The sequence below is a fragment of the Microcaecilia unicolor genome, chromosome 1 (genome assembly GCF_901765095.1).
Source record: "Microcaecilia unicolor chromosome 1, aMicUni1.1, whole genome shotgun sequence".
NCBI classification, from domain to species: Eukaryota; Metazoa; Chordata; class Amphibia; order Gymnophiona; family Siphonopidae; genus Microcaecilia; species Microcaecilia unicolor.
The window spans coordinates 619,046,599-619,623,314 of record NC_044031.1 but is presented as its reverse complement, the minus strand read 5'-3'; the positions used below and the strand labels follow the sequence as shown (position 1 = coordinate 619,623,314).

At 45.3% G+C, this 576,716-nt stretch overlaps 4 protein-coding genes and 1 long non-coding RNA gene across 5 annotated transcripts in view; 1 reads left to right on the top strand and 4 right to left on the bottom strand.

Moving 5' to 3' along the window:
* Positions 1-27,645: 27,645 nt before the first annotated feature.
* KIFC2 (kinesin family member C2) lies at positions 27,646-95,074 on the bottom strand. The gene is made up of 17 exons (XM_030190245.1): positions 95,036-95,074; positions 90,130-90,397; positions 79,309-79,505; positions 65,142-65,207; positions 57,473-57,610; positions 55,395-55,592; positions 49,682-49,855; positions 44,772-44,919; positions 43,202-43,332; positions 41,876-41,987; positions 37,955-38,136; positions 36,472-36,576; positions 36,265-36,395; positions 32,712-32,835; positions 31,302-31,431; positions 28,025-28,254; positions 27,646-27,771 (listed from the first exon to the last, which is right to left on the bottom strand). The coding sequence occupies exons 1-17, from the start codon at positions 95,057-95,059 to the stop codon at positions 27,646-27,648; spliced, it is 2,484 nt and encodes an 827-aa protein (XP_030046105.1). The 5' UTR covers positions 95,060-95,074.
* Positions 95,075-136,779: 41,705 nt separating this feature from the next.
* Positions 136,780-192,281, bottom strand: LOC115481167 (probable flap endonuclease 1 homolog). The gene is made up of 11 exons (XM_030220218.1): positions 191,843-192,281; positions 179,411-179,501; positions 174,288-174,390; positions 172,381-172,432; positions 161,832-161,899; positions 151,678-151,814; positions 148,841-148,901; positions 146,264-146,395; positions 145,988-146,139; positions 143,141-143,291; positions 136,780-137,607 (listed from the first exon to the last, which is right to left on the bottom strand). Exons 1-11 carry the CDS (start codon positions 191,922-191,924, stop codon positions 137,527-137,529), a joined length of 1,110 nt encoding a protein of 369 aa, XP_030076078.1. The 5' UTR covers positions 191,925-192,281; the 3' UTR covers positions 136,780-137,526.
* A 34,643-nt stretch (positions 192,282-226,924) lies between these two features.
* Positions 226,925-508,663, bottom strand: TONSL (tonsoku like, DNA repair protein). Its single transcript, XM_030220206.1, has 26 exons — positions 508,586-508,663; positions 507,834-507,929; positions 502,512-502,654; positions 492,268-492,451; positions 491,717-491,846; positions 491,098-491,269; positions 488,032-488,146; positions 459,439-459,584; positions 448,688-448,840; positions 427,852-427,977; positions 415,174-415,372; positions 391,313-391,374; positions 352,168-352,257; positions 351,695-351,767; positions 350,907-351,070; positions 350,212-350,335; positions 343,504-344,531; positions 338,424-338,518; positions 330,296-330,449; positions 324,290-324,368; positions 301,891-302,198; positions 269,172-269,343; positions 257,377-257,552; positions 252,553-252,626; positions 237,489-237,622; positions 226,925-227,903 (listed from the first exon to the last, which is right to left on the bottom strand). Exons 1-26 carry the CDS (start codon positions 508,608-508,610, stop codon positions 227,710-227,712), a joined length of 4,416 nt encoding a protein of 1,471 aa, XP_030076066.1. The 5' UTR covers positions 508,611-508,663; the 3' UTR covers positions 226,925-227,709.
* Positions 508,664-534,097: 25,434 nt separating this feature from the next.
* On the top strand, positions 534,098-536,771 carry LOC115481151. Its single transcript, XR_003943897.1, has 2 exons — positions 534,098-536,428; positions 536,475-536,771. It is a non-coding gene; the product is annotated as an uncharacterized LOC115481151 (long non-coding RNA).
* Positions 536,772-542,374: 5,603 nt separating this feature from the next.
* The window catches only part of LOC115481103 (cysteine and histidine-rich protein 1-like), a 62,201-nt gene continuing 27,859 nt past the window's right edge, over positions 542,375-576,716 (bottom strand). Inside the window, exons 2-4 of the mRNA XM_030220133.1 lie at positions 561,741-561,979; positions 546,754-546,965; positions 542,375-543,369 (exon numbers count right to left, since the gene is read on the bottom strand). Of these exons, the coding sequence (XP_030075993.1) occupies positions 542,978-543,369; positions 546,754-546,965; positions 561,741-561,979 (843 nt within the window). The 3' untranslated portion in view covers positions 542,375-542,977. The remainder of the gene's footprint in view (positions 543,370-546,753; positions 546,966-561,740; positions 561,980-576,716) is intronic.

Genomic DNA, 576,716 nt, shown 5'->3' with positions numbered 1-576,716 from the left:
AATCATCACGATCATACCTAAACCTCCACTACCCAAACAGCAAAGGACTCAAATACAAATCAACCTACGCATCCAGCTTTTCCTACCTGAGCGCACAACTGTGGAACACACTACCAAAAGCAGTAAAAACCACACTCGACCACTTGGATTTCCGGAAAGCACTAAAAACAGAACTGTTCAGAAGGGCATACCCCACCGACCCAACATAAAAAACCTGGACATTTGCGACACAACGTAACCAAAGATCGTCAACAGACATATCCTTTATTCTTCCTTCCCTTACTAAGTTCTCCCCAATTGTCTTTACCATACATGTATCTCACTCTACCATAATATCACCTTGATATTACTCGCAACTTGTAATTGAACGCCGATCATGGTACCATGTAAGCCATACTGAGCCTGCAAAGAGGTGGGAAAATGTGGGATACAAATGCAACAAATAATAATAATAAAGTGTGTGCGCGAAGCATGAATTCTGTAATGGCATTTAAGTGCTTAATTGCTGTTGCAGAAAACTAGCTTAAGTCCGCAGTTATGTGCGAGCACTTTACACTAGGCGAATGGCAGGTGTAAATGCTCACACCTGAATGACTTAGGCAGATTCCATGAGCACAACATTTTCATTCTCTGACAGCACTGGAGACATTGACTCATGGCTCGATCATTAGCATGATGGATTATTGTAATGCCCTTTACCAAGGCCTCCAGGCTTCTGATATTCATCGCTTACAAATCATTCAGAATGTTGCTATTAAGCTTCTAAAAGGAGTCTGAAAATATGACCATGTCACGCCACTTCTCTGTGAGGTACATTGGTTGCCCCTGTCCCACCGTATTCCCTACAAGATTGTCCATTTAGTATTTAAGATTCTTCAGACTAAGCCCCCAGCATTCCTCACTCAGGGGCACTTTTACTAAAGGGTTGCTACATGGCGATACGGAACTACTGCTGGCCTACTACATATTCCGGCAGTAGTTCCGACCACAGTGTGCGGCTTTTCTCGCGCTGCTGGAATTTTTCAAAAATTATCACAGCTACTGCTGGGTTAGCGCGAGAGACCTTATCACCACCTCAATGGGTGGCGGTAAGTGCTTCCCCCGAAATGGCCGCATGGCAAATGTGAACTTACCGAATGACCATTCCTTTTTTCCAACTTGCTTGGCAAATCTTATGCTGTCGCTAGCGCAGGGCCCCTTTTACTGCAGCTTAGTAAAAAGGGGCCCTCAGTTACTAACTCCGTATACGCCGCTGCGTGCTCTCCGGTCCCAGTATCAGCATTTTCTTACTGTTCCTACAGTTAAATACATTCGCTATGATGTCATTCAGAAAATAATTTTTTTTCTGTAATGGCCCCCAGTCCTTGGAATCACTCTCCCTTTATATATTCATCAACAGGATTCCCTGGTCAAATTTAAGACTGATGTGTTAAATTTTTGGTTTGAAGCTGCCTTCTCCTGACCTTTTTCTTTTTAGCTAGGAGGGGAAGGAGTTGGGATTGTCAGCATGGCAGAATAGCCTGAAGAACTCGGTTAGCTTGACGGAGTTTAAAAAGGGGTTAGATAGATTCCTAAAGGACAAGTCCATAGACCGCTATTAAATGGACTGGAAAAATTCCTCATTTTTAGGTATAACTTGTCTGGAATGTTTTTACGTTTGGGGAGCGTGCCAGGTGCCCTTGACCTGGATTGGCCACTGTCGGTGACAGGATGCTGGGCTAGATGGACCTTTGGTCTTTCCCAGTATGGCACTACTTATGTACTTATGTACTTATAACTGGATCTCTGGGTGGAATGTTTTGTACTGTTTGCTCATCTTTCCTGACTGAATGGAATTCTCTTCAATATTTATTATGTAGAGCTTTTTTATTTTGATTATGTAAACCGCTCAGACAGTTCTGAAGGGCAGTGTAACAAGTAAATAAAGAAACTTAAAACTTGAATGGGGCAGTTACAGACAATATTCTAAAAGCTTAGGGCTAGATTCTATACATGGGACCCAAAATATTGGTGCTGAAAAAAAGCACAATTCTATAAGCTGTGCTTAAATTTAGGCACGGTCTATAGACTAGTGCTTACGCCCGGGAATCACGGCTAATTTTTTTTAAGCTCAGCCATTTGCACCAACTGAAATGTGGTGCAAATGTACACACCTACATTAAGTGCACAAGCGCACGGGAACGTTCCTAACATTTAAAAACACTGTTATAGAATAAGGGGGGATAGGCACCCAGTTCAGGTGTGAGGATTTGCACCAAGTTTCAGTTGTGTGTGCAATTTAATTGAATAACGAGCTAATTAGCACCAATAACTGGAGCGGAGGAGTAGCCTAGTGGTTAGTGCAGTGGACTTTGATCCTGGGGAACTGAGTTCAATTCCCACTGCAGCTCTTTGTGACTCTGGGCAAGTCACTTAACCCTCCATTGCCCCTGGTACAAAATAAGTACCTGAATATATGTAAACCGCTTTGAACGTAGTTGCAAAAACCTCAGAAAGGCGATATATCAAGTCCCATTAACAAGATTCCATGCAGAATCTTAAAAAGTAGCAACATTCCATGTAGAACCCCAAAGAATAACAAGATTCCAGAATCCCAGCCTATTTGAGATTCTACATGGAATGTTGCTATTCCACTAGCAACATTCCATGTAGAAGCCTGCCCTTGCAGATCAGCAACGTGGCCACACAGGCTTCTGTTTCTGTGAGTCTGACATTGCACGTACGTGCAGGACGTCAGACTCACAGAAACAGAAGCCTGCGCGGCCGCTTTGCTGATCTGCAAGGGCAGGCTTCTACAGGGAATGTTGCTAGTGGAGGAGTAGCCTAGTGGTTAGTGCAGTGGGCTTTGATCCTGGGGAACTGAGTTCAATTCCCACTGCAGCTCCTTGTGTCTCTGGGCAAGTCACTTAACCCTCCATTGCCCCCTGGTACAAAATAAGTACCTGAATATATGTAAACCACTTTGAATGTAGTTGCAAAAACCTCAGAAAGGCAGTATATCAAGTTCCATTTCCCTTTCCCTTTTTAAGAGGCAATTATTGCCACTAATTAGATTTAATTGGAATTTAAGTGTCTACATTTTTTGTGCGTGTAAAAAAATAGGGGATGTAGAAATGAGAGAGTCCCCCCATGTGGGCAGAATGAGGGCATTCCTAGCATTTATACTCATTGTTATAGAATAAGGGGGGATAGGTGTCCAATTTAAGGGCGAGGACTTGCACCGTTTCAGTTGCTACAAATGGCCGCACCTAAAGTTAGGTGCAATTGCCATGTGTAAGCGCTATTCTATGAACCACATCTAACTTTATGCTCAGCTTATAGAATAGTGCTTTTTTCAGTGCCATATATAGAATTCACCCATAAGCATAACAATGTACACACAAGATTATAGAATGAGGGGTTTTATAGAAAGTATCGGGCCAAAAATCCATCAAACCGGTCCAGTATTATCCATACAGCGAGGGGCTGAGTTTAGGCCAGAGTGAAGGCGGAAGGAAAGTTTATCCAGATAGTAGCAATTTTAGCTACTGTCCAAATAAGGCCTGAATTAAGCACATAATCCATGCCGCTGACTACACGCACAGTGACACTGAATTTAAGCACCAGAACTGAAATGGACACGGAAGTCACCACTACTGAAACTGACCCCAAATATATAAGGTGATGTTTTTTTATTGGATTCAGTCAACACACTTCCTTATCTAGCTTTTCAGAGCTAAAACCTCCTTTCTCAGATCAGGACAATATGAGTGGGCCTGCTATCCAAATAAAAAATTGCTGATGTCTTAAATTAAAGCTCCTAAGGGCCCCTTTCACAAAGCAGTGGTAAGCCCAAAGTGGGCTTACTGCTCGCTAAAAAGGAGGTACCGACAGGCTACCGCAGTAGCCTGGCAATACTTCCCACCCCCAGCGCGCCGTCATATCTGGCGTTGCAAAAATATATTTCTTTTTGTAGCACCGGTGTGTGTCATTTCTTTAAAAAAGAAAGACCTACCTTTTACCCGCTGTGGTAAAAGTGGGCCTTGGTGTGCATCAAAAACGCACTCTGATGCTAGCGCAGACACCCTTTTGCCGCAGCTTCATAAAAAGGGGCCCAAAGTTAGGTTCCAAAATGTGTTTTCAGTCAAACTTAGGATTCTAAATTGTTAGCTACTACTACTATTTATCATTTCTAAAGCGCTACTAGGCGTATGCAGCGCTGTACACAATGGCAAGCGGCGGGGGGTGGTCTGCCCCGGGTGTCAGCTCAAGGGGGGTGCTCCCTGCCAACTCCCTCCCCCCCCGGTGCAGCAAGATGACACCCCCCCCCCCTCAGCGCATCAACATCCCCAGACCCAGTGCCTACCCTCAGCTCTGTCCAACCATCTCGCCGTGGCGAGGTGAGGCGCAGCGCCTCGCCCCTACATGTAAAAGAAGTGTGAATCATCTCATCGGGCCTTCCCTCACTCTGTCTGTCCCGCCCTCCGCTGTTGCAACTTCCTATTTCCGCAAGGGCGGGACAGATAGTGAGGTAAGGCCCGATGAGACGATCCATACTTCTTTTACATGCAGGCGCGAGACGCTGTGCCTCGCCTCGGCTTCTGAGATTTCTTTAAAGGTAGGGTGCGGGAGCTGGTTGGACGGAGTTGAGGAGGGTAGGCACTGGGTCGGGGGGGTGTTGATGTGCCGAGGGGGGGGGATGTCATCGTGCTGCACCTGGAGGGGGGGGTACAACAGCGAACCGCCCCGGGTGGCAGCCCCCCTTGCTACGCCACTGGCTGTACACTTGAAAATAAAGAGACAGTCCCTGCTCGACAGAGCTTACAGTCTAATTAGGGCAGACAAACAGGACAAACAAGAGATAAGGGAATATTAAAGTGAGGATGATAAAACAAGTGAACAAGGGTTAGCTGAAATTTCATTTTCATTTAGAAGCTTAAAAGTCATGCTTGTAAAATTTAGGTCTGACATTCATTTGCCTAATTTATGATCCTAATGCTGAAAATCAGTGCTAAAATCCTGACTTTCTTTTCCCCGCCCTAAATCCGCCCCTGTTGTCACCCTCCTTATATTCTCCTAAATTTAGGAGTTTAGTAAAATTTTGAATATCAGTTTAGGCACTGAGTCTTAGTACATTTTTAAAGAAGCCAATTTAGGAGCTTAACTCTGTAAGGGGTCCTTTTACTAAGCTGTGTTAGGCACCAATGCAGCTAAAAATTGAGTACTGTGGGATGCGCTCAGACATCCTGTGGTAACTTCCAAATGTGCACATCATTGTTGCCAGATGGAAAAAATTGTTCATGCCCCAAACCACACAAAGTCAATTTGCATATGAATGACATCATTAATAAATATTAATGAGTCCATTTGCATACAAATGACATAATTAAGCCCGCCTTCCGTGGCCGCAGCCACGGGAAAACTGAGCCAACCCGCAGCCGACGGCTGTGGGAAAAAAACAGCCGGCAGGGCAAGAAAAAGCCGCCCAAAATCCCGCAACCCACACACAGAGTGAAAAAGCTGCAGCGGGTCGCAGAAAGGAGCCCAATTGGGCGGGAAACCCACAGCCCTGCACTTCTGCACATGCTCAGTTCAAATATATGAGCTCAGCGTGCACAGAAGAGCTGGAATTGGCAGCTAAAGTACCCTGCTGACTTCCTGCTGCTCGTTCAGCATGGGCAGGGCTCCAGTGGCCAGTGGCATACCAAGGGGGGGACAGGGGGGGCTTTCCGCCCCGGGTGCACGCTGCTGGGGGGGGAGAGTGCCGTGTGCCTGTCAGCTCCGCTGTTTCCCTGCTCTCTCTGCCCCGGAACAGGTTACTTCCTGTTCCGGGGCAGAGAGAGCAGGGCCAGCGGAGCTGACAGGTGCGCGGCTGCTCCCAGCAGCCAAGAAGGCACCCGGGGGGGGGGGGGGGTGTTGATGCGCCGGAAGGGGGGGTCAGGGGGGTGTTTGATACGTCGGGGGGGGTGTCATGCTGCACCCGGGGGGGGGGGGTGCACAGCGGCGATCCGCCCCGGGTGCCAGCCAACCTAGGATCGCCACTGCCAGTGGCAAAACTCTTGGGCTGCTACAATGTTAGAGGGGGCTGAGTCTGAAGTGGGGATCCCAGGCCTCTGAGGCTCTCCCACCCCTTGGGGCTGTGCCACTGATGCTAACCACTATGAAATATTTCTCTGTTTTAATGAGGTGGGTGTGTCAGGGGCAGAGAGTGGGCATTCCTGTGCTAACCAATTAGAGCATCTACATTACCAATCACTAACTGGTTATTGCAGGGATACCGCATGAGCCTTTATCACCTACCAAATGGGTGGCAGGAAGGACTGTAAAGAATTTTCTTTGTTGTTTTTGCTCTGAGCTCTTTTTTTTTTTCCTCCACCAGAAGATTTTTAAACCTAAAGTTTGGTTTATTTAAAATAACATAGGAATCCTAAAAATATTTTTTAGAACAGTGCTTTTGTAATTTTCTGGGTTTTTTCACCTGTTCAGTCTCTCAGTTTTGTCCATATGACAGAAATGAACCTCAATCCTAAGCCACGGTATGTGGAGTATGATCTCAGTGTCTCAAATTACTGGTAATGCTCTCTGTAGTATTGCATTGAGCCAAAGAGAGCTTCCTTCTGGTGTTCCTGGGATGCAATATCTCTAGGCAGCTTGTCACCCTGTATTTGAATAATCTTTGTAAGAGCAGTTGTATGCCTCTACTTAGTAGCTGGCCACAGCTATCACTTGCCACTGTGGCTTATGCCAGTGTTCTAACACTTAAGATATTTGGATTTGGGACTGTATGTGTCTGAGGAACTGAACCCTTGTCCTGGAAAGCACATGCCTCAATAAATTACTTAGGGGGTCTTTTACTAAGTTGCAGTAGCATTTTTAGCTCATGGTAGAAATCGGCTGGCAGTAAACGTTGAGGCGCATTTAATGCCAGCTGATTTCTCCCGTGAGCCAAAGACATTACCGCAGCTTAGTAAAAGACCCCCTTAGGGACCAATGCTCAAAACTCCAGTGCTAGAGGCAAGAGCACACATCCCATAGTGCAAAAACAGTGCAGAAAACTAGCCCCCCACTGCCCAAGGCAGATGGGAAGCAAATTTTATTTATGCTAGTAAAGCAAAAGCAAGGGGGAGGAATGTGATTGATGCATGCGTACAAGAGTTGCGCTTACTGCGAAATTCCTGTGCACATGTGCCAGGCAAAAGAGGACATGCAAGGTCACATCGATACCCTTCCCTGTGCCATGAAATGTAAGCCACCCTCCCCCAAAAAACTTTTTTTGCGGTTTAAATCCCCTAAAAGGCTCACACCAAAGAACAGGAAAACAGGCGCCAATGTCTGCCCTCACCCCTGGCTTTGCTTGGACTCGCAGGCATGTTTTCTTTCTCACTATCAGCAGTACAGGCTGCATGGGCTTCGTTCACCTTTCAAAAGAAGCCCAAAACTGGCAATTTAATATGAAAACTGCTGAAGAAATCCTCTCCTCAAAACCTGAACGCCATCCCCTACCTGACTAGTAGTGTACCAAGGGGCAGCAAGGGGGTGTACAGAGCAGACGTCACGTGTGGCTGTCCGAGGCAGGGGACCGGTGGAGCCAACGGCCACGCGACTGCTCCATGCACCCCCAGGTGGTGTGAATGATGCGCTTCAGGAGGGGAGGTGGGTGATGTTCCAGGGAGGAAGGTGGGTGATGCGCCGGGAGGGGGTGTAGCAACAATCCACCTGGGTGGCAGCCAACCTAGGTACGCCACTGTACCTGAAGGTGTGGTTTTGATGTTAAAGCCAGCGTTAGTTACTGCACTGTCTTCTGAGCATTGGAGTGAATACATAATCACCCGATCTAAATCCATTTCCATGCATTTAAATACAATTTGCGCTAATCTGCAGTACACAGATTAGAAGAGGCACTCAAGGGTTTTGTGAATGCTGCGCTCATTAACATACACGCAGTTCCAGCCCTAATGCTTCTAACGCCAATGTTATGTTTCCAGCATCTGGGCCTGTATGTTTCTTCAGCAGTTTAAAGATAGACTGCCCTTCCCTTACCACAGCCGAGGGGTGCAGCCTCTGTGTAGGTAGATCAGAAACGAGATGGATGGGAAGGGCTGTTGTTCTGTGTCACAGCTTGGTTTTGGAGCTGAAGATATATTCAGTCTGATGTAGTAGTCTATTCTGTAAACCAGAGGAAAAGGCCCTGTGTCAGGCTCAGAGCTAGCTTCCTCCCTTTCCCTCTGGAAATGTGTCTGACCAAGGCATAGGAGCCAACTTTTCAAAATTATTGGGGGTGCTAAGCCCAATGGAAACGACCCCTCCCTGGACACATACAAGGAATTTTCTCAATATTGGGGGTGCTCAAGCACCCACAGAGTCAGCTCCAATGGACCAAGGAGTCATTTACAGAGTGATCTGCGCCCTTTTCAAATGCAACAGTGGAGCCAACCAGGACTGAATGGAGCCTTTCAGGCCACACCTGGCTGACACACAAAGCAGCTGTTAGCCCAGAAGTACCAGCCATCAAAGCTGATGGGTTTGTGAGCACACTTCAAACAGGAGCCTGCCTGATGGGGCAGGTGGGGGCAGGCAGAGAGGGGATGGAGTCCTGTGTCTTTCAGCTACCTGCGCAGCTGGTTAGCCACATGGGGGGGGGGGGGCACCTCTTAAGTTTTCATTACCCAACCTGGCTTCACAAGGGAGCAGCCTATTTCTTTCACATAGAAAGAAACTCCAGAGTATGCCTGTTAGATTTTTCAGGTGCATGTGAAGTTCAGACATACTTCATATACTGAAATAAACACTAATACTGGTAGGGTGGGGTCTTCTTCTGGAAAGGGTGAGGGGATTGTGTTCCTGCATGTTTAAGTGTCATGGTGCTAGTGAGAAATGAATCAAGCTCAGTCCCTGTCCCCCCCCCCCCCAATCTCTCTGATTGCTGATACTGAGTGGTGGTAGGGCCATGGTCCTGTGGCCCCCACCCTATTACACTGCCTATGACTGAGAAGACTTTGTTTAATGCATATTTCAACTCAAACCTTCAAGTTGGAAACATTGACTGGACCGATATCCAGCCACTAAAAATTCATCCAATTCCCCAGTCTGGATTCTTGTACCTGGGGGTTCATCACATATCCAAATGAGTTAGTTCTTTGCATACAGTGACAGGAATGAACCTCTCCCCTAAGCCAAGGTATGTTGGCTATGATCAATCTCTCAAATTTCCTGTTAATGCTGGTGAGCGTTCTCCAGGTTAATTGGCCACTAGGGGTTGGCACATGACCCACATCAACTCTGAGAGGCAGATCCAGTCCAAGACTTCACCCTTCATCACAGCTATGGGTTGTGGTATCTGCTTATCTTAGAGCGGGGATAATCAACTCAGCACACACATAACTGATCAGGTTTTCAGGATATCCACAATGAATATGCAAGAGATAAAGTTTCATGCACTACCTCCACTCTGTGCAAATTTATCTCATGCATACTTTAGTGGCTTAGCTATGGGTGGGCTTGGGATTCTTGGCTCAGGCCCACCCAGTGGCAGCACTTCACTCCCCTCACTTCCACCAGCAGCCCAGCATCTGCCCCCTCTCTGAACCCCCCCCCCCCCCCCGGTGTATCTCAGAGGCATCCCGGCGGTCACAGCAATTCATCTTTGCTGCCGGCATCAGCTCCCACAATCTTCCTTTTGCCAGGTCCTGCCTGTGAGGAAATAGGAAGTGACATCAGCAAGGGCAGGAAGGGGTAAAAGGAAGCCTGCAGAGGCCGGAGCAAGCAGTGTGAAGATGAATTGTTGCAGCTGCAACCACCAGGACACCTTTGAGGTACACTGGGGAGGGGGGGATTCAGAGAGGGAGCAGATGCCGGTCTGTGGGGGCTGGGAGGGACAGAGGAAATGCTCAGCTAAAGGGGGGGGGTTGGGCCTACCCAAGTTAACTCTGGGCTCACCTAAAATAGTGGGTCTGGCTAAACCAATGATATATTCATTGTAGGTATCCTGAAAACCTGACTGGCTAAATGTATCCTGAGAACTGGGATGAGAACCCCTGTGTTAGAGAAAGCTGAAGAGCAGCTCCATGCCTATGAAGAAGCAAAACCAGGCCTGGATCAGTCTATTCCAGAGTTCAAAACTGGCTCAGCTTTCTCAGGACAACCTGATCCAGGCCTTGTCTTATTTCTGTGGCACACAGGGACTTGGCGCTTTGATTTCTCTGAGGGATTCTCAACTCAGTCCTCAGGACACACCAAACCGGTTGGGATTTCAGGATACCCACAATGAATATGCATAGATAGATTTGCTTATGCTGCCTTCATTGTATGCACATCAGGAACTATAAATCCCTAGATGCAATGGGCAAACTCACAAGTGGATTGGTCTCAGGATTGACCTGGGAAAGGTGGTCATACTCAATCTGCTCTTTAGAACCTGAAGCCACAGGGATACCCTATGCTCCAGCTCTAGGCTGTATACTTCAGACTCTCCTCATCTGTGCTCCTTTAGTTGGTGGTCATTCAAGCTTTATGACACAGCAAAAGACCTGCTGCAAAATAATTATGCATCAAAGTCCTATTTTTCACAGCTTTCCTTTACATTTTCAGTATGAAATATAATGTGAAATCTCTCACCCAAAGAGATTAAAGAGGGACGTTATTAGGGTGACCATGTGGCTCCACAAAAAGCAGGACACATTGATCCAGCCCGGGTTTTGCTTCCATTGAAAGCAATGGAAGTAAAACCCAGACTGGCTCAATCTGTCCTCCTTTTTCTGGAGCCATATGGTAACCCTAGACATTATCAACATGGGTAGGGTTACCATATGGCTCCAGAAAAAGGAGGACGGATTGAGCCAGCCGGGTTTTACTTCCATTCCTTTCAATGGAAAGCAATTGCTTTCAATGGAAGTAATTGAGCCAGCCAGGTTTTCCTTCCATTGCTTGGAAAGCAATGGAAGTAAAACCCGGCTGGCTCAATCTGTCCTCCTTTTAATGGAGCCATATGGTAACCCTATGGGCTACCGTTAAGACAGGTTATTTTACCACAAGGCATATATCGTCCGAGACCCGCATAACATAACAGAGGTGCCTTAGCCCTTCCGATCTCCCCTCCCACTGCCTGGTCCTGATCTGCCTCTTGGCAAGGTCCAGAACCCCCTCCTCGGCAATGTCCATTCCTCCTTCCTAATCCACTGAGAAGGTCAGACCCTTTTCCCAACCCCCTTTCCAGTCAGGATAGCCCCCCCCCCCGGGTCCAGTGGCATGATGGGAGTAGGAGCAAACCCCAGTCTCCCCTGCCTCTAGCAGCTGCATCTACAAAAAGCGGCAGTCTCGTGGTACTTAACTTCAGTAGTACCTGAAGGCTTCTGCAAGAGATCACGGCAGCCATTTTGTAGTTGCATCCACTAGGATCTTTACAACACACTTCTAGGAGGTTTTAGACATAAGGAAAACAAAGACTGCCCGAGTGGTACAGTGAAAGCCATAGGGGTTTGTGAACTGGGGAGGGAGGTTCAGGGTTATATCAATCTAACCATATGGGTTAGATTTATGCATAACAAATACATTTCACTAATGGTGAGACAAAGGTTAAACTAATATTAGCCAAACATTAACTAGGTTAAAGAGAGAAGAAAAGACCCCATGGTTCTTCAGTTGGTGTGAGCCATGAGTTATAATCATATGTCTGAAAAACTCCTCTGTATACCAGTGAAATAGAGATATTCAAAATAACCAATTTTAACCCAGAAAAATGAAATATCATGGATAGTGTGTTAAACATTCTTAAGGCCAAGATGGAGCTTACAATGGCATTTATGTGAAGCAGAATAGTGAAATGGGGGCCTTCGTCAGGAACAAAGATGTTGAGTGAGATGTCGCAAATCTGTGGAATAAGTGCACTAGCAAAACTGGTTATTGTGAATAACTTTTCTCAAGGGTGTAGAATTATAATTATAATCCCTGCCTCTCTGATATACCAGAGTGGTTTGGAGCCACAGAACTCCTTTCTTTTTAACCTCCTTGATGTCTAGCAAACATTGGGTTATTTTGTGTGGACTGTTAAGTTTTGCACATAAGCCAGGTGTGGAGAATGATCTCAGTCTCTCAGATTCACTGCTAATGCTCATCTCACCACTTGCATTGTTCCAAAGAGCGCCTCCTTCTGGAGATCAGTGACGTGCACAAGCCCTTGCAAACTTTTTAATTGGGACAGGGGAGCGCAATATCTTTCTGCTGCATTTTCTTAGTCTCTGATAGCTTAGTGGCATTCAAGGATCTCATTCTCCAAGGTACTGTCACTTCTATTAGCAGTTCTGTGAAGAGAGGCTGAGAGGGCTAGGGCTTTTCAGCTTGGAGAAGAGACGGCTGAGGGGAGATATGATAGAAGTGTATAAAATAATGAGTGGAATGGATCGGGTGGATGTGAAGCGACTGTTCACGCTATCCAAAAATACTAGGACTAGAGGGCATGAGTTGAAGCTACAGTGTGGTAAATTTAAAACGAATCGGAGAAAATTTTTCTTCACCCAACGTGTAATTAGACTCTGGAATTTGTTGCCGGAGAACGTGGTACGGGCGGTTAGCTTGACGGAGTTTAAAAAGGGGTTAGATAGATTCCTAAAGGACAAGTCCATAGACCGCTATTAAATGGACTTGGAAAAATTCCGCATTTTTAGGTATAACTTGTCTGGAATGTTTTTACGTTTGGGGAGCGTGCCAGGTGCCCTTGACCTGGATTGGCCACTGTCGGTGACAGGATGCTGGGCTAGATGGACCTTTGGTCTTTCCCAGTATGGCACTACTTATGTACTTATGTCTGTATGCCCAGTTTGCTTGTATCAAGCTTTTTATCTGTGAGACGATTCATCACTCTCTACGTTGTGTCCACATTTCTGGCCCAGCTTCTTGATACTGTTTGTCTCCTGTGGGTCCCACAGAAGTTTGTGAAAGTCACGGGGGTTTGTGATCTGTGAGTGCTGCTAGAGTTCAACCCCCCCCCCCCCTCCTCTCCCCAAAGTGGGCAGAAGAATTAGGCATTCGAAAAAACTAATTACAGTATTGTTTAGAGTCTGTGATTCGTAAGGTAATACTAAAATATAATGTGACTCTAAAACTCAAATTTATAAAGATATGTGCTCAACAGGTGGAGAAAAACCCTCAAAAACCTGGGACTAGCAGTCGCAGGTTTTGGAGCGGAGTTACTGTTGTTATAAGTAACACCCGCCCAAGTTCTATCATCGGGTAAAAAAACTCCACTTCAACAAAGTATTGTCCTGAACGACTGTGTTTTTAAATAACAGCGTAATTTTAATGAAACACTGTCTTAACTAACTGTGTTTTTAAATTACAGCGTTAATGGTTAAAGAAAATGAATTAAACACTCTCTTATCTTAATATCCCAACGGGGGCCACTGCCGTTTCACTCTTTCAACAGAGCTTCCTCAGGGGTAGAGTGTAGGGCGCAATGCTAGCGCAGTGCTGTAATTCTGTAAAAGAAAAAGTTTTTACTTAAACAGACGAGGACTTTAGGTTATATAAAAGCGCACAAGAACAGAAACATTTGGTACAGCTTACAGCTAAACGGAGCGCCAGCTTTAGCAAAATGGCGTCTCAGCGTCATCATTCTGTCATATGACATTTATAGGAGTCAAACTCAATTGGCTTATGCTAATTTAGTAAAAAACATGCCAATCTATTGAGTTATTGAGGCCATTAGGTTCTAATGAATTTAGATCAAAAATCCACTGAGCCTCTCTTCTCTGTAGTGCCAATTTGCGGTCACCTCCTCTCTTAAATGCATTGATTCTGTCAATTGCATGACATTGGGATATTAAGATAAGAGAGTGTTTAATTCATTTTCTTTAACCATTAACGCTGTAATTTAAAAACACAGTTAGTTAAGACAGTGTTTCATTAAAATTACGCTGTTATTTAAAAACACAGTCGTTCAGGACAATACTTTGTTGAAGTGGAGTTTTTTTACCCGATGATAGAACTTGGGCGGGTGTTACTTATAACAACAGTAACTCCGCTCCAAAACCTGCGACTGCTAGTCCCAAGAATTAGGCATCCCTCACCTTCAGGTCTGTCCTGCTGGTCTTCACCTTCACTCCTTTGGTAACTCAACACTTGCAAGCGGATAGGAAGGGTATGACCCAGCTGGTCTCATAATGGTCTGGAAGTGGAGAGAGCCAGCCCAGCAGCACCCATGATGGGATGGACAGAGCAGGGCTCAGCTAGCGAAAAATATGATCCATAACAAAAGTTAATGATTTTTGGGTCAAAAGGGTAGACTGAAGAGGACTATTAGGAATTATTTCTTCATGGTGTCAGAGACAAAAACAGTAATAGAATTTAAGAGAGCCTGGGATAAGCACAGAGGATACTTAGCAGAGGTAAAGCCTGGCAGGGGCGACCCAAGGCAAGAGACCGCCTAAGGAAGGAATGAGATGCTGCCACCCCACCACCACCACCCTCCTGGCATCTCCCCCCCTTCTTTCCTGCAGTTTACCTTCTTTTTCTATTTTCTAAAAGGCGGTGGCGGCAGCAGCAGCAGCAATTCCCATATGCTGCCCTGTCACCGACACCGGCTTCTTCTCTACTGTGGCCTGCCTCTGAGAAAACAGGAAGTTACATCAGAAAGGCGAACCACAGTAAAGAGAAGAGACCAGTATCAGCAGCAGGGCAGCGTATGGGAATCATTGCCACCGCTGCCTTTTGAAGAACAGAAAAAGAAGGTAAAATCTGGGAAGGGGTGGAGGGAGCGCGGGGAGATGCCACGCCAGGAAGAGTGCCGCCTGAGACCCCGCCTCAGTTGGCCTAATGGTAGGGCTGCCACTGTAGCCTTGGATAGCCACAGAGGATCCTTAGCTGTGGGAGAAGGGGGTAAAGTCTGGTATAACCACAGAGGATCCTTAGCTGTGGGGGAGTGAGGAGTAAAGACTGGGATACGCACAGATCCTTAGCTGTGGGGACAATGAGAGGTAAAGACTGGGATACACACAGAGGATCCTTAGCTGTGGAGGAAGTGAAAGGTAAAGCCTGGGATACGCACAGAGGATCCTTAGCTGGGGAGGGAGTGAGAGGTAAAGCCTGGCATGGGCGTAGCTGTGGGGGGAGTGAGAGGTAAAGCTTGGGATATGCACAGAGGATCCTTAGCTGTGGGTGAGTGAGGGGTAAAGCCAGGTCTAGGCACAGAAGATCCTTAGCTGTGGGGGGAGTGAGATTAAAGTCTGGGATTCGCACAGAGGATGCTTAGCTGTGGGGGGAGTGAGAGGTAAAGCCTGGCATGGGCATAGCTGTGGGGGGAGTGAGAGGTAAAGCCTGGGATGCGCACAGCAGTGGCATAGCCAGACAGCCAGTTTTGCGTGGGCCTGAGTCCAAAGTGGGTGGGCACAAAATTTTGTCTGCTTCTCCCTACCCCCACCTCAAAATATAAATACTGTAGCTAATGAGGATCCCCAAGCTCTGTCAGCTGAAGACTTTCTCTGAAGGTGGCCAGTACTCTCTTTTACCAAGCAATGACCCTAAGCTACTGATGCCGGCACCCCACACATGCTTAGTTGTCGATGGTTCAAGGACGCTGTTGCCAACTGCAGATGGTAGAAGGGAGTTCTTGCCGTCTTTGGAGGAGGTAAGCTGGGGATGCTTGGGGATCCTCACCAGCTACACAGCAAGGGTCAGGACTGGTGTTAGATCTGCTTGGGCCCAGATCAGAAAATAAAGGAGGGCCTCCCTCCCCGATTCCCTCTCCTCTCCGCCTCCCCTCAGATTTCCCACCTGCCATTACTATCATACCAACAGACCCTCACCAAATATAGAACAAGGGATCACAAATTAGAAATAAAAATATTTAGACAAAAATTGAATGGGAACCCCAAGAAGTTAAACTTAGCAATACTGCAACACTGGAGACATAAAACAGAAATGCATTTCCTTTTCTACTAAACACAATACAAAGACATTTGCTATGCACATTTCCAAAAGCTAACATATTCCATTTAAAACATTCAAAATAAAATGTTTTGTTTCTACCTTTGTTGTCTGGACATTTTATTTTTTCATCTTGCTGGTTGCAGTTTCTCTTTTCTGCTTTTCTGTCTGTTGTCTGCTAATTCTTCTTCAAGCGGCTGCAGTCCATTTGTCTCTTCTTGCCTGTCTGTTCCCTCACTACTCCTGCCGCTGACATATTGATCATTCCTTTTTAGCTCTTTTCTGCCTCTCTCCCCCCCATCTTCTCCTCCTTTTTGCTTGTCGACTACATATCAAATTTCCATCTTCTTCTTTCACCCACTAGCTCTCCCATTCCCCATCTCACTCCTTCTCCAGCCCTACATTTTCTTTCATCTTTAATCTACTCCCCATTACCATATTTCTACTTTCTGGAATCACTATCCTCTCATTCATTTCCTTGCCACCCCTTCCTCTCCCTCCTGGCCTCTCCCACAGGGTTCCACCATTCCCATAGTCTTCCTCCCTCCACCCTTCTAGCTAGCATCTGATCCCTCTTCTTCTTCTCATCCCCACCCAACCCTCGTAGCCTGATATTTTCCTGTCCCTTTTCTCTTCCCTCCTGCCCTCTCCCCCATGGTCCAGCATTTCCCCCCTTTCTCCCCTCAACATCTCCTGTGTACCTCTCCCTCCTTCTCATTCACCCCCATGTCCAACATCTCCCCCTCTCATACCCACTGTTCACCATCTCTTTCTCCCCCTCCCTTGTGCTCTGGGTCCAAATCTCTCCCTTTCTCATGCAGCATCTCTCCCTTCCTCCCCTCTACCATCTTGTCCAACATTTCTCCCTCCCCTCCACCCTATGTTCAACATTTTCCCCTCCCTTCCCATGTACCATTTCTCTCTCCTCTCCACCCCTATGTTCAACATTTATCCTTCTCTTGCCACCTATCTCCTCTCTATGCAGCATGTCTCCCACCCCTCCACCTCATATGCAAGATTTCTCCATTTCACCCCTCCACCCCTTTGCTGCATATCTCCCTTTTTCCCTGGTGCAGCTTCTTCTCTCCTCATGCAGCATCTTCCCTTCCATGTCCCCCCCCCCCCCCACACATGCAGCATCTTGCCCCCATGTTCCCTCACCATACAACATCTATCCCCCATCTTTCCTCCCCCATGCAGCATCTTTCCTCCCTCATGTAGCATCTGTCCCCTGTCTTTTGTCTTCCCTCCTCCTGTGCATCTGTCTCCTGTCTTCCTCCCCCATGCAGCATCTGTTTCCTGTCTTCCCTCCCCCTGCAGCATCTGTCCCCCTTCCCTCCCCCCATGCAGCATCTGTTCCCGTCTTCCCTCCCCCCATGCAGCATCTGTCCCCGTCTTCCCTCCCCCCATGCAGCATCTTTCCCCCATCTTCCCTCTCCTACATACAGTATCTATTGCCCCCTTCCTTTCTCTTTCCTATCTCACCCACAACTCATGCTTCTATGGGTTGCCGGCAGTGGCAGTGATTTCTACATGCTGCCTGCTGCTCAACGATCTGCTTGCAGCAGCTAAGCACTAACCCGGAAGCCTCTCCTCTGCCACACCTTGACTGGGAAGAAATTGGAAGTTGCGGCAGAGGAGAGGCTTCTGGGTTAGAGCTTAGCAACTGCAAGGAGGTTGTTGAGTGGCAGGCAGCGTGTGAGAATTACTGCGAGCCTGCGACCAGCGAAAGGCAGTTACTTTAGGGATACCGCTGTTGGGTGGGCCTGATCCCAAACTGGGTGGGCCCAGGCCCACCTGTGGCTACACCCCTGGCTCCATCCATCCATTCACTTAACACAGGCATTGTGGCATGAGAGCATCAGGTCAAGAACATCACCCTGTACTACACTCTTTATTCTAGGATACATGAAATGGATTTGCATAAAGTGGAGTTAGTGCCCATGCAGAACTATCTCACGAATATGCATTATGCTCCAAACTATCATTGTACAATTGTAATATTAATTCCACTTCATTTATTATTATATTTCTTTGAAAAACACATTTAACAGTTTAAATTGAGCCTGCAAATAGGTGGGAAAATGTGGGATACAAATGCAACAAATAAATAAATTTAAAAATAAATATCTAACTAGAATCACAGGTGGGTTCCTATAAGGCGTGTAAAACACTGCCTACAAAAATCTTCAGCATTATCTTTCACACAGCATTGTAGTTTCAAACTTCATAATAGTATCCACAGGATTTCAAGTTTGTCGTAATCATTCACAAACCTCTTGGATATTGGTTCTATCTTTATCTGAAATCTACTTGGATGTACTACACATGCTGAGCCTCATTACTAGGGAATATTAAAGTTTACACAATCATTGAAATCCACACTGACTTCACTTCACCACAATCGAAAAGTCCTCACAACCGAATAACAGTCAGCATTTTTATGTATTCCAAAATAGACTGTTTTAGTCTCAAATAATACCAAATGTAACAGATTATAACTCAACATTCATAATTAACACTCACCAATGGTGTTGAAAACTACTTTCACTGCCTTCTCCGTTAGGTAATTCAACCAGTAGAGTCGCCCTAAAGTGGAAACTCACCACTGGAAGCTGAAGAGTCAATGAGCAAGCCACTTCTTTTATTATTGCCATCTAATTAAATCATCAATCATATTACAGTCCAATCAACCTCCTTATTGAGGCCATATGGTTCTACTGTATTCCTCTCATATATCAAACGTTGCTCCCTTCTCACCAAAATAATGGAGACATCTCCACCTCTAGTTAACACTATTTGGTATAACACCAGGAATCGTAAATCTGTTACTGCATGACCCATCTGTCTCCAATGGTTAACTAATGGGGCATCATTCTTATCAAGCCTTAAATTGCTTAAATACTGTGCTATTCTATGCTTAACTGGTTTCTTGGTTTGACCTATATACCATGTGGCACATGGGCACTATATGCCATAAATCACCTGTTTAGATGAACAATCAGTTCTCCCTTTCAGTTTAAATATCCGCTGACTGTTGGTAACTTGCACTTCTTTAGTTACAGAGCCATTGAACAGTATACGCAATGACCACAAGTCGCATGGCCCATTGTATTACTTACTTCATTACCCCACCATGGAATCTTGTATAATTCTCCAAGTTCTTTCCCCTCGTGTAGGCAAACCAGGGAGTACTATCAAAGTCTGGGTGCACAGATAATATATCCCAATGTTTAACTATAATTTGTTCTACAAAATGTATCTTAAAAAAATAAAGTAAGTTTATCGTTCTTATTCTCGCCCGATTGCAGTAACCAATGGCGATCAGCATTTTAGGCTCTTTTAAATGCTTTTTTTATCACCCTATTGGGGTACCCTCTCTTTTGAAACCGATCCGACATCTGTCCAGTGTGAGTTAAAAAAGTGCTTTGATCAGAGCACAAACGTTTGACCCTCAAAAATTGACTGCTGTGTATACCATCCCTTAATTTTCGAGGGTGAAAGCTCCTATAATGTAAAAGAGCATTTCTATCTGTCTGTTTCCAGTATACCTGAATGCTAAATCCCCTTAGGTGTCAATGTAATTCAGATATCAAAAAAATCTACACTGGGTGCACCAACCGTCCATGTGAATTGAATATTAGGATCACACATTTAGCTGGTAACAAAATTTCCTCAACGACTCCTGGCTTCCTCATCATATAAAAAAGATGTTATCAATATAACACTTCCATAATATTACCTGGGACCACCACCTGGAGGTGTAAACATATTGTTCTTCATACTTATTCATATATAGACAAGCGACCGTGGGGGCTACTGTCGCCCCCCATGGCAACTCCTTTGATTTGGAGAAAGAACATATTATCAAATACAAAGTAATTGTTCAAAATTACAAATGAGGCTAACTTGTCTAAAAAGTTGATTTTCTGAGCTGACATTGTCAGTTGTTCTAACTTCGAATGTATAATAGTTAAAGCTGCAGCCTGTGGTACGTCCATGGTGACAAGTATATAAGGTTGATTCGAATCTATTACTAACTCCTGTAAACCATGTAGTAAGTGTGCTGAATCTTGCACAAACGACTGAGCTACACTGACCCGGGGGCAGAGATGGTGATCCAAGTACTGAGACAGGGGTTCGAATAGGGATCCCCGATGTGACACTATCAGGTGACCTGGGGGATTATTCAAAGCTTTATGGATCTTAGGAACAAAATATATAAGAGGAATAACCGGGTTCCTCCTATGAAGATATCGATATTCCTAAGAGGTCAATAGACCTTGTTTTGTAGCTTGATGTAATATTGGAGCAATTTGTTCATAAATTTCATCGGAAGGGTCCTCAGTTAATTTCCTATAATATTTTGCATCTAACAATTGCCTATTGGCTTTACTCACATACTGTTATCTGTCTTGGATCACCACTCCCTCTCCCTGATCAGCACGCATAATAACTATTGAAGGATCTGAGTGCAAGTCCCGTAAAGCCTCGCGCTATGCTCTAGATAAATTATATCTAGTAATAAATTGGGATTGAACTAATTGTACATCACACAGCACCAGACATTGAAATGTCTCTATGATTGCATCTACTAGGTCTGGAGGGCACCACGTAGATGGAAATTTGTGAACTTAGAAAAAAGATGGAAATTCTTAAAAATCAATACAGGCATTCTCCGTTCCAAAATACACTTGCAATCTAAGCTTCTGAAAAAACTTCTGCAAACTCTGAGATCAAACTCATCATAAGATACTGGTACAAACAACATACCAAGGCCAAGTAAAGCCACTTATGCCTGAGTAAGAATTTTGGAAGAGAGATTGAACATTTAATTTTCTTGTTCCCTCTGGCTCCTCCCACTATCGGTAGTGGACCATCTGTTTGTTGTGGAATAGTGCCTGATAAAAAAGATTTAGCCGGCACTACTGCCGCTGATTCACTACTTTCCCCTGGAGCTTCCCGTACTGGGACACTATCTTCTCCTGAAGACTCACTGGATGAATTTAGAAAAGTCACTTTCTTATTATTCTTCCTATTCCTATGTGATTTACGATTCCTATCCATCCAAGGGAAGATGTAACCTTTGGTGTAATCTAATTGATCTCGTATATATTTGGCAATCTTTTGTGTTCTAATTTCTACTCCATATTTTTCTACCAACTGTTGATGATCTTTCCATTGCTGATCAAATGTAGCTGCTACACTCAAGTGTTTAACCATATCAATTTTCTGGGTCAGCTCAATATTAGATGCCTGCAACTGCTTATTTAATTTATCTATTGTGATTAGCATAATCTCATTCCATTGTTGTACATAATTGGCATCATCAAGGAAACAAGGTTCTTTGTGAATTCTCAACCCACGAGGGACCTGTTGTGCATGGCAATATTCGACAAAAGAGGTAGAATACAACTCCATCTGTATGATATATTTATGTAGCTGTAAAACCTCTTGCCAGTCCACATACGGTTCAACCCCCCCCCCGGAGCTGAAAATAAACGATTGCCTGCTAATAAAGAGGAGACTGCTCAGCCGACAGTCCAACTTTTGAATTCCATCCTGGAGTAACCATTTTGACCCTCTTATTGATATCAATCACTACTTTAACTCAGGATCACCACCACCTAACAATGATGAACTTATATTCTTATGCTCCATACTATCATTGTACAACTTTAGTATTAATTCCACTTCATTTATTATTATATTTCTTAGAAAAACACATTTAACAAAGTTTAAATTTAAAAATAAAAACCTGACTAGAATCACAGGTGGGTTCCTATAAGTCATGTAACACACTGCTTACAAAAGTCCACAGCATTATATTTCACACAGCATTGTAGTTTCAAACTTCATAATAATATCCACAGGATTTCAAGGTTGTCGTAATCATTCTCAAACCTCTTGGATATCAGTTCAACCTTTATCTGAAATTACCCTGGATGTACTACACATGCTGAGCCCCCTTCATAAGGGATATTAAAGTTTATACAATCGTTAAAATCCACACTGACTTTGCCACAATCGAAAAGGCAGTAGGCAGTGTGTTACATGCCTTATAGGAACCCATCCATGATTCTAGTCGGATTTTTATTTTAAAATTTAAACTTTGTTAAATGTGTTTTTCTAAGAAATATAATAATAAATGAAGCTGAATTAATATTGCAATTGTACAATGATGGTTTGGAGCATAAGTTCATCATTGTTAGGTGGTGATGATCCTGAGTTAAAGTAGTGATGAATATGCATTAGGGATATCCTGAAAACCTGGCCTGTTTGTGGAAAGCCACTCCTGCACCCCTAGAGAGTGTATGCCTCCCTTATTTACTGTTTGAAAGGAGAGCAATGCTTTTCCTAAAAGGACTTTGTGTACATCCCTATAAGACAGGGTTGTCCAACCTCGGTCCTCGAGGGCCGCAATCCAGTTGGGTTTTCAGGATTTCCTAAATGAATATGCATGAGATATATTTTGCATGCACTGCCTCTATTGTATGCAACTAGATCTCATGCATATTCATTGGGGAAATCCTGAAAACCCAGCCAGCCGTGAGCCGGGGTTGGACATCCCTGCTATAAATGGACTCTCGATTCACATATTGATCTGTAATATTTACCTTCTAAACTAGGAAAGACACATGTTATCTGTTCTGCTGGGACCTCAGAATCTGATATTCTGTAACCCAGAGGTTTCCAAACCTGTCCTGGGGGAACCCCAGCCAGTCTGGATTTTAGGATATCCACAATGAATATTAATACAATCACATACAATTACCACTTCTAATAAATTTCACCTGTATAACAATCTTTATTCAAATACAAACAATCCACAACCCACACCCTCCCCATACAACACCCCAGCTATCTCCACTCTCTGGAGCAGTTCAAAAAACAACTGTTCATTGCTATGAGTTATCTTCACTACTCAACTTGATAAATACCACACTGGTCGAGTACTGTCATGCTCAGCAGATTCCACGTAGTCTGAGAATATATAAAGAGCCACAGTTTCTGGATGATTCAATTTATGTGGGGCAATGGAATGAGATTATTTCCCAGTCCTCCTTGGATTTGATGTTAGTCACTATAGATAGATTAAATAATATGCTTCAGGAGCTACAGGGTGAATTTCATCAAAAGTTGAATGCCCTGAAACAGACAGTAGCATAGGCAGTATTCGATCAGCAGTGGCAGGAACATCTTGGAATGACTGAGAAATACAAAACAGAAATTTGGGCACAGAAGGTTTCTAAGTATAATTGTGATGAGCAAGATTATACGAAAGATTGGACAAAAATAGATGTTCTCGTAGAAACCGTAAAGTTAAGCATGTGGGGTTTATCCATTCTTTGAGTGACTCCTCGGGGGAGGAAGAGTTGAGTGCCTCGGATAGTTTTGCGCAGCGTAGTGAGGTGGATGGATGTAGTGTTTCGACTGCAGCAGCGTCAATGTCATCTTCCTTTTTTACCAGTAGATATGCCGACAGTCCCACAAACAGTGACCCCGGTTTTATCAACAGGGGTTGTCCTACCCAGACCTCGGCGCAATATCAGGAAAACGTGAATGTGGTTTTTAATTTGTTCTCCAAAGTGCTGACGGAAATACAGATTCAAGTTTTACAGTTTGGTTTGTTATTTGTTCCCTCTTGTATGTAGGACTCTTTCTCCATGCATACTCATCTTAATAGATTTTTTAGGAAACTGTGATTGCAGGCATGTTTCGGCCAGCAAGAGACTGTAGTGTCTTGGGATCCCGATGATCAATCTTTTTCAGCACATTAGTATTTGCCACCTACCTGGGTTCCTCCAGGTCTGGTTGATTCAGTAGATTCTTTTCAGAAGTTGGTATTGTGGGATGTGTATAGGGTGCAGGAGAAATTGTTCATGTGTAAAAACAATGTAACATTTAAGCAAAGAGAGGCTCTTCGTCAGTTGCAAGAGGACACTAGCATAGCATTATAATTATGAAAGCTGTTTTGCCCCCATATTCATGGAGACAGGGTGCTTGTTTCTATATGCGTTTTGTGCTCTTTAAGTAGGATTGGACTACAAGTGATATAATTGTAGTTCTCTTGTGATAGGCTCTTCCTGAGCACCTGTCCCTGTTTCCTATTGGCTGGCCTCTTGTCCCTGTGTATGTAGGCTGTAGCCCACCCCTTCTTGTTCCATTTTTGGGTTGAGTGTGTTTGCAGCATGGTTTTCTAAGGTCTGTAAGCTAACTCTGCTGTACCTGTTGAATACTCCTCCTTCAAGTTACTGAAAATGACCAGTTTTTTTTATCAGTTTAAAACTATTGACAGCAGTCCCTGCCAGCACAGAGCTGGATTTCTCCTAGCCCCTCCATGCATGCTAGAGGATGGTGGCTAGTTGAGAATAGACTCCCAATCTGCAGGGCAGAGATTCTTGTGTGCCACTACAAAGTTATTTTCCTTTGTTTGAATTTGCATTAAAGAAGATTTGGTTCAAGAGTTCTGAGTCTTCACAGTGATATTCTATGCTCTGGTTAACTGCATGCTAATCTCCTGAGTAGAGAGAGCCTATCAGGAGACAGAGCAGAACAGAAGCCAATAAGAGGGGTGGGGTAGTGGTTCAAGATTACCAGCTATATGATAAGGAAGCATATAGACAGGTGTATGATGATCGGTTTTATGTGGTAACACAGGCTGATCCTACTGAAGATTAAGTAGCACTGGCACAGAACATGTTGGTTAAAGCACAACAGAAGAGAGTACAAATGTTTGTTTAGGTCTCATCCTAAGGTTCCAGTAATTTATTTTGTTTCTAATATTCAAAAGACCTTTAGATTAAGATCGTGTACGGACTGTATGTCTAAGCAAGTGGTTTATGGTATTGTCTGACTGTGTAATAAATGGTATATTGGCCAAACCATCTGACCAATTAAGAACAGGATTGCTCGGTATTTGAGCAATTTAAGGCAGAAATTGGAGGTGCCGTTAGTCTCCCACTGGAGTCAGGCACAGCATAGTCTGGCAGAGTTGCAATTTGTAGTTCTTTTACAAGTAGAGTTGGTGGGGAGGTGACATCTCACAGGTTTTAATACAGAAAAAACAGCATATGATTTTTTGTTTCAATTTATATGTTTTATTGAAAATAACATCTCAATTACAACATAGAGCCTCTGGCTCTCCATCCAATCAAAACAAGGCCTAAACAAAGTTGGTCCTTGTTTTGATTGATGGGTATATTTAGGGGGAGTGTTTCCGGGGGTTGTTCCTCAGCTTGGCAGTGAGTGCTCTTTTGCCGCTTGCTGTTGTACTCTACTGCAATGTGGTCTGAGTAATTTCAAGTTTGATTTAAGGTAGAATGTATATGCTTTCTGAGTATTTATTAGTATTTTAATGTTAGGTTTGTTTTTTTGTTTTATTTGTACCCCACGCTTTCCCACTCATGGCAGGCTCAATGCGGCAGGCAGGCAATGGAGGGTTAGGTGACTTGCCCAGAGTCACAAGGAGCTGCCTATGCCGGGAATTGAACTCAGTTCCTCAGTTCCCAGGACCAAAGTCCACCACCCTAACCACTAGGCCACTCCTCCACATACTATATCATAGTATGTGTTTGTGTTTGTGATTTTAATTCCAGTTCCGGCTCCTGATGACGCCTGTTTAGTGAAATATATCATGTTGGGCCTGGAGATATCGGAAGCAAGCAGTTTTATTTCCACATTGACCCAATTTAGTCCCGGAGGTGGACCCATCTGTTGAGCAGGTGTGAAGATTTGTGAGATGTTATCCAAGTGAACAATAACTACTGGATCTTCCTCGTGCTGAATTGATTGGAGAGATATATTTTTTAAGTATTTATCGAGTTGAGTAGTGAAGACAGCTCATAGCAATGAACAGTTGTTTTCTGAACTGCTCCAGAGAGTGGGGGTAGCTGGGGGTGCTGTCTGGGAAGGATGTGGGTTGTTTATATTTGTGATTGCATATATTTTTTGAATAAAGATTGTTATATAGGTGAAATTTATTAGCAGTGGTAATTGTATATGATTGTAAGTACGTATCATATCATTTCCAGTGATTTCCCCAGATATGGAGGGGTATGTTGCCACTTCCTCCCCCCCACAGGATACCACTACTGTCCAGTTTAAAGCCAGAAGAAATGTGCCTGATCAACAGACATGATATGGAGGTGGGGGAAGGAGAAGATGTGGAGGAAGCCCTCCTGCGTATATTCCAGCAGGGAAGATATCTGAAGAAGGCAGCCATTTCTCCCTCCTGCTTCCCCTGCCATGCACTTGTCCAGCTGGCTCCAGGTCCTCAGGGATGGGTTGACCAAGTTCTCCGGTTCTGCCTCACTGCACAGATGATTTGGAGGTTTCAGTTTCTCTAAGACAAGCTTGCAAATGAGCGTTCAGGCCTCTGAGAGCCGGCACCACATGATGATAACACCCTCCAGCAGAAAAGCATCTTTGCCTCGTTCTTAGATTGAAGAGGTAGTACAACTTGCTATTTCCTCCAAATCTGCCAGAGTTTTGCATTATTCCTCTAGGAAATATTGGACTAGAGGTTTAGGGGCAAAATTAGAGCTGGCTCAGCTCATCCCTGAGGATCGGAACAAGTTGATGACCCCCACCAGCAAAATAAAATATGCCAAGCATTAATGGAATCAACATTAATTATACCATTGTGAGCTTTGTAAAGAATATTGCAGTATAAATCAGGACAACACTGAGTGCTATGAAAACAAGCATTCCCCATCCCAGCCCACAGTTAGCAAAATGTCTTTTTATATGTAGATGTGTGTGCAAGTACATGAAGATGAGCACACACCAGCACCATGGGTCCTTAGGTGGACCAGCTTGAGTTTAGCAGTTCTAAAGAGATTGGTGGCTACAGGGTAACCCTTATTTCCTTCTGACAAAGCCCATCTCACACAGGGACAGGCACAGTGTAGTTTTTAATCCCAACTTCCTTTCAGAAAAGAAAATCTGGCTTTCCATCCCCACAATGCCTGGAGATGTGAATTTCAGAGAATAGGCCTAGACCATCCTGACATAGTTGGTTACAAGTCAGTAGCCAGCAAAAATTGACCCATTCTGAGCAGGCTTCAGAAATAGGATGGAAACCAGAGGAATGAAGGTCGTCTTTCATGGGGGTTTCACAGGGTCATGCAGGGTCGCAAAGCATCTGAGTAATTAGGAACCACTCAACCAATCAGTTCGATCCACATCATGATCAACTTTCTTCTGCAGGTGATGAGCCCAGAGTGGAGGAGTTCATCAATTCGGACAGAGCGTTAACTGCACTAAATACCCTGTACAGAGGTGAGAACACTATTCTGGTCTAGTTTCTCTTCATATAAGGCCTTTCTCAATTATTGTAGCCATGTTATCAGGATTGCTTTGAAATGTCAAAAGAAGACCTCCCCCACACATACACACTTATGTTCCTTATTTTAAGAATCTCCTTATAAGTCCTCTTCCAAAGTTGTAAGGCTCACTTTCAATGGATCACACCTTTATATGTTATAATAACAGCCTCAGTGCACCAAGTGGGTGTTTCCTGGTGGAAGCGTCTGCATTAGTCTTGGTAGCTTTCAGGTTAATGCTGACCAAGCTTCCTAAGCACTGGAAATACATCAGTGTCCTTATTCCTCTGCTGGAGTCTTTCTGTTTTCTAGGTCTCAGCTTTAGGCAGAAAGTCTGATGTCCACCGAGGATCTAGGCCAATATTTCATCCTAAAATGCTGCACAGGCAGCAAATTGCTTGAATCTGGGCTAATTGGATGAGGCTCAGAGCTCCAGCTGTGTAACAGAATCAATCTTCCTGGTGGCTGGGCCAAGCTCTACCTTGCAGACCCGTTGAGCAAACTTGAGAGAACAAACGGTCTCTCCTACATTCTTTTCCAAAGGTGAGATCTACAGAGAAAAGAGAAAGGAACACAAATCGTATCATAGCTTTCAAGAGACACCAGACATCTACACCTATAAGATTAGAGTCCCTGTACTGGCCCCAGTCAACAGCCTTCCCCCATATGCTCCAGTTTCTCCACCCTCCCAAACTTCCTCATCATGCATCCATGCCTTCCCACATAGACTCTTCTTCCTCGTTAAGAAATTGGCCAGCCTACTCCACCCATTTCCCAGCATACATCAGAGCAGTCGTGCCTACCTGCACCATCATCACAGTCTTGTTGCCTTTGCCCAGAGAGTCCTGCAGCAAGTATGTCAGCTTGGAGTTGCGGAAGGGCACATGGCTCTGTTTGGCTCGCAGTGCTTGGATGACTTCCCCTAAGGCCAGCAGAGACTTGTTAATGTTCTGGGCTTCTTTCAGCCGTTCGCCTTCAGCCCCTGACTTCCAGACCCGTTCAGAACCAGCTAGGTCCACCAAGTTGAGCTTTCCTAGTTAGGAGAGAGAGAGGGCTGATTACTGAAATGAGGTGAGGGCTATGTGCTCTGTTCAAAGAAATGCAGCTTATTCTTTAGGTTCTTAGTAAGTGAACGAGACTTGTGTCTATAATTCAGGGCCGCAGAGAGACTAAGCCGGGCCCGAGGCAAGGCCACCACCGGGCCCCCTGCATTAAGATTGGCAGCGCCTCAGCTTCGTTTGGAAAGGCAGATCGCCTCCCTTCGGACCCTCCCTGTGTCCCGCCCTCGCGGAAACTGGAAGTTACGAGGGTGGGACACAGGGAGAGTCCGAAGGGAGGTGATCTGCCTTTCCAAACGGAGCTGAGGTGCTGCCGATCTTAATGGAGGGGGCCCGGTGGCGGATGGAGCCAAGGGCAGGCAGGTGAGACCGGGGAGTGCAGTGCCGGCGGCCTGACCCCGGCGCCGGGCCCCCCCCCCCCTGCAGGCCCGGGCCCAGGGAATTTTGTGCCCCCCCCCCCTCTCAGTGGCCCTGCTATAATCCTGGTATACTAACTTTTTTTGTTTTTTTAAAGGACCTCTTCAGAGATTAGAATCAACTTGTAAATTCTTAGTCACTCTAAACAAAGAATCCCAATATTGTCACTGGTTCAACCATAGATTTTTATAATTTTTTTGTATGTAGTTTTTTCAATTATAATATATATTGGCTCTAGGGTTGATGTAAGTGCTCACACCTCAATTACAGGTGCAAATTTAACCTCTTTATAAAGAAGAGAAGGTGCCTACTCTCCTATGTAGACTAGGGGTCTAAAATTAGAAAGACGTCCATAGTGCTTTGAACCTGTGGCGTAGACACAGGGGGCCTGGGCCCCCTCTCCAATTTGGGTTCAGTCCTCTAAAGTCTGTTGGATTGGCTGGCGAGGGTCCCCAAGCCCCGCCAGCAGAACCTTTCCTGTGGCAATATTCTTCACCACACTGCCTGCTCTGCTTCCTCCTCCCTTGCACATATGCTTGGTTTTAATGAAATTGAGCATGTGTGAGCGGCACCGAGTATTGCCACAAGAAGGCTTCTGCTGGCCAGGGCTTGGGGACCCCCACCAGCCCAGGTATGTGGGGTTGCAGCGGGGGTGGACAGTGGCGGCAGTGGCGTACCAGGGGGGGGGCGGTGGGGTGCACGCCGCTGGGGGGCTGCCGCGCGCCTGTCGGCTCCGCTCGTTCCGTGCTCTCTCTGCCCCGGAACAGGTTACTTCCTGTTCCAGGGCAGAGGGAGCATGGAACAAGTGAAGCTGACAGGCGCGCGGCAGCCCCCCTGCAGGTAAAAATGCACCGGGGGGGGGTGTCCTTTCGCTGGGGGTGGGGGGGGTCGCTGCACCCGAGGGGGGGGGTGCATCGGCGATCCGCCCCGGGTGTCAACCACCCTAGGAACGCCACTGAGTGGCGGGCAAAATGTGCCCCCCCCCACTTTGGGCTCAGCCCCCCCCCCCCCCCCCCTCCCAACATCAAGGTCTGGTTATGCCTTTGCTCTGAACATCTCAAAGATGGCTTCTGTACTGCTTGGGCTCAAATAAAAACACAAGTATCTTTTCTGTATGATTCATAGCAAGAAAGAGACCTGTGCACTTTGGAGCCCACATACAAGTAATTTTTTTCAAACACAGTGCCCTACATTGGGTTTGACGATCGGATTATGGGGCTAAATGTACATGTGTAGCTTGACCCTTTTTCAAAAGATATTGTAGGGCATGCTTTCTGGGGGTAATTCTGTAAAGGCTTTCCCACTGTAACACATGCTTTACAGCTGGGAAATGGCTGTTATAAAATCTGGATGTACACATTCGTACCAACAAAACCGGTGTACTTTTCAGCAGACTGGCTGTAGGCATTGCCAGAGGCATGGTTTGGGTGCAGCAGGGCAGAATTCTTCAGTTTGCATGTACACTTTAAATTCAGTGCATACAATATCAATTTAATATGCAATAGTGCACATTGAAAAGTTTGAATGCACTTTTAACTTGTTTTTTATTTAAAATGAAATGTGCGATAACCAATGCTTTAATCTTCCTGTAGGACTGCATTTAGTGAGTCGTTATTACTCCTTTCGTGAATCTTCGCAAACTTATTTGTTTTGTCAATTTTAGTAGGATGATGCTTTTTGGTTAATTTTAATTTTCATATTAATTTTTTGTAATTCCTGATGTTTTGTATCAATGTCTTTTTACACTTATTGTATCTCGCCTCAAATCTCAAACTGATGGAGCTGGCAGGTGGTAAATCTTCTATAACGTAACATAAAGGTGCAAACCTTGGAAGAATCGAGAGTCCTCCAGTTGCTATTTTAAAAGGATCTGAGAGAATTAAGTAAATTCTCTTCTGAATCAGTAACTTGTCCCTCCTGGACTCGTGCCTTGGACCCCAGACCACAGCATGCCCATTACAGCTCACCCTCACACCAAAATGCACTCCATACACATGATTAATATTTTGTGTCACTCTAACTCTTGAAAAATGTAAGGTTTGGGCTGCAGAACCAGGGGCATAGCCAGACCTCGCAGTGGGAGGGGGCCAGAGCCCAAGGTGGGGGGGCACATTTTGGTCTGCCGCCCTGCTGCCACCCTGCAGCTCCCCACCCACTGCTACAGTAAATACCTTGCCTGGCGGGGATCCTCAACCCCCGCCAGCTGAAGTGTTGTCCAGCACTGGTCTCCGGGGCCAACGTGTTGCCTGCCTGCTCTGTCTTCCCCTCATATCCTGCATGCTCCTTTTAGTGAAATTGAGCATACTTAGTTTCACTAAAAGGATCATGCCGGACATGAGGGGAAAACACAGCAGGGCAGGCAATGCAGCAACGCCAGAGACTGATGCTGGATGCTTCAGCTGGCGGGGGCTGGGGACCCACGGGAAACTTTGGGGGGGGGCCCAGGCTCCCATGGCCCCACATAGGTATGCCACTGGCAGGAACTCAGCCATGTGAACTAAAAGAACATTGTGCTTTCAGAGACAGCAGGAATCACCATCATCGTGGGTGAGAGGAGGTGGTGGTGATAGGGCTACTCATTCCCTCTTATTTCTGAAGGGCTCACCTGAAGTCTTTGTTCCGGTAGTGAGGTCTGTGCCAGTGATTGTGACAGTGAGCAGAGCGTGTGAGCGGGAGCTGCGCTCATTCATATTGGTGCAGTATGTTGCTCTATTCCTGCGCCCCACCAGCAGCACCTATGAAAAGAACCCAACACATGCGTCGCTAGTCAGCTTCTTATGAGTAGGCAACGCACAGTTTGTAATTCATCTTATATGCATTCTTCTACTACTACTTATCAATTCTTTTATAGATTTTACCTCCTCAGTACAGTAGCCAATGGTCTTTAGTTAATAAGGGAATGCCAATTCCCCCCTGCCTCTACCCAAGAAGTCTCATCCCCTGGTAGGATGGGGATTACTAGAAGGGTAAGTTCCCTAGAAAGTCACTGGGGGGAGTGTCTGGGATGTCCCTGGGTGGGAGGAAGCCCAGGGTTCCCTTTGACTGAACAGTGAAAGGGGGAGGAGATTGCAAGGCGATAAGGAGGAGTGTTTACCCTTTTATAGGGGTCTTTGGTTGCTTACAGGTTTAAGCTGCCTGTACTGTCCTTTGCCATTGACCTGGAGGAGGGAAAGGGAAATCCCAGAAAGCAAAGAGGTCCTTTGGCTATAAGAGGCCAGAACAGACAGACAGAACAACTAAGAGGTAAATAGGACAGAACAAACAGAACAAATAAGAGGTAAGGGAATTGAAGGTGGGGATATGGTTGTTGCATATTTCAATCTTTCTAGGTGGAGGGGCTTAGACTGATGTTACTCACATACTTGCAGCTCTGGGATGGGATGCGTATATGAAAACTATTAAAACTTAATTTTGAAAACATTAAATTAAATTGCAACATATTATGAGCATACACTGTATTAACAGACATGACAAAGCAGATGGTTAATGGCTGCCCATTACATAAAGGATCGAGTTTATAGACATCAGTATTTAAAGGTAATGGGGGACAAGGGGCCAGGGTGGCTGAGGAAGAGATAGTACCATAAGAACCCAGACATAACCTATGGTCACAGGGAGAGGTACTTGGTCTAGGACTAACACGTTCAGCCATTGTGCATCATAGCATATCCCCAGCTATTGGCCTATTGTAATGAAACAAGCATCCGCAGGATCCGTGGTTGATGTTTAGATAGCTGTCCTTCGCAAAGCAGCTAAAAACATCTCTTTAGTGTATTGTAGGCCTGGTATGTGGACCGGAGCTGTCTGTGGATGGCTCTATTGTGGTTCTGCTTGTTTTCAGTGTTTGTTGGTTGTTATAATAACCCACCCTAGGTACTATTGTAAAGGTGGGATAACTAATCAACCAACTATCTAAAATAAATAAATAAATAAACGCACCAACCAGAAAATGGCAGAACTCAAATGTCATGCCTGGATTCATTCTGCAGATCACATGACCCTTGACCCTCTGTACCTTTTTTAGGCGACGGAAGCTGCTGACTTCAACACTGGTCAGTCCAGGAACATGCAGCTGGCCACTCCCATCTGGGTGCAGCTTAATGTCCAGTTTCTCTTGCGAATCCTTTCCCAGGAGATCCCTGCAACGAGTGAAAGAAAGCAAGCCACCATCAAAGTCTGTCTACTTCATCAAGGGGTATCTGAAGTATGGGAGCTGGATGAGACTCTAGAGCTTAGAAAAAGCCAAGGCCTTAACCTCAAGAAATATACAGTAACATCACTACTCATAATCACAGGGGTGAAAGGAATTAGTATTACAAGAGTTTTACAGAGGCATTAACACAAAATCCTGGTTAGGTATTTAGTGTGGGATTTAACAGTATTTACTATGAATTAATGATTTTTTTACATATTTATTTATTGGGGTTTATTAAACGCCTTTATGAAAAGATTCACCCAAGGCAGTGTACAGTAGGTACAGTTCAACATCAAGCTTACAATATTGTTGACAGCATAATAGTAGTAAAACGTACAAGTATAAACATAAATACAGTGAAAGAGGAAAACTTGAAAACAGCAAACTGAAACCTAATAATAAGACTACCATGAAACAGGATCAAAAATATACACATTTAACAGCACTGAAATTCAAATAACAGAGACATAAAATGATGCAAGCATATATTAAACATATAACACACTCCTAGTCATGCCAAGGAGAATCACTGAGATAGGGGAGGAGTGAAGGGTGGTGAGAGTGGGTTGAGCAAGAAGACGGATGGATACATATTTTTCTTTACAGTAGACTTGTTATAGGTTGAAAATGGGGGGAGAGGAGGGAATGCTGTATGTGGCTCATTACATCACCATGTGGAACCTGTTAATTTGTTTGTTGACTGTCTGATTGTTGAAGGGTCAAACTTAGTTGGTTGGGAGGGAACTTTGGATGTAATGTTGTGAGTTGTTTCAATAAATACTTATTAAACTTAAAAAAGGAGATCCAATAAATATTGTTTTGCAATCTAAGCGCTATCATTTACAGCAGCTCTATGGCTTATATAAATGATTATGCCTTAATTCTAGACGTGTTTGACATGTTATGCTGTTATTCTATAACGAAAAATATGCATGTCCTTTTCTATAGAACAAGCTACAGGTAGGCGCATTATAGGTGACTCTTTTAAGAGCTGTACTCAAGATGTAGTTCAATGAGTCTCAGAAATGGGATATCTCCAGACTGGAAAGCCGGCCAGAGTAGAGTAGTCAATGGTATTGAAGGCTGATGATAGACCTAATAATACTGGACCGGTGCTATTTAACATATTCATACATTGCTCTGGAAATCAGAATGTCAAGTGAAGTGATTAAATTCGCAGATGACACAAAACTATTCAAAGTTTTCATATGCGGACTGTGAAAAATTGTGGGAAGACCAGGCATCCAAATGGCAGATGTAATTTAATGTGAACAAATGCAAAGTGATGCAGATTGAGGAGAATAATCCAAATCATAGTTACTTGATGCTAGGGTCCACCTTAGGAGTCAGCACCCAAGAAAAAGATCTAGGTGTTATCGTAGACAATAAACTGAAATCTTCAGCCATGTGTGTAGTAGTGGCCAAAAAAGCAAACAAAATGTTAGGAATTATTAGGAAAGTAATGGAAAATAAGATGAAGAATATTATATCACTCCATGTGCGACCTCACCTTGAGTATTGCGTGCAATTCTGGTCACTGTATCTCAAAAAAGATATAGCGGAATTAGCAAAGGTTCAAAAAAGAGTGACCAAAATGATAAAAAGGGATTGAACTCCTCTCATGAGGAAAGGCTAAAGAGGTTAGGGCTCTTCAGCTTGGAAAAGAAATGGCTGAGGGAAGATATGACTGAGGACTATAAAATCCTGAGTGGTGCAGAACATGTAAAAATGAATCAATTTTTTACTCTTTCAAAAAGTACAAGCACCAGGGGACACTCAATGAACTTAAATGATAATACTTTTAAAATGAATAGGAGGAAATATTTTTTTCACTCAACGAATAGTTAAGCTCTGGAACTCATTGCCAGAGGATGTGGTTACAGTAGTTAGCATATCTGGATTCAAAAAAGGTTTGGACAAGTTCTTGGAGGAAAAGTCCATAGTCTGCTATTGAGATAGACATGGGGAAGCCAATGCTGGATGGGTAGCATGGAATGTTGCTACTATTTGGGTTTCTGCCAGGTACTTGTGACCTGGATTGGCCACTGTTGGAAGCAGAATACTGGGCTAGATGGACCCAGTATGGCTGTTCTTATGTTCTGAAGTCTCACTTGGTAGCTGGGGAAGATGAGGAGGTGGAAGCTTCATCAAGGAAGGAGAGACAAGGAAAGGAAGTGAAAAGGTCAGCAAGGTGAGTTTGGAAATACAGGGATCTCAGTAAGGGATACTGGAAGAAGAGGGAGACAAAGTTTAAAGGTGGAGAAGTCAAGGTCAAATTAAAGGGTAAGATAGAGCATGCAGGGTGAGAAGCATCAGTGTGTGTGTTTGGAGGGTGGAGGGGGGATCAGACTGGAAAGGGCTGGGCAGTTCAAGAAACTAACTGAGGGATTTCAGGGACCTGAAGGACTGGGAAGTGAGTGTCAGTAGCCAACACAGAAAGGTGGAAAGGGTAAGAAGTTGATAGAAGTACGTAAAGGCAGGAGTAGGAGAAGATAGAGTCAATAGCAGTGCATTAGGGTAGAGTTTGGGGGACAGGAGCGAGTGACAATGGCAAATTGGGGGTGTGAGGAAGGAAGGGCGAGCTGCAGCAGTATGTCAGTGTCAAGGGGAGAGAGGAGGAGGAGGATTAATTCTAGGACTGGGGGGAGCAGTGGGGCATTGGTTTTGCAGAGGTGGGAGAAAGGGAGAGAAGGTGGGTGGATCACCAGTAGGTACCTCAGTGTGTTGGGGGGAGGAAGAGAGTTCGGTGGGTTGAGAAGGAGGTAGTGGTGTTATGAAGAAGGTGGAGAGAATTGGGGAAAGGAGCACACCATTTCCAATCTGCCCCAACCTGCCTGTCTTTCTGCTCCTGCTGCTTGGTGCTATGAGGTGATACGACATTAAATCATGAGTGTAAAGTGAGATAATCACATGGACATAAAAGTGCATGGACATACTATGGTTAAAATCAAGACTGAGCCTGTCCAGAGGAGCTGGAGTCAGTCAGTGACCCCAGGGTATTGGTTTAAGCCACACTTAAAGAAGAAGATACTAAGAACACAGTGAGAAGAAGAAATAAGATTGAAGGAGTAGGAAGTAGGAGCGGAGGAGTAGCCTAGTGGTTAGTGCAGCGGACTTCGGTCTTGGGGAACTGGGATTGATTCCTGCTGCAGCTCCCTGTGACTCTGGGTAAAAGTCACTTAACCCTCCATCGCCCCAGATAGAAGGACAGAAAGCAGATGGATGTATTTTCTGCTTATAGAATCCTGCAACTTCGGCTCTCATCAGGAAGTCTTCACTCACACAGCCAGCCTGGTAATTGATTAAACCCGTTTCCTCTCACCTTTCTATTGGTGTCTTCCTAAAGATCATCTCCTCCCTGCTTCCCACTTACTTGATGACTTCATTGTAAATCTCCACCATGTTGAGGGTCACGCTGTACTTCCACAGGTCTTCCCTGGCCTCCATTTCCTTGAAGAGAGCCCGCAGAGCCTGCTGGTTAATCCCAGGGTTTTCAGGGGAGCCCTGAAAAGACAGTCTCTCTTAGCTTCTCTTTCCCACAGCTACATGGAAACAGTGTATAACCAAGTCCTCTGCTTACCTCCATAGTGTATGTCTTCCCCGAGCCAGTCTGTCCATATGCAAAGATACAGACATTGTAGCCATTGATACAGGACATTACCAATGGTTCAATCTCCTGAAACACCTATGGATGGAGAGAAGAGGGGGAACATAATTCATATCCTTACTCATCTTTCCAACAGATCTCCAAAATAGGTTTCAATTAAAAATAAATAAATACAATAGCAGGAAACCTGAGGAAGAGGGAATGGAGATGAAGATGGGATTTCAAAACAATATCGGAAGATAAAACATCAGTTCTTATCTCACACTTTGCCCCTCAGTCCTCCCACAGCTAAGCATCCTCTGTGCTTATTCCAGGCTTTACTCTTCACTCCCTAACAGCTAAGAAATTTTTGTTCTTATCCCAGGCTTCAGAGCCGCAGAGAGGGAGGGGCAGGGGGCACAAAATTCCCCGGGCCCAGGGTTTCTCTCTCTCTCCTGCTCCTGCTGGGACCCAAGTGATCACGTCCGAGAGAGAAAACTCCGGCGCCACAGCCGGGCCCCCCCTTGGAGGCTGGGGAGGACCCAGAGGAGCAACTCCAGCGCTGCTCTTCTGCTCAGCTGAGCGGCTGCTTTTCCTCTCAGGGCGCATGCTCGGTTTTCAAACCAAGCATGCCCTGAGAGAAAAAGCAGTCACGGGCAGGCAATCGACAGAAGAGCAGCACTGGAAGACGTCTTCTTCTGGCGGGGCCTTGGGATCCCCACAAGCCAATAAGGTATTTTGCGGGTGCAGCAGCAATCTGGGGGGGGGAGGCAACCTCAAATCAGGGGGGGCGGCGACCGTGGCCCTGCCCCGGGCCGGTGCAGTCTCTTGGCGGCCCTGCCAGGCTTTAGCCCACACTCTCCGACAGCTAAGGATCCTCTGTGCTTATCCCAGACTTTATCCCTCACTCCCCCCACAGCTAAGGATCCTCTATGCTTATCCCAGACTTTACCCTTCACTCCCCCCACAGCTAAGGATCCTCTGTGCTCACACTGGTATTGAATCTTCTCACCTTGGATATCCATATAATACTTAGAGGAAAAAGCACAGGGAATAGAAAACACATTTTTATCCATATGGGGCTGGATTCAGTAAATGGTACTCAAAGTTTGGCATTGAAAATATTTGTTGCAGAATGATATTGCACAAAGGGAGTTCTGGGATCAGCAGCCTGTTCCGGGGCAGAGGGAGCATGGAACGAGCGAAGCCGACAGGCGTGCAGCACCCCCCCCCCCCCCCCCCCCAGCAGGTAAAAATGCACCCGGGGGGCGGCGTTTCGCTGGGGGGAGGTGTCGTTTCACCAGGGGGGGCAAGCATTGGCGATCCGCCCCGGGTATCAGCCGCACTGAATGCCACTGCTGCACCTTGGGATGTTTCATCATCTACTTCTTTGTTAACGTCTGAAGACGCCATCAGGTACCATGGCCTCACTGAACAAGCTCAAATATAAAGGACACAGAATTCCAGCATTGGTTACCTCTTCTTGCGTCGCCTCAGGGAGAAACACCTTGTCGAGTTCAAAGATCCTCTCTTTCCCTTTGTAGGAGACGAGCACCCTGGTGTCATCATGCAGATCTGTGGTCACAGCCGTGCCAGTGGCCCCTTCCTCCCACTCCTGCTCAGTTATGGGCTTCACTCGGCACAGCACCCGGATATTGCCTGATTGACAACAGAGGCAGCCAATCACAAACCAGGGACAAAAGCACATGAGGCATAAAAGACATAATCAGAAGTGCAGAACTGCTGTTGTAGAATTCATGCTCAGGGTGCATGAATTGTGGCTCCATTTCTTGAATTTACCCCATAGGTGCCACAGTTTACATACTACTTTACATGGGCACTTAAATGGTGTTTTAGAATGCTAGTGTAAGGTGGCACCAATGCACCTACATTTAAGTGCTTAAATTACACTCTCAAAATCCCTTTGGCTTATCAGTGGCGTAGTTACGGAGATTTGGCCCTGGACCCCCCTGCCGACGACCCTCTCGATCCCCCCTCCCACCGCCAACCCACCGTCGCCATCGCCTACCGCACAGCCGAGGTCCTCTTCTTCCGGCACAAGGCTTCGTTCTGTTTCCGACTCAGCCCCCCTAATCCCCCCAGCATCCCTCCGATGTCCCTGGTGGCCCAGTGGGCCGCAGGTCAATCCCCCCCCCCCACCTGGTGGTCTAGTGGCCCTTCCCCACCCCCTACCTTCAGTTGGAGGAGGGAGGTGGTCTCCCTCCTCTTCCATTGGTGCCACCACTGTTTGGAAAACAGGATACTGGGCTAGATGGACCATTGGTCTGACCCAGTATGGGTACTCTTATGTTCTTATGAGGAAATAAGGGATAGAGGAGATATGATACAGACATTTAAATACTTAAAATTTATCAACCTAGAAACAAATCTTTTCCAGAGACAGAAAAGTGGTAAAACTAGATACCATAAATTAAGGTTGTGGGGTGGTAGACGTAGGAGAAATGTCAGGAAATATTTTTTCATAGAAAGGGTGGTGGATGCCTGGAATGACCTCCTGGTGGAGGTGGTAGAGACAAAAATAGTGACGGCAGACTGCCAATTTTGGATGGGCCTGAACCCAAAGTGGGTGGGCACAAAATTTTCTCTCTACCCCCCTCCCCCAGCAAAATTTAGTCACGCTAATCAGATGCATTTGTCACACAGGGTAAAGTGCTGCTTTTCAGTGCATCAGATTTCAGAAAATTTATTTAATAGCCTAACACCCTTTTCAGTGAGCTTTCAGAGGCCAAAACCTCCTGCCTAAGGTCAGTATAATGCTGTTACGGTATCCTCTCCTGACCTAAGGAAGGAAGTATTGGTCTCTGAAACTTTATTAACAAAGGTACCATATTACTTTATCCTAAATTAAAAATAAATTTATTTTTTTACCTTTATTGTATGGCCATTTACTTTTTCTCATTGTGTCGCTCCCAGTCTCTAGATTCTGCTTTCCTTCGTTTTCGCTTAACTCTTCTGCCACGGTTTCCTGGCCATTTCTCATTTTTCTCTCCTTTTTCTTTGCTTTCTTCAATATTTTTCTGCCTCTCTCTCTCTGTCCTGATTTAATTCATTCTTACTATCCATTCTTTAATTTCCTTCATCTACTTATGGCTTTTCATCTTTTTCTCACCCTTGTTCTCCCCATGCCCCTTCCTCTTATTCTCCAGTCTTTCAGTACTCTCCTTTTCCATCCAGCAGGGAGGAGCCTGCGAGCCAGCAGCCAATGCCTCAGCAGCCAATGCCTCAAGGCTGCCGAGACAGTGCCTGGCGGTGCCGCGCTTTTTTTTTTTTTTTTTTTAACATTTCTCGCCGTTAGCGCTTCTTCTTTTTGTAGCGCCGGCCCTGCTGCTCAACAGGAAAAGCAGCAGTGGCCGGCAATGGGTGCTGGGGCTGGCGCTGGGTGGGCCTGGACTGAAATTGGGTGGGCCTGGGCCCACCCAGGCCCACCCGTAGCTACGCTCCTGAGTGACGGAATTCAAAAATGCATGGGGCAGACACAAAGGATCCCGAAATAGAAAGAGGACAGTATCAAAACAAAACTTAACACATCAGCAGCTATAAGTTCATTTATGATGGACAGGAGTGGTGCTTAAACTTATTAGTAGCTTGATATACTGTGCTATGTTAATGCCTTCAGAGCAGTTTACAAATACAAAATGATAAACGTCATAGGAAATTATAGGAAAAGGAGCAGGAGTTCCTTAGTGACCATCCTGACAATCCTTCCCCACCCGTCAGGCACGGGCATTTTCACACTCTCCCCCCTCTTTAAAAAAATCATTTCTTTTCTCCTTTTTCCATCAAGAAATCATTTTCCTCTCTCCTCAGAGAATCACTTTCTCCATCACTTTCAAACAGCACACACTTCATATCCAATCCAACATACTTTATTTATCCAACTAATAAACTTGGAAACTAGAATCAGTGAAGCCCAGCCTATGGGTGCAGGACAGAAAAATTTATAAAAGGGATTATGTGGAGAAAATTCTGGTCTTTGGTAGCCCACCCCCGCCGAGACCCTTAGCACTGAGGGGGAAATCTTGGGTACCAAGACAGGAAAAGTTTGCAAATTGTGGTGTTTGGAAGCCTCTGCACAAGGCAGGGGGTGCCTGCAGTGGCAGTGCCTGGGGATAACCGCCCCGGGTGGGGAAAGTGGGAGTGGGTGAGTCTCACTTCTGGCAGGACCTGCATTGCATGAGTGAATGAACCCTGTTCCAGGATGGGACAGAAAGTAACAAAGTAGATGATGTAAGAATGATTAAGGGAACCAGTACAGAAGTTACCATGTGCTGATATCTGGCAGCAAACAGAGGAGATTGATAAGTACCTTATTCTGCTTGCAAATAGAGGAGATATAAAATAGAGCTGAACTATGATTTGCGTGCCCTGACATCATTGAAGAACTTATTTTGCACTGTGCTGACCACCGAAAAGACCCTGAACTATACAGACCAAATTATCACGTTTATGAACTGTTTTCAAGTTACCGTTAGTAAAGTAAGTTGAAGTTTTCTGCAACTGGGACTGCTGACTAGTCTTTGGTGTGCAAGAGAACGAAAGAGTGCTCAGAGAAAGAGTACCCTCGGCCTACAGGAGTAAATCTGGCCCCGACCTATGCCCAGTCCATGTGATCCTGCCAGTGGAACTGTGTGTAAGGCAGAGAAAAAAGTATTCTGATTGTGTGACCCCGGTCCCGGGTGAGGTGGAACAAAATCCTGAGGTGGAGCTGCGCCAGAAGTGTGCCCGGGGTTACGTTTATATTTCTGATACTGTTTCATGTTAGTCCTATTACTAGGTTTTAATTCACCATTTCTAAGTTTACCTCATTGTGTTTATATTTGGTCATTTTAAAAAAATTGTTATGCTGTTAACAAAATTGTAAATTTTATGTTAAATTGTACCTGCTGTACACCACCTTGGGTGAATCTCGTCATAAAGGTGATTAATAAATCCCAATAAATAAATACATAAATGTATGTCTCCCTTTGCACGTTCTGCTCATAACTGTGTATTCAGCAGTGCTACCTAAAAATATAATGTCACTGAATATGCGTATAATTTGAAAAATCTACATCAGACATTTCAAATTATCTGCTGCCCAACCCGCTAAATATCGGCATCTATGTTCCTAGAGAAGAAAGGGAAAGTCTGAGGGAGAGGCAGAAGGAGAGATGGAAAAAAGAAAAACTGAAGATGGAGGAGAGATAAAGAAAGAGAAGTGGAATGAGGAGAGTACGGATGAGAGGGAAGGAGATGATAGAGGGAACAATGGAAAGAAAAGATGAACAGGAGGGATAGAGAAGAGTGGGAGAGTGGATTAAAAGAGAGAAGAGGTAAGGGCTGGAGGGAGAAGGGAAGATAGTGAAGAAAAAAGCAAAAGGAGTCAGTAGCTTCTCACCTTTCAGCTCTACCAGCTGCTCGTGGTACTTCTTCCTGAGCAGCATTTCTCGATTATACTTCTCCAGCAGGTCCCTGTTGGCATTGGACACCTCAGCAACAGCCATGGAGATCTGCAGAAGACAGGACATATGTGGCGCAGTGTCTGGATCAACTTCTGGGATTAATTCTACAAGGAATCTCCTGGGTTTAGGTGTCAAGAATGCACATAAAGGCCAGTGTTCTAGTCATTTACACGTTCTGTGGACAAAGGAACCTTTTCAAGCTACGTGGAATTCTGTAAGTATGTGCTAATATTCAAGGACTCGTACTTTGCATGTTGCCATTCACATCTGTGAAATTTAGGTTAAGTGGCGGGGGAGGGGGAGACACATTTATACACATAGATGATAAAATACAATCATCTATGTATGACTTTTTAAAACAGTCTAAGTGTGAAAAAATAGACCTGTGTTTCGCCTATTACACCAATATTCTATAAAGAAAGGTAGGTGCAGTGGCGTTCCTAGGGGAGCTGACACCCGGGGCGGATCGCCGATGCGCCCCGCCCCCCCCCCCCCCCCCCCCCCCCCCCCGGAACAGCGCGATGCCCCCCCCCAACCGGCGAAAGAACCCCCCCCCGGGTGCACGCCGCTGGGGGAGGGGGGCCACGCGCCTGCCGGCTCTTCGTTTTCATGCTCCCTCTGCCCCGGAACAGGAAGTAACTTGTTCCGGGGCAAAGGGAGCATGAAAAAGAAGAGCCGACAGGCGCGCGGCACCCCCCCAGCGGCGTGCACCCGGGGAGGACCGCCCCCCCCCCCTTGGTACGCCACTGGGTAGGTGCCTACTTTATACAATTACTTATATCATTCATACACAACAAAAGAAGCCAGATGTTTCATGACTTTCTCAGTAGAAAGGTGTTAACCCTCCTGTGCTCACCTTCTCCTGGCCTCCTCAGTAACCAGGTGTTTGAGGCCTACACTTACCTATCTCCTGCCTCCCCAATATCCAGGTGCTTGTGTACCTGATCTCACCTGTCTCCTGGCCTCCTCAATATCCAGGTGTTTGAGACTGGCCTCACCTGTCTCCTGGCCTCCTTAACATCTAGGTGTTTGAGGCCTGGCCTCCTCAATATCCTGGTGTTTGTGTACTTGAACTCACGTGTCTCTTGGCCTCCCCAACATCCAGGTGTTTAAACCTGACCTGTCTCCTGGCTTCCTCAATATCCTGATGTTTGTGTACATGAACTGTCTGCAGGCCTCCTCAATATTCAGGTGTTTGTGTACCTGAACTTACCTGTCTCCTGGCCTCCTCAATATCTAGATGTCTGTATACCTAAACTCACCTGTCTCTTGGCCTGTTTGATGGCAGTTTCATAAAACTCAGAGAAGTTCTTGACCTGGCTCCTAAGGCTGTTGTAGTTGGTTTTCATGTTCTTCAGAACAGGCTGTAATGTGGCCAAACGTGTTTGCACACCTGCAACATAGACACACAAAACGGGAAAAGTACTTAAGCAGTTTTCTGAGATTACTCCATACTAGCAGGCCTGGATAGCTCAACTGGCTCTGCACAATGACACATAAACACCAACTGGTCGATATTCAAAATGATTTAATGGGCTAGAAACAGCCGCTGGCTGGTTAAATTGTTTGTTCAGGGCTATCTGCTAATTTTCAGCGGCACTTAAGTGGTTATCACTGCTGAAAATTAGCAGTTAGCGTCTAAGGGAATGCCGGATCGTTTGGGGGTGTTATGGGGGCCGAGTCATCACTTGGCTGGTTACATGCCGGTATTCAGCACTTAACCGGCCAGGGTAACCACATAAAACACAGTCTTATCTTTATGTGCTAACCCATAGCTGCTTAAGTTCTCAATATCAACTTAACCAGCCATGTGTTAGCCGGCGCCGCATAAACCAGATATTGAATGCCGAAGCTCAGCACTGAATATCCAGGAATAATGCCATCAGTGGTCAGGAAGATACTCACAGCGAATATTGACCCCCAGGTGAGATATTTGCTATTCTAATGCCATCAAGCTGAGCTCTGTGGGATATACACATCAGCCCACTAGTGTCAGGAGTCTGAGTGCTGTGAAATTGTACTGGTAAAAATGTATCCGCTTCTTGAACCACAGCCTGCTGAACATAAAACAGGAGCCCTTTGTAATGTCTGTGCCTTCAGTCTCAGTGCAATTTCTACATGACTCATGCTAATAATTTATAGAGACATAGCTGCCCTTGTGTCTTGATAAAATCAGGCCACAATAGACACCTTCTTGCCCTCTAAACCTGTTATAAAACCACCCCTTAATGCATGATGCCAGCCCAGGGCAGCATCCTGCTCACACCGCCCTCCTTGGCTTGTTATCTATTACAGAGGAAGGGCAACTCATTGGCATGGCAGCCCTGGGAGCTCTAGACGATTGACTAAACTGCGCGACTTGCACATATAAACACAGGGAAAAGTGCCAATTATGTGCGTAAAGCCCCCTAAGCGCTATTCCATGCGTGGCACAGCGCATCACGGTAAGGGGGGGAGGACATGTGGCTGGAGCTTGGTTGGGATGTGGGTGTGCCTCACACTTACACATGTGCTGCTTGCCGCAATTATGCGCTTCTATGCACGTTTGCCATAGGCCTGGTGTAAGTGGCTACATCTACATTTAGGTGCTCCAATGCGGGTTTATGCTAATTATTCCACAATGGAACCTGAGTGTTCCACGCTTTGCATTACAGCACTTACATCTAAGCACCTCTTTTTAGAGCTGCCCCCTAAATCTTCTGTATGCTGAAAGCCAGGCCTGAATATTTCTGGATGTATAAAAGGACAACCCTCTTCCCTACTGCCCATCCCTGCTTCTTCCCCACAGCTGGGCTCTCAAGCACCATGCCAATCACTGCTTCCCCTCTATACCTGAGAACTGCTCTTGCAGCTGGTGCAGGTGCTGCTCTGAACATTCTGATGCCTCCTTGATGGCCTCCTCCTTCTGAGCCTCCAGGTGGCTGATCTCCTGCAGCAGCTCCTCCTTCAGCTTCTCAATCTCGGACTCGTATGCAGAAATCTGCAAGAGATGGAGGATCCAGGCTCTGGTTATAGCAAAGGTGGAAAACTCCTAGCACAAGAGGCACCCAAAATGATACCTCTAGCCATATCTTCTACATATTAAGAATATCTCCCCCCCTCCCCCTCACCAAGTGAGTATATATAAAGCCCTAGTGATCCTGTCACATTCTAGGGATTGGTTCTAATCCCAGTCATCAGAGCAGTCTGGCCAGTTTGGTTTTCAGGATATCTTCTATTTTCAACCCTAGGAGGTCATAGCAGTGAGAAATGCAGTTGACTAGCCAGTTCAATAAAGTTCTTTTAATCAACACAATTTCTACCTTTCTAGATTCAAGGGAGATGAAATGTTGCCCTGCTGCTGCACGCCATCACTTTGTCATGAGAATCCTCTGGCTTCCCTGCCTCAGCTCACTGGAGAAGAGTTCCATCGCTACCGGCACTGGCATATGCAGGATTCCATGGAGGAACTCACTCCTCGGGGAAAAATGACACCACATGCTCCAGGTTTGCAGAAGGCTCTGACTCTCTTCGCGGGCCAGGTGAGCCATCCTTGGCAGGTGGTAGTTTGTCATGAAGGTCTCCATAGTAGTTCAGGCATTGAGGAAGACACCAGTGCAGTAGTTAATGCACTCAGATTTCCTTTCTATTTCTTCGGCATAAATAAATGAGAGGAAAAAGAAGCCATCATGAAAGCATTCTCCTTATTAACCACTTCAATTTATTTTTTAAACTAAACTCCTTGCATGTGAGCCCCCTTTTTATACTGGATGCAACTGTGTTCAAAACACAATCCAGTTAATTTCATGAATCGGTTAAACCAAGTAAATAAAACCAGTGTTGAGGCTCCTGGAATGGGAAGTCCTTTGACTACTTGCTGCACATTTCTCACTGTTGGAGGGAATGACCAGTCCAGCTTGTTATTGTTACTCAGTGTGTCAATGGCTGGTTCAACTGGTTCCACTGGAATTGCAGTGTCCGCTGTAGCTGGTGCATGCAGTAACACATATACAAGCTTATAGGGAAGACAGATGTCAAATGGTCAAGGAGAACAAACAGAAGAGGCTGAGATCCCAAGTAAATGCTCTTTGGATTGGAAGGAGAAGCTTCCCAGCAGGGGACCTACTATTAACACTGCAGCCCATTGGATCATTAAAGATGGCTGCATGGTTGATTTTGTGGCATTCATAATGAATTGCAGTAATTGTGGCACATAACTTCTCTTTTGTAGAGTGTGGCTGGCTTCTTGGGGAACCAGTGATCCAGATATGGAAAAATAAAGATTCTCTCCTTGCAATTCTATAAGTGGGTTCTAGAGACCCTGACTCAGTGCAGTGAGAGCCTATTCTGTAATGGATCTGGGTGCCCAGATGCCATTACTGACTCCTTTGGTTAAGACAGGGATCACAAACTCTAGGGAGTTATGCCATCCAGTTCTGAACCTTGGCATCAGAGTTAAACTGGAATAATGAGAGTCTTCTGGTGGTCTTCTGGCAGGGGCTGGCTCCTCAAATTAAGGATCAGCTGGCAGGACAAGACTTTCCTTCGGCACTGCATGACCTCATCAGCCTCTGCACCCAGGTTGACGTCTGGTTTCAGGAATGAGCTTGGGATCCACAGTCCTTCCACAAGATGGTTTGCTTGGCACCCACCTTTCAGTGGGCTATGCACCTTCCCAGTTAGAAGGCTGAATCCTCAGATATTATGGAACCCATGCAAGTGGATCGCTTTTCCATTTTGAAGTAGGAAAGGCAGAGACACCAGCCTTACCTCTGGTGGGTTAGCCCAGCCTATCTTCAGCTCCAGTTTCCTCTGCTCCAGAGCTTCTTCAGCCCAACCTTCTTCAGCTCCAGAGTGTCTTCTGCTCCAGAGCATCTTCAACCCAGCCAATCTTCAGTCCAGGCTGTCCATAGTTTCAGCCTAACCTTGTCATCATTCCAGCTCATCTCCTAGACCTCCACCTGCCCAATCTCTATCCACCAGACCGAATCATATTCTAACTATCTCACACCTAGCACAGGACTAATTCACCTGCTTCCAGCTGGGGCCTAGCTAACCTCCGGGTTGGCTAGGCAGCGTCAAACCAGCTGTGGTTCAACGGCTCACCCCTCTGGTCCCCTGACACTACACTTTCACACAATGAGGTGTGTACCTGGGAGCACCTAGTTATAGAAGTGGCCTTCATGTAAATACTTTTGGAGCTGCCATAAGACCAAGCAATGAATGTGATGTGCAGAGAGTGGATTAATAATATCAGTATATGCATGTTTGAAATCCAGGGAGCATAGTCAGTCTTTCAGATCCAGAAGAGCTAGAAAAGAATTCAACATGTTTATTTTGAACTTTTCTCAAAGAAGAAGCTTATGAAAATCTCTCAGATCTTCAGGAGGTTTCAAACCTCCCAATTTCTTTAGAATTAAGAAATAGCTGGAGTAGAAAACCTTCAGACTGATATTCAGAAGTACTTATCAGTAAACAGGCGCTGCTAACACTGGATAAGTGCCAGTTGGCTGGATATTCAGTAGCAGTGACTGGATAGTACCACTGAATTTTTCCTCTGACCACCTTCACACCATCCATCCAGTGCCCAGGTGGTCTGGGGGTGATGCTTGGGCGAAAACGGAGATTATCTGGTTAGCCACAATATTCAAACCACTAACCGGAGAGCTAAGTAGGTAAAGTTAGGACAGCAAACAGGCTGGTTAAAAAACAGAACACAGAAAAGGACTGAACGGTCAGTTTTCTCAATTGAGGAAGGTGAATAGTGGAGTGCCAAAGGGATCTGTACTGGGCCTATTCGCCATTTACAGGTATAGACTGCAAGTGGGGGGTGAATTGGACAGGGTTTGGGAAGGGCATGGATGGAACCAAAATCAGAAAGGGAATGTATGTGTATGTCCAAATATATCAGAGTGGGGGAGTAGCCTAGTGGTTAGAGTACCAGCCTTGACATCCAGAGGTGACTGGTTCATATCCTACCGCTGCTCCTTGTGATCTTGGGCAAGTCACTTAACCCTCCATTGCCTTAGGTACAAATTAGACTGTGAGCTTTCCAGGGACAGAGAAATACCCAGTGTATCTGAATGTAACTCACCTTAAGCTACTACTGAAAAAGGTGTGAGCAAAATCCAAATAAATAAACATGACAGCTGCTCCCTTAAGTGCTCATCTGGCCATCCCTTTACAGGAGGGATTAAAGGAGTTTCCCCCTTAATCCTGTCGCTTATTTCCCCCTCCAAAATGAAAATAAATAAGGATTGCCACCTCTGTTGTTAAATTAGTGGTAGATCTTCAAAGTGCCAGGCATTCATCTATGCTGCCCTCCAATGGCAAAAGGAAGCAAGTGGCAAAACTCATATTTGGAGAAAACCAGGGAATCATATTTTGAACTGCAGTAATTAGTTTATGCTGCCAGGTAAACTTTCACAAAAGGGACCCTCTACAGCATTTAATTCAAACAGAATTACACACATGTATAGCACTTTTTTCCCCAAAGTCAGATAGATATACCATAACCCAATTTGGATAAAAATGTGACTTGCTTCCTTTTGCCATTGGAGGGCAATATAACTTACTTACACATGTAAACTGCTGAGTTCCTCTGTTCCATTTTTCAACAGCTGCTCCTACTACAAGTGAACTCCTGCAGGTATTGTAGAAAAACTTCCACGTTGACAGATCTTTTTCTACAATTCCAGAATTGAAACTGATACATCCTCACCTGGATGTATCAGTTTTGATTTCTACATGCTATATAAAATGAAGCTGCGCATAAAAATTGCAAACATATTTAAAACTTTCAATAAAATGTTGGAGAAATTGCAGAAAAACCTTGCGACACCAGGACACTGTACATCGAGATGGCAGATGAAATTTAGGGCCCTGTTCACAAAGGCACGCTAGCGTTTTTAGCACATGCTAAAAATTAGCACGCACTAACCTTGTAGAATAGAAATATTATGGGCATACAGTTAGCACCTGCTAATTTTTTACGAGTTCTAAAAACACTAGCGTGCCTTTGTAAACAGGGCCCTTAATGTGGACAAGTGCAAAGTGATGCACATAGGAAAGCCTAATCCAAACTAAGTAAATCCTAATAAATAAAATAAATAATAGCTAGACGATCTTACATTCCACATTAGAAGGAAAGGATTTAGGCATCTTCATAAACAATAAGTTGAAATCTGATTAGTGTTCAATGGCATGAGCCTGGGAAGTCCTGCACATGCTCAGTGCACTGTTCTAGAAATCTCTATAAGATCTGTATACATTGCCCAACCTAAGCTCTGCTGGAAGATCTCACTCTTTTGTTAACACTGCATATCCTGATTGTCCTTGGAGAAATAAAATAATTTTGAAACTTTGCTTTGGTATTCAGGTTGGCAACATAGACCTTCCAGCCTCTCCCTATCATTTCAATGTCAGCCACTACTTTTGTTTAAGAGACTTCAGTAGCCTCAACCTTATATATTTACTACCATGGATTAACATACATTATTTCACATTAAGGCATGATAATGAATGCAAGCCCCATTTTTGTCAATGGGACCTATTTACTAATAAATTATGTTAATTGCATTAACATTGTTAATGCATGTTAGTAAACACAGTTCCAAGATTGCTAAGTACAGCAAATTGTACAGCGCTGCGTAACCCTAGTAGCGCTCTAGAAATGTTAAGTAGTAGTAGTAGCACAGAATATTATCTTTTCTTGCCTTCTTTCCCTCATATACATCCACCAAATCTCTCCGTCATTTTCTCACCTTGAGTCGGAGGCCAGTGGTGAGTGATTCTGAGCCTCGGAGCTGGTCTTCCAGGCGCTGACACCTCTCGGTCTGACTGGATAGTTGTTCCACCAAGCCTTGATTCCTGTTCTCAGCCTCTGCCAGGGACTTCAGGGTTATCGGGGATTCCACCTCCACTGTCTTCGTTATGTACTTAAGAAGAAGCGTGGATCTGTGGTTAATGGGAGGATGGCATTCCTACTTTCTTAGCCTCAGTCTCCCCTCTCCCTCTTCTGCTTTATCACCACTTACCCATGGTCAATTCCCAGTCAGAGGGGGAAGTAGGGCTGCCACCCAACTCCATGTCATAAGGAATAGGCTATCCAGTCCTGGTTTTACCCCATTGCATGCATGGACTTGTAGTTTTTGATTGTCTTGGAAAACTCAGTGGGACAATCAGGGAGGAAGGGGCGCTGCTAGACTACCTGGGACTGTTTATGGTACGTAAGTACATAAGTATTGCCATACTGGGAAAGACCAAAGGTCCATCAACCCCAGCATCCTATTTCCAACAGTGGTCAATCCGGTCACAAATATCTGGCAAGATCCCAAAAAAGTACAAAACATTTTATACTGCTTATCGCAGAAATAGTGGATTTTCCTCAAGTCCATTTAATAATGGTCTATGGACTTTTCCTTTAGGAAGGCGTCCTAACCTTTTTTAAACTCCGCTTAGCTAACCTCCTTTACTACATTCTCTGGCAACGAATTCCAGAGTTTAATTACACATGGAGTGAAGAAAAATTTTCTCCGATTCATTTTAAATTTACTACATTGTAGCTTCATCGCATGCCCCCTAATCCTAGTATTTTTGGAAAGCGTAAACAGACGCTTCACATCTACCCGTTCAACTCCACTCATTATTTTATAGACCTCTATCATATCTCCCCTCAGCCGCATTTTCTCAAGCTGAAGAGCCCTAGCCGCTTTAGCCTTTTCTCATAGGGAAGTCGTCCCATTCCCTTTATCATTTTCATCGTCCTTCTCTGCACCTTTTCTAATTCCACTATATCTTTTTTGAGATGCGGCGACCAGAATTGAACACAATATTCGAGGTGCGGTCTCACCATGGAGCAATACAAAGGCATTATAATATCCTCATTTTTGTTTTCCATTCCTTTCCTAATAATACCTATGTCAAGGCGGGGGTCAGGTAAGGTTGGAAGAGGGATGGCAAATGCAGAAAGTTACCTGGCGCGCTGGGGCAGTACAGTGATTGTGCCGTGAGTTCCTTTCTACCCAATATCCATGAATGACATTGAATCAACAATTGAGTCCGACCCCTGATGATACTAAGCAAGTGAAACACAGACTATGTAGGGTACGGAAAAATTGCAAGACAGAGGGTTTTGATTGGTGAAGGTTTGTGGAGATGATTCCAGACATTTCACTTTGCTGTGTGCTACGTTGAGAAGAAACTCATTGCTACCCAGTTGGCAGTTTGTATGGTTTGGGACAGTACATTTCAGCAGAGGATCCATTGAACTGATATACAAGAACCAACTAGTGGTGGAAGTAGTGAAACAACGTGTTGGAATGCATATGAATGGCAGCCTTTATGAAAGGACTTTATAGCTGGAATATGACCTGATTAATGTGGGTTTGGATGAGAACATCTTAAATTTGGTTTAAAGGCTTCTTAACAGCAAGATCGTATCAAGTGATTTCAAATTCAGAAACGTCAACGCCATGGAAACCTGAATGTGAAGTACCACAAGGTTCACCACTCTCACCAACCTTTTTTAACCTAATGATGACACCTTTAGCCAAATCGCTATCCAACCAAGGACTCAACCCATACATCTATGCAGACGATGTCACGATATACATCCCGTTCAAGCAAGACATAACTGAAATCACAAATGAAATCACACACAGCCTCCAAATAATGAACTCATGGGTGGACGCATTCCAACTGAAGCTAAATGCAGAAAAAACACAATGTCTCATCCTGTCCTCACAATACAAAACAAACAAACCCAATACCATAAACACCCCAGACTACACCCTTCCGGTCTCAGACAGCCTAAAAATTCTGGGAGTCACAATTGACCGGAATCTCACACTCGAAGATCATGCGAAAAATACAGCAAAGAAAATGTTCTATGCAATGTGGAAACTTAAAAGAATCAAACCTTTCTTCCCAAGGGAAGTATTCCGCAACCTAGTACAATCAATGGTGCTAAGTCATCTAGACTACTGCAATGCCATCTATGCCAGATGCAAAGAGCAAATCATTAAGAAGCTTCAAACCGCTCAAAACACAGCAGCCAGACTCATATTTGGGAAAGCGAAATACGAAAGTGCCAAACCCCTAAGAGAAAAACTACACTGGCTCCTACTAAAAGAACGAATTGCGTTCAAAGTATGCACCCTGGTCCACAAAATCGTTCACGGGGAAGCCCCGACCTATATGTCAGACCTTATAGACTTGCCTATTAGGAATGCAAAAAGATCATCACGCTCATTCCTTAATCTCCATTATCCTAACTGTAAAGGGCTAAAATATAAATCCACATACGCGACCAGTTTCTCATACATCTGCATGCAGCTATGGAACGCACTACCAAAGGCCATAAAAACAACGCAGGACCTAACCATCTTCCGAAGGCTACTGAAAACAGATCTTTTCAAGAAGGCATACCGTAAACATCCATCTTAAATACTAAATAATAACGCAATACACGATCTATACAAACTGAACTTTTATCACATGATTGATTACCCTCTTTGATATTTATGATCAAGCTCTACCACTTCAACCTTATGCTGAATAGAGACTCTCTATAATCGATGACCTAATGCATGTTACAATCCAATTTATTCTCAGGAACCTTCATGCAATACCATAATTTATTCTTCTTTACCATGTATGTATGCACATGGTATATATATATATACCATGATCTGTTCCATGTATGCTATGTCCCATGTATGTAAGCACCTTAACGCAATAACATTTGTAATTCTGTTACCCGGAAATGGCAACCGCCATTACGGCAAATGTAAGCCACATTGAGCCTGCAAATTGGTGGGAAAATGTGGGATACAAATGCTACAAATAAATAAATAAATTAGGGAGATATTCCTACTGTATTAGGTAGGATATTTGGAAATGTTTGGATATCTATGAGTTTTTATTACTGCAGTACCTATTGAATTTGGTTTTATAAGTTTGTTATGAAATAAAGTGTATTTTAATGATAGTTGTTGCATGATTTGTAAGTGTGATACAATTTACAACTATAAATATTTTGTTACCCAGTATTGTGATATGAATATTCATTGGGGAAATCCTGAAAATCTGACTGGAAAGTTGCCCTTGAAGACCGAGGTTGGACAGCCCTGGCCTAGGTAATTGTGCTGTGAGGGAAAGCTCTTTCTTGATGTTCCTTCTGAAAACCTTGTTTTGCCCTCAGCAGCCATATACTATTCTGTATAGTGTAGCTCTAAAACTATTCTCACTTCTTAGGATTTTAGTGCTGCCATGGCCGCCAAGAGACAAAGCCGGGCTTGGGGCAAACCCCCCCCCCCAAGGCCCCCCTCCCCCTGGAAGGCCAAACGATAGCCAGCATGATTAAAAAGTGAGATGAAGTAAGCTATTAGAGCTAAAAGAAAATTCTTCAGAAAATAGAAGAAGCATCTAGATGACCGAGGGGTAAAAGGGGTACTCAGGGAAGACAAAGCCATAGCGGGGAGATTAAATTAATTCTTTGCTTCAGTCTTCACCTAGGAAGATTTGGGAGAGATACCAGTGCCAGAAATGGAATTCAAAGCTGACAAGTCAGAGAAACTGAATGAAATCTCTATAAACCTGAAAGATGTAATGGCACAATTTGACAAATTGAAGAGCAGCAAATTGCCTGGACTGGATGGCACTCATCCCAGAGTACTGATAGAATTGAAAAATGAACTTGCAAAACTATTGTTAGTAATATGTAATTTATCTTTAAAATCAAGCATGGTACCAGAAGATTGGAGGGTGGCCAATGTAATGCCGATTTTTAAAAAAGGTTCCAGAGGCGATCCGGGAAATTATAGATCGGTGAGCCTGACATCGGTGCCGGGCAAAATGGTAGAGACTATTATAAAGAACAAAATCACAGAGCATATTCAAAAGCATGGATTAACGAAACAAAGCCAATATGGATTTAGTGAAGGGAAACCTTGCCTCACCAACCTACTACATTTCTTTGAAGTGGTGAACATTTTTATTTAATTTGTTACATTTGTATCCCACATTTTCCCACCTATTTGCAGGCTCAATTTGGCTTACATAGTACCGTAAAGGCGTTCGCTAATTCCTGTATGAACAAATACAGTAATGTTGTGGTAGAATAAGGTTCGTGTGTACAGACACATTAGGGAATCGTAGAGAGAAAGAGAATCGTAGAGAGGAAGAGTTATTATATGTCCATTACAAGCTTTGGTTTCGTTGTGTTACAGGGTATAGGCATTTAAGTTGGGTCGGTAGGGTATGCCTTTTTGAACAGGTTAATTTTTAATGATTTCCGGAAGTTTAGGTGATCATAAGATGAGCCACTCAATATTGTGTATCTGCATTTTCAAAAGGCATTTGACAAAATACCTTATGAAAGACTCCAGAAGAAATTGGAGAATCATGGGATAGGAGGTAGTGTTCTATTGTGGATTAAATGGAGAGATATGGATAGATATGTGGATGGATATAATAATATGATTGATACATGAATGATGGATAAATGGAGAGATGATAGATACATATAGAGAGAAATGGGTAAAGATAGATATGGATGAATAGATGATAGAGAGATAGTGAGATAGATGTACAAAAATATAGATAGACAGGTAAAGTAAAGAGGGATCCTTTCCCTGATGACTCAGAATCATTTGGTAACTGGTGTTGAATAAGATGTCAGGTGTCCCCAAGTTGTATGCTACAGCTCTGTCCACATGGGTAGGCATACATAGGAGTTTCTGTTACAGTGATGGAAGTATTTCTTGTCTGTGACCGGGCACTAAAGGAATGTAATGGTGAGTTTTGGAAAATTAGGACTCTCAAAAGTTACAGGTATAAGTCTGAACATGAGTTATTACTGAAGAAGTGATGGGTACCTTCCAGAAGAGACATCCTTGGGACATACCACACTTTTGGACAGGGTCCATCATTTATTCCAAGGGGTTCCTTAATAACTACCTATGTATAAGGAGGAAGATTAGCCATCTTCCTTTTGGGGTGGGGGGAGGGAAGAGGGTTTTATTGAAAGAAAAAGGAGATAACTGTCATAGTAAATCTAGAGAGTTAAATGTCACCCCCCCCCCCCAAACTGTTGCTTTCATCTTTTTAACCTCCCAGCTCATTCTAGCTGTTTACCTAAATAGTTAAACAGAAAAAGGGGGTTTAAGGAGCACTTAACTGAAGCCATGTTAATACTGTTTTATGAAGTTCTATGAAGTAGTTCAGTAGCTCAGGATTAACATCTAGCCTAGATCAATCGTGATAGGCTGATTAATTCCAGGCTTTACTTCAGTGCATCTATGAACTTAAAGCCCTGCTTTTCCTATGAAAACTGAATTTGAGCTACAGGTTCATAAATACAATAAGAAAAACCAGGTATGGATCAGTATGAAGAAGCAGGTGACCTCTCCCAAAAAAAACCTCAACTGTACATCCTGGGGAAACATCCTTCCAGTGTCACCCCCACGATCTCACCTGTATGTCCAGAGGACGCATCCTCTCTGTGTCCAAGGATAGCTGTAGCCCTCGGATCCTGTCATCCAACCTGTGCACCTCCTCTTCCTTTCGCCACTGCAACATGTCTATCTGTCCCTCCAGGTGCATCAGCTGCTCAACCTTCTCCTGCAGGGAGCTCTCCAAGTGATGCACCTTGGACCGGAGATCTTCATTTTCCTGTTAAGAGAAGGGCAAAGGGATGGAAGAGCAGGATCGAGACAGTAGATACAGAAGATACATTACAAAGTGAAAACTACGCCTGTGGAAGGAAATTTTATATAGAGATACCAAGAATGCAACTCTTTGGAACTTGTTCTTTAAAGAAAAAGTAGGTGCCTACTTTTCTTCATAGAATAATTGTAACAGGTCAAATGCGCCCCTATATTTCAGGCATGAACATTTACACCAGCCATAGAACTGGTGTAAATGCTTATGCCTAAATTGTTAAAGTGTTTGTGTAGAACATATTGTTTTATAATTTATGTGTATAAATGTATAACCTGCCCACACTCCACCCAAACCAAGCAGGTCTGGGTGGTGGATGTTGGAATCCCCTCCCGCAGGAGGTGGTGGAGATGAAAGCAGTAATAGAATTCAGGAATGCATGGGTTAAACATAAAGGATTCCTATACGGAAAGAGAATGGAATCAAAACAAAACTTAGTCGTGCTTAAGCGGCAAATCCAGTAGTTAGGAAGTAAGGCCGATGCCGGGCAGAATTCTATGCTCTGTGCCCTGTTTGTGGCTAGATAGATCTGATTGGGCTGGAGCAGGTTTCAATGGTAACTCCAGTAGTTGAAAATTAAGCAAGTACTGGGCAGACTTCTACAGTCTGTGCACTGAAAATGACAAGATCAAGTATGCGTATGTCAGTGGCGTAGCAGGAAGCAGCAACTGATACATACTGCTTACACCGGCCCCACAGCCTTCCCACTGACGTATTCCCGCCTATGCAGAAACAGGAAGCTGCATCAGTGGGAAGGATGTGGGGCCTACATGAGTAGTGTGTATTAGTTGCTCCTCACTGAAAATCTGAAATTTAAAAGGTGTGCAGGAGGGATATTTAAGAGACCATATGGCATGCAGGCGAGAGGAGAGACCAAATCACCTATGGGATGGGGTGGGGCTCTTCTGCCCACCCATCTTGGGCCCAGGCCCACCCAAAATTGGGTGTCTGGCTACGCCCCTGGCATATGTTATCATATCGTATGCTAGCTCCCTGATATTCAAAAGGGGGAAAGGGACTTGATATACCGCCTTTCTGAGGTTTTTGCAACTACATTCAAAGCGGTTTACATATATTCAGGTACTTAGAGGGGCATAATCGAACGGTGCCGGCTCCGCAAAGGGGCGGTGCCAACTGTATTATCGAAAAATATGGCCAGCCATCTTTTCTTTCGATAATACGGTTGGGGCCGGCTAAATCTCAACATTTAGGTCAAATGTTGAGATCGCCGGGTTTACAGATGGCCGGCTTCAAAAAAGTGGAAAAAAAATCCAAGTGCTCATCAGCCACCTCTACCTCTGGGATTACAAGACCGGTGCTCTAACCACTTGGCCACAGCTCCACTTACCTGGATGTCCCTCCCTTTTGATTATGCATAGTTGGACATCTTACTTGCAAATACCAACATTTGTTTTGTACATCGATATATATATATAGAGAGAGAGAGAGAGAGACAGATGGGCAGAGCCATAGCTAGGTGGGGTGCCAGGGGAGCGACCACTCCCCCAAACGGACTTTGGACGGCACCAGCACCTATTTTTCATGTGGTCCATCGCACCTATGCAGTGCGTGCATGCCTGTCTGTTCCCCCTGGCGTCACAACCTGGCTGCGCTGCTGGAGAGAGGTTAATTGACTGTTTTGAAAATTGCCTGCCCACTCTGCAGGTTAAAGTAAACGCTGGTGGTTCTTGGAGTTTGTCTGGCTGTCATGACTTATTGATTTGCTTTAACTTCAGCTGCAGTCTGCCTAATGGTTCATCCAGCCCGGATGACTCCTTCATAATACCAAGCCTGGTATCAGGACCCTCCGCCACTGTAAGACAATGTGTTACCTTTACCAGAAGGATGGAGGGCTGTGTGGAGACTGTAGACAGTTGCTGAAGGAGACCCTGTGTCACACTCAGACTTTGCTTTAGTCCCTCATTCTCCACTGTCAGGTTCTGGATACGTTTTTCTGAGTCCGTCACCCCCTGAGAATTAAAGGAGCAAGGGAAAAATGTGTTTATGACTAATTTCTCTGTTAATGATATTCAAGCATCCCTGCGACAGAAAGCAGTTGGGGACGTCCAGAATCGGCTTTCGATTATATCGATCTGGACGACCCTGTGAGGAGGACGCCCATCTTCCGATTTATGTCGAAAGATGGGCGTCCTTCTCTTTCGAAAATGAGTCCGTTAGTGTGTAGATGTCAGAAAGGTGTACACGTGATTGAGGAATTGGCGCATCACCAAGAGACACACACACAACTTATCAAGTACTATCAGCTGCATACATTGCATGGCGTGTGTAAGTGTGCTCACTAAGGGGTTACCTGGATAAATTCTGGGGTCTGAAAATCGCCCTCCACTCAGTGCTTACAAGTGTGTGCAGAGAGTAATCTGTACCGGTATTTGTAGGTGCAAGAAAAATGGAAGGAGAAGGGAGAGGCAGTACACAGAGAGACACGATCAGAAATCTTCCTACTAGTGGAACAAGTTGGCAGTTCTCTCAGATTTACCTCTAAAATCATGCTCTCAGGGACGCCAAGAGACAGAGCAGGACCCGGGTCAGGGCCACTGCCACAGTCTCACCCCCACTTAGGCCACAGCCACCGCTGCCCCTCCTTGGGTCACCGCCACCACCCCTACTCCCCCCCCCCCTACCTTTCTGCTTCCGCTCGTCCCTCAATCTGTCACTCTCCTGCTCCTATGTACCGAGGTCAGATTATCGCATTGACACAGGAGCAGGAGAGAGACTGACCCCATGCCAGGACCCCGCTGGAGGCTGGGCCTGGGAAATCTTGCCTCCCTGTGCTCCCTCTTGGCGACCCTGCTTGGGCAGCAGATTAACATAACTTGTAAGGTTGATCACAAGTTGCATTATTCCTTTACCGCAGGAGTCACTAACCTGCAGTACTGCATTTCCACTGGCTTGTGACTCCCATGATAACTTCCCCTTTACCTGTGTAAACACCTATGTTTGTACTTATAAGCTGCTTGGTGAAGTCCCTCTTTTTCTGAATATATATTTTTACAAAATGCCTGCTCCCACTCCATGCTTATAGATTTAAATGTGTTTTTCCCACTGACCTCTTTGTACTTTACAAACGGCTCTGCATTCAGCATCATTTGGAAAATAGCCAGGATATCATAGTGCTGACCTAAACATCCTGAGTTTTTTACAATTCCACAAGGGACTGAAAACTTATCTCTTTGAAAATTTTAAGCTTTCCTAACTTTCCAGTTTATGTTTTATACTTATGTAACCCACTTAGACTCTTTATTGATTTTAGCGGGATATAAAAACCCTGATTAGAATAGAATTTGGGCCATATAGAATACACATATGCATTTAAACCTTCAGAGCAAGATTTAATTTGTTAATGAAGATTTGTGCTGGTTCTGGTTCCTATCTTGCTTCTATAAAATAGGCTTGGAAACTTTAACCTTGGCACCCTGTTAAAAGATTACTCCCTGCAATGACATGGTATATAGCTGAGCAGAACTAGCCTTCCATGATTGGTTAAGAGCAGTCAAGTGATCTTATCACAGGTCTCAGAGACCGAGCACGTTCCACTCCTTTATAAATTTATTAATACATTTGAATACACAATTTATGAACATAAGAAAAGCTATACTGGGTCAGACCATCCTGCCCAGTATCCTGTTTCCAACACTGGCCAATCCAGGTCACAAGTACCTGACAGAAACCCAATTAGTAGCAATATTCCAGGCTATCAATCCCAGGGCAAGCTTTGTGGTTTCTAAAACACGTTTCTTCAGGGGCAGTCCAAGACAATCTGCCACCCATGGCAGGTATGAGATGCCACCCCTGTTGGAATGTATTGTATTTTAACATGCATTGCCTGTCAGCAATCTTTTCTCTGTGATTACTCTGTGACCTCTGATGTGAATTACTTAGAGAGGTCACACAGCTATGCAACTTCCTGTGGGGGTTAGACACAGCACATGCAGCACATGGAGCACATGGAGCTCATGTTCTCTCCTAACCTGAGAGGATCTATGGTGGTGTGAGCATCCATTACCATCTAAGCACATGGAAGGAGCTGATAATACAAATGTATAGTAAAATGTATATATAAGCCTGTCTGATTATAATCTAACTACAAACTGTGAGTAAACAGATGTTTTGTTACTTCAACTTTAAAGTGACTCAGCAGTGAATTATTCAGGGGTGAATGAGAGAGAGATGAAGAAAGAAATTAACATTTCTAAAGCTGAAGCTGTGTGTACTAAAATCTGCTAATTATTTACTACAAATAATCCAACAAAAGGGTTATGGGCCCAGGGCTCAGGAATTGAAAAAGAAGAGAAATATTACCAGGCAGAAAAAAAGGCCACATTTTTCTCTTAAGTTTTAAAGGAAAGATTCAGTCTGTCTCTCTCCCCCCCCACACAGCAGACAGAAGGCTAAGAAAATGGCTGAGGGAAGAAATTCACCATTGTTCTATTCTCTCAAGGTGCCTAAATTAACTGAGTTTAATTATCGGCAGTGGGAATTAAGATTCATATGTCTCCTTCGAGCAAAAAGATTAAATATATGCTTAGACCAAGACAGAACAGCTGAAAATATGGCTGAATGGGACAATGCAAACTATTATGTGAAGTGCATGCTTTTGGAAGCTCTCTCAGAGAAACAAGCCATATTAGTGGAGGGAAAAGATACACCAAAGGACATTTTATGTAAACTGAGAACTATGTATGCAACTACATATGCAAAGCAGCAACCAATTTGGTTGGCAGAGTTGAATGAAACCAAATTAAGGGATAAAAGTAAATGTAATGATCACATTATGCATCTTATGTCTTCATTTCAAAAGCTAGAACTTTCTGGAATTCCCATGTGTGATGCATTGAAAAGAGCATTTCTTTTTACCTCACTATCAAAGAAGTTTGATGTTTTTAGGTCTGTAAATGAAGCCATTGAAGGGCAATCTTTTGAACAGACAACATCAAAACTAAGGCAGGAATGCATAATAAATGATTCTGAGGAGATGTGTTCTCAAAGTCAGTCAGAGAGAAATGAAACAAATTTCTTGGCAAAGAACAGAGGAAGGCGGAGCTATGGGAAAACTCCACCCAAGGGCAAGCTGATTTGCTACTCATGTGGAAAGGAGGGACATGTATCTAAATGGTGTAAGGAAACACAAAACACTCCCTCTAGCTCACCTAAGCCAATGGAACTAAAGAATTTTCAAACCAGGAAATGTATGAAGGACAAAGATAAACACAAGGGCTTTCTAATGACAGAAAAATCTTTGACTATGGTAAATAATAATTCAAATGAAAGTACTTGGATTTTGGATTCGGGGAGCACATGCCATTTAACCAATTGTAAGGATTTCTTTCAGGAAATGTGTCCAGAGGAAGGTATTCTTAAAACTGCAAACGCAGGGACTGCTAAGATCCAAGCAAAAGGGATTGGATTCTTAAAATGCAAAGTGTCTAATGAAGTTAAAGAAATTCCTGTAAGTGATGTCTTGTATATTCCCCAAGCAGTTTGCAATATGCTTAGTGTATCTACATTAGATAAGAAGGGATTTGTGATTCATTTTGAAAACAGTAAGTGCACAATCTCTAAAAATGATGAAGTATATGCTGAAGCTTTTATGCAAAATGATGTTTATAAACTGAGCATTTCAGGTGAAGCCTCACATATGGCGCAAGTAAGGAAGAATGATGGTAAATGTAGTCTGGAAATCTGGCACCGCCGCCTGGGACATCGTGATTTTAAGGTGATCCAGGATCTTTACAGTAAGCAACTGGCCACCGGCATTCAGATAAGTGCAGATGCTGGTAAAATGGAGAAATGCATAGACTGTGTTACTCAAAAAGGTGTGAGACCCTCATTTCCTGCATACACAGGAAATAGGAGTAATAAAGTGCTGGACTTAATACACAGTGACTTATGTGGACCGTTTAATATCCCATCATTGGGAAATAACAGATTTGTGCTAATATTCTTGGATGATTTCTCTAGATACTGTGTGGCCTATTTGCTGAAAGAGAAAAGTCAAGTCACAGACATGCTGAAGAAATACGTAGCCATGGTGAGCAATAAATTTGAAAGAAAACCAAAGGTTCTTCAGACCGACAATGGTGGTGAGTTCACTTCACAAAGCATGCGCACATTTCTAGAACAAGAAGGCATTCAACATATCACAACAGTAGCTTATACACCAGAGCAAAATTCTGTTGCAGAGAGAAAATTTAGGTCAATTGTGGAAATGACCAGATGTATGCTGTCAGATAGCAATCTCCCTAAAAGACTATGGGGGGAAGCCATTCTCACAGCAGTGTACCTACAAAACAGAATGCCAACTAAAGGCGCTGAGCGCACACCACATGAGACATGGCATGGTAGGAAGCCAAACCTGTCACACATAAGAACATTTGGAAGTACAGCATATGCTCATGTACCAAAGCAAAGAAGGCATAAGCTGGATTCCACAACAGAAAGGGGCATTTTAGTTGGCTATGCTCCAGGACACAAAGGATATAGAATTTTGAATCTGAAAACTGGCATTGTTGGCATAAGACATGTTACATATTTTGATGAAAACAAAAGGGTTGATAAAGGCTGGATTATCCCAGATGAGCCTTATCATCCAGAATATGAAACTAGAACCATAATAGACATGCCAGTGTATATAAATGCCATACCAAGGCAGATGTCTGAAAGCAACTCATCTGTATCTAACGAGGAACAGGCAGAGGAAGCAGACACAGAAAGGATCATTGAAGAAGACAGTACAGTTGGAGAAGGGGAATCAATTGGAGAAGAACTCTCAGATTTAGAGGATGCGGAAAGGTCAGACCAACCTGTTGTCAGACGCTCATCCAGGGAAAACAAAGGTGTTCCACCCCCAAGACTGTCTTACCTAACAAAGTCAGCAGAAGCTCAAGAGCCCTTAACATGGGATGAGATTGAGAAAATGTCAGCAGAAGAAGCTGCTGAATGGCGTAAAGCTGCACAAGAAGAAATTGATGCATTGGATAAAAATAATACTTGGATTCTTACAAAATTACCTCCTGGCAAGAAAGCTATAGGATGCAAATGGGTATTCAAGTTAAAAAGGAATGCACAAGGAAAAGTGGAAAGGTATAAAGCCAGATTAGTCGCAAAGGGATATCTTCAAAAATATGGAGAAGATTTTGATGAAGTGTTTGCACCTGTAGTGAAACACACGACAATTAGAACACTTCTGAGCATTGCAGTCTCAAAAGGCATGCAAGTCAACCACATTGATGTGAAAACAGCGTTTCTTCATGGAGAAATAACTGAAGATTTGTACATGGAACAACCAACAGGTTTCATAAATACAAAACAAAGACAGCTAGTGTGTAAATTAAACAAAGGTCTTTATGGATTAAAGCAAAGTGCAAAATGTTGGAATGATAAATTGCATGAAATATTGACAAATTTAGGATTTAAGCAAGGTGAAGCAGATAAATGCTTGTACACTAGGTGCAGAAATGGACAATATGCATACATTTTAGCTTTTGTTGATGATCTGCTCATTGCAAGCAAAAATGAGCAAGAGTACAAGGACATTGTAAAGTGTTTAAACCACAATGTTGAGATAAAAGAACTTGGTAATGTGTCATACTATCTTGGGATAGAAATTGAGAAACAAAATGATGGTTCTTATCTTCTAAGCCAGAAGCAGAAAATAAATGAGCTTATTGAAAGTTTAGGTATGCAAGATGCCCAAGTTGTAAGCACTCCCATGATCACTGATTTTCTGAAGGATGAAACAGTAAGAGAACCTTTACCAGATAACATCCAATATAGATCAGCCATAGGTAAGCTTTTATATCTAGCTACCACATACAGGGCTGATATAGCAAATGCAGTAGGAATTTTGAGCAGAAGGGTCAGCTCACCTACCAAATCAGATTGGACTGCAGTTAAAAGGATGGTAAGGTATTTAAAGGGTACCATTGATTGTAAATTAAAGATTTCAGCCAATAGTAATCCAAAACTAATATGTTACTGTGATTCAGATTGGGCAGGGGATCATTCTGATTATAAATCCACAAGTGGATATGTGTTTATGTATGGAAATGTACAAATTTCATGGGCCAGTCATAAACAAAGTATTGTGAGTTTGTCTTCTACAGAAGCTGAATATGTGGCCGTATCGGAAGCGTGCAGAGAACTGATGTGGATTGAAAAACTTTTGCTGGATTTCGGAATAGCTGAAAAGAGACCAATCCAGATAATGGAAGATAATCAGAGCTGCATCCGACTGTCACAGAATGACAAGGTTCAGTCACGCACCAAGCACATCGCAACGAAATACCACAACGTGCGAGAGTTGGTGAAAGAAGGGGTCATCAGTCTACACTATTGTCACACCAGTGAGATGACAGCTGACATCATGACCAAACCGTTACCCAGAGAACATTTTGTGAATCTGCGTATAAAGCTTGGACTTTGTATGAATAAATAATTGCATGACAGTTATGCATGAGAAGGGGTTTGTTGGAATGTATTGTATTTTAACATGCATTGCCTGTCAGCAATCTTTTCTCTGTGATTACTCTGTGACCTCTGATGTGAATTACTTAGAGAGGTCACACAGCTATGCAACTTCCTGTGGGGGTTAGACACAGCACATGCAGCACATGGAGCACATGGAGCTCATGTTCTCTCCTAACCTGAGAGGATCTATGGTGGTGTGAGCATCCATTACCATCTAAGCACATGGAAGGAGCTGATAATACAAATGTATAGTAAAATGTATATATAAGCCTGTCTGATTATAATCTAACTACAAACTGTGAGTAAACAGATGTTTTGTTACTTCAACTTTAAAGTGACTCAGCAGTGAATTATTCAGGGGTGAATGAGAGAGAGATGAAGAAAGAAATTAACATTTCTAAAGCTGAAGCTGTGTGTACTAAAATCTGCTAATTATTTACTACAAATAATCCAACAACCCCCACCCCTTTCCCCGCCCAGTCTGGCATCTCCCACATTCCCCATGTGTATCTTATTTTTTTATTTTCCAAAAGATGGCAGTGGCAGCGATTCCCATAGGCTTCCCTGCCGCTGGTACTGGCCTCTCCGCTCTACTGGAAGATATGTCAAGAGGTGGGCCACAGTAGGGAGAAGAGGCTGGTGCCAGCGGCAAGGCAGCCTATGAGAATCGCTATCACTGCCACTGAGGCCTTTTTGGAAAAGAAAAGGATAAGGTAAACATGGGGAAGACGGTTGAGGAGGGAAGGGGAGTGCCGCTCCTGAAGAGTGCCGCTTGAGGCCCCCCCGACACAGCTGGCCTAATGGTAGGGCCGCCACTGCATTTCTTGAATTCATAAAAGGGGTTTTGGGCTACACTGTGGTTTTGAAAGATTCTCTTTAATATCTACTAAGTTAATTTGGCCTCACTGGATTCCATTCTAATAGTTTTGATTTCTTGTGATAAACCGCCGTTTCAATTTTGCCGAAAGACAGAAGGTACAATGCATGAATTTAAATTATTAATGCATATCTCACAGTTTCTGTCCTCAGCTGGTTCAATTCTTCCTCTTTCTCCTGGATCCTTTCCTTCAGTTCTTGAATCTAATGAAGGGAAAATAAAATGAAGTATTAATATCGCCAAGGGAATTTCATAGGTTCTGGCATCATATAGGTTCTACATTAACGTCACTCCCTAGGCTCTCATTTCTCTGAAAACCTCATCAAGGTTATCCCTTCAATGCACTCCCAAACCTCCTTTTCTCTGTGCATGCCATCTTTTATAGGACTTCACCACCTCCAAAGCTGTAAAAATCTTTTTAAAAAACCTCTCCGCTTCTCAGCATATTATACCCATAATAAAAAGTTGTTTGAGTATTAAAGAACAATCAACAGAGAGCAACATCAGATATGTGACCTTCTGTCAGAGGAATTCAAGGAGTGAAGGGAAGCAGAGGGCTCCCGGCTGAACAATATATTCAGAGAAAATAAATAGATGACCACAGGCTGAGATGATGCCTGATTTTACATATTACAAATTATTATATGGGCTGAATCCAGTATATGTAGAGATTGCCACCACACTGGTTCACCCAAAACAATAGCAAACGCTATTGAAAACAATAGTAAAAATATTATTAGAAATAATGGATTGCCTATGCATGGTCCAGCTGTAAAAAGTCTACATAAGTACATAAGTATTGTCATACTGGGAAAGACCAAAGGTCCATTGAGCCCAGCATCCTGTTTCCAACAGTGGCCAATCCAGGTCACAAACACCCGGCAAGATCCCAAAAATGTACAAAACATTTTATACTGTTTATCCCAGAAGTAGTGGATTTTCCCCAAGTCCATTTAATAACGGTCTATGGACTTTTCCTTTAGGAAGCCATCCAAACCTTTTTTAAACTCTGCTAAGCTAACCGCCTGTACCACATTCTCTGGCAACAAATTCCAGAGTTTAATTACAAGTTGAGTGAAGAAACATTTTCTCCGATTCGTTTTAAATTTACTACATTGTAGCTTCATCGCATGCCCCCTAGTCCTAGTATTTTTGGAAAGCATGAACAGACGCTTCACATCTACCCGTTCAACTCCACTCATTATTTTATAGACCTCTATCATATCTCCCCTCAGCCGCCTTTTCTCCGAGCTGTTCCAGTTGGATAGGCAGTGCCTTAAAAGGTGGAGGACAAAATATTTTATTTTTTTACTTATTTGACATCTTTTTAATTTATTTGAAAGCTTCCCATATGTAAATATAAATATAATCATGAAATAACAATTGAATATCACAAAAACAGCTAAAAAAATTATTGTAGCTGGTAGAGAAAAAGCAGTTATAAACTCTGTATTTTGTGCTAATTTTTCTACACAATACAGATGGCCAAATTTCAGTGAGGATATCCTGTTTCCTGATGGGTTCATCTTAACTGTTGTTGTAATCTGCCTTGGAAGCCTGGTGTTATAAAGATGGAATATACTGAAATTAAATGGAAGTAAAATTAAACTCTCCGTTTATTGGGGCACATGGAATCACATCTGCATCTGTTTTGTAGAAGTTTACATTTTACATGCCCAAATAATTATTTTGTTTTGTACATGTTTTAGGGACAAGTGGTTTTATAAGTCAAAATAAAAATAAATATTTTGTTTCATGCAGATCTCTTATGTTTAAACATAACTAAATGGGCTATAAACACCTAATGCAATCCATTTCTTATATTTTGTTCTTGTGATGACTTATACTGTGCCAAAACTGGAAACTCTTATCTCTATCTGGTCTATAATAAACTAGTGCCACAATTTTGGACTGGGCTTAAGCTTAAAGTGAGGGGGCCAAGGCCCCCTCACATTAAGTCCCTGGAGGAAATAGATGCTGGCAGTGCTTTTTTTGTAGAAAAAAAGGTGCCGGTACTCATTGTGGGCGGGGTCACCACACATGGCACCGCCCCTATTATAGCCACACCCACATTAGTCACACCCCTTATACCAGCCATGGCGCATATAAACAGACATCATTGAAAATATAAAACTAGTATAGGAGAAAAAATAATGTGATTTCTTTTCATTATAAATAATTTCTGTAAGCTGTTACAGCTCCAGTATACCCAGTGCAAAATAAGACAAATTCCAAACACTAAAATGAAAATAAAATGATTTTTTCTACCTTTGTTGTCTGGTGACTTTGTTTTTCTATCCATATTAGTCCCAGTCTCTGATTCTGCTCCTATCTGTTCTCTTAACTCCATTTCCAGGGCTTCCTTTCCATTTATTTCTTTACTTTCTTCCTTTCTTCTTCTTTTGTTGCCCTGCATCCATAAGTAAAAGCTGGGTCCTCCTCCATGGAATTGACTGGAGGAGGTATAACATGGATCCAGCTTTTGCCTATTTTCTCCATCCATGTGCAGTTTTTCTCCTCTTCCCTTTCCCTCAGCTCCATCCATGTGCATCTTCTTTTTTCTTTCCTCCCCTCCATTCATGTCCAGCACTTCTCCTCTCTCCTCCCCTCTATCCATGTCCAGCATTTCTCGTCTCTCTTCCCTCCTCTGTATCCATATAAAGCAATAATTCTCTCTCCCCTCTCCTCCATCCAAGTCAGCATTTCTCCTCTCTCCTAGCCAACTCCTCCATCCATCCATGTCCAGCAATTCTCCTCTATCTCCTGCTCTCCTCTCCATCCATTTCTAGCATTTCTCCTCTCTCCCCTCTCATCCATGTCCAGCAATTCTCTCTTCCCTGTCCTCCCCTCCCCATCCAGCGATTCTCCTCTCTCCCCTCCATGTCCAGCAATTCTCTCTTCCCTGCCCTCCCATCCCATGTCCAGCAATTCTCTCTCCCCTGCACTTCCCTCCCATCCCATGTCCAGCAATTCTCTCTCCCTTGCCCTTCCCTCCCATGTCCAGCAATTCTCTCTTCCCTGCCCTTCCCATGTCCAGCAATTCTCTCTCCCCTGCCCTTCCCTCCCATGTCCAGCAATTCTCTCTCCCTTGCCCTTCCCTCCCATCCCATGTCCAGCAATTCTCTCTCCCCTGCCCTTCCCATGTCCAGCAATTCTCTCTCCCCTGCCCTTCCCTCCCATCCCATGTCCAGCAATTCTCTCTCTTGCCCTTCCCTCCCATCAATTCTCTCTCCTCTGCCCTTCCCTCCCATCCCATGTCCAGCAATTCTCTCTCCCCTGCCCTTCCCATGTCCAGCAATTCTCTCTCCCCTGCCCTTCCCTCCCATGTCCAGCAATTCTCTCTCCCCTGCCCTTCCCATGTCCAGCAATTCTCTCTCCCTTGCCCTTCCCTCCCATCCCATCCCATGTCCAGCAATTCTCTCTCCCCTGCCCTTCCCTCCCATCCCATGTCCAGCAATTCTCTCTCCCTTGCCCTTCCCTCTCATCCCATGTCCAGCAATTCTCTCTCCCCTGCCCTTCCCTCCCATTATTTCCAGCGATTCTCTGCCTCTCCCCTGCCCTCCCATCGACGTGCGATTTTTCCGTCCCTCCCCTGCCCTCACCTCTCCCATATCCAGCGATTCTTCGTCCCCCAGCGTCCTCCTTCACTGCCTGCCAGCCAGCATCGGATGCAGAAGTGAACGGTGCAGGCAGCGATTGGCTGGCAGCATCGTAGCTTCCCTCTGCAAGTCCCGCCTACAACTTCCTGTTTACGCATAGGCGGGACTTGCAGAGGGAAGCTACGACGCTGCCAGCCAATCGCTGCCTGCACCGTTCGCTTCTGACTCCGACGCTGGCTGGCAGGCAGTGAAGGAGGACGCTGGGGGACGAAGAATCGCTGGATATGGGAGAGGTGAGGGCAGGGGAGGGACGGAAAAATCGCTGCACGTCGATGGGAGGGCAGGAGAGAGGCGGAGAATCGCTGGAAATAATGGGAGGGGAGGGGAGGAGGAGAAAAAGGTGCCGGTACGCCGTACCGTTGCGTACCGGCACAAAAAAAGCACTGGATGCTGGATAGGGAATGTAATAGAGTGAACTGAAACACTCTCTCTTACCAATCCCTGCTGTCACTAGTGTAAATAAATTATTTTTTGGAATGGCCGTGGGACTGAGGTGTGCCGGAGGGTGGAGCCATGAGGTAGAGTGGGCAGAGCCAACGCAGAATGGGGCGAGGTTGGGGCATGTATTAAAATCTCACTCTCAAAGATCGGGACCCCTTGGCAGCTCTGTCACCTTCCCTGACTACCTTATATCATATTCTTGTTGACAGGAATATGATACGCTGCCTGTGACTGTCTCGGTGCTGTTCTTCTGCTGTGTTCCACTAGTCCCTTCTGATGCAACTTCATGTTTGGAATGCAGTGGCGACAGAGGAACAGCAGCGGGACAGTCACAGGCAGTGTATCAGAATCACTGCCACACTGAAGCCGCCGATGATCTCCTGTCAAGAAAATACAATGTAAGGCAGACAGGAAAGGAAGGGAGACCTCAGATCAGAGTGGCAAAAAGGGGGAAGGGATGGGGGACTGTGGGGGCCCCCTTGAGCTATTTTAAAGTAGACTGGGGGGAGGGGATGTTGGAGGAAGAAATGATGGGCCTGGGAACAGGAGAGGAGGAGAGACAGATGGCAGTGGGGTGGAGGGAAGGAAGAGAGAGGGAAAGATATTGGACTCAGGAGTGATGGAGAGGGATGCTAGATGGGAAGGCAGTTGGGAAGAAACAGAAAGATGTTGGACCCAGGGAAGGAGAGGCAGGTGTTGAACAATGTGAGGGGAGGAGGTACGGAGAGATGCTGGCTTATGTGGGAAGGGAACAACAGTAGCAGGAAAGAGAGAGGTAGGAATTTTGGACCATGGAGGGGAGAGAGAGGAAGAGAGATGATTGACCATGGGGGATGGGGGGGCAGGAGGGTACAGAGGTGGGAAGATGATAGGGGTGTAGAGAAAAAGGGAAATGGAGGTGTTAGGCCATGGGGGGGGGGGAGATTGGGAGATGAAATATTGTGCTCCAACAGTGGAGGGAGGGAGAGGTGGGAGAAATAGTGGAAATGGCGAAACCATGTGGGACAGGCCAAGAAGGGATGGCAAGATAATGAGAGCAGGATAGTTAATACAGAGGTAGAAATGTAGTAATGGAGGGTAGATGAAAGATGGAAGGAAATAGCAGGCTGGGGAAGGAGTGATGGGAAATGGGACAGCTAAGGAATGAGAGAAGAATATGGAAAGTTAATAGGTAGCTGAAAAGTTAAAAGAAGGGTGAGAAAGAAGATGAAGTTTGAGTGGATAGAGAGCCTGAAAAGAAAAAAAAGGAGATAAGACAGATAAAGGAAGGATCAATATGTCAGAAACAGGTGTAGTGAAGGAATAGGTGGGATAATGTGGGGTACAAATGTAATAAATAATAATAGAACAAGACAGGAGAGAAAAGAAAAGACAAATGGACAAAAGTCACTGGAAAGAGGATTAGCAGAAGATAGGGAAACTAGGACCAACATGACAGAAAAATAAAATGTCCAGACAACAAAGGAAGAAAAAAGTGTTTTATTTTCAATTTATTAACTGGAATTTAACTTTGGGATTTGTGTATCACAAATGACTTTTTATTGTGTTTATTGGCATAGCCAGCTGGTTAATTGGGGGGGGGGGGGGGGAATGGTACAGGGTTGAACTTAAGTGGGTGGACACCAAATTCTCTCCCTGCCGCCTGCCCCATAGCCCCCCCCCCCCCCCCCCCCCGCCGACTGAATGCACAATATAAATACTTGAGCTGGCAGGGATCTCCAGGTCTCTCCAGGTGAAGACTTCCTCTTCCTTTGCTGCTCCAACAGCCAGAACTCTTCCAAGCGCTGCAGCCAGTGGCAGTGTCCCTGATCTGACTCTTGACTCATGCCCATGAATGCTTGGTTTTTCTGCATATATGAAAACTCAGCAAAGCTTGGGGGGAGGGGCAGCAATGACAGCGGCAGCAGCTTGAGAACATAGCCGCCAGATGCAGAGGTTGGAGAGCTCTGGCTGCCGGACCAGAGGAGGTGGTCTTCAGCTGGCACAGCTTGGGGATCCCTGCCAAACACAGCAAGGGTGATGGCTAATTATGATGGGTCTGAGCCCAAAGTGGGGGGGGGGGGGGGCACAGGCCTCCCATAGTGATGCTATCAACTGTGTTCAATACAAAAAGGAAGTGCATTTCTGTTTTTATTTCTTCAATGTTGCAGTACTTGCCATGTTTCAATTTTGGTGTTAATATTTCAATTTTTCTAAATTATGTTCCCTTGTTCTGAACTTGGTGAACGCCTGTCTGTGTTTTGTGTGTGAAGAAGTCATTTAAAGTTGTTTTATATGTGGCAGCAGTGGTGGGTGTGGAACCCCCACCTTAATTTCCGCCCTGGGCCCCAGTCTGCCTAAAACCGGCCCTGATTGCTTGTTCGGGGTGAACTGGTCATATTCAGCAGCACTTAACTGGTTAATGCCATTGGAAATGTCCAATTAGCACCCAACTCAAAATTGGCTATTCTGGAGGCACTGCAGGGATGGAGTCAGCATTTGTCCAGTTAAGTGCCAATATTCAGCACTTAACCGGCCAAGGTAACCGTATAAATAAGAACATAAACGTTGCCATACTGGGACAGACCGAAGGTCCATCAAGCCCAGTATTCTGTATCCAACAGTAGCCATTCCAGGTCACAAGTACCTGGCAAGATCCCAGAACAGTAAAACAGATTTTATGCTACTTATCCTAGAAATAAGTAGTGGATTTGTCCACGTCCATCTTAATAATGGCTTATAGACTTTTCTTTTAGGAAATTATCCAAACCTTTAGGATCGCAAAAAGCTTTATGTGGTTTTCCACAGCCAGTTAAGTGCCAAATATCACACTTAACCACCTATGGTTTCACTGGTTCCATAAACCCAGAAATTCAATGCCGGAGCCCTCACATGGCCTGGCATTGAATTTCTGGGTATAATGCTGGTGGTGAAATGTCCAAAATTCTCATCTCAAACAAAGCAATTTTTGAACAGAAAAATGTCTATTTTTTTGTTTCTTTCAAAAAGCAGTATTTTCCAGACATTTTTGTCCTCAGTACGTATTTCTTTAGGTACCATAAAAAAAACATCCTGGAGAAAAACATACAATAAGAGGTCATAGGGATGGCTGTGTGACACCTTCCCAGTAAATTGGCCACACAGACATCCCAGCAGAACAGAAGGGCAGCTTAGTGGTCAGTGTAGTGGATACATAAAGGAACCCAGGTACAAATCCCACCTTAATACTCTTATTTTGTATTGTGAGCCCTCCAGGAACACCTAAAACCCTACTGTACCTAACTAAACACCACTACAAAAGCCCTCAGGTCTGCAGGTATCTCCTATCTATAAGTTCAGTTAGTATTTTTGGGTTTTGGAAAGCTCACAATTTCCACCACAAGTGTACTAGTTAGAATGGAATATGAACCTAGGTCCCTTTCTCTACCGTCCTCTGCATTGACCACAAGGCTACTCCAGGGACCAGGTTGCTGCTCTAATAGTGTCTTAAATTAAGGGGTCCCGAGCCCCCCCCCAAGAAGGCTTAAATGACCTTAATCTGACTCCATCTCTGAATAGCCCTAGAACTGGGGCAATCAGGGGGTTGTGAAGTTCTAAGAGGAGTTGCCACTGAAAGAGACGTTAGATCTAAGAGACCCGCATTAGTCCGCCTCTCAGCACTGGCAAGGAACAGATACCAGCCTTATGACAAACTGGATTTAGGTTACAAGTTATATAATGCAGCGAGTGATAGCCTGATACAGCAGAAGCATTTATACTTACAGCCTTTCATCATTAAGTTAAGCCCACAAATCATCATTTCGAATAAGGATTTTATTTGTACATCAGACTTTAATCAGGTACATTCAGCAGACAGATTCTGGGTACAACCGGACAGAGCTTCCTAGACGATTACGACAGGATTTATGTGCTAAGAAGCATTGTAATGTAATCACAGGAAACCATACTAGGACAAAGAAGGAGAAAGCTGGTTTTTTTTTTTTTTTTTTTTTTAGAGGGGAAAGTCAAGTAATGTATGTTTGAAGGAAAGATACTCTTTTAAAACTTTGTAAGCACATGGTGTAGCACAATAAGGTCTATCAAGCTGTCACTTGCAGCACAAAAATAAAGAAACCTGTCTCGGGGTTAAAATCATGGCTCAGAAACAGAATGAGAAAGCCTTTGTTTAAAGGAGATGGAATGAAATAGAGAGCAACACCCAAAAGTCAAAGCAGTATGAGCAGTGAATATTGGGGAGTGGGAGATAACGTCCTAATAAAATGACACAAAAGAGGAGAAAAAAGTATGCCCTGATAAAAGGAGAATGCAGAGTAAGACTAAGATACAGTGAAAGCCAAGAAATACATCCGTACATTCTTACATGCTCAGAAGTGCACTTACAACGGACTTGGCAGCATGAGGCATGAAAAGATAAGTCATTTTACAATTATGGTGCCTGCTTAAGGAACCAATTTTGAGGGGAAACCGGAGTTGAAAGATATCTGTGTAAAAGACTGTTGTACCACTTCAGCACAGAACAGGGACAAAAACGAACGGAAAAGGGGGAGAGAAAAAAAAATCACTTTCTTGAGCTTTTAAAAGTGAACTGTAGAGCCTCTTCTGCCAAAGCAGTGCTGGACTGATAAGGCAGCTAAAGTGGGCAAGCTTCCCAGACTCTCATGTCCTTGAGATAGTGAACTACAGCACTTGTTAGGGAAAACCTTTAAAAGCTACAGAAAGAAATGGCAGTTTCGGAAGCCTGGATAAGGATATCAAAAAAAAATGTGAGAAAAAGGGGTGTAGAACTTACAACTCTTCGGGCAAGTTTAAATAGATTTACAAAGGCAGATTCGAAGCCCAAGAGGGAGTATATATTTACTAATAATGTAATAAGCTTTGTTCCGGAAAGAGAATCAAACCTCACAGCACATGGGACTGAGAAGGAAAAAGAAAAGTTTTCTAGGAAATCAAAAAATAATAATAAAAAAAAATGATTTCTGGTTTGCACAAGAAGCCAAAAAGGTGTATGTAAGGTATTAAGTTACCCCAATTGGTACCGTGCGGGCCACACCCTTATAAATTTTACACGGACCACAGACATATAGTGTAGGAGTCGGTAGAGCATCAGAGAGGAGGGCAGGGAGGATTATTGTGGCAGAAAAAGGGGGACAAGAACAAAATGTTGTAGAGGAAGGGATTCAGATTGGACTTAAGGAAAGAAAAATGGCTATGAGGGTGGGGTAAGAGCACAGGACTGAGCAGCTGTGAAAAAGAGCAATCAATTGAACTACGCAGTAAATAATAAAGATTTTGACAGGTGGAAATGAGAAATAAGAAAAGCAGAGACGGAACAGGATAGTTCACGCAAAAATACAATTCAGACAGAGTGCAAAGACACACACAAAGATGCAAAAGGAAAAAGAACGGAATAAGAGATACTACGCAGTTATTCATGCTGCACTATGAAAAAGAGCCGAGAAAAGTGTGGACAAGAAGGGGGGGGTGTGGGCTGAGTGGTTAGAGAGAAAGCATAGTTCAGAAGACTGAAGGAACTGATTAGATAAGAGGAAAACAGCAGTTGGACGACGGTAAACAGCTACAAAGCTGAACACCGTAATTACTGTTTTTAGCTACAAAAAGAAAGAGAGTTGTAGGAAGTCCAACAGAAAAAGTGAGGAAGAATATTAAAAGGGACAGTCTCGAGACATTGAAAAAACAAAATCTCGTGGATAGCAGTTTCAGCACAAGATCTAGTGTAAGTGGAAGGCAATAGCAGATGTGAAAAGGTGGGGGCTGTCTGTCAGTTTTGAAGAGTGATTATAAGAACAGAGAAACCAGAAGGATTTTAAGGGAGAGAGCAATTTGAAAGCGTGCTGTTCTCCTAGAATAAAGGGACTTCCCCCGATACGGGAACATACAGAAGAGAAAAAGAGCAGGATTAGACCCAGGGGACTAATAGAAAGAGGATTTGAAAAGGAGGGATTCAGACAGAACACAGGGTGGGATTGGAAGCAGAAAATGCGCAATCTCTAAGGATTGTTAAGCGAGAATTGCTAGCATAAAGACCAATCCAAAGATTTTGAACATTGAAATAAACTTACAGCAAAACCCAAATCGCAGTCGCCTGGATTCGTTGTTATGCTTCATTCACACAACAAGCACACTCTTGCGCACATCACGCAAATCAAAGAGATGAACAGGATAGGGGAAAGAAAAGGGGGTGAGAAAGAACAGAACAGAATATTGAAAGACAGAAACGAAGGTTTGAACGCAAATAGAGATCAGCATAGACAAGGGCAGAGAAGCAGGTGTGTTAGTTCAGCGCAGGGCATGAAGACAGCAAGAAGATAGAAGAGTATGTAAGATAGGGGTCAGAAAAAGTGTGCAAGTGTAGTGCTAAAGAAGGGAACCTGCAAAGAACAAAGGGAGAAGACAGAAAAAATAGAAAGACAGGGGTAAGAACAAGAAAATTGGACAGAACAATAGTGCCCAATACCCCTGAAGTGGGCAGTGTCCGTGTGAGGCAGAAGGACAGAAAGTAGCGGCAGGGAGAGGCAGGTGAGTATGAGAGAAAGAGAGAGAAGGAAAATAAAGTAACAGAGAGAAACAGAGAACATTTGAACGCACAAAATTAAGTATCCCCTCTTGCGTTCAAAGAAGATCAAGAAGGTCAGTGAGTGCTGTTAGCGTTCGGGGCTCACCACTGTTTTTATTTACCTCTTCTTATAGACCTCTTTCTGACTCCGTCACATGGGGGACTAAAGGTACTTAGTTCATATATCAGGTTCTGTATAGTTTCTCTAACCTCCATTGTCACCCAATCATAAGGGGGTCTGTTCTGGGGTGGCATTAGGAGCCGTAATTGAAAACCAATTCCCATAACTACTGCTTTCTGTTTGTTTTCTGGATCTAGATATACTCTGGGCCATTTATATTCCCACATAAATCTTATTAAACATCTGTCTAAGTTTCTGCAAAGACTGAGTGTCACTTGTATATGATCTACCTTGTAGGCTAAATGTAAAGACAGAGATAGGTTTAGATAGATAGATACATTTTATTTCTTACCCAAACACAGGTCTTCAAGTTGATACAAATACAGACATCAGATTCTGGTTTCAGCCGCACAGGGCTTCGCCGTCTGACAGAAGCTTTGGAGAGGACTCTCAAACTGAGCCAAAATCTGCCATCTTTTATACTCTATCCTCTCCATAGAAGTGAATGGTGAGATACCTAGCTCCTAATATTTCGCAATTTCTGAGATCATACTTTCCCATGCGATCTGCTATCTGATGTGCCCACCTCCTTCCGTTCTCAGCTACTGCTAATTATCAACATGTTTTGGGAAGCGTTGAGATAACAGTTTCACATCTTCCGGCTGCAATACTTTTCATACCTTTCTCATGAACTCTGTATTACCTCTGTATCATTGTATACCAAAACTAATAAGCTCCATTTTATTCATCTGATCTTTCATTACAGATGCTATATTTGATTTAAAAATTGTACCAAGTTTGTATCAGGACTCATTGTTCAGACCTGCTTTTTGCAGATTCTCAAATATTAAATCATTTCAGTACTTTTTTGCAGTTTAGGCTGTTTAAGGTATGTAAATTGACCCACCACTATTCCAGTGGATGGATCCCAAGCGGGGACACATATTAACTTACAGGAAATGCAAGTCCTTGCTCAGCCAGTCATAGATTTTTAAACCTAGCTGGTATTTTTACAGCCTGAGTCCTAAAATCTGGCCTTCCACCCTTCCGGTGGGCATCCAGTGAGGGCCTCTTGCTGTAGTATAATTATACAATAGGAATGGCCATCATATCTGAAGCCATCACAGAGCCTGATATGTACTGTCATTTTCACATCCTTGAAGGGGTGGATGGGGGTCAGTGACCACCGGGTTAAGGGGGTTGTCGTGCCTTAATCCCTTCAGTGGTCATCTGGTCAGATAAGGCGCCTTTTTGTGACTTCGTTGTGATTGAAACACGTCCAGATAAAAATGTCCCAATTTTTGCCCTAGATGTTTTTATCTTGTTTTATTAGCCCAGAAAAAGTCAAAACTCACCCAAACACGCCTCCAACATACCCCCTTGTGATTCTGATAAACTGCAGAGACAACCGTCTCTAATCGGAGATTTGAAAATCACAACATGGACATTTTCCCATGAAAAACATCCATCTGCTGCTTTGTGCCGTTTTTGAGACATTTTTCCCTTTTGAAAATGAGTGCCCTAGTTACTAATGACTGGTATTAACAATAAAATAAATTACAAAAAATCAGGAAGATCAAATCCAACCAACCAAGTTAAACCTTAAACTCACTATAGTAAACTTGGGTTCAGAATAATTTATCTTTTTATATATATATATATGTATGCACTTTAAAAAAATGCTAAAGTGTTTTAAATTGTTTTAAATGTGCTCAGACCATACCGTTTACACCCATTATATCCCCAAGAGGAATATGTGGTGGTGTCACAATGGAACCATCATTGCACATATGATGTTCCACCTCCTAATATTTGTGTATGTACATACAGCTGCGCCCAAGTAGATCTTACTCACCAATGTATGCGTATATCTATAATACATATGTATAAGCCATGGACTATTCACATTAAATATTGTTAGACTTGAGCTCAAACCTCCGCCCATAAATTATGGTACATTCCATATTACCTTCTGATACATGGATAATAAAACATACAGTTCACCGTTTGTTTAAACCTAAAGGAGGAATATGTTAATTTATGACACCCTGATTTCTCTTCCCCCACATATCTTACACAAACCAACCCACAATGCGATATACACACATATATTCACATAATTATTTCACTTCCCTTGGGGTATATTGTGCTCGTGCTTGTGCTTCATTAAAATCACATATCATTCATCCATTCCAATCTTGCCATCAAAATAACTGCTCCCTTTAAAGGGAATGGATGAATGATATGTGATTTTAATGAAGCACAAGCACGAGCACAATATACCCCAAGGGAAGTGAAATAATTATGTGAATATATGTGTGTATATCGCATTGTGGGTTGGTTTGTGTAAGATATGTGGGGGAAGAGAAATCAGGGTGTCATAAATTAACATATTCCTCCTTTAGGTTTAAACAAACGGTGAACTGTATGTTTTATTATCCATGTATCAGAAGGTAATATGGAATGTACCATAATTTATGGGCGGAGGTTTGAGCTCAAGTCTAACAATATTTAATGTGAATAGTCCATGGCTTATACATATGTATTATAGATATACGCATACATTGGTGAGTAAGATCTACTTGGGCGCAGCTGTATGTACATACACAAATATTAGGAGGTGGAACATCATATGTGCAATGATGGTTCCATTGTGACACCACCACATATTCCTCTTGGGGATATAATGGGTGTAAACGGTATGGTCTGAGCACATTTAAAACAATTTAAAACACTTTAGCATTTTTTTAAAGTGCATACATATATATATATATAAAAAGATAAATTATTCTGAACCCAAGTTTACTATAGTGAGATTAACAATAAAATGACACGTCTGAACGGTAGTCCACGTTGATAACTTCCCCCCTTAATTAAAGAAAAAAGAAATGTCTCTAAAAATTAAATCACTGCTATATATAATAAAAGTGAACCAAGTATAGGACAATGAAGGCATTGTGACATCACAGATGAGGTTGGTTCTTAGTCATTGGTGGAATGAGGCATTATGACATCACAATATCAGCTCTGGTACCAGAGACTGAAAATATTCACACTGAGGGGGAAAGTTATCAATGTGGGCTTACCATTAAGATGTGCTATTTTGCCACTAACATGCTATTTATCAAAGGTCCTATTTTATGCAATGAAACCTAGTTACTAATAACTGGGATTAACAGTAAAATAAACATATCTTAACATTAACTGCTTTAGTAACTATGCCCCTTAATGTTTGTTTGTTTTTTTACATTTGTACCCCACACTTTTCCACTCATGGCAGGCTCAATGCGGCTTACATGGGGCAATGGAGGGTTAAGTGACTTGCCCAGAGTCACAAGGAGCTGCCTGTGCCTGAAGTGGGAATCAAACTCAGTTCCTCAGTTCCCCAGGACCAAAGTCCACCACCCTAACCACTAGGCCACTCCTCCACTCCTTTCAATGTGTGACAGCGCATTAACTGTAGAGATGAGTGAAGGACATCTGTACTGCACATTTCTTCAAGGGTAGCCTCTTCCTGCTCTGTTTCTTACCTGGAGATGGAAGCCGCATGCCAGCTGTTGCTTTTCCTTTTCTCTGTCTTCCACTTCCTGTTTCAGGCCTACAATCTCCTCCCTGAGCTTGGTCCTCTCCCCTTGCAGAGCATTCACTGACTCCACCAGTCTGTGGATCCCAATGGGAGAGACTGGAGAGGTGGTGTATATGGAGCACGCAGAGGACACTTTCATGCCTGGAAGAGGGCAGCAGCATAAGTCATAGGAAGAAGAGACTCAATCCAAGCCAAGAATACTTAACAGGGCTAATAATGACTAATTGTCCTTACAATGCACTAACAAGACACCTAGACTAGACTTTCTTTTGTTGTAATCTCTCTTGGGATTTCTATTTCACACACATACCTAGTCAATCATCAAGGTAAACCTGAGGCTGGCCCTTCCTCTTGAAGGTCTCCTTGCTGAGGATTTGTTGGGGTCTTATTCTGAGGGCCTCAATAAAAGGAGGTTCCAGCCCCCTTGAACTTAAGAACTGAGGGCCCAATACACAAAGCTGACCATGGATGCAATGTTTACTTTAGACTGGTTGGAGCTGGTCTAAAGCAAACATTATGTAGATTCTAATGCACAAAGGGATTTTGCGTGGCTTTAACCGTGTGCCATAGCAGCTATCAAAAATCCCATGCAAATGTAATACAATGACCTCATTAGTATTATAATGAGCATTCCGTGCAATGCACAGAAGGAGCATCTACCTTCTACGTGTAAAATTTACTGGCAGGTCTGGAGCTGTCGGTAATGTGAGGGTGACATGAGAATAAGCTCTGTACAAGAATGACAAAAGGCGTCTGCTCCATTTGTGACTATAATGATAACAACCCGCCTCAGATTTGATAGATTTGGACCGCTAATAGTGCTTTAGGAGATGTCTTGTGCATTTCTGACAAGCTAAACTCCCCATATGTTAGCGCCCACCGCTTGACCTTGAATCGGAGAGGCTGAGGGATAACATGCAAGGGTATAAGCAACAGTTTTCAGGTGACTAGGTGGGAAAGTGTCTAGCACATGCGCAGAACATCTGTTCTGCGTATGTGCTAGATGTTTTCCCTACCAAGCTGCTTGCAGAATTTACGTGCATCTGATTTGCATGTGATTCCCTTTGAGCATCGGTCACTGTTTGCAAAACGGTAAGTTTGACCACAGCTGCCCTATTTAATGGTGAAGTTTGTGCATTGGGGCCTGAGTACTAACCTTACCTCTGGAGTAAACCCAGAAACAGAGGCAGTGCTGCTTGCTGTGGGTCTCAAGCACACCTTGCAATCAGCTTATGGAAAACCTAGGAGTGGATTTATATAGACCATGCCAGTGTGACTCATAGAAAGTTGCTGGACACACCCTGCCCCTGCCAACAGTGACAGGGTAAACTTCCATGTGCTACTAGCAGTGTTCAGAGTACTAGGTCAAATTACTTAAGTAAAAATAAAAATAAATGTATATTTTAATACTTAAGTAAAAGTACACTGAAGAACATATGAGAGGAGGAAGCTGGATCCATAGGAGGCTGGACCATGGGAAGAGGGGGGCTTGTGGGAAAGGTGGGGGCTGGAGCCATGGGAGGAGGGGGTGGAGGGAATAGAAAGAGGTGCTAGCTGGACCCATGGGAGTAGGGGATAGAGGAAAAGGACAAAGGTGCTAGCTGGACCCATGGGAGGAGGAGGGGAGCTGGAGGGAAAGGAGGTGGGGGCTGATGGGAAAGGTGCTGACTGGACCCTGAGAGGAGGGGGGGGGCTACAGGGAAGGGAAAGAGATGCTGGACCAAGGGGAACAAGGAAGAGGGAGTCAAATACTGAACCCACAGCAGGAAGGAGAAAGGGAAAGAGGGTAGGCAGGTGAATCAGATGGTGGAATGGGTAGGGAGAAAGAAGCTGGGTTGAGTTGGAAAAGAGAGAAACACATTGGTGTGGAAGAGGAAGAGACGAGAGAAGCGGATCACAGGGAGGTAATAGAAAGAGAGGTGAAATGATGTGCATTGGGGGGGGCAGGGGCACAGGGACAGGGACACAAAGTGGAGATGCAGTGTGGAGATGGTACATGGACAGAGAAGAGCAATGCCAGACACAGAAGGAAGATGTTGTTCAACACAGGGGAAGAGGATAGAGAGGTGATGATGGATTTGAGGATATGAGCACAGGGGAGATAATGGACAGGGAAGTGGAGGGAAACAGAAAGGAGATGCTGAACATGGGGGACAATAGAGACACAGAAATGGAAGATGGATGGTGAACACGGAGAGAGAAGTCAAATGGACAGGAGAACCTGGTGAGTGAGTTAAGAGAAAACAGGGAGAAGCAGAAACCAGAGCCTGAGACCAACATGATTTTAAAAATACAATGACCAGACAACAAAAGGTAGAAAAAAATAATTTTATTTTCCATTTTGTGATCAGTTTATGTCAAATTTGAAATGTACATCTTGCCAGAGCTCGCAGGGATGGGACTGGGACAAAGCTCGAAGGGACAGGGACAAACTTTGCCCCCTGTCATTCTCTACCCAAAAATCTCACAGTCGGACTGTGTGCACACCCTGCAATGGGTTTTATGTTGTTGTTTTTTTTTTTTTTTTTAGCTGTTTAACCTTTTGGCTGCCAGTACTTTTGTTTTAGGTAGCTCAGCCTGCGAATGCAACTGCAGTCTTATTCTAGGTCTGCAAGGCCAGTTTTTCCTTGTGTTTGAAACTACTCTGAACGGCTTTTGTGGGGGGAAATCCTGCCTGACCAATTTACTTCATTCTTTGAAGGAGTAAACAAACATGTGGACAAAGGGGAGCCAGTTGATATTGTGTATCTGGATCTTCAAAAGGCGTTTGACAAGGTACCTCATGAAAGGCTACAGAGGAAATTGGAGGGTCATGGGATAGGAGGAAATGTCCTATTGTGGATTAAAAACTGGTTGAAGGATAGGAAACAGAGAGTGGGATTAAATGGGCAGTATTCACAATGGAGAAGGGTAGCTAGTGGGGTTCCTCAGGGGTCTGTGCTAGGACCGCTGCTTTTTAATATATTTATAAATGATTTAGAGATGGGAGAAACTAGCAAGGTAATTAAATTTGCTGATGACACAAAGTTATACAAAGTCGTTAACTCACGAGAGGATTGTGAAAAATTACCGAAGGACCTTACGAGACTGGGAGACTGGGCGGCTAAATGCCAGATGACGTTTAATGTGAGCAAGTGCAAGGTGATGCATGTGGGAAAAAAGAACCCAAATTATAGCTATGTCATGCAAGGTTCCACGTTAGGAGTTACGGACCAAGAAAGGGATCTGGGTGTCGTCGTCGATAATATGCTGAAACCTTCTGCTCAGTGTGCTGCTGCGGCTAGGAAAGCTAATAGAATGTTGGGTATTATTAGGAAAGGTATGGAAAACAGGTGTGAGGATGTTATAATGCCGTTGTATCGCTCCATGGTGCGACCGCACCTTGAGTATTGTGTTCAATTCTGGTTGCCGCATCTCAAGAAAGATATAGTAGAATTGGAAAAGGTGCAGCGAAGGGCAACTAAAATGATAGTGGGGATGGGATGACTTCCCTTTGAAGAAAGACTAAGGAGGCTAGGGCTTTTCAGTTTGGAGAAGAGACGGCTGAGGGGAGACATGATAGAGGCGTATCAAATAATGAGTGGAGTGGAACAGGTGGATGTGAAGCGTCTGTTCACACTTTCCAAGAATACTAGGACTACGGGGCATGCGATGAAACTACAGTGTAGTAAATTTAAAACAAACCAGAGAAATTATTTCTTCACCCAACGCATAATTAAACTCTGGAATTCGTTGCTGGAGAACGTGGTGAAGGCGGTTAGCTTGGCAGAGTTTAAAAAGGGGTTAGACAGTTTCCTAAAGGACAAGTCCATAAACCACTACTAAATGGACTTGGGGAAAAATCCACAATTCCAGGAATAACATGTATAGAATGTTTGTATGTTTGGGAAGCTCGTCAGGTGCCCTTGGCCTGGATTGGCCGCTGTCGTGGACAGGATGCTGGGCTCGATGGACCCTTGGTCTTTTCCCAGTGTGGCATTACTTATGTACATATTGTTAATGTCTGCTTAATGTTTAACCTGATAGTTTATTTTTTATAAACATCATTATATGCTACTTTGAACAGTACAGCTAACAGGTGCATGCCTGTAAAGCCGGTTTCTGTTGAACGCTGTTCAGTCGATTTTCAATACGATTTTCAATGCTTCTGCCTGCTTAAATTGCTTGTGGCCACCCAAGCATCGATATTCAGCGGCACTTAACCGAGCAGACAAGCTGAATATTGGCTCTGACTGGCTATGTTTGAAGAGGTCAGGGGTGGTACAGGGGGCAGAGCTGGGAGTTATGCAGATGCAGGCACCTGCATAGTTAACCAGGGGCCCTTTTACTAAGAAACAGTAGGGCTAACATGTGCCAAATCAGTACTACTGCCGAGGTGGCACGGGTGCCCAGCCTTAATGTCAAAGTTGGTGCGTGCTGTTTCCCGTGGTAGAAAATATTTTCCTATTTTCTACCACGGGGGATGTTCCCGGCAGTAATCAGTGCTGCCTGATTACCGCTTGAGTAGTGCGTGAGCCCTTACCACTAAGTCAATGGGTGGTGGTAAATGCTCAGACAGTAAATAGCCGCACGCAACTTTTAATTTTACCACACGGCCATTTATCACCCCCATTAGAAAAAAAGCCCTTTTCCCCAGACACGGTAAAAAATGGCCCAGTGCGCACCATTTTCACATGTCTACACTACCACAGGCGACCTTTTACCGCAGCTTAGTAAAAGGACCCTCAGGCAAATTTAGGACTGCTTTTGAAATACTGCAAGGCTGCCTCTAGAGGTCGCAGCCGCCATTTTGCAGAGGCAGCCTTTAGGGGCAGGAGTGAGTGGGATTCATTCCTGCCCCCATTGCCCCATTGGATCACCAGGGACTTTAGGTAGGCTTGGGGAAGGCCTATCCTGAATAGGGGGGTTGGGAGGGGGAATGGACCTGAAGGGAGAGGATCGTGAGGGGAGTACACATATTGTCAAGGAGGGGTGGGGGAGATCGGAGGGAAAAAGACACCGTTTGTATGTTATGCAGGTTGTGTCTGATATGTAGCTGGGGTCTATATAACTGATATATGCAGGCCCGGGCTGAATATCGGCCAGGACCCGCAAAAGCTCCGGTGGCCTCAGTTACCCCCAGATATTCAGTACTGGTGTCTGGATATGGCTCTGCACTGAATAACCACGGCTAAATTCTGCCCATAGCAGTCAACATTTAAAAGATGATGACTGCCATGAGCTGAATATTGATCAGTGTCTGTTCTTTGGTGAATTCTGGGGTAGAGGGCTCAGGAAGTGATTGTCTCTTCTGATACTAGGCATCCCAATTTAGCTGACACATATCCTAGAACAAGGGCTGAGACCAAAACAAACTCCAGAAGCCTGAAGGAATAAGGGGCCTGTCTCTTGCAAGGACACAAGCAGGGGGAGGGAGATAGGGAATGGGAAAGAGAAAGGAAACCCTTCATATGTTTACTAGCCTCAAGATCTGAGTTTAAGGAGGCAATCCTACAAAGTCACCACCCCCACAGAGAGAAGAAAAGCATCTGGAAAAAGGGACCAGGTAGACCACGCATGCTGCATTTTCTGAAAGGGCATACACTGCAACATGCATGCTTGCCTTAAACTCTCTACCCGGTCCCCTTTTCCAGATGCTTTTCTTCTCTCCTCACAAAATTATGTGTTATCTGAATCATCAATGTTATTCTTTACCTCAGTGCTGAGTTAAACGTGATCCATCTACCAACATGGCTTTCTTGGGGGGGGGGGGGGGGGTCAAGGTGACTGCAGTACGGTGCAGTGGGGCGGGGCTACCTTTTAATTTTTTGTGTCCTGTTTTTTGTATCTGCAAATATGGTAACTCTACGCAGAGGTGAAAGGCACGGGGTGGGGGGGGGGGGGGGGGGACAGAACTGCAGAGCTTTGGAGGCCTAGAAGGGAAGTGAGAGATGCCAGGCTGCATGAAGGACAGGAGAGAAAATGCAGATCAATTGTCTGACAAGGGTGCATACGCAACACACGCATCTTGAATCGATATGCCACTACCAAGATAGGCTTCTCAAAAGATTGGAATCCCCTCACCTTCATAAGTTGATGAACATAGCAGATGCCTTAACCCTGCCAACCAATAACTCTATCCTGCATTGTGACAAGCAGATATACACTCAGACCCAGGCCACTGTAAATGCAAACACTGAGCCAACCACACCAACTGCTTCAAACATTTTGATGCCCCATGCAAAATCAAAGACTGAGAGCACAGTCTGTTGCACCTGCATCGTTAACAAGCTACAAAGAGGAAAAGCTCTCTCCACCTGCAACCACCTAGGGGGACTTCCTTCCCACTCATCCATAAACTATGCAGCAGCAGCAGTGGTCATATATGCATAATGATACAACTTAAAGTCTAGGAAGTTAATACCCCCACTCCTTATCAACTTAAGCTTCTTCAGAGTAATCCTAGGTGACTTTCCATGCCACAGGAATGACAAAATCTTCCCCTCCAGTAACTTATAAAATGAATCAGCATACGGGAAGGGATAATACAATTAATTTTAGGTGTAACTACCATCTTAATTGTGTTCAACCACCCCATAATGAAAGATACAGAGGGGACCACTGAACAAAAATATCATCCACAATCTCCATAACAGCATTCTTATTCAACTCCGTGATACTTTCCACCATATTACCATGCCAAATATCCAAACACTTTAACTTAGGAGGTGCCCACACAAGTGGGTAATCCTCAAGGTATTGCCTATGAGCATGCACATTAAGAGGCATTGTCATGGACTTACCCCAATTAACCTTATAACCTGAGATTCCAGAAAGATGCTCAAAAAATACGTTTATAAACAACTTGAACATCTAAAAGCGGACAAAGCTATGGGGCCGGTTGGGATACATTCCAGGATACTGAACGAGCTCAGAGAAATCCAGGTGGGACCTCTTATTTAATAGATCTTTAGAGATGGGAGAGGTTCCACGGGATTGGAGATGAGTGGATGTTGTCTCTCTTCACAAAAGCGGGGACAGGGAAGAAGTGGGAAACTACAGGTTGATAAGCCTCATGTCGGTGGTAGGAAAAATAATGGAGTCGCTGCTGAAGGAAAAGATAGTTAACTTGCTAGAAGCCAACGGATTGCAGGATCCGAGTCAACATGGCTTTACCAAAGGAAAATCCTGCCAAATGAATCTGATTGATTTCTCTGACTGGGTTGACCAAAGAACTGGATAAAGGACATGCGCTAAATGTAATCTATTTATCATCCCAGCATATAAATGTAACCCTGCTCTCAGCAGTCTGGGCACCAGCTAGTTCGTCACGAGTCAGGGGCACCCAAGACCAGGGGCATAAAGAATAATCCAAACCAATGTAGTTTTTTTCTAGTCACATACTGAGCTTTACCACCAGAAACCCTCTTCTTGGTCAGCCTTAGTTTCTTGAACAGAACAGAGAAGGGCAATGAAAATGATAAAGGGGATGGGACGACTTCCCTAGGAGGAAAGGCTGAAGCAGCTAGGGCTCTTCAGCTTGGTGAAAAGATTGCTGAGGGGAGATATGATAGAGGTCTATAAAATAATGAGTGGATGGAACGGATAGACGTGAATCACATGTTTACTGTTTCCAGAAATACTAGGACTAGGAGGAGGCATGTAATGAGGCTACAAAGTAGTAAATTTAAAAGGAATCGCAGAAAATATTTCTTCACTCAATGTGTAATTAAACTCTGGAATTTGTTGCCAGAGAATATAGTAAAAGCAGTTAGCTTTGTAAGTTTTAAAAAGGTTTGGATGGCTTCCTAAAGGAAAAGTCCATAGACCATTATTAAAATAGACTTGGGGAAAATCCACTGCTTAATTCAAGGATAAGCAGCATAAAATGTATTGTACTGTTTTGGGATCTTGCCAGGTACTTGTGACCTAGATTGGCCACTGTTGGAAACAGGATACTGGGCTTGATGGACCTTCAGTCTGTCCCAGTATGGCAATACTTATCTACTATAATAAAACTCACCCTCAACGTTCTGAGGACACTGACGTCAGTGAAGCCAAGCCCTGACATCCTTCAAAAAGGTTCGAAGGTTCGTGGTGGTGAAGCCACCAAAATCGCTCTGGGCCCCGCCCTCGAGGGCTGAGCAATGGCAGAACAACGAAAGGGGTTGGCAGGGAGGGAGGGAGGCGGGGTGGAAATCGCTCCGGGCCCCGCCCTCGCGTCAAACGTCATGACGTTGGGGGCGGAGCAATGGCAGAACAATGAAGGGGTTGGCCAGGGAGGGAGGGGGGTGGCGACGAAAACCTTGCTAGCGCCCGTTTCATTTGCTCTGAAACGGGCCTCTTTTACTAGTGTACTTATATAAGACTTCCCCACAATAATAAATCTCCAGCTTTCTCTGTTTGTTCTACTTGAATCTGTAAGTATTCAAAGCAAAACACTTAAGTAAAGAATGGATAACAAAGAGTTTATCACAACTGGAATAAGGAAGGAAGGAAGAGGAGTGTTATCAACTATTCTAATAATACTGCAAAAGAGAAAGAGAGTCATCCAATGCTGGTATAATGAAGATGATGAGAAGAGTAGAAATGAAGTGACATCTTTGTATAATGATGCATATGTGTGCAACTCTGTGGCTAAGTACTGCTATGCCCTAGAAACACCATTTATTTGAGGCTAGAGTGTAAGATCTAGAGCCAGGTTTTCTTCTGAGGGAAGGTGAAAGGTCTAGAGTGAACCTGCATAATGCAGGAAGAGGGCCATGACCACTTGTCCCCCTGGCAGGGTTACAAATGCCCAAAGGAAGGCATATAAATTTGTGATTAAAAAAAAAAAAAGCTCAAAAGACCAGTGAAAGGTGTCCCAAGTAATAAGGTGCCAGTTCTGCCCCCATATTCATCGGGGCAGGGTATATTCTGATGTATATTTAATATGAGTATTATCTGTATTCAGTTGCATTGTTGTGTATAGTTAGCACTGTGTTGTAGGGCTGCTTTTCCTATAATTTGCGGTGTCCTGTGATTAACTCCTTGTGAGCTTTCCCTATTGGCTGTTAGCTCTGAGCTAGGGCCAGCCCTCCCTATCTGTCCCTGTGGGCTGTGTGTGAGAGCCCTGTCTTCCTTGCATGATTTCGTGATCAGCAGCTGTTCTAAGGGGCTGATCCCTCCTCAATCTACTGTAATTCCATCAAGATTTTTTTACCATCTCCCCAAGTCATTCCCCTTTAATTTACACTGAGTTTCTCTCTCTTATTTTAATTGAGTGTTACATCTTTTCCTCTCAGCTGGACTGAGGTTCTGGCTTTCTCCTTGCCTCTGGGGTGGCAAGATACAGACTCTATGTGCAGAAGGCAACAATTTTCTTCTAAGCAACTGAACTATAAGTTGGATTTTCTTTGTTTATTATGAGTGCTACAATAAAGAAGATTTGCTTAAGAATTGAGAGTCTACTGGCAAAGCCTCTACTTGGGGATGGTTTAAGCTGGCTGTTTAATCTACACTATATTTCGCTTAGAATAGTACAGTGCCAGGGTCCGGAAAATTTCCAAGAAAGGGAAAACTTGCAAGGGTCAAGGTCTTGAAGAAAGACTCTCTTGCTGGAAAGAAGGATTGTCTATGGAAGGAGAGCAGGGTGTGTGCAGATCGCTGCATGATCCCCGAAATTCCCTTTGAACCCCAGTGTTGGAATGCAATGATGGAAGCTGTGTCTCTCAGGGTGTTTGCCCATGGGAAAGAGGACTTGATAGGAATACTGTAAACCAGTTCCAAGTTACCATGTGGAGGATATATGGAAAATGCTGTATATATGAATCCTGTGATGAATGATTTGAATAAAAGCAGCCTTGGGAACACTGATTTAGTGCGATCTGCCTCCTTGGAAAACTATAGTAGTTGATAGGCACCATCTATCCCTGTGAAGGAGCACTTTGGGGTCACTCTATATCTTGGTGTCTTCAGTTAAGCACCAACGCCACACGCTGAGTACCAACCTATAATGGCATCTGTATGCCATGATGCAGTTATAGAGTCCTACAGCCACTATTTACGTGAGGTCAAAGGCAAGCCTAAGTGTGCCATGCATTCTATTAGTTGTGAGCATTTGTTTGAAACATACTCATGCCCCTCCCATGCTCTGCCTATGCGAACACCCCCTTTGCAGTTATACACCCTCTGCTGTGTGCATATGTGCACTTTTCTATGTGGTAATAGAAGTGGCTTTTATGTGTTCTCTTGTCAGGGAGACAAAGAGGTAAGTATGATAAGTAGTAGTAGTAATATAAATGAGAGTGACCCAGTACTGGTACAGACAGTGGCGTAGCCAGGAATTTTTAACAAGGAGTGTGTCTCCCTCCCTTCCCCTGTACCTTACAATCACCTCTGCTCCAGTCTTTGCACGGGCAGTGGACTCATAGGCTGCCTGCAGTCAGCACTGGAACTTTCTTTCTGAACCATCCCGCCCTTCATAAAACAGGAAGTTGCGCCGGAAGGGGTGGGACAGTTCAGAGAGAAAGTCTCGGTGAAGCCCCAAGCAACCTATGACTGAGTGTCACTGCTACTGCCCAGGCAAAGACTGGAGCAGAGGTGATTTTAAGGCACAGGAGAGGGGGACAGAATTGCAGAGCTTTGCAGGGACGGGAAGGGAAGTGAGAAATGCCAGACTGTACATGAAGGGCAGGAGGGAGAATACAGATCAACTGTCTGACAAGGGGTGCATACACAACACGTGCACCTTGAATGGATATGCCACTGGGTGTAGAGTGAGGGAAATGAGGTTGAGAAGAGACACGTAGTAACTCACCATTGTGCAACTTCTCCATAACATTTTGCTGTTCACAGATGATACCTTCCAGGTTCTCGATGAGGTTCAGTTTGTCACGCATCCGTTGCCTGTAAGCCCTCTTCAGCACTCTCAGCTGCTTCTTGCGGCGGCTCTCCTCTTGGCGCAGCTTGGAGCGGTACTCAAGCGCCTTCTCCTGGAGCCGCTGCATCTGGGAGTAGTGCTCCAGGAATGAGATCAGGTGAGACATCACTGAGATGAGAGGGGAGACAGGGAGCTAAATGTAACCCCCACCCCAAAAAAACCCCAGACAGACAGCAGCCACCGCATAAATCAAAAGGAAATCAAAATATAATCAGCAATGACCAAACAGAGGGATTGTTGGTGAAAGCAAATGATATTTAGACATTGATGCCAGAGGCACAGGGGATAGATGGTATAGGAGGACAATAAGGAAATTAAAAAAAACCATTTAGAGAGAGAAACAAAGAGAACACATTAGTCATGTTTCTTCACAATTAGACAGTGAGATAAAGTAGTGATTGTTGGTATATGGAGTACTATCGTTTGCCTTGGCCTGTCATGATTCTCTAGATTCATTCCTGGACATATTTCTGCTAATGCACATGCAGACATTGACAGATTTGCAGATATTATATAACACTGGCTGTGAGATTAAGAGGCTGCCAGCAGGCGAATCAACACAGTATTAGCTGAATTAAAAGATATATTGATGGGTGGCTGTACAATGATGTCCTCTGAACCACTTCCTTGTGCGTTTGTGTTTTTGCTCTTTTGACGTTAACTCAGAAAAGTATTGATGCCAAATTCCAGGGTTAGCTGACTATCAAATACACCCACGAAATGCCATCTAAAGGATAAGGATTGGGAAGAACACACAGACAAGATGGATGACTGAAAAAAAAATGAATGCACCACACAGTGAGGTTAAATAGAAAGTGGAGAGATGTGCAATGTGCATGCTGTGATAACATTTTTTGTACATGTGTGTCGATTTCATTTGTGTTTTACTGTGATCTGCTTTAAGAATCACAATATAGAACTTGAAATAAAGGAGAGAGGGAAATACAGGGTTAATCCTGAAGCAGGGAGCTGGGGCAAGCCATTTCCCCTCTCAGTCTATATAATAGGTCTTAAGTGTATAGAATACTGCCCTTCACACGGGTAAATGGATGCTTTCATCTATAAATGGCTGCTATTCTGAAATTATGTGCATAATTGCAAGGGGGAGTATTCACAAGGGAGGGACAAATGCATATCATCGGCGTGGCTGACATTTATACAGGCAGCTAACAGAATAAGATAAGTTACCCACGTAAATGCCTCGTTTAGTTGGTCACATTTACGCTGGCCATAGACCTGGAGTATGAGAGCAATCCTACATTTAGGTGCACCAATGGAGGTTTATGCTCATATTCCATATGAACATTTATATGTATATTCATGACTCCTTATAAAATAGGTTCGCCGCCCATGTCTCCCTGCTATAGAATTGCTTTCTTGCAGGGTCATTTTTACAACATGCTTCCTTGTTAAAGTGCCTAAATCACACCTACTTGTCTTTATAAAACACTAGCATATGTGGCAGAGAATGCGCCTTAAATTAAAGCATGATCGCAGATTCCAGCCCTAGAGCTGCTTAAAACAAAAACGCTTACATTTTGCAAGAATGTCTGTAAATTCTCATATTTCATAGTCATTGTGCATACTTGCTCGCACTGCCCACGCTCCAGCCATGTGTCTGCTCACAAGGAAAGTACACACCGTGCAAACAACACATGTACTTTTATGCTGCTCAGTACTTTATAAGAACCCACTTAAACATGTAAATAATTAAAATACCATCATTTATTATAAACAAGGTGAGTGACGGGGTTTGGCATGATGGGGGTAAATGTTTAAGGAATCGACATTATTGAGGCCGACTAAATTTCAGTTTCTGTTTCCATTACGGTGCTGAAAATGGCCCAAAATTCTTTTCTGCCTGGTTTTGGTTTCAGTTGAAACTGACTATATGTAAAAAGCATAACGGTCTAGTAGCAAAATAAAAACATGTGGCATTGCATATGTAATCCCCCATACTAAATTAGTGAGAGACCCCTCCGTATAGTCACTAAGGAGAGTGACGTGGGTTGGAAAGGGAGGATGAGAAGCCCAGCCCCAAGGGGAATGTTTATGGGAAAGTGCTGAGGGAAATGTTTGTGGTTATTCAATGGCAGTAGGGTTGGAGTTTGGAGTTAATACAAGTTGTTGTTGGGGAGAGCACATGGTGTTTGGCTGCCTCTACCCCCGCCAGGACCCGTGTGGAGAGGGGGGTGTCCTGGACGGGCTCAAGATACTAAGGCTGAACTAAGTGGAGGTTTCCGCCAGTACAAGCGTTAACCGTGAAGTGGAAGAATGCTCCAGATGGGAAGCAGGGGAACCCAGCCTGGGAGCTGGAACAGAAAAGGAGCCTGTTTGAAGCCAAAGGCAGTAGCCCTGAGAGATACACCTTTGGGAGAGAGCGGACAGATAGGGAGGTCTGATCCACAGAGCAGATTTCTTGCTGCACCAGTGCTGCAGGCACAACCTTAGGTTGTTCACCCAGAAGAGATGGGTAATGGACAGGAAGAGTTGCAAATATTAACATACTATAGGATGTATAAATTGGACTATTGAATTTACTAATAAATAGGTAACAGTATGAGCTGTTGATCTAAGTTGCGTAAACTAATACAAAACAAACTCATTGAAAGAGATCAGACCACGGACACCAAAATCTTATATAGATAACGGGTCCTGTTGGTCAGACCTTGGTTTATACCTTGGTTTCTGAGGGTAATCTTCATGCTTTCAAGTATTGTATGCCTTTTTATGACTTTTTGGGATTGAATTTGGCTGTTGTTCAGTTTGTTTTGTACTATTGAATTTGCACCATATCCCTGAGTTTGGTTTCTGGCTTATGTGATCAAGATATCTAGTTTGATATAAATTGACTTGTTCTACTCTGAAAAGATTCGTTTGTCTCCAGAATGCCTGAAGTCTGGATCCTGCAGAATGTTCAGTAAAGTTCATATTTGATTTATAAAACCTGGACTGGAGTCTTTCTTTGAGTGAGAGTGAAGTCTATTTGCTCCTGGACTAACAAAGAAAAGTATGTAAAGAAATAAACCCCGGCTTAACACCCTACGGCCTACTGGAGTTAAGTTCAGCCACTGCCTGCGCCCAGATCATTGAACTCAGAGAAAAAACTCCCCAAGAATTTTTTTGTGGCCTTTGTCTCGGGGGCTCTGACCTTGAAGGAGCTAGCTGGTGCCCAGACTATGTATGGTGAGACCAGGGTTACACACAGATACACCGGGGCTAGACCTTACAATATGTTGAAAACAAACATTAATAATTTGAAGTGTATCCTGGCCCTCACTGGCAATCTTGCCAAAAGTGGGGTGGCAGAATCAGTAGATTTTTTTCTAGTATCAATTTTTCTGCCACATTCTGAACAATCTGCACCTGTGAATCTGATAAGCGTAGCAGAACGATATTACAGTAATCTAGATTACTTATAATTGTTGCTAACAATACTGTTTGTCAGGGGTGGCCCAAGGTAATCTGCCACCTGAGGCAGGGATGAAATGGCCCCCTGGCCCCCCCAGCATCATGTCCTCCCCCACCAACTCCTTCCTGCCCCCCCCCCAGCCTCAGTCTAGCATCTCTCCCCCTCCCCAAGCCTACCTTCTTTTTTTGTTGTTGTTGTTTTCAAAAGTCGGAAGCGGCAGCGATCCCCATATGCTGCCCTGCTGCAGACACCGGCATCTCTTCTGTAGTGCGGCCCGCCTCTGAGAAAACAGAAAGAAGCGGGCGGGCTGCAGTACAGAGGAGACGCCAGTGCCGGCAGCAGGGTAGTGTATCGGGATCACTGCCACCGTCGACTTTTGAAAAACAAAAAAAGAAGGTATGCTGTGGAGGGGAGTTGAGGAAGGAAGGGGGAAAGATGCTGCTCCACAATGAGTGCCGCCTGAGGCCTCCGCTTCACTTGGCCTAATGGTAGGGCTACCACTGTTCTTTGTAAATGCGAAGGGTCTAAAAATGGTTTAACAACACAGCAATTTAAGTTTTACAAAAGCTTTCTTAACCATTTTTATCCATGCTTAAAGATGAATCCAGTAGTGGTAGTCCCTGAACGATTTTCAGAGGACTGTGTTCGTAAGGAGCTGGCTAAACTAAAGATGGACAAAGCAATGGGGCTGGATGGCATAAATCCAAGGGTACTGAAAGAACTTATGGAAGTTCTGGTGGCTTCGCTGACTGACCTGTTCAATGCTTCTCTAGAGTCGAAAGTGGTCCCGGAGGACTGGAGAGGAGTAGATATGGTAGATATGGAAACTACAGGCCAGTAAGTCTGACTTCTGTGGTAAGTAAATTAATGGAAATGCTTTTAAAACAGAGAACAGTACAGTTTTTGGAATCCAATGAATTACAGGATCCGAGTCAACATGGTTTCACTAGATGCAGGTCTTGTCAGACAAATTTGATTAATTTCTTTGACTGGGTGACCAGAGAGTTGGATTGAGGGAGAGTGCTAGATGAGGAAATACTTCTGTATGGAAAGGGTGGTGAATTCCCAGTGGAAGTGGTGGAGATGAAAACAATATCTGAATTCAAGATAGCTTAGGACAAGTAATGGTTTTAAATCTCTATATGACATGGTTCAGCTTGAAGGTGCAGTATTGTTGCTGATGCTCTTGTATTGTAACCTTGTTAATATGTGCTATTTATTGTGTCTTATTATGAGCTATTGTTGGAATAAGACATAAAAATTGAAATAAGAGAAAAAATAATATTCTGGATGGATATGTTACGAACTTATGGGTGAAAGAGTGGAGGAGAGTTGAGGATAATTGAAAGGTGTATTTACCTTTCCATTCATGCTCTTATCCATTGCTGACAAAGGTTTTCCCTGTGCTGCCTCCTGTTTGAAGGAGAGGAATTCAGTGAGAGGAGTGGTGGCATCTCCTATTGCCCCAATCCCTTCCTCCTCTTCCTCTTCTTCCTCATCGTCACTGCCGCTTCCCCTGTCACTTTCAGAACTACCTGTCAATGGAAAAAAGGTCAGTGGAGTGAGCAAGTCAGAACAGCACAGAATCCGACCACAGAACGAATCAGAGTCTTTCTCCAATCTGAGAAGTAGTGTTGTGTTCTTATTTCTCAATGCGTTTAGTAAATATTAAATGTTATGGAAATCATCCTTCAATATAGTGCACCAAAGCATTATGGAAGTAATTCTGCCAGTGCACATCCTCTTTTTAAATGCCCCAGTGTCACACGCTGAAGTATAATCTAGAACAGCATCTGCGTGCCCTCATTTACACACCCGCAGTTACATTAGCCACAGATCTGGCATAACGGCGGTTTGCCTAAATGCGGCAATGGTATGTGTGTCAGTACCACCCTGCCCCTCCCATGCTCCTCCCATATGAATGCCCCTTGCTATCCTCCAAATTCTATATATGGCGCTCAAAACTGCATGCGCAAATTTAGATGCGTGCCCAATTTACGCATACAATTTAATTGAGTAACGAGCCAATTAGCGTCAATAATTGGGCACAAACAATCAATTATTGGTTCTAATTGGCATCAATTTGAATTTTTGCATGCATCTTTATAGTCGGTATTCTATAAATTTACACGCGGATCCAAAAAGGGGCGTGGCTATGGGAGGGGCTTGGGCAGGTGTTTCTAGGATTTGCATGCAGTGTTATAGGATACAGCAGATCCATCCCTAATTTGGTTGTGAGGATTTACACAAGGTTTCAGTTGATGTAAATCCTTGTGCCCAAAATTGGCATGGATAACAGCACTAAACGCTATTCTATAAATGGCGCCCAACTTGGAGTGCCACTGTTGATAGAACAGTGCTTAGTGCACATTTTTTTGTAACAGAATTTAGTCCTGTGCCATTTACTTGGGTCTCTACAAAATCGCGCTTAGTCGCTTTGCTGCCACTTGTGCACATTTATCTGTGAAGTGCCGAAATTCTGTAAATTTCCACATGCACGTGACGCATAAGTGTGGGCCCCAGTTATAGACTTGTCCTCCATGCACAGTATACTCATCAGGTACTGCCCCTCCAATAATTGTCTTGCTTAACCCCTAAATAATTACATTCAAGAGCCAAACAAATTTCTTCAGATGAAGGTGGGGCCAACAGAAGAAGTGTTTTAAAATGTGGTCATGCAAACAAGAACAGTGGGAAGTAGACCATGCACTCCGGTTACACTCTTCAGATAAAATAGAAAGACTCCTGAGGCAGGCCTTTGGCTGAAACACAGTGCTGTGTTGAGTCTTCTATCAATAAATATTGTCTCATTGAAAATTTGAAGTTTCCTTAATTTGTCCCCGGAATGCCTGGTCTACTTCCCACTGTTCTTGTTTGCTTTGCATCCTTCGTGGTGTTCTTCCACTTAGGTGGATTTTCTCTGCACTCTTAAAACGTTGTCATGCGTGATTGTGCAAGACCGGATAGGTCCTGAAGAAGGGGCCTGAGTGGTCATGTACAACAGCAGATATATGGAGGAGTAGCCTGACAGAGGAAGCCCACAAGAAGATCACAAGAAGCTGCTGCTCCTTGTGATCTTGGACAAGTCACTTAACCTTCCATTGCCTCAGATGTAAACTTAGGGCAGTGGCGTAGGAAGGGGGGGGGGGGCGGGGGGGCGGTCCGCCCCAGGTGCACGCCGCTGGGGGGTATCGGCTCCGCGCTGGTGCACTGCCCTCTCTGCCCCGGAACAGGTTACTTCCTGTTCCGGGACAGAGAGAGCAGTGAACCAGCGCGGAGCCGACACACCCCAGCAACGTGCAGTCGGGGCGGATCGGCCCTCCCGCCCGTCCCTCGCCGCAGGTATGCACTCCGGGGGGGGGGGATATGCGCTCCGGGGGGGGGGATATGCGCTCCGGGGGGGGGGGGTGCGCCATGCTGCACCCGGGGGGGGGGGGGGGGGGGCTGCGCAGCGGTGACCCGCCCCGGGTGTCAGCTCCCCTCGCTACGGCTCTGACTTAGGGCCTAATATTCAGCCAGTGGTGATTACTGTTTTGCTGAATGTTGCCAGCACTTACTTGGAAATTCAGTTCTCAGCCATGTCCAGGCTCCAGCATTGAATTTCCAGGTATATGGAGCCAGTGAAAACATAGCCGGTTAACTGAGACATTCAGCACTTAACTGGCTATGAAGAACCATATAAAGAAAGGACTGACTTTAATGCAATCCTATTTATGCATTAACTCTAACCGGTTAGAAGCGGAGTATCGCATTTAACTGGTTAAGTGCCAACTCCACCCCCAGAATGCCCCCAGAGAAGCTGATTTCGGCTTGGACGCTAACTGAGCTATTTCCAGTTAAGTGCCACTAAAAATGCCCAGTTAGCCTGGACGGGCGATTTAAATGGCCAGGAGCTTCTTCTAGCCATTTAAATTGTTTTGAATATCGGGCCTGTAGATTGTGAGCCCTCCGGGGACAGGGAAATACCTCCTGAACCTGAATGTAACTCACCTTGAGCTACTACTGAAAAGGAGTGAGCTAAATCCAAATAAAATAAAATTCTGTTGGATCACTAAGAAAATTATTAGCACTATCCCCCAGATTCTATATACAGTGCTGTAAATTGTGTGCGGAAATCCAGGCATATTCTGTATTCCGCTCACAACTTAATTGAATAACAAGACAATCAGCGCCGATAATTGGTGACTTAGCAAGCAATTATCGGCACTAATTGACAATTAGAATTTACATGCACAACTTGCTAGGTGTATTCTATAAAGTGATGCATGTATATTCTAAGTTGTGAATGTAAAAAGGGGGCGTGGCCATGGCATTCCTAAAAACTATGTGTGCTGTTATAGAATATACCCAATCCGCGCAGAAATTAGGCGAGGGCATTTACACCGGGTTTTACGTGGCATAAATGGCTACACTGAAATTTAGTTGCTAGACCAAGCACTTCAGCGTGTTCTGTAAACTGTGCCTAACTTAGGCGTATATAAGCAGCACCTAACTTTACACAATGTTTTTAGAATACACCTAGACACATTATTTTCGACACTATATATATTGAATCTAGTTCAATATGGGGATAATTCTATAAAGAAAGACCCAAAGAAAACAGTATCGCAGTGGTGTGGGGACAGGGACTGAGTACATACTATCCAACTCTAAGAACTCTGTCCACTCATCTCCATGTGTTCGCTGGATGGAGCTCCTCTTCACGGTCTCCAGAGAGGTGGAATTTGGAGCCTACAGAAAATAAGAGAAAGAGCCTGTCACATATTTATAGACTCAGACATTGTCCTGCATATACAGTATCCCAGGGCCGCCGAGAGGGGGGGGCAGGGGGGACAAAATTCCCCGGGTCCAGGCCTCCAAGGGGGGCCCGGCGCCAGGGTCAGGCTGCTGGTGCTGCAGTCTCTGGTCTCACCTGCCTGCCCTCAGCTCCATCGACAGCCCCTTTCCGTCTGCCACCGGGCCCCCTGCATTAAATCAGCAGCGCCTCAACTCCGTTTGGAAAGGCAGATTGCCTCCCTTCAGGCCCTCCCTGTGTCCCGCCCTCATGGAAAGCGGATGATACATCAGACGAGGGTGGGACACAGTGAGGGAAGGCCCAAAGGGAGGCGATCTGCCTTTTCACACGGAGGTGAGGTGCAGCCGATTTTAATGCAGGGGGCCTGGTGGCGGACAGAGGGGGGCTGTCGACGGAGCTGAGGGCAAGCAGGTGAGACCGGGGACTGCAGCGCAGGCGTCGGCGGGGGGGGGGGGGGGCGGCAAGGGCATCAGCGGAGGGGGTGGCAGCTGGGGGGGGGGGGCGGCCTTGCCCCGGGCCCAGCTTAGTCTCTCGGCAGCCCTACAGTATCCCCCAGTTCCATTCCTTCAATGTCTAGTATAGTACTTCCCAAACTTTGTCCTAATGGGACCCCAGCTTAGATGTTGAGAATTCACATGACCCCCCCCCCCCCCCCCCCCCCAGATGGTAACCAAAGCAAATTATTACTTGGACATAATTAACTGCATATTCATTTCATTTTCAAAAGATTCAGTAACATGTAAATAGATAAAGTAACTTGTACTTATTATCTGATGTACTCACCATGCCTGAGACACAGACATGCAAATTGCAACAGAGCTTCTTAAATTCTCTTTTAAGGTGGGGGCTGGGTCTAGGGGTGGTAGAGTATCTACAGGTTTATAATTGAGGTCTCTTGTGTGCAAGTGTGTGCATCTGAGTGAGTGAAAAAGAGTGTGTGTGAATTAGTGAGTGGATTTGGGGGCGCTAATCACTGGGTGTGGTGCATTACAGTAGGTATGGGCTGTGAGCAGTGACTGGGTGTGGTGTGTTATAGTACGTAGGGGTATGAGCAGTAAGTGACCAGTTGTGGTGTGTTACAGTAGGTATGGGGTATGAAAACATATCTTCTGTTTATATTCAATCTTCACCATGTGCCTGTATAAATAAATGTCTTCAACTCCCTCTTAAACAGGCCAAAGTTCTGCACCTTTCAAATTATGCTCATAAATTAGGAGCATAAATTTTAGAAGCGTAAATTTAGGAGCATAACCTTTATAGAATAAGGCCCTAATTGTTTCATTTTACTGACAATGTTCTATATTTTAAGTGATACATTTATAGTGAGTTTATTTCATGTGTTGTTTTCATTTTATGTTGTCATAATCTATAATTGGTTAAGTTACTATATTAAAATAATATTCACTGTTATTTTAGTGCAAATAAATGTAGTGGGGTTTTGTCCTGAATACATTTGTCCTCAATAGTACAGCTTCACTTGCAATATGTATGCATTGTTCATTATTGCCTGTGTTTATTGCAATGTTTATTTGATTTTGAGGTGTATTTTCAAGGCATTTAGACTTACAAAGTTGCATAATAACCTATGGAAATTTGTAAGTCTAAGTGCTTTGAAACTATAGTATGCTTTTACTTTCCAAGCTTATGTATTACCTGCATTAAGATTAAATAGTATGAATCATTGTCAAAGACTTATAATCATGTATCTAAGGTTCCTGTAGCATGGACTTTTCAGTATACGTAGATTAGTGTGTCTTATGCCACATTCAACCCTGACTACAGAATTGTTTATTTTTAGCTAGTGTTTCAACTGCTTAACTCCTTTTAGAGCTGAACCTATTGAAAAGGGGTAGAATGTGGAGGCAAAGGGCCCCTGCATAAAGCATTATATACAGCACTGTATGCTCCTATATAACAAAAGTATATGGGATTATAATACATGGCACTATTTAGCATTTCCAAACTGACTTTAAAATACAAACACTAGCTGATCTCATCTTTTATGCAGAGGAATGGTGTCTAATAAGCCTTGGCCTTGCATACAGACAAAAGGGTGCCAATGTACCAGAATAACAATGTTGTTTTCACTGCTGACATCATGGCCAGACCAGTGAAGAACTATTAGAATTTCCCTTGCAGCCAGAGAGGCACTGTGGCTGAAAAACACTGCACACTGTTTATGAAACCCTGGCTCATTGTCAAAGTGACACCTTCAATGTGGTGCCAGTGAGACCATATTGTGGCTTCTCAAGTCACAGCAACTGAATCAAAGTTATTTGACATTGACAACAAGTCTCTATACCCAGGCCAGAATGCATGTCACTAACCCAGCTGCAGCTTGTGATTTCTGTATAAAAGAGGCTCATATCTAAGGCAAAAAGGCTACTGTTTGCTCTGCATCTGACTGACCTGTCCGAGGAACACTCTACCACCTGCTAATGTCTGATACCATCTCCATTCAGGTTGTATAGTTGCCATATATAGTTGTTTTGTAAGTGCTGTGGTTTTAGAATAACTGGCTGAATTAGGAGCTTACCTTAGGGATCTATGTGCATTTACTCTATGCTGTTTTCATGATAAGACCATTTCTGTTTCATGGCTCCTGCATTTTCATTTTGTTCTTGCTGCTATTGTAAATAAATACGCAGTCTATTTTTATAATACCCTTGGGTGTGGAGTTAGTTCTGTTATTATTTGGACATTATGAATTCAAGTCTATAGATAAAGTGAACACAAGTGTTTTCCAGACACTACACCGTCTAATACCAAAAAATGCTTATAGCAGCACAAACCAACCCTTTAGTTAAAAAAAGCCCTTAAGTTCCTTAGATTGTGAGCCCTCTGAATGTAAGTCACCTGGAGCTACTACTAAAAATGTGTGAGCAAAATCCAAATAAATATAAATTTTATACAGTATGGGTAATTTTATAAAGCATTTTCTATGTGGAAAACATGTTTACAAGTGGAAAGTGGTATTTTAAAATTGTGCAGGTCCCAATAATGGCACATGTTTATGTAGTTTAGTATTTATTAATTTTCCAGCATAACCACAAAAATAAATTCTTGTACTGAAAATGGGAAAGCTGCAAAGAAATTTAAAAAACAGAAAAATTTCCTTCTTAAAAAAAGAAAAAAAAAGTACAGCCTATCCCCTATTAAGCCCCAATAAAGAAGCTCGGCACGGAAGAAAAGTACAATCCTCGGAAAATAAACTACAAACAAACAGAGAGAAAGAGCAAACAACCTAAACACCTGCAATTCTACACTGTACTCAGAGGGAGTCCCTGTAACTCAAACTTCTACATGCCCCCTTTGCGCCCTGCCGAGGACAAAAAGTAACATTCTCCCACCCACTGTTATTTTAATTTTGGATGTTCTACATCTGATAGTTTTGTCTTTCGTAAACAAGCAATTGAAGCTTTATGATGTTTAAGTGTAGTAAGAATTTTAGTTCGCTTAACAGGGGAAGTGATTCCCGATACGTTCCAGGATACTAATCTGAGTGCTGAGTGATTAGTCATTTACTCTGGCTGAGCCTGAGAGGTTGACTAGACCTGAATATCAATTGCCCTGGGTCTCCCAGCCACAACCCCTGAGGCCAAGTTTAACATATACATACCAACAGGGACCATCAGCAAATTTAATAATTGTGGAACTCCCACCCCCTTCAAACAGATTCCAGTGTTTCTACACACTCCACTAGTCACTTCCATATAAGCTCTCAATGGCGGTTTGCTAGGCTCAACAAAACTCTCCCCCAAGCCCTTCCCAATCTCCTCCCCCCCTTCCTCTTCTCTCCCATTCCACCCCTGTCCACTCCCCCCTCCCACTCACTGCTCCCCCCAACCTCCCCCAAATCCCTGTCCCTAACAAGCATACTTTATCTGCCAGGCAATCCCGGCCGACAAAGTAGGGCTCTATAATGCAAATGGAGCCCTGTCTCCAACCTCCAACACTACTTAACAAATCGTTACCTTCCTTATAGAGTTACAGTATCTGGTTTAAAGTATGCAGGCCTCTGATAACCATCCACTGTAATAGACCTCTCTGTCCAGTCTGTCCTATGCTTCCCCCAGGAGCGTTATATGTCCAAATGTCCACAGGAATTTTCTTATACCACGGAATTTCCAGGCTGATATTGTAGCCAAACTGCTGAGTCTTAAAATGCAACAGATAGTTATTTGGTGGTTGAGGTTCCCTCGTCTTCATCCATGCTCCTGGGGTTGGTTTGTCCATTCGGTAGCTGCTTCTGGGGTCGAAAATGATTTCCAACCATTGTTTGTGAGCACTCTCAGGGTAGCCGGGTACTGTAGGATGAATCTCTGTTTCTTCTCCACTAGTCGGGTGCACACCGCGGTGAAAGCCCGGCGATGGGCAGTTAATACTGCTGAGTAGTCTTGAAATATTTTGATCTGGCCTCCCTCAAATTTTATATCTTCCTTACTGCCTTTGTACAAACGTAGCACCGCCGCCTTTTGAGAATAGTTATGAAACTTTGCAATAATCACCCTTGGCCTTGTCTCAAGCGGTTGTTTTTGGCCCACCCGGTGTGCTCTATCCAAGCAGATCCGTCCTCCTTCGCCTGCTTCCGTGAATCTCGCCAAAAGCCAAATCTCCAGTGTTTGCTTAATCTGTCCCTCTGCAATAGACTATGGAAATCCCACGAAGCGCAAATTCTCACAGCGCGAACAATTTTCTAGATCATCCAATTTTTGTTGTGTGATAGAGTCACATCCAGGATAGTTGGGTTAAAGCACTTTCAGTCTGAAATACAAGTCCCAGAAGGCATTGCAGGCAAGGAGCCAGGGGGTGAGATGAAGAACCCGGCCTGGACTCCTAGCTGCAACAGAAGAAGACATGGGTGTAAGCTGGCAGGATGTGTAGTTTGGCTGTCACTAGGGGGGAAAGAGAGATAGGAAACCCTGTGTGCAGGAGCTCATCATTAGTCTAATGCTTAACTCAGTTGGTATGGGTGTGGGGGAAGCTAATGGAAGGAGAATGATTGGTTGTGGTAGCAGAAGCCAGGGATTGATTAGGCAGGTGGAAAGGAATCCCAGGAGAGAGGAGAGAAGGGGGTAGAGTGAAGCAGATGGAGGCTGAAAATCCTTGGATAAGAAAAGTCCCTAATGTTGTGCAGGCTGAAAACCCTTGGGTAATAGAGGTCCCTAAAGTACTGAATCTACCAGTGAAACCGATGTAAAGGGGAATCCCTTGGGGTATGAGAAATCCCTAAAGTATGGAACCCCTCATGAAGGTAAAGAAAGTAGAAGGTAGAAACCTCTGCTTTGTGATTTAACTGTAATGATGAACTGAATGAACTGCTTGGAATTGAACTACTGTTTATTGTTCACTGGCTAAAGAGCCCAGACTGGAGCTGACTGTGAGCCTGTATTGAATCCTGGTATGTGCTGATAGCCTACTGCTTAAAGGGGACTATTTGCCACACACTTTCAGGAGGCTTATATGTGCTTAAGATGGAAGGTGAATGCTGATGTTGGAACTGTGTATCAGGTCTACTAGAAACCTGCATGGAATAAAGTCCTTAAGATTGAAGTTGCTGGTGGACATTTATTTCTTGACTGTACTGGGAGCCTGTGGCTGGAGGAGATTGTTCTATCCTTGGCTGAACCTAGAGGTACCTGGCTACAGTTGGTATTCAGTAATCAGTAGTTCCAGTCTTTCAATATGGCTTGTCTGCTCCTGCTGGGTGTCTTTCACTTCAGATACTCGAGCCTCCAGTTCACCCGTGCGGCGAGTAAGTTCTGAGGTTAATGATGTTAACCCTTGTAATTGATCTGAACATTGCGTGAATCGGTTGTCCAAAGCTCTTACTACTGAGTCTGTAAGTTCCACAATCATGGAATTGACTGAGAGATGAGGCGGGGAAGTTGCTGGGGACGTAGGCGCTATTTTGTTTTCCGCCGTTCTCAACCGCTCATCCTTGCGTTTTGAGGTTTTTGCTGCTGCAGGCCATCCCCGACTGTGTAAGAAATTTGTCCATAGGGTCTAGCTACTTTTATGGAGGAGAGGTTGCTTATTTATGACCAAGGAAGTTGATGAAAATTCAAGGTTGGAGACGGGTTCCTGAGCAGCTAGTGGGAAACACGTCCACCGCCGCTCACTGCATCACATGACCCTAACGTATCTGGGTTTAAAAAAGGTTTGGACAAGTTCCTGGAGGAAAAATCCATAGTCTGTTATTGAGGAAAAGTCCATAGTCTGTTATTGAGACAGACACGGGGAAGCCACTGCTTGCCCTGGGACTGGTAGAATGGAATGTTGCTATTATTTGAGATTCTGAATGGAATGTTGCTACTATTTGAGATTCTGTTAAGTGGCTGGATTGGCCACTGTTGGAAGCAGGATACTGGGCTAGATGGATTAATATGTTTTTATGTACAAATGTTACCTGTCATACTAGTTCGCCCCCTTGTTGAGTGCACATTACCTCCCTAATTCTATTAAGTTGGGGGCCCATATTTATGCTTAGCGTGCAAATCTGCGTGTGCAATTTATAGAATAAGGTCAGTTGCATGAGCAATTTAATTCAATCATTTGTTAATTGGAGTTAACAGATCATTTTTGGCTATAACTGGCTTTAATTGGTGCTGACTTGCACCAATTAGCAGTTACACGTGTAACTGCCCTTCGTTACTATTCTGTGTTGCACAATCAAATTCCAGAATGCAAAACTTCAAGGGGGATGGGGATGTGGATGTGGCAGGGGCATGTACAAGTTGGGGGATATTAGGCAGATTGTATAGATAGGATAGAGGTCTATAAAATACTGAGTGGAGTGGAACGGGTAGATGTGAATCGCTTGTTTACTCTTTCCAAAAATACTAGGACTAGGCACACAATGAACCTACAAAGTAGTAAATATAAAACAAATCAGAGAAAATATTTCTTCACTTAACATGTAAACTCTGAAATTCGTTGCCAGAGAATGTGGTAAAAGCAGTTAGCTTAGCAGGTTTTAAAAAAGAATTGGATAATTTCCTTAAAGAAAAATCCATAAACCATTATTAAGATGGGCTTGGAAAAATCCACTGCTTATTTCTAGGATATACCACATAAAATCTGTTTTGGGATCATGCCAGGTACTTGTGACCTGATTGGCCACTGTTGGAATCAGGATACTGGGCTTGATGGATCTTTGATCTGTCCCAGTGTGGCCACGCTTATGTTCTTACGTACATGCCAGGTACAGCCCTTGAGTTGGTAGAAGTGCTCAAGCCATAGATGCGGCCTTATGCTAATGCTCTGTAACAATACTTCCACATGGAACTGCTGTTATAGAATTTGTGCTCAACGTGCATAATCCCAGTATCTAAATTTTTATGCCATTTATTAAATTTACCCCCATGTGCACCTACTGTGCACTTTTCCCCCCTAGGACCTATGCGCAAACTATCGCACATGTACAAATCATTGTGCATGCACACCTTAATTGAAAAGTGCGTACTATGCACACATGGGGCTAGATGCTACCAATCGCACTCAAATATGGGTGCCAGAAAAGTCTGCGCTAGTTGTGATCCTATAAAGGCTGCATGCCCTCTATAGAATCACACTTACCGCTGGAGTCTATATATTTGTGCCTAGGATTCTGCGCCAAAATCCAAGTGTATTCTATAACAATGCACGAAATGTAACCAACTTAACAAGTCAATCAGCATTTTTAACAGCACTTAAGCAATGATGAGCACTAATTGACAATAATTAGAATTTACACACAACTCACTAAGCATATTCTGTAATGCACAGCATCTAAATTCTAATGCGCGGAGCCAAACAGGGCATGGTTATGGGTGGGTGTTTCATGGGTGTTCCAAAATTTATGTGCACTGTTATAGAATGTAGTCCTCTGCACCTCAGAGGGTGGGATTCAGGATTTCCATAACAACTGCTGAACAAGAGGCTCTGTAGTGCCAGCTTTGAAGACAGCAGCTTCGTTCACATTACTCATGACCAGTGGTGGATTTTGTCCGATAACACATTTATCCAATATATACCTAATCAGCTGCAGACAAAGTGTCCTATGGAAACAGCGCCTCCACCTGACTCAGGGCACTCTCTGAGCCTGTAGCAGGCCTTGCTTGAGGCCACCCACTGCCCGTACATAGGGGAAGGGAAATGGGACTTGATATGCCGCCTTTCTGAGGTTTTTTTGCAACTACATTCAAAGCGGTTTACATAGTATATTCAGGTACTTATGTTGTACCAGGGGCAATGGAGGGTTAAGTGACTTGCCCAGCATCACAAGGAGCTGCAGTGGGAATTGAACTCAGTTCCCCAGGATCAAAGTCCATTGCACTAACCACTAGGCTACTCCTCCACCAGCTTGGCCTGTGGCTATAATGTCAAGCACTGAGGGTCAGGTGAGGATATTCACCAGGAGCAGTTCCAAGATGGAAGCAGTCTCTTGTTACAAAGCCACTGCCTCTCTTATCTCAGCGTCTCTTGTTACCCAAATATTTCTGTTCCTTGTAAATATTTCTCCAGGAGTCTCATCTCCCTCTCACAATCTCTCAGAATCTGAAATTTACAGGAGGTTGTTCTGTGTGATGTTGAATGAAGAAAGATACAGAACAGACAAACAATTAAATGTGGCACTGGGGGGTACACACCAGTACCTTTAGATTGTAAGCTCTGTGAGCAGGGACTGTCCTTCTATGTTAAATTGTACAGCGCTGCGTAACCCTAGTAGCGCTTTAGAAATGTTAAATAGTAGTAGTAGTAGCATGGGGAAAGGCCTGAATAGGATATGAATGCGGTGAACATGAATTTTTTCCATCCTTGCCACTCTCTCCCTGGAAGGGTGATTTCAAGCGGACTGCAGAGACGCACCACTCTGATTTCTTGGTGTGAGCTGAGAGGAGAAGGCTGCACAGGACAGTTATGATCTGCAACCGAGAAAGGTCTCTCTGTTCTGATCTCACTATTGATTGTAAAGGTAAAGTACCAGATGCTACAGGCAAGAGCACAGCCAAGGAGAAAGCGTTCAGCTGCAGAGGTTGAGCCAGACTCCTACACAATATGAATCATACATTCAATGGTCACCATCATTTCTAATACCCAACAAAGCATTTCCATCCCCTCTGTCTTCAGGGGAATACAGGGCTATCACCATATGTAGGCCTTAACCTAAAACAATTCACCCCCACCATGCAGTGTCCAGTGTTGCGAACATATACAAGAATACAGCACCTCCTGCCGCAGTTATCACCAATATGCACCTTCAATCCCACCTACCTCAACATCAACAACCAGCTCTATCTACCCCTCCACTAATGCTCAATTGTTTTACCTACCAATGTTTCCCCATTCCTCAGTTTAAACTGTCCCATCTATCTTACCCATCCCACCTCTACTCTGAAACACAGATCACCAACCTGTCTACTGCAATTTCAAAGACCATAACTGATCTCTGACTTCCTTTTCATTTCTCACAGCTAAGGATCCTCTGTGCTTATCGCAGACTTTACCCTCACTCCCCTCACAGATAAGGATCCTCTGTGCTTATCCCAGATTTTGCCCCTCATTCCCCCACAGCTAAGAGATTTGCAACATGTACTAGAAGAGCACCTCATCCTCCTTGAAAAAAAAATCCCTTCACGTGAATGCACAGTTAAGGACAGATACCAACCGATATCTTTTCCTTAGCTGAGCTATCAGAAGAAATGCTTGCCAGAACTAAAATCAACCATTTTCCATCTGAGGTGTCTGCATATTAATTTCTATCTTCTTTTCTCTGCTTTCATTTTCTAGGAGGAGTGGCCTAGTGGTTAGGGTGGTGGACTTTGGTCCTGGGGAACTGAGGAACTGAGTTCGATTCCAGGCACAGGCAGCTCCTTGTGACTCTGGGCAAATCACTTAACCCTCCATTGTCCCATGTAAGCCGCATTGAGCCTGCCATGAGTGGGAAAGCGCAGGGTACAAATGTAACAACAAAAAAAAAATAGTGGTTCCACTGTTGCCTCCTCATTCTTTCTGGTGTCTTTCTCTCATTTAGTTCTCTCTTTTTTTTGTTTTTTTTGTTTCATTTGTACCCCATGCTTTCCCACTCATGGCAGGCTCAATGCGGCTTACATGGGGCAATGGAGGGTTAAGTGACTTACCCAGAGTCACAAGGAGCTGCCTGTGCTGAAGTGGGAATCAAACTCTGTTCCTCAGGACCAAAGTCCACCACCCTAACCACTAGGCCACTCCTCGTTGTCTCTTGCTCTAAGAGTCACATATTTCATACTTTCTCTTACTTCCGTTCTCCTTCCCATTTCTCTTTCCTTCTTTTCTCCTCCATTATTTTCCTTCTCTTTCTCATTCTCCATTCCCCTCTCTCTGCCTTGTCTCCTCTCCCCCTTCCTAGTCATAGATCAGAGTAGCCTAGTGGTCAGGGCAGCAGCCTTTGCTCCTGGGGAACTGGGTTCAATTCCCATTGCAACTCCTTGTGAGTCTGGGTAAGTCACTTAACTCCCTATTGCCCCAGGTACAAAATAAGTACCTATATGTCAATTGCTTTGATTGTAACTACAGAAAGGCAATATACCAAGAGGCAGATGCACTAAAGCTAAATGAGCCTTTAATGACTCTCCAACGAGGAAAATTTGATCCGTTGCATGCATCAAAGGGCTTTTACCAAGGAAGCCAGCAGCTAACGAAAACGGAATGGAGATGAGCAATTAGTGTGAAAACCCCATTGAAACGACATGCACTAACCTTTTCCGATTGCCTTTACGCAGGAAAAAGGCAGGAAATCTAATGAGAGGTCTGGACCTCTCGTTAGGACAGCTCTGTGCCAGGAAAAATCATTAAGTGAAAAATTAAACAAACTTTGAGCCAATCCCAGCGCATTAGCAGAGCTAAAAGTGCTGTGATTGGTCCAAAGGACATCAGAAAACACATAAAAAAATAAAAATAAAAAAAGGATCGGGAGGGGGCAAGGGCGCTCATCAGGAGTGTCCTGTACGGACGGCCTTGCCCCCCCCCGCTGCTCCCCACTTTCCGCCGCTCCCCCCACCCCGAAAAAGCAAAATTCTAGCAGCCCCTGCCCCCCTCCCTTCCTCACTACTCTCTCACCTCAGCTCCGCCTCCCGACATCCTCTGTCCTGTGCCCCGCCCCCTTTTGGGGTCGTCGCCGCCATTCCCCTCCTCCATCGGGCCCCCCTCCCTCTTACCGGGCCCGTGCAGCGCCTCTCTCCTCTGTCCGAAGGCGCTGCACGGGCAAGAAGAAAGCTGATGCCTGCCTTCGCCCAGCTTCGATGGCGCATCTTTCTCCTGCTGCGCCCGCCCCTGTCTGACGTCAGTAACCTACGTAGGTTACCGACGTCAGACAGGGGCGGCGCAGCAGGAGAAAGACGCGCCATCGAAGCTGGGCGAAGGCAGGCATCAGCTTTCTTCTTGCCCGTGCAGCGCCTTCGGACAGAGGAGAGAGGCGCTGCACGGGCCCGGTAAGAGGGAGGGGGGCCCGATGGAGGAGGGGAATGGCGGCGACGACCCCAAAAGGGGGCGGGGCACAGGACGGAGGATGTCGGGAGGCGGAGCTGAGGTGAGAGAGTAGTGAGGAAGGGAGGGGGGCAGGGGCTGCTAGAATTTTGCTTTTTCGGGGTGGGGGGAGCGGCGGAAAGTGGGGAGCAGCGGGGGGGGGGGGCAAGGCCGTCCGTACAGGACGCTCCTGATGAGCGCCCTTGCCCCCTCCCGACCCTTTTTTTAAATTTTTGTTTTGATTTGGGAGCCATGTGCTTGTGATTTGACTGTGTTTTGACTGTTTGTGGCATGCGCAGAGCAGCTAACATAACGCTTGGCTGCTCTGCGCATGATTTGGGGGCCAATTAACGATGTGTATTGTGATTCTTTGATACATTGTACGTTTCAATACCGATCTCAGCATGTGTGACTTTTTTTTTTGGTGCATTTTTCGTTATTTTAAAATCGTTAGGGACTTTAACGATTTAGATTTTTTTACGTTTGGTTGCTGCATCTGCCTCCAAGTCCCATTCTTTTCCCTTTATTCTGTGCCACAGCCCTTATTTCTCTGTCCTCCCATTTTTCTTCTCAGCTTCCACCTTGCTTTCCATTATTACCAACTCTTCTATTTTCAACTCTTCTCACTTTATGACTTTTCTTATTTCTTTCACACCTCTCTTCTATCCATCCTCTACACTTTCCTTTCTACACTTCCTTTCTTTGTTTTCCATCTCTATCTCCTTTTCCCATTCCCCCTTTTTCCATTATTGATCTTTCCTATAAGTCTTGCTCCTATCCATCCATATTGATGCTTCTTGCCTTCTCTAAGCCTTTGTTTTTCTCCCTCTCTTCCTCAGTATGTGCCCCTGCCTCCCTGCCTCTCCTCCACTCCCCCCCCCCTTCGCCCACATACTCATGGTCATTTTTGCCTCTCAATTTCCATTGCAGGCTGGGTAACCTGCATGTCCTGCACACAGAGCGGCAGCTACAATCCTAAACAAAGATACAGAGGGGGTAACCTGCATGTTCTGCACACAGAGCGGCAGCTACAATCCTAAACAAAGACACAGAGGGGGTAACCTGCATGTTCTGCAGACAGAGCGGCAGCTACAATCCTAAAAAAAGACACAGAGGGGGTAACCTGCATGTCCTGCACACAGAGCGGCAGCTACAATCCTAAACAAAGATACAAAGGGGGTTACCTGCATGTCCTGCACACAGAGCGGCAGCTACAATCCTAAACCAAGACACAGAGCAGGTAACCTGCATGTTCTGCACACAGAGCGGCAGCTACAATCCTAAACAAAGACACAGGGGGGGTAACCTGCATGTTCTGCACACAGAGCGGCAGCTACAATCCTAAACCAAGACACAGAGCAGGTAACCTGCATGTTCTGCACACAGAGCGGCAGCTACAATCCTAAACCAAGACACAGAGGAGGTAACCTGCATGTTCTGCACACAGAGCGGCAGCTACAATCCTAAACAAAGATACAGAGGGGGTTACCTGCATGTCCTGCACACAGAGCGGCAGCTACAATCCTAAACCAAGACACAGAGGAGGTAACCTGCATGTTCTGCACACAGAGCGGCAGCTACAATCCTAAACCAAGACACAGAGGAGGTAACCTGCATGTTCTGCACACAGAGCGGCAGCTACAATCCTAAACCAAGACACAGAGCAGGTAACCTGCATGTTCTGCACACAGAGCGGCAGCTACAATCCTAAACAAAGACACAGGGTGGGTAACCTGCATGTTCTGCACACAGAGCGGCAGCTACAATCCTAAACAAAGATACAGAGGGGGTTACCTGTATGTCCTGCACACAGAGCGGCAGCTACAATCCTAAACCAAGACACAGAGGAGGTAACCTGCATGTTCTGCACACAGAGCGGCAGCTACAATCCTAAACCAAGACACAGAGGAGGTAACCTGCATGTTCTGCACACAGAGCGGCAGCTACAATCCTAAACCAAGACACAGAGCAGGTAACCTGCATGTTCTGCACACAGAGCGGCAGCTACAATCCTAAACAAAGACACAGGGTGGGTAACCTGCATGTTCTGCACACAGAGCGGCAGCTACAATCCTAAACAAAGATACAGAGGGGGTTACCTGTATGTCCTGCACACAGAGCGGCAGCTACAATCCTAAACCAAGACACAGAGCAGGTAACCTGCATGTTCTGCACACAGAGCGGCAGCTACAATCCTAAACCAAGACACAGAGGAGGTAACCTGCTTGTTCTGCACACAGAGCGGCAGCTACAATCCTAAACAAAGATACAGAGGGGGTTACCTGCATGTCCTGCACACAGAGCGGCAGCTACAATCCTAAACCAAGACACAGAGGAGGTAACCTGCATGTTCTGCACACAGAGCGGCAGCTACAATCCTAAACCAAGACACAGAGCAGGTAACCTGCATGTTCTGCACACAGAGCGGCAGCTACAATCCTAAACAAAGACACAGGGTGGGTAACCTGCATGTTCTGCACACAGAGCGGCAGCTACAATCCTAAACAAAGATACAGAGGGGGTTACCTGTATGTCCTGCACACAGAGCGGCAGCTACAATCCTAAACCAAGACACAGAGGAGGTAACCTGCATGTTCTGCACACAGAGCGGCAGCTACAATCCTAAACCAAGACACAGAGGAGGTAACCTGCATGTTCTGCACACAGAGCGGCAGCTACAATCCTAAACCAAGACACAGAGCAGGTAACCTGCATGTTCTGCACACAGAGCGGCAGCTACAATCCTAAACAAAGATACAGAGGGGGTTACCTGTATGTCCTGCACACAGAGCGGCAGCTACAATCCTAAACCAAGACACAGAGCAGGTAACCTGCATGTTCTGCACACAGAGCGGCAGCTACAATCCTAAACAAAGACACAGGGGGGGTAACCTGCATGTTCTGCACACAGAGCGGCAGCTACAATCCTAAACAAAGATACAGAGGGGGTTACCTGTATGTCCTGCACACAGAGAGGCAGCTACAATCCTAAACAAAGACACAGGGGGTGGGGGTAACCTGCATGTTCTGCACACAGAGCAGCAGCTACAATTTATTTATTTATTTGTTGCATTTATACCCCGCTCTTTCCCGCTCAATAGCAGGCTCAGTGCGGCTTACATAGTATGGAATTACATAGTATAATATGGATGAATGTGCATTTAGTGCCTTAGTACTGCAATGGTAAGGGAATTTGGTCATGCTGTTGAAGGATTGATGCCCCCTCCCTATCCCATGATGGGCTTCTCAGTCAGACTCCAGGGCCCCAATGCTCAAAGGTCCAGTGCTAAAGCCAACAGCGCGGCCACCTAGCTCTTCAATGCTCAAAGGAAACGGTATTCAAATTATATGCATCCTATGAAAACTGAAAGCAAGGGGGAGGAATGTGCCTGGCGCATGGGTACAAGAATTTTGCAGTAAGTGCAGCTCTTGTGAGCATGCCCAGGCAAAACCAGAAGTGCAAGCACACATCGGCGCCGCTCATCGTGCCCTTAAATGTAAGCACTTCAAAAATATTTTCACTTGAAAAGCTCATATTTAAGTGCAAAAGAACGGCTCCAACGTGTGCCCGCACTTCCTGTTTCGCTCAGGATTTACACACATTTGTTTCTCACTATCAGCATTTATAGGCTGCTCGGACTTCCTTCCACTTCTAAAAGAAGACAAAGCCGGCAGTTTAAAGTGAGAAATTTGGAAGAAATCCTCCCATCAAAAAACTTCAACGCCACCCCTGAGCTGGCAGTAAGTTTCCAGCATTAAGGGCAGCATCCTAAACAAAGACACAGAGGGGGTAACCAGGGCTTTTTTTGAGGGAGTACTCGGGGGTACTGAGTACCGGCACTTTTTCCAGTGTCTGCTAAAATTGACCCATGGACCACAAGTTTTAATGAAAGAGCTCAGGCTCAAGACACCAATTCTGCCTTGTCATAGGTTCTGTGACTGGTTGCAGGGGGCCTGGCTATTGTGGAGTGAGTCCCTCAGTGATCACCCCACACCCCTGAAGGGTGGCCTGGCATTTGAGTACCAGCACCTTTTTTGCTAGAAAAACTGCACTGGGGGTAACCTGCATGTTCTGCACAGAGCGACAGGTAGGACTCTAGCCACTTTGCTGGACAGACTAGCTGGACCGTGCTGGTCTTTATCTGCTGTTTGTTGCTGTGTTAAATAGCATTATCTGTGTACATAGCACTGTATCGGGGTTTATAATTGGAGCACAAGCAGTTTCTGCTTTTTACATCCACTGCTTTTAAAGAATTTATTTGAAAAACTATGCAAGCTACATTAGCCTTTCAAACTCTGAATATCTTTGTTGTGTGGAACACTGGAAAAAATATGAGTGATTTCATCAGCTGCTTATGTGGCGTTTATCTTGGATCAATCAGTTGTGTAAACCCTGATATCTTGATTTGATCTGTTGCTAGCCCATAGAGTGGTTCACTGAGTTTATGATAAACCCTCACTGTCTCTCGTTTTTTATGTGTCACATTGGCATCTGTGTCAGAGACCAGGTAATACATCCACCGATTGTCCCATCCTTGTATTCTGTGTATAAAAAACGTTGGTTAGCATGTCCTCTACGTTTGAGATCTGTGGCTTTCTCACAGTATCATTTCATCGCTTTAGTAGATATTCTTTCTTTTGGTGGCTCGATGTCCGTTAATCTTCACCCCATTCCCCTCTCCATCCTCCTGTAGATTTTTGTCCCTGTGCCTCTGCTCTCTGCTTAGCAGACAAAGCTGATTTCTCTTTGGCATTCTGCTCTCTACATATCAAACAGCAGGGCAGCCCCACTTACAGTGTACAATCCCTGCACTCTTTGACAGGGCTTGTGTCAAATGTTGTACGATGGCCCCTGAAATATATCTCCGGATCCCCCCCCCCCCCCCCCGGGCCATGAAATGCATGTTTTAAAACCCTCATAACAATTGAAACAGCCCGGCTATTTGTCACATAGAGGCTGCAGATGACCTAACATTTCTATACCCATCCCAGATTGCATCACATGGTAACACACTGCACCTAGTCTGGGGGTGCATCTCAACCAAGATCTCAAAATGGAAAGCCACCTCTCAGCTGTAATAAGGAATGGATCTCATTTCTGTATCTGCACACATTCATTAATTTCTTTGAGAAATGCAACCGTGCTACCAACATACATTTAATGATCAACCACACAAGGCTCCTGCACCTTCCTATTCCACGGTGTCCCTCAGTGCAACCTCCAGCTTGTACATAACATGTCTTTAAGATGCTGGCTGGAGCCAAATCCTTCAGCCACGTGATGATATCGAGTTTGCAAAAGCTGCACTGCATGCAGCTGAGAGCAGGGTAAAATTCAAAATCTTATGCTTTGTCTTCATGTCCCCCAATTGCTGCTCCCCACTCCCACAAAAGAACGTGTGCCTTTTGCTTTCGATTGTAACTACTTTTCTGTATAAGCACAACATACACATACAACACAATTAGCTACAACCACGATGTGGTCAATTTTCAAAGCTCCTCCGCAGGCATCTCAAGGATACACCTAAAGCAGGATACAGCAAAGCGATTTAAAGAACCGATTTTCACCAGATACCCGCGCAAGGGATACACAGCGCATAACAGCTAAAAATTGGCTTTTGATCAAAATCTTTAGAAACAAGATATTACTACCACAATGTCCACGTTAAGTGCCAAAAAGAGCAATAAATTAAGAACCAAAAGGATAAGTCTAAATTCAGACGCAATGAATCCAGGATGCAGAATTGCTGCTTCAGCCTTTCTAGAACTGCCTCCCAGGCTGATATGTACCCGGGATGTGCCCCTTACCTTTGGGGTTTCACAAAGCGACTCTTCATCCTCGCTGGCCTCCCTGCGAAAGAGGGTGTAGAAGATGTACACCAGCAGTGAGTAGAAGGCGTACATTGGGAATGCAGGCTGAAAATTCACTGCCAGCCCCAGGGGTGAGGATTCTCAGAGCAGGGCCCTGCAGCACCTTGGCATCAGTGCTCCTGGAGTGGAGAGCTCTCCTTTGATGCTACGAGAAGAGAAGACATTTTTCTAGGCTTGCCCCCCACTATAGATGCTGGAACTGTCCCTGTGAGTGAGTCTACTTGGAGGAAGAAGGAGACTCTAAGGGTTGGCTGTCTTCACGTCTTCTTGTTGAATCTCTCCTCCTGCAGGGTATTCCAGCCAACGGATACTCAGCAGATCTGGCTAGCCTTGGTTTCTTTCCTTTCTCTGCTGTCTCTCCAGTGCCCATCAATCACACACAGCTCCTCTGCAGTGGCTGTGAGCATGCCCAGAGCAGTGCAGCAGCAGAAATCAACCTAGCTCTTAGCTGTAGCAGGGAAGTGAGCATGGATTCCGTGGCATGCAGTACCAGAACCCGGCCAGCAGCACGTAGACAAAGGGAGAGGAGACAGTGAGCTGCAGCCTGCAGAGCAAATAGCAAGACGGTAGCCCTTCTGGCAGAGGAGAAAGAGGGGGTGGGGGGGAGGCTGGTTATTGAATCAGAAGCTGCTCCTCACCACATTCCAGAAGGCTGTCAAAGAGATGCCTTAAGGACCAGTCAGTAGTCTCTGTGTGGTGTAATAAATGTGCAAATTGTCTGCTATAACATTGCACTGCTACTGATCTCAGCTGTCAGGCAGTGACTCTCTGTGGGCCATGCACAGATAGCATTGTACAGTAACTGATTTCAGCTGTCAAGAGCTCTCTCTCTCTGGCACAGGACATGCACAGCACTGTATAAGATAACATTGTACAGGCTGTCAGGCAGTGTTCCCATTATGTGATACAGTAAATGCACATTGCTATGAGTGTGAATGAAATACGATTGTGCAGCAAGAGATTTCAGCTGTCAGGCAGTGGTTTTCTGTGTGTGATGCAGCAAATGCACAGCGCTGTGAGTGTGTGATAACACTGTACAGTAATTGATTTCAGCTGTCTGTGTGTGATACAGTAAATGCACAGCACTGTGGATGTGAGATAACATCAGGCAGGAACTGATTTCAGAGGTCAGACAGTGGCTCTGGTGTGTGATGCTGTCAATGCACATTGCTATTATGAGTGTGAGATAACATTGTTCAGTGACTGATTCGGGCTGGCGTGTAGTGGCTTTCTATGTATGATACAGTAAATGCACAGCACTGTGAGTGTGAGATGTCCAACCGGCATCTGAAACTGAACATGGCAAAGACCGAGCTCCTTGTCTTTCCACCCAAACCCTCTTCTCCTCTTCCCCCACTTTCCGTCTCTGTTGACAACGCCCTCATCCTCCCCGTCTCTTCAGCCCGCAATCTCGGAGTCATCTTCGACTCCTCCCTCTCCTTCTCTGCCCATATCCAGCAGACAGCTAAAACCTGTCGCTTCTTCCTCTTTACTATTAGCAAAATTCGCCCATTCCTCTCTGAACAGACCACCCGAACCCTCGTCCACTCGCTCGTTACCTCTCGTCTTGACTATTGCAACCTTCTTCTCACTGGCCTCCCGCTTAGCCATCTATCCCCCCTTCAATCTGTTCAAAATTCCGCCGCACGTCTTATCTACCGCGTGAATCGATACTCTCATATCACCCCTCTCCTCAAGTCGCTTCACTGGCTCCCGATCCACTACCGTATACAGTTCAAGCTTCTCCTATTGACCTTCAAGTGCACTCAATCTGCAGCCCCCCTTTACCTCTCTACCCTCCTCTCCCCGTATGTTCCCACCCGTAACCTCCGCTCTCAGGACAAATCACTACTATCTGTACCCTTCTCTACCACCGCTAACTCCAGACTCCGCCCCTTCTACCTCGCATCACCTTATGCCTGGAACAGACTTCCCGAGCCCATACGCCATGCGCCCTCCCTGCCCATCTTCAAGTCCTTACTCAAAGCCCATCTCTTCTCCCTTGCTTTTGGCGCCTAACCACCTTCCCCATTCATGTCACCTCCACTGACTACATAGTTTATAACCTTTAGATTGTAAGCTACCTACATTGACTACCTAAGTTGTAAGTTACCTACACTGACTACATAGTTTGTAACCTTTAGATTGTAAGCTCTCTTGAGCAGGGACTGTCCTTCCCCATGCTAAACTTGTACAGCGCTGCGTAACCCTAGCAGCGCTATAGAAATGCTAAGTAGTAGTAGTAGTAGTAGAGATAGCATTGTACAGTAACTGATTTCCGCTGTCAGACAATAAATCTCCTCCTGCTAAACAAGGAAACAGACTAAAAGCAAACTCCGAATGCTAGACCAGCTGGGGGACAGAGCCTGTGTAAAGACCTGTACAAATCAGAATTAGAAGACCTATGCATCCAGCTTCTCCTATATAAGCACGCAAACTTGGAACGCACTACCAATCATCTGACCTACCAAACTTCCGGAAATCACTAAAGACTGTCTTGTTCAAAAAGGCATACCCTAATGACCCGACTTAAACACCTGCATCCTGCAACACAACGATACTAATACTAGAACTAGACTTAACATAACGCTTCCTCCTTTCTATTCCCTTATGTGTCTGTCACACATGCACCTTATTATACCATAATAATCACTCTGTATTTATCATACCGGAAAGGCGATCGCTTCATGGTACTATGTAAGCCACATTGAGCCTGCAAATAGGTGGGAAAATGTGGGATACAAATGAAACAAAAAATAAATAAATAAATAAATAAATCTCTGTGTGTGGTACAGACACATTTCCTCCACTTTCCCTATGCAGGTGAGGGAAGACACAGAGTCTGATGACGAGCCAGGAACCAGTAGGCAGCGCAGCCACATCAGAAGGAGGAGGGTGAATTGATGGCAGCTGAGGGCTCACAGGAGGTTATGCTGAGGACACCAGCCAGGAGCCACCTGCAAGGGATGAAGCTCAGGATAAATTAATGGTGGAACCTACCACCCCCCCCCCCCTGCAGCATTTGCAGATGGTCCAGTAGAGGCAGAGGAGGACGATGAGGAGCCACAGCCAGCCCGTAGGTGACCCGACTGCCATAGGCGACAGATGCTGTGGCTGCCCAACATACTGCCGGCACAGCTTTTGCAGCTGGTAGACTACCTGCAGCAGAAGTTACATCTGCTGCATGAGGGACTCCAAGTTCAATAAAAATGCAGGCAACTGCTGCGGAGCATGCAGCAGGAGAGCCGGGAAGCAGCCCAGAATGTCTGGCAGCAGCTTCTGGGGATCCAGCGAGATCTCCAGGATTACACGATGGCCTTGGTGAGCACACTGCCCACATAGCAAGCGCCTGAGCCTCCAACTGGAACCAGTGAGGCCACCAGTCCTGCAGCAACACCCTCCACACCAGCTCCAAGTGGCACTAGTAACCACACCAGCCAGCCAGGCTTCACAACACCCACCTCAACTGCAGAGCTGCAACTGTCACCCAAGCGTCCAAGGATGGGACCCACAGCACACCAGGCCAGTAAGACGTGAGGCCAGGTCCCTCAGGGGCAGCAGACAGGTGCTGAACGCAGCAACAGATCAGCCAATCAGGTGGCCAGATTTCCAGGGTGCAGCAGAGGCAGCAGGATGGACTGATGACTGTAAGGATAGTGGGAGCCCCACAGGGGAAGTCTCCGACACACTTCCTGCTCCTGCAAGGTCCCAGGCCATGGCCAGCAGCTTGGGAACAGTGTGGGACAGGGGACAGGGAAGGGGGAGGAGATGGATGAGGTAGGGCTGTGAGCCACCTAATTGAAATGATATGGTGGTGTGTGCTGGGGGGAGAGGGGTTGGGGGATGTTACAGAGGTGCTTCACACAAATAGATAGTGCACTTACTTTTACTGAAAATGGTTGAGAATGAGTCTTTGTCTGGTATGCTCCCTGGTCAGCTCTATGTGTAGGGGGGAAGGGGGCTCCTCATCCTCTGGGTCTGGTAGCTGATGCTGTGGTTGCAGTCCCTCCGTCTGGCAGGACCTTTCTTCTTCATACAGCCAGGTTGTGCAGCAGGCCATGAAAAGTTTGGCAGCCTTTTCAGGGCTGTACAGAAGGTTCCTTCCAGACATCTGAATTTATTTTTGAGCTGGCCAAAGATACATTCAATGATGGAGCAGATGCTCTTATGCCTCTTGTTGTACTCCTCTGCATCATTTTGGGGGTAGGGAATCAAGAACCAGGTGGACTATGGGAGTCATGAGCCTCTGTCACCCGGGGGGGGGGGGGGGGAGCAGAAGAGAAGAGGCTGGTGCTGGCAGCAGGGCAGCCAATGGGAATTGCTGCTGCCACCGACTTTTAATAAACAAAGTAGGCTCGGGGAAAGGCATTGAAGAAGGGGGAAGATGCCAAATTACAGCCAGTGTGGGGTGATATGCTGCTCCCAGAAGAATGCCGCCTGAGGTGGCCTAATGGTAGGGCTGCCACTGGTCCCACTATTTTAGCACGTTTTATAGAATACTCACTCTCATTTGCCAGCACAACTGCAACATTTAGACTCCTGTTTCCACCACCAGCCACAGACAGAAGTTGTGACACCTACATCTGGGTACTTAAATGTCAACTTATGCTAGTATTCTATAACAGATCAGGCACGCTAATGTGCCAGTAGAGAACACTAACTGAGCGCCCTAATTTTAGGCACCTACGTTTGACTTGGCCCTTAAATGTGCAGGACCAGCAGATCGGAGGAAAACAGCAACACAAATAGAGGTGTAGCAGAATCAATGTAGAGGGCCTCAGATGGAACAAACGAGCGGAGCCAAACTGTCAAGGAAGCAATTTTATCAAAAGACCCAACACAGTCCCTGTTTTGGCGAGTGCCTTGTGTCAGGGGTTGGAACCAAGTTGAGGCGTGTGGTATCCTCCTTTGAAAATCTATGGTTACCTTTGTAAGAAATCTACATACAAAAGCATGCTTCCCGTACCAGTTTGCTGCTTTGCTGTTACCTAGGGGAAGCACGCTTGTGTACACGATACAAGAACAGTGATCCTAACTGTAATTTTAATTTTATTATGTTTAAGTTGTGTGATTGAGAATCTTGAGTGTGTTGTTCCTATCTCATACTTGAGTTCCTTTTCTTTTGTTATGTTATTGTTGTAACTGTAAACCGCTTTGATCTCCTCAAAGAAAAGGCAGGTATATCAAATACCAATTAAACCTATTAGACAGAGACTGATTTCAACTGCAAAGCAATGCTCCGAAACCACACTCAAAGTGCTAAGAAGCGCTTATGCGTGTGGTTTTGTTTCTCAGTATCAGTATATATGCAGAAGCTTCATCCACCCACCATCTTTGTGAGTTTTGTGTTCAGTTCTGGTGGCCTTATCTCAAAAAAGATATAGCGAAATTAAAAAAGTTTCAAAAAAGAGCAACTAAAATGATAAAGGGGATGGAACTCCTCTCGTATGAGGAAAGGATAAGAGGTTAGGACTCTTCAGCTTGGAAAAGAGACGGATGAGGGGACAAAGACTAGGGGACAGTCGAGGAAGTTACATGGAAATATTTTTAAAACAAATAGGAGGAAATATTTTTCACTCAACGAATAGTTAAGGTCTGGAACTCTTTGCCGGAGGAGGTGGTAACAGCGGTTAGTGTATCTGGGTTTAAAAAAGGTTTCGACAAATTCCTGGAGGAAAAGTCCATAGTCTGCTATTGAGACAGCTATGGGAAGCAACTGCTTGCCATGGGATTTGTAGTATGGAGTGTTGCCACTATTTGGGTTTCTTCCAGGTACCTGTGACCTGGCTTGGCCACTGTTTGAACCTGGCTAGATGGACCATTGGTCTGACCCAGTATGGCTATTCTTATGTTCTTATGTTCATTTCTACGTTAAAAAGCTTGAAACATAATACACTGATCCTGAAAGAACTATATTAGCTGGCTGTATTATCACATACACGGTTTAAACTTTTAGCAATAGCTTACTTGGCATTAACAATGACAACTTTGGAGAGGACATGAAATGAGATTGAAGGGGGGCAGACTCAAGAAAAATGTCAGGAAGTATTTCTTCACGGAGAGAGTGGTGGATGCTTGGAATGCCCTCCCGCTGGAGGTGGTGGAGAGGAAAACGGTAACGGAATTCAAACATGCGTGGGATAAACATAAAGGAATCCTGTTCAGAAGGAAAGGATCCTCAGGAGCTTAACCGAGATTGGATAGCAGAGCCGGTAGTGGGAGGCGGGGCAGGAGGTTGGGAGGCGGGGATAGTGCGGGGCAGACTTATACAGTCTGTGCCAGAGCCAGTGGTGGGAGGCGGGACTGGAGGTTGGGAGGCAGGGATAGCGCTAGGCAGACTTATACGGTCTGTGGCAGAGCCGGTGGTGGGAAGCGGGGATAGTGCTGGGCAGACTTATACGGTCTGTGCCAGAGCCAGTGGTTGGGAGGCGGGGCTGGTGGTTGTGAGGCGGGGCTAGTGCTGGGCAGACTTATATGGTCTGTGCCCTGAAGAGCACAGGTACAAATCAAAGTAGGGTATACACAAAAGTAGCACACATGAGTTGTCTTGTTGGGCAGACTGGATGGACCGTGCAGATCTTTTTCTGCCGTCATCTACTATGTTACTTGAAACACTGTTTGACCTGCTATGTGCTTATTAGACATCTTCACACAGATCAAGATATCCTTTTGCTCGTACCAGTCCCCAAGGTAATAAAGAGGGGAGGCACATGGAAAAAAGGCCTTTTCTCATATTGGCCTCGATTTGTGGTCTGTCTCTAGAGAACTATATATGCTTGTGTGAGGGAAAGCAACGGGGGAGTAGGCAGCCATAAAGGATCGGTCCCTTAGAAATAAGCAATGCAGTCGCAGACCACAGCAGGTTCAAAGGCAGTTTAATCGTCATTAATCTCACAAAACGTAGGTTAATTATATACAGAATTCAGCTACAATGGACAAGTTTTCTTCACTCATCCATGGATAGGCACAGAACATGAAATACCTATCACTGTATACCTGAATGTAATTCACCTTGAGCTACAACTGGAAAAAGGCAGGAGCCAAATCTTAATAAATAAATAAACAAAGTATAATTCATAAACAGGAGCACTGACAAGGAATCCATGGAAACAGACTCAGAAGAGAGGAGCAGACACTAGAAACCAGGAACCTTGGCAAGCTGGAAATTCAGGAGAGAGACAAGAACCAAGGAAGATGGGAATCAGTTACCATGGCTACCTCAAATATTGCAGTTAATGACCCAGTGCTGGTACAAACCAGAAGCAGAGCATATAAACCCCTGTTCTCTGGGCAGGGCCCAGCAAGGGCCAGTCAGACAAGATATAAGGAGAAGGGATTGAGACAGAGCTCTTCCTATAGTCAGGGAGGCCCATGCCCAGCACTGGTTAACTCAGGCTGCAACCTGGCCCTGACAACTAGATCCTTATGTACGTTTTCCAAAGCACTGAAAAATGTACCTTTTTTTGTTTTAAACTGAATGTCCTGCATATTCTGTATATTTTTATTATCATTGCTTTAAATATGTAAACTGGCTTGAGCTTATTTTGGATGGGCAGACACAAATTGAATTTATGTATTTATTTGCTTATTTATTTATGTATTTACAATATTTTTATCCTGCACAATCACAGATTTCTAGGTGGCTTACAATATTACATCCACAATCAAATCACAAAATAAAAACATAAGACATAAAACATTTGTCCTGATAAATATTCCAGCTCTCTTGTTCAAGTTACCCAATAATAGGCTTATATTCTTGCTCATCTGCTCCATTATAATGTCAAAAAGGTTGAAAATTATCTCTTAAATTGATCTAAATTGTTCAGTGTTGTGAGCTGTAATGGCAAGCTGTTCCATAATTTAGTACCAAGTACTCTAAAAGTCAAAGAGTGATACTCTTCCATCTAATCAATTTAAAAGATGGCACTAAAGACTGGTGTCAGAGGATCCCAATCCCTTGGAGACTGGTAAATGCATAAGGTAGAAGCAATAATGGATGATATTAAATTATTTATTACTTTGAATACCACAAGTAGAATATTAAACATGATTTTTTGTTGAATCGGGAGCCAATGTAAATTCTTTAATACTGGTGTAATATGATGAAATTCCAAAAAGCCAAATACTCCTCTCATTGTTGCATTCTGGGCAACCTGTAAAGCTCTCAGTATATTTTTAGGTAACCCCATTAGTACAATAGTACAATAATCAAAACAAGGCATGATCACACTCTAAACCACCAATCTGAAATTAGTACAATTAAAAAGGTCTCGCAATCTTCTGATTAATCTTAGCTTGAAAAACACCAATTTGATTATTTTCATAACCTGAGGTTTCATAGACAAGGTAGAATAAAAAATGGCTCCTAGGTTACAAATATTATTAACAAATTAGATGGAAAAACCATCATGGTGAAAATGAGTAGGAATATCATCCATCAAAAAAATGGACAAAAAAAGTATTGACTTTTAGCTATATTAAGCTTAAGATGATTGCTTTGTAACTACTGATTGATCGCATTCAGGCAAAAACCTAACTTCCTGATAGTCATCCAATGACTTATCCATCTCCAAAAGAAATTGTATACCATCAGCATACAGTCGAAATTTCTAATTTAAGGGTCCTTTTACAAAGCATCGGCAAGCCCAACGCGGGCTTACCACATGCTATCCCGGAACTACCGCCGGCCCAATGCGGCTGCCGGCAGTAGTTCCGGCTCAAGCGTGCGCTATTCTGGTGCACCGGAAAATATGCTTTAATAGCGCGGTGTGCTGCCCAGTTACTGCCGGGTTACCACAGGAACCCTTACTGCTACCTCAATGGGTGGTGGTAAGTACTTTCCCCCCCCCCCCCCCCACATGGCCATGCGGTAAGAGTATGGGGTACAAATTATATCGTAGTGATAGGGTGGATCGAATTGGTGGAGGGATAGCACTGTATATTAACAAGAGCCTTGAATCAAATAGATTGAAAATTCTGCAGGAAACAAAACACTTCTTGGAATCACTGTGGATTGAAATTCCATGTGTAAATGGGAAAAGGATAGTGATAGGAGTATACTACCATCCACCTGGCCATGATGAACAGACGGATGCAGAAATGTTAAAGGAAATTGGGGACGCAAACAAACTGGGCAACACAATAATAATGGGTGATTTCAATTACCCTGATATTGACTGGGTAAATGTAACATCGGGGCATGAAAGGGAGGTAAAATTCCTTGATGAAATCAAGGATAGCTTTATGGAGCAGCTGGTACAGCTGGTACAGGAGCCGACGAGAGAAAGAAAAATTCTAGACCTAGTCCTTAGTGGAGCGCCTGATCTGGTGCGGGAGGTAATGGTGCTGGGGCCGCTTGATAACAGTGATTATAATATGATTGGATTTGATATTGGCTTTGAAGTAAGTATACATAGGAAATCAAATACATTAGCGTTTAACTTTAAAAAAGGAGACTGTCAGGTTTTCAAGGCAGACACTAGGTTCGTGAGCCCTTGGGCCACTGCCAAGGAGCGGCAGTGGCAGGCAAAACCACCCCACACCAGAGACAAGGCAGAACTCTTACAGAAACAGCTAGACTTCACCTGCACTTGACCGCCCTTCCCCAGGAGTTGAGCCCCTGGGTGCAGGCTGCTGGCAGGACTTACCGGACAGGGCAGGCACTGGATACCAACTAGGCTGAACAGGGACTGAGGGTCAGAGGGGAAAGGAATATACATGGGCAGCAAGGCAGGAAAATGGGCTAGGACTCACAGACAAACAATACTACACAAAGCAGGAAATGGACAAGCTAAAGGACAGGAACTGAAAGCTGCCATGCAGCCACTGAAACAGGGTACAAATACTGACAGACAAGAGACAGGACTGAAAGCTGCAGAGCAGCCACTACACAAGAGGCACAGATGAACAGAAACTAGACAATGAATACAGACCAGAAACAAGACTAGGGAAGAAGCAAATAAACCTAAGCTAAACTACACACAGATAACTAGAAACAGACAAGGAACTAAACAAGAAACCAGACTAGGCAGAAGTGCAACAAAGCACCAACAAACCAGGGACCTTAGACGATGCAAAGGCAAACTCAGAAGGTTTCCAGGTGGTAATAAACCCATCAGCAGCTGAAACTCAGCTGCAGGAATCATGAGACAGCTACGGGTGAGGCTAGCTGCCAAACTTCAAACCAAGTCTGGAGGGCTAGAATATCTGGACCGGACCGGACCAGAAAGAAAGTCTGGAAAGTCTATGGCAGCCACCGGTTCTGGCCACCAGAGGGCAAGAGGAACACAAACCAAGACACAGGCGGAAAGCATTCTGAAGCACAGAGAGGCTTAACACACACAGGTGCAGTACAGTGAAGTACTCAGAGCCATGCTGGAAGCAGCCAGCATAGAGAGACAGAGACAGAACTAACTCAGGAAGAACAGACAGAAGCCAGCTCAGAAGCTGACCGCCGGAAATAAGGTGAGTCTGAGAGGGGTCACGACCACAATCATGACAGAGACTACGAGAAAATGAGAAGAACGGTGAAAAAAAAACTTAGAGGAGCGACTGCGAGGGTCAAAAATTTACATCAGGTGTAGATGCTGTTTAAAAAAACCTTCCTGGAAGCCCAGGCCAAATATATTCCGCGTGTTAAAAAAAAGGAGAACAGAAGACCAAACAACAGCTGGTGTGGTTAAAAAGTGAGGTGAAGGAAGCTATTAGAGCTAAAAGAAAATCCTTCAGAAAATGGAAGAAGGAACCGACTGAAAATAATAAGAAACAGCATAAGGAATGTCAAGTTAAACGCAAAGCGCTGATAACGAAGGCTAAGAGGGACTTTGAAAAAAAGATTGCGTTAGAGGCAAAAACACATAGTAACAATTTTTTAAGGTATATTAAAAGCAGGAAGCCGGCAAAAGAATCAGTTGGACCGCTAGATGACGGAGGAGTAAAAGGGGCGATCAGGGAAGACAAAGCCGTAGAGATTAAATGAATACTTTGCTTCGGTCTTCACCGAGGAAGATTTGGGTGGGATACTGGTGCCAGAAATGGTATTCAAAGCTTATGAGTCGGAGAAACTTAATGAATTCTCTGTAAACCTGGAGGATGTAATGGGGCAGTTCTACAAACTGAAGAGTAGCAAATATCCTGGACCGGATGGTATTCATCCCAGAGTACTGATAGAACTGAAAAATGAGCTCGCGGAGCTATTGTTAGTAATATGTAATTTATCCTTAAAATCGAGCATTGTATCGGAAGATTGGAGGGTGGCCAATGTAAAGCCGATTTTTTTTAAAAGGTTCCAGAGGAGATCCAGGAAATTATAGACCGGTGAGTCTGACGTCGGTGCCGGGCAAAATGGTAGAGACTATTATTAAGAACAAAATTACAGAGCATATTCAAAAGCATGGATTAATGAGACAAAGTCAACATGGATTTAGTGAAGGGAAATCTTGCCTCACCAATCTACTACATTTCTTTGAAGGGGTGAACAAACATGTGGATATAAGTGAGCCAGTTTATTGTGTATCTGGATTTTCAGAAGGCGTTTGACAAAGTACCTCATGAAAGACTGCAGAAGAAATTGGAGAGTCATGGGATAGGAGGTAGTGTTCTATTGTGGATTAAAAACTGGTTAAAAGATAGAAAACAGAGAGTAGGGTTAAATGGTCAGTATTCTCAATGGAGAAGGGTAGTTAGTGGGATTCCCCAGGGGTCTGTGCTGGGACCGCTGCTTTTTAACATATTTATAAATGACCTAGAGATGGGAGTAACTAGTGAGGTAATTAAATTTGCTGATGACACAAAGTTATTCAAAGTTGTTAAACCGCGGGAGGATTGTGAAAAATTACAAGAGGACCTTATGAGACTGGGAGACTGGGCGTCTAAATGGCAGATGACGTTTAATGTGAGCAAGTGCAAAGTGTTGCATGTGGGAAAGAGGAACCCGAATTATAGCTATGTCATGCAAGGTTCCACGTTAGGAATCACCGACCAAGAAAGGGATCTAGGTGTCATCGTTGATGATACGTTGAAACCTTCTGCTCAGTGTGCTGCTGCGGCTAAGAAACAAATAGAATGTTAGGTATTATTAGGAAAGGAATGGAAAACAAAAATGAGGATGTTATAATGCCTTTGTATCGCTCCATGGTGCGACCGCACCTCAAATATTGTGTTCAATTCTGGTCGCCGCATCTCAAAAAAGATATAGTTGAATTAGAAAAGGTGCAGAGAAGGGCGACGAAAATGATAAAGGGGATGGGACGACTTCCCTATGAGGAAAGGCTAAAGCGACTAGGGCTCTTCAGCTTGGAGAAAAGGCGGCTGAGGGGAGATATGATGGAGGTCTATAAAATAATGAGTGTGTCTGGTTCTCATGTTCAGAGCCCGTGGGGCCGGGCTCTGGAGCAAACGTGAGCCCTTGGGCTACTGACGAGGAGCAACAGCAGCAGGCAAAACCCACCAACCAACGCTTGGCAAGCACACCGGCACCAGCAGGGACTGCAGGCACTGCCCAGCGAGCCGGAACACATGGACTGGAATCCCCCGGACTGGAGGACCCAGGACTGGAACACACTGGACTGGTCCGTACAGCTTCACCTGCATTTAGCCACTGCCCCCCAAGGGTTGAGCCCCTGGGTTCGAGTGGCCGGCAGGACTTACTGGATGACACCGGATGAAACAGGGACCAGGACTGGAAACAGAAGTACTCCTAAATCCTAAACTGACCTAAGTGCTCCCAAGCCCTAAACCAACGAAAGTGTTCCTCACAGTAAACTAACAAAAGGACTTCCTAAGCCCTATACTAATGGGGTGTGCCCCAAGGCACTGACCTAACAGGAGTGCTTCTCACAGCACCAAAAGGAAAAGCAGGGGAGCCACAAGGAAGAACAGGGAAGCTAAACACATAAGCTAATAAAGGTGCTTCCTAAGCACCAAACTTCAGCAGACCTAACACAGGTGCTCTGAGCACCAAGCTACAGAAGCTCTACAACTCTAAACTAACTAGGGTGATCCCACGCACCAAACAACCAGAAGAGCTCCTAGCACTAAAAGGGAAGACAGGGGAGCCACTAGGGAAAAAACAGGGAAGCTAAACACGTAAGCCAAAAGTGCTTCCAAAGCACCAAACACAAACAGCAAAGACTGCAATGCTCCCAACAACACAAACACCAGAAGTACTTCTAACAGCCAAATCTGCAGTGTTCCTCACACCACCAAACCCTGAAGTACTTCTATCAGCAACAGAGCTTCCAAAGCCCTACACACAGCAATGCTTCCAAAGCACCATGAGAGAAAAGCAGGGGAACCACAAGGGAAAAGCAGGAAAGTTAACACACAGTCACAAGTGCACACTGCACTAACACTAACCTGGACCTAAAGCAAGTAGCAAAAGCAAATGTTGCAAAAGGCCCTGAAGGAAAGAACACCACTTCCTTATCAAGGCCCTCCCAGATGATGTCACACTCCCTAGACCCAGGCAGACAGCACAGAAACCCACAGAGGCCCAACCCACACCAATGCAGCACCGTGAAGCACTTGAAGCCAGTACACCCAAAGAGAGGTAGAGCTAACTCAGTCCACACACACAGCTGTAGTAAAGTGAAACAATTAGAGTCATGCTGCTGGAAGCTGCCAGCATAGAGAGAGAGAGAGAGCTAGCTCAGAAAGGACAAACAAAAGAAACAGAAGCCAGCTAAGAAGCTGACCCCCAGGAAAAAGGTAAGTTTGAGAGGGGTTCTGACCACAATCATAACAGAGTGGAGTTGAACTAGGACTTAGGGGGCATGCGATGAAGCTACAATGTAGTAAATTTAAATCGAATTGGAGAAAAGTTTTCTTCACTCAATGTGTAATTAAACTCTGGAATTCGTTGCCAGAGAATGTGGTAAAGGCGGTTAGCTTAGCGGAGTTTTAAAAAGGTTTGGATGGCTTCCTAAGGGAAAAGTCCATAGACCATTATTAAATGGACTTGGGGAAAAGCCACTATTTCTGGGATAAGCAGTATAAAATGTTTTGTACTTTTTTGGGGATCTTGCCAGGTATTTGTGACCTGGATTGTCCACTGTTGGAAACAGGATGCTGGGCTTGATGAACCTTTGGTCTTTCCCAGTATGGCAATATTTATGTACTTAGACAAGGACCTACACAATTCTGCATATATCAATGGGGCTGTGGGGCTGATGTGAGCAGTATGTGTCAATCCCAGCTCGCTGCCAGTGAAGAACTGCTGTTTAAAAAGCATGCAGGGGGAGGGGGGGGGGGACTGGTTTAAATATTTCTATTTTTGTGTCCTCTTTTTTTGTCTCTGCAAATATGGTAACCCTAAATGAGAGAAACTGTTGCTTCCAATGTTCCTGGCCTGTGAAGCAACAGGTCCCAGGGCTCAGGTGAATAAAACATTTATTTTCACATTTATATCCCTTGTCTGGCTGAGTGTTTCACAGATTTACCCCATAACCCCGCCCTGGGTATCACACCCCCACTCATGCAGTGAGAGGAAGTGAGGCATTTTACTCATGATGCAACAAACATTGTAGATTACTGTGACAGTGTGCCGTTTTTCTCATGCCATTAATTTACTGCATCGGGAGTACATTTTTTTTTTTTTAGTGTGTGCATTAGAATGCTGTGCTCGAAAGTTTTCAGATTTATAACTTGTGAATGTACGAGCCAGATTAAAAAAGAAAAAGAGCCAATTAGGAAGCCAAGCAAAAAACACTTTTTTTTTCAGAATTTTTGAAATGGTTTTAAGCACCACAGAGGTAATTACAATAGCTCTCTCAATCACTCATGCAAATATTCATATCCAAATGAGCAGTTATCTGATATGCCTGTCTTACCTTACATGCCTGCATCTAGATTTGAGTGCATATTGCTGTTCCAAAACTGGAATACATGCATACTTTTCCAGCCTGCTCAAAACATGTTCACACCCCCCCATAAGAATATAAAAATAGCCATACTGGGTCAGACCAATGGTCCATCTAGCCCAGTATCCTGTTTTCAACAGTGGCCAATCCAGGTCACAAGTACCTGGCAGAAACCCAAATACTAACAACATTCCGTGCTACCAATCCCAGGCAAGCAGTGGCTTCCCCTTGTCTATCTCAATAGCAGATCATGGACTTTGTTTTGCTCCAGGAACTTGTCCAAACCTTTTTTAAACCTATATACGCTAACTGCTGTTACCACATCCTCCGGCAACGAGTTCCAAACTTAACTATTCTTTGACTGAAAGATATGGCTGCATCGGCATTACTGCACCTGCAGAGCAGCTTTGTAAAAGGGAAGGGGAGTTAATTAGCAATACACTCAGAGAACACATTAATTAATTAAAATAAAAGAGGAGAAAGTAGGAATCCTTGTGGGACTCCCCATTTCACCTGCCAAGCATCTGAAAACTGATCCTGGAACTTCACTTTCTTTCTTTCTTTCTTTCTTATATATGTATGTCTTAGACATAAAAGCCCTCAAACCAGATAAGCACTTTTATCAACACCACATTTATTTAAAATACCCAACAGTAATTGATGGTCCACTACATCAGAAGCATTAGAAAGATATGAACATAGGAATAGCCATACTGGGTCAGACCAATGGTCCATTCTAGCCCTATATCCTGCATTCAATAGTGGCCAATCCAGGTCACAAGTAACATAGTAACATAGTAGATGACGTCAGAAAAAGACCTGCACGGTCCATCCATAGGCTATTCGTTTTTATATGCTATATATTGTCCTCAGAATCTCTAGTTTCTCGTTGTTTTCCTTTCAATGTTTCTATGTTCTTTTCCATTGATATATTCCTTAACGATACTTTGATTTGATTTGATTTGTTTTGTATAACTCTTCACAATGTAATCCATAACCGAATTGGAACAAAATGTAATTTCCATTATTCATAATGTATTGTAAGCCACTTTGAGCCCGCAAAAAGGTGGGAAAATGTGGGATACAAATGCAATAAATAAAATAAATAAAAATCTAGTCTGCCCAACAAGATAAATTCATATGTGCTACTTCTTGTGTATACCATACCTTGATTTGTATCTGCCATTTTCAGGACACAGACCGTAGAAGTCTTGCCCAGAACTAGCCCAATTAGTGGCAACATTTTTCTTTTTGTTTTATTTGTTTGTAACATGGAGTACTCATGCATATGTTTGCATTAATAAATGAAGAACATAAAAGTTTGGTGTTTCAGAGTGTAAATATACTGGGCTTGGGAACATTTTTCTTTTATTTATTTTGTTACATTTATACCCCACGCTTTCCCACTCATGGCAGGCTCAATGCGGCAGGCCATGGAGGGTTAAGTGACTTGCCCAGAGTCACAAGGAGCTGCCTGTGCAGGGAATCGAACTCAGTTCCTCAGTTCCCCAGGACCAAAGTCCACCACCCTAACCACTAGGCCACTCCTCCACTCCTTTACCAGCTTTGAGAGAAGAAGCACTTTATACAGGAAGTCTTCTAATAATAATGGAATTCACAATTGTACATTTAACCTATTTTTCAATTCTATCCATAGAGAATTTAATTAGCTTAGCTTCTGGTATACAGCTTGCCAATCACTGTGAAATCACTCTTTTCTAATCATGTTATCAGAAGCAGGAATAATCTGCTTCCTTTAGACTGAGTGCCCAGAAGCAGGTCCTAATTAGAACATATGTCTAAATCCAGTAAATTATCTGCATTGGTTAACCTCAGGGTAGCAGTGATTTGTTAATCAACCAGTCTGGGCTTCTTCAGTTCTACTCTTTTTGCCTGGTCAAGTTCACTGGTATCATATATTAAAGCTGAAGGAGAGACACTGAGAGAGGTGGGACCTGTGAATCATTACAGAACTGTCATGCCGAACTTTATTCTCTGGGAGGGGAAGATATACCTATTTTAAAAACAATATCAGGTGGTCTTTAAAAAAAAATAGAGGTCTGCCATGTATACCGGGGTCTCGCCGTGAATTATTTTATGAACCAGGGTGCAGATTTTGAACGCAATTCATTCTTTGACTGGGAGCCAATGCAGTTTTTCTCGTAAGGGTTTGGCACTTTCGAATCTCGTTTTTCCAAATATATATCTGGCTGCTGTGTTTTGGTCCATTTGGAGTTTCTTAACGATTTGTTCTTTGCATCCTGCATAGATTCCATTGCAGTAGTCTAGGTGACTTAGTACCATTGATTGTACCAGGTTAAGGAATATTTCCCTCGGGAAGAAGGGTTTTACTCGTTTGAGTTTCCACATTGAGTGGAACATTTTCTTTGTTGTAGTTTTCGCTTGGCTTTCTAGTGTTAGGTTTTGGTTGATTGTAACTCCGAGAATTTTCAGCTTGTCTGAAACAGGAAGGGTGTAGTCAGGGGTGTTTATATTGGTGGGTTTGTTCCTGTTGTATTGGGATGAGAGGATGAGACAATGTGTTTTTTCTGCGTTGAGTTTTAGTTGAAATGCATCCACCCATGAGTTCGTGTTTGTACGGGATGTATATTGTGACATCTTCTGCGTAGATGTAGGGGTTGAGACCATGGTTGGATAAGGATTTGGCTAGTGGGGTCATCATTAGGCTCGTAGTTCAGAAATTAATTTTATCTATTCTTGATTATTGTAACATAATGTATGTGGGCTGCACTAAATCTTTAAGAGGCCTTCAGGTAGTCCAAAATACTGCTGTTAGCTTGATTTATTCCTTGGGTAAATTCGAGCCTCTTTCGCCTTATTTTATAAAAGCACATTGGTTACCAGTAGAGGCTCAGATTTATTTTAAGTTGGGCGTTACAGTTTTTTGGATGATACAGGGAGAGGTTCCATTCTATTTAACTGCAGCGATGATAGAATTATTGGGGGGAAGGTTAGATTGTTTACGAGGTCAAAGTTTATTGTCATTTCCCTCAGTTAGGAAGGTCAGCCATAATAGAATTATTCGTTTACTTATCAAGCTCCAGAGTGTTGGAATTCACTGACATTGGAGCTGAGGCTCAGCTCAGATTCGCTTATTTGTAGGAGGCTGCTTAAAACTTTTCTATTTAAGAAATATGTAGTGGGAATTTTTAATTAAGCAGGTCATTTTGTGTGTTACAGCAAATTGCACTGTATTTAGAACATTGTGCTAATTTTTAAAAATTTTGTAACCTGCAGTGCAGGCTATAAGTCTTGCATAATAATAATAATAATAAATGGAGGAAAAGACTTCATTAAAACAGTTGCCCCTATGATGTTAAAGGTACAACTGTGATCAACATCATTAGTCATAAAAACCTCCATCTCCTTGTGAATATTTTTTCTAACTTTTCAAGGCTTTATAGTATAATCATATTTGAACTCAACTAAAAAAGTTTTCTAGACGGCACTTAAAGGGCAGCTTAACTGTGGAAGCTGTGCTGTACGGAGTTTCTCCATTTCACCAAACGGGCTTCATCAGGAGCTGTCCTCCATGACATTCCATTGCTGAGCCATCTGCCACAAAAGATCCAATACCCACAAATTACTCGCAATGGAATATATTAAAATGGAACCTGAACACAATCATGCTTAAAAATCTTACCTAAAGTGGGAGTTTCTTACACCCTACTTCTCTGTGTGCAGTTATCGTTTCAAAATGGTGCCTGTATTTTAATAAAGACACCAACCATATTCAGTCAATCAGAATTGATGATTCAAATTCGTAAAAACTAATTGGATGTCAGGATACAATGGAATACCTCCAATAGTCCTTAAGTATATTACATTAGGGGGCTCATTTTCAAAAGAGAAAAACTTTCAAAAAATGGCTCAAAAGGCAGATGAATGTATTTCTCGCAAAAAAAACCCACCCAAAGCATATAATCAAAGAAAAAAATTGGTCTAAATCACTAGTTCGTTTAGATCAGGACATCTGCAGAGGGGGCGTTTCAGAGGTGTGATGTGGGCAGTGTTACAAAATGAACATCTCCAGCCCATAATGGATAGCAAAACGTTTTCCCAGTGGCATGAAGAAAAACATACGGAATTAGACCTGGCGTCTGGGGTAAGAGGAAAGCTGTCTTTAGAACCAATTTCCAAATTTGTGGAGTTGGAGAGCGGAGGAAGTACTAGTTTGAGAGAAAGTCGAGAGTTGCTGTGTTGCCATTTGTCTGTCCATCAAGCCCAGTATCCTGTTTTCAACAGTGGCCAATCCAGGTCACAAGTACCTGGCATGATCCCAGAACAGTAAAACAGATTTTATGCTGCTTATCCTACGAATAAGCAGTGGATTTTCCCAAGTCCATCTTAATTATGGCTTATGGACTTTTCTTATAGGAATTTATTCAAACCCTGCTAAGCTAACTGCTTTTACCACATTCTCTGGTAACAAATTCCAAATTTTTATAACACATTGAGTGAAGAAATATTTTATCAAGTTTGTTTTAAATTTACTACTTAGTAGCTTCATTGTGTGCCCCCTAGTCCTGGTATTTTTGGAAAGAGTAAACAAGTGATTCACTCTACCACTCCACTCAAGGGTCCTTTTATTAAGGCATGGGAGGGCTAACACGTGGGTAATGCACACCAAATCAGCACTAACACCAAGCTAGCAGTGCACCCAGTGGTAAATTCTGAGTTTGGTGCGTGCCGAATCCCGTGATAGAAAATAATTTTCTATTTTCTACCACGGGGGTGTTCCCGGTGGTAATCAGCAGTTGGCACGCATTGCATGGTTACTGCGTGGGTAGCACATGAGCCCTTACCGCTAGGTCAATGGGTGGCGGTAAGGGCTCAAGCCATAAATAGGCGTTCACTAGTTTTAATTTTTGTGCACATGCCTGTTTCCCAGCCCATTTAAAAAAAGCCCTTTTCCCCAACTGTGGTAAAAAAAAATGGCCCAGTGGGTGCCCAAAACATACACTCACACTACCACAGGCCACTTTTTACCATGGCTTAGTACAAGGACTCCTCAGTATTTTATAGACCTCCATCATATTTCCCCTCAGCCCTAGCTGTTTTAGCCTTTCCTCTCAGGGAAGTTATCCCATCCCCTTTATCATTTTCGTCTCCCTTCTCTGTACCTTTTCTAATTCTGCTATCTTTTTTTTGAGATGCAGTGACCAGAATTGCACATAGTATTCGAGGTGCGGTCGCACCATGGAGCGATACAAAGGCATTATAACATTCTCATTTTTGCTTTTCCTAATAATACCTAACAATCTATTTGCTTTCTTAGCTGCCATTGCACACTGAGCAGAGGGTTTAAAAGTATCATCAAAGATGACACCTAGATATCCCTTTCCTGGGTGGTGACTCCTAATGGGGACCCTTGCATCACGTAAGTATAATTTGGGTTCCTCTTTCCCACATGCATCACTTTGCACTTGCTTACATTAAAAGTCATCTGCAATTTGGATGCCCAATCTCTTAAGGTCCTTTTCGCAATCATCTTGCAATTTAACAACTTTGAATAACTTTGTGTCATCAGAAAATGTAATTACCACACTAGTTATTCCCATCTCTAGATCATTTATAAATATGTTAAAAAGCAGTGGTCCCAGTACAGACTCCTAGGGAACCCTACTATCTACCCTTCTCCATTTTCTCACCATTTAACCATTTAACCTTGCTCTCTGTTTTCTTTTAACCAGTTTTTAATCCACAATAGGACACTACCTCCTATCCCATGAAACTGAGGGCAAAAAATGTAAGATACTTAAAGCATATTTTTCAGAAAAGGATTTATTATATTGTGGATCCAGGGTAACAATTGTTCCTGATATTTCAAGACTGGCACAACTTCATAGACATACAATTCTACAAAGAATGTCTTGGGTATTAGCTATAAATGCATCCTTTTTTCGTCATTACCCTTGTAAATGTTGATTACGTATCAAGGCCATAATTATGGTTATTTTAATTCTAGTCATATTGAGACTTTTTTTCAGATAAGGTTGAATTTCTTTTGGGGTTATTACTGGGTGGGAATTTCCTTTGACTAGTATTATTTTTATTTTTTTGTTATTTTGTTTTTGGGGGGAGGGGGTATAAGGATTCCTTAGTTCCTCAAATTTGAGGAATTTTGTGACTATGATTATGTTGGATTTTTTGGTTTGCCTTTAGAGGTCTTTTTACAAAGCCGTGGTAAAACGTAGTGTGGGCACATCTTTTAGGTGTGCGCTGGGCCATTTTTTACCGCTGCTGGGAAAAAGGCTATAGGCCGGAAAATGGGCCTGCGCTAATACTAAAACTAGCGAACACCTATTTATGGTGTAGATGCCCATAAGAATATTATGGGCATCTACACGGTTAGCACACGCTAATGCTTAGCATGCGCTAAAAACACTAGCACACCTCTAACGCAGTTTAGTAAACAGGGCCCTAAGGGTTGGGGTTGTTAGGGCCCATTAGTATGAGAAGCTGCAGAAAATGGATGCGAGTCCAGCTATTTGCTTCAAAAGTTATTTCTTTCAGTTCTTCTCTTCTCTGGTTTTGGAGAATGTATTTTGTTTCTTTTTTTCATGTAAAATGTCTTTTCCATCTGGGTTTATAAGTTTTAAAAATTAAAAAACAAAAAGGCCCTTGTCTGTATTATGGCGTTCAGCTAGTGGCAATCCCCAAATTCCTATATACCCAGCTGATGAATACAGAGGAGCCTTCACCAGGTAGAAAGAGGAAGTATTTGGACTGATGGATGTTAGTCTCTTGCATTTCTTCTCTGCCACTGTTGTCAGAGCTCCTGTTCCTTTCCAAGGGGAAGCCCACTGCTATAGATTTCATTGTGTCATGGCATATGCGGACTTCACTGTCATCTTTGGCATTTTCTGTTTCTTGTTGCTCTTCTGAGGTTTTGAAGCCTGTGAGAGAAAAAAAAAACAACAAATAACACATCAGCAGTTGTTTACCGTCTCTTGCACTTGTTATTCTTTTTTATTTATTTTTTTTATTTTTTTAATGATTAACATGCTGGTGAAAGGTGTTGGACAGACATATATGAAAACTCAAAACTTTATTTGAGGACACCAAAAAGCTCAAAGCAAGTTACAAAGTTATACATAAACAACACTATAACAAAATAATAATAATCAAAATATAAAGCTAAAATATTACAATAAATAGAACCCACTTACATAACTTCCCCCATCCCATATTCTTAAATACAAAATTCCACTTGGAATCTGAAGTAAACATTGTTACGACAAACATAACAGCCTCGGTGGTTCATAAGATACCGACAATTTTTTAAAATAAGCTGGACCTTCTAACACGACGGCGCTCATTTTCAAAGCATATGAATGCCTCAAAACGGCCAAAAAAACTCCATCCATCTACTGAAAACGTCCAAACGCTGATTTTCAAAAACAAAAATAGGACATATTGCACTGCAGTTCATCCATAATAGCAAGGGAATGTGTTTGAAGGATGTTATGGGCAGGACTTGGGCGGTACCAAAATGAGGACATCTTTCAGCGATAATGGAACAGAAAGAAATGGCCAAGTAAAAAAAAAAGGATGTTTTTATTTAGACCTGTTTCAATCGTGTCCAAGTAACAAAAAGGTGCTCTGATTAACCAGCTGACTACTGGAGGGATTAAGGCATGACCCCCTCCAAAATCCCCCAGTTGATGCTGTCTCCCACCCACCCCCCTTAAGTGAAACTGAAATACCAGGCACTCTGACAGCATCAGGTATTATGGGAATACCCAACACAGCAGTAAGCAGCTCCAAGGAGTGGCCTACTGGTCAGTGCAATGGACTGCACACAAGGGGACCCAGGTCCAAAGCCCATTTTAACTAGTTATTTTCTGGTGGAAATTGTAAGCCCTTCAAATACAACAAAAAAAACCTACTGTACCTACATATAGGAGACACCTGCAGGCTTGAAGGCTATTGTAGTGGTGTACAGTTAAGTACAGTAGTTTTTTTTTTCTATGCCTGGAGGGCTCACAATACATAATAAAGGCGTTAAGGTGGGATTTCTAACTGCTTCCTGTTGTTTAAAGCAGGGGCGTAGCCAGACTTCGGCGGGAGGGGGGTCCAGAGCCCGAGGTGAGGGGGCACATTTTAGCCCCCCCCCCCCCGGCACTGCCGACTCCCTCCCCGCCGCCAGCACCACCACGAACAACTTTGACTCCCCCCTGCCGACGACCCTCTCGACCCCCGCCCCCACCATCGCCTACCTTTGCTGGCGGGGGACCCCAATCCCCGCCAGCCGAAGTCTTCTTCCTTCATTTGGTTTCCGAGTCTGACGTCCTGCACGTACAACATGCAGGACGTCAGACTCACAGAAACAGAACGAAGCCCTGTACGTGCAGGACGTCAGACTCGGAAACCAAATGAAGGAAGAAGACTTTGGCTGGCGGGGGTTGGGGTCCCCCACCAGCAAAGGTAGCAGACGGCGACAGCGGGTTGACGTTGGGTTGGTGGCGGGAGGGGGGATTGAGAGGGTCGTCGGCAGGGGGGTCCAGGGCCAAATCTACGGGGGCCCAGGCCCCCGTGGCCCCATAGTAGCTACGCCACTGGTTTAAAGTCCACTGCACTGACCACTAGGCTGCCCCTCTGCTCTGCAGGGACATCTGTGTGGCCATTTTAATACATTTTTGTCATTTTTGGCAATCATATGTTTCAGTTTGGAAAATGTCTGTTCATTTTGGATGTTTTCAGTGCAAGAACATCCTTCTCATGTATTTTCGAACAGAAAACACTGACATTTTTCCTGTTCCAAAATAGTTGCAAGATGGACTTTTTTGGAAAGTAATGAGTGGGGCATCTTAATTCTGATTTGGATGTTTTTTCAAAAATGCCCCTTCAAGGCGCAGAACACCGGACTTACGAGCTTAAAATGCACTTGAAAAGCAACTGGCAACCATCTCTCTCAAAACAGAAGCAACATGATCAAAAGACTTCTTGGGGTCATCTTTGACTCTTCTCTCTCCTTCTCTGCTCATATCCAGCAGATTGCCAAGACCTGTCGTTTCTTTCTTTACAACATCCGTAAAATCCGCCCCTTTCTTTCCGAGCACTCTACCAAAACCCTCATCCACACCCTTGTCACCTCTCGTTTAGACTACTGCAATCTGCTTCTTGCTGGCCTCCCACTTAGTCACCTCTCCCCTCTCCAGTCGATTCAAAACTCTGCTGCCCGTCTCATCTTCCGCCAGGGTCGCTTTACTCATACTACCCCTCTCCTCAAGACCCTTCACTGGCTCCCTATCCGTTTTCGCATCCTGTTCAAACTTCTTCTACTAACCTATAAATGTACTCACTCTGCTGCTCCCCAGTATCTCTCCACACTCGTCCTTCCCTACACCCCTTCCCGTGCACTCCGCTCCATGGATAAATCCTTCTTATCTGTTCCCTTCTCCACTACTGCCAACTCCAGACTTCGCGCCTTCTGTCTCGCTGCACCCTACGCCTGGAATAAACTTCCTGAGCCCCTACGTCTTGCCCCATCCTTGGCCACCTTTAAATCTAGACTGAAAGCCCACCTCTTTAATATTGCTTTTGACTCGTAACCACTTGTAACCACTCGCCTCCACCTACCCTCCTCTCTTCCTTCCCGTTCACATTAACTGATTTGATTTGCTTACTTTATTTTTTGTCTATTAGATTTTAAGCTCTTTGAGCAGGGACTGTCTTTCTTCTATGTTTGTGCAGCGCTGCTTATGCCTTGTAGCGCTATAGAAATGCTAAATAGTAGTAGTAGTAGTAGTAGTTATTTGCTAGCAGACATGCTGCTGTGTTTTGTACTAATTGTAATCTTATGATACAATACTTGGGTAAACAACAATAAAGTGATTGCAGTGGACTAATCTGGATGTAACAAAGGAGTGAATCAAGACAGCTAAATCTTTTGGATCTAATAAAGATCTTAATCATCTGATTAATCTTAGACTAGCAAAGGAAGCCTGAACTGCAGTAATTTGATCCCTGAACTCCAAGTTATTATCCATCCAAACTCATAAGTTAATCAACATTTTTTAAGTGATACAAATCTCCTCCAATACTGGTTTTACTAATAGCATATTCTGCTTTCGAGAACACACGCAAGTAGTCTTCCCCAAGTTTAACTTCAATTCTGTCCTCCTAATGCAGATAGCCCAGCCAATCACTCATTCATAATACAAGTTTCCTCTTGATGACTGCCTACTTCAACACAAAGTTGGACATCATCCGCCTATAAATGACATGGGACCCCCAAACCCTCAATAATATCCAATACTGGATGCAGGTATAAGTTAAACAATAACAGGGAAAGTACTGAAACCTGAAGAAGAGCACAAAGGTGCTCCATGCCCATTCGAATAAACACTTTCTTTGAGACCTCTCAGTCAAGAATGAATCAAATTAGTTTAAAGTCTTTCTATGTAGGACTAATTCCATTAATCTCTTTAATATCAGCTGTTGATTTATTCTATCAAATGCTGCAGTTAGAGCTAATAATATCAAAAGCACGTCCTGACCTCTAGTCCAACTTAATCTAACGTCATGTGCTAGAGACACTAGGACCGATTCCATGCCATGATTCTTTCAAAAACCCAATTACAGTGGGTTCAAAAGATCAGATTCCTCCACAGAGTCCATTAACATGTGGATAAAGGTGAGCCATTTGATGTAGTGTATCTAGATTTTCAGAAAGCTTTCAACAAAATTTCTTATGAGAGACTCCTGAGAAAATTAAAAAGTCATGGGATAGGAGGCAATGTCCTTCTGCGGATTAGGAATTGGTTATTGGACAGACTACAGAGGGTAGGGTTAAATGGCCATTTTCTCAATGGAGGAGGGTGAATAGTGGAGTTGATATTTAAGCTTTAAGCTTAATATACCACCTTTATTCCATTAGAGACCAAAGCAATCTCCAATAGAATAAAGTCAAACTATGTATCAGGTTAAAGAAGTGAGGGAAAAACAGAATAAGAAGATGAGGGGAGGAAGATGACATTAAGGCGGGGAGGAGTTGAGAAAGGAAGAGTTGAGAAAAGTGGGAATGATCTGAGAGAAGAGAAAGTATATGGTGTGCCCAGGTTAGGTAGGGAAGAAGGATTATTAAGGACTGGCAGGAATGTGGAGAATATGGGTTGTATATAAGCCAGGGTGGACTGGAAGGCATAGGATGAGTGTGATGAAGATGGGATGGGAGTAGAATGGTAAGCTGTGCTGATGAGCTGGGGTTTGGGAGGAAGAGAGACTAGTGGGACTTACAGTGCTACCTCTGCCATTTCTTTTACCTATAAGTCCTTCCTGTGTGTGCACCTGCTGCGCTCTTCATTTAAAGACAGCCTGACCAGTTGTGTTCACAACCCACCGTGCTTTAATTTTCTTTATAGGGACTTGGTAATTTGTACCAATTTGAGCACCCCCAATCATTTTGAAAAGTTGGCTCCTATGCTTGTCACATTGTTTCATTGCCTTAAGGTCCTCTGACACTATCACCCCAAGGTCCCTTTTTCAATCTGTGCTTACCAGCCTCTCACCTCCTAGCAAATAAAACTCTTTTGGGATTCTATACTCCATGCACATCACTCTACACTTTTTTTGCATTAAATTCTAACTGCAAAACATTAGACCATTCTTCTAATCTTTTTAGATCACTTTTCATGTTGTCCACTCCCTCCAGGCTGCCCACTCTGCTGCAAATTTTTGTGTCGTCTGCAAACAGGCAAACTTTCCCTTAAAGGGTAGCTTGCTAAGTTGAGATTTTCAGCCCCTTGAGATCATTTTAATAAAAAGGTTTTGTGCCTAAACAGAACAAACATAGGCAAAAAAGAGTTGCAAATAAAAGAGAAATTTCAGAACAAAATAATCTTCAGCATGCCCTGTATCAATGTCCTTTGGGGCTGGTAAGGGTGCCAGAGTAGGCTGCTTGCATCTGACTACCAACGACTCAACCGAGGAATGGGAAGAACTGAGGGAACCTGACACTCAGCACCTTTCTACAAATAGTGGTTGGTGAATTCTAGGGGGATGGGGTGGCACACGGTTTGTAGGGGATACATTGCATACATTGTTAGAACAATTGATATGTTAAAATGTTGGATGGTAATGGAAGTTACCAGTAGAGGAGTGGCCTAGTGGTTAGGGTGGTGGACTTTGGTCCTGGGGAACTGAGGAAGTGAGTTTGATTCCCAGCACAGGCAGCTCCTTGTGACACTGGGCAAGTCACTTAACCCTCCATTGCTCCATGTAAGCCGCATTGAGACTGCCATGAGTGGGAAAGTGCGGGGTACAAATGTAACAAAAAAAATAAAATAAAAAGAAGAAAGGAGTAGCTAAACTTGGGGCATTACTCAATGTTCTAGGAGGAAGTGGAAACTGTAGTATTTATCTGCTGTCCTGGGAAGGGAATGAAAGGCACTCAGATAAAGCAATCATTCTCTTTCTTCTCTGTACCTTCATCTGGTCTGCAGACCTCTTAATTGGGAAGAACTCCTGCATCTTCTTCTGCCTCTTCTTCTTAGGAACATCTTGTGGTCTCTCAGGCTTTTCTTCATTCAACTGTGCCATGCGCAGATTCCTCAGCCTCTTCCGGACCCTCTCCTCCCTAAAGTCAACAGAGCTTTCTGTTATCAAACTGAGAGAGACGAAAAGAAAAATGCCAAGGCAGAGGCAAACAAGCGGGGAAAGAATGAGGACAGTGGCAATGAAAAAGGACAGCAAATTATTTGAGTAAAATCCCTAAAGAGGAAATAAAATCTATACATTTTTCATGTTTCTTGAATGCATAAATGTCTAAAATATTAGCATTTAGAAAAAGTGCTACAGAGTGCCTAAGGGCTATTCAGTAACAGTGAATCCCAGTGGCATAGCATATAAATGCAAAGGGAGGCATATAGATGGTTGAGGCTCCCAGTTACGTGCATAACTTAGGGAATACTGTAAATGATGAGTGTCCATACCACATTTACACACCTGCAGACATGCCAGGTCTATGGCTGGCAAATAAATGCAAAAGTCAAGACCCCTGAGGAAGGCTTATCACCGAAACATGGTCTATGCTGGGTCAGGATTGTTTATGTACCTTACATCATCATTGTGGAGAATAAACATTTTCTAAAGCATTTTGGACTTCTGGTCTTCTTGGAACTAGAGAGTTGCACGGGGACAGAAATTTCACCCATCCCCACTGGAATCTAATCCATACCCACCCATACCCGCTATGATCCATTCCATCCTCACCCATCCCCACAATTAATCTCCTCTATCCCCACCCATACCCACAGGAGTCGACACTATTGTTTACTTGTTCGTAGCTCTCTGCTTCCTTCCAACTCCAACAGCCGCTCGTGGTTTTTTGGATGGTATTCACTATTCAACCAATGAGTGCTCCAAGCCTCAGTCTGGTGTTTTGGCTACCTCTCTGGGCATTCCAAGCCTCATTCTGATGCTCCAATTTATTCTCTCCATTCTAAGCCTAATTCTGGAGTCACCATAGATTTTGGCTACACTTCCGCTAGAATCCCATGGCAACTTCTTCCCATGCCAAGTGCTTTTCAACAGTCCCACTATTTGGCTATTTTTATTAATTTCAGCACTTAATATACTGCAAGTGATCCCTGAGGCAACTCTGTGGTTTACAATTTCTATCACTGGTACTTTGCACTGACCCTAATGGGCTCACAATCTAAGTACCTGGGGCAATGTCACACGGAGCTGCAGAGGGAATTGAACGGTTCCCCAGGATCTCAACCTACTTCTCCACTGTCAGGCAGCAGCCAGAATCCAACCCAGTTCCCCATGTCCGAAGCCCACTGCACTAACCATTAGGCCACTCCTCCACTCCACTACTAGAAGGTGGAGTTCAGCAGCCTGTTCAGATAGTAGAATGTCTGTGAACTCCACTTCACTGTTCACAAGTACATGCTCGTGTAGAGCTAATAGGAATGTATGCGAGAGGTCAGCAGAATGTTCTAGTAAACCTTTCTCCCAAAAGACTCCAAAGTCTGGTCATCCCTCCCCAGGGGCACTCAGGGATGAGACTTGGTGTTCTTGGCTCTTTTGAGAGCAGATTCGACTATAGAGTGGTGCAGCACCTGAAGCTTCTCAAATCCGGGAGCTTTCTGGACTCTATACATAGTCAGCCTGCTTGTGAATAGTATGAACAGAGAGGGAGATCTCTTACAGCCTCATCTGTATGGTCTTGAGGTTGCTATGAATGAGCACTGTCACATCTTCCTTAGGAGGGTCCTCAAAGTCAAAGATGTCCAACGTTTCTGCCATGGCCTCATCCTCAACTTTCAACTTAAATGGAATGGCTTCAGCCACCTCCCTAATAAAACTGGCAAAGGAAAGTTCCTCAGGGGGGAGAAATGAAGGGCTTTTTTTGAGGGGGTACTTGGGGGTACTGAGTACCGGCACCTTTTCCATTGTCTGCTGAAAATGACCCATGGGCCCCAAGTTTTAATGAAAGAGCTCAGGTTCTACACACCAATTCTGCCTTGTCATAGATTCTTTGACTGGTTGCATGGGGCCTGGCTATTGTGGGGTGGATCCCTCAGTGATTACCCCACCCTTGAAGGGTGTCCTTGCACTTGAGTACCAGCACCTTTTTTGCTAGAAAAATGCACTGGAGAAATGTATGAAGGACACCTGTACAATTGCACATGTTCAAACAGACAAAACCACAGAGGAACACAAACATATGAACACATGATCAAAGTTACACCTGTTGACATGTGACACAAACAGAAGACTGATCTGCTGATCTAGGAAAGCACAATTGCATATTCACTTCTTTGCATGCAGGACCTTTTCCACTGCTGCAGAAATCGGAAGTTCTTTTTGCATAAGACCCAGAGCAATGCACTCACACAATAAAGAGAGAGAGAGCAGATCATTCCTCCAAATTCCCTTCTTCTGATAATTATCTGGTTATAGTCACCTAAGGCGGCAGAAGACTATTTCTATTCTTCAAGTAAAATAAATTTCTATTCTTCAGGTAAAATAAATATTCCTTCCTGACTCCTAAAAGAGATAACTAGGGCAGATCCATGGGCCAGCTCTTATCAAAATCGTACTACACGCGAATTGCTTCTAATAATGTTAACTCTTCGGAATTCATCCATATTCATTGTATGACTTTATTGTTGGGACTCTACCCAATGCAACAGTTCTGTGCCAACTTGTCTATAAATTTCTGCACAAAGACACACTGGAAGCACATACAGAGGAGGGGGGATGGCACAAAGAAAGAGGAAAAACAGCAAGCAGAGAGGGGAAGAGATTGAGGATACCACTTACTTCATATGCTTCTCATGTGATAAAAACTTGACCAGCTGCTCCTCATTTGGCTCTGCCCATTCCAGCAAAATCTGGCTGGCATCTGCCACCTGAGGGTGTAGGAAGAGTGCCCGAGATTCTTGCAAGGGCCAAGTATTGGGTCGAGGGTACTTCTGAATACAAAACAGATTAAAATGGATAGAGTAAAAGGACTTAGCAGTGGACACTTGCAGGCTGCTGAAGTAGACTGCTTGTGAGTTTTACAGCATGGTTTGTTTCCTCTGATATTTGTATTACCTGCAGGTCAATGTTCTGCAGAATCTGTTCAATGCTTCCATGCTTCTGCAGTAATTTCAGGGCTTTCTTGGGACCCAGTCCCCGAATTTTTTCACAATAATCACAGCCAAGGAGGATGCACAGGTCCACAAACTGCCCAGGACAAGAAAAGGGGTCAAACCCAAGAAGGAGGCGACAAGGAAAGGGTTTGGAAACAACAAAAGAGACAGTGAGAGAAATGGGAGTGATCGGTGAATGGTCATGGCAAATGAATAGAGGGATTGAGACAGGAGTGAGGTGGGGGGTGAGCAAGCAAAAAATGAAGGAATAGGGAGACTGCAAGGAAGGACAGCGAGATGGAAAGCAGGAAAAGGAGGGGGAGAAGGAACAAAAGAAAACTGCCATAATAAACCTCACAACAAAAACAGACTATATGCAAGCTATCACATTTGTCACAAAGGCAAACACTATAATAATCTAAACACACCTGGGGAAGAAATTGGACAATGAAAAGCCTTCCTTATGTCACATGCACCACCCTTACATTTCAATGATGGGGTGCATAGTTCCCAGACTTTGATCTTTCTCATCTCTAATGCTACATAGTTATAACACTATTTCATCTTAAAAACAGTCAGAAGGCTGCTATGTTAAATCCTGCAGTTTCCCCAAAAAGAACCTGATGGAACCATAAGAACATTACAAACTCAAGGACCTATTTTAGATTAGTAGGTCCTATGCAGAAATCACATCCAGAAGCACAGTCCCAGCAGTGCAGCAATAGATTGGATTCAGAATTAATAACTCACTTTTCCAAACCTGAGCTCCAGTTGAGTTACAAATTCAGGTACATTAAGTAGGTTATGGCCCCAAAGCAGGCTTACAAAGTGACTAATATCCTACAGTAGAAGTTAGAGCAGCTTGTGGTGGGCTGAAAAGGCAGAGATATAGACAGACGGGGCTAGTCTTCAGACCAGAGTTGGACAGGTGGAAATTGTACACTAATAGTTGAGGGATTAGGCAGCTAATAGGATTTCCTTAGCATCCCTACTAGCCCAGTCCAGAACAAGTGGGTTATGTACATTGACCAGTGGATGGAGACAGAAAAACAAAGTAGTTCCAAGTGATTTGTCCCTTATGGGTATCGTGCAGCCATAGAGAGTTCAGCATTTTTCTGTCTCCATTGGATGGTGGACAGACCAGGCAGCTCCTCTTTAGTGCTTCTCAACCAGCTCCTGTCCCAGTTGGTAACTGGGTATCAGTAGAGCAGGGGGCTCTGACTGGATGGATTATGATTCTTTTGAATATGCTTAAATTTTAGCTGGCACTAGGGTGGCACTCGGTGGTGCCAAGCCCCCCCCCCTCCCCCCGCACACACACTTTCATTCCTTTACTGTGCTGCAGTTCTATAAGGAGTTTGAAGAGGCTAAAGGCTTTTATTCTGCCTTCTGTGTGACTGTTTGCTGACAGATTTACTCTACATATGCATTTCCACATTTTCTACACTGAGCTAAGTTATGCATTGACAGTACTTTTAGCTCCTTCCTTAAAACCTCGTGGCTTCCGCAGCTTTTTAGCTTTATTTTAAGGTGCTGCATACTTTTTAAGTCTGACGAGATGAAGTTCCAAAAGCCTTCTCAAATAAATAAGTTTTAAGACTCTATTTAAACTGTTGATAGGAGGATTCAAATCGAAGATAATATGTAAGGGTATTCCAAAGAGTTGGCCCAAGAACATTAAATACAGAGGAATGTAAATGGGCAAGCCTAACAGCGTGAAATGCAGGAACTACTAGGTAATTCTGTTTGCTAGAGTGTAAAGCTCAACCTTGAACATAAGGCAAAAACAACTGAGAAAGAAACTGTGGAAACCTGGTCTGGAAGACACACAATATAGCAAAGTTAAAATCTTATATGGAATCCTGGTAGCTATGGGCAACCAGTGTTCCATTTTGAGCAGTGGCATAACATGATCCCTACGTATAGCACCGGTGATCAATTTAACTGCTTAAGAATTGCTTAAGATCTACCTGGTGAAGTCCATGGAAAACAGCATTACAGTAATCCAATTGACCAAGAACATATGAATGACGTAATATACGGAATGCATTTGTATCAAAACAAGACCAAACTGATCAAATCTTCTTTAACTTAAAGAAGCTTTTTTGGACCACTGATGAAAGATGCTGCTGAAAATCCAAGCAGTCATCAATAATAACCCTGAGGAGTTTTATGGGATACACAATTTGCACACTAGGATCAGTGACAGTCAGAGGTATTGGTAGCACCACTTTGGCACTCCAAGAAAAAAGTAATGCCTTTGTTCTCCCTGGATTTAATTTCAGCTTATACACAAGTTGTGTAGAGCCTCATGGAACCGTGAAGCTTGGAATCAAGTTATTCTTTGTGCTCTTATGGCTACAGCAGCTGTATGGGAAACCATGTCATAGGTATCATATTTGAGCATAAGGTGATAACGATGTCCCCGGAGTTCATGAACTAGAGAAAAAGGCTGAGAGGTTCCTGGAGCCCAATTTTGGCACATCTAGGGCCTGTTGCTGACAAATTTACCTGTGTTCTCAGTTTCCAAGCAATGTACCTGTTCGTGGGTCAGTTTCAGCTTCTCCAGAACAATGGGCAGAGAGTATTCTTCAACTTCACTGCAAGAGACATCACAACTTGAAACCTCTTTGTTTGCCTTCACAATCCCTTCCCATCTCCTACATCATGCCCCCTCCCAAAATCACTGTCGCTTTCTCCACACATCCACCCTTATTTCCTCCTCAATGCTTCCATTTCTCCCCGTTCCCAATATCACTTCATATCCCATTTTCACAGCTCCCCTTATCTCCTTCATGAAACACCTTCACCTTTTCCTTCACACTTTCCAATTTCCTCTGTCATGCTCTCCCATCCCCACTCTCAAGTTCATCCATGATCTCCAGTTCCATTTTTTATAGCTAAATATTTTATTTGAACTTTTTAATAAAAACTATAATTTGCAACCTACCCTATAAACAATGAAATTGCAAAAACAACATTATCTCAGATAGTTCTGCTGCATTCCTGGCTGGTTAAATGGTTCTAAATATCTGGGGAGGAGATTGTAAGTTGTCTAGGGACTGGGACATAACTACTTTACTTGAGTTACTACTGAAAGCTGTGAGCTAACCCCCCCCCCCCCTACCCAGTGCTCCACAGAGCTTACAGTCTAGTCACACCAAATACAGAGGACCAAAAAAAAAAAAGGTATTTCATTTATTGTAAGAAATGGTTCAAACTAACTGACTAGATTTAGGAGAATTTCCAGATGAAAATGTAGCTGGCTAGGTTCTGTTCCAAATTCGCTTAAAAGATACATCTGCCATTCCCAATCATCTGGCTCACTGCAGATTACAATAAGAAAGCCAATCATTAACAATAAAATTGTGTGAAAGGATTATGCTTTTAAAACTTTTGAGAACAAAAAAAAGGAAGTTTTTAGTTTCCTGCAGAAACTCATAGAATCTGTGTCAGATCTGACATCTACCAGTGGAGTATTCCAGATTGCTGCTGCTTGATAAACAGATAATTTGGTAAAGATCCATTTACTGTTTATGTTCACTGCCGACGGACTGGAAATTAAGAAATAACTGACCTCACCTCCAACGCATAAAGTTCTACGAGATGGGGTAAAGTTAATAATAAGGACATGTACAATGGATCCAGACCGTAGCATATTCTAAATATCATAATACAGTTTGAAAATTGTTTTTGCCTCTACTGGCAGCCAGTTCAATCTCCGTAGGAGAAGAATTGCTTGATTGAACATGTGAGCGCCACAAAGCAGTCTGGCTGCCATATTTTGCAATATCAGTAGTCATTTTCTTAAGTTATTGGAGCAACCAAAATATAATCTGAGAGATAATGAGTGTAAAATTAACCAGTTATCTCATTTACTTAGAGGCCCTTTTACTAAGCCGCGATAGGCACTAGCGCATGTCTACCACAGGCTAAAAACACTGCCTTGGGACGCGCTGAGGCCTCCTGCAGTAGTGTGCCAATTAACATGCGCTAATCCCGCTGTCATGGCCACGGCCATGCCTCTGCACCCCGGGACCCCGGCGTCCAGGTTCTCCCGCTGGCTCAGGTCTCCAGAGGTCTTCGGTCTTGCCAGGCTGCCCACTCGTCCGATGCTGGGGCTCCAGGGCATCTTACAGCCTGACACCCCACTCAGCTGCAACGCTGGCAGAAGCTCGTTCCCTTAGGTGTACGCATGCGCTGAAGATGCAGCTTTAAAGGACCAGCAACAGGAGCTTCTGGAGGTCGCTGCTGTAGATAACATCAGGGAGCTGGGGCTTTGTAAAGAGGCTCCTGACTCTCTCACTCTGCCTTAGCAATAGGTTGCCCAGCCTGTGTTGGTGCCTTAGCATTCCTGTCTTCAGCCCTGCCTCAGCGTTTCTGTCTCAGCCTGTCCTGAGGGTTCTCTTCAGAAGCCACTCATGGTCTTGGTTCACCAGCTCTGCCCCCCAAGGGTTCTTTTCAGAGCCAACCCAGGTCCTGGTTTGCCAGGCCCGCCCCCAAGGGCTCTTTTTAGATCCACCCACGGGTCCTGCTTCCAACATACCAGCTTCCCTGGTTATTCTCTGACCCTCCAGCCAGCCCGGCTCTTCCTGGCGTGGCTTGCCCACCATTGGTCAGGACTGCTACCCCTACCTGGATCTCAGTGTTCCCCAACTGCGGCTCAAGAGCTCACCGACCTAGTATTGTGACACCCACGCTGAAAAATATTTTTTTATTTTTCAGCACGGGAGGCATGGCTATTGGCAGAGAGTAGATGTGCCCTGTGTTAATCAGGTAGCATGGGTGCACTGCTGCGGACTGCCCGAGTACCGTCGGCATGGGAGCCCTTAATGCCTACAAAATAGATGGCTGTAAGGGCTCCTAAGGTAATGACCACATGTTAACTGGGAAATTAGCACATGACCATTAAAGAAAAATATACAAATGCGGCTATTTTACCGCCAGGCTAAAAGTGGCTGCAGCGCGTGGGAAACCCATGCAGTAACAGCAACATCCGCCACTTTTTAGTGTGGCTTAATAAAAGTGTCCCTTAGTGAGTTTTTGTTTTTTTTAAATATATCTATCTAAGGGATCCTGAATTCTGCCAAGCATCACTATCTACAGACTCCTTTTCCATAAGGACATGAGATGAGGGTCCTCGAGCCACTGGCTTTGGAATCCCACAGTCCTTTCCAAAGCAGCACATGTCTCAGCCATAATCAGTGCATATGACAAAATCTTCACAGACATTCCGAGATGAATTCTTTAGGCACATGAAACATGCATAAATTGAAATGAATTCTAGATCAGATAATATATTTACAGTTTCTATCCAAAAGAATAACCTCTTCTTTAATTTCACCTTTAACAGTTACTATTTGAGGTCTTACTCACCAGTTCCTGACAGCTTTCAGATGTCGTATTAATCGCGTGCTTCCAAAAGGCAAGGCATCCATGTCTTCTGTGGCCGTGGCCCAAACCTTACCACAAGCCACCAAAGCAGCACATGTGGCTTCTGCCTCACCTGGGGCCTGAGAAAAGAAAGGTCGGTCACTGCACATACACTGTGATTCTTTTTAAAGGGCTTTGGAGAGAATTGGTAATGTCTGACGTTTGTATTTTTATTAATTTTTTGTTTCTGTGTAATGTACTGTATTTTTTTCTCTATTAACAAGAAGGACTGAGGGGTCCTTTTACTAAGCTGCGGTAAAAAGTGGCCTGTGGTAGTTTGGACATGTGAAATTGGCATGCGATGGGCCATTTTTTTACCACGGCTGGGAAAAAAGGCTTTTTTTTTTTTAATGGGGGCAGTGTCAGAGTGGCCTAGTTGTTAGGGTGGTGGACTTTGGTCCTGGGGAACTGAGGAACTGAGTTTGATTCCCACTTCAGGCACAGGCAGCTCCTTGTGACTCTGGGCAAGTCACTTAACCCTCCATTGCCCCATGTAAGCCGCATTGAGCCTGCCATGAGTGGGAAAGCATGGGGTACAAATGTAACAAAAATAAATAAATAAATGACCTTGTGCTAACATTAAAAGTATTGTGTGGCTATTTACTGCCTAAGCCATTACTGCCACTCATTGACCTAGTGGTAATGGCTCACACGCTACTCGCATGGTAATCATGTAGTGTGTGCCAACGTGGCCACACTGTTGATTACCGCCAAGAACGACCCCCACGGTAGAAAATTATTTTCTACCATGGGAACAGACAGTGCCAATCTCAGAATTACCACCAGGCGCTCGCACTACCTTACCGGTAGTACCAATTTGGCACACGCTACCTGTGCGTTAACCCTACCGCTGCTTATCAGTGGAACAAGCTGCTTTCCCAGAGTTCAGAACTTAAGTGTAATGTTTGGAGCATGCCTGACCCTTCCCACAAGCAGTGGTCTCAGCTCCTCAGTTTTGTTTTTCCACTCAGCTGAATGACTGTGAAACAAAGATCTCCTGTTTGTTTTGGTTTTCAGTGCTGTTTTTTTTTTATGTTAGCCTTCATTATTAATTTGAAAAATACTACATTATGGGGCTCATTTTCAAAGACTTACAAAATTCATAGGTTACTATGAGGAGCATTTTTGATATGACACCTAAATCTGGCTTTGGACATTTTGTTCAAAGCGTCCAAAAATCAAGTAGTGAAAATGACCATTTTCAAAACAAAAAAATGTACATAAATACATAAGTATTGCCACACTGGAACAGACCAAAGGTCCATCAAGCCCAGCATCCTGTTTCCAACAGTGGCCAATCCAGGTCACAAATACTTGGAAAGATCCCAAAAAAGTTCAATACATTTTATGCTGCTGATCCCAGAAATAAGCAGTGGATTTTCCCCAAGTCAATTTAATAATGGTCTATGGACTTTTCCTTTAGGAAGCCATCCAGACCTTTTTTTTAAACCCCGCTAAGCTAACCACCTTTACCACATTCTCTGGCAATGAATTCCAGACTTTAATTACATGCTGAGTGAAGAAAAATTTTCTCTTGATTCGTATTAAATTTACTACTTTGTAACTTCATCACCTGCCCCCTAGTCCTAGTATTTTTGGAAACAGTAAACAAATGATTCACGTCTACCCGTTCAACTCCACTCATTATTTTATAGACCTCTTTCATATCTCCCCTCAGCCGTCTTTTCTCCAAGCTGAAGAGCCATAGATGCTTCAGCCTTTCCTCAAAGGGATGTCGTCCCATCCCCTTTAGCATTTTCGGCGTCCTTCTCTGTACCTTTTCTAATTCCACTATATCTTTTTTGAGATGTGGCGACCAGAACTGAACACAATATTCGAGGTGCGGATGCACCACGGACCGATACAAAGGCATTATAATGTCCTCACTTTTGTTTTCCATTCCTTTCCTAATAGTACCTAACATTTTATTTGCTTTCTTAGCTGCCGTAGCACACTGAGCAGAGAGTTTAAGCGTATCATCAACAACGATGCCGAGATCCCTTTCTTAGTCGGTAACTTCTATCTTCTATCGTGGTACCTATAGTTCGGGTTCCTCTTTCCCACATGCATCGCTTTGCACTTGTTCATATTAAATGTCATCTGCCATTGAGACGCCCAGCCTCCCAGTCTCTTAAGGTCCTCTTGTAATTTTTCACAATCCTCCCGTGATTTAACAACTTTGCTAGTTCAAATGTATGTATGTATTAAATTTTCAGAAAATATAATGAAGTATACAAAGTATACAAAAATTCAAAAACAACAATCATAGACAGGATATACAGAAAGTTCCATACATTGCAATATCATTATATATGCAGTGCCATTTCAAATGTTTAGAAATTATAAGTTATACAGGCTCACTTATCATAAAATCATACAAAAGGAACAATAATATCCCAAAATATCGTATAACAAATCCTTAATCTTAATTTTGACAAACTTTGAGGCTTATTTTCAAAGCACTTAGCCTCCCAAAGTTCCATAGAAACATATGGAACTTAGCCTCCCAAAGTGCTTTGAAAATATGCCTCTTTGGCTACTTGATCCCATGTTTTATGGAACAAATGCATAGAATTGTTACATTCAGCTAAGAGTTTTTCATATTTAAGAATCAAACATACAGTAGTCCACCAAAAGTAAAAAGAAGCCAATTTGTGATTTTTCCATTTATAATAGTGGAGATTGCGATGACCAATAACGCGTCAAATAATTTATAGTTACAATTATGAACTGCTTGTTTGAACCCTGCAGAACAAAATATTATAAGATGAAAAATAGCACATATTCTATCCCAAACTGATGTCCAGAAAACTTGGAGATCAGGGCAAGAAAGGCACATATGTTCTAATGTACCTATGCCACTATTACAAGACCAGCACAAGTTGGATGAAGCAGAATCCACCTTGTGCTGTTTGACTGGGGTCCATAATGCTTTGTGTGCTAATAGAAAGAGAGATTGCAATATGGGAGCTGAAGCAATAGGTTTCATGGATTTCGTCCAAAACCATTTCCATAATTTATCAGACATGGCATGATTAGTATCCATTGACCAAATATTTTGAAGCACCTCAATCCTGTTTAGAAGGAATGGATCTATGGAATCTTATGGGTGGCAACGCCGGTATTTGGAGAATAAAACTGGTGCAAGGCGGACTTCTACGGTCTGTGCTCTGAGAAAGGCAGGGAGGGACAAATCAAACTCGGATATACATATACATACCATGTAAAATGAGTTTATCTTGTTGGGCAGACTGGATGGACCGTTCAGGTCTTTATCTGCCGTCATTTCATTTACTATGTTACATTGTGGACTTCTGTAATCCAGAATTGATACTCAGAGCACATGTAGTAGCAGCATGATCAGAAATATGTATTGGTTCAATTGATGAGGTTAATATATTGTCAATGAGTGATTTAGAAAGAAACCAATAATCCAGCCTTGAATATGATTTGTGAGGATTGGAGAAAAAAATATAATCCAATGTGTACGGAAGTAATCTCCAAGAATCAATTAGACCATAGTGAGCTAATAAATCATGAAGAGCTTTATAAGAATTGGTAATTTTATATTTAACTGTAGATTTCCTATCAAGAACATAATCTATGGGAATATTCATATCAATGACGTGATCTACATTGAGAAGTGAAATCTGATGAGATAAGTCCTTGAAAAATTGTAGACAATCGAGATTAGGACCATAAACATTAATAAAAGCATATGAGACATTTTGAATTTGCAATACAAGAATAACCCATCGTCCTTCTTAGTCTGTATGGTGATTAATAAGGGAGAACTGCAAATCTCTAGCTAATAATATAGCAACACCATTTTTCCTTTTGTTACTAGGAGAAAAATAACAAGTAGTAAACCATTTGGATTTCAGTTTTACAGATTATATAGCAGATAAATGTGTCTCTTGTAAAAAAGCAACTGATGCAGAGAGAGATTGTAAATAAGACAAAATCTTTTTCCTTTTTATAGGATTTGAAATACCTTTTACATTGAGAGACACATTTCACATGATTAATCATTGATATAGTATAGGAAAATATATGCTTGCAATAATGCACCCATATACTGTGAAGAACTTTTGCAGTGTATAGAATATGACATTAAGATTAACAAAAATGAAAACAAAACGGTCATGGTATAAAGAGAAGAAAATGAAAAACAAAAATAGCATAACAGACAGTCTGAACCTCCCTTAGGAGTCCTACGGAGGAGAAAGTGTGAATGGAGATGAAAAAAGAGAAAATCTCATCACCCTCACTGAACATTAGAGACTATCATATATTTAACATTTATGTAAAAGAACAGGTTAAGAATACTACTAAGCGTATTCAGTAGCAAGGAACAAAATTACTAAATATGTTACCAACCATATTTTATAATAGAAGAGTGAAAAATATATGACAACAAACAACAAAACGCTGAATGTATACATATCAAGCAGGCATATACCAGCTCAGGAGAAAGATTACAACGATTCTTTACATGACTCACGTAGATGTATTCATACTGATTCCCTCCTGATTAGAAATACATTTTCCTAAGAGAGCAGGATTAGTATAGGTTTTTGTGAAATTTAGGTGAGTCATCTTCATGCGAGCAGGGTTTAGTAATCCAAAATAAGCATTTAAAGCCTTTCAGGCGAGGTTGAAGATTTAGAAATTTCTTGCGAATATCCACAGTATTTTTGGTGAAGTCCGGAAGAAATTTAAGCTGATTACCATTCCATTTGATGTTCTGTTGAGATTTAGCAAATTGCAGAATTTCGAGAACTTGAGGAAAGCAAAGAATTTTCATAATGATAGCGCATGGATTTTCCCGCCAGAGAAAGTTCCAGATGGAATTCTGTGCGCCCGTTCTATTTCAAAAGGACATTGAAAAGAGAGCTTCAATAGCTTTGGAATGAATTCTTCAAGAAATTTAATAGATTTTTCTCCCTCTGAATTCTCTGGGAGACCGAGAAGGCGAATATTATTTCGGCGCTGTTGATTTCCTGCATCATCCATGACTAACTGAATATCTTGCGCCATTTTAGAAGTGCGTTGAAAAACCAGGGCCTGATCCTCCATATGGCTGACTCGTTGCTCTAACTGCTCGAGTCTGCCCTCAAACATTTCAAGATGTGCATTAATACGAGCTACCTCTGATTTTATATGCTTTACACATCAGAGCATTCCAGTTAGTGAAGTTAATTGCTCAGTTATTAAGGCAAAAGAAGCGGCGTGATCAGGTTTGCCTCTTGTAGTTTTATCCGGCGATGGTGGATCCGGGTTCGATGTTTTTGAGCTGGAACCCATTGCAAATGCCATTTCAATCTTTGATTGTTTATTAGTAGCCATCAGATAGAAGCTAGAAAATTATTTTTGTAAGTATTCCTTGCAAAAAAGAAAGGTTAAATCATGTTGTTAGACCAGGGAGGTGAGGAGCTCCTTAATCATGCTGCCATTCTGTAGCCGCTCTCTAGCGCCCCCGCAATTTAACAACTTCGAATAACTTTGTGTCGTCAGCAAATTTAATTACCTCACTAGTTACTCCCATCTCTAGGTAATTTATAACTATGTTAAAAAGCAGCAGTCCCAGCACAGACCCCTGGGCAGCATCTCCCCACTCTTCGGTGAGCGGCATCTTCCCTTCCTTCTTCCACCCCATTTGTGGCACTTACCTATTGTTTTGTCACGTTCCAAAAGCCGCCAGCACCAGCGATTGCCATATGCTGCCCTGCCGCTGGCACCTGCCTCTCCCCTTTACTGAGGCCGCATCTCTGATGTAACTTCCTGTTTCGTCAGAGGCTCAGATGGCTGTAGTAAAGGGAAGAGGTGGGTGCCAGTGGCAGGACAGCATATGGGAATCGGTGCCGCCGACGACATTGGAACGTGTCAAAACAATAAGGTAAATGCTGAAAAACACATCCTTCCAAACAAAGAATTTTGAATTATTATGATACACCACACAGCTTATCATACATTTTAATTAATTTCATCTATACTTGAATTGGATAATATTACTATTAGTCACCAACATTCATCGTTTTACAAATTTACATTAACACACTGAACATCATTTTATTATATGTTTTTTTTAACTAGCATATCTGCATTTTCCTTTATCTATATCATCTGTATTATTTTCCATATTGACAATCTTTGGGTAAATCTGGAAAAATGATACATTATTAGAAATAAATATGGACATCTATATATATGCACGTTGCTTTTTATTAAGTTTTTGTGATGACTTCAATTTACATGTACATATTTTGATATGCATGGATCTGTATGTTATTTATGTGCTTTCTCTACATTTTTATCTTGCCTTGCTTTATGGATTCTCTATACATACAAATAATAATTATTATTTTTTAAGTATATGTTCATGATTTTTCTATGTATAATTCTTAGTGATGCTATACTCTCACTGTATTTTATGTTTTATCGCCAATATTATATTTTTTATAATCAATATCATTAGTTTTACAACATCAATATTACTATTATTGTTAGTTATTTAAATGTTTGAATCATTGATGATTTTTATATATATATGCTTTTTTATATGTCTCATTGTTAGACCCTGAGGCAGGCATTGTTTAATGCCGAAACACGGCCCGTGTCGGGTCACCTGTCAATAAAGAACTCCTGTTGTCCCAGTCTTCAAGGTCCAGTGTTGCTTTTTTTGTTTGTATACTCAGTTGTTTCTGTCTCAGTTCAAGTCCATCTTGGGATAAGGATGCTTGCGCCAGTTTGTTCCTGACTCAGCCGAAGACCATCTGGGGATAAGACTGCTCCTGCCTCTGTTTTTCCTGTCTCAGCCAAAGCCCATCTTGGGATAAGTCTGCCAGTGCTTCAGCTATTTCTGTCTCAGCCGAAGCCCGTCGGGATAAAGCTGCTTGTGCTTCAGCTATTCCTGTCTCAGCCGAAGCCTGACTTGGGATACTTCAGTACTTCAGCAGGTTCCTGTCGCAGATTCCGCCAAGGCCCATTTGGGTTGACTGCTTCCAGCACTCCTGCTCTGTGCCGACACAGGTAACCTGTCTACAGCCAGTTGGGGCCTCCAGGTCTTCAACTCTGGGTACCATCTAGAGAGCTGCACGGGAACGGAGATAGCAGGGTTGCAGTGGATATCGCAGGAATCCTGCGGGGATCCCTTCCAGGACTGCGGGGATCCCGTGGGGATGGACTAGGGTCCACGGGGATCCTGCGGGGATGGACCAGGGTCCTGCGGGGTTCCCGTGGAGCAGAATGGAGAAGCGAAGGGGAAACAGAGACTAGCCTCTCTTCAACTTCCACCCTCCCTCCTATTCATCTCTCCTTCAGCCCTGGATGGCCTCCCCACACATACCTCGCATCACCCCGTGTCTAGTGGCTTGCTTCGGGACAGGAAAGGTCCCCACGCTTTCCTGCCCGCGGCCGCTGATCCTTTTGCCAGTGCCGCTGCTTGTTTAAGATGGCTGCCAAGAGTTCAATCTCCACTCGAGCCCATCCAAATCTCATCTTCTTCTATGTCTCTCTTCCCTGGGGTGTTGCCCTGGTCTCACAAGCTGTCAGCCATCACAATGCATTTGAACTGGCTCTCCCAGTCCCTCGCATCCTCCAAACATGCCCTTTTTTCCAGACCCAGGACCTTGGGTGATTGAGGAGCTCCTAAGAGAAATCAATCCTTGTGTATCAAGAATATAAACTCAGGAGAAAAGAAATCTGCTGCGCACTGAAGCTCCCCACCCTCCACTAAGGACCTGGTGCCTCACTGTTGTCAAAATGTCTCCCCCTCTCCCCCATGCCCCCTCTGGGGCAAGGCTTGGAAAATCAGATTGCTGTTCCACATGGACTAAATGGCAGCCATTCCTGTGCTGCTCAGCTTCTCAAGCTGCTTCTTTCCTTCAACATAAAATGAGCCCTCCTCTACCATCATTGATTTTTCTGGCTAATACACCAGTCCCCCAAGTAGAGACTGTGCAAATTCTTAGTGTACTTTTCGATTCCAACCTCTCATTTCACCCACAAATTTCTCAAGTGGTCATGCGTTCTTTCTACAAGCTACGACTTATATGTTCAATTCGCTCCTTACTTCTACCGGAAGCACTTAACATATTCATAACACGTTCATACTTAAATCTCCTCTACCCAAGCTGCAAAGGACTCAAATATAAATCAACTTATTTATCCAGCTTCTCCTACATAAGCACACAACTGTGGAATGCATTACCAAAAGATGTGAAAACAACGTACGAATATCTCAACTTCCGGAATCTACTAAAGACCAACCTGTTCGAAAAGGCTTACCCTACTGACCCAACTTAAGTGCCTGAACCCTGCGACACAATGTAATTAAAGCTCGTAATGAACACTATATAACTCTTCTTCTCTACGATTCCCAATATGTCTGTCACATACGAACCTTACTCGACTATAACATCACTTTGTATTTGTTTCTCTACCGGAGCTGGCGAACGCCTTCACGGTACTATGTAAGCCATATTGAGCCTGCAAATAGGTGGGAAAATGTGAGATACAAATAATAAATAAATAAATAATAATAATAATAATATTAGTTCACTCTTTAGTCATTTCATAATTGGATTACTGTAATTCTCATTACAAAGGTCTTCAAGTAAAAGAAATACATTGCTTACAGATCATCCAGAACACCGCTATTCATCTCGTCTCTAACTCGCATAAATATGACCATGTTACTCCATTTTTAAAAGAAGCTCATTGGCTCCCAATCACTCAACATATCATATTTAAACTTGCATACTTGTCTTCAAAACATTACGGCTGAGAAACCTCTTTATCTTTTCCGTCACTTTATTCTTTACTGTCCTGTCCACGCACTTCGTTCAGAATACATTAGTTGTACCTAGCAATCGAGAGGTAACTTATGAACACACTAGACATGCTATATTCAATGTACAAGGGCCATATCTTTGGAATTTGTTGCCAGTCTCCCTTCGCCTTCAGACATCGTTGGACAAATTTAAAACAGACCTCAAAACGTACCCCTTTAAAGACGCATATAAATTATTTCCCCTTACGGCAGCTAAGCAAGGAGGTGCCTGGAAGATGCCTGTGGCAATCCCTATTGTTCCCCCCCCCCCCTTTCTATCCTATCAATTATTGTAGTTCTCCCTTTTGCCCTAATAGTTCATGTCTTAATCCTGTCTTTGTTTGTGTAATCCCCTTTTCTTATATATTTTAGATTGTTAGCTGCCCTGAAGATACTCCAAAGGGCGGGATAGTAAATTCTTAATAAACTTGAAACATGAATTCTTTCCCCTGCTGCTGACTGCTGCAGGTGCATCTTGTCTGTCTACTGAACTCGCCAGCTGCTGCAAAACAGAGTCCCCAGCACTCCTCTGGAATCTCCCACAAACAGAGAAGCACTTCATACACTAGGATGGGGTCACCACAGATGAGCTATGCTGCTCCTGGTGCAAAGGACTGATGCTGACTGGTACCGATCTAGCCATTGCAGCCTCTTTAAATTAATGCCATGGTTGTGGCAGAGTTCCATCTACATTAGCTGCTGCCTCTGATTGCCTTGCTTCTGGTTATCTTCCTTTACCAATCAATCATTATTGCGACTGAGCATGTTCCTGTCTTTGTGCTGTCCTACCTTTTTCATTATTTGTTTTTTGCTGGTAGGACCCAGAGGGGAGGACACGAAGGCCAAAGGTGACAGATAGGAAGGAAGGGGGACCTGGACAACACTGGGTGTTACCGCAAGTATCTAAGGCAGTCCCAGAAGAAGTAGAGATGCTCTTCAATTATGCCAGCACTCCCCAGGGGGACCAGTCCTCCTACCAGACCAGGGGAGCATCACTAACAACACTATGCTGCAGCTGCATGAGTCATGAGTCTCCTATCTGCTAGAGACATAGAATACTAAGAAACTGCAAGCTGCATTGTGCCTTCTACAAAGTAGGACCACAAGTTCTGTTTTCTTTTTCCATCTGCTGGTGGAGGAGCAAAACTGGTATCTCTGGACTGGTCTGGTGAGACAATAAGGAATGCTAAATCGGTCCTGGTTGGATTACTCTCCAGTAATGCTGCCTAAGGTGAGCTTTCGGGGTCTTTCCCCCTAGAAGTACCTTTACACAGGGAACACCCAGGTGAGAAAGCAGTGTCTCACAATCTTGCTTCTGGGAAGATCCAAACTCTGAAAAGAAATATTGAGAATAAACAAGAGTTGAATACATTAATCAAGGAACAATACCAACAGTCAAACCAACAAAATCTCTGCAGCAGCCCCTTCCCACCCCCATACCATGTGCCTAGGCAACAACATTAGGAGAATCAATGTTCCTTCCCACACTAAGATTTCACTGTGTCCTACAACAATGCTGTTCTCTCAGTTTTTTGGAGGCCCAGTAGCTTCCTCCACATTCTTTGGATTTTCAGCTGACCTAAGCTGAACTGAAGTGTATCAAATCACCTTGAATGGATGGTATTCATCCCAGAGTACTGACAGAATTGAAAAATGAAATCACACAATTATTGTTAGTAATATGTAATTTGTCTTTAAAATCAAGAATGGTACCAGAAGATTGTTGGGTAGCCAATGTAATGCCAATTGTTAAAAAAAGTTCCAGAGATGATCCAGGAAATTATAGACCGGTGAGCCTGACGTCAGTGTTGGGCAAAATGGTAGAGACTATTATAAAGAACAGTAGGATAAACACGTTCTTCAAGTTTTTGCCATAGTTGTGCATATTGCCTGTTTTCTATGTGCGGGGAATCCTTGTACACTGAATTCTCATACTTTGCCAATTCTGTTACTTTTGTCAACCAGCATTTATACGGTACAGGTTCCACACTTGTCCAGAACTGCAATATAACCTTTTCAGCTGCCAACGTGGTCATGTACAGAAATCTCCTTTGTGGCTGGGAGAGCCCCTGCGCAACTTGGTCTTCCTTATTCCCCAACAATAATGTTTGGGGACTAATTTCACATGCAGACGGATAGGGGGGGGGGAGAGAAAGGGTAGGGGGGTATTTGGGGGGTAGGGAGTGCCTGGGGGACAAGTTTATGCGTTAGTTTTTCCATTTGAGTGGTATAGGCTATGGGGAATTTGAGGGGGAGAGGTAAGGCACATAAAAGGGGGGGGGGGTATAATTGAAAACATCAGTGCGGTCATGTGTGATGGAGGACGAAATGTACATTTGTGATTAGAATATAACTGTTGATTATGACAATGGTGCCTTGTATATAAGAGAGTAGAGTGTAAGCATGTATTACACTGATGCTAATAAAGATAATTAAAAAAATAAAGAACAAAATTATGGAGCATATTCAAAAGCATGGATTAATGAGACCAAGAGGGGCATTTTCGAAAGAAACGTCCAAATCCAGGGGTGGGGAAAACTGTATTTTCGAAAAAAGATGGACGTCCATCTTTCGTTTCAAAAATATTGTCAGAGACGTCCAAATCCTTAAATTTGGACATCCCTAGCTTTAGACGTCCCTAGACATGGATGTTTTTGGCTTTCGGTGATTTTCGAAACCAAAGACGTCCATGTCAAAAACGTCCTAATGCAAGCCATTTTGACGTGGGAGGAGCCAGCATTTGTCGTGCACTGGTCCCCCTGACATGCCAGGACACCAACAGGTAACCCTAGGGGGCACTGCAGTGGACTTCATAAAATGCTCCCAGGAACATAGCTCCTTTACCTTGTGTGCTGAGCCCCCCAAAACCCACTCCCCACAACTGTACACCACTACCATAGCCCGTACGGGTGAAGGGGGCACCTATATATGGGTACAGTGGATTTCTGGTGGGTTTTGGAGAGCTCGCTGTTTCCTCCACAAATGTAACAGGTAGGGGGGGTATGGGCCTGGGTCCGCCTGTCTGAAGTACACTGCAGTACCCACTAAAACTGCGATGTCATGGACCCGAGTTGACATCTGAGGCTGGCACGACATATTTTTAAACATGTTTCTTGAGGGTGGAAGGGGGTTAGTGACCACTGGGGGAGTCTCCTCAATCTCTGGCCCACTACTTCCGTGACAAGGTCCAGAAGATCAACCTCGAATTCACCACCACTCCCTCTCCTCCTCTTCAGCCTATATCTCACTCTCTCATCCAACCTACCCAGCCCTCCTTCTACTCCTTTCCTGCCATCACCGAAGAGGAAATCGCCCATCTCCTCTCCTCCTCGAAAGCCACCAACTGTTCCTCTGACCCCATCCCCACCAACCTACTTAACACCATCACACCTACCATCACCCCCACCATCTGTCATATACTTAACCTCTCTCTCTCCACTGCATCTGTCCCGGACACCTTCAAACATGCTGTGGTCACTCCACTCCTCAAAAAACCATCACTTGACCCTACCTGTCCCTCCAACTACCGCCCCATTTCCCTCCTACCCTTCCTCTCCAAGATACTTGAACGCGCCGTTCACAGCCGCTGTATTGATTTTCTCTCCTCTCATGCCATCCTCGATCCGCTCCAATCCGGCTTTCGCCCCCTACACTCAACAGAAACGGCACTATCTAAAGTCTGCAATGACCTATTCCTCGCCAAATCCAAAGGTCACTACTCCATCCTCATCCTCCTCGACCTCTCTGCCGCTTTTGACACTGTCAATCACAACCTACTTCTTGACACACTGTCCTCCCTTGGGTTCCGGGGCTCTGTCCTCTCCTGGTTCTCATCTTATCTCTCCCATCGTACCTTCAGAGTATATTCTCATGGTTCGTCCTCCTCCCCTATCCCGCTCTCTGTTGGAGTTCCTCAGGGATCTGTCCTTGGGCCCCTTCTTTTTTCAATCTACACCTCTTCCTTAGGCTCCCTGATTTCTTCTCATGGTTTCCACTATCATCTTTATGCCGACGACACCCAGCTTTATCTCTCCACACCAGAAATCACCGCGGATACCCAGGCCAAAGTCTCGGCCTGCTTATCCGACATTGCTGCCTGGATGTCCAACCGCCACCTGAAACTGAATATGTCTAAGACTGAACTTATTGTCTTCCCACCCAAACCCACTTCCCCTCTCCCTTCACTCTCTATCTCAGTTGAGAACACCCTCATCATCCCCGTCTCATCTGCCCGCAACCTCGGTGTTATCTTTGACTCCTCCCTCTCCTTTTCTGCGCACATCCAGCAGATAGCCAAGACCTGTCGCTTCTTCCTCTATAACATCAGCAAAATTCGCCCCTTCCTCTCCGAGCACACCACCCGAACTCTCATCCACTCTCTCATTACCTCTCGCCTTGACTACTGCAACCTACTCCTGACCGGCCTCCCACGTAGCCATCTACTCCCCCTTCAGTCCATCCAGAACTCTGCCGCACGTCTTATCTTCCGCCTTAACCGATATACTCATATCACCCCTCTCCTCAAGTCACTTCACTGGCTCCCAATCAGATACCGCATACAGTTCAAGCTTCTCTTACTCACCTACAAATGCACTCGATCTGCGGCCCCTCCGTACCTCTCTACCCTCATCTCCCCTTACGTCCCTACCCGTAACCTCCGCTCTCAAGGCAAATCCCTCCTTTCAGTACCCTTCTCCACCACCTCCAACTCCAGGCTCCGTCCCTTCTGTCTCGCCTCACCCCATGCCTGGAACAAACTCCCTGAGCCCATACGCCGTGCCCCCTCCCTACCCATCTTCAAATCAATGCTCAAAGCCCACCTCTTCAATGTCGCCTTCGGCACCTAATCACTACACCTCCTCTCAGAAAACTTATCTACCCCAACTTGACATTTCGTCCTTTAGATTGTAAGCTCTTCCGAGCAGGGACCGTCCTTATTGTTAATTTGTACAGCGCTGCGTAACCCTAGTAGCGCTCTAGAAATATTAAGTAGTAGTAGTAGTAGTAGTAGTAGTAGTAGTAACGGGAGATCATCCCCGATTCTCTCCAGTGGTCATCTGGTCATTTCGGGCACCTTTTTGTGCCTTATTCATAATAAAGTGACTAATTATTCAGGCAATTCAGCATATTTAAACTGGATCTTCCCACACCAGAGATTACAAATAATTGCAGACCAGTATATGATATATATAAGATATATACAGCTTCTTCTCTCATATGACCAAATATTTTAAAACCAAAGTTCCTTTTAATCTGTATATTTTATATCTTTCACTTGTCTCCTAAGAGCTTCCCCAGAACCTCAGTGATGTTAATCGCTACCCATTTTCAATTGTAGCGATATCGGCAACATCAAACTCTTCACTGGTTCTTTTATGTATAACTACCATTTATAGAGTTATTTAAAGCTTTAACTTATCTTATTTTGTCTTGTTCTATTGTCGGACCCCGGGGGATAACTGCCCGACATGCACATTTCGCCCCAACATGGGCTATTTCAAGGACCTCTCCCCATATCTTTATAGCGTCAGCTCAGCAAAAGTTACTCATCCGCTATTATTCATAATAAAAACACGTCCGGGTGATAACATTCAAGTGATCATCAGGGACGTCCTTGTTTTTTTCGATTATGGGTCAAAGACATCCAAGTGTTAGGCACGGCCAAGTCCCGCCTTCGCTACGCCTCCGACACGCCCCCTTGAAATTTGGATGTCCTTGCGACAGACTGCAGTTGGAAACATCTAAAATCGGGTTTGGATTATACCGATTTGAACGTCTCTGGGAGAAGGATGTCCATCTTCCGATTTATGTCGAAAGATGGATGTCCTTCTCTTTCGAATATGAGATCAAAAGTCAACATGAATTTAGTGAGGGGAAATCTTGCCTCACCAATCTATTACATTTCTTTGAAGAGGTGAACAAACATGTGGATAAAGGTGAGCCGGTCAAAATTATCTGGATTTTCACAAGGCATTTGACAAAGTACCTCATGAAACACTCCAGAGGAAATTGGAGAGTCATGGGATAGGAGGTAGTGTACTACTGTGGATTAAAAACTAGTTAAAAGATAGAAAACAGACAGTAGGGCTGAATGGTCAGTATTCTCAATGGAGAAGAGTAGATAGTGGGGTTCCCCAGGGGTCTGTGCTGGGACCATTGTTTTCTAACATATTTATAAATGACCTAGAGAAAGGAGTGAGGTAATTAAATTTGCTGATGACACAAATTTATTCAAAGTCGTTAAATCGCGGGAGGATTGTGAAAAATGACAAGAGGACCTTACGAGACTGGGCATTCAAATGGCAGATGATGTTTAATGTGAGCAAGTGCAAAGTGATGCATGTGGGAAGAGTAACCTGAACTACAGCTACGTAATGCAAGGTTCCACATTAGGAGTTACTGACCAAAAAAGGAATTCAAGTGTCATTGTTGATGATACGTTAAAACCCTCTGCTTAGTGTGCAGCAGCAGTTAGGAAAGCAAATAGAATGTTAGGTATTATTAGGAAAGGAATGGAAAACAAAAATGAAGATGTTATAATGCTGTTGTATTGCTCCATTGTGCGACCGCACCTCGAATATTGTGTGCAGTTCTGGTCCCTGCATCTCAAAAAAGATATGGTGGAATTAGAAAAGGTCAAGGAGAGGGGGGTAGGACAGGCTGGCTCTATCCAAAACCAAGGGAGACATGTTGATTTCAAAACCTTTATTGAAGAACATTCAAATGACTCGACACAGCTACCGTGTTTTGGCACATACAGCGCGTGCGTCAGGAGTCTACAAGATATTAAGACATATATAATATACAAACATAATAAAAGAACTAAAACTATAAATCAGGAAAGTGTATGTATTATTAGTAATATATTAAAAAAGGAAAGATGTCACATTAATTAATAATACCATGAAAATAGAAATCATATTTTACATAAAAAAGCCATAAATGAAATATATATATTACATATAAAATACCATAATAAAATACATAAACAAGATAACATGGTGTGAGATAAAACATACTCATTACAGATGGAACAGAATACAAATAAAAGTGTGGCCCTTGGGCTGGGGGTATGGGGATAGGATGAAAATAAGAAAAGGTACAGAGAAGGGCAACGAAAATGATAAAGGGGATGGGATGACTTCCCTATGAGGAAAGGCTAAAGCAGCTATGGCTCTTCAGCTTGGAGAAGAGACAGCTGAGGAGAGATATGATAGAGGTCTATATAATAATGACTGGAATGGAATAGGTAGATGTGAATTGTTCACTCTTTACAAGGACTAGGACTAGGGGGCACTCAATGAAGCAACAAAGCAGTAAACTTAAAACGAATCAGAGAAAATATTTCTTCACTCAACGTGTAATTAAACTCTGGAATTCACTGCCAGAAAATATAGTAAAAGCAGTTAGCTTAGTGGGGTTTAAAAAAGGCTTGGATAGCTTCCTAAAAGAAAAGTCCATAAGAATTGGGGAAAATCCACTGCTTATTTCTAGGATAAGCAGCATAAAATGTATTGTACTGTTTTGGGATCTTGCTAGGTTACTTGTGATGTGGATTGGCCACTGTTGGAAACAGGATGCTGGGCTTGATGGACCTTCGGTCTGTCCCAGTATGGCAACACTTATGTACTTATCTGGGGAAGAGCTGGACAAATTCCAAGTTGAAAATTAACATGGCTCCCAGAAATTACATTATAGGATCTATGGCTTGCTGCCACTAAGACATGTCCACGTCTCTTCTGATGCATTCACTGGCCCCCAAATCTGTCCTACACACTCACTACCCTCCTGTCACCATGAGAAGAGTGAAGTGATATACACCTCTTCTGCTGGTGGCCATTTCTACTGCTGCAATTCAATGCTTTCCAGGGGATTGGGGGAGGAAATGGTAGTGCATGCGGATTCAGGAGTAGGTAGCTGAATGGTAGTACTACAGCAGAGATTAGGGGATGGGTAAGCGTATTTGGGGGGGTCAAGATGGAGTAATAGTAGTATCCATCTTGGTGACTAAATTTTGGAGGCAACTCCTAGATCTGGACCAGATTTGTCCAGGCCCAATCTGGGGTTTTAGTGACAATCCTTATGCTGACAGACATGGACCATGTTTCCCTTCAAAACCCAATCGAGATATAAAGTTAATACAGGGAAGTGAAGTAGAAACAAACCTGGTATATGGACCAGGTTATATGATGTGACAAAAATTTGAGTGAAGAGTGCCTATTTGGTTCCCTTCAGAACCCAAAATAAGTGCATGTTTAAATCAATCAACCAGTGTTGCTGGGGGACAATACCTGAATTCACCTCCCTCCTTCCCAGGGGCCATAAATGCTATCTGCTTAGCCTTCCCATCCATGAGCAGTAGAAGCCAGACTAAGGGACAAAAGCTGATATACTACTCAGTAATACAGAATGCTGCTCCCCTGCAGACACATGCTCCAAAATATTAAGCAGAACAGCATTTGAAAGTTGGACCTCCTAAAACACACTCAGCTGTTCTTGCATCTATAGTTCAATTGGTAGAAGAGTTGGCTAAAAGTGATAATGAGAAGAAGTGATGTCACCAACCTTGACAGTAGCAAGGATAAATTCTGATTAAGCTACCCAAAACTGGCACTTATGTGTTTCAACTGAAGTTGGCGTTGCCTGTGCCCCTGTTAAAATGGCACCTGGAGCAGTCTTCCCTCCCCCTCCCCCTTACTATGCTACTGTCTCTGCAGAACTCTTGAATAAAGGATCAAATCAAATAACAGAATGGCTACTATGATTGTGTAATGTGGCATGGGAGAGGGAAAAAGAACCAGATGAATTGGAAGAAAGGTATAACTGTAAAGCCGCTGAAAAAAAAAAGAGATTTACTGAAGAGGAATTGTTCTTTTATCTGTACCTGAAAAAATTTACAGTTGAATGATTGGATAGCCAGCTTAACTCAAGTGCACAACTTACTATGAGAAGAACAAAGAGGGTTCAGGCCTAGCAGATCCAGGGCCAACCTTAAGGGCAGGGTCACTATCTATGGCTCCACAACTACAGTAGCCACACCCATTTTACCAGTCTTGTACTGCTATAAAGATAGCAGATGTAAATTTCAAAAATTGACATATTCTATTCACTACATTACAAATCAACAACTACAAATAAAAACAAAAAATTAACACAGCTACCATACTACTTTATCTTAAACTAAAAATAAAATTATTTTTTCTACCTTTGTTGTCTGCAATGGTCCTGCAGGCTGCTGGCAGCATCAAAAACGAAACAACTTACCTCTGGCTGACCTCCAAAGTGTTTCCTCTGCTGTTTGTCCCGCCTGTATGGACCCAGGAAGTTGGTCAGAGGAAGCGGGACAAAGCAGAGAGAACACTTCTGAGGCAGGTTGCATTCTTTTTTTGATGCTGCCAGTATTCTGCAGGAACACTGCCGAGGGGAGGAAGGAAAGATGAAAGAGATACTGAACTGGGCGGGGGTGGGGTGAAAATTTAATGCTGGGGTGCATTTGTGCAGCCCCATAGCAACACTTATGGCCGGGTCCCCCCTTAGAGGCTGGGCCCGGGAGATTCTTGCCCCCACTCTTGGCGACCCTGGATGGCACAGATGGACAAGAACTGGTAGGCATGAGTATCTGAGGGGGAACACTGCATTATGTAATTCACTCTAAAGTAGTCCAAGGACTAGAAATACTAAGCATTATTCCCACATGTACAAAGTGAGAACAGTTCGCACCAGAGCATAGCATCGTGGCTCCTGAACATGGCCACTAGGTGACACTGTTATAAAGTGAGTGGAACTCCTTCCACAAAAGGAGCTGGGAGTGCTGTCTTCTCAACATCAATATCCCCTGATCCAACCAGCCCAGGGAGCAGTTCATCTCCACAGCCATCAGGTCAGGTAGCAGAAAGGTTTTATTAAAATGAATGTGGTTATAGTCATTGTTATATAAATACCAGGGGGCAGACTCAAGAAAAATGTCAGGAAGTATTTCTTCACGGAGAGAGTGGTGGATGCTTGGAATGCCCTCCCGCGGGAGGTGGTGGAGAGGAAAACGGTAACGGAATTCAAACATGCGAGGGATAAACATAAAGGAATCCTGTTCAGAAGGAATGGATCCTCAGGAGCTTAACCGAGATTGGATAGCAGAGCCGGTAGTGGGAGGCGGGGTTGGAGGTTGGGAGGCGGGGATAGTGCGGGGCAGACTTATACGGTCTGTGCTAGAGCCAGTGGTGGGAGGCGGGACTGGAGGTTGGGAGGCAGGGATAGCGCTGGGCAGACTTATACGGTCTGTGCCAGAGCCGGTGGTTGGGAGGCGGGGCTAGTGCTGGGCAGACTTATACGGTCTGTGCCCTGAACAGCACAGGCACAAATCAAAGTAGGGTATACACAAAAGTAGCACACATGAGTTGTCTTGTTGGGCAGACTGGATGGACCGTGCAGGTCTTTTTCTGCCGTCATCTACTATGTTATATAAATACCAATTTCAGAAAGCCACTATTTATACATGGTGATCCATAACATGCAAAGATTTGGTTTGGGCATGGCTTGATCGCAACTAAATAAATCTACACATGTGTTCTGCATTTTATACCGGGAATACACATGTATGAGGAAAAATATCCACGCTGGATTTTATACAAGCTCAAAGGCATGCCTAGGTTTTAAAAAGTACTCATTTCAGCCAGGGATTTACAGAAAAGAATAAGGGAGTCATTCCCCTGAATCCCCCCATTTACACCTCGACAATGAAATAAGATAAAGTTGTAGAATCTCTACACGGGCAGCACTTACATGTGCAGATTTGTAACATGAAGCAGCTACACGTGGAATCTGTGAAAACTGCCATTTCCAAATGGAAGCTGCCAGGTTTGTGCTGATTGTTTTTAACATGGCTGCTCCCAATGCATGTGCTGGCAAACACATGTGCAGTCCTGCAGGAATTTTTTACAAGGCTCTGCACAGGCAGATCCTTTTCCAAAATGTCAGCAGAACTGAGCATGTCCTGACCTGGACATCTCAATTCTTATTGCTATGTTCTGTGTAAAAGGAGGCTCTATGCCATTTGAAAACAGCATCTCTCAGTACAGTACAGTCTCGATATCTGACGAAAACGGGATCAAGCTGTTGTCGGATAATATGGAAAACAATGGTAACCCCTTAAAAAATGCACAGAAAACATACTTTATGCATGAAGAACAGACATCAGGTATCAGTATTTAAAATACTGTTTAATAACACTAACCAGCAACAAAAAAAGAAAAGCATGGTTCCCTTACAGAGCAGTATGGTCTCAGATCAAACATGGCTTCCTTGAAGCGTGTGAAGCCAGAAAACAGGAAGAGAACCTGCGCAATTCTCAACAGTAACACGATGACGTCACCGGGGGGGGGGTCTGTTGGATTAGCGAAGATCAGATAATTGAGACTGTATTGTCTATGCATTGTTTGACAGCATGCATAATTTTCAATGCCTCAGGAAGGGGCAGATCTGTAAGTGCAGAAATGGAAAACTATTACAAGGACTTCACATTCCAATCTCCAGCTGTGTTTGGTATGACTCCACTGGCACAACTCATGGCAGGTGTTAAAACTGCCCCAGGATTGGTAGCATGGAATGTTGATAATAATTGGGTTTCTGCCAGGTACTTGTGAGGTGGCTTGGCCACTGTTCGGAAACAGGATACTGGGCTAAATGAAGCATTGGTCTGATCCAGTGTGACTACTCTTATGTTCTTATCAGTCTGTGGCGGGGAAGGCTGAAAAAACTCAACCATGTCTGTGTTTCATAAAGCACACCTCAGAGATCAGTAGGCATCAGTCTCTTACCTGCATTTGTGTTTCTCCTGCCCTTTCCTGATGCTGCAGCACGCCGGGCCAACTGTAAGAGGAGGAAGTTGTCAGCCATAGACATGTACCCGTACCCCTGCTCACCTCAGCACTGTTACAAAGATACACAGAGGATGCACTCAGCAAGGATTCTTCTAAGAAATGTCGATAGCACTAGGGGTGTGTGAGGACCAAAACGTCTTACTTTGTTTTGTTTCCCACCTCCTTTATGGGATTTTTCGTTTTATTTGAGGTTCTTTTTAAAACTTTTTTTCATTTGGGGAAACAGTATGCATTGTTCTTTAATGATGCCCCTAGTATTGAGCAACAGACGACAGAAAACAAATTTAGAATTTCCTCCTGTTTCGGGTTAAAAATGACATGGGAAAAGTCATAAAACTTTTCTCCTATCACTTGAATTGACTGAAACAAACAAACAGATAGTGGAGATGACCAGTGACAAATTATGTAGAATTAACGTTTTTAGCTTCAAAGAAGACTCAACATGGGCCATGTTTCAGCTATGCAGCCTGCATAAATCAGGAGTCTACAATAAATTATAAATACATTATGAAATATATAAAAAGCCAAGAAAAACATATATATATTGTTTTTTTAGGGACACATATTAACAATATATATAGCCATAATTAATAAATCATAAACAACCCTGCAAATATGTAATGACACCATAAAGTCATAAGGGAACATTAATAGATGGGTGAAAATTTCATAAAATCATTATGTAAATACTTATTAGCTCAAGGGATCACAATATATTAAAAAAGAAACAGGTAAAATAATAATGATTCCTAAACTGAAATACAATAATCCAACATAAATTTAAAAAATAAACTGCAACTACAAATGAAAGAAACCACAACCATGCAGAATTACCACTGTATATATAAATATGTGGATATATAGAGATCATACCAACTATGTACAAGTCACAAATAAAAATAGCATACCTGAAGAGGAACCGAGAGACAAAGTTGGGCCCGGGGCAAACAATCTTCAGGGCTCCTCTGCCATCCCCTCCCTCATCAATTCCCCCTACCATTGCTGTTGCTCCCCCCCCCCCCCCCAACAGCAGTGAACGAGAGTGTGTGCTTTGCCAGCTATAGGTCCTTCTTTCTCCCATGTCCCACCTCCTATGAAGTAACTTCCTGTTTCCACATAGGCAGGACTCAGCAGGAAGAAGTACTTGTGGCCGGCACAACAATCTCTTTTGATCGTCAGTGCCAGGTCCTCCTTGGAGGACGGGCCTGGGGAATCTTGTCTCCCCTGCCCCCTCCCCTCGGCAGCCCTGCATACTTGATATCAACCAGAATAGTAATACATACAGCAATCGTCATATACAGGTAAAACCAAATACTCCTGCAATCATGCATTTAGCACAAACAATGAGCTACCCAGAACTAAGGATCCTTAAGTGTCAAGGATACCAACTGGAAAGAAAATGGAGAAAATCTCACCTAGATGAAGATAGGCTCAACTGTACCCCACAACAGAACCAGCTTTCCCAGTCACAACTAATCAGCATGATTTTGCCACTTACTTTGCCAACAAAATTAAAGGTCTCCATCAGGATCTACAGACACTCCCATCGAAGCTTCTACCAGCTAATGAAGAGAACACTCCCTCTTCCTTCATGTCCCTGCTCTTTTATGTACGCTCTTCCTCCATGTATCTCATCTGTCTAGAGTCCCTGCTTTCTTTCCTGTTTAATAAGACTTGATGTACCGCTCCATCTTATCAGGTCTTCCACCATCTAACCATCTGTCCTGTGTCCCTGTTCTGTCTTTTGCTCTGCCCCACATATTTCTCCCGTTCTTTGTCTTGTACTCTTGCTCTCCGCCATGGTCTTCCTCCCTAGAGACAGGCTGCTTCACTGTGATACTAACCAGTGGCTGTTTCAAGTTAGGAGGGTGTCCTTCGAAGACATACACAGGCTTAATCCCATTTTCCAGGAGATAAACTGTTCGATAAAAGAGTCCTTGAAGGTGGCTGAAAAACACGAGACACAATAGTTTATGCTTCAAATTCTACAGTATAAGAAAGAAGTATGCATGTCATAGTAAAAAAGAATCTTTGCTTTTAAGAAATGGTTTTCCTGAGTCCTCCTTCATATCTGACTGCTCTTCAAAAGTGCTTTAACATACCCCAAGCAGGCACACACAGAGATCAGGCAATAACAAAGTCTACAAGCCCAATACAAAAATTAAATGGTGTCAATACTGAAAGCAATTTAAACAGCCAGGAGAGGCTCTTGGTCCTTTAAATTGCTTCTCTGGGGCTAACTATGGATATTCAATGGCACTTACATGGAAAATAAGAATAGCCATACTGTGCCAGATCAATGGTACATCTAGCCCAGTATCCTGTTTCCAACAGTGGCCAATCCAGGTACAAGTACCTGGCAGCAGTGGTGTAGCCAAGGGTAGGCCCGACTTTGGGCTCAGGCCCACCCAGAAGCAGCACACCTAAGATGTGGCTGGCAGGGATTCCTAAGTCCCACCAGCTGAAAACTGTCCCTTCTGCATACCTTGTAAATAGTAGATCTTCGCCTGCAGCAAGCAGCGACTGATACATACCATTCACTCCAGCCCCACAGCCTTATTCCCGCCTATGTGGAAACAGGAAGTTGCATCAGTGGGAAGGCTGTGGGGCCAACATGAGCAGTATATATTAGTTGCTGCTCGCTGCCGGTGAAAATCTGCTATTTAAAAGGTATGCGGGAGAGGGGGATGTTTTGACAGACCATATGGCATGCAGACGAGAGAAGGAGAGATCAAATCACCTGTGGGATGGGGTGGGGTTCTTCTGCCGACCCATCTTGGGCCCAGGCCCACCCAAAATTGGATGTCTGGCTACGCCCCTGCCTGGCAGAAACCTAAATAGTAGCACCATTCCATGCTACCAATCCCAGGGCAAGCAGTGACTTCCTCATGTCTGTCTCAATAGCAGAATATGAGCTTTTCCTCCAAGAACTCGTCCAAACCTTTTTAAAACCCAGATATGCTAACTGCTATTACCAAATCCTCTGGTAGCCAGTTCCAGAGCTTAACCATTTGTTGAGTGATAAAATATTTCCTCCTATTTCTTTTAAAAGTATTTCCAAGTAATTTCATCGAGTGTCCCCTAGTCTTTGTACTTTTTGAAGGACTAAAAAAATTGATTTATTTTTACTTGTTCTACACCACTCAGGATTTTATAGACCTCAATCATATCCCTCCCTCAGCTGTCTCTTCTCCAAGCTGAAGAGCCCTAAACCTATTTAGTCTTTCCTCATACGAGAGGAGTTCCATCTACCTTTATCATTTTTGTCGCTCTTCTTTGAACCTTTTCTACTTCTGCTGTATTGTTTTTGAGATACAGTGACCAGAATTGAACACAATACTCAAGGTAAGATTGCACCATGGAGCGAAACAGAGGCATTATAATATTCTTGGTCTTTTGCATCCCTTTCCTAAAAATTCCTAGCATCCTGTTTGTTTGTTTGTTTGTTTTTTGGGCTGCTGACACACACTAGGCAGAAGGTCTACAACGACACTAGGCAGAAGGTCTACAACGACACCTAGATCTTTTTTCTTCAGTGTTGACTCCCAAGGTGGACCCTAGCATCTGGTAACTAAGATTCGGATTATTCTTCCCAATGTGCACCACTTTGCATTTGTCTACATTAAATTTCATCTGCCATTTAGATGCCAAGTCTTCCCAAGTGCCACTGAATATCTGCGGTAAAAGCCTAAGCTGAAACCGGCTAATTTGTGGGCAATCCAGGGACAAAGTCAGCACTTATGTGGCTAAGGCTTATTCAGTGCTTGATTGGAGTAGAGGAGTGGCCTAGTGGTTAGGGTGGTGGACTTTGGTCCTGGGGAACTGAGGAACTGAGTTCAATTCCCACTTCAGGCACAGGCAGCTCCTTGTGACTCTGGGCAAGTCACTTAACCATCCATTGCCCCATGTATACCGCACTGAGCCTGCTATGAGTGGGAAAGCGAGGGGTACAAATGTAACAACAACAACAAATAGGACCACGTAAACACAGTCCAATTTTTATGTGGTTCATGATAAGCAGTTAAGTGCACTTAACCGCAGAAGTGTTAGGTAGCCATATAAGCCTGGATATCCAATGGCAGTGCCTGGGTATGGCCTGGCATTGAATATCTGGGAATTAAGTTGGCCAGAAAAAAAAAGATCTCCGCTCTCTGAAGATTGATGCCATTGTATTTAGGAATTCATCCAGTGTGGCACAGTTTCTGTATTGGCCTTGTTAACAAATACCAATCCAGCCTAGATGGTATATGAATTGTTTTTCTACCAGGTTAAACTAGTTCATTTGAATGATCTCTCATTTTCTATAATAATTGTAGGTTTTAAATTCAGACCCAATTTTCATACCGTCTGCAAAGCTGCAAAGTCTGTGGGCAATTTTTACCCATGCACCTTGCATCAATTTTCAAAAGGGAAAATACAAACATCCTTTCACATGGAAAACTGCCAAAGGAAAAATTACTCACTACACACCTCTCTGCTTTGCAGGTACTTTTTCTGGCTACAACAATGTACCTACTTTTGAAGATACAAAAATGCACATATTGTTTAAATCCCCTCTCTAACCTTGTCTATGGAGATGGGGTAGATGTGACAGAGGCTGGAGGCACCTTATAGATGCATCTGACAACGTGGACGAGGTGCCATCAGCCTCTGCCACGTTCCCATTTCTGGGAGCACCTCCACTAAATGCAGGAAAATGTATGCACACTGAAGAAGAAAGTGCACACTTCTACTCACAGGAGCCAAGAATGCTCAACAGAAAACATTTTACTGTGGCTGAAAAAGAGAAGAATAAGACCTGGTTGGTTGTGGGTACAATTGACCAGGACATATTTAAATGAAGATCATTCCAGATGATGCACACATTGACATGGCCATAACAGCAAGGAATGCACTGGAACTCCCACTACTTCCACCTCAGATCATCCCCACCAGGATGCCCCAACCTCATTCTTCTCCCTCCACCACCCAAGCCCATTCACACTGTTCTTGCTCTATTTCTTGCAGTCCAGCCCGGCCCATCCATACCACCCTCACGATCACCCTCCCAGAAGTCCTCAGTCTGTCCCCTACCCAGCCCATTTCCCCACTGACTCCCCCCACCCCTTCAGGAAACTAATCCCAGTCCTACACTGTAAACTTTATTCATTGAAACTGATGAAGGAAAGCACTGTTACCTACCTTTCACTGACCTGTTTTCCCTCTCAGCATTACCTTCCTCCCTGTAAGTTCCTCCACTGCTGTAGAAAAAACGTCCAACGGATTCAAAGAGTTCACATCAGAAGTTTTATTTTAAAATATGCAATGGACTCCACACAAATCGTGTTTCGGCCCATAGCCACGCCCACTTTTCAACTGTGCGACTTAGAATTTACATGCACCATGTTACAGCATACACTTAGCAAGTAATGTGCATAAATTCTAATTAATGCCAATTAGTGCTGATAATTGCTTGTTAACAGCACTTAAACTACCAAACCAAAGATATGAACTCAATGCCTGCAAATAGCAATACCTTTAACTTTTCTCTTTCTGGCCAAAGCAGTTGACATCCAGGTGGTTTCACACTTTGCCGAAGGGCTGAAGTGACGTCATGATGAAGCGACAGCTGTTGGTAGCCTTTAAATAGCGCCTCTAAAGAACTTGCGAGTGCAGCACAAGCATTCAGCGTTGATGTCTCAGCTCACAGGTCATTGTGGACCTGTTGAGGGCAATTAACCCGAGTCCCTGAGGAAAGCATTGAAACCCGCGGTGTCAGGCGTAACCAGGGGAAGCCCATGTGGATTACAGAATTAAGAGACATGGACATGGCTTAAAGATAAGATAAGTTTATTATTATTTTGAGCACATTTAGTTTGAGCACTCCTATGTGTTTGCAATAGCACTTATATAAAAAATTATAACTAAGGGATAGCCCAATGAAGAGATGCTATGCCACTAGGCAAAATAACCAATGACATTGTCTTTACAAGTGGTATCTTCCGAGGGTTCTCTTATATAAAATAAAGAACAAATCATACTATGAATATGTATATATAAAAACAATGTATAAAGAGAAAAGTTAAAGGTATTGCTATTTGCAGGCATTGAGTTCATATCTTTGGTTTGGTAGTTTAATTGGTTGCGTCTACCAAAGAGCATTTTTTGTGGGGAGATTTTGTGTGGTTTCAAAGTTGTTAACAGCACTTATCAGCTTGTCAACTAATTAAGTTATGCACATTGTTATAGAATACACTTCGACTTCCCTACGGAAGTTTTGGTGCGATATATAGAATTCCAGGGTGAATGTGGAAATCAGAAGGACTCTTAAGAAGCCTGCACTGTTCAAGCACACCAACTCCTGAATTTACTGCTTAACACATCTTAGTAAACCAACCCCTTTATTGGAACTTAAGCTAGTGTTTCTCAAATTTTTATCCAATATGACCCCATATTAACACTTAAAAATTCACAAGGCCCCAGATCACAATGAAAACAAAATACGAGACCTCCACTGTCCTCCCCTTCCTTCTTTCCCCACTTAACAAAAGTGTGAAGGCAGCAGCAGACAGCACATGCCAAGTGAATCAGTGGGATCTCACAGGTGCCAGTATGTTGCATGGGTTTCCAGTTTAAGAGGATGCCCACACAGGAGGAAGAGAAACAGCCTGTGAATGCTCACCGACTCACTGGCCCCATGCTGGCTACCACTACTGGGCTTAAGTCATTGTGGAAGTCTAGAGAAAGAGGCGTGGTCCTGTTTCTGTGACCCAGTGGAAGTCAAGTGAGAGAGAGAAGAGTGTCCTTGTTTCTCTGACCCCCTCCCCCCATCCACTGATGATGAGACCTCACAGTTTGGGAACCACTGCCTCAAGTAACCTTCTAGCTCCAGCTCTTTCACCAACTTCTCTCTATGAAGCCGATGATGCATTCTTTCTGTAGGCAGAACACAACTCTGCATTTGTATTTGTTACTTAATGCACCCTACCTGATGTCCTCTCCATAGCTGTTAATGATAGCTGGCATTTTTGTGCGGAACTGGTAAATGCAAATGGAAGTGTCCAGAGCTATTATACGGTCTACGAGACAAAAGCCAAGGTAAATATCATCAACACTGCAGGGATTTTCTGCTTTAGACCAAAGTGATGACCTAAAAGATCATATGATCTACTAAAATAGGTTAATATACTAAACAAATCCACATCTCTTATTGTGACTAAGAAATTACATTGAGGGTCTTAAATGCAGCAATGGCTCAGCAGGAATTCATCCCAAAAATTTTTTTAAAGAGAAAGCAGTAACAGCTCAGTAGAAAGTTCATCCAGAGGTTTTTCAGATGAGTACTGTGCTGCAAAACACTAGTCTGAGAAACAAAAAAAAGACACCTATGGAGAAATATTTTTGACATTTAACATATTGACATGATTTATAGTCTATAATAAAGTGTCCTTTTTTCAGGCTACGCAGAGGTTAAACAGAAAGGCTTTAGAAACAGGACTGCCAATTATTCTCTCCTAAAAGTGGCTGACCAAAAAACAGCCCAAAACGAGCCAGCCTTTTTCCACTCACTAATATAAGTTTAAGGATAAATTAATTGTCTTTATTCAGATTTTATCAATACTGCACACACTTTCAAGAGTGTACTATAAATATTTATTAATTTTAAAAATTATAACTCGCTCAATCACAATGTTCTTGAATGCTCTCTGTGCTCCAAACTTGCTATTGTTGGCCAGGTCATTTCTTACTTTTCGGATCACATTCAGTATTTAGTTGGTACTTCTGGTAGCTGAGAATCCTGGAAGGCAATTCACTAGATTGGGACCCTTGAACTGTGTTCCTAAATTAATGCTTCTTATAATGGAGTCTCCTAGCAGTAAGAGTTTTCTGATTAGGGACAATCAGGGCTTTTTTTGAGGGGGTACTTGGGGGTACTGAGTACCGGCACCTTTTCTGTTGTCTGCTAAAATTGACCCATGGACCCCAAGTTTTAATGAAAAAGCTGAGGCTCTACACACCAATCCTGCCATGTCATACATTCTGTGACCGGTTGCAGGGGGCCTGGCTATTATGGGGTGGGTCCCTCAGTGATTACCCCACCCCTGAAGAGTGGCCTAGCATTTGAGTACCGGCACCTTTTTTACTAGGAAATACGCACTGGGGACAATCCATCATTGTTTTGGGGATGTCTCTGTTGCGTTCTCGAGGGCCTTGGCATTCTGTCAGGTCCTCGAGGCAGGACTGGAGTCCGTGAGCCCTTGGGCCACTGCCGAGGAGCGGCAGGCAAGACCACCTCGGGACTGGAAACACAGAAGAGCAGTACTGGAACTCTGGACTGGAGTAGTACAAGGCAGGCAACTAGAACAGATGAGACAGGAACAGCTTCACCTGCACCTAGCCACCGTTCCTCCGGAGTTGAGCTCCGAAGTACAGGCGGCCGGCAGGACTTGCAGGATAAGGCAGGAACTGAAGATCCAGAGAACCCACCCTGGGTCTGGGATACACGAGGGTGACAGGGCACAGAACTAGACTCAGACAGTGTGCTGATGCACAGCCACTAGCATGACCCAGAAGACAGACCAAGGAACACAAGGCGTACAGAAGCTAGCAGGAGCAAGGACTAGGGCAGCAACACACTAGGCAGAATGGGGATCCGGGAATACCCACAGGGTAAACCCTCTAGCTAGGTGGAGACAGGATACAGGAATAATCACCCAGGAAAACACACTAGCCAGACAGATACAGGATTCAGGATATACCCTCAGGATGTACAAGCAGGGTAGGCACACAGGCTAGGCAAGGCAGGGTTCAGGGTAAAGAGAGCAAACCAGGAATAACAGGCCAAGGGTCTTGGGCAGGCAGCACAGCAAACAGAGTAACCAGGAAGAACAGGCCAAGGGTCTGAAGCCACAGCCGTTCCACACACTGACTGGGGAACCCACAAAGGCTGAGGCTTCGCATACAGACAGAGAACAAACCCGGACAAAGGCTTCACCCCAACCCAGGGTAAGCCAGGAACAGAGGCTTCACCCCAACACAGGGTAAGCCTGGAGCAGAGGCTTCACCCCAAACACAGGGTAAGCCAGGAACAGAGGCTTCACCCCAAACACAGGGTAAGCCAGGAAGGACCCGCAGTCCACAGACAGTGGCAGGGAAGACCCCCCACGGAAGGACAACAGAGACACAGACACAGAAAGAAACTGGGCTGGAACCCAGAGAGAGGCTAAGCAGTAGTGCAGCAGACACTTACTAACCTGACCTGGCCTAAGAGCATAACACTTATGCAAAGGCACTGACTACAAGCACAGCACTTCCTTGAAGGCTCTCACTGATGAGTCACCAGCAGTAGGACAGAAGCAGGAAGTACACTGACCCCAAACAGAGGTTTGACACACATAGGAAGTGAGCCCACAGGAAAGACAAGCAAGAGCCATCTTGGAAGCTGGCACAGAGCCGGTGGCAGCCATCTTAGATGCTGGCTCCCTAGAGAGGCATAGCCCACACAGGTGAGGTCTAGTGAAGCAATCAGCACAGAGACTAGAGACAAGACAAACACAAACACAGACAGAAGCCAGCAGAGCTGCTGACCCCCAGAAAGAAGGTAAGGCTGAGGGTGGTCACGGCCACAGACGTGACAGTCTCTTGGATAGAGCTACATTGCTTTCCTCTGGCTCTTCCGCAGTACTTCTTTTCTGAGAATCATAATGCTCCAGTACAGCAAAGGAATTATACAGGGGTAAAGGTTGGGAGGGTGAATGCCTCTGTGGGAACTGTATAATTTGTGACATGTCATTTCAACTAAGGGAATTTAGAAATCTTGGAAATTTAAGAACTTATAAATTAAGAAATTTTTACAAATTGTAAGACTGCGTTTGTGATTTATATCATACAGTGTCCGTGTGAAAAATTGTATGTTGGATTTGCTTCCAGACTATTCAAATGAAAAGGCTTTCTTTTTTTTTTTAATGTTTATTTATATATTTTAACATACATTTCAAAGTATATTGCTGTAGTTTACATTTAAACAATCCCATATCCCCTCCCCCCTCCCTCCCTTCCCCAACTCCCTGCCCATATGTCTCTTCTATTTTCATTTTGCAATAGTCCCAATACTGCTGCACCCGTGGTTAAGTTTATGATGTATTTCGGTCCTTGCACTTTTAGTGGCGTTCAGAGCCGCGGTGTCATCAGCTGGGGCGCATCAAGGTCGATCCCGGCTCGATGCCTCCACTCTTTGTACTTATCCCAGATTTTTAAGAACTGGGCTACTTGTCCATTCTTTATTGCTGTCAGTTTAGACATTTGGTAGAAGTAGTCCATTTTATATATCACCTTCATTACTGGGGGAGTCGACTGTTGCTTCCATGCGGATGCCACCGCTATCTTGCTCGCTGTCAAAAACATGGAGGCCAATCGATGTAGAGGTTTCGAAAGTCCTGTAGGTCGAAAGTGTAGTATGCAATGATCCACTGTTAGTGGATATTCTTTGCCCAGTATTTGTTTAAGCATGTCCAACAGTTCTCTCCAGTATCTTTGTATTTTTGGGCACGTCCACCAGATGTGTAGCATGTCTCCCTTCATTGTACATCCTCTCCAGCATTGATTCGACGCTTCTGGTATCATTTTGGCTAGTCTGTCCGGGGTGTAGTACCAGCGATATAGTATTTTATATCCATTCTCTATAATGGCACTACTCACAGAGCTACTTAACAAGAAACCCCATGCCTTCTCCCAGCTGTGTATATCATGTCTAGTATCTGTGTCTTGTTCCCATCTCTGTGTGTATTTCAATATGGGGGTTCTATGTGCTAATAGTGCTGCATATATTCGTGTTATACATCCCTTGGTGCTACTCCCACCCATAGCCCGTTCCAACTCTGTTTCCTCCCCCTGCAACTCTGCCCTCGCTTTTCGAAGAATGTAATTTCTAATTCTGGAGTAGTAAATTAAATGTTGTGGTTGAAGATCATATTCCTCCTGCAGCTCCTCATAGGAACGTACTACCCCCTCTTCCCATATTTGTCCTAGCTGTTTTAGCCCTCTCTGTTCCCATTGTTTATACACTGTATCTCCCTCTTCCCATGCAAAACCTGGTGTTCCCCTAATGTGCATCTTTCGGAAATATGTTCTATTTGGGCAATACTGCTGACGTATCGTGTTCCAGGTCAGGAGTGGTGATTGTATTGCTATTGGCAGAAGTGCCGCCATTGCTCTAATGCGCTTTCTAGGTTGCCAGAGCAGCATGGCTGGTTGATGCATACCCACCCACTGTTTTTCTATCTGAAGCCATGGTTTTGTTTCAGCGTTAACCCAAGTTACCAGTATCCTCAGCTGTGCTGCTTGATAATATCGATAATAATCTGGTACTCCCATACCCCCTTTTTTTTTTGATTGATAGAGCATTTCCGCTCGAACTCGCGGCGGCTTATGCTTCCATATATATGCAAATGTTTTACGCTTTAGTTGTCGGAAAAATTTATTGGGGATCGGTAGTGGCAGTGCTATGAAGAGATATAATATCTTGGGTAAGATCATCATTTTTATCGCTTGTATTCTGCCTATCCATGATAGCTCCAATCCCTCCCATCGATCTAGGTCTTTGAATAGCTCCCGCATTTTAGGGGGAAAGTTTGCTTCATATATATCCGTTAATTTGGGTGTAAGATTGACCCCCAGATATCGCAATGAGCGAGTTGCCCATCGCAGTGGGTATTGCTGTTTTATGGCCTTGGTAGCTTCTCCGGACAGGTTCAGGCCCATTAATTCTGATTTAGTCATATTTATTTTAAACCCTGCTATTTTCCCAAATTACTGCAGAGTTTGTGTTATGCCCTCCATGGACCCCTGTGGATTTGTCACAGTAAGCAAGATATCATCTGCGAATAACATGATTTTATGTGTCTTTTGTCCGATGCGGACGCCTTGTATCTTGGGGTGTAATCGAATATCCTGGGCTAGGGGTTCCAGTGTTAGGGCAAAAAGCAGAGGTGACAGGGCGCATCCCTGTCGTGTCCCTCTCTCCAGTGTAAAGCTTTCAGAGCATTCCCCATTAATAATCAGAGCCTCTAGTGGTTGTTTATATAATTGTCTTATCCATGCTATAAAGCTGCCTGTTATCCCCATTTTCTTTAGTACTTCAAACATGTAGGGCCAGTGAACTCTATCGAATGCTTTTTCGGCGTCAAGTGACAGAAGTACCGCTGGTTGCTGCGTGCTATTGATCTCCTGTATAAGATGTATGGCTCTTCTTATGTTATCAAATGTCTGTCTACCCTCTATAAACCCCGTTTGGTCATCTCGTACTAATTGCTGCATAAACATCTGTAGGCGCTTAGCCAGAATCTTCGTAAAGATTTTATAATCTGTGTTTAATAACGATATTGGGCGGTATGAACCGCAGTGTTTCGGGTCTTTCCCCGGCTTTAGCAGTATAATTATATGTGCCAGCCTCCACGAGTAGAGCAATTTTTCCTGATGCTCAATCCCATTTAAAACTCGGGCCAGTAAGGGGGCTAATAGATTTCTAAAGCTCTTATAAAATTTATTCGTAAACCCGTCTGGCCCTGGCGCTTTTCCGTTTGGTAGGTTACTGATGGCCCACTCTATCTCTTTTAGTTCTATCGGCGCCGAGAGTATGGCGCTTTGGTCTGGGGTGATTTGGGGGAGCTCTACCTTTTCCAGGTAAGTCTGTGTTGTTTGAGGGCCTACGTGAATCTCATCTCTATACAAGTGTTTATAGAAATCCATAAAGGCCCGGCTAATTTCCTTAGTTGTGGTTAATCTTTGCCCTGTGCTTTCTTCTATTGTATGGATATGATTTTTGCTTTTATGCTGCTTCAGTTTATATGCTAATAATCGGGACGCTTTATTACCAAATTCAAAATGGCTTTGTTGAGTTTTTTGCAAGGTTTCCGCCACTTCTGCTAACTGGAGTTCCCTAAGTTCCAGTTGTACCTGGTGGCATCTCTCCGCTGCGTTAGTGGGCGGATTTCCATTGGCCATTGTTGTTTGCAGTGTTTCTAGCTCTACATGTAGTTGTTGTGTTTTTGCTTGCTTCTGTCGATTCCTATGAGCCTGCAGTGATATAATTTGACCTCTTAGGACTGCTTTTAGGCCCTCCCATACTATCTCATCTCCTACTTCCCCCGTATCATTTTCGCTAATGTAGTGTTTTATATCTTCTTCTAATTGTTTTATAACATTTTGGTCTGCTAGCATACTATCATCCATGCGCCATGTCGGGGGGGGGGGGGGCAGTCTATTAGTTGCACTTTTTAGTTGTAAGGTTAGCGGGGCATGATCTGACCATGTTCTATTCTGTATTTGAATTGTTTGCACCTGTTGCAGTACAGCTCGCCCTCCTAGCCATAAATCTATTCTGGAGTATGATGCATGTACTGCTGAATAATATGTGTAACTACGAGATGTGGGGTTATAATGCCTCCATATATCTATCATCTGCCATTTGGATAAAAACATATGTAGTTTAGCTCGATCTGTTCGTGCATATCGTATCCCCTGTGTGGAATTATCCATTGATGGGTGGGGCGTTAGGTTAAAATCCCCTCCAATCAGTAATTCTCCCTCTATGTATTTTGCTATAAGTTCCGATAGTTCCTCATAGAAGGAGCCCTGATGTTCATTTGGGGCATAGATGTTTAGCAAGGTAAAGACCTCTGTCCCCAAGCTTATTATCAGTAATATATATCGGCCATCTCTATCTCTCACCACTCTCCGCACCTGCCACATGTATCTGTGTGTCAGTGCTATCAGTACCCCCTTTTTTTTGTTCTCTTTGTGACTAGATGCAAAATATATATATCCTTATACCGCCCATGTCTACATAGCTTTTCATGTTTGGGCAGCAAATGCGTTTCTTGCGCAAAAATTATATCTGCCCTGAGACGCATTGCCTCCTTAAAAAGGAGTTGGCGTTTTGCCGGGGAGTTTAAGCCCTTCACATTGATAGTGAGTAAGTCAATAGTGCCCATCATGTCCTTCTTTGTTAGTTTCTGCCATATCCTCTCCTTCTCTGTTACTCTCGCAACCCCTCTGCCTCAAAAGACCATATCTATCTTGGTGCAGCAGTATCAGTGAATATTTCCCCCCTCTATCCCCATGTATCCCACTCCCATGACCGTTATCACCTGTCATATTTGGATCAGGTGTGCTGGGGTAAAATGTGACCGTCCCGTGTCCCTCTGCTTACCAGTTAGCTATTTCGTGTACTGTTAGCCCAGTATGTGTTTAAACATAGTTGAACATTTTAAACTCTTCTCTAATGCAACATTAACACATTAACCTTTATATTCCTGCTTTAACAACAGTGGCATTACAGTTCACTTACTACCTCTCAGTCCTTAGTAGTAGCTATTCTGTGTGCGCCATTGTGCATCTTCCATTGCAATGCTTCTTGGTCACTAGATTCTGTGTTATCGATTTAAGTTCAAGTAGTCACCCGATCTCCACTTCTCAGTGCAGTATCCGATTGCTGACGCTGTAGCCGTCCTTTTCCTTTTGTCAGTCTCTGCCATCTGGGTCTCTCTCTGCGCGTTGTCCCCATTTCCCGCCTTGGCGCAATCGTGGAGTGCAACTCTTTGTCTGGAAATATCAATGCCGCTTCTGCCACCTCTCTGATTTGGTGTAATTTTCCCTCTTTATAGAAGCGCAGGGCGAAGGGGTGACTCCATCTATATTGAATGTTCTGCGTGCGTAAGTATTGAGTGATCGGGCGTAGTTCTGCCCGTCGTCGCAGCGTAGAAGCCGCCAGATCTTGATAAAGTTGAATCTGGTGTGTATCCCATTTGAAATTCGGCTTTTCTCGTGCTGCCTGCATTATTTTCTCTTTCAGCTTATAGTCCACAAAGCAGGCTATCATATCTTTCGGCTGATTATTTCTGGGTGCTCCAAGCGCTCGATGTGCCCTCTCGATTTGTATCTCCGAGGGATCTTTATCTATTTGTATTTCCTTTAGGATGGCGCTTGCTATTTGCTGCACTGTATATTCACAATCCGCATATAGGGGAATCTCAGGAATACCTCGGATTCTGATGTTGTGACGTCTACTGCGGTTTTCTATATCCTCCATTTTGTCCCATATTTGTTGGATGTTTTTCCTTTCCTCCGCTTGTTGCTCCGTTACAGATTGCAGCAGTTCGCTTTGGTCATCTAAGCGCTCTTCCGTTTCTGCTACTCGCGTTCCTAATGCAGCAATATCACCTCTGAGATCCGCACCCAACGTGATTAAATCAGAGCGTAAGGCTTTCAGTTCTCCTGTTATTTCTTTTAGCCAGTCTCGAATCTCTAGGATTGGTTCATTTTCGCCCGTTAGCGATTCCTCTTGTGTAAAGAGGATCTGGGATTCCTGCGGTATCTGTTCTTGTTGAACCGGCCGCTCCTCCGCTGGGCCTTCCGCCATGCTGTTTTTCTTTTTTGGTACCGCGGCCTGCTGTGTCGACGCACTGGATCCCGTGTACGCGAAACCCGCCAGCGAGTGCTTTATTGTTCGAGCTGCCATGCGTTTTTCGATCACCTGATGTTCCGCTATTGTCCGCGATCGCTGATTTTATTGTAGCTTCGCGCTAACTGCTTGTATTTTCCACTTTTCTTCGTGGGACAGCCAGAGCTCTTTGCTCAAGCAGCCATCTTGGCTCGGTGACGTCACTTCCCCCCCAAATGAAAAGGCTTTCAATAGAAATCAAACAAAATAAAACATGGAAAAGAAAATAAGATGATACCTTTTTTATTGGACATAATTTAATACATTTCTTGATTAGCTTTCGAAGGTTGCCCTTCCGATCTGACGAAGAAGGGCAACCTTCGAAAGCTAATCAATAAATGTATTATGTCCAATAAAAAAGGTATCATCTTATTTTCTTTTCCATGTTTTATTTTGTTTGATTTCTATTGATAACCTTTAAGAGTGGACTAACACGGCTACCACACCTCTCTACTTAATGAAAAGGCTTAAATTAAGTGAACATTTAAATAAGTACTACTACTACTACTACTTAACATTTCTAGAGCACTACTAGGATTACGCAGCGCTGTACAATTTAACAAAGAGAGACAGTCCCTGCTCAAAGAGCTTACAATCTAATAGACAAGTGAACGGTCGGTCCGATAGGGGCAGTCAAATTGGGGCAGTCTGGATTCACTGTACATAAGTACATAAGTATTGCCATACTGGGAAAGACCAAAGGTCCATCAAGCCCAGCATCCTGTTTAATTCCAACATATATTTCAAAGCTTGCGCTGTTTTGCTATAGATTAAGGGGCTCTCCTGGAACGGGGGAAGGGAACAGGCTACAAAGAGAAAAGTGAAAAGGTTACAATGGAAAGAATTGAGGTGGATTTTCAGACTCAATACTTTAGAGCAGTGATTCCCAAGTCCAGTACTGGAGTACCCCTTGCCACTCAGGTTTTAGGATATCCACAATGAATATGCATGAACTTGATTTGCATACACTGCCTCCATTATATGCAAATCTCTTTCATGCATATTCATTGTGGATATCCTGAACACCTGACTGGCAAGGGGTACTCCAGGACCGGACTTGGGAAACACTGCTTTAGTACCATAAGTATTAAACAATCAGATCGATTGGAAACCTTTTTTGTGACTGTATTTTGAACAGAATTTTTGTGGCGTAGGGATACCTGGAGGCTTTCAGCATGGTGAGCAGGAGACTGCAGGCTACAGAAGCCAGTAGGAGGAGTGGAGAGGACCTGGAAGTGCGTGGCACTGACATCATCTTACAGGCGCCCAGACCACACATAAATGTGCCCTTACCCTGTGGCACGGGAATAGGGTGCAGTCACAGGGCTTGGTCAAAGCAGCACACTATTAGCCACCAAGTTCATACAAAGTTAATTATTTTCAGTGGAAAATAAATCTGTTGGTTACCTGCTATGTGACTATTACATCACTGTTTTATTATTGCTACCAAGCATTACATATTTGGGGCATTTGCTTAAAATATGGATGGTTTTAATTCGTTTATCCAGACCTTACACGCACCTAAGGGTGGTTGAATAATTAGGTATAAACTGTGTTGTTTCTGACCTTATTTGTTTTGACTGCTGTGCATCCTACTGATCTGTACATCTGCTGTCTAGATACTTTGTACACAGACACCTGATGCGAGAACAGTGATCCCTTTACAGAATTTATTTAGAAGCTTTTGACTCGTAACCACTCGCCTCCACCTACCCTCCTCTCCTCCTTCCTGTACACATTAATTGATTTGATTACTTTTTTTTTTGTCTATTAGATTGTAAGCTCTTTGAGCAGGGACTGTCTTTCTTCTATGTTTGTGCTGCGCTGCGTACGCCTTGTAGCGCTATAGAAATGCTAAATAGTAGTAGTAGTAATGGCACTCTTTGTAGGAAACACATCTCTGTAGGTTACAAACTACACTTCAAAAAGATCTACACACACAGCACTTTCTTTGTTTTTCACAAACTATAACACTATTTCATCATTTTTAGAGGGTCCTCAGAATATAATTGTAAAACATCTTCAAAAGACAAGTCTTTACAATGGTGGTGTAAGAAAAACAGACAGTGTTGACCACAGGAAATCGATATAGGGTGTTCTAATCATCTGTTGTGGTATACAATAGTTTCATAATACTTCTATAAAAAAGTCCATAATACTGCTAGGAAACAGAAAACTATTAGGGGGGTGTCTGTAGGAATAAAAAAACTTGCCAACACCGTTCTGAGACTGATAGATGGCTAACCATTGCTCGCCAAGTAAGTTGTGTGAGAGTGGGTGTTTACCACTAAAGTTAAAGGTCTCTGTGGCAAAGGCAGCCCGAGTGACCAATCACTGGGTAAAACATCTAAAAATCATTCCGCGGCATATGGGTCCTCCTTCAGCAAACAATAAATTTGTACAGTGTTCATTGTTTTAGATGTAGTCAAACAGGATGTTTCTTCGCTGGATAATTTCATTACATTGTCAAACACCCCAAAGAGATCATGTTTATGGTACGGTGAAAAGCATTGGCAAAGCAGATTTCTGAACGCAGATTACCGGTTTTGATCAAGGAGTAGTGGTCTGTGCATTCCTGGTCAGGTGACGGACCAAAAGACAGCAAAGTACAACCTATGAGCACAGTACTTCCTTCCTGCTGTGTCCAAACAGCCTCTTTGGACGCAGCAGGAAGGAAGGACTCTGCTCTGTGGTGCTGCCGCGCACAGGAACAGGAGAGCCATGCTAGTGCCCGGCCCTGGGGAATTTTGCTGCGAACAGTGACAGGAGCAGGACAAGTAACCTCGTTATTACAACACAACAGCTTCTGAACGGAGTGCCATTAAAGATCTGTCAACTAACACCTCTATAGCAGCGGCGTAGCCATAGGTGGGCCTGGGTGGGCCCTGAGCACACATTTAGTGGAGATCCCAAGCTCTGCCAGCTGAAGACTTCCCCCTGATGGTAACGGAGACGCTACTCTCCACGATACCAGCACCTGCGCATGCTCAGTTTTCAGTGCATGCCTACTGCAGACCTCCAAGGTAGAAAGAAGCATTTTTATGCCATCTGAGATATTTTTTGGTGGTGGTTTTGGGGGGGGGGGGGGGGGGGGGGGGGAGGGGAAACATTTCGTGCCCACCCACTTCTTGCCTAGGCCCACCCAAAATCTGTTGTCTGGCTACGCCCCTGCTCTATAGTAATTAAACCCGCCGATAAAGGCGGAGGAATAGTGATTATGGAAAGAGAAAAGTATGTACAGGAGGTCCAGCGACAACTAGACGATCGGAATTTTTACATTCCGTTACAGGATGATCCCACAGAAGAAATTCAAAAAGATATAACTGAACTCATCAGCATTTCCTCAAAAATGGGTTTTCTCACTCAAAAAGAAAGACAATTCCTACAGGTAACACACCTTGTCATCCCAACCATTTACATACTTCCTAAAATAGAGCCTTCACACCCCAAATAAACTCTTTTATTAAGGCACATCTTCCTGTCTTTGGTATCCTTGGTCACTCTCCTACTTTCTTTGTACTGTTATATTTATTGTGGGGCATTTTGAGTTCACCGCTTGCCAGCGGATTTCTTTTCACTTCAACTATTTGACGTCATGCCGTCTGCAGTACTCCATCAAACATCCTTGACTTCATCTTTGACCTGCTGCGTCCCGCCCCCTTCCTCATTCCGCCCTCTAGGCAACTTCACCTTCGGCCTGCCTGTCCCCGCCCTCTGCCTCACACCGGTTCCGAAGCCGGACCGGGACTCTGTCTGGATTGAAGCTCTAACTCTTACCTTGCCCTCTTCTTCCATTGCATGCTGGATTTTGTAGACCCGTAGGCAGAATTCGGGAATTGGCATCTCGCGCACGGCGCAGCCCATCGCCTCCCCTCCTCCTCTGCGCACTGCCTGTCGCACGGCGCTGCTGCTTCCACTTACCTCGGTACTGTTGCAGGGGCACAGAGCACACGGATTCTGGAACTGCGTCCTTGATCAGCTCTGCCAACTTCTTGATCCCCATCGAGAGGAAGAAGGCGCTCTAAAATAAGTCTCTCCTGGTAGAAGAAGCAGGAAAGGTGGTGGCCAGCCCAGTGCAGCCCGGGAAGGAACAAGTGGAGGCGGGGAATTTAAACATGTTCTGTCCCCGGGAGGACAGACGCCAGCAACAGCGCTGTCTTGCCGATCTTGGACGGTCACGGCACAGAGTAGTCTACGGGCTGGGGACCTAATTGAAAATGGTCAGCCTGAAACCAGGCGAGTTGTCGGTAGAGGTTAAAATCCGAACCTATTTTTTTTCTACTGCAGAACGGCAGCTGATGCAAACAAATTGTAGCAATACACCCTACTTTCTGAGTGACTATCTTGGTATTTACTCCTTTTAAAGTGTAATGTAACCGGACCTTTCAGGGAGGGAGTCCAACCAGAGTTACACCTAATCACACTGACCACCCTTCAACATCTTCTGTCCTTCTGTGACTGTTCTCTTGTGCTTGACTGCTTAAATATTTTAAATTTAAATATTTTAAATTTAAATGCTTTACTTTTTGTCTATTAGATTGTAAGCTCTTTGAGCAGGGACTGTCTTTCTTCTGTGTTTGTACAGCGCTGCGTACACTTTGTAGCGCTCTAGAAATGTTAAATAGTAGTAGTAGTAGTAGAGTCTGGAACCCCCTCCCCCAACCCACAGCACAGCCGATGTAAAAAAAAAAACCCAAAACAAAATGGCCTTGGCTAGCAAAAGTATGAGTTGGGGTCAAAAGAGGTGGCAGATGTGAGCTGTGACCTTTTTCGTGCTGTGTGTCTGTACTCAAACAGCTGATAAATATACAGCCTCCCTTCTTTCGACCCTAATGGAGCTTGGAATACATCTATCTTATTCGAACACAACATAACCTTGTATCTGTTCTCTACCGGATTTGGCAAACGCCTTACGGTACTGTGTAAGCCACATTGAGCCTGCAAATAGGTGGGAAAATGTGGGGTACGAATGCAACAAATAAATAAATAATCCCATATAATAAAACGCACCTCCAACGTTCTGAAGCTGAGAAAGTGAAGCCTTCAAGCCTTGAAGCAGTCCTGCAATGGCCCGGAACTATGTGTTGGCAATTGAGGAGATGGAGCCCTACAGAGCACACGAATGCTTCAAGGCTGGCTTCACTTTCTCGGCTTCAGAACGTTGGAGGTGCATTTTATTATATAGGATGTGCTCGTGCTTTTCTGTAGCACATGGGGGGAATTTAATATATGCTGATTAAAGTGGAGGAGTGGCTGGAGGGGGAGCAGGGGAGATAGGACAATCGCTGGGTGGCTGGAGGGGGGCAAGGGAGAGAGGAGAATCGCTGGGTGGCTGGAGGGGGGAGGCAGGGGAGAGAGGAGATTCACTAGGTGGCTAGGGGGGGTCAGGGAACAGAGGAGACTCACTGGGTGGCTGGAGGGGGAGGTGGGAGAGAAGAGGAGAATCGCTGGGTGGCTGGAGGGGGGACAGAGGAGACACACTCATACCCAGCAGTCTCACACTCTCTCTGTCACACACACACACTCACACATTCATTCACTCTCTCTCTCACACACACAGTCAATCTCACACATACTCCGAGGAAAACCTTGCTAGCACCCATTTCATTTGTGTCAGAAACGGGCCTGTTTTACTAGTTAAATAAATATGTCACCCATATAAAGTGAATTTGAGCTTTAAAAATTGAGATTTTTGAGTGATTCTCATAAGAACCTTCTAGTAATATTATGTCTGGGAGTTATGCTCGCACCTTTTTTTAGTAGTAGCTCAAGGTGAGTTACATTCAGGTACACTGGATATTTCTCTATCCCAGGAGGGCTCACAATCAAGTTTGTACCTGAGGCAATGGAGGGTTAAGTGACTTGCCCAAGATCACAAGGAGCAGCAGTGGGATTTGAACTGGCCACCTCTGGATTGCAAGACCGGTGCTCTAACCACTGGGCCACTCCTGGTGGTGGAACACAGTATTATTTTAAAAATATGAAGATATTTCTTTATTTTTTTTCCTTCTCGTAAACATAAGCACAAGTGGTGTAAACTAGATAACTTTTTATCAGCATCCTCTCTGTAATGCTTTTCATATTTCTGCTCAAAATGTTTTATGTTTATCTTATTTGAGATGCATCATGTTTGACACATTATAACTATGCTATTTAATTGATGTTCGTATTTCAGCTTAATTTGTTATATTTTACTTATACAAAATTTCAGTAAATATGATTTTGAAAAAAAAATAGTCATATTTGGTTAAGATTTGAGAGAAACTGTAAGCTTGCCATACTGAGACAGACTAAAATCCTGTTTCCAACAGTGGCCATTCCAGGTCACAAGCACTTGGTAAGATCCCAGAACAGTAAAACAGATTTTATACTGCTTATCCTAGAAATAAGCAGTGGATTTTCCAAGTCTAATGGTTTATGGACTTTTCTTTCAGGAAATTATTCAAACCATTTTTAAACCCTGCAAAGCTAACTGGCAGCAAATTCCAGAATTTAATTACACATTAAGTGAAGAAATATTTTCTTAGGGTTGTTTTAAATTTACTACTTAGTAGCTTCATTGCTTGTCCTCCTAGTCCTAGTATTTTTGGAAACAGTAAACATTGATTCACGTCTACCTGTTCCTCTCCACTCAGAATTTTATGGATCTCTATCATATCTCCCCACAGCCATATTTTCTCCAACCTGAAGAGCCCCAGCTGCTTTAGTCCTTCCTCATAGGGAAGTCATCACTTTCATCACCCTTCTCTGTATCTTTTCTAATTCCGCTATATCTCTATGCTGATGACACCCAACTGTATCTCTCCACACCAGACATCACCGCGGAGACCCAGGCAAAGGTATCGGCCTGCTTATCCGACATTGCTGCCTGGATGTCCAACCGCCACCTGAAACTGAACATGTCCAAGACCGAGCTTATCGTCTTTCAACCAAAACCCACTTCTCCTCTTCCTCCACTTTCTATCTCAGTTGATAACACCCTCATCCTCCCCGTCTCATCTGCCCGCAACCTCGGAGTCATCTTTGACTCCTCTCTCTCCTTCTCTGCGCATATCCAGCAGATAGCCAAGACCTGTCGCTTCTTCCTCTTTAACATCAGCAAAATTCGCCCTTTCCTCTCTGAACACACCACCCGAACTCTCGTCCACACTCTCATTACCTCTCGCCTGGACTACTGCAACTTACTCCTCACCAGCCTTCCACTTAGCCATCTATCCCCCCTTCAATCTGTTCAGAACTCTGCTGCACGTCTCATATTTCACCAGAACCGATATACTCATATCACCCCTCTCCTCAGGTCACTTCAGTGGCTTCTGATCAGATACCGCATTCAATTCAAGCTTCTTCTTACCTACAAATGCACTCAGTCTGCTGCCCCTCACTATCTATCTACCCTCATCTCCCCTTACGTTCCTGCCCGTAACCTCCGTTCACAGGACAAATCCCTCCTCTCAGTACCCTTCTCCACCACCGCCAACTCCAGGCTCCGCTCATTCTGCCTCGCCTCACCCTATGCTTGGAACAACCTTCCTGAACCCTTACGCCAAGCCCCCTCCCTGCCCGTCTTCAAGTCTTTGCTTAAAGCCCACCTCTTCAATGCTGCGTTCGGCACCTAACCCTTACCGTTCAGTGAATCCAGACTGCCCCAATTTGACTGCCCCTATCGGACCGACCGTTCACTTGTCTATTAGATTGTAAGCTCTTTGAGCAGGGACTGTCTCTCTTTGTTAAATTGTACAGCGCTGCGTAACCCTAGTAGCGCTCTAGAAATGTTAAGTAGTAGTAGTAGATGTGACCAGTATTTGAGGTGGGTCACACCATGGCGTGGATGCAATGGCATTATAATATTCTTTCTTTATCATTCCTTTCCTATTAATTCCTAACATTCTATTTGCTTTCTTAGCTGCCGCTGCACACTAAGGAGAGGGTTTCAGTGTATCATTAACAGTGACACTTAGATCCTTTTCCTGGGCGGTGATTCCTAATGTGGAACCTTGCATCACGTAGTTATAGTTTGGTTTCCTCTTTCCCACATGCATTACTTTGCACTTGCTCACATTAAGCATCATCTGCCATTTGGATGTAAGCTGAAATTAATGTAGAAACTGCAATTTGAGCCAGGACTTGCAAATGTTCTAAGAGAAAGATACCAGATCAAGTTTTCAACATTGAGGGGTCCTTTTACTAAGCCGTGGTAAAAGGGGGCCTGCGCTAGCGTCAGCGTGTTTTTGACGTGTGCTGAGGCCCCCTTTTACTGCAGTGGGTAAAAGGCTGTCTTTGTTTCCCAAAAAGAAATGGCCTTGTGGTAATGGTACCGTGTGGCCTTTTGAGGGGGGGGAGCACTTTATCCCACCCATTGAGGTGGCAGTAAGGGCTCCCGCACTAACCCAGCAGTAACCAGGCAGCACCGATTACTATCAGGTAGGCATCAGCTCTACAGCAATAGAAAATATTTTTGTAGCAACAGAAATGATGCGTGCTAGGGGTGGGAACTACCTTCGGGCTCCTGCGGTGGTTCCGGATTGACACGCGCCAAACCTTTTGTAAAAGGGTCCTTTGAATGGCTCAAAGAAAAGTGATTTTCAGAGAGTTCCACTGAGTGAAGCTAAGTAAATCTTGGAACTTTTCCTGAAGTCTGATTTTTATATTTGAAAGTGATTTAAGTGTTGCTGCACTGTAAAGGCATTGAAGAGCTTTTTTTTATAGAAATATTGCTAAGTTTTTGTAAGAACTTGTGTGTGAATCCTTGTAATTAATCCTGGAAAGGATTGAGCAGGATTCTAAGTGAAGCTGCTAACTCCTCCGTTTTTGTTTTTTTTTTTGTCTGTCAGACTGAGTTTAAGGCTTCTTAAATTTCACAGACAGAACTTTTAAAACTTTGTTCTGTTTTTATTAGTTACCTACAAGTGCCCATAAATCTCCCCTCTTTCCTCAGAGGTTAGAGCACTCAAGAAAACTATGTTTAACTCAAAAGTTCTAATTAAAGTCTCTTTCCCTTCTAGAGTATTTATGTTTAAATGATTTTTATTACATTTTCAAACTCAAATCATATACATTACAACTGATAAACCACATACCTATTTCCCCCTGACCTCCCATCCCCCCCTAACCCTTCCAACCCCCCTTCCTCTGACCCCCCCCCCCCCACCCTTCCCTCCCTCTACTACTACTTAACATTTCTAGAGCGCTACTAGGGTTACGCAGCGCTGTACAATTTAACAAAGAGAGACAGTCCCTGCTCAAAGAGCTTACAATCTAATAGACAAGTGAACGGTCGGTCCGATCGGGGCAGTCAAATTGGGGCAGTCTAATTGTCCTAATGACCATGTCCTTTCCATACTTTACTTTTACATTTTACATATTCAACAAATGTTCTCGTGCCATCGGTGTCAAAGTGTCCAAGAATTGGTCCCACCGGCGGAGGAAGCGCTGCTCTCTGGCGGGGGGTTGCTTTTTTGCGTCCAGTCTTTCAAATCTCATGATACAGGGGAGGTTGCAAAGACAGCCATGCTTTAAGTATGCTTTGCTTGGCCACAATTATGGCTTGTAACGCAAATTTATTTTTGTTACATTTGTACCCCGCGCTTTCCCACTCATGGGAGGCTCAATGCGGCTTACATGGGGCAATGGAGGGTTAAGTGACTTGCCCAGAGTCACAAGGAGCTGCCTGTGCCTGAAGTGGGAATCGATCTCGCACGCCCAGCGGATTTGGACCCTGGACTAGAAGCTTTCCAAATAGTAGTTCTGGGTTGGGTTGCCAATCAGTGTGCCAGATGTTTGAAACCCATTTCAGTAGTCTGTCCCAGAAAGTGCGTACTTTTGGGCATGTCCAGAACATATGCCCAAGGGTGGCTCCCTCTGCTCCGCATTTTGGGAACGCTGTATCTGGGGACAGCCCCATATGCAAGGCCCGCTTGGTGGTATATGGGCCATGACTGCCACCTTATACTGCATCTCCCAATGCTTTGATAAGGGAGTTATCTGCCGCAGCCCCAAAATATGTTCCTTTAATATGGCAGCTGTTATAGGCACACCCAACTCTTCACTCCATACCTCTGCCAATTTCCTTGTGTCTAACTCTGCATTTGTATCCTTGATGTGCCTATGATGGAACTTCAGCGGTACCTTCTGCTGGGATCTTATAGTAAATGCTTCCGCCAGTTCCTCCTGCACATCCGTCAGGGAGTCCCAGGGCAGACTGGCTATGTAGTGTTTCAGCTGGTAGTAGTAAAAACAATTCGATGGTGGCAGCTGAAAGAGTTGCTGCAATTCATTGAAGGGTTTAATTTTCCCTTCCCCTGTCAACACCTGTACCAGGTAAATCAAACGTTGTTTCCACCTCCAATAAGCACTGTGTAACTGTCCCGGCTGAAAGTCTGGGTTCCCACATATGGGCAAGTACGGTGTCATTTGTGTTGAGAACCGATGTAGTCTGCAAACCCATCTCCAGACCGCCTGCGCAGTTGTAAAGATTCCTGTGTCCACAAACTCATTACGAGTTATTCCTTTTGATGCATACTACTACTACTATTTAACATTTCTAAAGCACTGCTAGGGTTACGCAGCGCTGTACAGTTTAACATAGAAGGACAGTCCCTGCTCAAAGGAGCTTACAATCTAAAGGACAAAAATGCAGTCAATCAAATTGGGGCAGTCTGGATTTCCTGGATAGAGGTCCAATGGTTAGGTGCCGAAAGCGACATTGAAGAGGTGGGCTTTAAGCAAGGATTTGAAGATGGGCAGGGAGGGGGCTTGGCGTATGGGCTCAGGGAGTTTATTCCAAGCATAGGGTGAGGTGAGGCAGAAAGGGCAGACCCTGGAGTTGGAGGTGGTGGAGAAGGGTACTGAGAGGAGGGATTTATCCGGTGAGCGGAGGTTATGGGTAGGGGTGTAGGGGGAGATGAGGGTAGAGAAGTAATGAGGGGCTACAGATTGAGTGCATTTGTAGGTTTGTAGGAGAAGCTTGAATTGTATGCGGTACCTGATCGGAAGCCAGTGAAGTGACTTGAGGAGAGGGGTGATATGAGCATATAGGTCTAGGTGGAAGACAAGACAGGCAGCAGAGTTCTGAACGGATTGAAGGGGGGATAGATGGTTAAGAGGGAGGCCAGTGAGGAGTAGGTTGCAGTAGTCACGGCGAGAGGTGATGAGAGAGTGGATGAGAGTTTGGGTGGTGTGCTCGGAGAGGAAGGGGCGAATTTTGCTGATGTTATAGAGAAAGAAGTGACAGGTTTTGGCTGTCTGCTGGATATGGGCAGAGAAGGAGAGGGAGGAGTTGAAGATGAGACGGGGAGGATGAGGGTGTTGTCGACTGAAATAGAGAGTGGAGGAAGAGGAGAAGTGGGTTTAGGTGGAAAGACAATGAGTTCGGCTTTGGCCATGTTCAGTTTCAGGTGGCGGTTGGACATCCAGGCGGCGATGTCAGATAAGCAGGCCGATACTTTGGCCTGGGTTTCCGCAGTGATGTCTGGTGTGGAGAGATAAAGCTGGGTGTCGTCGGATATTGGAAACCATGAGATGAGATCAGTGAGCTCAGGGAAGAGGTGTAGATTGAAAAAAGAAGGGGTCCAAGGACAGATCCATGAGGAACTCCAACAGAGAGCGGGATGGGGGTGGAGGAAGATCCATGAGAATGTACTCTGAAAGTACAGTGGGAGAGATAAGAGGAGAACCAGGAGAGGACAGAGCCCTGGAACCCAAATGAGGATAGTGTAGCAAGAAGTAAATTATGATTGACAGTGTCAAAAGCAGCGGATAGGTCGAGGAGGATGAGGATGGAGTAGTGACCTTTGGATTTGGCAAGTAACAGGTCATTGCAGACTTTAGTGAGTGCCGTTTCTGTCGAGTGAAGAGGGCGAAAACCGGATTGAAGCAGATCAAGAATGGCATGAGAGGAGAGAAAATCAAGGCAGCAGCTGTGAACGGCGCGTTCAAGTATCTTGGAGAGGAAGAGTAGGAGGGAGATGGGGCGGTAGTTGGAGGGACAGGTAGGGTCTAGTGATGGTTTTTTGAGAAGTGGTGTGACTACGGCATATTTGAAGGTGTCGGGGACAGTTGCAGTGGAGAGAGAGAGGTTGAGGATATGACAGATGGTGGGGAGGTGACAGTAGGAGAGATGGTGTTTAGTAAGTTGGTGGGAATGGGGTTAGAGGAACACGTGGTGCATTTCAAGGAGGAAAGAAGGTGGGCGGTTTCCTCCTCGGTGATATCAGGAAAAGAGGAGAAGGAGGCCTGAGTTGGTTGGTTGGTTGAGGGAGTGGGTTAAAGGGTGAAGAGGAGGAGGTGGCTTGGTAGTGAATTCGAGATTGATCTTTTGTACCTTGTCGTGGAAGTAGCCAGTGATTGAGGAGAGAGTGAGGGGTGGGGGAGAGCGGAGGGCACTTTGAGGAGGGAGTTAAGGGTGGCAAAGAGACGACGAGGGATGGAGCCGAGAGAATTAGTCAATTGGGTGTAGTAGTCCTATTTGGCAAGGAATAGGGAGGACTGGAAGGAGGATAGTATGAATTTGTAATGAATGAAGTCGGTATGGGTGCGAGATTTCCTCCAGAGGCGTTCAGCAGATCGAGCGCAGGAGCGAAGATATCGGATGCAAGGGGTCAGCCAGGGCTGTGGATTAGTACGCCTTGGATGGATGGATGGTGTAAGGGTGTCCAGGGCAGAGGAGAGAGTGGTATTGTAAGCAGAGACAGCCTTGTCGACAGACTCGGATGACATGATGGAAGGGAGGAGATTAGAGATACAAGAGGATAAGGTGGGAGGGTCGACAGCCTGGAGATTCCTGAAAGTAGTGGTTAGTGTTGGGCGGGACTGAGGGGGAGGGTGATAAAGTGTGAAGGTGATCAGGTGATGATCTGAGAGAGGAAGAGCAGAGGCGCAGAAATTGGAGGGTGAGTAGGTAGAGGAGAGGACGAGGTCAAGGCAATGGCCAGTTTGGTGAGTGGGGGTGGTGGAGCTCAGCTGGTGGTTGAAGGAGGATGTCAGAGTGAGGAATTGAGAAGCATAAGAGTCGGATGGGTCATCAGTGTGTATATTAAAGTCTCCAAGAATGAGGGACGGAGATGAGGGTTCAAGAAAAACGGAGAGCCAGGCATCGAAGTCGGTAAGGAAGGAAGGGAGGGACTTATCAGGGGGGCGGTAAATGACTGCAACTCAAAGTGGCAGCGGGTAGAATAGTCGGATGGAGTGAACTTCAAAGGATGAGAAGCAGTGAGACTGCGGTGGGAGGAGGGGTTGAAAACTACAGGAGGGCGAAAGTAGAAACCCGACTCCTCCTCCGCGGTCAACTGGGCGGGGAGTGTGGGAGAAAAGATAACCTCCTTGGCACAGGGCCGCGACTGAGGCAGAGTCATCGGGGGTGATCCAGGTTTCAGTTAGGGCTAGCAGTTGGAGGGAACAGGAGATGAAGAGCTCATGGATGAAGGAAAGTTTGTTGCAGACCGAGCGGGCATTCCACAGGGCACACGAGAAAGGGAGGGGGGAGGAGGGGAATAGAGATGAGATTGGAGACATCACGGAATCGTTTGCATGGATAGGATGAGGACAGGTGTGGGGGACCTGGATTGGGATTGATGTCTCCCACGGATAGCAGGAGAAGGAGCAAGAGAGTGCGGAGGAGGGTGGGGGAGGTAGGGCGACGAAGACGGGATGCGCTAAGGAGGAATGGGGATGGGTTAATGGCAGGAATGAAGTGTTGAAGGTTGAGAGCTAGGAAGGAGGAGGGGGATAGGAGAGATGGTGAGGTGATGAGGGACGGGGGTGGGTAGGGTATTGTAGTGAGCAGGACGGGAGAGGACAAGGATGGGCAGTGAGTTTCTGCGGTGGACAGCGGTAGGGGGAGGGGGAAAAGATTAGGAAGGGACAGGGCAAGGAAAAGAATGTGTATAGGGGCCATGAGTAGTGACTGAGGTTGATGGGTGAGCTGGCAGGCAAGTAAGTTGATGAGCTGGCACGCCGACAGGCGGGGAGGCAGGTAGGTAGTTGCGTGGGCTTGAAGGGAGGTAGTTGATGGGCTGACAAGCAGGCAAGTTGAAGGGCTGACAAGCAGGCAGGTTGGTTGAAGGGCTAGCAGGCAGGTAGGCAGGTAGCCTGGGGGCTGATGCGATGTGACTGGAACAAGCTGGAGCAGCGGAGAGCTCAGCATTGGAGATCTCAGCAGCAGGACTGGAACAGGTTGGAATAAATTGGAGCAGAAGAGGGCGGAGCAGCAGGCAACTGGAACAAGCTGGAACAGACGGATTGAAACAAGCTGGGTCAGGCGGGCTGGGACAAGTTGTAGCAGATGGACTGGAACAGGCTGGAGCAGAGGGGAGCAGAGCAGCAGCAGCAGGGCTGGAGCAAGCTGGAACAAGCTGGAGCAGATGGACTGGAACAGGCTGGAGAAGAGGAGAGCTGAGCAGCAGGAATGGAGCAAGCTGGAACAAGCTGGATCAGACGGACTGGAACAAGCTGGATCAGGCGGGCTGGAACGAGCTGGATCAGGCGGGCTGGAACAAGCTGGATCAGGCGGACTAGAACGAGCTGGAGCAGATGGACTGGAGCCAGCTGGAGCAGAGGAGAGCCAGGCAGTAGGACCGGAACAAGCTGGAAACCGAGCTGGGACAGGCTGGAGCCGAAGAGAGTGGGGCAACCGGACTGGAACACGCTGGGCAAGACGGATTGGAGAGCCGGGCAGTAGGACCAGAACAAGCTGGAAACCGGGCTGGGACAGGCTGGAGCCGAAGAGAGTGGGGCAACCGGACTGGAACACACTGGGCAAGACGGATTGGAACAGGGATGTGGTAGTAAAAGCCTCTTCTGCCAGAGGCTTATTAGGTCCATTAGGAGCAGGGATGTGGTAGTAAAAGCCTCTGCCAGAAGCTCATTAGGTCCAGTTCAGGCACAGACAGCAAAGTTGCGAGGGCCTCGTATCAGCCCTCCTGGCCCGTCTCTCCTTTGGATGATGCTGCAGCGTGGTCGGGCTCGGTCGGACGAGGTGTTCTGAATCGCCCAGGTCATGTCGCCTTCAACACCGGAGTCCAGGGCATCTGCATCGACCTTCCGCTAGTGCTGTGTCGGGCGGGGCGCTCTCAAATCGTTGGTCGGGGCAACCCTCTCATCAGCAGCGTGATCGGCTGCATGGTCGGGTCCACTGATTGGCCTCACGGCCAGGCCTGGTCAGCAAATGGCGCCGAGCTCGGACTTTGGTGTTGCCGAAGGTGCAGAGTGTTATGGCTCACCTCCGCTGCCACCGTTTCCGTTTCTCGGTCCGGTCACATGGGTCTCTCCTCGCGTCCACTGCAGTGCGTCCTGGATCTGTGGCCAGTGAATCCGCACCCGGGCCATTCCGGCCAGGGAGTGTGGCGGCAATGCACGGAGACTTTGGGCTCGGTCAATGCGGTGACTGCAAGCAAGGTTGTTGCTTGCCTGGCCCTTCTTGCAAGGGATCCCGTGCCCGGGGGTTGTATGGAGGGTTCGGGCTGCGGCTGAGAGGCAGTGGGAGCACTGGGACAACCGGTTATCGATTGTGCCCAGCAGAGCTCATCACAGTGCGTCCTCTCAGTCGGCCATCTTTGTCCCAAGGTGCACTGATTTGAACACTAGTGTCTCTATCTTGGTAGCCGAGAAATAGCTTGTTCCTCTAAGCCAATCATTTATGTGGCGCATGCCGCTTGCCACTGTTAAATGCCGTATATTCAGAAGCCCCAGACCTCCATATTCCACTGGAGTTTGCAATGTCCACAACGGGATCCGTGCCCGCTTCCCCCGCCAGAGGAATCTTTGGATGGCTCGGTTCAACGTCTTTTCATCAGAAGCTGTAAGAAACAGGGAAAGTACCTGGAAAACATAAAGCCACCTGGGCACTATCATCATATTTATTATAGCAATACGTCCCATCAAGGACAATGGATAGTCATGCCATAGCTGCAATCTTGTACATGTATCCCCCATCAACTTGGAAACGTTTAGGTGGTACAATTGCGTCAGATCTTTCGGTATACGGACCCCCAAATATCTAAACTCCCTTTCCACCCAAGTCACATTAAGTTGTCGTTGCCCCGGAGTCTTTTCCCCCTGTATCATCATGGCTGTTGATTTTTTAAGATTTAAAGTAAACCCCGAGAGCACACTATACCTCTCAATTATTTGTAACAATAACGGAAGTGACCGATCAGGATTGGTGGTCAGAACTAGCAAATCATCAGCAAATGCTAACTCTTTAATATCATGAGCCCCTATCCGTGCCCCCCTATCCCCTTTTCCAATTTTATTGCCCTAAGCAATGGTTCTAGCGCTATGATAAATAATAGGGGTGACAAAGGGCATCCTTGGCGCGTCCCTCTATGAATCGGAAAGTTTTCACTTTTCACTCTGTTAATGAGGATCGCTGCTGATGGTTCTGTATATAGGGCAGTGATGGCTTCGTAGAACCATCTTTTAAATCCCCTATAACGCATTGTGTCAAACATAAACTCCCAGTCTACTTTATCAAATGCTTTTTCCGCGTCGAGGCTCAAGAGCAATGCTGGCGCATTTTCATCTTTACTGCGGGCCATTGCTAAAAGTAGTTTGCGGACATTCCTTCCTGCTTGCCTTTCCCGCACAAACCCTGTCTGTTCTTCCCCAATCAACCTCGGCAGTATCTGTGCTAGTCTATCAGCCAGTATCTTTGCCAGGATTTTATTGTCTACGTTAAGCAATGACTGGATGGACCGTGCAGGTCTTTTTCTGCCGTCATCTACTATGTTACTATGTTACTATATCGGCCGATAGGCATCTGCTTGGTCCTCCGGCTTACCCGGTTTTGGCAACAATGTTATCAGTGCTGTATTTGCATAGCAAGGAAACCTCCCAATCTGTACCACAGTATCATAGTAGGCTCCCAGGATGCCCAGGGAGGTCTCCGGCAACAATTTGTAAAATTCCCCGGAAAACCCGTCAGGGCCCGGCGCCGAAGACAACGCCAGACCCCTGACTACTGTGATGCCAATAGATCCCCCCCTTACAAAGTGGGCGATCTAGTGCATCGGCGTTATTACACGCACAAAACCTGGCGAGACCCCATCTACGTTGGGCCCTTCAAGATAGAAGCCCTGTCAGCCACAGCTGCTAAGCTGGAGGACCACACATCCTGGGTCCATCTGAAAGATATACGAGCCTACCCGAATACCGAATCAGGCCTCCTGGATGTTTCCATTGATGTTTCCAGCTCAGCAGTCACTGGAGAGACCACGAACCCCATCTCCACCGCCACTGAGCCCAAGACCACCGACCCCACACCCGACACTCTTTAATCATCTTGATCAACTCGATCAAAGACTTAATCACTTAATCAACCAAGATCATCCATCTCCTGAATCGCACCTCCTTGATCTTGCTGATATCATCATCTTGACGAGCACCACCCCTACCTACCCCCTCGGATGAGGGTCCCGCCCGCATTCAGGATCCCAGATCCCGCAACCAGATATCATACATGTCTGGAACGATATGGGGTGAAAAATACACGATTTCTAGGAAATTTGACCAATTGTAACACAACCCTAGAAAAAGGGACTCTACGAAATCTAAATCTCACAGACTTTTCACAAGCTAGAGCAGACATATGGTGGTATTGTGGAACCCGTACTATCCACCATACACTTCACAGAAGTTGGACAGGCAGATGTGCCTTGGTCAAATTGGTAATTCCAATTGTAATAGCATCTTTGCTCCCTCCTCATAGCAGCTCTTCCTCACGAGTGAAGAGAAATGCAATGCCTGGATCTTTTGATGATCGGGTCTATATAGATGCAATTGGAGTTCCAAGAGGGGTTCCTGATGAGTTCAAAGCCAGAAACCAAATAGCTGCAGGTTTTGAATCAGCTTTCTTTTGGTGGGCTACTATAAATAAGAATTTAGACTGGATCAACTACATATATTACAATCAGCAGAGATTTGTGAACTACACTAGAGATGCAGTTCAAGGAATTGCAACACAATTAGACGCCACCAGCAGGATGACGTTGGAAAATAGATTAGTTCTTGACCAGATTTTAGCGTCAGAGGGCGGGGTGTGCCGAAAAATAGGTACACAGTGTTGCACCTTTATCCCCAACAACACTGCTCCGGATGGATCAATTACCAGAGCTTTGGAAGGCTTAACCTCACTGTCACAAGAATTGGCAGAAAACTCTGGCGTTGATACATCTTGGACAGGTTGGATGGATAGAGCTTTTGGTAAATGGAAAACATTTATCATTTCAGCAGCCACGACCATAATCATAGTGGTAGCAATTTTTGTATTAGTAGGATGTTGCATAATCCCTTGTGCTAGAGGCTTAGTAGAACGCTTAATTGAAACTGCAATAATGAAAAAGACAACAGCTGGACAATATGTCCTGTACGAAAATCTCCTTCCCAACACCACAGGAGATAACACACTGGACTATCTCCCTCTGAGAAGGACCAATCGCTATGCAAATGCTAGAGACATGGTAGAAATGTCTGCAACTGTATAATCAAATACAGCACACAGGGATACAATATAGAACGTTAAGCTTTATGAAATAATACAATAAAAACAAAGAAATATAACTATATAATCAATGCAAAACTCTATATTTAACCTATAATCAGTATATAACCTGCGAAATGATTGATTGTTATGAATATATATACACACCTATATAAGAGTAAGGATAGAACCTGCATACTAATGGGTTGAGAAAAAGTATTGGTATAAAAGAAATGACTGAAATAGTGCCTATGTTATGATCTGTATCTCAGTAATTTGACCATATCAGGTTTTATAATAGACTCTGCAGAACAACAGTTTTATAAGGATACCTTCTGGAATGGATGGTACCATGGTACGTTAACCCTGGTGTCACCCTATGGGATAGGGTGAAGAGGGGAATGTTAATATGGATTGGAACTTGAGTATCCACTGGAATGGTGGTAAGCCAGGTTACAGGACTTTGGTCAGCAGAAAAGCCTTGACTAGGCCTGATAACCCACTAATGGCATAACAATTGAGAACCTGCAAACGCAGGACTATATGATGAAGTCTTAATAAAACCTGAAACAAATTACAAATTGAATATGGCATATATGATGATAAAATAATAGATAAAAATGGTTTGTAAAATATAGCTTGTATCTGTATAACATGGCACGCAGGTCATAAGATTATATAAAAATAGATTGTGAAACTGGATGTTTCTATAAAAAAAAATTAAGACAAGATGTTCAGGGTGACGGAAATGATGTGAAGTTTTGAAATAGCAAAAGCAAGAGATGTTTACCGGAAAAGACAGTTGGGTGCAGATGGACACCTGGGCGGAAAAGAGATGTTTCAAAATAACTAGAACAGGAAAGAAGTTGGTACAAGATGTTACAAAAAGTACAGATGACCATCTGCCGGAAAAGGGAAAAAAATTGGTACAGAGATATTGGCCAATAAGAATGAAGAAATAGGTACTACCATAAGCATCTATTGAGATCTATGCCTATAAAAGAGCAAACATTTAGACAGAAAAGTTAGAAGCTTCTTCAGCACTTGACCGACGGCAGAGCTCTGTGCATTTGAACCCAGATGTATGTATTAAACTGAAGACTTTATCTTGGTAAGAATAAATAAGATCTTATTCCTGAAAACTATCTTTGTCTTTATTCCTACATACTGTATTATATGTACTCTTTCCTTATTATCTGCTATACACAAATAAGCTACACTCACTGAACTACAGACTAGATTAAACCATATATATATATATGTGGGAACATAAATGGCCCAGAATACACCTAGATCCAGAAAGACAGAAAGCAGTGGTCATGGGGATCAGGTTTGAATTGCGGCAGCTGATGCCTCCCCAGAACAGACCCCCATGGGACGGGGTAACCCTGAAGGTTAGGGAAACAATTCAAACCCTTTTGGATGAGTTAACGCTCTTTACCCCTCCGTGTAGAGGGGTCAATAAGGGGTCTAAAAGAGGTCGGATTAAACACTACCCTCTGTAGTTCCTGTCCCTGTATGGGTTCATTTAACTGTCTAAGCGCCTGGTCTAGCAGGCATGGGACACCCAGGCTCTGCAAGTATGTGTTCAGCGACGTCTCTCTAGGCCTCTTCTGTTTCTGGTATAGCTGGGAGTAATATTGCACAAATACCTGTCTTATCTCTTCACTTTTGGTCCGTGTCACCCCCTGGCTATCCTTCACCGCTGTGACCACCCTATGGGGCTTCCAGTTCGTCACCAGCTTCGCTGACAAGGGGCCTGTCCTATTACCATACCTATGTAGCCTATACTTGTGATAGAACAGCCCTCTCGTGGTTTTCTCGTGTAAGTGGAGGAGTGTGGTAGCCGTGTTAGTCCACTCTTAAGGTTATCAATAGAAATCAAACAAAATAAAATATGGAAAAGAAAATAAGATGATACCTTTTTTATTGGACATAACTTAATACATTTCTTGATTAGCTTTCGAAGGTTGCCCTTCTTCGTCAGATCGAAAATAAGCAAATGTGCTAGCTGACAGTGTATATAAGTGAAAACATTCAAGCATTACTATGACAGTCTGACAGGGTGGGTAGGAGGTATGCATGGGGACATCAAAGCATATCATTGATATTCTAACAGGATGGGTGTCACCTATCCACACCCATCCTGTTAGAATATCAATGATATGCTTTGATATTCTAACAGGATGGGTGTCACCTGTTCCAATTGTGTGTCCGTGAAGGCGGGAGCCGGCACCCCGGCCACATCCACCATCTTGGGCTTGCCTCCTCCCGCTTTACTTTTTTCCTTCCACGTCGATTTTTGTGCCATCTCGGTCAGCGATTTATTTAAATACTTGTCCATAGAGTGTGCGCTGTTCACTGGTATTCCGGGTGTTTTTTTTGTTGTTGTTACATTTGTACCCGCGCTTTCCCACTCATGGCAGGCTCAATGCGGCTTACATATACAGGTACTTATTTGTACCTGGGGCAATGGAGGGTTAAGTGACTTGCCCAGAGTCACAAGGAGCTGCCTGTGCCTGAAGTGGGAATTGAACTCAGTTCCCCAGTTCCCGAGTCCACCACGTTAAACTCTCATCTATATAGGCGCTCGATCAGCGAGGGGCCTCGGAGCTGGATTCAGCTGCTGCCGCTCTGCTCACCGCATCACCGGAAGTCTCCCTTCTAGAGTATTTATAAACAGACTGAAGTCAAAGGGCCCTGTTCACTGAGCTGCACTAGCGTTTTTAGTGCTCGCTAAATGCTAGTGTCGCCCGTATGTTCCTATGGGAGATTTAGCATATACTAATCATTAGTGCTTGTTCAAAACGCTAACGTGCCCTTGGTGCTGCTTAGGAACACAAAGGCAGTGCACATATTTACAGACAGGCAGAGTTACAGGTTCTCATCTGGATTCTTCTGCATCTGGAAGAGAAGAAAGGCCCCAACATTAACCGAGAAATGAGAAGAAATGAAGTTTAAAGAGAGATGGAACTGGAGATCTGATTTCTTGATCCTCCATAGTTTGATCTGCGGGATGGTGTCTGGGATTTAGATTTTTTTTCTTGTTTGCACTAATGTATGTTTGTTGATCCTCAGGGGTCATATTAGCATAGGAGGACGGTGTATGGGGTAAGGAGGGTATGTTCTGAGGGACTTGTGTCTATGATTCAGCTATTCTTCTGGTGTATATTCTCTTATTCTAATATACCAAGAAAGGTAAGGTTTTGACTATTTTTTCACGGAAAGAGTGGTGGATGCTTGGAATGCCCTCCCGCGGGAGGTGGTGGCGATGAAAACGGTAACGGAATTCAAAAATGCGTGGGATAAACATAAAGGAATCCTGTTCAGAAGGAATGGATCCTCAGAAGCTTAGTGGAGATTGGTAGGCGGGGATAGTGCTGGACAGACTTCTAAGGTCTGTGCCCTGAAAATGGCAGATACAAATCAAAGTCAGGTATACACATAAAGTAGCACATATGAGTTTATCTTGTTGGGCAGACTGGATGGACCGTACATGTCTTTCTCTGCCATCATCTACTATGTTACTATGACTAAAGAGAGCTGGAAGCTGATTTATTTATTTAATACATTTATACACCTATCCAACCATCTAGGTGAGGTACACTATAACACTTATAGAACGATAAGTGCTTCCATCATCTACAGTACACATCACTCTTCAGGACTGTTCTGGAAAAACACTTTATTTTTCTGATCCACTAAAAAACACAAAAAATTAAGTTGAAGTTTTCTTTGAATTTATACTTAGCTGAGAGGTATTGCCATTCACTAGTAGATTCAGGAGAATTGGTTCCTAAGAGTTAATAATATTGTAAGGAAAGCAGAATATAGAAAGAAGCATTGGTTTGAGAGATATTTATTTGCTTATTTATTTATTAATTCATACTTGCATCCCATAATTATCCAAAAATGAATTTCGGTTCAATATGGCTACCATTTAACAGATGTTAGAGATTACAGTGATTCAATTATATTTACAAGGTTGTATGACGATGTGTTTTACAGTGGTTGGCATGGTAACTATATTAGTGTGTATGGCATAGTCATTGGGTTTCTTGAGAAAATATGTCTTAGTTCATTTTTTAAATAAATATTAATACTTACCTTATGTGAGATGAAAGGGTTCCTTAGTAAACATTTTTGAAGCCTATAGTAACTGTAAGAAAACCAGAAAGAATGAACTTACACATACATTTTGAAATTCAGCTGAATTTCTTTAAAAGAGTATTGATGCTTAAAATAAGTTTGTAAGATGTTCTACCTTATATTTTGGAACTTTATTGGGTTTTTGAACAGTTTCAAAGAGTTCAGTTAATTTATATATTACCACACCATCGTATCCAGATAGAGTGTAACAACTTTGCACTAAATTCACTTGCAACAACAAACCAATTTCAAATATTCCTCCTGCTTTCTTTTGAGAGAGAAGGATGAGGGTATGTAAATCCGGCTTTTATATCCTCAGTTACGCGCGGTGAGATATTATTTCGATCACAATAGCCTTCATTCCCTTATTCTTTCTCTACTTATTTCCCAGCTAGGTTACTGCAATATAGTTTATCTCAGATCTCCTCATTGACGTAAAAAAAAAAAAAAACTTCAAATCCTTCAGAACACTGTCAAAAGACTGTTGTGCCATGCATGCTATTTTGATCATGCTTCCCCCCTCCAAGCCCATCATTGGCTAGAGAACACATTCTTATTCAGCCACCAGAGAGTAGGCACACTGCAGAAAGCAACACAAAACAATCAGTATAACAAGCCTATTACAGAAAGAAGGAGGCCAAGGAGCCAGGCAATATTAGGCAGCCAGGTAGGAAACAAATTTCTAAGGTCTTTAAGTTTCTGTTCGATAAGGATAAAACAACACAGTCCCTCAAATTCCTCGCACCCCATGATTGGCCCTAAGGAGCAAATCAATGACCAGGCAGTTTTGGATAACGACTTTCGTCAAACTATGGGTTTTCCTGGGTCAAGGTTGTAGTGAGAGAAAAACTTTGTTTTTTCTCTTCTGTATGTGTCTAGTTGATCGAGTGCTTTCCTATCATATTGTAGCTCCTTTTTAATTTTACATGCATCATTTTGATCATGTTTTTGTAAAGGTGGCATGTAAAGTCTGGAATGTACTACTACTAGTAATTTCTTTAGCACTACTAGACATATGCAGTACACATTATATGCAGGCTCTTTCTCTGTCCCTAGTGGGCTCACAATCTAATTTTTTGTACCTGGGGCAATGGAGGGTTAAGTGACTTTGCCCAGGATCACAAGGAGTGTATCCCTTTATTGAAGTGTTTTTGGAAGACCTCAAGATCATTCCCAATGCATCAGGACATTTGAGATGTCAACCAGACCCAGGGTAATTCTCCAGATGCTTTGTTTAGGATTCCTAGGTCTATGATGCATTTGCATCCCATCCCTGAGCAGGGCAGGAATTTGTGATTGCTGATGGTTGCTGCAGTGGATTCTGTGGTGACCAATTATATAATATTGTTCTGTTGGATGGTGGTCCAACCCTCAAGGATCCTCAGGACTGCTGAATGGAGGCCATCCTGAAACAGAGTTTCAACATGGTTGCACTGGCCATTTATGCAGCTATCTGGGGATCTGGTGTTCAGATCCTGTTTCCATTGGACTGAGTGGGTTTTGGATTGGTCTATGGATGACTGGGCCTTAGTTGACCAGGAGGTAGCTAAGATCAAAATAGAGTCCTCTTTCTTAGCTAACTTTATGTATGATCTGCTTCATGGAAGCAGAGATTCTGACCTTTCTGCCTCAGGCCCAGCTCGTTCTTCCCAATCAGGGTGTCCACTCCAGATACAACCTCTGGTTCTGGTGGGAGCAAGATTATGAGACTATCAAAGGTGAAGCCAAGCAATTTCAGAGTAGTGGGTTCTCAATGTCATTCAAGTATGCCTTAGCGTTTGCTCAGCTGCTGCCGGATGCCTTTCTGGAGTCTCCTGTTGAGCCCAGTGAAAATTATAGGCTGTCAGACAGACTCTACAAAGGTTCATCTCTCTGCATGTGCTTATTCTGGTTCCAGAGGATACATTGAGCCCGTGCTGCTATTCCATCTATTCTGTGGTTTCAAAGAAGGAGGGAACCTTCAGACCCATTTGGATTTGAAAGGAGTAAATCAGAGCCCTTTGTGTGCCTTCCTTTCATATAAAAACCTTGCACTTGGTGATTGTGGCAGTGAGACCTGGGGAGTATGTCACTTATTTGGATCTGCCAGAGGCCTACCTGCATATTCCAATCTGACAAGGGCACCAGAGATTCCTTTATTTTGCAGTTTTAGGGAGGCATCATCAGTTCTGTGCACTCCCATTTGTCATGGCAACAGCCCCCTGCACTTCTTCCAAAGTGATGGTAGTGGTAGCCATAGAACTCCGGAAGGAAGGCATCTTGATGCATCCCTATCTCAATGATTGATTGGTTTATTTAGTCAAAATCCTTTCAAAGCAGCAGCATCACAGCCTGAGTAGTATTTTGCAGTCATTGAGCTAGGTGGTCAATCGTGCCAAGAGTCATCTGAACCCCTTGCAGACCTTGGAGTGGAGCCTAGGTCTGAGCATCTTTGCCCTCACTGTGGACAGATGGGGCCACCTGATTATGGATCTGAAGGCCACCTCTTGCAATGCCAAGGTTACCCACTTCTTCTGCTAACATGATTATCAAACGGAGGGAGTCGATGTGCTGGTGCAGACGTGGCTCTCTCCAGCTCTTCTCTATGTTTCCATCAGGGTCTCTCTCGTCGGCAGGATCATTAAGAAGATAGAGTTCAGTGATGGTCCGGTGGTTATGGTAAGTCCAGATTGGCTGAGGTGAGATCTGGTGAGACTGATGGTGGACAGGCCTCCATCTGCTGTTGTCAGAGGATCTATTGATGAACGAATCAGTTTGCATGGTGGATCCGACACTGCCTCATATACACCCTCTCAAAAGCCAAGCCATAAGTCAGCACTGAAGAGGTATTTTGGTAAGGTGATTTTGACCCTTTTACGCTCTAGGAAGCATTCTACCTCCCTGGCTTATGTTCAAGTGTTGGGAATTTTTGAGGCTTGATGTGGTGCACGCTGGATCTCTCCCTTAAGTCTTTGCTGCCTAACATTCTGGAATTTTTGCAGGACAGTTTGGACAAAGGACTGGCCTTGGCTTCTCTGAAGGTGTAAGTTGTCGTCATAGTGTGTTACTGAGGTTTAATCAAGGGAAAGAGCTTGGCTTCCCATCAGGCTGTAGTATGTTTCTTTCAAGGTGTGCAGCTTTTGATCACCGCTTTGCCTGTCGGTTCCCCTTTGGGATCTTAATCTTGTCTCGTAGGTGTTGGTGTCCATTCCAATCAAGTCTCTAGCGGACTGTACTCTAAAGACCTTACATTGAAGATGGGGTTCCTAGTTGCTATCACCTTAGCATGTTGGATTTCTGAGCAGTGGCGTAGCTATGGGTGAGCCTCAGACCATCTGATGGTCAATCAGATGCTAGTTTTTTTTAGGCGCCAGTTACTCTGTGCAATAGCGCACAGCTCACCAGATCAGCCACATGTAACAGGTAGCTTCTTTTGTGACTGCATTTTCAGCTTTTTTTTTTTAAACCTTACAATCTTCAGCAAAGAAAGGAGCAGCCCTTCTACCTAACTCATTTGCTTCTGCTCAGGTGGGGGGGGGGGGGGGGTCTCCTCTGGAAAGTGTCACACTGTTTTGCTATGCCTTAAGGCTGCCTGCAAGTTATAGCAAAGTCGGGAGCCCCGGTGCTGCCTGTAAATTAGCCAACTGCCCCCACCTCCTCATGTGCTGAGGATATCCAGGGTCTCTCATCTAGCCCCAGAGCAGAGGAGTTGGCAGTCACTGTAGCGGCACTGCGAGTACTCCCGAGGCCCTCACGCACTGGGAGGATTCAGCTCGTCTCCCACTCCTCTCCAGCATAGTGCACGTTGACCAGGGCCTTGTTGCAGGCTTTCTTTTCAGTGGACTGCTGTCTACTGCAGCAAAAATCTCTGTAGTACCCAGGTTATAAAAAAAAAGTTTTATATTTTATACTGGGCTTTCAGTTAGGAGAATAAGGGCAGAGGAGGTGCAGACTGGGGGGAGGGAGGTGTAAGGAAAAGCAGAGTTAATGCCAGGCTACAGAGGAGGATGGGGGAGGTGTAAGGAAGGACAGGGATGATTGCCGGGCCATGGGGTGAGGTGGAGGGTAGAATGGGGGTGTGGCATGGGCAGGTGCATACGGAAGGGCAGGGTTGATGCTGAGCTACAGGGAAGGCATACAGAAGGGTAGGGTTGATGATGAGCTATGGGGAGGGGGTGAAGCATAGAAAAGGTCAGGGCTGATGGCAGGTTATGAGGGTGGGGGTGTAGGGAAGGGCAGGGTTGATGCCAGGCTACTGGGGGGGGGGGGGGTGAAGTGGGGTGCATAGGGAGGTGCACAGGAGAAGCTGGGTTATGGGAGGCGAGGGGACAGGCATATGGAAGGGCAAGGGGAATGCCCAGCTATGAGACAATTATTAATTTTTGGTATTAATTGGCAACAGTTGGTCTGTTTTGAGTGTAACACAGATGAGCAATTCTGCTGGCATGTAGTTTGTGTGGGGATGTGTAGGAATCTGACTTGTCTGTTTTTTTTTTTTTCAATAGGGAGCATATTGATGTCCTATACAGGCAGTGCAGCCTTTTTAAAGGTACAGTTGTTGTTATTTGTGTCTCAAGAATTGGTGGCCACGGACATATACTTAATATTGAGCAAACCCAAGCCTCCATATTCCACAGGAACACATAAGGTTGAGTAGGGGAGGCGAGGCTTTTTCCCTTTCCATAAAAAGGTTTGCACCAATTTTATCAACTTCCGCTCATCGACCTTCTTTAGAAAAAGTGGAAGTGACTGAAATATATATAACCACCTGGGGGCCATAACCATGTTGAACAAAACAATTCTCCCCATGATAGAAAGAGGTAAGGGCCCCCAGGCGTGCAACTGTTTATTTGTCTCCTGCAGCAGCCGCTGCACGTTTTGCTCATAAAGCTGTGATAGGTCCATAGGGATATTTACTCCCAAGTATTTCAAAAAATTCTGTGTCCACTGAAGAGGGAACTTCCCCGGCCACATTGTCCGCACTTCCAGCAGCACCTGGAGAGCTGTAGACTTATGCAGGTTGAGTCGAAAACCGGAGTAGCTCCCACACTGCTCGATTAACTTTAACAACTTCTCTAGTGTCTTAGAGGGCTCTTTCAATACAACTAATAAGTCATCCGCATAAGCTAAAATTCTAATGTCTTGTCCCGCCAAAGTAACCCCCTGTAGATCTGGAGCCGAGGAAACCTTCCGCAACAGTGGTTCCAAAGTTAATAAAAACAATAGGGGAGATAAAGGACAACCTTGCCTTGTGCCCCGACATATGTGAAACTCCGATTCTCTGAGGCCATTTAATAATACTCCCGCCTTTGGCTGGCAGTAAAGAGCTCTAACTGCATGCACGAACCCCCCCCCCCCCCCCCCCCATGCCCATGGCCGCCAGAGTCTGAAACATGAACTCCCACACAACCTGATCGAAAGCCTTTTCGGCATCCAAACTCAGTATCAGGGTGGGAGTCCCACTCTGCTGGCTAGCGGCCATGGCCATCAAGATTTTCCTAATATTGTGTGTTGATTGGCAACCTCGAACGAACCCTACTTGCTCAGGTCCAATCAGTGAGGGTAGGCATTCTACCAAATGTTCAGCCATCATCTTTGCCAGGATTTTAGTGTCAACGTTTAACAATGAAATCGGACGGTAAGATTCCACTTTATCTAATGGTTTCCCTGGTTTTGGTATTAAGGTTATAAGTGCTGAGTTAGCATATCTCGGGAACTCTTGCTTTTCTACAACCTCTCGGTAATACTCCAGCCATGCCGCCAAGGCGTAACCAGGGGCAGCCTTTGTGGACTGTAGAGACAGAGATTTAAGATAAGTTATGTTTATTCATTATTCACTGAGCACATTAAATTTGAGCACTTGTGTATGCTTGCAATAGTACTTATATCTCACATTCAAGAGACAGCCCTATGAAGAGATGCTATGCCACTGGGCTAAATAACCAATGATATTGCCTTAAACAGTGGTGTCTCCTGAGGGTTCTCTTTATTCGTAAAGAAAAGATAAAAACAAAAATAAGGGAAAAACAGAACATTAAGTAGCAACATTTTTATGAAGTGCAGGCAGTATTACTAGGACGCATTAATGTTCATTGTCTTTGGTTTTGTAGTTCATCGCTAAGGCTTCCCCCGGCAGCATTTTATAGTACTTCCCTGAGAATCCGTCCGGGCCTGGTGCTGACCATAACTTTAGTGTTTTAATCACATGCTGTAACTCAGTCATTGTTAAAGGCTTATTCAGGCTCTCCAATTGTTCCCCTGTTATTTTTGGGAGCCCAACCTGGGACAAATATGCCCGTATAGTTTGCTTTGAGGGAGACATGGGCTCTTGATACAACGTTGTAAAATATTCTGTAAAGGCCTTCCCAAGCTGTTGACTGTCAGTGATGAAATTACCTTCTGTATCTTGCAGTGAGGTCACCGTCCTTGGGGTTCCAGAGGTTTTAATCAAGTACCCTAACATTCTGCCTGCTCGGTTGCCAAACCTTTGCAGCTTATATTTATAAAAGTAGGCTGACTTCATTTATTTTTCATGTAGGAGACTATTTAATGCCACCTGAGTGGCTTTCAAGTTTTCTAAGGTTACCATGGTGGGGCGGTGGAGATGGATTCTTTTCGCCTTTTGCAATTGGCGTTCTAATCTCAGGATGGCTGCTGCTCTTTTTATTTTTCATGTTACAATAGGCTATGATGGCTCCTCGCAAAACTGCTTTAGAAGCTGACCAAAATAGCTCTGGCTGGTGAGCAGCATGCCATCTGTTATGTTCTATGTATTGTTCCCAGATTTTTTGTACATGCATCCGGAGGTGTGGGTCATGATATAAGCCCACCGGATACCTCCACCCTCTACCTCCCTTGGCTCCTGTGGTGATATTCAGATCTATCCACACCAACGCGTGATCTGCTACTTCCTCCGGCCCTATAGTTGTTGTTCCTACCATATGAAATAGGGAGCGGGGCCAGCAACATATAGTCAATCCGAGCAAATGTGCCATGGGCCCTTGACCTGTGCGTATAATCTTTCTCACCAGGATGTTGTATCCTCCATGGGTCCACTAGGTCAAGGGTCCGATTAAATGTCTGAAATTCCCTAGCCCGCATCCCCCTATATTGGGATTCTGTGGTGTTGGAGCAGTCCTGTCTGGGATCGATAACTGCGTTAAAGTCTCCCACTACGATCAGATCTCCACCCCTACTTTGCAAACACTTCCCTGCCAAGGATGTCAGGAAAGACGCATCATGATTATTGGGCCCATAAAGATCCAAAAGCAAGATGTCTCTACCCAACAGCCATATTTTTAGCAATATGTAGTCCTCTTGGGCCCCTTTATCTAATATAGTTGCGTTATATGGGAGCCCTTTCCAGAACAACGCTGCCACTCCCCCCTTTTCGGCTGTGGGAGGAAGCCGCAAATACCTCACTGGCCCACAGTTTTTGAAGCTTGGAATGTTCTATGTCTGTGAGGCGTGTTTCTTGTAAGCATGCAATATCAGCTCTGTGCCGCCTTAATGCTGAGAGAATTTTGGATCTTTTAATTGGGGAGCTAATACCACTCACGTTCCAGGATATTATCCTAGTGGTCATCCCCCAGGTCCTCTGCTTTCAGTAATGAAACTCCCTCCATTCCCAGAGTGTTACGGGCTTCCCTCAGCTCCAGACTCTCTCTCTCAAAATAAACCTCCAAGTTCCCCTGTAAGTCAAGCATTAACCCCAACCTGCCCCATCTAACAGTGTCTCTATTCCAATGATGTCCTACAACTCCGATTCTAAGTATAATCCCTGTATCCCAACCCCCCTTACCCCCCCTCCTCATAATCAGTCCTTTAGCCATATTCCTAGGCCACAACCTGGAATTGGCAAAAGATCACCTGAGTTGCTGAGAGCCCTCTACGCCGATAATCTTTGTTGTGCTTGTTTGCAACTGCGAAAAAGTAACGAAAAACATTGTAACAACTAGTCCCCATCGGGTTTACCTTCGTCTCAATCTCCTTCCAGTATACCTTGATCACGTAGCCCTAGTTTTGCTTCATCCAGGGATTTGAATATTCGCCATTGTCCTTGGACCAAAACTTTCAAAAGTGCTGGGTATTGGAGAATAAATCGGATTTGTTTTTGAACCAATACTGAACACAGGGGGTGGAATTTGCGTCACTACTCTTGGACTCCTACTGAATAGTCCTGAAACATCAGGACTTGCCGTCCTTCATGTTTTAATTCTCCTCTGCGGATCTTGAATCCATTCAATATTTCTGTTTTGTGGCGGTAATTGAGAAGTCGCACTACTATCACACGTGGCCTGGCTTGGTTTTCCTTGGTGCGGCCCACTCGGTGCGCTCTTTCAATTATCAAAGGCCCGTAGGAATCCGACAGCACTAGCTCTTTAGATAGCCAGTCCGCCAGCCATTCTGCCAAATTCCTATCAGGTACGTTTTCGGAAAGGCCCACAATCCGCACGTTCCTATGAGAGAGGTTCTCGAGATCTTCTAATTTATCCAATTGCTCCTGGAGCTGCTGTTTAATCTCACGTAGATCTGCACTACAGCCCTGGGAGTCATCTTCCAGGGCGGATACTCTGGTCTCAAGATCCGCTGTTCGAGTCTCCAGGCCTTCCAGGTTTGTATGAAAAACGTCCAGTTTTTGATCCAATGCATCCCACTTAGGCTGCCAAGCTTTCGCGACTGCCATAGTTAATTGTTCGAGTTGTGATGATGAGAAAGCTTGGTCCGTTAAAAGTGATTCCTCCGCCATCTTGGATTCTGGGGTGATCACTTTAATCTTCTCTTTTTCTTTCTTCCCCGCTCGCAACACCATTCCAGCTGGAGACTTGTGGAGGTACTTGTCCATACATGTTAACAAGGTTCAATTTCCCACTCACACACGCTATTTTCGCAGTATTTGTACAGTTTCGGAGCGAGGGCTCTCGAGCTGAAGCAAAACCCAGCTGCTCAGCTCATCGTGTCACGTGATCCCCGCTATGTGTGGTTTATATATCTCTTTTAGTTTAAAAAAAAATGCAATAAATGATATTTGGGTTCTTAGAGCCACTCCATTATTATGCAAGCTGCACTGGCTGCCCATTAAAGCCAGGATTATTTTTAGATTATGTTTTTGTCTTTCAAATATTATATGGCATGACACCAGGTTATATGCAGCCCTTAGTAACTATTCCCCTACACAATATAACCTCTGGTTCTAGGGACTACCTTAGACTTCGCGGGATGTGGTGGAAATGAAAACGGTAACGGAATTCAAACATGCGTGGGATAAGCATAAAGGAATCCTGTGCCGAAGGAATGGATCCTCAGGAGCTTAGTCAAGATCGGGAGGCGGGGCTGGTGGTTGGGAGGTGGGGATAGTGCTGGGCAGACTTATACGGTCTGTGCCAGAGCCGGTGGTGGGAAGCGGGACTGGTGGTTGGGAGGCGGGGATAGTGCTGGACAGACTTGTATGGTCTGTGCCAGAGCCGGTGGTTGGGAGGTGAGGATAGTGCTGGGCAGACTTATACGGTCTGTTCCAGAGCCGGTGGTTGGGAGGCGGGGATAGTGCTGGGCAGACTTATACGGTCTGTGCCCTGAAGAGCACAGGTACAAATCAAAGTAGGGTATACACAAAAAGCAGCAAATATGAGTTATCTTGTTGGGCAGACTGGATGGACCGTGCAAGTCTTTTTCTGCCGCCATCTACTATGTTACTTCATCTTACAGATTGCAAGAGAGTACGCTATAAGTTGGTTCACACCACAGACTTCAGATACCAAGGTGCTAAGTGGTGGAACCTGCTACCAATGCAATCAAGGGTCAGCCTGATTACTTGGTATTTCAAGACTGAAAACTTTCTTTGAGAGGTTTCTACCCATTGATGAGTGTGTTAGATTGTAACTGGCCATCAATTGTTTATTATGTAATTCTTATTTGTGCTACTCTACTCTTACTTGATATTTTGTTTATGGTATTGTAGACCTTGCCTGTTTTATTTATTGTAAGCCACATTGAACTCAAGTACGTTCAGGATAATGTGGAATATCAATGTCAAAATCAATCAATCAATCACAAACAGTGGGGCATATTTTCAAAGTACTTAAACTTACAAAGTACTTAGAAAATATGCCTCATAGTTGTCAGGTATAACCCAAAAGAAGGGTTGAAAACCAGTGATCTGGACTGTGGAGGGGTAAGGATGAGAAAAGGATTGTGAATGTGGCAGGAGAAAAGAGAAGGGATTTTTTTTTTTTTTTTGGGGTGGGGGGGGATACAAGTTCTAGTCACAGCTCTGAAATGGCTAGGGAAGGGCTTTAAGAAGTGGAAAGGACATCTCAGGTGGGTGAGGGATGAGGCAATATCAGGAAGGGAGAGAAACAAGTAGAGCTAGAGGAAATGAAAAATACTTCAAAGGTAGTTACCTATTTTATTAATACAGCTTAGTAAAACATTTATATTTGTTCTAAAGCAAAACTGAAGCATATGTACCATTGTGGTAATTATTTTGTAAGATTCTGTGATGGGTGTTGAGATGTTGACCAGACACAAGTCTATTATAATGGCAAAGTATTATGTTATGGGATAATGCAACTATATTGAAAAATGGCAGCATTTCCAAAGTTTCCATAAGTGTGTATGTGGTTTATGTTCATTCAGGGTTGGGTAACTGTTTATTTAGAGTGCACTTAATGATAGATTTCTAAGGCATTATTTAGGAGCATGTCAAGCATTACTCACACCTGTATGGTAAATGCCCACCAATGTTAACTCTGGGCCCATGCAAAATGTTAGGTCAGGCTACACTCATGTTTCTGATTTGAAGGTACTTTCCTGTAGGGAGCCTTTCTTGCAGTTTTATGAGGAGAAAGTGGTGGTGAAACCAGTTCCTTCTTTCCTTTCCAAGGTGCTGTTGGAGTTTCACATTAATCAGTTGATGTCTTTATCAGTTCTGGGGTAGCTTAACAGTTTGGCAGAACCAGAACTGGTTGCATCGGTTGGATGGTTGTTGAGCCTTATGGATATATTTGAAAAAAAACCCCTCAAGAATGTTGTTGATGTGACCACTTTTTCATACTCTTCAGTGGTCATAGGAAAGCAGAGGTAACTTCCAAAGCCTCTATCGCTATGTGAATTAAAGAGGTGGTTGCTGTGGCTTATCTACTCAAGGGAAAGCCGATTCCATTCTTTCTGAAGATTCATTCCACTAGAATTCAGGCAACGTCTTGGGCAGAGCATCCTCTAGTTTCATCTCTTGACATTTGTAAGGTATCAGTGGGTCATTCGTACATGCCTTTGCCTGTCACTATCATATGGACATGTAGGCATGGCAGGATGTGGCCTTCAGGGAATGAGTATTGGAGGTAGGTCTTTGGGGATCCCACCCATCAGGGTAACTGCTGTGGTACTTCCCATCAGTCTGTGCCAGGCTAGAGGGACACTATGGAAGGAGAAACAAAATCATACCTGCTAATTTACTTTCTTTTAGGCCCTACTCTGTTCAACTGTAGTATTTCTATCATTTTTGGAAGTTATGTTGCTCCTTCAGATTCAAGTTTGAGGCTACGAGGTGTTTAGGTTGGTTTACGTAGTTGGTTATGTTGCTAGGCTGGGTGCAATATAGCTCTTAAAAAAAAACACACAAAAACAAAACTATAACTTATACAATTGTCAGTAATGGCTTGCAATGGCTAGTGGGCAGCAGCACCATGGGATCAAACCTCACTGATCGCAAACACCCAGAGTGCTCTCTCTACAGAAGCCCTTCCTGCCTAGCCAAATCTCAACTGGGTTCAGGGGTTGGAAGCTCTGTTCACCTTTGTTCCTGCATGGCAAACATGGGAGCAGCCCCGCTCACCACTCAGACACCGTGGGATCAATCCACATTGATTACAAGCACCCAGAATGCTCTCTCTATAGCAGCCCTTCCTGCCTCACTGAATCTCGACCAGGCGGGGGGGGGTTTGAAGTTCCATTTGCCTTTGTTCCTGCACGGCAAATGTAGGAGTAGCCACGCCCACCACTCCAACACAGACACCGCAGGATCAATACTGCAAAACCCAGAGGCACATAGCCACTCAGCATGCTGTGCAAGGGGCATGCTGAAGGTGTGCACCTTTGCATGGTGCCTGGAGTGGAGCCAACCCAAACCAACTGTCTGCCCACCTTGAACATAACAGACCAAGGCCTAAACACCCCCTTCTAGATCCACTTAAATAACCGTCTCAGGAAAACCTTTCTATCCTCATCTCTGACAGCACCACACCGGTCACTGAAAGATGGTCAACCTATGGCCTATTATTTCTAGCTGTGCTTAGCTATCTAGGGTCAGACACAGGTGGCCCCGTTACCCATCTCATTCCTGTTGCCAGGCACTCAAACCATCTAATCCACCCCCACCCCACCCCACCCCACCAAACCCTTCAACACAGATTGCAAGTAATAGACCAAGGAAAAGCAGATTGAAGACCAACTAGAATAACCAATCCAATTTAACCAGAATCTCATACCACCATCAAATCCACACCACACCTCCATGAACACCGGTTCCATGCGTGTACACCAACGCAAGATCAGTCAGAAACAAGTTACTATTATTGCATGACCTAATCGAATCCAAAGACTTCAGCCTTGTCTTTATAATTGAGTCCTAGTTACAGGAACAAAATAGTCCAGAATTCTCTCACCTATGCCCTCTCTGTTACAGTGCCCTTCACTCACCCAGGCAGGAAAAACAAGGGGGAGGTCTAGCCATACTATACAAAAGCTTTTTCCAATTAAAAATGATCTACTCCGACATCACTCCCTGTCTTGAGTTCATACTCTGCAGACTACAAGATGACTCCAACACTCCACGCAACGAGATTGGAGTCCTACTGGTATACAGTTCTCCTGGCCCCTGGCACAACATCAAAAAGAAAATATACAAACTCCTAGGTTACTACTCTTTCCAATTCCAGAGACTGATCCTCGTTGGCGACATGAACCTCCAACTCCTTCCTATCTTCTTGTGACCTACCTTTGGGCTACATGACCACCACACATGAGAAAGGTCATGCTCTTGACATGATCACTTCTCATCCCTCCTCCCTTATCTCCAACACTGAATGGTCAGCCATACCATGGTCTGACCACTTTAGCCCATTTTACTCTCCATATCCATATGTCCTCTCACACCACGACTAAAAAAAAAAAAAAAAAAGATCAGGCCCATCATAAAAACACAGGGAATAATCAATGTTCCCAAGTTCTGGAAGACAGTCTCCGACAAGATCAATATACAGCAAATCAATTCCTTAACAATGAAGGCCAAGTGGGACTAGATCACGGAGGAGTCTCTGAATACCATCACTCCCGAAAGACTCACCAGGGTAGGTCCCCCAACCCCTGGTACACCGATCACCTCAAAAACTTGAAATGCTCCTGCAAACACCTCGAAAGAGCATGGAGGAAAAGACCACAATTCACAGACCAAGTACTAACTTCCACTGTTAAAGATTATCTAGTAAGGGGCAAACAGATCATTCTGTTCCAGTATGATGTTTCTGCAGCCTTCAACTCAGTGGAGCACAGACTATTGTTAACGAAACTCAATAACCTAGGGCTAACCGGTCCAGTGCTAAGCTGATTCAATTACTTCTTAAAAAATAGATCCTACAAGGTCTGGAAAGGGAGCATATTATCTAAAAGATGGGTGCCCACCTGTTGTGTCCCTCAAGGCTCTCCACTATCTCCCAAGCTATTCAACCTATTCATGAGCTCCCTTCTCCAGCATCACATTAGATATGGGTGAAAGCTTACTGTCATACGCTGATATCCTAATGCTTATCCCCACAAGATCCTCAAAGACACATCCGAAAGTGTGGCCAAAGCTATCAACAAAATCTAGAAATGGGCCGCCTATGCTCCTGCTGAACCAAACCAAGACAAAAATACTCTGGTTCAGCAACACTGCTTCCACTAGCCCCATGAATATAATGCTGCCCAACGGTCTTACCCTTGTTAAGGAATCAAAAGTCCTAGGAATCACCTTAGACTCCTCCCTGAGCTTTGAGCCTCAAATAAACCAACTATGGAAGAAATCCCTCTACAGAATGCATCAACTGAGACTGATAAGAGCTTTCTTTCAAGAATCCCACTCGTGGTGTTGGTACAGATGCTGGTCATTTCCAATCTTGACTACTGCAATTCCCTATACCCATACACCGGCCTAAACAAAGATTGCTCACCAAACTACAGTTTATACAGAACACAGCAGTGAGGCTGATCTTTCGCCTACAAAATTTTGAAAGAGTTTCCGGTCATCTTAGAAATCTGCACTGGCTATGAGTCTGAGCCACAATCCCTTCAAATCCATCTGCCTAGTCTTCGAAGTTCTACACAGGAACTTCTCCAAGCTGCTATCCCAACTCTTCTCACAGTGTTTCTATAAATCAAATTGTCTGCATGATAATGCTCTCCTGAAATATCCATCGCTGAACACAAAACTCAAATGTCAGACCAACTCCATGTTCTCCCTCTGCGCCGTAACCGAATTACACCCAATTGGAAACAAACTACATGAGCCCCCGCAGGAGACTGAAGACCCTGCTCTTTGACAGTACTAACCAAATCTACCTTTGCCAAAAGAGCTTACCTATGCACACCCACGTGAATCTTCCTTCCTCACCCCACTCTTCTTTACCTTCTTAGACTCCTGCGAGCCACTTCCATTCTATGCAACTCAGTCTATGTAAACTGCCCCAAATCTCTCGATGGGATAAGTGCAGTATATAAGCCACAGATTAGCTCAACTTTGTTTGATTCTCCCAGCGTCTCAGCTTGGGCTCCGGTAGCAAGATTTCCTATTGTGCCATCTTTGGACATCTCCAGGAAGTCTAGCCCACTTCTGAGACCTGCTGGGCAAGGCAGGGGATTAACCTCCGGTGAGGATAATGTTTCTATTCCCTGTGAGAAAGACGATCCACCTACGTCTCCGACTGCGGGAATTTGACTCAAACCAGTCTGTCGTGGAGTACTGGTGGTATATCTGTCAAGCGTCATCTGAAGTAGAGCAGTTTCCGAGTTTGTCACTGGTAAGCCCTTGACTGCTCCTTTCCGCTTGGTGTGCGGCATATTTAGAGAGGAAGAAGAAAAACTTCTTTACTCCAGAAGAAAATCTGATCCACCAGGGAACGATTCAGAGACGTTGCAGAGCGTCCACCAGTCAGTCCGCCATCTTGACACGCCCCGATCTTCACATGTCTGGATTTAAAAAAGGTTTGGACAAGTTCCTGGAGCAGAAGTGCATAATATGCTATTGAGATAGACATGGGAAAGCCACTGCTTGCCCTAGGATTGGCAGCATAGAAAGCTGCTACCATTTGGGTTTCTGCCAGGTACTTCTGACCTGGATTGGCCACTGTTTGAAACAGGATACTGGGCTAGGTGGACCATTGGTCTCACCCAGTATGGCAGTTCTTTACATGTACAAATAGGAGATGAGGGATAGATCACTTGTGTGGGGAATTCTGGGTGATATATTAAACTGGGTTAAAATGTGTGAAATTATTAACTGAAATGTGAACTATGTTATTATGTATTTAGAGGGCAATAATAAAAGCCCTTTGCATGGCTACAACAGCATTTTACCAGCAGAATTCAATGCTGCTTATTGTTGCCCAAAAACCCGAACCTGTCCCCAAATAGATATGTGCATTCAACAATGCAGCGTTTATTCACCAGCTTACTGTAATATGTGATCCAGGAGGCCAGAGTGGGAACAGGGCAATTAGCAGGTTCTCAAACATTAACAATAATCATTTTTAGTCTTTTTAGATGCGAGGATAAGAGATATGATCCTTGTTTAAATTTTTGTATGCTTTTATCATATAGTTTAATATTTTTGTATACTGATACATTTGTATATAAACCATCTCGAGCTTATTGGTGAGGTGTCATCAAATAAAGTTTATTTTCTCTTTCTAAAAAGTTGGCAACCCTAGTCCTGATATGCATCTCCCCCTCTTCCCTGAACCTAAACAGGTTGCTGTTAAATGTGTATATTTTTGATACTGTTTCACTTTACCCGTTTTCAAGTTACCTCATTTATTGTATTTATACTTACTCTTGGTAATGTTACTATTGTTAACAAAGTTGTAAGTTTTATGTTAAACTGTACCTGCTGTACACCACGCCTTGGGTGAATCTCTTCATAAAAGCGGTTAATAAATTCCAATAAATAAAAATTTTAGCATGATACAGGTAGGCAAAGCTATTTAAAGGTACACACAGCTAGCATCACAGAACCAGCAAATAGCAGAGCAGACATGTGCAGTTAGCAGTTCACTGTTGGTATTTTAACCTCAGACACTCCAAAACTTCTAGTCCTTAATAAATAGACAAATACATTAGGAATGCTTCCTTTATAGGTAAAAAACCAGCTCGAAGAATACAAAATTTGCCCTCTTATATTAAACACTTTATGAAAAATACATGATTTGGTACTGTTTACATAAATATATATAGCAGGTTTTCTCTGTTACTGTATAGAACACATATCAAAATATCATGTTCAGGCAGTCACGTTTATAAGCATCCAAGAGGAAATGGATGCGAAGCTGAAACACATTATACTCATATCATCAAGCCTAGCTTACAAGATGGCAGGAACAGTCAGTATAGTACATTTGTTTATCTCTGTTTTCTTAAACAACTAGAATTCTCCCCATCCCTAAAGTTTTGTACTGCAGAGGAATTATGTTCAAAAAAGGCCTTTTAGTCCACCAGCTAAAAACTCCAAGGTGGCTTTAACTGAGCTGATAAACCCGTTGTCACAACTATTATAAGAGCTATGCTGACAAGATGAAGGAGCCACATACACACAGTTGTTATAGGCTATAGCTTGTACTAAAAAACTATTCCAGGATTCTGGTGCTAAGTTTTTCTGTATTTCTCCACCTGAATTTGAAAAGTTTCTGATAGAAATGATAAGAAGAAAACAGCGTCAGATCCCATGGAAAATGAAGCTTTTCCAACACGAGGAGCTGCACATATCTCAAGTTACAATAAGTTTATTGACGGTAAAACTAAGCACAAGAACAGTATAAAAAACAAAATTGGGGCCCGTCAGCATCTGGTGGTAGGAAATCCAGTTGTTCCTGTTCAGTCTATTGCATGAATGCACATAACAGCTGAGACACAAAGCAGAGGGTAGAACAGCTGATCAGGTCTCTCAAAGGCTTTTACAGAAGAGTTTCTGCTGGCGTGCAACCACATCCGTAGTGATACCCATTGTGGCCTGCCATGCTGTCACAAATTGCTCCTGGCCCATCTTGGTTAGCTGGCGGCTGCACAGCTGAAGCTCCTGCAGGTCCAAAGCAATCCTGTCTAGTGCCATACTGTGCAGGGGTCCTTGGATGGAGCATCCTAAGGAGAAAGATAAAATCAGTTGTGAGTGATGTTGCCCAGACGTGGTGAATACTAGACCGCAGAAAGCCTACAATAAGCACTTAGCAGCTACAGCAGAATAACCAAATGAGGGAAGGGACCAGGCCTTGAAGGGAGGTCCCTCCTCCAGTGATTCTTAAACCTGTCCTGAGGAGAACCAGCTAGTCAGACTTTCAGGATATCCTTAATGAATATGCATGAGAAAGATTTGGTGCAGCATTTCCTCCTCCTCAAATGGAACCAGGGTTGGGATATGGCACCAAGAGCCTTCCATTTGCAATCACACGGACATTTCTTCTGTTTGATATCCCCTCCTAATCACTACAGTGACAGGCATTTGCTGGAGGACAAGCAAAAGGTTCCTTCCATTCCCTGTAGTCAGGAGCCCCAAACTTGGCCTCTCCTGCATTTCTAGCTAACCCAGGAAGGAGACTCAAGGTGATTTTGAATCCAGAACCCTTTATGTGGAACTCCACAGTACAGTGCCAGCCCTTAAATTCAATCTGGACACCCATCCTAGGCTTTATTCCTCACAGCTAAGAATCCTCTGTGCTTATTCCAGGCTTTACCCCTCACTCTCCCCCAACAGCTAAGGATGCTCTGTGCTTATCTTAGGATTTAACACATATTCCCCACAGTTAAGGATACTGTATACTTGTCATAGCCCTTACCCCACACTCTGCCTTTACATCTTTGAGGTCTTTGGATGTCTCTCTCTACTCCTTAAGGGTATGAACATTTAGGAGATTATGTTTCTGTAGACTACCATTTTGGTAGCAATTCTGTGAACCGCCTCCATCCTTTCCAAAGTGGCCTCAAAGTGGACAGAATATTCCAGGTAAGTTGATAAGAGAAGTGGGTTGTAAATCCCACTTTTCCTACTACCAACACTCTGGGACTTTGGATAAGTCACTTCACCCTCCAGTGCCTTGGGCTGAACTAGAATGTAAGCCCACTTGGGAAGGGAAATAACATGTAGTCGAATTTTAACTCGTCATGAGTTCAGGTTTTGAAAAAGCGAATAATAACTCTAAAATCCAAACCAGTGACCTGACCAGAAAGAACCATCACATCCTTTTACCTGCTGCTTCTTCCTATACATCCCAGCAGCCTTCTATCTTTGTCTTGAGATTATTATGCACTATCGCTCAAGGTCTCTCTCCTGTTCACTGCACATCAGTATCTCATCCTACTCTTAGTAAGCATGCATTGCTCTCTTGGATTTCTGACCAAAAAACTGTAATATTTTGTGCAGCTTATCTTAACTGATGAGCGTACAGCCAATCCTTGAACTTTCTTAGGACATAATTCATTCATTCTGCTCATTTAGGCGTACTAAATGTATAATGGATCTTAGTTTCTAGAGTAAATGCATGACTCTACTTTTTGCATTGAAGTAGAACTCATCTCCCTCCCCCCCCCCCCCCCCCCCAACACTTTCATTTTGTTTACTCCCTGAGGAGCTCCTCTAATGATCTTTCTCTCCTCATGGTGAACTCCAACATTTACCACCTTCCTCTGTCCTCTATCACTTAACTAGTTTCCAATCCGGTCTTTCACCTTCGGACCCAACCCTACACTGTTTGGTTTATTCACGAGTTAAGAGTTTTGCTGAAACACAAGTAAATCACATCCGGTATGGACAGTGAATGTGTGCTTCTTTCAGGACTGAACGAAATCTTGTACTCTGTGCAATGTGCTTTTCCTTTGTAAGTATACAGATACATTATTTCAATGCAGTACCATTAATTATGTTAGGTTAGCTATATACCGTACTCAACTATAAGTTGAGAATTTTTTTTTTTAATTTATAGAAGTCTTTATTAAGCATTGCAAAACAACATCTACTCATTTTGATACAGTAGAATAATCTACATTTCCACATAATCACTCAATGAGTATTTGACAAAAAAGGCTTCAGTTAAATAACAATGCTATAACAGATACAAACTCTACTTCAAATTTTTTAAATTTTAATACAGAAAATCTCCCCTACCCTTGTTCTACACCCCCCACCTTCCCCTCACACCTTCCCTGCCCTCCTGTGTATACACCATTTAACCATAACACTTTTTTAGAAAGGGTTCCCAAACCCTTTCCCATGCGGGCAAAGTTTTCCTTCTTACTGCAGTTAATCTCTCCATTTCACATATGTATCGCACCTTAGTATTCCAATTCACCATTGAGGGAACCTTCGGCGATTTCCAGTTCTGTGCTAAATTTATGCAAGCTGCATGCAGGGATCCTCTCAACAAGAGCCACTGATCAGACGTAATGCCCTCTGGCTGCTGCCCAAGTAGGAAAACTAAAGGATGCCACTGTACAGATTTGCCAACCCCCCTCCAGTAGGCCTGAGCTTTAGGGCAAGACCACCAAATGTGACCCATGGTCCCCACCACCACAATTCCGCCAGCAGCCTTTGGGCACATGAGCAAACATGTGATGTAGTCTGACTGGTGTCAGATACCATCTGTAAAAAAAACTTTGATAGCATTTTCCTGCATTGCCACTGCTAGGGATGATCTCAAGATCCATTTTTCCAACGCCAGCCAAGCTGCATCTGATAAAGTGAACTGTAATTCCTGTTCCCACCTCTTCCTATGCAGTACATACTGTTTAATATTTGTCACCTGATATGCATACAAATGAGATATCATTCCGCACGGTATGTTCAAATCTAGCAGAGCTCTTCCATTGGATGTGTATCATGCTTCAAACACCCTATATAGACTTGCCCTAACAAGAAATGTTGCAACTGTAGGTAGGCATAACGATCACCAGGCCGAAGCCCGAAATAGTCCACCAACTTCTCAAAGGGTACCATATTTCCTCCCACATGCAACTGTCCCAACATGTCCAACCCGGAGTCTGCCCACCTGCTAAAAGTAGTATTTCCTATACCAGGCTCAAACATAGGGTTATCCACTATCGGGGCTAAGCCTGACACCAGTGGTTGACGTTCTGGAAACATAAGGTCCCAGTAGTAAAAAGTAGCCTGCACAGTAGGCGGGAACCTGTCCACTCGTCCTCTACGCCTACTCGCAAGCCACATTATATGTCCTAATTTCTGAGTTCCCACCAAGGATTGCTCAATATCTACCCACAATTTGTGATCTTCCTTCCTGAACCAGTCTATCGCTGCTCTGGACTGCGCCGCACAATAGTACCAGAACAGATTTGGCACCCCCAACCCTCCCTCACGTTTACTTTTATAGAGAAAAGCATGAGGCAACCTCGGTCTCCTCTGATTCCAAACAAAGCGCATCAATATATCCTGCAGTCCTGACAGAAAAGTTCGAGATACCCACAAAGGAAGGACCTGAAATAGATATAGAAGACGGGGCAGTATGTTCATTTTAATCGCCGCTATCCTCCCAAACCAGGATAATCCCATAGACATCCAGTTATTCAAATCCTTCTGCACCTCCTTCTTAAGTGCCGGATAGTTGGCTACAAACAGCTCCGAGAGGTTACTCCGTATCTTAACTCCTAGATAGCTTAATTCACGACCCTCCCACTTAAATGCAAAGGACGTCCTCAGGGTCTCCATCAATCCAGGTGGTACTCCCACAGCTAATCCAATAGATTTACTAGCATTTAGTTTGTATCCAGATACCCGGGTATATTCCTCTATCACCCTCATTAAGTTAGGTAGCGAGACCAGTGGGTTTGTTAGGGACAGAAGCAGGTCATCTGCAAAAAGCGCGATTTTATATTCCTGTGCCCCTACCTGTACTCCAGCAATGTCGTCGTTCTCTCGAATAGCTGCCGCCAGAGGTTCCATCGCCAGAGCAAACAGTAAAAGGGACAACGGACAGCCCTGCCGAGTTCCCCGTCCTAACCCAAATTCCTCTGAGTTCCCACCATTTACTCTCACACAGGCCTGCGGCGAGGAGTACAAGGCCTGAATCCAGGCTTGAAAAAGCTGTCCAATCCCCACTCTATGCAGAACCTTGTCCAGATATCCCCAGTGTACCCGGTCAAACGCTTTTTCAGCATCTAATCCGAGTAACACCGTGGCCCTGGCTTTTATCTGAGTTGCATACAAGAGGTCCACCATTCGGCGTATATTATCTATGGCCTGCCTCTTAGCTATAAATCCCAACTGATCTGGGTGGATTAAGCAAGGAAGTACACTCCTCAGACGATTTGCCAGCACCTTTGCCAGGATTTTGACATCTGTGTTGAGAATCGATATGGGTCGGTACGAGGAACACTCAGTTTTATCCTTGCCTGGCTTTGGTACTACCGCCACCCAAGCCTCCATCATAGTCTTAGGAAGAGGTGCCTCTTCCCTCACAGAATTAATTATCATTGTCAGGTAGGGTGCCAGCTCCACCACATATGCCTTAAAAAACTCATTTGTGAAGCCATCTAATCCTGGCACCTTCCCCGTAGGCAAAGGTTTTACAACCCCAATAACCTCCTCCACCTGCACCGGCTCATCAAGCTCCCTTTTTTGCAATTCAGAAAGGACTGGCAATCCCCTGGCCACCAAATACTCATCTATTCTCCCAGTCTGTACAGTAGCATCCTCTTTGTATAGATTCTCATAATATTGGGCAAATCGTTCCCTAATCTGAACTGACTTATGCAACGTCTCCCTTGGCGTCCCTTACTCTCAAGATGTGTCGATCCGCTCTCATCCGTCTTAATTTCGTAGCCAACAGTCTTCCGGGCTTATAAGTACAAGCATAGTGAACCTGTTTCATTCTCTCATTCACAAATTTCAAGCTCTCCTCATGCAACCCCACAATTTCCAATCTCACCGCTTGTAGCTTGCGAAAGTCAGCTACAGAGCCAGAGGCCCTATATCTATCTTCCAAGACACTCAATCTTTCCATACATTGAGCTAGATGTACCCTGTGAACTCGGGCCTTCTGACTAGCACATTTGATAAAGTGCCCTCTTGAGACTGCCTTAAATGCATCCCACACCATACCCAGTGTTGGTCCCGAGTCCATATTGATATCAACATATTCTTTCAGGACTGGGATAAAACTAGCCACTGTTTCCGGATCCTGCAGCATGTTGTTATTAAATGTCCACCTTTTGTCTCTCACCTCCTCCCTCAAAGAAGGAATGACAGTCCAGACTGGGGCATGGTCTGATATGGTAATATTACCTATAGAGGACTCTTCCCCCCCCTTCAGACAAAGTTTTATCAAGAAAGATATAGTCTAGTCTAGAGTAGGTGAGATGCACCTGGGAATAAAAAGTGTAGTCCCTCCCCCTAGGGTGTCCCATTCTCTACACATCATACAGGCCCATCCCTTCTACAAAATTGTTCAAAGCCTGAGATATTCTACAGTCCTTCAGAGCAGGAAGAGCTGACTTATCGAGCCTTGGCTGCATAGTGACATTAAAATCTCCTGCCACCAGCACCTTACCCTCTGGCAAAGGCCTGAAGCTCCCTTTGGAGTCGCAAGAAAAAGTGTTCCTGCCTCTCAATGGGCGCATATACATTAACCAATGTGTACTCCTCATGTTCCAACATAACGTGCAGAAAAAGGAATCTTCCCTCCCTATCCCTTCTTGTATGTACAATCTGCACCTGAACATCTTTATGAAACATGATAGCCACCCCTCTTTTTTTTGTCCCTGTTACGTCCGAAGCACAGACCACCTGCGGGTATTGTTTAGAGGACAATAACCTCTCGTGCTTTTTTAAGAAGTGAGTTTCCTGCACAAAAACCACTTGTGGTTGTACCAAACATAATTCATGCAATAGTCCATGTCTTTTATAAGGAGAGTTTAGTCCCTTTATATTGTAAGTGAAAAACTTATAACCCACCATTGAACCGTCTCTGATCTAACCAGATTACTAAAGAAAGGTGCATACCCTTCCCTAACTCCCCCTCCCCGAGTACAACCCCCCTCCCTCCCAACCCATCCCCCCCTCCATATCCACCCACCAAACAATTCCTTCCAGCATTGCATGGGAAGTTGGAAGAAAGCAACTCAAGAAGCGAACACACCACCCAGTCCCTCCCCCACACTTCAAACACGCCCCCACCCCTTATTTTAAAGCAAATGAACACCCCATCTCCAACCTTAACCCCTCACAGAACATTAAACTTCACTCAATCCCCCCCACTCATCCACCAAGCCAGCACTTAATCACTGAAATAGTTACAGTTGTGATTTTAACACCAGAGTCCTCCTTGGGCCTTCAGGTCTGAGCTCTCGGTGTCTTCAGTTTCTGTGGAACTCTCTTCCACTTCTGCAGGCGCCTTGGTCGTCGAAGCCAGCTCTGTAGGCAACATCTCTGACGTGGTCAGGCCAGCCTCGTACAAGCACTTCCATGCATCAGCCACTTTCTGCTTCCGACACTATTGCCCCTTGAGTTCAAAACAGATGGCAAATGGAAAAGCCCATCTATAAGCAATTTTTTCTTTATTCAAAACCTCGATCACTGGTCTCATGGCACGCCTCTGCGTTAGTGTAAACACGGACAGATCTTGGAACACAGAGATCCGTGCTTCGTTGTATTGCAGGTCTGGGAGCTTACGAGCCTTCTGCCACAGCATTTCTTTAAACGCATAGGAGGAAAAGCAAACAAGAATGTCTCTGGGTCTGTTATCCACTCGCTGACCCTGCACTCTATGTGCTGTATCCATAGCCGCTGCAGCTGGATACCAGGCCTCCCCCAAGATTTTTTCGCACAGGTTCCGCACCAGCACCGGAATATCTTCCATGTCTCCGCTTTCAGGAATTCCACGGAACCGCAGATTGTGCCTTCTGCCTCTGTTCTCAAGGTCATCGAGTTTATATTTAAAGTCCTCTGATTGCTCCTGCATCTGTGACATAGTAACATAGTAGATGACGGCAGAAAAAGACCTGCACGGTCCATCTAGTCTGCCCACGATAAACTCATATGTGTATACCTTACCTTGATTTGTACCTGTCTTTTTCAGGGCACAGACCGTATAAGTCTGTGCAGCAGTATTTCCCGCCTCCCAACCACCAGTCCCGCCTCCCATCACCGGCTCCGGCACAGACCCCATATAAGTCTGCCCTCCCCCATCCTAGCCTCTCAACCACCAACCCCTCTTCCCCCCGCCACCCAATTTCAGCTAAGCTTCTGTGGATCCATTCGTGAGATTCTGTGGATCCATCTGTGAGATACACAAGCTCAGCACACCATGCTGCTCATCCTGATCATCCATCCGTTCCTCCAGGGTTTCCACTCTGCCCGCCAGCTCTCTCAGATCCAAACTGATAGCGTCAACATGCTCCAGTATTTCCACTCGTGATGCTTTTATTTCTTTGCGGATCGCCTCCAAACATTTAGCCAAGTCAGCTGACGAGCTCTTCTTTGAGGCGGAATGGCGTGACGTCGCGTGTGAAGCTGCCGAATCTGAGTCCGACATTGCGGGAGAAGCATGGCGTGAAAGACTCCTCGCGTTCTGTCGCTTTGATGCACGCTCGCTTCCCCGCTGCTGCGATGCTGATTGCTTGCTCATGTTAGGCAGCAGAGTGTCTGGAACGTCTCCCAGTGGGATATTTGCTGAAAATAAGCCTCAAATAGCACTAATAATGATGCGTTAAGGTAGGGAAGTGCGGGAGCTAAAAGCCTAGGCAGCCATTCGCCTCCGTGATGTCACTTCCTCCCCAAGTTGAGAAATTTGAGCCAAAAAATGCCTTAAAAAAAAAAATAAAAATCCTGGGGTCGTCCTATATACGAGTAATACCAGTAGCGCTAAAAAAAATTAATTATCCCTCAACCCCCATTGGCAGCACAATCCCTTCCCCTTCCTCTACCGTGTACCTTCAAACAGATCTTCTATAGAGCAGTGGCAGTGCAGCAATACTCCTAGGCTGCCTGGGGCCTGTTCTTGAACACCTTCTGACCCATCCCACCCCTCTGACTTAACTTCCTGTTTCTGAAGGAGTAGGATGGATCAGTGTGTGCCCTGGAGCAAGCTGCAGGCAGCCTAGGAGTATCACTGCACTGCTGCTGCATTACAGAATATCCATTTGAAGGTACACAGAAAGGGTGGTGGGGGTGCGGGGGGTAGGGATTGAGATGCTGAGCAGGCTGGCGGAGGGAGAGAGGGAAAGGGAGAAAGTTTGGACCCCACAGATAGAAGGGAAAGAGAGAGGGGTGCTGGCCCAGGTGAGAGAGAGAAGGCTGGAGGGAAGTCTACACTTATACATGGGTCACAGCATTTATGTTCATTTTTATGTCTAAAACTGCCCTCAACTTATGCTTGAGATTTTTATTCTTTGCTTATATTATTTTCTACTTGATTTTCCCTTTGATTTGATTTCTCTGTCTCTCTTCTTAGTTTCTATCACAGTGCTTCCCAAACTTTTATCTGGTATGATGCTTTTTTAAAATATATTTTTAAAGGCAATTTTATTGAACCAGTAAGCATGCTATAAATGTAAAGAGAATCAAATTCAATAAAATAACCAAACGGTTCAGCAAATGACAAAGTACATAAGCTTTCTCTTTTACACATTTTAGTCCTAGGTTTACAGTACCTCCACAAACACACCAAATATACCCCTATAATCCCCCCTAAACACCCTATATCTAACACACCCCATAAAGAGCAGTAAATTACTACTACTATTACTAATCATCTCTATAGTGCTCTTAGACATACGTAGCGCTGTACACATTATATGCAGGTACTTTCTTTGTCCCAAGAGGGCAATCTAAGTTTTGTACCTGGGTCAATGGAGGGTTAAGTGATTTGCCCAACGTCGGCACGATCAAAGTCTGCTGTACTACCCATTAGGCTACTCCTTCACATCCATACGAATATGAACAGACTAAGTCCCAACACTAATACTATAGACCCCACCTCCCTTTATAACCTATTACTCTATCTTCAAGCTTCAGATACAGGACGTGGCAAAAGGAGAACATATCTTCTCCCATTTAGGCAGAACATGCCTCTGTTCAGCAGAAAGCCTGTCCATTTTACAAATGCCCATAGCATATTGTACCCACTTGACTAAAGAGAGACAGAAGGTTACTTCCAAGTCCTCGAGGTATGACCTAATTTTAACACTTAAAATTTTTCATGACCCTAGATGATGAAAATAATATAAGACCTCTACTGCCCTCCATCCCTCCCTTATCCAAAGCATGAAAGCAGTAGCCACAGTGGTGGCAACACTATTAGCATTTAGCACAGGACCCTATGTGCCAGACCACAGTACTCTGCAGGAAGCCCACGCTGGAGGAGGCTCCATGCTGTCACTACTGGGCACAGATCACAGTGGAGGTCCAGAGGGAGGACAAGTCATCCTATTTCTGTGACCCATCTGGGGTCTTGACCCACTGTCTGGGAACCTCTGCTCTACTCACGATCTTCAAATCTACTAGTATTTTACTGCTACGTCTGACCTTTTGGCAACTTCAGTATTTCCTCTCCAGTTTTAACCCTAGCCATCTTCCTTTATGTAGCTAGGTACCTTCCCGCACCTCCTTTCTCTAACCTCCATCCTTCCCTGCTACCCGCTCTGTGCCCTTCTAGTCCCCACTCCTTTCCTGCTTTACCAAGTTGTGTCAGTTTCGCTCTTGCCTCCATTACTGGGGGCACTTACCTGCCAGGCTAAGGTATTTCAAGCCAATCTTCCGTTCCCTGAGGGCAGCAAGCAATGCATCCAGGCCGTCGGCACCAATCCCAGGGTTTCCAGACACATCCAGTGAAACCAGCAAGGGGCACAGCAGGACACACCTAATACCAACAGGGCAAGCAAAATAAGTGATGTCATTAGCAAACAAAAACTGCAGAGAACAGGATCTAGGTGTCGTCATTGATGATACGTTGAAACCTTCTGCTCAGTGTGCTGCTGCGGCTAAGAAAGCAAATAGAATGTTAGGTATTATTAGAAAAGGAATGGAAAACAAAAATGAGGATGTTATGCCTTTGTATCGCTCCATGGTGCAACTGCACCTCAAATATGTTCAATTCTGGTCGCCGCATCTCAAAAAAGATATAGTGGAATTAGAAAAGGTGCAGAGAAGGGTGACGAAAATGATAAAGGGGATGGGACGACTTCCCTATGAGGAAAGGCTAAAGGGGCTAGGGCTCTTCAGTTTGGAGAAAAGGCAGCTGAGGGGCGATACGATAGAGGTCTATAAAATAATGAGGAGTTTAGCGGGTAGATGTGAAGCGTCTGTTTACACTTTCCAAAAATACTAGGACTAGGGAGCATGCAATGAAGCTACAATGTAGTAAATTTAAAACGAATTGGAGAAAATCTTTCTTCACTCAACGTGTAATTAAACTCTGGAATTCATTGCCAGAGAATGTGGTAAAGGCGGTTGACTTAGCGGAGTTTAAAAAAGGTTTGGACGGCTTCCTAAAGGAAAAGTCCATAGACCATTATTAAATGGACGGGGAAAATGCACTATTTCTGGGATAAGCAGTATAAAATGTTTTGTACTTTTTTGGGATCTTGCCAGGTATTTGTGACCTGGATTGGCCACTGTTGGAAACAGGATGCTGGGCTTGATGGACCTTTGGTTTGTCCCAGTATGGCAATACTTATGTACTTATTCACTTGTCTATTAGATTGTAAGCTCTTTGAGCAGGGACTGTCTCTCTTTGTTAAATTGTACAGCGCTGCGTAACCCTAGTAGCGCTCTAGAAATGTTAAGTAGTAGTAGTACTTATGGGTAATATTATCCATGCTGCACTGCTGTAGCCCTGTTAGCAAGCAAACTAACAGGCCAGCTAAACTGTAGTAACCTTGATCCTCAGTTCGGATTCACACCATAGATAAAGGTACACCCACCTGGCTTCTGTTATGGATGGCAAGACATGGGAAATTCAGAGTGTGATTTTTAAATATTGATGTCTCAAACATCATATGCATTTGGGGCAGTTGGAAGTGCGGTATAGTATGTTTTAAATAATCAATAAAGAGGTTAGTCCTTTCAAGAGAGCCTCAGAGGTGGTAGGGACCCAGGATGCTGGGAATTATTAGGAAAGGGATAGAAAAGATGACAAAGAATATTATAATACCTCTGTATCGGGTGACCAAAATGTTCATATGAGTAAAGACTTAAGAGGTTAGGGCTCTTGAATTTGGAAAAGAGATGGCTGAGGGGGGATATGTTAGAGGTCTACAAAATACTGAGTGGTGTAGAAAATGTACAAAGACTAGAGGACTGCAACTGAAGGATTGCGTTTTTTGTGAGAAGCTTCAGTGCTTCTGCCACTGGAATTTGTTTCTTTGTACTTTGGCCATATTTTTATGAAGGTGTATGTATATGTTTCAGTAGTATCGCTTTATTATGTGATGAAATTGTGAGATCAGACTCCTGATGAAGGCCTTCGGCTGAAACACAAATTCGTGTAGAGTCTTTCTTTTAACATAATAGCGAATGCTACATACCTGTAGAAGGTATTCTCCGAGGACAGCAGGCTGATTGTTCTCACTGATGGGTGACGTCCACGGCAGCCCCTCCAATCGGAAACTTCACTAGCAAATGCCTTTGCTAGTCCTCACGCGCCCATGCGCACCGCGCAGCCGTCTTCCCGCCCGAACCGGCTCGTGTTCGTCAGTCCCATATGTAGCAAGACAAAGACAAAGGAAGAGACAACTCCAAAGGGGAGGCGGGCGGGTTTGTGAGAACAATCAGCCTGCTGTCCTCGGAGAATACCTTCTACAGGTATGTAGCATTCGCTTTCTCCGAGGACAAGCAGGCTGCTTGTTCTCACTGATGGGGTATCCCTAGCCCCCAGGCTCACTCAAAACAACAAACATGGTCAATTGGGCCTCGCAACGGCGAGGACATAACCGAGATTGACCTAACAATTTATCCAACTAACTGAGAGTGTAGCCTGGAACAGAATAAACATGGGCCTAGGGGGGTGGAGTTGGATTCTAAACCCCAAACAGATTCTGAAGCACTGACTGCCCGAACCGACTGTCGTGTCGGGTATCCTGCTGCAGGCAGTAATGAGATGTGAATGTGTGGACAGATGACCACGTCGCAGCTTTGCAAATCTCTTCAATAGTGGCTGACTTCAAGTGGGCTACCGACGCTGCCATGGCTCTAACATCATGAGCCGTGACATGACCCTCAAGAGCCAGCCCAGCCTGGGCGTAAGTGAAGGAAATGCAATCTGCTAGCCAATTGGATATGGTGCGTTTCCCCACAGCCACTCCCCTCCTGTTGGGATCAAAAGAAACAAACAATTGGGCGGACTGTCTGTTGGGCTGTGTCCGCTCCAGATAGAAGGCCAATGCTCTTTTGCAGTCCAATGTGTGCAGCTGACGTTCAGCAGGGCAGGAATGAGGACGGGGAAAGAATGTTGGCAAGACAATTGACTGGTTCAGATGGAACTCCGACACAACCTTTGGCAAGAACTTAGGGTGAGTGCGGAGGACTACTCTGTTATGATGAAATTTGGTGTAAGGAGCCTGGGCTACCAGGGCCTGAAGCTCACTGACTCTACAAGCTGAAGTAACTGCCACCAAGAAAATGACCTTCCAGGTCAAGTACTTCAGATGGTAGGAGTTCAGTGGCTCAAAAGGAGGTTTCATCAGCTGGGTGAGAACGACATTGAGATCCCATGACACTGCAGGAGGTTTGACAGGGGGCTTTGACAAAAGCAAACCTCTCATGAAGCGAACAACTAAAGGCTGTCCTGAGATTGGCTTACCTTCCACACGGTAATGGTATGCACTGATTGCACTAAGGTGAACCCTTACAGAGTTGGTCTTGAGACCAGACTCAGACAAGTGCAGAAGGTATTCAAGCAGGGTCTGTGTAGGACAAGAGCGAGGATCTAGGGCCTTGCTGTCACACCAGATGGCAAACCTCCTCCATAGAAAGAAGTAACTCCTCTTAGTGGAATCTTTCCTGGAAGCAAGCAAGATGCGGGAGACACCCTCTGACAGACCCAAAGAGACAAAGTCTACGCTCTCAACATCCAGGCCGTGAGAGCCAGAGACCGGAGGTTGGGATGCAGAAGCGCCCCTTCGTCCTGTGTGATGAGGGTCGGAAAACACTCCAATCTCCACGGTTCTTCGGAGGACAACTCCAGAAGAAGAGGGAACCAGATCTGACGCGGCCAAAAAGGAGCAATCAGAATCATGGTGCCTCGGTCTTGCTTGAGTTTCAACAAAGTCTTCCCCACCAGAGGTATGGGAGGATAAGCATACAGCAGACCTTCCCCCCAGTCCAGGAGGAAGGCATCCGATGCCAGTCTGCCGGGGGCCTGAAGTCTGGAACAGAACTGAGGGACCTTGTGGTTGGCTCGAGATGCAAAGGGGGTGCCCCACACCTGGAAGATCTGGCACACTACTCGGGAATTGAGCGACCACTCGTGAGGTTGCATAATCCTGCTCAGTCTGTCGGCCAGACTGTTGTTTACGCCTGCCAGGTATGTGGCTTGGAGCACCATGCCCTGACGGCGAGCCCAAAGCCACATGCTGACGGCTTCCTGACACAGGGGGCGAGATCCGGTGCCCCCCTGCTTGTTGATGTAATACATGGCAACCTGGTTGTCTGTCTGAATTTGGATAATTTGGTGGGACAGCCGATCTCTGAAAGCCTTCAGAGCGTTCCAGACCGCTCGTAACTCCAGGAGATTGATCTGCAGATCGCGTTCCTGGAGGGACCAGCTTCCTTGGGTGTGAAGCCCATCGACATGAGCTCCCCACCCCAGGAGAGACGCATCCGTAGTCAGCACTTTTTGTGGCTGAGGAATTTGGAAAGGACGTCCCAGGGTCAAATTGGACCAAATCGTCCACCAATACAGGGATTTGAGAAAACTCGTGGACAGGTGGATCACGTCTTCTAGATCCCCAGCAGCCTGAAACCACGGGGAAGCTAGGGTCCATTGAGCAGATCGCATGTGAAGGCGGGCCATGGGAGTCACATGAACTGTGGAGGCCATGTGGCCCAGCAATCTCAACATCTGCCGAGCTGTGATCTGCTGTGACGCTCGCACCCGCGAGACGAGGGACAACAAGTTGTTGGCTCTCGTCTCTGGGAGATAGGCACGAGCCGTCCGAGAATCCAGCAGAGCTCCTATGAATTTGAGTCTCTGCACTGGGAGAAGATGGGACTTTGGATAATTTATCACAAACCCCAGTAGCTCCAGGAGGCGAATAGTCATCTGCATGGACTGCAGGGCTCCTGCCTCGGATGTGTTCTTCACCAGCCAATCGTCGAGATATGGGAACACGTGTACCCCCAGTCTGCGAAGCACCGCTGCTACTACAGCCAAGCACTTTGTGAACACTCTGGGCGCAGAGGCGAGCCCAAAGGGTAGCACACAGTACTGGAAGTGACGTGTGCCCAGCTGAAATCGCAGATACTGTCTGTGAGCTGGCAGTATCAGGATGTGCGTGTAGGTGTCCTTCAAGTCCAGAGAGCATAGCCAGTCGTTTTCCTGAATCATGGGAAGAAGGGTGCCCAGGGAAAGCATCCTGAACTTTTCTTTGACCAGATATTTGTTCAGGGCCCTTAGGTCTAGGATGGGACGCATCCCCCTGTTTTCTTTTCCACAAGGAAGTACCTGGAATAGAATCCCAGCCCTTCTTGCCCGGATGGCACGGGCTCGACCGCATTGGCGCTGAGAAGGGCGGAGAGTTCCTCTGCAAGTACCTGCTTGTGCTGGAAGCTGTAGGACTGAGCTCCCGGTGGGCAATTTGGAGGCTTGGAAACCAAATTGAGGGTGTATCCTTGCCGGACTATTTGGAGAACCCACTGGTCGGAGGTTATGAGAGGCCACCTTTGGTGAAAAACTTTCAACCTCCCCCCGACCGGCAGATCGCCCGGCACTGACACGTTGATGTCGGCTATGCTCTGCTGGAGCCAGTCAAAAGCTCGTCCCTTGCTTTTGCTGGGGAGCCGAGGGGCCTTGCTGAGGCACACGCTGCTGACGAGAGCGAGCGCGCTGGGGCTTAGCCTGGGCCGCAGGCTGTCGAGAAGGAGGATTGTACCTACGCTTACCAGAAGAGTAGGGAACAGTCTTCCTTCCCCCATAAAAACGTCTACCTGTGGAGGTAGAAGCTGAAGGCTGCCGGCGGGAGAACTTGTCGAAAGCGGTATCCCGCTAGTGGAGCTGCTCTACCACCTGTTCGACCTTCTCTCCAAAAATATTGTCCGCACGGCAAGGCAAGTCCGCAATCCGCTGCTGGATCCTATTCTCCAGGTCGGAGGCACGCAGCCATGAGAGTCTGCGCATCACCACACCTTGAGCAGCGGCCCTGGACGCAACATCAAAGGTGTCATACACCCCTCTGGCCAGGAATTTTCTGTACGCCTTCAGCTGCCTGACCACCTCCTGAAAAGGCTTGGCTTGCTCAGGGGGGAGAGCATCAACCAAGCCCGCCAACTGCCGCACATTGTTCCGCATGTGTATGCTCGTGTAGAGCTGGTAAGACTGGATTTTGGCCACGAGCATAGAAGAATGGTAGGCCTTCCTCCCAAAGGAGTCTAAGGTTCTAGAGTCCTTGCCCGGGGGCGCCGAAGCATGCTCCCTAGAACTCTTAGCCTTCTTTAGGGCCAGATCCACAACTCCAGAATCATGAGGCAACTGAGTGCGCATCAGATCTGGGTCCCCATGGATCCGGTACTGGGACTCGATCTTCTTGGGGATGTGGGGATTAGTTAATGGTTTTGTCCAGTTCACAAGCAATGTCTTTTTTAGGACATGATGCATGGGTACTGTGGACGCTTCCTTAGGTGGAGAAGGATAGTCCAGGAGCTCAAACATTTCAGCCCTGGGCTCGTCCTCCACAACCACCGGGAAGGGGATGGCCGTAGACATCTCCCGGACAAAGGCCGCAAAAGACAGACTCTCGGGAGGAGAAAGCTGCCTTTCAGGGGAGGGAGTGGGATCAGAAGGAAGGCCATCAGACTCCTCGTCAGAGAAATACCTGATGTCCTCCTCCTCCTCCTCCCACGAGGCCTCACCATCGGTATCAGACACAAGTTCATGAACCTGTGTCTGAAGCTGTGCCCGGCTCGACTCCGTGGAACCACGGCCACGGTGTGAGCGTCGAGAGGTAGACTCCCTCGCCCGCACCGGCGAAGCTCCCTCCGCTGACGTCGTCGGGGACCCTTCCTGGGAGGCGACCGCAGTCGGTACCGCAAGCGGCACCGATGTCGGAGACCTCACCCCGGGCAAGGGGCCAGCCGGCGCCTCACTCGACGGTACCGGAGGCGCAAGCACCCCCGGTACCGGAGGGGAAGGGCACAACAGCTCTCCCAGGATCTCTGGGAGAACAGCCCGGAGACTCTCGTGCAGGCCGGCTGTGGAGAAAGACATGGAAGCCGATGCAGGTGTCGAAGTCAGAGTCTGTTCCGGGCTGTCCAAGGTGGAGCGCATCGACACCTCCTGAACAGAGGGTGAGCAGTCCTCCCGGTGCCGATGCCTACTGGGTGCCGACTCCCTCAGCGACCCAGAGCTCTCGGTACCGACGCGGGAAGGAGACCGGTGTCGATGCTTCTTTGACTTTTTCAAACAAAGCATGTCACCGGAGCTTCCCGGTACCGACGAGGACGACGTAGAATCCAGCCGTCGTTTCCTCGGGGCCGAGGCCGAAGAAGGTCGGTCTCGGGGGGGCTGTACCGCAGGAGCCCTCAGGGTAGGGGGAGACCCACCCGAAGGCTCACCGCCACCGGCAGGGGAATGGACAGCCCTCACCTGCACTCCAGTCGAAGCACCACCGTCCGACGACATCAGCACTAATGGAGGTCCCGGTACCACTGACGCCGATGCAGCCTTCCGATGTCTCGGCCCAGACGATGCCTCGATGCAACCGATACAGTCGCGGCTGAGGGCGGAGGTTTTGACGCTGTCGACATCGACGCACTCGATACTCCCGGTGCCGATGCCGACGAAGAGCCCGAGAACAAAACGTTCCACTGGGCCAATCTCGCTACCTGAGTCCTTTTCTGTAAAAGGGCGCAAAGACTACAGGCCTGCGGGTGGTGCCCAGCCCCCAGACACTGAAGACACGACGCGTGCCTATCAGTGAGCGAGATTACCCGGGCGTACTGGGTGCACTTCTTGAAGCCGCTGGGAGACTTCGATGACATGGGCGGAAAAATCACGTCGGCGAAATCAAAACTCGTAATTGCGGTAAGGCATCAAAAAGAGGGGGAGAAAAAATTCGACCCGAGGCCTCAAAAGGGCCTACCCCGAAAACGAAAGAAAACTTAACGGGGCCAAAAACTAGAAATACGGGAAGGGGAAAAAGACCGAAAAGCCCTTCTCCGAAATCCCCTTTTTTTTTTTTTTAAAGCGAAAAGTCAAAAGACGCGCGAGGGTCAACTTAAAGAGCGCGAACGGCGCAAACACGACCGTACCGAGCGCGGACAAAAGAAGACTGACGAACACTAGCCGGTTCGGGCGGGAAGACAGCCGCGCATGCGCGGTGCGCATGGGCGCGCGAGGACTAGGAAAGGCCTTTGCTAGTGAAGTTTCCGATTGGAGGGGCTGCCGTGGACGTCACCCATCAGTGAGAACAAGCAGCCTGCTTGTCCTCGGAGAAAAAGTATTATTCATCACCATGATCGATCTTGGGACTCCTGTTTGTCACCTTTGCTGTTGCTGTTTTGGTTTGTGTTTTGCAAAGGTTTTTTTTCTTCTTTGTTGTTCATCACTCTATATGGTCAGTCATTTTTAGAATAGCTTCTACTAATTTGCCCAAAATCTGCATTAGACATACAGCTATATATTTTTCCAGATCACTTCTGGAGAATTTATTTTTAATTGACACTACATTACCTATCCTCCAGTCATCAGATACAATGCTTATTTTAAATTACAGATTACTAGTAACAAGTTAGCAATGTCATGTCTTTTTCAAGACTTGGGTGAATACTATCCTGACCTTGTCATTGCTACCGTTAGTTTGTCAATTTGCTCTGTTATGTCTCTTAAATTTAGTGATGTGTTTTAGTTGCTTCAGTTACTACCATCAAAGAATGTTTCTGGTGTGAGTATGACACTAACATCCTCTTTAGTTAAAGACTGAGTCAAATAAATCATTTTTTTTTTTTGGGGGGGGGGGGGGGGGGGGGGGGTTGGTTCCTATTGCTTTGCCCTTGCTGAGTGCTCCTTTTACCCTCTAGTCATCTAGAGGGGCATAATCGAAAGGGACGTCCTCATTTCGATTTGGATGTCCTCGCAGAACGTCCCAATCCAGGGGCGGACGTCCATCTTTTATTTCGATAATATGGTCAGGGACGTCCAAATTCTTAAATTTGGTCGTCCCTAGATTTGGTCGTTTCTTATTTTCGGCGATAATCGAAACCAAGGATGTCCATCTCAGAAACGACCAAATGCAAGCCATTTGGTCGTGGGATGAGCCAGCATTTCTAGTGCACTGGTCCCCCAGGATACCAACCGGGCACCCTAGGGATCACTGCAGTGGACTTCATAAATTGCTCCCAGGTATATAGCTCCCTTACCGTGTGTGCTGAACCCCCCAACCCCCCCAAAACCCACTACCCACAACTGTACACCACTACCATAGCCCTACAGTGGGTTTCTGGTGGGTTTTGGAGGGCTCGCTGTTTCCTCCACAAACGTAACAGGTGAGGGCTGGGAATAGGGCTGGGCCCGCCTACCTGGAGTGCACTGCACCCACTAAAACTGCTCCAGGGACCTGCATACTGCTGTGATGGATCGGAGTATGACATCTGAGGCTGGCTGCCTTCAAATCCGGGCTAAAGGCCTACCTGTTTGATGCTGCTTTCGACTCCTGACTTGTAACTTTTATCTTCCTTATGTGTCTTTCTGTCTGTCCTTCCCTTATCCTTTTTGGTCCTGTCTGTTTGTCCTGATTTAGATTGTAAGCTCTTTTGAGCAGGGACTGTCTTTCTTCTTCATGTTCAATTGTAAAGTGCTGCGTATGACTGGTAGCGCTATAGAAGTGATTTATAGTAGCAGTAGTATACATGCTGACAATCAATATTTTGAAAGATGTTTTTTTAGGGTGGGAGGGGGTTAGTGACCAATGGGGGAGTAAGGGGAGGTCATCCCCAATTCTCTCCGGTGGTCATCTGGTCAGTTCGGGCACCTTTTTGTGCCTTGGTCGTAAGAAAAACACAACCAGGTAAAGTCGTCCAAGTGTTCGTCAGGGACGTCCTTGTTTCTTTCAATTATGGGTCGAGGACATCCAAGAGTTAAGCATGCCCAAGTCCCGCCTTCGCTACGCCTCTGACACGCCCCCTTGAACTTTGGCCATCCCTGCGACGGAAAGCAGTTAGGGACGTCCAAAATCGGCTTTCGATTATACCTATTTGGACGACCCTGTGAGGACATCCATCTTCCGGTTTATGTCGAAAGATGGGCGTCCTTCTCTTTCGAAAATGAGCCCACTAGAGGGACCTTGTGATTGATCTGAGTGGCAAAAAGATCCAGCGAGGGGGTGCCCCACGCTTGGAAGATCTTGTGGACAACACCCATGTTGAGCGACCACTCGTGAGGTTGCATGACCCTGCTCAACCTGTCGGCCAGACTGTTGTTTACACCTTCCAGATACGTGGCTTTGAGAAATATGCCGTGACGGCATGCCCAAAGCCACATCCGAATGGCTTCCTGACACAGAGGGCGAGATCTGGTGCCCCCTGCTTGTTGGTCTAATACATAGCAACCTGATTGTCTGTCTGAATCAATATGATGTGGTTGGACAGCTGGTCTCTGAAAGCCTTTACAGCATTCCAGATCGCTCGTAATTCCAGGAGGTTGATCTGAAGACCCTTTTCCTGAGAGTGAAGTCCATCTACATGAGCTCCCCACGCCAGGAGGGATGCATCCGTCGTCAGCACTTTTTGTGACTGAGGAATTTGGAATGGACGTCCCAAGGTCAAATTGGAGCGAATGGTCCACCACTGAAGGGAACTGCAAAAGTTGGTGGAGAGATGGATCACATCCTCTAGATCCTCTGTGGCCTGGCACCACTGGAAGCTAGAGTCCATTGAGCTGATATCATAGGTAGGTGTGCCATGGGAGTTAAATGAATTGTGGAAACCATGTGTCCTAAGAGTCTCAACATCTGCCGAGCTGTGATCTGTTGAGACGCTCAAGCCATGGACACTAGGGCCAGGAGATTGCCTGCCCTTGCCTGGGGAAGATAAGCTTGAGAGGTCTGTGTGTCCAACAGAGCTCCAATGAACTCCAATTTTTGAACTGGGACAAGATGGGACATTGGGATAATTGATCACGAAGCCCAGAAGTTCTAGCACCTGAATAGTCATCCGCATGGACCGTAGAGCGCCTGTCTCCGAGGTGCTCTTCACCAGCCAATCCTGTTTAGAAGGAATGGATCTAGAAATCTTAGCAGAGATTGGGTAGCCATGCCGGTAATTGGAGAGTAAAACCAAGGCTGGGTGGACTTCTACGGTCTGCACCCTGATCGTGGCTGAATAGATATGGATGGGCTGGAATGTAAATTTAAAGGAGCTTCGACGTTAGCTTCAGAACTTTTAGTACAGGTACAGTGCTGGGCAGACTTTTACAGTCTGTGCCCTGAGAAAGGCAGGGACAAAACAAACTCGGGTATACATATAATGTATCACATACCATGTAAAATGAGTTTATCTTGTTGGGCAGACTGGATGGACCGTTCAGGTCTTTATTTGTTGTCATTTACTATGCTACTTTACAAAAAAAAAAACCTGCTTTGAACTTTGAAAACTTTATATCTTAGCTACTTTATATCCTAGCACCTTTAAGTTTTCATTTAACATGCTTTATGGTAAGTGTTACAGGATCAACTAATTTTACTGAGAAATTTAAGTATCTTTGAAAAATAGATAAAAATGCCAGATAAGATTTAATGCTGGTAGATGCAGAATAATGCATCTGGGGCACAATTTGCAGGAGTTAATATATTCCAAGTGGGATAACTAGGAAAAGTTCTTGAGAGATTACTTCTTAAACTGGGAAATATTGTGCAAAGACACTAAGCAGTGTTTATGGCTGGCCAAATGTATTAAATTGAAGGCTGCAAGGTGTGAGGATTTATCGGCATGCAACTTGTAGATGTATCATCACAGTAATAGACAAAGTGAAAAACTATTTAAATGCACTTTGAATTTTGTTTATTTAGACAGCAGAAAGTGAATAATGTACAAAGGCATAAAGACTTTTTTACAAGATTAACCCAGTTTACAAATTAGGAGCAACATTCCTTCTATTGCTGAACACAAAGACTGCAATAATCTCATTATTGCTTTTGTTTGTTCCAGTGAAAAAAAAAAATATATATTTTTTTAACTTTCCTTTACTAACTGCCATTTCTAACCACTAATAGATAGTTTTATAAATACAAGATTGGAATGTGGGTATGCTTTTGCTTGAATGAGAGAAATTACAGGAAGAGCATGGTCCCTTCTTAGAACAGTCTGCATAAGAAAGGAACAAAATATGGTATGAGGGGGAAGGGGAAGGAGAGAGAAGAAAGGACAGACTAATTACATAAGAATGTAAGAGTAGCCATACTGGGTCAGACCAATGGTCCATCTAGCCCAGTATTCTGTTCTCCAGTAAGTGCCCTGGCTTTTAGATTGTAAGCTCTTTGAGCAGGGACTGTCCTTCTATGTTTAAATTGTACAGCGCTGCGTAACCCTAGTAGCGCTTTAGAAATGTTAGTAGTAGTAGTAAATCCAATTAGCAGCAACATTCCATGCCACCAATCCTGGGGCAAGCAGTTGCTTCCTCATGTCTGTCTCAATAGCAGACTATGGACTGTTACTACATCCTCTGGCAAAGAGTTCCAGAGTGTAACTATTTGTTGAGTACAAAAATATATTTCTTCCTATTTGTTTTTAAAGTATTTCCATGCAACTTCCTTGAGTGTCCTCTAGTTTTTGTACTTTTGGAATGAGTAATAAAAAAAAATTATTTGATTTACTTGTTCTACACCATTCAGAATTTTGAAGACCTCGTAGACCTCAGTCATATCTCCCCTCATCCGTCTCTTTTCCAAGCTGAAGAGCCTTTCCTTCTTTAGCCTTTCCTCGTACAAGAGGAGTTCCATCCCCTTTATCATTCTGGTTGCTCTTCTTTGAACCTTTTCTAATTCCACTATATATTTTTTGAGATCCGGCAACCAGAAGTAACGCAAGACTCAAAGTGAGGTTGCACCATAGAGCGATACAGAGGCATTATAGTATTTTCGGTATTATTCACCATCCCTTTCCTAATAATTCCTAGCATCCAGTTTGGTTTTTTGGCTGCCACCACACACCGAGCAGAAGATTTCAGTGTATTATCTACAACGACACCTAGACCTTTTTCTTGGGTGCTGACCCCCAAAGTATATTCAGATTATTCTTTCCAATGTGCATCACCTTGCATTTGTCCACATTAAATGTCATCTGCCATTTGTATGCCCAGTCTTCCAATTTCCTAAGGTCTTCCTGCAATATTTCACAGTCCGCACGTGTTTTAACAACATTGAATAGTTTTTTATATCTGCAAATTTAATCACCTCACTTGTCGTTCTGATTTCCATATCTTTTATAAATATGTTAAACAGCACCGGTCCCAATACAGATCCTGCGGCACTCCACTACTCACCCTCCTCCATTGAGAGAAATGACCATTTAACCCTACCCTTTGTTTTCTGTCCAATAACCAATTCCTAATCCAGACCAGAATGTTGCCTCCTATCCCATGACTTTTTAATTTCCTCAGGAGTCTCTCATGAGGATCTTTGTCAAAAGCTTTCTGAAAATCTAGATACAGTACCATCAACTGGCTCACCTTTATCCACATATTTATTCATGCCTTCAAAGAAATGGAGCAAATTGGTGAGGCAAGACTTCCCTTGGCTGAACCCATGCTGATTCTGTCCCATTAAACCATGTTTATTTATGTGTTCTGTAATTTTATTCTTTATAATAGTTTCCACTATTTTGCCTGGCACTGACGTCAGGCTTACTGATAATTTCCAGGATCACCCCTGGAACCCTTTTTTAAAAGAATTGGCGTCACATTGGCCACCCTCCAACCTCCAGGTACTACAGACGATTTTAATGACAGTTTACATATTACTAACAGCATATCAGCAATCTTATGTTTGAGTTCTTTGAGTACCCTTTGATGTATGCCTTCCAGTCCAGGTGATTTACTACTCTTTAGTTTGCTAATTTGGCTCAGTATGTCTTCTAGGTTCACCAATATTTCTTTCAGTTCCTCCAAATCATCATACTTGAAAACCATTTCCGGTACAAGCACATCTCTTACATCTTCTTCCGTAAAGACAGAAGCAAAGAATTCACTGTTTCTCTGCTATGGCCTTGTCCCTCAAAGGCTTTCTGCTTCTGATGTACCTGAAAAAGTTGTTACTGTGAGTTTTAGCCTCTAACGCAAGTTTCTCTTCATATTCTTTTTTAGCCTTCTTTATTAACGCTTTGCGTCTGACTTGCCAGTGCTTATGTTGCTTCTTATTTTCTTCATTTGGATCCTTTTTCCATTCTTTGAAGGACAATCTTTTGGCTGTAATAACCTCTTTTACTTCACCTTTTAACCATGTTGGCTGTCAATTTCTCTTGTTTCCACCTTTGCAAATATGTGTAATGCATCTGGACTATGCTTCCAAGATGGTATTTTTGAATAACGTCCAGGCCTGATTTAGTGTCCTAAACTTAGAAGCTAATCCTTTCAGTTTCTTCTTAAATATTTTCCTCATTTTATTATAGTCATCCTTTCAAAATTTAAATGCCCTTACAGTGGATTTCCTTTGCGGGTTCATCCCAGATAGTAGCTCAAACTTGATCATGTTATGATCACTGTTTCCCAGGGGACCCAACGCCGCAATATGCCCTGCATTACACCAAGGACCAGATCCAAAATGGCTCCCCCTCGTCTGTTCCTGGACCAGTTGCTCCAAGAAACAGTCGTTTATTACATCTAGAAATTTTATCTCCCTGGCACTCCGTGATGTAACATTTATCCAGTCAATATCAGGGTAACTGAAACCACCCATTATTATAGCATTGTCTTTTTTTTTTTTTTTTTTTTAGTTACATTTGTACCCCGCACTTTCTCACTCATGGCAGGCTCAATGCGGCTTACATATACAGGTACTTATTTGTACCTGGGGCAATGGAGGGTTAAGTGACTTGCCCAGAGTCACAAGGAGCTGTGCTTGAAGTGGGAATTGAACTCAGTTCCTCAGGACCAGAGTCCACCACCCTAACCACTAGGCCACTCCTCCACTCCTTTAGCCTGCCAAATATCTAACTTTCTTTTCCACAGTGCCCTTAACGTAAAGCTGTAAATGGTTAAGAGTTAAGAACCAAAGTTTATTTCCTCCAATCTGTCATGACTGGGAATTCCCGTTATAGAATGACAGATTTGCATGGGTTGGCATGGGGCTTCGATGACAACTTCAGAAGCTGGAGAACAAAGACACTGCTGGGCAGACTTCTATGGTCTATGCCCTGAAAATGGCAAGGACAAATCAAGATCAAGTATACATATGTAGTATCACATCATACCTTATGCTATGAGTTTATCTTGTTGAGTAGACTGGATGGAAGGCATAGGTCTTTACCTGCCATCATCTACTGTGTTACTATATAATCCTTTAACATGTAAAACTGAGTTTTTCTTTAGAGAGCACCCTGAACCCCTCCACACCTGTCCTACTATGAAAGGCAAGGTACCCCTGTTACCTGGCAAGGTCCCTCATAGCTTCATCAGTCAGATGGTTCCCAAACAGGCTTAGGTGCTTCAGCGCACATCCTTCCTGCACATAGATAAGACAGGAAAAGCAGTTAGAAAGAGGGCCTCTGTTAATGGATTTCAGCTGTTGCGGTTTGCCAAAGGAAGACCAGTGGCCCAGTCAAAGCAGGCTTTATGCTCAGAGAGAAACAACAGAAACGTGCACTGCTGCATATATTATATAAACCTTAACCTCCTCATTCTCTTTTTTTAATATTTTGTTTTTATGGTAAACAATATGACAAGAGATATTGTGGGCAGGGCTCTAACTCTGAACAGTCTAGTACAATGGTAACAAGTTTTACAAATATCAAATTGTTTCTTCCTAACACCCCCCCTCCCCATTAACCCCCTTATTCTTTACCCTAGCATCTATATGTAAGTGTCATTTGTGCCAAAGATATCACCCAAGGATAGGAAGAGTTCCAATTTTTGAAGCAGCAAAAAAACGGTCACTGTCAGTGGAACTGTTGAATTAACCTTTTGCATCATTCTACATTATGAACCTAACTTCTTACAGACTTAGGCCAAGTCAGCCTGGTCCTGTATTAGGACTCAAGTACACTGCTGACACATCAAGGCTAACAGAGCCAAACAACTGTTCACAACAACCTTTGTTTACTATGCTGGAGACCTTCAAGTATTTTTTCACAGAGAAGGGTGGTGGATGCTTGGAATGCCCTCCCGCGGGAGGTGGTGGAGATGAAAACGGTAACGGAATTCAAACATGCGTGGGATATGCATAAAGGAATTCTGTGCAGTAGGAATGGATCCTCAGAAGATTAGCCGAAATTGGGTGGCGGAGCAGGTGGGGGAAGAGGGGTTGGTGGTTGGGAGGTGAGTATAGTGGAGGGCAGACTTATAAGGTCTGTGCCAGAGCGGTGATGGGAGGCGGGACTGGTGGTTGACAGGTGGGAAATACTGCTGGGCAGACTTGTACGGTCTGTGCCCTGAAAAAGGCAGGTACAAATCAAGGTAAGGTATACACATATGAGTATATCTTGTTGGGCAGACTGGATGGACCATGCAGGTCTTTTTCTACCGTCATCTACTATGTTACTATGTTCATGGACAAGAAATCTACAGCATAAGGAGCCTGGTCCTTGGGCTCCAAAGCCACATCTTGAAAACCTCAGACTGACAGAGTGTGGCATCTGTCAGGTTGAACTGTTTTCTCCACAGTGCTTGAGGTGTCAGGTGTCCTATAACTTTAGGACTAGGGGTAATGTGCGCTCTCTTTATTCCACTTTGACCAGTACTTTACCATCATTTTGGGTGACTCTATATAATTTTGTATCCAATTACAGCAGCTGCTATTTATTTATTTGGATATTATCTAATTAAACAGCTTTCTATTTTTCTAATACCTAAGCCTTGTGTCCTTTCCTCTCACTGATTATAATTTGGACTGTTCTGAATTTGGATTGTGTGAGTGGGAAGTTGTGATCTAATTCCAGAGTGCTAAATTACCATTATTTGTTTATGTTTCAACAATTTTTTATTGATGAGGTCACATGGTGTACAATTCCATCTCAGTCAATATAAATCGTATAACAGCGAAGTCTAGTACACATTACTAAACCTGAAACGTCCATCATCAATGTTTTCCAAACTTTTCTCCCCTATCCCTTCCTTCTTGTCTTCTCCTATATTTATAATGTGTACATGTATAATTACTGTGCAGTTACATAACTATTAACAATAAACTTTTATATGTAACTCCAATATTTATAACTCGTGTTTTACTCAGTGTATTATCCCAACAGTATTTACTGGCGGGTCCTCTTGATATGTTTCTTCAAAGGACTGTTCTCCTATCTAATAATACTCATGTCCCTCTATTATGCATTGAGCATTACCCTTCCCACTCCTATACCCCCTCCCCCCAACCTCCCTCCCCCTCTACTCGCATAAAAGATTCTCTACACATCATGGTTAGTTACCTCTACCTCTGCTCATGCTATTACTACCAGAGTGTAAAATATTGGTTTTGCTTCTTTTGGCACTGTGCTCCTCTTATAATAGGGGCAGATTATGGAGCACTGCGCTTCTCGCTTTATGTGAGATACTGTGTAAATATCTGTTCCAAATTGAAATAAAGGCTTTTTTCTTTGGGGTGCCGCTTGCCGCTCTAGCCTCCCATAACATCAACTCATGACATTTATTCCTCCAAAACCAGATGGTGGGTGGTTCCTCTTGCATCCAGTGCGCCTCAGTATACATTTTTCCCCACTGCGTATGCCTTACCCAGTAATAGATCCATGTTCTTGTCTGATAGCTCATAGGCTCCCCTTTTGTTTAATAACACCCCTCTCCACGAGGGAATTAGTCTGTGGCCTATGAGAGTCTCAAGGTAATTATGGATCCTTTTCCAGAATATTTTCACTTTGATATAACTCCAAAATGCATGCAGAAGTGTATTTCTCCCTCATCTACACTTTACACACTGAGCATCCGGTGCACAGCCAGCTCTTGCTGCCTGTGTTTGTGCCATGTATCCCCTATGTAATATCCTATACTGGCTCTCCTGTAGCTCTGCCCCGCTAACTTGCCTGGGGATATCTTTTATCAATTTTGCAAAATTTACTCCCTTCAATTCATATCCCAGGTCTTTGCTCCAAGCCTCTATGAGTGCTCCATAGTTTCGGGGCAGACAGAGCGACAGCAGGGCCAGGTGCAAACTAGATAGGGAAACATGACCCTGTGCATCCCCTTTTAAGAATTCTCTGAGTTTTTGTCCTAATTTTGTGCCCAGTGCCTCTTGATCTAAGCTGTACCAATAGTGATGTAATTGTCTGTATGTAAAGTGATCTTTGTTAGTTAGAGAAAGTCTCCGCCGTAGGTCTTGAAATGTATACAAACCTCCTTCCTCATTTACTATGTGTTCCATTAGGCTGATTCCCATGTCTGCCCATGTCTTAATTAACCTAGCCTCCAGTCCAGGTGGAAAATCTCCATTCCCCCGGAACGGAAACTGATCGCTAATATTTGGGTTTTGATTCCAAACTGTCATAAGAAAGCGCCAGACCTGTCTTAAAGGTTGTAACAGAATACTTTTCTTACATGTTGGCGGTAAACTTTGTGATTGGGCCTGTATTAGAAAGTTTACATGCCAAGGGTGATATAGTGCCTGTTCCCAACTGACTGGAGTAAATTGTTCTGTATTAAGAATCCAATCCCGAAGGAGCCTCAGTAGATCTGCTTGATTGTACCGTCGAAGATTTGGGAAACCCAAACCTCCCTGCTCCCAGTTATCATATAGATATTCTAATCACATCTTTGATTCCCCCCCCTCCCCCCAATAAGAATTTCCTACATATTCTATTCAATTTCCGTACATCTCTTCGTAATAAGTGTATTGGCATAACTTGTAAAATGTAAAGCCATCTTGGGAATATTATCTTTTTAAATAAGTTGATTCTGCCCATCAGTGACAAAGGCAGATGGTTCCATTGCTCCAAGAAAGATCCTGTATCCCGTAACAGCTTCTCTATATTTAGTTGGTATAATTTATCTACATCCATGGACAGTCTCACTCCTAAATAATGAAAAGACTCATCTGCCCATTTTAATGGCAATTACCATTATTTGTTTAATGTACTTTCCTTTCTTTGCTGTCCCTCTAACGAGGCCTGGTGATTGTGTTTAGTCCCCACACTATTACTACTACTTAACATTTCTAGAGCGCTACTAGGGTTATGCAGCGCTGTACAATTTAACAAAGAGAGACAGTCCCTGCTCAAAGAGCTTACAATCTAATAGACAAGTGAACGGTCGGTCCGATAGGGGCAGTCAAATTGGGGCAGTCCGGATTCACTGAACGGTAAGGGTTAGGTGCCGAACGCAGCATTGAAGAGGTGGGCTTTAAGCAAAGAATTGAAGACGGGCAGGGAGGGGGCTTGACGTAAGGGCTCAGGAAGGTTGTTCCAAGCATAGGGTGAGGCGAGGCAGAATGAGCGGAGCCTGGAGTTGGCGGTGTTACTGGATTTCAGTGGTTGCGGGTTGCTGAACGAAGACCAGTGGTCTAGTCAAGCAGTCCAGACTTCATGTTCAGAGAGAAACGTGCAGTGCTACATGTATCGTATAAACCTTAACCTCCCCATTCTTTTTTTTTTTATATCTATTTTTTTATTGAAAACAATATGGACAACAGAGACTGCGGGTGGGGCTCTTACGCCCAACAGTCTAGTACAACGGTAACAAGTTTTACAAATATCAAATAATTTCTTCCCAATACACCCCACTCCCCATTAACCCACTCATTCTTAGCACCTATATGTAAGAGTCATTTCTGACAAAAACATCACCTGAGGATAGGAAGTGTGCTGGTTTTGATATTTTTTGAGCTGGTTTTAAAGGTCTGTACTCCCTGAAGCAGCAACAGGCAAAACGCTGGTCACTGTCAGTAGGACCACTGCATTAACATTTTGCATAATTGTTTAAGGTAAGTAAAAAAAAATTTTTTTTTTTTTTTTTACACATTTTGCATATTTAAACTACATATTTTTAAAATGCTATTGAAGAAGGGTTTTTTTAAGTGATTCACCCTGAGTTTGCAATTGTGGAGACTTGGCCAGGAGTCCGAGGCTTTTTTTCTCTCTTCCCTTTTTGATAAATGATATAAAACATTTTTTTGATCTTTTTCTGCTGTGAAGTTTATTTTGAAACTTCAGCCGATTTAGACTATAAAGTGCTGTCAGCACTGTGCCATTTTTGCTGCTAGAGATTGACACAGCTACCCCTCTGAAAAATAAAAAGAAGCTCTGCACTCCTACCTGTGACAGATAGCGCACCACATGTTCCATCAGAGGGCCATCTTTGTTGCTTCCGGTAACAGAACCAATTTCCAGCTGGCTAACTATATCATGTGGCAAACTCTTCAGAATTAACTCAATGCCTGTGGAGCCCAGGGCATTGTGGGATAAGGAGAGTGTCTTTAGATGCACTGCTCCTGAAATACAGAATACATGGGGAAAGAATAGAGAGTTAGAGAATAAAAACTATCTCCAGGGGATTGACATAAGGAAATGACTAAGTTATACCAGATATATTCTACCTCAGTGGCAGCTACTCCTGTAAGTTTTTTTTTTTTTTTTTAACATTTTACCAGTCTCCTTTTTGTAAGTTAATTGCTAATGTAGTGGATTTCATGTGTTTACCTATTCCAGTCATTAAAACAAATTTGACCAGATTATGATCACTGTTGTCAGTGGCCCGCACCATCTACTATTCTGGGTGGCTTACAACCAACATACACAAACCTTCAAAACATAATAAACAAAAACATAACAATATAAAATTATAGTTAAAACAATTCCATTGTCCAGATGCTTCATCATCTCTAAATTACTTCTCAAGAAAAGGCTTGCTTTAAAAAAGTAGTTACATAAGTACATACAGTGGTGGAAATAAGTATTTGATCCCTTGCTGATTTTGTAAGTTTGCCCACTGACAAAGACATGAGCAGCCCATAATTGAAGGGTAGGTTATTGGTAACAGTGAGAGATAGCACATCACAAATTAAATCCGGAAAATCACATTGTGGAAAGTATATGAATTTATTTGCATTCTGCAGAGGGAAATAAGTATTTAATCCCTCTGGCAAACAAGACCTAATACTTGGTGGCAAAACCCTTGTTGGCAAGCACAGCGGTCAGACGTCTTCTGTAGTTGATGATGAGGTTTGCACACATGTCAGGAGGAATTTTGGTCCACTCCTCTTTGCAGATCATCTCTAAATCATTAAGAGTTCTGGGCTGTCGCTTGGCAACTCGCAGCTTCAGCTCCCTCCATAAGTTTTCAATGGGATTAAGGTCTGGTGACTGGCTAGGCCACTCCATGACCCTAATGTGCTTCTTCCTGAGCCACTCCTTTGTTGCCTTGGCTGTATGTTTTGGGTCATTGTCGTGCTGGAAGACCCAGCCACGACCCATTTTTAAGGCCCTGGCGGAGGGAAGGAGGTTGTCACTCAGAATTGTACGGTACATGGCCCCATCCATTCTCCCATTGATGCGGTGAAGTAGTCCTGTGCCCTTAGCAGAGAAACACCCCCAAAACATAACATTTCCACCTCCATGCTTGACAGTGGGGACGGTGTTCTTTGGGTCATAGGCAGCATTTCTCTTCCTCCAAACACGGCGAGTTGAGTTCATGCCAAAGAGCTCAATTTTTGTCTCATCTGACCACAGCACCTTCTCCCAATCACTCTCGGCATCATCCAGGTGTTCACTGGCAAACTTCAGACGGGCCGTCACATGTGCCTTCCGGAGCAGGGGGACCTTGCGGGCACTGCAGGATTGCAATCCGTTATGTCGTAATGTGTTACCAATGGTTTTCGTGGTGACAGTGGTCCCAGCTGCCTTGAGATCATTGACAAGTTCCCTCCTTGTAGTTGTAGGCTGATTTCTAACCTTCCTCATGATCAAGGATACCCCACGAGGTGAGATTTTGCGTGGAGCCCCAGATCTTTGTCGATTGACAGTCATTTTGTACTTCTTCCATTTTCTTACTATGGCACCAACAGTTGTCTCCTTCTCGCCCAGCGTCTTACTGATGGTTTTGTAGCCCATTCCAGCCTTGTGCAGGTGTATGATCTTGTCCCTGACATCCTTAGACAGCTCCTTGCTCTTGGCCATTTTGTAGAGGTTAGAGTCTGACTGATTCACTGAGTCTGTGGACAGGTGTCTTTCATACAGGTGACCATTGCCGACAGCTGTCTGTCATGCAGGTAACGAGTTGATTTGGAGCATCTACCTGGTCTGTAGGGGCCAGATCTCTTACTGGTTGGTGGGGGATCAAATACTTATTTCCCTCTGCAGAATGCAAATAAATTCATATACTTTCCACAATGTGATTTTCCGGATTTAATTTGTGATGTGCTATCTCTCACTGTTACCAATAACCTACCCTTCAATTATGGGCTGCTCATGTCTTTGTCAGTGGGCAAACTTACAAAATCAGCAAGGGATCAAATACTTATTTCCACCACTGTAAGTGTTGCCATACTGGGACAGACCGAAGGTCCATGAAGCCCAGCATCCTGTTTCCAACAGTGGCCAATCCAGGTCAGAAGTACCTGGCAAGATCCCAAAACAGTACAATACATTTTATATTGCTTATCTTAGAAATAAACCTCCAAGCTGTGACAGTAGAATTTATACAGCATATGCAATCAGCATAATGTTGTTTAAGCAGGGGAGTCTCATAAGATGCTAAGGTTTGATTTTAATTTTTACAACCTTATTTGCGACGGTTGTAATCATCGGCTCACCCTTCCAACCTCCTTCGCTGTTTTTAGGTAATTTTTATCATTTTTATCTTTTTACTTATGCCTGATGTGTAGTAATGCTTAATGTTGCATACACATTAGAAGCTACACAGTAAGACAATCTAATGCTGTGACAAGGCTGTAAACATATTCAAAAATATGATTTAACTTAGCTTTTGATTTGAAGTGCGGAACTCTCCCCGACAGGTGCCTGTTTCGCACACTCGGCTTTCTCAAGGGGTTGTAATCGCACCAATCAGCGGGACAGCCTGTCTGTACTCTAGCTTAAACAACATTATGCTGATTGCATACGCTGTATAAATTCTACTCTCACAGCTTGGAGGTTTATCACCATAATTTAGTAGAACATTGCCATCTGTTATTAGAAATTATATCTTAGAAATAAGCAGTGGATTTTCCCAAGCCCATTTTAATAATGGCTTCTGAACTTTTAGGAAGCTATCCAAACCATTTAAAACCCTGCTTGGCTAACTGCTTTCACCACATTCTCTGGCAATGAACTCCAGAGTTTAATTACATGTTGAGTGAAGAAATATTTTTTCCGATTCATTTTAAATGTAGTATTTTGTAGCTTCATTGCGTGCCCCCTAGTCCTAGTATTTTTGGAACGAGTAAACAAGCGACTCAAATCTACCCGTTCCACTCCACTCATTATTTTATAGACCTCTAGCATATCTCCCCTTAGCCGTCTTTTCTCCAAGCTTAAGAGCCCTAGCCATTTCAGCCTTTCTTCATAGGGAAGTCGTCTCATCTCCTTTATCATTTTCATTGCCCTTCTCTGTACCTTTTCTAACTCCACTATATCTTTTTTTAGATGTGGTGACCAGAACTGAACACAATATTCAAGGTGCGGTCACACCATGGAGTGATACAAAGGCATTATATCATCCTCCTTTTTGTTTTCCATTCCTTTCCTAATAATACCTAACATTCTATTTGCTTTCTTAGCCAGAGCCACACACTGAGCAGAGGGTTTTAACATATCATCAATGATGACACCTAGATTCCTTTCCTGGTTGGCAACTCCTAATGTGGAACCTTGCATTACGTAACTATAATTCTGGTTCCACTTTCCCACATATCACTTTGCACTTGGTTCACATTAAAGCCATCTGCCATTTAGATGCCCAGTCTCATAAGGTCCTCTTGTAATATTTCACATCCTCTTGCAATTTAACAACTTTGAATAACTTTGCGTAGTCAGCAAATTTAATTACCTCATTAGTAACTCCCATCTCTAGATCATGTATAAATAAAAGGAGTAGTCCCAGCAGACTCTTAGGAAACCCCACTATCTACTATTCTCCATTTAGAATACTGACCATTTAACCCTACTCTCTGTTTTCTTTCTTTTAACCAGTTTTTAATCCATTCCTGAACCTCCACTACCCCAGCTGCAAAGGACTAAAATATAAATTAACATATGCATCCAGTTTCTCCTACTTAAGCACGCAAATATGGAATGAACTACCAAAACCCATAAAAACAACACGCGACATAAATAATTTCCGAAAATTACTGAAAACCAACCTATTCAATAAGGCATACCAAGATCCATCCTAAATTCCAGTAAACAAAATTTATACCAGAACTATACTAAACAGAACTCTCTATTCCTGATTGTTTAAGCTAATATATCACGATTGAATTTTAACCCAATACCTTTTATTTCTTATTACGAAAATGAACTCTCTCTACCTGATTACCTAATCCACTCTGTCACCTCTATAACTATGTATTTCTCTTTGCGGAATTGGTGATCACCATCACGGAACAATGTAAGCCACATTGAGCCTGCAAATAGGTGGGAAAATGTGGGATACAAATGCCACAAATAAATAAAATAGTACACTACCTCCTCTCCCATGACTGTCCAAATTTCCTAAGGAGTCTTTCATGAGCTACTTTGTCAAACTTCTTTTGAAAATCCAGATACATAATATAGACCAGCTCACCTTTATCCACATGTTTGCTTACCACTTCCGAGAAATGTAATGGATTGGTGAGGCAAGATTTCCCTTGGCTAAATCCATATTGGCTTTGTCTCAATAATCCATGATTTTGAATATGTTCTGTAATTTTGTTCTTTACAATAGTCTCTACCATTTTGCCTAGCATAGATGTCAGGCTCACCAGTCTATAATTTCCTGGATCTCCTCTGAAACCTTTTTTAAATATTGGAGTTACATAGGTCACCCTCCAATCTCCTGGAACCATGCTTGATTTTAAAGATAAATTACATATTACTAACAATACTAACAATACTTCCGCAAGTTCATTTTTCAATTCTATCAGTACTCTGGGATGAATACCATCCTGTCCAGGAGATATGCTACTCTTTAACTTATCAAACTGCGATATTACATCCTCCAGGTTTGTAGAGATTTAATTGTTTTTCTGACTCGTCAGCTTTGAATACCATTTCTGGCACTGGTATCTCCCCTAAATCTTCCACAATGAAGACCGAAGCAAAGAATTCATTTAATCTCTCCGCTATGGTTTTGTCTTCCCTGAGTGCCCATTTTACCTCTCGGTCATCTAACAGTCCAACCAATTCTTTTGCCGGCTTCTTGCTTTTAATATACCTAAAAAAGATTTACTATGTGTTTTTGCCTCCAACGCAACCTTCACCTTCCTTATCAGTGCTTTGCATTTGACTTGCTGCTCCTTATGATGTATCTTATTATTTTCAGTCGGTTCCTTCTTTCATTTTCTGAAGGATTTTCTTTTAGCTCTAATAGCTTCCTTCACCTCACTTTTTAACCATGTTGGCTGTCATTTGGTCTTCCATCCTCCTTTTTTAATATACGGAATATATTTGGCAGGGGCTTCCAGGATGGTATTTTTGAAAGCACCCATGCCTGATGTCAATTTTTGACCTTTGCAGCTGCTCCTTTAAGTTTTTTTTTTCACTGTTCTTCACATTTTATCATAGTCTCCTTTTTGAAAGTTAAATGCTAACGTATTGGATTTCCTGTGTGTACTTACTCCACAAGCAGATATCAAATCTGATCATGTTATGATCACTGTTATCAAGCGGCCCCAGCACCATTATCTCCCGCACCAGATCAGGTGTTCCACTAAGGACTAGGTCTAGAATTTTCCCTCATTTGTTGGCTCCTGTACTAGCTGCTACATAAAGTAGTCCTTCAGTTCATCAAGGAAATTTTACCTCCTTAGCATATCCAGATGAAATATTTACCCAGTCAATATCGGGGTAGGTGAAATCACCCATTATTATTGTGGTGCCCGTTTGTTAGTCTCCCTAATTTCTGACATTTCTACATCCGTCTGTTCATCTTGGCCAGGTGGACAGTAGTACACTCCTATCACTATCCTTGTCCCCTTTACACATGGAATTTCAATCCATAGGGATTCTAAGATGTGTTTTATTTCTTGTAGAATTTTCAATCTTTTTGATTTAAGGCCCTCTAACATACAAAGCTACCCCTCCACCAATTCAATCCACCCTATCACTACAATATAATTTGTACCCTGGTATGACAGTGTCCCACTGGTTATCCTCCTTCTACCAGGTCTCAGATGTGCCTATTATATCTAATTTTTCATTTACTGCAATATATTTTTACTCTCTCATCTTATTTCTTAGGCTTCTGGCATTTGCATATAGACATTTCAAACTATGTTTGTTGTTTCTATTTACATCTTGTTCAGTAGTTGAAAGTGTTAACAGTCTTTTGTCTGATTTTTATTTAAGGACACCTGATCTACTATGGTCTCTTTTGCAACCTCGCTATCAGGATACCCTATCTTTCCTGTTTAGGTGATATCTTTGAAAGATACTTTGTTCCGAACCATGCGTTTTTGAACAACTGTCGGCCTTCCCCTAGGTACTAGTTTAAAAGTTGCTCTATCTCCTTTTTAAATGCCAATGCCAGCAGCCTGGTCCCACCCTGGTTAAGGTTGAGCCCGTCATTCCGGAATAGGTTCCCCCTTCCTCATAATGTTGCCCTGTTCCTTACAAATCTAAAACCCTCCTCCTTGCACCATCGCCTCATCCACGCATTGAGACTCCAGAGCTCTGCCTGTCTCTTGGGCCCTGCATGTGGAACGGTAAGCCTTTGGAAAATGCTATCCTAGAGGTTCTGGATTTGAGCTTTCTACCTAAGAGCCTAAATTTGGCTTCCAGAACCTCTCGCCCACATTTTCCTATGTCATTGGTACCCACATGTCCCAAGACAGCCAGCTCCTCCCCAGCACTATCTAAAATCTTATCTAGGTGACATGTGAGGTTCGCCACCTTCACACCAGACAAGCAAGTAACCAGGTGATCTTCACATCCACTAGCCATCCAGCTATCTAAATGCCTAATAATCGAATCACCAACTACAACAGCTGTCCTAACTCTTCCCTCCTGGGCAGCAGCTCCTGGAGACACATCCTTGGTGTAAGAGAATATTGCATCCCCTGGTGTGTTGGTCCTGGCTACAGGATTACTTCCAGCTGCAGCAGGGTGATGCTCTCCTTTTAGAAGACCTCCCTCTTCCAAGGCAGCACAGAGGCTGCCAGATTGGAGGTGGGACTTCTCTATAACGTCCCTGTAGGCCTCCTCTATGTACCTCTCTGACTCCCTCAGGTCCTCCAAGTCTGCTACTCTAGCCTCAAGAGAATGGACTCATTCTCTGAGAGCTAGAAGCTCTTTGCATCGAGCACAAACATATGACCTCTCACCAACTGGGAGATAATCATACATGTGACAATGCAAAAGACTAGAGCACCCCTCTCACTGTTGGACTACTGTCTGCATCTTAGTATTATAGAGTTGTTTAATTAAAACTTCTTAAGGTACTAGGGATATCAGATGAATATAAAGAGCCTTAAGATTGGTGTAATTTGTAATTTATTTAGTGTCTGCTTCTCAGAAACTAATTAAATGTAATTAAAACTCTAATGAAAATTCCCTTGTTGTCCTAATTGAAATAATTGACTATGAAGAGTTGAGGTGGGGTGGATGGAAATGAAACTAGGCCCTACTGTACCTTCTAGAGACTAACTGTTAATGCTGTGGCAAAAAATACAAGTTTTAAAACTATGGGGAAAAGGGTATGGAGACTAGCTAATAGTTTGCTTTTTTTTTTTTTATAAATTTTATTTATAACCATTTAAATTTTTACAAGTGATAAAACAACTTGCCGGAAATACAGAGAAAATAACATATAGGAATTATTTCAGTCAGGTAATTGTATTCTCTTCCTTAGACCACTAAATAGGGAGAGTGACACAAGACAAGATCAATTAAACAGTTAACAGAAAAAAAAAACGTGGTATAAACCTGATTATCCCCAGATTACTCGTCTAATTCATTATTCCACATTGATCATCTGGTTGGCTTCTTCAAAAACAACACGATGTATAGTAAAATCATTTCATTGAAAACATACTTATTGTCCAATATTAGTTAGAAATAATAGATCTGATTACATTCTCTCTCTTTTAAAAACCAGAAGTTATTTAACAATACATATACTTAAGTCTCTAATTCAAGTCCCACTGATTAAAGTAATCCCAGTTTTCACAGGCTTCACTCCTTTTAAAGTAATAACTGAGGAAATATTTCTGAGGAAAACTTTAGGAGTCATACCCGGAACTCTGGGAAAAACAATAATCTCGATATTAATCATCTAAAATAATATTCATTTTATTATTCAAAGTTTCTGGTCTATTATCATTTTCAAAATCATAACCACTTCTTGCTCGTGTAGAATCATTTGTTATATCAATTTTTCACTCTCAAAGGGTTCAGTTAAATTGTCCATGTAACTCTCTAATAAAATTATATCTGAAACAAAATTATTTACTGCCACCATTAGGTCCCAAAATGCCTTCCAGATGGTATTCAATGTAACCTCCACGGGAGCCAAAAACTCCAAGTTGATTTCTCTTAGGTGTTTAGGAGTGGTTCTGCCTCTAACTCACTCCTCTACTCCTTTGGACATGGTGGTTGAATAATTTGGGAGCGATGGAGTTGTTTTTTTCAGGTCCAAGAGCATCGACGCTCCTTCGCCGGCGCTAATCAAAGGACTCGCCAACCCTTTCATCTGTGGGCAGTTCGCCATGCAGCGGTCCCGCACTTGCTGCTCAAGGGACAAAACACTGGCCATCGGTGGCTGACCGCTGGTTATCCCCTTCCTCTGGGGTTCCTAGCCCATTATAAACCATAAAGCTGTATTTCTCTGTTGATCACCCCACCCCTCCTGTTAGAATATCAATGATATGCTTTGATGTCCCCATGCATACCTCGTACCCACCCCCATCCTCCCACCCTGTCAGACTGTCATAGTAATGCTTGAATGTTTTCACTTATATACACTGTCAGCTAGCACACTTGCTTATTTCCGATCTGACGAAGAAGGGCAACCTTCGAAAGCTAATCAAGAAATGTATTAAGTTATGTCCAATAAAAAAGGTATCTTATTTTCTTTTCCATGTTTTATTTTGTTTGATTTCTATTGATAACCTTAAGAGTGGACTAACACGGCTACCACACTCCTCTACGTAAAAAAAGACGAAACTTCAGAGAGCAGCTGGGCCGTTGGGCATACGAACTTCAGGTCGCCATCTTACCACTCTCCCAGTTTGGGACACTGTCTGGTTTCTCCTCAGAGGCCTGTCTGATATAGGTAACCCTTCAGCATAGCCCTCTGAGTCATTGAAACACAGAAGCCCCTCCACCACTACAAGGTGGTGTCCCTTCGGAGGGGATAGTTTGCTTTAAAAAATTTTTTTTAACTGTGTTTATCAATACCCTACAATTCCTCTTTTAAACCCAATCTTTGAATAAAATAATGTCACCCACAGAAATGTCCTCTTCTCTCAGAACTTCTCAAAAAAATAAATGGGACCTTTTCTCTCTATATAGTTTGGATTCTAAGGAGACAGTTTCAAACAAACCCTTTGAAGCTAGCCCAGTAATCAGATTTTCCTTAGTAACCTTTGCAAATATTCTACTTCCTCACGCCTTAATTAACACCTAATTCAAGTCAGTAGAAGTGCTACCTCTCCAGCAGGCAAGGCCAGAAAATAACTTTCTTTTTGGAGAGTTTAAGCCTTGCTACTATCCTTTTTATACACTTGGCTGTTAAGTTTCTATCTCTAGAGAAAATTTCAGTTTAAAACTATGGGGAAAAGAATTGTACACTACAGAAACTAGTTAATAATGTTTGCTTCTCTCTTTTCTTCTAAAACTGAACTAGGCCCTAATGTGGCTTCTAGAGACTATCTGTTAATGCTATGGGAAAAAATTCAAGTTTTAAAACTATGGGGAAAAGTGTATGGAGACTAGCTAATAAAGTTTGCTTTTTTTTTTTTTTTTTTTAATTATGTGTTTATCAATATCCTACAATTCCTCTTTTAAACCCAATCTTTAAGTTATCAAGCACAGAATAAAATAATGTAACTTACCCACAGAAATGTCCTCTTCTCTCAGAACTTCTATCTAATTGGCAAGCATACTTATTTCCTTTGCTTTTGCCCAGGCTGTGCCAACTCTAGAGCAGGGGTTCTCAACTTGGTCCCCAGAACATACCCAGCCAGTCAGGTTTTCAGCATATCCACAATGCGCGTGCATGAATTAGATATGCACACAATGGCTTGTGTAAGCCACATTGAGCCTGCAACTAAGTGGGAAAATGTGGGATATAAATGTGTTAAATAAATAAATAAAATGCAAACTTATCTCATTCATATTCTTTGTGAGTATCCTGGAAGCCTGACTGGCTGGGTGCATCCCAAGGACTGGGTTGAGAACCACTGCTCTAGAGGGTCATGTCACAGCTCAACGTTAGAACTATGGCTGCATTTGCAGCCCACTTGAGATCAGCCTCCATAGAGGAAATCTGCAGAGCTGCAATGTGGTCTTCAGTCCACATATTCACATATCACTATTGTTTGAACAGGACTCCTGAAGCAACGGTTCAGTCAGACAATTCTCCAGAAATTATTTGCTATTTAGAATCCAACTCCATTCCCCTAGGCAGTTATTTCTATTCCATTCTGCCTTTCAAAAAGATGAAGATTTCATAAACTAATGTTTACTATGTTCCATAGCCTTGTCTGTTGCAGGGCTAGCAGTTTATTATTCTATTTTTTCACTGAAAGCAGTCTGTAGCTAGGGAGTCCCACATTTGAGAAGATATCATCCTACTTGTCCTCGGAGAAAACCAAAATTACTTACCTGTAGCAGGTGTTCTAAGGACAGCAGGATATATATTCTGATATTCCCTCCCACTTCCCTTTGGTGTTGAATTCTATTAGCTAGAGACCTGACTAGCTAGGTCCCATGCCACTGGAAAACACCCTCTAATTGGCAAGAATACTGTATTTCTTTTGTTTATGCCCAGGCTGGGCCAACTCTAGAACAGGGGTTCTCAATTCAGTTCTCAGCACACACCCAGTCAGTCAGATTTTCAGGATACCCACAATGAATGTGCATGAATTAGATTTGCATACAATGGTGATACCACATGCATATTTATCTCATTCATATTCTTTGTGAGTATCCTAGAAACCTGACTGGCTGAGTGCATCCCAAGGACTGGGTTGAGAACCTTCTAGAGGGAAGGCATGTGTGTATGTGCAATGAACTCTCTCAAATGTTTTAACAAAGCTGGAGAGTTGTTCCAGTGTGAGACTCCATTAGATGATGTCATTCACATGTCAGAATAGGTATCCTGCTGTCTTCGGAGAACATCTGTTACAGAGAAGTAACTCTGTTAAGTATCACACAGGCAAGTGATAATGTACCCATTACTATACTTCTTAGGACTAATTAAACGTATCATCCCTAACTATAACAACTAAAAAGTAGGTAATACTTCAATGGCTTGATCCTTGCAGAGCTAACTGATGATATAGGGTAACTACTGTTTGATCCAAATATTTTACCAAGTATGTTCTACAAGACAATTTAAATGGTAACATTAAGTGTAAAACTGGGAATTACAACACAAACGAACTTAAGACATATATTAAAATGGCTCAAACCATGCCAGCACTCAGCATGACTAAAACTTGTATTAAACTTTTTTTTTAAAATAAATAAAAAGATGACCCCTGATCCCCAGAAAACTAAGGCCCTTCTCCAATACCTTTGTAAAACATTACAGAAAAATGGCTAACCTGACAGCCCTCCTGCTGCTGCTTCATATTTTCTGCAGTTTCTAGTAAATTCCAATCCAGTCTGTATGTGTAGAGCCTGAGCCTTAGCTCTGATGTTCCAGAAGGCGACAAACAGGAACCAGATACCATGGGGACCTCTCTTACCTTTGAGGGCATCAGCCAACAGCAGGCGGTAATGTTGAAGAAACTTTGCAGTCAGCCCACAGGCCTGTAGCCTAAGCGTGCTCAGGACTGGACAGGACTTAATGAGGGAAGCCAAAAACTGAGAGCAGGAATCACCCAATGGATTAATGCTTAGATTCAGCTCCTCCAGATTCTGCAAGTAAACAGAGAAAACAGAACCTACATCAGAACCTCAAATACAAGTACCATACTGTGCTATCCTCTTCAATAAAACTTTACTTAAACCTACTTGCTGCAGTTACCTGGCCCACTGTTAACAAGCCTCGCTCTAGGGGAGAGAGCAAACAAGAGGAAAGGCTGGCTTGAAACTGTTTCACTCACATGGTATAGTACACTATAGGCACCAGACCTCCAAACTGCTAAGTTATTTCTGGCTATTTTCTTTTTTTATTTCACTGTCCCGCTGTAGTTTTGCTTTTAGATTTCCTACTATCTATCTCTACCCATACATAACAACATAAGAATAGCCGTACTAGGTCAGACCAATAGTCCCATCTAGCCCAGTATCCTGTTTCCAACAGTGGCGGCAGAAACCTAAATAGTAGCAACATTCCATGCTACCAATCCCAGGGGAAGCAGTACCTACCCCATGTCTGTCTCAATAGCAGACTATGGACTTTTCCTCCAGGAACTTGTCCAAATCTTTTTTAAACCCAGATACACTAACTTCTGTTAATACATCCTCTGGCAAAGAATTCCAGAGCTTAACTATTCTTTGAGTGAAAAAATATTTCCTCCTATTTGTTTTAAAAGTATTTCTATTTAGCGAGCGTCCCCTAGTCTTTGTACTTTTGGAACAAGTAAAATAAATAAATAAATAAAAATCGATTCACTTCCACTTGTTCAACACCATTCAGGATTTTGTAGATCTCAATCATATCTCCCCTCATCTGTCTTTTTTCCAAGGTGAAGAGCCCTAACCTCTTTAGCCTTCCCTCATATGACAGGAGTTTTATCCCCTTTATCATTTCGGTTGCTCTTCTTTGAACCTTTTCTAATTCCGCAAAACTCAAAATGAGGTTGCACCATGGAGCGATACAGAGGCATTATAATATTTTTGGCATTATTCAACATCCCTTTCCTAATAATTCCTAGCATCCCGTTTGCTTTTTTGGCCGCCACCACACACCGAGCAGAAGACTTCAGCGTATTATCTACAACGATATCTAGACCTTTTTCTTGGGTGCTGACCCCCAAGGTGAACCCCAGCACCAAGTAACTATGATTTAGCTTATTCTTTCCAATATGCATCACTCTGCATTTGTCCACATTAAATTTCATCTACCATTTGGATGCCCAGTCTTCCAATTTCCTAAGGTCTTCTTGCAATTTACAGCCCGCATGTGTTTTAACAAACTTGACTAGTTTTGTGTCAGCTGCAAATTTTATCACCTCACTTGATGTTCCGACTTCCATATCATTTATAAATAAGTTAAATAGCACCTGTTCCAGTACTGATCCCTGTGGCACTCCACTTATTCACCCTCCTCCACTGAGAGAAATGACCACTTAACCCTACCCTCTGTTTTCTGTCCAACAACCAATTCCTAATCCAGACCAGAACGTTGCCTCCTATCCCATGACTTTTTAATTTCCTCAGGAGTCTCTCATGAGGATCTTTGTCAAAAGCTTTCTAAAAATCTAGATACACTACATCAACTGGCTCACCTTTAGACACATGTTTATTCATGCCTTCAAAAAATGAAGCAAATTGGTGAGGCAAGACTTCCCTTGGCTGAACCCATGCTGACTCTGTCCCATTAAACCATGTTTATTTATATGTTCTGTAATTTTATTCTTTATAATAGTTTCTGCATTGTTTAGGGATTGTGATTTTGGACATATACTAAAATAAATATATTTTAAAACATGTATCTATATCTATATATTTATATTCCTAACTTTACCTTGCTTTCTCCAAAAAAAGAACACTTCTAACTTGTCTTGTGCCTTCCTATACTGCAATGTTAATAAACTGCTTAAGTGTTTTAATTTAGGTTTAGAAAATATCAAGCTTCTCTGTATTTTCTTTGGTTTTAATAGATAAAAAATTAGGGATTGCTTTCAATCTAGATGATCTACGAGCTCTGGTGGTCACAGTTGAAGGGATAGAAAATTTTAAATGCTTTCCATGATACTCAGCCAGCAGAAACACAAACCAAATTTAGTGAAATCAGAGAAGAAAAATAAGGATTCTAAAACTGGTGTTATGTATCTATCTAACCTGGTTAGAAGTAGCACCTCTACAGTACAAAGATTTCCACATTTTGAGAGAAAGACAAACCCACAGTCAAAACTGTATCATAGCTGTAACATAATATGGAGATGACAGGTTGCATCACACAATCAGCTTTAATAGATGGCACCAAACCTGGTTAAACAAGAACATTTTAGACATACAGGTGGTTGGTACAATAGAGGGAACAAGAGGCTATAGCAGCGTTTCTCAAACCTGTCCTGGAGGCTCCCCAGCCAGCCAGTCAGGTTTCCAGGATATCCACAATGAATATTCATGGAAGACCTTTGCCTACAGGACAGGTTTCAGAACCACTAGGCAATACTATAATGATGGACTATATCCTACTGTGTCAGGAATAAAGATATTAAGTGAAAAATTTAAATAATATTGGGAGGATTTTCAAAGTGATTTAAGCAGGTAGGAGAGGTAACATAGTAGATGACGGCAGAAAAAGACCTGCATGGTCCATCCAGTCTGCCCAACAAGATAAACTCATATGTGTATACCTTACCTTGATTTGTACCTGCCTTTTTCAGGGCACAGACCGTACAAGTCTGCCCAGCAGTATTTCCCGCCTCCCCACCACCAGTCCCGCCTCCCATCTCTGGCTCTGGCACAGACCGTACAAGTCTGCCCTCCACTATCCTCGCCTCCCAACTACCAACCTCACTTCCCCCACCTGCTCCACCACCCAATTTTGGCTAAGCTTCTGAGGATCCATTCCTACTGCACAGGATTCCTTTATGCACATCCCACACATGTTTGAATTCCGTTACCGTTTTCATCTCCACCACCTCCCGCGGGAGGGCATTCCAAGCATCCACCACCCTCTCCGTGAAAAAATACTTCCTGACATTTTTTTTGAGTCTGCCCCCCTTCACTCCCATTTCATGTCCTCTCGTTCTACCGCCTTCCCATCTCCGGAAAAGATTTGTTTGCGGATTAATACCTTTCAAGTATTTGAACGTCTGTATCATATCACCCCTGTTCCTCCTTTCCTCCAGGGTATACATGTTCAGGTCAGCAAGTCTCTGCTCATACGTCTTGGAACGCAAATCCCATACCATTCTCGTAGCTTTTCTTTGCACCGCTTCCATTTTTTTAACATCCTTCGCAAGGTACGGCCTCCAGAACTGAACACAATACTCCAGGTGGGGCCTCACCAACGACTTGTACAAGGGCATCAACACTTCCTTTCTTCTGCTGATCACACCTCTCTCTATACAGCCTAGCAACCTTCTCGCTATGGCCACCGCCTTGTCACACTGTTTCGTCGCCTTCAGATCCTCGGATACTATCACCCCAAGATCCCTCTCCCCCTCAGTACCTATCAGACTCTCCCCACCTAACACATAAGTCTCTAGTGGGTTTCTACTCCCTAAATGCATCACTTTGCATTTCTTCGCATTGAATTTTAATTGCCAAACCTTAGACCATTCTTCTAGCTTCCTCAGATCCCTTTTCATGCTTTCCACTCCCTCCCTGGTGTGCACTCTGTTGCAAATCTTAGTATCATCCGCAAATAGGCAAACTTTACCTTCTAACCCTTCGGCAATGTCACTCACAAATATATTGAACAGAATCGGCCCCAGCACCGATCCCTGAGGCACTCCACTACTCACCTTTCCCTCCTCCGAGCGAACTCCATTTACCACCACCCTCTGTCGTCTGTCCGTCAACCAGTTCATAACCCAGTTCACCACTTCGGGACCTATCTTCAGCCCATCTAGTTTATTTAAGAGCCTCCTGTGGGGAACCGTGTCAAAAGCTTTGCTAAAATCTAAGTAGATTACATCTATAGCATGTCGATGATTCAGTTCTCCAGTTAGCACCTGCCTAATTATTTTTAATTGCTAAAACCCTCATGATTCCCATCCCAGCTTCTCTAATAGCCCTCCCTCCTACCCCTTCCAGCCACGATGCTCTAAGTACCTTCCCCCCCGGGGCCTGTCTCCCTGGTGGTCCAACAGGGGTCGTTGGAGGCAGGAGCACAGCCCCCTCACAGCTGCCATGACCTTTCGTGGCAACCATTTTATTTATTTATTCAAGACATTTATACCCCACATTAAACCAAAATAGACTCAAGTTCAATGTGGCTTACAAACAAGCAATAAAGTGAATAAAACATAATGTACAGAATATAACACAAATTATAATAAGGTCAAGAAGCAAATTAATATATGTGCAGTAAGTAACCAAGGATTTCTATCTCAAGAACAAACAAATAATTAAGGGGGATAGGTGAGCATAATTAGGCAGGACTAGATGGGAAACGAGATTAAGAAAAGGGTGTGGGTAAAATTCAAATAACGTTCTTTGCATTCAGAAAGGCCAGACTGAAGAAATGTGTTTTTAGAAGACTTCTAAAAGTTAGGTAAATCATCTGTATACTTGATTGATTTAGGAAGAGAATTCCAAATTTTGGTGCCTTGATAGGAGAAATTAGCAGAGTGAATTGTTTTATATCTCACATTCTTACAGATAAGGAAAGTAAAACAAGATATTCTCTAGATGATGAAACAGCATTATGAGGCGGTAATTCAATAAGATTATTCATATACGATGGAGCTGTGCTTTTGCCCCCAACAACCCATGCTAGACCCCTAGGAAGACAGGTAACCCTGGGGGCCTACCTAGACATTGTGTGTGTGTGTGGGGGGGGGGGGGGGGGGGACGCTATTAGAGAGGCCAGTAGGGGGATTGGGAGGGTTTTAACAATTAAAAATAGTTATACGGGTGCCAGCCCAATATTCAGCTCATCTGGAAGTCCTAATGGTGGTAAAAGACTTGGACATTGTGAGCATTATATGGAGACATGGTTCAATGAGTCTCAGATTATAACCTATTTAGATGGCAAAATAGGGAGAGCAGCAGCTCTCTATGCCAGTAAGTGGGAAAACATGCATAGCTGGTTTTTGATAGTCTTTCCAAACCCTCTGCTTGTGAATATATGACCAGGACAAAATTACCACACTTAGAAGTGAATCGATTTTTCACTTTCAAAAAAAGCACAAAAATCAGGGGACGCTCAATAAATTGCATGGAAATACTTTTAAAACAAATAGGAGGAAATATTTTTTCACTCAAAGAATAGTTAAGCTCTGGAACTCGCTGCCTGAGGATGTGGGGGAAGCCACTGCTTGCCCTGGGATTGGTAGCAAGGAATGGTACTACTAATTGGGTTTCTGCAAGGTACTTGTGACCTGATTGGCCACTACTGCAAGGAGGATACTGGGCTAGATGGACCATTGGTCTGACCCAGTATGGCTAGAGATGTAAATATGGGTAACATGACTTTTGTGAGGTATAATGGGGAAAGGAGGAAGACTAGAAATGGAAGTGTAAGACTAAAAGATGCTGAAAAACACAATGTGAAGAGTGATGAGGAAATAGCAGGCATGTTAAATACTTCTGTGTTCATAGAAAAAAATCCTGGAGAAGGACGGCAGTCAGTTGACAAAAGAACAAAGTAGACACTGCAGAGTTCATGGGAGAAAGCTTTTTAAGAACTTGAAAAACAAAGTGACAAAGCCACGGGGTCATATGGGATACATTCCAGGATAGTGAGGGAGCTCAGAGGTTCTGGTATGTCCTCAAAGATTTCATATATCCTTGGAGATGGGGCAGTTTCTGAGAGCTTGGAGAGGAGCGGATGTGGCCCTTTTCACAAAAAAGGTGCCAGAGAAGTGGGAAACTACAGGTTGCTAAGCCTCACTTTGAGGGTACTATCGTCCACCTGGCCAGGACGAACAGACATACGCAAAAATGTTATCAGAAATTAGAGACACTAACAAACTGGGGAACACAATAATAATGGGCGATTTCAATTACCTCAATACTGACTGGGTAAATGTAACATCAGGATATGCTAGGGAGGTAATATTCCTTGATGAAATCAAGGACTGATTTATGGAACTGCTGATTCAGGAACCAACAAGAGGGGGAACAATTCTAAACCTAGTCCTTAGTGGAGCACATGATCTGGTTTAGGTGGTAATAGTGCTGGGGTCACTTGATAACAGAAATCATAAACATGATCACACTGGAGTAAATACACTCAGGAAATCCAATACATTAGCATTTAACTTTCAAAAAGGAGCCTGATAAAATGAAGAGACAGGTAAAAAAACAAAACAAAAAAAAATAACCTTAGAGGAGCAGCAGCAAAGGTCAAAAATTTACATCAGGCATGGATGCTATTTAAAAACACCATCCTGGAAGCCCAGGAAGAAGGAACGCCAAACGACAGCCCGCATAGTTAAAAAGTGAGGTGAAGGAAGCTTAGAGCTAAAAGAAAATTCTTTAGAAAAAGAAAGAATGATCCAACTGAAAATAATAGGAAACAGCATAAGGAATAGCAAGTCAAATGCAAAGCGCTGGTAAGGAAGGTAAAACCACAACAGTACTAATCACTCTCCTAACCAAATTCAAACAAGAAATTGCAACTGGCAAAAGTATACTCCTCCTATAATTCAACATGTCTAGTGCGTTCGACATGGTAAACATAAAATACTACTAAACGCCTCATAAGTCAAGGTGTATTGTGAACTTCTTTTTCCTGGTTAATAAAGAAATTAAAAAACAAAAAACAAAAACTATTACTAAACATCCTAGAATACTTTGGGATCGGTGGAAGTGTACTTAGCTGGATCAAGGGTTTCCTAACCACAAGAACATACCAAGTGATATCAAACTCGAATAGATCATCACCATGGAAACCAGAATGCGGAGTACCCCAAGGTTCACCGCTATCACCGACACTCTTCAACCTAATGATGACCCCACTAGCCAAATCCCTATCCAACCAAGGCCTTAACCCCTACATCTACGCAGATGATGTTACGATATACATCCCGTTCAAACATGATATAACAGAAATAAAAAAAAAAAAGAAAATCGAACTCAGCCTGCAAATCATGAACGCATGGGTGGATGCATTTGAACTAAAACTCAATGCAGAAAAAACACACTGTCTCATCCTCTCATCACAACACAATACTTTATAAACACCCCAGATTATACTCTTCCTGTCTCAGACAGCCTGAAAATTCTCGGAGTTACAATCGACCGAAACCTTACGCTAGAAAGCCAAGCAAAAACTACAACAAAGAAAATGTTCCACTCAATGTGGAAACTCAAGCGAGTAAAATCTTTCCTCCCGAGGGAAATATTCCGCAGTCTAGTTCAATCAATGGTGCTAAGTCACCTAGACTATTGCAATGTAATCTATGCCAGATGCAAAGAACAAATTATTAAGAAACTCCAAACTGCCCAAAACACCGCAGCCAGACTCATATTTGGAAAAACAAGATACAAAAGCGTCAAACCCCTACGTGAAAAATTACATTGGCTCCCAATCAAAGAACGAATTGTGTTCAAAATCTGCACCTTGGTTCACAAAATTATTCACGGCGAGGCCTCATCTACATAGCAAACCTCATAGACTTACCAACCAGAAAAAAAAAAAGGACAGCATTCACATATCTAAATCTCCACTACCCAAGCTGCAAAGGACTAAAATACAAATCAACATATGCATCCAGCTTCTCCTACATAAGCACACAACTATGGAATGCACTACCAAACGTCATGAGAACAATGCACAACCTAACAAACTTTCGGAAATCATTAAAAACCAATTTGTTCAAAAAGGCATATCATTAACGATCCAACCTAAACACCTGAACCCTGCAACACAGCAAAACATATACCAGAAATGGACAAAACCTAACTCTTCCTCCTTGACTACCTAATCTTCTCTGTCACTTATTTATTTATTTATTGCATTTGTATCCCACATTTTCCCACCGATTTGCAGGCTCAATGTGGCTTACACAGTACCGTAATGGTGATCGCTGATTCCGGTATAAACAGTTACACAGTGATGTTATAGTACTACTACTTAACATTTCTAGAGTGCTACTAGGGTTACGCAGCGCTGTACAAGTTAACAAAGAAGGACGGTCCCTGCTCAAAGGAGTTTACAATCTAAAGAACGAAATGTCAAGTTGGGGCAGTCTAGATTTCCTGAGTAGAGGTGTAGTGGTTAGGTGCCGAAGGCGACATTGAAGAGGTGGGTTTTGAGCAATGATTTGAAGATGGGCAGGGAGGGGGCCTGACGTATGGGCTCAGGGAGTCCGTTCCACGCATGGGGTGAAACAGTTACACAGTGATGTTATAGCAGAATAAGGTTCATGTGGAACAAACATATTAGGGAGTTGTATAGAGAAAGAGCCTTAAAGAAAACTTTGGTTTACTTTGTATGGCAGCAGCACAACTACCTAAAATGTCACAGTTAGGCTAACCTAAGAAGGGTCTCTGTTCATTGCTGTAGGAACAAATAGGGAATTGCAGAGCCTAACTGATGTATAGGAAAAGGATGATAGCCAAGTCAAGAACTAATAACCAATTCCTAATCCATAACAGAACACTGCCTCCTATCCCATGAGTCTTTAATTTTCTCAAGAGTACTGTGTTCAGTTTTGGAGACTATCTCGCTAAAGACTAAAAAGATATGAAGCAGTTCAGAGAACCGTGACAAAACTGGTACAGGGTTTGCACCAAAAGAAGTATAAGAAGAGATTTGAAGATCTGAAAATGTATATCCTAGAGGAAAGCATGGACAGGAGAGATAGGATACAGATGTGTAAGTACTCGAAAGGTATTAATACAAACAGATATTTTTCAGAGATGGGGAAACTCTGAAACCAGAAGGCATGAAATGAGGGTGAATGGTTGAAAACTTAGGAGTAACATCAGAAAAGCGAAGATACTTACCTGTAGTATTATTCTCCAAGGACAACAGGTTTATTATTCTCACAAGTGGGTCGACGATCCATGCCAGCTGGGGAATCGGCATAATGAATAGCAAAAAAGTTGCCAGAGCCTTCTTCCGTGCAACTTAATTCAACAGCAAAAGAAGAAAATAAGAAACACTTCTCCAAGGGGAGGTGGGCGGGATTGTGAAAATAATAAGACTGCTCTCCACAGAGAATACCTGCTCCAGATAAATATCTTCGCTTTCTCCGAGGACAAGCAGTTTATCTATTCTCACAAGTGGGGAATCCCTAGTATCCAGGCTCACCCAAAGCAATAAACATTGGTCAATTGGCCCTCACAACAGCGAGGAAGTAACAGATTAATCTGAAACTATATACAAACTAGATGAGAGTGAAACCTGGAATAGAACAAAATGGGCCTAGGATGGTGCAGTTGGATTCTAAACCCCAAACGGATTCTGCAACACTGATTGCCCAAACTGACTGTTGCGTCGGGTGTCCTGCTGAAGGTAGTAATGTGATGTGAACGTGTGGACTGAAGACCACGTCACAGCTTTGCAAATCTCCTCAATGGAGGATGACTAAGTGAGCCACCGACGCAGCCATGGCTCTGACATAGTGAGCCGTGACATGACCCTCCAGAGTCAGCCCAGCTTGGGCATAAGCGAAGGAAATGCAATCCGCCAGCCAATTGGAAATGGTGTGTTTAATGATGGCGACTTCCCTCCTGTTGGGATCAAAAGAAACAAACTGGGCAGACTGTCTGAAGGGCTTCTTCCGCTCCATGTAAAAGGCCAACGTTTTCTTGACGTTTTCTTGCAGTCCAAGGTGTGCAAGCTGCTTTCGCCAGGGTGGGCATGAGGACGGGGAAAAAATGTTGGCAAGACAATCGACTGATTCAGATGGAACTCCGACACCACCTTCGGCAGGAACTTAGGGTGCGTGCGGAGGACTACTCTGTTGTGATGAAACTTAATATAAGGTGCAGCCACTACCAAGGCCCGAAGCTCACTGACCCTACGAGCTGAACTTACAGCCACCAAGAAAATGACCTTCCAGGTCAAGTACTTCAGATAGCAGGAATTCAGTGGATCAAAAGGAGCTTTCATCAGCTGGGTGAGAATAACGTTGAGATCCCATGACACTGGTGGAGGTTTGACATGGGGCTTTGACAAAAGCAAACCTTTCATGAAGCGAACAACTAAAGGCTGTCCAGAGATAGGCTTACCTTCTACACGTTGATAAGAACTAATTGCACTAAGGTGAAGCCTTACAGAGTTGGTCTTGAGACCAGACTCAGACAATTGTAGAAGATATTCAAGCAGGTAGGACAGGAAAGAGGATCTATGGCCTTGCTGTCACACTAAACGGCAAACCTCCTCCATTTAAAAGAATAACGCCTCTTAGTAGAATCTTCCCTGGAAGCCAGCAAGACCCAGGAGACACACTCCGAAAGACCCAAGGAAGCGAATTCTAGGCTCTCAACATCCAGGCTGTGAGAGTCAGAGACTGGAGGTTGGGATGTAGAAGTGACCCCTCATTCTGCGTGATGAGGGTCAGAAAACACTCCAATCGCCACGGTTCTTTGGAGGACAATTCCAGAAGAAGAGGGAACCAAATCTGGCATGGCCAGTAGGGTGCAATCAGAATCATGGTCCTGCAGTCTTGCTTGAGTTTCAACAAAGTCTTCCCACTAGAGGCTTGATCTGACCCTGAAAATAAGCCAACGCTGCCTTTTGACCCTTCAAGGAAGCCGAGGCCAGTCCTTTATTTAAACCATCATGAAGAAAATCCAGAAGTTAGTCAAAGAAGATTTCATAGGAACTACCTGGTAATCCTCACTCCAGCTCTCAAAAATGCACCACATGCATACATAGACTAAGGACGTAAACAGCTTCTGAGATTATAACATGGTGACAATAACTACTCAAAATAACCTCTCTTACTTAGATGCACCCTCTTGAGAGCCAAGCTAAGAAAAAAAATGCGCATACAGAAGGTCTGCTCCCCAATGAAGGAGAAAGGCATCTGACGCTAGTCTGTCGTGGGTCTGAAGCCTGGAACAATACTAAGAGACCTTGTGATTGAAGTGAGTGGCAAAATGAGCCACCGAGGGGGTGCCCCACGCTTGGAAGATCTTGCGGGCTACGCCCATGTTCAGAGACCACTCGTGAGGTTGCATTATCATGATCAGTCTGTCGGCCAGACCATTGATTGCGCCTGCCAGATAAGTGGCTTGAAGAAACATGTCGTGACGGCATGCCCAGAGCCACATCTGGACGACTTCCTGACACAGAGGGTGAAATCCAGTGCCCCCCTGCTTGTTGGTGTAATACATCACAACCTGATTGTCTGTTTGAACTAAAATAATTTGGTTGGACAGCCGATCTCTGAAAGCTTTTAGAATGTTCCAGATCGCTCGGAACTCCAGGAGGTTAATCTGGAGATCTGTTTCCTGGGGGGGAGGGGGGGAGGGAAGGCCCCTTTGTGTGTGAAGCCCATCTACATGAGCCCCACACCCCAGGAGTGATGCATCCATCATCAGCACTCTTTGTGGCTGAGGAATTTGAAATGCAAGTCCCAAGGTCAGATTGGACCAAATTGTCCACCACTGAAGAGAATGTACAAGCTTGTGGAATACACGGATGACATCTTCCAGGCTCCCAGTGGCTTGATACCACTGAGAAGCCAGGGTCGATTGAGCAGATCTCATATGAAGATGTGCCATGGGTGTAACATGTATTGTGGAAGCCATGTGGCCCAACAACCTCAACATCTGCCAAGCTGTGACCAAGCTGTTGCAATGTCTGAACCTTGGACATGAGGGACAGAAGGTTGTCTGTACATGTCCCCGGAAGATAGGCTTGAAAAGTCTGTGTGTCGAGCAGGGCTCCTATAAATTCCAATTGCTGGACAGGATGGAGATGGGACTTGGGAAAGTTTATTATGAACCCTAGCAGCTCGAGCATCTGAATAGTCTTCCACATGGACTCTTGAGCACCCTCCTCTGAGGTGCTCTTCACCAGCCAATCATCAAGATAAGGGAACACATGCATTTCTAGTCTGCGTAGCAACGCTGCAACTACTGCTAGACACTTTGTAAACACTCTGGGTGCAGGCGCCAGGCCAAAGGGCAGTACACGGTACTGAAAGTGCTGTGCTCCCAGCCAAAATCGAAGGTACTTCCTGTGAGCTGAACGTATTGAGATGTGTGTTAAGCATCCTTTAAGTCCAGAGAGCATAGCCAATCGTTTTCTTGAATCATGGGAAGACGGGTGCCCAGGGAAACCATCCAGAATTTTTCTCAAACTAGGAATTTGTTCAGGGCCCTTTGATCTAGGATGGGACGCATCCTCCCTGTTTTCTTTTGCAGAAAGAAGTATCTGGAATAGAATCCCTGCCCTTCTTCTCCTGGTGGAATGGGTTTGACTGCATGGGCCTTTAGAAGGGCGGACAGTTCCTCTGCAAATACCTGCTTGTGCTGAGAACCGAATGAATGAGCTCTCAGTGGGCAATTTGGAGGTTTGGATAAAAAATGAGGGCGTATCCTAGCCGGACTATTTGAAGAACCCACCAGTTATGAGAGGCCATCTTTGGTGAAAAAATTGTAACCTTCCCCCAACCGGTAAGTCTTCCGGCACTGACACTTTTATGGTGGCTATGCTCTGCTGGAGCCAGTCAAAAATCCGTCCCTTGCTTTTGCTGGGGAGCAGCAGGGGCCTTAGGCACACGCTATTGATGAGAATGAGCGCACTGAGGTGTAGCCTGAGCAGGCTGACGAGCCGCCGGAACGTACCTACACCTACTCCGGGACCCATCAAAATACCTCCTAGATGAGGAGGTGGTCGCAGAAGGCGGCTGGTGGGAGAGAAGACACAGAATCAGTATGCTTCTTGATCTGGTCAACCAGCTCATCAACCTCGTCTCTGAAAAGATTACCCCCCCCCCCCCCCCCCAGCAAGAGGCATCTGCCATTCTCTGCTGGACTGAATGTTCCAGGTCAGAGACACACAGCCATAAGTGTCTGCGCATTGCTATACGCTGGGCAGAGATTCTGGATGCCACGTCAAAAGTATCGTAAGTGTCCCTGGCCAAGAACTTGCGACATGCCTTCTGCTGCTTGACCAGCTGGTGAAAAGGCTCGACCTGCTCTGGAGGGAGTGCATCGACCAAGTCAGACAGCAAGTGACACTTGTGAAGAGCTGGTACGATTGAATACAGGCGATGAGCATAGCAGCCTGATACGTTTTTCTCCCAGAAAAGTCCAAGGTTCTAGCTTCTCTGCCTGGGGGAGTCAAAGCACAGTCCCTAGTACTCTAGCTGCTTCAGGGTCATATTGGGGTGTTGCCAGTTCACCAAGCTGGAACCGCTCTCATAGATCTCTTCCCTGATATGACCCTGAAGCAGCTAGAGTCTGGTATACAGCACAGTGAAACGCTGGCCACCGTTGGTCAGGGGAGATCTGGATGAGACAATTGAGGACTTCATGCGAAAGCACAACACAAGCTAAGTCCATTTTGGTGAACGTATATAACTGTGTATGCAAATGATGACAACTAGGAGCAAGATCTAAGATATTGAGCGCCCCATTAATCTGTTTTACATCGCGCAAACATACACATAAGGAGGTTTTTTTAAGCCAATGATAAATATCTAATCCCTTGAAATGACCACGTAATTGGCAAACGGGATTGATTTTGTACCATAAGGGATATTAATAAACCTTGGTACTTTGAGGCTTTTTCCTCCATCAATCTACTCTGGCCCAGTCTGGAGGGACTAAAGGAAAATACATTAACAGATAAACCTTATTTTCCCTCCTTAGCATCCCTCCAGACTGGCCCAGAGTAGACTGATGGGAAGTACCAAAGTAGTGAACTCATGGATGGGACCTCTGGAAGCCTGTGGTAATACCCAAGTGCTGAAAACTGCATCCTGCTGTGCCTAAATGTCCACCCAATGATGTTGGGCAAAGGAATGAAAAACAAAATCAGACTGTTGTCCTACAAACATCCATGGGTGGAACCAGGGAGCTCTTGGCCCATGAAGCCACCTAGCCCCAAGTGGAATGGGCTTTAAGGGCCTCTGGGACTGGCTTCACCCCTAGGAGATACGCCAACACAATTACCTCCTTAATCCACCTTGCAATGGAAGCCTTGGATGCCGTGAGACCCTTCCAACTGACACCTAAGAGTACAAAGAGATGGTCAGAGAAGCAAAACTCCTCCATTCAAATACTCCTTCAAAACTATTAACATCCAGTTTATACAACTGATGTTGTTCTTTGGTACCTTTATTCTGTCCTAAACTGGCAACATTACCACCTGGTTGACTCAGAAGGCCAATACCACCCTTAGGAAGAAAGGAAGAACTACCTTGTCCTTAGAAAATACCAGAAAGGGATCCCTGCAAGACAATGCCTGCAACTCCAAAACTCTCCTGGTCAGCGAAATAACCACAAGAAAAACAGCCTTCAAGGTGAGATCTTTAATCGTACAGCTGCCTAGTGGCTCCAAGACTAACAACATCAAATTAAGATCTCACATAGGCAAGTACAGCTGGCGAGGGGGCCGAATAAAATTGACTCCTTTCAGGAATTTGAACATCTGAGTGAGAGGCAAGGAGGCTTGGCCTTGATCTGACCCTGAAAATAAGCCAACGCTGCCTTTTGACCCTTCAAGGAAGCCGAGGCCAGTCCTTTATTTAAACCATCATGAAGAAAATCCAGAAGTTAGTCAAAGAAGATTTCATAGGAACTACCTGGTAATCCTCACTCCAGCTCTCAAAAATGCACCACATGCATATATAGACTAAGGACATAAACAGCTTCTGAGATTATAACATGGTGACAATAACTACTCAAAATAACCTCTCTTACTTAGATGCACCCTCTTGAGAGCCAAGCTAAGAAAAAAAATGATCTGATCTGGAATGGTCACCGATTCCTGCTTCAGGAGAATCTCTTGACACCGGAAGCCTCAACAGTGTGTTCACTGCCAGACAAATTAGGTCTGCATACCACAGTCTTCTTGGCCAATCTGGAGCCACCAAGACATCTGGGACACCATGGTGTTTGACCCTCTGTAGAAGTTGTTCCAGAAGGGGCCATAGGGGAAAGACAGAGCAGCCCTGGCGGCCACGGCTGTAACGGTAAAATTATGTATCATACCTGATAATTTTCTTTCCATTAATCATAGCTGATCAATCCATAGACTGGTGGGTTGTGTCCATCTACCAGCAGGTGGAGATAGAGAGCAAACTTTTGCCTCCCTATATGTGGTCATGTGCTGCCGGAAACTCCTCAGTATGTCGATATCAAAGCTCCATCTGCAGGACTCAGCACTTAGAGAATTACACCCACAAAGGGACACTCTGCCCAGCTCACCACCGCCGAAACGGGGGAGGGGAATTAACCCAGCTCATCCCCACACAAGTGGGGGAGGGGAATTAACCCAGCTCATCCCCACACAAGTGGGGGAGGGGAATCCGTCCAGCTCATCCCCGTGGAGCGGGGGAGGGACACCACACCCGCCGATGCGGGGGGATCTGGCTTATCCTGCAACCGCAACCGCGGGAGGAGCTGACTGACCCTAGCACCGCCGAAGCGGGAGGGGTACAAAACTGCCCTACAACCGCACGAAGCGGGAGGGAGTGCCGGCAGAATTTATGTCTCAATCCAGCCCCGTAAAACGGAGGGGAGAGGAATGCAGCAGCTCACTGTAACACAAACTCGTCTCAACTCTTGAAGAATCCAAGTGAAAAAACTTGAACCCGAAGTCTTCCTGAAGTAACTGAAGACTAAACTTGAACCTGAAATGCAACCAGAATAGAAACCATACAGATATCTGGGCGGGGCTATGGATTGATCAGCTATGATTAATGGAAAGAAAATTATCAGGTATGATACATAATTTTACCTTCCATATCATCAAGCTGATCAATCCATAGACTGGTGGGATGTACCGAAGCAGTACTCACCCAGGGCGGGACATAGAAATCCCTGAACTCAACACTGAAGCTCCACACCGGGCCTCCGCCCGTGCCGCCACAGTCAAGCGGTAATGCTTGGAGAATGTATGGGCCGATGCCCAAGTTGCCGCCTTGCATATCTCTTCCAAGGAGACGGACCCGGCCTCTGCCATCGAGGCCGCCTGAGTTCTAGTGGAGTGAGCCTTCAGCTGGATAGGCGGCACCTTCCCCGCGGCCACCTAAGCCGCGGCAATGACTTCCTTGACCCATCTTGCCACTGGAGGCTTAGCAGCCTGCAGACCCTTACGAGGACCTGCCAACAGGACAAACAGATGATCCGATTTCCGGAAATCATTGGTCACTTCCAAGTATCTGATGATGACTCGTCTCACATCCAGATATTTAAGAGCAGAGTACTCCTCTGGGTAGTCCTCCCTACGAAAGGAAGGGAGACAGAGCTGCTGATTCACATGGAAGCGAGAAACAATCTTGGGCAGGAAGGAAGGCACTGTGCGAATAGTCACTCCTGCCTCAGTGAACTGCAGAAAAGACTCTCGACATGAGAGTGCCTGGAGCTCGGAAACTCTTCTGGCTGAAGGATAGCCACCAAAAAGACTGCTTTCAACGTCAGGTCTTTCAGAGATGCCCTCAACAAGGGTTCAAAAGGCGGCTTCTGTAATGCTCTGAGCACCAGGTTAAAATTCCACGCAGGCACCATTGAGTGCAGAGGAAGGCGCAGGTGCTTAACTCCCTTGAGAAAACGCACCACATCTGGCTACGAAGCCAGGGAAGCACCCTTCAGGCGGTCCCTGAAGCAAGCCAGGGCCGCTACCTGGACTTAAAGGGAACTGAGCGACAGGCCTTCCTCCAGACCTTCTTGCAGGAATGCCAACACTGAAGAAATTGGAGCAGCGAATGAAGAAAATGAGCCTGCTTCGCCACGCTGCAAAGGTACGCCAAACCCTGGCGTAAGCAGTAAAAGTAGAGCGCTTCCTCGCTCTCAGCATAGTGGCGATGACCTTGTCTGAGAAGTCCTTCTTCCTCAGACGCTGCCGCTCAATAGCCAGGCCGTAAGGGGGAGGGATCCTCCATCACCACGGGACCCTGATGTAACAGACCCTGCCCCACTGGCAGCCCCACCAGGATTATCCAGCCCGGATGCTTTGCCAATCGGTCTAGCACCCTGCCCAACATGGGCCAGGGCGGGAACACATAGAGAAGCTCTTGTGTTGGCCACTGTTAGAGGAGAGCATCGACTCCCAGAGATCGAGGGTCCCGTCCTCTGCTGAAAAAACGCGGCACTTGGCAACTGGCCGATGACGCCAATAGATCTAGGCTCGGCTGGCCCCAGCGCTTCGTGATATCCAAGAACGCCTGAGCCGATAACTGCCACTCTCCGGGATCCAAGGTATGGCGACTGAGAAAGTCCGCCTTGACATTCATGACTCCGGCAATGTGGGCTGCTGACAGCTGCTCCAGGCTCGCTACCGCCCACTGGCATAGATTCACGGCTGCCTTGGCTAGAGGGGCGCTCTTGGTACCTCCCTGGCGGTTGACATAGACCACAGCTGTGGCATTGTCCAACAGGACCCGTACTGGCTTCAACGCCAGTACCGGGATGAACTCCAAAAAACGCCAACCGAATGGCTCTGAGTTCCAGGAGGTTGATAGACCACTTTGCCTCTGCAGGAGCCCAGAGCCCCTGCGCTGTCCTTCCCAAGAAGAGGGCTCCCCAGCCCGACAAAGAGGCGTCCGTCGTGACGACAATCCACTCCGGGGTCACCAGAGGCATTCCTGCAGACAACTTGTCTGTCTGCGTCCACCAGCTCAGCGCCTTGCGCACTGCTGGGTCCAAGGGAAGGCGCACAGCATAATCCTCCGACATCGGAGTCCAGCGCAGCAGCAGAGATTGTCGAAGTGGTCTCATATGAGCCCTGGCCCAGGGCACTACATCCATCGTGGCCGACATAGAGCCCAACAGCTGCACATAGTCCCAAGTCCGAATAGGAGAGGCTACTAGGAACTAGTCCACCTGAGCCTGAAGCTTGACAATCCAATTGTCTGGCAGGAACACTCTGCCCACTTGGGTGTCGAATCGAACTCCCAGATGCTCCAGGGACTGAGTCGGGCGCAGCTGGCTTTTCTCCCAGTTGATGATCCACCTCAGGGAGCTCGAAAGAGCAACCACCCGGTTCACAGCTTTGCCGCACTCTGCCTAAGAGGGGCTTGGATCAACCAGTCGTCCAGATAAGAATGGACTTGAACTCCTTCCTTCCACAGGAAGGCCGCGATGACCACCATTACTTTGGAGAAGGTCCGCGGAGCAGTAGCCAACCCGAACGGGAGGGCTCTGAACTGGAAGTGTCGACCAGTACTGCAAAACGCAAAAAGCGTTGATGAGGAGGCCAGATGGGAATATGCAAGTACGCGTCCTTGAAGTCCAAGGATGCCAGGAACTCTCCTGCCTTCACTGCCGCTATAACAGAGCGGAGGGTCTCCATGCGAAAGTGCCGAACTTTCAAGGCCCAATGGACCCCTTGAGGTCGAGGATAGGCCGTACAGAACCTCCTTTCTTTGGAATCACAAAGAAAAAGGAGTAACGTCCCTTGCCAGGCTGATTCTCTGGCACCGGAACGACCGCCCCCAGGCGGAACAGATTGTCCAAGGTCTGCTGCACTACCACAGCTTTGACCGGAGACTTGCAGGGAGAGAGTACAAACCCGTCTTTTAAGGGTCGGCAGAACTCTAGCTTGTAGCCGTCTCTGATGACTTCCAGCACTCAAGCGTCTGAAGTTATTGTGGTCCACTCGCCCATAAACGAGGACAACCGTCCTCCAATCTGCACTGAGGCGTGGACCAAGGCCCCGTCATTGGGTACGAGACCCTGGGGGAGGACCGGAGGGAGCACCTCCGGGACGGCGGTCTCTGCGAAAGGAATGCTGCTTGGGGGAGAAGTTCCTCTTGAAGGAAGAGAGGGCAGAGGAGCCCGACCTGCCCGGGCGGTACCGACGGGCTTCCTGAGCCCGTCCTCTGGAGGTACCAGGGCGAGTACTAGCCCGAGCCCTGACCTCTGGTAACTTCTTGCCCTTAGACGTGCCGAGATCGGTCACGATTTTGTCCAGCTCGACCCCAAAGAGCAGCTTGCCTTTAAAAGGCAATCTAGCCAGGCGGGATTTAGAGGCATGGTCAGCAGACAAATGTTTCAGCCCAAGCCACCGCCGCGCAGAGATTGTCTGAGCCATGCCTTTAGCTGAGGCTCTCAAGACATCATACAGCAAGTCTGCCAAATAGGCTAAGCCCGATTCCAGGGCCGGCCAAACAGCCCTCAAGGAATGATCCGAGGGGGAAGCCCGCTGCACCATAGTCAGGCACGCCCTGGCCACATAGGAGCCGCAAACTGAGGCCTGCAAACTTAAAGCAGCCGCCTCAAAGGACGACCTTAAGGCCGCCTCCAATCCTCTGTCTTGGGCGTCCTTTAGGGCCGTGCCACCTTCCACTGGTAACGCCGTTTTCTTAGTCACCGCAGTGATTAAAGAATCCACGGTAGGCCACAGAAAGGCCTCACGTTCACCTTCAGGCAAAGGATAGCGGCAGGACATAGCCCTAGCCACTTTAAGGCTCGCTTCCGGGACATCCCATTGAGCCGAAATTAAGGAGTGCATGGCATCATGCATGTGGAAGGTTCTAGGCGGGCGCTTCGTCCCCAGCATAATGGCAGAGCCAACAGGGGCTGAGGGAGAGACGTCCTCCGGAGAGGAAATCTTCAAAATGCCCATGGCCTGCACTAACAGGTTGGGCAAAACCTCTGAGCTAAAGAGCCGCTGCAGAGGGGTCATCCGCTCCATCCGAGCGGGGATCCGTCTCCTCCAAGGAATCCGCAAAGGACCGTTGGGAGACCTCAGACACGCTGCCCTCATCTACATCGGAGGAGACAAAGTCCTCCAAGGCCTGGGAATCAACCCGAGGGCGTTTACCTCTGGGAACCTCAACCTCTTTACCAGACGAGGGAGCAGGGGCAGCGTTTTGCATGAGGAAAGCCTGATGCAGCAGCAAAACAAACACGGGGGAGAAACCCCCCAGACTGTGCACTTCCGCAGCCTGGGCAACAGCCCTAGACGCACCCTCAACCGGCGCTCGCAAGAGCGGGGGAGAGACATGCTGCGCATCCAAAATGGCGTCCGGCGCGACACTCCGCGAAGGAGCCGCGCGGGAAGAACGGCGCTTAACTTTAGCCGCTTTTGTGCCGTCGCCCAAATTAAGGGCGTTCATGGCATTAATGTCTCCAACCTCAAGGGCGGCCCACGAAGAAGCCGTCCGAGCCGCGTGGCCGGCCAAGATGGCGGAGGCGAGGAGCGGGGGATGGGCGTTTATGGCGGGAAAAACCGCCACGCCGGAGGAAGGACCGGGACCATTCATCGGTCATGAAACTGTCACCCAACAAGGGCGAATCAGGCTGTAAGACCCCCGCATCCCCTCTAGAAGCGCTCAAGCGATCCGGGGAGCGACCCTTTGCGCCCTCGCCCTCCGATGCCATATGCCACGAGGAGAAGAATCGGGGAACCCCCTGCCCGCTATAAAAAGGTAAAAATTACCTGCTGTCCGCTCCGAGCTGTAACGAACTGGTGTCCCAGTGAGTAGCTGCAATGAACGTTTAAATAAACGTCGAAATAAACGCCTTTAAGGACGTTTAAAAAAATTTTTTTTTTTTTTTTTTTTTTTAAAACGGAGCCAGCGGGAGGGGGGAGAAAAGGAGGGACCTGGCACCACCAGGTTTGCACTTGCTCAAAAGAGCCCTCAACCCCAGGCACTCAACAAAACCTAAAAATTAGGCTTGGAGGCCTAGCCAGAGCTGCTGCTGTGTGTGACCACCACCTGCTGAGATAGAGAACATACTGAGGAGTTTCCGGCAGCACATGACCACATATAGGGAGGCAAAAGTTTGCTCTCTATCTCCACCTGCTGGTAGATGGACACAACCCACCAGTCTATGGATTGATCAGCTTGATGATATGGAAAGGTCATATATGCTCTCTGATCTCTAGTCCTTTCTTAGGCTGAAAAATCAAGGAACCTTGGCGCTGCTGTACATTGCCATGAGATCCATTATCGGATGGCCCCGCAGCATTGCACAATGTTGTCTGAAGCATGCTATCCTAGACTCCATTCCCCCGCATCTAGAATGTTCGTGCTAAGAAAATCTGCCAGGACGTTTTCCACTCCCACTACATGAGTGGCTGAGAGGTTCGATAAAGGATGTTCCATCCAGTCCATGAGAAGAGCCTCTTCCAGCAGTTGACTTTCTGCCTTCCTGCCAACTGATATACAATATAGTTATGTTGTCGGACAGAACTCTCACTGCTCTGTCCTCAAATAGAACCTGGAAGGCCAGCAGTGCCAGCCGAATCACTTTGGGTTCAAGTTTGTTGATTGGCCAACAAGTCTTCTCCTCCTACTAGAAACCTTGCACTTCTTGAACTGAGTAATGAGCAACCCAACTTTTGAGACTGGCATTCGTTGTCAGTGTCGTCCACTCTGGTGGTAGTGTATGTTTATTTCATTATTTATATACTGGACGGAAAAGATAAAAGCAGATCGGTAATAGGTATATATGGACTTTTATTCATGCAAATAAACTCCTTACATCGCCTGACACTGGCAGTGTTTCGCCCACAAAGGGCTGCCTCAGGGGCTACAAAATAATAAATTATATTAAAACAATTAAATAATAAAAATCAAAAGTCAATCAACACAAGCTGAATATAAAATAAATGCTACATAATGAACGATAATAAAAATAAGAATAATAAAATCACAGAGATAACCATAACATGACATGTCAAACTACGTATCATAGTGATAAAAACATATCTGTATAATAAAAATAATAGTAATAAGAACATTAATAGCAGCACAACAAATAAGTATGAATAAGACACATACCTATCTTTTAAATTCGACTGGCAAGCAAGTATGTAGGATGCTATAGAAAGGCAATTAAAAAATAATTAATAAAAAATGAAAAAAAAAACCCCACCCCGATAGTGAATAAATTATGTAACTAGATCTGGATTAAGTGTACAAATAGGCAACTAAATGATTAATGAACTCTGTTAATCATTTTTAATCGTTGGTACAACAAGGCTATCTGATTGATTGAGCCAGTATTTTTCCTAGCTATGCGCTAGTGAACAACCTTCAGTCCCCCCTTTTTAATATGCATTAGATCGACATGAGGCTGACGTCATCAAGATCAGTTATACTTTTACATATGTTTTTTATCAAGTTTACGCTATTTGCGCTTATATTTAATTTTTATTTTTGGTCCTTCACCTCTTTCTTTTGATTTTTTAAAACTTTAACCCGTCATGTGCATAGAAGTAGGGCAGCTGCGTAGATCAGCTGTTTTTTCAGCGATACTGCGAGGAGTCTGTGAATGCGATTTTACTTGGAACAAGGTTAGTTTCCCTCTTACTATTTTTTCCTCTTTTAGTCACACTTCTAGCTCTACATTTGTTTCATCATCATTTTGAGACGTTCTGATCTGCATTGCTTGCTTTATAGCACTTTGTTCCTGCAACAATATCTGTGCTGTTTTTTTTCAATGTGGACACTGTCAACATTTTGCTGAGTAAATCCATCATATATTTATCAATGACATTTTGCTAAGTCCACCACATCTTTATTAATGGAGTTGTTCTCTCAAATGTGGACACAGTTAGCAGCTTGACTCAATTCCCTTTAAGCTGCCCACATTTTGGTTCTATTCACTATTTATCATTTTTTATTTTTTTCATTTTTTATTATTTACTATTTTTAATTGCCTTTCTATAGCATCCTACATAGTTGCTTGCCAGTCAAATTTACAAGATAGGTATGTGTCTTATTCATACTTATTTGTCGTGCTGCTATTGTTATTCTTATTACTATTATTTTTACTATACAGATATGTTTTATCACTATGACATTAGCAGCAATTCGGTTGTCTGCTTATTTATATGCATATACATGGATGTTTTCTCTGTGCCACTGTTTGACATGATTACTGTTAATATTATTATTAGTTTTTACTTTAGTACAATGCAATATCAGATATGTACTTTGACATGTCATGTTATGGTTATCTCTGTGGTTTTATTATTGTTCTATTATTTTTATTATCGTTCATTATGTAGCCTTTATATTCAGCTTGTGTTGATTGACTTTTTATTTTTATTTTATTTCATTGTTTTAATATAATTTATTATTTTGTAGCCCCTGAGGCAGCCCTTTGTAGGCAAAACACGGCCAGTGTCGGGCGATGTAAGGTGTTTGTTATTTGCATGAATAAAAGTCCATATATACCTACTACCGATCTGCTTTTATCTTTTCCATCTTGGAGCTTGTGGATCAATTACCTTTCTATTATTTATATACTGCCTTTAATATGGCAGTCAAAGTGGTTCATAATCAAAACAGAAAGGAATTACAATAAAAACAGCGAAAAAATAGACCCAGGGGGAAGAGGGGGGTTTGAAGCTAATCTGCCGTCTTATCGCCACTAGTCAGAAAGGGCGAGTGCTGCCACTACCTCAGAGACCACTTCTCCTGATTTTGCAGCAAAAGTTGTACCTCCAAAGACTGAGGATGAGGAGACAGTGAAAGTAGGGTCTGTTGCAGTGGGTCTCATATAAGCCCTGTCGTACTGGACTACTTCCAGCATGGCCACCTTTGAGCCTAGCACCTGAAAGTAATCTTGGGCCTGTGGGCACTTCATGAATCTGGTCCTGCAATTTCTTAACTCTCGAAGTGAGCAGAACACTTGACCCTAAGAAATGTAGAAACAGACCCACAGATATTCCAAGATCTGAGATGAATTAATCTGGCTTTTGTTCGTATTGATGACCCAGTCCATGGACGCCAACAAGCTCATTTTCAAAGCACTTAGCCTCCCAAAGTTCCATAGAAACCTATGGAACTTAGCCTCCCAAAGTGCTTTGAAAATATGCCTCCAAGTGAACCACTCATAGTGTAGTCTATCTGCTCCCCTAACTGGATTTCATCAGAATGAGCCCATCGTCCTAAGTATGGATGCACCAAGATGCCCTCACACCAGAGGGGATATCTGTGAGGCGATATCACCAGAAAAAAAAGGGAGCACAAAATGGATAATGCTTCCCCAAAACAGCAAAGCGCAGAAGCCTCTGGTGACCCTGGCCAGTAGGGATATGGAAGTAGGCTTCCATCAGATCCAAGGAGGTAAGAAACTCCCGGTTCTGAATGCCACCACGACAGAGCAAAGAGTCTTCATACAGAAACTGGGCACCTTAAGGGCCTGATTCACCCCCTTCAGGTCTAAGAGAGGGTGAAAGATCCCCTTCCTTCTTTGGAACCACAAAATAAATCAAATATCAGCCCGTACTTAACTTGTCGCACATAACCGGGAAACCCAGTCACATCTGCACAAGTCTCTGCAGCATTTTCCTAACAGCCCCTGCCTTCCTCTGGGATCAACAAGGAGACTTCAGAAAGGCATCTGGCAATGGCTGCACAAACTCTAAGGTGTAACCTTTGTAGATGACCTCGAGAACACAATGATCTAAGGTAATCTGGGCCCACCTCCATAAGAAGCCACAACCAAGCTCCCATTGCTACTGGAGGATGGGCCCCCGACTTCTTCACTGGGACTTGAGACCTTGGTTTGAAGAAACAGAGCTGGAGACCGTGCCACTATCCATGAAAGAATTGAGACCTTTGAAAAACTGACTCCACTGGCCGTCACTTACTCAGCCTGGACAATATTGCGTAGCATCTTGAAACGCACTCTAGACAAGAAATCTCAACCTGCTAACTTAAGGCCCTCCTCAGGCAAACGGAAAATATTGGTCTCCCCTAGAACCTTTACCAACATCCAATTCCTCACCAAACAACCAGGTGCCTTTAAAGGGAAATCTGGTCAAATTGGATTTAGAAGCTACATCTGCTGACCATCCACATCACAAGGACCTCAGAGCAGCTAACCCTAGGGCCACAGACATTGTTGACACACGCAGGTCATAAAGCGCATCAACCAAAAAGGCAGCCCCCATCTCAATCTTAGCCACCTCTCTATCTACCATGGCTAGATCATCTGATGTACTATCCAACACCTTCTCAGTCCACTGAAAACATGATCTGACTACAAGACACGTGTAAATTACACCCTGCACCTCTAGGGCTGAAACAAACCCCAGCTTCAGGAGCACTTCCATCCTGCAATCCTTAGGATCCTTTAGGACCGCACCATCATCCACAGTGTCTACCATCAAGGGCCTCAAAGCATCTTTATCCTGTTTAGGCAATGGAAAGAGATGGATCATGGGCTTCATCAGTAAAAGGGAGAGAGTAGGGACCTTCCGCTATGTCTAGATAACATCCTGAATATCCCTGATACATAGGGAAGGACCTGCTATGTATCCTAATCCCCTTCAATAAAGGATCCATCTTGTGGAGCTCGGGAGAAGGCGCATCCTCAAAATTAAACACTAAGGAGACCTGACAGATCAACTCCTGCAATTCCTCCCTATGAAAAACAGGATCACAGAGAAATCCCTCGCCTAGTGGCAACTCCTCTATCCAAGATTTCTCTCCTAAGGACTCTTCTTGCACCAAATCATCTACATCCTCAGCTTGAACATCCTCTCCAAAAAGAACCTACTTCCAGGTCTTCAGGCTCTTGTTCCACATCCCAAAAATTCTCCTGCTCCAAAAATATCTGCTCATTTGCTCAAGTCACTTAATCCACCATTGCCCCAGGTACAACATAAGTACCTATATATAATATGTAATCCACTTTGATTGTAACCACAAAGGTGGTATATCAAGTCCTAACCCCTCTTTCTCATGTAAAAGGTTTATATGTTAAAACAAATTCTGAAGGAAAATCCACTCCACAGGCTGATCAGAGGGCTCAGAGGAATCCAAAATGGCAGCAGTTCCTGCCAAAACTGGGACTATCACCATGACTGAAGCCACAGCACTTCCCTCAGTCCCAAGTTAAACCACCTGTTTCCTGAGCTAGTGAGGAAGTTGATCCTGCAACGGCTAGCCCTCTAACTACTGCTATAGCGCAGCAAAGTATATGAGCTCCAGAACCACAAACTCCATGGCACTGATGGGCTGAACATTTACAGAACTTGTCAGTGCTCATCCTGCTGCTCACACATACTGATGCACACACCACAGCAGAGAAGGAGACAGCTGAGTCTCCTAAAGCCATGTATGAACAGCCTTCCCTGGTAACACTGCAAACACATATGCTATACTGCCTTTTTCTTTTTCTTTTCTAAGAGCTATGGCTATACCCTGCAGCATGCAAGGCTCCTTCATACCGCAGAAAACTGAGACACAGGAATATAATAAAACAGTAGAATGCAGAAGATAAAGGCTGACGGTCCATCCCATCAGCTCAACAAGATAAACTCACAGCACAAGATGGTATGATACAATACTACATATACATATTTGATCTTCATTTGTCCTTGCCATTTTCAGGGCACAGACCATAGAAGTCTGCCGTCTGCCCAGCACTGGCTTTGTTTTCCAACCACTGAATCTGTCATCAAAGCCCCACTCCAGCCATGATCAGGCTGCCCGGCTCTGGCTTTACTTCCCAATTGCTGGAGTGGCCATCTAATCCCCACTAAGTTTGTTTGGTTCTATTCTTTCCATATAGGGATTCCTTTGTGTCTATTCCACACATTTTTAAATTCCGTTACAGTTTTCATCTCCACCACCTCCTGCAGGAGGGCATTCCAGGTATCTACCACCTTCTCCATGAAAAAGTACTTCCTGACGTTGTTCCTGAACCTCAATTCATGTCCTCTAATTCTACCACCTTCCTGCCTCTGGAAAAGGTTTCTTTGTATATTAATAGCTTTCAAATATTTGAACGTCTGCATCATATCACTCCTGTCTCTCCTTTTCTCTAGGGTATACATCTTCAGGTCCTCAAGTCTCTCCTCATGTGTCTTATACTGCAAACCCCATACCTTTTTTTGTCGCTTTTCTCCGAACCAAGTTTTTTATATCCTTAACATAGTAACATAGTAGATGACGGCAAAAAAAGACCTGCATGGTCCATCCAGTCTGCCTAACAAGATATACTCATATGTGTATACCTTACCTTGATTTGTACCTGCCTTTTTCAGGGCACAGACCGTACAAGTCTGCCCAGCAGTATTTCCCACCTCTCAACCACCAGTCCCGCCTCCCATCACCGCTCTGGCACAGACCTTATAAGTCTGCCCTCCACTATCCTCGCCTCCCAACCACCAACCCCTCTTCCCCCACCTGCTCCGCCACCCAATTTCGGCTAAGCTTCTGAGGATTCATTCCTACTGCACAGGATTCCTTTATGCATATCCCACGCATGTTTGAATTCCGTTACCGTTTTCATCTCCACCACCCTTCTCTGTGAAAAAATACTTCCTGACATATTTCCTGAGTCTGCCCCCCTTCAATCTCATTTCATGTCCTCCAAAACTAAACACAATACGTCAAGATGGAGCCTCACTAACAACTTGTAAAGGGGCATCAACACCTCCTTTCTTCTGCTGATTATACCACTCTCTATGCAGCCTAGCATCCTTCTGGCCATGGCCACCACCTTGTCACATTGTTTTGCCACCTTGAGATACTCAGTCACCATCACCCCAAAGTCCCTCTACTGAGCTGTGCTCATCAATCTCTCCCATCTGATATATATCTCCTTTGGATTTCTGCACCCCAAGTGCATCAATCACTTCTTGGCATTAAATTTTAACTAGTTGTCATAGAGGACTCCAGAAAAATTTTTTTTTTTTTTAATTGTATAAATTTCTCATACACAATTTATTATGCCAATTTGCACTTACACACACACACACATATATATATATATATATATATATATATATATATATATATATATATATATATATATATATATAGTTTTTAACCATTTCCCCCTTTAAGGATTACGTTCCGCTCACTCTCACTCCACATTCACAGCGTTGAAATTTATGGATGGACACATATATTAAATTCATTGATTTTATACATAATGTTGCTTGTTTGCTTGTTATTACATTATTAGAATACATACAATATAATAAGTCCTCGATCCATAAGTTCTTTCTGCATATGCACAAGGAAATCTTCTTAGTGCGGTATATTATCCGCTATGCTCTGAATCATGGTCTACAGTTCTTTAATCCAAATATGTGATAAGATTACCACTTGTCTCGTGTATTGCCCTGTGTGCGCCACTTATGTTTCAGGTTTCACCCCTCCGTGCTTCCAGGGCTATCTTGATCTCAACATAGTCACTGTATCCAATTGTAGATTCTCAATGAACCACCATAATCCTTCCATTGACTTTAACGCTTAATCGTGGCTGAGAGGCCTCTACGTATTCCTCCAAATTGAATCACATTACTGATTCACAGTTGGATCCTCGATGCGGGACCGCATTTCATGGTACTTCCTCAGGAGGAACCACTTCTTAATCTATAACAATTCAACAACATATATCCTAATTATCAACTGCGTTCTAACTTGACAGGCTCAACTACACCATCATTTACACTATATTCAAATACATGGTAATAATATTCAAATACATGGTAATAATAATGCTAACGGCTGCTTACCAATGGGACTACTGTCCGGGCGGAACATCAAACTTCCGCCACTGAAACTTCCTCTCTGTTTCTTCCAGGGTTAAATACCTGACCTTTTTAGTACTACCCACCCTAATTTAAAAAGACAGTCCTTCACACCCACTCCACCTCCAGGTTGAGGCTTTTCGGGGCCACAGTATCCCATGTAAAAATGTAACATTGCTCAATCGCCAAAAGTTGTGCACTAACATCACCTCCTCTTTTAGGGGGGGGGGGGGGGCGATTTGAACCAGTACTACACACTGAAGCTGATCAATGGAGTGATTTTGTTCAATCCAATGAGCAACTAAAGGTGCTTCCTTCTTTTGATGCCTCAAGTTACTGATATGCTCCGCTTGTCTGTGTTTTAATTGTCTCTTCGTGTGACCAATGTAATACAGTGAACAAGGACATGTAATGCAATATATTTACTCGCTCACTGTTACAAGAGGTCTCATGTTGCAGATAAAACTGCCTGGTGGTCCCCGGAATGGTAACCACCCTGGTGGTGACTGAGTGTTTGCAATACACGCATCTCCCGCAAGGGAAATGCTGACCACGGTCTCTTGAGTAATTCCCTTACATTTGCTTTTCGTTTCTACGCCACTTTGGGATGCTCGTTGAATCCGGGGTGCACAGCCAAAACATGCCAATACTTGTGTATAATATATCCTATTTTGGAAGCCTGTTGGGAGAACGGAATCACACATGCCAAAGTATTTTGTGGAGTTTTATGTTTCGGTAAGAACAGCCAAGGTCGGTGAGCATAAAGTGCCCGTTTCAATGCTTTTCTAAGCATTCCCAATGGGTACCCCCTAGCTATGAATCTGTTATCATCTCTCTCAACTGCTTCTTAAATTTTAACTACCAGATCTTTGACCATTCTTCTAATTTTTGAAGATCTCTTTTCATGGTTTCTACTCTCTCCGGGATATCCACTCTATTGCCTATCTTCATGTCATCCACAAAAAGACACGGGATATCCATCCACTCTATTGGCTATCTTCATGTCATCCACAAAAAGACAAACTTTTCAGTCTAACCCTTCAGCAATGTCTCTCACAAAAGTACTAAACAGAATCGCTCCCAGCACCAACCCCTGAGGCACTCACTACTCACCTTTCTTTTCTCCGAGTGGATCCTCTGTTACCTTTTGGTCAATCTTCCAATCCAGTTTTTGGGTCCTAAGTTCAGCCCTCTCAGCTTATTCATGAGTTTTCTGTGAGAAACTGTATCAAAGGCTTTGCTGAAATCCAAGTAGATTGCATCTAGCGCATGTCCTTTATCCAGTTCTTTGGTCACCCAGTCAAAGAAATCAATCAGATTCATTTGGCAAGATTTTCCTTTGGTAAAGCCGTGTTGCCTCGGATCCTGCAACCCATTGGATTCTAGAAAGTTAACTCCCTTTTCCTTCAGAAGCAACTCCATTACTTTTCCTACCACTGACATGAGGCTTGCCATACTTTAGTTTCCCACTTTTTTCCCTATCCCCACTTTTATAAAGAGGGACTACATCAGTTTGACTCCAATCCCGGAGAACCTCTCCCATCTCTAAAGATCTATTAAATACATCCTTAAGAGGTCCTGCCAGAAATTTCTTTAAGCTCCCTCAGTACCTTCAGATGTATCCCATCCGGCCCCCTAGCTTTGTCCACTTTCAGTTTTTGAAGTTGTTTATAAACACTTGCTTCCGTGAACGCTGCAATATCCATTCCATTCCCAGATATCCCGCTCTAGGATTTTCTTCCATGAACACCAAAGAGAGAAGTAGTTGTTCAGTATGTTCGCTTTATCCTCACCACTCTCCACATTGCTATTCTCAGCATCTTTCAGTCTTCCGATTCCATTCTTAGTTTTTCTCCTTTCCAATATATCTGAAAAAAAGGTATTGTCACCTCTCTACATCTTTAAGCATTTTTTCTTCCGCTAGCCGTATTTCCCTGTTTACTTCTTTGAGTTTAAGTTGGTAATCTTTTCCGTGATCCTCTTTGTTGTGTTCTGTATTTCTTGAATGCAGCCTCTTTTGCCCTTATTTTCACCATTTGTTTTGAGAACCATATAAGCTTCTTGTTTTGTTTACTTTCCTTGTATAAAGATCTGTTGCCTTATTTATAGCAGCTTTCAGCTTGGACCACTGCGCTTCCACTTCTCCTATGCTTATCCACATCATCAGCTCCTCCTTCAGGTATTCCCCAATTTTACCATAAATCAGCATGTCTGAAATTCCATACTTTGCATTTTGTGCATCTGCACTCCGCTTTTACTCCTGTATCAAACTATATCGTGTGATGATCTCTATTGTCTAGGTGGGCATCCACCTGGATGCTGGAAACACTTCCTCCATTTGTGAGCACTAGATCTAGCGTCACCCCTTCTCTCATGGGTCCTGTCATCATCTGACTGAGCAAAGCACTTTGACAAGCATCCATGATCTCTCTGCTTCTTTCCAATTCTGCCAATCCACATCAGGCAAGTTGAAATCTCTTAGCAACAGAGCCTCCCCCTTTTATTACAAGCCTATGGCTATCTTCAATCAGATCCTTGTCCAGCTTCTCCATTTGTGTTGGCGGTCTATAAGTAACACCAGGATGATCCATATAGTTTCCTATCCCCAGGTTTCCTGCACTTCAGACCCTCTGAGATTTTTCACATACAGTGTCACTCCTTCACCTCTTCAGCCCTCCCTATCCTTCCTAAAAAGATTATGGCTAGCTATGGTCACAACTATGAAGGAATGGCCTAGTGGTTAGAGCACGGGTTTTGAAATCCAGAGGTGGCCGGTTCAAATCCCACTGCTGCTCCTTGTGATCTTGGGCAAGTCACTTAATCCTCCATTGCCTCAGGTGCAAACTTAGATTGCGAGCCCTCCAGGGACAGAGAAATATCCAATGTACCTGAATGTAATTCATCTTGAGCTACTACTGAAAAAGGTGTGAGCAAAATAAAAAAAAAATGAGCAAAATAAAAAAAAAATAATCCAAATAAAAATCCCATTCATGGGAATCATTGAACCATGTCTCTGTAATAGCAATACTATCCAAACATCAGGGCTTGCAAGCCTTGAACCTTTTTACTTAGACTACAGGCATTTGTGCTCATTGCTTTCCATGTGTTAAGTGAGTTTACTTTAGATGGGTTTCTATATTAACATTACCATCATGTTTTACCTGGGGGTGACTTTCTGAATTCCCTTGCTTCCTTTTGACACCCCACCCCTCTGGTTTAAATGTCTAGCAACATACTGTCTGAATTTCTCCCCAAGGATCCTTTTTCCTGCCACCGATAGATGTAGCCCATCAATATAGTATAGCTTCTTATTTTTCTAAGTGTGAGAAGATGTACTATGTTAAGGAATATCAATGAGCAGGATTGTTCAATACAGGGTTTATTGAAGATAATTATCTCTTGGTTTTCCTACATACAGAGAGGGGTGGGCACAGATTGATTATAAAGTCAGGAGGAGAACAGAAATATAGCAACTTATAGGAGCCAGCAGCTCTGCAAGTGAGAGGAAAGGAATTTAATCTTTTTTTTTCTCCTGTCTAGGATAGATAGAGGTAAAGTCACCAGATTATCAAGGAAGATGTTAAGAAGAGCACTATACAGGTAAAAGAGCAGTTTAGAGTCTATGAATCAATCCAAACACGTGAAAATATATACATTCAAAAAAGCTTAGGCATGAGGTGCTCCACAACACAAGTGTGTGCTTCTCAGGAATTCACAACTCTCCAGGAAGCATCCCCTCGCCATTAAAGACACAGACTACTAGGCACCGGGTACAATGGAGGCCAAATTAAGTTAAACCTCATTCAATTTTGCAGTAGGAAGAAGATTCAAAACACAGATCTGGAAATAAAGCACCCTTACTGAACAATCAATTTCAAGATAAAAGAAACACAAGGCAAAAGAACAGTCATAAAGTCAGGAGGAGGACAGAAATATAGCAAACTACAGGAGAATTATGAATAAACTAAGCAGCTGGACATGACTGGCCTTAAATTCTCCAAATCCTTACAAGGCCTGATACAAAATTATACCTTAAAAATGTTTTGATTAGAAATTCCTGCTACTGGACAGAACTTCTTCAGACCCTCATGCGTAATCTGATTGGATGAGAGATCAAGGAGAGTCAGGTTCGGCATGGTAGACACTGTGGCCAGTAGTTCCTCTGCCATGGTATCATCAATGCAGTTACCAGAAAATTCAAGTTGACGGATAGAAGTCTGCAGCTTCAGGGAACGGAAGAGGGGTACGAGATTAGGCGGGTGGAGGCAGAAATTACGGAGAGTCAAGGATTGACTGTTCTCCTGCTGTTCCATGGTCTTCAAGACTAGCCGATGCTCTGCTATAAGAAGGAGGCAAGACAGTAGCATCAAAATTCAGTAACATCTGAAACTAAACTATATTTCTATGCCGCATTATCAAATCAGTTCTGTGCAGTTTGCACAGAAACAGCAAGGTCATGCATACCTGAGAAAAGTACATATAAATTAATCACGCCATTAAAAACTATATCTTGCATTCAAAACTTATTGCAAAAAGTGAAGATACATACCTGTAGCAGGTATTCTCTGAGGACAGCAGGCTGATTGTTCTCACATGTGGGTCGGCATCCACGGTGGCCCAGGAAACGGCAAATTTTTTCAGAGCAAAAATAAAGAAGTTTTGCCAGAACCTTCTGGCGTGCGAACCGCGCATGCGCGGACAACTTCCCACCCGTCGTGTGAGCGTTCCCACTCAGTTTAATCAAAAAGCAAATAATAAACAAACAACTCCAAAGGGGAGGTGGGCGGGTTTGTGAGAACAATCAGCCTGTTGTCCTCAGAGAATACCTGCTACAGGTATGTATCTTCACTTTCTCTGAGGACAAGCAGGCTGCTTGTTCTCATGATTGGGGTATCCCTAGCAACCAGGCTCACTCAAAAGAATGAACACTGGTCAATTGGGCCTCACTGCGAGGACATAACCTAGATTGACCTGAAACCATAAACAACTAAGAGTGCAGCCAGGAACAGAAGAAAAATGGGTCTAGGGGGGTGGAGTTGGATTCTAAACCCCGAACAGATTCTGCAGCACCGACTGCCCAAACCGACTGTCGTGTTGGGTATGCTGGTGAAGGCAGTAGTGAGATGTGAATGTGTGGACTGAAGACCACGTTGCAGCCTTGCAAATCTCTTCAATGGAGACTGACTTTAAGTGAGCCACTGACGCAAACATGGTTCTAACAATATAAGCCGTGACATGGCCCTCCAGAGTCAGCCCAGCTTGGGCGTAAGTGAAGGAAATGCAATCTGCTAGCCAATTGGAGATTGTGCGTTTTTCGATGGCGACTCCCCTCCTTTTGTGATCAAAACAAACAAGCAACTGGGCAGACTGTCTAAAGGGCTTTGTCCGCTCCACATAAAAAGGCCAATGCTCTCTTGCAGTCCAAAGTGTGCAAACTGCTTTCACCAGGGCGGGTATGAGGACAAGACAATTTACTGGTTAAGATGGAACTCCGACATCACCTTTGACAGGAAGTTAGGGTGCGTGCGGAGGACTACTCTATTGTGATGAAACTTGATATAAGGTGCATGCACTACCAGGGCTTGGAGCTCACTGACTCTAAGAGCTGAAGTAACAGCCACCAAGAAAATGACCCAAGTCAAGTACTTCAGATGGCAGGAATTCAGTGGTTCAAAAGGAGCTTTCATCAGTTGGGTGAGAACGACGTTGAGATCCCAGGACACTGGTGGAGGTTTGACAAGGGGCTTTGACAAAAGCAAACCTCTCATGAAGTGAACAACTAAAGGCTGTCCAGAGATAGGCTTACCCTCTACACGGCGGTGATAAGCACTAATCGCACTAAAGTGAACCCTTATGGAGTTAGTCTTGAGACCAGACTCTGACAAGTGTAGAAGGTATTCAAGCAGGGTCTGCGTAGGACAAGAAAGAGGATCTAGGGCCTTGCTGTCACACCAGACGGCAAACCTCCTCCATTTAAAAGAGTAACACCTTTTCATGGAGTCTTTCCTGGAAGCAAGCAAGACTTGGGAGACACCCTCTGAAAGACCCAAGGAGGCGAATTCTAAGCTCTCAACATCCAGGCCATGAGAGCCAGAGACTGGAGGTTGGGATGTAGAAGTGACCCCTCGTTCTGAGTGTTGGAAAACACTCCAATCTCCACGGTTCTTCGGAGGACAACTCCAGAAGAAGAGGGAACCAAATCTGACGTGGCCAGAAGGGCGCAATCAGGATCATGGTTCCGCAGTCTTGCTCTAGTTTCAGCAAAGTCTTCCCTACTAGAGGTATGGGAGGATACACATACAGAAGGCCTGTCCCCCAATGAAGGAGAAAGGTATCTGATGTTAGCCTGTCATGGGCCTGAAGTCTGGAACAGAACTGAGGGACCTTGTGATTGATCTGAGTGGCAGAAAGATCCACCGAGGGGGTGCCCCATGCTCGGAAGACCTTGCGGACTACACCCATGTTCAGTGACCACTCATGAGGTTGCATTATCCTGCTCAACCTGTCGGCCAGACTGTTTATGCCTGCCAGATAAGTGGCTTGGAGAAACATGACGTGACAGCGAGCCCAAAGCCACATCTGGACAGCTTCCTGATATGGAGGGCGAGATCTGGTGCCCCCCTGCTTGTTGGTGTAATACATGGCAACCTGATTGTCTGTCTGAATTAAGATTACTTGGTTAGACAGCCGATCTCTGAAAGCCTTTAGAGCGTTCCAGATCGCTCAATTCCAGGAGGTTGATCTGCAGACCTTTTTCCTGAAAAGACCAGGTTCCCTGAGTGTGGAGCCCATCTACATGAGCTCCCCACCCCAAGAGAGATGCATCAGTCGTCAGCACTTTTCGTGGCTGAGGAATTTGGAATGGTCGTCCCATGGTCAAATTGGATCAAATCGTCCACCACTGAAGAGAATTCCATTGAGCTGATCTCATATTTATTTTACTTTTTTTTAATTTTTGTTACGACTTTAGTGCATCTTGACCTCAGTCCCAATATCAGATCCACGGGGAGCCTGGATTGATGAGGGCTCAGCTACCTCACAATTCCATGGTGGTGGCATAGTCCCTAGTACTCTTGGCTCTCTTGAGAGCGGAGTCCACCACCATGGAATTGTGAGGTAGCTGAGCCCTCATCAATCCAGGCTCCCCGTGGATCTGATATTGGGACTGAGGTCAAGATGCACTAAAGTCGTCGTCAGAGCCTTGCCCTACTGAATTCCATAGCGAATCGGTAGGGAACGGCTATGCATGAAGGAAAGGGAATGCAAATGAGCTGCTCGTTGCAGCTCACTTGCATTCTCTAATCCCTCGTAAAACCGTCGGTTAATCGGCCGGTAGAGCATGCGCAGAGCAGCCAAGCGTTATGCAGGCTGCTCTGCGCATGCCAAGGACGTCAAAAAATACAAACAAACAAACACGTCCTTTATGGACGTCCTTGCCCCACCCCCCCCCCGCCCGAGGTCACCGCCGCCGTTCCCCGCTCCCCCTGCATTGAAATCAGAACTTTACGCAGCCCCGGCCCCCCCTCCCTCCCTTGAAATGACAGCTTCCCTGCCATCCTCTGCCCCCCGTGGCCCCGGCCCCACCACTCCCCCCCTCCTTCTGCCATCGAGCCCTCACAGCACCTCTCACCTCCGTGTGAAGGTGCTGCACTGGCAACAACAGCTGATTGCCTCTCTTCGGACTTCCCTCCTTTCCTCCCTGGCCCACCCTAGTCTGACGTAAGACGAGGGCGGGCCAGGGAGGAAAGGAGGGAAGTCCGGAGAGGTGATCAGCTGTTGTTGCCGGTGCAGCGCCTTCACACGGAGGTGAGAGGCGCTGTGAGGGCCCGGTGGCAGACAGAGGGGAGCGGGTGGAGGGGGGTGCGGGGCGACGACCTCAGGGAGGGGGGGCGGGGCCACGGGGAAGCTGCCATTTCGAGGGAGGGAGGAAGGGGGGCCCGGAGCAGCGGAAAGCTCTGATTTCAATGCAGGGGGAGGGGGGAGCAGCATACCATGGTAGGTGCAGCGGACGCCTGCAGCATCGGAGCCTGTGATTTTTTTTTATAATACACTACAGTGAAGAACGTCCATAAAGGACGCTCCTGACGAGCACTTGGTCATTTTTGCCCCCTCCCGATTTTTTTTAAAACATTTTATAAGTTTTCCAAGCCCGCGCAGCCCCAACAAGAGGTACAGACCTCTCGTTAGATTTCCCAGCGTTTTCCAGCGTTAGGGCAAGCGGAAAAGCTTAGTGTATCTCATTTCAATAGCGTTTCTACACAATTTGCTCATCTGCATTCCGTTTGCGTTAGCTGCTACCGTTGTCGGAAAAAAGTATATAGTGCATGCCAGGGTTTACTACTTGCTCGTTAATGGCTCGTTATTGGCTCGTAAAGTTTAGTGCATCTGGCCCTTAGTCTTTTTCGGGATCACGTGATTAGACACAGTTTTGCATAAGAACTTCCTTGAATACATTATGCAAAGGGGCTGTTGCAGCCTCTCTAGGCGGAGAAGGATAATTCAGGACCTCGAGCATCTCAGCCCTGGGCTCATCCTCAACCTCCATAGGGAAGGGAATAGCCGCAGCCATTTCCCGGACAAAGAAGGTGAAGGATAGACTCTCCGGAGGAGAAAGTTTCCTTTCTAGTGGAGGAGAAGGTTCAGAAGGAATCCCATAGGACTCGTCAGAATAAAAGTACCTGGGATCCTCCTCTTCCTCCCACGAAAGCTCATCTTCAGTATCGGACAAGACATCCCTCGGAGCAGTCTGAAACTGAGCCTGCCTCGAAGCCGAGGAACAACGTCTTCGATGGCGATGCAGAGAAGACGCCGCTGCCGCCCTGGACTCCGGGTGAAGCTTTCTCTACCGACGTCGAAGGAAAGTCGACCTGGGTGGCAGCAGACACCGAGGTCGGGAACCTCACCACAGGCGAAGGGCCAGATGCCACTGGAGCAGACGGTACGGAAGGCGCAAGCACCCCCAACACCAAAGCAGACTGGCACAGCAACCCTTCCAGAAGCTCTGGAAGCAGGGCCCTGATGCGCTCATCTTGAGCCGCCGTCGGACAAGGCTGCGGGGTCGGTAAAGGAGCCGGTGGCAGAATCTGTCGAGGCTCAGGAGCAGGTACCGGGCTGCTAGACTGACGCATCAGCACCTACTGAATAGAGGGAGAGGGATCCTCTCGGTGCCAACGCTTCTCGGGTGCTGAATCCCTCGACGCCCCAGAGCTCCTGGCACCGTGTGTCGAAGGATAACGATGACGGTGCTTCTTCACCTTCGCTCAACGCCAGCCATCGAGACTCCTCGGTACCGATGAGGAAGACGTGGAATCCTCACGTCTCCTCGGGACCGGGTTCGATGAAGGTCAGTCCCGGGGGGCCTGCATAACAGGACGCCTCGAGACAGGTGGAGACCAACTCGATGCCTCACCTCTCCCAGCACGTGTTGGTTGTTCCGCAGCCATTACCTTCGCCCCGACGTTGATGCGTCCCTCAATGTCGCCGACCTCGGTACCAATGTCAAAGGACCGGACTGAGCCCCAAGAAGCTTCTCTCGTTGGGCCTCTCGAGATGCTTGGGTGCGTTTCTTCATGCGAAGACACAGACTGCAAGTGGCTGGGCTATGGTCGGGCCCAAGGCACTGGACACACCAAGCGTGTGTATCGGTACCCGAGATGGTCCGGTTGCACCGCGTACACCGTTTGAAGCCGCTGGGTGTCTTTGATGACATGGAAGAAAAAATGGCTTCAGTGAAATCAAAAGACGCGATTGTGCCTTTGAAAAGAAGAAAAGTACAAAAGAAAAAGGGGTAAGACCCGACTGAGCGGCCTAAAACACGGCTGCTTTGAACAAGAAAGAAAACTTACAAAGAGATCTAAAAAACTAAGAAAAAATACGGGAAGGTAAAAGTTTTAAAAAAAAAATGATGCAAAACGTTGAAAGACTCTTCCTGGGCCAAAAAACGAAGAGACGAACTGAAGTATGCTGTCTCTCCGCCGCGGACAAGAAAAAACTGAGCGGGAACGCTCACGCGATGGGCGGGAATTCATCCATGTGGTTCGCGTTCCAGAAGGCTCTAGCAAAACTTTTTTATTTTTGCTCTGAAAATTTTTGCCATTTCCTGGGCCGCCGTCCCACATGTGAGAACAAGCAGCCTGCTTGTCCTCTGAGAATATATATTAATTATATTATTAAAGCTATCCTAATAGCATAAGATTTCAGCAAAGCAAGACATCAGATAGCAGTACAAAAATTTGCCAAATAGCCATGTTTTCAACACCTTTCTAAATTGTAAGAGACCATCAGATAGTCTAAGAATAAAAGGGAGATGGTTCCAGAATTTAGCCCCTGTGAAACAAATTGAGGATTGAAAAAAATTTTACACCTCGCTGGCCTAGAAGATGTGGAAGCAGGAAATTTCGTAGTTCCATATTGGTAACCCAACAAGGGATAATAACCAAAGACAGCGTATACTCGGTCAAAACATATATTTTAAATTTGAGTGTACAGAAGATGCCTGCCTCAGGAGTCGCAAGTTATTTGGACTAGTTGATAATACAAGGATGTGACAGATCAGTGTGTTTTAAGCTTGTAAAACTGCCTTAATTATTTCCTGAAGTGTATTTCTTCCAGTGCGCATCAGGTGGTGCTTGTGTTAAAGCTGTTATAGAAAAGTGAATGCTCCCTCTTTAATTTTACTCAGTGAGGAAGTGATCTACAGTGCTGTGAACAGTATACTTTTAAAACTTGTTGTTCTGGGATCTGGCCCAGGAGCTCACTTTCATTTGGAATTTACTGGCTTTCCCCGTCTTAGCCAGGGAAAAGAGAGAAACTGATCTCTTTGCTGAGGCCCTGTGATCAGTTACATTTGATAATCTGTGAGCAGCATATTTCCTGATCTCCCCAGGTACTTTTTAGAAAGTAAACAAATGTTTAAATAGTGTTATAATTGATCCATATTTTAGTTACTTGTTATTTTTGCTGATTGCACTTTTTCTGTTCATGGTTCAATATTTTTAAGACCATAAACAATTTTCAGTTTGTTGACTCTGTCTGTCTGAACTGATAAAGAATCCTAGTAGTTTATGTGTTGGGTCTGTGAGTGCTTTCTGGGAACCGTGGGACCACTGGGGGTGTTGGGATAATTTGAGAGCGGGAGACTTGCCCAGAGGAGGTTGTGACCCATTCAGTGGGAGAATGGTGCTAGTGTACAGCGCAAGCAGCAGGTGCAGGTGTACCTGAGCTGTGCTGGGGATAGACCCTTTAAATGGCCGTAGGGTAACCCCAGGCGTGTAGCTAGGCGTTTTATGACAAAGGACGTCTGTCAATAAGTCCAAAACAAAAGGTGGTACCATCAGAGCACAGAAAAAGCCTGCAAATAGGTGGGAAAATGTAACAAATAAAATAAATCTGTGATACAACAAAATAGAGAGACATCTGTCTTCAAAAATATCTATGCAGCAAAATCACAGTAAGGCTTCACTGCACAAAACAGCTGTAGAACAGGAATCGCTCTGATGGTGCTACTTTTTATTTTGGACTAACTGACCAACATCCTTGTATTATCAACTAGACCAAATTACTTGCGACTCCTGAAGCAGACACTCTTTGTGATGAAACGTAAAACTGTGTCAAGTTTTAATAAGTTAATTGTCAATAAGAAGGACCATTTCGTTTTATTACACATTTGTTTTTTTCCCATTAAAATAAATGTTACCCTTGAGTTGGAAATCAATAGGTCATCACCCGTTTTTTCTTTTTTTCCTTCCTTGGTGTGCTTGTGGGACTTCTTTTTTCTAACATTGGAGGGTCATGCCATAGCAAACAAAGTCATAAGAATAGTCATACTGAGTCAGAGCAATGGTCCATCTAGCCCAGCATCCTGTTTCCAACAGTGGCCAAATCAGGTCACAAGTACTTGGTAGAAACTCAAATAGTAGCAACATCTATCAATCCCATGGCCAACAGTGGCTACTATCTCAAAAGCAGACTATGAACTTTCCTCAAGGAACTTATACAAACCTTTTTCAAACCTGGATTTTAACCACTTTTGCAACATCCTCCGGCACAGAGTTCCAGAGCTTAACTATTGGTTGAGTGAAAAAACATTTCCTCTAATTGATTTAAAAGTATTTCCATGTAACTTCGTTGAGCATCCATCCTCTAGTCTTTGTACTTTTTGAAAAAGTTTTAAAAAAAATCGATTCACTTTTACCTGTTCTACACTACTCAGGATTTTGTAGACCTCATCTCCCCTCAGCTGCCTCTTATCTAAGCTGAAAAGCCCTAACCTCTTTAGCCTTTATTCATATGACAGGAGATGAATCCCAATCTCATTTTGGCTGCTCTTCTGTGAACCTTTTCTAATTCTGCTATATCTTTTTTCAGATATGGTGACCAAAACTGAATGCAATACTCAAGGAGAGGTCTCACCATGGAGCAATACACAGGCATTATAGAATTCTTGGTCTTCTTTACCAAGCCTTTCCTAATAACTCCTAGCATCCCGTTTGCTTTTTTGATCACTGCTGCACACTGGGCAGAAGATTTCATCGTACTGTCTACAATGACACCTATATCTTTTTCTTGAGTTCAGACTCACAAGGTGAACCCTAGCATCAGTTAACTATGATTTGGATTATTCTTCCTAGTGTGCATCATCTTACATTTGAACACTGTCACGAAACGTCTGGGTTACCCTGCGGCCACTTACACGGTCTATGCTCAGCACAGCTCAGGTCCGCCTGCTCCTGCTGCTTGTGCTTTACACTAGCACCCTCCTCCCACCGACTGGGTCACAACTTCCTCTGGGCTAGTCTCCCGCTCTCAAATTATCCCCAGTGATTTCTAGGTTACTGGGGCCACAGTTCCCAGAAAGCACTCACAGACCCAACACAAAAAACACCAGGCTTCTTTATCAGTCCAGATAGCAGGGTCAACAGAGTAAACAGGTTGTCACACTGGAACAATGAACAAAAAATGTGCAATCAGCAAACAACAGGTAACTGAAATATGGATCAATTATAACATTAACTAAACATCTATATACTACTACTTATTTCTATAGCACTACTAGATATACGCAGTGCTGTACACTGGACATGAAGAGACACTAACTACCTGTTCCTCTGATCCTATTCCCATCCATCTATTTAACACTATCTCTCCTACTGTCATCCTCAATCTTTCACTGTCCACTGCGACTGTTCCTGATGCCTTCAAACATGCCGTAGTCACACCACTCCTTAAAAAACCTTAATTGGACCCTACCTGCCCTTCCACTATCGCCCCATCTTCCTCCTCCCTTTCCTATCCAGGATACTTGAACGTGCTTGTTCACCGCTGTTGCCTTGACTTTCTTTCATCTCAACCTATTCTTGATCCACTTGAATCTGGCTTTCGCCCCCTTCATTCAACTGAAACAGCATTTGCTAAAATCTCCAATGATCTGTTCCTGGCCAGATCCAAAAGTCTCTATTCTATCCTCATCCTTCTCAATCTGCTGCTTTTCACACTGTTGATCACAGCCTACTCCTTGATAATCTGTCCTCACTTGGATTTCAGGGCTCTGTTCTTTCCTGGTTTTCTTCTTATCTCTCCCAGCATACCTTTAGTCTATACTCTAGTGGATCCTCCTCTACTTCTATCCCACTGTCAGTTGGTGTACCTCAGGGATCTGTCCTGGGACCTCTTCTTTTCTCCATCTATACTTCCTTCCCTTGGTACTCTGATCTCATCCCATGGTTTTCAGTATCACCTTTACACTGATGACTCCCAGATCTACCTCTCCATACCAGAAATCTCAGCCGAAATCCAGGCCAAAGTATCAGCCTGCCTGTTTGACATTGCTGCCTGGATGTCTCAGCGCCATCTGAAACTAAACATGACCAAGACTGAGCTTCTAATCTTTCCCCCATTCTCTATTTCTGTGGATAACACTCTCATCCTCCGTGTCTCATCAGCTTGTAACCTTGGGGTCATCTTCGACTCCTCCCTCTCCTTCTCTGCACATATTCAGCAGACTGCTAAAACTGTCAGGCTTCTTCCCTGGAAGCACTGGGTTTGTGAGCCCTTGGACCACTACTGTGGAGCGGCAGTGGCAGGCAAGGTCATCTTTAAAGCAGAGATGAGGCAAGGCTGGACTGGAACCCCGGACTGGAGTTCTGCACTGCAATACACAGGACTGGAACGCACCGGACGGGAACCCACTGGACTGGTACACACGGGACCGGAACCTGCTGGACAGGAACACACTGGACCTAGGCTTCACCTACACTTAGCCACCGTTCCATGAGGGTTGAGCCCTCAGGTTCAGGCAGCCGGCAGGGCTTACAGGAAAACCGGAACTGGAACTAGCAAGCAGGAACAACAGGAATCAGGATACAGAAGTGCCCCCAGGCACCTAGGCGAAAGCAAGGCAGATAGGCAGGGAATGTCAAGGTTCCGGCAATAGTCAGGTCTGGCCACAGGCAGAGAATATCCGGGTTCAGGCAGCAAGTATCGGGGTTCAGGCAGAAGTTGGGTCAGGCAGCAGGCAGAGAGTAGTCAAGATTGAGGCAATGGTCAGGTCAAGCAGCAAGCAGAGAATATCTGGGTACAGGCAGCAGTCAGGTCAGATTCAGGCAATGGTCAGGTCAAGTAGCAAGACTATGGCTGGAGCTCCAGTAGCAAGGAGTACTGGCAGCAGACAGGACTAGGGCTGAAGCTCCAGAAGCAAAGGAAAACAAACACGGGAAAACCAGAAAGCTAAACACAAGAAAACTAGTAAAGCTGTACACAAGCTAACAAGAAAGCTATGCCCAAGCTAACTAGTCACAAGCTAGAAACTCACACTAAGCAAAACACAGGAGAACTAGTAAAGCTGTACACAAGCCAACAAGAAAAGCTATGCCCAAGCTACTAGAAACAAGCTAGAAACTCACACTGAACTGGACAAGGTAACTGTGCACAGAGCACTCTAACATACCAGGGACCTTAGACGATGCAAAGGCAAAGGCTGCAGTCTCTAAGTGATTAATAAAGCCCTTCAACACCTGAGGAGCAGCTGCAGCCATCAGTAAGCAACTACGGAGGTTGTCCAGGCCCAAAGAAGAGAGACAAGTCCGGCAGCCTGGCAGAACCGGACCGGACTGGGCTAAAGTCTGGAACGGGTAGGAACAGCAAGACAAACTATGGCAGCCACTGGCTCTGGCCACCAGCGGGTGAGAGGAGTACAAACCAAGGAGCAGGCAGAGCGCACACAGAACATAGAGAGACTTAGAATATCTAGGTGCAGCACAGAGGAGCAAACAGAGCCAGGCTGGAGACAGAGGTAGAGCTAACTCAGGCAGCACCCCCAGGTGCAGTAGAGTGGAGTAGTTAGAGCCATGCTGGAAGCAGCCAGCACACAGAAGGAAAACTACTCCAGAAAGGATAGGCAGAAGCCAGCTTAGAAGCTGACCCCCAGAAATAAGTTAAGTCTGAGGGTGGTCACGGCCACAGACGTGACAAAAACCTGTCATTTCTTTCTCTATAATATCACCAAAATTCACCCTTTACTTTCTGAGCACACTACCAAAGGAGAAAGGAAACATTCTACTTACCCCCATACCCAAAGACGCAAAGAAAAATGCGAGTGAATTAACCAACTATAGACCAGTAGCATCCATTCCCTTAATAACCAAAATAACAGAAGGGATGGTAACCAAACAACTCACAGATTACCTAAACAAGTTCTCAATATCACACGACTCTCAGTCAGGATTTTGCTCTAATTACAGTACTGAAACAGTACTAGTCACACTCATGACGAAATTCAAACAAACGATTGCAACCGGCAAGAATATATTACTTCTACAATTCGACATGTCAAGCGCCTTCGATATGGTTGATCATGGAATCCTACTGCACATCCTTGAATACTTCGGTATTGGAGGTAATGTCCTTAATTGATTTAAAGGATTCCTTACTACACGCTCATATCAAGTGACATCAAACTCGAATACATCAGCTGCATGGACACCTGAATGTGGAGTTCCACAGGAATCTCCCCTCTCACCGACTATATTCACCCTAATGATTTTATTTATTGCATTTGCATCCCACATTCCCCCACCTATTTGCAGGCTCAATGTGGCTTACATAGATTTGATAACATTGTCATAACATGACACCCTTGGCCAAACTACTATCAAACTAAACGATCTACATCCCATTCAAACAAGACCTAAAAGAAATTTCCAATGAAATATACCAAAGTCTACATATCATGCACTCCTGGGCAGATGCCTTTCAGCTAAAACTGAACGCAGAAAAAACCTAATGCCTAATACTCACCTCTCAACACAAAACGAGCAAATTTACCACCATCAACTCACCAAAACTAAATCTACCAATTTCGGACACCTTGAAAATTCTTGGAGTCAACATTGATCGGCACCTAACACTTGAGAATCACGCGAAAAACACAACCAAAAAGATGTTCCACTCAATGTGGAAATGAAAAAAGAATAAGACCATTCTTCCCAAGGACCGTCTTCCGTAATCTGGTACAATCATTAGTACTCAGTCACTTAGATTACTGCAACTCACTCTATGCTGGCTGCAAAGAGCAAATACTCAAAAAAACTCCAAACAGCCCAGAACACGGCAGCCAGACTCATATTTGGAAAATCAAAATACGAAAGTGCAAAACCCCTACGAGAGAAACTGCACTGGCTCCCACTCAAAGAACGCATCACGTTTAAAGTATGTACCCCAGTACATAAAATCATCCATGGCGAGGCCCCAGCCTATATGTCCGACCTGATAGACCTGCCACCCAGAAATGCCAAAAAATCATCTTGTACATTCCTTAATCTTCATTTTCCCAACTGTAAAGGTCTGAAATACAAATTAATGCATACGACAACCTTTTCCTATATGAGCACGCAAGTCTGGAATGCATTGCCACGTAACCTAAAAGCGACCTATGAACTGACCAACTGCCGCAAACTACTAAAGACCCATCTCTTCGACAAGACATACCACAAAGATCAAAACATGTGAAACATATATCCAGAAATGTTAATAATGCGTTCTGTTATATTACTATTATGTATTCCATTACCATGCAACGCAAAATCCTTCTGTAATACCAAATGTTTACTCCCCTCTCATTTCCACTATCCATGATGTATTGTAAGCCACTTTGAGCCTGCAAAAAGGTGGGAAAATGTGGGATACAAATGCAATAAATAATAATAAATAATACCAGAACCTTCATCCACAGTCTTATCACCTCTCGCGTAGACTATTGCAACTTGCTTCTTACAGGTCTCCCACTTAGCCATCTCTCTCCTCTTCAATCTGTTCAAAATTCTGCTGCACGACTAATATTCCGCTAGTGTCGTTATGCTAATATTAGCCCTCTCCTCAAGTCACTTCACTGGCTTCCTATCCGTTTCCGCATACAGTTCAAACTCCTCTTATTGACCTATAAGTGCATTCACTCTGCAGCTCCTCAGTACCTCTCCACTCTCATCTCTCCCTACATTCCTCCCCGGGAACTCCGTTCATTGGGTAAATCTCTCTTATCTGCACCCTTCTCCTCCACTGCTAACGCCAGACTCCGTTCCTTTTATCTTGCTGCACCATATGCCTGGAATAGACTTCCTGAGCCAGTGCGTCAAGCTGCATCTCTGGCCGTCTTCAAATCTAAGCTAAAAGCCCACCTTTTTTTTTAACGCCTAACCCTTGTTCACTTGTTCAGAACCTTTGTTTTATCATCCTCTCTCTAATATTCCCTTATCTCTTATTTGTCCTGTTTGTCCTAATTAGATTGTAAGCTCTGTCGAGCAGGGACTGTCTCTTCATGTTCAAGTGTACAGCGCTGCGTACGTCTAGTAGCACTTTAGAAATGATAAGTAGTAGTAGTTACTGCTTGATAGAGCTTACAATCTAATTAGGACAGACAAACAGGACAAATAAGGAATTAGGGAATTACTAAGGTGGGAATGATAAAACATGGATACTGAACAAGTGAGTAAAGGTTAGGAGATAAAAGCAGCATCAAAAAGGTGGGCTTTTAGCCTAGATTTGAAGACGGCCAGAGATGCAGCTTGACGTACTGGCTCAGGATGTCTATTTCAGGCACATGGTGCAGCAAAATAAAAGGAACAGAACATAGAAACATGATGGCAGATAAAGGCCACATGACCCATCCAGTTTGCCCATCCTCTGTAACCCCTAATTCTTCCTGTTCCTAAGCGATCCCACATGCTTATCCCATGCCTTTTTAAATTCTGGAACAGTACTCGACTGCACCACCTCCACTGGGAGGCTATTCCACACCTCCACCACTCTTTCTGTGAAATAATACTTCCTTAGGTTAATCCTAAGCCTATTCCCTCTTAACTTTGTCGTATGCCCCCTCATTCCAGAGCTCTCCATTTGAAAAAGGCTCTCTTCCTGTACATAAATGCCCTTGAGCTATGTAAACGTTTCTATCATGTCTCCTCTCTTCCAGTGTATACATGTTGAGGTTCCTAAGCCTGTCCCTATAATTTTTGCATTCAAGACCGCTTACTAATTTCGTAGCCGCCCTCTGGACTGACTCCATCCTGTTTATATCTTTCCGTAGTGTTGTCTCCAAAACTGCACGCAGTGCTCCAAATGAGGCCTCACCAGAGACTTATACAACGGCACTATCACCTCCTTTTTCCTGCTGGTCATGCCTCTCTTTATGCACCCAAGCATCTTTCTGGCTTTGGCCGTCGCTTTTTCTACCTGTTTGAAAGCTTTAAGGTCGTCAGACACAATCACCCCCAAGTCCCGCTCTTCCTTCGCACATTGAAGCACTACACCCCCTATACTGTACCGTTCCCTTGGATTGTTGCAACCCAAGTGCATGGCCCTGCATTTTTTGAGATTAAACCTTAGTTGCCAAATATCGGTCCATTCCTCTAGCTTCGTTAGGTCCTTCCTCATGTCATTCACACCCTCCAGGGTATCCACCCTTTTGCAGAGGTTAGTTATCATCCGCAAAGGGACAAACCTTACCAGACAGCCCTTCTGTAATATCGCTAACAAAAACGTTAAAAAGAGCCAACTCTAGGACCGATCCCTGCGGTACTCCACTGACTACCTCCTTTTCCTCAGAGCAAGCTCTATTTACCACTACCCTCTGTCTCCTACCATTCAACCAATTTTTTATCCAATCAGTTACTCTAGGTCCCGCACCGAGGGCACTCAATTTATTTATCAGTCGCCTGTGCGGAAGCATGTCAAAGGCTTTGCTGAAATCCAAGTATACCACATCAAGCGCCCCTCCCACATCCAACTGTTTGGTCAACCAGTCGAAGAAGACAGTCAGATTCGTCTGACACGACCTGCCACTAGTGAAGCCATGCTGCCTCGGGTCAGGCATTCCATGTAGTTCAAGAAATGTCACAATCCTCCTTTTTAGAAGCATTTCCATTAGCTTACTCACCACCGAGGTAAGACTGACAGGTCTGTAATTCCCAACCTCTTCCTTACTTCCACTCTTGTGCAAAGGAACCACATCCGCCCTTCTCCAGTCCACCGGGACCACTCCAGTTTCTAAGGAAGCATTGAACAGGTCCACCAGACCCTCACAGTTGAAACTGCGAGCACCACGACATCCTCTTCTTCTTCACCGACCATGCAGACATTTGAGAAGGGTAGGCAGGTAAGACCTAATTTTTCCTTCTATACCATCCCTCCAGACCGGCACAGATAAATGGGAAGTACCAAAACAGTGACCATTAAAGGTGGAACCCCTGGAGCCCAATCTACAAAACCCGGGCCCCAAAGGCCGCGTCCTGTCGTGCCTGCACATCCACATGAAAGTGACGCACAAAGAGGACCAGACTGCCACTTTGCAAATATCCTGAGGAGAAACCAGCAAACATTCAACCCACAAGGTTGCCCCAGGGTGGAATGATACTTAAGGAAAGATGCAACAGATTTTCTTTTAAGAACATAAGTAGAGGTCACCATCTCTTTAATCCACCATGCTATGGTAGCCTTGGAAGCTGCCGCACCTTTCTTATGACCACCCAAAAGGACAAACAGGCTGTCCGAATGCCAAAATTCCTCTTCAAATACATCCGCAAGGCCCTGTGGACATCCAATGTCCGCAGCTGCCACTGCTCCAGAGAGCCTCCTCATTCTCCCAATACCGGCAGCAAAACCAACTGGAAATCATAACCACTATGGGAAGAAAGGATGGTAACTGGCCACAGAGTCACCTGCTCTTTGGAAAATTGGAGAAAGGGCTCCCTGCACCAGAGAGCCTGCAGCTCTGAAATCTGACATGTGGAGGTTATAGACACGACTGTCTTCAGTCTAGATCCTTGAGTATGCACCCTCCAAATGTTCAAAGAGAGGGGAGACCAATACCGACAAAACCAGATTCAGATCCCAAGGAGGCAGAGAACAAACGAATAAACCAGCAGGCGAAGACAACAAACTCCCAGAAGGAAACGAACATCCAGATGAGAAGCCACTTTTCTCACACCAGAGCTCTGAAACATACCAGAGCCGCCACCTGCACCCACAAAGAGGCTATGGCAAGGCCTTATCCAAACCATCTTGAAAAAGTCCCACAATATGCAGAAGGGACACCCGCAATGGAACGAGATGCTCACTGCACCAATCTTCAAAAATATGGCACATGCGAACATACGACAAGGACATAGCCATAAGACAAAATGGTGCCCGATCAGAAGATCCTCCATAAATGGAAGACACAGTGGTTCTTGTACCAGGAGATGCATCAGATCTCCGTACCACAGTCAGCAAGGCCAATCTGCCAACACTGTCAGACCATCATGACGTTCAATCCTCAGAAGAGCCCTATCTGTGAGGCGCCACAGAGGGAACACATACAGAAGCACAGACGCCAGCCACCACTGCATTAAAGTATTCAGACCCTTCTCCTGAGACTCCCTGCGCCTGCTGAAAAACAAATGCCTTGGCATTGCAAAATGTCACTATTAGATCTAACAGGTGCTCCCCATTTGCTCACTAGTCTGGGGGGGGGGGGGGGGGCGCTGTCTCCCAGACTCCACTCCCCAGGATCCAGCTCCATCCTGCTGAATGTTTTCCACACCACCTACGTGTGCTGCTGACAGGTCCTTTAGATGTCTTTCTGCCTAGGTCATCAGGAGGGCTGCTTCCTGGACCACCAGACAGCTCTTGGTGCTGCCCTGATGATTGACGTAGGGCACTGCTATGGCATTGTCCGACAGGATCCAAACGGCTGGTCCTGGAGAAGACTCTGGAAAGCCTTCAATGTGAACCGAATTGCTCTGGTTTCCAACCGATATCAACCAATGTGTCTCCTATCCCAAACAATGAGCCCCCCCATCCTGAATAGCCGGCATCCATCATCACTACCATCCACTGGGGGGGGGGGGGGATCCAGCTGCATGCCTTGTGACAGATTGCAAGAATCCAAACACCAGCGCGAGTTGCATCTCTCCTGCCTCTGAAGGGGAAGGTGAAAGGCCATGTCCTGAGACTGAGGAGGCAACCTGGAGAGAAGAGCATCTTGCAGTAGCTGCATATGGGCCCTGGCCCACTGAACCATATCCAAGCTCACTGCTTTGGAACCCAACACCTAGAGGTAATCCTGGGCCAGGGGGCATCGTGCATGCAGTAACAGCTGAATCTGATCCTGCAGCTTCTGAATCCTGCCCTCTGGAAGAAATACTCTCCCTAGAAGACTATCGAATCAAATGCCTAGACACTCCAGTCACTGTGAGGGAATCAATTGACTTTTGGCTAGGTTGACCATCTAGTCCAATGACCAACAACTGAACAATTTGCTCAGTTGCCAAAAGGCTCTCCTAAAGGGACTTTGCTCGAATCAACCAATCATCCAGATATGGTTTAACTTATGACCTTAGAAAATATCTGAGGGGTAGTGGCCAGCTCGAAAAGAAGCATGCAAAACTGGTAATGGCATCCCAAAGTCGCAAACCAAAGAAATCTCTGATGTGCCGGATGAATTGGAATATGAAGATATGCTTCCATCAAATCCAGAGATGTGAGGAACTCTCCTGACTACACAACTACAATGACTACTACTACTACTTAATATTTCTAGAGCGCTACTAGGGTTACGCAGCGCTGTACAAATTAATAACTAAGGACGGTCCCTGCTCAGAAGAGCTTACATGCAAAACTGGTAATGGCATCCCAAAGTCGCAAACCAAAGAAATCTCTGATGTGCCGGATGAATTGGAATATGAAGATATGCTTCCATCAAATCCAGAGATGTGAGGAACTCTCCTGACTACACAACTACAATGACTGATCTCAGGCTTTCCATGCAAAAAGAGGGCATGCGAAGAGCCCAATTCATCCCCTAAATCCAGGATGGGGCAAAATGACCCTTCCCTTCTTTGGTACCACGGAATAGTGACCTGTGCCCCGCTCTTCGCATGGAACTGGAATGCCCGCCCTGAGGTCAACCTCTGCAAGGTGGCTCGAACAGCTTAACTTTGCAGGGTTTTAAAAGAATTTGGATAATTTCCTAAAAGAAAAGTCCGTAACCCATTTTTAAGATGGGCTGAATTCTAGGAAGAGCAACATAAAATCTCTGCTTTACTGTTTTGGGATCTTGCCAGGTACTTGTGACCTAGATTGGCCACTGTTGGACGCACTATACTGGGCTTGATGGTCCTTCGGTCTACCCCAGTATGGCAATACTTATGTTCTTATGCTCCAAGGAGTCCAACAAAAGGACTCCAGAAATGTATCCCGCATAGCAATCTCAAACCACTTATAAAAACCCACTGATTTGAGGTATCTGGGCCCACCTACGATAAAACCTTTAGCTGTACCCCCCCCCCCCGAACCAGAGAGTGGGTCCAAACACCTTCATTGTTAGGAACGACTGGGGGCTGTTATAGATCTGAGTCCCGACCTCCTCTGTGACCTCCTCGAAATAACCGCGTTCTCTGGAAGAAGCGACTACACTGAATAGCTCCAATCATACCCAGTTTATACTGGCAAGCCTACCTGAAACACCCCCTATGTGAAGAAGGGACCTGCCAACTTAGGCTTATCCTCTGGCAAAGGAGGAGCATTAGTTGCAGTAGTTAACTCAAACTCCTCAACAAGGACCCTGTAAAGGGAAACTTACTGAGCTTAGACCTGGAAGTTGCATCCGCCGACCAGCCTCTAAGCCACAAGGACCTCCTGACCACCAGCCACACTGAGTGCCATGGCTGAAGAATGCAATAAACCATACATAGCATCCAATAAAAATCTGACATAGCATCTCAATTTTAGTAAAATCCTGGTCCACCAACATCTAGTCATCCGAAGAACAATCCAAAACATGCTCAGCCCAGTGAAAACTGGCCCTGGCAACTAAATCACCGTAGATAGCAGCCTAAACCATCAGCTGCTTCAAAAGGGATTCCATCTTCCAATCCTGAGGGTCCTTCAGAGCAGTACCTCCATCAATAGGAACCTTAGTCACCTGAGAGACTACAGCATCCATAGTTGGAGGCCACAAGGTCTCTCTATCCTGGTCAGTGATGGGATACAAGGATATCATGGACCTTGCGAACTTGAAGGGAGTGTCCAGAAAGTTCCACTGTATCTGAATGACATCCCTAATATCCTGACGCATCAGGAATGACTTCGAAAACTTCCTGATCCCTTTCAATAAGGGAACAATGGTCTGTAGAGCCTCCTTCAGCTCCTCCTAAATCCTCAACACATGTGCAATTAAGTCCTGTAGATCCTTCACGTGGAAAATACATACAAAAGGAGTCCTTGCCACAAGGAAACTTCTCTATCCAGGCATCTGCCTCCCCCAACCCCTCCAGCTCCAAGGGTTCTTGTTGAGCCTAGTCCTGCTCATCTACAGAAAAAGGAGAATCCGCCTCCAGAAACATCATCTCTCTAGGTGACAGCCTAGTAAAAATAGGCAATTCCTAAATATCTGCTCTCCATAGATGCCTGTATAAAACACTGCTCCAAACAAACAGACGGCGAGTAGCACCTTGAAGCAGAAAAACTATCATCCTCGCCAAGACACTATCAGGGTTGAGACCACAAGGGGTTGAGGGCGCACGATACAAACTTTTGGCAGGCTCCATGGTACAGGTCCCTGCAGCCATCTTGAAGCGCAGGCTCCCTGTTACTACCTGTTTCTTGACTTTTAAAATTGAACCTCAACATGACAAAACATAAAAAGAAAACACCCAAAGAGATTAGACCTGGTATTCTTAGAACAGAGATGGCTTTGAGAAAGGCTTCCCGCTACTGAGTAATGGGTGGAAGCTACTGGCAAAGAAAGCCTCTTAAAAGCCATGGACTCTTCTAGAGGTCTGAAAGTGGGAAACACTGAAAAAAGATACCGAAATCAAACAGCCAAAAAAAAAATTAAAAAAATTTTTTTAGACGACAAAAGGTATAACTTACCTCTGCAAACAACTCAGCTTGACTTGCCAGGCAGCAGTCAGTCATACATAAAAGGATGGATAAAAAAAAAAAAAAACATTCACCTGGAGTATTGTGTTCAGTACTGGTCTCCGTATCTCAAAAAAGATATAGTAGAATTGGAAAAGGTACAGCGAAGGGCGACGAAAATGATAGTGGGGATGGGACGACTTTCCTATGAAGAGAGGCTGAGAAGGCTAGGGCTTTTCAGCTTGGAGAAGAGACGGCTGAGGGGAGATATGATAGAAGTGTATAAAATAATGAGTGGAATGGATCGGGTGGATGTGAAGCGACTGTTCACGCTATCCAAAAATACTAGGACTAGAGGGCATGAGTTGAAGCTACAGTGTGGTAAATTTAAAACGAATCGGAGAAAATTTTTCTTCACCCAACGTGTAATTAGACTCTGGAATTCGTTGCCGGAGAACGTGGTACGGGCGGTTAGCTTGACGGAGTTTAAAAAGGGGTTAGATAGATTCCTAAAGGACAAGTCCATAGACCGCTATTAAATGGACTTGGAAAAATTCCGCATTTTTAGGTATAACTTGTCTGGAATGTTTTTACATTTGGGGAGCGTGCCAGGTGCCCTTGACCTGGATTGGCCACTGTCGGTGACAGGATGCTGGGCTAGATGGACCTTTGGTCTTTCCCAGTATGGCACTACTTATGTACTTATGTACTTATGTACTCATTTGACCCAGCCTCAGTGATTTTTACCCAAACTGGGAGATGAGGGAGTCAGCACCACCAAGTACCATCCAGATTCAAATATCACCTCCAAGGAATGAAAATGAGCATAGTAACCCCCTGCTCAACTAACATCAAGATTAGGGGCGATCGAGCCAACAGAGAAGCACCAAGGAGGAGCATGGATTGTTGCTATTTGGGTTTCTGCTGGGTACTTGTGACCTGGATTGGCCACTGTTAGAAACACAATACTGGGCTAGATGGACGCTGATCTGACCCAGTAAGGCTAGTCTTATGTTCTTACGAGCTGCATGGTCCTTCCACCATCAGCTTGGAGACAAAGAAAATACTGAGAGTGTTTTTTGCCGTGTGATATCTTTAAAGGGTAAATCACTTCGAGCTACTTATTTTCTCTGTCTTCATCTGCTGGTAGGTATGGACACAATCTATTTTTATTTATTTATTTATTTATTTGGATTTGCTCACACCTTTTTCAGTAGTAGCTCAAGGTGAGTTACATTCAGTATTTCCTTGTCCCTTGAAGGCTCACAATCTATGTTTGCACCTGAGGCAATGGACGGTTAAGTGACTTGCCCAAGATGACAAGGAGCAGCAGTGGGAATTTAACTGGGCACCTCTGGATATCAAGACCGGTGCCTCTAACCAGTAGGCCTCTCCTCCACTTGTCTGGACTGGTATGGATGAAAAGGATGTTGCCTGGCTACTTTGATGTCTTGCATTCATCACTGGAAGTTGAGGAGATGGGGGGGGCACATTTTGAGAGCAAACCGCAGATTGAAATGGTAGGTGTACGCAGGCATGATCTTGACGGCATGGCTGGGAAGAACATACATGTAGTGGACAGATACAGTTGAGGAAAGAGCTGGTGTCCTTGCTCAAAGCCCACCTCTTCAATGTCGCTTTCGGCACCTGTTATACCTCCATTCAGGAAATCTAGACTGCCCCAATTTGATTGACTGCACTTTTTATCCTTTAGATTGTAAGCTCCTTTGAGCAAGGACTGTCCTTCTTTGTTAAACTATACAGTGCTGCGTAAACCGGGCAGCGCTTTAGAAATGTTAAGTAGTAGTAGTAGTAGTGTCAGCCCTACAAAGCACCTACTTCAGACTAGAGTGCATGAGACCAGAGTTCCAGAAGGTGAAAGGCTATTGCTTGCATTTGGTTATACATTGAGATCCATGAAAAAATTGTTGGCCTGTGGAATAAGATGAAGTCCTAGCGATATTCCCCTTTTTTCATTTTGATTTTTAAATTAACATAAGACCAACTTACACATCTAGATAGCAACATTACAGTGCTTACCTACAGCCAGGCTCTGGCAGGCCTTTCTGTACCTATCAGCAAGAGGAGGAAGATCCCAGGAATGTACCTCAGCCAAGACCTAAAACACACACAGCATAGGACCCTCAAATCCAGCCCAGACAGACCTTATGCAGAATACTATGCAAGCAAACAGAAGGCTGTATACAGTGGTTTAGCTTTGGGTGTTAACACAAATCTTTGACTTCAAACATCCCCCTCCCCAATCAAATAGTTTAGATTTTATCCAGTCAAGGATTTGGCTGTACGTAATTTATCCCTTATCTTAGGACAGAGTTAAAGGCATGCCAAGGGCAGTTTGAGTTTACCCCTGTGAAGAAACAGTGTGTTTTAAGCTTGCAATATGTATCTGATGTTTTCTTGCATTAATTGTGTCTAGAAGCGTATTTCTCCTATTTGGCCAGCAGGTGGTATTTCTTTGCTGTAAAGCGGTTACAGAGGACCTCTCTTTCTTTTCAGTTAGCACACAGATAAAGGAAATACCTGTAGTGATGTAACCAGTTTTTGGTTTTTTTTAACTTGACTGTTTTGGGTTCTGATTGGCCCCAGAAGCTCATCTCCTTTGGACTTTACTGTTTTTTTTTGCCAGTCTTAACCAGAAAGAAAAGAGAGCAGGATCTCTTTGCTGAGGCTCAGTAAACAAATAGTTATATATCCTGATCTTCCCAACTACATTTCAGAAAGTAAGCAAATGTTTGGTTAGTGTTATAATTTATTTGTTGCATTTGTAACCCACATTTTCCCACCTATTTGCAAGCTCAATGTGGCTTACATAGTACCGTGATGGTGACTGCCAATTCTGGTATGACAAATACAGAGTGGTATTGTGTTAAAGTACATGAGTGACAGACACATTAGAGAATCAAGGAGGAAGAATTAAGTTTTGTCCAGTTCGAGTATTAGTTTTGTTGTGTTGTAGGGTTCAGGCATTTAAGTTGGATCATTAGGGTATGCCTTTTTGAACAAGTTAGTTTTTAATGATTTCCGAATGTTTGTTGGGTCATGCATTATTTTCATGACATTTGGTAATGCGTTCCATAGTTGCGTGCGTATGTTGATTTGTATTTGAGTCCTTTGAAGCTTGGGTAGTGTATACTCTAGTGGATCCTCTTCTACTTCTATACCACTGTCAGTTGGTGTACCTCAGGGATCTGTCCTGGGACCTCTTCTTTTCTCCATCTATACTTCTCAGCCGAAATCCAGGCCAAAGTATCAGCCTGCCTGTCCGACATTGCTGCCTGGATGTCTCAGCGCCATCTGAAACTAAACATGACCAAGACTGAGCTACTTATCTTTCCCCCTAAACCAACCTCTCCTCCTCCCCCATTCTCTATTTCTGTGGATAACACTCCCATCCTTCCTGTCTCATCAGCTCGTAACCTTGGGGTCATCTTCGACTCCTCCCTCTCCTTCTCTGCACATATTCAACAGACTGCTAAAACCTGTCGTTTCTTTCTCTATAATATCAGCAAAATTCGCCCTTTCCTTTCTGAGCACACTACCAGAACCCTCATCCACACTCTTATCACCTCTCACTTAGACTATTGCAACTTGCTTCTTACAGGTCTCCCACTTAGCCATCTCTCGCCTCTTCGATCTGTTCAAAATTCTGCTGCACAACTAATAATCCACCAGTGTTGTTATGCTCATATTAGCCCTCAAGTCACTTCACTGGCTTCCTATCTGTTTCCGCATACAGTTCAAACTCCTCTTATTGACACTCTGCAGCTCCTCAGTACCTCTCCACTCTCATCTCTCCCTACATTCCTCCCCGGTAACTCCGTTCACTGGGTAAATCTCTCTTATCTGCACCCTTCTCCTCCACTGCTAACGCCAGACTCCGTTCCTTTTATCTTGCTGCACCTTATGCCTGGAATAGACTTCCTGAGCCGGTACGTCAAGCTCCATCTCTGGCCGTCTTCAAATCTAAGCTAAAAGCCCACCTTTTTGATGCTGCTTTTAACTCCTAACTCTTGTTCACTTGTTCAGAACCCTAATTTTATCATCTTCACTTTAATATTCCCTTATCTCTTGTTTGTCCTGTTTGTCTGTCCTAATTAGATTGTAAGCTCTGTCGAGCAGGGACTGTCTCTTCATGTTCAAGTGTACGTCTAGTAGCGCTATAGAAATGATAAGTAGTAGTAGTTGTGTAGTGGAGATTTAGGTAGGTGCGTGTTGATCTTTCCGTGTTTCTTAATGAAATTAAGTTGTTTACTTTGAATTTAGGAGCAAATTATTTCATGTATCTACTGTATGATTTCTCATTCTCACTGGTGTTTTACATGACGTGTAAATTTTAAGGTTCTAGCTGCTGTACTTTCCAAGATAAAAGTGGACATAGGTACATAAGTACATAAGTAATGCCATACTGGGAAAAGACCAAGGGTCTATCGAGCCCAGCATTCTATCCACGACAGCGGCCAATCCAGGCCAAGGGCACCTGGCAAGTTTCCCAAACGTACAAACATTCTATACATGTTATTCCTGGAATTTTGGATTTTTCCAAGTCCGTTTAGTAGCGGTTTATGGACTTGTCCTTTAGGAAACCGTCCAACCCCTTTTTAAACTCTGCTAAGCTAACTGCCTTCACCACTTTCTCCGGCAACAAATTCCAGAGTTTAATTACACGTTGGGTGAAGAAAAATTTTCTCCGATTTGTTTTAAATTTACTACACTGTAGTTTCATCGCATGCCCCCTAGTCCTAGTATTTTTGGAAAGCGTGAACAGACGCTTCACATCCACCTGTTCCACTCCACTCATTATTTTATATACCTCTATCATGTCTCCCCTCAGCCGTCTCTTCACCAAGCTGTATAGCCCTAGCCTCCTTAGTCTTTCTTCATAGGGAAGTCGTCCCATCCCCACTATCATTTTAGTCACCCTTCGCTGCACCTTTTCCAATTCTACTGTATCTTTCTTGAGATGCGGCGACCAGAATTGAACACAATACTCAAGGTGCGGTCGCACCATGGAGCGATACAACGGCATTATAACAACCTCACACCTGTTTTCCATACCTTTCCTAATAATACCCAACATTCTATTTGCTTTCTTAGCCGCAGCAGCACAGAGCAGAAGATTTCAGTGTGTTATCGACGACGACACCCAGATCCCTTTCTTGGTCCGTAACTCCTAACGTGGAACCTTGCATGACGTAGCTATAATTCGGGTTCTTTTTTCCCCACATGCATCACCTTGCACTTGCTCACATTAAACATCATCTGCCATTTAGCCGCCCAGTCTCCCAGTCTCGTAAGGTCCTCTTGTAATTTTTCACAATCCTGTCGCGATTTAACGACTTTGAATAACTTTGTGTCATCAGCAAATTTAATTACCTCGCTAGTTACTCCCATCTCTAAATCATTTATAAATATATTAAAAAGCAGCGGTCCTAGCACGGACCCCTGAGGAACCCCACTAACTACCCTTCTCCATTGTGAATACTGCCCATTTAACCCCACTCTCTGTTTCCTATCCTTCAACCAGTTTTTAATCCACAATAGAACATTTCCTCCTATCCCATGACCCTCCAATTTCCTCTGTAGCCTTTCATGAGGTACCTTGTCAAACGCCTTTTGAAAATCCAGATACACAATATCAACCTACTCCCCTTTGTCCACATGTTTGTTCACTCCTTCAAAGAATTGAAGTAAATTGGTCAGGCAAGATTTCCCCACACAAAAGCCATGCTGACTTGGTCTCAGTAATCCATGTCCTTGGATGTGCTCTGTAATTTTGTTTTTAATAATAGCCTCTACCATTTTCCCCGGCACCGACGTCAGACTCACCGGTCTATAAGGTAGAAACATTGAATGGGTAAAATTGATCCTTTTAATGTTTCAGCCATATTACGGTGGCTTTCTAGCATAATGAAGTCTGAGACTATTACAAAAAAAAAAAAAAATAGTCCTACATGCAGGCTGGATTGTTTGATGTGGGAAAAGTCTGCACTGCATCCGATTCGAATATCACTGTCATACTCTGATTGTGATGAAAGTCTGGCTTTCTTAGCTGAAACATTGGTATATTCCACCGTTTTCCAGAAGCTACGTTTCTGTCGTGGCTTATCCTCATCCTGTGTTCCAAATTCTGGAACAGCCAGTAATGTGTGAGCGATCTCCACCCATGGCTTTGCTGCTGCTGTCTGGCAATGGTCCATCAGCAGTTTGCATTCTTATGATCTCTTGAGTTGCAACTGCATAACGGATTCATAGTTAGTGTTATAATTGATCCATATTTCAGTTACCTGTTATTGTTTGCTGATTGCACTATTTTGTTCCACTGTTCAAGTTTTTAAAAGACTACTACTACTAATCATTTCTATAGTCCTACTAGATGTACGCAGCACTGTACACATTATATGCATGTACTTTCTCTGTCCCTAAAGGACTTGCAACCTTAGGTTTTTGTACCTGGGGCAATGGAAGGTTAAGTGACTTGACTCTCTGTCTGGACCAATAAAGAATCCTGGTGGTTTGTGTGTTGGGTCTGAGTGCTTTCTGGGAACAGTGGGAATATTGGGAGTGTGGCTCCAGTAACCTAGAAATCACTGGGGATAATGAGAGCAGGAGACTCGCCCAGAGGCGGTTGAGACCCAGTCGGTGGCAGGAGGGTGCTAGTGTAGAGCACAAGCAGCTGATGCAGGCGGCAGTGTTGGGGATAGACCCTATAAGTGGCCGTGGGGTAACCCCAGGTGGGTGGCTAGGTGTTTCATGACAACCCCAGTAGCACTGATACTCAGTGCTGTACTTTAAAGATAATTGGGTATGTCACACTGAACAAAATGCTGGTCTAAAGTTATCTGGACATGTCTCTCTTATTTGGCACTACAAAATATATGGAGTTATCTATTTTGTCTCCACGGAGTTGACAGCACTGCCTGCAATTGAAGCAGATGCTCCAGTGTAGACCCCATAGCTAAGCTAACCTCTTCTTGGCCAGGGTCTGATAGAAGGAAATAAAGGCATCAATGACATTGTAAGAAAACTCAAAAAAAAAAAAAAAACCCAAAAAGCAGAATAATTAAACAAAACAAAAAAAGTGCTTTCAGTAAAATAAGCTTGCAGCCTGACATTATTTATTTGTTACATTTGTATCCCACATTTTCCCACCTATTTGCAGGCTCAATGTTATGGATCTGAACCTCCTGGGATAACATCTATACATGGACATTGTAGACCAAGGCCCCATGGCATTACCCCAAACATTTGTAGCAAACTTCATAGTAGGTCTGCCACAAAATGCCTAGCACCCGCCTGGGGTTAACCCTGCAGCTACCTAGAAGGTCTGCCCTCAGCACTGATCAGGCCTGCCTGAACCTGGGCATGTACTCTATACTAGTACCTTCCATCCCACTGACTGGGTCCCACTTGCCTCTGATCAAGTCTCCCACTCTCAAGTTATTTCACTGTGATTTCTAGGTTACTGGGGCCACACTCTCAAGAGTTCCACAGTTCCTGGAAAGCACCCACAGACCCAACACACAATGTTGCTAGTTTATTGGCTCTGTTGTCCTGGACTGACTAAGAATCCTGGTTGTTTGATTGTCACAGAATTAAAACAGTGCATCATATAAAACAGAAGGAAAAGTAATAGGCAATAACAGGTAACTGAATAAGGATCAATATTAAAACTGTCTAAACACCGTCACTACCTGGGTAGTGCCTGGGAAGCTTCAGGAAATTAACTGTTCACAAGCCTTGAACAGGGTCTCAGGACAGAGATATTTACCTCTGTGCTCCCAAGCTGAGCCTAAAGATTACCTCAAACTTTAGGTGGGACAAAAAAAAAAAAGTCACCATCTGCTGGCCAAACAAGGGAAATGCACTAGGGAATAAATACGTCATGCATTCACATAAGAAGTCACACCCTGTTTCGTTACAAGGCAATAGACAATTCAATTCATTTAATTTTCCTTAACTTTTGGGAAGCACACAGAACAATCTCTACTGATATTCAGACCAAAATATATGCAGATGAGGTGTTACCTCTTCATTGTTCTGTAATACATGCAAGATAGGGTCATGATGTGCCAGTAGTGCTCCCTCCTTCTTCAGAGTCAGGTGTGGCAGCAGCCCACATGTTTGGTAATAACGCTGGGATGCCTGCTCAGCCAACCAGGACACAGGCCGCGTTTCACTGCTGCTGAAACCAGAGATATCACTAAGTCTTATGCACACAGAGGTATCAGAACAAGCTAGGCCTGGATTTCCTAGCAACATCACAGTCAAACCAAATCCCAAACTACAGAGATAAGGTCCATGCATCAACAGTTCATCAAAGCAATACCTGCAATTATAGTCAAATATTTCTGAAACAAACAGGTTTTCTGAAATCTTTGAAAAGCCATATAAGCAATGGAGGAGTAGCCTAGTGGTTAGTGCAGTGGACTTTGATCCTGGGGAACTGAGTTCAATTCCCACTGCAGCTCCTTGTGACTCTGGACAAATCACTTAACCCTCCATTGCCCCTGGTACAAAATAAGTACCTGAATATATGTAAACTGCTTTGAATGTAGTTGCAAAAACCTAGGCAGTATATCAAGTCCCATTTCCCTTCCCCTATATTTAATGAGTCATTCCACTCACTAGTAGCTCTAAACAAATTTTTTAATCAATTGTATTCTTGTACTCTTTGCCGGAGGAGGTGGTAACAGTGGTTAGTGTATCTGGGTTTAAAAAAAGGTTTGGACAGATTCCTGGAGGAAAAGTCCAAAGTCTGCTATTGAGACAGACATGGCAAGCAACTGCTTGCCCTGGGATTTGTAGTATGGAGTGTTGCCACGATTTGGGTTTCTGCCAAGCACTTGTGACTTGGCTTGGCCACTGTTTGGAAAACAGGATACTGGACTACATGGACCATTGGTCTGACCCAGTATGGCTACTCTTATGTAAATTAAAATGTTTAGATGAAGGAAAATAGTTACTTACCTGTAGTAGGTATTCTCCAAGGACAGCGGATACATATTTTCACATGCAGGTGAAGTCATTTGAAATAGCCCTGTGAAGAACAGCTCTCCAGCTTCAGTAAAACTTTGAAAGAGTTCACAGAACATGCGTGAGTGCCTTCCCATATAGGACCCAGCCAGTCAACAGTCAACCTAAATAGTGAATGATACATACCTGTAGCAGGTGTTCTCCGAGGACAGCAGGCTGATTGTTCTCACGACCGGGGTGACGTCCGCGGCAGCCCCCACCAACCGGAAAAAAGCTTCGCGGGACGGTCGGCACGCAGGGCACGCCCACCGCGCATGCGCGGCCGTCTTCCCGCCCGTGCGCGACCGCTCCCGCCAGTTGAATGACTAGCAAAAGATGAACACACAACTCCAAAGGGGAGGAGGGAGGGTAGGTGAGAACAATCAGCCTGCTGTCCTCGGAGAACACCTGCTACAGGTATATATCATTCACTTTCTCCGAGGACAAGCAGGCTGCTTGTTCTCACGACCGGGGTATCCCTAGCTTTCAGGCTCACTCAAAACAAGAACCCAGGTCAATGGAACCTCGCAACGGCGAGGGTACAACAGAAATTGACCTACGAAGAACAACTAACTGAGAGTGCAGCCTGACCAGAATAAATTCGGGTCCTGGAGGGTGGAGTTGGATTTACACCCCAAACAGATTCTGCAGCACCGACTGCCCGAACCGACTGTCGCGTCGGGTATCCTGCTGGAGGCAGTAATGTGATGTGAATGTGTGGACAGATGACCACGTCGCAGCCTTGCAAATCTCTTCAATAGTGGCTGACTTCAAGTGGGCCACTGACGCTGCCATGGCTCTAACACTATGAGCCGTGACATGACCCTCAAGAGCCAGCCCAGCCTGGGCGTAAGTGAAGGAAATGCAATCTGCTAGCCAATTGGAGATGGTGCGTTTCCCGACAGCGACCCCTAGCCTGTTAGGGTCGAAAGAAACAAACAATTGGGCGGACTGTCTGTGGGGCTGTGTCCGCTCCAAGTAGAAGGCCAATGCTCTCTTGCAGTCCAATGTGTGCAACTGACGTTCAGCAGGGCGGGTATGCGGCTTGGGGAAGAATGTTGGCAAGACAATTGACTGGTTAAGATGGAACTCCGACACCACCTTCGGCAGGAACTTTGGGTGGGTGCGGAGCACTACTCTGTTGTGATGAAATTTGGTATACGGAGCATGAGCTACCAGGGCTTGAAGCTCACTGACCCTACGAGCTGAAGTAACTGCCACCAAGAAAATGACCTTCCAGGTCAAGTACTTCAGATGGCAGGAATTCAGTGGCTCAAAAGGAGGGTTCATCAGCTGGGTGAGGACGACGTTGAGATCCCATGACACTGTGGGAGGCTTGATAGGGGGCTTTGACAAAAGCAAGCCTCGCATGAATCGAACGACTAAAGGCTCTCCAGAGATGGCTTTACCTTCCACACGATAATGGTAAGCACTAATCGCACTAAGGTGATTCCTTACTGAGTTGGTCTTGAGGCCAGACTCTGATAAGTGCAGAAGGTATTCAAGCAGGTTCTGTGCAGGGCAAGAACGAGGTTCTAGGGCCTTGCTCTCACACCAAACGACAAACCTCCTCCACTTGAAAAAGTAACTCTTTTTAGTGGAATCCTTCCTAGAGGCAAGCAAGACCCGGGAGACACCCTCAGAGAGACCCAATGCAGCGAAGTCTACGCCCTCAACATCCAGGCCGTGAGAGCCAGGGATTGAAGGTTGGGGTGCAGCAACGCTCCGTCGTTCTGCGAAATGAGAGTCGGAAAACACTCCAATCTCCACGGTTCTACTGAGGACAACTCCAGAAGAAGAGGGAACCAGATCTGACGGGGCCAAAAGGGCGCTATCAGAATCATGGTGCCGCGGTCTTGCTTGAGCTTCAGTAAGGTCTTCCCCACCAAAGGTATGGGAGGATAAGCATACAGGAGGCCGGTCCCCCAATGAAGGAGAAAGGCATCTGACGCTAGCCTGCCGTGTGTCTGAAGTCTGGAACAGAACAGAGGCAGCTTGTGGTTGGTCTGGGAGGCGAAAAGATCCACCGAGGGGGTGCCCCACTCTCGGAAGATCTTGCGTACCACTCTGGAATGGAGCGACCACTCGTGCGGTTGCATGACTCTGCTCAGTCTGTCGGCCAGACTGTTGTTTACGCCTGCCAGGTACGTGGCTTGGAGGAGCATGCCAAACCGGCACGCCCAACGCCACATCCCGACGGCTTCCTGACACAGGGGGCGAGATCCGGTGCCCCCCTGCTTGTTGACGTAATACATTGCAACCTGATTGTCTGTCCGAATTTGGATAATTTGGTAGGACAGCCGATCTCTGAAAGCCTTCAGTGCGTTCCAGATCGCTCGGAGCTCCAGGAGGTTGATCTGCAGATCCTTTTCCTGGAGGGACCACAGACCCTGGGTGTGAAGCCCATCGACATGAGCTCCCCACCCCAGGCGAGATGCATCCGTCGTCAGCACTTTCGTGGCCTGCGGAATTTGGAATGGACGTCCCAGGGTCAAATTGGTCCGGATGGTCCACCAGAGCAGTGAAGTGCGGCAACTGGTGGAGAGGCGGATGACATCTTCTAGATTCCCGGTGGCTTGGAACCACTGGGAAGCTAGGGTCCATTGAGCAGATCTCATGTGAAGACGAGCCATGGGAGTCACATGAACTGTGGAGGCCATATGACCCAGAAGTCTCAACATCTGCCGAGCTGTGACCTGCTGAGACGCTCTGGTCTGCGAAGCGAGGGACAGGAGGTTGTTGGCCCTCGCTTCGGGAAGGAAGGCCTGAGCCGTCTGGGTATTCAGCAGAGCTCCTATGAATTCCAGAGACTGGGTGGGCTGGAGATGGGACTTTGGGTAATTTATCACAAACCCCAGCAGCTCCAGGAGTTGAATAGTGCACTGCATGGACCGGAGGGCTCCTGCCTCCGAGGTGTTCTTGACCAGCCAATCGTCGAGATATGGGAACACGTGCACTCCCAGCCTGCGTAGGTACGCCGCCACCACCACGAGGCACTTTGTAAACACTCGTGGGGCGGAGGCGAGCCCAAAGGGCAGCACACAGTACTGAAAGTGTCGTGCGCCTAGGCGGAATCTGAGATACTGTCTGTGAGCTGGCAGTATCGGGATGTGAGTATATGCATCCTTTAAATCCAGGGAACATAGCCAATCGTTTTTCTGAATCATTGGCAGAAGGGTGCCCAAGGAAAGCATCCTGAACTTTTCTTTGACCAGGAATTTGTTCAGGCCTCTCAGGTCTAGGATGGGACGCATCCCCCCTGTTTTCTTTTCCACAAGGAAGTACCTGGAATAGAATCCCTGCCCTTCCTGCCCGGGTGGTACGGGCTCGACCGCATTGGCGCTGAGAAGGGCGGAGAGTTCCTCTGCAAGTACCTGCTTGTGATGGGAGCTGAAGGATTGGGCTCCCGGAGGACAATTTGGAGGCAGGGAGGTCAAATTCAGGGCGTATCCACACCGCACTATTTGGAGAACCCACTGGTCGGAGGTTATGAGAGGCCACCTTTGGTGAAAATATTTTAACCTCCCCCCGACCGGCAGATCGTCCGGTACGGACACTTTGAGGGCGGCTATGTTCCCGTGGATCCAGTCAAAAGCCCGTCCCTGGCTTTTGCTGTGGAGGAGCAGGGGGCTGCTTAGGCGCATGCTGTTGACGGGAACGAGCGCGCTGGGGCTGTCCCTGTGCCTGACGAGGCCTTCGGGCCGGCTGGTTGTACCTACGCTTTGCAAAAGAATAGGGTGCAGCCTGCCGGGCCCGGGAAAAACGTCCACCTGCTGAGGTGGATGCTGAAGGCGCCCGGTGGGAGAGCTTGTCGAGAGCGGTTTCCCGCTGATGCAGTTGGTCCACCATCTGCTCGACCTTCTCACCAAAAATGTTATCCCCCCGGCAAGGGACGTCGGCCAGTCTCTGCTGGGTGCGGTTGTCCAGGTCAGAGGCACGCAGCCATGAGAGCCTGCGCATCACTATACCTTGGGCCGCAGCACGAGATGCCACGTCACAGGTGTCATAGATACCCCTGGACAGGAACTTTCTGCACGCCTTCAGCTGCCTGACCACCTCCTGATAAGGCCTGGACTGCTCCGGCGGGAGCTTCTCGACCAGGTCCGCCAGTTGTTGCACATAGGTCCGCATGTGAATGCTCATATAGAGCAGGTATGACTGGATGCGGGTCACGAGCATGGAGGATTGGTAGGCCTTCCTCCCAAACGAGTCCAGAGTGCGAGACTCCCGCCCCGGGGGCGCCGAGGCGGTATCCCTCGAACTCCGTGCCCTCTTGAGAGCAGAATCCACGACCGCCGAGTCATGGGGCAATTGGGGCCGCATTAACTCTGGGTCGGAGTGGATCCTGTATTGGGACTCTGCTTTCTTGGGAATGGTGGGGTTAGTTAACGGTCGCACCCAGTTCCGAAGCAGTGTCTCCTTGAGGACATTGTGCAGCGGCACCGTGGAGGACTCTCTAGGTGGCGATGGATAGTCGAGGACCTCGAGCATCTCGGCCCTCGGCTCTTCCACAGAGACCACGGGGAAGGGAATGCTGATAGACATATCCCGCACAAAGGAGGCAAAGGAGAGGCTCTCGGGGGGTGAGAGCTTCCTCTCCGGTGAAGGCGTGGGGTCCGAGGGAAGGCCCGTAGACTCCTCTGAGGAGAAATATCTAGGGTCCTCCTCTTCCCCCCACGAGTCCTCATCCTCGGTATCGGACATAAGCTCATGTAGCTGAGTCCTGAACCGGGCCCGGCTCGACGTCGAGGCACCGAGGTCTCGGTGTCGTCGAGCGGTGGACTCCCGCGCCGGCGGGGACGGAGCTCCCTCCATCGACGTCGACGGGGACTCCACCTGCGTGGCGGTCGAGACCGGCGCCGCAAGCGGCGGCGGTGTCGACGGCCCCGGCGCCGGGCTAGAGCTCACCGGCGCCACAGACATCGGCGCCGAGGGCACAGCCTGGCGCATCAGCCCTTCCAGGATCCCCGGAAGGATGGCTCTGAGGCACTCGTCCAGGCCCGCTGCCGGGAAAGGCGGTGGGGCCGGTAGGGGTGTCGGTGCCAGAAGCTGATGGGGGCCAGGAGACGGCACCGAGGTGCCGGAACCCTGACGCGTCGGTACCTCCACGACCGACGGGGACCTCTCCTCTCGACGATGACGCTTCGGCGCCGCCTCCTCTCCGATGTCCGGATGCACCGAGGGCGACCGGTGACGACACTTCTTGTCTTTCTTCCGATGCGCTTCACCGGTGCCGGGAGGTATGGAGGAGGAGGAGGAGGACGATCCCCCTCGGTCCCGGGGAGCCGGGTCAGACAGGGTTCGGTCCCGAGGGCCACGGGCTGAGGGAGTGACCGGGGCCGACTGCCCACGCGGCCGCTCACCTCTACCCTCGCCAGCGGACCGGCGGGCCGACGGGACCTGTTCTCCTGGGGTCGATGCCATCGGTGCCGATGTCTCGGGCATCGATACCGGTACCGAAGGACCGGGCGTCGATACCGATGCCGTCGAGGTCGACGTCGAGGGGCCGGCGCAAGTTCCAAAAAGACGGTCCCCGCAGAACTTGCCTCGCAACCTGAGTCCGTTTCCGGAGACCGAGACACAGGGAACACGACTTGATATTGTGCTCCGGCCCGAGGCACTGGAGGCACCAAGCGTGGGTGTCGGTCTGCGAGATCGGCCGGCCGCAGCGACCACACTTTTTAAATCCACTCGGGACCCTTGAGGACATCGACGGAAAAATCGCGTCGGCGAAGTCAAAGTCGTCAATGGTGGCTGAAATCACACCACGAAAAGGAAAACGACCGTGCGGCCACTAGGCCGCAATGCGGCGTCCCCGCTGGAAGCGAGGGAAAAAGGGAGCGCGTGCTCCACACGCGCAGGGTTTCTCTTTTTTTTTTTTTTCAAAAAGAAACCGGACGGTAACTAACAACGATAAACAAAGAAAAAGCACGATCCGCGTAAACGCGATCGAAATCCGGCGGCTGAATCAGAGAGAGCGGCGAGGCACGACTCTCTCCAGACGCGGAAAAAAAGGAACTGGCGGGAGCGGTCGCGCACGGGCGGGAAGACGGCCGCGCATGCGCGGTGGGCGTGCCCTGCGTGCCGACCGTCCCGCAAAGCTTTTTTTCCGGTTGGTGGGGGCTGCCGCGGACGTCACCCCGGTCGTGAGAACAAGCAGCCTGCTTGTCCTCGGAGAAAGAATTTTACTCCACAGGGAGGAGGAAAAGTATATGAGAATATCTATCCTGTTGTCCTCTGGGAACACGACCTACTGGTAAGTAACTGTTTTCTCTGAAGATATCTAATACCATACCCGACACCCTGCTTCTCAGTGTCTAAGAGTACTGTGCTGTATGAGTCCCAAGTTCCAGCACAGCTCTGAACGCCTGCTCTTCAGACTCATAGACGTTAGTGATGTGCCCAGTTCAAATCCAGACCTGACCCCCATTCAAGGGCTGTGTGTATTGCTGCAAAGACCCAAGCTATATATACAGCCTTGATTTTCATGCCTCAGTACTTTGGAAGCTGGGAATACTGCCATACAGCTAACCAAAGTACCATCTCAACTTGACCTCTCCTTCTCAGGCCTAAAGGAGCTAAAAGTGCTATTTAAGTAGGCTTACACAAGGAAGTTTAATTGACAGGAGACTGCAGGAGCATGCTTGGCCAATTATCTGGCCTGAAGCCAGTAGGCAGAGCTTGTTGCCACATGAAGTAATATATTTTGAGAGTATCAAGATGGCAGCAGCTGCATAGGGAAGCAATTAAACCTCTTTGGGTGTAGATGGCTTCAGTCTTGTCAAATGAAGCCAATCCCCTGTCAATCAAACCTCCTTGGGCTTACATTACATCCTGTCCAATGGTGGTGGTGGTGGGGAGGCATATCCCTCTGAAGAAAATGAAGACTAGCATCTGTGCCAGGGGTAATGGAGGAATTGTTATATCCCTGAGAGGATACACACAGATGCAAGACTGCATGCCCGTGAACAGGAATCTCTCATTTGTAGGAAGGGTAAATTACAGCTGGCAGTTTCTGTGAACAGCAGCTCAATGGACATGATTATTTTATACTACTTTTGTCTTGGCTAGCTGTATTTATTTTTAGGCAACCTGGAAGTGGTAAACAAATGTGTAAAATCAGGTCCCAACGTGTCAGTACCTGGGGAGTATAGGGATCAGGAAGACTTCATCCTGAACTCTGACCCGGACTCTGATGGTAGGAGGGACAGCTGAGCTTGTTGCCACATCAGGAATCTATGAAGAGAGAAGGGAAACAGGATTGTGTGACAGACAAATGACTAAACAGAAGGGGGATATCCATCAATGACACAATGATGTCTGGATATGACCCCCACTACTGCTCCAGAACTAAACACAGGGAGAGCAATAGTTAAGGCACTGCTATGGACAAATCAGGTTTTTTTAACCCATGAACATAAGCTCTTTGATCACTACTCACCCTAGGTTAAAGATGTGTTTTTATTATTATTATATAATACCACATATGTTGATTTAATCATGAACTGATGAATGTGACTGTTGGGCAGACTGGATGACCGTTCAGTCTTTATCTGCAGTCATTTACTATGTTACTATGTGCTTTTATGTGTAGACTAGAGGCAGTCCCGGGGACAGAGTGTATGGGGGGACTGAATTACATCTGTACTTTTGTACTGAAAATTATAAATAAAGAAAGCAGGCAATAATCACTGTTGCAAAATTTGTGGGTAAACAAATCTGTAGAGTTTGCACTGAGGCACCTAGTTTTGATTTACTCTTTAAGAAGCCAAATTTCAAACATTTTACCAGCATAAATTGTCTGTAAAAAATGCACATCCTCTAGGCAGCTGAAAAGCCATGTGTTGTTCCACAATGTATGTGCTTTCAGCCACATTAAGAAGAGAACAGATGTTCTAAGAAAATGGAAAATACAAATGCAGATAGCATTTTCAGATCTTCGCATACACTTTCCCAGGAAAAATCTATCTGCAGGAAGAGAAATCAGGTCTTACCTATTGTTTTAGTCCCAGTAGACCAGTACTATGCTAACATTGTATTATAACTCTGGTATTTGAATTCCAGTTCTGTTAAATGTGTATATTTTTGATACTGTTTCACAGTAGTTCTATTATTAGGTTTCAATTTACTGTTTTCAAGTTTACCTCATTTATTGTATTTATTCTTGGTTATTTTACTATTGTTACTACTACTACTTATCATTTCTATGGCGCTACTAGACGTACGCAGCGCTACGTTTTTTGTTATGCTGTTAACAAAATTGTAAGTTTTATGTTATAAATCTACGCTTACAGCATAATTCAAAGTCTTATTTCCCTTGTCCACACTCATAAATAATAAAATGCAGGAGGCACTCAGGCTGACCTGGCACCTCCATGCCTGCACTTCACTCTCACTCTGAGCAATGTCGATAACCCACTGCCTGACTGGCATGTCCCCATTTATTATATGTGGGACAACAGAACACGCAGCAGACAAAGCATCTGACTAGTTACTTCCACGCTTGTCAGCCTTATGCTTCCGCTTTTGCCCAGGACCATGAACGCTTTAACAACAGCGCCTAAGTCTGCACTTATGGGCTTTACATTGCTGTGGCAAAAACTTTGTGCTGCAAACTCAGCCACATTCTTCCTTCTTTCAAGCACCTCAACCCATGCAAAACCCCTCCTGGGGAAAAGGGGACGTATAAAGAGAAGGGACTTAGACTCCTCCAAGTTTCTTCTTAAGTATCTGCTTTCTTTTAGACATGTTATTTAGGTTGAAACTAAAACTTGGCTCTACTGTAACCAGAGACAATCGGTTCAGGGGTTTATTTGGCCAAATCAGCTCAGAAGGTACACAATGTAACATCATCATCCACTGGAGACAACAAAATACTACCTCTGGCTACACAACACCCTTAAGGGGAAAATTACACAGAACTATTTTATTTCTATTTATTGTATTTATTTAAAAAATGTATAGACCACCTATAAGCTAGGTGGGTTCCAATTTATTAACAGGTTCCAGACTACTCTGGAGAGGACACTAAAGAAAATGCAAATACAAGAGACACGGCATGTACTATGCACCTGCAGCAACACTGTGAAAGTACGAAGGTACTTCCACTCTCAGAGCTGGTGCAAAGCCTATGTGTAAAAAGTATGTGTAGTCTTTGCAACAATGCAGCAATTTGAAAAGTGTCACCCTAAAAGCTCCCTGCCCCTAGTGGCTCTTGCCAATATTCCTGAGCCAGCAATTACTACCATGTTCACCATATCTTTTTTGAGCCAAATATTCCAGGATCAAACATGATAAACATCTCCACTATCTCCAAACAAGTATTGTAGATTCCTTCTAAAACTCCAGAACCCTTCCTCTTCTCATGTAATGTGCTGCAGATCCTTGCCAAGCTCTTCGAGTCAATCATGATAACCTCCACTTTTACCCTAATATTCCAGAGACAGCTATTAAACCCACCCACCCCCACTTGAGGTAGATCCCTACTAGTACTGAAAAGCTAGACAGAACCCTCACCCCCACCCCATCTTCCCTAATATTCTATGGACCCTATAATCCTCTCCTCTTCCTAAGGAATAGATCCCTTCAAATACTCCAAGGTGATGTGTGTGAGCTCTGTTCTTTACGTTATTGTAGGTTCTTTCTGTTTCTGATTACTCCTTTTTGTAAGTGTGTATACCACTTAGCCCTGCGCAACAGTTTAGTCAGCATAGAAAGTAGTAATAAACTGTAAGGGCAGAAACTGTAAGCTCCACCCTCTTTGGGTTAGATTTCTAATATTCCAGGGTGAAACATTATTCCATTTCATTCTATAACTTGGCATCTAAGGAGAAATTACAGTAACGTGTCTTAAAACCTCTAGGGTGGTCTGCAGACTCCCTTTAAAAGTGGATCCCCTGACAGCTTCAGAGACTGGAGGTCCTCAGCCAACAAGGACGGTAATTCCTGGTGCCTAAAAATGCGTACCACCGAAGGATCCTCCCCCCAGAGGAACCTGAGCAGGCTCGTCCAGGGACCCCGCATCCCAATGTTCCCCACTGTCTGCCTCCCCAAGAGGCTCTGACCTGAGTTAAAGAGCATCCTCTAGGTCTCTCAACATAGCCATACGAGGCTTCTTGGCCCCAAGGGTCCACACTGAGGGCCCCAACGGCCACGTCCTGTACCGGAGGCACTGGCGGACCACCAGAAGAATCCAGCGGGAGTCCCCATTTCAAGCAATAAGCCTGATGCAACAAAAGTACAAATTCTGGGGGAAAATGAGGAGCAACCCCAGAGGCACCGTGCTGATAGAGGGCTGGTGGCTCCTCACCCAAATCAAGGGCAGGAGCAGTCTGAGTCAACATGGCAGGCATGCCTGCCAAAACTGCATCCAGCAACATGCATAGGAGGGTCAAGGTCCCCAGAAACAACCTCCATAGGCTGGTGGGGCATTTTCGCCGCACCCCTGTTAGCGACAAACTCAATTTGGGCTCCTCATTGTGAATGGGCTCTGTCTCCTCGCACACTCAGCAGAGGCCGGTGTGCACTGAAACCTCACAGCACGCCAGACTGCACAATGGCGCACCTTCTCTGGCTGTGCTGCCATGAGAGGAAGCGCCACCCTCGCAGTGTCCAGCCACCAGCGTCCCACCACGAGCACATTTCCCCTGCCGGCCACAAAGTCTGCAGCTGCAATCAACCGTGTCCATGGTGTACAGAAATGGCAGTGCCTGCACCTTAAAGCTAGGTTTGCTGGTTCGGGTTTTTTTTTTTTTGTAATTTTATATGGTGCTCTGTACCCCCCTACCCCCCCTGAATGAACTTCTCCAAGGGAAGCAGGGAGGAGAAGGTCGAGGCATATTGCCCAAGGGCAAGGGGAGCGACACACGAGGGAGGGACCCGGATCAGAGTGTATGCCCCCAAAAGGTGCAGGGGCCTAGGGCAAGAGACCAAATGCAGCTGTCCCTCTCTACAAGACAAAAGTCTTGTTTTTTAAAAATCCTTTATCCCCCCCTTTTTTTTTTAAAGAAATTACCAAACAGCCTAGGATCCCCAAGGGGAACCCAGACCATAAAGCTAACAGGGGCCAAAACCGGCGCACCCAGAAACACGGAGCAGGGCTGCACAGAACACCTACCTCTGCTGGGAGACTGAGAAATACTGAGCAGGTCAGTGTTACACAGTACCTTATACAGGAGCACTGCTCAATAGTTCTCAGTCTCCCTCTGCTGGTAGGAGTGCATATTACCCATTTGTTGGGAATGGTCTGGAGAAGACGATAAGGAATGTTAGGCACTAAGTGCTCATATGTTATACAATAGCAGCACGTATGCATGTCAGAGAGGCCAATAATTGGCAGTTATGCATGTAAGTTTTAGGCTATTTGAGTGGTTTCCACTGCATGCAGATCTCTCTCATAAATATTCATTGTGGATATACTGAAAACCTGACTGGCTGGGGTGCCTCCAGGACTAGGTTTGGGAAGCACTGGGCTATTTCTATTCTGTACACTGCAAGGGTAACTGCAAGAGAGGCACCATGGGGGAGCCAAGCGACACACACATCTTATGGAATACTATCAGTTGCACGTGAAGGACTAGAGGTTTTAAGACACGTTACTGTAATCACGAGCACAAGATACCCTGGCAGTCTACTGCATTAACATCCATCAGAAGATTCTAATACAACAAATGCATCCAGCCCGAAGCTAAGTGCCAATTTTTAATACAATTTGTATTAGTCTTAGGGTCACATTAACAGATGGAGAAAAGTAAGAGTGAGGGAGGGCTGACGTGCAATGATGTATAAAAAAGCATATAATGTGCAGTAGACCAGCCAAAGCACGATGCTATTTCACTGAGCACTCATATATCATTATTGATACCAGTGGTTTATAAGTAGTGAATTTAGTTCTTATGCACATATGATTTTATGCACAGAGTATAGCAGAGAAAAAAATAAAAAAATTGTTGACTATTAAAATGGTTTCTATAGTATAGATGCTAACCTACAGCTTGGTGCCAAGTTACAGAATTCCCCCTATTAAGCCTTCTACTTTTAATGTAGATCCCTGCTAAAGCCCAAGGAAAGATACCTCAACTTCATCCTTTGCCTGTGAGGACTGAATCTCTGCTGATACCCCAGAAACAGATACTATCACCTCTTCCTCTTTCTAAGAACAGTATACTCAAGTTCATACCCACTCTAGCAGTCCATAATGCAAAAATGCCCCTCTTGCTCACCAGTGGAGTAACACCTATAACATTCCCCACACTACTGTCCATGCTGCTCTCTCTTCCACCACTGATAGGATTGGTCCCTCTGGGGATGGAGGTATTGGCAAGGCTGCCACCAGCCCCTTGAAGCCCAGTTTTAGTCCGTCCCACCACAGCTCTGTCCACTATCTGTGTCAGCTTTGTCTGCCGTGATCTCTTCTTGCAGAGTATGGTAGTCCGTGCGGTAGGCTGTCGTATGAAGGGAGCATCACTATCATCACTGTCTGTCTCAGTGCCTCCCATAGGCTCTTCAGTCCTGTCTACAGAATCCTTTCGGCTTCTTTTCATGGGATAGCACTTCCTAAGGTCATCTTCAAGCCAATCATCAGCTAGGTATTGATCAGCAGGTATGAGTGCAGCCTCATCTCTGGGTGCCAGTAATGCAGTGGATACCTCTGCCAAGCTCTGACCAAGGAGTCTAGATTTGGCGCTACCCAAGTCACGCATGGCTTGCTGGTACATGAACCTCCCAGTGTTGGGAAGGTCCAGATCCATGTTCTTTTCTTTGTCCAACAGCCCTAAAGAAGAATCTTCACGCCTGGTACTCGGTTGCCTCCTTTCGTCTGTCAAGGTTTGCTTTCTCTCAATATCCATACATTCTAAACCCAATGGTGACTGCCGACCTATAACCCTCTTTTTGACTGGTCTCAGAGGGACCATGCTATGGTCTTGCTCTTCTTCAGATGAGTTCTCTTTGTCAGCTCTCCACATTCTCTGTCTCTGGCTCACAAAAACCTGTGTGCTGAAAGCCAACTCTTCCATGTCCTCCTCTGTATTGGAAGGCTGCAGGGGGCATTCTCCACTCTTGCTTCCCAGGACTCGAGAATAGGAAGCAGACATTGGAAAAGGCACCTCACTATCATTCTGAGGTCTTCTGCCATTTTTCTTTATTGCTAGGAAATCCACATCACAATGTTGGGTCAGAGTCTGTGAACTTTCTGCATCAAACAAGTCACTGTCATGGAAGTCTTGAGCATGTTGTGGGGCCGAGAAATCTATAGAAAGGGACAAACATATGCAGAATGAGTGAGAACCAGAGAAAGCCAAATTACTACTACTACTACTACTAACTAGCATTTCTAAAGCGCTACTAGGGTTACGCAGCGCTGTACAATTTAAACATAGAAGGACAGTCCCTGCTCAGAGAGCTCAGAGAGCTTACAATCTAAAAGACAAGAGAACAATCTAAAGACAAGTTAAATTAACAACATTTCAAGTCAATGTAAGTAATGACATCCAACGCCAAATTCCATACCCATTACACCAGGGAATTACTGCAAGCCAGTGATCATAAAAGCAATCACTATTCAAAGAATACTAAAACTCTCTCGTATACCCCAGAGAGCATATACTACTATAAAATCAACCTGCTAACACCGACAACCATGCTAAATGGTCAATGCAAGGATATTGAGAAGCTCTTCCCAGTTTTTTTTTTTTTTTGACAGACCAACCTGTCAAACAACTTCAATGAGAGGGGGAAAGATAGAAAGGCAGTCAAGCAAGAGGGGGAGGCAGGAGGAAGGAGAGGGGAGGGTGAGAAGGTGGGAAGAAGGAGAGGGGAGGGTGAGAAGGTGGGAGGAAGGAGAGGAAAAGGTAAGAAGGTGGGAGGAAGGAGAGGGTGAGAAGAGGGTGACAAGGTGAGGGTGCGACGAGGTAAGGGTGACTAAGTGAGGAAGAGGAGAGAAGGGTGAGAATGAGGAGGAAGTAAGGGTGACAAGGTGAGGATGAGCGTGAGGAGGAGTCCAGCAAGGAGGGTAGAGGCTGAGATAACAGGCCAGCAGTTGGTTTAGGGAAGGAAAAGCATTATATTTATACTTGTATATTATCTTTCTTCTAAGAAAACCCATGCAGGTTTGTGTTAAACTATGATTGTAAAACGGCATGGGTTTTCTTTGAAAACAAAACCAAACATTAATAAGGAGAAATTTTGGACTAATATTAACTGTACTCTTCAATTACTCTGATCTTATTAAGATATCATCAAATTGGATGATTTGATTAAAAAAAATCATTAGACCTTACCTGCTCCTATGCAGAAAAATAAACTTATAAGATTATCTTCACCATAAGCATTAAAGAGTTTAAAGCAATTTTATGGCATGAATCTAAAGACTTGTCAATTGAACTTTCTTGGAAATCCTAGCTTAGCTATTATAAAACAGAAGTTGCTCTGGCTAAAACATCTTATTTTGATGAATTAATTGGAGTCCCTCTTCTCAGTTCTACAGTTCTTTTTTGGACTGTAACTTATAACACCTCTATCGCTTGATGCTTTAGAAAAACAACCTGATGCTCAAAACCTAGCTGAATATTTCTCAAATGAAGTTCAAACAATTTCAAATAACTTCGTCCAGGATTCTACCATTTAAGATTGGACCCCTGTGACTCCCATACACCGATTTAATATTTCAGATCAAATTTGATCCACTTTTGATACTATTCCTTTTGTACATAAACTTGCTCAATCCCGTTGTATCTTGGATAGTTGTCCTTTTATTATTAGGAAATCCTCCTCCTGTTATGTTACATTATACAGGGCTTCTTGTCCGCAAATACCAATTTTAGTACACTGCAGATTACAAATTAAGAGCACCAAGACGTCACCTCAGGAAGTGCATACTATCAAGACTGAGATAAAACATACTTACAGTTGTAAGAACAAATCTTAAGGCTCTAATTATCCAAAATATTTCTGAAATAAAAATGTTTTGAGAGTTCTACGAAATAACTGATAATTAAGCAAATTAATCTCAAAAAGGCAGAGAGTTCCACAGCAAAACAATCTGATAATGAAGGTTCAAATAGCTTCTTAAATCTAATAAAACAAACTGCTGGAAAATTTAGCAACATTCAATCATGGGTTTTTCTATTATTACTAAGATTACTATGTTAAAGTTGTACCAAATCACATAGGTAAAGCAGTGCAACACCATAAATGATCTTAAATGTGATGATGTACAGTTTAAACTCAGCCCTAGCTTTGACCAGAAGCCAATGCAACTTCACAAGTAATGGAGTGGCTGATGTAAATCTGCCAGCTGGAAAAAAAAATCAGCTGTGCCACCAGTGCATTCTGGGATGGACTGGGCAGGGCTAAGCACTGCCATTTTGGAAGTGGAGGGGCCCGATGCAGGAGATGTTGCTCCTACCTCTAAGTTTAAAGTATTGGCAGGGGAGAGAGGTCACTAGAACACCAGGGTAAATCTCTGCTGGTGTAGGGGGGGGGGGGGGGGGGGGGCTGGGGTCCACCGGAACACCAGGGAATTATTTCAGGGAGGGGACACCGGGGAGGTTGGGAGGTGGCCCACTGGACCACCAGGGATTTTTGTGCAATCTGTCAGATGCATTTGACAGCTTTCAGTTGCGAACAGCGACAGATGCACAAAGGGGGATCCATGCATCTCATCTGCATGTGATCCCCTCTGTGCATTATTCGCTGTTTGCGACTCGATAAGTTTCACCAAGGAAGCCATATTTTATGGCTGCCCTGGTGCATCGGGCCCTAAAGTGAGTTTGGAATACCAGGTTCAGTGTTTAGCAGGCTCACTAACTTATCTAACTGCAGATACTGTGGTTTTGAAAAACAGGGTTATATCCTCAGTCTGGAAGCATATTTGTGGGGGCCCCCAGGATTGCTAGGGACTTCCCACTTGTGAGAAGTATGCCCTGCTTGCCCTTGGACAAAGCAAAGATACTTACCTGCAGCATGAATTCTCCTAGGACAGCAGGCCTTATATTCTCATAAGTGGGTAATGTGACCCGCGTTGCCCATTCAGGAGCTTATAACAAGTTTAAAAGAGCTTTGTGGAGCACGAGACACACTCCACTGCACATAGGCGAATGCCTTCCCACCTGCCGCGAGAGCAGGGTTCCCGCATTACAATACTAAAGCATCATAAATAAAAATAGGAGACAACTCCAACTGGAGGCGGGAAGGTTTTTGAGAATATAAGGCTTGCTGTATACAGAGAATGCCTGCTACAGTGAAGTATCTTCGCTTTCTCACAGCAACCAGGCTCACAGAAACAACCACCACTGATCAATTGGGCCTCACAACGGTGAGGACATAACACAGATTAACCTGAAACTGAGTGACATTGCAGCTTTGCTTTGCCTGACTCCTGCCTGCCTTGCTCAGAAGTTTGCCTGATTGTCTGATCCTCAGCCAGCCTTGCCAGTCATGTCTTCTACCTGCCAAGCCTGTCTTAATGGACCCCTGTCTGAGCCAGCCTTGCCTAGCCCGGGTGATTCGCTTGCCGCTAGCCTGATCCCGGCGGCGGCTCAAGGGCTCACTTTCCCCGAGTCTGTGACGACCAGAATGATTAAGGGGCTGATGGTTGGGAGGCGGGGATAGTGCTGGCCAGACTTATACGGTCTTTGCCAGAGCCGGTGGTGGGAGGCGGGGCTGGTGGTTGGGAGGTGGGGATAGTGCTGGCCAGACTTGTACGGTCTGTGCCCTGAAAATGACAGTTACAAATCAAGGTAAGATATACACAAAAAGTAGCACATATGAGTTTGTCTTGTTGGGCAGACTGGATGGACCATGCAAGTCTTTTTCTGCCGTCATCTACTATGTTACTATGAATGCCTCTCATATGAGGAAAAGCTTAAAAGGTTAGAATTCTTCTGCTTGGAAAAGAGATAGCTGAGGGGGCTTATGATAAGAGGTCCACAAAATACTGAGTGGTGTAGAATGGGTAAACATAAATCGATTTTTTACTCTTTCAAAAAGTACACAGACTAGGAGGCACTTAAGGAAGTTGCATAGTACTACTATTAAAACAGACCGGAAGAAATATTTGAGAGCAGCACCAGGGGGAAACACTCCGCTGCCTGGTGAGCCCCACAGCGCCCTCAACCAGGGAATCAGACACCATAATCCACCGCCTGCGTAGAATCTCATGCGGCACAAAATCCCACATTCGAAAGGCACCCCAGGCCAGAACCAACAAACAGCAAGGTGCAACTGCAAAGCTACCAGGTAAGGGAACGTATCCAGCTGCAGCCACAGGTTACTAGAAAAGAACCCAAAAATGAGATTGTGAAACCTAAGCTGTCAGCTGGGAATGGAGCCTAGTAGCGCAACAGAAATGATAAGTAGTCATAGTAGTAGTAGGATTCTGCCTGGACCACCGGGGAGTGTACGGAAGAGAAATCCCAAATGGAGCAGGGCTCCCCAGGGTTCCTTGTAAGCCCAATCCACAAACCAAGATACAAGCGTGAGCCAGAAGCATAGGACAAATAGACACCCGTACCTAGACTCGCCACCGGGAGAAGAGAAAGAGTCTCTATACAGAGAAGACTCCACAGTTCACAGCACGTAGGCCGTGAAGAAATTGTCATGGAAGTGACGTCATCGGAGAGCATGGCATCCTAATCGCCATGCTCCCAAGCGCCCACAGCAATAAATAGCGTTTTGGCGATCCCCAGAAATAAGCAGCTACAACCGGGACCAGCGGGAGCAACAGCAGACTGGTGAAATCCCGGGGCAAACATGCAGAAGCGGGGGGAGCCGGTTGATCTGTCGCAGTTCGCATATGAGCAGGACGGGCTGAAAAAAAACATGGCGGCCCGAGCAGAGGAAACTAGTGCGGAGCAGGCAATGGCGGAACTGCAGCCCTCGGGGGATGAGACAAGGTTGTGCGTTGTCCCCATTGTTGTTTGCCATGATTATGGAACCCCTGGCTATCAAGATCCGAGCGCACCCAGAGATTAGAGGCCCGAGATTAGGAAGACAGGAGACTCGGGTGCTCCTTTTTGCAGATGACATATTACTCATGTTAAAGGAGCCACTGATCTCTTTCCCAGTGATTCAAGGGATGATACAGGCCTATGGCATAGTCTCTGGATTTAGGATTAACTTCGATAAGTCAGAGGCCTTAGATAAAAATATCACCAGTCAGCAAGTGACGTCCCTCCAGTCTTTGTATCCGTTCCGTTGGGCGACCCGGCATGTGAGATACTTAGGAGTTAACATCCCCCGGCGCATAGAAGAACTATTTCAATATAACTTCCCTGAAGCAGTACGTAAGCTTCTCAAGGATCTCATCAGATGGGAGGGGTTAACACTCTCATGGACTGGGAGGATCAGCGCGGTGACAATGGTTCTGCTTCCAAAGATTCTATATCTATTCATGGCATTACCAATCGCTTTGCCTAATAACTTCCTACGAGGCCTGCTATTCATCGCAAGCAAACTGGTACTAGCGGCGGCATGGAAGCAGCCATCTCTTCCAGATCTACAAGCTATTATACGCAAACTGGATGGCATTCGATTGCTATCCAAACTTACAGCTTTGCGTACGGGACGACTGACTTTACCATAAAGTATGGGAACAATATGAGCGATGGTCATCTGATTGAAATGTATTTAATAGGTCAAATAATAGGTTAGAGAATGAGGGATAGGAGGTTTTCAAAGAAATGGGGGGGGGGGGGAAGAGGGGAATTTTTGAGGGTTTAAGGGTTTTGATTGGTCCTTAGGAATGTAATGACTTTTGAATGACATACGTGGCAGTCTTGTCGCTAAATGTGAGTTTGCGACTGATGTTAAGTTACATTTTGAAATCAAAAATATAAATGGAAAGAAATCGAAAAAACAAAAAATGAAGGCACTCTGTGTACAAGAATCCAGTCAAAAGATCAGATCGTGGTCTGGCTCCTCCTACTCACCCCTGCCAGACATGGCCTCTTTCAGCAAATTCTCAGTGTCTCGTCGCTTCTGCCTTGTCTCCTGGTCCAGGTGCTTCCTATAAATTTTTGTCCATTCTTCAAGAGTGCCCAGGGGAGCTAAACCCTGTGTAAGGAAACAGACATGAAGTACATGAATTTCACCTAATCCCTCCACATATATTTCTCCTGCAGGCCGCCTGAGATAGGAAGAAGTGTGTGTGGGGGGAGGGGGGGAAGAGAAGGAGAATTGTAAAGCTGTGTCTTGTAGGGTAGCATAGACACATACAGTGCAAGACTTCCTTTGTAAACGTCTCTGTGTAGGCTGCCTGCTCTACCCTAGAAATGTTATGAAGCTAGTACAGACTTGTCAAGTATCTGAGGGACAAAGATACAGATCACAGTCCATGACTTGAATCCAATAAACACAGTGACGGGTAAATCCATGGGTGTTGCAGCATGACATAGTAATGGGAGGTCTAATGATGACACCTATTGGCACATATACTGAGAGCACCCTGGAATTCATTATAGCATTCAAATACCAGGAAATGGGTTTAATTGATGTCAAACCATTCTCAGAGTCAATAGGACAGTGTGTATGGTTACAACTAAACTTCCATTCAATGCCTGTAGGCTCCCAACATGATTCAGTGCTAATCCATGGTACATGATAGAACATGTCCTCTCTCACTCACCTGAGCATTCTTCTGAGTCACTGAAGCTCCTCTTTTTATCAAAACGTCTGCCACCTCAAAGTGCCCACAGGCAAGAGCATCATGGAGCGGGGTTATCCCCTCACACAGAGGGCCACCAGGGTCATTAATGTTAGCACCATGTTCCAGAAGATATTGGACGATCTCTGAAGGTTATGAAGAAGTGATGCAATAAATATCAAGGAGAGAGCTGCTCAATCACCCTACTGTTTACTTTATAAACAATACCCTCTCCCCCCCCCCCCCCTTTGATGCTATGGAAAGCAACGCTCATCAACTGCAGCCCACTTAAATCGATGAGTAATACCCCCAGGAAAGAGTTGCTCAGGTTCAGTGTTCATGAACCTCAGCCTGCAAATGAAGGACTGATTTTCATCCAGGTGAGAGCAGCTAAAGATCACCAGATAACCACTTACTAACTTAAAATGTGGCTAAATATTCAACTAAATCTGACTACTGAACATCAAGCTATCCCAGTCAATTAAAAAAATAACTAATATGTCCTCTCCTACCTAGCTACATTTGTGTAGTTAATGACCATACTGCCGCACATTCAGCTGAGCAAAAGGATGAGGGAGGGGGAACAATATGGATCCATCAAGATTTGGCTACATCCTGCTTTCAGTCATCTGCATCTTGAAAGACAGCCCCTAAGTGTATAATAAAACCACCAGAACTAACAGACCACAAATTCAGCAGTGATTACTGAAGGTAACCCTTAAAGATATTGCTTGCAAGATTCAAAATTTTGATTGCCTCTTCCTTCTTACCCAGATGCCCATGGTTGCAGGCCTCATGCAGTGGGGTCCATCCACAATAATCCCGTGGGTTCAATGGATGCCCCTGACATAGAACACAAAAGAGGACATCGTCAAACACTAACATACTTGGCATGTGTCTCTGGAAGCACTATCCTTTATAAGCAGAGCACACACCAACTTCCAGTACGGACTTAGAGGCGCTATGTTGCTGAATGCATTCACCTTCATAACCAGAATATAATCAGGCTCTGCCTGTCCCTTGTATCAGGGAGTTTGCTGGTAACCTTGATGATGGTTTTCCTAGATAAGGGAGACTATCACCCATTCTGTGAGCAATATCCCACCTTAATGCAGATAAGACCACAACTCACCCATGCAAGCACACCTACTCTTATAAGTGATAACCCTCCCCTCCCTCATATATCTATATCTAGATAGATACAGTTAGTCTCATATAATGGTTAGTTACAAGCAAAACAAACCTTCTCCATCACATATTGGACCTGCTTCAAATTTCCATCAATGCAGGCTCTATGCAGCGGGGTCTCACCTTTCTCATTGCGTCGGTTCCACTGCAGACAAAAAAAAAACCCCAAAGAATAGTCAAAGACAGAATATAAGGGTACAGGATAAAGAGTGATCCGCTGACATCAATTGGGACTTGCTAAAAAGATAACCTGCTCCTGAGGCAAATGACCATTTACCTGCCATTACCCTCACAGCCTGTAGCACAAGTAGCTTTAACTTCTCGCCATTTAATCATCTAATCAATGCACCAGACCTGTGTGTCTCAGAACGGACTGTGTGAGGAAGAGCTGGAACAGCTTGGCCCTTACCGGCGACATCAGTCAGGACTCACTAAAAAAGGAAGCCTGCTCCTAAGGCATTGAACTGAAGAGATGTGCCTCTTCGTGCACAATTTTTGCTTGTTAGTAAAAAATAAAATAATTTAAAAACAATTTTAATGTTGCAAATTTATCAGCAAGCTAGATGTCTGAGTAGACACATCATGAGATGCACCAGGTCAGTTTGCTGAATCTTGTTTTTGTTACCTTATTAACAGCTTTTAAGCTTCTATAATATTTTGGATACGGGGCGTTTGGATCTAGAACTATAATGGTGGCAAAGAGGACAATCCTACTAGCGTGGCTGTCCACAGAGGGCCCTGCAGTTTCCCAGTGGAGGGGACAGATGATCCACCTGCTGCGCACAGAGAGAACAACCTTGGGAACTAAGGAGCCTAAGCTCAGGAAAAACTTTTGGCACTGTTGGACTCCATTCTGGTTGACTTTGACGGCCCAAGCCAGAGGGCAGATAATGAACATGTGATTGAGAGGGAAGTCATGTGGCTAAAGCGTGAAGGTTGCGGATCATAACTGTGCAAATTCCGGGGGGGGGGGGGGGGGGGAGAAAATTGTAAAAAGCTATTGGAGAGTGAACAGCAATGAGGTAAAAGTAGAGGTGAGTGGAAGAGAACATAGAAGGGCTGACAGGCAATGTGTTCAAATAACTTAGATGTTGTCAGGACTTATGTCAGATATGCAAATTGTACATGATCCTAAACAAATGTTGTCTTGTGATTCTCCAATAAAAATTATTGAACCATAATATGTTGGATAGGATTTTATATTTTAACTTGTATGGCCTTAAGTGGAATAGATATATGCAAGGGTTTAAACTGGCAAATACCAGTCATTATATCCCAGGTGCACCACTTTAAGTAGGGTAATGATACAAGATCCTATGATAATTTGATAGACTGCTCTATTAACATGCCAAATTTAATTGAAGTAGTCCCCATTAATTCATCTCAAAATGGGAGAATCTCTAAATCTAGTAGATCTAAAGTGCCCAAAACATTGCGAGTTTTAACACATCATCAGGGACCACTGTTTCGCATGTGCCTAGTTTAATGCCAGATGGGCAGTTAATAAAGCCTACATTATAAGACACAGTTTAGAGGAAAAGCAACCAGACCTGGTCTTCATTACAGAAACCTGGTTTCAAATAAATGATGAACCAGAAATTAGAGATCTGTGCCCGAACGGATATAACATTTTACATTTAGTAAAGGGAAAAAAAAAGAGAGCTGGGGGAGGGAAAGCGAATGCTACATACCTGTAGAAGGTATTCTCCGAGGACAGCAGGCTGATTGTTCTCACTGATGGGTGACGTCCACGGCAGCCCCTCCAATCGGAATCTTCACTAGCAAAGTCCTTTGCTAGCTCTCGCGCGCATGCGCGGCCGTCTTCCCGCCCGAAACCGGCTCGAGCCGGCCAGTCTCGTATGTAGCAAAAGAGATACAAGGGAAGACTCAACTCCAAAGGGGAGGCGGGCGGGTTTGTGAGAACAATCAGCCTGCTGTCCTCGGAGAATACCTTCTACAGGTATGTAGCATTCGCTTTCTCCGAGGACAAGCAGGCTGCTTGTTCTCACTGATGGGGTATCCCTAGCCCCCAGGCTCACTCAAAACAACAACCATGGTCAATTGGGCCTCGCAACGGCGAGGACATAACTGAGATTGACCTAAAAAATTTACCAACTAACTGAGAGTGTAGCCTGGAACAGAACAAACAGGGCCCTCGGGGGGTGGAGTTGGATCCTAAAGCCCAAACAGGTTCTGAAGAACTGACTGCCCGAACCGACTGTCGCGTCGGGTATCCTGCTGCAGGCAGTAATGAGATGTGAATGTGTGGACAGATGACCACGTCGCAGCTTTGCAAATTTCTTCAATGGAGGCTGACTTCAAATGGGCTACCGACGCAGCCATGGCTCTAACATTATGAGACATGACATGACCCTCAAGAGCCAGCCCCGCCTGGGCGTAAGTGAAGGAAATGCAATCTGCTAGCCAATTGGATATGGTGCGTTTCCCCACAGCCACTCCCCTCCTATTGGGTTCAAAAGAAACAAACAATTGGGCGGACTGTCTGTTGGGCTGTGTCCGCTCCAGGTAGAAGGCCAATGCTCTCTTGCAGTCCAATGTGTGCAGCTGACGTTCAGCAGGGCAGGAATGAGGACGGGGAAAGAATGTTGGCAAGACAATTGACTGGTTCAGATGGAACTCCGACACGACCTTTGGCAAGAACTTAGGGTGAGTGCGGAGGACTACTCTGTTATGATGAAATTTGGTGTAAGGGGCCTGGGCTACCAGGGCCTGAAGCTCACTGACTCTACGAGCTGAAGTAACTGCCACCAAGAAAATGACCTTCCAGGTCAAGTACTTCAGATGGCAGGAGTTCAGTGGCTCAAAAGGAGGTTTCATCAGCTGGGTGAGAACGACATTGAGATCCCATGACACTGTAGGAGGCTTGACAGGGGGCTTTGACAAAAGCAAACCTCTCATGAAGCGAACAACTAAAGGCTGTCCCGAGATCGGCTTACCTTCCACATGGTAATGGTATGCACTGATTGCACTAAGGTGAACCCTTACAGAGTTGGTCTTGAGACCAGACTCAGACAAGTGCAGAAGGTATTCAAGCAGTGTCTGTGTAGGACAAGAGCGAGGATCTAGGGCCTTGCTGTCACACCAGACGGCAAACCTCCTCCATAGAAAGAAGTAACTCCTCTTAGTGGAATCTTTCCTGGAAGCAAGCAAGATGCGGGAGACACCCTCTGACAGACCCAAAGAGGCAAAGTCTACGCTCTCAACATCCAGGCCGTGAGAGCCAGGGACCGGAGGCTGGGATGCAGAAGAGCCCCTTCGTCCTGCGTGATGAGGGTCGGAAAACACTCCAATCTCCACGGTTCTTCGGAGGATAACTCCAGAAGAAGAGGGAACCAGATCTGACGCGGCCAAAAAGGAGCAATCAGAATCATGGTGCCTCGGTCTTGCTTGAGTTTCAACAAAGTCTTCCCCACCAGAGGAATGGGAGGATAAGCATACAGCAGGCCCTCCCCCCAATTCAGGAGGAAGGCATCCGATGCCAGTCTGCCGGGGGCCTGAAGCCTGGAACAGAACTGAGGGACTTTGTGGTTTGCTCGAGATGCGAAGAGATCCACCAAGGGGGTGCCCCACGCTTGGAAGATCTGGCGCACCACTCGGGAGTTGAGCGACCACTCGTGAGGTTGCATAATCCTGCTCAACCTGTCGGCCAGACTGTTGTTTACGCCTGCCAGATATGTGGCTTGGAGCACCATGCCTTGACGGCGAGGCCAGAGCCACATGCTGACGGCTTCCTGACACAGGGGGCGAGATCCGGTGCCCCCCTGCTTGTTGACATAGTACATGGCAACCTGGTTGTCTGTCTGAATTTGGATAATTTGGTGGGACAGCCGATCTCTGAAAGCCTTCAGAGCGTTCCAGATCGCTCGCAACTCCAGAAGATTGATCTGTAGATCGCGTTCCTGGAGGGACCAGCTTCCTTGGGTGTGAAGCCCATCGACATGAGCTCCCCATCCCAGGAGAGACGCATCCGTGGTCAGCACTTTTTGTGGCTGAGGAATTTGGAAAGGACGTCCCAGAGTCAAATTGGAGCAAATCGTCCACCAATACAGGGATTTGAGAAAACTCGTGGACAGGTGGATCACGTCTTCTAGATCCCCAGCAGCCTGAAACCACTGGGAAGCTAGGGTCCATTGAGCAGATCTCATGTGAAGGCGGGCCATGGGAGTCACATGAACTGTGGAGGCCATGTGGCCCAGCAATCTCAACATCTGCCGAGCTGTGATCTGCTGGGACGCTCGCACCCGCGAGACGAGGGACAACAAGTTGTTGGCTCTCACCTCTGGGAGATAGGCGCGAGCCGTCCGAGAATCCAGCAGAGCTCCTATGAATTCGAGTCTCTGCGCCGGGAGAAGGTGGGACTTTGGGTAATTTATCACAAACCCCAGCAGCTCCAGGAGGCGAATAGTCATCTGCATGGACTGCAGGGCTCCTGCCTCGGACGTGTTCTTCACCAGCCAATCGTCGAGATATGGGAACACGTGCACCCCCAGCCTGCGAAGTGCTGCTGCTACTACAGCCAAGCACTCTGTGAACACCCTGGGCGCAGAGGCGAGCCCAAAGGGTAGCACACAGTACTGGAAGTGACGTGTGCCCAGCTGAAATCGCAGATACTGTCTGTGAGCTGGCAGTATCGGGATGTGTGTGTAGGCATCCTTCAAGTCCAGAGAGCATAGCCAATCGTTTTCCTGAATCATGGGAAGTAGGGTGCCCAGGGAAAGCATCCTGAACTTTTCTTTGACCAAATATTTGTTCAGGGCCCTTAGGTCTAGGATGGGACGCATCCCCCCTGTTTTCTTTTCCACAAGGAAGTACCTGGAATAGAATCCCAGCCCTTCTTGCCCGGATGGCACGGGCTCGACCGCATTGGCGCTGAGAAGGGCGGAGAGTTCCTCTGCAAGTACCTGCTTGTGCTGGAAGCTGTAAGACTGAGCTCCCGGTGGACAATTTGGAGGTTTTGAGGCCAAATTGAGGGTGTATCCTTGCTGGACTATTTGGAGAACCCACTGATCGGAGGTTATGAGAGGCCACCTTTGGTGAAAAGCTTTCAACCTCCCTCCGACTGGCAGGTCGCCCGGCACTGACACTTGGGTGTCGGCTATGCTCTGCTGGAGCCAGTCAAAAGCTCGTCCCTTGCTTTTGCTGGGGAGCCGAGGGGCCTTGCTGAGTCGCACGCTGCTGACGAGAGCGAGCGCGCTGGGGCTTAGCCTGGGCCGCAGGCTGTCGAGAAGGAGGATTGTACCTACGCTTGCCAGAAGAGTAGGGAACAGTCTTCCTTCCCCCGAAAAATCGTCTACCTGTAGAGGTAGAAGCTGAAGGCTGCCGGCGGGAGAACTTGTCGAATGCGGTGTCCCGCTAGTGGAGCTGCTCTACCACCTGTTCGACTTTTTCTCCAAAAATGTTATCCGCACGGCAAGGCGAGTCCGCAATCCGCTGCTGGATTCTATTCTCCAGGTCGGAGGCACGCAGCCATGAGAGCCTGCGCATCACCACACCTTGAGCAGCGGCCCTGGACGCAACATCAAAGGTGTCATACACCCCTCTGGCCAGGAATTTTCTGTACGCCTTCAGCTGCCTGACCACCTCCTGAAAAGGCTTGGCTTGCTCAGGGGGGAGAGCATCAACCAGGCCCGCCAACTGCCGCACATTGTTCCGCATGTGTATGCTCGTGTAGAGCTGGTAAGACTGGATTTTGGCCACGAGCATAGAAGAATGGTAGGCCTTCCTCCCAAAGGAGTCTAAGGTTCTAGAGTCCTTGCCCGGGGGCGCCGAAGCATGCTCCCTAGAACTCTTAGCCTTCTTTAGGGCCAGATCCACAACTCCAGAATCATGAGGCAACTGAGTGCGCATCAGATCTGGGTCCCCATGGATCCGGTACTGGGACTCGATCTTCTTGGGGATGTGGGGATTAGTTAATGGTTTTGTCCAGTTCACAAGCAATGTCTTTTTCAGGACATGGTGCAAGGGAACAGTGGACGCTTCCTTAGGTGGAGAAGGATAGTCCAGGAGCTCAAACATTTCAGCCCTGGGCTCGTCCTCCACAACCACCGGGAAGGGGATGGCCGTAGACATCTCCCGGACAAAGGAAGCGAAAGACAGACTCTCAGGAGGAGAAAGCTGCCTTTCGGGAGAGGGAGTAGGATCGGAAGGAAGACCCTCAGACTCCTCGTCAGAGAAATATCTGGGGTCTTCTTCCTCCTCCCACGAGGCCTCACCCTCGGTGTCAGACACAAGTTCACGGACCTGTGTCTGCAACCGTGCCCGACTCGACTCCGTGGAGCCACGTCCACGATGGGGGCGTCGAGAGGTAGACTCCCTTGCCCGCATCGGCGAAGCTCCCTCCGCCGACGTAGTCGGGGAGCCTTCCTGGGAGGCGACGGCAGCCGGCACCGCACGCGGTACCGGCGCCGGAGACCTCACCTCAGGCGATGGGTCAGCCGGCGCCACGCTCGACGGTACCGGCGGCGCAAGCACCGCCGGTACCGGAGGGGTAGGGCGCAATAGCTCCCCCAGAATCTCTGGGAGAACGGCCCGGAGGCTCTCTTTCAGAGCGGCTGCAGAGAAAGGCATGGAGGTCGATGCAGGCGTCGACGTCAGAACCTGTTCCGGGCGAGGAGGCTGTTCCGGGCTGTCCAGAGTGGAGCGCATCGACACCTCCTGAACAGAGGGTGAGCGGTCCTCTCGGTGCCGATGCCTGCTGGGTGCCGACTCCCTCGGCGACCCAGAGCTCTCGGTACCGACACGGGAAGGGGACCGGTGACGATGCTTCTTCGATTTCTTGGAACAAAGCATGTCACCGGAGCTTCCCGGTACCGACGAGGAGGACGTAGAATCCAGCCGTCGCTTCCTCGGGGCCGAGGCCGAGGCCGAAGGAGGTCGGTCTCGGGGGGGCTGTACCGCAGGAGCCCTCAGGGTAGGGGGAGACCCACCCGAAGGCTCACCGCCACCAGCAGGGGAATGGACAGCCCTCACCTGCACTCCTGTCAGTCAGCGAGATAACCCGGGCGCACTGGGTGCACTTCTTGAAGCCGCTGGAAGGCTTCGATGTCATGGGCGGAAAAATTACGCCGGCGAAATCAAAATCCGAAATGACGAAAATGAGCACCAAAAACTTTGAGGGAGAAAAATCTCGACCGAGGCCGAAAAGAGGCCTACCCCGACGACGAAAGAAAACTTACCGGGGCAAAGACTGGAAATACGGGTAGGGGCAAACGAAACCCAAGGGGGTTTGCAGAGCACTTCCCGAACGAAATCAAATATTTTCCGAAGAAAAAACACGTCGATTAGACAAAGGACGCGCGAGGTCGACTCTCCGGGGCTCGACACGGCGAAAAACACAGCCGTACCGAGTGCGGACGAAAGAAGACTGGCCGGCTCGAGCCGGTTTCGGGCGGGAAGACGGCCGCGCATGCGCGGTGCACGCAGGCGCGCGAGAGCTAGCAAAGGACTTTGCTAGTGAAGATTCCGATTGGAGGGGCTGCCGTGGACGTCACCCATCAGTGAGAACAAGCAGCCTGCTTGTCCTCGGAGAAGGTCAAATATAAGTTATTTTTCAGATTTCAATTAAGAACAAGCTACCTCTCATTGTCATTGGAAATACTGGTGTGTACTATACCAGATGACTCATTATTCAATACTTTATCTTGTATTCTATTTTTTTTGTCCACCTAGCAAATGATGGGAAGCTCAGGCTCCTTTTTTTAAAATTATACTGACTTGTAGCATGGAATGTCCCAATAGAGTGTTATTAGGAGATTTAAATTTACATCTTGAAAAAAATGTATGAGCCTAAGGTGTTAATTTTTGACTTTTTAAAATCATTAGGCTTTGACTGGCCCACAGCCAATACTATGCCTATAAAGGGTTTGAGCACAAATTTTCAGAATTATTGGTTTTGCTGGAAAACAAACAAATATATAAAAATGGTCCACCAATGTAACAATGGAACTGGCTGGCTGAATACTAAAAGGTTAATCACCACATCTCCAAAGAACTAAGTCTGTATATTGACAGCAATCAAATAGAATAGAAAGTCCATCTACCTGAAACTCTCAGACAATGACTTAATCCAGTCAAGTACTACAACACTGGTTTTTGAGATGGAGCATGGTAGCTGGTCACATGTTTCCTGCCTCACCAATCACAGAAACCCATTTTTTTTAGCTATCCATGAGTTTTCATTGGATCAAATACACCCCACCTGACTTCAGCCTATGGTCCAACAAGAAATTATATAAAACGGAAACACATTCTGCCATCGTTTTTTTCCTTTTTTTTTTATTTGTTAAACTTTTTATTAATATTCCAACAATGTATTACATTCTTAAACATTATTCCTATACATAGCTCATCTGCAACATTCAATCTTTGTTAACATTCTTTTATTTTTCCCCCCTTCCCCATTATTCCCCAACCCCCCCTCCTCCCTTTCCTCCCCCCTCCCCTCCTCCCATTAGCTCACCTAATCGTAATCATTAGCTCACTCTTCCGCATTGGGTTTATATTTTCCCTTTCGCCTATCAGTCATTTTTTCCATTCCCATCAAGAAGTACAATTTATTTTCCCAATCCCGTCTCGTGGGGCCTGTTCTTTGTTTCCATTTCAGTGCTATTGTTGTTTTGGCTGCTGCTAGGCACATACGCTTTATTCGAGTTTGCCATGCCTTCCCTCCCTTATTCCCGTAGCCCAACAAACACCATTTGGGATCACAGGTGAACTGAATCCCTATTGCTTGAGTTATTAATCCTGTAATCATTTCCCCAAACTCTTGTATAATGGGGCATGTCCACCAAATGTAATAATATGTTCCTTTCCCTTCTTCACAGCGCCAGCATTTATCTGATGCATTAGGGAACATTGCTTTTAATCTGTCAGGTGTATAATACCAGCGACTCATTACTTTATAAGCGTTTTCCTTCACCAGTACACAGATAGATGCTTTTTTAACCTCTATACACATTTTCTTCCATTCTCCCCCAGTGAATTCTTGTTCGAGATCCTGTTCCCAAACTTTCATATAGGGTAATTTTTCAAAGGTAGTGCCCCTAATATGTTCATATAATTTAGAGATCCCTTTTCCTCCACCATAAAGGGACCCCCATAGGTTTTCAAACTTTTCATTATCTATCCAGTTACCCTTATTCCATTTTGCTGTCACCATATAATTTCTAACTTGAAGATATGCATAGATTTCTGTCTCAGGAAGATCATATTCCTTACTAAGCTCTTCAAAGTTTTTAATTTTGCCCTCTCTTGTAAACTCACGAAACCTAATTAAACCTTTATCATACCATGAGGCAATTATCTTGTTTTCCTGCCCCCCAGGAAACCCCGGTTCTTGTGTGAGCCAAGCGTATGTGGATCTATTATGTGGTCCCCTGAGTTTCCTTTTGAGCTTACCCCATAATATTAACAAATGTGAAACGAAGGGATTCAATGTTAAAGCGAATGCTACATACCTGTAGAAGGTATTCTCCGAGGACAGCAGGCTGATTGTTCTCACTGATGGGTGACGTCCACGGCAGCCCCTCCAATCGGAATCTTCACTAGCAAAGGCCTTTGCTAGTCCTCGCGCGCCAACGCGCACCGCGCATGCACGGCCGTCTTCCCACCCGAAATCGGCTTGTGCTGGCCAGTCTCATATGTAGCAAAACAAAGACAAGGGAAGACACAACTCCAAAGGGGAGGCGGGCGGGTTTGTGAGAACAATCAGCCTGCTGTCCTCGGAGAATACCTTCTACAGGTATGTAGCATTCGCTTTCTCCGAGGACAAGCAGGCTGCTTGTTCTCACTGATGGGGTATCCCTAGCCCCCAGGCTCACTCAAAACAACAACCATGGTCAATTGGGCCTCGCAACGGCGAGGACATAACTGAGATTGACCTAAAAAATTTACCAACTAACTGAGAGTGTAGCCTGGAACAGAACAAACAGGGCCCTCGGGGGGTGGAGTTGGATCCTAAAGCCCAAACAGGTTCTGAAGAACTGACTGCCCGAACCGACTGTCGCGTTGGGTATCCTGCTGTAGGCAGTAATGAGATGTGAATGTGTGGACAGATGACCACGTCGCAGCTTTGCAGATCTCTTCAATGGTGGCTGACTTCAAGTGGGCTACCGACGCTGCCATGGCTCTAACATTATCAGCCGTGACATGACCCTCAAGAGCCAGCCCAGCCTGGGCGTAAGTGAAGGAAATGCAATCTGCTAGCCAATTGGATATGGTGCGTTTCCCCACAGCCACTCCCCTCCTATTGGGATCAAAAGAAACAAACAATTGGGCGGACTGTCTGTTGGGCTGTGTCCGCTCCAGGTAGAAGGCCAATGCTCTCTTGCAGTCCAATGTGTGCAGCTGACGTTCAGCAGGGCAGGAATGAGGACGGGGAAAGAATGTTGGCAAGACAATTGACTGGTTCAGATGGAACTCCGACACGACCTTTGGCAAGAACTTAGGGTGAGTGCGGAGGACTACTCTGTTATGATGAAATTTGGTGTAAGGGGCCTGGGCTACCAGGGCCTGAAGCTCACTGACTCTACGAGCTGAAGTAACAGCCACCAAGAAAATGACCTTCCAGGTCAAGTACTTCAGATGGCAGGAATTCAGTGGCTCAAAAGGAGGTTTCATCAGCTGGGTGAGAACGACATTGAGATCCCATGACACTGTAGGAGGCTTGACAGGGGGCTTTGACAAAAGCAAACCTCTCATGAAGCAAACAACTAAAGGCTGTCCTGAGATCGGCTTACCTTCCACACGGTAATGGTATGCACTGATTGCACTAAGGTGAACCCTTACAGAGTTGGTCTTGAGACCAGACTCAGACAGGTGCAGAAGGTATTCAAGCAGGGTCTGTGTAGGACAAGAGCGAGGATCTAGGGCCTTGCTGTCACACCAGACGGCAAACCTCCTCCACAGAAAGAAGTAACTCCTCTTGGTGGAATCTTTCCTGGAAGCAAGCAAGACACGGGAGACACCCTCTGACAGACCCAAAGAGGCAAAGTCTACGCTCTCAACATCCAGGCCATGAGAGCCAGGGACCGGAGGCCGGGATGCAGAAGCGCCCCTTCGTCCTGCGTGATGAGGGTCGGAAAACACTCCAATCTCCACGGTTCTTCGGAGGACAACTCCAGAAGAAGAGGGAACCAGATCTGACGCGGCCAAAAAGGAGCAATCAGAATCATGGTGCCTCGGTCTTGCTTGAGTTTCAACAAAGTCTTCCCCACCAGAGGTATGGGAGGATAAGCATACAGCAGACCCTCCCCCCAATCCAGGAGGAAGGCATCCGATGCCAGTCTGCCGTGGGCCTGAAGCCTGGAACAGAACTGAGGGACTTTGTGGTTGGCTCGAGATGCGAAGAGGTCTACCAAGGGGGTGCCCCACGCCTGGAAGATCTGTCGCACTACACGGGAATTGAGCGACCACTCGTGAGGTTGCATAATCCTGCTCAACCTGTCGGCCAGACTGTTGTTTACGCCTGCCAGATATGTGGCTTGGAGCACCATGCCGTGACGGCAAGCCCATAGCCACATGCTGACGGCTTCCTGACACAGGGGGCGAGATCCAGTGCCCCCCTGCTTGTTGACGTAGTACATGGCAACCTGGTTGTCTGTCTGAATTTGGATAATTTGGTGGGACAGCCGATGAAGCCCATCGACATGAGCTCCCCACCCCAGGAGAGACGTATCCGTGGTCAGCACTTTTTGTGGCTGAGGAATTTGGAAAGGACGTCCCAGAGTCAAATTGGACCAAATCGTCCACCAATACAGGGATTCGAGAAAACTCGTGGACAGGTGGATTACGTCTTCTAGATCCCCAGCAGCCTGGAACCACTGGGAAGCTAGGGTCCATTGAGCAGATCGCATGTGAAGGCGGGCCATGGGAGTCACATGGACTGTGGAGGCCATGTGGCCTAGCAATCTCAACATCTGCCGAGCTGTGATCCGCTGGGACGCTCGCACCCGCGAGACGAGGGACAACAAGTTGTTGGCTCTCGTCTCTGGGAGATAGGCGCGAGCCGTCCGAGAATCCAGCAGAGCTCCTATGAATTCGAGTCTCTGTACTGGGAGAAGATGGGACTTTGGATAATTTATCACAAACCCCAGTAGCTCCAGGAGGCGAATAGTCATCTGCATGGACTGCAGGGCTCCTGCCTCGGATGTGTTCTTCACCAGCCAATCGTCGAGATATGGGAACACGTGCACCCCCAGCCTGCGAAGTGCCGCTGCTACTACAGCCAAGCACTTTGTGAACACCCTGGGCGCAGAGGCGAGCCCAAAGGGTAGCACACAGTACTGGAAGTGACGTGTGCCCAGCTGAAATCGCAGATACTGTCTGTGAGCTGGCAGTATCGGGATGTGTGTGTAGGCATCCTTCAAGTCCAGAGAGCATAGCCAATCGTTTTCCTGAATCATGGGAAGGAGGGTGCCCAGGGAAAGCATCCTGAACTTTTCTTTGACCAGATATTTGTTCAGGGCCCTTAGGTCTAGGATGGGACGCATCCCCCCTGTTTTCTTTTCCACAAGGAAGTACCTGGAATAGAATCCCAGCCCTTCTTGCCCGGATGGCACGGGCTCGACCGCATTGGCGCTGAGAAGGGCGGAGAGTTCCTCTGCAAGTACCTGCTTGTGCTGGAAGCTGTAAGACTGAGCTCCCGGTGGACAATTTGGAGGTTTTGAGGCCAAATTGAGGGTGTATCCTTGCCGGACTATTTGGAGAACCCACTGATCGGAGGTTATGAGAGGCCACCTTTGGTGAAAAGCTTTCAACCTCCCTCTGACTGGCAGGTCGCCCGGCACTGACACTTGGATGTCGGCTATGCTCTGCTGGAGCCAGTCAAAAGCCCGTCCCTTGCTTTTGCTGGGGAGCCGAGGGGCCTTGCTGAGGCGCACGCTGCTGACGAGAGCGAGCGCGCTGGGGCTTAGCCTGGGCCGCAAGCTGTCGAGAACGAGGATTGTACCTACGCTTGCCAGAAGAGTAGGGAACAGTCTTCCTTCCCCAAAAAAATCTTCTACCTGTAGAGGTAGAGGCTGAAGGCTGCCGGCGGGAGAACTTGTCGAATGCGGTGTCCCGCTGGTGGAGCTGCTCTACCACCTGTTCGACTTTCTCTCCAAAAATGTTATCCGCACGGCAAGGCGAGTCCGCAATCCGCTGCTGGATTCTATTCTCCAGGTCGGAGGCACGCAGCCATGAGAGCCTGCGCATCACCACACCTTGAGCAGCGGCCCTGGACGCAACATCAAAGGTGTCATACACCCCTCTGGCCAGGAATTTTCTGCACGCCTTCAGCTGCCTGACCACCTCCTGAAATGGCTTGGCTTGCTCAGGGGGAAGCGCATCAACCAAGCCCGCCAACTGCCGCACATTGTTCCGCATGTGTATGCTCGTGTAGAGCTGGTAAGACTGGATTTTGGCCACGAGCATAGAAGAATGGTAGGCCTTCCTCCCAAAGGAGTCTAAGGTTCTAGAGTCCTTGCCCGGGGGCGCCGAAGCATGCTCCCTAGAACTCTTAGCCTTCTTTAGGGCCAGATCCACAACTCCAGAATCATGAGGCAACTGAGTGCGCATCAGATCTGGGTCCCCATGGATCCGGTACTGGGACTCGATCTTCTTGGGGATGTGGGGATTAGTTAAAGGCTTGGTCCAGTTCGCAAGCAATGTCTTTTTGAGGACATGGTGCAAGGGAACAGTGGACGCTTCCTTAGGTGGAGAAGGATAGTCCAGGAGCTCAAACATTTCAGCCCTGGGCTCGTCCTCCACAACCACCGGGAAGGGGATGGCCGTAGACATCTCCCGGACAAAGGAAGCAAAAGACAGACTCTCAGGAGGGGAAAGCTGTCTTTCAGGAGAGGGAGTGGGATCGGAAGGAAGACCCTCAGACTCCTCGTCAGAGAAATATCTGGGGTCTTCTTCCTCTTCCCACGAGGCCTCACCCTTGGTGTCAGACTCAAGTTCACGGACCTGTGTCTGCAACCGTGCCCGACTCGACTCCGTGGAGCCACGTCCACGATGGGGGCGTCGAGAGGTAGACTCCCTCGCCCGCATCGGCGAAGCTCCCTCCGCCGACGTAGTCGGGGAGCCTTCCTGGGAGGCGACGGCAGCCGGTACCGCACGCGGCACCGACGCCGGAGACCTCACCTCGGGCGATGGGCCAGCCGGCGCCATGCTCGACGGTACCGGCGGCGCAAGCACCGCCGGTACCGGAGGGGTAGGGCGCAGCAGCTCTCCCAGAATCTCTGGAAGAACGGCCCGGAGGCTCTCGTTCAGAGCGGCTGCAGAGAAAGGCATGGAGGTCGATGCAGGCGTCGACGTCAGAACCTGTTCCGGGCGTGGAGGCTGTTCCGGGCTGTCCAGAGTGGAGCGCATCGACACCTCCTGAACAGAGGGTGAGCGGTCCTCTCGGTGCCGATGCCTGCTGGGTGCCGACTCCTTCGGCGACCCAGAGCTCTCGGTACCGACATGGGAAGGGGACCGGTGACGATGCTTCTTCGACTTCTTGGGACGAAGCATGTCACCGGAGCTTCCCGGTACCGACGAGGAGGACGTAGAACCCAGCCGTCGCTTCCTCGGGGCCGAGATCGAAGAAGGTCGGTCTCGGGGGGGGCTGTACCGCAGGAGCCCTCAGGGTAGGGGGAGACCCACCCGAAGGCTCACCGCCACCAGCAGGGGAATGGACAGCCCTCACCTGCACTCCAGACGAAGCACCACCGTCCGACGACATCAGCAGACGAGGTCCCGGTACCACCGACGTCGATGCAGCTGTCCGATGTCTCGGCGCCGATGCAGAGGGCCGATGCCTCGATGCACTCGATGTACTGGCCGCCGAGGTTGAAGGTCTGGACGCTGAAGACGTCGATGCACTCGATACCCCCGGTGCCGATGCCGACGAAGAGCCCGAGAACAAAATGTTCCACTGGGCTAACCTCGCTACCTGAGTCCGCCTTTGCAAAACGGAACACAGACTACAGGCCTGAGGGCGGTGCCCAGCCCCCAGACACTGAAGACACGACGCGTGCCTGTCAGTGAGCGAGATTACCCGGGCGCACTGGGTGCACTTCTTGAAGCCGCTGGAAGGCTTCGATGTCATGGGCGGAAAAATCACGCCGGCGAAATCGAAAGACGAAATGGCGAAATTTGGCACAGAAAAAAGGGAAATTTCGACCGGGGCCTAAGTAAGGCCTACCCCGACGACGAAAGAAAACTTAACGGGGCGAAAAAACTCGAAGTAGAGGAAGGAAAAACCAAAAGTGGTTAATCCAAACAATTTCTGGATTTCTCACAGAAAACAGTCGTAAAACGACGCGCAAGGCCGACTTTTCGGGGCACGAACGGTAAAGTACAACCGTACAGAGCGCGGAGAAAAGAAGACTGGTCGGCACAAGCCGGTTTCGGGCGGGAAGACGGCCGCGCATGCGCGGTGCGCATTGGCGCGCGAGGACTAGCAAAGGCCTTTGCTAGTGAAGATTCCGATTGGAGGGGCTGCCGTGGACATCACCCATCAGTGAGAACAAGCAGCCTGCTTGTCCTCGGAAAATGTTTTATACGTATGTTCAGGGATAGACCCCCAGAGCAGTGCATCCAGCCTACCTTCCTGTACAAATATCTGTTCTAACTGGGTAATCGGAGAAAGGTCAACTCTGCTCCAGACCTCAATTTGTCGCAGTTGGGCTGCCCAGTAATACCAAGTAATATTAGGGATTCCTCTACCCCCTAGTTCTACTGCTCTCCACGTTATTTTCCGTGATAATCTGGCTGGATGTCCTGCCCATATGAACTCCCCAATTTCCGTCTGTAGTTTCTGTAATTCCCCTTTAGGGACAGTTATTGGCAGTGTTTGAAATAAAAATAACAGTCTAGGAAGGATATTCATCTTGACCACCGCTATACGACCCCACCATGACAACAATCCTCCCTTCCACTGCTGCAGGTCTCTTCGAATAGCTGCTATAAGCGGTGTATAATTCAATAAGTATAATGTGTTTAGATCCCGGGGTACATTTATGCCCAAATAGCGAAAATTTCTGCCTGTCCAGCGAAAGCCATGTCTCTTCCCAAGTTGTTCTATTTCCTGATCAGTGGCAGTTATTCCCATGAGTTCAGATTTATCAAAGTTTACACGAAAACCTGACAGTGACCCAAAAAGATTTAATTCCTTTATTAGCACTGGCAGCGTCGTGTGTGGTTTGCCAATGTAGAACAGCAAATCGTCCGCAAATAAAGCTATTTTATGCTCTTTTCCTCCCATTCGGACCCCCTGCGCTTCCTTCAACGTTCTTATTCGTTGGGCCAGTGGTTCAATGGATATTGCAAATAACAGCGGGGATAGGGGGCATCCCTGTCTGGTCCCCCTTTGTATGTTCACTAGATCTGACCACCCCCCATTTACTTTAATCCTTGCCTTTGGTTGGTCATATAGCTTTTTCACCCAGCCTACAAAAGTGTTGCCAAATCCCATTTCTAACATTACCTCCCATAAGTAATTCCATTCGCCTATCAAACGCCTTTTCGGCGTCTATTGTTAATAAAGTCATAGAATCTCCCCTCTTTTGTGCCCCCCCAGATTAAGTTAAGGGTCCTTCTAATGTTGTCTGCCACTTGCCTATGTTTAATGAAGCCAGATTGGTCCTCGTGTATGAGAGATGGTAATATCCCACTCAGCCGATTTGCCATTATTTTGGCCAGGATTTTAACATCTACATTCAGCAGGGATATCGGTCTAAACGACCCACATAAAGTCGGATCTCTCCCAGGTTTTAACAAAACCGATATCCCTGCCTCCTGCATGCTGGTCGGGAATCCCTTCCCCTCAAAGCTAGCATTCCCCAGCCTCACTAAGAGGGGTCCCAGTTCCTGTTGGAAGATTTTATAATATTTAGCAGTATATCCATCTAGCCCTGGTGATTTCCCTCCCTTTAAGCCTCTGATAACTCCCAACACTTCCTCCAATGTTATTGCTGCTTCCATCTCATCTCTCTGTTGTACCGACATCTTTTGCAATCCAAGTCCCTGTATATAATCCCTGATGCTTTCTACCGATTCTGTTGATTCCCTTTTATATAGCTTTTTATAAAAGTCCATAAATTGTGTCCTAATTTCCTCATCTTGATGGTAAATCACATCTTTTGGGCCCTTAATTTTAGTGATCGTATTCTTAACTCTTCTATCACGCAATCCCCTAGCTAGGATTTTCCCAGCTTTATTGCTGAACTCGAAAAATTTCTGCTGCATTAATTGTCTATGGAATTCCATGGTTTTCATCTGAATCATATGCAGTTCCGCTCTCCATTTTTTAAGTTCTACTAATTGTTGGGGTTTCCCCTCTCTTTGATGTATAGCTTCCGTTCTCGCTAGCTGTCTCCGTATTTCTACCTCCCTCTCTGCTCTCTGTTTCTTCTTGTAAGCCCCCTTTTTAATTAAGACCCCCCTAACTACTGCTTTTAAAGCATCCCACATAGTCCCATCTGTTACCTCCCCCGTATCATTTAGTTCTAAGTATTCTTTAATAGTGTTCCTAATTTCTTGGCAATCCATTTCTCCATCTAATAAAGTTTCATTGAGTCTCCAGATTTGTCCTGATCTTTGCTTATTCAACCCATCTAATGTGACCCAAACTGCTGCATGATCCGAGGCATGTATACTCTCTATCTCTGCCTCCTTTATATCTCCCCATATGTTCCGGCTACCCCAAATTGCATCCAGATAGGGGGGGGGGGGGGGGAACCCCCCTTCTTCACCACTCCAACCAGCAGCAGAAAGAATTCATCTGAGCCTCAATCAAAGTCAGTTACTATTAAGCTAGCCTAATTAATAATTCTGTCTTGCTAACAATATTTGGGCCCTGTTTACTAAGGCACGCTAGTGTTTTTAGCGTGCACTAATGCTAGAGACACCCATATATTCCTACGGGTGTCTAGTATTAGCACAAGCTAAAAATGCCAGTGTGCCTACAGCGCAGCTTAGTAAACATGGCCCTTTATCTTGTGGCATATTTCCCTTGTGTAAAATCCCTAAAACTGCCTTCTAAATTACTGCATTTCCTGTATTGTAAACAAACATTATTGGTAAAAAAATCTGGTCCTTATGTTCTGAGTACATTTCCTTAAGTATTATACAGTGCAGATTAATGGGTCATTCCATGTCAAGTGGTCTGATTTCAGAGAAGTGCCCTGCTCGACCATCATGGATTTCGATGACATTTTCTGTGTTCATACATGTCCCCAATGAACATTGGTAAAGTTTTACGTTCACTGATGCAGTACTTGCTGAGATATAGTAATCTGTTTGACCCCATACTGCAGCCTTCTATGGTATGACTCAGAGATTTCAGCAACTTTGAGACACTGTATCTCCGGCAATATTTTGTTGAGAGAAACAAAACTTGGCCATCTTGTACAACTTTTTGCACTCTATTAAACAAAATAATAAAAAAAATATTCATGAGCGATTTCCATGAAGAAAACTTGGAGCAAACTTGGTCCAAAAAATTTGCGGCACGAAAAAATTGTAAAGTTTGGCTTTTTATATCTCTGGAATTAAAGGGGTGATAAACTTGAAATTTTGCACACAACAACTTATCAACACAAGGTTTTCGAATATAAAAATTCATTCTCCTAATATTTTCCATTAGTTCACAAATTGAGTGTAAAGTTGATGATTTTTGCAAAAACGCCAAAAATAAGGTATTTTTAGCCCACTTTTACAAAGAAAGACCCTCTGGAAATTCTTTTTAATCATTTTCATAAGAGCATGTTTCAAACCCCTTTAAAAAGTAGGGTTGGTTTTTCATCACTGGCATATAAGGCCCTAGAAATAGGGAGTAGTGGTCTTGTTTTGGAAGGGGCTCTCTTATAAAGAATCTTTGCTGGCAAGAGGAGGACACGGGAATTATCTATTACATCTTTGGTTGCAAGGTACAGAGCTCCTTTTGTTAATTTTATATGGTCCTAATCACTATGATCCCATCTTTTTTCAATCCCTGTTAAGACAATGCTTGCAGCATAGTACTACGCGTTTAATGGTTTTAGGGGACTTTAATTTGATATCAAACCTGTCCATAGACTGCTCTAATCCAGATTCCCCTCATTATAAAGAACGGGCAGGCACTTTTTCTATCTTCTCCTGGTCTCTTAAACTTAATAGATGAGTGGTGTGCACGCCACCCTGGCGAGCAAGATTACAAACATCGTTCTAGGGCACATGGAACTCAGGCCAGGTTGGATTACATTCTAATAGAGCGCTCATTGTTCACCTCTATCCTTTCTGCGGTAATGGGCTCAGAAGAGATCTCTGACCACTCCATAGTGTGGATAGATTTTGAAACTGCTACTAATAAACATAGTAGTCCGGGCTGGAGATATTCTTCATACTTGTATGCAGACCCCTGCTTTTGGAAATATGTTCAAGAGAAATGGTCTAATTATGCTTTTAATAGCGCGTTGCATGCGGACCAGCCGATTTTGTACTGGTTGGCATCTAAAGTGGTCCTAAGGGGGGGACATAATTGCATATGTTCAAGCCCGTAAAAAGCGGCTGGCAGTGGGTATATTACATTTAGAAGATAAATTAAAGAAGCTCATAACCAGCGGCCTACCCAAACAGCTCTACAGAATTTGAAAGCTACTCAAATTGCGCTTAATACTTTATTGCATGAAAAAGAAACTCATTCTCTACTATTTCTTAAGTACCAATTGCAGAGATTTGGTAACCATCCTGGCCGATTACTAGCACAGGCAATTAAAAACTGGGTAGGGGGGGTCACGTGTCGCCATGATATGGAGCAGACGTTGAGAAACTGAGCTCCGTGTGCATCTCCCAAAAAACGGAGGAATATTAGCAATATAGCCGACCCCATGAGCTGAGCGAATAAATACAAAATCTTGAATTACTCACTTGGCGATATATCTGGGAAAGTGATTTCAGAAGGCAGAAATGGCGGCAAAATCGGTCCGGAAAGAAAGAGAGAAACTGAGGCCGGTGGTGCACAAAATGGCTGAACTCAATAGCCCGGGAGAATCAACGGCTGGATCAGCGTGGGTAGCAGAAATTACAGCTGAGATTAAAGTGGTGGTGGAAGCAGCACTGGACAGTAAATTGCAACAGCTTTTTGACCGGGCGGAGGCTGGATTCTATATGTCTGGAGCTTGATGCGGGATTACAGCGTACCTCGGAACTGGAAGACCACGCTACGACGATGCGGGCTGACCATAAGGCCTTGGAACAGAAAGTGGCAGACATGGCAGCTAAGCTGGACGATCTTGAAAACCGTAGTAGAAGAAACAATTTGAGACTGGTGGGGCTACTAGAAGGAATTCTTGATAAGGACTTACCGATGTTTCTGGAAGAATGACTACCAAAGGAATTACAGATCGAGAAATGACTGGAGAACTTTTGCATAGAACGGGCACATCGGATTGGACCGAACTGGCCCTCCATGACTCGACCGAGAGTAGTAATATTCAAAAGTATGAACTTCCGACAAACAGCAAATACTAGCGGAGATCAGAAAAGGACATCAACTCCTGTATCAAGGACAAAAGGTACTGTGCTTTCAGGACTATTCTCAGCATGTGCAGCAGCTCAGAAAAACATTTTCGCTGATTTGCACAGAGCTGTACAAGAAGATAAAGTTTGCGCGTTATATCCAGCTAAACTTAAAGTAACAGACAATGGCACCACTAAGATATTTGATCAGGTGACGGAGGCTAGGAAATATTTACAGCAAATAAACGAGACACAGACAGAGGAGGACAGAAGATCGGAAAGCTGAACTTCTGGGAAAGAACATGTAAAGTCTAACTGAAAGCAGTTAAAATAGTGGTGAAAGGTAGCTGATATGAGGATAATAGAAATGCCTTATGATGTGAGTAAGACCTGATTGAATATATAAGGATGGGAGGCTATGATAGAATGATGATTGATGGGAATACAATGGTATGAATACTTAATGGAACATGGGATGATTAGGAAAACTAATGGTAATGATGAAGGTATGAATGATTAATAGTAGGGGGGATGTAGGTGATATGAAGTGATCTACCAAACGGAGGGATGGTTTGGAGGTTTGATAGAGGGAGGAGGGTTGGGGGGGATGAGGGGGGACTAGGAAAGGATCTAAGACAATAGGTGAGATGCAGGGAGAAACTCAGAACAATACGATGGGAGGGCGATATATGTGTAAAAACATAAAGATACAATATGGTGGGACAGCGTAGTATGCAGGATTGCTGAAGCTGGGAAGGCGGTCCCGCTGGTATTGGCAGATTAGCCTGCTGACAGAAGACATAAGGGAAGGGATAACATGAAGGGGATGACACTTTACTCTTGGAATGTGGGAGGAAATGGGTCGCCCATTAAGTGAAAGAAAATACTGAGTGCTTTGAAAAAGAGAGGAACTTCAATAGCAATGCTGCAAGAAACCAATTTAACATCACAGGAGCATAAGAAACTTCAATCTTGGTGGGTAGGCACAATGTTAGAAGCCCCTGCAGTGGGGAAAAAAGCGGGGGTGGTGATATTGTTTCATAAATCAATACAGGTAGAACAGAAGTATGTATATGTGGACCCTGGGGGCAGATACATCATAGCGAAGGTAAATTAATGGATCAATGATGTTGCTGGTGAATGTGTATGCCCCCAATGTTTATAGTAAGACATTCTTCAGAACCTTGATAATGAAAATTTAAAGGTTCAAATCCCAAGAACCACACATAAGATTAGTGATAGGAGGAGACTTTAATATAGTAGCGATCCCAATACGGATAGACAATATAACCCGAGTAACAGCTCAGGAGACCTTACTAAGGGGATCCCATTGATATGTGAAACATTAGAAGTGATCGACGCGTGGAGAGTACTAAATCCAGATATCCGAGACTACACTCACTACTCGCGAGCACATCACACACAATCCAGGATTGACTATATTTTGGTAAATTAGGGGGGATTCACTGAAATACAAGAGGCGGGAATAGATCCCACAATAATCTCGGATCATGCAGCTATATTTGTGAAATATACCACACAGGGAACACAGATACGACAGCATAGATGGATATTTCCCTCAGAACTCTATTATGATACAGAATTTTTGCAATATATTAGAGGGAAGTGGATGGATTACAAGTTTCATAATGAGAGACATAGATCTGATCCCATCTTATCTTGGGAGGCAGCTAAGGCTGTTCTTCGAGGCAATATAATAGCGTACTGCAGTCAAAAGAAAAAAAGTAGAGAAAAAGAGATACTTAGGCTGGGGAAACAATTGATTCGATTAAGACGGTTGTATGGGAACAGGACTCAGAGATCAATAAGGGAACAATTGCTGGCTACACAGGTTGCCTTAAATACGTTAATCCACCAAAGAACACTTAAATCGGCCACATAATTTCAATACCAGCTGTATAGATTTGAAAATAAACAAGGTAAATTAATGGCAGGTATGGTCAAAAGAAAGAAGGGTACACAGAAAGTGCTTTCTATACAGCATTCCTCGGGCAAGGTAGTGCACTCGGACGATAAAATTCGGCAGGTGTTTCTGACATATTATAAAAAGCTGTATAGATCAGCAACAGAAGGGCATGTGGATCCAGAGATGTATTTATGCAATGTAGAGCTACCTAGAATAACGGAAGCACAAAATGTGAGGTTAAATAAACCTATTGATATGGATGAAATCAATAGAGAAATTAAAAGTAGTGCACTTCATAAAGTCCCTGGACTGGATGGATACTGGGCGGAGTTTTACAAACTATTAGAGGCAGACATAGCCCAGCCGATAATGCATTCATTTCATAGGCAGTGGAGATGGAAGGACTTCCAGTAACTTTGCGGATGGCAGACATAGTGGTATTTCCTAAACCGGGGAAGGATCCAGTTAAGCCGGAATCATACAGACCGATATCCCTAATTAATTATGAGGCTAAATTATTTGCAGGGATCTATGCTAGACGCCTGGCAAGGATATTGCCAGATTTGATAGCATCACCTCAAGGAGGGTTTATTAAAGGAAGGCAGATAGTTAAGAATATAAGGAGGATATTAGCTTCGCTGGAATGGATGAGAATGCTGAAGGAAGAATATTAAGTTTCGACGCCGAAAAGGCGTTCGATAGGGTTAATTGGGGATTTATGTTTAGTACTCTGGGGGCATATGGATTTGAAGGAACATTTGTGAAAGCAATTGTCACGCTGTATAAAGAACCATTAGAAAGAATTTTTATTAATGGAGATTACACCACAGCATTTGAAATAGTAGAGGCACACAGCATTGATGTCCATTGTCTCCTTTACTATTTGCGTTAACACTAGATCCATTAATCCAGACGATAATGGGGGACCCAGAGATCAGTGGTGTCCACATGGGAAGTCACGAATTTAAGGTATCAGCTTTTGCTGATGATCTCTTAGTTCATTTAACCAGACTTTGTGCCTCACTACCGGTGCTGTTGGAAAGATTTAATGAGTATGGGTCCTTTTCAGGATTCAAACTAAACATGCAAAAGTCAGAAGGATTACCCACTAATGATACGCTCCCAAGACGATGGGAAGCAGAATTTCCATTAAGGTGGGCAGTAGAAGAATTTAAATATCTAGGGGTTATAATAACAGCGGATCCGCAAATGATATATAGGAAGAATATAGATAGTCTTATGCGGCATTCGCGGCAGTCAATGGCTCAGTGGCACAATTTACCTTTGACACTAAGAGGCATATTTTCAAAGCACTTAGCCTTCCAAAGTTCCATAGAAACTTTGTAAGGCTAAGTGATTTGAAAATATGCCTCTAAGTGGCGGAATCAATCTGTACGGCATGGTCACTTTCCCCAGATGACTATGTGCTTAGACAATTGCCACTCTAAATTCAAAATAAAGAACGACAACTCAGAACGCTGGTTTCTTATTTTTGCTGGGGAGGAAAGAAGCCTAAAATTAAATTAGAGAAATTATGAGGGTAGGAGGGATGGGATTACCTAATTTAAGATGGTATAATTGGGCATGTTTGATGAGACACATGGCGGATTGTGGATTGGGTTATGGGAACGGAAGAACATACACCTTGGGAGTTGGAAAGAACTCTATTTAAGCCGCTCCATCCTTATTATTTATTACATGTACCAACTAAATGGGTACCTAAAGTATGGAGGAAACATATTCTCTTAGTGCCAATGAGACGCACATGGAAATATGTATTTATTTATTGCATTTGTATCCCACATTTTCCCACCTATTTGCAGGCTCAATGTGGCTTACAATACATCATGAATGGTGAAAATATATTAGAAAATAGACATTTAGTGTTACAGAAGGATCTTGAGTAACATGATAATGATAAAACATGATAGTAATATAACAAGCAAATATTGTAAAACAGTTCTGAATATATGGAGAAGTGGTGTATGTTCATATTTGTTGATCTTTGTGGTATGCCTTATTAAAGAGATGGGAGCCAGTGTAGCTTTTCACGTAAGGGTTTAGCACTTTCATATTTTGTTTTACCGAATATGAGTCTAGCTGCAGTGTTCTGGGCTGTTTGAAGTTTCTTGATTATTTGCTCTTTACAGCCGGCGTAGAGTGCGTTGCAGTAGTCTAGATGACTGAGCACCATTGATTGTACCAGGTTACGGAAAACAGTCCTTGGGAAGAAAGGTCTTACTCTTTTTAATTTCCACATTGAGTGGAACATCTTCTTGGTTGTGTTTTTCGCGTGGTTCTCAAGTGTTAGGTGTCGATCGATGGTATTGAGGCTACTGTACAGATGGTGTACAGATCTGCTACCATTGATCGGGAATGCCGAATTTGAGCCGGGGCTAATGCAAGACAGATAATACTTGGGCAAGGGAAGGGGTGGTGGTAGTGGCGGATCTGCTGCAAGATACAGGAGAGATTAGAACTAGGGACCAATTGGAGATGATAGTGGGGAATAATAATGTAGATTGGTTTTCTTATCTGCAGGTGTTTGACTATACTTCAAAAGTGCTACGGTCCGCTTGCTCCAAGGGGATTTTTTCATTATTAGAAACATTCTTTTTACCATCGGGATGTCAACTAGTAACGGTCTCAGGGCTGCATGGGGCAATAACAATAACAACATCACCTAAAATATACGATGGGGTGGCACAGAGGTGGACGGCCGATATAGGGAAAGAAATTAAAGATGGAGACATCATATAATATATAAAAGAGATCAAGGATCAGGTATATAGTGCTCGACATAGAGAAACTCCGTATAGAGTAATTACGAGAGCATACTTTTCGCCCAAACAAGCATTTTACGTTGGTCGCCTATTAGAAATGAGATGTCCTAAATGTGGACATACAGAGCCTACATTAATACATATGCTATGGGCATGTAAAATTGTTGGACATTTTTGGGACAGCATCAAACGATATTGTGAACACACACTGAACAAACGAATACACTTGACATCTCAGGTATGCAAATTGGGATTTAGGGTAATTAGAAGTAGTCTCGGACGATCAGAACGACAGTTCATTTATAAAGCTTGCACAGTAGGGAAACAATGTATAATGCTGGATACGGGACGAAGCACCTTCATTTTGGCATTGGCGAAATCTTTTGCATATACTAGTTATATGGGAAGAAAAAGATGCCAGAGGTACTTTGAAGCATAAAAAGAACTTTTGGCTGACCTGGGAGCCATATGTACAATCACTCACTAGTAGGACCTGTAGCTTAGTTTTGAACACCTTACAAATGTAATGCAAAGGAAGAAGACATCTCGGCAAGAGTGTTGGAAGAGGGGGGCGAGACACTATTAATCTTGCAAGATGGGAATAGATCAGGAGAAGGGGGAAGTGGGGGGGGGGGGGAAGGGGATAAGGGGAGTTAATACCTATATAACATTGGTAGAATTAGGAATGTTGCTAGAGTTTTGACCATACTAACCACTAGGCCACTATATATATATATAGTGGCCTAGTGGTTAGGGTGGTGGACTCTGGAGATATATATATATATATATATATATATTAGGGTGGTGGACTCTGGTCCTGGGGAACTGAGTTCGATTCCCACTTCAGGCACAGGCAGCTACTTGTGACTCTGGGCAAGTCAATTAACCCTCCATTGCCGCAGGTACAAATAAGTACCTGTATATGTAAGCCGCATTGAGCCTGCCATGAGTGGGAAAGCGCAGGGTACAAATGTAACAAAACAATAAAACCCTCCCATCCTCCTCCCCCCTTCCAATCCTATTCCCCCTGAGTAAGGGAGGGAGGGGAGGGGAGGGGATTTGATGGATGACTGAGAGAACATTGACTGATTAACTTAATCGTAAAAGATATTTACACGTTGCAGTTTTATGTTTGTCTATATTGAGCTGTCAATCTAAGAAAGATGTTCAACTAAGAGGTAGGGGTAGGGAGGGAGGAGGGGACTGGGGGGAGGGGAATATAAAATGTTCGATGACAAGTTGAATGTTGAATATTTGTAACTCTGTTATGAGAATTAGAAGGTTATGTTAGGAATCGTATGAATATCTTTGTATGCAGAGTCATGAATTAAAAAGTATTGAACATAAAAACTGGGTAGGGTCGTAGATAGTCGTATTACGAGATCCTTCTGGTAATTGTGATCTTGGGCAGGTCACTTGGCCCTCCATTGCCTCAGGTACAAGGAGAAATTAGACCTTACCTGCTAATTTGCTTTCCTTTAGTCCCTCCGGACCGGCCCAGGATTGGACTGATGGGTTGTGCTCGCCTACCAACAGGTGGAAACTGAGAAAAAAAACTCTGACTCTAGCGAGCCAATAAGAGCCCTGGTCATGTGACCCTAGCCTCAGTATTGGAATAACAAAGCAGAAAGAAGAAAAAAACCTGTACCCTCTATGCCTCAAGGAATTCAAGCAGCCAGTATCACTCTTAAAAATGTGCTAAACCATCGGCTCACCGACAACTCTCACCAGAGCAGCGGTATGTCCTGCAAATAACGAACGGCTCACCGACAACTCTCACCAGAGCAGCGGTATGGCCTGCCAGTAAAATATAAATATGTACAGATGAAAGTATATAAGTAACTGATAAACTGGCAACCAGCGTATAAACTGTGAAACAGCTTAAGGCTTTCTTAATGAAATAACTCGCAACAACAGCTCTGCAAACAAGAAAACAAAGAACATTGACAGAAAGATAGATCACGGGAGGGACCTGGGCCGGTCCGGAGGGACTAAAGGAAAGCAAATTAGCAGGTAAGGTCTAATTTCTCCTTCCTTAGCATCCCTCCGGACCAGCCCAGGATTGGACTGATGGGACGTAACAAAGCAGTAGTCCTACGGGAGGGACCCCAGCAAACCCGCTGTGAGTACTTGTGATGCGAAGACCGCCTCCTGTCGACACTGAACATCAAGTCTGTAATGCTTAGAAAAAGAATGAAGCGAAGATCAGGTCGTCGCTTACAAATCTCCACTGGCGGGACCAAGGAACACTCAGCCCACGACGCTGCTTGCTCCCGCATAGAATGAGCCCTGACAGCGTCCGGGACTGCTTTACCTGCCAAGAGGTAAGCTGACGCAATCATCTCTTTGATCCATCTAGACAATGTGGGTTTAGAAGCTGACAACCCCTTACGGTGTCCAGCCAAAAGAATAAAAAGATGGTCCGTGCGACGGAAGACCTCAGTAACTGCGAGATATCGTTTAAGCACTCACTTAACATCCAGAGTACGCAAGCGCCTCTGCTCCTGCGTTCCTGAAGCCGAACCCAGAACAGGAAGAAAAACCGACTGGGACAGATTAAAACGAAAGTACCTTAGGCAAAAAAAGAAGGCACTGGACGAAGTACCACTCGTTCCTTAGAAAATTCCAGAAATGGAGATCTACAGGAAAAGGCTTGTAACTCTGAAACCCTTCTAGCCGACGCAATAGACACTAGAAACACTGTCTTAAGCATCAAATCCTTCAAAGAACACACCTGTAATGGCTCAAAAGGAGGTCTTGTCAAGGCCGAAAGAACTAGATTAAGATCCCAAGATGGAAAAACCGCTCTGACCGGAGGACGCAGAAGGCTAACTCACTTCAAAAAACGAGCTACATCTGGAAGACTGGCTAAAGATTTACCTCGAATCCAACCTCTGAAACAGGAAAGAGCTGCCGCCTGCACCTTAAGTGAAGAAAGGGACAGCCCTTTATCATAACCACTCTGCAGAAAATCCAACATTTGAGCCACAGAGGCTCGAAACGGAGCAATGCCTACCTCTGCACACCAAGCCTCAAACACCCTCCAGGTGTGAATATAGCTCAGAGAGGTGGAGCGACGCCGAGATCGCAGCATGGTGGAAATCACTGGAGCAGAGAACCCCCTCTTAGCTAAACGAGCTCGTTCAAGAGCCAAGCCGTAAGACAAAATCGAGCCGGATCTGGATGCGGAACCAGCCCTTGTACCAACAAATCCTTGTGTACCAGAAGTCGAAGCGGAGTCGCCACCGACAGACATTGCAGATCCACGTACCAAGGCCGCCGAGGCCAATCTGGAGCCACCAAAAGAACCCCCCCCCCCCGTGCTCCTCGATCCTCTGGAGGAGACGACCTATTAGTGGCCATGGAGGAAACGCGTAAAGAAGGCCGGAGGGCCACTGCTGCAAAAGGGCGTCTACCCCTGCCGCTCTTGCATCTCGTCGGCGACTGAAGAAGAGTGGAACCTTGCAGTTGAGTCTGGAGGCGAACAGATCTAGAACTGGAGTGCCCCAGCGCTTTACTATCAATTGAAACACCCAATCGCTGAGAGACCATTCTCCTGGATCGAGAGTGTGACGACTGAGGAAATCTGCTCGAACATTTTCTACTCCTGCTACATGCGAAGCTGATATGGCCGTGAGGTGAATCTCTGCCCATGCTATGAGACTCTCCGCCTCCCGACCCAAGAGACGGCATCTCGTTCCCCCCTGACGGTTGATATATGCCACTGCCGAGACATTGTCTGAGAGAACTCTCACCGCTTTGCCCACCAGGAGATGACCGAAGTGCTGTAGAGCTAACCGAATCGCCCTAGTCTCCAAGAAGTTGATGGATTGAGTTGCTTCCAACGGAGACCAGAGACCCTGCGTCCACTTGTCTAGGCAATGAGCTCCCCAGCCTCGGAGACTGGCATCTGTCGTTAATGGAATCCACCGAGGAGACTCCAATGGCATCCCTACAGTGAGATTCTCTATCCGCAGCCACCAAAAAAGAGAAATTCGTTCCCGATTGCGCAGCGGTAGCTTCTTCAGAAGGGAGCCCGTTTGAGCAGACCACCGGGACAGCAGAGACCACTGAAGAGTCCTCATGTGAGCCCTGGCCCAGGGAACTACCAGGGCTGCCATGGACCCGAGAACTTGCATATAAGATCGAACCGGAGGCATGCTCTGATGTAATAAATTCATAATCTGAGACCGGAGCTTTAGAATCCTGCCCTGCGGCAGAAAAACTCTCCCCCGCGCCGTGTCAAAGGTGACTCCTAAATATTCCAGCAACTGAGAAGGAACTAGACGACTCTTGGCCACATTGACCACCCAACCTAGGGACTGCAAAAATGCCACCACGCGACCCGTGACGTGACAACTCTCCTGATAAGACTTTGCTCTGATCAACCAATCGTCTAGATAGGGATGAACGAGAATCCCTTCTTTCCTAAGTGCTGCTGCCACAAGGACCATAACTTTGGTAAAGGTACGCGGAGCGGTTGCGAGGCCAAAGGGCAAACCGCGAAACTGGTAATGTTTTCCTAGAATTGCAAACCGCAAGAACTTGTGATGAGCCGGACGGATAGGAATGTATAAATAAGCCTCTGTCAAATCTAAAGCTGTTAAATACTCTCCTTTGCGCACTGCCACTAAGACCGACCGAAGGGTCTCCATGCGAAAGCTTGAAATTCAGAGGGCACGATTGACCGCTTTGAGGTCTAGAATAGGACGAAAAGACTCTTCCTTTTTGGGTACCACAAAGTAAATGGAATATCGGCCCTGCCTGTGCTCGGAAGGAGGGACTGGATAAATAGCTTGAAGATCTATAAGCCTCTGTAGAGTATCCCGAACCGCTCCCGCCTTTTGAGGAGAGCGGCAGGGAGACTCCACAAAGGCATCTGAAAGAGGCCTGGTGAACTCTAAGGCATAACCTTCTCGAATAACTTCTAAGACCCACTGATCTGAAGTGATTTGGGCCCACCTCTGAGAGGGATCAGAGGAAAGGCCCTCGCACCTTCATTGTGAAAAACGCGATTGAGATCTAAAACCTGCGCCAGAGAGACCCACTCCTCTGCGGGAACCGCGAAAGGACTGAGTTCTGTTGAAAAAACGAGATCTGTGAGGCTGAAAACTGCAACCCGCTTGAAATCTACGGAAACCTCTCATTCTACCACGACCAAACAACGTACCCCGACTTGACAGACAAGGCCTATCTTCTGGGATACGAGGAACCTTAGCATCTCCTAACGAACTGACAAATTTATCCAATTCCTCTCCAAACAAAAAGGAGCCTTTAAAAGGAAATTTACTCAATTTAGACTTGGAAGCCGCGTTCGCCGACCAACCCTTCAACCACAGAGATCGGCGGGCAGCGACTCCCAAGGCCAAAGACTTCGAAGATGCTCGTAGCAGATCATACAAGGCATCAGCTAGAAAAGCCGCCCCTGTTTCAATCTTGGCGACCTCTACATCTATGGTTGACAAATCATCTGAAGACCTGTCCAGAACTCTCTCCGCCCATCTAAAACAAGCCCTAGCCACTAAGGAACCACAAATGGCAGCCTGTACTGCCAAAGAAGAAACATCAAAACTATTCTTGAGCAGAGTATCTAGCCGCCTATCCTGCATATCCCGAAGAGCCGTACCCCCATCTACAGGGACTGTGTTACGCTTAGTAACCGCCGAGACCACCGCATCAACCACAGGAACCCTGAGTACCGCTCTATCTGCTTCAGGGACCGAATAAAGATGATTCATGGATCTGGTAGGACGAAAAGCCGCATCCGGGACTTCCCACTGCGCCTTAATAACATCCCAAATATCCTGATGCATGGGAAAAGTTTTGGCAGAGGATCTAGAACCCTTAATCAAGCAGTCAACCTTGCGGGGTTCTGAAACTGGTGAGAGATCCTCAAAGTTCAAAGTAGAGAAGACCATAGAAATGAGCTCCTGCAAGTCATCCTTATGAAAAATTCTAGCCACTGAAGGATCTTCCCCTTGGGCAAAAGATCCAGCCTCAGGATCTGTAACCGATGGATCATCCCAGACATTTTCAGTAAAATCCTCCTCCTCTTCCAAATAGGGCATCTCCTGATCATGGTCAGACCATAGATCTAGCTGCATCTCACCTTCTCTAAACCTCTTAGGAGGAGGAACAGCTCTGACAGCTTCTCCTGCATCGCCCGTCTGCATCACGAAGGCCCTGTACATCTGAAGGACGAACTCAGGAGGGAACCCCCCTGTCTGAGTGTTCCCAGTCTGCACCAGAGCCCCCGCATCAAAAGTTGGAGCATTAGGAGTATTCTTTGAAGGAGCCTGAACACGCGACGGCGACGACGGATCAGGTTTCAAAATGGCCGCCGCTCGCGCCAAATTTACTGAACTGGCCTCCGGAGCCACTTCTGTCCCTTCAGCAACTACAGCAGCAGCCCGCGCTGGTGAAGAAGCCAAAGAATGAGCCCCCGAACTCGACGGAAGAACAGGCCCCGACGTCGCCGCTAACGCGGTACAATATTTACAGGCACCAGAAGAATTAACCCCCCCCCCTCCCAACGCTGACAGACAGTGCAGCGCTTAAGTTTCTCTGCCATCGCGGGAACACGCGTGCACGCGTCACTCCGGTTCGCACCTATTATATTTATTTACTTTTTCTTTTTTAAAGTCCCGTTTCGACGACCGAAAACAATGCACTCCACAAAATAAATTCAAAACGGAAGGGCAGAAGGCACAAATGCAGAAAATTCACTGCCTTTCACTTTCCTTGTCTCTTTTTCTTTAACAGCTGAGCTGATAGGAAAACACACACACACAGGACTCAAAACGGAGCTGTCTGCTCGTTAGGTCAAAGGGGAAGCACTGCCGCCATAAATTCACCTCTTTTTGTCTTTTTTTTTTTGAAACCTGGCTGCCTCTCCCAAAGACAGAACCCTTTGCTAACCAAAAAGGGTAGTCCTTCCCTTAGAAATTTAATTATGAGAAGGGAGATGAGGAGGAAGAAGGGGAGGGACCCGGGGGCACCCCGAGTGTAACACCCCTGAGGCTGACAATAAGACAGAAATTCTAACAAGCCTCCAAAGAATTCCTGAGGCACAGAAACACCAGAATAAAGAGAAGAAAAATTATCAAAGAATAAAGAGAGATTAATGGGCTCACGTCCTACCTGCTGGGAGACTGAGAAAATACTGAGGCTAGGGTCACATGACCAGGGCTCTTATTGGCTCGCTAGAGTCAGAGATTTTTCTCATTCTCCACCTGCTGGTAGGCGAGCACAACCCATCAGTCTAATCCTGGGCCGGTCTGGAGGGATGCTAAGGAAACACGTATGATTGTTTTACTATGCCTGGAAAGGATGGGAATTAAAGACTTTGCCTCGCTAGGGGAGAAAAGTTTTCTCAGTGCTGGAGCCCGCTTTGGAACACCTTGACCCCCACAGCCAGGAGTCACTTGCTGAATAGATAGATTTCTGACCATTGTAGTCTTGGTCTCATAAGTGGCGCTCTATATAATGTTGGAGGGTGGAATGGGTGGTTATAGATGTATTAATGTTGAATTTACTGTTTACGACTGTATTGCTGTATGCTGATTTCACAATAAAAAACGATTGACACATAAAATGTGTTCAATGGTTTATCTCATTATACTTGGTAGGGCTTCTGAATATATGTCCAATCTAATTTATTTGTTGCATTTGTATCCCACATTTTCCCACTTATTTGCAGGCTCAATGTGGCTTACAATATTACATCATGTCAAGCGTCATTCAAGAGTAGATACACAATTAATTACATATAGAACAAGTGAAACATAGTGGATATAATCAATTCAATAAACAAGAAAACGGAATATCAAGTGACTAGCGGTATGTTAGAAATCCTATTATTGATTATTATGGTAAGTCTTGTTGAAAAAGTAAGTCTTTAATGATTTTCAAAAGTTGATTAGGTCGTGAATAGTCGTCAGGTCAAGTGGCAATGCATTCCACATTGGTGTGCCAATGTAGGAATTGATCTACTTGTTAGAAATTGTAAGTTATCGCGACCTTACTCTAGAGACCCAAGTAAACTCAGTAACAAAGAAAATGTTCTATTCAATGTGGAAGCTCAAATGATTAAAACCTTTCTTCCCAAGAGCAACCTTTCGATATCTAATACAATCAATGGTCCTAAGCCATGCAGATTATTGCAACGGAATCTACGCGGGTTGCAAAGAACAACTCATAAAAAAAACTCCAGACAGCCCAAAACACAGCAGCCAGGCTGATATTCAACAGAAAATGCTTCGAAAATGCCAAACCTCTTTGAGAAAAGTTGCACTGGCTCCCAATCAAAGAACGGATCACCTTCAAAATCTGCACCTTAGTCCACAAAATCATATACGGAGTAGTCCCAGGATACATGACAGACCTTATAGATCTGCCAATAAGAAACAAAGTCAAATCGTCAAGATCCTACCTAAACCTACACTACCCAAATTGCAAAGGACTGAAATACAAAACAACTTACGCATCCAGCTTCTCCTACATAAGTGCAAAACTATGGAATGGCCTCCCAAAAGCTGTGAAAACAATGCAACACCACCTGAACTTCAGAAAATCACTAAAAACCAACCTCTTCAAAACGGCCTACCCCAACAATCCCACGTAAACCTCTTCACCCAGCAACTCAGTATGACTATAATCGTACTGGACAACACGCAATCTTCATCCCTTGCGACCCTCCACTTATAACTCATCCAATCACTATACAAACCTTGTATCTGTATCAACCGACTGGGCAAATGCCTTGACGATACTATGTAAGCCACATTGAGCCTGCAAATAGGTGGGAAATTGTGGGGTACAAATGCAATAAATAAATAAATTATCCAAATCCTAGTAAAATAATCCACATTTATGTTGTTATTCCCATATCAATCTGCAAAGTGGAACTGCTTACCAATATCTATCAGACAATTAACACATTAAAAATTATCTCAAAAAATGTTAAAAACTTTATTTCAAAAATGTGTTGTATGTTAATTCCTTGTTTAATATGCTTTTACTTAAATATAACAATCCTAGGTTTTTGTCTTTATGTTAGCTGCACTGAACCATAAAATGCATTCATGGGATACAACTGTCATTTGTAAAGTAATGTAATAAGAGTGAATACAATGAAGAAGAAGGTGGAATAAATCAGATGAGGGCTCATAAGGAGAAAGGAGAACACATCAACCAAGAAGCTGGATGATGATGGAGTGTGACAGAATGCATATTCTGTCAACATGGCCTAAGAGGAAAGCCAGGGTAATGGTGAATTTAGAATCTTTGTGGCATGCTATTGACAGTTTAGGGAAAGTTTTGTTTCAAAAGTTTAAAATAGTGAGTGATCAGGCTTCTAAGTTACCTAATCTCCTTAGTCTTTTCCACTTAGTTTTAAAAACTTTGTACCACAGCATTAACAGATAGAATCTACCAGGCACTGCAGGATCCAGTTTAGTCTGGAAGCCAAATTTAGGCTCTTAGGTAGAAAGCTCAAATCCAGATCCTCTAGGGTAGCATTTTCTGAAATGCTACCCATTCCACGCGCAGGGCCCAAAAGACAGGCAGAGCTCCGGAGTCTCAATGCGTGGATGAGACGATTGTGCAGGAAGGAGGGTTTTAGATTTGTTAGAAACTGGGCAACATTCTGGGGAAGGGGGAGCCTATTCTGAAAGGATGGGCTCCACCTTAACCACGGTGGGACCAGGCTGCTGGCATCGGTATTTAAAAAGGAGATAGAACAGCTTTTAAACTAGAAATGGGGGGGAAGGCCAGTCGCTCAAAAGCGCATGGTTCGGGATAAGGTATCTTTCAAAGAAATCACCAAAACAGGGAAGATAGGGTATCCTGATAGTGACGTTACAAAAGGGACCATAGTAGATCAGGTGTTCTTAAATAAAAATAAAAATCAGACAAAAGAATGCAAATTAATACTGTCAACTACTGAGCATGATGTAAATAGGAACAACAAAGAGTTTGAAATGTCTATATGTGAATGCCAGGAGCCTAAGAAATAAGCCTAAGAAATTATATCGTAGTGATAGGGTGGATCGAATTGGTGGAGGGGTAGCATTGTATATTAACAAGAGCCTTGAATCAAATAGATTGAAAATTCTGCAGGAAACAAAACACGTCTTGGAATCACTGTGGATTGAAATTCCACGTGTAAAGGGGAAAAGGATAATGATAGGAGTGTACTACCGTTCACCTGGCCAGGATGAACAGACGGATGCAGAAATGTTAAAGGAAATTAGGGACGCAAACAAACTGGGCAACACAATAATAATGGGTGATTTCAATTACCCCGGTATTGACTGGATAAATGTAACATCGGGGCATGCTAGGGAGGTAAAATTCATTGATGAAATCAAGGACAGCTTTATGGAGCAGCTGGTACAGGAGCCGACGAGAGAAGGAAAAAAATTCTAGACCTAGTCCTTAGTGGAGCGCATGATCTGGTGCGGGAGGTAATGGTGCTGGGGCCGCTTGATAATAGTGATCATAATATGATCGGATTTGATATTAGCTTTGAAGTAAGTATACATAGGAAATCAAATACGTTAGCGTTTAACTTTAAAAAAGGAGACTATGATAAAATGAGAAGAACGGTGAAAAGAAAACTTACAGGAGCGACTGCGACCGTCAAAAATTTACAACAGGCGTGGATGCTGTTCAAAAACACCATCTTGGAAGCTCAGGCCAAATATATTCCGCGTATTAAAAAAGGAGGACGGAAGACCAAACGACAGCCGGCGTGGTTAAAAAGTGAGGTGAAAGAAGCTATTAGAGCTAAAAGAAAATCCTTCAGAAAATGGAAGAAGGAACAGACTGAAAATAATAAGAAACGGCATAAGGAATGTCAAGTCAAATGCAAAGCGCTGATAAGGAAGGATAAGAGGGACTTCGGAAAAAAAAAAAAAAAAAGATTGCGTTGGAGGCAAAAACTCATAGTAAAAAATTTTTTTAGGTATATTAAAAGCAGGAAGCCGGCAAAAGAATTAGTTGGACTGCTAGATGACCGAGGAGTAATAGGGGCAATCAGGGAAGACAAAGCCGTTGCGGACAGATTAAATGAATTCTTTGCTTCCGTCTTCACTGAAGAAGATTTGGGAGTGATACCGATGCTGGAAATGGTATTCGAAGCTGACGAGTCGAAGAAACTTAATGAATTCTCTGTAAACCTGGAGGATGTAATGGGGCAGTTCTACAAACTGAAGAGTATCAAATCTCCAGGACCGGATGGTATTCATCCCAGAGTACTGATAGAACTGAAAAATGAGCTTGCAGAGCTACTGTTAGAAATATGTAATTTATCCTTAAAATCGAGTGTGATACCGGAAGACTGGAGGGTGGCCAATGTAACGTCGATTTTTAAAAAAGGTTCCAGAGGAGATCCGGGAAATTATAAACCGGTGAGTCTGACGTCGGTGCCGGGCAAGATGGTAGAGACTATTATTAAGAACAAAATTACAGAGCATATTCAAAAGCATGGATTAATGAGACAAAGTCAACATGGATTTAGTGAAGGGAAATCTTGCCTCACCAATCTACTACATTTCTTTGAAGGGGTGAACAAACATGTGGATAAAGGTGAGCAGGTTCATATTGTGTATCTGGATTTTCAGAAGGTGTTTGACAGAGTACCTCATGAAAGACTCCAGAGGAAATTGGAGAGTCATGGGATAGGAGGTAGTGTTCTATTGTGGATTAAAAACTGGTTAAAAAGATAGAAAAAAGAGACTAGGGTTAAATGGTCAGTATTCTCAATGGAGAAGGGCAGTTAGTTGGGTTCCCCAGAGGTCTGTGCTGGGACCGCTGCTTTTTAACATATGACCTAGAGATGGGAGTAACTAGTGAGGTAATTAAATTTGTTGATGACACAAAGTTATTCAAAGTCGTTAAATCGCAGGAGGTTTGTGAATAATTACAAGAGGGCCTTACGAGACTGGGAGACTGGGCGTCTAAATGGCAGATGACGTTTAATGTGAGCAAGTGCAAAGTGATGCATGTGGGAAAGAGGAACCCGAATTATAGCTACATCATGCAAGGTTCCCCGTTAGGAGTCACGGACCAAGAAAGGGATCTAGGTGTCGTCACTGATGATACGTTGAAACCTTCTGCTCAATGTGCTGCTGCGGCTAAGAAAGCAAATAGAATGTTAGGTATTATTAGGAAAGGAATGGAAAACAAAAATAAGGATGTTATAATGCCTTTGTATCTCTCCATGGTGCGACCGCACCTCAAAACTTGTGTACAATTCTGGTCGCAGTATCTCAAAAAAGATATAGTGGAATTAGAAAAGGTATCTATCCATCTATCCCCCCTTCAGTCCGTTCAGAAATCGGCTGCACGTCTTATCTTCTGCCTGGACCGATATACTCATATCACCCCTCTCCTCAAGTCACTGCACTGGCTTCCGATCAGGTACCGCATACAGTTCAAGCTTCTCCTGCTAACCTACAAATGCACTCGATCTGCAGCCCCTCCTTACCACTCTACCCTCATCTCCCCTTACGTTCCTACCCGTAACCTCCGCTCTCAAGACAAATCCCTCCTCTCAGTACCCTTCTCCACCACCGCCAACTCCAGGCTCTGCCCTTTCTGCCTCGCCTCACCCCATGCTTGGAATAAACTCCCTGAGCCCATACGCCAGGCCCCCTCCCTGCCCATCTTCAAATCCTTGCTCAAAGCCCACCTCTTCAATGTTGCCTTCGGCATCTAACCACTACACCTCTATTCAGGAAATCTTGACTGCCCCAACTTGACATTTCGTCCTTTAGATTGTAAGCTCCTTCGAGCAGAGACTGTCCTTCTTTGTTAAACTGTACAGCGCTGCGTAACCCTAGTAGCGCTCTAGAAATGTTAAGTAGTAGTAGTAGTAATAGAAAAGGTGCAGAGAAGGGCAACGAAAATGATAAAGGAAATGGGACGACTTCCCTATGAGGAAAGGCTAAAGTGGCTAGGGCTCTTCAGCTTAGAGAAAAGGCGGCTGAGGGGAGATATGATAGAGGTCTATAAAATAATGTGTGGAGTTGAACGGGTAGATGTGAAGCGTCTGTTCACGCTTTCCAAAAATACTAGGACTAGGGGGCATGCGATGAAGCTACAATGTAGTAAATTTAAAATGAATCGGAGAAAATATTTCTTCACTCAACGTGTAATTAAACTCTGGAATTTGTTGCCAGAGAATATGGTAAAGGCAGTTAGCTTAGCGGAGTTTAAAAAAGGTTTGGACGGCTTCCTAAAGGAAAAGTCCATAGACAGTTATTAAATGGACTTGGGGAAAATCTACTATTTCTGGGATAAGCAGTATAAAATGTTTTGTATTTTTTGGGATCTTGCCAGGTATTTGTGATCTGGATTGGCCACTGTTGGAAACAGGATGCTGGGCATGATGGACCTTTTCTTTCCCAGTATGGCAATACTTATGTACTTATGAAACTATGGCTGTTTTAAACAAACAAGATTTCAGAACATAGCCATCATTTGTAACCCACAAAGTAGAAATACCAAAGAAGGAAAACAAATCCCCATGACCAAGGTCAGCAGGAGCAAAACAGTGGAGAACAAGAGCCACCTGTGGAGCCAAAAGGATTTTATAGCCAGTATCAACAGCACGCACACAGCTACATTGTTTTTGGGGTCGTACTAAAGTATTATCTTAGTGGCTAGTTGAATGAGGATTTTTGACCAGCGTTCACTTTTGCATTAAATCAGAAAAGCAACCACTGTGTATAGACCCCCAACATAGGCATTCTTTGTGCCGAAACATGGCCGTGTTGGGTCACTGTGTACATGCTGGCAATAAAGTCCTTTTGGTTCCACAAATGGCTCTTGTTCTCTACTATTGTTTTGCTCCTGCTGACCCAGAAAGCAGACTCTTTCCACCTGCTGACTAGAGACAAGCAGTCTGAGAAAGGTTGGATCCTGAACTTGCTCAGCAGGTCCTGTGATTGTGGAGTTCTGAGCAGCCCTGTACAAGAGCCCATTGCTATTTTCCTTACCCGGTTTATTTTTCTCCTTCCAGAAACAGTTTTCTCATGGCCTTCTGGATCTTCCTCTTCATCTGTAAGAGAATGAAACGCACAGCTCAGAGCTTAAATAGGATGAGCGGTTCACTGTGTTAGAAGTGGGCCCCCTTCCTAGGTCTCCTATAAAGAAGAGCCAGATACTTCAGCAGAGGGACCTCTGTGGCCACAGAAGTTTACTTACTTGATAATTTTCTTTCCTTGAGTCCCACCTGTCAACTAGCAGAGAGAGAGAGAGAGAGAGAGAGAGAGAGAGAGAGAACAAAACTAATCTCCATCCTATAAGCTCGAGTTCTACAGTATTTTGATAAAGCAATGGTAACACAGTCTGAGCTAAGAACCCAATATGTTCTCCTTCTTCCTCATACCCTCAAAATCCATTGGAATTACTTCTATTCCTCTACTTTTTTTTTTTTTAAAGAAAAAAAGTAATCTGAAAATAAATACCAACACAGAAAGAATATAAGGAGCACCTGGACTGGTATGGTGGGACTCATAGAAAGAAAGGCGAAATTAGGTCTTACCTGCTAATTTTCTTTCCTCTAGATCCTCCAGACCGTTCAAGACGCTTGGATTATGCATTCCTACCAGCAGAGGGAGAATGAACACTAAAACTTCTTATACAAGTAGTCTGTGCAGACCTTCTAACCACCAGTAAAACAGTAACAAAGCAGAGGAACAAAACACCTCCACCTAAACAAAATCACTGAATCCACACTCAGATCTCCTCCCCTTAAGATGGGGGAATTCAACTGCAGATGGGCACAAACGGTACCACAAACTGCCCTTTGTAAAACTCCAGGACCCAAATCACAGGAGCTACTAGAAATATCAGCAACTGAAGTCTAAAGAAATTATCATACTGAACTGTCCGATACACTGGGTGGGCTCTTGAACGGTCTGGAGGATCTAAAGGAAAGAAAATTAGCAGATAAGGCCTAATTTCACCTTCCTCAGCAATCCTCCACTCTGTTCAAGACGCTTGGGACGTACCAAAGCAGTAAACACATCTAAGGGTGGGACCTGCAAAGCCCAGAGGACAGGACTGCAGCTCCAAAACTGGCATCGTCCCTTGCCTGTACATCCACTCTGTAATGTTTGACAAAAGAATGCAGGGAGGACCACACTGCCACTCTACAAATGTCCACCGGTGGAACAAAACTACTCTCTGCCCAAGAAGCCACCATCCCCCTAGTGGAATGTGCCTTGAGCCCCACCGGCACCATACAGCCATGCAGTATGTAAGCCGAAGAGATGGCATCCTTCAACCACCGAGCTATAGATGCCTTAGAAGCAGCCACTCCCTTCTTGGGCCCCACATGAAGGGCAAATAACCTGTCCGAAGACCTGAATTCCTCCGACCTGCGCAAGTAAACCTTCAACACTCTGCGCACATCCAATTTCGCCAAACGACGCTGAGAAGCATTCCCCGTCCGGTCCCCCAAGACCGGCAACGAAATCACCTGATTGACATGAAAGGAGGATACCACCTTAGGCAAAAACTAAGGCACTGGACGCAGCGAAACCTTTTCCTTAGAAAACCACAGAAATGGAGGCCTACATGAAAGAGCCTGAAGTTCCGAAATCCTGCGAGCCGACGATATAGCTACCAAAAAGACCACCTTCATAGTAAGGTCTTTTATCAAGACTCCAAGGGCTCAAAAGGAGAACCCGCCAAAGAGTCAAGAACGATATTAAGATCCCACTGAGGAACTACCAGCCGCTGAGGAGGACGAAACAACTTTACCCCCCCTCAAAAAACGGACCACATCCAGGGAAGACGCAACCGACCTGCCCTGCACCTTACCCCAAAAACACGCCAAAGCAGCCAGCTGCACCTTCAAAGATGACAATGAAAGGCCCTTCTCAAAACCATCCTGCAAGAAATCTAAAATGCACGACACAGAAGCTGTCGAAGGGACACACGCCCGGTCCCCACACCAATCTCCAAATATGCACCACACACGCACATAGGCCAAAGACGTCGAACGTTTGCGAGACTGCAGCATCATCTGAATCACCCGAGGGGAAAACCCTTTCCTTCTCAACTGTTCCCTCTCAAGGGCCACACCGTAAGAGAAAACTGATCCGGATCCGGCATGACAATTGGACCCTGACACAACAGCACCGAGCCCCCCAGCCGCAGAGGCTCGCCTTCTAACAAGCGCATCAGATCCCCGAACCATGGCCAACACGGCCAATTCGGAGCCACCAACAACACCGGACCCACATGACATTCTACCCTTTGTAGGACTCAACCTATCAAGGGCCACGGGGGAAACACGTACAGCAATACCCGCTGAAGCCACGGAAGGACAAATATATCAATCCCCTCTGCTCGCGGATCCCGACGCCGATTGAAATACCGAGGAACCTGAGCATTCTGTGCCGACGCCATGAGATCCACTACTGGCATTCCCCACTTTAGAACTATCTGGTCGAACACCGACCGGTGCAAAGACCATTCTCCGGGGTCCAACATGTGTCTGCTTAGAAAATCCGCGTTCACGTTGTCCACCCCGGCCACGTGCGCCGCCGAAATCTGCACTAGATGCCTTTCCGCCCAACTCATGAGCGGAGCCGTCTCGATTGCCAACCGCGGACTCTTTGTACCGCTCTGCCGGTTGACATACGCTACCGCTGTCGCGTTGTCGGACATGACTCTTACTGCCTTTCTAACCACACTTGAGCGAAACGCCAACAGAGCTAGCCGAATCGCCCTCGTCTCCAACCGGTTGATATACCACTGAGCTTCCTCCGTCGACCACCGCCCCTGCGCGGACCGACTGAGACACTGAGCTCCCCAGCCCAGCAGACTGGCATCCGTTACCAGAATCACCCACTGAGGAGGTTCCAACGGCATGCCCTTTTTCAGAGGGGCCGAGCACAGCCACCACTGGAGACTGCACCAAGGAGCCCCCCTCAATGGTAACCGCAACTCCAAACTGTGTACCTGAGGAGACCACCGGGACAACAGAGCTGCCTGAAGCTGACGCATATGTGCCCTAGCCCATGGTACTACCTCTATTGTCGCTGCCATGAGGCCCAGAACCCGAAGGTACATTCGAACCGTCGGACTCTGAACGGACATTAACAGCCGGACCTGCTGCTGAAGAGAGGCAGAAAAACACGGCCCACTGCCGTGTCAAACCGCACTCCCAAGTACTCCAGACTCTGCGATGGGATCAACTGACTTTTGACTACGTTCACTATCCATCCGAGCGATTCCAGAAACGCGACCACCTGAGCCGTCGCCGCCACACTGTGAGCCCAAGACTTCGCCCGGATCAACCAGTCATCCAGATACGGATGCACCAGAATTCCCTGCCTCCGCAAAGCCGCTGCTACCACCACCATTATCTTGGAGAAGGTGCGTGGAGCTGTTGCCAGACCAAAAGGCAGAGCACAGAACTGAAAATGCCTCCCTAAAATACCAAAACGAAGGAAACACTGATGGGCCTCTCGAATCGGCACGTGCAGATACGCTTCAGTGAGGTCCAGTGACGTGAGAAATTCTCCCTGACGAACCGCCACTATGACCGAGCGCAGAGTCTCCATGCGGAAGGATGGCACCTTGAGCGCCCCATTGACCCTCTTGAGATCTAAAATGGGTCGAAACTGGTCCTCCTTCTTCGGCACCACAAAGTAAATGGAATAACAACCCATTCCCTGCTCGTGCCGAGGAACGGGTACCACAGCTCCCAACTGGATTAAGCAACCCAGAGTCTCTTGAATAGCCTTTAACTTGACTCGAGAGTGACAAGGAGAGGGAAGAAACAGATTCGGCAGCGGGTGCTCGAACTCGAGCGCATAACCGTCGCGAACGACCTCCAGCACCCACTGATCTGAAGTAATTTGGGTCCACCCCTGATAAAACAGACAAAGTCGCGCCCCGACCTTCACCAGAGGCTGGACCCGCACACCTTCAAAAGGAGGACTTATTACCATTACCGGCACCTCCGGAGGAGTCCCGGACCTCCTCGACGACCCCCTCGAAAGGACTGCATCCGCTGGAAAAACCGGCTTTTAGAAGGAGACACAAATCTGCCAGGCATGTACCGCCTCACGTCCTTAAACCGACCTCTCGCCGAACCACCTCGACTAGCCGCCTTAGGCCGTAACTCCGGCAACCGTGAGACCTTGGTATTCAAGACCACTCATCAGTTTATCCAAGTCCTCTCCAAACAACATAGAACCTTTGAAAGGTAGAGAACACAACTTTGCTTTAGAGGCCGCATCTGCCACCCAGCCCCTAAGCCCAAGAGCCCTGCGAGCTGTCACCGCCAGAGCCATATTCTTAGCAAATCATAAAGGGTGTCCGCCAAAAACCAAGACCCCATCTCCAATTTGGCCAGGACCTGAACCAAACCAGTCCTATCTAACGCAGGCTCATCCAAGAGCTTCTCCGCCCAACGGAAACAAGCTCTGGCTACCAAGCCCCCACACACAGAGGCTTGCAAGGCCAAAGCCGACAAATCAAAGCTGCGCTTCAGAAAGGACTCTAGCTTCCTATCCTGAGAATCCCGTAAGGCTGTACCGCCATCCACCGGAATAGCCATATTATAGTAACCGCCGTAACCACCGCATCCACAGTAGGTGGTTTCAGCAGGGCCAAATCTTGCGGAGGCAAGGGATACAGCCGCGCCATAGCCCTAGACACCTTATAAGCAGCCTCTGGCACAGACCATTCCTGAAAAACCATGTCTCTAATGTCTGAATTAATGGGAAAGGAATGGGAGGCTCTCCAAATCCCCTTAACCAAGGGATCTACCTGGGGTCCCTCCGCAGAGGGAGTGGCCGCAAGAGCAATCAAAGTAGAGATCACCTGATCAATGAGCTCTAACAACTCCTCCTTATGAAAAATGCGAACCACTGAAGAATCTTCCCCAGGCCTTAGCCCATCCTGATCCTCAGACTCATCTAAGAGATCCTCCTCTCCTGGGTCACTCCAAACCTCTGACCCAGGCAGAGAAAGTATCTCCATAGGCTCCGAAATATCCACCCGTGGGCGCTTAACTCCCACTGAGCTAGCAGCTTCCAGGGAACAAACAGCCTGAGAGGGGCCAGCTCTACAGGCATTATACAGAGACCAAACAAACTCAGGGGGGAAACCAGACCCCCCTGACGCTGCTGAAGCGCCAACAACACTTCCCGCAGTCTCAGCGACGGATCCCCCCTCGCTCCCGAGGCGGCAGGTCCATCGCATGATCCACGGCTAAACTAGGCCCGCTTCCCGCCACACACGGGTCCTTCAGCGCCGGTACGGAATGCGTGGCCAAAAGGGCCGTGCTTCCCGCCAAAAACAGCTTCGTCGAGGCCGACCCGGGACACGCAGCCAAAATGGCCGCGTTTCCCACAAAAATCGGCCCCGCCGTTGCCGGCCCGGAATGTGCAGTCAAATCGTCGCCCAACACCTCCGTCGACTCAGGGGAAAGCACGGGGGGCAACAGCGCTGACAACGTAGGCTTCCCACAAAATCTACATTGGCCACCTTTCACTTCAACGCCGTGCTTCGCACAAAACCGACACCTTGCCTGCTTAGAAATAATGGCCGCGAACACAATAAAAACTAACAGTTGCTTTGTGCTCTGACAGACTAACAGGCAAAACCGCCTAAGGCAAGAACGCCCTTGAAGACGTTTTATCTCTGGACTGCCACAAGAACGGCCAAAATAGCCGCCTTTTAAAAACGTTTATTTTTTTTTTTATTAAACCTCGTTGCTGATGCCTAAACACCTCAAGGGTACAGAACGAGGTCTGTAGCCGAAGTCAAGCAGTCCTCCAGAGGAAGAGCACAGGGGGAGGGACCTGGCCACCCAGGTGTGACACCCCACAGGGAATAAGAAGCCCCTTAGGACTTACACCCTGTAATAGTGATCCAAGTGTGGGTTCTCTAACATTTACAACCCAACCTAGAAACCCCAAATGGGCCTACCAGACTGAGTACACTGCACAGGCTGCACACATCTACCCTCTGCTGAGACTGAGAAAATACTGGTTAGTAGAAGGTCTGCACAGGCTACTTGTATAATAAATTTTAGTGTTCTCAGTCTCCCTCTGCTAGTAGGAGTGCATAACCCAAGCGTCTTGAATGGTCTGGAGGATTGCTGAGGAATGGGGTAATTGAAATCACCCATTATTATTGTGTTGCCCAGTTTTTTGTGTCCCTAATTTCCTTTAACATTTCTGCATCCGTCTGTTCATCCTGGCCAGGTGGACGGTAGTACATTCCTATCACTATACTTTTCCTCTTTACACATGGAATTTCAATCTACAGTGATTCCAAGAAATGTTTTGTTTCCTGCAGAATTTTCAATCTATTTGATTCAAGGCTTTCGTTAATATACAATGCTACCCCTCCACCCATTCGATCCACCCTATCACTACGATATAATTTGTACCCTGGTATGACAGTGTCCCACCGGTTATCCTCCTTCCATCAGGTCTCAGAGATGCCTATTATATCTAATTTTTCATTTAGTGCAATATTTGTTACATTTGTATCCCAAATTTCCCACCTATTTGCAGGCTCAATGTGGCTTACATAGTACCGTAAAGGCATTCGCCAAGTCCGGTAGGGAACAAATACAATTAGATGTTAGGGTGGAATAGGGAAGATAAGATTCAGGCACGTAGGGTTAAAGATAGGGAGGGTTTGATAATGTCCAGTACGATCTTTGGTATTGATGTGTTGCGGAGTTGAGGCATTTATGTTGGGTCAGAAAGATGGCACTGTTTCCATGATTGGTGTCTGGCTGTGGGGTCCCACAAGGATCGCCTTTGTCTCCATCATTGTTTAACATTCTGCTTCAGCCACTGGGAGCTATCCTGGAAAAATGTAAAGTTCTATGTTATATATATGTGGAAAAAACAAAACAAAAAGTACCAGGAGCCTTCAAAAAAAGGGGAATAAAACCTTTAATCACATGTTTTGGGGAACAATCTTTGAATGGACCAGACACGGTCCACGTTTCGGCACTGAGCGCCTGTGTCAGGGGTTGCAAAGTGTAGCAAAGTGCGTACGGCTTTATTATAAAATTCAGTATGTTTGATAGCAGCAATATACTGCGCCACCGTGCTGTCCCTTCGCATAAAAACATGAAGAGAGACACTCTCTCTTGAAAAAAAACTCCTCTAGTCATAAAATCAGTAAAAAGGTTTGAAGGCTCCTGGTACTTTTTGTTTTGCTTTTTGGACTTTTGTTTGTACTTTGCTCCTTCTCTCTGCTGCACGATATATATGTGGAAGACATTACTATGTTATTCTCAGTTTCCAACGATTGGCCATCTACGTTACTACTACTACATAATATAACTTCCTGTGTACAAATCATTGAATACTGGATTATGAGTAACCGATTAAAGTTAAATCATGAAAAGACTTTATGGCTGAGTCCACCGAACTCTATAGAATTATTACAACATTTTTTTGGCAATAATATTTTTACTTTTGAGACCTGTTCAAAAATCTTAGGTGTTGAGGTGGTCAGTCTTTTGACATTTTCTACTCAAGTTAAATCATTGGATGCTAAATCCTTTTACATGTTGAAGAAGTTGAGATCGATTTGAAAATATTTTGAGATGGGGAAACTTAGTCTGTTGGTACAAGCACTGATACTGTCCAGACTCAATTACTGAAATGTCATTTATATTGGCTGTTCTAACACTCTAATAAAACACTTGCAACTTGTTCAGAATACAGCTGCTAGGTTAATATTTTCTAATAGAAGCTCAAACTCGGCATCTTTCTTGTTAAAGGAACTGCACTGTACAGGCAAGAGTATGGTTTAAACTTTGTACTTTAGCTTTCAAAACTATGTATGGAAATGCACAATTATATTCGACTGATTGGGTGATGTTCCTTTCCAATGCAGTTATTAGCAGAACTCACAATCAAATGCTACTCAGTTTTCCTTCAGTTGCAAGTTAAACAATGACAAACGTTCAACTCTTCGCTATATTATCGGATAGTGTCTGTGTGGAATTCGTTACCAATGCGGATCCGTGTTTTGTAGAATTATGTTTTTCAAGAGGAAATTAAAACTCATTTTTTCAACAAATATTTTTCTTAATGTAATTATAGTATCGTGGCAATTATATTTTCTGTAAATTCCCAGATTTTTTATCCTGTTATTTTGGATTTGTAATCCACATTGAACTATATTTGGTATTGCAGAATAGAAGAACTGTGTAGCATATCATACGAGTACCTGCTTATGTCAAGAGCTGATGAATGATGCTCTTGGTGGGCAAATTGGTGGGTTTCTGAGATAGACTATTTGAAGAATCCACTGGTCGAAGATTACAAGGAGCCACCTTTGATGAAAAAAAAAAAAAACTGAGCCTCCCCCTGCATTGACTGGGGAGCCGGTTGGGCTTCTGAGAGTGGTACAGATGAGGGGAAGAATGCTGGGACTGGGGCTGCTGGGCAGAGCGAGTAGGCGGTGGAAACCTACGCCTTTGAAAGTAGTTCGTCCGTTGCCTAGGCCCACTTGAAAATCTCCTAGATGAGGAGGATGCAGCTGGAGGCTGCTGAGCGGGGGATTGGATGGTGACAGTGTGCTTCTTTTTTTTTTTTTTTTTTAAGCATTTATTTATAATTTTAACATTTTAAAACACAGTACATATCCATATATTGATTCTGTAGATACATGTCTTCACATAGTAGCATAAGAGTTTCAAACATTATCTAATAATTTCAGCTAAACAGTTATACACCTCTATGTAGGTTACCTATATTCCCCTCCTCTTAAGCCTTCCCACCCCCTATATAAGTATGTGCGCCACAAGTTTTATGATGCAGAGGTTGCTTTCCATTTAATATACGGGTCCCAGATTTTATGGTAATGTATAATCCGACCATTTCTCATAGCTGTAAGTTTTGACATCAATTGTATTCTATCCAATTTTTCCCGGACTACGTGTATTCCCGGAATCATAGGCTTCTTCCAGGCTGAAGCAATGATGAGTTTGCCTGCCACAAATAACTGGGTGGCAAAGCTGTGTGTGATTTTTTTAATCCCTGTGGGTTTAAAGTGAAGCAGACGACAGTGTGCTTCTTGATGAGGTTAGCGACCTCCTCCACCTTATCCTCTAAAATATCGCCTCCTTGGCAAGTTATGTCTGCTAATTTCTCTTGAACCGTTGGTTCTAGGTCAGAGATGTGCAACCCCACATCCATGGCGGAGAGTCTGGGTGCAATGTCAAAAGTGTCATAAGTACCCTTGGCCAGATGCTTTCTGCACTCCAGCTGCTTACTGGCCAACTGGCAAAGCTCAGTGGCCTGCCCCTAAGGGACAGAGTCCATGAGACTAAGTGTACTGAGTAGCAAAGACTTCAAAAGTAGATACTTGAGAAGATCTGGTAGGACTGGACAATAAGCATCAAGACCTAATAAACTGTCCTCCCAAACAAGTATAGTGTCCGAGTCTTCCTACCTCAGGGAACTGACATGAGACGAACTCCTAGCTCGCTTGATTCAACTACCAAAGAGTGGTGAGGCAGCTGAGCCCTCCAGGAGCCTTCTGGATACAGTATTGCGTATTTACGTTCTTAGGTGCAACCTGCACCGAGAGTGCAATTTCTAGTCCATCAGTACATCTTTAAGGATAGGGTGTAATGGAACCATGACCCCTTCCTTAGGGGACAACTCGTAATCCCTGCCCTGGGTTCCTCTTCTGTCTCCAACTTAAATGGATTGGCTGAAGCCATCTCCTTCACAAAACCTGTGAAAAAGAGATACAGGTAGAGATTTACATCTCTCTTGAGGTAGGGAGGGATCAGAATGGACCTCAGAGAAGTAATGAGGGTACTTTTCTGAATCCCGTGAGTGGTTCCAATCGGACTCCTCATAGTACTCAGATTGAACAGAGTGAGTCTGCGCCTGTCCTGGCTCAGTGGCACCACACCCATGCTCCAGAGGGTGCCAATGTACAGCCCTACCCTCAGACTCCAGGTAAGCTTCCTCCCCTGACATCAAGAGAAGTACTGCATGGGTCAAAGTTCACACTCGTTGGGGCACCAGCATCAAAGATCGCACCATATGCAAGGTAGGAGCCTCAGGAAGCAGCTGGGGCTGAGCCACAGGGGCATACAGCTGTAACACCTGCGCCAGCTCCTCCCCAAGCACGGATCGGTACCTATCTAGCAAAGGCCAGGGAGCTAGGACAGGGACAGCCTGCAAAGGGGCTGGTGCTGAACTGAAAGCGGGAACCTGGATGCACCTACATCTCCATCATGGACAGGGAGCACCCCTCAAAGTGTAGATGCTTCTCAGGAACGGGTGATGCTGACGCCCTGGCGCTCCAGGCACCGTGCATTGAAGAGGGCCAGTGGTTTGTGCTTCCTGAGCTTCCCTCAATGCTGAGTATCACGGTCCTTCAGTACTGATGAGGACGAACCCGTACACATCCTTGATATCAGGTCCGATGCTGACCTGTCCTGAAGCCAACTATCAGCGCCCGATGTCGAGAGAAGTGGAGACCTCCTCAATGCCGGTGCACTCCCAGTAATAGCTGATGGGCAGCCATCGAGGTTGATGCTTCTAGTGCCAAAGTCAATAGATCTGCCTTTGAGGAGCCAAAAAATCTCTCCTGCTGGACCTGATGCACCCTGTGTCCTCAACTGCATTTTCAAACAGAGAACAGAAGGAGTTAGGGTCATGGTTAGGCCTAAAATCACCCTGTTACATTGGGCGCACCTCTTGAAGTCACTGGTGGGTCTTCTTAGACATCGAGAAAAGAATCATGGTCAAATTAAATTTAACTGTGGACTACAAAAAGAGGCAGAACCCAAATCGAGGTCGGTGCTCAGGCCTAGAAAGGGCCTATCGAGTCGCGAAAAAGAAAAACTCAAAGGGACAAAAACACCAGGAGGGAAAATAAAAAGTGACATTAAAAACTAAAATGATAAAATGAGGGAAATATACCCACAAGGAAGGGATTACAGAAGCAAAGAAAAAAGCGCCGAGGGGAGACCACTAAAATGCGTCCTCCCTGCTCCATGAAAAAATGAAGACTAAGGGACCCATGCATGCACGGTGGGACGCTACTAGAATTTTCCTGACATATCTATATGCTAGTCAGCAACTGCACCAGACTCTGTTGGATGATGTCACCCACATGTGAGAATACAACTGGGTCTGCTTTTCCTCAAAGAAATGCTTTTATCTAGCCCTCACTTCTTGTCCTTTACTATTATCAGGAAATGAGTTGCTGGACAGGGGGAAGGTCTGAACTAAGTAATCTCTTTTCTCTATTCCTTTCCTGTATGCTAAATTGAGTTCCTGCTGTCCTTCTCTCTTATATGTTGCTGTATTTATTACTTCTGGAAGAATTCTGCACAATTTGTAGCTTTCTTGCACAGAATTTCCCCAACCCAAGGCCTGAAATTTCCTCCTATTTCCCTCTTCAAGCACCAGCCTCCCCAATGGCACATCCACCTTTGTCTACTCCCCCTCCCACCCTCCCTAGTGGCACATTCACATTTCTCTGCCCTCTCTCCTTCACTGTTCTCCTGGAGCTGGCTCTCCCCCTCCCCCACAGAGATCACATTGCAGGAGGAGGAGGAGGACCTGAACCACTACACATTGGGTCACTTCCTCCTCCTCTGCTGGCTTAGACCAGACTGTTTATGTGAACTGTGGGGGTCCTGTGGTTCACATAAGAAGTCGACTATACCAGCAGAGGAAGAGAAAGTGACCAAGGGCTCAATTCTTCCTCCTCCTGCCATGCAATCTCTGCAGGGAAGAGGTGAGAGAAACATGATGCTGGCACTGAGCAGAATTCTGCGTGTTCTGTGAGGCGGAGAAATTTTGCACAAATTCTGCTCTGTGCAGAATTCCCCTAGTAGGCAAAGCTGCCAAGTTACCCATTCCAGGAGGGAGACGTTTTGGCCGGTCCTGGATATTTGTTTATCTCATCATGGTGCATTATGGAACCTGCAGAACTGATTTCTATGCACAGAAACATAGACTACAAATATTACACTGCATTGGGATGTAAGTTTAAAGCCAGGACTGGCCAAAAAGTCTCCCCCCTGGAATGGGTAGCTTGACAGCTCTGAGTAGGTATCCTATAATATTAGCTATATGTAAACCACTCAGATGGTCCTCAATGGGCAGTATAACAAGAATTAAATAAATTTGGAAACTTAGTCACAAAGAATATGCTTGAGATGATATAAACAAAGATCTATATATATTCATTGTGGGTATCCTGAAAATCTTGACTGTGTCCTGAGAACTTGGATGAGAACCCCTGGTATAAAGAATGAGGAATTACCCATACATAAAGCTTTGTAGATCATTTTTGTTAGAGAGGATTAGGTTTAAGTTGTTGACTGCTTCATCAGAACCTATATCAGGACACACCCCAAAACCTTACTGGGTGTCTCCATTGGTACAGACCGACATGCGCACTTCACTCAGACACTTCATGCATGCTGGAAGTGCCTGACTTTTGGTATGAACACACAAGGAGGAGGAGAATTTATTCTGTGGCTGGAGACTTGGCTTTGCCCTGAGACTCCGCTTCAGCCGTGGCCCTGTGTCATGGAGGTTACCTTTTTTCCCCATACTCCTCGCCCGGTTGGCCACAGAGGTGGTGCTGGGCTACTACTTTCATCCTCCTGTAGATTTCAACCTCTTCTTCCACCTCAGTCTCACTGATTTTCTTCCTACAAAGGCCACTCCATCCGTCTATTTGTAGGAGTGGATCACTGAACACTGGATACTACTGGACCAACAGAACAACCTCAAGCTCTGTGCATACTGATGGACTTTTACTTTGTGCATACTACCTCTGCTTCTGCCTTTTTGGGCATATTCCATACTTGAATGTATTGGACATTTAAGTTCTCTTGCACTGTGCCTTAACCACAACTTGTCAGTTTGCGCTGCCTTGCTGCCTATTAGTGTAAGACAGAATGCAGGTGCATTAGATATACAGCTTGTAACAGTAGTTAGCAAGGCTTGCACACAAAAACCAGCCTGCACGTAGGCGTCACATGAATAGATGGCCTTGGAGGGTGTTGCCACCCCCACCCTGCATCTCTGAGCCTAACGAACCTTATCTCCTCTGCTAGAAAGGAGCATTGTGTGTGTGTAGAACAAGATGCTAAGTTTCGTTTCCCTTGCCAGTATCATTTCAGTATTATGACGTGTGTATGTACTGTGAACTACAAATGTGTACTGTAAGAACTACAAATGTTTACTGCGCATGTCCACTGTGACGTATAAGGGGCCTAATGCGCAGGCCCAGCAGGGAAGTATAAATGTAAGTGTCAGATGATTTGTGACACACAGTATCCTGAGAAAACTCAGTGCTGTTCATTGCTAGCAATAAAGCTGCATTGCTTTGGAACCAATTTGCCTTTTGTCTCCTGATTCACTTAGCCTGTTTCATTGGCGAGCCAGCCAGGAGTGACTACAAAAGGGAAAATCGGATTATATTCTTTCCCCTCCCCCACTGCAGTCGGGTCGGGTCATCGACCCCCTCCCGAGAAGGTGGTGAGTGGCCACCGCTGATTTCAGCGTCCATCTCCCGGAGGAGGGCCGATCAATTCCGGCTGACTGGAAGGGGGGCTGCGTGGTTCCGGCAAGGCACCTTTCCGACTCCGGAGAGAAGCGCACCGACGGCGCGGCCTGCAACGACGACGACGGACAGGCGACTATACTCAACGTAGTGACCGGCCCAGTAAGGACCGAAGAAGAGGCATGATCACCCTCTTTTAGCCAGTGACTAATACGGACTAGGTCCCGAAACTCACTAGGCTTTTGCGAAGGAACTGAACGGGAGGGTTTCTTGTGGCGTATGGAAGTTGTGAGTGGGCTTGCATTTCCGGATCGGGCGACCGCATTCCGGTCAGGCCGAGAGTTGATCCTTCTGTGTCCGGTGGAACGAGACCCCTTACTCCTCCACCATCCTTTTCCCCCTTTGTCTGTCTCCTATCCTTTGGCACTCAGGTTAGGATGGGCGGGGGTGGATCCACACCTTTAGACTTAACGACGGAACACTTTAGCGAAGTGTTCGACCAAGATAAATGTAGTAGGGCCGGGATGATACAGCGATGTCAATTTATGTGGCCGGGACTAGGGATTGCTGAATGGCCTCCGGAAGGGTCATTTGAGTATGAGAAGGTGGCGGCAGTTATGGATATCGTTATAGTTGAGGGAAACCCAGGCTGTCCCGAGGACATACCGTATATAGAAGCGTGGTTGAATGTAGTCCGGAACCCGCCGGACTGGGCCCAACATAAGGTAGAAAAGGCCGTCCTCATGGTGGTAAACCAGAGAAAGGGGCGGAAAACTAAACTTAAAGCCCTGAAAGCCCTGCAGACCCATGCCTTCGCTCTCCAAACCCCAGCAACCGTTGCCGTTCCAAAGGCCGCAGGGACCGCCCTCATAAGGCCGACCGCCCCTAGCATCGAAGCCACAGAGACCACGCCCCATACTACTACTGCTAAGATTGAGACCACGCCCTGTGCTACCAATACACTTCCCAGAACGAGACCCCTGATGGAAACCCGAGGGAAAGTTCAGGGTTTGCCCGAAAAGGTGCCTCCGAAAGCCCCGATACTTGCTACGACGGAGGCTTACGAAGATGATATTGCGCCCCCTCCCTACGCCCCCATATACCCCGACCTTGCGGGCGTGGCGGAGGGCAAGAATAACGCCGAGGCCTCCGAGTCAGAGTCGGACGCTGAAGACACTTCCCGACCAGGCTTGCCCGAGTCAACAGGCCCCGCGACCTCAAGGAAGAGCCAAAGGGTCGTGAAGAAAATTACTCGGTTTCCTCAATCGAGTCCGCGAAACACCCTCCCCTCTAGCCGAAGGGCGGGAATTACTGGCCTATACCCGGTCCGACAATCTACCACCTATACCCCTAACCCAGCAGCAGAAGGGGGCCAGCCCATCGAGTCGACCATCTACAGCCACGTTCCCTTCTCCAGTGCCGACTTGTATAACTGGAAATTACATGGGCCTTCGTATGACCAGAAACCTGAACAGCTGATAGAATTGGTGGAAGGCATCATATACAGTTATAATCCGACATGGGGTGACCTTAGGCAACTGAGCGCCCACATTCTGACCACTGAAGAACGCCGTCTCTTACAACAGAATATGGAGCAAGCCGTCCGGGACGCCAACCCGGGCCATGCCAACTTACAGAACCTCTTAGACGCGGAAGTACCCACTTCGGCCCCTGCGTGGGACTATCGAACCACTGAGGGTCAAACCGTCATCCGCCGGTATCAGCAGGCGTACCTGGCGGCCCTTAAAAAGGGAAAACAGAAGATTACCAATATGGGAAAAATCCACAGTGTAGTCCAACAGAAGGACGAAAGCCCAGGGGATTTCCTTGAACGACTTATGGAAGCATTTAGAAGACATAGTCCAATAAATCCCGAGGATCCCAGGAACGTCCCTACAGTGGTCATGAGTTTTGTCAGTCAGTCAGCACCGGATATACGAAGGAAACTCCAGAGAACTGAAGGGTTTGAAGGGATGAGTATCAGCCAACTGAAAGCTATAGCTGATCGCGTATTCGGATACCGCGACCAAGAAGAGAAGACTGAAGCCCGGAAGGAGTCGACCAGACGGATGCGCTGGCCACGGTACTGGAAGAACGCCTGGGGTCCAGACCGCGGGGCAGAGGAAGGGGCCGGAGAGGAAGAGGAACACGGTCCCCCATAGGACGCAACCAGTGCGCTAACTGCCGAGAAGAAGGGCACTGGTGGGCGGACTGCCCAGAGAAGCCACGAGATCAGAAGAGAGAGGAGGAGGACGACGACCGCCCAAGAGGCCCCAGACAGGGACAACGAGGACGGGGCCGCGGCCGGGGGCGTGTCGAGCAACAGGAATGGCAGATGGCCCTTGACGCCACCCGGGACCATACTGCATGAAGGGACTGGGAGGGCAGAGTCCCCACTGACCCTCTGGTGGAGATCCGGGTGGGGACGCAATTGATGAAGGCTCTACTAGACACTGGGGCCCAGCGATCTGTTATCACCACTGCCATAGCCCCGGCCACGAAAGAAACCATACCGATTGTGGGTACCTCCGGGAAGTCACTCACTGCTCCCCTCCTCAAGGAACGCCAAGTCCAGATCGGAGGGACGATGGTGTCTCACCAGTTCATACATGTCCCCAAATGCCCAGTCCCCCTGATTGGCCGAGACCTACTGTGCAAACTCCAAGCCACCTTGAAGTTTAAGACCACGGGTGAAGTAGAAGCTCATTTTGAGGACCGACCGGTGACGCTCATCTGCCCTGTGCGGGAAGAATGGAGACTACACGCCCCCCTAATTGCAGGCCCTGACGACTGCCGTTACTGCCAGGACACCCCTTTCGCACGGCAGAGGAGAGCCCTAATGGCTGGGGTGCCCAACGTATGGGCAGAGGTGAACCCCAGTGGACTGGCCGTTAACGCCATCCCCATCTGGATTGAACTCAAACCAAATGCTCAAGTCGTCAACCAAGGGCAATACCACATCCCTTATGCAGCCCGGCATAGTATGCAAACTCATCTACAGAAACTCCTTCAGCAAGGGGTCCTCAAACCCATCAGATCTGCGTGGAACACCCCACTGCTGCCCGTTAAGAAGCCAGGAACATCAGAGTACAGACCCGTCCAGGACCTGAGGAAAGTCAACAACCAGGTAGCCGACATAGTTGCCCTCGTACCGAACCCCTACTCCATCCTAGCCCAAGTGCCAGCCCAGACCAAGTGGTATAGCGTCATTGATCTGAAGGACGCCTTCTTCTCCATCCCTCTTGCTGTCGACAGCCAGAAGTTGTTTGCCTTCACGTGGGAAGACTTACAGACTGGAAGTAAGCAGCAATTTACACGGACCCGGCTTCCCCAGGGATTCAAGAACTCGCCTACCCTCTTTGGTGATCAACTTGCCCAGGACTTGAAGATGTAGCAGGACGAGTAGGTGCCGGTCGTTCAATACGTGGACGACCTGTTGGTGGCCCGTGAAACGTACACGGACTGTGCAGAAGCTACCCTTTATCTCTTGAAAACCCTGGAAGCCCAGGGGTACCGAGCCAGCCGGAAGAAGGCCCAGATATGTGAGATCGAAGTCGAGTACCTGGGTTTTCGCCTCCGAGAAGGAACCCGAAGGCTCGGTACCACCCGAACCCAAGCCATTCGCAATCAACCCACTCCTGCAAATAAGAAGGAATTGCGGGCATTACTAGGAGCAGCTGGGTATTGCCGGATCTGGATCATTAACTTCGCGGTCCTGACCCAAGACTTGTATGCAAAACTGAAAGGACCTGAACTCGAGGGCCAAAATCTCCAGTGGGAGAAGCACGAACTGAAAGCCCTTCAGGACCTCAAGGAGGCCCTTGTGGCCCCACCAGCGCTCGGACTGCCAGATGTGACCAAGCCGTTCCACTTGTTCATCGACGAAAAGAAGGGACTGGCACTTGGAGTCCTTACCCAACTGGTCGGCACCTGGCAACGCCCTGTAGCATATCTCTCTAAGGGCATGGACAACGTGGCACGAGGATGGCCGGGGTGTCTCCGAAGCATTGCGGCGGCCTGTCTGTTGATACACGAGGCCAATAAACTCACGTTTGGCCAAACCCTCTTTGTGACTACACCCCACACCATCCGCGGCCTACTCGAGAGCCACGGACCCAGATGGATGACCAACTCCCGATTGGTTAAATACCAATCCGGAGGTGCGGATCCTGGGCACAACCAACCTTAATCCCGCTACCCTCCTTCCGGCCCCTGAATCACCATTCCACGACTGTGAGGAGGTAATGGCCACTGTGCATTCTAGCAGACCTGACCTCAAGGACCAACCCTGGCAAGGAGGCATCACCCTGTTCACCGATGGAAGCAGCCAGGTGATAGAGGGAATTCGAAGAGCTGGCTATGCTGTCGTGTCTGAGGACCATGTGATCGAGGCTATGGCTCTACCGCCCGGAACGTCAGCCCAGAAACTGATTGCCCTCACCAGAGCCCTCCTGTGGGCTGAAGGAAAAGTTGTTAACATCTACACCGACTCCAAATACGCTTTCCTCACCCTTCAGGTGCACGGGGCCTTGTACAAGGAGAGGGGATTTCTGACAGCTGAGGGGAAGGGACTTGCAAATGCCACTGAGATCTGCCAATTACTCGAGTCAGTGTGGAAACCGAAGAAAGTAGCTGTGATGCACTGCAGGGCCCACACAGGCCGGACGGACCCTATCGCCCGGGGAAATCAGCGGGCAGACGACGCTGCAAAAAGGGCGAGTCGACTCCCTTACCTTTCTCATTCCTCTGACCCTGTACTAGTCGTTCACCTCCCCACAGAGACCCCCATCTATGCCCCACAAGAGACTGAGTGGGCCCGGCAAGAGGGCCTGGAGTCACGCAATGGCTGGTGGGTACTACAGGATGGGCGCATATGGATACCCGAAGCCTTGGCCTGGACGGTGGCCAGGGAGGCCCACAACCGCACCCATCTGGGCAAGGACGCTCTGGGGCGCCTACTCGAGAAGACCTACTACATCAATAAATTGTCCCTCTGGACCAAAAATGCCTCCAGCCGATGCGCAACTTGTGCCCGGAATAACCCAAGGACGGGGCCCGGTCCTACGCCAGGACATGTTCTCCGAGGCACTAGCCCGTTCCACGTCTGCCAGATTGACTTCACGCATATGCCCCCAGCCCGGGGCTACAAAGCCATACTCGTCGCCATGTGTACCTACACCGGATGGATTGAGGCCCAGCCCACCAGAACGGAAATGGCGAAAGAAGTCACTTCCTTATTGATCTATCACCTCCTGCCGAGATACGGCCTTCCCAGACAGATAAACTCCGACAATGGTCCTGCATTCGCCAGCGAAGTAACACAACAACTCAGTACAAGGCTGGGCCTCGATTGGAAGTTACATTGTGCATGGAGACCCCAGAGCAGTGGAATAGTGGAGAGAGCTAACCGATCCCTGAAGAACCAGCTGGCTAAACTATGCCAAGACGCCAAAGCTAAATGGCCCGACCTGCTCCCACTGGCCTTACTACATCTCAGGTGCACCCCCAAGGCTACAGGCCTTACGCCTTACGAGATGATGTACGCCCGGCCGCCACCCCTACCCTCCTTTCCCGACTCCTTGCAGATACAGGGCGAGAGCTCCCTAGTAAAACAGATGAAGGCCCTACGCGAGGTAGTGCAGGACATCCAACAGTACACTGAGAGTGTAGGTCCTCTAGTCCTTACTAGTCCTACACATCAGTTTAGGGTGGGGGATGAAGTCTGGGTAAAGGAGTGGGATGAATCTGACTGTTTAAAGCCCAAGTGGAAAGGGCCCTCCCTTGTTCTCCTAACTACCCCAACCGCTGTTAAAATTGCAGGAAGTCCCGTGTGGATACATTGGACCAGGCTGAAACCCGCTGCACCTACCGGCGGCACACCTAGAGTTTGGACTGCCCGTCAACATCCTGACGTTCCACTGCGGCTGACCCTGACGAGGAAGTGAACCAGGTCCATGCCTACCCAGCAACAGAAGCTCAGCTATTGGACCCACTGCGTCTTTGGCTCCCTGTTTATTGGAGCCGTCATTCTAAGTCTCATAATCTTCCTACTGCAGAGATTGGGATACCTCCCCCCATACATATGATGTTGATCCTACTCTTCATAATCCTCCTTTGCCCATCCTCGAACCAGCCTATCACCCTGAGTCAGAACTGTACTGAGTGTTTGCGCTCAGTACGTCACCGCATAGAGGGGGGATATCACCTGGTCACCACCCTCATTCATCAGTCACAGCCTCCGGAAGATGATTGCTGGCCCCTTCCGGTTTGTGCCATTACGACCCCGACTGGACTCCAACAGTTTCACAAGTGCCTCCAGAACAATCTCACTATCTGCCACAGCCCAGTCAAGCCAAGATACTACAATGTCACCTTCAGTGTGGGCCTCCCCCAGTACGTCGGGTCTATGGGAGTCCAGGGGGACGGCATCCTGTATTACGTAAATTCCACCCGCATTATTGCAGGTGGTACTCAGACTGTGGCCACCCTTACCTTTGTGACGTTTGTGTTGCTATAGACAGACACCCCTGGTCCCACAAGTGCGGAAGTCTAGCTTGGCGCAAGGCCTACGCAAATGATCACAAGTATGTTTGCCCCCTTACTTTAGACGGAAGATATGGCTCTCCTTGGTCTTGGCTACCTTGTGCAGCAGACACCCGGACCTCGGGATGGGAACGAGTGTGTGCCTACACAGGAGGCGGATACCCCGGATGTCCCGGTCTAGGTGAATTTCGCAGGGGCTCCGACAACACCGTGCTCCTTGAATGGCCACTGAGGGGACCCGGGACCCCCTGGAGACAAACTTGGGGTTTTGGCATCGACGGGGCCGGAACGGACCCTATAACCTTCATCACCATCAGCCAGAGCCTTGAGGAGAAGGCACCCACACACTATCAGACCACGGTTGTCGGGTACCAGGACGTATTCGACGAAATTGCTCGCACTGAGGAGGCAGCGACTAAGTTCCCCATTTCTCCCGAAGCTCGGAACATGTTCCTCAACCTGGCCGAAAACATTGCCCTCTCCCTAGGAATTGCCAACTGTTTCGTCTGTGGAGGCACCGACATGGGTGAGCAATGGCCCTGGGAAGCGAAGGAGATTCACCAGCACATGTGGGACGCCCTCAACGCCACCAACATTACCTTTCCCCGGCGTCCGAGGCCTTATGAATGGGCCCTGAGGACCAACATCATAGGTACCCTCTGCGCTAGCCGGGCTCCCTCGAAGCGCTATTCCGTCCCAGTGGGAGATTCCGCTTGCACGGGGGTCCTTCAGTTTAATGGAAGCCGAACCACCTGGTGGCAAACGGACAACCTGCCCGCCCCGGTGCCCATTTGGACCGAACCCACACTGAATACAACCTGGACATACGGGGGGAAACGCCTCCCTTAAATGGATAGCCCCGGAGGGCTACTACTACTACATTTGCGGTCGCAGAGCCTATGAGCAGCTCCCAGCCCGCTGGTACGGTACCTGTCTCTTGGGCACCGTCCGTCCTAGTTTCTTCCTCCTGCCCCTGCGTGTAGGTGAGACGTTAGGTATACCTCTCTATATGGAACAGGGGCCTGGAAACATGGGCAGGCGTAAACGGTCCCCTCGAGACACCAAGCCCAAGGTCCAGATAGGAGACTGGAAAAACAACGAGTGGCCACCAGAACGTATTATTCATTACTATGGACCGGCCACGTGGGCTGAAGATGGCACATATGGGTATCGTACTCCTATCTACATGCTGAATCGCATTATCCGTCTGCAGGCAGTGCTCGAAATACTCACTAACGACTCGGCCTTAGCCCTTAACATCCTGGCACGCCAAAACACCAAATTGATTACCGCAGTTTACCAGAATCGCCTGGCTCTTGACTACCTCTTGGCCCAGGAGGGCGGGGTGTGCGGAAAATTTAATCTCAGCAACTGCTGCCTACAAATTGATGACCAGAGTCACGTCATCAGAGAGATCACTGACCGGATGGTGAAATTGGCTCACGTCCCTGTCCAAACCTGGAACAGCGCCTGGGATTGGACATCCTCTAACTAGCTGGCTACCGACCTCTGGGAGCCTCAAGAGTATCCTCGTCATGGGTGGCCTGTTTTTGTTGTCCTGCTTATTAATACCCTTGTCTCTCCCCTTCGTTTTCAGGTGTCTCCGCTCCACCATGGAAAGCATCGCTGACCGCCGAGCAGCCGCTCAACTCATGGCTCTCCAGATGTATTCCCCCATTCCCCAATCCGATGTGGATGAAACAGAATTTTGTTCTCCCGAGGCAATTAACGGGCCAACGCCCTTGTGACAGCACAAGACCGGCTACAAAGGGGGGGGGGGGATTCCACTAGGGACCCTCCGTCTCAACCCCGGCGAAGCAACCAGCGGCTGCGCAAGAGCCTAGGGCTCCCTTTTTGCCTCCCTGCTAATGCTTCTTGTCTCTCTCTTCCTTTTCAGGCTTATGGAGATGATACTCTCCACCAGAATGGATGTTCAAGTATCAAAAGGGGGGAATTGTAGGAGTGGATCACTGAACACTGGATACTACTGGACCAACAGAACAACCTCAAGCTCTGTGCATACTGATGGACTTTTACTTTGTGCATACTACCTCTGCTTCTGCCTTTTTGGGCATATTCCATACTTGAATGTATTGGACATTTAAGTTCTCTTGCACTGTGCCTTAACCACAACTTGTCAGTTTGCGCTGCCTTGCTGCCTATTAGTGTAAGACAGAATGCAGGTGCATTAGATATACAGCTTGTAACAGTAGTTAGCAAGGCTTGCACACAAAAACCAGCCTGCACGTAGGCGTCACATGAATAGATGGCCTTGGAGGGTGTTGCCACCCCCACCCTGCATCTCTGAGCCTAACGAACCTTATCTCCTCTGCTAGAAAGGAGCATTGTGTGTGTGTAGAACAAGATGCTAAGTTTCGTTTCCCTTGCCAGTATCATTTCAGTATTATGACGTGTGTATGTACTGTGAACTACAAATGTGTACTGTAAGAACTACAAATGTTTACTGCGCATGTCCACTGTGATGTATAAGGGGCCTAATGCGCAGGCCCAGCAGGGAAGTATAAATGTAAGTGTCAGATGATTTGTGACACACAGTATCCTGAGAAAACTCAGTGCTGTTCATTGCTAGCAATAAAGCTGCATTGCTTTGGAACCAATTTGCCTTTTGTCTCCTGATTCACTTAGCCTGTTTCATATTCACTCCTCTGCCTCTTCGAGTAGCAGTCATTTATCGACCTCCTGATAAGTCCCTTTCTTCCTTTCTCACTGACTTTGACGCCTGGCTTTCCTTCTTTCTTGCGCCTTCATTGCCTTCCCTCATTCTTGAGGATTTTAACATTCATGTTAATGATCCCCCTGACTCTTACGTTTCTCACTTTCTAGCTTTAACGTCCTCTTTCAATCTTCAACTGTGCTCTACTACCCCCACTCCCCAGAATGACCACTGTCTGGATCTTATCTTCTCCAACTGCTCACTCTCCAGTTTATGCACCTCATCTCTTCCCCTCTCTAACCATCATCTGGTAACTATTCATTGTGGGTATCCTGAAAATTGACTGGCTGAGTGTGTCCTGAGGACTTGGATAAGAACCCCTGGTATAAAAAATGAGGAATTACCCATACATAAAGCTTTGTAGATCATTTTTGTTAGAGAGGATTAGGTTTCAGTAATTGACTGCTTCATCAGAACCTATATCAGGAGACGCCTCAAAACCTTACTGGGTGCCTCCATTGGTACAGACCGACATGCGCACTTCACTCAGACACTTCATGCATGCTGGAAGTGCCTGACTTTCGGTATGAACACACAAGGAGGAGGAGGATTTATTCTGTGCCTGGACCTGTTGAATAGACTAAGTTACCAGCTCCCTCAGGAAACAGAAGCGTTTGAAAAACAATTGAAGCAGAATTTGTCAGCACAAGAAGTCTAGTGAAATGGGCTGCAATGACTGTAGGATTTCTGGTTAATTTATGATTGTTTTTTTTGTTGGTCTTTACTGCACTTATAATTTGATATTATATGATCTTTTTGTTCTGTTTATGTGTTTTTATTATTATGTATATTTGTACTCTGCTCTGGATAAGGGCAGACTATAAATCATAAAAAAATGAAATGAAAAATGTTCTGCCAGTCCCCTGGAGAAGACTATATGCAAGAAATCAGAACCCCCCCCCCCCCCTCCCCTATACTCCGTTATCTCTCCCTAACATGATAAGTGTAGTCATATTTTTCCTCAGATCTGTTAAGGAAAAAAACAAGGGATATCAGAGGGAGCTCTTGATAGTATAATGTCTCACTTACCGCTCTCAGACAGTTCCAGATCACTTTCTTCCAAGGGTTCGCTGTTCTCCAGCTCCTCCTCTTCACTGCTCTCTCTAATACCATCATCCGAGTTCCAACCCTGCTGCTGACAAAGCTCCTGAAGACGCACCTGTGTGCTCTGTGCTTCTGAAGAACCAAACTTCACGTGAAGAGCACGAATCTCCTCTAACACCTGCCACTAAGAAAAACAAAAGTCAATTTCTAACACAGCACCAAGAAGTGTTAAATACTATTACTGCACCTACACTACTCCAGTTTCTTCACTCAAGAATCAATACAAAGAATGGACCTGGAGCACCGAGTGTGGGGAGATGCTACCAGCTCCTGCAGTTTGAGCTTCTCCTAGCAGGATTCACCAGCCCACAGGCCAATGGGAAGACCTCTCACAGCCATATTTGTTCCCCCAACCTCCACAGAAACTTTTTATAGCAGTGACACTCTTACTGGGCTGCCACCATCATTTCCCTTCTTCCCATTGTTGACAGGGAGCCCCCACCACCACCACTACCTCAATGGAAGAAGTGATCTATGTGAATACCTCCTGCACTGGCTCCTCCTTTCATCCCTAGAAAGAGCTTTTGCTGCCCCACTCATCCTCTTCCTCCAACCACCACCTCTTCCTACACCAAAGTATGTGTGAGGGAGGGGGGTTCAGCAGAAGAGGCAATCATCTCACAGGCACTTCTTCCCAAAAACAGCTCCTGCACGGCCATTTGGCAATCCCACTTCCTGCCACATTGGCTCCCACCTTAGTATTTTATTTATTTGTAGCATTTGTATCCCATATTTTCCCACCTATTTGCAGGCTCAATGTGGCTTCCATTATGCCGTGATGGCGATCGCCATTTCCGGGTACACAATTTCAATTGGTAATACATTTAGTTGTATACATACATGGTAAAGAGGAATACATTGTGGTATTGCATACAAATGATTTTGCATCCAGGTGCATACATACATGGTACAGAGGAATGCATTATGGCATTGCATAGAGGTTTCTAAGTGATAAAATGAGTTGTAGCATAAGTTAGGTCGTTGGCTATAGAGATGTCATCTTCAATTTAGGAAATAGATTGGTAGTGCGTATTGTGTAGCTTTCTTTAATAGCAATGAGGTTAAACAGTCAAGTAACAAGAGTTCAGTTTTGTCTAGTTCGTGTAAAGTCTATTTATTTTGTACATAAGATGGAACATTATGGTAAGCCTTCTTGAACAGGTTCGTTTTCAGTAGTCTATGGAAGATTGTTAGGTCATGTATTGATTTTATGGCCTTCGGTAATGCGTTCCATAGTTGCGTGCATACGTAGGAGAAGCTGGATGCGTATGTGGATTTATATTTCAGTCCTTTGCAACTGGGGTAGTGGAGATTGAGGAATGTTCGAGATGATCTTTTTGCATTCCTAGTAGGCAAGTCTACGTGGTCTGACATATAGGTCAGAGCTTCCCCGTGAACGATTTTGTGGACCAGGGTGCAAACTTTGAACGCAATTCGTTCTTTTAAAGGAAGCCAGTGTAGCTTTTCTCTTAGGGGTTTGGATCGTAGTTTTATAATTTTCTCATTGAAGTATTTGGCGAGGTCGTCTGCTGATGGGATGTCTGTGCTGGTTGTGGTTACCGGTGTAGTGTCTATTAATTTATTCACGATTTGGTAGAGTTTATGTATGTCTTTGTAGTCTGGCCCTATTTTGGTTTTGTAGTATGTTCTTTTGGTTTGTCTTATTAAGTATTTGTATTTTATTTGCATTTGTTTCCATGCATTAAGTGTATATTCATCTTTCATTTTTTTTCATGCTCGTTCAAGTCTCCTGACATGTGTTTTTAGTGATTTCAGTTCTTCATTAAACCACGGTATTGAGTTTTGTCTACGTGTAGTTCTTTTTTGTAAAGGTGCAATTATGTCTAGTGTGTTCTTACATCTGTCGTCCCATTTTAGTAGATAATGTTTGGAATCAGTTTGTGCTGTCCAATCATTATTGTAGACCTGTTGCCAGAATGTTTCTGGGTCAATTTGATGTAGGTTGTGGGTTCTTGCTTGAGGTGCGTACCTTTTTTCTTCCAATGTAGGATGGAGTTTAGTTTATAGTGATCTGACCATGGTATGTACCACCATTTTGTATTTGTTAGTATAAGGTTTAGGTCTGAGGATAGTTTATGTGTGAAGAGGTCAATTGTGTGTCCTTTGACATGGGTAGCTTGCATATTGGGCCAGCTAAGGTCCCATAGTTGGAGGAAGTCCTTGCATTCAAGTGCATTGGTTGCCTTAGGGTCTTCAAGGTGTATATTTATGTCCCCAATAATGTACATAAGTACATAAGTAGTGCCATACTGGGAAAGACCAAAGGTCCATCTAGCCCAGCATCCTGTCACTGACAGTGGCCAATCCAGGTCAAGGGCACCTGGCACGCTCCCCAAACGTAAAAACATTCCAGACAAGTTATACCTAAAAATGCGGAATTTTTCCAAGTCCATTTAATAGCGGTCTATGGACTTGTCCTTTAGGAATCTATCTAACCCCTTTTTAAACTCCGTCAAGCTAACCGCCCGTACCACGTTCTCCGGCAACGAATTCCACAGTCTAATTACACGTTGGGTGAAGAAAAATTAGATTTGGATTTGAAACACAGGTTTTCGATATGAAATCCGTGAAGTGTGGTTGACATTCTTGCCAGTTGCCTGGTGGTCTGTAAAATAAGACAACGTTTAGGTTGTCAAGTAGGTTAGTATGATTAATTCTGACTGAGGCGATTTCAAGTTCTGGTGTTATAGACTCAGCAGTTGCTGCTGCACTGAAGTGAGATCTATAGATTAGTGTTATGCCTCCGCCTCTTTTTTCTTTCCTTGTCCAATGAGTAATTTTGTAGCCCGAGGGGCAGAGTTCCAAGATTATGGGGTCCTTGAGGACGTGGATCCAGGTTTCGCTGATGAGTAATAGGTCAAGATTGTCTGCTGTGATCCAATCTGTTATAGTTGCTGTTTTATTGACTACTGATCTGGCGTTTATGCATCCTACTTGAATTGTTTGGTAAGGGTCCGTTTGCACTGTTGTGTTTATTTTGATTAATTGTCGTTCCTTTAGTTTAATAGGACCCTCGTTTCCCTTCTGTTGTGATTGTCTGCGTGTTGGTGATTTTCCTTTGTTTGAATTGTTGTCAGTTTGATGGTGTGTATTGTCTCATTAGACTTTGGTGTGTGTGTAGTATGGGTATCATGTTACTTTCAGTGGGAATTTTTTGTTCCCGGACCTGGTCACCATTCGTCATGTCAAATCAGGTCAACTTCCTGAGCCTAGTTACGGATCGTGGAGGTTTAATAGACTGGAATGAAAGTGAGCCTGTCTAGCGATTTTTGGTTAGTTTCTTTTCCATTCTCCCATGCAACCATCATTTCTATACACTCAAATCACTGTCAAGGAGGTTTAATAGACTGGAGTGGAGGTTAACTACTACTACTACTATTTAGCATTTCCTATCTAATCCCCTCTATTCTTTTGGTTAATCTCTGTTTCCACCCCCTTAGTATCAAGCTGTAGGTATGTTGTAAGCATCAAATCAACAAATGAGATTACATATCAGTAATTTGCTATAAGCTACAGAGAAAGCATAATATGAGCATGCACAGCAGTGAGACTTACTACAGTTCGGTGTAATATTATCATATCCATACTGAACGAAAAAGTCAGCATCTAGTAATTTGCTATAAGCTATAGAGAAAGCATAGTACTTGCAACTTTCCCCATTTGGTGCTGTGGAAGACCAGCAGCCCATCTGCATATCCTCATAGCCTTCTCCGGGGCAACTCCCAGGTCCACCTCGATCCTACTAGGGCCTTCGTCCAGGTACCACACACTGAAGAATTTTCTCTATACAATTTGTATCTTCTCCCAGTTACTTCTTATGGCTCCAGTACATTTTCTCTTCTTGGTATTCCTTCCCAAGCTTTCTCCATCTGAAACCACTACTTCTGCTTTCATCATCTCCCCATCTATTTTGTCTTCTCCCTTCTTCTCAGCTCTCAACCTTCAACATTTCCTTCCTTCCACTGAGCCATCTCCATTCTGAGTACATCTCGCCTTCGTCGCTGTCATCATGCCTCTCCTTGGTACTCTCTTGCTCCCACTCCTGCTCTCTGCTGAGGATATGAATCCCATTCCTGGTCCTCCACATCAGCTCTCAACCCATTCGTGCAGGTCACACCATGATGTCTCCAATCTAATTTCTGTTTGTCTCCACCCCGTTCTTCCCTGCCTTTATGTGCTCTCTGGAATGCCCATTGTCTGCAACAAACTTTCCCTACATCCACAACCTCTTTATCTCCATCGGCTTGCCCTGAGACTTGGCTTTGCCCTGAAGACTCCGCTTCAGCCGTGGCCCTGTGTCATGGAGGATACCTTTTTTCCCATACTCCTCGCCCGGTTGGCCACAGAGGTGGTGCTGGGCTACTACTTTCACCCTACTGTAGATTTCAACCTCTTCTTCCACCTCAGTCTCACTGATTTTCTTCCTTCGAAGTCCACTCCATCTGTCTATTCACTCCTCTGCCTCTTCGAGTAGCAGTCATTTATCGACTTCCTGATAAGTCCCTTTCTTCCTTTCTCAATGACTTTGACACCTGGCTTTCTTTCTTTCTTGCACCGTCATTGCCTTCCCTCATCCTTGGGGATTTTAACATTCATGCTAATGATCCCTCTGACTCTTACGTTTTTCACTTCCTAGCTTTAACATCCTCTTTCAATCTTTAACTGTGCTCTACTACCCCCACTCCCCAGAATGACCACTGTCTTGATCTTATCTTCTCCAACTGCTCACTCTCCAGTTTATGCCCAACACTTAAATACTTCCCCCCTCCCCCCCCAAGTCCGGTCCAATCTCAACCAATACATTTAGGAATCTTCGGGCTATTGACTCTTCTGCTCTGTCCTCCAGTGTTTCAAATCTCTTTTCAACAAACATGTTATCCAAGTCTGTCAATCAGGCTGTCTCCTCCTATACTACTACTCTCTCCTCTGCTCTGGATACTCTCACTCCTCTCATGATCCATTCAGTGAAGGTGTACCAAACCACGGCCTTGGGAGACCTATAGAATCCGCTACCTGCGTTCCTGTGCCCACTCTGCCGAACGTATTTGGCTGAAATCCCGTGCCCATGAAGACTTCATACATTTCAAATTCTTGATGACCTCCTTCCAGTCTGGTCTTTCACTTACAAACAGAACTACTACATCCAGTAGGCAAATTCTCTTGGTTCAAACCCTCGACATCTCCTTGTCACACTGAACTCGCCCCTCAAAGTGCCTTCACCTCCAACTCCACTTTCTCCCCAGACTCTGGCCAGGTACTTTTATGATACGATTCACAAGATTAAACTTGAATTCTCAACCAAGTCACCTCCACCTCTCCTTCTCTTAGTCCATTCTGTCAACCCTCCTTCAACCCCTGCCTCCTTTTCTGAAATCATTGAAGAGGAAACTGCACATTTTCTTTCCTCCTCAAAACTAACTACCTGCTCCTCTGATCCTATTCCCACCCATCTACTTAGCACTATCTCTCCTACCGTCAGCCCTTTTATCTATCATATCCTCAATCTTTCACTTTCCACTGCGACTATTCCTGATGCCTTCAAACATGCCATAGTCACACCACTCCTTAACCTTCATTGGACCCTACCTGTCCTTCCAACTATCGCCCCATATCCCTTCTCCCCTTGCTATCCAAGAAACGAACGTGCTGTTCACCAACGTTGTCTTGACTTTCTTTCTTCTCAAGCTATTCTTGATACACTTCAATCTGGCTTTCACCCTTGTCATTCAATTGAAACAGAGCTTGCTGAAGTCTCCAATGACCTGTTCCTGGCCAGATACATAGAGGCATATTTTCAAAGCACTTAGCCTTCCAAAGTTCCATAGAAACCTATGGAACTTTGGAAGGCTAAGTGCTTTAAAAATATGCCTCATAGTAACATAGTAGATGATGGCAGAAAAAGACCTGCACAGTCCATTCAGTCTGCCCAACAAGATAAACTCATATGTGCTACTTTTTGTGTATACCTTACCTTGATTTGTATCTGTCATTTTCAAGGCACAGACCCGTATAAGTCTGCCCAGCACTATCCCCGTCTCCCAACCACCAGCCCCGCCTCCCAACCACCGGCTCTGGCACAGACCGTATAAGTCTGCCCAGCACTATCCCCGCCTCCCACCACCGGATACAAAGGTCTCTATTCTATCCTCATCCTTCTCGATCTACCTGCTGCTTTTGAAACTTATCACTGCCTACTCCTTGATACACTGTCCTCACTTGAATTTTAGGGATCTGTTCTTTCCTGGTTTTCTTCTCTCTCCCATCGTACTTTTACTGTATACTCTAGTGGATCCTCCACCACTTCTATCCCACTATCAGTTGGTGTACCTCAGGGACCTGTCCTGGGACCTCTTCTTTTCTCCATCTATACTTCTTCCCTTGGTGCTCTAATCTCATCCCATGGTTTTCAGTAGTAAGCTGATGACTCCCAGATCTTCCGCTCCACACCAGAACTTTCAGCAGGAAACCAGGCCCAAGTTTCAGCCTGCCTGTCTGCCATTGCTGCCTGGATGTCTCACCGCCATCTGAAACTAAACATGACCAAGACTGAGCTTCTTATCTTTTCCCCGAAACCAACCTCTCCTCTTCCCCCATTCTCTATCTCTGTGGATAACACTTTCGTCCTCCCTGTCTCATCAGCTCGTAACCTTGGGGTCATCTTCAACTCCTCTCTCCTTCTCTGAACATATTCAACAGACTTCTAAAACCTGTTGTTTTTTCTCTATAATATCACCAAAAATTATTTCCTTTCTAAGCACACTACCAGAACCCTTATCCATACTCTTATCATTTTTCACTTAAGACTATTGAAAATTGATTCTCACAGGTCTCCCACTAAGCCATCTCTCTCCCATTCAATCTGTTCAAAATTCTGCTGCATGACTTATATTCCATCAGGAACGTTATGCTCATATTAGTCCTCTCCTCAAGTCACTTCATTGGCTCCCTATTCATTTCCACATACAGTTCATACTCCTCTTACTGACTTACAAGTGCATTCACTCTGCAGCTCCTCAGTACCTCTCCACTCTTATCTCTTCCTACACTCCCCCCCGGGAACTCTGTTCACTGGGTAAGTCTCTCTTACCTGAACCTTCTCCTCCACTGCTAACTCCAGACTCCGTTCCTTTTATCCTGCTGCACCATTTGCCTGGAATAGACTTCCTGACCCGGTATGTCAAGCTCCATCTCTGGCCATCTTCAAATCTAGGCTAAAAGCCCACCTTTTTGATGCTGCTTTTAACTCCTAACCCTTACTCACTTGTTCAGTACCCATGTTTTATCATTCCCACCTTAGTAATTCCCTTATCCCTCATTTGTCCTGTTTGTCTGTCCTAATTAGATTGTATGCTCCGTTGAGCAGTGTACAGCGCTGCGTACATCTAGTAGAGCTACAGAAATGATAAACAGTAGTAGTAGTAATTTTATTTGTATTTACTTATTTAAAAATATGTACATGCCATTCTTCTAACTACTGTAAACTTCCCTTCCAGTACTCTCGTCTCACCGATTACCTGTATGCTATTAATTTTTCAATGCTCCGCTTAAGGTCATTATAGAATTTGTAGATGGAATCTCCAAGGATAGCCTATTCAGCTATGGGATTATGTAACTCAGAGCCCTGTTCATTAAATTCATTCCTTTCTACTTCCTGGCCAATGGCAATGCCTATTTTCATCTTGTGAGCGTAGTGACCAACTAGATGTAGAGGAGATAAATTTATTCATCAGGTACAGCGAGCCCATATCATTCAAAATTTTTAACCAAACTCTGGACTCAATTCGCCATTGGCTGAAATCAGCTACGACTGCAGACATAACGAAAAATTATGCCTTACCTGATTATTTTCTTTTATCGCAACAGATGAATCCAGAAACTTGTGTCCCTCTACCAGCAGGTGGAGATAGAGATCACCAACTTGAACACAGCGATATAGGATGGGTAGCTACCCAGCAAGTCAGTATGTCATCTACCAAAGCAGAGACCTGAGCAAGACTGTCCAATGCCCACCACACAATAGGCAGCGGCTGCTTGAAAGTCATGCAGTAGCCCTCTGTTTCAGCAACACAAGTGGTCTCCAGCCCAATCGACCACCATGTCTTCCACTGCCCAAGTGACAGGAGCCCCCTGAAACCGAAACAGCAGAGAGACTGGGATGCTGGATTTATCTGCTGCGATTAATGGTGGTAGGTCCAGACTATAAACTCATGTAGAACAAGAAAAGTGAGAGGAAAAACACTGAAACAGAAACAGCAGAGAGGATAGGATGCTGGATTCATCTGCTGCGATTAAAGGAAAGAAAATCATCAGGCAAGACATAATTTTTCTTTGCTTTGCATCAACAGCAGATGAATACAGAAACTAGTGGGGATGTAGCAAAGCAGTCCATATGCCAGGGGGAGGGGGGGAATCCTCCAAGCCTGTGGACAGCACCACCGAAACACAAATCCCGACTCACTGCCACCTCCAAGCAATAATGTTGAGCGAAAGTATGCATAGAAGCCCAAGTGGCCGCTCGACAGACATCCTCCAGAGAAAAGATCCTAAACTCTGCTCAGGAAGTCGCTGCTGTGCGAGTAGAATGAGCCCACGGCGTCACCCCAGCAGATACACTGAATAATCCACTTCCTTAATCCATCTCACAATGGTTATCTTAGAAGCCACTAGGCTCTTCTGAGGCCCCAACAGGAACACAGAGATGATCCAACCAACAAAACTTGTTAGTCACCTTCAGATAACGGAAGACAACATGCTGCACATTGAGACACCGCAGAGTTGCAAAATCTCATGGATAATTCTCCATCACAAATGAAGTGAGAAGCAGCGGTTTATTCAAATGAAAATGTGGACACCACCTTAGACAAGGAAGGCACTGTCTGGATAGTCACCCCGAACTGTGAGAACTAGAGGATCTCTACACGACAAAGTCTGTAGTTCCAACGCCTGACAGATAGAAGACATCGACACCAGGTACACTGCCTTCAGCGTTAGGTCTTGCAAAGACGCCTTCCATAAAGACTCAAAGGGATGAAGCAAATTAAGGTGTGAATTCGAACAGGGAGGGCAAAGAGGAGGTTTCAGCTGATTAATCCCTTGTAAGAAATGAACGACATCAGGATGAGTCATCAAAGATTTGCCAGGGCCACCACCTGAACTTGAAGAAAATTCAGCGCTAGTCCCTTTTGAAGTGCACCCTAGAAAAAAGCCAATTCGTGGCAAAGAGGCTGTTAGAGGCACCACGACTCAAAAGTGCGCCAGACTGACACATAAGCCGCAGTAGTCAAGCACTTGCATGTTACTATGTTACATAAGGGTGGCAATAACCCCCTCCAAATAGCCCTTCCATCTTAATGTCAACCGCTCAAGAGCCAGGCTGTAAGACCAAACTGTAAAAGTACCACCACTCTGTCGGTTGCTTCCTGCTCTCTCATTCTGAAGCTGCCCAAATCAACCAGTCTTCCAGATAAGGGTGAACTTGGATGTCCTCCTTCAGGAGAAAGGCTGTGACCACCACCATGACCTCTGAAAAGGTGTACGGAGCTGTGGCCAACATGAAGGACATTGACTGGAACCGGAAGTGGCCACCTAAAATGGCAAACCATAGGAAACGATATGCAGGACATATAGGAATATGCAAATAGGGCTCCTTGAGATCCAGGACAGTTAAGAAGTCTCCCAGCTGGACTGTTGTCAGGACAGAGCACAAACGTTTCCATGCATAAGTACTGAACCTTGAGAAAACAGCTCACGTGCTTGAGATCCAACACCAGCCGGTGAGACCCGCCTTTCTTGGGCACCATGGAGTAGATGGAATAGCAGCCCAGTCTATGCTCCGCTGCCAGAATGGGCACTACGGTGCCGAGCTCCCACAAGGAATACAGAGTTGACAAAACTGCCAAAAGCTTGGCTGACACCTTACACGGGGACTCATAGAAAAAAATCTGCAACAGGAGAAGAGAACTCTAATTTGTAACCTTGTCTGATAATGTCCAGAACCCGCTGGTCCAAGGTAATCCGAGCCCACTGATCAAAAAATAGAGTCTGCCAACCTCCTATCCACAGAGGATAGCAGTAGCCCACCGCATCATTGGGCAGTCCGAGAGGCAGGTGCTGAGCGGCCCATGTTTCCCGCAGCTTGTTTGTCAGTCCAAAATGATGACCGCGGCTAGAAGCAGACCCTCTGAAAGGTCAAAGATGATGAATTCAAAGTCAAGGGCCACACTGATGATATTTTCGTGCCTCCTTAAACCTAGGATGCGTTGGTCCCAATCTGAAGGACGACCTCTAGCAGTACTCAAGCAAGCATTGTGTTTCGGAGTATTCCCAAAACCTTAAACAACCTTGAGGTCTTTGTCAAATAACAGCCTACCCCGAAACAGGAGCCTGGTAAGACACTACTCAGAGGCCACGTCCACCGCCCAATGGAGAAGCCATAGAAGTCGGCACTCCATTACTGCCACAGGCCGTATGTTTTGCAGATGAGCGCATAAGATCATATAAAAAGTCTGCCAAATAAGCCAAACTGGCCTCTGGAGAGCAAAAATCTGCCCAGGGATTGACATCCTCCCTTGACATGCCCTCCGCCACTCGCCTCAGCCAGGAGAGACAAGCCCTCGCCACATAGGAGCTACAAATGGACACCTGCAGAAACAGCACCAAAACCTTAAAGGCCTGTTTCAACACAGGCTCCAGCTTCCAGAATTGGATGTCCTTCAAGGACACTCTCCCCTCCACCGGGAGGGTCATCTTTTTGATGGTCACCGCCACCACCAAGGCGTCCACCTTAGGCAGTTTAAACTTATCCAGGTAGCCCTGTGGCAATGGTTAAAGAAGAGACCATGGCTTTCACCACCCGAAAGCTCACTTTGGGCGTGGTCCACTGCACCAACATGAGTTCCTCAATCGCCTCATGGACCGGGAAGGAGCGGAACAGCCTCCTAGTGCTAGCCATCTTAGGATTGGCTGCTGCATCCCATTAACAATCAAGGGGGGGTAACTCATCCTTATGAAAAATACACACAGCTGTGAGGTCATCTGGCTCAGCAGCCAAAAGCTCCTCTTCCTTCCCCAGCTGAACCTGTCCCGACAAGGCAGACAGCGCTGGTTCCAACGCCGGCAGAGATGGAGGCCACTTCAGAAGCTGCGCCCAGAAGCCTCCTTTTCTCCGGAGGATCAGCACAGAGATGCAGAGAAGCTTCCTCAAAGGCACCCTGTCCCAAAGTAGCTTGCGGCTAAGCCCTCTTCATGAGGTATGCCCGATGGGGGAGGAGAACAAGAACGGGGGAAAAAGGGCTCCCCCACAGGCCCCAAGACTCCTGTATCTTCGTCAGTCAACACCATGGGACTCGGTTCTGGTGCACCACTCAAGTCCTCAGAAACCTGCTGCAAAGAGGGACAGGCCTGTACAGCATTCAAAATGGCCACAGGTGCAGCGTCTGTGTGCCGCAAGGAAGAGCGTGTGTGGAAATCTCCCGAAAGGCAAACCACCTTTCCATCCGTTAGCACCATGGGAACTACCTCGGCCAAATTGCCACATCCTTCTGCACAGAGCCCAAATGCTGTCCGCTTTTTACCACAGCAGGAACAGCGTTCACTGGGCTCTATGGACATCTATCTATTGGAAACAGAAAAAGTGCTAATACTCACCCACTCAACAGCGCTGCTTCCACAGGTAGCAGACAACAGCAAAAAGTGAAACCTACACCAGGAGGCAACCTAAACAGAGGAATCCACGAGCTAGTAGAAGTCCATCCCATCTGCTTTGCTGGGGTGCTACCCACCCTATATCACTGTGTTCAAGTCAGTGATCTCTATCTCCACCTGCTGGTAGATGGACCCAATGCATTAGTTTCTGGATTCATCTGCTGCTCATGCAAAAGAAGTCAGTGCTACCCTGGCCCCTCTCCCCTTCCCTTCCTGGAAACTGCGCCTGCCACCAGCATCAGCACTTTGTCTTCCCTTGCCATGGCGAAAAGGGGAAGAAACAGCACAGAACCACAAGCAATGTGGTTAAGTCACATTGCAGACAGGCCTTGAGATGCAGACTTGAAGAGGCAGCAGACCTATGCACCATGAGAGAGGAATGGGTAGTGCTGATTCAGTGGCTTTCAGCTCAGAGAAGGACCTATCTCTAGCAACTAATACTGCCCTCCAAGGACATGTCTTATCTGTACTATAAACAATAGGGCACTTATTCAGGGGGGGAAGGGGGGATAGGGGTTTGGGAATAAGCTCACTGCTCCTACAGTCCCACCTTCTGCCAGCAAGAGTTGCTATATCAATGCTCATCAATCTCTCTGTGGCCATGACCCCAACCAAATAAAAATGTGTGACATACCCCCCCCCCCCCGAGATGCAGAATAACGATGCACCTATGGAGAACCCACCCAGGCTGCAACCTAAATGTGGGTTTGGCGATCCTATCTGGAGTCCTGACCCACAGTTTTAGAAACTGTGTGCTGTAGGGAATAATGCAGCAGCACTAAGTGGTATGAGAGGTATACAGCTCCTGCAGTTCCAGCCTCTCCCAGCAGTAGTCACTGTAAGAAATGATGTAGGAACATTGGTTATGGGGCTCCTTACCTGTAGTGTGGGCTTTGCTGTCCTATTAGCACACTGTAAGGCATTGGTAAGGCAGATCTTCAGTTCCTCATAACTCTGCTTGTCTTCTTCCTTTGCATGAGCAATATTCAGCCAGGTCTTACACTCCTGACAGACAAAAACAAAAGAAAAAAAAAGGCAGCAGAGGTGTTTATATTTCTTTTTTTCACATTTAATTGCTCTGTCGACAAAGGTTTGTCAGCATAATTCACAACAGTAAATAAGTTACAGAATAAAATGGAGAACACAAGATGGTGTTTACTGACCACCACGCTATGGCATTGCTCTTATGGAAAAGAATAAATGTAAATGGAGGGAACCTCTTTACCCCCACTGCAATTTTACCTAAATGTTCTACAGATTCCATTGCTCAAAAGTCCACCTGCAGCAATCTCAGCAGATTTTACGCTGGGGCAGGCTAGCCCACCATCTTCATATGACAACTATTCAGCCAGCCTAGAGTAACTCTTCCTCCTGAACTGCCACATCTAGGAACCCTGATGGCTGTTCAAGCAGGCCCAGTGCATTCCAATGAATTATATGTGCCAGCTGATACAGGGGTTAAAGGTGGTATTTTGAGAAAATGATGGCCCGGGGAGTGAAACTATGGCAAGTCTAGACACATAAGGGAGCAAATGGAGGTTTTGACCCCTGGAACAGTGGAAGTTCCAGTGGTTATATCAACTGAAGTGACTTTGCTTCAGCGAGAGTTGTGACCTATCGTAGATATTTTCATTTTTGCATCTACATGTCCTGAACCATACTTGGTAAAGTCATGGTTAATTTGCATAGGAAGGTTGAATCTCTTGAAAATGTCACTAGGAGTTGCAATTTGAGAGTGATTAATTTGAGACTTAATTTTCTTAAGTCTTTACGTTATCACCATGTGAGATGCTTTCATAGAGTCCCTCCAGACCAGCACAGATGGATAGGTTATGTACTACCAACAGCAGATGGAGACTGAGAACCACTGAGTTTAAAGTAAGCACATAAGATATATGTGCAGTCCCCTTAGAAATCAGTCTGTTCTCACTCTCCAGCAGATGGTGGACATGGTAATCCCATGCAGTCTCAGCTGGGTGCTAAAGCTTTAGAGACCCACAGGGAAAGAACCCCACTAAATTTTAGATTTGGAGCTAGTCTTCTATTAAAAAAAAGTTCTCTCTCAGTGTCACTTTTCTTTTCGCTACTGGATTGAGGCCCTTCCCCTACCCCCTGCTTCCCAGTTGGGTTCCTTTTTGTGCCTCAGCTAACCTTATCTGCCTAGCAGCAGACAGGTAGCCTTGAGTGTTTGCAGGGTCTGCTGGACTATTTCAGTGGTAAAAAAAAAGCAAACAACCACCCCCCCCCCCCCCCCCCCCCCCAAAAAAAAAAAAAAAGTCAGCACCTTTCCCAGGCAGCCCCTTCTCGAGTGTTCTTTTGCCTGTGGTGTGCTGCTCATCCTTGGAAGTCTCCCGTGGTTACAGCTGGCCGTGAACTGTCACGATGAGCATCGACAGACTCAAAATCTGTACAGTTGTCTCGGCCATGCTAAAATTTGAGGAAGAACCCAAAGAAACACCGAGGACAGTGGATCCCTTAACTGAAGAGGATCAGGAAAGCCTCCAGATCCTTCACCATGCACCAGAACACATAGGATGTCATACAGATTCAGTGGAATTCTCCTGATATGCTGTTTAAAGTGAGCAGATCTATAATGCGTCTGTATCCTATTCTGGAACAGTATAGGGAACATATGTGGCCTCCTGTGGTCGACGCTGTAGTCTTGGCAGTGCTACTACTACTACTACTTAACATTTCTAAAGCGCTACCAGGGTTACGCAGCGCTGCACAATTTAACATAGAAAGACAATCCCTGCTCAAGGATCTTACAATCTAAGGACAAATGTACAGTCAGTCAAGTAGGGGCAGTCTAGATTTCCTGAAAGGTATAAAGGTTGAAAGCAACATTGAAGAGGTGGGCTTTGAGCATGGATTTGAAGATGGGTAGGGAGGGGGCCTGGCATAAGGGCTCAGGAAGTTTATTCCAAGCATAGGGTGAGGCGAGGCAGAATGGGCGGAGCCTGGAGTTGGCGGTGGTGGAGAAGGGTACTGAGAGGAGGGATTTGTCCTGTGAGCGGAGGTTTCGGGCGGGAACGTTAAGGAGAGATGAGGGTAGAGAGGTAATGAGGGGCTGCAGACTGAGTGCTTTTGTAGGTAAGAAGGAGAAGCTTGAACTGTATGCGGTATCTGATCGGAAGCCAGTGAAGTGACCTGAGGAGAGGGGTGATATGAGTATATCGGTTCAGGCGGAATATAAGACGTGCAGCAGAGTTCTGAACGGATTGAAGGGGGGATAGATGGTTAAGTGGGAGGCCAGTGAGGAGTAGGTTGCAGTAGTCAAGGCGAGAGGTAATTAGAGCGTGGATGAGAGTTCGGGTGGTGTGCTCAGAGAGGAAAGGGCGAATTTTGCTGATGTTAAAGAGAAAGAAGCGACAGGTCTTGGCTGTCTGATGGATATGAGCAGAGAAGGAGAGGGAGGAGTCAAAGATGACTCAGAGGTTGCGGGCGGATGAGACGGGGAGGATGAGGGTGTTATCAACTGAAATCGAGAGTGGAGGAAGAGGAGAAGCGGATTTTGGTGGAAAGACAATGAGCTCAGTCTTGACCATGTTCAGTTTCAGGTGGCGGTTGGACATCCATGCAGCAATGTCGGATAAGCAGGCCGATACCTTGGCCTGGGTCTCATCAGCATAAAGATGATACTGGAAACCATGAGATGAGATCAGTGAGTCCAGGGAAGAGGTGTAGATTGAGAAGAGAAGGGGTCCAAAGACAGATCCCTGGGGAACACCAACAGATAGCGGGATGGGGGTGGAGGAGGATCCATGAGAGTGGACTCTGAAGGTGCGGTGGGAGAGATAGGAGGAGAACCAGGAGAGGACAGAGCCCTTGAACCCAAATGAGGACAGTGTAGCAAGAAGTAAATCATGATTGACAGTGTCAAAAGCGGCGGATAGATCGAGGAGGATGAGGATGGAGTAGTTGCCTCTGGATTTGGCAAGGAACAGGTCATTACAGACTTTAGAGAGTGCTGTTCCTGTCGAGTGTAGAGGGCGAAAAACGGATTGAAGCAGATCGAGGATGGCCTGAGAGGAGAGAAAATCAAGGCAGCGGCTGTGAACGGCGCGCTCAAGTATTTTGGAGAGGAAGGGTAGGGTCAAGTGATGGTTTTTTGAGGAGAGGTGTGACTAAGGCGTGCTTGAAGGTGTCAGGGACAGTTGCAGTGGAGAGAGAGAGGTTGAGGATATGACAGATGGAGGGGGTGACAGTATGAGAGATGGTGTTAAGTAAGTTGGTGGGGAAGGGATCAGAGGAACAAGTGGTGCATTTTGAGGAGGAAAGAAGGCGGGCGGTTTCCCCCTAGGTGATAATCAGGAAAGGAGGAGAAAGAGGCCAGGGTTGGTTGGTTGGTTGAGGGAGAGGGTTGAAGGGTGAAGAGGAGGAGGTGGTTTGGTAATGAACTCAAGGTTGATCTTTTGCATCTTGTCACGGAAGTAGTCAGCCAGTGATTAAGGAGAGAGTGAGGAGGGGGGAGCGGAGGGCACTTTGAGGAGGGAGTTAAGGGTGGCGAAGAGACAACGAGGGTTGGAGCTGAGAGATTTGGTCAATTGGGTGTAGTAGTCCTGTTTGGCAAGGAATAGGGAGGACTGGAAGGAGGATAGCATGAATTTGTAATGAAGGAAATCTGAATGGGTGCGAGATTTCCTCCAGAGGCGTTCCGCAGATCGGGCGCAGGAGTGAAGGTAACGGATGCAAGGGGTCAACCAGGGCTGGGGATTAGTACGCCTTGTGGGACGGGAGATGGATGGTGCGAGGGTGCCCAGAGCAGAGGAGAGAGTGGCATTGTAAGCGGAGACAGCCTTGTCGACAGACTCGGAGGACATGATGGAGGGTAGGAGATTAGAAATACTAGAGGATAAGGTGGACGGGTCAATAGCCTGGAGATTCCTGGAAGTAGTGGTTAATGTTGGGCGGGGCTGGGGGGGGTGAAGTGTGAAGGTGATCAGGTGATGATCAGAGAGAGGAAGAGCTGAGGCGTGGAAATTGGAGGGTGAGCCGAAACAGGAGAGGACGAGGTCAAGACAATGGCCATTTTGGTGAGTAGGGGTGGTGGAGCTCAGCTGGAGGTTGAAGGAGGATATTAGAGTGAGGAACTGAGAAGCATGAGAGTCGGATGGGTCATCAGCGTGTATGTTAAAGTCTCCGAGAATGAGGGACGGAGATAAGGGATCAAGAAAAACAGAAAGCCAGGCATCGAAGTCAGTGAGGAAGGAAGACAGGGACTTATCAGGGGGGCGGTAAATGACTGCCACTCTGAGTGGTAACGGGTAGAATAGACGGATGGAGTGGGCTTCAAAGGATGAGAAGCAGTGAGATTGTGGTATGACAAGGGTTGGAAACTACAGGAGGGCGAGAGTAGTAACCTGACGCCTCCAACGCGGCCAACTGGGCATAACCTCTATGGCATAGGGCCGCGACTGAGGCAGAGTCATCAGGGGAGAGCCGTTGAAGGGAACGAGAGATGAAGAGATCGTGGGTGAAGGGAAGTTTGTTGCAGACCGAGCGGGCATTCCACAGGGCACATGAGAAGGGGAGGGTGGAGGGGGGGAGGAGGGGAATAGAGATGAGATTGGAGACATCCCGGAATCGTTTGCATGGATAGGACGAGGACAGGTGGGGGGGACCTGGATTGGGATTGATGTCTCCCGCGGATAGCAGGAGGAGGCGCAAGAGAGTGTGGAGGAGGGTGGGGGAGGTAGGGCGATGAAGACGGGATGCACTTATGAGGAATGGGGATGGGTTAATGGCAGGAAGGAAGTGTTGAAGGTTGAGAGCTAGGAAGGAGGAGGGGGACAAGAGAGATGGTGAGGTGGCGAGGGACGGGGTGAATAGGGTATTGCAGTGGTGAGCGGGACGGGAGAGGACATGGGTGGGCAGTGAGTTTTAGCGGTAGACAGCGGTAGGGGGAGGGGAAAAAGATTAGGAAGGGACAGGGCAAGGAAGAGAATGTGTACAGGGGCCATAAGTAGTGACTGAGGTGTTACGGGTGTATATGTAGTGGTTGAGGTGTTAAGCAAATAGATAGAGCGGGAAGGTTGGAGTGGAGGCTTAGAATTGGAACGGTAAGCAGCAGGCAGGCAGGCAGGCTGGGGAGGAAGGTAGGTAGATGTGCTGCTTGAAGGCAGGTAGGTAGATGATGGGTAGGTAAGCAGGCACGACGATGGGCTGAGGAGTAGGCAAGTTGATGGGCTGGCGAGCAGATATGTCAATGGGCTGATAAGCAGGTAGGTTGGTAGATGGGCTGAGAAGAAGTTGATGGGCTGGCGAGCAGGTAAGTCAATGGGCTGACAAGCTAGCAGGCAGGGAGGCAGGCAGGTTGGTTGATGGACTAGTAGTCAGGCATGCAGGAAGGCAAAATCAGGCAGGGCTGAGCAGGTAAGTCAATGGGCTGACAAGCTAGCAGGCAGGCAGGTTGGTTGACTAGAGCAAGCAGGAACGGACTGACGGGAACAAGCTGGAGCAGGCGGACTGGAACATGCTGGAACAAGCCATGCAGATGGACTGGAACGAGCTGGAGCGGACGGACTGGAACAAGCTACTTGGCTTCACCTAAAAACAATGGTCAATAAGAACTGGCAATGGCAAGGCCAACCAGAACCAACACCACTAACAAACCAATGGGCCTGTTGTGAAAGTGCAGCCTGGAATAGAAAAGAATGGGCCTAGGAGGGTAGAGCTGGATTCTAGACTCCAACAAATTCTGCAGAACTGTCTGACCAAACCGATTGTTGCAATGGGTATTCTGTTGAAGACAATAATGAGATGTGAATGTGTGGACTGAAGACCTCGACGCAGCTCTACAAATGTCTTCAAAGGAAGCTGACCTCAAGTAGGCTCCTCTGACATTGTGAGCCATGACATGACCCTCCAAAGTAAGCCCAGCCTGTGCATAAATGAAAGAGATGTCATCTGCTAGCCAATTAGATATAATGCATTCACTTCTGCCCCCATCTTATTTGGGTCAAAAGAAACAAAAAGCTGGGTGGACTGTCTATGGGCTTTAGTCCACTCCAGATAGAAGGCTAAGACTCACTTGTAGTCCACGGTGTGCAGTACACTTTCTTCAAGATGGGCATGAGGTGTTAGGAAAAATGTTGGTAGGATAACTGACCAATTAAGATGGAACTGACACCATCTTAGAAAGGAACTTGGGATATTTGCGGAGAACTACTCTGCTATGGTGAAACCTTGTGCAAGGTGGATCAGCCATTAGGGACTGTAGCTCATTGATCCTTAAGTTGAAGTGGCTGCCAACAAAAACAAGACCTTGCATGTCATCTGAAGTACCTGATCTGGATCAAGTGGCTCAAAAGAAGCTTTTATCAGCTGGCTGAATGCAGGAGTAAGACCCCTGCCACTATAACAAGTACATTACAGAGGTTGTCCATACTATGTTGGTGAAGTTTCCTCTCCAGATCACAGAAATACAATGCTTATGCACTAAGAAAGCAAAAGACTTTGGAAATGTTTAAAACAAGCCTGCTAAAGAAGATACCTAGGACTCTGTTAACTTGGCTAATGAAAGACAAAAAGTATGTGAACCAAATGAAAGACTTTTGGTCAAGTTGACCCCCCCCCCCCCCCCCCCCCAAGACTACTTGGGGCCAGAGTTCAAGGAAAAGCATCTAGAATGATGGCAAAAGACATTCTTGTAGTTTTTCAAGCCATAACATACAGAGCACAGCCAATAACATATCACGAAGTGAGCTAATCACCAGAGACTGTGCTGATTCCAAAATAGTTTTGGACTACTATCTGCTATTCTTATCGGATCTATCTTAGTTGAACTTCTCATCAATCGTCTCAACCTTCCAAACAAGCACAGTCTATGAAAACCGACCACCTGCAACCATCCATGGATATGAGCCTTGCGACTCCTGATCCAAGCTGTATGAATCAAACTAATCACTAAAGGGTATTTGAAGAGGTGGCACATACTTTTGAGTCTCGGGGAGCGTGCTATTTTCTCCTTCATTCTGTTACCGGTTACATTATAAATATTTCTGTTCTCAGTATTGTTCATAGGAGGTTCCTTGGGATTGGAGAAGAGCGGATGTGGTCCCTCTTCACAAAAGTGGTGACAGAGAAGAAGCTGGAAACTACAGACCAGTAAGCCTCACTTCAGTTATTGGAAAAGTAATGGAAGCGATGCTGAAGGAAAGGATAGTGAATTTCCTGGAATCCAATCAGTTACAAGATCCAAGACAACATGGGAAATCGTGCCAAACGAATCTCATTGAATTTTTGACTGGGTGACCAGAGAACGATCGAGGAAATGCGATAGATGTAAACTACTTAGATTTCAGCAAAACCTTTGACACGGTTCACAGGACGCTCTTGAATAAACTTGACAGGCTGAAGATAGGACCCAAAGTGGTGAACTGGATTAGGAACTGGTTGACAGACAGACGCCAGAGGGTGGTGGTTAATGGAATTCACTCGGAGGAGGGAAAGGCAAGTAGTGGAGTGCCTCAAGGATCGGTGCTGGGGCCGATTCTGTTCAATATATTTGTGAGTGACAATGCCTAAGGGTTAGAAAGTAAAGTTTGCCTTTTTGCGGATGATACCAAGATTTATAAAAGAGTGGACACCCTGGAGTGAGTGGCAAACATAAAAAAGGATCTGCAGAAGCTAGAAGAATGGTCTAATGTTTGGCAATTAAAATTCAAAGCAAAGAAATGCAAAGTGATGCACTTAGGGAGTAGAAATCCACAGAAGACTATGTGTTAGGCGCTGAGAGTCTGATATGCACAGGCAGGGAGAATGATTTTGGGGTGATAATATCCAAGGATTTGAAGGCGATGAAACAGTGTGACAAGGCAGTGTCCATAGCCAGAAGGATGCTGGGCTGTATAGAGAGAGGTTTAACCAGCAGAAGAAGAGAGGTGTTGATGCCCCTGTACAAGTCATTGGTGAAGCCCCACTTGGAGTACCGTGTTCAGTTTGAGGCCACATTTTGCTAAGAATGTAAAAAAAACTGGAAGCGGTGCAAAGAAGCGCTACAAAAATGGTATGGGATTTGTGTTACAAGGGGTACGAGAGACTTACTGAACATGTATGCCCTAGAGGAAAGGAGAAACAGGGGTGATATGATACAGACGTTCAAATATTTGAAAGGTATTAATCCGCAAACAAACATTTTCCAGAGATGGAAAGGCAGTAGAACTAGAGGACATTAATCAAGATTCAAGGGGGGCAGACTCAGTAAAAAATGTCAGGAAGTATTTTTTTCATGGAGAGGGTGGCGGATACTTGTAACTCCCTCCCGTGGGAGGTGGTGATGAAAATGGTAACGGAATTCAAAAATGCGTGGGATAAACACAAAGGAATCCTGTTCAGAAGGAATGGATCCACAGAAGCTTAGCAGAAATTGGGTGGCAACACCGGTAATTGGGAAGCAAAGCTAGTGCTGGGTAGACTTCTACGGTCTGTGCCCTGAAAATGGCAAGGACAAATCAAGGTCAGGTATACATATAAAGCAGCACAATGAGTTTATCTTGTTGGGCAGACTGGATGGACCGTACAGGTCTTTAAATGCCAACATCTACTATGTTCCTCTGCATCATATTTGTAAATAGTCATTCTTTGTGTAAATAAATCTTACTCTTATTCATTTCATGTTAATCGTTTATGAGTAAAAGGAGTTAGAGCTCAGAATTGCTTATTAGGAGGTGTGATTATTACACTATTTCCAGAGTGCATAACAACTTCCAACTTGCATATCTGTCTTACCACTAGGTGAATATTGTTTACTTCTACACGAGGACAATGTTGAGGTCCTATGACACATTTGGAGGTTTGACAAGAGGGCTTTGTCAACAGCAAACCTCTCATCAAGCAAACTAGAGGCTGTACAGAGATGGGCTAACCTTCCACACAGTGATGATAAACACTAATTGCACAGAGGTGAACCCTTACAGAATTGGTCTTCAAGCCAGACTAAGAGAGGTATAAAAGGTACTCAAGCAGTTTTTGTGTAGGACAAGAGAGGATATAGAACCTTGTCCTCACACCAAACCTCTTCCACTTAAAAATATAGCATTTCTTGGTAGAATCTTTCCTGGAAGTCAGCAGGATCCTGGAGACACCTTCAGGCAGTTGAACGGATGCACATTCTATGCTCTCAATATCCAAGCTATGAGGGCCAGGATAGACGGTTGGAATGTAGGAGACCTCCTCATTCTGCATTATAAGAATCAGAAAACAGTTCAATCTCCACAGTTCTTAGGAGGAAAACTCCAGAAGAGGGAACAAGATTTGCCTCGGCCAGTAAGGTGAAATGAGAATCACAGTTAAGAACACAAGAACAGCCATACTGGGTCAGACTGACGGACCATCAAGCCCAGTATTCTGCTTCCAAAAGTAGTCAATCCAGGACAAAAGTACCTGGCAGAATCCCAAATAGCAGCAAGATCGCAGTGGCTTCCCCCATATCTCTCTCAATAGCAGACTATAGGTCTTTTCCACCAGGAACTTGTCCAAACCTTTTTTAAAACCAGATACGCTAACCTCTGTAACCACATCCTCCGGCAATGAGTTCCAGAGCTTAACTATTTGTTGAGTGAAAACAAAATATTTCCTCCTATATTTAAAAACTTGTACCATGTAACTTCATTGAGTGTCCCCTAGTCTTTGCCACATCCTGACTGCTTCCTGACACAAGGGATAGGATCCTGTACCCCCTTGCTTGTTGACATAGTACATGGCAACCTGATTGCCTGAATTTGAATAGTTTGGTTCGACAGCCGATCCAGATTGCCCGAAGCTCCAGGAGATTGATATGAAGCTTGGTCTCCTGAGCAAACCAGTGTCCCTGGGTGTGAAACTCGTCTACATGAATTCCCCACTCAAAATTGGATGCATTCATGGTCAGAATCTTCTGGGGCAAAGAAATTTGGAATGGAAGTCCAGAGTCACATTGGTTAGAATTAGACAACAGAGAAACAACTGAGCCAACTCTGGTGTGACCGAGATGACATCTGCACGGTTCCCTGTGGCCTGACACCACTGAGAAGCAAGGGTCCACTGGGCACCCCACAAATGCAGGTGAGCCGTGGGTATAACATGAACCATGGAGGCCATGTGACCCAACAACTTCAACATCTGATGAGCTGTGACCTGTTGTATGCACTGAACCTGAGTGGCGAAACTAATGAAAGCATTCGCCTGTACCTAAGGCAAGTAAGGCTCAAGTTTGAACCATGTCTAGCAGGGCTTCAATGTATTCCAATTGATGTACTGGGAGTAGATGAGACTGGGGTAGTAGACTATGAACCCTAGTAGCTCCAACAACCAAATAGTTCACTGCATTGATTTCTTGAGCACCTTCCTTTGATGTGCTTTTTCCCCAGCCAATTGTCCAGCTACGGAAACATGAATTCCCAGTCTGCGTACCCATGCTGTGATTACAGCTAAGCATTTTGTGAACAGTCTGGGAGTGGACATGAGGCCAAAAGGCAGGATGGAACACTGGTAGTGGTGTTTCCTCATCTGAAATCTGAGAGACTTCCTATGATTAAGACATATCTGGATGTGGGTGTAAGCATCATTTAAGTCCAGAGAGCACAGCCAATCATTTTTCTGAATCATGGGAAGCAGAATGCCCAGGAGAATCATCCTGAACTTTTCTTTGACAAGATTTTTTTTTCATGGCCCTTAGGTCTAGGATGGGACAACAACCTCTCTCACTCTGCTTTCTTGGACAGAAGAAGTACTTGAATTGATTCCCTTCCCTTTTTCCCCTGGTGGAATGGGTTCAATCACATGGGCCTTTAGAAGGGAGAAGAATTCCTCTGTGAGCACTTCCCAGTGCTGAGAGCTGTAGATTGACACTCTTGATGGGCAATTTGGAGGAAGTTAGCACCAACTGTGGGTTATTTGAGGAATCCACCAGTCTAAGAGACAAGGGTCCACCTTTCTTGGAAAAACATTCAGTCGCCTCCCTACTGGTTGGTCGTCCGGGATGAATACTTTAACTTTGGCTACACTCTGCTGGAGCCCCTCGAAAGCTCATCCCTTGCTTAGACTGGGGAATTCACTGGGGCTTCTGAGTCTGCTGCTGTTGAGGATGGGAGGGAGTGAACTTACGCCTCTGAGAATAGTAGGTACTCTTTCGATTTCCACCCAAAAACTTCTAAGAAGTGGAGGATCACAAAAGGAGTGAGACAAGACAGAGACTTAATGGTATTGGTTCATTTCTTAATGCAGTCTCTAACCTTTCACCTTGTCCCCAAAGAGATCATCGCCTTGGTAAGGAACAACCACCAACTTTTCCTGAACTGATGTGTTTTAGGTTTGAGACATGCAGCCATAAGAGTCTGCAAATACCAATACCTATGACACACATCTAACCTATCAAAGGTGGCCCTAGACAAATGCTTTCTGCATGCCTTCTGATTAGTGGCTAGCTTGCAAAGGTGTGCGGCCTGCTCTGACAAGAGACTGTCACAAACTTGAGCACACTATTTACCAAAGTCCTCAAGTAAATGCTTTTGTACAGCTGGTAGGACTGGATGTGGGAAATGAGCATCGAGCCCTGAAAAACCTTTTTCCAAAAAGATTCCAGAGTGCAAGTATCTCTGCCTGGAGGAACCGAGGCATGAGTCCTCGAGCTTCTGGCACTTTTGAGAGCAGATTTCACCACCATGGTGGAATGGTGCAGAAGCTGCAGCTTCTTGAATCTGTGAGCCTAATGGTTGCTATATGTACAGTCTGCCTTCTTTAGTACAACCTGCACAGACAGTAGGGTCTCCCAATTCATCTGTGCAAGGGAACTGTCTTAGCTACTTTAGGAGGGGAATCATAGTCAAAGACATCCATCATCTTGGCCCTGGGCTCATTCTCAACCTCCAACTTTAAAAGGAAAGGCCTCCACCATTTCCCTTAAAAAAAAAAAAAAAAAAAAAAAACTACAAAGAATAGTTCCTCTGGGGGAGATTTCCTCCTTTCCTGAGGTGAGGCGGTGTCTGAAAGTAGGCCAACAGATCTCTCCTCCGAGGATACCTCTGGCTCAACCTCAGATTCCTAGGAGCGGTCCGACACAGACTTGGCAAAATATTCTTCATGGGAAGTCTGAGTCTGTGCCTTCCTCGGTCTACTGGACATGCAGGCTCTGGACAAGAACGCCAAGGTGTGGGTTCTAGCCTGGACTCTGGGGTTGCTTCCTCACAAGAAGTATTTCCTTGCCGCCATGCTGTCGGTCTTTTCTCCTCCGAGCTAGTATGTGGAGGAAACTTGATTTGAGTTTCTCAGAGTTCACCTTTTTGGTAGCAATTCTATTTAGCGTGTGTACTTTGTGAATCTCATTTGTGAACCCTGAGAAAGATGCCTTGGTGCGTCGAAACATGGACCGTGTCAGGTACCTTGAATAATCAATAAAGCGTTTTCTCAGCATTATCTCCTGAGTTGGTGCAATCTGTGGTCAGTCGCTACTCCTCTTGTAACATGAACCAGAGCTGTTCCTCAAGGGCAGGCACCAGCGTGGAGACAGTCTGCAAAGATGTCCGAGCTTAACTGGAGGCAGGGTCCCAGCTTTGGGGGGATTGGTGCATTAGGCACCATTTCTACGGAGGGGGAACAGTTCTTTCAGTACTGATGATTTTTGGGTATCGGTGATGTCAATGCCCCAGAGCTTCTGGCACCGTGCTTCGAGAAGGACCAATGCCAGTGCCCCACATCAGAGTCCTTTGGTGCAGACGAGGATGAAGCAGAATCCACATAAGTCCTCAGTGTTGGGTCTGATGATGCTCAGCCCAAACAGGCACTACCGGCACCTGATGTCAAGGCAGGGGAAGACATCCTCGATGCTGATGCTTCCTCAATGTCCAGTGCAGCTCCAGAAGCCATGGGGATCAATGACTTCAATGCCAATGGACTGGACTTCTGCACACTGGAAAAGTCTTATGCACTGCCTCTCTTTTTTTTCAGGTTCTCTTCTGCATTTGAGCACAAAGAGAACAATTAGAGAACTTCGGTCTGGAACCAGACATTTTAGGCACATATCATGTGGGTCAGTCACAGACAGGGTCCTAGCACATTCTGCATCGCATTAACCCACTGGTGGGTTTCTGGGACATCAAGAGAAAAATAGCTGCTGAAAAATCAAAATAGCTCAGTTGTGGAAAAAAGTTTTTTTGTTTGTGTGGGTTTTTTATTTTTTAGGACCCAACAACCTGCAAAAAAGAAAGAAATTAAGTTGTTTCTGCTTATGTAACTGAATAGCTGTCAACCTATAACTTTTACAAATTCAGCTTAACTTCTGAAAGATATAGGTTGACGGCTATGCAGCTACACAAGCAGAAACAATTCCAGGATACATGGAGCTGTTTTCTACAAATGAGACTGTAGGGGATTGGGGAGGGGGGGAGGGGGAGTACCGGACTGGGGGGATTACTGTGGGTATATTGTTGACATTTTTTGGTGTTTCTTCCTCCTCACTTGAGGTGTTATTTTCATGATTGATGAGATGACTTACGAAGAAATGTTCAATGAGCTACTTGTATTGAACATTTTTGAATAAAAATACAGTTAAAAGAAAAAGAAATGAAAACAGGAATTTAAGGTAGCGGCCTTCGCTGATGATTTGTTGGTATTGTTAACAAACCCACAGGAGTCATTAGGTGATCTTTTGGAGGTTTTTTCAGAATTTGGGGCATACTCTGGGTTCAAATTGAACTACGACAAGTCGGAAGCGATGGCCATAACAGCAGATACTCGTAGAACATGGAGGGGACAATTTCCACTGAAATGGGTGGAGGACTCATTTCGCTACCTGGGCATTTATTTAACACCAAGGACAAAGGGGCTTTATAGAACAAATGTGCAGTGGCTGTTAGACAAAACAAAGCAACAATTGGAAGCCTGGAAAGGACTGACACTGTCATTATCAGGGCGCATATGTCTAATTCGCATGGTTATTCTCCCCAGGTGGTTATATGTAATGCAAACTCTGCCTTTGCAGTTGTTACAGAAAGATATAAGGATGTTTTACCGTATAGTGACGAAGTTCTGTTGGGCATATAAGAAGGCAAAGGTGCAAATGTCATTATTACTGGGGGGGTGGAATCAGGGAGGAATAGGCTTGTCCAACATTAAATATTATAACATGGCATGCAATTTGAGACATGTTCGTGATTGGATCTATAACTCGGATTATCACACACCTCTGGAAATAGAGAAAGAGCTATTTAAACCATATCAGCTGGTGTCATTACTGCAAGGGGATAACAAGTCTTTGCCTCAGTTGATGAGAAAATCAGTATTGCTGAGCCCCGTACGGGAAGCGTGGAGATTCCTGGGTAAACAATTGGGAGGTGATCCGAGGGTAACAGAACTTCTAACGATAAGAGGGAACCCAATGTTCAGACCTGGACAAGAGAATTTGGTGTTCAGGCAGTGGGAGGCTCAGGGTCTCCATAACTTGGGAACAGTGATAGATCAGACAGGGGTGCCTAGAGCTCTGGACATGTTGATTCCGCGGGAATCAATTCGCTGGGGTGACAATTTTGCCTACTGTCAGCTGAAACACTATGTTCACTCTCTCGACAAAGAAGCACTTCAGTTTAAATTGGGAGAGAAAATACAGAATTTATTAACGGAAATTTCAGAGGAAGCGCCAGCCATATCCAAGCTACAGCAGAAAATCTGGACATTGGCACCTGGAAAGGAGCTGACCCAGCTTAAGAGAAGATGGGAGTTGGACGTGGGATGTGATCTTGCTTTTTGGGATATTGCAGCTCATCTTAAGGGTATTCCCCAATTAATTAGCGGGGCAGGATATAGAGAATGTGCATATAGAATTGTTCACAGAGCCTATTTTTCACAGGTCCAGCTATTTCGGGCGGGGGGAATTGAAACACCTACCTGCCCGAAGTGTAAAGCTGCTGATAATTCTCTATACCATGGGCTCTGGGAATGTCTGGTTGTAAGATGTTTTTGGAGGAGGGCGACAGCTTTCCTCTCCCTTTTGACGTCAAACCATGTTCAGGGGACACCTATTCAAGTGGTGCTTGATTGCCCAGGTTCCTTTGGGAGGCTCAAAGCAGGAGAGGTGCTGTTGTGCCGTAAGCTATGTTTGATTGCAAGAAAATGTATAATGCAACAGTGGACTTCATCGGATGCACCAGAATTCTGGCATTGGCGTAACCAAATACATCAAGTACTTACATGGGAGGCACAAGAAGTTAGAGGCTCATTTAAACGTAAAACCCGATTTTTGAAGCTCTGGAATCCTTATTTAGCCAAGTTATCACATCAGGGGAGAAGCCTAATCTTTAACAAACTATGAATATAGGGGGTAAAGGTTTTGATGTTTATGTAGAGAACCAAGATGAGATAAAAGTGGGGGGGAGGGGAGGGGGGATATAGGAAAATTAAGAAGGTTCAAAAATATGAGAATGGATCTGGACGTTGAGTTGTTGTATAACTTGAAGATATGAACGCATATACTTGCTGAAGATTGTAATTCAAAGTTGTTTATTTTTTGATCTCAATAAAAAAGTTGAAATATAAAAGAAAAAGAAATGAAAAAGTGCCGAAAACTAAGACAAAAACGGAAGAGTGAACAAAAATGAAGGGGAAAAGAAATCTCACCCAACTCACTTCAAGACCAGAGAGGCCTTGCGCTACCTGACCGAGACAATGAGCTCCCCAGCCTGTCAGACTGGCATCTCTGACGAGAACTACCCACTCTGGAGATTCCAACGGCATTCCCTTTTCCAGGTTGTGGGTGTTGAGCCACCATCGGAGGCTGAGCCGAGGGCATTGCCATCAGCAGCAAACACATCCCCAAATCTTGCGATTGAGAAGACCAACAACTGAGCAGAGCTGACTGCAACTGATGCATGTGCGCCCTGTCCCAGGGAACTACCTCTACAGTCGCCGCCATCAACCCCAGAACGTGAAGGTAAGCACGCGCCATCGGTCAAGAAACCGACGAATCTGAACTTGCAACTTGTGAATACGAAGGGACGGTAAAAACATTCGACTGCTATCTGTATCGAAGAGCACCCTCCAGAGACTGAGATGGCACGAGATGACTCTTGCTGAAATTCACTACCCAACCAAGGGACTCCAGAAAATGTACCACTCGAACTGTAGCCGCTTCGCTGTCCGCCCTTGACTTGGCCAGAATCAACCAATCGTCTGGATACGGATGCACCAAAACACCCTGACTCTGCAACGCCGCCACTACCACTACCATGATCTTGGAAAAGGTGCGGGGAGCTATTACAAGACCAAAGGGCAGAGCACAAAATTGAAAATGCTTCCCTAAAACCACAAAGTGAAGGAAACGCTGATGCGACGGACGAATGGGAATGTGGAGATAAGCCTCTGTCAAATCCAGGGAAGTGAGGAACTCCCCACTCCAAACAGCGACAATGACTGACCGCAACGTCTCCATGCGAAAGGAAGGAACCTTTAGCGCTGCATTGACCCTGTTTAGATCTAAAATAGGCCGAAAGGAACCTTCCTTTCTTGGCACCACAAAATAGATCGAATAACAACCTGAACGTTGCTGATCGGGAGGCACCGAAACCATTGCTCCCAGATTGAGGAGACGCCGCAAATATCCCGCACTGCCGCCTTCTTGACCCGAGAATGGCAGGGGGACTCCAGAAAAACTTCGGGAACCAAACTTTCGAACTCCAGCGCATATCCGTCTCGAACTACCTCGAGAACCCACTGATCTGAAGTGATCTGGGTCCAGCTCTGGTAAAACTGACTCAGCCGAGCCCCTACACGCACCAGAGGCTGAACCCCGCACACCTCATGACGCCCTTCTCAAAAGGACTGGGTGCGATGGAAAAAACGACCTCTAGAAGATCCACTAGACCTACCCGGTCTATATCGCTGGGACTCTCTAAACCGACCGCGTACGGACGTACCTCTGGCCCCTGCTTTGGGGCGAAATTCAGGAAGACGAGGAACTTTAGCGTCACTAAGACCTCGCACCAACTTGTCCAAAACCTCCACAAAGAGCATAGACCCCTTAAAAGGGAGAGAACACAATTTAGCCTTAGAAGCCGCATCTGCGACCCATCCTCGTAACCAGAGGGCCCTACGCGCTCCAACTATCATAGCCATATTCTTGGCTGACGCCCGCAACAAGTCGTACAGGGCATCAGACAGAAAGGACGAACCCATCTCCAATTTAGCTAACTCCTGGATCCCAGAAGTTCCTACATCCACTGAATCATCAAGAAGCTTCTCAGCCCAGCGAAAGTAAGCTCGAGCCACCAAATCCCCACAAACCGAAGCCTGTAGGGCAAGGGCCGACAAATCAAAACTACACCTGAGGAAAGATTTCAATCTTCTATCCTGGGGGTCACGAAGCGCGGCCCCGTCATCTACAGGAATAGCCGTAGCCTTAGTGACCGCCGTCACCACTGCATCTACTGTGGGAGTCTTAAAAGAGTCTCTATCCTCCTGCGGCAGAGGATAAAGCCTCGCCATTGCCTTAGACACCTTACATGGTGAATCCGGCGAATTCCACTCTTGAGAAATCATATCCCTGAGATCTTTATTCATGGGAAAAGACCGCGCTTTATGCTGAATGCCCTTCACCAAAGGGTCCACCTGTCTTGCCTCCCCCATGGACGTTTCTGCTTGTTCAAACCTAAGGGTGGACATTACCTGATCTATGAGCTCCACAAGCTCATCTCTATGAAAAAATTCTAACTACTGAGGGGTCCTCACCAGGCACTAAACAGTCCGGCTCCTGAGAGCCCTCAAAACCCTCGGATTCGCCAAAATCACTGACAGGCCCTTCAGATCCCATAGGAGAGAAACAATGCCTGTCTTCCGTCCACTCTAAACGGGGTTTTTTAGCGAGCATGTGACTGATCCCCTCCTCTAAATGAGGGGGTGTCCCAATTTCCAGGCTTGATAAAGCGTCCATACAAATTCCGGAGAGAAACCAACCCCTCCTGGACTGTCAGTAGTCACCTTTTGAGCCAAAATGGGGGAAACAGGCCCAAAAACAGCTGGATCTGCTGAACGCGCCGGATTCAAAACTGAAACCGCCGCCGCAGCTCCTGCCTGCGAGCCCGAAGCTAAAGGGGCCGCAGACACCGCCAGAACTTCCGTGGTCAACTCAGGAGGCGCCGATGACAGCTGTTTAGGCTCCCCGCAGAGGCAACACTGACCGCCCAGCGATTCTACCCCCGCCAGGAGCACGCATGGCAAAGGAATAGCTTGCCTGACATAATTGTACTGAAGGGAAAAAACAAACACTGGAATGAAAAGGCACCAATCTGCCCCCACTAGCAACAATAATCGCACTGCTCTCCCGTCTAGGCAAAGGAACTTGAACTCCTTGTTCGTTCCGAATAAAATAATTAATTATTCTTTTTAAAGAAACAGAGCAGACATCTGGCAGCTGCTGACTGTAAGGCACTCAAGGCTCCAGTACTGAGAAAGCAGCCGAGGCACGAAGCTGCCACTAACAGAGAGAGAGCAGCACAGGAGGAGGGACCCGACTAGCAGGTATAACACCCCAGGGGAAATACTGGGCCCCACCGGACCCAAGCCCCCGAAGCACTTTTTTTTTTTTTTTTAAACACACGTAAGGGCACTGAAATAACAGAGAATTCCAAAATAAAATCAAAATTCCCTTTTTCTTATTCGCAAAACTACCTCACCAGACTATTGAAGACTGCGCAGGCTGCCCTTCTACCTCTGAGACTGAGAAAATAGTGGCTAGTGGAGGTACTGTTACGTTAATAATGAGCTGAACTAAACTAACTTAATCATGAACATGCTAACTCAATTAATATAGAGTGTGGTATCCATTCTTTTTTCAATTTAAAGTGGAGAAAAATAGACCTCCGTAGTCACTGCATGGCGATACTGTGCTCAGTGCACAGTGGAGGCACTGCACAGGTTATATATACGGTATCCAAAGCTCAGTGTTTTCTCAGTCTCCCTCTGCTGGTAGGAGTACATAACCCACGCGTCTTGACCGGTCTGGAGGGTCGCTGAGGAAGAGAAGTTACTCCATGCCACAATTAACCAATCAACCATCACCCTGCTATAAAGACAGCCAGGGGAGGTAGGGGAGGGAACTAGGGTCACTGGATATCACCCTAGCTGGCAGATGAGGAACTTAGGACCACTGAGTATCATCTAAAACTAGCCCCAACACAGCTACCAGCACACCCCTGGCTCCAATGCCACCAGAAGAATCTGGGACAGGAGCTACCAGCCAGCAATCCAGAGCAGCTGCACGATCCGTCCACCATCCGCTAGGAGACAAGAGAAAATACTGAACATTCAAGGCTGCATGATACCCTTAAGAGGCAGTTTACTTGGAACTATTTTCTCTGTCTCCTTCCGCTGGTAGATGGATACAACCCATTAGTCTGGACTGGTCTGGTAGAGATGACAAGGAGGAAGGCAAATTCTTTGTCAGAGAAAAAAAAATAACTTGCTCCAGTGATAGAAGATGCACCTTCTTCAGCTCTGCAGAGAAAGAGAAACTGCAGGTCCCATGCGACTCAGGTAGGAGGAAGCCACCTGAACATGCAAGGTGGGGTATTGCCAAAGGCTTCTAGAAGTGCCAGGGCTTCAAAGGGGACGTCACCCACATGTGAGAATACATGCCCTGCTTGTCCTCGGAGAAATATTGTAGAATAGTAACAAAACATGTATGTACTGGCACATATAGTTTATCTTAGACAATTTAGAAATGTAAAAGCACTGGGGGGATTAAGGGGGCAACCTCCCCTAATCCCTCTAGTGGAGTGCTACTCAATTTCAGCATGTTTGCCAAAAATTAAACATGCTTGGTAGTAGATGTAAATCTTGACATCGATCTGTTAGGACATTGACATTTAATCCCCTTCTGAAATGAGGAACAAACATGTGTCTTCTACGTACAGCCTAATCTCACCCAAAACACGCCCAGACCATGCCCTCTTTCACACACTCGGGTTTTTGAAGTGCATATCCTGGCTTTGTAAAATGGAAAACAAGACGTTCATGCAAGATAAATGTTTAAAGTACTGGGCTTCAGACCTGCATAAACCATACTCATAAAATGACCACCTATGTCTGTTATTAAAGGTCATGATTCATTTTAATATAAGATCAAGACTTTAAAATAAATATCGAAGAGGAATTGCAGATTAATCATTTTTCATAAAGTCTATATCCCTAAGGGAAATGTTACATAAATCTGTAGAAATTCTACAAGTTCTAGAGAAAGCTATTCTAGCTGTTAAAAAAAGTGTTTTACCATCTGCAGTTTAAAAAGATTTGGGGAACTGGTCAAATAGTGGCAACACAGGAATCTATAGATCTTTTAAATCTTACTGGGACTGGTAAAATATCAAACAGATAAACATGTTCCTGATAAAATGATTCTTATTTTGTTAGTAAACTAAAAGAGATTTTCTTTTGAAGATATTTCTTCCAATTCTCTGTCTTCTGGTTTGAAAGTGAGGATGTACCCAGGTGTTTTTAAGTTCACCCACAAAAGGAGAAGAGTTTCTCTTGCTATGTCCATGTATCCAACATTCCTAGTTAGGAGCTTTATTCTGGCTCAATTTTCCCCATTTGCTGTGAAACATAATAAATGTTAAGTATATTCTCTTACCCAGCTCAACTTAAATTATTTTTTTCTTAGGTTAGTAGCAATTTCTGAGAGAGCTTTTCCAATTGTCACTAATCTGTCTCCCATCAGAAGCACGCAATCCATGTGCAGGTGTCTCCTTACCTCGGTTGGGTTGCCCCTACGAAGCTCTAGCTCAGCCTGGTAATGGCTCACTGCCGCTCTGTGCGCTTTCAGGTCTCCATAGGTAGCAGCCAAAGACACATGAATGACAGCTAACTCCTGATCCGGCTTCCTCAGAGCTTCTGCATTTTTTAACTGCAGGGGAAAAAGGAGAGTAGAGATAAGAATGATGGAAGAATGAGAAGTGAGGAAAAAAGAAAAGCAGAGAGCAGAATAAGAAAAGAGATTACAAAGAGAGAAATACAAAGAAAGAAGAGAACCATATAAAGAAAAGAAAGGAGGAAAACAAGAACACAAAAGCAGATTAGAGTGATGGAAATGAAAATGAAAGAAGAGATGGTCAGAGAGTACTAAGAAAAATGGAGAGGGATGTGAATGGTTGCACATTGTTTTGTAAAATAAATAAATAAATAAATAAATAAATGGAGAAGGGGGAAAAAAAGGAGACAAGAGTGGAAAGAATGAAAACACAACAAACAAAATGAAGGGAAAGGAGAAAAAAAATGTGGGAGGGGTGAAATGAAAATGAGAACGTAAAAAAAGTCAATAAAACACACATTGCTCACATTCTGCTGGGATCAGCTCATCCCTCTCAAGGTCTATCCCAGCAAAGCAACCCTAAAAACTAAGAATGTTTTCCTCTGCTGTTCCTTCTTCACCACTGACCCAGTCCACCCCATCATCAGAAGGCTCTATTCCCAGAACGGCAGCCCTAGAGATTCAGGGTCTCTCCCCTTTACCACTCCAAGGGCCCATCCCCAGAATGGCGATGTTATAACCTTGGTTCAATCTTCCTTCCTTCTCCACTTACCTTTTAGACTAACCTATAACAGAAAAGCCAATGATCTGCCCCCTTCAAGAGTCTTTAACTTGAATGGTTGCCCAGGAGACCTATGACCAGTTCCTGCCAAGACCTGAGCCCAAAATGGCAGCACCCGGAATCTGATCTATCCCCCGTGCCTCTCCTCCTCATACACCATCCCCAGATGGCAATACTGGGTATACAAGATCAACTACACAACTATATTAGGAGTTACTACCAGAATGAAGACAGATGCATAATGTAGGGCTTGGTGTGCACATGACAAGTGAGGTATCAGAAGAGATGAAGGTAAAGGGAATAGGGCAGGAGAACTTGTAAGAAAGACTCTCTCCTGTCCTTGGCTTTCATCCTTAGGAAAATCTATTCCTAACAAAAAGACACTAAGGTTCATAATTACCGCACCATGCAGGCACCCAATAACAGTGTATGACTGCATTGAGTGGCAAAGAAGGAATTGGGGTAGCCTACATGGTGACCATGCTTAAAACTAAATCTCAATAAACATGGGGAAAACAGAATTTTTGAATAGTGAATTCACTAGCTTTGGCACCTATGTGGATTATTAGGAAGTCTAGTAATATACTACTAAAGCCACAATATGATAGGAAAGGGAGAAGGAGGAAGATTAAGGAGGACAATGGCATCAAAAGGGTTAAAAACTCAAGTGAGTAACATGAGGGCTGAGAAGCTAGGATTAGGTTGAATACAGGAATGTGTGCACTTATCTACCTGAAATAGAAACATAAGAATACCCATACTGGGTCAGACAAATGGTCCATCTAGCCCCGTTTCCAACAGTGGCCAATCCAGGTTACAAATACCTGGCAGAAACCCAAATAATACCAACACTCTATTCTACCAATCCCAGGGCAAGCAGTGGCTTCCTCATGTCTATCTCAATAGCAGACTACAAACCTTGCCTTCAGGAAACTTGTCCAAGCCTTTTTTAAACTCAGAAACACTAAATGCTGTTACCACATCCTATGGCAATGAGTTCCGGAGCTTAACTATTCTTTGGGTGAAAAAATATTTCCTCTTATTATTTATTTTTAAAGTATTTCCAAGTAATTTCATTGAGTGTCCCCTGGTCTTTTTTTTTTTTCCCAAAAAGTACAATCAATTCACTTCTACCCACTCTATACTACACAGGATTTTGTAGACCTCGAGCCCTAATCTCTTTAGCCTTTGCTCATATGAGAGGAGTTCAATCCCTTTTATCATTTTGGTCGCTCTTCTTTGAACCTTTCCTAATTCTGCTATATCTTCTTTGAGATATGGTGACCAGAACTGAACACAATTCTCAAGGTGAGGTCACATGTGATACAAAGGCATCGTAATATTCTTGGTCTTATTTGCATTCCTTTCCTAATTCACAGCATCCTGTTTGCTATTTTGTCTGCCGCAGCACACTACACAGAAGGTTTCAGCATATTGTCTACAACACCACCTAGATCTTTTTCTTGGGTGTTGACCCCCCAAGGTGGACCCTAACACCAGGTAACTATGATTTGGATTATTCTTCCCAACGTGCATCACTTTGCATTTGTCCACATTAAATTTCATCTGCCATTTCGTTAGGTCTTCCTGCAATTTTTCACAGTCCGCATATGTTTTATGAAATGTAGAAAAATAGAAACATGATGGCAGATAAGGGCCAAATGGCCCATCCTCAGTAACCACTAACTCCTCCTTTTCCTAAAAGATTCCACATGCCTGTCCCATGCTTTCTTTATATTCAGACAGTCCTTGTCTCTATGACCTCCAACAAGAGACCATTCCTACGAGTCCCATCACCCTTTCTGTGAAAGATTATTTTCTTAGGTTACTCCTGAGCCCATTTCCTCTTGACTTCAATCCTATGCCCTTTCATTCAATCTTGAATAAGCTCTCTGTGTCTTGATACTGAACCACACCATTCGGTGATCACTAGATGCCAAATGATCCCCCACCATAACGTCAGAACCACCAAGTCTAGAATAGCTCTAACCTGCGTGGGTTCTATTACCAACTGATGGAACAACTCTTCCTGTAGAGAAAGTGAAGATACATACCTGTAGCAGGTATTCTCCGAGTACAGTAGGCTGATTGTTCTCACGACTGGGTCGGCGTCCATGGCGGCCCAGGAACGGAAATCTTCCATAGCAACAAAAATTTGCTAGAGCCTTCGAGCGAGAGGGGCGTGCGCACCGCGCACATCTTCCCGCCCATCGCATGAGAGCCCCAATCAGTTAGGTAAGAAAGCAATAACAAGGAGAAGGACAACTCCAAAGGGGAGGTGGGCGGGTATGTGAGAACAATCAGCCTGCTGTCCGCGGAGAATACCTGCTACAGGTATGTATCTTTGCTTTCTCTGAGGACAAGCAGGCTGCTTGTTCTCACGACTGGGGTATCCCTAGCACCCAGGCTCACTGAAAACAACAAAGAAAGGTTAATTGGGCCTCGCAACGGCGAGGACATAACAAGGATTGACCTATGAAGTAGAACATCTAACTGAGAGTGCAGCCTGGAACAGAATAAAAATGGGCCTAGGGGGGTGGAGTTGGATTCTAAACACCAAACAGATTCTGCAGCACCGACTGCCCGAACCCACTGTCGCGTCGGGTATCCTGCTGGAGGCAGTAGTGAAATGTGAATGTGTGGATTGATGACCATGTCGCAGCCTTGCAAATCTCTTCTATAGTGACTGACTACAAGTGGGCCACCGACGCTGCCATGGCTCTAACACTATGAGCCGTGACATGACCCTCAAGAGTCAGCCCAGCTTGGGCATAAGTGAAGGAAATGCAATCTGCTAGCCAACTGGAAGTAGTGCGTTTCCCAACTGCGACTCCCTTTCTGTTGGGATTAAAAGAAACAAACATTTGGGCGGACTGTGTGAAGGGGCTATTCTGCTCCACATAGAAGGCCAATGCTCTCTTGCTGTCCAAGGTGTGCAACTGACGTTCAGCAGGGCGGACATGAGGACGGGGAAAAAATGTTGGCAAGACAACTGACTGGTTCAGATGGAACTCCGACACCACCTTCGGCAAGAACTTAGGGTGCGTGCGGAGGACTACTCTGTTGTGATGAAACTTTAGATAATGAGCATGCACTAACAAGGCATGAAGCTCACTGACCCTATGAGCTGAAGTAACAGCCACCAAGAAAATGACCTTCCAGGTCAAGTACCTCAGATAGCAGGAATTCAGTTGATAAGCACTAATTGCGCTAAGATGAACTCTTACGGAGTTGGTCTTGAGACCAGACTCCGATAAGTGTAGAAGGTATTCAAGCAGGATCTGTGTAGGACAAGAGCAAGGATCTAGGGCCTTGCTATCACGGCAAACCTCCTCCATTTGAAAAAGTAGCACCTCTTCATGGAATCTTCCCTGGAAGCAAGCAAAACCTGAGAGACACCCTCAGAAAGACCCAAGGAAGCGAATTCTACGCTCTCAACATCCAGGCCGTGAGAGCCAGAGACTGGAGGTTGGGATGCAGAAGTGCCCCCTCGTTCTGAGTGATGAGGGTTGGAAAACAGTCCAATCTCCACGGTTCTTCGGAGGACAACTCCAGAAGAAGAGGGAACCAAATCTGACGCGGCCAGAAGGAAGCAATCAGAACCATGGTTCCGCAGTCTTGCTGGAGTTTCAGCAAAGTCTTCCCCACCAGAGGTATGGGAGGATATGTGTACAGAAGGCCCTTCCCCCAATGTAGGAGAAAAGCATCCGACGCGAGTCTGTCGTGGGCCTGAAGTCTGGAACAGAACTGAGGGACTTTGGGATTGACTTGAGTGGCAAAAAGATCCACCGAGGGGGTGCCCCACTCTCGGAAGATCTTGCGTAGAACGCCCGAATTCAGCGACCACTCGTGAGGTTGCATTATCCTGCTCAACCAGTTGGTCAGACTGTTGTTTACACCTGCCAGGCATGTGGCCTTGGGAAACATGCCGTAACGGCAAGCCCACAGCCACATCCTGACGGCTTCCCAACACAGGGGGCGAGATCCGGTGCCCCCCTGCTTGTTGATGTAGTACATCGCAACCTGATTGTCTGTCTGAATTTGGATAATTTGATAGGACAGCCGATCTCTGAAAACCTTTAGAGCGTTCCAGACCGCTCGCAACTCCAGGAGATTGATCTGAAGACCTCTTTCCTGGAGGGACCAAACTCCTTCAGTGTGAAGCCCATCTACATGAGCTCCCCACCCTAGGAGGGATGCATCCGTTGTCAGCACTTTTTGTGGCTGAGGAATTTGAAAAGGACGTCCCAAGGTCAAATTGGACCGAATTGTCCATCACTGAAGGGAATTGTGAAAATCAGTGGACAGCTAGATTGCATCCTCTAGATCCCCTGCAGCTTGATTCCACTGAGAAGCTAGGGTCCACTGAGCTGATCTCATGTGAAGATGAGCCATGGGTGTCACATGGACTGTGGAGGCCATATGGCCTAGAAGTCTCAACATCTGCCGAGCTGTGATCTGCTGAGACACCCTGGCCATGGAAACTAGAGAGAGAAGATTGTCTGCTCTCGCTTCTGGAAGATAGGCACAAGCCATCTGCAAGTCCAGCAGAGCTCCTATAAAATTCCAGTTTCTGAACAGGGAAAAGATGGGACGGGTAATTTATGACAAACATGAGGAGCTCCAGGAGTTGAATAGTCATCTGCATGGACTGTAGAGCTCCTGCCTCTGAAGTGTTCTTCACCAGCCAATTGTCAAGATAAGGGAACACATGCACTCCCAGTCTGCGTAGCGACGCTGCAACTACTGCCAGGCATTTTATAAAGACCCTGGGCGCAGACGCCAGACCAAAAGGCAGCACTTCCTGTGAGCTGAAAGTATTGGGATGTGTGTATAAGCATCCTTTAAGTCCAGAGAGCATAGCCAATCATTTTCCTGAATCATGGGAAGAAGGGTGCCCATGGAAACCATCCTGAACTTTTGAAGGACTAGGAATTTGTTCAGGGCCCTTAGGTCTAGGATGGGACACATCCCCCCTGTTTTCTTTTGTACAAGAAAGTGCCTGGAATAGAATCCCAGCCCTTCTTGCCCTGGTGGAATGGGCTCGACCACATTGGCGCTGAGAAGGGCAAAGAGTTCCTCTACAAGTATCTGCCTGTGCTGGAAGCTGAAGGACTGAGCTCCCTGTGGGCAATTTGGAGGTTTGGATATCGAATTGAGAGAGTATCCTAACTGGACTATTTGAAGAACCCACCGGTCGGAGGTTACGAGAGGCCACCTTTGGTGAAAACGTTTTAACCTCCCTCCGACTGGCAAGTCGTCTGGCACAGACACTTTTACAGTAGCTATGCTGAACTGGAGCCAGTCAAAAGCTCGTCCCTTGCTTCTGCTGGGGAGCCGCAGGGGCCTGCCTTGGCGCACACTGTTGACGAGAACGAGCGCGCTGGGGATGAGCCTGAGAAGGCTGTCGGGGAGGATTGTACCTACGCTTATTATAAGCATAGGGAGCATTCTTCCTTCACCGGAAAAATCGTCTACCTGATGAGGTAGTAGCAGAAGGCGCCTGGCAGGAGAGATTGTCCATAGCGGCTTCCCGCTGAGTGATCTGATCAACCACTTGTTCGACTCTCACCAAAAATATTATCCCCCCAGCAAGGGACATCCGCAATCTGCTGATGAACTCGATTGTGCAGGTCAGAGGCATGCAGGCTTGAGAGTCTGCGCATCATTATACCTTGGGCAGCGGTTCTAGATGCAACATCAAAAGAATTGTAAGCACCCCTGGACAGGAATTTACGAAACACCTTCTGCTGCCTGACCACCTCCTGAAAAGGCTCGGCCTGCTCCGGAGGAAGCTTATCAACCAAGTCCGCCAGTTGCTTCACCGTGTTCCGCAAGTGAATGCTCATGTAGAGCTGATAAGATTGAATTTTGGCCACGAGCATAGAGGACTGATAGGCCTTTCTCCCAAAAGAGTCCAGGGTTCGAGATTCTCGCCCCGGGGGCACCGAGGCAAAGTCTCTAGAACTCCTGGCTCTCTTGAGAGCGGAATCCACAACCATAGAGTCGTGAGGTAACTGCGACTTCATCAGCTCAGGTTCTCCATGAATCCGATATTGGGACTCAGCTTTCTTGGGAATGGTGGGATTACTTAGTGGTTTCATCTAGTCTCGCATAAGAGTCTCCTTGAGCACATTATGCAAAGGAACCGTGGATGACTCCTTAGGTGGCGAAGGATAATCAAGGACCTCGAGCATCTCAGTCCTGGGCTCATCCTCAGATACCACAGGGAAGGGAATAGCTACAGACATCTCCCAAACAAATGAAGAGAAAGACAGACTCTCTGGGGGAGAAAGCTTCCTTTCTGAAGAAGGAGTAGGATCAGAGGGAAGACCACAAGACTCCTCAGAAGAGAAATACCTGGGATCTTGCCCTTCATCCCACAAGGCATCCTCATCGGTATCGGACAAGAGTTCCTTAACTGCAGTCCGAAACCAAGCCCGTTTCAACGCCGAGGAACCGTGTCTTCGATGGCGATGTCGAGAAGTAGACTCCCATGCCAGCGGCGATGAAGCTCCCTCTAGCGATGTTGTCGGGGAGTCGACCTGGGTGGCAGCCGAGGCCGATGCCACAGGCGGCACCAGCATCAGAGACATCACCACAGGCGGAGAGCCAGCTGCCGCTTCCATCGACGGTACGGAGGGCGCAAGCACCCCCGGTAACGGAGCAGACTGACGCAGCAACCCTTCCAGAAGACGTGGAAGAATAGCTCGGATGCGCTCATCCAGAGTCGCTGTCGAGGAAGGCTGCAGGGTCGGTGCAGGAATCTGCGGCAGAATCTGTAGAGGTTGAGGAGGCGCTACCGGGCTGCCCGACGACTGACACCTCTTGGATGGAGGGTGAGCGCTCCTCCTGGCGTCGACACTTCACGGGTGCCGAATCCTTCGATGCCCCGTAGCTCCCAGTACCGTGCTTAGGAGACCGATGATGGTGCTTCTTAGCCTTCACTCGATGCACGTCATCAATACTCCTCGGTACCGACGAGGAGGATGTGGAATCCACACACCTCCTTGGGGTCGGGTCCGAAAGTGGTCGGTCCCGGTGAGCCTGTCCAGCAGGAGTCTTCGAGACAGGTGGAGACCCACTCGACGGCTCACTGCTCCCAACGTGTGATGGTCTCCGGACAGCCATTACCTGCGCTCCTGAGGTTGATGCCATCCCCGGTGCCGACATCGACGCCGCCAAGGAACCGGACGAAGCTCCGAAAAGTCAGTTCGAAAGAGCTTGTCTCGACGCCTGTGTCCGCTTTTTCAAGCTAAGACACAACTTACATGCATCTGGGCGAGGGTCGGGCCCAAGGCACTGAAGACACCATGCACGGGGGTCGGTACCCGAGATCATCCGGTTTCACCAAGTACACTTCTTGAAGCCGCTGGGAGTCCTCGATGACATGGATGGAAAAATAGTGGCGGCGAAGTCAAAATTCTCGATTGTGCCAATAAAAAAGGCACAAAAATGAGAAACGCATACGTGCGGCCTAAGAGGGCCGCGACGAAAACGAAAGGAAACTTAAAGGGACCAAACTAAGAAATAAAGGAGTTTTTTGTTTTTTTTAAACTGTATAGACAGGGCAAGAAAAAAAAAACTAAACAGGAAGAGAAAAAATAGCAAATAGACGGCAAAAAACCGAAGGCTCTTTCACTGGTCTGTGGAGGGAGAACAACAAGCAGCCACCCTCTACCACAGAAAAAGAAAGAACTGATCGGGGCTCTCGCGCAACAGGCAGGAAGATCGGTGCGCACGCCCTGCACACTCAAAGGCTCTAGCAAACTTTTGTTGCTATAGAAGATTTCCGTTCCTGGGCCGCCGTGGATGCCGACCCAGTTGTGAGAACAAGCAGCCTGCTTGTCCTCCGAGAATCCAAGATCCCTTTGCTTCTAGAGGACCCTGCAGCAGGGACGCCCCAAATCAACATTCAACATATTAAAATCACCTATCAGTAATACTTCCCTTTTCCTAGCTATCTTCTGAATGCCTTCAATCAAATCTCTGTCCATTTCTTCTGACTGTGAAGGAGGCCTGCATATCACACCAAGTACATGCATTTATCAATCCCTCTTTCCAGTTTAACCCACAGTGCTTCTTCCTTGAATAGTTTTGTGTCATCTACAAATTTAATCACCTCACTTGTTCCGATTTCCAGATCATTTATAAATATGTTAAATAGCACCGGTGCCAATACAGCACTCTACTATTCAACATCCTCCTTTGAGAGAAATGGCCATTTAACCCTACTCTCTGTTTTCTGTCCAATAACCAATTCCTAATCCACACCAGAACATTGCCTCCTATCCATGACTTTAATTTTCTCACAAGTCTCTCATAAGGAACTTTGTCAAAAGCTTTCTGAAAATCTAAATACAGTACATCAACTGGTTCACCTTAATCCACATGTTTATACATGACTTCAAAGAAATGAAGCAAATTGGTGAGGCAAGACTTCCCTTGGCTACATCCAAGCAGACTCTGTCCCATTAAACCATGTTTATCTATTTGTTACATAATTCTATTCTTTATAATAGTTTCCACTATTTTGCCCAGAACTGATGTCAGGCTTACCGGTTTGTAATTTCCCAGACCACCCCGAAACCCTTTTTAAAAATCAGTGTTACATTGGCCCACTTTTCAACCTTCAGGTACTACAGACAATTTCAATGACAGGTTACAGATTACTACAGCAGATCAGCAATTTCTTGCGAGTTCTTTCCATACCCTTGGATGCAAGCCATACGGTCTAGGTGATTTACTGCTCTTTGTCGATTTGGCTCAGTACATTTTCCAGGTTGAAAACTAGCCAGGATAGATGGACCAGATGGATGCATGGAAACAATGGCAAATAACCAATGTTCTCTTGGTAACATAAGTAAGATGAAGGTAGGCAAGAGGGGCTTTACAACATCCGTAAAATCCGCCCCTTTCTTTCCGAGCACTCTACCAAAACCCTCATCCAAACCCTTGTCACCTCTCGTTTAGACTACTGCAATCTGCTTCTTGCTGGCCTCCCACTTAGTCACCTCTCCCCTCTCCAGTCGGTTCAAAACTCTGCTGCCCATCTCATCTTCCGCCAGGGTCGCTTTACTCATACTACCCCTCTCCTCAAGACCCTTCACTAGCTCCCTATCCGTTTTCGCATCCTGTTCAAACTTCTTCTACTAACCTATAAATGTATTCACTCTGCTGCTCCCCAGTATCTCTCCACACTCGTCCTTCCCTACACCCCTTCCCGTGCACTCCGCTCCATGGATAAATCCTTCTTATCTGTTCCCTTCTCCACTACTGCCAACTCCAGACTTCGCGCCTTCTGTCTCGCTGCACCCTACGCCTGGAATAAACTTCCTGAGCCCCTACGTCTTGCCCCATCCTTGGCAACCTTTAAATCTAGACTGAAAGCCCACCTCTTTAACATTGCTTTTGACTTGTAACCACTTGTAACCACTCGCCTCCACCTACCCTCCTCTCTTCCTTCCCGTCCACATTAATTGATTTGATTACTTTATTTATTTTTTGTCTATTAGATTGTAAGCTCTTTGAGCAGGGACTGTCTTTCTTCTATGTTTGTGCAGCGCTGCGTATGCCTTGTAGCGCTATAGAAATGCTAAATAGTAGTAGTAGTAGGGGCTGTGAGGAGACATGAGGGCAGAGACCCAAAATGGAGACGGAGAGTATAGGACAGGAGGGCTTATAGGAAAAGATGATGGTAGAGATCAGGAGTGGTTCTAGGAAAAGATCAGGACCGAGTAATAAGGCAGTGGCTAAGAGACCACAGGGTGTTCTAGGAAGTCCTGAACTTTCTCAGGTTCCTGCAACAGACAATTCACTGTGATCTTGTCCAGTGTAAGAAGGCTCTGATGTATACCACAAACCCTACTCTTCATTAAATTCAAACTTTTACCTTCCATTATTGTAAAATTACCTGCATTTTGTAGGCCTCAAGAGCCTTATTATAGCAGCTCACTTTACAGAAGAGGTCTCCTAGCTGCTCATACACAGTCATGGCTCTCTCCAGGTCTTCTTCTGCTAGCTCTGCCAATGTCTCTTCCAAGCTGCACCCTTTGATAGCTGCCAAAGACACCACCAGGGTCAGATCCACAAAAAAAGAAAAGTTTATAATAAGCAAGAAACTTGCACTCTACTGCTCTTCTCCTTGGCTCTTAGTATACGAATATTCAGATAGGAAATTAGATGCAGTCAGACAAAAAAAAAAAAAAAAAACAGGTCAGCGCTGAATCAAGATATTCACTGCTGGTCTGTTTCCGGTGACTGACACTGAGTATCCGGTTTATTTTTGGCCGCTAAGTACACAGCTGGCCAAGCTGATATTCAGCGCTGGCCAGCTAAGTTCACAGTGGCCAAAGATAGACCTGCTATCGATGTGGCCAGATTTGGCCACCAAACGTAGACGCTGATGCACTGAAAATCAGCGGACAGCTAGTTACATTGCATGATAACACCAGCTATTTGCTAACCACTAAGCAGGAGACAGCCAAGAATCTCCGCTGAATACTGGCGGATCACTGACTAAATACCATTTAACTGGCCAGGTGCCGCTCTTGGATGGTTAAATGGTTTTGAACATCAGCCGGTTTGTGATTATCTCAGGCTTTAACCCTCAGTACCCTAGCTAAAGATCTTTTGTACTTTCTCCAGTCTATACATGTTCCAAACAATAGATAAGAATTTATGGGCTCCACATGCATGCCTCATTTTTGTGGTCACATTCCCGACCAGTTATTAAATTATTCATATCCTGCTTCCTCTGTATACTCACTCAAGAGTATCCATGCTGTCACAGATCTTTCCTGCCACCAATTTGTGAGCTGGAAAGTGACCAGCTTGGGAGAAAAAGCCCACAAACAAACATTTCCCTGATTTCTTTTTTTTTTTGGGGGGGGGGGGGGGGGGTGTGGAGATAAGGTCTTCACAGGTCTTAGACTTACATAAGTACATAAGTACATAAGTAGTGCCATACTGGGAAAGACCAAAGGTCCATCTAGCCCAGCATCCTGTCACCGACAGTGGCCAATCCAGGTCAAGGGCACCTGGCACGCTCCCCAAACGTAAAAACATTCCAGACAAGTTATACCTAAAAATGAGGAATTTTTCCAGTCCATTTAATAGCGGTCTATGGACTTGTCCTTTAGGAATCTATCTAACCCCTTTTTAAACTCCGTCAAGCTAACCGCCCGTACCACGTTCTCCGGCAATGAATTCCAGAGTCTAATTACACGTTGGGTGAAGAAAAATTTTCTCCGATTCGTTTTAAATTTACCACACTGTAGCTTCAACTCATGCCCTCTAGTCCTAGTATTTTTGGATAGCGTGAACAGTCGCTTCACATCCACCCGATCCATTCCACTCATTATTTTATACACTTCTATCATATCTCCCCTCAGCCGTCTCTTCTCCAAGCTGAAAAGCCCTAGCCTTCTCAGCCTCTCTTCATAGGAAAGTCGTCCCATCCCCACTATCATTTTCGTCGCCCTTCGCTGTACCTTTTCCAATTCTACTATATCTTTTTTGAGATACGGAGACCAGTACTGAACACAATACTCCAGGTGCGGTCGCACCATGGAGCGATACAACGGCATTATAACATCCGCACACCTGGACTCCATACCCTTCTTAATAACACCCAACATTCTATTCGCTTTCCTAGCCGCAGCAGCACACTGAGCAGAAGGTTTCAGCGTATCATCGACGACGACACCCAGATCCCTTTCTTGATCCGTAACTCCTAACGCGGAACCTTGCAAGACGTAGCTATAATTCGGGTTCCTCTTACCCACATGCATCACTTTGCACTTGTCAACATTGAACTTCATCTGCCACTTGCACGCCCATTCTCCCAGTCTCGCAAGGTCCTCCTGTAATCGTTCACATTCCTCCTGCGACTTGACGACCCTGAATAATTTTGTGTCATCGGCGAATTTAATTACCTCACTAGTTATTCCCATCTCTAGGTCATTTATAAATACATTAAAAAGCAACGGACCCAGCACAGACCCCTGCGGGACCCCACTAACTACCCTCCTCCACTGAGAATACTGGCCACGCAATCCTACTCTCTGCTTCCTATCTTTCAACCAGTTCTTAATCCATAATAATACCCTACCTCCGATTCCATGACTCTGCAATTTCTTCAGGAGTCTTTCGTGCGGCACTTTGTCAAACGCCTTCTGAAAATCCAGATATACAATATCAACCGGCTCCCCATTGTCCACATGTTTGCTTACCCCCTCAAAAAAATGCATTAGATTGGTGAGGCAAGACTTCCCTTCTCTAAATCCGTGCTGACTTTGTCTCATCAGTCCATGTTTTTGTATATGCTCTGCAATTTTATTCTTAATAATAGCCTCCACCATCTTGCCCGGCACCGACGTCAGACTCACCGGTCTATAATTTCCCGGATCTCCTCTGGAACCTTTCTTAAAAATCGGAGTAACATTGGCTACCCTCCAGTCTTCCGGTATTACACTCGATTTTAGGGACAGATTGCATATTTCTAACAGTAGCTCCGCAAGTTCATTTTTTAGTTCTATTAATACTCTGGGATGAATACCATCAGGTCCCGGTGATTTACTACTCTTCAGCTTGCTGAACTGACCCATTACATCCTCCAAGGTTACAGAGAATTTGTTTAGTTTCTCCGACTCCCCCGCTTCAAATATTCTTTCCGCCACCGGTGTCCCCCCCAAATCCTCCTCGGTGAAGACCGAAGCAAAGAATTCATTTAATTTCTCCGCTACGGCTTTGTCCTCCTTGATCGCCCCTTTAACACCATTTTCGTCCAGCGGCCCAACCGACTCTTTGGCCGGTTTCCTGCTTTTAATGTATCTAAAAAAGTTTTTACTATGTATTTTTGCTTCCAACGCTAATTTCTTCTCAAAGTCCTTTTTTGCCCTCCTTATCTCCGCTTTGCATTTGGCTTGGCATTCCTTATGATCTATCCTGTTACTTTCAGTTGGTTCTCTTCTCCACTTTCTGAAGGATTGTTTTTTGGCTCTAATGATTTCCTTTATCTTACTGTTTAGCCACGCCGGCTGACGTTTAGTCTTTTTTCCCTTTTTTCTAATACGTGGAATATATTTGTCCTGAACCTCCAGGATGGTGTTTTAAACAGCATCCACGCCTGATGCAAGTTTTTTACTCTGCGAGCTGCTCCTTTCAGTCTTTTTTTCACCATTTTTCTCATTTTGTCGTAATCACCCTTTCTATAGTTAAACGCTAGCGTACTTGATTTCCTAGTTTCACTTCCTTCAATGCCAATATCAAAACCGATCATATTATGATCACTGTTATCAAGCGGCCCTCGTATCGTTACCCCCCTGCACTAGATCATGAGCACCACTAAGGACTAAGTCTAGTATTTTTCCTTCTCTTGTCGGCTCCTGAACTAGCTGTTCCATGAAGCTGTCCTTGATTTCATCAAGAAATCTTATGTCCCTTGCGTGTACAGATGTTACATTACCCCAGTCTATATGCGGGTAATTGAAATCCCCCATTATTATTGTGTTGCCCAGTTTGTTTGCGTCCCTGATTTCCTTTAACATTTCCGCATCCGTCTGTTCGTCCTGGCCAGGCGGACGGTAGTACACTCCTATCACTATCCTTTTCCCCTTTGCACATGGAATTTCAATCCACAGTGATTCCAAGGAGTGTTTTGCTTCCTGCAGAATTTTCAATCTATTTGATTCAAGGCTCTCGTTAATATACAATGCTACCCCTCCACCAATCCGATTCACCCTATCATTACGATATAATTTGTACCCCGGTATGACTTGTTTCTGTCCACTCCCTCTGTCAGAGGGGGATAGTTAAGATAGGATGAGAGAATAAAGTTTTATCTGCTGAGATAACTAAGTTTTTTTTGTTTGTTGTTCTATGAGCTGCTCTGGGACTTACTGAGAAAGTATGTCCAGATCAACTTATACCTCACTCTAAAGGTGAGCCAGTCAATTTGTGTATCTGGATTTTCAAAAGGCATTTGACAAAGAACCTCAAGAAATCAGAAAGTCATGGGATAGGAGGTAATGTCCTATAGTGGATTAAAAACTGGTTAAAAGATAGAAAACAGAGAGTAAGGTTAAATGGTCAGTATTCTCAATGCAGAAGAGTAGATAGTGGGGTTCCCCAGGGGTCTGTGTTGGGACCGCTGCTTTTTAACATATTTATAAATACACCATAGCTGCAGGAGTGTGCTCCTCCGGTGCCTCAGCAGAATCCTCTGAGTTTTAAAGACCATTGTACCTCAGAAAAATAAAACTGAAGTAGCAGAAAGTGAGAGGATTAAGTTCTGGGCTTAATTGGTGTGCCATGTGAGATTCACGGCGGCAAGAGCGGCACACAAGGAGAAGGCGAGGCATAGAGCGGGCAAAGATAAAATGGCGGCACCCGCGAGTCCAGCCGACCCAACGATCTCGTCAGCGTGGGTCACAGAGATTACAGCAGAAATGACAGTGGTGTTAGAAGAGCTTTTAGAGAGATGTTTATCACCAATAGATTCTAAGTTGGAACGCCTGCAAGAGCAACTGGAAGACCTGTCTAAGGAATGTGTGGCGTTTCAATCGAGAAAGAGCGCAGTGGAGGATCAAGTTACAGTGGTGGAAAAAGCACAGGGGGCCATGCATAAAAAAATGCTGGAAGCGAAGGTGGAGGACCTGGAAAACAGGTCCAGAAGAAATAACCTGCGGCAGGTGGGGCTCCCTGAGGCCATTCTGGCTAAAAGTTTTCTGGAACAGTGGCTCACGAGAGAGCTTCAATTGCCTGATATTAGTGGACCGCTGAGAATCGAACGTGCTCACAGAATGGGATCACGGCAATCCTTGCCTCAGAAACCCAGAGTGGTTATCCTCAGTGTTTTAAACTTTGTTCACAAGCAAGCTATTCGTATGGGAATATCTCTTCAATATGAGAACCAAAATGCTTTCAGGACTACTCGGCTGGAGTGGCTGCACAACAGAGAGCTTTTGCCCCTATCTGCTCCAAGTTGTTTGCCAGTAAAGTTAAATTTGCATTGATTTACCCTGCCATTTTAAGGATAGTACATGAAGGTGCAACAAATTCTTATACCACAGTGGAGGAAGCGCGGGCCTTTCTCAATCGTCTGCAGGGCAAGGAAGCTTAGAGCACAGGGACTGTAAAGTAACTGGTAATGTTTGAAGAATGAAGAATTTTTTGTGGGGGGTGATTACGGTGTTGTGAAGAGGGGAACATCACTGTAAGTGGGACTGCAATCAACATGAAAGACATTCAGAACTGTAAGAATGAGACATACAAGTTAAAGATTTTTGTTGAGGGTGGGGGACTGTTGCGGGGGTAACTTTGGAGTAAATGTAACTGTCACTCATAAAGGATATGTACGATTGGGTGGGTTCGGGTAAAACTAATGGGGTCTGGTGGTGATATAATGGTTTGATAAGTTGATCAGCAGGGAGGCTGGGGAGGTGTAAGGGGGGGAGAAAGGGTGGTCTAGGGGTATGGAAGTAGGTTGGGAGTTATTACATGAAGTTAAAGAGGTGGAGGTTGGAAATATCCTGGAGATTTGTGTGAAGAGTGGAGGCGATGGCTGGGACGTCTCTGCCCATATAACGTTTTGAGATTCATTGTTTTGGAGGCTGCAGATTTCTTGTCACCATGGTGAAATTAGTAACGTGGAATGTGGGAGGGATTAATTCACCAGTAAAGAGGTCAAAAATTTTACAGCATTTGCAGAGACATAAAATTGATATTGCCCTGTTGCAGGAGACACACCTTAACACTGAGACATGCAAAGCTCAAGACCTGGTGGGTGGGAGAGTGTGTGGCAGCGGCAGCTCAGGGGAAAAAGGGGGGAGTTGCAATTTTGTTTCGAAAGGGAGTTGTGGAGAGTGTGCAAATTTTGACGGCAGACTCAGGGGGCAGATACATATTGGCCAAAGTAGGGATTAATCACCATACGGTGTACATTTGCAATGTCTACGCCCGAAATCAGTATGATAAAAAGTTTTATCAGGCGATGATTGGTGGTCTGGTCTCTTTGGACTCTTCCTCATTGGTGGTGGAGGGGATTTTAAAGCTGTATGGGGCCTGGAGTTAGACAAGTCCTTGCCGGATCCCCACACTTCCTATCATGCTAACAGGGGTCTGCTCCAGATGGGCCATCTGCTGGATCTGGTGGACATATGGAGGGAGCTGCATCCATCTGATAGGGATTTTACTCTTGATTAAGACATGTATTAAGTTATGTCCAATAAAAAAAGGTATCATCTTATTTTCTTTTCCGTTTTATTTTGTTTTATTTCTATTGATTATCTTTAGAAGTGGACTAACATGGCTACCACGCCTTAACTTAGACAAATCAGAGGCATTGTCATCCTCTTCACAAATACAAAGATCATGGGGGTGGAGTTCCCCCTACGCTGGGCATCCACTAGGTTCCAGTATCTGGGGGTTCATTTCTGAATGGATGTTAGGGAATTATATCGTCTTAACATATCGGGCCTTATGGAAGCTACAAGGCAACAGCTGGAATACTGGAAAGATCCACCACTCTCAGTAATGGGTAGAGTTTGATATAGATGGTCCTCGGTGGCTTTGTGCTTCAGACGTTGCCTTTGAGGCTTTTGCAGAAAGATGTATTCGCTGTATAGACTGTTGAGCCGTTTCTGTTGGGCCAACAAGAAACCGAAAATTAATATGGCTTTAATGTTAGGAGACTGGAAGCAGGGAGGTATGGGGTTCCCGAATTTCAGGCGTGTTTACTACGTCATTTGAGGGACTGGTTTGGACAGACTCAATTGTACATGCCCGTGGAGCTGGAGAAGTCGTTTTATGCTCCATACAAGGTAAAATTATGTATCGTACCCGATAATTTTCTTTCCATTAATCATAGCCGATCAATCCATAGACTGGTGGGTTGTGTCCATCTACCAGCAGGTGGAGATAGAGAGCAATCCTTTTGCCTCCCTATATGTGGTCATGTGCTGCCGGAAACTCCTCAGTATGTCGATATCAAAGCTCCATCCGCAGGACTCAGCACTTAGAGAATTACACCCACAAAGGGACACTCTGCCCAGCTCACCACCGCCGAAACGGGGGAGGGGAATCAACCCAGCTCATCCTCACACAAATGGGGGAGGGGAATCCATCCAGCTCATCCCCGCGGAGCGGGGGAGGGACACCACACCCGCCGATGCGGGGGGATCTGGCTTATCCTGCAACCACAACCGCGGGAGGAGCTGACTGACCCTAAGGTACAAAGCTGCCCTACAGCCGCACGAAGCGGGAGGGAGCGCCGGCTGAATTTAGGTCTCAATCCAGCCCCGTAAAACGGAGGGGAGAGGAATGCAGCAGCTCACTGTAACACAAAATCGTCTCAACTCCTGAAGAATCCAATGGAAAAGACTTGAACACGAAGTCCTCCTGAACAGGAACTGAAGACTAAACTTGAACCTGAAATGCAACCAGAATATAAACAGTACAGATATCTGGGAGGGGCTGTGGATTGATCGGCTATGATTAATGGAAAGAAAATTATCAGGTATGATACATAATTTTACCTTCCATATCATCATGCCGATCAATCCATAGACTGGTGGGATGTACCGAAGCAGTACTCACCCAGGGCGGGACACAGAAATCCCTGACCGCAACACTGAAGCTCCAAACCGGGCCTCCGCCCGAGCAGCCACAGTCAAGCGGTAATGTCTGGAGAAGGTATGAGCCAATGCCCAAGTTGCCACCCTACAAATCTCTTCCAAGGAGACGGACCCGGCCTCTGCCATCGAGGCCGCCTGTGCTCTAGTGGAGTGAGCCTTCAGCTGGATAGGCGGCACCTTCCCCGCGGCCACATAAGCCGCTGCAATGGTTTCCTTGACCCATCGTGCCACTGTAGGCTTGGCAGCCTGCAGACCCTTATGAGGACCTGCGAACAGCACAAACAGATGATCCGACTTCCGAAATCATTGGTCACTTCCAAGTATCAGATGACGACTCGTCTCACATCTAGATATTTGTGCTCCTCTGGGTAGTCCTCCCTACGAAAGGAGGGTAGACAGAGCTGCTGATTCACATGGAAGCGAGAAACAATCTTGGGCAGGAAGGAAGGCACTGTGCGAATAGACACTCCTGCCTCAGTGAACTGCAGAAAGGGCTCCCGACATGATAGCGCCTGGAGCTCGGAAACTCTTCTGGCTGAAGTGATAGCCACCAAAAAGACTGCTTTCAACGTCAGGTCTTTCAGAGATGCCCTCGACAAGGGTTCACAAGGCGGCTTCTGCAAGGCTCTTAGCACCAGATTGAGATTCCACGCAGGTACCACATCTGGCTGCGAGGCCAGGGAAGCACCCTTCAGGTGACCCCTGAAGCAAGCAAGAACCGCTACCTGGACCTTAAGGGAACTGAGCGACAGGCCTTTTTCCAGACCTTCTTGCAGGAACGCCAATACTGAAGAAATTGGAGCCGTGAAGGGAGAAAGTGAGCCTGCCTCACACCACGATGCAAAGGTACGCCAAACCCTGGCCTAAGCAGTAGAAGTAGAGCGCTTCCTCGCTCTCAGCATAGTGGCGATGACCTTGTCTGAGAAGCCCTTCTTCCTCAGACGCTGCCGCTCAATAGCCAGGCTGAAAGACCAAAGGGGGAGGGATCCTCCATTACCACGGGACCCTGATGCAACAGGCTCCACTCCTCTGGCAGCTACAGAGGGCCGTCCACTGAGAGCCTGATCAAGTCCGCATACCAGGGACGTCTGGGCCAATCCGGACTCACCAGGATTATCCGGCCCGGATGCTTTGCCACCCAGCCTAGCACCCTGCCCAACATGGGCCAAGGCGGGAACACATAGAGAAGCTCCTGTGTCGGCCGCTGTTGGAGAAGAGCATCTACTCCCAGAGATCGAGGGTCCCGTCCTCTGCTGAAAAAGCGCGGCACTTGGCAATTGGCTGATGACACCCTCAGATCTAGGCTCGGCTGGCCCCAGCGCTTCGTGATGTCCAAGAAGGCCTGAGCAGTATTCATGACTCCCGCAATGTGGGCCGCCGACAGCTGTTCCAGGTTTGCTTCCGCCCACAGGCATAGCTTCATGGCCTCCTTGGCTAGAGGGGCGCTCATGGTACCTCCCTGGCGATTGACATAGGCCACGGCCGTGGCATTGTCCGACCGGACCCGTACTGGCTTCAGCGCCAGGACCGGGAGAAACTCCAAAGGCGCCAACCGACTGGCTCTGAGTTCCAGGAGGTTGATAGACCACTTTGCCTCTGCAGGGGACCAGAGCCCCTACGCTGTCCTTCCCAAGTAGTGGGCTCCCCAGCCCATCAAAGAGGCATCCGCCGTGACGACAACCCACTCCGGGGTCATAAGAGGCATTCCTGCGGACAGCTTGTCTGGCCTCAGCCACCAGCTCAGCGCCTTGCGCACCGCCGGATCCAAGGGAAGGCACACAGCGTAATCCTCCAAAGCTGGAGTCCATCGCTGCAGCAGAGAGAGCTGTATAGGTCTCATATGGGCCCTGGCCCAGAGCACTACTTCCATCGTGGCAGTCATCGAGCCCAACAGCTGCACATAGTCCCAAGCCCAAAGAGGAGAGGCTGCTAGGAACTTGCCCACCTGAGCCTGAAGCTTGACAATCCGATTGTCTGGCAGGAACACTCTGCCCACTTGGGAGTCGAATCGAACTCCCAGATACTCCAGGGACTGAGTCGGGCGCAGCTGGCTTTTCTCCCAGTTGATGATCCACCCCAGGGAGCTCAAAAGAGCAATCACCCGGTCTGAAGCTCTGCCGCACTCTGCATAAGAGGGGGCTCGGATCAACCAGTCGTCCAGATAAGGATGGACTTGTACTCCTTTCTTGCGTAGGAAGGCCGCGATGACCACCATTACTTTGGAGAAGGTCCGCGGAGCAGTAGTTAACCCGAAAGGGAGGGCTCTGAACTGGAAGTGTCGGCTCAGAACTGCAAAACACAAAAAGCGTTGATGAGGCGGCCAGATGGGAATATGCAAGTAAGCTTCCTTGATGTCCAAGGATGCCAGGAACTCCCCTGCCTGCACTGCCGCTATAACAGAGCGGAGAGTCTCCATCCGGAAGTGCCAAACTTACAAGGCCCGATTGACCCCTTTGAGGTCGAGGATAGGCCGGACAGAACCTCCTTTCTTTGGTACCTCAAAGTAAATAGAGTAACGTCCCTTGCCAAGCTGATCTTCTGGCACTGGAACGACCGCACCCAGGCGGATCAGATTGTCCAAAGTCTGCTGCACTGCCACAGCTTTGCCCGGAGACTTGCAGGGAGAGTGCACAAACCCGTCTCTTAAGGGTCGGCAGAACTCTAGCTTGTAGCCATCTCTGATGACTTCCAGCACCCAAGCGTCTGAAGTTACCCCGGTCCACTCGCCCAGAAACGAGGATAGGCGTCCTCCAATCTGCTCTGGGCCATGGACCAGCGCCCCGTCATTGGGTATGAGACCCTGGGGGAGGACCGGAGGAGGCACCTCTGGGACGGTGGTCTCTGCGAAAGGAATGCTGCTTGGGGGAGAAGTTCCTTATGAAGGAAAAGGGGGCAGAGGAGCCCGACTAGCCCGGGCGATACCGACGGGCTTCCTGAAACCGTCCTTTGGAGGAACCGGGGCGGGCACCACTGGCCCGAGCCCTGACCTCCGGTAACCTCTTGCCCTTAGACGTGCCGAGATCGGTCACAATCTTGTCCAGCTCGACCCCAAAGAGCAGCTTGCCTTTAAAAGGCAACTTAGCCAGGCAAGAGTTAGAGGCGTGGTCAGCAGACCAATGCTTTAGCCAAAGCCACCGCCGTGCAGAGACTGTCTGAGCCATACCTTTAGCCGAGGCTCTCAAGACATCATGCAGCAAGTCTGCCAAGTAGGCCAAGCCCTATTCCAGGGCTGGCCAATCAGCCCTCAGGGAAGGATCCGAGGGGGAAGCCCGCTGCACCAGCGTCAGGCATGCCCTGGCCACATAGGAGCCGCAAATTGAGGCCTGCAAACTTAAAGCAGCCTCCTCGAAGGACAACTTTAAAGCCGCCTCCAATCTTCTGTCTTGGGCGTCCTTTAGGGCCGTGCCACCTTCCACCGGCAACGCCGTTTTCTTAGTCACCGCAGTGATTAAAGAATCCACGGTAGGCCCAAGAAAGGCCTCCCGTTCACCTTCAGGCAGAGGATAGAGGCGGGACATAGCCCTAGCCACTTTAAGGCTCGCTTCTGGGAAATCCCAATGAGCCAAAATCAAGGTGTGCATAGCTTCATGCATGTGGAAGGTTCTAGGCGGGCGCTTCGTCCCCAGCATAATGGCAGAGCCAACAGAGGCTGAGGGAGAGACGTCCTCCGGAGAGGAAATCTTCAAAATGCTCATGGCCTGCACTAACAGGTTGGGCAAATCCTCTGAGCGAAAGATCCGTGCTGCAGAGGGGTCATCCGCTCCATCCGAGCGGGAATCCGTCTCCTCCAAGGAATCCCCAAAGGACTGTTGGGAGAACTCAGATACGCTGCCCTCATCTACATCAGAGGAGACAGAGTCCTCTAGGGCCTGGAAGTCCATCCAAGGGCGTTTGCTTCCGGAGGCCTCAACCCCTTGATCAGAGGGGGGAGCCGGGGCAGCATTTAGCATAAGAAAAGCCTGATGCATCAGCAAAATGAACTCAGGGGAGAACCCCCTAGACTGAGCACTTCTGCCACCTGGGCCACGGCCCTAGACGCACCCTCAACCGGCGCTCGCAAGAGCAAGGGGGAAACATGCTGCGCATCCAAAATGGCGTCCGGCGCGAAACTCTGAGAAGGAGCCGCGCAGAAAGAACGGCGCTTAACTTTCGCCGCTTTCTTGCTGTCGCCCGAATCAAGGGCGACCATAGCATTAACGTCTCCCACCTCGAGGGCTGCCCAAGAAGAAGCCGTCCGAGCAGAGTGGCCGGCCAAAATGGGAGGGGGGGGGGGGGGGCCAGCAGCGGGGGATGGGCGCTTATGGCGGGAAAAAAACTGCCGCACCGGAGGAAGAACCGGGACACTGACCGGACTCCAAACTGACGCCCAAACAAAGGCGAGTCAGGCTTTGAAACCCCCGCATCCCCGCTAGACGCACACACGCGGTCCGAGGTGCGAAACTTCGCGCCCTCGCCCTCAGATGCCATAAGCCATGTGGAGACCGAACGGGGAACCCCCTGCCCGCTATAAAAGGTAAAATTACCTGCTTCTCGCTCCGAGCTGTAACGAACTGGTGTCCCAGTGAGCAGCTGCAATAAATGCTGATATAAACGTTGAAATAAACGCCCTTAAAGGACGATCAAATTTTTTTTTTTTTTTTTTTTTTAACGGAGCCAGCGGGAGGGGGGAGAAAAGGAGGGACCTGGCGCCACCAGGTTTGCACTTGCTCAAGAAGAGCCCTTAACCCCCAGGTACTCAACAAAACCTAAGAATTAGGCTTGGAGACCTAGCCAGAGCTGCTGCTGTGTGTGACCACCACCTGCTGAGATAGAGAACATACTGAGGAGTTTCCGGCAGCACATGACCACATATAGGGAGGCAAAAGGATTGCTCTCTATCTCCACCTGCTGGTAGATGGACACAACCCACCAGTCTATGGATTGATCGGCATGATGATATGGAACTTTTATTCCCTATTACATCAGCCTTACTCAAGGTTGCCCGCACACCTATAAGAGAGTGTGTTGTTGGGGTCATTACGTGACGTGTGGAGGGTGTTGATAGGAAAGCTGGGGGGGAGGGGGGGATGCGAGGGTATCTGACTTGATTCCCATTATGGGTAATGGGGACTTTGGTCCGGGTCTCGATAACCCTACATTTTGACATTGGGAACAGAAGGGCATAACGCGGTTGGAACATTTGTTAAATGCAGTGGGAGTGTTACATGTCTTTGAGGATTTACATCAGCAGCTGGAACCTTCTTGGAGTAATCACTTTACATATGAGCAGGTCAAACATTACGTATCTACTCTGAATGGGTCATCCCTAGGGAACCAATTGGGGGCCTGGGTTAGGGTTTTCTTTCAGGAAGTGGCAGACAGAGGTTTGTTTGTGTCACAGCTCCACAGAGCGCTTGTGAAAGGGGATCGTGGCAAGGACTTTTCCTCAATACGGGATACATGTGCAGGTGACTCGGGGAATTGGGATGTTGCTCCCACACTTCGGAGTGTACCCCTAATAACTACAGACGCGAGACTTAGCGAGTGTGGGTATAGGGTGGTACTTAGAGTATATATGACAAAAGCGCAACTGGCTCATGTGGGGGGGGGGGGGGGGGTCTTGGTGATGCGGGTGGTTACACTTAAGACAGCTCGCATCACATTTTCTTTCATGCTTTTTGGACGTGCCCCAAGGTGCAGGAGTTCTGGGCGAGGGCGAGAGGGTTTTTAGCCCTCTTGTTAGATCATGAACTCAGTGGTTCAGTGAAACAATTTTTGTTGGATGTACCTGGAGCTTTTTTTTTTCCCCCTGTCCAGAAAACCTATTTTTTTTAAGCCGCAAGTTGTGTCTAGTGGCTAAGAAGGTCATTCTGCAGTACTGAACATCCCCGAAGCCTCCAGAGTTTTGGCACTGGAGGAATCAGGTGCATCTTTTGACAAATTGGGAGGCGAGGGAAGCTAGGGAGTCCTCTAAGCATAGAAGGATCTTCTTGCAGGTTTGGAATCCATATTTGCAATATTTAGGGCCTCGAGGATGCAGTCTTCTTGTTAATAAACTGTAAGGTCGGTGTAGTTCTCTCAGCTCTGGCAAACTTCCAGAAACCAGTGTTATTGGTATGTTGCTGGTATTGACCTGCTTCCGGCAGGGGGGGGGGGGGGGGGAGCGGGAAGAGAGAGATATAGCTTTAACTTAGGCCCAGGTGCTATCAGAGTCAAAGCCCTGGATGAAGTATTGTGTTATTGGGGGAGGGTTTGCTGTAATTCTTCTGGAGGGGGAAGGGGGACAGGGGTGGGGTATACCTCAAAACCTTTGTACTAGCAAAGCAGATGACCCACAGGACTAAACAACAAAGAGAAAACACTCGAAAACGAAATCAAAATCTCCATCCAATTTCACCACCTCGATCCCCTGACCGAGGCTGTCTGCACTGCTGCTGCCGCCAAATAGGAGGAATAGGATACACTAACCCCGACCAACTGCAAGAAGGCTCGTACAGAGCTGAATTCCGACAATCCCATGTGTCTGGTTTTTTTTTTTTGTAGAGTCCCGAAAAAGAACCGACAAAACACTTCATGAGAACGCCAGCTATAAAAAAATTAAAAAAAAAAAAGAAACTACAAAACTACCGTCCACTGGGAGGGCTCTGTGCCAGCATACAGGGAGTAAAGGAAAGCTAATTAGGAGGTAAGATCTAATTGCTCCTTCCACAGCATCCATCTAGACCGGCACAAATGGGAAGTACCAGAGCAGTGACCATTATGGGTGGGACCCACAGAGCCCCACTGTCAGCACCCTGGCTCCAAACCTCAATCCTGATGACCAAACACATCGAGGTGATAGTGGTGCATAAAGGAATGAAAAGATCACCAGGCTGCAACCTTACAAATTTCCATCGAAGAAACCAATGAATGCTCTGCCCAAGAAGCTGCCAAAGCCCTAGTAGAATCAGCCTTCAAGAAAGGAGGGAACAGGCTGTTTCCGAACTAAACAGGCCGAGGCCACCGCTTCCCTCACCCAACGGGAAAAAGTGGATCCTGCCTCGCCCTTTCAGGAACCCTCCCCCCCTCTCCTAACAACACGAACAGATGATCTGAACGGCAAAATTTGTGAGTCACCCTCAAATAGCAACAGAGGGTTCTGCAAAAATCCAAACAGTGCAAGCACTTCTGCTCCTCCGAGCCAGACTGGTCCCCCAAGACAGGCAGGGAAACCTGCTAAATTGACAAGAGACAGAAAAACCACCTTAGGCAGAAAGGAAGGAATCGCCTGGAGAACCACTTTCTCCTGGAAAAAAAAAAAAAAACTGGCGGAAAGGTTCCCTAAAGGACAGAGTCTGCAAATCAGAAACATGCCGACCTGAAATCAAGGCCACAAGAAGCACAGTGGGTCGATGATCCGTGTCGGCCCGGGAACCGGCATGATATATAGCAAAAAATTCAACAGAATAAGAAAAAATTAGAAAGAAACAACTACAAGGGGAGGTGGGCGGGATTGTGAGAATAATAAGCCTGCTGTCAGGTAAGTATCTTCGCTTTCTCCGAGGACAAGCAGGCTGTATTATACTCACAAGTGGGGAACCCCTAGCATCCAGGCTCACTCAAAACAACATCCAGGCTCACCCAAAACAACAAACAGTGGCCAATTGGGCCTCGCAATGGCGAGGACATAACAGATTAACCTGAAACTATATACAAACTAGCTGAGAATGCAGCCTGGAACAGAACAGAACAAAACAGGCCTAGGAGGGTGGAGTTGGATTCTAAACCCCAAACAGATTCTGCAGCACCAACTGCCCAAACTGACTGTTGCATTGGGTATCCTGCTCAAGGCAGTAATGAGATGTGAATGTGTGGACTGAAGCCCACGTCGCAGTCTTGCAAATTTCTTCAATGGAGGCTAAGTGAGCCACCAACACAGCCATGGCTCCAACATTGAGCCGTGACATGGGCCAGCTTGAGCATAAGCAAAGGAAATGCAATCTGCTAGCCAATTGGAAATGGTGCGTTTAACGATGGAGACTCCCCTCCTGTTGGGATCAAAAGAAACAAAAAGCTGGGCGGAGTTTCTGAAGGGCTTTGTCCACTCCATGTAAAAGGCTAATGCTCTCTTGCAGTCCAAGGTGTGCAAGCTGCTTTCGCCAGGGTGGGCATGAGGTCAGGGAAAGAATGTTGGCAAGACAATCGACTGGTTCAGATGGAACTCCGACACCACCTTTGGCAGGAACTTAGGGTGCATGCAGAGGACTGCTTTGTTGTGATGAAACTTAGTATAAGGTGCATCCACTACTAAGGCCTGAAGCTCACTGACCCTATGAGCTGAAGTAACAGCCAGCAAGAAAACAACCTTCCAGGTCAAGTACTTCAGATGGCAACAGTTCAGTCACTCAAAAGGAGCTTTCATCAGCTGGGCGAGAACGTCGAGATCTCATGACACTGGTGGAGGTTTGACAGGGGGCTTTGACAAAAGCAAACATCTCATGAAGCAAACATTTAAAGGCTGTCCAGAGATAGGATTACCTTCTACACACTGGTGATACACACTAATTGCACTAAGGTGAACCCTTACAGAGTTAGTCTTGAGACCACACTCCGATAAGTGTAGAAGGTATTCAAGCAGGGTCTGTGTAGGACAAAAAAGGGGATCTTGCTATCACACCAGAAGGCAAACCTCCTCCATTTAAAAAAGAGTAACACTTCTTAATGGAATCTTTCCTGGAAGCCAGCAAGACCCGGAAGATCTTATGGGATACACCCATATTCAGGGACCACTCGTGAGGTTGCATGACTCTGATCAGCCTGTCAACCAGACTGTTGTTTACGCCTGCCAGATAAGTGGCTTGGAGAAACATGCCATGGCGGCGTGTCCAAATCCACATCCAGTCAGTTTCCCGACACAGAGGGTGAGATCTGGTGCCCCCCCTGCTTGTTGGTGTAGTACATTGCAACCTGATTGTCTGTTTGAATTAAGATAATTTGGTTGGATAACTGATTCCCTGAAAGCCTTTAGAGTGTTACAGATCAATCGGAGCTCCAGGAGGTTGATCTGAAGAGCTGTTTCCTGGGGGAACCAGGCTCCCTGAGTGTGAAGCCCATCTACATGAACCCCCCTCCCCCCACCCCAAGAGAGATGCATCTGTCATCAGCACGTTCTGCAGCAGAGGAATTTGTAATGGAGGTCCTATGGTCAAATTGGATTGAATCGTCCACCATTGAAGAGTGTGCAAGGTCGGTGGGCACATGGATGACATCGTCTAGATTTCCCATGGCCCGATGCCACTGAGAAGCCAGGGTCCATTGAGCAGATTTCATATGCAGACGTGCCATGGGCATAACATGAACTGTGGAGGCCATGTGCCCCAAGAGTCTCAACATTTGCCGAGCTGTGACTTACTAAGACGCTCGAACCTTGGACACTAGGGACAGAAGGTTGCCTGCCCGCGCCTCAGGAAGATAAGCTCGAACTGTTCTCGTGTCGAGCAATGCTCCAATAAACTCCAATTTCTGAACCAGAGTGAGATGGTACTTTGGGTAATTTATTACAACCCTAATAGTCTTCCACATGGACTCCCGAGCACTGGTCTCAGAGGTGCCATTCGTCGAGATAAGGGAACACATGCACTCCCAGCTGACACTAGGCCAAAGGGCAACACAAGGTACTGGAAGTGCTGCATTCCCAGCCAAAATCGAAGATACTTCCTGTGAGCTGGAATTATCACGATATGAGTGTAAGCGTCCTTCAAGTCCACACAGCATAACCAATCGTTTTCCTGAATCATGGGAAGAAGGGTGCCCAGGGAAACCATCCCGAACTTTTCTCAGACTAGGAATTTGTTCAGGGTCCTTAGGTCTAGGATGATCCCCCCTGTCTTCTTCTGCACGTGGAAGGGGAATGGGACTTGATATACCACCTTTCCGTGGTTTTTGCAACTACATTCAAAGCGTTTTACGTGGAGGTGTATTTTCAAAGCATTTAGACTTACAAAGTTCCATAGCAACCTATGGAACTTTGTACATCTAAGTGCTTTGAAAATACAGCTCATAGTATATGTATTTGTACTTGGGGCAATGGGAGGGTTAAGCGACTTGCCCAGAGTCACAAGGAGCTGCAGTGGAAATTGAACCCAGTTCCCCACGATCAAAGTCCGCTGCACTAACCACTAGGCTAATAATCCAGGAAGTACCTGGAATAGAATCATAGCCCTTCTTCCCCTGGTGAAACGGGTTCAACCACATGGGCCTGTAGAAGGACGGAGAGTTCCTCTGCAAGTACCTGCCTGCACTGACAGCTGAATGAATGAGCTCTCGGTGGACAATTTGGAGGTTTGGATTCCAGATTTAGGGTGTATCCTAACCGGACTATTTGAAGAACCCACCAGACGGAGGTTATAAGAGGCCACCTTTGCTGAAAAAACTTCAACCTCCCCCCCAACCGGCAAATCGTCCGGTACAGACACTTTTATGTCTGCTATGCTGTCCTGAAGCCAGTCAAAAGCCCATCCCCTGCTTTTGCTGGCGAGCAACAGGGGCTTTAGGTGCACGCTGTTGACGGGAACAAGCGCGCTGGGACTGAGCCTGAGCAGGCTGGCGAGATGCCGGAGTGTACCTATCCCTAGAATAAGAACAGGGAGTACTCTGTGACCCACTAAAATACTTCCTAGTTGAGGAGGCGGACACAGAAGGTGCCCGGCAGGAGAGAGAAGCCATAGCTTCCGGGTGCTTCTTAATCTGGTCAACAAGATCTTCCACTTTCTCTCTGAAAAGATTATCTCCCCCCCCCCCCCCCCCCCCCCCCCCCCCCCCCCGACAAGGAACATTGCAATCCTCTGCTGGACCGAATGGTCCAGGTCAGAAACACACAGCCATGTGAGTCTGCGCATAGCTATACCTTGAGCAGAGATCCTGAATGCTACATCAAAAGTGTTGTATGCGCCCCTGGCCAAGAATTTATGACATGCCTTCTGCTGCTTGACCAGCTGGCAAAAGGGTTCAGCTGCTCTGGAGGGAGGGCATCGACCAAACTAGACAGCTGCCACACCGAGTTCCGAAAGTGGATGCTCGTGAAGAGCTGGTATGACTGTATACAGGCAACGAGCATGGCGGCCTGATGCATTTTCCTCCCAAAAGAATCCAAGGTCCTAGCTTCCCTGCCTGGGGGAACAGAAGCATAGTCCCTAGAACTCTTGGCTCTTTTGAGGGGAGTCCACCACTATGGAGTTGTGGGGTAACTGAGACCTCATCAACCCAGGCTCCCCGTGGATCCGATATGAGAATCTGTCTTCAGGACTATGGGGACAGAGGGGACACCTAGTTTCACATAAGGACTTCCTTGAATATCTTACGCAAAGGAAATGTCACTGCCCCTCTAGGTGGAGAGGTGTAGTCCAGGACCTTGAGCATCTCAGCCCTGGGCTCATCCTCCACATCTATGGGGAATGTAATGGCCTGAGCCATTTCCCGCACAGAAGATGAGAAGGAGAGGCTCTCAGGTGGAGACAGTCTCCTTTCAGGTGGAGGGGAAGGTTCAGAGGGAATACCAAAGGACTCATCGGATGAAAAGTACCTGGGATCTTCCTCTGACTCCCACAAGCATTCATCCTTGGTGTCGGAGAGCACTTCCCTCAGTGACTTCAGACTGAACCGCCTCGACGCCGAAGCACCATGGTCTTGATGGTGATGTAGAGAGGCCGACTCCCATATGGAGTTGATGGAGAGCCAACCTGGGTGGCAGCCAATACTGGAGCCACAAGCGGTGCCAAGCTCAGAGACCGCACTGCGGGTGGAAGGCCAGACATAGCTGCAGCAGAGGCAAGGTAGGTGCCAGCACCCCTGACACTGATGCAGTGTGGCACAGCAGTCCTTCCATGAGCTCTGGTAGCAAGGCCCAAATCCGCTCATCGAGAGCCACCATCAGGAAAGGCCGTGGGGCCGGTGGGACATTCAGTTGCAGAGTTGCCTGGGAGCAGGAACTGGACTGCTGGGAGACCGGTGCGTCGGCACTTACTGTATGGAGGGGGAGCGGTCCTCCCGGCGCCGACGCTTCTCAGGTGCCGATTCCCTCAGCCTCCTGACACAGTTGGTCAAAGGAGAACGGTGACTGTACTTCTTAGCCTTCGATCGATGCCCGTCACTGAGGCTCCTCGGTGCCGATGAGGACGTCGAACCCCACATCGCCTCGGGGTTGGGTCCAATGATGGACAGTCCCGGGGGGCCTGGATAGCAGGAGGCCTCAAGGCAGGTGGAGACCCACTCGATGCCTCACTGCTCCCAACGTGGCGTGGTCCCTTAGCAGCCATCCCTACCTCCACTCCTGATGTCAATGCCGTTGCAGACGTTGAAGGACCGGACCGAGCCCCAAAAAGTTTCTCATTGGTTTCTTGAGCCAGTTGCGTCCTTTTCTTCATACGAAGACAAAGGGCATAATGAGCTGGGCTATGGTAGGGCCCAAGGCACCGGATACACCATGAAAGTGTATCGATGCCTGAGATGGGTGCACCGAGTACAAAGTTTGAAGCCACGGGGAGTCCTCGATGACATGGAAGGGAAGACTGCCCTAGCTAAATCAAAAAAACATGATTGTGCTGGTAAAAAGAGAACAAAAAGAAGGGAGACCTGACCGAGCAGGCCCAAGTGCAGCTGCAACTAAAAATAAAGAAAACTTAAACGCGGCAAAAAATCTAAGAAAAATAGAGGACAATAATTTTTTTTTTAAACAACTGAAAAAGAAAAATAAATCAAAGCAAAAAAAAAAAAAATCTGAAGGCATTAACGAAAAGGCTCTTCCCGGGCTAACGAGGAGCCACAGAAAAAACTGCCGCTCCTCACGTAGTAAAAGCAGAGCAGAGCGGTCACACAGCAGGCGGGAAGGCACCCTGCACATGTGCAGTCGGACACGCAGCGTGCTTCAGAAGGCTCTAGAAAGATTTTGCTACTAAAAATGCTGGTTCCCGGGCCGACATGGATCGTCGACCCGTGAGAATACTACAGCCTGCTTGTCCTCGGAGAAAAAGATGTTTCCATACAATGTTGTCAAAGGTCTTCTCAGCATCGAGACTTATTTTATTTATTTATTTTTTTGTTACATTTGTACCCCGCGCTTTTCCACTCATGGCAGGCTCAATGCGGCTTACATATTGTATACAGGTACTTATTTGTACCTGGGGCAATGGAGGGTTAAGTGACTTGCCCAGTCACAAGGAGCTGCCTGTGCCTGAAGTGGGAATCGAACTCAGTTCCTCAGTTCCCCAGGACCAAAGTCCACCACCCTAACCACTAGGCCACTCTGATGGCATCTCCACAGCTCTTAGAACCCACCTGCAATACTTGCATCACTTAGAGGGGCATAATCAAAAGGGGCGCCCAAGTTTTCCTGAGGACGTCCTCACAGGACGTCCCCACGAAGGGGCGGGGAAGCCCGTATTATCGAAACAAGAGGGGCATCCATCTTTCATTTTGATAATACAGTCGGGGATGCCCAAATCTTGACATTTAGGTTGTCCCTAGACTTTCTGATTTTCGGCGATAATGGAAACTAAGGACGCCCATCTCAGAAACGACCAAATGCAAGCCCTTTGGTCGTGGGAGGAGACAGCATTTGTAGTGCACTGGTCCCCCTGACATGCCAGGACACCAACCGGGCACCCTAGGGGGCACTGCAGTGGACTTCACAAATTGCTCCCAGGTACATAGCTCCCTTACCTTGGGTGCTGAGCCCCCCAAACCCACTACCCACAACTGTACACTACTACCATAGCCCTTACGGGTGAAGGGGGCACCTAGATGTGGATACAGTGGGTTTATGGTGGGTTTTGGAGGGCTCACATTTACCACCACAAGTGTAACAGGTGGGGGGGGGGGGGGGGGCTGGGTCCGCCTGCCTGAAGTGCACTGCACCCACTACAGCTGCTCCAGGGACCTGCACACTGCTGCGATGGACCAGAGTATGACACTTGAGGCTGGCAATCAATATTTTTAAGTTGTTTTTTTTTTTTTGAGGGTGGGAGGGGGTTAGTGAACACTGGGGGAGTAAGTGGAGGTCATCCCCAATTCTCTCTGGAGGTCATCTGGTCAGTGTGCCTTGGTCGTAAGAAAAACAGGACCAGGTAAAGTCGCCCAAATGCTCATCAGGGACGCCCTTTTTTTCCCCATTATGGGTTGAGGACGCCCATGTGTTAGGCACGCCCAAGTCCCGCCTTCGCTATGCCTCCAACACGCCCCCAGGATCTTTGGTCATCCCTGCGACGGAAAGCAGTTGGGGACGCCCAAAATCAGCTTTCATTTATACCGATTTGGGCGACCCTGTGAGGACGCCCATCTTCCGATTTTTGTCAAAAGATGGTCGTTTTTCTCTTTCGAAAATAAGCCTGTTAATATATTAGCAGATGCTAACCTCCTCACTTGGTTTGTATGTATGAAACCTGAGAAAATGGCACCAAGCTAGTATGGATGCTACAATTTGAATGTCTTGGAACAAAAGATATAGGTTGATATGATCCTACCATCTCTCTATCCTTCCTGATGTAGGAAGAAGAACCTCTAAGTGAAAATTAGTTTGTAACCTGATAATTTTCTTTCCATTACTCCCAACAGATCAATCCAGAGACCAGTGGATTATGCCCATCTACCAGCAGGTGGAGACAGAAAGAATGCCATACAAGATCCTGTGCAGCAGCCTGTCTTTCAGTATTTTTGCTAACAAAGCAGTAGGGAGAAAAAACAAACACTGAAATGTCCTGCCTCTGTACAGAGAGCTCTCAAGAAAAAAAACAAACAAACTGAAAAACATAGAAAACAACAAGAAGAGCCATTAAGCTGACACTACACCAGCAATAGGTAGACTTCAGTCCCCTGTTTGTCTTTTTTTTTCTTCTTCACAATATGTAGGCAATGCTCCCCTGCATCTGCAGACACACCCAAAGAAGCCTGGTAGTTGGGTGGGCCTCTGGATTGATCTGTTGAGACTGATGGAAAGAAAATCACCAGGTAAAAAACTAACTTTACCTTCCATGTCGTCTCACAGATCAATCCAGATAACCAGTGGTATCTAACAAAGCAGTCCTCACGAACAGCGGGACTGTGCAATCCCTGCCGCCAGAACTGAAGCAACAAATGTGGACTCACGACAAGACAAGACATCCAAGCGATAATGCTTCGTAAAAGTGTTCACCGAGGACAACATAGCTGATCAACAGATTTCAATCAATCGACACAGCTTGCGATTCCGCAAAAGAAGTCGCTTGCACCCTAAGAGTGTGTTTTCAGATGCAAAGACGGAGACTTACCCACCAACATATAAGCAGACAAAATGGCCTCCTTAAGCTAATGTGCAATAGTGGCCTTAGAGGCCTGATCACCTTTATTGTGCCCTGCAAACAATAGGAAAAGATGATTCAAGCACTGGAATTCATTGGTAATCTGCAAATACCTGACAAGAATTCTGTACACATTCAAACAGTGAAGAGAAAGAGTCCTCTGGGTAGTCCTCCTGACTGAAAGAAGGGAGGGAAAAATCGGCTGGTTCAAATGTAACCTCGAAACCACCTTTGGCAGAAAGGGCGGAACCGTCGTAATCGAGACCCCCCCTCCTCCGTAAACCAGAAGAAAGGGTCTCTACACAAGAGAGCCTGCAACTCTCGACACATGCTGGGCTGAAGTAATGGCCACCAGAAACACCATTTTCAACATAAGGTTCTTTAAAGTGAGCCAATCCAGAGGCTTGAACAGTGGCAGGTGGAAGACGCAAAGCACCAGGTTAAGACTCCACAACCTAGACAAGCTGAAGCTAAGTAGTGTTTTTGAACTTTTGGATTTAAACTGTTTTCATCACATTAAAGAATGTATAAGAAATGTAAAAGACATTTGAGATAAATAAAATAAAGTTTTGGAGGTTTTTTAACTGATGATCCAATCATTGTCTTTGGTGACATCTTGCAATCTTCCTAAAGTCCACAGACGTTTTCAGAGGTCATTTTCCTCCTTGCTTTGAAATAATTACAATTTTAAAAAAACAAATAAAAATTTCATAATAATTCATAAATAATATTGCACAAGTATTACAGAGTGGTACAGATTTTGTGTTCATTTTCTGAAGACTTCATAAGGCAGAAATGGACCAGCGAGGGAGGTACAAATGGTTAACCCCACGCATAAACCACCCTATATCCAGATAGGCCACCAAGGAAGATCTCTAAATACAGCACCAAAAACATAAGACGGCCACCTGCACCTTCAGAAAAATCACGGCCAAACCTTTCTCCAGGCCATCTTGCAAAAATGAAAGAATATGAGACAAGGACACCTCCCAACAGCAAAACCCCTCACAAAGTGCACCAGGACTCAAATTCTCCAAACCCTCGCACAAGTCACCAAGATGGACCTCTTCTTCACTTGGAGCAACATGGTAACCGTTTCCAGATAACCCTTCTTTCTCAACTTCACCATCTCAAGAGCCAGGCTGTAAGACCAAAGTGGGAGGGATCCTCCATGAGAACCAGACCCTGGAACAGCTGACCCATGTGACCCGAGAATGGAAGAGGGCCGTCAACTTACAATCAAATCAGTTCTGCAGTGCCACCAGAACGGGCCCCAGATGACAAATGATGCGGCCTAGAACCCGATCAGCCAGGGAGGGAAAACGTACAGAAGTGCTCCGGCCTGTCATGGCTGAAGCAGAGCGTACAATCCTTCTGCATCTTTCTCCCTCCTTCTGCTGAAGTGTCTGGCAACTTGGCACTGCTTCTCCTGGCCACTGGAACTCCCCATTGGTCGATCTGATGAAATGCCTCCCAACACAACTGGATCCGGCTGAACATTCAATTCCCCCGCTAAGTACGCCGCCAACAGCAGGGCCCCATGCTTGTCCGCCCACTGGCAGAGGAGGGACAATTCACGAGCCAGGGGAGCACTCTTGATCCCCCCACCTGTTGATGTAGGCCACTGCCGACGCACTGTCCGAGAGAACACAAACTGGGACACAGAGAAGGGCAGAAACTTGACAGCGAAGTTTCAGTTGCCGAGCCTCCGGAAAGTACACCTTTCCCACTAGAGTATCGAAGATCACCTCAAGATACTCCAGCAATTGAGAAGGGACCAAGTGACTTTTGTTCAGACTGACCACCCAGCCTAGTGAACACAAGAGGGCAACCACCCTGTTGGTGGCCCACTTGCTATCTTGCTGGGAAGAGGCCCTAATCAACCAATCATCCAGGTAAGGATGGACTAACGCATTCTCTCCACAACCACCACTATCACCTTGGAGAAGATTCAGAGAGCCATCGCGAGGCAGAAAAGCAGGGCCCAGAACTGAAAGTGCTTCCCAAGCATCAGCGCAGGAAGCGCTGATGAGGTGGCCAAATTGGAATATGCAACTAAGCCTCCTTCAAACATAGAGAGGTGAGAAATTCTCTGGACTGAATGAATGTGATCATGACCCGCAATGTTTCCATGTGAAAGTGATTGATCTTGAGAGCCCTGTTGACATGCTTTAGATCGAGAATGGGACAAAAGGAACCACCCTTCTTTGGCACCACAAAATTGTCATGTCTGTGGCCGTGACCACCCTCAGCCTTACCTTCTTTCTGGGGGTCAGCAGCTCTGCTGGCTTCTCTCTGTGTTTGTGTTAGTCTTGTCTCTGTCCTGGTGTGCTGGCTGCTTCCAGCATGAACCTGATGGCTTCACTAGATCTCACCTGTGTGGGCTATGAGGCATATTTTCAAAGCACTTTGGGAGGCTAAGTTCCATAGGTTTCTATGGAACTTTGGGAGGCTAAGTGCTTTGAAAATGAGCTTGTATGTCTCTCTAGGGAGCCAGCATCTAAGATGGCTGCCACCGGCTCTGTGCCAGCTTCCAAGATGGCTCCTGCTTGTCTTTCCTGTGGGCTCACTTCCTATGTGTGTCAAGCCTCTCTTTGGGGTCTGTATACTTCCTGCTTCTGCCCTACTGCTGGTGACTCATCAGGGAGAGCCTTCATAAGGAAGTGCTGTGCTTGCAGTCTGGGCCTTTGCATAAGTTTATGCTCTTAGGCCAGGTCAGGTTAGTAAGTGTCTGCTGCACTACTGCTTAGCCTCTCTCTGGGTTCCAGCCCAGTTTCTTTCTGTGTCTCTGTTGTCCTTCCGTGGGGGGGTCTTCCCTGCCACTGTCTGTCTGTGGACTGCGGGTCCTTCCTGGCTTACCCTGTGTTTGGGGTGAAGCCTCTGTTCCTGGCTTACCCTGTGTTTGGGGTAAAGCCTCTGCTCCAGGCTTACCCTGTGTTGGGGTGAAGCCTCTGTTCCTGGCTTACCCTGGGTTGGGGAGAAGCCTTTGTCCTGGTTTACTCTGTCTGTTCTCCTGTCTGCCCCAAAGACCCTTGGCCTGTTATTCCTGGTTACTCTGTTTGCTCTGCTGCCAGCCCAAGACCCCTGGCCTGTTCTTCCTGGTTTGCTCTCTTTACCCTAAGTCCTGCCTTGCCTAGCCTGTGTGCCTACCCTGCTTGTATATCCTGAGTGTATATCCTGAATCCTGTATCTGTCTAGCTAGTGTGTATTTCCTGTGTGGTTATTCCTGTATCCTGTCTCCACCTAGCTGGAGGGTTTAACCTGTGGGTGCTCCTGGATCCCCGTTCTGCCCAGTGTGTATGCTGCCCTAGTCCTTGCTCCTGCTAGGCTTCTGTACGCCTTGTGTTCCTTGGTCTGTCTTCTGGGTCTTGCTAGTGGCTGTGCAGCAGCACACTGTCTGTGTTTAGTTCCTGGTCTGGTCTCCCTCGTGTGTCCCGGACCCGGGGTGGGTCCTCTGGATCTTCGGTTCCTGCCTTGTCCTGCCGGCCACCTGCACTTGGGAGCTCAGCTCCGGAGGAGCGGTGGCTAAGTGCGGGTGGGGCTGTTCCTGTTTTGTCTGTTCTAGTTGCCTGCCTTGTACTACTCCAGTCCAGAGTTCCAGTACTGCTCTTCGAGGTATCCAGTTCCAAGGTGGTCTTGCCTGCCGCTGCCGCTCCTCGGCAGTGGCCCAAGGGCTCACGAACTCCAGTCCTGCCTTGAGGACCTGACAGAATGCCAAGGCCCTCGAGAACGCAACAAAAATAGATGGAATAACGGCCTTGACCCACCTCCAACGGAGGCACTCTTGACACAGCCCCCAAGAACAAGAAGTCGCTGAGGGTGGACTGAACAGTGGCAACTTTGGCAAGATCCTTGCATGGGAATTCCAGAAAACAATCTGACAGAGGATGAGTGAATTCCAGCTTGTAATCTTCCCCAATGTTGAGGTTGGAGGAGTGGACCGAGACTCCATCATTGGGAAGCATGGGCAGCCAGGGAAGCCCGAGAAGCAGAGGTAAAGGCCTGCCTGTCCCCTCTGCTGGAACAGGGTCTCTGAAAGGAGCCCACTCTCTCCGGTCCATACTGCCTCACGTCTCAGAATCAGGAACAAGATCAAGACAAGCAGAAGGAAGCTTTCGGCTTATCCTTCGGCCTCCCGAGATCCTTCACAATCTAAGTCAGATCCAAAATGGAGCTTGCCACGGAAAGGAATCCTGGCCAGTTGAGACTTAGATGCGGCATCCGCATGCCAGTGCCCGAGCCAGAGTCTCACAGTAACCGCTAAAGAGAGCTCCTTGGCTGAAGCTTGCAGCAATCATATAAGTCCGTCAAATTGGTTAAACCCACCTCCAATGAGAGCAGAGACTGAATCAACTCCAAAGAGGACGCCTTCTGGACCCAACTTAAAACAAGTACAGGCCACGTAAGAGCCACAAACCGTGGCATGTATGCACAAGGCCGCCACCTCAAAGGACGGCTTCAATGAGGACTCCAATCTCTTATCCTGGACAACTTTGAAGGCTGTACCATACTGCCCTCAATGGGGAGGGTAGTCTTTGTGGTCACAGCCGTGACCAAAGAGTCCACCCTAGGAAGTTTACTCCAACTCTTTGGCAGAGAGAGGATACAAGTGAGACATGGCTTGTGCTACCCGCAAACCCACCTCAGGACTGTCCCACTAAGCTAAGAACCCGCATTACAGCATACATATGGAATGGTCTAGGCAGCTTCTTAGTCCCCGACATCATAGGATACGCAGTAGTCTCCACCGGGGGAGGATCCAGAGACAAAATATTAAGCACTTCCAGTGCCTTGGCTATCAAAGAAAACAACTCCTCTCTCTCCTAAAGAGGCAAGACGCCATGGGATCATCACCTTCTTCCCGAGGGATCTGCTGGCAAATGGTAGGAGGCCCCGGAGAAATGGCCCTCAGAGCCATGATACAAGACCAGAGAAATCTCCTCCAGCTCTCTGACTGAATCCAAATGAGCCCATCTGGAAACCTGACAACTCATCTGCCAGATCCTGCAATGCCTACCCTTTTCCGAAAGGCACTATGCTGAAGGCCCTTTACCCATCTCATAAGCATCATCCTTGAATCTATCTGTAGGCAAGGTGGCATAAATCTGCATGTCTGGGACTGGACTAGCAGAATGAGGAGGAACAGGGAGATAAACATAGACCACTACTCTTATAAAACTTTGTCCTTTCAGAAAATAGGATAAAAACGGAAGAGGAAATCTCCAAGGCAGCTTGCAAAAGCAATGACGTCAGAATCAACAAGGTGTAGGGTTAAGGGCCCTTAGATTCATAATACTGATCATGTACCCTGACGCTAGAGTAACTCTGTCACTATGGTTTGATATATTATATATATGTCAAACCATAGTGACAGAGTTACTCTAGAGTCAGGATACATGATTAGTGTATATATATTTTTTATATAAAGAGAGAGAGAGAGAATGAATTATCAGTGTGTGTGTGTATGTGTATATGTATATATATATATATATATATATATATATACACTGATCATTGACTCTAGAGTAACTCTGTCACTATGGTTTGACCTCGTGTTTACAGGTCAGTTGTGGCAGTTCCTACCATATTTCAGGTTCCTGCGCACAATGTGTCGCTCTTCAGTCCGCTGAGATCCCAGCATGTATGCTTTCTTCAGAGATCGCTTTGCTGCCACAAAATCTCCCAGGTTGAGAAGAATCTGAGAGAAAGGAGGATGTCAGTGTCATAATTACTATATTAAAAGCAGCTTCCTGGGAGGAAAAAAAAAAAGTCCCTGTTCCTATCAACTCTATCCTTCCTTCACCCCAATGGAGATGTATTTAACACTACCCTTTCTCCCATCAAGAAAGGCAAAACGTTCATCCTATTGTCACAGTAACTCATAAAACAGCTTCCCCAGCTCACTAACCCTCTTTTTTATCCTCAGAAAAAATATATATCCCACTCAACCTTACTGATCCTCCAAAGGCTTTCCTTAAAACCCCACTATTTCCCCAGGAGGCACAGAGCCTTCACTACCTGTGTGCACATCCCCCTCTCATCCTTGCTACCTTTGCAGTGCAAAAGCTGTTTATCCCTCTTCAATATCTTGCCAGACCTACAGTGAATAGTGTTGCTAGCAAGGTTATCCAGTTGTACCTGGGTCATTCCATGCCAAGTGGTCTAAAATTAAAAAAAGTACCCACTATCATGTTCTCCAATTTTGTTCAAATTTTATCTGTTGCGCGAGTCAGGTGTTAAACGAAGTTTCCCAAAATTTGAGGTCTCTAACTGCAATAGTTGCAGATCTAGACCCCCTTTTTCTTTTTTTTCTCCTTAATTCTTTATTTGTAACTTTTTAACATCAATCACAAGCATTACTTGTTAAGGAAAAACAGAAAAGAAATTAAGATTAAAGAATCTTCTTCAGAAGAAAAACAATAGGATTTTCTTTCTTAGACCACAAACTTATGAAAAGGGGGGCAAGAAAACCAAAGAGGAGTTAATCTTCAAGTAAATTATAAAGCATATGGCCTGGAACACATCGCTTCCATTATAGTGTGAATTACATGATCTAAAGCTCACACTGGGTCTATTTGTTCAATTTTTTTAAATCTATAAAAGATCGCAAATGTTCTGGTTCAAGAAAAACATATTTGTTATCAAGATATCGTATTTGGCATTTACAAGGGTATGCCAATAGAAATTTTCCACCTAGAGCTTTAACTTCGTCCCTCAGTGCCAAGAAGGCTCGTCGTCTCTCCTGAGTAACCTTCACAACATCTGGAAACATCCAGAGTTTTTCGCCATAAAATGGTTTAGCAAGATTCTTAAAATACAATTTTTTAAGCATATTTAAATCTTGTTCGAACACTAAGAAAACAATAAGGGTTCGCCTTTCAAATATCCCATCGTTAGAACTTTCCAAAAACGCTGATAAATCTTGTAGACCTGCTTTCCCATCTTCTCTCCTTTTAGAAGTTGGTAAATAAAATATTTTATTTACAGGAGGTATTAGAGTAGGTGAGACAGATAGGTTTTCAGTCAGATATTTTTTAAATAAATCCATAGCATTCATCTCTGATGAGTGAGGAAAGTTGAGAATCCGGAGGTTCAAACGCCTATTGTAGTTTTCAAAGTTCTCTATTTTCCAGTGAGTTATTTTATCCTTGATTAATAAGTCCATTTTTGTTATCAAAGTAGTTATTTCTTGTTGAACCTGCGTTTTATTTAGCACAGTTTCTTGTTTCAACGTGTCGAAAGCTGTTGTTAATAAATCCAATTTACTCACGATTAAGGACGTCTCCTGAGCAGCCTGAGTGACTGTAGAAGTCAATGTTTGAATCGCAGCCCAAATAGATTCCAGTGTAGGCGCCATAGGGGAAGCATTTTCCACTTCATTGTTACTTCCCGCAATTCTGGGGGAGTCGCCGCCGAACAAAGAGTCTGGAGCAACGGATTCCGAAAGCTCCCGGACTTCCAAACACTCCCAGGCTGCAGCAGGACATGGCGGTGGATTCACATCCAGCGAGGACAAAGTTGTTTCCATTCCCTGTGGGTTTGATGCTCCTTCACCTTCCCCCACTGCGGGTAAACTCAAGCCGGTTAAACGCGGTGTACTAGTGGCATACCGGTCCAGCGTTGTCTGCAATTGCGTTGTTCTTAAAGCTGTCAGCAGTAAGCTTTTTACAACGCCCTTTCTTTTTGTATGTGGCATAGTCGAAAAAGCAGCTAAGTCTTCAAGGAATAAGCGAAAGGATTCAGACACGCTCCGGGAACCATCAAGCCTGATCCACCATCTTGACACGCCCCCCACCGACCCCCTTTTCTGAAAGGTTGTCAGTCCATGAGCGCGCAACATTTACCAAAATGCCATTTTTGGGGTCTAATAAAATCCAAACACATTTATAAGAATGGCTAAAAAATTCAAATCCTGTACAGTTTTTGATGCTAATTCCGATGAAATACATTTTAACATTATGGATGCAAAATCCAGTCAAACAAATTGACTCAAAGTGTGCATCAAAATTGGTCGTGACTCATCGGAACATATTTGGACCAATATTCAGACTGCAACAACTTCCATGCAAACAAAGATACGGACTTGAAATTTTGAACAAGCATTATGCTTGTGCTGGACATAATACTGCCAAATTTGCAACTAACCAGCATCTATAACCGCCCTGCAGGATCTCTTCAAGTTGGCACTGTCAGCGCAAATGGTAAAATGTACCGAAGTTCAAAGCCAATTATTAAAAAAGAGTCTGCCTGAATCAGCTTGTGAACAGTATCATCTGAAAGAGGAAAGTGTGCTCTACAACACTGATATGTTTTTGTTTTGCAATGCCACCATTAAGTAGCCACTTTGTCCTCGCCGGATGTGAATCCACCGCCATGTCCCGCCACAGCCTGGGAGTGTTTGGAAGTCCAGGAGCTTTCAGAATGTTGCACGCTCATGGACTGACAATCTTTCAGAAAAGGGGGTCTAGATCTGCAACTACTGCAGTTAGAGACCTCAAATTTTGGGAAACTTCGTTTAACACCTGACTCGCGCAACAGATAAAATTTGAACAAAATTGTAGACATGATGGTGGGAAGGTTTAGACCACTTGGCATGGAATGACCCACCTCCCATGTAGTCCCTGGGACTATCCCTGCAGAGCATCTCACCTGTCCTATCATGGCAAAGCACTCGCTCTCCATGAACTTCTCCTTCATCTTTCGGGCACTCTCCTTGGCAGCCTCCAGACAGCGAATGGCTCTGGAGTGCTCACCCTGGCGCAGGTGAATGCAGCCCAGGTTAAAGTTAGCACGGTACAAGTCCTCATACAGGTAAGTCTTTCTGAAAGGAAAAAAAAGAGTCATTTCCAACATCTTCAGTATCTCTAAGAAAACTTTAACATATATCATACAGAGAGCCCAGAGATGTCAGGGTAATAAACACATTCCACCACTCTCATGCCCATCACAGTACACCTATAAAGTTTTTGAGACCTACAAGGTGAACCAGATACAACAGGTTAAGGAACATTTCACACCACTGTCACAACCACCTCCTCCTGTTATCCACATGATCCCTTCCAGGTTTACATGCAGTCTAGGAAAAGTTAATAAACCAGAAAATGCAAAGCAAGGGCTCTACACAAAGACACAAGAGCACAATTAAGGGACACATGACCCATGAAGGAAAGCCAGTGTTGAGATTCGGCAGCAAACAAATGGAAAAGCCAGGGCAGGTTTAATTGGAAAGGGAGAATGACTGATGCAGGAAGGACAGAGCTTTGATTACTCGGCAATGAAGATACTCTTCTTGATGTAATAACTGCACTGTGCTGGATCTTTCTTGTTGTCGGACAAGAAGCCCAGGTTCAGAAAGAGCCTGGCTCTCATTTCACTCAGCTCCCTTGATGATATCTTCCCTGCAACCAAACCAAGTATAGGTTAATGGAATCAAAAAAGAGAATTCTCAACAAAGTATTCCATCTTTGGTCATTCTGCAGTCTGTGGCTAAGTACTGAGGAAAATGTTTACTAGTTGATTCACTTTCAGGAACTGAACAGGGCTAACAGCAGATCTCACCCACATACTGAATGAGAGTATATACTCACTTGTACAGCTTTCACAAGACTACAGGAATAACATACACTAACCAAGCAGCAGCCTAAGGTCATCTTTTCTGCTGCTGTACACAGGAATCATGTAGGGCTTCTGAAACACTTCCCATTCTCAACTCTTGTCTATAAATGGGGCACCCACCCACCACCCACTATAACCTCAGGGCGGAGCACCTACCCTCCAACTATGTTATTTCATGCTATAGGCAGCAAATAGAGCACCCACCTTCCAGTTTGTCATCTACAATGGCTAGACTCTTCAGAAAGGCATTCTCTGCTGCTTCCAACGTCCCATCAGTTTGGCCACCTTCATGCATATACAGGTGCGTGCGACCGATGGTGGCTAATGCCCTCTGCTCCTCTATGTCATCTGAAACAGAGCGAGCCAGGTCCAGATGTCTGTGCTGGTGCTGCAGAGAGAAAGGAGAGACGATCTTGTGTGCTACACATTTATGGAAGGGTAAGGATTGGGCATGGACTCTCAATTCGCCAGGAAAGGGAAGAGCTGAAAAGGATGAACACTGATCTGAAGGAAAAGGTCACACAGGTGTGTCCTTAGAATAGGACAAACAATGATTTTGTTGAAGGGAATGGAAAAGCATCCAAAGGAGAAGAGAGGCACTGATTTGTTACCGGGCGTGAGGGTTGCAATTTAAAGCATTAAACAAAAAAATATGGATCCTTCGTTTATATGTACCATTCTTTTTTTTGGCACGAGGGAGGGTGTTTCTACTGATGTACCTGGTAGGGATGTGCACAGACCAAACATTTCTGGTTCATTTGACTTTATCCCCAGATTTTCAGATTTTGTTTTCTTCATGTCACACAACAGGTTTTTTGGGGGGTTTTTTTTTACAAAATGAGTACAATAAGCACTGTATCAAGCAAACAATTACAGACCACACCAAGGAAGGAGAAGAAGCATTAAATCAAGAAAATAAACTAAGAAATCAAGATATATGTCACAATATAACCTGGTCTAAACAAAGGTGATCTAACATTTCACCACGTATGATCACATCACTTGGCTTCCCTTTCTATTACGTGTCTTTTCTAGTTAATCAGATTCAAAGAAAACATAGCATCTGAAAAATCAGTAACAACGCTTAGAAAGAAATGTTTAAAAGATTTAGCTCCCAAAGCCAAAATTGTTTATGTCTAACCTGGGTAACTGGAAATCATCTGGAAAATCTGTATTTTTTTAACCAGAGAAGAGAAATTTTTCAATACCAAAAGTTTTAACAATTTCTAAGGGGGGTAAAAAAAAAAAAAAAAAGACTTGAAGGGTTGAACGCTGAGAAAAATCCTCCTCCTAAAAAGCAGTTAAATCTGAAATACCCTTAACAGATAACAAATCTGAACCTTGTTCCTCTTGACCTTCAAAAAACCTCTTTAGGAAAATAACATTTTGTAACCACAATGGTAAAATTAGATCTTACCTGCTAAATTTCTTTCCTCTAGACCCTCCAGACCTGTCAAGACGCCTGGGTTATGTACTCCTACCAGCAAAGGGAGACTGAGAAAACAATGAGCTTTGGATACTGTATATATAACCTGTGCAGCACCTCCACTAGCCAATACACTAACAAAGCAGAGAAAACAAAACAACAACCATACAGAACCCTGTACGTGGTCACTCTAGACCACAAAGATTTGTGCTTCCACAGGCGGGCCCACAAGCAAAGCCACACCTGTATCAGACCCATACCAGAAAACAGAACCTGGCACAAAGAGTCTGCAACTATTTGAACAACAATCAGCAGCTACCGAGAGATATATACAGGGCAGGCCCTTCATCGGTCTGGAGGTTCTAGAGGAAAGAAATTTAGCAGGTAAGATCTAATTTCACCTTCCTCAGCAACTCTCCAGACCGGTCAAGACGCATGGGACGTACCAAAGCAGTAATTATCTATGGGCCGGACCTGCGAAGGCTAGAGGTCAAAACTGCTGCACCAAAACTCGCCTCTTCCTTTACATGAACACCAATCCTATAATGTTTAACAAATGAATGCAAAGAAGACCAAACTGCTGCCCGACAAATATCTAGCAGAGGGATCATACTATTTTCCACCCAAGAGGCCGCCACTCCCCTAGTGGAGTGCCCTGAAAAAAACTTTAGGTACCTCACGACCCTTCAATAAATAAGCAGATGCAATCGCCTCCTTCAACCACCGGGCTATAGTCGCCTTGGAAGCAGCTGCCCCCTTCTTAGGACCACCATGAAGAACAAACAAACGATCTGAGGCTCTGAACTCTCGAGTTCTAGACAGATAACGCAAAACTAGCCACACATCTAGCTTTGCAAGAAGACGCTGCTCTGAATCTCCTGCCAAATTCCCTAAAACTGGCAAAGAAATGATCTGATTCACATGAAAAAAAATCGGAAACCACCTTGGGCAAAAAGGAAGGCACTGGCCGCAAAGAAACCTTTTCCTTGGAAAAAGACAAAAAGGGCGCCCTACAAGACAAAGCATGAAGTTCCGAAACCCTCCATGCTGACGTAATGGTCAAAACACCGCCTTTAAGGAAAGATCCTTGCAAGAAGCCGAAACCAAAGTTCAAACGGAGGCCGGACCAAAGCATCCAAAACAAGATTCAAATCCTACGGAGGAACCAACCAACGACGAGGAGGCCGAAGCAATTTAACGCCCTTCAAAAAACGGACATCAGGTGCAGAAGCTAAAGACTTCCCCTGAACCTTTCCGTGAAAACATGACAAGGCCGCCACTTGTACCTTCAAAGTAGACAAGGCCAAACCCCTGTCCAATCCATCCTGCAAAAATTCTAATACATCCGCAACGGAAGTACGAACGGGTATAAAATTCCGATCTTGACACCAGTGCTCAAAAAGCCTCCAGATCCGAATATACGCCAGAGAAGTGGATTGTTTGCGGGAGCTTAACATCGTAGCGATAACTCTAGAAGAAAACACTTTCTTCTTCAACTTGTGCCTCTCTAGAGCCAAGCTATAAGCGAGAACGGAGATGGGTCTGGCATTACGATTGGACCTTGATACAACAATACTGTCTCTGTCAATGGGATAGGCTCCGCTACCGCCAAACGCACCAGATCTCTGTACCACGGACGACGCAGCCAATTTGGAGCTATCAAAATCACCCGCCCCGAATGACATTCGATGCGCTGGACTACTCGCCCGACTAGAGGCCACGGTGGAAAAACATACAGCAACCCCTGAGGCCAGGGCAGAAGAACAGCATCGAATCCCTCCGCCCGAGGATCTCTTCTGTGACTGAAAAACCACTGGACTTGTGCATTGCATGCTGTTGCCATGAGATCCATCACTGGTAGACCCCATACCGACACAACGCGATTGAATACCGACCAATGCAGAGCCCATTCCCCGGGATCTAGAGTATGTCGGCTCAGATAACCCACATCCACGTTGTCCACCCCGGCTACATGTCCTGCCGAAAGAGCCTGAAGATGAATTTCTGCCCATCGAAACAACTGTGCCGCCTCCTCTGCAACCGCCCGGCTCTTTGTGCCCCCTTGCCGGGTGACATAAGCTACGGCCGTGGCATTGTCGCAGAGCACTCTGACTGCCTTGCCGAAAAGCAGATTCTGGAAGAACTGAAGAGCCAAGCGAATGGCCCGAGTCTCCAACCAGCTGATAGACCACTGTGCTTCCTCCCGAGACCACGAGCTCCCCAGCCTGTCAAACTGACATCTGTGGTGAGAACTACCCACTGTGGAGATTCCAAAGACATTCCCTTTTTCAGGTTGCGGAGGCTGAGATGAGGGATTGCAGTCAGCGGCAAACGCATCTCCAACTCCTGCGATTGAGGAGCCCAACAACTGAGAAGAGCTGACTGTAACTGTCACATGTGCGCCCTGGCCCAGGGAACTACCTCTATGGTCGCTGCCATCATCCCCAGTACTTTAAGGTAAGCATGGCCATCGACATTCTCTCCGTAAGAAACAGAAGAATCTGATCCTGCAACTTGAGAATTCGAAGGGACGGTAAAAACACTCAACCCTTTCTTGTATCGAAGAGGACCCCCAGATACTCCAGAAACTGCAACGGAACGAGATGACTCTTGCTGAGATTCACTACCCAACCAAAGGACTCCAAAAAATGTACCACTCGAGCCATAGCCACTTCGCTCTCTGCCCTTGACTTGGCCAGAATCAGCCAATAGTCTAGATACGGGTGTACCAAAATACCCTGTCTCCGCAACACCACCGCTACCACTACCATGACCTTGGAAAAGGTGCGGGGAGCTGTTGCAAGACCGAAGGGCAGCGCACAAAACTGAAAATGCTTCCCTAAAACTGCAAAGCGAAGAAAACGCTGATGCGATGCACGAATGGGAATGTGTAGATAAGCCTCTGTCAGATCCAGCGAAGTTTGGAACTCCCCACTCCGAACTGCGACAATGACCGACCGCAACATCTCCATGCAAAAGGAGGGAACATTTAGTGCCGAACTGACACTCTTTACATCTAAAATAGGCCGAAAGGAACCCTCCTTTTTTGGCACCACAAAATAGATTGAATAACAACCTGAGCGTTGCTGACCGGGAGGGGACTCCAGAAAAACTTTGGGAAGCGAGCTTTTGAACTCCAGTGCATACCCTTCTCGAACCACCTCGAGAACCCACTGGTCTGATGTGATCTGGGACCAGCTCTGGTAAAACTGTCTCAGCCAAGCACCTACACGAACCAGAGGCTGGACCCGCACACCTTCATTGGGGATTGCGTCCCAAACTCAGACCTCCCGAGGAAATGTCACACCCTCCACGACGGCCTCCTCGAAAGGACTGGGTGCGCTGGAAAAAATGACCTCTAGAAACCCCTCTAGACCTACCTGGTCTATACCGTCGAGCTTCCCTAAACCGACCGCGTAAGGAGGTACCTCTGGACCCCGCTTTGGGACTAAATTCAGGAAGACGAGGAACTTTAGCGTCACTAAGACCACGTACCAGTTTGTCCAAATCCTTCCCAACGAGCACAGATCTCTTAAAGGGAAGAGAACACAATTTAGACTTAGAAGCCACATCTGCGACCCAACCTCGCAACCAGAGGGCCCTACGCGCTCCAACTATAATAGCCATATTTTTGGTTGCCGCCCGCAACAAATCATAAAGTACATCAGACAGAAAGGACGAACCCATCTCCAATTTAGCTAAATCCTGGACCCCAGAAGTCCCGACATCCACTGGATCATCAAGAAGCTTCTCGGCCCAGCGAAAACAAGCTCAAGCTACCAAACCCCCACAAACCGAAGCCTGTAGGGCTAGAGCCGACAAATCAAAACTACACTTGAGAAAAGCTTTCAACTTCCTATCCTGGGGATCACAAAGTGCAGCCCCGCCATCTACAGGAATAGCCATAGCCTTAGTAACCGTAGTCACCACTGCATCTACTGTGGGAGCCTTAAAGGACTCACTATCCTCCTGAGGAAGAAGAAAGCCTCGCCATTGCCCTAGAGACCTTACACGGTGATTCAGGCGAACTCCACTCCTCAGAAATCATATCCCGGAGATCCTTATTCATGGGAAAGGACCACGCTTTATGCTGAATGCCCTTAACCAAAGGATCCACCTGTCTAGCCTCTCCCATGGGAATCTCTGCCTGTTCAAACTTAAGGGTGGATGTCAACTGATCTATAAGCTCGGCAAGCTCATCTCTATGAAAAATTCTAACTACTGAGGGATCCTCACCAGGAATCATGCAGTCCGTCTCGAGAACCCTCAAAAACCTCGGATTTGCCAAAAATCACTGAGAGGCCCGTCAGAACCCATAGGAGAGAAACAATCCCCATCTTCTGTCCACTCTAAACGGGGTCTTTTAGCAAGAATGGGACTAGCCCCTTCCTCCATTTGGGGGGGTCCCGATTTCCAGGCTTGATAAAGCGTCCACACAAAATCCGGAGGAAAACCAACCCCTCCTGTACCTTCATTTGCCATCTTCTGAGCCAAAAAGGGAGAAACAGGCCCAAAAATAACCGGTTCTGCCGACTGGCCCGGATTCAAAATGGCAGCCATTCACACCGAACTGATCCCACCGATATTGCCTGCGACCCTGGGGGACGCAGACACTGCCAGAACTTCCGAAGTCAATTTGGGTGGAGCCACAGACAGCTGCTTCAGCTCCCCGCAGATGCGACACTGACCGCCCGGCGTCTCTACTCCGCGACAGGAGTAACGCTGAATTGAAAAAGGCACCGACCTGCCCCCCACTGATAATAATAAGAGTACTGCTCTCCCTACTAGGCAAAGGATATTGAATACCTCGTTCGTTCTGAGTAAATTAATTAAATTTTTTTTTTTAAAGGAACAGAGAACAAACCTGGCAGCTGCTGATTGTAAGGCACTCAAGGCTCCAGTACAGAGAAAGGAGCAGAGGCACAAAGCTGCCACTAACAGAGAGAGAGCAGCACAGGGGGAGGGACCCGACTAGCAGGTGTAACACCCCAGGGGGAATACTGGACCCTACCGGACCCAAACCCCTAAGCACTTTTTTCTTTTCTTTTCTTTTTTTTTTTTAAACACACGCACAGGGTTCTGCAATAACAGAGAATTCCAAATTAAAATTAACAAATTCCCTTTTCCTTATTCGTAAAACCACCTCACCAGACTATTGAAGACTGCACAGACTGTCCTTCTACCTCTGCTGAGACTGAGAAAATACTGGCTAGTGGGGGTGCTGCACAGGTTATATATACAGTATCCAAAGCTCAGTGTTTCCTCAGTCTCCCTCTGCTGGTAGGAGTACATAACCCACGTGTCTTAACCTGTCTGGAGGGTCGCTGAGGAAATCAGCATTTATTAAAGCTAACACTTCTTTGAAATATTTTCTCAAGAGAACTTCCATAGATAGCAAAGTGACTTTTCAACTTGTCTATGAAGAAAAACTCTTATCTCAGAACACCCCACCTAATGGAGAAAAGTCAATTGAGAGTGTCTTCTTAGAAAAAAAAATCTAACTATTGAGGACTCTGATCCATTTCTTCTACCTTGAAGACAACAGAGAAAGTCACAGAGCTGCTGTACTGGGCCTTGTAGAATAGCTTCAAGTCCTCTTCATTACTTTCCAGACAACATACAGTGAAACTTGTGAGGATTCAGCTTCATCAATTGCAGCCTCGTTAGGAAATACAACAGGTTGTAACTGAACAGCAGATCTTTCTGGATGTAAAAGACTATGTCTAGCCAATTTCCCCCCTTCTGGGGAGAAACCTTCTTGGGATAAACCCATGGAGGGACCGAGAAGGGAAGTTATAGGCAATAGAGGGGTGTGCCTTTCCCTTGATCTTAATGAAGCACAAGAGTCCAAGCCTGCTATTAGAGCAGAGAAGAATTCAGCAGCTGCAAGGGTCTCTTTATCAGACCTGGGGTCGACAGCGTGCTCACTGCCAGATGTTTGAGTTTAGCATTTCACTTTCCCATAACAAAACAAGTTAAAAAGTACCTGTGGAATGTTTAAGAAAACCTCCAAGCAAGTGTCCTAGCTCACCATGGCTCCATCAAACACGCCCTGCGGCCACGCCACAGGAGTCTGCTGTGTTTTATACCTGTCGGCCCACTTTAATGACATCAGTTTGCCAATGCTGGAATCAGGGGCGCATGTAGAGAATGATATGGATAGCGACCAAAAAGTGGGAAACGAAGGAAGGTTGGAGAAACTTCAAGATCAACAGAAAAAGTTTATTATTGCAATATATAAAAAAACAATGCATAATAACATGAAAGTAATACTCGACACAGACTGTGTTTCGACACAGATGTGCCTGCCTCAGGAGTCTGATAAAATAGAAGTAAAAATGAGATTGTGTAGTTGAGTGGAAATGATGGAGTGGTCTTTAAAAAGACCATGCATGCATGGAGTGGCCTAGTGGTTAGGGTGGTGGACTTTGGTCCTGGGGAACTGAGGAACTGAGTTCGATTCCCGGCACAGGCAGCTCCTTGTGACTCTGGGCAAGTCACTTAACCCTCCATTGCCCCATGTAAGCCGCATTGAGCCTGCCATGAGTGGGAAAGCGCGGGGTACAAATGTAACAAAAAAAAAAACAAAAAAAACACACTATTCAAAATACTAGTATAATGCTCGATACTCCATGTTTCGGCACTGAAAGTGCCTTCTTCAGGAGTCTTGGTGCACATGTCTGACAATCTTAATTGTTATGTCTTCAAAAATGAAACTTTGTGGTCTTTACAAAGGTGTTACAAATATCATAGCTTCTGAATGCCACTGCAGTAATAAAGTTTTTCTGTTGATCCTGAGGTTGGCGTTTGTGGGTGAACGTTAAAATGTGATGACTGTTGTTGGGAAGTTTAATGTTGCTCATGTTTACCTGTCATCAATAAAAACAATTTAAACAAAAACATGATTTCTGTGAAAGAGTAGCACACAAAGTCTGGTTCAAATCCCATTGCAGCTCCATATGATCTTGGGCAGGTCTCTTAACCCTCCAGAGAGAGGAAAAAATAACTACTATATCTAAAAGTAGTTCGCTTTGAGCTACAACTGAAAGGCATGAGCTAAATCCAAAACCCATTCCCTTCCTCCTTCTAAACAAGGCATCAAAAGCATTTGCTCTTCAGGAAATAACAATCTGGGCAAGTGAAAAGATGGGCCACTTTTCTTGGTGTGGCTGCCTGCTTCTCCCATTTACCCTATTCCAAATCATGGCTAAGCAATGAGATGCACTGCTCCACTTTTCCAACTGCTTTCACCTGCATCACATGCATTTTGTTAGTTTTCAACATTTTTACTGATGACATATCAAAATAACAAATCCAACTATAGTGTACAGAGATTCAAATGCAGTACCTCCACAATAAAGACCAAGGAAAAAAAACTGTCAAACTTTTAACAATTTAACTCCCCCCATCCCCAGCCCCTACCCTCCAATTTAATCAATATGAAAACTGAGTGTAGGCGTTACACAGTATAACAGTTGTTACTGAAACAGGCTATATACATATTGAAACCATACAATACTAAGGGAATTAAAAACATGCAGCATACAATTTGCACCACCCGATTGAAAAAAAAAATCTGGACAATGTAACCCCTAGAATAATCAATAAGTTTGTGGGGGGGGGACCACATGGACTCTTATGGCCATCCCCCTATGGTTGACCGCTGTCAAGCAACAGGTAATATAAATTAATTGAAAAAATAAATAAAAATCAATACAGCCCTGGGAGAGCACCGTAATCCAGATCCTCTGTGCAAGTCACTCTACAGACAGTTTAAGACGAAACTACATGCCTCAGGAGAGAATGAAAATATATATGGTTCCCAAATTGACAAAAAAATCCTTGCGGCGCCTAGGGGATGCGCCTAACATTCTACAGTCCCATAACGTATGTTGGTGTAACGAGTTCCGCCAGCCCCAAAAGGACGGGGGATCAGATGTGGTCCAGACCTTGAGAATTGCTTTCCTGCCCAGGAGTGTCGCCTTGTGGAAACATTTCCACCGTCTTGAAACTTAACCTCACATTTGTCCAATAGGAAATAAACTGTCGAAAGGGGAACTATTGAATTTAGTATCCATCCCAAATATCTAGCAATTTGAGCCCAGAATTTATTAGCCATCTCACAACCCCAGAAGGCATAAAAGAAAGAATTGAGCTGAGACCTGCACTTCAAACAAACGGGGTATCAATTCTATGCATTTTATTAATACACTGAGCTTCCCCCCCCCCCCCCCCCCCCCCCCCCCCCACTAGCTCAGCCATTACGATAACAATCCATGGCCAGGGGTCTTAGATAATGGCTCTCTCTCTAAAATCCAACACATGTGAACCTCGAGTCTAGCCCATAGGTGTCCTTATTGTATTATCCCTGGTAGGGGTGCTGTGAAATGTTGCCTCCAGTGTCCCCAACCCTGGCCAACATGAGGAAAAGCTGGGCTTCAGAATAGATCTCAACAGTCCTGTATGGCCCCAGATAGCACAGCACTGCCCATCAGTCATTAGCTCAGTCCCTCCAATATGAAATAGAGGAGCCTAATGATTAGTGCAGTGGCCTGAGAACTTAGGGAACCAGGTTCAATTCCCACTGCAGCTCCCTGTGACTCTGGGCAAGTCACCTAAGCCTCCATTGCTGCAGGCACAAAATAAAGTATTCGTATATAATACGTAAACTGCTTTGACTGTAACCACAGAAAGGCAATATATCAAACCCCATCCTCTTTCCCTTTCCAATAAATTAGATTTTTTTCCTATAATCTAAAATAAAACAAGAAAAAACACCTCTCTCTAATTAAACTTCATCTTGAATCTTCCTTCTAAGTTCCTCACTTTTTTTCTTTTAGTTATCTCATCCTACACCTCTTCCTCCATCCCTGCCCTTTCATGTTATTCTTCTGCTGTCATATCAAGATATTTTCCTCCTCCATTTCTATATCCCCTCCCAATGCTATTCTTTCCCTATACCCCTCCCCGCTACACTTTTCCTTTCCAAGCCCTTTCCTCACAACAGAATTCCCTTTCTTACCTTGAGAGCCGCTTCATAATTTCCCAGTTCAGCAAAACATTCTCCAATCCTCCTATTAGCAACAGCACAGCCAATGGGATCACAGAGGCCCTCAAAGATCTGCAGCTCCTGCCGATGCTCTTCTATTGCCACTTGAAACTGACCTGAAGTGACGTTAAAGCAGACATTTGCTTTGAGTTGGTTTCATGGCTTTTTGGTTAACAGGCAAATCAAGTAAAAATAGATGGTCAGTTTTCAAATACATGGATTCAGTATCTCTCTCTCCACCTGATGGTTGGAAGGGGAGGTGTCACAACTCAGTGGCATGGACTGGTCTAGCAGAATCAAAAGGAAAATGTAAATCCTCAGCCTTTTGAAACAGTGTGAAAGCTCTGTTATGGCCTGTGTGGGTAGAACTGTCAGATCCTGTAAAGTGTGACCTTAATGGTACAATTAGAAATGCTTCTAGTTCTCTCACTTACTGACCTCTCAACATTTTTATAGGGGAAATCCTGGGAAACAGTTTTTTTTTTTTATTTAGGAAAATATTATTAAATTCAAAGATGAGAAAAATAAACTCAGAACAGCAATGACTAAAGCCAAATGCAAAGAATACAAATGGCACAGAATCAGAACAAACAGTGGAGGCAGATTAAAAACCATCACAATCGTCTCTGACAGAAAAGAAAAAAAGAACACTAAACTTCCGGTTTGGCAAAGTTAAGGAACTATGGGGGGGGGGGGGGGGGGGGTCTTTTACTAAAGCTTAGCTCGAGTTATCTGCAGCAGGGCCCATAGGAATAAAAGACCCCCTATATAACATAACCCTGTCCAACTCCCTACCCACCTCCCCCTAAATGAAAAACTCTCCAGCAAGTGTCTCAGGCAGCCATCCCATCGAAACAAGAAACCTTATATAGTTAAAGAAACGGAGAAAAAACAGAGCCAATCACGCAATTTTGCCACGGTTTTCCATATGTTTTCCCATTTATGCACAGTTCGCCTCTGCTCAACCAATTACTCCATAGATACCACAATTTATTTTTACAACCATTGCTGATGTGAGGACACATTCTCAGTTTTCCAAGCCTTCACTAGGACTACCCTACCTGCAGCAGGGAGGTCTGGACAAGCGTGAGGTAAGAAGGTCTACAGATTTTGGAGTGGTACTTGCCACCTCGTAGCAACGCCTATGCTTGTTTACTCTTTCCAAAAATACTAGGAATAGGGGGCACACAATTAAGCTATTTAGTAGTAAATTTAAAACAAACTGGAGAAAATATTTCTTCACCCATGTAATTAAACTATGGAATTTATTGCAAGAGAATGTGGTAAAAGTAGATAACTTAGCTGGGTTTAAAAAGGTTTAGATAACTCAGGAGAGTGGGGTGGGGAAGTTTTATTTACTACTTTGACTATAGGCTTGGGAAGTCACAAGAGTCCAGACTCCCTTACACCTGATTTTTCTGTATTAACTATGAATGTGTTGAGAGAGAGGGGGGGGAGGGTGGGAGAGGTTTGTGAGGGGTAAAAAAAAAAAAAAAGGGATTGTATTGCACTTCTTATTTAAAGAAAAAAATGTTCTCTTGTTCAACTGTTCATTATGTTTATCAATAAAAATAGTTTAGACATAAAAAGGTTTGGATAAGTTCCTAAAAGAAAAGCCCATAAGCTATTATTAAGATGGACTTGGGAAAATCAACTGCTTATTTCTAGGATAAGCAGCAAAAAATCTGTTTTATTGTTCTGGGATATTGATTGGTACTCGTGACCTGGATTGGTCACTGCTGGAAACAGGATACTGGGCTTGATGGACCTTCAGTCTGTCCCAGTATGGCAATGCTTATGTTCTTATAAAATCAGAACAAGCATTAATAAACTGCATTAGTATGTACTATTAGTAAATAGGCCCATTACATAAAACAAGACATATAGTAAATAATATGTGGTCAAGTATGTTAATACAGTATCACACAGACAGTAAATTTAACTTTTAAACTGTAAGCCCTCTTAGGTCATGGAAATACTGACTACTATCTAATATAATAATTTGCTACCTGAACATTCGAATGTGTCTCACTGGGATCGTAACCACCTGCTGACGTCACTGGCCAGCACTAGAATCCTGCATGGCTGACGTCGGGAGGTGGTTAACATCCCAGTGAGAGATGCTGGATAGTAAACTCTTTACTAATGGTAGGAAAAGTGCTACCTTTAGCTAAAGGCTTAATTACAAAAAGGGTATGACGTGCTCTTATTGTGCATATATATTCTGCTCTGTGCTCAGGAACCTAAAACAAAACTTAGTGTACACTTAAAATTCCTAAAAGCATGTAGCATCTTACACATCAGCAAACGTTCAGAGCACAACAAGCGTTAGGAAAACATGTGGCACTTACAATCAGTAGTGACATTGCAAAAAACTCAGAAAGGGCTTCTTTTGCAAGGCTGCTCTTTAGCGCAATTTTGTCTCTCCAGCTTCGTCTGCCTTTTCTATTCATTTTTGCTGAGGGTTGATGATCCGCCAGGTACACGCTTTCCAATTCCAACTGCACACAAACTAAGCCTTCCTCTATAATGTTTCTGGATAAATCTGTCTCTAACCTCCTCACTTCAGCACAGAAAATGCAAGCTCACTGCATTTGCGAGGCTCAAAGCACTGATTCATATAACACCCGTAAGAAAACCTCTGACTGCACAGTCATTGACCGAGCAGCTCTATATGACCCAAACTCATTTTGTCAGGTTTCCATCTGGCTACAGAAGTTGCAAATGAATCTAAGTCTGAAAGGGGGTGTAAGTCAACACATGCCCATAATCTGCTATGCAACCAAGTAATTCTTTCCCTGCCTTCAGCTCAACTCTGAACAAACAGCACAATTAACCCGTCAGATGCCAACCTCCTTTCCTATTATAGGCAGTTATGAATGGTATTCTTTTTGGATAACACTGCAAGTGGACATCACTTAGATCAATAAATCTTCCAAGGTGAATTTGGGACCACAGTAAATATTGCCTTTGCATTTTATACTTTTAAGTTGAATCATCTTCTGCAAATGAAAATATAAGGTATTGGGATAGATTTTATATATGGCACCTAAAAAAAACAGATGCTCAATGAAACACGCAGTTTATAGAATTAATGCTTAGGGGAAGAAAGGCTATTGTCCCCCCTCAACACTCACACACATATGCTGCTACACTCTCCACACCCCCCCCCCCCCAATCATACACAAATTCTGCCACCCTCCCCACCACTATTCACATCATACACAAAACTCTACAAGGGACAATCACCATCTTTCTGTCTGACACAGACAGACATTCCTCCCCCCCCCCCCCCACACAACATCATACACACACTGTACCATGGAGAAACAACATCTCTCTCTTCACTCACACACACACACTCCCCTCCCATCCCCCTTAATACACAAATTCTACAATGGAAAATCAAGATCTCCCTCTCTCTCACTAAGACACACATACACATTCCCCCAAAACACCACCACATCATCATACACAAACTATGCCATGGTGAATCAAGATCTCTGTCTCTCACTCACACCAACACCCCCCCCCCCCCCCACACACACACACACACTCATTCATTCACTCTCTCTCTCTCACACATACACTCTCTCTGACACACTCTCTATCACACTCTATGTCTCTGTCACACACACACAGACACTCTAGAGGCATATTTTCAAAGCACTTAGCCTTCCAAAGTTCCATAGAAACCTATGGAACTTTGGAAGGTTAAGTGCTTTGAAAATATGCCTCATTGTCTCTCACACAAACACACTCTCTCTCATTCTCTCTCTTGACACGCACACTCCATCTCTCACACACACTCTCTCTCTCTCAAGCATACACACTCCGAGGAAAACCTTGCTAGCGCCCATTTCATTTGTGTCAGAAACGGGCCTTTTTTACTAGTTGGAATATAACTTGCTGTGAACTAAATCCAAATAAATAAAAACACACAATTTCTGCACAATTGAATGTTAAGCAGATGTGTAAAAATAGACAATGGTGCCAGCAAAGGCACAACAATAATACCTGCCTGTTTTGTTTTCTCCTTTAACAGACAAAGTTTGATATATATACTGAAGCTGATTCTTTTAAGCATGCAGTATCATCATTATGTAATATTCTGGAGCCAAGACTGGTTGAAGAGAGTTTCCCCCCCAAAAAATATCAAAGTCCCATAAGTACAGTGGCCAATCCAGGTCACAAGTACCTAGCAAGATTCCCAAAAAAGTACAATACATTGTATGCTGCTTATCCTAGAAATAAGCAGTGGATTTTCCCCAAGTCTATTTTAATAATGTTCTATTAATTTTTCCTTTAGGAAGCTATCCAAACCTTTTTTAAACCCCGCTAACTGCTTTTACTATATTCTCTGACAATGAATTCCAGAGTTTAATTACACATTGAGTGAAGAAATATTTTCTCCGATTTGTTTTAAATTTACTACTTTGTAGCTTGAGTGCCCCCTAGTCCTAGTATTTTTGGAAAGAGTAAACAAACGATTCATGTCTATCCGTTCTACTCCACTCATTTTATTGACCTCTGTCATATCTCCCCTCAGCCATCTTTTCTCCAAGTTGAAGAGCCCTAGCTGCTTTAGCCTTTCCTCACAGGGAAGTTGTCCCATCCCCTTTACCATTTTCATCAACCTTCTATGTGCCTTTTCTAATTCTACTATATCTTTTTTAAGATGCGGTGACCAGAACTGAACACAATATTTGAGGTGCGGTCGCACCATGGACCGATACAAAGGCATTATAACACCCTCATTTTTGTTTTCCATTCCTGTCCTAATAATACCTAACATTCTATTTGCTTTCTTAGCCATCACCACACACTGCGTAGTGGGTTTCGACACATCGACAACACCTAGATCTCTTTCCTGGTTGGTGACTCCTAATGTGGAACCTTGCATTACGTAGCTATGATTTGGGTTCCTCTTTTCCACATGCATCACTTTGCACTTGCTCACATTAAATGTCATCAAACATTTAGATGCCCAAGCTTGTAAGGTCTTCTTGTAATTTTTCACAATCCTCTTGCAATTTAACAATTTTGAATAACTTTGTGTCGTCAGCAAATTTCATTACCTCATTAGTTACTCCCATCTCTAGATCATTTATAAATATGTTTAAAAAGCAGCGGTCCTAGACCAGACCCCTGGGGAATCCCATTATCTACCCTTCTCCCCCTACGCCATTAAAATTCAAACTGCAAATTCAGCAGGTATGTCCTCCTGTCATCCAACAGAACCTTAAAAATTAATCCACTGACTTCAAATCCAATAACAGACGTGCAAGAACATACCATTCTTGGCCAAGACCTCTCCCAATTGGTTACAAAGCGTGGCCTCCTCCTTCAGGTTCCCACTCTTCTGAGCCTTGCTCTTGGCTTTCTCCAGCTCTGTACAAAAGGGAAAGAAAAGAGAGTCTATATGAGAGGAACAAAAATGACAGATGGTGGATGCCACTTACAGTGTATTCAGCCATACGTTTTCCGTGCATCTGATAAAATGAACTTTCATCTTTGCCTTAATTGGTTAATATATCAGGTTGCACCAGCATATCATTTTTGACATACCGGACTAACACAGCTACCCCTCTAGAAGAGGCCAGTATCATCCCAGATTCAGATACGAAGAGCCCATCCTACCTGAGGACACAGCAGCGAGAAAAAGTATTTAGCACACGAGCAGAAGCTCTAAAGCAGCGGAGAAAAGGATGAGATCCAACCGACTGCGGGAATGACTGAAGTGCTTGGGGGAGGGGGGAGGATGAATAATGGCTATAGGGGAGTCATTTAGACCACAAGGCAGAACAGTAGAGGGAGTTTGCCGTTTGTCTGACAGAAGACGGAAAAGGAAGCATACTACAACGTGAGAGCCTGCGAGAGAAGCAGGGTGGACAGTGAGGGTTACGATCTGACTAACGAACACGGCGGGGCTGTGAAAGAGAAACAGGGAAGGCTGAGTGAGAGAGAATAGCTAGTGCGAAAAAGGCTCAGAAACCTGGTTACAAGAACATCGGGAGAGAAACCTCGGTTTCAATTCCCTTACTCACGTCGGATCTCCCGGCCCCCATTCATTTCTTCCTCCAACACCACAGCAATTCCCGAATATCCCGCCTCTGCTCTGTCTCTTCTTCAGCACAAACAGAACCACAGAAAAGCCCGCGCAACACAACCTTGGGAAAGCGTTCCGCCCACCAGCGAGAATCGGCCGCCTCCATTGGCCACACTAATCAAAACATCTGCTCTTTCTGCAAAACTATTGGTAGAGGAGTGTGGTAGCCGTGTTAGTCCACTCTATGCAAAACTATTGGAAACATGGATTAGTGAACTCTACTCTGATTGGACTAACATCACAGTTTTTGCCCTTCCAGCTTTCCCACTGGTGCAGTGATATTTAATATGCGCATGCTCAGTTTGGGATTGTGCCAAACTGCCAATCAAAGAGCGATTACCCTCGCCCAAGGAGGTTAGACTGAAGGGAGATAGCATGACGTCAAAAAGTTGAAGCCGGCGCTCAGCCCCGCCCCCCCCCTCGCAGCCGTCACGCCGTACCCAAAACAAAGCAAACAAACCTATCAGCTGCTACATCCATGTTGTCGTGCTTTATTGTTGGTAGCAATTTTATTTGAGCTCACTTATATTTTCAAACATGTCGGCTTGTGCAGCATACAGATGTATACAAAGGATATCGGGCTGGTTATAGGTACTCCCTAGCCGGCATTGTATTCGTGCATAGATGTTTTCATCTAGTAAAGGGCCACCAAAACAGACGTCATGATATGAGAATCAGGTGCTTAACTTAGAGTTTCTATAAGTACAAATAGTTTTGGGGTTTTTTTTTCTTAATTGGGTTGAAACCTGGGAGCATTTAACATTGGGGCGGTGTAAAAGCCAGACCTGCGGGATCCCCAGGATCTAAGTTCTACCTTAAGACTGGAGCGCATCTATGTTTGCTTACAGTATGCAGCGATCACCAGCCATAACTCAGCGCTGCGGTTCTCTTCTCTATTCCCCTCTTTCCGTGGCGAATCTTCAAGGAGGTTTAATAGAGTGGAGTGGAAGTGAGCCTGTCTAGTCCCCTGTAAGTAAGGAAGACATTTGGTTAATCTCTGATTCCACTCCCCCCGCGCACCCGTCATTGCCGTTCAATCAAAACACAGCAAGCAAACCTGTGAGCTGCTGCATTCGCGTTGTGGATCTTTATTGTTGGTCCATCTGTAACAAGTCTAAAGCTGGGCTAGGCAGTGCCTTATAAGGTGGAGGAGAAAAGACATAATAGCACTAAAACAAGTTCACAAATTATTATAGCTAATAGAAACAGCAATTATAAATTCTGCAGTTTGTGCTCATTTTTCTTCAGTGTGCTTCTATACAATTCAGATGGCCAGATTTCAGTGAGACTATCCTGTTTTCTGATAGGTTCATCTTAACTGTTGTAATCTGCTTTGGGAAGCCTGGTGTTTATAAAGACGATGGAATATATTAACATTAAATGGAATTAGAATTAAACTCTCCTTTCATTGGGGCACATGGAATCACATCTCCATCTGTTTTGTAAACGTTTACATTTTAGATATACAAATGGATTATTCTGTTTTGGACATGTTCCAGGGGAAAGTGGTTTTATAAGTCCAAATAAAAATAAACATTTTGTTTCATGCAGATCTCTTTCGTTTAAACATAACTACATGGGCAGTAAACCCCTAATGCAGTCCATTGGTTTTCTTATGTTTTGATCTTATGATGACTTATACTGTGCCAAAACAGATATGAGGTTAAATGAGGGGACATGGGATGAGATTATCTGGTCCACAGGAGAAGGTATGACTATAAAGTTGAAGCCGGTCCCCCTGCAGCAGCCATCTCCGTTTGTCAAAAACAATAGCAAAGTAGGTTTGCATTCTCTCGTGTTAGGGGGTGGGGAGGAGAAGATCTAAGAGGAGTTGTGGGGGCTGGTGGAATTTCAAGGGTCTGTGAAGGGGTGGGGGGGGGGGGGTTATTTTCCAAAATATATTTGTCAGTACTCCAGAAGCTGCTTTGTTATTTCCAGTGCTGTATTGTGGTTTTCATCAGAGTGCTAGATGCGTGCTTTTTTCTTCATGATGACAATAAATATAGTTCTCTATAAAAATACTTGCAAAAGTTTCAATGCCTAGGTGTGAGATTTTTTTTTTAATATGACAGAAATGTCATTTATTTTAAAGCTTCCCCTATGAACATATAACAAAGTTTTAAATCAGCAAAACAGCATTAAAATTATTGTACCTGCTAGACACAGCACAAATGCTCTTTGCATATGTCCAAAACTTTCTGGAAGGGCTCTTTACACCTAGATCCAGCTGTATTCATCGTCTGAGGGGCAGCATACACCTCAATTCAGCTCTGTTTCTCATCAGAAGGGCTGCATACACCAGGATCCTGGTCTATTTAGGATCAGAAGGGCCGCATACACCAGGATCTTGTCCTCCTTAAAAGTTGCGAGGCCCCATTACATCACAGGGAGCGTGACATAGCGGGATCTAGCATTCTCAAGGTTTAAATAAAAGTTTAAAGACATTGAGCGCTTCTTTGTTTTGGTGACCGCCGCTGCTTACAGTATGCAGGATCGAAAATAGACCAGGATCCTGGTGTATTCGTCCCTTCTGATCCTAAATAGACCAGGATCCTGGTGTATGCGGCCCTTCTGATCGAAATGCAGCCCTTCTGATCAAAAATACACCAGGATCCTGGTGTGTGCAGCCCTTCTGATGAGAAACAGAGCTGAATTGAGGTATATGCTGCCCCCATTTACAGGGGATTCCTTTGATGCTTTGTCTAGAGCTAAATTTTGTCTGTCGCGCATTATTCACACAAATTCCTCCATTTGAACTTCCCCAGCTGTAAAGGAATTAAATACAAACAGGCATACGCTACTACCTTTGCGTATAAAAGCACACAGATATGGAACACAATCCCCATGGCCCTGAAAACCATGGACAACTTGTTTTCGCAAATCTTTGCAGACACATCTCTTCAACAAGGCCTACAAAAGACATCCTTAATGAATCAAATCACTCCTTAAATCACCCCAGTGCTTTAAAACACCTCTCACATGACCTTACCTAACACCTTTCCATCTAAATCCTCATTTACCTTCAACTTATTACCGACTGTATCCAAGACTATGTAATGACTATATCATATTAACACCCTGTAAGCCACATTGAGCCTGCAAAAAGGTGGGATAATGTGGGGTACAAATGCAATAAATAAAAAATAAAATAAATTAATGTTTGGATGATGTTGAATCAATTGGGTATACTCTTCAGAAAACTGAATTAGTGGTGTGTTCTAAGACTCTTTTGTTGGGAATTCCTTTGGTGTTGAAATTCCTCTTTGTTCTAAAATTACGAGCTGAGGAGTAATTGTTGATTCTGCTGTTACAATAAAACTTTTTGTGAGAATGTAGTGGTGTTTGCTAAGCAAAAGCTTAGGAATGGACAGATAATCACCCAACTCTGTAAACAAACTGCCACAGGCAGAGTTCACACAGTATAGCAAACCAAACAAGATTAATTTTCCCACTGGTAATACCCAATGAAGCAATATGCCAAAGTGGAAAATATGTGTTTTATTATATAAGGAAAATAATTAGCAAAACAGCAAGCAAGCACTTCAAATAAATGCCACTAGGATTATACCCGAGATAAGAATTACACACCTAACCCTTACCGTTCAGTGAATCCAGACTGCCCCTATCGGACCGACTGTTCACTTGTCTATTAGATTGTAAGCTCTTTGAGCAGGGACTGTCTCTCTTTGTTAAATTGTACAGCGCTGCGTAACCCTAGTAGCGCTCTAGAAATGTTAAGTAGTAGTATATATATTCTGTTACAGTGCTAAGAGCTATACCTGAGACCCAAAAGCCAAATTTATCTCAGCTAATAAACCATGCTCATGACCTAACACAGCCTTTGGCAGACTAAAATGGTAACTGTCTGTTCCCCAAACTATAGGAATGAACCCCGAATTCTCACCATAAAAAGACAGTTGCTTCTTAGCCGATCTCTGGGTGAAAGGCAGGATTTCTTCCTCCAGCTCAGTGAACTTACTAGTAGAGAGAAGGGACAGTACAGCCCTCAGTCAGCTCCAGTGGACAGTGGGTAACACAAGATTAGTAGCCATAATGATATTTGTTCTTCCCTGTAATTGTGATTAGACAGGGAGGCTCAGATCTTAAGCACAAAGAGACAGTTTTTCTCCAGAACTATCAGAGGTGCTTCTGCTCTGGTTCAGTGCCAAAACTCTTCTTTTTTGTCTTCCAAAAAGTCCAGACTCGGATCTTTGTCCACTGTCCTCAGGTGGTTGTTTTGGCCCAGTCAGATCACACATTCCTCCTGTCCAGCAGATGAAATGCAGACCTGGATAACAATGACGTCCATGGTTGAGACAAACACACTCTCTACAAGTACCTGCGCTGGGCCTGGCCAAGGAGCTCACAAGTCTTATCACATACTTGCAACATACCATGATGGCAGATAAAAGACATGAATGGTCTATCGAGTCAGCCCAACAGTCACACTCATTATCAAGTCATTATAAAACTAACCATGAATGTGATTTAAAATACTTGATCATTGTCACTGGCATTTCTGGAATATAGACCATAGAAGTTCGCCCGGCACTGTCCTTAGGTTCCTCCCCAGGGTCCAGCACATTTTCCTCCAGCCTCCCAGGGTCCAACACATCACCCTCCCCCTCCTCAGGGTCCAGCACATCTCCCTCTAGCCTTCCTTCCTCTCCCCAGGGTCCAGCACATCTCCCTCCAGCCCTCCTTTCATTCCCCAGGGTCCAGCCTGTCTCCCTCCAGACCCCCCTTCAGGGTCCAGCACATCGCCATCTCCTTCATCCCCTTCCTCCTCGAGTCCAGCATCTCTCCTTCACCACCCACACCCCCTCCTTTCAGCTCCTCTAACTAACCTGTCTCGATGGCTGACAGCAGCGGCAGCAATTAAGGCACGCTGCTTTGGCTGGCCTTCCCGCTGCTGGGTCCCAGCTTTGTGGAAGCAGGAAGTTACTTCACTGAGGGCGGGACTCGGTAGAGGGAAGGCCCCAATGTCAGCCAGAGCAGCCTGCTTTAATCACTTCTGCTGCTGCTGGCCATCGAGACAGGTTAGTTAGAAGAGCCAGGAGAAGAGGGGTGTGGGTGAGGGAGAGACGCAGGATTTGGGGACGTGGAAGTGGAGAGAGGGAAGGACTGCGGACAGAGACCTTCAGGATGCATATCCTAGGCGCCATGGCGACCTGGCACCTGAGGTTTGTTGAGCCCTGGCCTAGCAAACTTCTGGCTACAGCCACTGACTTGTCACACTGTTTCATCGCCTTCAAATCCTAGTATTTTTTTAAATAGTAAACAGACGCTTCACGTCTACCCGTTCCACTCCACTCATTATTTTATAGACCTATATCATATTTCCTCACTCCCGTCTTTTCTCCAAGCTAAAGAGCCCTAGCTGCTTTAGCCTTTCCTCATAGGGAAGTCATCCCATCCCCTTTATCATTTTCGTCTCCCTTCTTTAATTCCACTGTATTTTTTTTGAGATGCAGTGACCAGAATTGAACACAATATTCGAGGTGTGGTCGCATCATGGACCACTACAAAGGCATTATAACATCCTCATTTTTTTCCATTCCTTTTCTAATAATACCTAACATTCTATTTGCTTTCTTTGACATTCCCTATGCTGTTTCTCATTATTTTCAGTTGGTTCCTTCTTCCATTTTCTGAAGGATTTTCTTTTAGCTCTAATAGCTTCCTTCACCTCACTTTTTAACCATGCCGGCTGTGCTTTGGTCTTCTTCCCTCTTTTTTTAATACACGGAATATATTTGGCCTGGGCTTCCAGGATGGTATTTTTGAACAGCATCCCTGCCTGATGTAAATTTTTGACCCTCACAGCTGCTCCTCTAAGTTTTTTTTTTCACTGTTCTTCTCATTTTATCATAGTCTCCTTTTTGAAAATTAAACGCTAACATATTGGATTTCCTGTTTATACTTACTCCAAAGCTAATATCAAACCTGATCACTGTTATCAAGCACCCCATCACCATTACTATTACCTCCCGCACCAGATCATGCGCTCCACTGAGGACTAAGTCTAGAATTTTTCCTCCTCTTCTTGGCTCCTTTACCAGCTGCTCCATAAAGCAGTCCTTGATTTTTGTCAAGGAATTTTACCTCCCTAGCATGCCCTGATGTTACATTTACCCAGTCAGTATCGGGGTAATTGAAATCACCCATTATTATCGTGTTGCCCAGCTTGTTACCCTCCCTAATTTCTGATAACATTTCTAACATCCATCTGTTCATCCTGGCCAGGCAGACAGTTATATACTCCTATCACTATCCTTTTCCTCTTTACACACGGAATTTCAATCCACAGGGATTCCAAGATGTGTTTTGTTTCCTGCAGAATTTTCAGTCTATTTGATTCAAGGCCCTCCTTAACATACAGTGCTACCCCTCCACCAATTCAATCCACCCTATCGCTACAATATATATTTTGTACCCCGGTATGACAGTGTCCCACTGGTTATCCTCCTTCCACCAGGTCTCAGAGATACCTATTATATCTAATTTTTCATTTAGTGCAATATATTCTACCTCTCCCATCTTATTTCTTAGGCTTCTGGCATTTGCATATAGACATTTCAAACTGTTTGTTGTTCCTATTTACATCATGCTCAGTACTTTGCAGTATTAATTGCAATCTTTTGCTGATTTTTATTTAAGGACACCTGATCTACTATGGTCTCTTTTGTAACCTCACTATGGGGATACCCTATCTTCCCTGTTTTGGTGATATCTTTGAAAGATACCTTATTCCGAACCATTCGCTTTTGAGTGACTGTCGGCCTTCCCCCAGTCTCTAGTTTAAAAATTGCTCTATCTCCTTTTTAAATGCCAATGCCAGCAGCCTGGTCCCACCCTGGTTAAGGTGGAGCCCATTCTGTCGGAATAGGCCTCCCTTCCCCATAATGTTGCCCAGTTCCTAACAAATCTAAAACCCTCCTCCCTGCACCATCATCTCATCCACGCATTGAGACTCCGGAGCTCTGCCTGTCTCTTGGGCCCTGCGCATGGAACGGGTAGCACTTCATAAAATGCTACTCTAGAGGTTCTGGATTTGAGCTTTCTACCTAAAAGCCTAAATTTGACTTCCAGAACCTCTCTCCCACATTTTCCTATGTCAATAGTACCCACATGTACCAAGACAGCTGGCTCCTCCCCAGCACTATTTAAAATTCTAACTAGGTGACGCGTGAGGTCCATCACCTTCGCACCAGGCAGGCAAGTGACCAGGCGGTCCTCACCAGCCACTCAGCTAGCTACATGCCTAATAATCGAATCACCAACTACAACAGCGGTCCTAACCCTTCCCACCTGGGCAATAGCTCCTGAAGACACATCCTCGGTGCGAGAGGGCATTGCATTCCCTGGTGTGCTGGTCCTGTGTACAGGATTACTTCCAGCCTCACCAGTGTGATGCTCTCCTTTTAGAAGGCCTCCCTCCTCCCTTCTATTTTTGAATTCTTTACATACTGTGATGTATATACCATTTGTCCAGATGATTGCTGCTCTTTAGTTTGCTTATTTAACCTGTTACATCTCTTAGGTTAATTGAGATTTGTTTCAATTCCTGTATACCATCACAATTACCATTTCTGATATAGGTAGTGCCCTTATATTCTCCTCAGTAAGCACCAAAGCAAAGAATTAATTTAGTCCCTTTAGTACATCCTTGTTCTCTGTGTACCCATTTTACTCTTTATGATCTATTCATCCATCTGACTTCCTCACATGCTTTCTGCTTCTAATGTACCTGAAAAAGATTCTGTTATGAGTTATTGCCTGTACGGCAAGCTTCATATTATTTTAGCCTTCCTTAGCAACACTTTGCATCTAACTTGCCAGTGCTTATGCTGTTTCCTACGTTTGGATCCTTTTTCCATCTTTTGAAATAGAGACAAAATATTCTAATAGCCACTTTCATATGAACTTTTAACCATGGTGGGTGGTCTTCCTTTCACCTTTTTAAATACATGGAATACGTTTAGTGTGGGCTGTTCAGATGGTATATTTAAACATCCATATCGGATTTAAACTCTTAACCTTTGCAGCTGCTTTTTGTTTGCCTTTGGGTTTTTTTCCCATTTTATGATAGTTGTTGCTCTGTTAATTGCTAAAGGCTAGTGCTTCTCCCAGCTCCTTGACCACCCTCTTCAAGTCCTCCCAAAACAAAAACTTCCCTCCTAAGAGTGACCTATGAAGTCTGGTCTTATGAAACCATGTCTGCGGGCCAATTTCATAGCCGCAGATGATGGCCAGTAGAAGCAGACACTACCATACCCCTGACAGAAGTCCAAATGATGCTGTACCGTGTGTCAGCCACAAAAGCTATCCTCGCCTCTATGTAGGTAGCCTCTTTTTTACTGCCATGTCCATCTGCTGAAGCCTTCTCCCTCTGGTAGCTGCTACATCCAGAGCAAGGAAGCCCTGTACATATAGGCACTGAAGATACCAGCCTGAAGACCCAAGGTTGATACATGTGGAGGGGCATGTTCGATAAAACATCTAAGTCCAATTTTGGACATTTTGCTAGAAACATCTAAAAATCGAGTGGCAAACATAGCCATTTTCAAAATTGAAAAACATTATCTTTTTGGTTCAAAAATCACCATTTTCTTAGATATTTTGTTATCAGTGTTTTTTTTTCTTTTGGGACCATTCTGAAAAATAAAACATCCACGATAAAAACACCCAAAAAAAGCTATTGGCCATTTGGTTATTGAAGGCACCTTTTGGTCACTTAGTCATGATTGAAACAGGTCTAGCCACAAACATCTTAATTTTGGACCTAGATGTTTTTCATTTTGTTCCATTACTACAGAAAAATGTGTATCTTTTGGTGCCGCCCAGGTTCTGCCCAAAACACGCCTCCATGAAATTTGGACAAACTGTGGAACAAAATGCCTAAAATCAAGGTGTCACAAATTGCAACTTTTTGAAAGAAACAATGTTTCTACCACCTTATGAATTTTTATGGATATTTTTTTTTTAATGAGCCCCTAAAGCTCTGTTTCAACAAGGCTTTGAGCTTATAATCTGCACTGTTCCACCTTCTGCAGAAATGGTTGCCTTCTTGGTCACAGCCATAACCAATCCATCTATCCTTCTCTTTCAAGGCCCACGGATAAAGCTTACCCATGGCCCTGTCAACCCCTAGACTTGCTCTGAGCCCAAAGGGTGTGATGTATCGAAAGGCTGCACAAGCTCACATATTCCCTACAAGATAAGATCTCTGAAGCCCTTGCCTCCTGCAATAGTGACTCCAAAATGCTCAGTGCTTCTAGCATCTGCCTTATCATGGCTTGCAGTTCTCTCAGAAAGAAACAGACCCACCATAAAATCATCACCCTCTCTGATGGGAAGACTGCCTTCTTCTTAAATGCCTGACATCCCCTTGTCCAGCAGACTGCCACACTCAGTTGTCCAGACATTAGCTGACGCTACCAACTGTATTTTCCAGTCCTGCCAGTGGAGGTGATGAAGACAAAGACAGTATCTGAATTCAGGCAAGTTTGGGACAAGTACATAGGATCTCTAAGGGAGAGGAAGGTATAGTAGATGTCACGGATAGGCAGACTGGATAGGCCATATAGTCTTTATCTGCCTTAATTTTTCACGTATGAATTTTCTTTTCTTTATATCACATTCGTATCATAGGTTATGAGTGTGGGTGCTCTGTTTCTCAGTGGGGAAGAGGAATATATCTTACGTTTGAAATTAGCAAGTAAAATGTTGTCAGTGAGAAATAGTGTTGGTCTAATCATGTATTGATAAAGAACACAGCTATGCTGCAGCCATAATTTTTTTTTTGTAATATTCTTATTTATTGCAATTCAAACTATGTCCAGGTACAGCCATCTCAGAATAAACAATAAGCAATTACAGTGTTTGAGCTGCGTGACTTTTTAAAACATTTTGTCCCAACTAAACCCCACCCTCTCTCCACCCTCTCTCCCCCCTCCCTCCCCTTCCCCCCCCCACCCCCTGCTGCAGCCATAATTAAAAAAAAATTATACTTTCTTTAGACTATTGGCATGATTTTGTAGTAGTAGTGTTCAAGATTGCATTGTACAACTACCTATGTGGTTGGCCTGTTAGTGAATTGCCAACTGTCTTGTTTTTGATATTAGTGTTTAATCATAAAGGAATATAAACTGCAATGAGTGACGGGTGTAGCTCTGGCCACTTTATTGGATGGAGCCTGTAGGTCTTTATCTACATCATTGACTATGTTACTAGGGTTCAGCAAGGCTTTTCATACAGCTTCCTGGAGGTGACAAACTGTGCACATTTAGTATAGACCCTAAAGCTAGGTGACAGATAAAGGAATGACAAAAACCAGGATGCTTGAGTAGGTAGGACATGGAATGGGGTATGGGATGCACTTCATACACCGCCTTTCTGTGGTTAAATTGAATGTGGTTTACAGGTCATTTTTTTTTTTTACCTGGGGTAATAAGAGGGTTAAATGACTTGCCCAGAGTCACAAGGAGCTACAGTGGGAATCAAACCCAGTTCACCAGGATTAAAGCCCACTGCATTAACCAGTAGGCTACTCCACTGGCTGATAGGAGGGGGGGGGGGGGAAGTCTCTCTAAGGCTCTATGGAGTATTGTGTACAATTCTAGAGATTACACCTTCAAAAGAATATAAATGGAGTGAAGTAAGCGTAAAAGCCTCTGCCACAATATAACCTGTGTATTGCACAGCTTGATTATACCAGACCTTTGGTACATCCTATACAGGTCATAGAATCTATAGTACTCTATGCTGAAATAGAGACTTTTGGCAGGCATGCCTTTCTGAAGGAAGGAACTTATGAGCCTTAAGATAGAAATTTGGCTGCTGCAAGACCAAGGAATGCGGGCAATGCGATAAGGATCTTTGGTCACACCCAGTCTGGCTAGAGCTCAGAATTCAGGGACAAACCTCCAGAATAATATGATGACATTCCTGTGGTTTCTTTGGATTGTGCCCTATTGTTGTTCCTAATCACTACTTGCACTCTTATCAAATCAACATTGCTGATATAAAGGGGCATCTACTATGGCAAGAGATAATCAACCAACCATCGTTAAACTACTGTAATTATCATCCGAACACTTGAGAGTATCAGATCTCCAGCTACAGCTGAAGATCAAGTGTGAGTACTGCCTATGACAAGGCAAACACCTGCTGTTCCAGTCGTCCTCAAGAAGGCTTACTGCACCTAGGGGCAGATGCACAAAACTTTCCATGCTAGCAGTGTGCAATTTTTTGTGGTTCTAGCCGGTTTAGCAAGAATGGTAGTCAACGAGAAATGCACAAAGGGGAGCTATGTGCTTTTTGCTGCTCATGGTAGCAATGGGAATCATATGCAGATATTTACAATGAGCTAATTACTATTCAGATTTGCATTCCAAGTGATGCACAAAAAGCAGCTCCTATCTTTCAGAACTTTTTAATGGGAGATCAGGAGCTGCCGTAGCATGATGGTGGCTTCTCATAGGAAATCTGTTTTTCAGGGATTGTTCAGTGATGTATTGAAGGTGTTGTGTGAAGGGTTCTGAGCAAGCATTAGGGTAAACAGGGAATTATTTGAGGTTATATTTATACAATGAGGGACTAGACAGGGATGCCTCTTATTTTAATGAACTTGGATCCATTAAGAGTGCAAGACCATCTGGATATGAAAAGAGTTATAATAGGGCAAAAGAAATTCAAAGTAGCAACTTTTTCCATGGAGCACTAGGGCTGCCTGCCTTTTTTTTCATACCCAACAATGCTCTGAAAGATCTATTATAAAACATTTTGAAAGCAGCCCCTAACTAACCTGCATACACACACCCTGCAAGAGATAAGGTGGCCAGTGCTACCTGCTGCTGAGCCCCCACCCTCTTTGTGGGTTCCTGCCTGGTTCTCCAGTCAGATTCATCAGCACTATAAAGGGCAGTGCACATCAGTGTACAGGGGCTTCCAAACTCTTCAGCTATGAGGAACATCCATAGCACAATGCATACAACTTATTTGAATGCACTTGCTATGTAGAACTCGGGCATTTGTGCATCGGGCCCTGATGCAGGTTGTATAAGTCAAGATCCATAATCACTTGGCATTTTGCCATAGGGAGTGTCATTCCAATTGTTACCAGACCAATTTTTATGCTACCGTTTAAAGAACTTTTATTCAAATCTTTTTTTTCCGTCACATTCTGAACAGACATAACTTTTAAATCCTAGTTACTTCTGCTACATCTTAGTTTATATTTCACACTTGTAATTAATTTTTTTTTAATTAGAAATATATATCCAGAGGGACAAAAGAAAGGACAGCTAAATAAATACATGGTTTTTCCAGAGTGCTAAACTGCTATTTTGTACAAATTTGTTATCCTACCACACTTAGTGGTGATTACTGGTATTACTGTCAGTACAGTGAGCTGAGACCTGGGGTTTGATTCTCACTGCAGCTCCCTGTGATGCTGGGCAAGTCACCTCCATTGCCTCAGGTACAAAAAACTTAGAATATGAGCCCACAAGGAACATAAAACTTTATTAACAAACTAGTGGAACCCAGCCCGTTTCCTCAACAATGAAAAGGGCCCTAGAAAGGCTCTCCCCTGCCCTCCCCTCCATGTCCAGCAATTCTTCCCTTCCCCCCATTCCATGTCCAGCGATTCTCCTCTTCCCTGCCCTCCCATCCGTGTCCCGCGATTCTCTTCTCTCCTGTCCTCCTCCCATCCCATCCATGTCCATTGATTCTGCTCTGCTGTCCCTCAATGTGCCGTGATTCTCTCTTCCTTTGTACCTCATTGTTTTCTGGCTGGCTTCCATTCCATTGGTAACATCCTGACGTCAGCTCACCCCCAGCGTTCCCTTCCCTCTCACTGTTCCGCCCTCTGACATCATTATATTTTGACATGAGGGCAGGGCAGTGAGGGGGAATGAAACGCTGGAGGCTGGCTGATGTCATCAGATGTAACGAACCCAGGCAGCCAGACAGCGATGGAACGTTGGAGGAGCAAATTATTATATAGGATGTAAGCTGCTTTGGTTGTACTACAGAAAGAAGGTATATCACATCCATGATCTCTTACCCTAAACAGAATGTAATCAGTTCAGAGTGCACCTACTATAATGGTCAGTAGTCATCATAAAACATATGGGAACAAAGATCTCAATATGTGGACTTGGGCAGAAGAGACAGGATAGAGACATCTAAATACCTCCAAGGTATAAATGCACAGGAGGAAGGCATCTTTGAACAGAAAGGCGGTTCTAGAATGAGGGAGGTCATGGGAATAGGGTGAAAAGGGAAAGACTTGGTACTTGGCTCAGAAACTATATTTCTTTGCAGAACATGTGGTGTACACCTGGAACAACCCTTAGTGGATAGTATCAGATTTAAAGAAAACGTGGGACAAGCACCAGCAATCTCAAAGGTAGAAAGGGATTGCAAAGCTGATCAGGTAGGGTGGATGGCTCATATGGTATTTAATCTGCCATCTTGTTCCTACTGTGGAAATTCTCACCAGTATTTTCAACAGAACAGATTCTACCTTTTTATGCTACAGTGGTGCCAAAAGCACGCACGCACACACAGGCTACTGCTGTCGGCATTTAAAAAGGAGATAGAGCAGCTTTTAAACTAGAAACTGGTGGAAGACAGACACTCATTCAAAAGTGCTGGGCTCAGAACAACATATCTGTCAAAGATATAACCAAAACAGAGAAGACAGGTTATCTTGATAGCGAGGATCCAACAGAAATCATAGTAGACCAGATGTCTTTAAATAAAAAGCAGATTTTCAAAATTGCAAATTATCACTGTCAGCTGCTGCACAAGATGTAAATAGGAACAACAAACATAGCCCCCCGTTTAGTATGCTGCACTAGCAGCTGCTCTGCTCTGTCATCACAGCCCATTCACTTTGAATGGGCTGTATCAGCATTGCCTTGTGGCAGCCACTATCACAGCTTAGTAAACTGGGGGCAGAGTTTGAAATGTCTATATGCAAATACCACAAGCCTAAGAAATAAGAAGGAAAGTTAGAATATATTGCACTAAATGAAAAATTAGATATAATAAGAATCTCTGAGACCTGGTGGAAGGAGGATAACCAGTGGGACACTGTCATAGTAGGGTACAAATTATATTGCAGCGATAGGGTGGATCAAATTGGTGGAGGGGTAGCACTGTATGTTAAGGAGGGCCTTGAATCAAATAGACTGAAAATTCTGCAGGAAACAAAACACATCTTGGAATCCCTATGGATTGAAATTCCATATGCAAAGGGGAAAATTATAGTGATAAGAGTGTACTACCATCCACCTGGCCACAGGATGAACAGACAGATGTAGAAATGTTATCAGAATTAGGGAGGCTAACAAACGGGGGAACAAAATAACAATTGGTGATTTCAATGGTTAAAAAGCTATTAGAGCTAAAAGAAAATCCTTCAGAAAATGGAAGGAGGATGCCAATGAAAATAATAAGAAACAGCATAAAGAATGGCAAGTCAAATGCAAAGCGCTGATAAGGAAGGTAAAGAGAGACTTAAAAAAGGAAGATTGCATTAGACAAAAACACATAGTAAAAACTTTCGTCTTAGGTATATTAGAAGCAAGAAGCTGGCAAAATAATCAGGTGCACCACCAGATGACCAAGGGGTAAAATGGGCACTCAGGGAAGACAAAGCCATAGCGGAAAAATGAATTCTTTGCTTCGTTCTTCACAGAAGAAGATTCGGGAGAGATACCGATGCCAGAAGTGGTATTCAAAGCTCATGAGTCTGAATGAAATCTCTGTAAACCTGGAAAATGTACTGGCACAATTTGACAAACTGAAGAGTAGCAAAGCACTGGGACTGGATGGTATTCATCCCACAGTACTGATAGAATTGAAAAATGAACTTGAAATACTATTGTTAGTAATATGTAATTTATCTTTAAAATCAAGCATGGTTATTGGAAGATCGGAGTGTGGTCAATGTAACGCCGATTTAAAAAAAAGGTTCAAGAGGTGATCCGGGAAATTATAGATCAGTGAGCCTGACATCTGTGCCAGGCAAAATGGTAGAGCCCATTAACAAGAAAATTACAAAGCATATTCAAAAGGGAATGGAATTTGGATATACCATGTTTCTGTGGTGTTTGCAACTACATTCAAAGCGATTTACATAGTATATACAGGTATTTATTTGTATCTGGGCCAATGGAGGGTTAAGCCAGAATCGGCACACAATGAAGCTGCAAAGTAGTAAATGTAAAACAAATTAGAGAAAATATTTCTTCACTCAACATGTAATTAAACTCTGGAATTAATTGCCAGAGAATGTGGTAAAAGCAGTTATCTTAGCCGGGTTTAAAAAAGGTTTGGATAACTTCCTAATAGTAAAGTCCATAAGCTATTAAGATGGACTTGGGGAAAATCCACTGCTTAGTTCTAGGATAAGCAGCATAAAATGTATTGTACTGTTTTGGGATCTTGCCAGGCACTTGTGCTCTAGATTGTGCCACTGTTGGAAACAGGATGCTGGGCTTGATGGACCTTCAGTCTGTCCTAGTATAGCAACACTTATGTTCTCATGTTCTAAATGGTATCATGATTCAGTGTCAGCCAAAAGAACCAACCAGTGGCTGAATAGTCAATTGAAGATTATTAAAAGCAACCTTTAAGAAAAATAATCAAAGCACTTGTATGGTTTCCACCATGTGTTAATAAAAGCCCAATATGTTTTGGCAACAGTCTATCTGCATCATGGGCATGTTAAGACTATCGTAAGGACATAACACAGCTAAAAACAATATAACATGTACATATAATACAATGATAATCCTATAAATTAAAACTATAAAAGTATAATTAAAATAACCAATGAGAGTGCACACATGCACACAAATATGGAACTTTGGAAGGCTAAGTGCTTTGAAAATATGCCTCAAAGTAATGCACTCAAAATTCAAATAAAGTACAAAAATAAAAAAAGACTAAAATAAATAAGAGGCACATTACCTTAAAACAACCAATGAGAGTGGACACATGCACACAAAATTCAAATAAAATAAAAAATAAAAAAAGACAAATAAATAAGAGGAACATTACCTTAAAACAAGACAAGGGCACAAAGGTTGCTTACACTGGACTCAAGAGTAGGAGTAGCTAAAAAACAAAACAAAACCATATCTTAGTTAAAATAAATGCTCTTTCCTTTTCATCCAGACCAGTCCAGAATGAATGGGTTAAGTCTATCTAGCCACATATGGAGAAAGAGAAAAAATAGTTCCAAGTACTTTACCCCTTAAGGGTATCGTGTAGCCTAGAATGTTCACTATTTTTCTCTGTCTCCCAGTGGATGGATTATGCAGCTCCTTCTTGGTGCTTGCCTGGTAACTCCTGTCCTGGTTAATTTTAGGTGTCAGTTGAACAGGGGGCTATACTGGTTATCCTTGCTCATTTTCTGAACTTCCTCAATGGGTTTGGATGATACCAGGGGGTTCTAGGTCCCTCATCCTCCAGCTTGGGTGACAGGTCCACTCCTAACCTGAATGGCAACTTTGAGGAGTGAACTGCTTATATTTGGAAAAACGCGATTTGAAAGCGCGAAACCCCTCCATGAAAAACTGCACTGGCTCCCAATCAAAGAACGTATTGCTTTCAAAATCTGCACCCTGGTTCATAAAATCATCTTTGGCGAAGCCCCGGGACACATGACAGACCTCATAGACCTACCAACCAGAAACACATCCGAATCAACACGAACATATCTAAATCTCCACTACCCAAGCTGCAAACGGCTTAAATACAAATCAAATTACACATCCAGTTTTTCCTACATAAGTACACAACTGTGGAATGCATTACCAAAAAGCCTTGAAAACAACGTATGACCACCTAAACTTCCGGAAACCACTAAAAACCAACCTGTTTAAAAAGGCATACCCTACCGATCCAACTTAAATGCCTGAACTCTGCAACACAACGAAACCAAAGTACGTAATGGACATAACACAACTCTTCCGCTGTACGATTCCCTAATGTGTCTGGTTCCACATGAAACTTATCTTACCACATCATCACTTTGTATTTGTTCATACCGGAGTCGGCGAACGCCTCCGGTACTGTGTAAGCCACATTGAGCCTGCAAATAGGTGGGAAAATGTGGGATACAAATGTAATAAATAAACTGAGGCAAAGTTTTATCATATTGTTTCAACTTGTGTGTGACCATCTTCTCAACAAGTATGCAGTTTTCCCTTGCATTTCCTGTAGACATTAAGCTTCCGCAGTCAAGTGTGTTTGACAACGGGCTCTCTCATACCGAGCCCTTTTACTCTACTTTGATGTTTCTTCCTTGTCAGTGTTTTGGTATGGGAAGCCAATTTATTTTTTATGCTGCCAATTGTTTCAAGGGGGGCTAGTTTATTTTTCCCCACTGGCTGTCACCTCACAGGGTTGGTTGATCACTGTTTTACTATAATATGCCTGCTTCTATTATTTAGTTCTGGCACTAGTGGTAGGCTTCTGCCTCATGCTTTAAAAAAAAAAACCAGACTCTTTATCAGAGAGGTTTTCAGTTCTGGTCAGACCTTTCTATTTAAGCCACCATGCTCAACCACCAGTGCCATATCTGTGCTGTTCCCCCGCTTTTTTTTTTATTTGCTGTTTCGGGCAGGCTATTTCAAGCATCTTGGCATTATTTCGCACTGCCTCCTTGTTCACAAGCAATATTCAGCTGCATCTGCCCATTTCATATTTTGATGTGCTCCAAAATGTTTTGGCTGAGCCCTAGTGCTGTCCCCTGGACTGTCCTAATTTCTATGGTTCACAGATTGTGCTGTGCACTTAAACTTTTCTTAGCAGGGGTTCCAATCTAGTACCAGATGCTTCCCTAGTGGTATTTGTTCCATGTGCCATGAACTAAGTAGTTCTGCTGTACTGTTTCAGCTTCTTTTTATGCATGATGACACCTTCCTTATAAGCTGGCTAGCGTCAGTTATCTTATAGGCTGCACACTGGCACCTTCCATTTGTGCTGTACAGAGGTCGCCTTTTTGTGGGCTGCATATGTGACATACTAGTAACATCCCTATAGGCTGCATGGTGTTTTAGTGTCTGCCTTCTTCTACGTTGCCTGGTAGCTTAGCATCACAAAAGGATGCAGCAACAGCATTTTCTACTGCAGTGGTACCCACTTTTTTGACTGCAGGGTAGCATTCTCCTTGTATACTGCATGGTAGTAACATCTGTACTAGGTGGTGGCCATATTCTTTTATGCTGCATGGTGATGGAATTATTCCTGACTTCATATTGGCAGCATTCTTATATACAACATGGTCCTGCTATCTTGATACGATATATAATAGTACCATTCTTTTTGCCTGCACAGGTGTAGCATACTTCTCTACTAGGTGGTGTAATATAACACCCTTAACTGCTCCACTATTGTAGTGGCCACCTATACCATGCAGTGGTGGTAGGTTAGCAGTGGCAGTAGCGTTATACACTCTGCAGTTGCAGCAGCTTTTTATTCCTCATTCTGCTGTGCCAGTTCCTACATGTCCGGCTCTAAAGAAGCAGTTCATTATCAGCCTTCAATTCTCCTGCACTGGCTCAATAGTAGCAGTCTCAGAGGTTACGCATTGGCAACCATTAGGATACCACACATTGCTGTTGGGCTGTACGGGAAGTTATCCCAGCCTGGCTCACGTTTCTGGTCTAATTTCCTTCTGCCACATAGCATCTAGGCTAGAGCAACATCTGTCTTCGCTGCATGACACCAACTATGTCCTGTGCTTGATTTTAGCTCAACCTAAAAAACGGTAGCGGAATTCAAGCATGCGTGGGATAAACATAAAGGAATCCTGTGCAGAAGGAATGGATCCTCAGAAGCTTAGCCAAGATTGGGAGGCGGAGCTGGTGTATGGGTGGTGGGGCTAGTTCTGGGCAAGACTTCTACTGTCTGTGTCCTGAAAATGGCAGATACAAATCAAGGTAAGGTATACACAAGAAGTAGCACATATGAGTTTATCTTGTTGGGCAGACTAGATGGACCGTGCAGGTCCTTTTTTGCTGTCATCTACTATGTTACACAGCAGTATTGATGCTCACTGCGAGTTTTTCCTGTTTTCAGCATTTCTGTTCTTCACTCGGCAGTACCTATCTCCTGTTTCGTGGTTGTTATCCCATGAGTTCCACTGCTACTACGCCCATGCCTGTAGCATGTTCCCAAATGGCTCTCTCCTCATTGTTCTGCCTGTATCTCAGACTGAGTTTCGTCTAGGACACAGATTCAGCACCTGCACATAGGATGCTCATATTACAGAGGATTATTAGGTTACATCTAGTGTGGATTGGGAAGTTCTCAATTTTTGTACCTTCAGAGGCAGCCTCTACAGGTGTAACTTGTATGCAGGGTATCCATGATGGCATTAACAGAGGTGGCATCAGGCGCAGCAGCTACAGATGTGCCTTCAAGTACAGGAGCTTTAGAGTGACTTCAGGGGCATTGGCCACAGATGTGTCTGCTGCATTCAGTTTATAGCAGTGGCCTTAGCTGCAGCCATCACAGTTCTTCTTCAGATGCAGTAGCATCCTGGATAGCACTTGTTGCTGCAGTCTTTTTTTCTTTCATCAGTAGTGGGCACTGTGTGCTCCTACAACTTCCTCTGCAGCACGTACTGCGTTTAGTTGCTATTCTCTGAACATAGAATTATAAATATAGACTAAGTTAGGAAAAGAAAAAAAATCTATTTCTGACTGCAACAGCACAAGAAATACTATTGGCTCTTGGCATTAGTAGTTTTACAGAACAGAGTCTAACAATAGGAAGGAACATTTATTCCTCACTGTCATACCAAGGTCACAGAACAGAAAGAAAATTAAGAAATGAATGAAAGATTCTTAGCTGTAAAGAATTAGTTCTTATTGGGGAGGGGAGTACACCCCCCAAGGGAAAAATAAAAGTGACAAGGATATGAAACTCTCTTGACAGCAGGGCTATTTTTCAGAGTTTCTTTGTCTACAGCGTACTTTTATAGGTCTGTGGTGAATATTCACTTCTCCTCTACCCTGGATCAATCATAGGTGCTTGCAATTGGGTCCTTCATATGGGCTGGAGGCTTGCAATTTAGGTCCTTGCCACACCTCTTCTCAGTAAATTACATTTGTAACTAGTTATACCAGGCAGCTGAGTTGCCCTAGCAACAGGAGGCCTTATCAGAGTTTGATCAGCCAGAAATTCCTGCATGTGACTGATAGGAAGAGAGATATGGGGAATGGGAAGTAGTGCAGCATACCTGAAGTAGAACATTATAGCTAAAAATTTATAGCACACCTGATTGTATGAAATACTGGCTGCATGCATATGCATTTCCAGGATTCGCATTCTCCACCTTAGAATCTCCCAACCTACCATGCATTTTGGATCAACTTCATCCGTTGTCTCCCTGGCTACATCTATTGCAATTCCTTATATGGCGCTAGCTCAAGCAACCTTGTCTACAGGTCTCTGACATTTTAGCTGTTGACAGAATAGATCTGACCTTTTTATCTGATGGTTGTTTCAAGCTCCATTCACTTTTCCTAAAGTGCTAGACTTCTCCAGCATATCTAGTTTTTACCTAGCATCCCAAATTGCTTACATGGATTGCTGTTTCTCTGCTCACTAGTCTTCTTGTCTTTCAAGCTTCCAATCCACACAGACCTCACAGTTTGGAGGTGTCTGGGGTTCAGCAGTTTGGTATAACTTCTGATCCTTTGAGCGGTCTGAGCCTTCATCATTTTATGTCTACAGAGTTCACAAGGTTCAACTGCAGAAGTTTATTCTGGGCCTATCATCCTATTTCTTCTTCTTTTCTTGTATTTAATTTCTTCATGCATTGGTTTATGCATTCTGCCTGTATGACATTACATGACACTAACGTTTTTGCATTACTCAGTAGCTATCAACACCTCTAGTACTTCCATAGAGTATTCATGCTCTCTGCTAGTTGCTTTTGGACTCTCATTCTCTGGTTTTTCTCTGTCCCGCCCTAATTGGCACACTGCTTTGCTACATCCCATTCGTTGTGGACTGGTCTGGTACAGACAAAAAGGAAGGAAAAATGATGTCCTACCAGACCAGTCCAGAAACCCTCCCACTTTGGTTTTGCTTATATTCTTTTTCTCCTTAGAAGTCACTGCTTCAACTTTTCATTTCCTTCACATGGATGTCTCACAGATCCTGATTAAGTGAAATACCTGTATGACAGTTAAGTATGTTTCATTACCTCAGTGGCATATTATATTACTACTAATTGACATTTCTAAAGCGCTACTAGGGTTACGCAGCGCTGTACAATTTAAACATGGAAGGACAGTCCCTGCTCAAGGAGCTTACAATCTAAAAGACAGGTGTACAATCTAAAGACAAGTGTACAGTCAAAAGAGAAGTGAAGAGTCCGTCTGATAGGGCATACTATATTACACGAAAGGTTAGGTGCCGAAAGCAGCATTGAAGAGGTGAGTTTTAAGCAGAGATTTGAAGATGGGTAGGGAGGGGGCTTGGCTTAGGGGTTGAGGAAGATTGTTCCAGGCATAGGGCGAGGCAAGGCAGAATGAGCGGAGCCTGGAGTTGGCAGTGGTGGAGAAGGGAACTGAAAGGAAGGATTTGTCCTGCGAGTGGAGGTTACGGGCGGGAACATAGGGGGAGATGAGGCTAGAGAGGTAGTGAGGAGCCGCAGACCGGGTGCATTTGTAGGTAAGGAGAAGCTTGAATTGTATGCGGTATCTGATCGGAAGCCAGTGAAGTGACTTGAGGAGAGGGGTGATGTGAGTATATCGGTTCTGGCGGAATATAAGACGTGCGGCAGCGTTCTGAACGGATTGAAGGGGGGATAGATGGCTAAGTGGGAGGCCAGTGAGGAGTAAGTTGCAGTAGTCAAGGCGAGAGGTAATGAGAGCGTGGACAAGAGTTCCTGTGGTGTGCTCAGATAGGAAAGGGCGAATTTTGCTGATGTTGAAGAGGAAGAAGCGACAGGTCTTGGCAGTCTGTTGGATATGCGCAGAGGAGAGGGAGGAGTCGAAGATGACACCGAGGTTGCGGGCAGATGGGACGGGGAGGATGAGGGTGTTATCAACTGAGATAGAGAGTGGAGGAAGGGGAGAGGTGGGTTTAGGTGGAAAGACGAGGAGCTCGGTTTTGGACATGTTCAGCTTCAGGTGGCGGTTGGACATCCAGGCAGCAATGTCGGATAAGCAGGCCGATATCTTGGCCTGGGTCTCCGCGGTGATGTCTGGTGTGGAGAGATATAGCTGGGTGTCATCAGCATAAAGATGATACTGAAAACCATGAGATGAGATCAGTGAGCCTAGGGAGGAGGTGTAGATTGAGAAGAGAAGGGGTCCAAGGACAGATCCCTGGGGAACTCCAACAGATAGTGGGATGAGAGTGGAGGAAGATCCATGAGAGTGCACTCTGAAGGTGTGGTGGGAGAGATAAGAGGAGAACCAGGAGAGTACAGAGCCTTGGAACCCAAAAGAGGACAATGTGGCAAGAAGTAAATCATGATTGACAGTGTCAAATGCAGCGGATAGATCGAGGAGGATGAGGATGGAATAGTGGCCTCTGGATTTGGCAAGGAGCAGGTCGTTGCAGACTTTATAGAGTGCAGTTTCTGTCGAGTGTAGAGGGCGAAAGCCGGATTGAAGTGGATCTAGGATGGCATGAGACGAGAGAAAATCAATGCAGCGACTGTGAACGGCGCATTCAAGTATTTTGGAGAGGAAGGGGAGGAGAGAGATGGGGCGGTAGTTGGAGGGGCAGGTAGGATCAAGTGATGGTTTTTTTAGGAGAGGTGTGACTACGGCGTGCTTGAAGGTGTCAGGGACAGTTGCAGTGGAGAGAGAAAGGTTAAGGATGCGACAGATGGAGGGGGTGACAGTATGGGAGATGTTGTTAAGTAGGTTGATGGGGATGGGATCGGAGGAACAGGTGGTGCATTTCGAGGAGGAAAGAAGGCAGGTTTCATCCTCGGTGATCTCAGGAAAGGAGGAGAAAGAGGCCATGGTTGGTTGGTTGTTGGATAGGGCTACAGGCTGAAGAGGCTGAAGAGGAGGTGGCTTGGTAGTGAACTCCAGGTTGATCTTTTGTACCTTGTTGCGGAAGTAGTCAGCCAGTGATTGAGGAGAGAGTGAAGGGGGAGTGGGGGCAGGGGGCACTTTGAGGAGGGAGTTAAGGGTGGTGAAGAGACGACGAGGGTTGGAGCTGAGAGAATTGGTCAATTGGGTGTAATAGTCCTGTTTTGCACGGAATAGGGAGGAATGGAAGGAGGATAGCATGAATTTGTAGTGAAGGAAGTCTGAATGGGTACGAGATTTCCTCCAGAGGCGTTCAGCAGATCGGGTGCAGGAGCGAAGGTAACGGATACAAGGGGTCAGCCAAGGCTGGGGATTAGTACGCTTTGTGGGACGGGAGGTGGATGGAGCGAGGGTGTCCAAAGCAGAGGAGAGAGCGGCATTGTAAGCGGAGACCGCTTTGTCTACAGTCTCGGACGACATGATGGAGGGGAGGAGATTAGAGATACTAGAGGATAGAGTGGGGGGGGGGGGGGGTCAATAGCCTGGAGATTCCTGGAGGTGGTGGTTAGAGTTGGACGGGACAGAGGGGGGGGGGGTGAAGAAGTGTGAATGTGATCATATTATCTACAGTTTGTTCTCGTTAGACACACTACTTCCTCGATTCTGCATAGCTAATAAAACGCTTCCAAAAACCATGAGGGACACAAAGAAAATCAAACAGTATTTATTCATGAAACACTCAACACAGCACAGTGTTTCGGCCATAGTGCCTGCTTCAGGAGTCTTATCATATGTACGAGTACACAAGATTGCAGGAAAACTTTTCAAAAAAGTGTTTGGAATAGTTGTGGAGCAGTCTTTAAAGAGACTTAAATCCACTTGGAATGTGAGGGAAAATGCCAGAGGCTGGCACTATCGCGAGTTGCAGATGCTGCCAACAATAAACACATTAGTTTGTTGGCAGCATCTGCAGCTCACATTGGCGTTTTCCCTGATATTCCAAGTAGACTTTGAATCTTTTTAAAGACTGCCCCACAACTATTCCAGACACTTTTTTGAAGAGCTTTCCAGCAATCTTGTGTACTCATATGTATGATAACACAAGACTCCTGAAGCAGGCTCTGTTGCCGAAACACAGTGCTCAATCTTTCATGAATAAATACTTTTTTAATTTCCTTTGTGGTTTTTATAAGTGTTTTATTGGTCACACTACTTCCTCAACTTTGTCTACTGTCTGTAGTGTTTCACGTTCCTCCACCTTGGTGGTTGATTCTTAGCTATGCAACATATAAGCACCATTGCTTGGCTATTCAAAATACTGAATAGTCCAGGCTGGAAAATTGCCTTAAGGGGTGAAGTACTTGGAACTATTTTTTCTCCATCTGCTGGTAGATGGACATAATCCATACTTTCTGAACTGGTTTAGCAGGACTAAAGGAAAGAAAGTTCTCCGGTAAGCCATAATTTTTCTTTAAATCACATACAAGTTATCTGAAACACAGATAGGAACAATGCTTTTAATAATTGTAAATCACCAGCACTTTAAAAACAGAGCAGCATTCCCAAAATAGACAAACATATAAAACATTTTGGGATGTAAGGTACAGACTTCAAAATTAAAGAAGGGGATACGTATCAGTGAGTTAAATTATCAGTTTTATTGGGGTTTTAGTGAGTACCAAACTCACTAAAACCCCAATTGAAGGAGGTATGAAAACAATTTACTTTATTCTATGTTTTTTTTTTAATTATATCTATATATTTTTTACTTTATTTAAAATTTGAGTGCATTACTTTTAGTGTTCATGTGCCCGCTCTTATTGGTTATTTTAATTATACATATATAGTTTTGACATATGATTATCATGATTTTATTATTATATGTACATTTTATTGCTTTTAGGTGTGTTACGTCTTTATAGAGACCTAACGTGCACCTGATGCAGGCAATCTCTTGCTGAAACAAGTTACACGTACAAGCACTTTTTAAATCAAAGGTTGCTTTTAATAAACTTCAATTAACTATTCAGCCATTGGTCATTACCCACCAAAGTCAGTTGTTATTCTCAGGTCCATAACAAACAATAAATTAGCAGAATAGTTGAAAAATATCAAAGGGCCAAGAGGAGTTTGTTCCCAGTGCCTGCACATTGGGCTACCTTTAGTCTACAGTAGATTACACCATTTCTTCCAAACATGAGGGAATGGTTCCCAGAAACTGGAAAAGATACTCCAGTGCTTTCTGCACTTGCTCAGACAAGTGGGTCATACAGGTGGTAAGCACAGTTTAAAGTATGTAGGGAAACTTCAGGTTTCTGGAATTATTTAGCAAGATCCACATGTCATCATCTGGCATTAGACCAAGTGACTGCTCACCAACAGAGATCAGATTCTGTAGCATTCTTTTAACCCAAAGAAAGAACACAGAGTCAGAATAGATTGGCAACATTTTTTTTTTTAACTACAGTTACATACAGAACTACCAAGAACAGAATGCAGATTACAAAAAGAAGAGAAGGAAACATCATGAAAACAGTGGCAGGTCTAATGCATACAACACTTCTGGAGAAAAGACCTAAAACAAAAGAAAAATTCAAAGAAAATCTGCTTAGTTACAAAGAGAACTTTGAGATAGGCAAAAAAACAATTAGGGTAGCTTTTCTGTTTTAATATATATATATATTTAAATTCTACATTCACTAAATAAATAAATTACCCACAGTCTGAAGAGTACCAGGAGAGTCCTGGCAACTGAACATTCTGTGGTCCTGGAAAGAAAAAAAAAATGCTACAATCTCTATGTCAAGCTGTTCTCAACGAGACAGGTAAGGCTCTGCTAAGAGTGACCTGTACAACACTGTGCTGGGAGTAAATAAGAACAAAATGAAAGGAAGAAACTAAGAAAAGTGTTATGTAACAACAAAAAAAACTCCTTGAAAAGGTTACACTTTTTTTTTTAATTAACCGTCTCTTGTACAGATGAGAAGCTTTAAGTTAGACAGCAACCAGATGGCCACGGACTACCTGATATTGTCAAACGTTCTAAAAGGTCAACTGGTGAAAGCACAGAGGGCAATATTAGATGTTGCACACAGGACGAGTTGGACTATAAGTGGATATCCTCTACACCTAAAGAAAGGCAAAGCCCCGTTGAAAATAGCACTCAACTTTCCTGCTCTTACAACCTAGCCCAATAAAGTGCTTCTGCGATATTTAACTGTTCTTTCTTATAAGATTCTTATGTCTCTCTCACTCTCAGAAATGACATTCACACAAAGTGCCACCCTATTGAACTTCTGAAGCTATTCTGGCTTGGACAAGAATGCGTGACACAGATAGCATGCCGTACTTGGTATCAAAGTTTAAGAAGCCTTTTGAAATGAGGTAGTGGGGTGTATGTGACAGCAGCCTAGTAGTAGTCTGCATTTGTGCCTGTCCTAACCAAACTCAAGGCTACAGTCACTATGTGGGAAATCTTGAAACCAAACAGCAATGGGCCATTTAACATCTTTCAGCTTTAATACACATCTTCAACCCTTAGACAACAGATCTGACCGTGGCCACCCACCAGCCTGAAATCTATAGGTATACAAATCTCATTTAAGACAGTTGCTCCTGGATTTTCCGACTGAACCCTTTAAATACCTGCATGCTCAGTGTCTTCAAGTCACGTGGCAAGCCATCTACCACGACTAAAGATCATTCAGCTTTAATCCAGTTTGCTGGCAAATGAGTTCTGTGCCTGCTGGGAGAACCCCTGGATTGAATATATCTCATCTGAATTGCAACGTCCAGCCTCATTTATTGAAGAGACAAAAATTAATAGACCAAGAAGTGGGCTACAGAGGAAAATCCGCAAGGGGTCCAATGTGTGCAACTAAGCAAGTGGGGTGTTTCACTAGATTTCCCCAAATATTGCAAATTAAATGAACAGCGATCATGAACAATGAATGGAAGCGGTGCTCATTTCTGGGTTCACGAAGGTAGTAATACTGGAAGCTGTAGCACTCATTACGGAATTTTACTACAGATGCCTATGATCATCTGGTGGTAGACTAGCCCACTACTGAAAATCCCCCCCCACCCCCGCCATCCAATATACCACTGTTCCTTCTACCACCTTTTCATTAGAGTCAAGGCACATAGCAACCGGTACTCAGAAACTATCTTTGCAGCAGAGTGACCAGACAGGCTGACCAGTATCAAACTGGACAAACAAGCCCATGAAGGCAATGGTGTAAAGACTTGGGTTAAACAATGTAAATCTAGTCCCTGATACCACATACTAAGGACCTATTTAACTAAACCTTCCCCCATGGACATAAAATGAGGGGGGAAAAAAAAAAAGCTTTAAGCAGGACCTAAACATACCTAGCAAATACAGAAGCTGGTCTGGTAACTGTGCAGATATGAAATCTGAACAGAACCACCAGGGTGTTTCTACACAGAGGTTTATTCTAATCCAGCCTGTGTCCCTATTACAAATTTTACTCACTTCACCTTCCGTGAAGTCATAGAGAAGTTTATCTGTAACTAGGAGCCAACTGTTCCTTATAGTAGTCATCAGACTGGCTCTCATCTGTAGCACGCAAGAGCTGCCTAACCTAGCACTATATCCCCGTCACTGGGCCATTTCTATTTAAGAAACAAAAAAACAACCCCCCCCCCCCCCCCCCACATACATACACAAATTTATGTTTCCTGAGATCACAACTGTTCATACAGTCACCACTTAAGAGTAAGAGAAGGTGTGTTAATATTACAGCTATTTAGAACAATTATAGCACACTGCAGGTGAGTGTTGACCAGTCTCACGAGGACTTTCTGCTTTTACACTTTAGAAGAAACACCAATGGGTGGTGGTGGTGGTGGTGGTGGGGGGGTTATCTGTTATTTTTAATAAATGTATCAGAATACCACACTGCATGTACAATGTGCATTCTCAATCTATGCCACATCATCTTGACTACTGTCTCGTCACAAAGGGACAGAGATGTGGGATTAAAAAAAATGTTTTGTTTTTTTTTTATTAACACCCATTAGATAATGTTCAACAGGTTCAAGAGCTATGCTTAAGTTTTTCTCCCAGTATAACTAAGTAAGCAAATTATCTGGGTTCTTGGGTCCAACGTACATCTCCCTATCCTCTCATCATAAGGATCTTCTGAAGAGCAATACTGCTTGCTGTTCTGGAGCACTAGATCTTTTAGGTATGGGATAAGATCCCCTTCTAGCCCAACCTTTCTGAGGGCTATGTTTGTCACAATTGTGGAAATTATGATTTCAAAGTATATCCAACAATTTATGCTCTTCCGCAACTGTTGCCCTTCTAGCCGAGTTTACTAATTATTTTCTCTTAGCTGTACTATGACAAAATTAGGGTCCTAGGGAGTCATTTCGCATCCCCTTCCATGAGGTCACATCAAAGCCACTCATATACATCCCATCACTTGTTGTATATAACAGCGATATGAAAATCTTTTCTGCCATTATAACTAAATGGTAACACCAACTGTTTGCCCCTTTCTACCTTCAACACGTTACTTCAAATACCCTGTAAGTTCTCTGGGGAGGGTACACTGAGCTTCAATAAAACTACAACACGGATTACGCTGATGCTGTCATGTAAACAACTAAGCATCCCCTACTAACTTCTATCTGTTTAATCCTAGGCCACACAAATAGCTACACAGCGATAATGATTTGTTCCATGGAATATCATCCTCAGTGTAAATTTCCAAAGGAGATACCATAACAAACTCCATTATAAAAATAAAAGTACAGAACAGTGTCCCATGAACAGGTTCATGAGTTGGGTCATCACAAATCAGCATCCAAAAAGTCTTAATCATTAACTGCTTTCCCACTCACTACAAAGCCCAGATAAATGCTGTTAGAGTTCTAAATCCCTGGTAACACACACACAATATACAAGAAAACAAGATGGTTACTGGCAGTGTTGACTGACCTAAATTAGCTTCAACTTCTATTCTCCATCCTACAGCAGTTAACAGATTTCAGAACTGAAGCACTGATGGTATGGTCATATCATCCTTAATACATTAGTGAACAAAACCAAGCATTTAATAAAGGCTGAATTTATGTTTGGAAGAGGCTAGCAGCTTGTTAATGGGAGCTATTGGTCAGGTGGATTTGAGAATTCTACCTGTCATTTGATACAGAAAAATAAAAATCCAAAGTATACTCCTGCAAACATCCAAATACTGGTCAATTTTCATTTCCTACCCTGGCTTGAAAGTTCTCAAGAGAAAAGCAGTGGAGATCTTTGGTGTTTTAGCTAAACAAAAGCTACAAATCAAAGGTTATTTCAGCAGAAGAAACTGACAAGCCTGACCAGTCAGTGGTCTTGGGAAAATGACACTGATTTTAGTTGTTCCAGTTCTGGGCTCTAAAGAGCAGCAGCCACACTCAGCCTGAGAGAGTAAAACATTTTAAGGGTTTAACTTGCACTGCATGAGCTTATATAGCCCCTTTCTTCTGTACCCAAACAGCAGTTATAGCTAGGTCAAGTTTTAGAAGATCAAAGTTAAATTAATAATCTTTAACAACATTCTTGAAGTCATTTCACTTATAAGGAGGGCAGGGTCCTCTAACAGTTTTGATTTACCTTCTCTGTGCTGTGCACCCAGTCAAATCCATAAGAAGTCAGTCATTTATTCATGTACAACCCCATAACAGTGTCAAGCAATTAAAAGGGCTGGTGGAATTAGTGAGTCAGGTTTCATGTCCATGATAAACCAGGATTTCTAAACAATCTATTTCTTCATTATGATTTTTATCTCAACATGGTGAATAATACAATTGCTATAAAATCACTCATAGGGGGGTCACTTCTGATGAATGCTTAAAATCATTCAAGCATCATCATGCTTATGTTCAGCACAGTAGCCATTGGATTACAGATCAATAGTATACACAAGAATCTCTGCCATCTGTAGTCCCTCCCCATCCCATTCTTCCTGGGCATGCCACTACTCAGTCTTACATTCCAACCATGATTATAAGAAGCAATTAAATACACCTCATTTTGCCACTGTACTCTATTCCATCAGGGCTGATCAACTCAAGCTTTGTAAAGCAGGGCAAGGCACACAGACGCACTATCACCAGCAGCCCAATACAGGATAAAAGAAGGCCAAGACATTCACTAATGCATACCTTCTGTGAACTGCCACACCAATTCAGCAACTTGGGGGATCAAGTTATTCTATTCATCAAATGCACCTAATAATAATAATAAAAAAAAAAAACCAAACACACACCACCACCTACTCTGTCCAAAGAGTGCTGCTCTAAGAATGTGTTAGCAATGGCTCAAATGCAGACCTGCCCATAACACAGCACAAGTAATTCCTTGGACAATGTGTAAGGGAGTTCCACACTACACCTCTTTCCTGGCCCTGACAGACTGCTGAACTTCTCTGTCCCAAAAAAAACAAAATATGCTAGGTGTACAGGAAAAAATATTTACCATTAGCTGTCAACTTGCATTATAAAGAACCTTTTACTGCCTTCAGCCAGCACAGCACTGACACACCTCTTCCTCCATAAATAGCTGTAATGCTGGAAGAAATTAACAGGGTAACCACGAAGTTACAGCTAAAAGATAATATTTGTAAAACAGTTTACCACCACCAATACCCAATCTTTAAGCAGGCTTTCCTGACAAGGAAATGAGGAATTGAATCCCATATCCATATTCTCGCAGCTGCTCTTCCAGCTGGACAGTTTCAGTCTACCAGATGTAGGCCAGCCAGACATAATGAGAGGCAAAACCATCAAGCAAACTCAACATCTCATTTTTGTCCTAGATTTCTTAACCCACAACATACTGCTTTCTGGTCCTGGTAGCTCTGCTGATTGTACTGGGGTTCCTAAAAGCAGGGCTAGATTTTAATACTGCAATAAAGATTGAGGCAGACATCACTGCACCAGATGAGAAAGGGAACGAAAAGAGAAGCCAATGACGGGTTTAGAGGGAAGGAAACAAAGAACCACTATAGTTGATAATTCATTTCTTTTCACAATAGAACAAAAACATGAACTACTCTGCACCAGGTTAGGATTTGTATCCATAAGATATGTAGGACTACCATCAAGTACCACCACTTCTATCCACCCCCCCCCCCCCCCTGAACCCCTCTCAGCAATAGCATGACAACTTTATATAGTTAATTCCAATGCACCAACATATAATAGGCACTGGGGGAGTACAGCTGGTGCATCTGTAGGGGAAATGGTGCCATGGGGGTGGAAAAGAGAGTAGACAGGAGCTTGAGAGGTAAAACCTGGAAATATTTTTGCTTTGTTTTGAAATGTAAGTTCAAGTTTGTATCTCCATTCCAATGCAGAGAGTCCTGGAAGCCCCACCCACCTGCACAAATGGCAGATACCATAGCACTATGCAGGCTACCGATACCCGGGATAAAGAACAGCAAACTTGTGCTTTTCTAGTGAAGATCACTTGCAGTGCTGCCAACCCATCGTGCTCAGACAGCTCAAGGCAGTCATTTGTACAGTGGAACTCCAATATAACATGATGATTGGGATCCATAAAATAATACTGAGTTAAATGCAGGGTCACTTTATAGCAGGGTCAATAGAAAATGAACAGATTTGAACCCCACCCTGGCATGCTAGACATTGCCAACAGAAGAGCTGTATGTTAAAAAAAAAAAAACTGGGGCACTAAAAAATGATTTTATCCCCTGGATTCTATATAACAAAACCAAAATTGCGTGTGCAAAACCAGTCATATTCTGGATTTGTATGTGCAATTTTATTACTTAACAAGCCAATCAGCGCCAGTAACTGCCACTTAACAAGCAACTGATACTAACTGGCATTAGAATTTACCTGCATAACTTGCTAGACATTCTGTAAAGTGGTGCGTGTAAATTCTAATGTGCATTGACAAAAATAGGGCATGGCCATTAGGGTGGAATGAACAGGCAGTGGGCGTTCTGAAAATCTATGCGCACATTCATAGAATACACCTACTCCACACCTAACTTAGGTGCTGGTATTTACACTGAGTTTTACTTGGCATAAATGGACACGCATCGAGTTAGGTGCATGCATGGTCACTAAGCGTGTTCTATAACCCGAGTAGGCGTATTCTATAAACCATGCCTAAATACAGGTGCAGTTTACAGAATATGCCTAGGCCAGTGGTTTCCAAATCTGATCCTGGAGGCACTCTAGCCAGTCAGGTTTCTGGGATATCCAAAATGAATATTCATGAGAGATTTGCATGTACTGCCTCCACTAAATGCAAATCTGTCTCATATTCATTGCGGATATCCCAAAAACCTGACTGGACGGGGTGCCTCCAGGATCAAGGTTTGGGAACCAGTGGCCTAGGGAGAAATATTTTTAGTGCCATATACAGAATCTAGTCCTACATGCGGATTTGTGTTATTGAAGGGTGCGTTATATCGGGGTTTCACTGTATTTGACCAGCAAAAACAGTCGTTCCCTCCTGGTTTATCATGAAATTGACCAGCAAAAACAGTCGTTCCCTCCTGGTTTATCAGGAAATGGGCCAAATCTAGAGTGAACAGACAAGGTTTACATGGGTGTCAGAGGGCTGATCCTTCCTATGCTTAACAGAGTATTACTGTGCATACACTGTGGTTTCCCCACAGTTGCACTTGATCAGTAGATGGTTCTCAGAAGACCAGCAATTGTGTAGAAATTTTATGAATACAAAACATCAATAAAATGTTGGAGAGTATGCTAAATGTAGCCCAAAGTAATGCTCATAAAAGCAACTTGTACCATGTGTACTTAACCTCTGCTGGACAGCTACAGCCAAGACTAAGTCCAACTTACCATAAATGTATTTGTGGTGATTATATAAGCCAGGGGATGCTACAGCAAGATTTGATTGGTTTGTTACCCTTTTCTTCTAGCTGTACTTCAAAATCACAATGGAAAGTATTTCTATATTTTCAGAAAAGCAAAACTAAAATGTTCTTCCAGTGCCATTTCCAGTCCCATATAATTCAAGGCAACCACTGCCATCTGAAGCAAAGGATTCTGGGAAGCATGAGAGCTGAGCAGCTCTGCTTCCATGGCCATTAGATGTAGAATATGCTGGAAAAACAAGAGCTGGGCCAGTATGGTAAGCTCTGCCTATACTGCAAATTTCTATCATATGCCTGAACTTGCTAAATGTTCATGAATATTTCCCAGTCAACTACCACAGGTTATGGTGAAACAATGTCTTCAGGCACAAAAGAGGCCAGCCTCGTACCGGCATGTGGGCATTCTTGGGACAGCATGGGCCACCAGTCTCTATGGGAGCCTTTCCCAGTGAAGCCACACAAAACTCAGAATGAGAAGTTGCACTGGATTAGCAGAGTTCTGTGCTAAGAATATTCATGAACAAAGCAAGCACCCCAGAATGAAAGCTTAAATTGTAAAGCAGATGAAGTAGGGTTGGATGTACCCACAATTCACAGGGTCTACATCTGGGCTCTAAACCTCTATGTCCCATATTTTGAGCCTTTGCCAGAGAAGGGAAGTTTGTGGGAACCCATTGGCCTCCTTCTCTGAAATACCACTGATACTGTTGGGCCTCCATGAGTCACATCTTTATCCAATATTACCTTATCTGTACATGGAAATCAAACCATTCCCTCTCAAGTTAATCCCGACAAACATGCAGGTTTCTTTTGCATTCCAATTCCCCATTTTTATTCGAATCAGAAATGTAATTGGTAGAGGATCAACAGACAAAGATAAATTAGAATTCATTTCTCCTGAGTTCAAACTCAACTGATTTCTTTTTGGTTACTGAATAAGAAAAGGGGACACAGCTCTCTTTCAGATAAAAAGAACAAATTCACTCAAACTTCTACCAAAAGCAAAGACAGAACAGAGATATAGGACTGTGCTCTCAGTCATGCAAGGAGTTGTTCTGTTCTTTTGTGATATCCTCAAGGTGGAGGATATCAATGCAGTGTTTCCAAGGCCGTTTCTTTGCTCTGCCCCTAAAAGAGCACTACTTCTGACAGTCCCTTCCTAGGATCCTTTTTAGAAGGGGATGGGAGAACTAGGCCTAGCTGAACATCTGAGGCTAAGAGCAACTGCATTACTGTGCAGATATCGGCTCTTTCAAAGAGGGGGGGGGGGGGGGGGGGGGGAATTAAAAAAAAAAAAAGCAAAGAAAATCTCCAATGCCGATGAGTTCACAAGTGGCTCAGGCAGCCTTCCGAGGTAACTATGGTTCAGTGGTGTTTCTGGATGCCAGGCAGCACTCCAAGGCTTGCCTATTTCTGTGTCTGGAATATAAAGAGCCGAAGGTTGATGTTCTTTGCTGCCAGAAGTTTGTTACATTCTACAGAGTCTATGATGGGGAGGGGCACATAGTCTGTCTCATTGTTCTCATTGACGAACATGAAATGGTAGATCACTGGGTGAATTTTCACATCATCATAGGGCCCCTTGAGCAGGAGGAAGGAACACTCCATGGGCGAGTTGATCTTGCTTTTCAGAATGAGCTGGAAGGAGAGGGTGCGCTTACATGAAAGGTTGGGGTTGCGCTCTGAATCGTTCACCCGGGCCTTGAGGACCCAGGTCTGGTTTAGAACGGTGAAGCGAGGTGTCTCATAGTATAGCCGTGTGATGAAGTCATCTGTTCTGTAGGGACGAAATTGAACCTCTGCAACACAAGTAAGGAGGAGAAAAGAAAAAAAGGTGGGGGGAAAGACAAAGACAGTTAATCTTGTACAGGTGGTTTCTTGCTTCTCCCTAGCTAGATCAAAATTACCTGTGCTGGCCCAGGGACAGGTCTTGGTGCAACACCTGAGGAACTGAAAAAGATCTGATGGGTGAAACTGGACACAAGTCCATGATTTGGGTAGTTTAAAAAGTAGGTATCAACCCAACAGAAATATGACAAACTGGGGTCAGAATAGACCAATGACAAAATGGACAGTTTATGTAATAAGGCATTTCTAACACATTAGAACAGCATTTTAAACTGTATTAACTGAAGAGATTTTGTTCTATATAGAAATGCTCAATTTAAACATCGCACAGAAGACCTTGGCCACTCCCCTACTTAAAACATTCCCTGGAAAATCAGTTCACACCTTTCTGAAAGGAGTTATGTTCAGTAGATTTAGATAACTTTCTGTCAACTGAAGACCAATTCCCTCTTTACCTACTATAGGAAGGCTGGGCAGAGGAAAGGAGTTCTAGGCATCCATACTAATGCTTTGTAATTTGTAGGAAATAGTACATTGTGGGGGAGGGGGAAGAGAAGACAAAGAACGAGAGTATTACAGTTGGCTTAAGGACGGCTACAGTAAGTGGAGAGGTGGGAATTTGAGTGCATGCTAATATGTGGAGGGTAGTCAATCTGAGACTGTATGTAGTGCTAACTGCACATGCTTGTTGATTTAGAAGACAAAGGATGTGCTACAGCTGAATGATTCTACTTGCATATAAGCTTGTGCGCAAACATTTGCATTAGCATGAGAATGAGTATAAGACACAGACAGGCTACAATTCTGATCAGAATGATTCCTTTATTCCGAATTAAGGATACACAGCTGTGAAACAAAGTAAATAAATCCCCACAGCATATAGGCTGCTGCAGGCAAAGCTGAGACAATATGCAAAATATATTGAGAACATACATAATACAGACCTTTGGCTTTTCAATAAGGATACAGATCACCTTTAATACATGAAAGAAGGCAGAACATATAAGAACACAAATGTGTATGTTGATCCATTTTCCAATTGCACCATAAAATTATTTAAAAATATGCATTAATCAAGGGCCCAAAACCTTAGCATAAATGGGGGAGGGAAAATGGGTTCGTTCGCAAACTGAGTCTTTAAATGACCCTCACAGATTTTCACGCACAGAATGTACATTTCTCGATCAGTTACCCAACGTGCACCCTGTTCTCCACCCAAAATAAGTATGGAGCATCCCCATCACTCCTGTACAAACCCCAGCATGCATCTCGCACAGCAGAGGGCATGACGATAAGCAACTTTTTCACTTTTTTTGTGCTTTAGTCCCAATAGAGATACGCATTCTTCAATCTCTGCAAGAAAGAATCGGGAAGGACACCAAAGTTACCTGTGCAAAGGAGCAGGAGCTCAAGACAGCTTTATCAAGGTATGGTTTGGAAAATGCTTACACCGGAAGTTTGGCCTTTGCCATCATCCTCCCAGAGCCACAGGACTGATGACAGAAACAGCAACTTAGAACAGCAGCTCACATACTACAAACACCAACCCAGTGTTCACTATGCTCTCCTTCAGCCTATGAGAACCAACAAAAGATACCTCAAGAAAAGATGTAGCATTGACACTTCTGTGGCTCTATGTGGTGATCATCTTCTCTTTCTCACAACCCCAACCAACCCAGTCTGAGGCAGGTGCAATAAAGCAGGACTTCCAGCATGGGGCTGTACAGCAGCAATTCAAAACTTCCAAGTGAAAGGCAAGTAGGACACTGAGCTACTTGACTCTCCTGCTCCTAAACAAAGGGAAGGAACTCCACCTGCCTCTCAGGAGTTGAGAAAATTTCACTGAGGCTTGGCACTTTAACACTTTCAGATGAAGTGGTCATCTAGAACACAGCAGACAAGGTCAGCTGTGCTCTATACTCTGTGTGCAAGGGAGAGGGAAACTACTTCATGCCCCAGGTTACAGCAGTGACCAAGGCTATGATCTCAGCCTAAATTAGTTAATAACCAGTATTATGTAGAGAATTGTTCAGGAAATGTGGAAGCCCATCCTCTGCACCCACAAACTTACCTGGTGGGGCTGTTTTCTCAACACTCTGAAGCATACAGTTATTAAATGGTTACTCCATTTATTCATTCCCCCTCCCCCCCATCTCATCCCCTTCTCCTCCATGCAACTGCCAGGATTAGCACAATGCTACTAGACCGCTCCTCCCGCTAGATTAATTTAAATGCCAATTGAAAAGCAGGCACATTAAAGACATGTTCCACTTACAGCAAAACGCCATTACTCGTGGGTGTGTCCTATGAGGTTGAAGTTAGACAGTTAAAACAAATGTTATTGAACACAGCAGAAAGCTGACTGTCAGGAACCCTTGCAGCTGCTAGGTTGGGACATTAACACTCAACAGCTCTCCACCAACAATCTCTAATCAGTCAGTGTGGCCTCACTTGTTGGCACATCCCATATTCCCACCATCCCCCCTCTCTGCCCTCCCCTAGAAACCATGCGAAGCAAAACTCTGTGGCAAAAGTACCTGGTGTTTTCTGCTGAGCTCACTGTGTGTGGTAGAACCACCAACATGCAGCAGTTATAAATACCTGTCACTGGGAATAAGAAAACTCAACACCTTTTTTGAGGAGGAGGGGAAGGGGAGAGAGAGAGAGAGACAGAAAGAGAGAGAAAACAGTACAGTACATGCCATCCCTAAAATCTTCCTCCACTCACTGAATACTGTATCAAATCCCTGCTAGGAGAGCAGATTGCATCTCATTCCCTTGTGAAACCAGGTAACAGCACCAAAGAAAATAAATTATTCCACATTACCCTTTCTTCCTTGATCCTTACCTTCTCCTTTCCTCCATCGTCATGGCTTCTTCCACATGTCCTGCTGTCAAGCAAGTGATGGTCACATGCAGTTCCCCTCCCCCAGGTACAGCCATGTAAAGCCCTGGGCTGCCTTTGAGCCAACAGTTACAGAACAAAAAAACAAAACAAAACAAAAAACAAGCAGGGAAACCCTCCCCCCACCCCAACAACAACACCCCCACTTCCAGATTCCCCCAGACATGGAAAGAAATCCTCCTTGGCAATAATCAGTGGTCTCAGATGAAAAGGAAAGGATGGCATACACCACCTACAGCCAGAGCTAATCTGCTCTCCAAAGAGAGAATGGTTGTGTTATACAGAGAAAACAGCAGGATTGAAACTTTAGCAGAATAGAAGTGTCAGAAGGAAAATGTGTCAATATCAAACCATTTCATTAGCTGGTACTGAATAGCAGCCTTACTCCCCCCAGCTACCATCCCCTCCCCATTCCCACCTCATCTATTACCTGTATAGCCAATCTTCTCAAAGCTCAACAGGCTGAAGATGCTATTATAGAGTTGCATCTCTTTTCTGTGAGATTGGTCCATCTCATCTAGGATCTCCATGAGCTCATTGCCGGTCTTAGTTGGATGACTGCACTCTGCCTCGTGCACAGTCAGCTCATGGTAAGGCCCTTGCCATGGACATCCAATCCGCTTGTACTTGCACTGCATCACTCTGTGGGATAGGCAAGGAAGACCATAAGAGGCTAAGGGGATATAAAATAGCGTATATAAAATACTCAGTGAAGTGGAACAAGTAGATGTGAATCATTTACTCTTTTCAAAAATACAAGGATTGGGGGTGGGGGGGGGGTACACAAGTAAATTTAAAACAAATTGGCGAAAGTATTTCTTCATTCAATGTGTAATTAAGCTCTGGAATTCATTACTACAGAATGTGGTAAAAGTGGTTAGCTTAGCAGGGTTTAAAAAAGGGCTGGGCACATTCCAAGTTATTATTAAGATGTACTTGGGAAAATCCACTGTGTATTCCTGTGAAAAGCAGCATAAAATCTGTTTTTATTATTTTGGGATCTTGCTAGGTACTTGTGACTTAGATTGGTCACTGTTAGAAAAAGGGTACTGGGCTTGATGGACCTTTGGTCTGTCCCAATATGGCAATGCTTACATTCTTAAGACTATCTTAATTTGTCCTTGCCATTTTCAGGGCACAGACCATAGAGGACTGCCCAGCACTAGCCTTGTTTTTCAACTTCTGCAGTTTATTTATTTATTTCTCACATTTCTAGAAGGTTTAAATCAAAGCCCTGATTGTGGCTGGACAGATTGAGCTGGAGTGGAGATTCAATGACAACTTCAGAATATGGAGAACAAGGTCAGTGCCATGCAGCCTTTATGGTCTGTGCCCAGAAAATGGCAAGGACAAATCAAGATCAAGTATACATATATAGTATGTATGGGTACATTATATTTGCCCGTTCTTCACCATTTTGAATAAAGGCTCTGGCTAGTCAGCCTTTCTATGGTCATTTCCACCCTTTGTGTTCTGTTGATTGTTCTGTGGGAGTGGACTGGTTCTCTCTTCTAAATATGTAGTATCACATCATACCTTACACTATCACTATCTTGCTGAGTAGACTGGATGGACCACACAGGTCTTTAGCTGACGTCATCTACTATACCATTATGTAAGAAAACAAAAATCCATGCATCTCCATACAAGCATGTCTACCATCTGTGAATACAGATGGACAGGTTGGACTCGGAGGAAAGGCCTGGGTCACCATACGTGCAGAAGGACAGGTGACAACATTTGCTGTGGGGAAAGCCCAATTGGGTCCTCTTCCTTTGCATTGGAAGAGTTCACATTTCATTAAGACAACTAGAAAACAGTATAAAAATCATGCTATGTTCTAATTTATCTGGTTATGTGACATAACCAGGGCCTGCTATAATCTTTTAAGGAAAGACAGAGCTGGGTGAAAAGGTGAAGTAATAGCATCGTATGTGAAAAACATAAAACCATCTCAAATTCAAGTCAACTGGAGAAAGGAGGAATTAATATGGATCATCTTGGAGAAAGAAGATGGAAACTCTGTTCACACAGATTTGGTCTACAGATCTCCGACACAAATGGAAAATCTGGACAAAGATCTAGTTATAGATATCCAAAGACTAAGAATGAAAGGTGAGGTGCTGCTGCTTGGAGATTTCAACCTGCTGGATGCATATTGGAGTGTTCCATATGCAGAATCAGGAAGAAGTAGAGAGATAGTAGATGCCTCTCAAAGCGCTCTCATCGAGCATGACAGAACCCACGAGAGAAGGGGGTGACGCTGGATCTTGTGCTCAAGTCCATCCCTTTTCATTTTCAAAATCCCGGACGAACCCACTTGGGCTCTGAAGGTGAAAGGGGATAGATTCAGAAGTAACCCACTCCAATCTGGCTTTCGCCCTCTTCATTCAACTGAAACTGCACTTACAAAAGTTTCCAATGACCTGTTACTGACCAAATCCAAAGGTCTCTATTCTATCCTCATCCTTCTCGATCTATCCGCCGCTTTTGGCACTGTTGATCACAGCTTACTCCTTGATACGTTGTCTTCACTTGGATTCCAGGGCTCTGTTCTTTCCTGATTCTCCTCCTACCTCTCGCTTCGCACCTTTAGTGTACACTCTGGTGGATCCTCTTCCACTTCTATCCCACTACCAATCGGTGTACCTCACAGGGTTCTGTTCTCGGTCCTCTCCTGTTCTCCATCTACACTTCTTCCCTTGGCTCTCTGTTATCATCCCATGGTTTTCAATATCATCTCTACGCTGACGACTCCCAGATCTACCTCTCTACACCCAAAATCTCAACCAGCATCCAGACCAATGTATCAGCCTGCCTATCTGATATCGCTGCCTGGATGTCTCAACGTCATCTGAAACTTAACATGGCCAAAACCGAGCTTTTCATCTTTCCCCCTAAACCCACCTCTCCTTTCCCCCCTTTCTCTGTTTCTGTGGATGGCACTCTCATTCTCCCTATCTCATCAGCTCGTAACCTTGGGGTCATCTTTGACTCCTCCCTCTTCTTCTCTGATCACATTCAGCAGATTGCCAAAACCTGTCGTTTCTTTCTCTACAACATCAGCAAAATCCGTCCCTTCCTCTCTGAGCACTCTGCCAGAACCCTTATCCATACTCTTATCACCCCTCGCCTAGATTATTGCAACCTGCTTCTCAGCGGCCTCCCGCTTTGCCATCTCTCTCCTCTTCAATCAGTCCAAAACTCTGCTGCGCGTCTCATTTTCCGCCAGAGTCGCTATGCTCACAAGTCACTTCACTGGCTCCCTATCCGTTTCCGCATTCAATTCAAACTTCTCTTACTGACCTACAAGTGCATTCACTCTACCGCTCCCCAGTACCTCTCCACTCTTGTCTCTCCCTACGCCCCCCCTCGGGTACTCCGTTCTGTGGATAAATCTCTCGTCTGTCCCCTTCTCCTCTACTGCTAATTCCAGACTCTGTTCCTTTTATCTCGCTGCACCTCACGCCTGGAATAGACTTCCCGAGCCTGTACGTCTAGCCCAGTCTTTGGCCTTTTTCAAATCCAGGCTAAAAGCCCACCTCTTTAATGCTGCTTTTGACTCCTAACCACTACTCACTTGCCCTGTACCCTTTTATCCCCACCTCTTTAATTCCCTTACCTCTTAGTTGTTCTGTTTGTTTGCCTGTCCTATTTAGATTGTGAGCTCTTTGAGCAGGGCTGTCTTTTCATGTATGGTGTACAGTGCTGCGTATGCCTTATAGCGCTATAGAAGTGATAAGTAGTAGTAGTAGTAACCTGAGTAAATACTTCTTCACAGAAAGGATGGTGAATTTGTGGAACTGCCTTCTTGTGGTGGTGATGGTGAAAACTTCTGAATTCAAGAAAGCATGGGATATAGGATCTCTAAGGGAGAAGGGATAGTAGATGGCATGGATGGGAAGACTGGATAGGCGATATGGTCTTTATTTGCCTTAATGTTTTTATGTAGGAAAATATGTCTAATGTTCTGGTGGGTGCCACCCTTGGCAGTAGTGATCATTACACTGTATTGTTTGATATAGGAGCTAAAGGGGAGTGTAGACACACAAAAGTTCTGGATTTCAAACATGACTCTAGTAAAAAGAGAGTACCTGAAAAGCGAGCTGGCAGGATGGGAGGATATAGGAAAAAAGTGGAAAGTCAGTAGTTCCAGATGAAAGGAGCAATAAAAATGTCAGTGTATCTTTATGTAAGGAAAGTAAACAAATCAAGAGGAAAAAGGAAACCTATATGCTTCACCGATCAAGTGTCTGAAGGAATAAAGACAAAACAAGTAGCATTAATGAAGTATAAAAGAATGCAGAAAGAAGAGCATAGAAAAGAATACCATATAAAATTTAAAGAAATGAAGAGAGAGATGACTGGTAAAAGCGTAGGTGGAATTAAAAATGGCTAGAGACATAAAGAGAGGTATACTAGCTAGAGACTTTTTTGTCAAGTATATTGGAGAAAGGATGGTTAGAAAGCAAAGTTACTCAACTGGAGGTGGTGTTCTCCGAGGACAGCAGGTCAAGTATTCTCACATCTGGGTGACATCATCTGACAGAGTCCTGCGCAGACACTGCCTAGTGTGTACAAGTAGAAATTCTAGCAGCATCCCAGTGCGCATGCATGGGTACCTTCCTGCCCAACAAGTGAGCACAGATTCCTCAGTAAAATATAGCTGAGAGAATACTAGGTCTGCTGTCCTCAGAGAACATCCGTTACAGGTAACTTCACTTTCTCTTAGGACAAGCAAACCCTAGCTACCAGGCTCAGTGAAAATAACAATGCTAGGACAAGAGAGACAAAAAAATGTCAAGGCCTTAAAGTCAATCAACCTTAATCTATCTACAAACTAGTTGTGAAGGCGCAGCCTTGAACAGAACAAAACTGGGCCCAGGAGGGTGGAGCTGGATTCTAGACACCAAACAAATTCTGTAGGACTGTCTGACTAAATCAGCTGTCCCATCAGGTAGCCAGCTCAAGGCAGTAGTGAGTTGTGACTGCGTGGACTGAAGACCATGTCACAGCTGTGCCAATCTCCTTGATATGACCCTCTAGAGTCAACCCAGCCTGGATGTAAGTAAAGGAGATGCAGTCTGCTAGCCAACTGAAAACAGTGCATTTGAGGTGGCTACCCCCATCCAAAAGGAACAAAAAGCTGGGTGGACTATCTATGGATTATCCATCCCCTTTGTTATTTAATATATATAATATTTAGTATATACGATGTCTCCTGGTGACTGGTTATCTTCCTTAAATTTACAAGTATTTTCTTATGCTGATAATTTCTTGTTAGGTCCTGCATTACACACTTTTGAATGCACTTTTTCCATTGTTAATTGAAACTCTCTCTAAGGTTGACTCCTGGGCCACAGCCAATTTTCTTAAGATAAATAGACAAAAGACTAATATAGTCTGGTTTGGTAATTTTGAAGCTTTGGTTCAAAAATCCATACAGCTAATCACGAGAGGTTCTGCAAATCCTATATAATAAAACTCACCCTCAATGTTCTGAGGACACTGACGTCAGTGTCACTTCCTTCGGGCACTTCCTTCGGGTTCGAAGGGTTCGTGGTGGTGAAGCCACCGAAATCACTGTCTCTGGGCCCCGCCCGCGCATCAAACGTGATGACGTCGAGAGCGGAGCAATGGCATCACAGAGCGCAGGCGGAGCAATGGCGTCAGTGGCTTCACAACTCAGGAGATGAAGGTGGCGTGCGTTGATGAGGTGTGGAGCAATGGTGGTCAGTGGCTTCACAACGCCGAAGGGGTGAGTAGGGAGGGGGGGAGTTCGGGAGGAAAACCTTGCTAGCGCCTGTTTCATTTGCTCCAGAAACAGGCATGTTTTACTAGTTACTAATAAATCAAAGGTTTTGGGGGTAATTTTGGACTCAAATTTAAACTTTTGAAGACCAAATTACAGCTCTTTTAAAGAAATTTAATTTTAGACTGCGTCAATTAAGGGCAATAAGACCTAATTTGAATATGGAAAGTTTCAGGAGCTTAGCTCAAGCAGTTCTTCTGCCATATTTGGATTACTGTAACTCACTTTATGGAGGAATCACTTCTAAACATATATAGGCTACCGCTCCTTCAGAACACAGCTGCCAGATTGATTTTTAGAGTCAATAGATTTAAGAGTGTCTCCCCCTTCTTGATGAGCTGCACTGGTTACCGATTCATATTCATATTAAATTTAAGCTAAACTGTATGGTTTTTAAATCCTTAGTAAGTCAGAATACAGCTTGTCTACATTTTTAAGTTTACTGTCTAAGGCTCAAGATTCTCGTTCTATGAACATTAATACTTTATGTTTCCAAATTTTGGGGGAATTAGAATCAAAAGATACTTAAGTAATTCATTCCAATATTTGGAAGTAAAAGTCTGGAATTCACTCCCATATCAGATTCGATCAATTACATATTATTTTTTTTTTTAGAAAACAGTTGAAGACTTTTTTTTTTTGTAATGTTTGAGATATTTATTTATCTATTTATGCATTCTTGTATCCCACTATTACCCCAAAGCAGGTTTCGGTTCAACGTGGCTTACAATTACAATGTTCACCTTATTGTGATCCGCAATGAATGCTTTGGAGATATGGCGGAATATAAGCTCTGTATAGAATAGAATAGATAGAAGGCTAAGGCTTGCTTGCAGTCTAAGGTATGCTACTACTACTACTTATCATTTCTATAGCGCTACTAGACGTACGCAGCGCTGTACACTTGAACATAAAGAGACAGTCCCTGCTCGACAGAGCTTACAATCTAATTAGGACAGACAAACAGGACAAACAAGAGATAAGGAAATATTAAAGTGAGGATGATAAAATAAGGGTTCTGAACAAGTGAATAAGGGTTAGGAGTTAAAAGCAGCATCAAAAAGGTGGGCTTTTAGCTTAGATTTGAAGACGGCCAGAGATGGAGCTTGACGCACCGGCTCAGGAAGTCTATTCCAGGCATATGGTGCAGCAAGATAAAAGGAATGGAGTCTGGAGTTAGCAGTGGAGGAGACGGGTGCAGATAAGAGAGATTTACCCAGTAAACGGAGTTCCCGGGGAGGAATGTAGGGAGAGATGAGAGTGGAGAAGTACTGAGGAGCTGCAGAGTGAATGCACTTATAGGTCAATAAGAGGAGTTTGAACTGTATGCGGAAATGGATAGGAAGCCAGTGAAGTGACTTGAGGAGAGGGCTAATATGAACATAACGACACTGGCGGAATATTAGTCGTGCAGCAGAATTTTGAACAGATTGAAGAGGAGAGAGATGGCTAAGTGGGAGACCTGTGAGAAGCAAGTTGCAATAGTCTTAAGCGAGAGGTGATAAGAGTGTGGATGAGGGTTCTGGTAGTGTGCTCAAAAAGGAAGGTAAAATTATGTATCATACCTGATAATTTTCTTTCCCTTAATCATAGCCGATCAATCCATAGACTGGTGGGTTGTGTCCATCTACCAGCAGGTGGAGATAGAGAGCAATCTTTTGCCTCCCTATGTGGTCATGTGCTACTGGAAATTCCTCAGTATGTCGATATCAAAGCTCCATCCACAGGACTCAGCACTTAGAGAATTACACCCACAAAGGGACACTCTGCCCAGCTCACCACCGCCGAAGTGGGGGAGGGGAAATATTCCAGCGTACCACCGCCGGGGCGGTGGGCGGGAAACCACACCCGCCGATGCGGGGGGGGGGGACTGGCTTATCCTGCTACCACAACCACGGGAGGAGCTGACTTACCCCAACACCGCCGAAGCGGGAGGGATACAAAGCTACCCTACAGCCGCATGAAGCGGGAGGGAGCGCCGGCATAATTTGGTTATCAATCCAGCCACCGCCGAAATGGGGGGAGAGGAAGCAGCAGCTCACTGTAACACAAAATCGACTCAACTCGAAGAGACTTCAATTCAATTGGAAGAACTTGAACACGAAGGCCTCGTGAACAGGAAATGAAGACTGAACTTGAACCTGAAACATAACCAGAACACAAACAATACAGATATCTGGGAGGGGCTATGGATTGATCGGCTATGATTAAGGGAAAGAAAGTTATCAGGTATGATACATAATTTTACCTTCCATATCATCAAGCCGATCAATCCATAGACTGCTGGGATGTACCGAAGCAGTACTCACCCAGGGCGGGATATGGAAATCCCTGAACGCAAAACTGAAGCCCCAAACTGGGCCTCGGCCCGAGCAGCCACATCCAAGCGGTAATGTCGTGAGAAGGTATGAGCCGACGACCAAGTAGCCGCTCTGCAAATCTCTTCCAAGGGGACAGATCTGGACTCCGCCATCGAGGCTGCTTGTGCTCTAATAGAGTGTGCCTTCAGCTGAATAGGCGGAATCTTCCCTGCCGCCACATAAGCTGCTGTGATCGTCTCCTTGACCCAACGTGCCACCGTGGGCTTAGATGCCTGCAGACCCTTACGAGGGCCTGCGAACAGCACGAACAGATCATCCGACTTCCGGAAATCATTGGTCACTTCCAAGTATCTGATGATGACCCGTCTAACATCCAGGTAATTGAGTGCAGGGTACTCCTCTGGGTAGTCCTCCCTACGAAAGGAGCGTAGGTAAAGCTGCTGATTCACATGGAATCGAGAAACAATCTTGGGCAGGAAGGACGGCACTGGGCGAATCGATACTCCTGCCTCAGTGAATCGCAGGAACGGTTCTCTACACGAGAGAGCCTGGAGCTCGGAAACTCTTCTGGCTGATGTAATAGCCACCAGGAAGACTGCTTTCAACGTCAGGTCCTTCAGCGATGCCCTTGGCAAGGGCTCGAAGGGCGGCTTCTGCAAGGTCCATAGCACCAGATTGAGATTCCACGTAGGCACTATCGGGTGCAGAGGGGGGCGCAGGTGATTAACTCCTTTGAGAAAGCGTACCACATCCGGCTTTGAAGCCAGGGAAGCCCCCTTCAGACGACCTCTGAAGCAAGCTAGAGCCGCCACCTGGACTTTCAGCGAACTGAGCGACAGGCCTTTCTCCAGCCCCTCCTGCAGGAACGCCAACACTGAAGATATTAGAGCAGTGAAGGGCGATACAGAACCTGCCTCGCACCACGATGCAAAGGTACGCCAAACCCTGGCGTAAGTGGTGGAAGTAGAGCGCTTCCTCGCTCTCAGCACAGTGGCTTATGACCTTGTCTGAGAAGCCCTTCTTCCTCAGCCGCTTCCGCTCAAGAGCCAGGCCGTAAGACCAGAGGAGGAGGGATCCTCCATCACCACAGGACCCTGATGTAAGAGGCCCCGCTCCGCTGGCAGCCGCAGAGGGCCGTCCACCGAGAGTCTGACTAAGACCGCATACCAGGGACATCTGGGCCAATCCGGACCCACCAGGATCACCCGGCCCGGATGCTTTGCCACCCGGCCTAGCACCCTGCCCATCATGGGCCAGGGCCGGAACACGTAGAGAAGCTCCTGTGCCGGCCACTGCTGGAGAAGAGCATCGACTCCCAGAGATAGAGGGTCCCGTCCTCTGCTGAAAAAGCGCGGCACTTGGCAATTGGCCGAGGACGCCATCAGATCCAGGCTCGGCCGGCCCCAGCGTTTCGTGATATCCAAGAACGCCCGAGCAGACAGTTGCCACTCTCCGGGATCCAAGGTATGGCGACTGAGAAAGTCCGCCTTGACATTCATGACTCCCGCAATGTGGGCCGCCGACATCTGTTCCAGATTCGCTTCCGCCCACAGGCATAGCTTCATGGCCTCCTTGGCTAGAGGGGCGCTCCTGGTGCCCCCTTGGCGATTGATATAGGCCACAGCCGTGGCATTGTCCGACAGGACCCGTACAGGCCTCAGCACCAGTACCGGGAGAAACTCTAGAAGCGCCAACCGAATGGCTCGGAGCTCCAGGAGGTTGATGGACCATTTCGTCTCTGCAGGAGACCAGAGCCCCTGCGCTGTCCGTCCCAGGCAGTGGGCTCCCCAGCCCGTCAAGCAGGCATCCGTCGTGACGACAACCCACTCCGGGGTCGTAAGAGGCATTCCTGCGGACAGCTTGCCTGGCCTCAGCCACCAGTTCAGCGTCTTTCGCACCACTGGATCCAAAGAAAGGCGTACGGCGTAATCCTCCGAGACTGGAGTCCACCGCCGCAGAAGAGAGCGCTGCAGTGGTCTCATATGAGCCCTGGCCCAGGGCACTACCTCCATCGTTGCCGTCATGGAACCCAACAACTGCAAATAGTCCCAAGCTCGAAGAGCAGAGGAGGCTAGGAACTGGCCCACCTGGGTCTGAAGCTTGACGCTCCGGTTGTCTGGCAGGAACACTCTGCCCACTTGGGTGTCGAATCGAACTCCCAGATACTCCAGGGACTGAGTCGGGCGCAGCTGGCTTTTCTCCCAGTTGATGACCCATCCCAGGGATCTCAGAAGAGCAATGACCCTGTCTGTAGCTCTCCCGCACTCCGCATAGGAAGGGGCTCGGATCAGCCAGTCGTCCAGATAGGGATGGACTTGCACTCCTCCTTGCTGAGGTAGGCCGCGATGACCACCATTACTCTGGAGAAGGTCCGCGGAGCCGTAGCCAACCCGAACGGGAGGGCTCTGAACTGGAAGTGTCGGCCCAGCACTGCAAAGCGCAGAAAGTGCTGATGAGGCGGCCAGATGGGAATATGTAGGTAAGCCTCCTTGATGTCCAGGGAGGCCAGGAATTCTCCCTTTTTCACTGCAGCTATTACGGAGCGGAGGGTCTCCATCCGGAAGTGCCGAACTTTCAAGGCTTGATTGACTCCCTTGAGGTCGAGAATAGCCGAGCAGACCCTTCTTTCTTTGGTACCACAAAGTAAATGGAGTAGCGCCCCTTGCCAAGCTGATCTACTGGCACCGGGACCACCGCGCCCAGGCGAATCAGGTTGCTCAAAGTCTGCTGCACGGCAGCTGCTTTGACCTGAGACTTGCAAGGAGAGTTTACAAACCCGTTTCTTAGGGGTCGGCAGAACTCTAGCTTGTAGCCGTCTCTGATGACTTCCAGAACCCAAGCGTCTGAAGTTACCCTGGTCCACTTGCCCAGAAACGAGGACAACCTTTCTCCTATCTGCACTGGGCCATGGACCAGATCCCCGTCATTGGGTACGCGACCCTGGGGGCGCGCTGGAGGACGAACCTCCGGGACGGCGGTCCCTACGAAAGGAATGCTGCTTGGGGGAGAAGTTCCGCTTAAAGGAAGCAGAGGAGGCCGACTTGCCCGGGCGATACCGACAGGCTTCCTGGAATCGGCCCTTAGAGGGACCAGGACGGGCACTGCCGGTCCGAGTCCTGACCTCCTGCAACCTCTTGCCCTTGGACGTGCCGAGCTCCGTCACGATCTTGTCCAGCTCATCCCCAAAGAGCAGCTTGCCTTTAAAAGGCAACTTGGCTAGGCGAGATTTAGAGGCATGGTCAGCAGACCAGTGCTTCAGCCAGAGCCACCGCCACGCAGAGACTGGCTGAGCCATGCCCTTGGCCGAGGCTCTCAAAACATCATGCAGCAAGTCTGCCAAGTAGGTCAGGCACGACTCCAGGGTTGGCCATTCTGCCCTCCAGGGAGGGTTTGAGGGGGAAGCCCGCTGCAAAACAGTCAGGCACGCCCTAGCCACGTAAGAGCCGCAAACCGAGGCTTGCAAACTCAGAGCGGCCGCCTCAAAGGACGACTTTAAGGCAGCCTCCATTCTCCTGTCTTGGGCGTCCTTCAGGGCAGTGCCACCTTCCACCGGCAGCGCCGTTTTCTTAGTCACGGCAGTGATTAAGGAATCTACCGTGGGCGAGACAAAGGCTTCCCGCTTCCCCTCAGGAAAGGGGTACAGGCGGGACATAGACCTGGCTACTTTCAGGCTCGCCTCAGGGGCATCCCATTGCGCTGAAATTAAGGTCTGCATGGCTTCATGAACGTGGAAGGTTCTAGGCGGGCGCTTCGTTCCCAGCATAATGGCGGAGCCAGTAGAGGCTGAGAGAGAGCATTCCTCCGGACCAGGCAATCTTCAAAATGCTCATGGCCTGCACAAGCAGGTTGGGCAAATCCTCTGAGCGAAAAAGCCGCGCTGCAGAGGGGTCGTCCGCTCCATCCGAGCGGGGATCAGTCTCTTCCATCAATTCCGCTAAGCATCTCTGGGAGAACTCAGACACGCTGCCGTCATCCACGTCAGAGGAGACCGAGTCCCCCGAGGGTGGAAGATCCACCCGAGGGCGCTTAAGCATAGAGGCCTCATCACCCCGATCAGAGAGGTGGGCAGGGGCAGTGTTCTGCATAAGAAAAACCTGATGCAGCAGCAAAATGAACTCAGGGGAGAAACCCCCCAGTCTGTGCATTTCTGCAGCCTGTGCCATGGCCCTAGAGGCGCCCTCCATCTGCACTCCCAGTAGCGGGGGAGAGGCGTGTTGCGCGTCCAAAATGGCATCCGGCGCGAAACTTCAAGAAGGAGCCGCGCGGGAAGAAGGGCGTTTTAATTTCGCCGACTTCTTACTGTCGCCCGATTCAAGGGCGACCAAGCTGTTAACGTCTCCCATCTCAAGGGCGGCCCAAGAAGAAGCCGACCGAGCCGCATGGCCGGTCACGACCGGGAGGGCGGCCAAGCGGGGGATGGGCGCCTAAGGCGGGAAAGGCCGCCGCGCCGGAGGAAAAACCGGTGAACTTTCCCGGTTCCGAAAGGGCGCCTCTACCTTCGATCCCCCCGCTAGGCGCGCGAACGCGTTCCGGGGAGCGTCTTTTCGCGCCCTTGCCATCCGCGGCCATAGCCATGTGGAGACCGTTCGGGGAACCCCCTGCCCGCTAGTAAAAGGTAAAAATTACCTGCTTCTTGCTCCGAGCAGCGACGACTTGCTCCAGTGAGCAGCTGCAAATGGACGTCCTTTTTGAACGTTTTTAAAAAATTCTTTTCTTTTTTCTAAACGGAGCCAGCGGGAGGGGAGAGAAAAGAAGGAGCTGGAACCACCAGGTTTGCACTTGCTGACGAAAAGCCCTCAACCCCAGGTACTCAACAAAACCTAAACAATTAAGCTTGGAGACCTAGCCAGAGCTACTGCTGTGTGACCACACACCTGCTGAGATAGAGAACATACTGGGGAATTTCCGGTAGCACATGACCACATATAGGGAGGCAAAAGATTGCTCTCTATCTCCACCTGCTGGTAGATGGACACAACCCACCAGTCTATGGATTGATCGGCTTGATGATAGGGAAAGGGCGAATTTTGGTGATATTATAGAGAAAGAAAGGGAAAATTAGGTTCTTACCGTGATAATTTTCTTTCCTTTAGTCATAGCAGATGCAGCCATTACAGATGGGTTGTGTCCATCAACCAGCAGAGGGAGATAAAGAGCACACTTTTTCAGTGCCTCATACCAGCTTGCTCCACTGCCTCTCTTCAGTATTTGAAGCTTCCAAAGCAGTATGGCAAACCGCAATGGGAATAACATGAGCTTTCCTCACAGCGAACGATGGCCCTACAACAAAGGGCATTAACTCAGAATGGAGGGAATGAAACATCCTCCCGGAGGGCATAAACTCATCCTCCACTGAGACATAACTGGAGGGAATAAACTCATCCTCCCGGAGGGAATAAACTCATCCTCCAAAACATGAAACTGGAGGGAATTAAGTCATCCTCCTTTAATTGAACAAGAATCCTGAAGACTGTTTTCCGACTTTCTCCCAAGGACGGAATCTCCAGGAAACATGAACAGAACCTGAAATAGATTTACAGCAGATAGCAATCAGACAGGGAGGGATCATGGCTGCATCTGCTATGACTAAAGGAAAGAAAATTATCACGGTAAGAACCTAATTTTCCCTTCCTTGTCATCAAGCAGATGCAGCCATTACAGATGGGATGTATCAAAGCAATCCCTAGATAGGGTGGGAACAAGCCACACCACGCGCCAGCACTTGCGCTCCAAAATGTGCATCCCTCCTGGCAGCCACATCCAGCCTGTAATGTCGGGCAAAAGAGAGCTTAGAAGCCCATGTTGCTGCACTACAAATCTCTTGAAGAGAGAGTGCTCCAGTTTCAGCCCAAGAAGAGGAAATTCCTTTAGTGGAATGCGCCTTAAAGGCATCAGGCGGAGGCCGGCCAGCAAGCAAATAAGCTGTGAGGAAAGCAGAGGTAAATAGAACTCCGGAGGCTCAGGTGAGTGAGAAAGGCAGGGAAAGGGCGAACCTATGTGCCTGCATCCACTGTTGGTGGGGAAGGACAGGGAAAGCTAAGCAATGTGTCCACATCCACGGAGGTATGGGTAAGGCAGGGAAAGGGCGAACCTATGTGCCTTTAAAGTGAAGCTGCTATAGCCTCCAACACCCCTGCTAACAACTGGCAAAAGCACAGGAGCAACCTCCAGGCAGATTTTAGATGGAGCTCGGAGAAGCTGCAGCCACTCTGCTAGGGGAGATAGAGAATACTGAAGAGAGGCAGTGGGGCAAGCTGGTATGAGGCACTGAAAAAAGTGTGCTCTCTATCTCCCTCTGCTGGTTGATGGACACAACCCATTGTAATGGCTGCATCTGCTTGATGACAAGGAAGCTCTGCTTTTGCACTGGCTCTGCACATCATCAGATCGAACAGCAGGGGATCCCAGCGGTCCAGAATGAGCCTGTGTTCCCAGATCCATTTCCAAGGGTCCAGGAGGGAGTGGAAGTTCACCTGCACATTATCTTTGCCCACAATATGTACCACTGAGAAGGCCTGCAGATGGTTCTCTGCCCACCAAAATAGGGGCATACAAGTAGGGCAATAAAATTATATTTGAATGAGCATAAGTCATGTAAACTAAATGAGAACCAGCAGGCGCCATTGGCTGACCTGTGCTCATTCTGCTCAGGATTTAAAATGGAGGATTATAGATTAGGTTAAAGTTGGGAGGGAAGGTCTTAACACAGCCCTCTTGCTGATTTTTGCTCTTCAAGAATGCTATTTAAGCTGTCTTTAAAATCTTTAGTTTGATATACTTTTGAAATTAATATTGAAATGATTGAGTAGAAGTTAAATGAAAGACTGATGACGAATGAGCACGTAAAGCTTACAGCAATGAATGCTTGTGGTGATGTGGTGGTGATGTGGTGATGCTGAGGTCTTTAAATTAAAAATTGATATACACTTTATCCACATTTTTACCCTAAACAGTATGTGAATATTTGGACTGTGTATCACAATATCTATTTGGGATAGTAACTGGAGCCTGGTTTGTGGGTATTTTATTGCCTTACTGGATATAAAGAAACTAGAAGTCTAATACAATCTTAGGGTTTTATAGACTGCTTAATGCCTAAATGGTTCTGAGTGGTTAAACAATTAAAGGGCCAATTCATTCACAACTGGGATTTACACAACAGATAGCACAGAATCAATAGAGAAAGGAAAGGCAACAAGAATTCAACAGTCATCTTGCCTCGAATATTACTGAAAAAAGGAGAGAAACCCTCAAACCCTGTAGGTAGTATATCAATGTGTTTACCGGTCCTGGCATTCCTCCTTCTTATGTCTCTCAAGCAGGGAACGGGGAAACTGCTTCATGCAGAAGCCACACTCAGAAGGTAGCTCGCTCACAGCTTTTTCCACTGCCAGGTTCCTGCAGCACAGGCTCTTACTGATCTCACAGCGACAGTTGGGGCATGTGGCCTGCTCTTCCTTCAACCGGGCATCTGCCAGGAGGTGAATAAAGCAGCCAGCACACATCAAGTGGCCATTGGTACACTGGGGAGAAGAGAAAGAAAAGTCAGAGACCAGCTTGGAGAGTGATAAAGCCCTGTGCTACTTAACTCCAAGCTCTTGTTCCATGTTATGCCTCTCCTGATACATATGTTTTAACAATTAAATTGTCAATAAATCTAGGGAAATAATTTTTAAAGTTGATAAGTCATTTCCAATGGGGGAAAAAACAAAAAATGTTCACTCTCCTTAACAGGAAAGGATTAGAAAGAAAAAAATAAGGAGTTAATTTAATAACAGATTTTACCCCATCCCACTAATACATGATAACAATATTGCCCTCACAATGGCAAAAGGAAGAAAGTACACTCTGGCAGATTTATAGGAAAATGAGGGTGGGGGGATAATGATTTTGTTTGGTTTCTCTGGACTGAACTTACTGCCTTTTGCCTCTGAAATATTGAAGATCAATATTTCCATACATGTCCAGCATACATTATGATGTGAGAGATACTTGCTAGCTTATAGATAGGTACTTAATTTACTTTTTAGCACAAGTGGACTTAACTCTGGTTCGTAATGGCAGAAGGAAGTATCACAAATAGAAAACATTTATCTTAGAGAGTTTCATGAAAAGAAAAAAAATGTCTAAATGAATAACTTCCGGAAAGATATTTTCCCCCACAATAAGAAACCAGGCATTTGCAAAAAATGCAAAAAAAAAAAAAAAAATGGTCACATTCCATTGCAGGAGCCCAGTCTCATGGCCTCTAATATTCTATCTCCTACTCTGGTTATCTGATCTAGTCTCTGTGCTGGCAGAGTAACAAAAGAACAGAATATACTGGGACTGAAGTTCAAAATGGAGGAATGGCTGGGGAAATATCCTATTGCATTAATTCTTTGACACAGTAGACAGAGGCAGAAAAAGATTACCTGGCCCACTCATTCTACCCAGTTATAAAACTGTCTTCACTGCCAAGGATACATCCCAGCTATTACATCACAGAGTATGAGCTCCAACAGAATCTCATTCCTTATACTAATCAGTTTTTCCTCTTCTTCCTCATTGGTTATCTACCATATTAGACAGATGGCCACAACAGCTTTTACATACTCATAGGTTAAATTTTCTCACACCCAAAAGGTGACCACAGAGGCTCTGGGTGTTCTGATATAAAACGGTCACAACCCACATGGGATCCAGTTTTCTTAGGAACATATAAGGCGTCTAAAACTTCCACCCCTCAACTTAAACCTTGGCTTAAATTACCCACACATGAACAAAAAGCTACAACATATTGTTTATCGTTTATTTCCTATACTGTCACTTATTGCACAGCAAGCCAAAATGGTTTACACATCAAAAAATGTACAACATGCAATGTAGTTTAAGCTAGGAAATTCATTATATGATAGGACAGCACAAACAGAACTTCCTTACTGAAGATAATAACAATACATCAATTAACTAAAGTTTTATTTCTCCTTATATAGTGTAAAGCATATTTCATAGCTGTGTGGTTTTCTCTCTCATCATAAGGTTATATTTCAAAAGCAGTTTGGTAAAAGTAAGTTTTCAGAGCTTTACGGAAAAAGAGGGTATGATTCTTCTACCCTAATTGTGGAAGGGAGTTTCACAGTACAGGGGATTTAAAAAAAAAGAGGCTAAGGCATGTGTGGATCCCCACCTAGCCCTTGAGGGTGGAGGGATCACTAGTCTATTGTCTCTGAGTGAGCAGATTGTTCGTGTCGATGTGTATGGAATAGTAAGGTTCACAAGGTAAGATGAGGTAGCTAAATGAAGCACTTTATATGTCAGAATGAAAACCTTGAATTTTACTCTAAAGTCTATCAGAAGCCAGTGAAGACGACATAGAAGAGGCATGGCCCTATCATATTTTGAGGCTCGACATATGATACAAGTGGCCATGTTCTGAATTGTTTGTAAACGTTTTAAGTTAGACTTAGTAATGCCTGCATAAATAATATTACAGTAATCAAAATGCGTTGTAATGTAGGCATTGGTTAAGATGCGTAAGGAGTCTTTATTAATAGAATTTCTGATAGAACGTAATTGTCGTAGGTGATAAAAGGACATTTTTTTACTACATCAGATATTTGATCATTGAAAGAGAGAGCAGAATCTATGATCACACCGGAACTATTTGCCTGTCAAACAATGTAGGTATTAAGGATGGCACAGGGCTATGGCCCGTTACCCAGGAGGCAACTGTCTTATCGGGGTTTAACATCAAATGATGTTTGGAAAGCCAACTAGCAACCTCAGTGAGACAGTCCTGAATCAAGAGGAAGTCATCTGCATAGGAGTATGAGCTAATTCCCAAGGACTGAATGAGAAACGCAAATGGACTGACAAACAGATTAAACAGTAGTGGTGATAAGACCGATCCTTGTAGAACCCCATAAGAGAAGGAGTGGGATTTTGAAATACACGATTTCTGAATGGTTGCTAAGGAAAGAGGAAAACCAATTGTAAACTGTGCCAGAGATACCCAATTCCCGCAGATGTTTGGGTAGCAAGCTATGGTCAATTAGATTGAACATCGAAGATAGGTTGAGTGAAATAATCAGAGCAATATGACCTTGTTCAAGTCTCGAATGTAGTTCACTTAGGTGGGCTATTAGTACTGTGCTATAGCTTCTCTTGAAACCTGTCTAGGATGTAATGCATTTATAGATTCTGAGAACGATTATAGCTGTGGAAACACGACAGTTTCCAATATCTTTGCCAAAAATGGAAGGTTGGAAACTGGACGTTACTTGGAGAGAGAGGTTTGAGTGAGGGTTTCTTCAGATTGGGTTTAACCAGAGCCTCTTTAAGAGCTTTTGGAACAACTCCTTCTGTAAGACTTTTTACTATCATTGAGTGCAAGTGGGCTGACAGACCCAGGGAAGGAATTTTAAGCCAATCTGAAAGTATAGAGTCTAGAGAGCAATAAATGATGGAGAGGCTTGATATTATTTTTTGAAATGAGGCAAAAGATGGGGGTTAAAATGAGTGCCATGATCCAGAGAGATCTGAGACGGGCACATCATCTAATTTATTTATCATACTAGAAAAATGGGCTTGTTGCTTGTCAACCTTTGATATAAAGAAGTTAGAGAAGATCTCACAGTCTATGTGCTGTGCAACTACCTTTGTCTCTGGTTTTGCTGTAGTTGTTTCATAATGAAAAAGTGTTGCTTAGGTGAGATAGCGGCTTGTTGAATTTGTTTGGAGAAGTAGGAAATCTTAGCTATCCTAACCTGGGTTAGGAAATACCGTTGACATTGTTTTACATTTATTTTTCAATTCATCAGTTCTCCCTTTTCGCCATTGCCGTTCAGCTTTACGCACCTGTTTTGTTTTTAACATAATTTTAAGTCAGGGTGATACCAGGGCTGGGACTGTTTTACCCGTGCTTTGATGATTTCACAGGGGCAATGTTGTCCAGTGCTTTTGAAAGGACATAATTCTAGACTGTGACCTGCTCCTCCAGTGGCTGATCATTAAACTCTACATTAAAGTTATCAGAAAGAGGAGACAAAGAGAGAGGATCTAGACTTTGCAGACATTTTGTCCAAATAGGAGAAAGTGTGGCTGTCTGAGCTGGTTTGGAAAGTGATAATTTGAAATGAAGAAAGTAGTGATCAGACTAGGAGACCAGCACTGTCAAGGGATTAGTACACTGAAGCAGATCTGAGGAATTGGTCATTACTAGATCCAGGATATGCCCTTCTAAGAGAAAGAAAAGAATGCCCAATAATTTCAAGATAAAAGTTGAACCGTCTCCCAGACATACAACAGGAAGTCTTTAAATATCCACGGCCTTTTTTGTACTTTGGTCTGCACCTTTAAGCAGTACAAGTTGTAGGATTCCAGCCCTCCTTGTGTACAAGGACACAAGCCAAGGAAGTCATCCTATCAGTCCCAAATGGTGTGCATCTTTTCTGTGGTTCATGAAAGATGCAGGTTCTACGAAGTTACATGAGGTTGAGCAGACTTATGTGGATAAGAGGCACTGGCAGATTGCTGCACGGACACCCCAACACTACCACCACCCCAGGAAAAAGCAAATCTCCTCTCCCAGTAATACCATGGGTTGCTGTTTTAAAAAAGGGGGGAAGGGTATAGCCAAAAAGCCTCAAAATCCTGAACGTTTTTGATGCAAAAGCTTCAACATATCAAGGGATGTCCCTTTAGTTAAAAAAAAAAAAAAAAAAACTCCAAACACACAATAAGAAATGCAAAAATTGTAACTATCAGAGTTTCATGGAGAAAAAAAAAATGTCAAGCAAGGCAAAACACTCCATGGAACGTGGCACCACATATATTCAATTTGTGTTCTCAAAACAATTTCAAAGTTTTGTGAACAATTATCTGGTCTACATTTAATATATGGTCTCTACAATTGTCTCTTGTGAAAGAACAACTCCCATGTCCCTTTTGTCAGCAATGACTCACCTCACCACAGATTTGTGGATAATACTATCTCTGGTCTACTTTCTGTTCAGAAAAACTGGAAGCCCATTTTGTTCCCTTTTTTCCTCTTAATACTTTTTATTGGATTTTTCAAAGTTACAAATATATCATCCTTTTATACCCACAACTCAGAGGGATGTTCATAGAGTATCCCAGAATTAATATACTGCAAAAGGTAACATTTATCCTTACTTGATATTCCTTTCCTTGAATCCTGCCAGACTAATGAGTTATGTCCCCATATCAGCAGATAAAGGCAGAGAGAACCTGATGAGAGCATCAATATTAACTGGTGGTGATGCAGTCAGGAATATTTCTAGTATGCTAATGCCAACTCTAAGAACTAAAGGAAACTACATACAGGTAGAACCCATTATCAAGTGGGGAAGCCGCTGCTGGCCCCAGAATATGAAAACTACAGTATATATAATGAATAAAAAAAAAGGGCAGTCCAAAACTAAGGACTACCAGCAGTTCACTATCTTCCTGGATGGATCCTGGCCTGGTCTAGCAGAACTAAAGAAAGGAAAATATCAGGTAAGGGTAAAAATTTCACCTTCCTTAAAATCCTACTAGACTAGTTCAGACTGATGGGATTTCTGACGGAGGGACCGGGCAAATGGCTTGAAGCTGAAGAAGTCTTAACAGAGTGTCCCTGACCGCTCCTGCTTTCAGACGAGACCGACAGGGAGACTCTAGAAAGGCATAGGAGAGAGGCCAAGCAAATTCTAAGGCATACTCATCTCGAATAATCTCCAACACCCACTGATCTGTGGTTATGCGGGCCCACCTCTGATAAAAGCTTTATCCCACTGGGTGGAAGAGAAGACTCCCTGCAACAGGGCTCTGCCAAAGGAAGCACTTCCTCTGGTCTGGACTTCAATCTTGTAATGTTTCACAGAATGCAGCAAGGACCAAGTTGCTGCTCTGCAGATATCCTCTGGGCTAACTGCTCAAGCTTTCATCCAGGAAGCTGCTTCAGCTCTAGTCAAGTCAGCTCTCAACAAGGAGGTTGGAGAAAGAACAGGAGATGGCATGAGCCTAACTGGCCAATTATGTAGGCTGAAGCCAGTGGCGGAGTTTGACGCCACACTGAGTCACCCAAAATAGAAGCAAAAGCTATAGAAATTGAAAACAAGGAGAAATTAGATGTTACCAGCTAATATGCTTTCCTTTAGTCCCTCCAGACCGCTCCAGGAACCAATGGGTTATGCATTCCTTCCAGCAGGTGGCGACTGAGAACTCTGACTTTAAAGAGCCCTGGCCATCTAGCCCTAGAGTCAGTATATAAGTAACAAAGCAGGAGAAGACAGAAAGTGAAAAGCCATACACCCCCTTCTGTGCCACCTGGCATCTGAGCAGCCAAACTATAGGAAGGAAGAAGGCAAGACCGACACCACGGTGCCAGTCAGCCCAAGAAAATGCAGTAAAGTATGTTTCCTTCATACTTAAGTCTCTTTTTTTTTTTTTTTTTTTAACGCAAATGACAAAGCAGCTGAAAACCACAACCAACCAAAAACAACAAACCCACAACCACGAGAACACGCTCTTCCTTACTATGTACAATGCAGTGGGAGGGACCTGAACCGGTCCGGAGGGACTAAAGGAAAGGCAAGTAAGATCTAATTTCTCCTTACTTAGCGTCCCTCCAGACCGGTCCAGTGCTTTCAAGGGAGGGACCCCAGCAATCCTGCTGTGAGAATCCTGGCCCAAAAACCGCATCCTGACACTGAATGTCCAGTCTGTAATGCTTTGAAAAAGAATGCAGGGAAGACCACATCGCTACCTTACAAATGTCCAAAGGTGGTACTAAAAAGCGCTCCGCCCAAGAGGCTGCTTGCCCCCTCGTAGAATGGGCTTTAATTCCTTCCGGAACCTGCTTGCCAGAAAGAAGGTAAGCAGACCCTATCATTTCCTTGAGCCACCTCGATAATGTTAGTCTAGAAGCCACCAGCCCCTTACGGGACCCTCCAACAAAGAGAAGACGGTCCGAATGCCTGAATTCCTCTGTAACCTTCAGATAGTGCTTAAGAACTCTCTTGACGTCAAGAGTCCGTAGCTTACGCTGGTCCTCCAAACCAGAGGAAGAACCTAAAGCCATAAGCACCAACGCCTAAAAAACATGAAAACGGGAGATGACCTTAGGAAGGAAGGAACAGGACACAACACCACACATTCCAGAGAAAACTCTAGAAAAGGAGAACAACAGGAAAGAGCCTGTAACTCCGATGCAATGGCTACAAGAAACACAGTCTTAAGCGTCAAGTCCTTAAGCGAGCAGGACAACGGCTCAAAGGGAGACCTGGTAAGAACTGACAGCACCACGTTAAGATCCCAAGCCGGAAATACAGGCTGAGTCAGAGGCCGCAGGAGGCTCACCCCCTTTAAAAATTGAGAAACATCCGGAAGGCTAGCCAAGGACTTGCCCTGAACGTGCCCCCGAAAGCAAGACAAAGCCGCAACTTGAACCTTAAGGGAAGCAAGCGCCAAGCCCTTATCAAAGCCATGCTGCAAAAAAAAATCTAACAACGCCGGAAGCGCGGCTCTCAAGGGAAAAATGTTCCGTTTGTCACACCAGGCCTCAAAAATTCGCTAAATCCAAACATAATTCAGAGGCATTGACCGTCGACGAGAAAGAAGCATGGTGGAAATGACCTTGGAAGAGTAGCCCCTTTTTGTTAACCATACCCATTCAAGAGCCAGGCTGTAAGACAAAACTGAGCCGGGTCTAGATGAAGAAGCGGTCCCTGAACAAGACGACCTAGATTTTCCAGAAGACGGAGGGGAGGAGCGACTCGAAGACGCACGAGATCCGCGTACCACGGTCTGCAAGGCCAATCTGGAGCTACCAGTATCACCGATCCTTCGTGTGCCTCGATTCGCTGAATAAGCCGCCCCAGAAGGGGCCATGGAGGAAACGCATAGAGAAGATTCATCGGCCATGGCTGCAGAAGGGCATCCACTCCATCCGCTCGCGGATCCTTCCAGCTACTGAAAAAACGAGGCACATTGAGATGAGTGGCTAAGAGGTCCATGACTGGCAATCCCCACCGATCCACAATTGCTTGAAAGGCCTTCGGTCCGAGAGACCACTCTCCCGGGTCCAAAGTGTGACGACTGAGGAAATCCACTTGAATGTTTTCTATACCTGCTACATAAGACGTGGAGAGAGCGGCGAGATGCGCTTCCGCCCAAGACATGATCCTCGACGACTCCAGATATAAAATCACTGGCTCCTTGTTCCTACCTGCCGATTGACATACGCCACCGCCGTCGCATTGTCTGACAGAATGCGGATCGGCTTGCTCTATCAGAGCAGAAAATGCCTGTAGCAATAGCCAAATCACCATGGTTTCCAAGAGATTGATCGACAAGGACGCCTCCGGAGGAGATCAGAGACCCTGAGCAAACCTTCCTAGGCAGTGTGCACCCCAGCCCCTGAGGCTGGCATCCATAGTTATTATTGTCCACCGGGGTGGATTCAGTGGAATGCTCTTGGTCAAATTGAACAGCCACCAAAATAAACTGCTGCGCTCCGGCATCCGCAGAGGCAACCGAACCTGCAAGGAATCAGTCTGGAGAGACCACCGGGACAGAAGGGACGACTAAGAGGCCTCACGTGCGCTCTGGCCCAAGGTACCGCCTCTATCACTGCTGCCATCAAGCCCAAAACCTGCAGATAGTGTCAGGCGCAGGGAATGTGACTGCGCAACAAGGCTTGAATCTGATCCTGAAGCTTGCGAATTTCTAGACTGAGGAAGAAAAATCCTACACCATGTCAAATAACACCCCTAAGTACTCCAGGGTTTGGGAAGGCATTAGACGGCTGTTGGTCGAGTTGATCACCCAACCGAGGGACTGCAGGAACTGAACTACTCGAGCTGTGACCTGCAGGCTCTCCTGGTATGACTTTGCCCAAATCAACCAGTTGTCTAGATAAAGGGTGCACCAAGATTCCCTCCTTTCTGAGAGCTGCTGCAACTACTCCCATGACTTTGGTGAAAGTACATGGGGCCGTGGCAAGAGCGAACTGAAGTACTCGAAACTGAAAGTGTTGATTCAGTACTGCAAACCGGAGGAAGCACTGGTAAACCAGCTGAACCAGAATGTGTAGGCAGGCCTCCGTCAAATCTAAAGCCGTTAAAAACTCTCCCGGTCTGACAGCGACAATCACCAAGCGAAGGGTTTCCATCCGAAAACTCTGAGCGTACGATTGACCGCTTTGAGATCCAAAATCGGGCGATAGGAACCTTCCTTCTTTGGAACTAAAAAGTAAATGGAATAACGGCCTTGCCTGATTTCTGATGGAGGGACCGGGCAAATGGCTTGAAGCTGAAGAAGTCTTAACAGAGTGTCCATGACCGCTCCTGCTTTCAGACGAGACCGACAGGGAGACTCTAGAAAGGCATAGGAGAGAGGCCAAGCAAATTCTAAGGCATACTCATCTCGAATAACCTCCAACACCCACTGATCTGTGGTTATGCGGGCCCACCTCTGATAAAACAGAACCAACCGAGCTCCTAGTGGGACCAGAGGCGAGGCCCCCAAACCTTCATTGGGCTGCACGGGCCTGGGACTGGAAAGAAAAGCTGGGATCTCTACCTCCTTGATGGAGCCCTTGAAAGGACTGGTTTCTCTGGAAAAAACGAGATCGCTGAGGTGGGAGACCCCTGCTCGACCGGAACCTTCGGAAATCACGCCCTCGCCCCTGACCAGGAGTAAAGGCACGTGAAGAAAGCCTAGCACGATCTTCCGGAAGACGAGGAACCTTGGTCTCTCCCAAACTACGGACCAGCTTGTCCCCAAACAAAAGAGAACCTTGAAAAGGAAACTTACTCAACTTTGACTTAGAAGCCGCATCCGCGAACCAACCCCTTAAACAAAGAGACTGTCAAGCAGCCACCCCTAACACCATTGACTTGGAAGAAGCCTTCAACAAATCATACAAAGCATCCGCCAAAAAGGCCGAGCCCATCTCAATTTTAGCAATCTCAGAATCAATAGAAGCCAAATCATCTATAGACTTATCCAAGACCCATTCGCCCTAGCGAAAACAAGCCCTAGCCACCACGAGCCACAAAAAGCTGCCTGCACAGCTAGGAACGAAACATCAAAACTACTCTTTAAGACAGCCTCCACTCTGTGATCCTGAACGTCCCTAAGAGCAGTCCCACCATCCACCAAAACTGTACTGCGCTTAGTGACTGCAGACGCTACCGCATCTACCACGGGCACTTTGAGAAGGGATTTATCTTCATAAGGAACCGGATAAAGGCGAACCAAGGACCTCGCGTGCTGAAAAGACGAATCTGGGGCATCTCACTGAGCCTGGATGATGTCCCTAATGTCCTGGTGCATGGAAAAAGATTTTCCTGGACGCCTAATTCCTTTAACTAGCAAATCAACCTTGCGTACCTCAGGAACTACGGATTGATCTTCTTCAAAATGAAAAGTGTCAGCCACTAAGGATATGAGCTCCTGGAGGTCCTCCTTGCGAAAAATACAAACAACCGAAGGGTCTTCGCCTGGCAAAGAGGAATCTGTCCCTGCCTCAGCGGAACCAGAGTCCTCCAACTGTGGATCATCCAACATATCCATTTCTTCCAAAGCGGGCATTTCCAAATCCTGATGGTGGATTGGCAGCAACAGCATAAATTGATCTTGACTGTGGCAAGGACCAGAGCCTGTAGACTTGAGGCTATTGACCTAGACCAAATGTTTTGCCCAAGTATTTGGATGAGCAAGGTCAGTTCTGTGAGGAATTTTGCTATTAGGGTGCACAGGAGACATAACAGTAATTTCCCATAAATGGTTCACTCCAAAATAGTTACATGGAATGGGGGTAGACAACCAACATATTGAGAAAAATAAAGGTATTGAAATACCTTTGGGACACCCTTGCTAATATAATTTTTCTGTATGGACTAAAATTGTCTAAGGTATGTGAAAAATTAAAAGGGAAACAGTGTGAGCTTGTGTGTGTGTGTGCTGGTCAGCCTGGATGCTGAAAACGTGTTTGAACTGGGTAAATTGGGAATATAGGCTTTGGGTGTTGGGCTAGTATGGGATTTGGTTTTTTTTTTTTTTTTTTTTTTTGGGGGGGGGGGGGTAGGATTTTCTACAAGGCTCCGAGACCCAACTTTTATTGAATGGGGTGCTTACTGATCCGTTCCCCCTACATAGGGGCATCCGACAGGGATGCCTGTTCTCTCTGCTTCTTTTTGTCCTCACATTGCAGCCCTTTGCCATTAAGCTGTGGGCAATTACTACCATTGCGGGCATTCCCTCGGGCACAACGGAGCAGAAAATTCATCTTTTTGCGGATAACGTCCTTTTGTTTTTGGGGGGGGGGGGGGGGGGACCACATGAGGGATTTGACTGTAGTTGTCCACATTAGCCCTTTTGGATCTTTTTCTGGTTTAAAAATTATGATACTTTTGAAATTTTGTATTGTGGTGCCCCTGGTGTCTCCAGCCCTTCTCTTCTTAAGTATCCCCAGGGGTTATCAAATATTTGGGGATTTATCTTACTGCAGATCCTCAGTGCCTCTACAAGTTCAATGTATGAGATAAAATGGATCATATGCGATAAATGGAAAGATTTGTCCCTCTCTCTATTGGGTAGAACTGCAATGGTGGCTTTGCCGAAGATCTAGTACCCCCTGCAGATGGTTCCTTTTTGGATTACATCTAAGGATGAGCACTGGCTCCGGAGTATTCTCTGGCAGTTTCTCTAGAGGGGTCGTTCTGCCCATATTAATGTTAGTAAGTTTTCTCTTAACTCAGGAGCAGGGTAGTTTGGGGGCCTTGGATCTTGGGCTCTACAGAGTGGCTGTGCTAATGCACTGGGTTCATGAGCTTTTATAGTCAGGTACCTAAGTGTTTCCTGGATGACGTCAGTGGTTTTAGCTGGGGATCTGGATCCTCTGTCCTTGCTTCACAGTGGCTGCAGCAGAGGCTGGAACAGGAGCCTTGCTTCTTTTGTTGTGCCTCTGAGGAAAGGGTGGCGGAAGTTTTGGAGGCGGTCTGCCACACTTCATTTTTGGCCTTGGCTGGGAACCCAGATTTTGAACCTGGACTTTCTAGGGGAATTTATCTCCACTGGGTACAGAAAGAGTGTAAGCAATTGAAAGCTCTTCAATTCAATTCAATTTAGGTCTTATATGGGAAAATTAGGTTCTTACCATGATAATTTTCTTTCCTTTAGTCATAGCAGATGAAGCCATTACGTATGGGTTGTGTCCATCAACCAGCAGGTGGGGATAGAGAACACTCAACTTTTCACAGTGCCTCATGGCCACCTAGCTCCACTGCCTCTTCAGTATTTGAAGCTTCCAAAGCAGTATGGCAAACCGCAATGGGAATAACATGAACTTTCCTCACAGCGAACAATGGCCCCTTAACAAGGGCATAAACTCAACAAAAGGAGGGAATGAACTCATCCTCCTGGAGGGAATAAACTCGTCCTCCACTTTGTATAAATGGAGGGAATACTTACATCCTCCTGGAGGGAATAAACTCATCCTCCCAAAACATGAACTGGAGGGAATGAACTCATCCTCCTATCACTGTAACAAGAATCCTGAAGACTGTTTTCCGACTCCCCAAGGAAGGAATATAACTTCAGGAAACAAGAACAGCACCTAAAATCAGAATCACTGCAATACAGACAATCATACAGGGAGGGCTCATGATTTCATCTGCTATGACTAAAGGAAAGAAAATTATCATGGTAAGAACCTAATTTTCCCTTCCTTGTCATCAAGCAGATGAAGCCATTACATATGGGATGTAACAAAGCATTCCCTAAATAGGGTGGGAACAAGCCACACCACGCGCTAGCACCTGTGCTCCAAAACGCGCATCCCTCCTGGCAGCCACATCCAGCCTGTAATGTCGGGCGAAAGAGAGCTTAGAAGCCCATGTTGCAGCACTGCAAATCTCATGAAGAGATAGTGCTCCAGTTTCCGCCCAGGAAGAGGAAATCGCTCTTGTGGAATGTGCCTTAAAGGCTTCAGGCGGAGCCCAGCCAGACAGCAGATATGCTGAAAAGATAGCTTCTTTGAGCCAACGGACAATAGTGGCTTTAGACGCTGAAGACCCTCTGCGAGGACCTGCAAACAGCACAAAAAGATGATCAGAGGTCCTGAAAGAATTTGTAATTCGCAGATACTGCAACAGAGTCCTGCGCACATCCAAAAGGTGCAACTGCCCAAATAAATCTGGAAACGCCTCTTCAACAAAGGAGGGAAGAAAAACAGGCTGGTTTAGGTGAAACGCTGAAACCACCTTAGGCATGAAGGAAGGCACGGTCCGAACCGTGACCCCTGACTCTGAGAATTGCAGAAAAGGGTCTCTACAGGACAGCGCCTAGAGCTCTGACACCCGTCTCGCCGAGGTAATGGCCACTAAAAAGACGGCCTTCAGTGTCAAATCTTTCTCTGACGCACACCGAAGCGGTTCAAAGGGAGCCCCCTGAAGGGCCTTCAATACTAACCCCAGGTTCCAAGCTGGACAAGGTGCCCGCACAGGAGGACGGAGCCGAAGCACCCCTCTAAGAAACCGTGCCACATCTGGATGAGCAGCTAAGGACACGCCTTCAACCTTGCCATACAGGGAGGCCAATGCTGCCACTTGCACCCGCAGGGAATTATAGGCCAAGCCTTTGTGTACACCATCCTGCAAAAAGTCCAGAATCGGCGAGACAGGAGCCCGCAACGGAGAAAGCGCTCTTGAAACACACCAGACTTCAAACTGGCGCCAAATCCTGGCATAAGCCACGGAAGTGGAGCGCTTACGGGCCTGCAGGAGACTGGAAATTACCTTATTTGAGTAGCCTTTATCTCTCAATTGCGCCCTCTCAATCGCCATGCCATAAGACCAAAGCGGCAGGCGTCCTCCATGGCCACCGGACCCTGTGACAACAGGTGCGGAACCAGAGGTAACGGAAAGGAAGCCTCCAACAGCATCTGTCGGAGGTCCGCATACCAAGGCCTCCTGGGCCAATCCGGGGCGATGAGGACCACTTCTCCTGGATGCAGCCAAATCCGCAGGAGCACTCGCCCTATCAAGGGCCACGGAGGGAACACATACAGCAAGCCCAGGGGCCAGGTTTGAGCCAAGGCATCCAATCCGGCAGAGCGAGGATCCCTCCGTCTGCTGAAGAAGCATGGGACTTTGGCATTGGAACTGGTCGCCATAAGATCCATCACTGGCTTGCCCCATTTGGCACATATCTGCAGGAATACATCGTCTGCTAGTTCCCACTCCGCTGGATTGATCTGATGCCTGCTTAGTCGGCTTGCACGTTGCTCTGACCTGCAATGTGAGCTGCTGACAGGGACTGTAGATGCAGCTCGGCCCAGTGGCAAATTTGTTCGGCCTGCGCGACTAGAGCTCTGCACTGAGTGCCGCCTTGTCGATTTATGTAGGCCACTGCTGTCGTGTTGTCAGACATCACCCGGACAGCCAATCCTTCCAGGGTCACTTGAAAGGCCAAAAGAGCCAGAAACACCGCTTTCAACTCCAGGCAGTTGATAGACCACTCCGACTCATCGGGCGTCCACAGACCCTGGGCATTTTATTTTATTTTTTAGTTACATTTGTACCCCACGCTTTCCCACTCATGGCAGGCTCAATGCGGCTTACGTATACAGGTACTTATTTGTACCTGGGGCAGTGGAGGGTTAAGTGACTTGCCCAGAGTCACAAGGAGCTGCCTGTGCCTGAAATGGGAATCAAACTCAGTTCCTCAGTTCCCCAGGACCAAGTCCACCACCCTAACCACTAGGCCACTCCTCCACTCATGCTTCCCCTGGCAATGTGTGCCCCAGCCCTTCAGGCTAGCATCTGTCACCACTAGGCACCAATCGGGGAGCGCCAGCGGCATTCCCCACCGCAACATGCTGTCCGAGAGCCACCACTCCATACTGAGGCGGGCCGCAGGGAGCCAAGGAAGTCTGCACTGATAATCCTGAGATACTGGAGACCATCGTTGCAGTACAGAATACTGTAGAGGTCTCAGGTGCACTCTCACCCATGGCACCACGTCCAAGGTGGCCGTCATTGATCCCAACAGCTGGACAATGTCCCAAGCTCGTGGGCGAGGCATCCTCAGGAGCAGACGGACCTGATTCTGAAGCTTGCACCGCCTTTGCTCGGGAAGAAACACATAGCCCGAGGCTGTGTCGAACCTGGCCCCCAAATATTCTAGAGATTGCGAGGGGGTCAGGTAACTTTTGGCCATATTGACGACCCAGCCCAGAGATTGAAGGACTGAAACCACTCTGGCTGTAGC

Excerpts from the sequence above, each read along its gene's own strand:
- KIFC2 (XM_030190245.1), bottom strand. The coding sequence starts at position 95,059 with ATGGATAAGAGCATGAATGGAAAG. Across the intron at positions 36,396-36,471 it reads GGAAGACATACACTATGGAG|GGCTCCCCTGAAAACCCTGG; the intron begins GTAAGCAGAGGA and ends CTGTCTTTTCAG. Across the intron at positions 32,836-36,264 it reads ATTTACAATGAAGTCATCAA|GGATCTCCTGGGAAAGGATT; the intron begins GTAAGTGGGAAG and ends CACTCGTTGCAG.
- LOC115481167 (XM_030220218.1), bottom strand. The coding sequence starts at position 191,924 with ATGGGGATCAAGAAGTTGGCAGAGCTGATCAAGGACGCAGTTCCAGAA. Across the intron at positions 151,815-161,831 it reads TGGGTGTTCCCTGTGTAAAG|GCCCCAGGTGAGGCAGAAGC; the intron begins GTACTTCTAGGG and ends TTCTTTTCTCAG. Across the intron at positions 148,902-151,677 it reads CTGAAAGCTGTCAGGAACTG|TGAAGTTGAAGAATACTCTC; the intron begins GTGAGTAAGACC and ends TGTCTCTTGCAG.
- TONSL (XM_030220206.1), bottom strand. The coding sequence starts at position 508,610 with ATGAATGGGGGCCGGGAGATCCGAC. Across the intron at positions 415,373-427,851 it reads CAGCAAAGCCCACACTACAG|TGGCAGGTGTTAGAGGAGAT; the intron begins GTAAGGAGCCCC and ends TGTTTTTCTTAG. Across the intron at positions 302,199-324,289 it reads CTGCCAGAGCCTGGCTGTAG|CAGAGCATCGGCTAGTCTTG; the intron begins GTAAGCACTGTA and ends TCCTTCTTATAG.